Source organism: Xyrauchen texanus, chromosome 13 (assembly GCF_025860055.1).
Source record: "Xyrauchen texanus isolate HMW12.3.18 chromosome 13, RBS_HiC_50CHRs, whole genome shotgun sequence".
NCBI lineage: Eukaryota > Metazoa > Chordata > Actinopteri > Cypriniformes > Catostomidae > Xyrauchen > Xyrauchen texanus.
Window position 1 is genome coordinate 34,637,548 of NC_068288.1, and position 576,716 is coordinate 35,214,263.

Below are 576,716 nucleotides of genomic sequence, written 5' to 3' on the forward strand. Positions count from 1 at the left end.
GCTACGTCCCCAAGGTGGTCGGTACTCCTTTCAGAGCACAGATCATTTCCTTGTCGGCGCTACCAGCATCTGATAGCGAACGCGACGCCAATCTCCTTTGCCCAGTCAGAGCACTGAGATTGTATACTGCGCGCTCCGCATCTTTCAGAAGCTCCGAGCAGCTTTTCGTTTCGTTCGAGGGCGCACCAAAGGTCTCGCCGCCTCGAAACAGACACTGTCCAGATGGATAGTGGACGCTATTGCTGCCGCGTACGCGTCAAAAGACCTACCATGCCCGCTAGGCATTAAGGCTCACTCCACTAGAAGCATGGCCTCCTCGTGGGCATGGTCCAGCGGGATTTCCATTCACGACATATGTGTGGCAGCGGGCTGGGCTTCCCCCTCCACCTTTGTCAGATTTTACAATCTGGAAGTACCCGCTCTGCAGGCTAAACTGCTAGCGGTTTAATACGCTACAGCTCCCCTGGTGAGCTGCATTAATGGGACACAGTCCACACAGTCCCGCACCGCCGCTCTGTCTATGTGCTTATATACTACACACACACTGGCCCGCACTCTTGCCGGCCAAATATTAATTCCCCACTCACAAGGGCTCCCCCGGGTCCCCCTTAATTCCCTGGGGCTCATGCAGTGGATGCTTGGCGCGCACGGCATTGACAAAGGGTTCCCGTAGCGTAAGCTAGCTTACACAATACGAGAGAACCTCTCGTAAGAGAACGAATCGGTTACTAACATAACCTCGGTTCTCTCTAGATGAGGAACGAGTATTGCGTAATCCGGCCGTACTCAGCGCCACTGAGCGATTTTTCACTTCATTCAATGAAAACCAGGGTTCCAGCCTACGAACTACGCTTATATGCACTCTAGTCACGCCCTTTTGGCGGGCTTTGATGCAGTGAGCGCTGGACGCCTCTCATTGGATCGCGAGTTCGCCCAAGCTCGTCTATAGGCTGCAGCAGTTGCCGCAGAGCAACCAATGAGCTCGCTAGCTAGCCCGCTCAAGGTCTGCAGCTGCTGCACTGCGTTGACAATGGATACAAAATTAAGGATAATTTTTTGGCTTCAATATCTCAGAAAAGATGAATCTTTCCCGTAGCGTAAGCTAGCTTACGCAATACTCGTTCCCTCATCTAGAGAGAACCGAGGTTACGTTAGTAACCGATTCGTTACCATCAATAACACCCCTGTAGTAAAACATAAGTTAACTGCTGCCAGTGTAATTCTCTAAGATATACAATGGCAACTGTTAGACAGTTTAAAATTCTTGAATCCAGTCACCTAGACAGCAACTAACTAATCGGTCAGCAAGCCAGCCATTTCGGCAAATCAGCAATTTTTTCAGGCTGTAAGACTTGAGTTTACCTTATCTTCAACCTTATCTTCAATATTTGTTAGCCACTGCAAAGAGCTGGCTGGCTAAATAAACACTCAAACATCACCTGAATACATTAAACCTGCTTTTGATGTTTCAATAAACATCTTATTACTAAACTGTAAATGAACTATCCATATGATAAAGGAAAGAATAGATCAGCATGGACTCTAACCAAGGCACTGTTTTTTTGTAGAAGAGTTTTTGTAGAAGTGCTACAATAAAAGTATTTTTTTTTTTGTAGTATAGGAAATTACCCAATGCACTTTAAACCAAGATGGATGGTACTGTTCAGCCTCAGGAAACTAAATTAGGATGCCTAGACACTAAACTTTATGCTGCGTCAGAAAACACTGCAAATGCATTGATTTCAATAGATAATTCTGAATGGACGCATATACCTTAGACTGAGCTTCCTGCATGGTAGCCGCAGCTTGAGATCCCTTGTGGAATAGCAGACCCTCTGTCCAGGCTGATAGTTGGGGTGAGGACACCTCCGCCGGTCAGTCTGAAAGAGTTGCGCTCGGACCACATGCTGTAGCCGCACATATGCGCTATCCCACACCCTCACTCCACCTAATCCAATCGTCCACTTCTGGCACTGTAGATGGTTCTCCTGATCAAGGGAACATTGGGGGTTGGGAGCCCAGCACATATTGGAAGGGGGTTAGCCCCTTATGAGTGAGGGAATTCTGGGCATATTCGGCCCAGAGCAAGAAGTCACACTTCTCCTGTTCACGGATATAGTAGACCGAAGATATCTGCCAATCTCCTGGTTTAAACGTTCTACCTGTCCATTGGCTTGGGGGTGATAGCCTGAGGTGAGACTCACATTGATGTCCAGTTGCTTACAGAACGCCTGCCAAACTCGAGACGTGAACTGTGAACCTAGATCAGACACAATGTCTTCTGGTAATCCATAGACTCTGAATACTTGGTGGAATAGATCATTAGCAGTTTCCATAGCCGTGGGTAAACCCTTGAGAGGGACAAGTCTACATGATTTTGAAAATCAGTCGATAATTACCAGTATGGTGGTGTATCTGTTGGAGTTTGGCATGTTGGTGATGAAATCAATGGACAGGTGGGACTATGGTCTTTAGGGTATTGGCAGTGGTTGGAGTAATCCAGTGGGCAGTTCCCTGGTGGTCTTAGATTGTGCACACACTAAACAAGACTGTCCACCAGAAGGAATTGCCTACCATAGTGATTGTTCTTTGGATGCCAGGGTGTCCTGTGCTCAATGAAGTGTGGACCTACGATATCGACGTTGGCGTTCCTCCATAGAAACACGGGCGTAAACAACTTGCATAGGTTCGGGTGATTCAGAGGATGCCTGTATCTGTACTGAGGCTGTAGACTAAGAAGCAGAGTAAAACTGGGGCCGTGGAGCATTATGAAGCAGGTTATCCATCTTGTTAGCCATGGTAATGAATTCTGACAGAGTAGAACCCTCACCGTTGCATGTCAATTCCGCCTTCAGTTCTTGGTGAATCCCCTCACGGAAAACAGTTTTTTGAGCTACATTGTTTCATCCACTTTGAGCCACTAGCGCCCTGAACAGAATTGCATATTCTTCTGCAGATCCATGGCCCTGGTATAAATTAAGCAAATGAAGCCTGGAGCTGTGAGACTTCAGCTGGATCCATGGTAAGCAAAGTATTCTGTAATGAACTTGCCATGGATACGGTGTTAGGATCCATGTGCAGGAAGTTTATTAAAAGAGATACAAGCAAACAATCCAAAACAGCAGGCAGAGAGAAGTAGTCATAAAGCAGGAAGATAAATCCAATAAACCAAATAGACAGTCCAACATGGCTGCCATGCTCTGTCTCTGAGTTTTCCAGCTCTCTACAATCTAATACAATCTAATACAAATCATTGTAATCACATATTGGGCCATTACTTTAAGGTCAATATTTGGTCAATATATGCACTTAGTCTTCACATTTTGAATATTGGACTTGTGCAGCGAGTGAATTGGACTGTTTTCATCGTTTCAACTGTTTGAGAGGCTTCTGGGCCTCTCAAACAACAACATGGAAATGTAACAACAGGACAACTTCAAGAGCTTTGTTCAAATCATGATGGATGGAAATGCGAAAAGGCTGGATGGTGTGATTAGAGATGTACAAGAACTAAAAACTAGTCTGCAGTTCACACAAGGCATCATGGATGAGATGAAAGCTAAGAAGAATGACATTGACATAAAAATTTGATCTTTTGAGAGCAGCATTTCAAAATCAAAGCAGGAATTGGAGGATCTGTTTGAGAAGCTGGATCATATTGAAAATCAGTCAAGGAGATCTAATCTACTAATTGATGGGATCGCAGAAGAAAAGGGCGAAACAATCAGTGGATTAGAAATGAAGATTCAACAAATGCTGTCGAATAATTTGGGTCTGGATAGTTCTACAATTGAGATGGAAAAGGTCCACCGGATTGGCCAATTCCATGAGGAAAGAAAGCCAAGAAAAATTGTTGTGAAGCTTCTTAGATTTAAAGATCGACAGCGCATCCTTTCCTCCACCAAGAAATTAAAGGGTACAAACATTTATATCAATGAAGACTTTTCTGATTTGGTGCAGCAGAGGAGACGTGAACTGCTGCCAAAACTGAAAGATGCCAGAGAGAAAGGTGAAAGAGCCAGCTTAAGGTATGATAAGCTTATAATTTGGCCAGCAAATGGACAAAGGCAAGCATCTGAATAACTGTTCATGACCTTTATTTGGATTTTTACCCTGATGTTTTTGTTTTGATGTTTTAATTTTATTAATATGACAAATTTACTTTCAAACTTGCCTAAGAAAGGTTTAGTTTTTAGCTCATTTGAACATTTGTAGTCTCAGAAATGAGGTTCATGAAATTATAAACATCTGTTCTAATGGGATTCATGTATTGGCCTTATCAGAAACACACTTAGATCGCAGTTTTGATAATTCACAGCTAGCTGTTGAGGGGTATAGACTTTTTAGAAAAGATAGAAATCAAAATGGTGGGGGTGTTGCATTCTATATTAGAAAGAATATTGCAGTCACTCCAAGGGAGGATTTGATGGGCAGCGATATTGAAATGATATGGCTACAGTTAAATATTCAGTTTAACAAACCCATTTTAGTGGGCTGCTGTTACCGACCTCCCAGTTCAAATGTAGATTACTTGGAAAAGATGTGTGATAACATTGAGAGGGCATCTGCTCAAACCAAAGATATCTTTCTTTTGGGGGATTTCAACATTGATTGGTTTTCAAAGAAGCGTTATTTACGTAGAAAGATGATTACTATAACTAATGCTTCTAACCTTAAGCAGATTGTTACACAACCCACAAGAATTTCTTTGAATGGTAAATTTAAATCGACATGTATTGACCACATCTTTACAAATGTGTATGAGTTGTGTTCACATGTCATCTCAGTTGGAGTAGGATGCAGTGATCATAATTTAATCATCACAACAAAGAAAAATAAATTGCCTAAATTTGGTGCAAGGATTGTCTATCGAAGATCTTATAAAATGTTCGATCCTAATGCGTTTGTGGAAGATGTTGAAAGGTCCACTTGGTCGGTGGTTTGTGAAGAGGAGGATGTTAATACTTCTTTACGTATTTTTATGGATAGGTTTCTGGAAATAGTTGACAAACATGCACCAATTAGAAAAAGGTCGATAAAAGGCAATAATGTTCCTTGGTTAGATGCCGAGCTAAAATTTATAATGAGGGAAAGGGATAATGCCAAAGCCGAAACTCTAAAATCTAAAAGTGATAGGGATGAAAGGTATTATTGTAAGTTGAGAAATAAAGTGACAAAGTTAAATAGACTAAAAAAGAAAATATATTTTAGCCAAAAGATTAGTAACTCATCAAATAATAGCAAGCAATTGTGGAAAGTTGTAAATGAAATAATGTGTAAAAAACCAAAGTGTTCTAATATGTATTTGGAAACAGAAGAAGAAATAATCACTAAACCTTTGGATATAGCAAATCATTTGAGTGACTTTTTTTTATAAAGAAAACTGCAAATTTAAGATCTAGTATGTTATCATACCCTAAGGATTCACCTTGTAGTAATGTGAAGAACATTATGAGGAATAAATCTTGTTCATTGACATTTGGTACAGTTAGAGAGGAAATGGTTGAAAGGATGTTGCTCTCTCTCCCGGAGGAAAAAACTGCAGGTATAGATCATTTGGATGGCAAAAGTTTTAAAACTGTTGCTAATATCTTATGCAAGCCTATCAGTCACATTTTTAATAGATCTGTGATAAGTGGGGTGTTTCCGGAAACCTGGAAGCAGTCTAAAATTATACCGTTAGTGAAAGATGATAGATTAGGTCTCACTGAATCAAATTGTAGACCAATTAACATTCTACCTATATTGAGCAAAATATTTGAAAAGTTACTTTTTAATCAAATGATGCAGTACTTTGTATCAAATGATTTGCTCTCTAATTCACAGCATGCTTATAAGCCAGGACACTCCACTAACACTGCATTGGTACAAATGGTAGACCAGTGGCTAACTTTTATGGATGATAAAAAGCTTGTGGGTGCTGTGCTGCTGGATTTTACAGCAGCTTTTGATGTTATTGACCATGACATTTTACTGTCTAAGCTTAAGTGCTGTCTGTGTATCAGTCTGTGTCCTTGATACGCAGCTATCTCTATGGTAGAAGTCAGAGGGTATTTTTCAATTTGAGCTTTTCTGATTGTAAGCAATTGTCATGTGGTGTTCCTCAGGGCAGTTGTTTGGGTCCATTGTTGTTTTCAGTGTTTGTTAATGATATGTCACTTGCTGTTTCAAGAGCAGATGTTGTACTTTATGCAGACGATGCTACAATGTTTTACGCAGCATCTACAATAAATGACATAAGTTGCACCTTGCAGAATGAACTTAATGCCATTATAAATTGGGTTAAACTTAATAAATTAGTTCTCAACATATCTAAAACTAAATGTATAGTCTTTGGTACTAAACGTACCTATGCTTGGCAAGCCTTGCAACTTAAATCTAATTGTTGATACATCTGTGGTAGAGCAGGTGAGTCAGACTAAACTATTGGGTGTTAAGCTGGATAGTCAGCTCTCCTGGGCTGATCAGATTGATCATATTGTGTCAAAAATGGCTAAAGGCATTGCTTTTTCCAGGAGATGTTCAGTATATTGTCCACCAGTAGTTATGAAAATAGTTGTCCAGTCTTTAGTTCTGTCACATCTGGGGTACTGCCCAGTAATCTGGTCCAGTGCTGCACAGGGACATCTGAAAAAATTACAAATCGTTCAGAATAGAGCCGCAAGAGTATCCCTTGGTTGCTCTTTTCGCTCTAGTGTGGATAAAATGCACACCTGTTTGGGCTGGCTAAAGGTGGAAGACAAACTTAATATAAGTCTTCTCTGTTATATGCACAATGCTCTATTTAAAAACAATCCAAAATCTTTTGTAGATAAGTTGGTTTTTAGTGGGTATTGTCACGGACATGTTACGCGTCAGGTGAGCTCAGGTGTGTTAGTGGTTCCATCTGCAAGGTCCAATTGTATGGCAAGAACAGTATTAGTTAGATCGTCATCTGCTGAGAATAAATTGGATTTAAAAACAAGGCATATATCCAACATATGTAATTTTAAAAAGACTCTAAAACAGATTACAATTAATAGTATTTCATCAGTTAATTTGTGACTGTTTATAGGTACTGATATTGTCAAATGCTGTATGAGTGTGAATGTGTATATGTGGATAAATGTATACATGCGGTAATGTTATATGAATGTTATATTTATGTATGTTATATTTGTGTATTTTAACTGTACATATGTTTCAGTACTTTTATGGGCCCCAGGAAGACTAGCAACCACATTGTGGAAGCTAATGGGGACCCAAATAAATAAATAAATAAAAAATAAACCAGGCAAACAAAACAAAGGGTCATCCAAAAACCAATAAATCCAGAAAAACAAGCAATGGTCATAACATGAATCAAGAAACAATGGCAATGGAAATATGCTCAGTAAGGTAGGGTAAACTGGCAATACTTCGCAATGAACAATGGAACTGCGTGGCTATATATGCATGTGGTAAACAGGAAAGGAGCAGTGAAGAAATGGGTGAAGATCAGTATTTGGGAGAGGGCTACCTATGTTGGTTGGTAGGATGGGTAACAACCTCAGATGTTACAATACCCATTTAAATTAAAATTGACACTGTGCTTCTCACAATCTCAAAATGGAGAATATACATTCCTATCCGTCAAGCGCTCTCTTAGAACTTTTGCTAGTGTGTAGGCACACTTATTCTATTTTACACTCACAAGTAGAATGTATTGAAGAATATTGTGTTTAGTAATGTGTGCAGTACAGTTGTGATGTTTTCCTACACCTACTGTAATCTTTTTAATCTCTTTTAGTAAGGAATTGATATCAGCAATCCAACTAAGGAGATCGAGCAATTAAGAAATTAACTTGTTCAGGCATAAGAGAATTGAGCCTCTCAACTAAAGGTGCCCTTTGCAGGACAGTAGTGTCTTGCCAGTATTCTATGATATATAGTTCACTTGAAATGTATGATCAACTTTCCCACAAATTTGGTTAAAAATTAAGCCTGTAACATTAAAGGCTTATATTTGAACAAATAAAAAAATTGACAAAACTAAACTCTCTGTATACAGTCTGGTGGCCTTCAAGTGGACTTGCTGAGGTATCTAGTTATTGCCTGGTTGAACTTTAGAAGAGCTGTACTAAGAATTTAACCTCTGTAGACTATATGGATATGGCTGGTGAGAAACCCATGGAACATTCTCAGACAGACAGTGTTGTCAACATTCTCAATGAGTTTATCTGACTGATGTTTCACTAAAGGTTCAGCATCCAACCAGAAGGCTGGAAATTGACATTTGTAGAGTTTGTAATGTTTCCTAGTTACCTACTAGCTTTTAGTCCGCTAATCCCAGTGATCTAAGGAGGCGTGTGACCTTTGGGGTCAGGGAGGGGTGGGTGGGTGATCGTTTAATGGTCATATAGGCAACACAAAGATGACAATCTCAGTCAATCCTTTTTACTTTAAACTGTTTTTCAGAGCCAGACTTTTAATTTTTGGCATAGAGTCTGGCATTGCTTCTTATTATGGCCATGAACCACCCATTTGAGAACATCACAATGACTATGTAGCTCATAAGTAATAGTACAGTCAAAGGTTGTACAGACGACACCAAATCAATTAATCATCTGTTGAAGAATAAATTTGAAATGAGTGTAGATTTTGATGAGTGTTGATGGTAAAAAATTACAATCCAAAGTGAGGATCACTATGCCCTACTCAGAGCCCTAGAAGTGGGTACTGTAAAGGGAGCATGGCGTAACTGTATGAATGTACCCTTAGCTAACAGTTTTGTGAAAGAATCATTCTTGAAATGATTAATTTTCTCACTTTCATTTTGAACGACTCTTCGAGTGCCATTCCCTTCCCACAATGCTCTTCAAGGGCACAAAAATACTGTTTGGAATTTGCCATTTGTGGTCAGAATTTGTATCCATCTAAAAGTAATAATTACCCTAACTTTCAGGTGTAAAGTTGACATGTATTTTCTAAATGTAAGCCAGAATTTCTTGAACAGGAAAAAAATATATATAATCAATTTAAGGGATTTTTCCCCCCAAAGGGAATATTTTGCACTTGTTGATCACTAACAGAATCCCTTTAATGTTAACCATTTTTTAAATCATTAAGTTGTGATCACACTTGAAGAGGATCATGGCATACTATAGAGAGGTTATTATGAGATGAGTGTGTTATACTTGTGCAAACATGAGTTTTTAAGGTTGCCACTTGGAACCCTTCTAATCCCTTACACTAATCTCAGCAGAAAGAGATGGATATAATATAAAAAAATAAGGTTTCACCTATAGGTTAGGTTAATATCGTTTTTAAGATTGAAGACAAATCTTGGAACTCCCTACAAGTTACAAGAAAGCCCCACTCAAACCCCCATGCCTTCTACTGGGAACAGTATATAAGGATGCAGATGAAGGTTGTGACTTACCTTGTCGTACTGGAACTTGGACTCTTCTGGTGTTAGCTTAAACTTCTGATTGAAGATGAATGGCACAGAGGGTGAAAGGTTTTACATCCCCATGTCCAACAGGACAGGGCTTGTCAGGAACCCTTTTGAGTACACACAGTACTATTTAGCACAACCATGGAAATTCAAGGCTATGGGCATCTACATGTTTCTACTGATTGTTTTTGGTTTACCAATCAATGGGCTGACATTGGTGGTCACAGCTCAACACAAGAAACTTCGACAGCCTCTCAATTTTATTTTGGTCAACTTTGCTTTTACTGGCACAATTATGGTAATCTTTGGATTCACTGTTTCTTTCTACTGCTCGTTGGTTGGCTATATGGCATTGGGACCTCTTGGTTGCATGATGGAGAGATTATTTGCAACACCTGGAGGTAAGGGAATTTTTTTTTTTATAAATTTCAGTCCACAATCCAGAATTGTGCAAAGCAATACAATCTTAAATTGACTCTCTTCTGCTGCGATAATTGGTCAGGTTTCTCTTTGGTCTCTGGTGGTGCTCGCTATTAAGAGGTACATTGTGGTCTGCAAGCCAATGGAGAGCTTCAAATTCTCTTCAAACCATGCAATAGCAGGCACTGTTTTCACATAGGTCATGGCCTGTAGCTGTGCCATGCCCCCACTGGTGGGCTGGTCCAGATAAACCTGTTTGGGCAATGGGAATTTGTTTATAGCCAATGTAATTGCAGATATTTGGATTGCCCTTGAACCTTGAGAAATATGATAAAATTATATTGTTAATATTGGGAGCTCTTTACTTCATGGTAGATGAATCCAATACCACTCTACATTTCAGTGTTTCTATTTTGCCTGCAAATTGAACATATCATTGTTCAGTTAGAAGATGATCTTCAAATAAATACATAAATAGAAATATCACACATTTGGTAGTATTATCAGTACTTTTATAAATATACAGTAACACAGTAATTTAAAGTGTGACCCTGAAGGCTATTCATAATACCAGCATAAAATTATGATATCCTTTCTTGTTTGTGTTTGTAGGTGCAAATCTATTACTCAAATGTTTAATGTTTCTTTCCAGTTCTGTAGCAGTATGCTGACCACCCTCTTGGAGATGAGCAGTCCTCAACTGTGTCCACAAGTAAAACAGAAGCGTCCTCAGTTTCTCCAGCATAAATGTGCCAAAACTTGTTGCAACACTGTGCATAGTCACTCTTCAAGTTTTATTCATGCAATGTCTTGCTATTTGTCTAATCTCGCTTCAATAAATTTCAAACTTCATAACATTTTCTCATCAACATTGCGATCGTCGAACATTTTGTTTGGCATATGTACACCACCCCCCACCCCACCCCACACACACACATTTTACATTCTTGTTCAATAAGAAGTGTTTTGACTTCAAATCAACTTCAAAGATATACAGATTATTGCATTCTATTTGTCTGGGAACATTTGAAAATAACTGGACACTGTAAACTAACAGGACGCTGTCCACTGTTCATCAGTACCTTTTCTTGAGGTTAACAACTTTCTTCTGATGGATGTTAAGAAGTTTTATTTTTGTATTCACGTAAGATTAGCTATTTTGCTGCCTGTCACATATACTTCTGTAAATTATTTGAATACTTGAATTAACCAGATATCTATAAATAAATGCATATGCACAAAACAAACATTAAACTCTCCTTTTTTCTTTCTCTTAACTTTTAAAATGGCTTTGACATGATGTTGGCTAGGTTAAACAGTATGTTGCTTGATAAATACAAGTTATTCAGCAAAAAAGTCTTCTTCATAATCCTCTTATAATTTATGTACCAACAAGATAATTACATGTTGCCACACAAACTATCAACTGAATCCATTTACATTTCAGTAAGTGAAGCTTAAGCATGTTTGTGGCAAAGACCATTCTGCAACCAATGTTCTTGTTACCATTTCCGAAAAATAGTTGTGTTGGTTCATGAACATAGTTACATGCGGTAAAATCTCAAGCTGTATTTTTTCCCCAACTAAATTGTAATTTATATAATGCTAAGAGCATATAATGGATCACCTTTGTACTTTAAACAGTGTAGTCCAATGTATGTAGACTTGTAGCTATGGTTATGTTGAGATAGACAGAACATGCATGAGATGGTCAAATCAATGTGAGCACAATCTGACTTTCAGCTTATCTCTCAGCTAGGTGCTTAGGATGCTGCTTATCAGTTGCGCAAAGCTAAAAACTTACTAATCCTTGTAGGAAGAGATGGATATCATACCTAAAGGGAGGGACCATGGTCCAGTTTGTGCTATTAAGAACCTTGATCTTGGCTAAATCATCTTACTGGTGACACCCAATTCCAGTTAAAGTCTCCTTAGAATAGTATATAAGCACGCCAATGTTGGTGGTTGCACACTTGGGGTTGGCTATCTCTTAAGTTAGAAGTGGTTCATATCATCCAGGCAGATTTATTTTAGATATACTCAAAACAAGGGCACAATGAATGGGACTGAGGGCAACAACTTCTACATTCCTATGTCAAACAGGACAGGGCTTGTGAGAAATCCTTTCGAATATACCCAGTACTATTTAGCAGAACCATGGAAATTCAAGGCTTTGGCTTTTTACATGTTTGTGCTGATTATTTTTGGATTGCCTATCAATGCTCTGACTTTGATGGTAACAGCTCAACATAAGAAACTTCGACAGCCACTCAACTACATTTTAGTCAACTTGGCTTTTGCTGGCACAATTATGGTCATCTTTGGATTTACGGTTTCTTTCTACTGCTCACTTGTGGGCTACATGGCTCTAGGTCCCCTTGCGTGTGTAATGGAGGGTTTTTTTGCAACAGTTGGAGGTAAGGAATACTTACAACTGCCAATGTTTGGATTCTGTTCTAAATCAGTGCTTGCCAATGGATGCTTTAACTTCTAATTTCTGTCAATAGGTCAAGTGTCTCTTTGGTCACTGGTGGTGCTGGCAGTTGAGAGGTACATTGTGGTGTGTAAGCCAATGGGGAGCTTCAAATTCTCTTCGAACCATGCAATAGCAGGCATTGCCTTCACATGGATCATGGCTTGCAGCTGTGCAGTACCCCCACTTTTGGGATGGTCCAGGTAATTGCACTCAGTGATCAGGAGATTTGAAGAGATTTGAAGTTTACATTGATATACTTACTGATTCCAAGTATCAATGCTCAGCTTGTATTTCTGTACTTAGGTATATTCCAGAGGGGATGCAGACATCATGTGGACCGGATTACTACACTCTGAATCCAGAATATAATAATGAATCTTATGTCATTTACATGTTCAGCTGCCATTTCTGCATACCTGTAACCACAATTTTCTTTACCTATGGCAGTCTGGTCTGCACAGTAAAGGCTGTATGTACACTTTCAAATTGTGATAATCACAAACACACAATACCTTTATTAAGGTAATTACTTTATGGTCAAAAGAACCAGAAATTATGAGCCTCCAAACTGATTATTTTTCCAAATTCTTCAGGCAGCTGCCCAACAGCAGGATTCAGCCTCCACCCAGAAGGCAGAAAAGGAAGTGACACGTATGGTCATCCTGATGGTTTTGGGCTTCCTGCTGGCTTGGGTTCCCTATGCTAGCTTTGCTGCCTGGATATTTTTCAATAGGGGGGCTGCCTTCTCTGCACAAGCTCTGGCAGTGCCAGCCTTTTTCTCCAAGACCTCAGCCCTATTTAACCCTTTCATCTATGTGATGCTCAACAAACAGGTGAGTAATATACCCATTTAACATATAGTTATTGTAAATATTTTTGAATGATCACAGATGACCTGAAGAAAGGGTATAAGAAGTTTTAAATAAAAACCTAGAGACTTTAACTTTGTTGGATTGTTTTCTCAGATTTCGGATGCACTGAAATATACTGATGCTTAATGTTTTAGAAATTTAGAACTAAAGGATTTAGAATATTTAGAACTTAATTTAGAACAAAATGTCCATGTACACAATGACAATTGTTTTATTTGAAAACTCATTAATTTTGCTATGCTTCTCATCCACACTAGAATGGCAGTTTCCTTCACTGAAAACTACACATTTCGAAAATGCTCTCCATTACCAAATACTTTGGAATAATGTTAGAAAACGTAAGAAAGAGTTTTCAAATGAAAATGGATTAGTGTGGATGTGGGCTGTGAAAGACTGTGGCCACATCCACACTAATACGTTTATGGTTGTAAACTCAGTTTTCTATTTCCAAACCTCATCTTCTTTCAAATTATGCATTATTAGAGAGCATTTTTTTAAAGTTTCCATTCCAGTGTGGATGAGGTGAAAACGTAGCATAATCGATGCTTTTTCAAGCGTAAAGGTATTAGTGTGGATGTGGCTTAGATAATGCAAATTTGTTTTAATTATAATTATTTACTTTGCACCTGAAGTATATGGAATGCACTCAGTATCTCATACTATTTCTTTCCCCTTTCACCCCTGTGAACTCCAAAGACATCAGTTTGATAAAATTGCAATTTTAACTGTAGCTGTATTCTTTCCAATTCCTCAGTTCCGTAGCTGCATGCTGAACACCCTGTTCTGTGGCAAGAGCCCTCTTGGTGATGAGGAGTCCTCATCTGTGTCAACAAGCAAAACGGAGGTGTCTTCTGTGTCTCCTGCATAGGTCAATCCTCCAAACTGCCTAATCCTTGCTATTTCAAAGAAATGGGACTCTAAGTTCACAGACTTACAACTTTGCACTTACCGTTACTAATTGGCTCTGTTACATCTGTAACTTGTTATGTAAAATGTTTTCAAGACCACCAACTTTCCATATTTACTGCAATTAATCAATATATCATAAGGACTTAAATTAATGAAAAAAAAAGTTTATTATTATACTTATTTTAAGCAAGGATTTATAGACTGCTCCTCTGATTTGCTAGTTTTTAGGTTTTGGAAATTTCTGCAGCACCTACATTATATGTTTAACTCACTTGGAAAGTGCTCTGCACAATATCCCATACACCAATGGACCAATAATTGCATTTCTTTAATGTTTTATGGTTTGACCAAGGTCTTTATTTTTATTTCAACATATTGTCTGCAATTCTTTTCTGACTTAATGAGGTCAGTGTCTGTAAATATTTTATAAAAAGTTTACTTAGTCTATTTAAATAAAAGCATGCATTAAGAATTTCTGTTTTATTGTCTTGATGTTTGTCTAAGATTTTCGGCAGAACTTAATCTTATGTGTTCATCCAGCACACAATAAAAATGTATTTTACCCCATATAATAAAGTAATATTTATCTGTCCTATATACCGCTGGATGAGGAACTGTCCTGCAAAAATATATATACTCCACTTGAGGAATTTTAGTATACGTATGTATATACTTAGTAATTCCCAAAACAGGTTGATTAGTTTTAAACGTTATAAATCTTATATTCATAAGCTCTTGGAAAATATCCATTTGTAACAGATAAGAACAAATGTGACCTGCTCCGTCATTTTGAAACACTTTAAATCAGAAACACATATTGCATTTTATGCACTAAATTAAAAAGATTGAAATTAAATTTAAAATGTATTATATCTCATTTTGGAGTAGAAACTCAAAATGTGTTTCTGGGTCACAATGCCTCAAAATACTGGAGCATGTCAAAAATTATTTCATGTAGCAATAGTCCATTAAAATTTCTTCTTCCACTAACTAGCAGTAGAGTCACATTTGTTGTGCACTTGCACAACTTTCATTCACACTAATATTTTGTGTATTACTTTGTCATTGACATGATTTGTCTAATGTTATTGATATTTAGTTCCTGGAGAGAATTTGAACTATACTAACAATTGTTGTAATGTTCTTGCACTTTGCACTCAAGTTCTTTTTGCCATTTCAGGTCTGGCTGAATAGTAGTTTATTGTAATCTTCCGGGCAATCCTCCTAGTATATCACTCATACAATATGTTCACCCACCTGTTAATTACTTTGATAAAGAAAGCACCTGCAATCTATGCAAGTTAAAATCAAATGAGTTGTAACTCAGTTCTTGTGGTCAGTTTTCCTTCCTTTATTAACTCGACCCATTCAATACATTGTAAAATAAAAGCAGTTCACTTCACATAACTTTGGGAGCCAACTGAAGTCACCCTTGAGATGAAATTTTCCTTATACTGTGCATTCTATAAGAACATAAGAATACATGAGTATAAATGTTTTTTAGTCCTGCTTACTCATGACATTTCCAGACTTCAAGTGTGCATACAGTAAGGAGCATGTCAATATGGACCCACTCCACTGGATTATCTCTCTGACTCCGACTTACAAGAAAGATTACACGCTTGAAGATTTTAAACCTAATCCCCCATGTAGGGGATGGATATCATATTAAAGCTGGTAATGAGCCAAGTTGATGTGTTCCAGTTGGTTATGAAGTCTGATGTCCGCCAAATCGTCTTAATGATGACAGCCTTTTTACATGGGAACTCTTCTAGTGGAATAAAAGCAGACACCTATCTTTCGGTGGAGTACACTCTTGCTGGTGGACTCTTGGCAAACTTGAAAGGGCTCTTGACCTCTACTCTCGGCTCAGCAGGTTGCTCTTCGACAGCAGGATGAACGGCACTGAAGGAAACAACTTTTACATTCCCATGTCCAATAGGACAGGGTTAGTGAGGAGTCCTTATGACTATACTCAGTATTACCTGGCAGAGCCATGGAAATTTAAGGTGCTTGCTCTTTATATGTTTTTTCTCATTTGCTTTGGGCTACCAATCAATGGTCTCACACTGGTGGTCACAGCTCAGCACAAAAAGTTGAGGCAACCTCTTAATTTCATCCTGGTAAACCTGGCTTTCGCTGGAACAATAATGGCCATCTGTGGATTCACTGTTTCGTTCTACTGCTCCCTTGTTGGTTACATGGCACTGGGGCCAACAGGTTGTGCCATTGAAGGCTTCTTTGCTACACTTGGAGGTAAGAAGAGTTCTGCATAAATAGGATGTCAACTTTGCTGGTTGGGGTTCTGTGTTGTGATTCCTTTTCATTTCTGTCTACAGGTCAGGTTTCTCTTTGGTCTCTGGTGGTGTTGGCAGTTGAGAGGTATATTGTGGTCTGCAAGCCAATGGGGAGCTTCAAATTCTCTTCAAACCATGCGATAGCTGGTATTGCCTTCACATGGATCATGGCCAGCAGCTGTGCAGTGCCCCCACTTTTGGGTTGGTCAAGGTAATTCGGCCCTGCTCATAGAAGACTTTTAATCACTGGATTAGTCACTGAAAATTCCTTTGTGATTAAAAAGTTATTAACAAACAAAACTGATCAGTGGTTAATGTACACTCCAATATCACAACAAAAGTGTTAAATGTTTTTTTTTGGGATGGGGGCTTTGACAATCTTATTCCATTGTTTTAATACAGATATATCCCAGAGGGAATGCAAACATCCTGCGGACCCGATTACTATACACTAAACGCAGAATTCAACAACGAATCATATGTCATCTATATGTTCAGCTGTCACTTTTGCATTCCAGTTACAACCATCTTTTTCACATATGGAAGCCTGGTTTGCACAGTCAAGGCGGTGGGTGAATTATCATATAGTTTTGCAAACAAACATATAATCATATATTAAAAAAAAACAAATCCCCCCTTTTAGGCAGCAGCACAACAGCAGGATTCAGCCTCCACCCAGAAGGCTGAGAAGGAAGTGACACGTATGGTCATTCTGATGGTTTTGGGCTTCCTGCTGGCCTGGGTTCCCTATGCTAGCTTTGCTGCCTGGATCTTTTTTAACAGAGGAGCTGCCTTCTCTGCACAAGCTATGACTATTCCAGCCTTTTTTTCCAAGACCTCAGCCTTGTTTAATCCTTTCATCTATGTGCTGCTTAACAAACAGGTGAGCAATGGTGCAATATCAAGTTACAAAATTATTTACCAAGTCTTCTCACACACTAGTATATCTCTCCATTACTGCAAAAAGTCATTTTTTTCATCAGTATTTAGCAGATGATTTTATCCAAAGTGACTTACAAATAAGGAAAAAGGCTAAATCTGTTCTTAAAGGAGTCCTAAGGAGGCAATAACATGAAAAGTGCTGCAATACAAAGTTTCAAATTGCTCAGAGAAGTAGATGTATGGAGGAAAGTGAGAGACTGTGGTGAAAAAATATAGAGAGATTTCCTTTTCTTTTTTAGGAATAAAAAGGACAGTTAGTTCATTAGTATGATTTGATAAAGTGCTCACGAAAGAAATGCATCTTTAGAAGTTTCTTGAATGTTACAAGATGGGATGGGAATGTATGTATCTGCCTTGTTTTAATAATGCTTAGATATTTTTACTAGAAACAAGACAAAAATCCTTATTTTTTTTGCAGTGATAAATGAACAAATTTCAATACCATAAAAAAGTAAAGCCTCTTCCCATGTTGTGAAGACAATGACTGCATTCCAAAGACACTAGTTCAATGAAATTGCTATTATAACTATTCCTCTTTCCAATTCCCCAGTTCCGTAGCTGCATGCTAAACACAATTTTCTGCGGCAAGAGCCCTCTTGGTGATGAGGAGTCCTCATCTGTGTCAACAAGTAAAACAGAGGTGTCCTCAGTGTCTCCTGCATAAACATATTTGCCAACTATGTTTTCTCAATCAATCATGTTCTTGAGTCCAATGTCTTGAAGAAACATATATTTCCACTGATCAGTCTTTATAAAGGTTATGTCTCCATTAATATCTTTCAGCTGGGCCATTTTCCTCTTTTTCCTCTCTGCCTTGGAACATTTGAGTTTAAAAAACATTTTATTGTTTATTGAAAAGTCTTCAACTTTAAGAAGTGTCCCTGATAGGTAACCCCCCCCCCTAGGGCAATACAAACCTTGGGCAGACTAGTTGGGACAATTCTTATTACATGATGTTCACAGTGTCTCTCAAGTCATGCTCCAGAACACAAGGTATAGTTCACCACTAAATCGAAACATAAGCCTCTTTTCTAAACAACATCAGGCCCAGGTCACTCTCAAAATTGCCAGAACCCATCCAAGATTTCAGAGAGAAACGTGATATAACTACATTTACAAGGCAAATTCATTATGCATAATTCTATTAATATAATCTATTTATTTTTGTTGAATTTTTGGCTACTTTGCCAGCTTTTCTGTATATATTTTCTAAATGCTACAAATAATGAAAAAAGTACAATAATAAATACATGCATTCAAAAGATATGTGATTTGTGTGAGTCTAATTTATGAGCCCTACAAACACAAAATGTTGCTAAATTATGTTACACATTCAACAGTACATACATACAACATACAGTACATACATATACATTCTCCACTGTTTTAAAACCACATCATCTTATTTTTTAAGCGATTACCTATGCCCACCCTTTTATTAATATTTTATTAACGTAGTCACTGAATATCTCTGAATAAGTGTGTTTAGCATTAATATAAAGGCCTTGAAAAATCTAGCCAGCACAAACAAATGCACATAAAATATGGGATGACTGTTTATGAGTCTTAAACTGACAGGAAATCCCCTTTCAGTGTATTCATGTCATTAAATAGAAGATAAGTATATGCCACTAAAAGTAAGTCTGTCAGTCTCTTTAGGGTTTGGTGCACTTCTAATTTTTTAATGGTTCTTTAATTGATTTGAATAATTCATTCAATTCTTTAAATTATTATTCTTTGACAATATTTTAAGTGATCAATATGTTCATGTTTATTGTTTATACAATATATTACATTATATTGATGGTATTAGTAAAACAAATTAATAATAAAATTAATTATAAAGCATCAGCAATATATACAGTTGGGTTCAAAAGTCTAAGAATACATTGAAATCTAAGATTAAATATTTTATTTTAAATAACCAGAAAATAATGAAAAATACAAAAGAAAAAAAATCTATGAAATAATAATAAAGAAACAACACCAACAAAGAAACGCTCTGGTCTAAAATGATTAAGAAATATTTAAGATTCTGCAATATAAGGTTTAATAAAAATACAAACCTGCACAATATTAAAAATTCCAAGCTTTCTAGGTAACCAAGGGAATTATCAAATTTGTAACATTGACCTTGTTAACTCTAGTATGAAAGGTCAGATTTCCCAAATCAGGCCAAATCAAATATGGATCAAGTTTTACATAAATTTATGGAGTCTATGCCAGTTTGAGGGCATACCAACAAAGGAAAGGGCAACATAAAAAAAAAACAAAAAAAACAAAAACAAATTGTGAATGATCACATTCTAACGTCAAATGGTATTGTGTCTTTTAAGATCCTAAAAGTAAAAATGGTTTCAAACTCCAAAGCTTTACAGGGTGATTAGTACAAAACTGATTATGTCTGCTCTTATCATTCAAATCCCACATTGTGACACCCTCCCCATCTTGGCATCATCCCTAATAAGGCGTCTTAGAGGGATACGTATATAACCACTCCTGCTGCATCTTTGCAAATAAAGAGCTGGCGAGAGCCACGAACTGGACTGCAGCAGAAGATTACATCCTCGCATCGCTGAACTCTGAAAAACTCTATCCCTAGTTTGGATCACTATAGTGATGAACGGCACAGAGGGACACAACTTCTACATTCCCATGTCCAACAGGACAGGGTTAGTGAGGAGTCCTTTCGAATATACTCAGTATTATTTAGCTGAGCCATGGCAGTTCAAAATGCTTGCTCTCTACATGTTCTTCCTCATTTGTTTTGGTCTACCCATCAATGGCCTTACATTGGTGGTGACAGCTCAACACAAAAAGCTAAGGCAACCTCTCAACTTCATTTTGGTCAACCTAGCTGTAGCTGGCACCATCATGGTTTGTTTTGGATTCACTGTCACTTTCTACACTGCAATTCAAGGCTACTTCGCTCTGGGTCCAATTGGCTGCACTATTGAGGGATTCATGGCCACACTTGGAGGTGAATGATACTAATATATTCTTTTTTATTTGTATAATAATGGATTTCTTTGTAGAACTCTTTAAGCCAATGTGTAGATGGCTTAAAGGACAACTCAACTCTTGTTTTTTTTTGTGTGTTTTGCTATACAGGTCAAATTTCCCTTTGGTCACTTGTGGTGCTGGCCATTGAGAGATACATTGTGGTCTGCAAGCCAATGGGTAGTTTCAAATTCTCCACCAACCACGCTTTGGCAGGAATTGCATTTACATGGATAATGGCATTGGCATGTGCAGTTCCCCCTCTGTTCGGCTGGTCCAGGTCGATTTAATAAGATGTTATCCAATTAATGTGCTCTTAAGTGTAGTATAGAAGTGATAATAACAAACATCTCTTATCTCTTATACTCATTGGGGTATATTTTTACAGATACATTTAGAACTTTCGGATTTTTGGAAACTTTTGGACTTTTTTTTATTTTTTATGACTGTACACAATTTTCTGAATGCACCTAGTTTTTTTTTTTTACATGTCTGAAGTATAAAAGAGGGCAAATTTTATGACTACTCAAACAACAATTGCTTATATTTAACAGGTATATTCCTGAGGGAATGCAGTGCTCTTGTGGACCTGACTACTACACCCTGAATCCTGAGTACAACAATGAATCATATGTTGTGTACATGTTCTGCTGTCACTTTATACTCCCAGTCTCCACAATCTTCTTCACCTATGGGAGTCTTGTTTGCACAGTCAAGGCTGTATGAAATGCCATCTCAAACACTTTATTTCCATTAAATTCTCAACCCTTAAAATGTTAAAATTAAGTCTTCCCTGGTCTTATTACTCTTTAATTTAGGCTGCAGCTCAACAGCAGGATTCGGCATCCACCCAGAAGGCTGAGAAAGAAGTGACAAGAATGGTCATCCTGATGGTTTTGGGTTTCTTGGTGGCATGGACCCCCTATGCTAGTGTGGCAGCCTGGATTTTCTTCAATAAGGGAGCTGCTTTCAGTGCACAGTTCATGGCTGTTCCTGCCTTTTTCTCAAAGAGCTCCTCAATATTCAACCCCATCATCTATGTCTTGCTCAACAAACAAGTAAATCCAAAATTAGACTTTTTCCATTCCTGAACTTATTTCCCCTGAAAAGACCAGCAGTGCTGGTCACCAGCATATCTAGTGGTTTGGATTTTGGTGTGCTGGTTTTGCTATCAGGCTTCTTAAATAGCTAAACCAGCAAGACATCCCTGGCCAACCACATTAAACCAAAACAATAATGCTGGTTGAACCAGAACTGACAGGTCTGAACTATCATGGAAATTAATGCTGTTATAAGATGGCCTTTTCTGAAGGGTTTCTAAATGAAGCATTGTCCTTTACAGTTCCGGAACTGCATGATGACCACTCTTTTCTGTGGAAAGAACCCTCTTGGAGATGAGGAGTCCTCAACTGTGTCCACCAGCAAGACAGAGGTGTCCTCAGTATCTCCAGCATAGACTTTTGAACGCCTCAAGGATTATTATGGTATTTTAGTCAATGAACACAGTATAAATCTGGGCATCAGAAAAAGAGAGAAAAAATTATTTGAATCAGTGCATCTCATTTGGTTTTGTTCAATAAAACTATGAACCTTGGGATCTCAGAAGACAACTACATTTATTAAATGCGTGCAAAGCTTATAGGGTTTAATGGGTTATCTGTGAACAGAGAATGTGTTTTATCTTTTTGTAAGGGGAGGCTGGAATTTATATAATTGACCTAAAGCTTGTACTGTATATATTTTGTAAATAATGACAAAGATGGATAGAAATAAATAATGGCATTAAAATGGTCTTGGATCCTATTTTGTTCATTATTTATGTGTATTGATTGAATCTTTTATTTGTTCACACATATACAGTTTATGACTGAACACATTGACTGCACTGCATACTGTACATTAGCATTGCTTGTCTACAATGTATTTTTAAATCAAAAGATAGAGTATCCATGTAGTTCTAGATTACATTTTAATTTTCATTACATTTCAAAACAACCTCTCACAATGACTATTCAATGCACCAAATAGGACAACATTTTTGTACTATTGTGGACACTGCACTCACACATTCCCATACTATATAGACATGTGCAGCCCAGGGCACTCTCTAATGTCACTCTCTAATATCATAAATTCTTCTTAGACAACATTTTGGCAAGTGGTCCATTAGAAACAGTGGTTGTCAAATTACTTTTTTGGATTTCACAAAAGGCAAAGGAGTAAATTCACTAATCAATTGCTGCACTGCATAGGGCGTGAAAGCAGTAGGTAAGCCAAATTTAAATTAAAAGGATGTTTATGTAAATCTTCTATTGATATTGGCAGCAGTAATTCCTATACCTTTTGTGCATACATTTGGTATGGACCACTTGGCAAAATATTTTCCAAAATATGTTGTTGAAGGGATAGATCACCCAAAAAAGAAAATTCTCTCAATTCTCACTCTTATGCCATTCAAGATGTGTAAGAATTTATTTTTTCTGCTGAACACAAATACATTTTTTAGAAGAATATCTAAGCTCTGTTGTTCCATACGATACAAGTGAATGGTGGCCAAATCTCTGAAGGTCCAAATATCACATAATGGCATCAATAAAGTAATCCATACGACTCCAGTGTTTTAATTAATGTCTTCAGAAGTGATTCAATTGGTTTTGGGTGAGAACAGACCAAAATGTAATTCCTTTTTCGCTATAAACCTTGACAGCATTCTCCTTCATGATCGTGATTTTAAGATCTTGCACTCTGCATGTGAGTCAAGCACTAGGAAGTTTAACTGAGCTTGAAATCATGATGGTACCTAGAGACTTCAATGGCAAGATGCACAGCGAAAAAGGAATAATATCTTGGGTTAATCTCAACCTAAATACAACTGCAAGGCCCCTGCAGATATTAATTAACTAATGGAGTCACATGGATTACATTTATGCTTCCTTTATGTGATATTTGGTCATTCAGAGATCTGGCCACCATTCACTTGCATTGTGAGGACCCACAGAGCTGAAATATTCTTCTAAAAATCTTTATTTGCATTCTGCTGAATACAGATTCTGGTATGGCATAAGGGTGAGTAAATGATGAGACAATGTAAATTTTTGGGTAAATCATTCCTTTAACCCCTGTATGCTTTAACTTGCTCATCACCCCCATACGCCATGACATTCGGATCCCTACACATGGCTTGAAACCCTCCTTCAAACTGTACAGAATATTTCAACAGATTTTATCATCTTTCAGGCAAAAATCTTTTTAATCACTTTGTAAAGTAATTGTACATTTCTCAACAAGCCATGTCTGAAAGGTCATGCATTGAAATCTGGATTAAATAATTGTATAGCTCCAGTAATGTTTCATGGTTTGGTTTGTTTGTTTTCAAAAGCTTTCGTTCAAAGTGTTCAGATGAAGTCACACCTGAAACTTTGGTCATTTCAAGGATGGAGTAAGTTAAATATAAGATATGACAGATAAAGTATTATACAAATCTTTGTTTTTTGCAATAAACATATTTTTTTTATTTTCTGTTGGTGTCTGTTCTCCATCTTAAACAGAATATAACTAATAAATACCTGCTTACTAGCCACTAATTTTGATTCTGTGAAAAGATGGGCTGTGCTGTAAGGTTCATGAGAGCATAACATCACTTGTTGCTTAAAGTAGTGTGATAAATCCCTAGCTTAGTCATGAAGAAGGAAGCGGGGGCCAGGTGAACAGTCCACATGAGTTTCTTTATTAACCACACTTTTCAGTTTAACAAAGAGATTTGCTTTTCAGCAGAGCAACAATAAACATATTCATAACACAACTGTGTGTATCTTTCCTGATAATTCTCTACAGGTGTCAATCCTTACTGCTCTTCCTCTCTTGGCCTCGCTCTCCACAGACATCACTCAGTCATGGCCACATCACCACATACCCCCATCACCTGACTCAGGCCGGGGACCATCCGGCCTGTCACTTACCCCCTCAATTTCTGGAGAGGAAATCCTCAACAGCCATCTGCACCCCCCCCGGCCGGTGGACCACCTCGAACTTAAAAGGCCGGAGTGCTAGATACCAATGGGTGATCAGCTTGTTGGTATCCTTCATGCAATAGAGCCACTGGAGTGGGGTATGGTCCGAACAGAGGATGAAAGCATGCCCCAACAGATAGTACCAGAGGATGAGGACCACCCACTTGATGGCCAATAACTTCTTCTCAACTGTGCTGTACTTAGTCTCCCTCAGCGAGAGCTTACGAGTAATGTACAGCACGGTGTTCCCCCTCCGCCATCTGGAACAGTACTGCTCCCACCGCCCTGTCCGATGTGTCCGTCTGTAAGATAAAGGGGAGAGTGAAGTCAGGATATAAATGTAGACATCGCATTGACTTTTCTATAATCCACACTGAACCAGACCAAGCCGTCGCTCTTAGGAACCAGAACAACCGGGCTTGCCCAGTCACTGTGGGATTCTTCTATTACCCCCATATCCAGCATTGCCTCCCTCTCTGAAACCACTGTCGCCAAAGTCACAGGGACCATCTCTCTCCACTGTTTTGGGAGGTTGAGGTTCATGCTTCTCTACCAGCAGCCACTGGCAACAGGTGTCATGGAGCTGTTGGGCGAATGTGAATTGGCGACCGAAATCGCTAAATATCAGCAAGCGTTGTTGTTCAGGACTACGTCTGACTCGATGTAAGGTGGCTCGTTTTCAAGCACCTGAAGATTGACCACTTGAGCTTGAAGGAGGGCCTGAATGTGCTGCTCCTGTTCCTGACGTAACTCAAGCAGAGGCTCATGTTGAGTGTGGTGGATGCTAGCAAGGGTCTTGATTATTTCGGCGAAGGGCGAGATCTCCATGGTAGCGTATCTTCCTCCAAATATCTCGGTTTCGGCACTACTGTGATAAATCCCTAGGTATCTTTATTTAATTAATCAGTTGTGATTGTATAAATTATGAATTTACTCAATTACAAATATCTTACTGTACAACAAGACAATTATTATTTTTCTGACAGATGCATATCTTTCACAGTACATCTTGTTATGTGTAATAGTTTTGTGTGTAATTTACTGTTAAATTAATATTTACCTAATTAGTAAATCAAATTATGCAACTAAAAAAATTATGTACAATCATTTTTAAAGTAACAATTTAAATACTGTGACAGTACAATTTTTACAATTTTTAAACCTAGATTCCAATCCTACAGTACTTTGTCCCTGCAAATTAAGCCATACCACAATTGTCAATATAACTGATAAAATATGTCCTTTAATTTTCCCTTTTTTACTGTAAAATGAACAGATGAATGCATGTCTTTAAATATGACTCATTAGCCTGTTAATACAGAAGTACAGTCTTGCAAGTTTAGCTTACACTTTCACAGATTCACCAAAGATCACCCAACCTTAAACGAGCATCTCATATGCATGCCTATATAGTATGAATAAACATACTGTATAAACAGTATGCTTAACATAAAGTTGACTGTACCTGATAATTTCATGACACATGAAATTAGCTTCTGTCACCTTCTATAGCAAACATTATTCTGCCATTACAATAGGATAAAAGGCTGGTCTTGTTATCCTAGATACAGCATCAAAGCAATATCAACAGTTTACAAAGTCTGTCAATGTACATGTTTTACAAAAGAATAATATACAGCAAAAGGGTGATTAAGAAGTCAAGCAGTTGCACAGACATGGTTTTATCAAAGGATGGCTAGATTTTTGCAAGTTGCACATGCTCAAAATCTGTTTACAATGTTAATGATCAGACTTTAATCTGCTTCTTCTTTTCTTTCCTTCCTGATCACATTTGGCTACTTGCCGTTAATCTCTCAGAAAGGTATAAAACCACAAGAGTCCCCACAGGAATCACAAGTGACCAGTGATTTCTTTGGCTTCTCAATAGAGCTCAGATTTGCTTTCCTACTTTGCTGTCTCACCACCCAATTAATAAACTTATTCAGAGTAAAGATGAATGGCACAGAGGGGAAAAACTTCTACATCCCTATGTCCAATCGGACAGGGCTTGTGAGGAGTCCTTTTGAGTACCAGCAGTACTACTTGGCTGAACCATGGCAATTCAAACTACTGGCAGTTTACATGTTTTTTCTCATCTGTACTGGCTTCCCTATCAATGGTTTGACACTGGTAGTTACTGCTCAGCACAAAAAACTCAGACAGCCATTAAACTTCATTCTGGTTAATCTGGCTGTGGCTGGAATGATCATGGTCTGCTTTGGATTTACTATCACAATTACCTCAGCTGTTAATGGCTACTTTGTTTTTGGACCCATGGGATGTGCTATTGAGGGCTTCATGGCAACGCTTGGAGGTAAGTTTAAAATTTAAAACAGAAAAAGTCACATATTGGCTAGAGACTGTAGTTAAATCCCCAACACATAAATGCAATCATAGTTGAGTGAACAAAAAACATAGTTAGCATTTTTTAAAAGACATAATTTACTTAGCACATCTAAATAAAGTTTCTCTCCTTTGATTTCTCCAGGTCAAGTTGCTCTTTGGTCACTGGTGGTGCTTGCCATCGAGAGATATATTGTTGTCTGCAAGCCCATGGGTAGCTTCAAATTCACGAATTCACATGCATTGGGAGGAATTGCTTTTACTTGGATAATGGCAGCTAGCTGTGCTGTTCCCCCACTTGTTGGGTGGTCCAGGTTAGTAAAAACACGTATTTACATTTTGAAATTATTATATACATTTTATTCAAAGTGACCCACAGTGATTTCAAATTATAAAGTTTATCAGTGTGCATTCCCTGAGATTCAAACCCATGATATTGGCATTGTTTGTGCCATGCTCTACCATTTGAGCTATATGGAACAAAATTAACATAACATAATCTGTTCATTTAACTCTGCTAATGGGATGGTCAAGATCCATTTGCCTTGTCTTTGTTGTTTAACCCTGCTTGAAAAAAATATCACAAAGTAGAGAAAATATTTTAACCTCTAGGATCTTTTTTCACAGGTATATTCCTGAGGGAATGCAATGCTCATGTGGACCAGATTATTACACATTGAACCCTGAATATAACAATGAATCATATGTTATATACATGTTCATGTGTCATTTTATTGTTCCCGTCACAGTAATATTCTTCACATATGGAAGACTTGTGTGCACTGTAAAAGCGGTAAGATTGGTTTCATATTTAAAACAGCACTATGATGATGTTACATTTTGACTCCAAATATCTTTTCACACTCTTTATGATGCCAAATACCCTCGGCATTCAGGCTGCAGCTCAACAGCAGGACTCAGCATCCACCCAGAAGGCTGAGAAGGAAGTGACAAGAATGGTCATTCTGATGGTTTTGGGTTTCTTGGTGGCATGGACCCCATATGCTAGTGTGGCAGCCTGGATTTTCTTCAATAAGGGAGCTGCTTTCAGTGCCCAGTTCATGGCTGTTCCTGCCTTTTTTTCAAAGAGCTCCTCGATATTCAACCCTATCATCTATGTGCTGCTCAACAAACAAGTATGCATAGGACAAACATGTGCTTTAGGGTTATTTATATCTAACATCTGACTTGCTGAGTGTAATTTGTGAGCGACTTATTTATTTCTCAAAACCCTTATATGTTCACAGCCCAAAATTAACCCTTCCGAAGTGCCAAATGTGGATACATATTGGCTTTGACAAATAAATAAAACAGAATTACTCGCCAATTGGCATCATTATATGGTTAAAACTGAACTGTAAACATGTTAACCACCTAACTACCTGTAGGTCAGTGGAAAGTCACTGTTGCAATGAATAAGCTAGGAAAACAGCTAAATACTATCATTGTCATTGTGATACAAATATACATTTAAAACAATTTAGCAAAATGCAGTTTCATTGCAGTTAAGAAATATTTATGGCCTTGGTATTGGCAGGTGTGGCAAAAAATATAACCCTTAAAAGGGCAAGAATATAAAGACAGCTCAGAAAATTAATTGCCATTTCCCAACAATAACATTGAAACGATTTGTTTTCCATGAGGTCAGCTGCGGTCTTGAAAAAATGCTGCCATGTTACTTTTACTGTAGATATAGATTGTGAGTTGATGCCAGAGTTTTTAATACAAAGTAATACTACCTCGCTATTTGCAGGGATGCCCTTTTCAATAATTTTGACAAAAATTTGGCTTACTCTCTCATTGTTCCTCTTCTTGGCCTCTAAAATGTGTGTATCCTCCAGGATACAAAACCTTCTTAGGGTTTATTTTGGATCCTGCATGTATTAATCAGTGCCTTATTGTAGTACTCTTATTTCACTGTCTTTTCCTAAGTTCCGGAGTTGCATGCTGACCACTCTTTTCTGCGGAAAGAATCCTCTTGGTGACGAGGAGTCCTCAGTGTCAACAAGCAAAACCGAGGTGTCCTCAGTGTCTCCAGCTTAAAAACGTAACATTATCCACACACCTGTCTCTCCCACCGACTCTTGACATGGAAATAATTTTCGCTCATTTCTATTATGAAAGTTGTTGACTATGCACATTCATATTTTTCTATTCACAAAAGTCTGTTTTTATCTCTCCATAACTTGTCCTCATTGCACCTTGCAGTAGATGTCCTGTAAGGCAATTCACTGAGCGCTACTACAACTAACTCTAACAGGATTACGAGATTAAGTTCTGACAGCAGTTGGAACTGCATTGACTTTTCAGAGACCACGACACAACAAGATAAATATCTTCTTAAGCCAATTAGCAAGGTGTTTGCTAACTGTGGTGCTGAATGTTCACCTGGCTTCTCTGGCTAAAGAATTAAAGTGTTTAAACTAACTGGATTCTCTCTCATGGTGAGAAGCGAGCTTACTTTTCTGATAAATGGTGATGGATGTTCAGACATTTATGTGCAGCTCTGCTCATGTTAGGGGTTGTTTACTGTATATACTTTGTACATAATAAAATAAATGTGGAGAGACATAGATAAATAAACAATTGCATGAAAAGCTGTGTGCATAGGTTTTGTTTATTACATGACACTCATTTCATTATATCACATCTCATTCCAGAAGTTGATATTTATTTAAACAGACCAAAGGACCAATTTTTATTTAAATTAGTCAATATAAATTCTATAAAAACCAATATAGGGCCCTATATAAAGGAGATTGTTACATAAATATACAAGGCCTACAAATCCCAAAAGCTCAAATAGTTTTTCCCAGCCAGCTCAAATTTATATTGCTGCATTAAATTGCCCTCGCGCCAGCGGCACTTTCCTGGAGTTCGGTCCGGCAGACACTCACGTAATCCTAAGACCGCGACCGGGCTACGTGCCCATTGTTCCAACGACACCCTTCAGGGATCAGGTCATGAACCTGCAAGAGCTGTCCTGAGAGGAGGCAGACCTAGCCGATGGCACGAGGGCAGATTTGATCACCGCCGTGCTTTTTGTTGAATGCATTTTGAACGCTCCCACCTCATCTTATAGAATGTCCAACAAATTGTCAACCGCATTAATTGAAATGTGACAAGCATCATAGGCTGATATACTGATTTCACTATACTTTTGGTCACTCTTGATAGAACGTTGGCCGGCCATCAGCACCGGCATGGCAAATGTTTTAACACTTGGTGCAAATCAAGCCTTGTATATTTTTCATGCTTCCGTGGTCTTTTAAGTCATTCAACTGTACTTTGATTTCAGAGTTGCAATATTTACAAAGGGCCTTCGAGTCCACGTAATCCACGTTTGAGAGTTGGGTCGCTCTCCCACTCTTTACAACTTCTTATATTTAGCCCACTTTGGCATAACGATCACTTGAATATGCAGCTAAGTTCTAAAGTTGGTCCCTTATTGCTCTAAAAAAACATCACATATGTCATCACAAACATTGTCATCATGGCCCACCAACTGACAGGCCTCCCTCACCCATCCGTGATTGGTTAAACTGAACCAAAAAGGGTTGTTACTGAAAAATTGCACTGATATCTACACAGCACATTATTTTTCTTTAATGTTTTCTTTAATATCAGTATTTTAGAATGTATTAAAATAACATGACCAAACAATATAGCGAAGAAAATAAAGTTAGTTATTTAAAAAAACAGCGCAAATTTTATTCATCCACTCAATGCCTTTATCTTCGTCCAAAGTGATCAAAAGTAGCCCAATCTGGCAACACTATTTGTGGCTGCTGTCTGATAGATCGATCTATCTATCTATCTATCTATCTATCTATCTATCTATCTATCTATCTATCTATCTATCTATCTATCTATCTATCTATCTATCTATCTATCTATCTATCTATCTATCTATCTGTCTGTCTGTCTGTCTGTCTGTCTGTCTGTCTGTCTGTCTGTCTGTCTGTCTGTCTGTCTGTCTGTCTGTCTGGCATGTAACTGTCTAGAAACCACCTAGCAATGCCAAAGCATGCACTCTTCTGAGCCAGAGCCTAGTAATGCCAGGATATGAAACATTTAACATCTTTCAACTGCAAATCTCATACACAGCCCAGGTATTCAAACATAAAGCTTACATAAGGCTTAAATAACCTTAACATTTTTCTTTTTTTTTACAAGTTGTTTAACAGTACACTTTACATTTCTTGTTGAAACTTTAAGAAGAATTTTAGCAAAGTAGCTTCATAAAAGCGGAACAGAATTAAACTAACAAACAAAGAATATCAGAAAAGAGGAGTCCTGCAGACCAGTAAAGATCCACTTTAATTTTATCTTCAAGAAATTTCTGTTCTGTGTAGAACTCTGTAGAGTAATATTTCACCCCCAAAAATGTTCATTATCTAGGAGTAGGTAAATGGACATGTAGCGGACTTCGTCTCACACCACAAAGGAATCACTGACACCACTGTCTTTGGTGGACCATGTCTGCAGTTTATTAAAGACAGGACAGGAATTACACATACACTATGTTCTGCAATCTCTCTCTCTCGCTCAAGTCCATAGCTGTTATCAACTAACATCAACAAATAAACTGTTTAAACATGTCTCTTCTTAATAATTTTCATAACATATCAAAGACACACATTCCATAAAGACAATATTCAAGAAGACACTCTCAATATTTTGAAATGAAATGTTCAATATAAAATAATATACAATAAAATTAGCTGAAAATACAAAAGATTACATTCTGATTCAAATTTTCTGATTCACACGTAAGTGGAACGATGTCACTTCTATTTTTTTGTTTTAAACGCAAAAATATTATTTTAAAACAACTGCATATGCATGTTCTTCCCATTCTCTTATCAAGATAATTCATACAGAACATCAGAAATACACAAGAAAAACATTTTCACTTAAATCAACTTAAGGTTTGTTGGAATGGTCACAAAACTCAGTACACTACAGATGTTATATCATTGTGGAAGTAGACACAGGACGAGGATCTAAATGCAGCAAGGTTTATTAAAATAAACAGGCAACACAAAATAACATGAACAAAAGGAAACATCCACGATGGGAAAAGGTAAACAAAACACAAAGGCAAATAAAGGGTTAACATAACACGGAAGGCATACACGGGGATAACTATGGCGAAAACAACGACGGAAACATGGGAAACCGGCATCTACATACAACAAAGACCGACAGGGGAAAGGAGGAACAAACAAGGTTAAATACACAAACACAATGAAGACTAAATGAGACTCAGGGCGGACAACAGGGAAAACGTGACATGGAACGGGATCGGTGAAGGGTGAAACGGAAGACACGGAGCAGACAACACGGAAACATGACATAAACGTGATAGGTGAAACGGAGAACATAGGGCAGACAACACAGGAACGTGACAACAGACACACAAACACAAAGGCTCTTGCACACTGCATAAACCATCAAAAAGCCTTTACAGGATTTGTATGAAAAGGACTTGTATGAAGTCACATGACACCATGCGAGTGGAAACAGCCTAGTGGCATTCTCTGGTACACTTTTCTGCAATTATCCTTTCAATCAATATTACTCGGTAAGAACTGATTTAGTTTTGATTGTTAAACTGCGCTGTGAGTTTAGGATGTTGAAGAATTCTAAATCATTGGACTGTGGGGACATTAAAAAGCATTTACAGTCACAATAGGATATGGAAATTCGAAGCAGACGTAATAATGTTGGTTTCATTGGAATCCCAGAGGGAAAGTAAGGTCAAGATATGGTCATGTTCCTGGATGGGCTTATTCTGAATTTGTTCAGCACAACGGGCTGTCATACAGAGGATGTGTAAAAATCTTACAGACATTTAAAAACTTCTGAATCCATCTGGGTGGGACTATACCTTTTTTCATCAGTTCATAAGATTACTCTAGATTCGTTTTTATATATATATATCTAAGCAACTTCCATGTTCTGCAGATTTCTCAGTAGGGAACACTTTACTTTCAGATCATACTTTGGTGTGTTTAGAGATGTTGATGCACACAGAGAAAATAAAATCATATAGATTACGCTTTAATACATCCATTCTACTGGACCCAGCATTTCAATAAACATTGCCCTAAAGGGTCTAAACAATTTTGCCTCACTATGATCAAGGACCGGATCCATTAAAAGATTGAAATCAGAGCCTGGGTAGCACAGAGAGTATTGACGCTGACTACCACCCCTGGAGTCATGAGTTGGTATCCAGGGCATGCTGAGTGACTCCAGCCAGGTCTCCTAAGCAACCAAATTGGCCCGGTATTTTATAACTAAGGGGTAACTATTCTAATATTACGTAGTATGACCTATAATGCTAAACAACATGTAAAATTACAAATAATTTATACTATAATGCTAAACGTGTAGGTTACGGATGTAACCTCTGTTCCCTGATGGAGGGAACTAGACGTTGTGTCGGAGAAGCAACACTAGGGGTCTCTCTTGAGTACCGAATATACCTCTGATCTATGAAAAAAGGCCAATGAGAAGTTGGCAGCTAGTATTTGCATACCCTGAGAAAACACGGTATGAAACTGACTCAACCCTGAGATTGTAAATTTGTTGGGTGTTGCCCAACCAGCTGCTCTACAAATGTCTGCCAGGGTGGTACCCCTGGCCAGTGCCCACGAGGACGCAACACTCCTTGAGCCACGGCCTGGGTGTGATAGGCCAATGAAATGGCGTCTACTACCCAGTGGGAAAGCCTCTGTTGGAGACAGGGACAGTGCTTGCAGGTTCACTACCTGGTCTCTGAAGGGCGTAGTAGGAACCTTGGGCACGTAGCCCGGTCGCGGTCTTAGGATCACATGAGTGTCTGAACTCCAGGCAAGTGTCGCTGACAGAGAACGCTTGCAGGTCCCCAACCCTCTAGATGGAAGCGAGCGCGATCAGCAGGGCAGTCTTAAGAGAGAGAGCCCTGAGTCCAACTGATTCTAGCGGCTCGAAGGGAGGTCTCTGGAGGCCCGCGAGGACTTCTGAGAGATCCCAGGAGGGGAACAGGCTTGGCCGGGAGGTATTTAACCTCCGGGCGCCTCTTAGGAACCTGATGATTAAGTTGTGCTTACCAAGGGACTTGCCGTCTACTGCATTGTGGTGAGCCGTGATAGCAGCGACATACACCTTTAGGGTGGAAGGGGACAGCCTCCTCTCCAGCCTCTCTTGCAGGAATAAGAGCACTGACCTAGCTGCGCACCTCTGTGGGTCTTCCGCCCAGGAAGAACACCAATCTGCGAACAAGCGCCACTTCAGGGCGTAGAGCTGCCTGGTAGAAGGGGCTCTGGCTTGGTTGATTGTGTCTACGACGATAGGTGGTAGACCAGCTAGATCTTCCGCGTCCCGTTCAGGGACCAGACGTGGAGTTTCCAGAGGTCTGGATGCGGATGCCAGAGCGTGCCCTGCCCCTGAGAAAGAAGGTCCTTCCTCAGGGGAATTTGCCAGGGAGGGGCTGTCGCGAGGAGTATGAGGTCCGAGAACCAGGCCCGGGTGGTCCAATAGGGAGCCACTAGTGTGACTTGTTCCTCGTCCTCCCTGACCTTGCACAGCACCTGTGCAAGAAGGCTCACTGGGGGGAATGCGTACTTGCGTAGCCCCGAGGCCAGCTGTGTGCCAGTGTGTCTGCCCCGAGGGGAGCCTCTGTTTGGGCTTACCAGAGCGGGCAGTGGGAGGTTTCTTGGGAGGCAAACAGGTCTACCTGGGCCTTGTCGAACCATTCCCAAATCAGCTGGACTGACAGGGGGTGAAGCCTCCACTCTCTGCTGGGCAAGTGTTTTCGTGACAGCACGTCCGCTATCACATTGAGTTTGCCGGGGATGTGAGTGACCTGAGTCGCTGCCGGCTCCAAAGGAGGAGACAACGGGCGAGTCGTGACATGTGGCAGGAGCGTACGCCGCCTTGGCGATTTATGTACGCTACCTCAGTGGTGCTGTCTTACCTGATTAGGACATGTTTGTCTCAAATTAACGGGAGAAAATTCCACAGGGCAAAGAAAACAGTCATCAACTCTAGGCAATTGATATGCCAGCGCAGCGAGGCCCCTCTCCAAAGGCCCACAGCTGCGTGCCCCCAAGGTGATGAGTTTTTTTGACGTACCCTGCCGGTCTTCACAGCGGGGCAGAGCAGGTAGTAATCCGTCGGGAAGCAAGGACGCATCCCGAGGCTCTGGTGCTGAGAAAAGACTCGAAGCACTTACCTTGCTCCGCACACCCGGCAGGGGGCGGGTTAGTGACTGAGGAGGAGGTCATGTAATGGCGTCCTCTGGACTCGTCAGAACCGGCCGGCCGGGGGACAGTTGTGGGGCTGAAGGCGGATCTGGGACCGCGTCCAGCATGCCGGGACTGTTGAGATCTGGTGGCAGAGTGCCGTGAGAATGGCATTTGCAGGCCAGATGACCCAGAGACAAAGGAAATAGGTCTTATATTGAGAATTTGGGTACCTCGGTTAAGGGGAGCGACAAATGAAATAAATTCAAAAGAAGATTCTCCTCTCGGCCCTCCACCGGGGGATGGAGTGGTCTTACCATCTCTGGAGCTAACTTCTTGGGCTCTGGGTCGTCCGTTTCAGGAGCGCCTGGGAGCCTTCCGGGTCCTCGAGGGGGTCCGTGAGACGGGGGGGGCATCTGCTTCCTGTGGAGCGCTCGACGCATGGGCTGAGAGCAGACAGAGCATGTCCCATGGAGGCAGGCTTGCGGCGGGGCAGGATATGAGAGATCGCCTCCTTCTGTTTCGTCACTGTGGAGAACTGCTGGGTAAAGTCCTCGATGGTGTCGCCAAAGAGGCCGAACTGGGAGACTGGGGCGTCGAGAAAGCATCTCGACCAGGTTTGGCCATAGGTGTCATTCCTGGACCACAAGCTTGGTCATCGCCTGCCTGAGTGACTGCGCTGTGACATTCGTGGCTCTAAGGGCGAGGTCGGTCGCTGAGCGCAGTTCCTGCAGCATGTGGGGATCAGGGCTACCCACGTGCAATTCTTTAAGCGCCTTGGCCTGGTGGACTTGCAGGAGGGCCATGGCTTGCAGGGCAGAAGCATCATGTCCGGCGGCGCTGTAGGCCTTCGCTGTCAGCGAGGATGTTGTCCTACAGGCCTTGGAAGGGAGTACAGGGCGAGCCCGCCAGGTGGTACGGTTTCTGGGGTATAAGTGGAGCGCAACAGCCCTGTCCATCGGGGGAATCGGCGTGTACCCGTGGGCCGCTCCGCCGTCGAGGGTAGCGAGAGCGGATGAGCGCGTGTCCGTAAGCCCATCATGCACGTCTGGGAAGAAACAGGAAGGAACAGGGGGGGGGGACATGGCTGTGAGTGGCGCACATGACCGTGGAACCAATCAAGTAGGGGGAGGGGAAGGGATTTTGCGGTCCAGCCTCAGGCTTGCGGTGCCTGGGATAGCATAGCGTACCTCTGTGCATCAGGCTTAGACTGAAGGTGGTGGCGCAGACGAGTCATCAACATCAGATGCCGCTGTAACGTTCTCCAATGCAGCGGTGATTATCGTCATCCAATTCTGGGAGCTCAAGGGAAGCCGCGAAACGGGCCGCACTAATCCCGAGCTCAGATGGGAGCAAGCAAGCGTGCCTGGGAGGCGGGTGGTTTGCGGGGATTTACCCGGCGAACACAGCCCGTCATTTTCCCCAAATCGCCTCCATCGCCCGCTGCGCCTGCCTCAATCCTGTAGGAAAGAGGCGAGGCACGGGGGGCGGCTGAAGTGACTTTCTCTCATGACAAAAGACAGCCACGACCGCAATGCTGCCACAGCTATGTTCTCGCACTGAGAACATAACCCATTGGAGAGAAATCGCTCATCCCGAGCTTGGACGGAAGCCAGCTAGCGTGCCGGGGAGGCGGGTGGTTCGCGGGGATTTACCCGGCGAACACAGCCCGTCATTTTCCCCAAATTGCCTTCATCGCCCGCAGCGCCTGCCCCAATCCCGTGGGAAAGTACTTCCTGTAACAGTTTAGTACCCCCCCAAAAAACTGTAAAATTTAAAAGAGGATAAAGGCCAACGCAGAGCGACAGTGAGAGAGAGAGGAGAGAGAGATGAAAAAAAACAAAAAAAAACTCTTACTCGCCAGTTTTACGATACGCCGCAGCTTGTTCCTCGGCCACTCCTCCACCCTCTATCAGACGACAGCCGCGCCTCTCCGGGCGGATCCGAGGTGGTCCTCCAGCCACTGGCGGACGGAACACCCCGCTGCGTTCTCGGGGAACAGAAGGGGTCTCCCCCACACCTGGCAGCAGTCCTCTCGCTCCAGCCGGTTGCCAGTGAGCCCCTCCCCGCTCGCGGTCAGCGGTCTTAAACTCCGCTACGTTTCAGCGGCCGGTAGGCGACTCCTGAGGTCCGGCTAGGAGCCCCTTCTCCCCTTGCGGTCGTTGGCCGCGGCTGCTCCGTTGGGGTGGACGGTAGTGGCGAGAACTCTACTACAGCGTATCCCTCCTCCTTCCCGGGTTTCGGCACCAGTGTAAAGGTATTCACCGACCCGACCCGGCCCCGCCCTCCACCCTGCCACATTTATATATATATATATATATATATATATATATATATATATATATATATATATATATATATATATATATATATATAATACCTATGTATTATTACAAAAAGTTACACAGTGTATGTTCTTGCTAAATTGCTCGCAAATGTAAGATTGTTGTTTAGCATTATACAGTAGGTCATACATACCACATAATATTAAAATAGTTACCCCTTAGTTATAAAATACTTATAGTATAAATAAGTTGTACTTTTCCATGTTGTTTAGCATTATAGTTCATGCATACTACGTAATATTAGAATAGTTACCCCTTAGTTATAAAATACTTATAAATGATAAATTATTTGTAATTTTCCAGGTTGTTTACCCCTTAATTCCTCAAACTTTGCATATTGTTCCCTTATACCTACACGGAAGTCATTTATAGGTACACTATTATTACAAAAAGGTATGCTGTAAATTCTGTGTACATACGCTGTAAACTGCGGGCTGTAATCTAAAGCGTTGCCGAGTTTTTACTCTCACCATTCCATCAGTGAAGTCTTCTGGAGGCAATATATTTACTTCTGCTCCAGATTTATTAATAAACGTATTAATAAGGCCTTTAAAGAATTCCATCCGATAAGGATATTAGCAACTTCCATTTCACTGATCCATTTAAATGTAAAAGTTGATGTTAAAATATTGTCTAAAATTATGGCTAATCATATAAGAGGTGTAATTATGTCTCTTATGCATATGGATAAAGTGGGGTTTATTCATGTATTCAAATATTATGTGGTCAGTAGCTAATGATCAGACCCTGATTGCTGTCATCTCACTTGATGCCAAGAAGGCTTTGATAGGGTAGAATGGGACTATCATTTTAATATTTTGAAAATGTATGGGTTTGGGAACCCTTTTATTTGGTGCATTAAGTTACTGTCAGTGGCAGTGCAAACTAATGGATTCATTTCAGATTATTTTTCCCTTGGTAGGAGAATCAGGCAAGGCTGTCCTCTCTCTCCTTTATTGTTCTGTTTTGCCCTGAAACCATTAGCAGCCGCAATATGGAAAGATTTTTCCTGGTATTGTACCAGGAGGTGTGGTACATAAAATTTTACTCTACACAGATGATATATTATTATTTGTCTTCGATCCTAGAAGATATATGCCTAGCCTCCATAGAATAGATACTCAAATTTCATTCTGCCCCAGACTATGCAAATTGGGTAATGGGACTGTTATTAAAGTAGGTAACAAATATTCAAAAAGCTTGGTTCAAACTAGTGTAACAATCGGCAGAAAAATTATTCTTAGAGGATGGAAGTCAATTGGTGCTCCTTCAGGTGGTGGCATTTGAAAGGATGTCATCATCCATTACATGAAAGGATGTAATTTAAACAGCTTGGCAGATTAGATGCATAGGTAATAGTCGGGACAAATACATGAACTTTCTGGAGAACTCTTGGTGAGAGCCATGTGGAGAGAATTAAAAAAAAAAAATTATCTTTGTGTTTATATGTGTATACTCAGGCTTGGACCACAGGAGTGTTTGTTGGGGGTTGGGGACTGGGATGGGGATAAGGAATTAATGGGGGTTAAAGGGGGATAATGGTTGACCCTGTCAATATTTGAATAGGCCTGTCTGAGATGTTATAATTTTTGTTCATATGAAACAGGATTATACAATTATAAATAGATTATTTAATGTTGACCTGTATTTGAGGCGTGGCGAAAAGCTTGGCCTCTTAATCCTGACAGTCGTAATTTGAAAAAATATGGGTTTACTTCCTGGTTTGAATTTTCATTACAGTAAATAACTTTTTAAAAGTCGAATTCTGTAATATTTTGATATTTCTGTAGTTAATGTTTGGGGTTAGTTTAATGCATACATTTATTTGGTCCCTGAATAACTGAAACACTGACAATATACACTACCATTTGGGCATGGTAAATACTGGGATATTTACTTTTGTAAATCAATTCATAGGACAATTATATATTTAAATATGGTTTTAGGTAGTAGATTGTAGCTGCTGCATTCAGATGGATGCACCAAGTTTTTCTCAGCTTTAAAGGTTAATATATGGATGTAGCTTCATTTTTTAAAGTCTCTGAACAGGACATTGTCAATGAGCCAAAACTGACAGATGGATGAACAGAATGAAGAATCTGGACTGAAACAGAGGAACAGTGAGGGCCAGTCCAGCATCCTCTTCACACACACTTGTACCTCAATATCAAACACCACGACTTCTTTTCATTTGCTTGGTTGAGTCTATGAATAGCTTATACTCAGTCCCCTAGAGTAAAACATAAGTTCCACTAATAAATCATGTGTCACCATGAGATGCTTATTCTGCTGTTATGTAATTAAGTGCCTACTGGATGAGCCTCATTCAAAAGCTGTTGTAAAATGACTATAAATGCTCAATTGTGAGCACACATTCTAATATTAATGTACCTTGTTGCAATACTGTACATTGCTCGTCCACTGCAAACACCCTCCATTTAGGTTGCTGAACTACTGTTAATTAATAAAGTTGAATCCTAAAGACCTCGTTCAATGAATGTATGAACTGTGAGGACATTTGAAGCTTGTTTTAATATGGCTTGTTGTGAAATGTATAAATGAAAATTATGGAGCATGGCCATGAAGGTTTGATATTTTCATGCAAGGATGCGGTAAGTCTAAGCTCAAGTGGGTTGGCAACAGAGCCGATTCTGAGCATATGGGGACCCTAAGCAAAATCCTCCTTGGAGACCTCCCGCAATCAATCCTCAGACCATTACATTTTCCTTTTTCTCTTGGGCCACAAGAAGGACCCCTATGCTTAATTGAGCTATAACAGATGCCTGAGTCTTACTCTAAGCTTTTAGTATATAAAAACATTTAATAAAAAAAGATCTTTCTTTGCGGGGCACCCCTTGGTGGCACCAAAATGGAATAAACACAAGGATTACTGAACTGACAGGGAAGGAAGATAGCAAACATAAACACATGATGACAGGAACAACAAATTAAATGCTCTATTTACATAACTGTGCTAGGTGCAGCGCAAAGCACAACTACAGTATGCTACATCTTACCCGCACTGTACTCTTTAAGTCTAAGGCATGTAGTTGAATAGCTGTAGAGTTTCTCATTCATACCCTTTAATTTGGCACATGTAAAATGCCAGTGGCTAAAATCTCATGATCACCTAAAAGCTGCAATTTGGAGCCCGGGCAGCGGCAAGCATTTAGCTTCACTTCAGTGTTATGTACTTTGTCGATATAAAGCTGTTAACCATGAGGGTGAGATAGGGCTCTGACAGGCCAAGAGATCCTAACTGCTCTCTTACACCCCTTCATTAAAACGTTTAATTGGGAAAACATGTAGCTTCAGCAGTGGATGTTGTCACTTTTGAAGAAGACACCCCTAACAAAGAAAAAGCACAAGAGTAACACTGATAGTGTAAAAGATAATTTACAAAATCCCTTATGGGAATGTTTTGGTGTTAGAATGTTTTAATTTTTTCCTCTGGCTTTTGTAATTTCCAACATGATTGTTCATTCAGAGTTCATTTGTTTTCCAGGAAAGAATGGAATTGGTATTGGTAACTTGCATCGAAACATGTGGAAGAATAAGTATAATTTTATTGCTTGATTATAAGATGCAGTGATGATCAACACAAATACAATCAATTTACATTGTAAGGTTTGAGCAGTTTTTAATCTCACAATAAACTGGAACTATATAATAACATTAATGCATTGGGGTTTGTCGGAGAGACTCATCCTTATGCATGCCTTGCACGGAACACTATGTGTGTTTAGACAAAAAGATTCATTAAAACGATCACTGACTGGACATCAGCCTCGGCTTTCAGGATTTCATGCCAACTCAAGCCATATTGATTTTCCCAACCGTCTACTGGTAATTAATCATTACATAATTAATCATTATATAAAAACATGTTCTGTTTGTCTTTTATATAACTTGAAAATACAAATAGAACAAGAAACAAGAAAAAAAAAACATAATTACATGGTATTACTATGTTATTAACACACATGTATAACACTTAAGCATGATATTGCCATGTTTTCAACACTATATAGTTATTCCAATGATATTCTTTGAAGGACCTTGGGGTACCATGTAAAAACCATGGTATATGAATATGGTTATCAAACAGTACCATGGCATTCAGTATAGCATAGTATTTCAGTATTATTACAGTATTTTTTAAGGGAAATATTTAAAAAGATAGTGTTAACTTTTAGGATGTAGACAAACTGCACTTAATACACATTCAAATACTGCATAAGTATTACTGAATCTAAACAACATCTATATTTGAGACAATGCTATTTTGTTTTAGTTTGTTAGATAGTTAGTTGCATATCATACATAGATAATAAGGATGCAAAAGATGTTATGTACTGCATGTTGGTGGAACTTTCTCTTGGGACTTTCAAACATATAAATAACCCTTATACAGACTGATATAAAATTTTACAATTTCCAATCACATGTGAGAAATATAAAATTCACAACCACAAATTATCTGACATCAGTGTAGGTAGATTTTTTTTATTCCTTTCTCTGCTCCAACATTAATATTAACAAAATACGATCTCATTAACAAATATGAAAGGGCCTCTGGATGTGGGACTCCCGTCCTGTTGGTACAACATGGACTCTCTTAAATTGGTTTGGGGTAGGTTGAAGCCTCTGTTCGATAAGTCAAAACTCCCCTGGTTGTAGAGCCTCTGGCCAAAACCAGTTCCAGACTGATCTAAACTGGTTTGACTGTATTGCCTGAAGCTGCTGCGTGCCTTGGAGGGAGTTCTGGAGGGATATCATTGGGTTGACTTGTGCAAACCTGTCTCTTTGTAGGCAAAACAAATATTACCAGTCCAAAGAAAGAAGTAAAAAAAAAAAGGCCTGGAAGCAGACGAAATAAAATAGAACTATGGAATGTTATTTAAGCTTTTAATAAAAAACCCTAACCCCCTTGATATTACATATATATTTTTGCATTTAGCTATCTAGGAACAGTTCAAGTTTTTTTTTTGTCTTATTGATTTTGATGAAACCCTAACTGATATTTGTACAATAACAGTATGTTCGCTTGTCAAGCCAACATAATTATAAAACAATAGTTATCAACATCATGTCTAGTAAAGTTATATACAATAATAGTGGTTGACAAATTGGGACATGACCCATTTTACATAAATTAGCTTCCTAGTAAACAATAAACTCACCATAGACATGTTTGTCCAGATGAGCTCTTGCAGGACCTGTCATAGGTTCTCCTGGGCTCTACATGCAGACATTAACAGCAGAATCTGATACACATCAGTGGCTGTTTTCACCTCAGACAGAGACTTAGCCCAGGCAATTGAGCTTATCAGCCAAAGACTAGAAAAAGCTATTGTCACCAAATAGTCCTATAGGGAATGTCAAAAAAGAATCCAGAGAACAGAAAGAGGGTGTTGTTGATTAGATTAAGTGATATAAAAGTTTTAAGCAGTCTTCTTAGTATGTATTTCTACACACTGACCATTCTGACATTTCTAAATGCACTCACAACTACTGGACCTCTGTTTTTCTCTCTGTATTTGTTCTGGTAGAAAATGTAAACTATTGTGGCCAAGAGGGAATAGAGAAAAGCCAAGACTGACACAGTGATGAAAAATTTTGCAGATGAAGTGTAACCCCCTTCGAAAAAGAGGGTCTCTTTCCTTGGACTTTCACATAGAGGAGCACTGAAATGTACCTGCTGGAGTCTGAGATGAGAAAACACAGGATTTACTCCCTAATCTAACAGGCTTAGATTATTCTGTTGCACATGCACTTTGCAAATAATTCATTCAAATTCAATGTTTCCATGACCAAACAAAAGCAGTTAAATCAAGTTAATGTTTTGACATTCGTGTCACAAATAGTCATTTATTATGATGAGTTTGTCATGGCCCATTTAAATTAATGTTCTGGGTTCAATACAAGTTAAGCTCAATCGATAGCCTTGCCCATTCATTGCCCTGTTACATTGGTGCTGAAACCCAGGAGGGAGGAGGGATGCACTGTCATGAAGTCCTCACCACTTCCATGCGCCCAAAGTAGCAGTCAGCGAGGGGAGGAGGGGCTCGCTGCCAGCCGCCTGGAGCGGTAGAGCTACGTTATGCTTGAACTTCCCTGGCCTGATGCAAAGGAGGGAGGAGTGTTACGAAGAGGAGCGAGAGTGCGCATGGCCACTCCCCATTCGGGCTAATCAGCCGAGGAGAGACATAAGGCCATGCCAGATGCTACAGTTCGGGGGAGAGAGAGAGCCACATGCAGCTGCCGTGTGTGTGTTTATGTTTGTGTCTTTTGTTTAAGCTTTCATTAAAATATGACTTTGACTGTTCAGCCAGTTCCCGCCGCCTCCTTGACAATCCTATACCCTGTTAGATAGATAGATAAGATAGATAGATCATTTTTTTTTATTGTCCTCAAAGAGGAAATTTGTTTCCACTGTCGGTGCGTAGAAAAACATAAACACAACAACACCATACATATTAACCGTCAAAACAGTCACAAACATAGAGGGACAAAAAACAAACAAAAAAACACACGAGATCATACAACAAATGCCAGATGGCATCATAATGGTTGATTACCTATGCGTTTAAAGCTCGTATAGCCATAGGAACAAAACTCCTACCATAACCTTTCTGCACATGAGTAGTCTATACCTGCGGCCAGAAGGAAGGAAGATGAAACACTGAAAAATTGGATGGTCCGGATCATTTAAAATTTGATGTGCCTTCCGAAGCGTATATAAAGTAACACAGTCTGATAAATTCGGGGTAGGAATACCAATAATTTTTCTTGCTAGATTAGTTATCTTTAAGAGTTTGTTCTTATTGGTAACTGTTAGCATATGGAGAAAACAAATAGCACCATACATACGAACTGACTCAATAATACTTTGATACAGAAGAAGCAGAAGACTAGGCTGAACTGACAGATGTTTAAGTTTACGAATAACTGTCAGTCTCTACTGACAGCACTTGTAAATACCTAGAGTGCTGATTGAAGCTGAGCTGTTTATTTAATGTAATGCCAAGATACCTAAAATGTTCCACTCTTTCAACCATCTCTCCATTAATGATAATACTGGAAGGAAGGATCAGTGTTTTATTCTTTGAAATATTAAGGTAAAGAAATGTATCATCACACCAGGTACTAAACAATGCTATGGAGCTTTGATAGTCCAAAAAAGAATCATTGTCCTTATTAAGCAGTGCAAGAATGGCAGTATCATCAGCATATTTAAAGTAATGTGTGGTAGTGACTGGAGTCTGACAATCATTTGTATAGAGAATATAAAGAAATGGGCTAAATACACACCCCTGAGGGGCGCCAGTGTTGACAACAATAGTAGACGATAATGCATTGTCCACCTTTACCACTTGTGGTCGATTAAAACATAAATGATATATCCAATGTACTAGTGGTGATGGAACTTGCAGACACTGTAGTTTCTTGATTAACTGAATTAAAGGCAGAACTAAAGTCAATAAAAAGAAGTCTGGCATAATTTCCAGGGGTATCCAGGTGTTGAAGTAGACAGTTCAAGAGACAAGCCACTGCGTCCTCTGTACCTCTCTTCCGCTTATATGCAAATTTGAGACTATCCAAAAATGGTTAGACATAAGGAATGCATGTTTTGAACCATTTTCTCAAAGCATTCCATTATGATAGACGTTAATGAGACTGGCCTGTAGTGATTCACCTCTGTTGAATATGTTTTTTGGAACAGGAATAACAACTGATGTTTTCCATATGACTGGTATTGAAGTACAAAGAGATCCCGACCTGGAATTCCATCTGGCCCGGGAGCCTTATTTGGTTTACACCTAATAAGCTGGAAATAGACATCCTGCTTAGTTAGAAGGGACTCATAATCCAACTCATGAGAAGGCAAAGAGTCCAAAAGGCTATCATTCTCTGCTGAAAAATCAGAGGTATTAAAACGGGCATAAAAATGATTAAGATTAACAGCAAAGGTGGTGGGATCTAATACAGAAATAGCCTGTTTAACACTAAAGCTTGTTCAGTAAGAGACCTGACTTGCTGAAAAGCCTGTTTTGTGTTCATATTTGCAAAATCCTGCTCCAATTAGTTTTTATACTTCTTTTTAGCCTTAAAGATTTCATTTTTGATGTCCTGATTTATTATTTTGAGACCAGAAAAGTCCTTCTGCATAAAGGCAAGTTTTGAATTTGGGTATTTTCTGATAATCTTTACCGGTATCAAGGAATCCATACAGATTTTTATGTAATCGGTAATAAGTCTGCTCATCTAGCTCTCCCTCGAAGACTTCCCAGTCTGTACAGGCAAAGCAGCCTTGAAGGCATGCAATAGCATCCTCCAACCATTGAGGGACGCTGTGTATTACTGGCGTTGTTTCAGCCATTGTTTGTAAACAGGAAGTAAATGGATAACATTATGATCCGCTAATCCTAGTGGTGGGAGAGCTCTAGCTTTATAGGCTTCCGAGATATTACTGTAACACAAATCTATAGTTTTATTAAATCTTGTTGTTACATCTATTGGTTGAAGGCTGGCAATGAGTAATTAAGCTGACAGCTGTTAACGTCACCAAGTAGTAGTACTGGAGCATCCGGATACTTACTGACCATAGCCTGTGTATTATACGCTATCTGTTCAGCCGCTGCCTTGACATTGGTGCTTGGTGGAACATACACACAGCTAAACACAACTGTCAAGAACTCCCTCGGGAGATAAAAAGCACGGGCGGACAGGGTGAGCAGCTCCAGATCTAGATTACAAATCCTCCCGTGTACTTTGATGTTAGTACACCAACGCAAGTTGATGTACATACACACCCCACCTCCCCGCTCTTTCCCAGAGTTACTGGTTCTGTCTGCCCAAAAGATCTCAAAACCATCCAGGCCAACCTCAGTATCTGGGACAGACTCATCCAGCAAGGACTCAGTCAAAGCAAAAACACAAACATTTCGCATGCAACAAGTCCATTTTGTTTTTCAATGAACGAACATTTGAAAGGATGATTGAAGGTAGTGGAGGTTTAAAAGGATGCCTTCTTAGTCTGCAATGCACTCCTCCTCGTCTTCCTCTTTTCCTCTTTAAACCAGATGTTAGTATTATATCAGGTGGAATGACGATAGATTTATTCAGTTGCAATGGATAGAGTTACGGAGGAGTAGAAGTTCATCTCGGGAATAGGTAAGTCCATGCCCCTCTCCGATATAATTTAATTGAATACTACAAACAGCACATTCACTAACAATCCATGTAATTATAAGAATAATCCAAATCCAACTTGTCCAATTTCCCATGATATTTCAGCCATAGACATATAAATAAACAAACAAACAAACGCACTGACTGTGCCTTCGCAGCAAGAGCATGCGCCAAAGTCCTTAGAACTACTTACAGTGCCCTTCACAAATGTACCCTTTTAAGCATAGGTGCCATTAAGAGCACATAGATTTAAACAAAGGTGTCTTTACTACAGCACAGCATTGATGGCAGATTTCCCTTCACAATCTCTCCATGTCCTTTCGTCCCTGCTAAGATCTGTGCATGTCACTGACAGGAACCGACTGAAAACACGGACTGGCAAACTCATGAATACACAAAACAATCTGGCAGAGACATGAGGAAAGAGGACACAATATATAAAAGGAACACACATAGGAAACAGGTGAAACTAATTAACATAGCAAGGAATAAACGAGGGAGAGTGATGAGGGAACGAGGAGGCAGAGTCTGGGACGCACATGGTAAGACAAACACAAAGCCATGTGCAACATACAAGACCAAACAGATCTGAGTGTGCATGGCGATAAAGAATCTATGTGCACTCACAACACACACGACATGTACAAACATAACCAATGGGCAGAGGAGACTGGCATGATTCCGCCACAACAAGAATGATCTTAAATAAATAAATAAAAAAGACTAAAGTAGCAGGATCATGACAGGTTACAGTGAGACACTTACAATGGAAGTGGGGACAATGAAAGTGAATGTGGACAATTTTTGGAGGGTTTAAACACAGAAATGTGAAGTTTATAATTTTATAAAAGCGCGTGCATTAATTGTTCTGTTAAAACTTTTGTATTATTTGAGCTATAAAGTTATATAAATCATAAGTTGTTTAAATCATAAGTCATTTTAGGGTTTGTTGACATTACATCGTCATGGTAACAAAGTTGTAAAACTGGCTATAACTTTACACAGAAAAGGTTAGTAAGCGATTTTATCACACTAAAATCCTATTTTTATTCATATTTTTTTATGTCTTGTGGCTATACTTTTAAAACTGTGAGTATTTTAATATTCAAAAATTTGCCCCCGTTCACTTCCATTGTAAGTGCTTCACTGTAACCCAGATTTTAGAGTCAAATGAATTTTTGTGGTAATCAACATTATGCCATATATGCTGTCAATGGAGCCTAAACCCGGAATATACTTTTAAGACAAAGAAACTATTATTTTAATCTTTTTCTTGATTGCAAAGTTGCTTCAAGGTTACCAATAGTAATGTTTTTGCAACCAAAACAACCATTTCTAAGTTTTAACCCTCAAGCTAATTTTTGTCCATATGTGTGTTGATTTTTATCATTTTACTATTATCCAATTACTAAAATGGCAAACATAAATACAACCATCATTTAAGGCTTCGAAACATGTTCAATGGATCATGGTGGACATGAAGAACAACTTGCCATGGTTATCAGATTTTGTACATTTTTTGCTCTCATAAGTCAAGATGGTTACAATGGGGAGCTAATGTTCTACAAAGTCAAATAATCTCTAAAAAGTTGTACACAGAGTTTAAAGATGCCTTTGCCAATCTGTTTTCTTAAGTTGTTATATTCTACCTGTTCTGACACTTAAAATGACATAAATAACTGATTTTAACTTGAAACCAGTTATTTGAGATGTTATTGTAAATTCCCAGATAAGGTGCATTATGTAGATTAAATGATAAATATATATATATATATATATATATATATATATATATATATATATATTTTTTTTACAGTGTAACATATTACTATGTGTGTTTTCTGTGATTGAAAACACATACCTGAATGGGTAAGTGAAACTGTTGCTGATATTGTTTTGGGTTTTGTCTGCACATTGTACTTTAACCAGTATCTGTCCTGAATATCCCATATGTTGCAAATGCTAAAACAGCAAAAAGCTGTGGGGAAGAGAAGGAAAATATGAATGGAAATCCTTGTTGAAAAGCTAGTATGCAGAGAGGACAAAAATCAGTCTTTTTCATCATCATAAAATGTACCTCATCAGACAAAGTCTGACTCAAATTAATCTCACAGAACATTAAAAATTTGGATTTAATTTCCTTCCTTTTTTCTGACTTAAGGTAGTTTTCAACAACTTCGACATATGGATGCTGTTCAATTAATTATGCGGCATGTCTTGAAGATGTTTTTAAAGTGCTAAGCCCTGTGTACCGGACACTAAGTTTGTTTGACACAAGTTTAATAGTTTTCACTAGTTCAATATCGTGTTTGGTAATGAATGGAAGGGCAAAAGTTTCTATGGACAAGTGCCAGAGCTTTATTTTCTGAGGACACAGGTGTTTGATAAGATATGTAAGTCGCATGCTATTCAATCTTTCCATAAATCCCTTCCTCTCTCTTCCTGATAATATGATACAGCAAGTGAGAGGAAGTAGGCACTTTAAATTAAGATTTAATGCCTTTGCTGTATGTTAATTAAGCAATTCGTTTTGTTTGGGTATGTTAGTGACAGAGAGAGAATAGATATGAATTTAATTACAAATATGCTTTGGCAATATGTACTAAAGTATATTATGCCAATAAATCAATTTGAATGTGAGGAGAGAGAGACTAGCACAACATATTTGGAATATAATTGTATAATGTTTTTTCTCCTGATTTGAGCTGTAGGCTACATTCAGGCATGTAACATATAAAAGATTAACTATGAGCTATTCCAGGGATGGTTCACCCCAAAATGAAAAACATGTCATCAGTTACTTAGCCTCATTTTGTTCCAATACCGAATTACTTCCTTTCTACTTTGGAATAAAAAAAGGAGATGTTATGGAGAATGTTCAGTTTCTTACACCATTCACTTTCATTGCATTTATTCCCATACAGTGAAAGTGAATGGTGACTTAGGGTAACATTCTGCTTAACATCTGCTTTTGTATTCGACAATAAGTCATTCGGGTTTGGATGATAGAATTTCCATTTTCAGGTGAAATTTCCTTTTAAGCCAACCCCAGAACTGTATAAATATATATAAAAAATCCCATCCCATTTGGGGTCTAAAATATAATGTCTAATAATATTATGTCTAGTAAAATATAATGTCTGGTGTTATATAATAATATATAAAAATAATGTATTTAGGATGTTCATACATGGAACAGATGAAGCATAGATGACATTTATTTTTTTCTTTGATGAGTCCATGATGAGACCCAGTGAATTATGCAAAGGTTACCCAGGGGTTGCCAGCACACACACGCACGCACGCACGCACGCACGCACGCACGCACGCACGCACACACACACACACACACACACACACACGTTGTGTTTTTCATGTTTTATGGGGACTTTCCATAGACATAATGGTTTTTATACTGTACAACCTATATATTCTATCCCTAACCCTACCCCTAAACCTAACCCTCACAGAAAACTTTCTGCATTTTTACATTTTCAAAAAACATAATTTAGAATGATTTATAAGCTGTTTTTCTCATGGGGACTGACAAAATGTCCCCACAAGGTCAAACATTTCGGGTTTTACTACCCTGATGGGAACATTTGGTCCCTTACACACACACACACACACACACACACACACACACACACACACACACACACACACACACGTAGTGTTTCCATGTTTTATGGGGACTTTCCATAGACATAATGGTTTTTATACTGTACAAACTTTATATTCTATCCCCTAAACCTAACCCTCACAGAAAACATTCTGCATTTTTACATTTTCAAAAAACATAATTTTGTATGATTTATAAGCTGTTTTCCTCATGGGGACCGACAAAATGTCCCCACAAGGTCAAACATTTCGGGTTTTACTATCCTTATGGGGACATTTGGTCCTCACAAAGTGATAAATACACGCTCACACACACACACACACACACACACACACACACACACACACACACACACACACACACACACACACACACACACACACACACTAATTAACTCACATTTGAACATACAAACACATTTACACACAAACGCAAATATACAGTCTGCATATAGCTCAGATACATCATTAATGTGTCTGTCTAGTGCAGATGTTTTGCACATTGAAACAAGACCAGATTAATTATTCAGGCAAGAAGGACTACAAACAGGGAAAGCGCTGATTTCTGATTCAAATATGCTTGCATGCATGTAAACACACTATATTAACAATGCGAAAACCACAAAAATATTCATGCATTATCATAAGAACTTGCTACTTTCATCAGGCCCTTTACCCTGTTAATGTCATTAAAATAATTGTCAAACCCAGTGCATTTACATACTGGCACACTTTGAAATCATATTAAACTTCTATTCTGATGATACAAAATGCACCCTCAAAGTTAGCCAAGCTTTGCTGTAAGAGAGTAGTGATGCAACCGACTGGCTAAATCAAACAGGTTAAATGCAAGAAATGAACTAATAATTGACAAATAAGGGGGCGGGTATGACGTAAGACACAGAGGCATGTTGCAATACCAAAAAAACAAAACGAAGTCACGTGCTCTCACAAGACAACGAAACACCCGAATGGCATGAATTCACATCGCCAATAAGGCAATAAGATGAGAGAATGCATAGCAACGCCATGCATTCTCACTCTAAACGAAGCCTGAATGTACATTGCGATGCCAACGCCACGTGATGCATACATCAGGCGACAAAACAAGACAGGACACCTAAGCGTGACCAAAGCGACTGAACCTCAGCGCAACATGATGACAGCTCATGACCCGGGCGCGCAAACCGTGCATAACGCGCGTCCGCGAGAGACAGACATAGATTATTGACGCGAGTGCATGCCACCAAGATGAAGACAGACAGAAGAGTCAGGATCCAGACACCATGCTCCAGACATGAAACAAGACCGACCTAAAACACAAGACGGACATGGATACATGATAATGCCATGGCCCTGTCAGATAAAAACCTACTGACAGAGTGACAGGACTGTGACAGTCAATTACTTTAAAGGACATACAAAAAGAAAAAAGAAAAGAAAAGAAATGGAGTATTAAATTGTATACAACACGTTGTTGTCATTGACAAACAGAGTTGGGTGTAATCTGAAGTATTTAGTTGCTGTAATTACTTCTGAAGTTAAAAAAGTAGTGTAATGCTTTACATTTTTAATTCTTGTATCAGATTACACTTACTGACTTTCAATTATGTTAATTACATAAGTACATCAGTTAGTACATTAATTGTTGCACATTGCTTAAACAATATCAATTATGTACAATACATTCAAAACATGAGTAATGTTAATAAGTACAGTTGTTTGCTTTTCAGTGACAGATGAAGGGCATGCACCCCTAATCAGTCATTGCATGGGTGAAACTTGAGGTGCTGAGCATATGACTTGAGTGGAAATGTAGATATAATGTTGAATTTTTTTAGCAAAAACAAAAACTTTTCTATGAAGTGTTTTAAAAATGTACTTTTCAATGAAGCAATCACGAAGGTAATATGAATAAAATTTTGGTGAAGTAACATAATTTGTTGTGGATTCTTTTTTTCTTAATTTACCCAACAATGTTGCCGAAACCTGGAATGATTATCTCATACAATCTTTCCACAAGTAGAAAGAAAGAAAGAAAGAAAGAAATGTTAAATTTGTTGATATTTTGCACACCCTGAACATAGAGGTTTTTGTTTCTCTTCATGATGTTATATAATGCTGCCATCTGCTGGTCTAAACTGTCTCATTCCCGCTACAGCCTACTTCCAAGCATCTAGATGCCCATGCTATTTTTACTAGTGGTGTCACTGTAATTCTTCACTAGGAGGGTTGTTGTGTTTGAAATGGATTTAAAGAAACATGTTTAACCCTACTTAGCAGTAGTTGTTTGATGGGGGGAAATGTCCAATGTTCAATCCTTTATTTTTATCTTTGTCGTTTCTGATATTTTATTTACAGTACAGTATATAATAGAAAAAGCCAAGAAACAAAGTGGATGCATAAGGGGAACAGAATGAGTACACCAACTGGATTAACACCTGTCACCCACAAGACTTCCAGTATGACAGAGGGCATGCTTAACTTATAGGCAGTGGCTCAGACTCATGCTTTAAATTTGGAGTCATCTTGATTATTGGAATTAACATATATGGAATCTGAAACCTATTGACTGTAGAGATTAGCTGATAGCCACCCTAATGTGTACATATTTATTTTCAAGCTTTAAATAAACAGTTTTGAAGAATCATGAGTAGTTTTGAAAAATAAGCCATTATTTAGCTTATAGACTTTAGAACTTTAGAACCTTTAGAACATCCATGTGTGGAGCGGAGGGGGGCGGGGCCGGGCTAGAATGTCGCACGCCCGGTCCCCAATCGGTCTGATGGGGCGCGCGAGGGATAAAGGCGGCCGGTGACGACGGTTCAAGAGAGAGAGAATTACGGGCGTGTCCGTCATGTGTATGTGTTTATGTTTGTGCTTTTGTTTTGAGTTTAATTAAATTATTATTTATATTGACAAGCCGATTCTCGCCTCCTCCTTGCCCATCTTAACCCCCTTACATTGGTGCCGAAACCCAGGAAGGAGGAGGGATGCCCGTTGCCATCTGCCGGGTGACGGAGTAGCCCGACTGCCCAGATGCGGGGAACGGCCGCCGTCCGCGGGGCGAGTGGGGACTGGATTCCCCGACCTCCTGGAGCGATGGAGCCGCTGCCAGGGGCGGAGAAGTGCCCTGCCGTCCCCCAGAAACACGGAACGGTGGAAAGAAGACCGCCGTCCGTGAGGGGAGGAGGGAAGTGACTCCCCGATCGCCTGGATCGGTAGGGCTGCTGCCAGGGGCGGAGGAATGTCCCTAGGTGCTGCCAGAAAAGCGGAGGGGCATTCTGTCCTCTGGGGGTTGGAGGTTTGACTCCGGTTTGCCCGGAGAGGAGCGGCTGTCGTCCACCGGAGAGTGTGGCGGAGTGTTCAAGGACCACGCGACGGTACATCAGAGATCCGGTGAGTGAGCTTCTTCTCTCTCTCCTCTCTCTCTCTCTGTCGCACCGTGTTGGCCTTTTCCCTCGCCTATTTTTTTTGTTGTTGTTGTTTTTCCCCACCTGTCTCCTCCCAGGTTGAGGAAGGCGGGGATGACCTGATGGGGCTCAAAGCACTCCCCTCCACAGGGAAAGAGGGGTGGGTGTATGTCATGCCGGTGGCACCCCGGCCTGAGGTAACGCCGGGAGGAGTGTGGAGTGGAGGGGGGCGGGGCCGGGCTAGAATGTCGCACGCCTGGACCCCAATCGGCCTGATGGGACGCGTGAGGGATAAAGGCTGGCCGGTGACGACGGTTCGAGAGAGAGAGATTTACGGGCATGTCCGTCGTGTGTGTGTTTATGTTTGTGCTTTTGTTTTGAGTTTAATTAAATTATTATTTATATTGACAAGCCTGTTCTCGCCTCCTCCCTGCCCATCTTAACCCCCTTACAACATGTTTGTGTCTTTTGCCCATTTGTATCTCTCAGAATAAGGAAGGAGTTGTATTGCATATTTGTATCTCTCAGAATAAAGGAGTTGGGATTTCCTGGTCTCTAACTTTGACAGAAGAGAATTTTATTCATTATGCCTGACGTGTGGAAGGCTGCTGCTTTTCACTGCATATTTAATTACTCTTTTTCTGGCTTTCTTCTCTCCTGTGTCCCCATGAAGCCCCAATACAAGAGTGATAAGAAAGAAAAAGAGTGATCACAGGTTGTTAAGCACTGGATAAACAAAATTAATGTTTCAGGGATATTAAACTGTCATCTGAACCAGTGGTTCTCAACTGGGTTTGCTTCAGGACCCAGATTTTACTTTGGACATCAAGTGACAACTCCACACAATGAACATTTAGTTTGTACAAAACTGATAAAAAAAGTCTTTAAAATCAAACACTGAAATCTTATAATTTTACCATGAATTGCAAAAGCCCAAATTTTGTACAAAATTAAAGATGAAGTACATAATTCCTGCTAATCTGTTTTCACACCAAAAAAAATTTCTACAACCATTACAGCTGTGGGGTGGCTGTGGCTCAGGTGGTAGAGCGGGTCGGCCACTAATCGCAAGGTTGGTGGTTTGATTCTCGAACCACACGACTCCACATGCTGAAGTGTCCTTGGGCAAGTCAGGCTAGCACCTTGCTTGGCAGCTCTGGCGCCATTGGTGTATGTATGAATGTGTGTGTGGATGGGTGAATGAGTCACAGTGTAAAGCGATTTGAATACCGTTAAGGTTAAAAAGGCGCTATATAAGTGTAGACCATTTACCATTAGAGGCTGTTCACACAAACACTTTTCTGCCTTCAGGCCAGCACGCCCAGGCTGAGGCTGACGCCCAGATGACCGACATGCTTTCCCGGGCCGCCGCCAGGGTGGGCTTGGACTGGAACCCTCCGTCCTCTCCAAAGCCATTGCGGTTCGATGACTGGTTCCTGGGGTCTGGGCGCCACTCAAAGCCACGCCCCCCTCGGTCCCGTTTTTCCTCGACGGCAGAGTGGCCCACGGGTACACGGTGATTCCCCCGGTAGATAGGGCTGTTGCTCTCCACCTGTGTCCTGGAAACCCTACCACCTGGCAGGGTCGCCCTGTGCTCCCTTCCAAGGCCTGTAGGACAACATCCTCGCTGACCACGAAGGCCTACAGCACCGCCGGAAATGCCGCTTCTGCCCTGCACGCCATGGCCCTCCTGCAAGTCCACCAGGCCAAGGCGCTCAAAGAGCTGCACGTGGGTAGCTCTGATCCTGACGTGCTGCAGGAACTGCGCTCAGCGACCGACCTCGCCCTTAGAGCCACGAAGGTCACAGCACAGTCACTCGGGCAGGCGATGGCCAAGCTCGTGGTCCAGGAACATCATCTGTGGCTGAACTTGGTCGAGCTGTGTGAGACCGACAAGACTCGCTTTCTCGACGCCCCAGTCTCCCAGTTCGGCTTCTTCGGCGACACTGTCGAGGACTTCGCCCAGCAGTTCTCCGTGGTGAGAAACAGACGGAGGCCATCTCTCACATCCTGCCCCGCCGCAAGTATGCCATCATGGGCCATTCCCCGTCTGCTCGCCGATGGTGTCCCCCTGCGAAGAAACACCAGGCTGCTCTGCCTCAACCTGAGCCCAGCTCTCAGCCCACATGTCGAGCACCCCACAGGAAGCAGACACCCCCTGTCTCACGGACCCCCCTCGAGGAACCGGAAGGCTCCCAGGCTCTCCAGAGACGTTCGACCCAGAGACCGAAATGTTACCTCCAGAGATGGTAAGACCACTCCGTCCCCCGGTGGAGGGCCGGGAGGAGAATCTATTGTTGAATTAATTTAATTTGCCATCCCCCCTAGACGGGGATGCGTTACCCAAATTCTCAATAATAGAGCTATTTCCTTTTGTCCCTGGGTCACCTGGCCCACAAATGTCGTTCTCATGGCACTCTGCCACCAGATCTCAACAATCCCCCGCCTTCAGCTCCTCGACTGTTCCGATGAGTTCAGAGGACCGGCCGGCCTGTTCCGACGAGTTCAGAGGACGCCTACACCGGACCTACACCGTACCTCCTCCTCAGTCGCTAACCCATCCCCTGCCGGGTGTGCGGAGCAAAGAAAGTGCTTTGAGTCTTTTCTCAGCACTAGAGCCTCTGGACTCACCCTTGCCTCCCGACGCCATACTACATGCTCCGCCCCGCTGCGAAGCCCCACTGGGTACATAAAAAATACTCGTCCCATTGGTGCCCATATCACAGAGATTGGATGCGTAGCTTTCTCTTCCCAACCTGTCACGCTGGCTGGCCCGGACCATCCGACTTGGTTACGCAATTCAGTTTGCCAGGCCCCCGCCCCCCGAGACTGCTTCAGAACTGGCTTCAGACTAGAGTCCTGAGATGAGCATGGTGCTGCGGCATGCACCGGGTAACGATCACCCCCGCCTGCCACCAGACATTCAAACCCTGGACAGACTTCTGCTTTCTACGGGCAGGAGTACCCTTGCAGCATGTGTCTCGGCCATTGGAGAGGGGCCCCGCTGCGCTAGCATATCAATTGCCTAGAGTTGCTGACCGTTTTCTTTGCCCTAGATGTCCTAGTCAGGTCAGACAGCACCACCGTGGTAGCATACATAAATCGCCAAGGCGGCGTACACTCCCGCCACGTGTCATGACTCGCCCGTCGTCTCCTCCTTTGGAGCCAGCAGCGACTCAGGTCCTCAATGTGGTAGCATGCGCACCCAGACCTATGGAACCTCCACGTCTGGCCCCTGGACGGGACATGGAAGATCTAGCTTGTCTACCACATACCATCGTAGACACGATCAACCAAGCCAGGGCCCCTTCTACCAGGCAACTTTACGCCCTAAAGTGGCGCCAGTTCGCAAATTGGTGTTCTTCCCAGGCTGAAGACCCACAGAGGTGCGCAGTTATGTCAGTGCTCTTATTCCTACAGGAGAAGTTGGAAGGGAGGCTGTCTCCTTCCATCTTGAAGGTGTATGTTGCCACTATCGCAGCTCACCATGACCCTGTAATCTCTGGGTAAGCACAACTTAGTCAACCCCTTCGAGCCGCTAGAATCAGCCGGACTCAGGGCCCTCTCCCTAAAGACGGCCCTGCTAATCGCGCTCGCCTCCATCAAGAGGGCCGGGGACCAGCAATCGTTCTTTGTCAGCGACACTTGCCTGGAGTTCGGTCCGGCAGACACATATGTGATCCTAAGACCGCGACCAGGCTATGTGCCCAAGGTTCCTTCCACGCCCTTTAGAGACCAGGTAGTGAACCTGCAAGCGCTCCCCCGGGAGGAGGCAGACCCAGCCCCTTCATTGCTGTGTTCGGTACGTGCTTTGTCACCTATTGGGACTGCACGTGGAGCTTTAGATGCTCTGAGCAGCTCTTTACCTGCTTTGGTGGACAGCGGAAAGGGAACGCTGTCTCCAAGCAGAGGCTTTCACACTGGGTCGTGGACGCCATTTCATTGGCCTATCACACCCAGGCCGTGCCCCCCCCACTTGCGGGTCCGAGCACACTCAACAAGAAGTGTACGTAAGTGTATGTTCCCTGATGGAGGGAACAAGACGTTGTGTCCTCCCGGCCACGTCGCTGAGCCAAGCCACTGTAGTGGCCGGACCTTTTCAGGCTCCTCAGAAAAATCCTGAATGAATTCATAGTATTTCCTCGCCTTTAAACCCATATGTCCGGGGGTGGGGTATACTGTCTGCCAACTTCTCATTGAACTTTTTCATAGTTCAGAGGTATATTCGGCTCTCAAGAGAGACCCCTAGTGTTGCTTCTCCGACACACCATCTCGTTCCCTCCATCAGGGAACGGAGATTACATATATAACCTAGACGTTTCATGTCGTATTCTGCCTCTGTGTTTTTTATAAAGTCTTTATATTTTGTCTCTAATATTTGTTCATGGTGAAGGGAAATTTCTCAGCCATTCTCTTCCCCGCTCTACATCTCGTTGTAGGTCGCCATGTCCCAAACTCATGCTATTGGAAAAGCGAGAAAGTGAAGTATTGGGTTGTTCAAAATATAAACATCAATCTTTTGATGTTTTCCTCTTATCGTCTTCCATACTCCTTTCGCATTGTCTTTGCATGTTGGCATCTATCTAATTTGGCTAGCTTCTACCAAGTAAAACATGAATTTGAATGTATCGGATGTGTTTTCTTTCTTCTAATAATTGACAAGCATGTTTATTTTGCTATATATGCATTATTATATAGTTGCATTTTATTATTTGCATTTAGCGTTGTTTTAACTGCTGTCTATGACCCTGTAAGACCCATTTCTGGGTTGAAACCCAGTAAATGAAAGCCACTGATCTAAGCATTATTCTGGGGTGATCTTTGATCATTGTTATTCTTTTGGTTTTGATGCTACAGTAACATAAATGGAAAAAGGGATGTACAAAGTTGAGACTGCCCTTTGAATCAATAAATGTCGCCATAGTGCAGATGCAAGCTGCCCTTTGGTGTCAGTGCTGTTCTGCCAGGTGTTGTTCCAGATCAAGGAGCAGTACGTTACAGAGATCTATATTTAGAAATAATGGTCCTCTTAAACCTAGCTCTGTTCTACCAGAGGAAGGTACACAGAAAGAGGCAGATGCCTGGCAGGATGAATGTAAAGCTGATCTTGTCATAAGGGTGCAGTCTTTGATTAAATTATAAATATCTGAAAGATGTATAAGGTATGAGTTAAGGGTATTGTCAGTTGTTCCACTTACAGTAGGCCTAATTTTGGTCAATAAGACATGAGAACTTGTATTTATGTGATGTGTATACATCTTAATTTCCTTCAACAGCACAAGTGTATGTGTGGCCATGAAAACTGATTAATAGGTGCCTTCATCATCCCTGATCTGTACAATTCAAGTGGTGTGCACAGTGTTCTTTCCTGTAACTATATATTTTCTTTTGAAACATTCAAGAAGTTTGGGTAAGACATATTGAAAGGTATTTTTATTTGTTATCTTTCTAGAAAGCATTTTATTGGACAAAACGTTGTTTACACCCCTGACCTTAGTGAAAGATGATGATAATAACTTGGTCTTTGTAGAAAAGCCACAAAGTCAAAATTTGCTATATGGTGTTTTAAGGTAAATGTGTTTATGTAGCATTTCAGTTGTCAAAACTGGGTGAAATTTGTTTTTTCTTGCAAATGTCTAAGAGAACTGAAATTAAATCACGTTGACAGAATATTTTCTGATACATGTGCATATATTCACCATTTAAAATCTCTCAGCTGAGAGATGCCAATATCGTTGGAATTTCACTTTGAATACAATTCTTCTATTTATTACTTTTTGATAATACTTTTTTGATAATTACTTTTTGCATGTGGGGGGTTTGATGAATATGCAAATATTCAAGAGTTGTTCAATTGATTGATTACCAGAACTGTACATTCTCCCCATAATCCCATCCCTACTGTTGTTTCATTTCAAATAGGTCTATTTACACAGAGCTAGGAAACATTTTTATAAGATGTTGAACATGTCTAGCATGTTTGAATCTTGTCCACAAATGTGTGTGCATTTGGAAAGCTTGTGTTGGTGTGTATACAAAGAAAAGGAAACAAGGAAATAGCCTGTACATCAGGTTGTGAGCAAACTGAAAGACCTCAGTGGAACTGAAAGACGAAGAGTTGTAAAGAAATATACATTCAGGTTTTTAAATGTCACAGTATCCTTGTGATTTTTTACTTCATTTTATGATCAGAATGATGTTTCAGTTGCTCTTTGATTTACAGTGGCTCCAAAAAGTCACAACCAACGTCATGTCACACTTAAAAATGTGCATACAGTATGAAAGTCATTGCAGTAGATAACAAAATGGTAAATCAAGTAAAATGACGCAAGACCTTACTCTTCTGACACAAAATAGACATGTTTCACTTACATTTGACAACCAGAAAATGTCAAAATACTTTTTTTTTTAATCTCTATTTTAAACATTATACCAGTCCAGTTTTAATTGATAAACAGTATACATATTTTACCATTTAAAACATAACAAACATCTTTTAGTGAAAAGTTTTGCACGAAGAGTTTTCTTGTGAATGCGACTTTTTTGTTATCTAATGCAATGATTTTCAGACATTTTTAAGTGTGGTTTAAGTACTTTTGCTGCCACTGAATGTGAGTATTTCACTGAGAATGCTATCATGGCGAGAACAGTAAAGGATGGTCCCTTGAAAGTATATTGCTGGTTCAATACAAGTTAAGTTCAATCAATAGCATTTGTGTCACAGTGTTGATTACCACAAAAATATTTGTTTTATTTCATCATTCATGCCCATTTTAAGTTCCTCACTGTAATCCAGATTTTGGCTTCTTTTATTTTTAAGAAAAAGGTAAAATAATATAAAAATACATTTTTGTGTTAACCAACATTATGCCACAAATGCTGTCGATTGAGTCTAATTTGTAGTGAACCCAGAATATTAATTAAAAACTATATCATAAATCTGAACCATGGACAATATTGAGAGAAACTTCAAACTAAAAGGAAACATCAGATTTTCTCAAGCTTGGTATTAGAGTTCAGGATAATTTTCATTAGAGATGTTAAATGAAAGACTAGGGTAGAAAGAGAGAGAGAGAATGAAGAGATTTTGGAGAGCAAGAGGACCGTTAAAGACTTTTGAAAAGATGGCAATTACAGAACTGTCATGACAAGGTATTAAAGGAAAAGTATAGGACAAGAAAAATGGCAGGGTCAAGGCCAGCTTAAATAATTTAATTAATAGCCCATTTTCCCCTTTCTTTTTCTACACAAAAAGAAAGGCAGAGAATAAAATGAACTGTTTCCACATCCATTTTTCAATAATCAATGACACATTTTCATGTTTTAAAATCTAATTTGAAAACATACTACTCTAATGCATGTCACACAATACACCCTCTGAGATTTTATATTATTCATATCCTATTACATGTTGCAGACAGGATGTGGTCCTAAAAATGTTTAATACATTCGATATATCCTTATAATGGTGCAGAATTTGTTAACATAAAAATACAGTCTAAATCCTGGCCAAACAAAAGCTTTTTACAAAAACAATATTAGCTTTACCATACAAGTTCCTACAACCTTTCATGAGTCTGTGAAACATAGATTGAAGATGAAGAAAAGCAGGGCAGAGAGAAACTCAATCAATTATTGATGGTTAAGATGCAGAGAGAGTGCTGCTGCAGATGGAGCAAGAAGGGAGGGGTGATTCTGAATAACCATTTGTGCCAACATCTACTGGAGAAAGCCTGAGCAGGAAGTGCTCACATTGCCACACATGTTGTAGAACACCAGGGTTGGTTCCTGTGATCCGGAACATCTAAAAGTATACGTCTAAACATCTAAATACATGTCATGCAAGTAAACTTTTTCAGAAATCCACTCCTACCCTGTATGATCAGATGATAGAGTGGAGATGTAGAGTATTTGGACAATTTAACCACATCCGAGCTCTTGACTGATCAAAGCTTTATGGCTAAAGTCCTAATACAAGCATTTGGTTTGAGATTAATTTAGGAAAACAGTAGGGCTAGTGAATGAATGCAAAGCAGAAGAGAAATACAAAAGATTTTTCTGCTCACATTAGCTAAAAACAAATTTGAAATCTGCTTGAATATTTGTACTGAATCATCCTTACAACGAAAGTAAGTGTGTTATGTGTAGGTATAATTGCTTTTGTTGCAGAAAGACATACTTCCATATCAGTTGGGTTCATTGGCACACTCTGGGAGTGTGACAATTCTGAAATAAACCAAACATTATGTTATATTTAGCAAAAGTGTGAACATGCAGACATGTGTTTTGGAGAGCACCTCTCTTACTGAACCTCTCTTTCTGGTATGATAGCCTGAACCATTGTGAATTTGTATTTATTATCTTAACAGTTAATTCTCATGCAAATCCCAGAGAGCAAAGATTCTGTTGTGCCTTTTCTACTAAGAGAATATTTTATCTCTTTCTTTTATATTCTCTTAGTCTCCACATATTTTCGCCTATTAGTAAAGCATTGCATTAGTCCAGTTTTGAGATGCAAAGAGCCTGTACCAGAAATATGATAAAATGTTAGGTCGGCTTTTTGTTTCCTACCATTCCAGTACCATTGGATCGGCCACATTATGCCGACTCAATCTCCGTTGGGCTGGGTGGGTGCGTGTGCATGACCTCGATTACTTTTTTGCTATAATTTGCCTTCTTTTTAGCGCTGTGTTATATTTGAATGTTTAGCCAAAACAAATGAATGATACTTTAATAAAGGCTTAATAATTAGTCATTGATTACAATATTTTGTATTCATAATTATTTTCTAAAATATGCTAAAGACGAAAATATAAATAGAAAATATATAAGGATATTTTGCACTTTACCAGGATATTGACCAAAAAATAACAAATAAAACCTGGGTGAAGGCTACATTAATTGGTAAAAACATTACAAATAAAAAACGTAATTGTGGATGAGAAATACTGTAAATACTTTATGCATTGTGTTGAACAGAAGAATGGACAACTGTAATAAGTTTCAAAATCTTTTCTGAACCGTTTTTTTATTTATGGAGTACAGGCAAGTTCACATTATGAAAAAAAATTAAATAAATAAAATAAAAATTTTTGATAAAGCAATTATTGGGCAAATACAAATAAAGGATAATTCAATTTCTGACTTCATGCAAACTAACACAAACAGATGGTAAGTAGACTGTTGATGTGTAATAGATTTGCATTTACTGAACCAATAATTAAAATGTAAATTTGATCTTTCATCTATATAAGCAGATATGTCAAGCAGGCTTACAGAATTAAAAACTTAAATGCACATAACACTTTAAGCAGGGCCATTTCTAGGCATAGGCGAACTAGGCGCCACCTGCTGAGAGGGCTCCAAAGAGGAGGATCTCGCCTAGGGTGCCAGAATGGTCTGAAATGACTCTGACGTCCAGTATCGCTACCTTTCCAAATGTATTCTCCAAATATTCCACAACATGCACAATATTTTGTGATTTGGGAAGAAAAGAACAATAGTCACTTTAATTTGCTTGTTTAGATGTGCGCAATTATGAACAATGAGTTAAAAGTTTTCAGCATAATATTAATGCATTCTTACAGTCCTACTTACCTTGTTATTAAGTGTAAAAAAAAATCATTTCATTTGGGTGTGCAAGCTTTCATTTTGGGTGACATATGCACACCCATGAACACTTCTGAGGGGCACCTCAGCAAAAGGACAGGGTATTAAGCCCTTAGAGCCACCCCCTCTGAACTTGCCTGATATTTCTGCATGTACAGCTAAAAACAACTTTCTTCAAAATTGCTTTTGGCACCTCTCCGTGGAGATTACACCAAGAAAATGTAGCTCACACGTGTTATATGCAGTACATTCAGAGAGTATTCAGATCCCTTCATTGTTTTCACATTTTGTCATGTTGCAGACTTATGCTAAAATGCTTTAAATAATTTATTTATTTTTTCACATTAATCTACTGATACTACCCCATACTGATAAAGCAAAAACCATAGTTTTGATAACTTTGCAAATGTACTAAATTATAACTGAAATATCACATTGACATAAGTATTCAGACCCTTAACTTACTTTTTGGGTATCAAGCTTTGCACACTGGATTTGGGGATTTTCTGCCATTCTTCTCTGTCAGGTTGGATGGGGACTGTCTGTGGACAGCCATTTTCATGGTTCTCCAGAGATGTTCAATTGGGTTCAATTCAGACTCTGGCTGGGCCACTCAAGGACATTCACAGAATTGTCCCTAAGCCACTCTTGCATTGTCTTGGCTGTGTGCTTAGGGTCATTGGAATGTGAACTTTCGATCCAGTCTGAGGTCCTGAGCACTCTGGACCAAGTTTTAATTAAGGATATCTCTGTATTTTGCTGCATTAAGCTTTCCTTCAACTCTGACCAGTCTCCCTTTCCCTGCTGCTGAAAAACACACCCACAGCATGATGCTACCACCACCATGCTTCACCGTTAGGATGGTATTGCACAGGTGATGAGTGGTGCCTGGTTTCCTCCAGACATGACACTTGGAGGCCAAACAGTTCAATTTTCATTTCATCAGACCAGAGAATCTTGTTTCTCACAGTCTGAGAGTCCTTTAGGTGCTCTTTTGCAAATTCCAAGTGGGGTTTCATGTGTCTTGCACTGAGGAGAGTCTTCTGTCTGGCCACTCTGCAATAAAGCCCAGATCGGTGGAGTGTTGCAGTGATGGTTGTCCTTCTGCAATTTTCTCCCATCTTCACACATGATCTCTGGAGCTCAATCAGAGTGACCAATAGGTTCTTGGTCACCTCTCTTACCAAGGCCCTTCTCTCCTGATTGCAAAGTCTGGCCTGGCGGATAGCTCTAGGAAGAGTCCTAGTTGTTCCAAACTTCTTTCATTTAAGAAATACGAAGGCCACTGTGCTTTTGGGAAAGTTAAATGCAGCCTAAATGTTTTTGTAGCCTTCTCCAGGTCTGTGCTTCAACACAACCCTTCTCTGAGCTCTACAGGCAGTTTATTTGACCTCATGGCTCGGTTTTTGCTCTGTCAAGTCAAGTCAAGTGGTTTTTATTGTCGTTTCAACCATATACAGTTAGTACAGTACACAGCAAAACGAGACAACGTTCCTCCAGGACCATGGTGCTACATAAAAACAACAAAGGACCAACATAGGACCACATGAGACTACACAACGAAATAAAATACCTATATAAACTACCTATATATATACCTATATAAAGTGCACGTGCAAACATGTGCAAAAAGTACAGGACAGTACAACAAATTACTGACAATGAACAGGACAATAGACAGTGCAGCGCCGACCAGTACTCAGTAGTGCAAAAAGATGACAGTTTCTAAAATGTAAACATAACATACTATGAGATAATGTTCTATGCACATAGCAGTTATTGAGGTAGCAGACAGTTATAAAGTGACAGTAATTAAAGTGCAACTCAGGACACGTGTGTGTCAAACCAGTCTCTGAGTATTGAGGAGTCTGATGGCTTGGGGAAGAAGCTGTTACACAGTCTGGCCGTGAGGGCCCGAATGCTTCAGTACCTCTTGCCAGGCGGAGGAGGGTAAGAGTTTGTGTGAGGGTGTGTGGGGTCGTCCACAATGCTGGTTGCTTTATGGATACAGTGTTTTTGTAAATGTCTTTGATGGAGGGAAGAGAGACCCCAATGATCTTCTCAGCTGTCCTCACTATCCTCTGCAGGGCTTTGCGGTCCGAAACGGTGCAAATCCCAAACCAGGCAGTGATGCAGCTGCTCAGGATGCTCTCAATAGTCCCTCTATAGAATGTAGTGAGGATGGGGGTTGGGAGATGTGCTTTCCTCAGCCTTCGAAGAAAGTAGAGACGCTGCTGGGCTTTCTTGGTGATAGAGCTGGTGTTGAGGGACCAGGTGAGGTTCTCCGCCAAGTGAACACCAAGGAATTTGGTGCTTTTGACGATCTCCACAGAGGAGCCGTCGATGTTCAGCGGAGTGTGTTCACCTTGTGCTCTCCTAAAGTCAACAACCATCTCTTTTGTTTTGTCAACATTCAGGGACAGGTTGTTGGCTCTACACCAGTTCGTCAGCCGCTGCACCTCCTCTCTGATATGCATTTTCAGCTGTGAGCCCTTATATAGACAAGTGTGTGCCTTTCCAAATCATGTCCAATCAATTGAATTTGCCACAAGTGGACTCCAATCAAAGTGTAAAAACATCTCAAAGATGATCCAGAGAAATTAGATGCACCTGAGCTAAATTTCAAGTGTCATAGCAAAGGTTTTTTTTGCTTTGTCATTATGGGCTATGGAGTGTAGACTGTGTCATGGCCCCTCCTCTGCCTTGCAGGGGCGGTTCCTCCTGCAGGCACAGGAGGGTCGTTAGTGATTGGAGCCACCTGGGCTCAGGGTATTTAAACTGCCTCACTAACATCTCTCTCTCTCTCTCTCTCTGCTCCAGGTATGATCCTGTTTTGTTTGTTCCTTTGTAGTTTTGCTTAGTTTCCACTCAGTCATGTTCACACACACAGATTCACGCATCCCTGCACTTTACATACACCTTACATTATGACATTTTCACACCTCATTCCTTTTCCTGTGTTAAAGTTAATAGTCTTTGGTTTACAATAAAGAAAACCTTTTTGTTTGGCCTATACCTGTTGTTCGTGTCCCCTCATTTTTGCCACAGGCTATGAGCCAGCCTGTGACATTATTTTAGAACAAGGCTACAACATAACAAAATGTGAAAGAAAAATGAAGGGGTCTGAATACTTTCTGAATGCACTGTATCTAGAAGAGGAGGTTAGTCAATGCAGTTTCATGAAAATGAATACTAATTTCTATGAGACTGCGAATACATTCAGCTTTTAGACCAACTAATCACACATGTTTCCCTCGTCTTCTAAACCCTGATATTTTCTTTCTTCCATTGTGCACAAAAAAGGGATTCAACTTTACTCTTAGAAGTAGAAATGGGGTTTTGAATAGGGGTTCAAATTTGAAAAAATCTTACAAACGTGTGTTCAAAACCTGAATGTTTCTCTTACTTCCCTGGTAAACAACAGGGATTTTTAGATTACTATGATGGATATGTTTAGAGTCTGGTACGTTGTTAGACTTTATGGTTAGGTTTAGGTTTGCATCGAAATAAATTTAGTGTACAACAGAAAAAAGGATACATCAGGGTTTACAACAAACCATGATTGGTTGGTCTAAAAGTCCCCAATTTCTATGATATTTCGCCATCTCGTACAATTCTTACAACTTTTAATGAGATCAGGTTGAGATTGGCATTGATAAGCTGATGTGATTCAAACCAGCAAAGAGCAGTGTCAGTGATGCCCAGTTCTGAGAGGGTTGATTGAGAAACTGATGATTCATGGTGTCAAAGGCAGCAGACAGGTCAAGCAAGATGAGGATAGATAATCTTTTTCTGGGTGATTATCACAAAACCTGTCAAGAAAATGTTTTGATCTTATTTTACTCCAAAATCACAAGAAATATATAAGAAATTAGATTTTGCAAATAGAAAATGAAGCCCTAGGCCCATGAAATTTATGCACATTTATATTCTATTCATTACCACAACATGGAAGGGCAAAAAAAAAAAAAAAAGTTTCTCTGGATTTACTATTTATAAGTATGTGTTTGAGTAAAAGTAAACATTTTTATTTATTCTATGAAGTACTGACAGCATTTCTACCAAATTCCAAATAAAAAATATTGTCATTTAGAGCATTTATTTGCAGAAAAAGACAACTGGTCCAAAAAACAAAAAGGGTGCAGTGTTTTCAGACCTCGAATAATGCAAAGAAAACAAGTTCATAATCATTTTAAACAACACAATACTAATGTTTTAACTTAGGAGGAGTTCAGAAATCAATATTTGGTGGAATAAGTGTGATTTTCAATCACAGCTTTCATGCAAATTGGCTGGATAACCTTGTACGTTGCTTGATTCATGCATCCTTCACAAAGATGATTCTGCCTAATTTCAGCCTTGCTGAAGCACCCCCAAACATTATCGATCCTCCACCGAATTTCACAGTGGGTGCGAGACACTGTGGCTTGAAGCCTCTCTAGGTCTCTGTCTAACATCATTAGATGACCAGCTGGAGGATCAGTGATGTTCTGGGGTGCTTCAGCAAGACTGGAATCGGGCAGATTTGTCTTTGTGAAGGACGCATGAATCAAGCCACATACAATATTATTCTGGAAGAAAACTTGCTTCCTTCTGGTCTGACAATGTTCCCCAACTCTATGGATTGTTTCTTCCAGCAGGACAATGCTCCATGCCACACAGCCAGGTAAATCAAGGAGTGGATGGAAGACCACCGGATCAAGACTCTGTGTTGGCTAGCCCAATCTCCAGACCTGAACCCCATTGGAAACCTTTGGAATGTGATCAAGAGGAAGACGGATGGCCACAACCCATCAAACAAAGCCGAGCTGCTTGAATATTTGTGCCAGGAGGGGCATAAAGTCACCTAACAGCAATGTGAAAGACTGGCGGAGAGCATGCCAAGGCACATGAAAGCTGTAATTGAAAATCAGGGTTTTTCCAAGAAATATTGATTTCTGAAATCTTCCTAAGTTAAAACATTAGTATTGTGTTGTTTACAAATGAATATGAACTTGTTTTCTTTGCATTATTTGAGGTCTGAAAACACTGCTTCTTTTCTGTTATTTTGACCAGTTGTCATTTAATTTATAGTATTATATGTATTTATGCATCATATTAGTACCCCCTTTTGTACTTCCTTACATTTTTACAAATAAAACATTGTAAAACAGTATTTTTTCTCCAATACAGTAAATTAAATGACTGTGTGATGTAATGAGAAAAGCATCACCCTATGCTTTTCTCTCACCAGGAACCAGGAACCTAACAGCCTCTATATGATTATGCAATATTCACCTGGAAAGCTGATAAATATTCACACAGTTTCATTTCAACTTCCTTTTAAATATTATCTACATGGGGTTTTACATATTGTGAACAATCTTGACAAATGGTAAGGCTGAATAAGATGTGAATGCAAATCAACATGACTGAAGCACATTTCTACTATCCTTCAGGACAATGTACAATCCATAAGCCTTTTGATAAATGGCTATAACTGAGCATTTTCTGGGACTTATATTCGCCAATGGGATGCGTGTGGTGGGGATATTTATCTCAGTGACAAAAACAGAAAGAATGTTAGCCAATGCTGTCAAAAATTAATGATTGAAATTCACATTTGTTTTTGAGGGCAACAGATTCTAAATCTTTTAGTGTGAATGATGTGATCCAAAAATAATATATTGTACATGTATGGATGAGTGACATGGTTGAGAAATGGATAAGATGAAAAATAAGAAGAGGTAAATGATTAGGGATATCAAAAAAGAAATGCAGAAAAGAATAATAAAAGCAGGTCTCACATAAGCAAACAAGGGGTAAAGGGTGGGGCTAGTCATTAATCACATTGTCTGTTTGTTTATCTGATTTTTCTTTCTTTGTGTCTAGCATGCTATTTATTGATTTAATTCATTGAGGCTACAATCAGTAATGTGATGGTTTGGATAAGCAAGCACAAAGCACCTTCAGCATTCCATAGCTTTCTGCTAGTCCAGAAATGCTCCCAAAATTACATTCAGACAGGATGCTGTACATACTGTATTTTACTACAGACAAAACCTGCTACTACCATTGTGCCCTAAAACACTTAACACCAGGTTGCTCCAGGGGCTGTCCCTGTAGTAGATTCTGCTGAATGGCAAATAACAGCTTGTGAGGAATATTTGTCTCTTTGTAGAGTAAAAAGCCAAACCTTAATGTAAATTAAATCAACAGAACAATCTATTGAAAAACACAAGCGGATGTCACATGCTCACATCAGAGTTGTCTCAAACGATGGCTTTATTTGATGCAATATATTAAAAACATGCACAAAATAATTCACATCAAAGGTACTTTGTACTTTTGATGTCATTTTGTTTTTCAGTGCACATAGAAGCAATAGTATAAAAACAGCAAAATGGGAGCTTTTTCCATTTCCAAAATGTGATTTTAGTGTAAATTCCAGTCTACATTTTCAAACATTCTGTCAGACAAAGAATGTCTTTAAGTGTTAATAAATTGCACTGTGCCATCTCAAGCTAAATAAAAATGTTGTACATACAGTAGCCAATGTTGCGATGTAGCTTTGCCTTTAAAAAAAAAAGGTTGGCAGGTTGAGTTTTACAGTTCATTAAGCATTACTAGATTTATGCCAAATGTCTTGACACTGCAATGTGTTTATTAGAAATTGAATAAAATGCTGATATTTCTACAAATATCCATTTTTAAACATGTTATTTGTTTTTTTATTTATTTTTTATGCAAAATCTTGGTGGCAGGGATGATGATTGAAGATAGCCCTTTTCTGACAAACTCAACTAATTATAAGATAAAGTGGGGGAAAAATTAGACACTATACTTGAAAGGCTGATGATGTAATTATGAGTTTCCTGTTGTGGCGCATTGGGCTAGCAATGACAAGATCATGGGTTTGATTCCCAGGAGCACACAAACCGATAGAATGAATGCTAAATGTACATGTTAAATGCACTTTGGATAGAATCGCCTGCCAAATGTAAAATGTAAAAGAGTTTTTTAATTTATAGAATCAGTAACAGGGTTGACACATAAAGTTTGGTTACGTATGTAACCTCCGTTCCCCGAGGGAGGGAACGACACGTTGTGTCGGAGAAGTGACACTAGGGGTCTCTCTTGAGCGCCGATATCCACCTCTGATCTATGAAAAAAGGCCAGTGAGAGTTGGCAGCCAGTATTTGCATGTCCCGCCCCCGGACATACGGGTATTTAAGCGGCGCAAATACGGGAGTTCATTCAGGATTTTTCTGAGGAGCCGGAAATGGTCCGGCCACAACAATGGCACGGTTCAGCGACATGGCGGAGGAAAGACACAACGTGTCGTTCCCTCCCTCAGGGAACGGAGGTTACATACGTAACCAAACGTTCCCCTTCTGTCGCTCTCTCCACGTTGTGTCGGAGAAGCGACACTAGGGGACCCATTCCAATCTTGCCATGTGCTAAACCGTGTACGTGGACTGCCGATACAGAGGCGGGCAGGGATTCATCCAGTGCCGCGCATCATCTGTACCTGGCTGCACGTACCCTTCCCCAATGCCCCATACGAACATCGGGATCCTTCTAGTTATCCTGAGAGGGAACAAGGCGATGTTTGCCAACATGGGAACGGGCCAACCTGGCTGGGCCTCTTTTCTCTCTATGTTTCTCGCATAGAGCAATCACGGCCGGGGCCCTTACACGCATATAGGGAAGGGGGTCTTACCCAGACCCTGCGGAGACCACACCTGCCCTTTTTCTTGGGGAGGAAAAGTGGTAGACACGTCACACGGCCGTCTTAGGACTCGTGTGGAAAGTATGGTGTGGTGGTAGATCCAGCCTCGAAAGGGGGGAGTTGCTACAGCACGGCGACCGGGGCAGCTGTAACTGCCTAAGGGAGACATGGGGGTCCGCTCGTAAGGGAGGCCTTACCTGTGGAGCACCTATACCAGTACAGGGTAGCCATCAGGGTACCCGCAAGTGGCTTGGGTCGGCGAGTTCCTCCGCTGAACCACAGACCCGAGGGCTGGGGAGGAATCGACCAGGGTCCCGACTCGGAGTGGGGTGCCCTGGGAAAAAGGCGCACTACTTAACCTTGACGGAAAAGGGCGCAGGGCGCAAGCGATCCACCCGGCCGGTCAGTCTACGTGTTACTGAGTTCTACGGGCTCGGACCTGAGAAAACACAAGACGCAACCGACTCAACGCGGAGGTTGTAAAACCTCGCGAAGGTGTTGGGTGTTGCCCAAACCGCGGCTCTACAGATGTCTGCTAGGGAGGTGCCCTTGGCCAGTGCCCACGAGGACGCAACACCCCTTGTTGAGTGAGCTCGGACCCGCAAGGGTAGGGGCACGGCCTGGGTGTGATAAGCCAGTGTGATGGCGTCAACAACCCAGTGGGCGAGCCTCTGTTTGGAGACGGCACTCCATTTGTGCCATCCCCCAAAGCAGACAAAGAGCTGCTCAGAGCGTCTGGTGCTCTGTGTGCAGTCCAGGTAAATGCGCAGGGCGCGCACTGGACATAGCAACGAAAGGGCTGGGTCTGCCTCCTCGCGGGGCAGCGCTTGCAGGTTCACTAACTGATCTCGGAATGGTGTGGTAGGAACCTTGGATCACAGACGTATCCGCCGGACCAAACTCCAGGCAAGTGTCACTGACAGAGAACGCTTGCAGGTCCCCGACCCTCTTGATAGAGGTGAGCATGATCAGCAGGGCCATCTTAAGAGAGAGGGCCCTGAGTCCAGTTGATTCAAGCAGCTCGAAGGGGGGTCTCTGGAGTCCTGCCAAGACTACCGAGAGATCCCAGGAGGGAACTAGGCCTGGCCGGGAGGGATTCAACCTCCGGGCGCCTCTCAGGAACCTGAGGATCAGGTCGTGCTTACCCAAAGACTTGCCGTCTACAGGATCGTGGTGGGCGGCAATGGCGGCAACATACACCTTGAGGGTGGACGGGGACAGCCTCCTGTCCAGCCTCTCCTGTAGGAACAGGAGCACTGACTTGATCGCGCATCTCTGCGGGTCTTCGGTTCAGGAAGAACACTAATCTGCGAACAAGCACCACTTTAGGGCGTAAAGGTGCCTGGTAGAGGGGGCTCTGGCTTGGTTGATTGTATTCACAACAGTCGCCGGTAAGCCGGCTAGCTCTTCCGCATCCCGTCCAGGTACCAGACGTGGAGGTTCCAGAGGTCTGGGCGCGGGTGCCAGAGCATGCCCCGTCCCTGAGAGAGGAGGTCCTTTCTCATGGGAATTTGCCAGGGAGGAGCTGTCGCGGGAAGTCTGAGTTCCGAGAACCAAGTCCGAGTGGGCCAATAGGGGGCCACTAACGTGACTTGCTCCTCATCCTCCCTGACCTTGCACAGCACCGGTGCAAGAAGGCTCACTGGGGGAAATGCGTACTTGCACAGCCCCGAGGGCCAGCTGTGTGCCAGCGCGTCTGTCCCGAGGGGAGCCTCTGTTAGGGCGTACCAGAGCGGGCAGTGGGAGGTTTCCTGGGAGTCAAACAGGTCTACCTGGGCCTTACCAAACTGTTCCCAAATCAGCTGGACCGACTGGGGGTGAAGCCTCCACTCCCCGCCGGGCAGGCGTTGTCGTGATAGCGCATCCGCTACGACGTTGAGCTTGCCGGGGATGTGAGTGGCACGCAGCGACTTGAGGCATAGATGGTACGCAACTGCCCTATCGACCTGGGGAATCGCCCCGTATCCGTGGCGCTCTCCGCCGTCGAGGGTGGTGAGAGTGGAGCGGGTGGCACCTAGACGAGCGGAGCTCTCCACGTGGACGTCAGCTCGTCATGCACCTCCGGGAAAAACGGGACCGGGTGGATGCGTGGCCAAGAACGGCGCGCTGCCCCCAGGAACCAGTCATCCAACCGTGAAGGCTGTGGGGAGGATGGATGGTTCCAATCCAACCCCACGCTCACGGCGGCCCGGGAAAGCATGTCAGACATCTGAGCGTCGGCCTCAGCCTGGGCTTGCTGGCCCGAAGGCGGCAGTCCAGGGGAGTCCTCGGCATCAGACATCACACTCTCCGATGCAGCGGCGAGCTCATCTGCTTCGGGCTCGGGAGGATAGACAGCCGGGCCGTGAGGCGAGCCGCTATCACCGCGAGCGTAGACGGGGACCAGCGAGCGTGTCGGGGAATGGGAGGTTCGCGAGGGGCTACCCGGCGAAACTGCACCCACTGCCGCCCCCAGATCGCCCCCAGCGCCAACCGCATCGTCCTCAATTCCGTGGGAAGAAGGAGCAATGCGGGGTGCAGCTGGGGTGGCTTGTTCTCTGTTGAAAGCAAGCCGCGACGGCAACGTGGTCATGGTCATGTTCTCGCAGTGAGAACATGAGCCATCCACAAACGCCGCCTCAGTGTGATCGCGGCCCAAACACACGAGACAGCGCCTGTGGCCGTCTGAAGCGGAGAGCACTCTACCGCATCCAGGAACAACACAGGGGCGGAAGGGCATCTTGAAAAAGACTCGTCCTGAAAAGGACGTTCAACGCTGCTGTGTTTTGCTCTTTTAGAGAAATTCACTCTTTTAAGGGAAATAACTCTTTTAATACACAGTATGTGTGTGTGTCTGCGCTGTCGAAGCGCTCAGGGGCAACAATGCACGCCGTGCAAAGTAGGAGAAAGCCGCTGTTGTGCGCCGTCAAATCCAACAGCATGCAGATCGTCAGAGGAAACAGGAACGTAATAGTGGTGTGTAACTCGCAGCAAACTGCAGACAGACCATCGGCTCCGAATAAATTTTCTGAATGAACTCCCGTATTTGCGCCGCTTAAATATCCGTATGTCCGGGGGTGGGACATGCAAATACTGGATGCCAACTCTCATTGGCCTTTTTTCATAGATCAGAGGTGGATATCGGCGCTCAAGAGAGACCCCTAGTGTCGCTTCTCCGACACAACGTGGAGAGAGCGACAGAAGGGGAACTTTGGAGACACAACTTTTATTAATAATTATTTATTACCACGTATTTTTTTTTCTCAATCAAAATGTAAATATTTGCTAATACCCAGAGAGAAGTTGGAAACACAGACCTGTGAACAGGCCAAAAGGCATCATTATAAAGAAAAAACTATAAAAATATTACAAAAATAAAATAAAATAAAAACAAAACAAAAACCTTATAATAATTAAAAAGTAGTTACAGGATTTTTGCTGGTGTGTTAAAAATGTTTTACTAAAAATGGCATGTAGTCAAAATTGGCATCAGCAATTAATGGTTAAACCTTTGTTTACGCATTTGCTAATGAGGGACACCAAAGGCACAGATTTCGAAACCAGTAGTAATTTGAACCAGTGATTGGTTTCATTAATTGATCATAATGCTTTAAAGAATAATAATATTAAAAAAAAATCTTGTTACTGCAGTAAAGCTGTGATGACTTATTAGACACCACTGACATTAAATAATGAAACTAAACATTGACAGAAATATTTTGAAACATTCTCACGCTGTTTGAAGGAGATTCCATATGACTTTATTATGATTTTACAGTAGTACCTAACACTATCTGTAAGGTATTCTCTCAGAGACTATACCAATGCATTTCTAAAAGATAAATGCGTTAAAGTAATAAATAAGTCGTTTAAACATTCGATAATGACTTTTAATAAGCTAACGTTACAGGCGTAGCATAGTTTAAAATGGGGGTTTGGGACATATAGCCTATTGTTAAAAACGAGAAGTTGAAAAGCTCCTTCGGGTGTCGAGTCACTGCTTTGTGAGTGATTAAATTCAAGCATGTTCTCAGTCTCAGGGTCAACTCACTTCACCATTTGTGCGCCCGAAATGATCCGTTCGCGCATCCAGCACCGCGGACAGCGCCTGCGTCTCACGCGCGAAGCTCGCAGGATGTGGCCATCATTCGCTCTGTTCATTGCGCGCGCCCCTCCCAACCGCTTTCCTCTCAAGTCCCTCGCAATGACTGGAGAACGGAGGCACAACACGGAACACGTATACAGCACCAGCAGCATCTTCGCTCTGGCCGTGTAAAGAGATTGCACTGTCCGTTTCCGCATCCTGCTTCCAGCACCCGAAGTGTTTGTGGATATAAAAAATTCACCACAAGCCGCCCAGCCCTCTGAATGTTGAGCATCTCGGCAACAAATTGATACATTTCACGCCGTAAATATCCCATCGCGCTTTTAATTAGCTTGCAAGGTTCGGCGAGCGCTGCCCAAGAGTAAAAATGTTGGATCCGTCGTCCAGCGAAGAGGAATCTGACGGGATAGTTGAGGAGGAAAGCCGAGAGGTGATGGCTCCACAGTCCGGAACCACTCGCATCTCCCCCAGCAGGACCAGCGAGTGCCCAGATAGACTCCAACCCACCAGCCGAGGCTCCAGCGTGCGTCCATCCAGCCCGAGCCCGTCGGCCGCCAGCGAGCATGAGAAGGAGGACGTGGAGAATCTGCATAGGGAAGAAGAGGAACGCAAGAAGAAGCTGCAACTGTATGTCTTTGTGATGCGATGCGTCGCCTATCCTTTCAACGCCAAACAGCCGACCGACATGGCAAGGCGACAGCTGAAGGTAAGAGCATGAACGAGGGGTGTCCGTGGAAATGTTGGTCTCACCTTGGGAAATGTCTAATAGCCATTATGCATCACAACCTATTATTTCATGTCAAACATTGCATTGAATACCGCTGCATGTGTCAGGTGAGATCAATCCTAAAGTGTACGAACATCGCGGATACATTTGTAAGATCACCATATTGTTCACGAGACACCTACATGGGATGTGTGCAAGCGGACTGTGCAATCACTGCCGTCATTTCTGGTGGGTTTTAAGCTCGGAGCGTTCTGTCTCGAGCCCCCGGTACCCAAACGAATTCGTGCACATTCGTACAAATTCGGCCGCACGAAACGAGCTCTAATTATAGATATTCTTCAAGAGGGTGATGGACCAAAATAAAGCGGTGTCATTGCCGTAGTATAGTCATGTAACTCGTTCACATCGGAAGTCAGTGGTTGTGTGCAGCCTTGTGGCGATAGTATATTCAGTTCCATTTGCGCCATCCTTCGCTACACTCATTCATCTTCCAAGGTGACTTTTGGTGTAAGCGATGCAAGTGTATGAGCCTCCGTTAACAAGGTCAAAACACAACAAATGTATTTACCATGTCACCTGATTATGTAAAGAGTGCATACCATTTTTTAGTTAGTCATTTTTCTTTTCTTATCAATTACTAAACATGATTATGAATTAATACTATTTTCTCTCGTTATGAATTGCATAGTTATTTTATATAGGCTATTTTATGTATTTATTTTACTCAGAAGCCTGTTGAAAAGCAAGTTTAAACGAAATGCAACTAATCTAACATGTATTCAGAAATTATTTTGAGAGAAGATGCAGATTATTGACTAAGCAAGCAACTGTTATAGATTTCAGTTCCTAACCATAAAAATGTTTCCTTGTTCAGAGAGGTACTTTCAGAGGTCCTATCCAATTTCCCCCAGGTATTGATCCAAGCTGATCTCTGACTATTTACAACATGCTTGGAAATCACAGTTAACAGCTAGCGTTACTGCTATACTAAGTGGCCATTGGAAAAACACCAGTTCTTTTGTTCATTCTTATTTCTGCATATCACATTTGCTTCAGTACACTTTTGAAAAAATGGGAAAACAGCTCAAAGATTTAGATACTTGATAGTGTTATTTACACAGTACGTACTGAGCATATAGTATTTGTATTGTGTAATAATGCTTATCCAAGTTTTTACACACAAAAAAGGTTATCTGACATTGTCATTGTATAGTTATGAACGGCCAAAGATTTGGATGTGCAATATGGCTTAGTCAGATGACTAATAGAAAATTGACATAAATGAAAAACTGCATGCATTAATCATACAGCATTGTTATTCAATGCTATAGCCTCATGAGGGATCATAAAGGCTATTATAGATGAAGAAGCTTTGATCAATACAACAATGTATTGAAGCACCTGCTGTTTGTCATTACTTTTATGCAAGTCAAAGCTATGATCTTCACAATGGTTGCCAGTTCAGTTGAGTGAGTCACGGCTGGTGGTATTTGGGTCATTACAATGAATCTCAGAGTTTAGTCACCGTTGAGGTCCCTTTAGTTCAATAGAGTCATTCAGTCAATCATCCATGTGAATCATCACTAGATGAATGGTATTACTGCATTTCTTGCCTGTTTTTGGGATGATGCCAGAAGCATAGGAAATTGGAATATTGCATTTTATAAATTTGAGTTTTAAGAAATTATGTATAGGAGAAGTGCTTTTATCAGGCTTGGGAATGTGGAAAAGGACTTAAATGCCGGCACAGAGGGAAAAAGTATTTGCCAAATTCACTTTAAAGGGCACTAATATCATTGATTGATGTGGTGGATGGAAAAGATTGTGTCATCCCAAACCAGTTGATATTGAAAAGCATCTCCATATAGGTATATGCACCACATTGTGCTTTATTGGGCTGGTGTGGTGGCAATTGTTCCATTTGATTTAGTGTATATTACATCAAAACAACTCACTTCATTAAGACAACACAAACACAAAAATTATAATTCAATTTAATCCTGCAGTTTTTGCAGAATTCTAGACTAGTAGCATTATGACTACTTTTTTAGCTGATGTGATTTTAGAGGAGCTCATGGGAATGAAGGTAAGTGGCTACAACTTATGATTTTCTCATTAAGTATTCCAAATGTTTCTATCAAGAAGTATCCAAGGAAAAAACATTTTCATTTGTACATTATTTTTAAGCATAAATATAAGCTTGCTATTTTCTGTCTATGTTGTTTGACTGTACGTGTAGGTATCAGTTTTCGTCCAGTATTAGAGGTATGCCCACATTGTCAATTGTTATGTTGCTTAAAAATGTATGTTAAAGGCAATAGTTGCTTTCACACATATAGCCTTTGCCAGAAAATTACTTGCAATTTTCAGTTTAGAGGTCATTTGTGAACACGTCCTGTTAGAAAATACTAGTAAATCTTGCAGTGTCTATTTCCCTGAACGAGAAGTTGTAACATTACCTGAAAAGTTAAGTTTTATGTTATGTGTGAACAGAGGTCAGAGTGTGCTGATGTAAGATGAAGAGGATTCAGTTACTCTGAAGTCAACAAAATGTCATCAAATTGGATATATAGTTAAATTATTTCATTTAGATATACATTCTATATACAGCGGAAATAAATATTTCATTTAAGATATACAATATTTGATATTTGTTATTTTAGAGTGTACTGTAGAGGAAATCTCTAAGTGTACGATGCTCCACAACTCAAATATGAAGTCAAACGGTGAGCAGCCAATGGAAATCAAATGCATGTGGCCACAACACTGGACCACAAAGTAATGGAGAAGGCAAACAAGTGCTTGAAGTCGAGAAAACATTTAACGGCTACACTTTCAGCTCATGTCGCAGTCTCGGCTCTCCACCCAAGACCGCACCTAAATGCACTCGGCCCATTTCTTTTGAGAATCATAACGGCGTACTAGCAACATCAGTGGCAGCACTCCCGTACTTCTGTGTTTGTTTATGTCTATCATGAATTGGGGTGTGTTTTCCCACATGAGTCTGTGATCGGATTGACTTGACAGCTGTAGTGATCCTCATTTGTTTTGTGTGTGATGCCTAGTTTTTGTCAGTAACCATTTATATAATCAGTAAGTATATTATACCTAATATTTTTAGATTTTGTTTGCATTTTAGAAGTTGTGAAGTGTAATCCAGCCTAAAACCGCAAAGAAACATGTTGACTGATTAAATAACTAATTACATCTCAGAGTTTAACAGCATTTGGTGCTTATATGTGAATGGTCACAAAACAGAAAAAGACAGAAACCATTGCATGTGTGGATAGCAGATGTGTGCTACATTTACCAGTAAAGGCAATACAACGATTTAACTACAATTTACAAGGTAGCATGTCATATCCAAAATGTCTAACACCAGGCTATAGCACAATTTATTAATATAGATCTATATCTTTTACATTATGTTTGTTTATTTATGACCACACAAATCCAAGATCTTTCTTTATCATTCAGTTATAACTAAGCCACACCCATCTGTTGGGAATATTATTATTAAATATCAAGGACTTGATGTCCATTTTACATGAGCTGTATCTTGGGCAACAAGTTTAGCTGTTGTTTTGTTGGATAGTGTACCAGAACTTATTATTAGCTCCATCCTCCAGCCAAGCTTGTCACAAAAAAATAAAAAATCTCAACTCAATTCTTGTTTACTCACAAAATGCTTTAAAGCTTGCTATTGTGCAGAGAGTATTCGCTGTAAAAAGCAATCACTTCGAGAATTAGATTTAAACTCTTTCCTCTTCCTCAGAGATATCCTTTGAGCTTTTTTCTTTTTTTTTCCAAGTTTGGTGTGTCTGAAGGGCTCGTGTACTCATGGCTTATGTCTGTAGTGAAATGCTCATGAAGCTGTTTATCAAGTATTTTATACTCGCCTATGATGAGCATTCAATAATGAGACATGGGTCTTCTGTTTAATGACAACCTCATTGTCTCTGTTGGATGTGGAACACATTTCCATTTTCTTTCCTCTTTTGGGACAGGAGGTCACTTTTACTGCTTTTTTCGTTGACTAATTGGTATGTTGATAGCAGTGTCTCCTGTACTCATCCTGTATCCCCTCTCATGAGAATCTGGTCTGGGCCAGCAGCCCTTGCTTGAACCATAAAAGATAAAATACACCATGAAGATCTCTTAGCAGTTTTGCTCTTAGGTCTTGGGGGAGGATAGAATTTAAATGATCTGTATCCTTCCTGTGTTTGATTTCAGCACTGATTTTAGATGCTTCCCCTCTCAGCAGAAAAGGTGGTCTCATCACAAGGGCACATCATCAGGATGTGGAGCTCCTTGCAGATTCCAATGACCTTTAAGATTTTCTAATGGACTATCAGAGCTTCATCAAATCAGGACTTATTTCACAATGCAGTTCCTACTTGTGTGGAACCAGGTGACAGTCTTTTACATCATGCCAGAAGGGCTCTGTGTGAGAGGTGACTCCTTCCAGAATAATATTGGCAGTGACAGCTATCGGGCTCATTGTCTTCTGCTTAGCTGGTTAAGCAAATCTTAGTGTCATTTCAGCTGTGCTGATGTGCAGATGAGGTTGCTTTTCCTACCTCTTCTCCTTGTTCTTGTTCTTTATTTTGATCTTCTCTTTTCTCTCTCTCGTTTATTACCTAATTACCTGCTATTTCGGGCAAAACAATTTCCTGTTCACACAATATGATCTTAAGTATATTAAGGTAGGAATCATTATCTACTCCATTAGATCAAATTCACCTTCATTCTTGGAGGTCAGCTCTAAAGAGATTTGAATTTGCAAATCAAGGCCACACTGTGATATTTTCCAACTCAGCAAAAAATGAATTTGAGATGTTTGAAAGCTTATAGTTACAATTACATAAGCACTGGCCTTGTTCCACACCATACTGATGTCATTGTGTCATTGTGAATTCGACAACAGTAGGTTGAAAGTTCTTTAGCAGAAATCAGTCTGTGATTACTGAAATTTGACCACTGTCCCCATCGGCTGAAGCTGGAAGTGTTGTTGAGCATATGGACATGTGTGTGCTCTAGCTGTTGAGTGAAATGTCCATAGAGTGCCACCAAAAGCTAGCTATATTTTTAGTTGATGTAATGGAATGCAATCAACAGGAATGCATATTGTAATATGTCCTAACCCAAACGCCAACCCTAAACCTAACCATCTATGTAGTAAAAATTTAATTTTAGTGTGAAAATTCAACCTCTGAATTACGCTAAATGGTTTATGTGAACGTGATTACTTCCTGGTTTCCTTGGGACCGGACCGGAACTCGAGTCTCAGAGATTGCTCACGTAAAGTGCTATCAGTTGCACTAGATGGAAAGTGATAATGTCTGGACTGATGTAAAAATTTCTGAAAGAGGATGGCACTTGACAGTAATTCGATTTCAGGGTACCTGAACATTTGGAAGCAACATGTCGATTTCCAGTGTGATCATGTTGTACACACAAGACATTAACTTTTGACCAAACAAATATGGCTTTGAATTGTTTTTAGCAGAATTTCACATTTGCCAACAAATAGCTTTTCTTATTATTTTAGGTTTTATCAGCCCAGAATTGTGTCGGGATAAAGCTTTTTTACTCAGATTAAAGGGAATATTTGGGGTTCAATCCAAATTCAGCTCAATCGACATTGTTTGTAACATAATGTTGCTTATCACAAAAATGTATTTCGACTTGTCCCTCCTTTTCTATAAAAAAGGCAAAAATAGGTGTTACAGTGAGTCTTATACAAAGGAAGCAATTGGGGCCAATCCTTTATCATGAAAATACTCATTGTTTCATTAGTGTATAGCTACAAACCGTAAATAGTGTGCGTGTTAACATGATTTTAGTGTGATAAAATCATGTACTAAAGTTTTCTGTGTGGTTATATCCTATTTTACATCTTCGTTACAATAACAATATAATGTTAAAACCCCAGAACCCTTGAAGCCTAAATTACTGAAAAAACATACGTTTAAACAACTTTACTGCTCAAATAATACAAACATTTTAACAGAATTATTAATTTAAGTGCTTTTATAAAATTATATATCCAATATTATCCAATATTTTTGCTTTTTTAAAGAAAAGGAAGGATGAGTCAAAATATTTTTTTTGGTAATCAACATTACAACACAAAAGCTGTCCATTGAGCTTAATTTGTATTGAACCCAGAATATTCCTTTAAGATATACAAATCAGAATTGAGTCTGCACATCTGCATTGTGGTCCATTGGCACAGTAGGATTGTGTGCATTTGCATGTGAAATCGCATGGCGACAGGCAGCTTGGCTGTTGTTTGGGTTACAGCATCACACCTTGTAAAGGCTGTTGACCTTGTGAAAACAGCACAAAGGGACCGCATTGTTATACTGTCACTTACAGTATAACAATGCTGTAAGTGACAAAAGGCCATAAAAGGCCCTATGCCTTTTATCACTCTGCGAGCCTTCATCATATGTTTACTTCAAATGCAAAACCAATGGCCCTATGTAGATGGCACAATTTATGTGATGTGGATCTGCTGTATTCTGTCGCAGTGCATGCAAACATATTGAGTATCTGCATGCAGTATGTGTTGAATGTGAAGAAGTGGAAGTGCACAAACAGGCACATTCACACATGCATAGTTTTAATCACTGAGATGGAAATATACCAAACTGCTTGTCTTAAATGAGGCTGCCTAGTTTTAATGAGAAGCATCACCCAGAGAGACTTTTAATTTATGTAATGTCTGGTTTTCACACATTTCAAATGAGGGTCTGCTGCTAGTGTGCCTAGCAAGGAGAAATAATGCCTGTCCCACATAAAAGGTTTTACAAACCAGTTTAATGTCGGCATTGCCTCAGGGCTTGCAGAAGCAGATACTGATAGATTTTTCCTTTTAGTACAAGAGGCAAGCACAAAAAGGATGAATGAATGAAGAATGTTGAACTCAATCAAACCCAGTTGCAGAGTATTTAGCACAAACTCAATGACACTGACCACACAGGTCTGATCATTGGTCTCAGAGCCCCACTGCGTAAGACTGCTGGCCAAATTATTTTATTCTCATTCAGTCAGGAAGGCAAATCAGAGCAGCTTTATGTGATGGATGAATTAACCATGCCCGTATTGAGTTGCCAGGCTCAGAAATTCAGTTTCATTCTCCACTGATTTCCAATTGAGGTCTTTTACGGAGCGACACCACCAGCATGTTTTGTGTGCGTGGCTGTGTGTATATGAAAAACCTCAGCTGCTATCACACCTACACCTACACACGGGCATGTTCAAAGGCAGGTCAGTACAGTATGTGAGTCAAGAGGCAAGCTTCTGGTCAGTGTGAAATATGAAATATAACTCAGATCTCCAAAGAAGTCTGACAAAGGTCAAATGGCAATTTAAAGGTGATGTGTAATGGTTTTGTGTAAATACTTTCACTTTTCCCAGTTTAATGTACTAATAAAACAAAGCCATTCATAGGTTGATTTCCCCAAAAACTGTATTGTGACCAGTCTGATAAAACAACATTGGTTCAACCAATGACGTGAGTTTGGGGCAGAACTATCGTTTTTTTGACCAATGGCAGATGGGGGTAGGATTTTGTAAACCGTAGGAAAGCAGTCATTATTTTTGCAATTCCATTTCATGTTAATGGTGGAGAAATACACATTTCACATTTAATAAGACAAAATATGAATAAAGCATCTCATGTTTGATCTGGTTCATTTTTGAAGTTCAGGAGAATTTTTGTACAAACACATATAAAAATTTTAGAAAATCTTATCTCGAACCCCTTTTCCATTTATCAAATGAAGCAAAAGAGAGGTAGCAAGCGTATAAACCATCTCAATATAACATTTGTAGAGAAGTGAAAACTCAAAAATATATGGAAAGAAATTACCGGAATATTTCAAGAAAATAACCACTTCCCCATGGCCATGTGGGCTTTGAAATGAAAACAAGTTGTAAAACTTTGCATTAATAAACCTATTATATTAGAAATTCAAATTCAAATGATGCCTAGTTTTTCAAAGTAAAATACAGAACCAGAGGTGTTTCCAGCATTGAAGGAGATCCGGGGCTTAGCCCAAACCATTTTATTTTCACACTAGCAACCACTTCCCTGTAGTCCAAAGCTGGTGAGAGGGTATTCTTTGAGTTTTGCTCTGGCTGGGCCTGTTTCTACAGTTCCTAAATCTTCCACTCTAGTACTATCCTCAACATCCTCTCTCCTCCCTGAATCATCTGTGATGCAAAAGAACAGATACAGCACATAACTTACTGCAAATCAGCTTCAAACAACTAATTCATCAAGTGCTACATATGTCAAATTGTAGACCAATACCATTGAAGAAAATATATTGGGAAGATCAGTGGAATTGCCCTAATATCTATCATGATTCTTGAATTTTCATGTACATTAACATAAAGTCATTACAAAAGAGTTATATTATAGTGAGTAAAGTGAAGTAAAATTTTTTTTTTGATATAATTTATATTTTTTGACATAAATAGTCAAAATTATGTATAAGACCCTAAGTTAAAGCAATACATGAATGACTTTAGTCTAAGTTCATTGACACACCATGGCATCTAACGGTATATATATAATTCTCCATGTTCATCTGTCAAAATCCTTTCATTAGGAGCATTGGGATAAACAATGTTTCACTTTTAACTTTCTCTAAAGTAAAGTGACTGATTAATTGTTACCAGTTTCCATGCCTGATTCTGGCACATCTTTGCTACCCTCAAAGTGTATATATACTACAAACTAATATCACAAAACAAGTCACACATACATTTTATGCTAATGCTTATTGGTTATCCTTAGAGAAAACAACACCTGATAAAAAAGAAAATTATGCCTTGAACGGGACTCAAACTACAGTCTCCAGCATGAGAGGTGATCGCGTTAACCACAAGGCTAGAGAATGCAACATAATCTTTGAACATGATTTGCTTCATTTTTGCTGTCTTTCCTGCTAACTGCTGTTAACTCGCCACTAAGTAACGTAAGTTGATGTCAGCTCCTCCTCTATCTGCTGCATATTCAACAGAGAGGAAGAAACGGAGTCGCCCATAGGCTACCGACTGCAAAGAAACTTATTCTATAGGCTAGATTATGCCTATGTCTATTTTTACAGGCCGTATGCAGTATGTGCAAAGCCAAAACACAATGAAATAAGGCAACTTATGATTTCGGGGGTTTACATAGGCTATTGTGCGGTTTCGTATTTGTCAGTCAACTTTTCAAAATACATTCGGGGCTACACTCAAAACATTCGGGGCTGAAGCCCCGGCAAAATCGGCTGCCGCCGCCTCTGTACAGAACCCTAACAAGTGTTGCACATGTGAAACAGGAACACAGTCATTAAAATCAGCGATACAGTGTGGATTTGTGATTTCATTTACCAGGTTAGTAAGGATAGGACAAACTAATGGGCCCACATTGTATTTGCTTGTTTTTCAGTGTATTAGTGACAAAATATTATAAAAATAACAGAAAATGTAAGAAAAAAAGTTTCAACCCTCTACTGTACGCATTATGATAGATACATAGAAAAAAATATTTGAATCATATAGCTTAACTTGAAATTATGTAAAAAAAAAAATATATATATATATATATATATATATATATATATATATATATATATATATATTTTAAAGTACTTGAAGATATGTTACCATACGGTAATAACATACAATAGTGTAAGTGTACTTACAGTTAATATTTTTCATCAGAAATGTAATTTGTGTTGACTCAATTGGTGCATTATAAGCTTTATCTTGTACTTACATAATACACCATAAACATACATTTCAACAACTTTATTTCATTCTTTTTTTGCTGAACAATCCTTTATTTTCTTTGAATTTCATAAAAAAAAAAAAGGAATATTATTTAAATTCAAACTTATACTGTTAAAAACAAACATACGTTTCATCATGTATCATAAAACATTGAATATCTGGGAACCATAAATCAAAAAACATTACAGTTCATGAAAATTCAACATTATGCATTAGTAAGACTATGAACAGTTTCAATTTAATGTATCATTATACAAATGCCAGACGGTCCTTAACATACGACTAACCAACATTATATTACTAGAGTTAATGCTGTTATTGTTTGAACAGCTTAACAGATTCCCGCTAGCTAGCTAAACTATTGCAGTAATGTCATTCCATTTCTGCACAGTGTTGCCGCATGGCAACACAGACATTTTATCAATTTACCAAAAACAAATTTCATTAAAAAAAAATGTAAGTGATGAATATGTCATCATAGCTTACCTGACGTGATGTTTAAAATTTTTTTGCTGAGGTAAAATCGGTTGGTTTTTCTTTCTTACTGACGTTTTAGACAGCTTTCAGCAACTTCGATTTAAAGACAGGTTGTCAGAAATCGCGCCACAGAAAAGTACTGCATGTCATGTGACTTAACCAAAGCACATCATTGGCTAAACTAAAGTCTTCTCTTCCCCCAAAAAATCTAAAAAATGTTATCAAAGAGACAGTGGAAAGGAAATTAACACAAAGACAATGTTGCCATATGGCTACACTCTGCAGTAGAGGGTTAAAGCTTTTAAATGTATGAATATATCAAAGTTTGTGCTGTCACTGTCAGTGTACAGTATAGAAGTCACAATTTTTGGAACCACTGCTATTGGAAAGGCAGTCCAATTTTTCAGTTAAAAAAGCCAATTGCCTTGTTCTTAAATACATTGGCTGTTATTTTTATTCAATATTCAATAACTACTGTATAGTGAAGACAACAGAGTGAGGACATAACAATGACATAGACAGTAATAGAAAAAGAGTGGAGGTCAGGAAGGAGATTAGGAGAGGCTAAGAGATGGCAGCGGTTATGGCAGCTGGAAGGACCTCAAGTTAGTTAAGAAAGGTTCCCGTGGAGATAAGAGGATGTTTGATTGAAAAGCCAGAGCTGAATCTCTTCAGAGGAGATTTGGAGATTCTAAAATTAACTTATTAATACAACAGGGTGAGAGAGATGGAATTTATTGGTTCATTAAGCACAGAGATTAAAGGAAAGGTGAGCAGAGGAAGACAAGTGAAGGGAAAAGAGTAAAAAAGACTGGCAGATTCATTTTGTCAGAAGTAATAAACATCCAGCTGGAAAGTCCTTAAACCTGCTTTATATAGCAGGACATTCACAGCTGAGTGTGAATTATTCAATAGTGGAATAAATAGTGTTTTTTTTAGTGTGGCTTTAATAAACTTATGCCCCAACTTGAGAATAGATTTAGCCGACCTCTCTTGATATTTTACAGTTAGAATTGTGAATCATATTTTAGGAGAATTTGTAAATATCATATAACGTATATAAATAGCAAATGCTTTGCCAGGTTCATATCATTGCATGGCCTATGAAAAAATCCAGCACAGCATTAGCTTAGTGAAAAAAATGTAAAGTCACCATTTGCTTTTATTGCATGAAAAAGAGATGCAATGAAAGTGTGTGAAGACTGAGGTTAACCTTCTAACATATGTTCCACAAGGAAATAAAACGTTATACAGGTTTGGAAACACAAGAGGGTGAGTGATTGATGACAATATATTTTTGTAGGAAAAGTCTTGTTTTTTGTTCATATTTGTCGGGTGTTGTAGTACATGGTTCATGGTTATTTTAGGAAGTGTTGCTCTGAGAGAACTCTTGAGTAAGACAGAGATAATGGGAATCTGCTCAGGCAATGTGAGCACTCTCAGTAAATATTAAAAGCAGAATATGAGATCCAAGGACACAATACCAAAGTGGATTTACATAACAGAGATGAGACAGGGGAGTCAACAGTGTGTGCGCACATGTGTGTTTGCTTTTGTTTTTCATGGGTGGCATCACATGCTACAATGTAGTATTGCCAATTTTTTTTACTTTAATTACTTTTTTTTGCAAGCAATATTAAATCATATATTAATATAAATGTAACAACATTCGTGATGAGGTTCAAGGAGGAAGCGCTCAAAAAGGTCATTTATTTTAGAACACAAAATTGGAGTTTCAGCACTTTACTCAACAAAACTTGCTTTTCAGCAGAGAGTCAGCACACACTCTGTGCAGGCCCGGATTAAGAATTCAAAGGCCCCTGGGCACAATGTCTTGTAGGGCCCCCCATCCCATCCACACAATCAAGCTTTTGAATTTTTGGATACTATTAGCTGGTAACACCTATAGCGAGCAAATAGCTGGCATATGCAAGCACATAGTGCCTCACCTTTACCTATCCAGTTATATGAATCAAATTCTTCCATAATTAACACACAAACACATACACACACCCATTAATGTAGCTTTCCTGTCTGTCTCTCTCTTCCTCTCCTGTCCTCTACTCCTCGGCTCTACAGGGGCTGCCGCTCTTTGTCTCTCTCCTCCTCCTGTGATGAAAAGGATGCAAAGTATAGGTCATCTTAACTCAACTTTTTTACTCTTCTTTATACTAAAATTCTGCACTTATGCATTTAGCACTTTATTATTCATGGCCCCTAATGGCACTTTGTTTGATGATTGAATGATAGTGAAATGGTAGTAGACACATTACAAGATGCTGTAAGTATTAAGGTATAATATTGGTTGCTTACAATACAAATTACAATTGCTGGTGTATGACCTGTCCAACTATTGACAAATGTACATGTAAGTCGCTTTGGATAAAAGCATCTGCCAAATGCCCTAAATGTAAGTCAAATGTAAAATAAAGCAGCTTGTTTTTGTTTTTTTTGATAATACTATATTTCATGTAAGTTGCTCGCTCTCTCTCTCTCCCCCCCCAGGGGCTGTCTGTCTATCTTAATAATACTAATTTAATAGATCAGATGCACGCACAATTATCCGTGAACTTGATAAATGTTGCACATATGTTCTTCTAGGATAGCCTGTGCCTACTATCCACAAAAAAATTGCTTTCAACTTATGTGCAAAATTCAGAATTCACGCGGATGCAGTCCGTCGATCCGTTCCAGTGCAGCGAACGTTTCCGCACCGAGTCTATTTTTGCTGTGCTGCACCGCACTGAATTAAAGTGGCAGCGCATTGTTCACATTAAAATAGACATAGATTGACAAGAAACTGTAATCATTTCATCATATACGCATAATTTCAGTTAATGTGTTCTACAGTTACTAAATTACAGGGTCAAGAAAAACAAAAAAGAATGATTATAATCCCAAAAGTTGCAAAATGCCATCCTATATGATTTTTTTACCCTAAAAAAAGAGAGTGAACGCAAATGCGTCTCATTCTTCTCCTTCTTAGCAACAGATATAGCGCGATAGCTTTTCTTCAACTCGAACTACATGTAAAACAAAGAATCACAATGATTAAAATGAATTTTCATACTGTTTCAATGCCTTAAACAATCTCAAATTTAACGTTTGTGTTTAAAATCAAAATTCCTTACACATTTTTGATTTTGTGGCACACAGAAACTGCGGATCAGTAGCGCACTGCAAACGCAGCATATGTGAAAGCACTATAGCACGTGCTGCTCCTGTACCGTATACGCACCGCATACGCAACACATACGCACCGCAAACGGAGTATGTGTGAAACGGGCGTTACGCTACAGTAGTTATTTTGTGTCGAGCGTCTTTTTGCTAAAAAGTCAGCACGTAGTGCAAATATACGCTCCGTTTTCGGAAATGAAAAAAATAAATAAAAAATAAATAAATAAATCTTCCCCTCGCTTGGGCCCCAAGTGCGCATGGGCCCCTGGGCCCGGGCCCGGGCCCGTGCCCATAATGCCCATTGGGTAATCCGGGCCTGACTCTGTGTCTGTAGCTCTCTCTTAACTGGCATCTGTCTTGCTCTTAAAACCCATCTCCACTCTTACTGCAATGACAAACAACTGTTAGAGACAATCATTGCCAGGTGATGATCCTTACCATTATCATCTCCTGATCTTCCTCTCCCTCCACAAGCTGTCGCTCAACCACACCCCCACCACCACAATAGATAACTGAATGGTTCAAGATTTGTTTTTCTTTTTGAGGGGATCATAAAAGTGAAATGTATTTTTCTCTATTGGCTGCTTTTTGTTTTAAGGTGTTTTTAGGTTTAATTATTCTAATCATCACTTAACTTACTTGTTTCGGACATTTACTTCATCTAACTTACTAAGCTATTTACTAAACTGTTCAAACTCTCTCTGCTGGGTGATTAGGTACCAGCTGTCTTCAATTGTTACTTCAGTCTGTTTGCAAAAACACCACTTGCTCATTTGGACCTGACATCTTACTGCACTCATTATGTTTGATGTTTGTAATTGTCACTTTTTGGGGTGGGCAATATATGCAAGCAAATATTGTACTGTGATATTTTTAACACTTTTGGTTAACCATATATTGTGATACACAAATGTTTTCATAGAAAGAGATTAAACTTCTGAATCAAGATCATTTTTGATTTAAAACAGTGTCCAGAGTAATGGTAGAAGTTTCATATCCACTATGACCAATGAAAAAACTTAAATACAGTTTTTAATAATTAGTTAGCAAGCTCTTTGTTTCAATATTTACAAAACAAATGTAAATATTGCTGAATAAAATACTATCAATGTCTGCTTTCATTTAAGTATCTTTAGGTGTCTTCACTCTGCCCATGCTCTATGCTGAGAAAAGTGCACATTTAAATGAAAAATAACACACAACCAACAATGATTACAAATGCACATTCCCTTACGTCACCGCGATAGTATGGATACACAAACATTTCTTGTGGTTGACACATTTCTGTCTGTATATCGATGTCATTTGTATATCACCCACCTTAAGTCACTTTAAATTGTTTCTTGACATTATCTTTTAGCCTCCCAAATCCCTTGACAAATCTTTTGAAGACTCTTTTGAGCTGCACGTGCACACTTCATGGTAGCTTTGGAAATGGCAAAAACCAACAGTAGCTAGCTAGCATTATCCACTCATGCATAGAAAAAAGCTTCATTGTTAATCAACAGCCAACATTTGTCAAGCTAGCAAGCAAATTAAACATACAAGCAATTTACATAGCGTTAAATATGACAATCCACATTTTCGTTGGTTATCACTTTAAATGCGAGTATGTTGGCCATGATTACTACACTCAGCCATGCCATGCACATGTATGGTTAAATGTTAATCTTTCAGAATGATACAATGTTAAAAATTAAATGGTATAAGTCTAAATCTATATGTATTACAGATAGCTATTTTATCCTCTCACATTCATTGCTCATGCTTCTCATTTTCTCCAGGCGGGGAATATGGCCGCTCTGAAGCAGCACATTCAGTTAAGCAGCAGATCAACCAATTGATTTTGACCAATCACAATGATTCCAATCACAATACGAAAGGTAAAGTCAGGACTGGATCACATATGTGGATTCTATTTGAACTACTGCAGCTAAAAATGCAGGTTAATGAAGCCAATATAACACAGAAAAGTAGTATTGCCAATCAAAACTTAAACTAAAAGTAGTATTGCACGCGTTTATTATATATACAGTATGAGACATTTTTATTGTATGTTCAGTACGTGGCTTTTATTTGAAATGTAGATCATGCATGTGTATTTACACTTATTTCAGCCAATGTGGATAACTTACTTTCCCTAATAAAGCTCCCAATGAGACTCCTGATATTCATAAATATAAGATGTCCAGCCCATGATCAATTAGAGGCATAACTTATGTCTAATTTATGTTGCTATTCAGCACTAATTGGCCTCTCATATTTGTGCATTTTGAAGATAGACGGCTCAATTAGGAGCGAGAGAAATGATAACAACCCTCGCTTGTGTCCATCATGGATAAGCAAGTCCTAAACCAAACTTTGATTTGGTATACAAAGAAATGTGTTGAATTTTGATGCTGCTTATTGGGCTTGTCCCAACAGATTATAAACCTGTAACAGAAATGAAACGGGCATCCATATAAGCTAAACAGAAATTCAAAGAATTACAGGATGACTGGGGATCAATCATTTGTGTTGTCCATTGACGCAATGGTGGTGGCCATTTATTAAGCATTTAAAGAAATTACTGGGTGTTGATTAATTACAAATTGTTGGACATTTAAAATGATATGTAAGGAATAATGTCCATAAGCTGGTCATTATCGCAAAATAAAGCTTTTCAGTGTGATACACGACCTGAGCATCCTGCTGGGGCTTATTTTGCAATGACCGGCTGACTGTACATTATCCCACTTAATACATGGCTACTTTTTTCCTCATTTATATATTTATTTATTTACGTAGTTAACATGTTAACACACACTTCAATGTAACAGTAAGGACAATAAGTCAAACAGGAAAAAAAAACAGCTGCAAAGACAAGTACTGTGCATATCACAGGTTATCGACATTCATCATTCATTTGAATTTCATAAACAAATATGGAATATTCAAATTTGTTCACAGATTATTACTTTCTTAATATTAAGTGTTGGATATGAGACTAACGTCTAGGTTACGGATGTAACCTCCATTACCTGATGGAGGGAACGAGACGTTGTGTCGAAGAAGCGACACTAGGAGTCTCTCTTGAGAGCCTTTTGCATCTCTGATCTATGAGAAAAGGCCAATGAGAAATTAGCAGACAGAATTTGTATGTCCCGCCCCCGGACATATGGGTATAAAGGGAGGGAAATGCATCTGTTTCATTCAGGATTTTTCTGAGGAGCCGACAAGGAGGTTCGGCCGCAACAGTGGCTCACTTGGACGTTGTGTCGAAGAAGCGACACTAGGGGTCCAATTTAAATCACGCCATGCGCTGAGCCATGTGCGTGTACTGCTGATACAGGAGCGTGCAGGTATTTTACTTGCCAAGGCTGCACGTACCCTTCCCCAGCACCCATAAAATCATCAAAGCCTTCTGGTTCTTTACCCCAAACAGGGGGGAACAAGGCAACGTACCAAGCATGGGAGCAGGCCGCGCCAGCCGCGCCTTTTCTCTCTCTATGTATCTCTCATAGAGTTAAAGCGGCTGGTGCCATCTTAACGCTATCATACACATTGGGGAAGGCAATCTTTCCCAGTTTTCTTATTCTTTCAGTGGGGAATGACCCTGCGGAGACCACACCTGCCCAGACTGGGGGAGGTAAACAGTGGTGAAATACATCACATGTGGAGATTGGCACAGTGGTAGCTCCTACCTCATTGGGAGGGAGGAGTTGCTACAAACACGGCGACTGGGGGTCTGTGAGGACTGCCCAAGGCAGACGTGGGTCCGCTTGCAAGGGGACCATACCGTGGAAAACACACACAGGGGGAAAAGTCCACGTGGGAGCCCGCCCTGTGGAGCCCCTATTAGGAGGAGAACAGGCTCGGCCGGAAGGGGTTTAACCTCCAATAATTAAGTTGTGCTTACCCAAAGACTTGCCGTCTACTGTGTCGTGGTGGGCCGCGATAGCAGCTACATACACCTTCAAGTTGGATGGGGACAGCCTCCCCTCCAACCTCTTCTGCAGGAATGAATGCAATGACATAACTGCGCATATCTGTGGGTCTTCAGCCCAGGAAGAACACCAATTTGCGAACAAGTGCCACTTCAGGGCGTAAAGTTGCCTGGTAGAGGGAGCTCTGGCTTGGTTGATCGTGTCTACGACAGCAGGTGGTAGATCAGCTAGATCTTCTGCATCAGGTCCAGGGGCCAGACATGTAGGCTCCAGAGGTCTGGGTGTGGATGCCAGAGCATGTCCCATCCCTGAGAAAGAAGGTCCTTCCTCAGGGGGATTTGCCAGGGAGGGACTGTCTCGAGGAATACGAGATCCGAGAACCAAGTCCGAGTGGGCCAATAGGCAGCCACTAGAATGACTTGTTCCCCATCCTCCCTGACCTTGCACAGCACCTGTGCAAGCAGGCTCACTGGGGGAAATGCGTGCTTGCACAGCCCCGTGGGCCAACTGTATGCCAGCGCGTCTGCCCCGAGGGGAGCCTCTGTTCGGGCGTAGAGCGACAGTGGGAGGTCTCTCGGGAGGCGAACAGGTCCTAGCGAACCAATCTAGATGCTGGATGCAAGTTAGAATGTGTCTTGTCGTGAGCATTTTGAACGGGAGTTTGTGCAAAGCCCGGTTGAAAACTTGCAAGTCCAAGATTGGTCAGAAACTGCCACCTTTCTTGGGTAAGGTGAAGTAAGGGCTATAGAAACCCTTCTTCATCTCGGTTGGAGGGACAGGCTCTATCGCGTCAACAGCAATCGCACTCAGAGATGGGAGGAACACTGTGTGACTTGCAGTTCGCTGCATACACAACCAGTTGGCTCAGACGGAAATTTCTGAATGAAACAGACGCATTTTCCTCCCTTTATACCCGTATGTCCGGGGGCGGAATATACAAAATCTGTCTCTCATTGGCCTTTTCTCATAGATAAGAGATGCAGAAGGATCTCAAAAGAGACCCCTAGTGTCGCTTCTTCGACACAACGTCGAAGTGAGTGCCAGACGGGGAACTAATATTTGATGCCTGTATTATATTGATTTTAAATCCTATTTATTGATTGGTTGGATAAAACGTCATATTTTAAGATTACACCATCTCTCAAAAATTATTACGAGTTGTAATGAGACCGTGTTGGGCTGTCCAAAGATTTTGGACTCAAGTCACTCAGCGGAGAGCTTATACGTTGGCCAAATGTTCACTTTTATCATCTGATGCAGATTATATGCAGCATATATATACATATATATATATATATATATATATATATATATATATATATATATATATATATATATTTATTTACTTATTTATTTATACACCAAGGGATGGATTACCGACTGGGCTAATGTAATTGGTTACCAGGGGGCCCTTGACTGCCCGGGGGGCCCCTGGGCTTTAAGGTTGCGTGATCTAGTTTGGTGATCCCCCTTGCTCAAAAAAACCTGTTTGGTGATTCCCCTATATTAGTTAATTGGATAGTTCACTTAAAAATTCAAATTCACCTTGTCAGATGTGTATAACTTTCTTTTTTCTGCTAAAGAAAATCATGATTGTTTAAAAAAAAATCTCAGTTCTGTGGGTGAGAGATAGAGATCAATATTTAAGTAGTTGGATTTTTTACTCTACATCTTCACTTTCACTTTCAGATGTGAAAGTGAAACTAAAAAGCGGCCACATGTGACTACAGATAAGAAAGTGAAAGTGCAAATTTGTGAAAATTTCTCACCCACACCTATCATATCACTTATAAAGACATAGATTTAACCACTGGAGTAATATGGATTACTTTTTGGCTGCCTTTATGTGCTTTTTGGAGCTTCAAATTTCTGGTCACTATTCACTTGCATTGTTTGGACCAACAGAGCTGAGATTTTCTTCTAAAATGCTTCATTTGTATTCTGCAGAAGAAAGTCATAGACATCTGGGATGGCATGAGGGTGAGTAAATATTGCGTTTTTTGTTTTTGGGTCAACTATCCCATTTAGAAATTATTTTAAACATAAGGGGTGTAAAGGCAGGCGTACACGGCGCAAGTTTTGGCTTTATCACTCTGACGGGCAGAGTTTTTAAATTTCCTTCATGTTCAATTTTTATTCATCATACTTCCATTCATTTCAGTCCTAGGGCTAAATTTAGGGTGATATGGCATCGGTTATAATTGTATATGCACCAATTTATTTGTATTCCCTCACACTAATGCAATTGTTTCATACTCAACAGATTTCTACAAAATATTGAGATTTTGGTCTATTTGTTTCCATGTCTTCTTTTACTCTGGTGGAAAGAAAACTTCCAAAATACAATTTAGATGGTGTTTATTTTAAGCCTACTACCCTCCGTCTGTTTGCATCTGTAGATTTCTTCTATATTAACCAAAACAAGCTAATCTGCATATTTAAACAGCATTTCAGGGGAAAAGACTCCTGGTGTGAGTCATTAACTGGGGAAGTTCTGTGGTGATATGGTTTTGTTATTTTGTATATCCTATTCACCTGCTGTGCCTTGTGAAATGTATGCAAATTAGCATGTTTTAATAAGTTAACGCCTTATTTTGCATATCAATGAGGCAATTGTGATGTTATTAGACACAAATTTTACTGTATTCACCTGTAGTGTCTCCATTAATTACTGTACATTAGCCTGTATGGCCATGATACTGTATATTGCCATAGCTAAACTTTAGCTAACTTATTACATTAGCTAGTAGCTCATGAGTCATGCATGTTAGCAAGACACAAGTTAACTATATTTGTCTTTTGGATATTGGCTGATTAGCTGATAGGTCAAGGCACTGGTAGCTTAGTCTTTTGTTCATCACCACTCACCTCAACACAAGCCAAGAAAAACACAACTGAGATAGGAGATGGGAGGGGCTGCTGTCTGCCTGTCTGTGTGTCTGATGTGCCAATATGTGCTGCACTGCTGCGCGGAGGGAGAGAGAGAGGCAGAGGGATGTAGGGCATCGGAACTCGACATAGTCTCACCTTCCGACCTGATATTTAGATTTTTTTATCAATAAATATATTTGTTCGACAGGGAAGCTGTGTGCAAACAGGAATATATATATAAATACAAAGCACCCCAAAAAAAAGGGCACTTTCTCTCAAGGAAGATAAAGGGCAGGTCCTCAAGCCCCCTTTAATGTTTATGTGTGCACGTGCCTGTGTGATAGATTTTTTTAACTCCCCAAGCACGTGTATGGTGAAACCAGGTTGAAAATTCTACCTGTCAATCAACCACTGCATTAAAACAAGATTCCCCATCTGTCGCTCTCTTCAACGTTGTGTCGGAAAAGCGAAAGTAGGGGTCTCTCTTGAGCACCGAATATACCTCTGATCTATGAAAAAAGGCCAATGAGAAGTTGGCAGCTAGTATTTGCATACCCCGCCCCCGGACATACGGGTATAAAGGCGAGGAAATACTAGAGTTCATTCAGAAAATGTCTTCGGAGCCGATGGTTGTGCATGCTGTTCGCGTGAAATCACACCTGTTCCAGTATTCCTCTGACACTCTGCATGCTGTTGGATTGATGGCGTATTACAGCGGCGATCCCCGGCAAACTCAATGTGATAGCGGACGCACTGTCATGACAACGCTTGCCCAGCGGAGTGTGGAGGCTTCACCCCAAGTCGGTCCAGCTGATTTGGGAACGATTCGGATTCCCACTGGGTAGTGGACGCCATTTCTTTGGCCTATCACACCAAGGCCGTACCCCCCCCCCCCCCTGCGGGTCCGAGCTCACTCAACAAGGAGTGTTACGTCCTCATGGGCACTGGCCAGGGGTACCTCACTGGCAGACATATGTAGAGCAGCGGGTTGGGCGACACCCAACACCTTTACGAGATATTACAATCTCAGGGTTGAGTCAGTTTCATCCCGTGTTTTCTCAGGTCCGAGCCAGTAGAACTCGGTAACATGCTGATGGGCTGGCCAGGTGAATCGCTTGCATATAGCGCCCTTTCCCTTGGTTGAGGTAAAATTGTGCGTCTTTTCTCCCAGGAGATTCTACTCCTCGAATCCCTGGACGATTCCTCCCTAGCCCTCATGGGTCCGCAGTTCAGCAGAGGAACTCGCCGACCCAATCCACTGCGGGTACTCAATCTACCCTGGACTGGAATAGGTGCTCCACAGGGTGAGGACTCCTACTCGGACTCCCCCTGTGTGTATTTCCGCGATACGGTCCCCTTATGGAAGTGGACCCGCGTTTTCCTTAGGCAGTCCCTGGCTGCCCTCCGGTCGCCGTGCTGTAGCAACTCCCCCTCCCTGAGGCTGGATCTACCACCGTGCCACTCCCACGTATCGCCTAAAAACACATGTGATGTATTAACCACTTTTACCTCCCCTCCGGGTAGGTGTGGTCTCCGCAGGGTCTTGTCCCCCTGAAAGAATAGGAAATTGGGTAAGACCCCCTTCCCTCGATGCATGTAAGGGCCCCGGCTGTCTATTGCTCTATGCGAGAAACATAGAAAGAAAAGGGGCCCAGCCAGGCTTGGCCCGTTCCCAGGTTGGCAAGCGTCACCTTGTTCCCCTGTCTAGGGTAACCAGAAGGACTCCGACTTTTTTGGGGCATTGGGGAAGGGTACGTGCAGTCTGACACAGCTGGTCGTCTTGGCACATAAGTCACCTGCCCGCTCCTGTGTCAGCAGAACACGTACACGGCTCAGCGCATGGCGTGGTTTAAATTGGACCCCTAGTGTTGCTTCTCCGACACATCGTCGAAGAGAGCGACAGACGGGGAACGTCTAGGTTATGGATGTAACCTCTGTTTCCTGATGGAGGGAACGAGACGTTGTGTCTTGCCGGCCACGTCGCTGAGCCGAGCCACTGTAGTGGCCGGACCATTTCTGGCTCCTCAGAAAAATCCTGAATGAACTCAGGCCATGCCTGTATTCTTTTTTATCTCTTAATCACAAGCTACAAGGAAGGAATGTCCTCCTCTGGCTTCATGTCTTCTAATGATAAATAGTGCAAAAATTAATGCGATTGGTCCGGGATTGGCCAGGTCGTGAAGTCGTGTATGATTGCACCAGTACGATTATCAGATAAACTGACTTGAAACGTGTGAAGTGGCTCACAACCTCTCGAGTGTCAGAAGATCAGTTCTGTTGTCACTGTGATTGTCAACTAACAAACTCCATGAGTGTTCAACATCACATGAACCAGAGATGTTCTCATAAACGAGCGATATATCCAAAATTAGCACCTAAAGTCCTTCAGTGCAAGTCATAAAGATTTGTTCACCCCCTTAGCATTTTGCACCGAAGTAGATCACTAAAAAGCATTTGCATGAAGGCATCTCAACAGCGTCACTGCAGGAAAAACTGTTATTTTCCTGTAAATACTGTTGTCATGACAAGTACATATATCTGATGAGCTATTCAAGAGATTGGACAGATTCATGCCATATTGAGTAAGTGAGATTGCGAGCACGCATGTTTGATTGACAAACCGTGCGTGAGCTCACCTGTACTGTGTATGAACGTGTGCGCAGACCAACTGCCACTCTCATAGCATCAGCCATGCTCAGATATTAATTGTTGTTTTTATTTCTTTATTTATTTGTTCTATCCTCTTGCAGTTGAATTCCCTCTTTAATGTGAACACTAGCATAAATCCTCAAGAAAATGGACACCTCACAATTCATACAGATTTGATTGGCTGCCGATGAATATATTTCTGATGATGATATCATAACCCAGGCCGCAAAAGATCGCTTGAGGGCCGTGTTGAGTAGTGCTGGTTTAAAGCATGTGAAAGAATTTTCTCATCTCATCGCCACCACACACACCCACTCTTCCCCTTGTGAACCACAACACACAATCTCCTTCTCACTCCCTCCCTCCCTCCCAGCTTTCAATATCCTATAATCCATTAAGTAGCACTACCACTCCTTCCCTTCACTCTTCCTCTCTCTCTTCCTCTATTTCAAGGCAGGACGACATGACCTTCTGTTTTGTTCAAGGTCTCTATTTCAATGGTGAACATGAAATGGGAGAACATTCTTGCCTCCCTCATATTGTCACATGAAAGCATCTCTGTGATACATTTGGATGTGAGAATGTCATAGTTTGTTTGCTCAGACTTAAGGTTGTGCAATATATTAAATATTCACTTTATATTCAAAATTAAGCAACATCTTGAGTATATGATTTGAATGCACTTTTTGTTTGGCCTTTAGGTTTATAAAGACTGTGTAAGTAGCCCAGTTTCATGATGTTTTATTGTCTCAAAACATGCAAGTATGAAAGCGTTAAGACTAGGGATTTGCCACGATGGTTGACTAAGCGAATAGTCTTCCAACAACTGACTAGTCGATTAGTGGTGACGGCTACATTTTGTGGAGGTGGTTCTAACGAAAAATGCAATTCTCAAATTAACTGAGTGACGCAACTTCTTGAAGAGCTCTTTTGCGTGATTATAGCTTGCTGTGCTTAAAATATAGTCAGCAAACTAAAACCTTCTGCTAGAGGTTTCCTTTGTTAATGCTTTAAGTTGAGTCAATTTATGCACCACTGCTGTTTCAGCCATCAAAGCACTACATCAACAATATTATTTCAAGATGATCACTGTCAGACATTAAAGGAATAGTTCACCCAAAAATTTTAATTCTCTCATCATTTACCCTCATGCCATTTCAGAATGTATTTCTTCTGCAGAACACAAATTAAGATTTTTAGAATAATTTCTCAGCTCTTTTGGTCCATACAATGCAAGTGAATGGGTGCCAAAATTGCGAAGCTCAAATAATCACATAAATCAGCATAAACGTAATCCATAAGACTCAATATGATTGGTGTTGTTGAGAAATGTGTTATTTTTTCCCACCCATATTCCGGCAACTCTTGCGATTGATATATTTAGATGTCAAATGATTGGACGATAGTTGTCTATACGTCATCAGCTTAACGATGACTTCTCATTAGATAACTTCTGACACATTGTCGTTCCGACAGTAGACAGTGTTTTTTTTTTGTGACAGTGTTTTTGTTTTTATTAAAATTAAATAGCTGAATAATAATACTGGAAAGAAAATAGTTAGTTATATGTGACATATCACTTTGTGCTGAACAAAAATTAGTGATATGAATCTGTTTTTTTTTATTATTTATTACTTTTTTGACAAACCGCATTTTGTCTGGCTCCCACATCTATGGTTTCACTGTATGCAAAATATAAGAATAAAACATATCAAGGTAACCACCACTTCCCATTAGACAATATGTATTTTTCGTAATTAACAATTTCAGAATTTTTGAGAATGTGGTGGATAAGAAATACATTATTGCATAGAGATGGAATGTGAAGAAATTCAGTTTTAGATAGAAAAATACTGAAAAAAATACATAAATCATGTCAAGTGCCTATAGTTACAGAATCACCCATTTATCTGAAAAAAATTAATTAAGTATTTTTAAAAGTGAAATCGAACAGTTGTTAATTTCCATATGCAAGGAAGCTTAAATTTGAAACCAGACAGCATGTTTTTTGTCAAAGTCCTGACTGCAATATTGCTAAGTACAATGAATTGATGGTAAGCACATAGCCACCTCTGAAACTGAAAATATAACAGGGTCATTTTATTACATTGAAAGCAGAACTTTTATAGATTATTATAATTTTAAGACAGCAATGTTGGAAAATAAAACATTCACAGTTGACAATGTACTTCTTACTTTTCAGTAGGATAAGAAATATACAAACTTCAATTATTTCTTACCATATTCCTAGAAACAAAAATGTTTTAGTCCTTTTTTTCTATTGTAAATCTACACGTTTACTTTCAATTTAGTGGGGAAAAAAAGGACTTAAATATTGACCTGTTTCTCACCCACATCTATCATATTACTCCTGAAGATATGGATTAAACCACTGGAGTCTTGTGAATTACATTTATGCTGCCTTTATGTGCTTTTTGGACCTTCTGAGTTTTAGTCATCATTCACTTGCATTGTTTGGACCTACAGAGCTCAGATATTCTTCTTTATTTGTGTGCTACAGAAGAAGTCATACACACCTGGGATGGCATGATGATGAGATATTGATGAGAGAGATTTCATTTTTAGGTGGACTATCCCTATGTTCTATTTGTTAATTTGAAATAATATTATTTTTAATAAAAATGTACATGACTTTGAATGTCTTGATATTAAGTTTGCTACACAAACACACATCTTGATAATTTGCTACACATCTTGATAATTTAATTTAAGTTTAAACACTTTACCTATAGATACACGTCCTAAACAATTAAAAACTAATTGCAGAATGAAATAATGATAAGAAGTTAAATAAAAGAAGTGATAAATTATGTTACAGATTATATATTGAGTTCTATGGATTACTGTATACTGTATAGTATATAGGTCTATCAATTGTATAGGACAGAAGAGAGTAAACACACACACACACACACACACACACACACACTCACGTTCATACACTGGAATCTGTGATGTTACATCGCCCCATTATAATTTTAATCGACAAAGCTTATTTAAATACATGTGATAGTTTTGTCTTAGTAACATAGTAACATAGTAACATAGTAATGTTAACCATTTAAAATTCACACTGAACTTCGAACTTAGTGGCTGTTTATTTTTCTGCAACTTATAAGATATGATATCCCTTTGTTTACTATAGTTACTAAGGCTATGAACGACTTCTCAACTGCCCAATCGCAGACAAGTAGCTCTTAGTAGCCAATCTGAATGCAGGAGGCGGGACCTACCAGAATGCGGCTGGGGAAAAAAATAATGTGAGATACAGATACATTTTACATTCTTCTTCTTGCGTTTTTGGTCGTTCACATTCTTCATGTATTCTGCCCCCTACTGGGCAGTGAGAAGAACATCTAGCAAAAAATGACTTAAATATTGATCTGTTTCTCACTCACACCTATCATATTACTTCTGATGATATGGATTTAAACACTGGAGTCGTATAGATTACTTTTATGATGCCTTTATGTGCTTAAAAAAACTTATTTGTGTTTTGCCTAAGAAAGAAAGTCATACACATCTGGGGTGATAAATGATGAGAGAATTTTCATTTTTGGGGGAACTATCCCTTTGAATCCTCTGCTGCGAGTAATGTTCCCATATTTGTAAGGTGCTTTGGAGCGATTAAAATATTTTGATGATTCTGTGTGACACTGCTTAAATAAATAGTTGCCGTAAAAAAGGTTTAAACTGCTTGTTGCCTTGAACTAGATGTGTACCCGCCATACTATCTTGCAATTCTGCACTTTTCAATGTGCAGCAAGGATCACCCTAAGACTCCCACGTGCACTGGTTTACATTGCAGCGTGTCATTCTGCATTCAGGATGCATATGAGCGGTTTTGTGCCGCTCTGTATTGGAGCATTTCTTATCTTAAATTGTTAATTTTGTTATTGTTATTATAGTTATTTAATCTATATTTATTTGAAAATCCATTAGTTATGGATATTTTTATTTTGAAAAAATATTTAAGTAAATATTTCTGTTTATTATTATAAACAGTTTGTATTGGTTTATTGTTGCATATAAATAATAATTATTCAATAGAATTATTGTGCTGATTAGGTGAAAAGCGATTTGGAAAACATGCCTTGATTATTTTCAAGTAGATTTTTCAATGTGTTTTTCTTGCATTAAGCACTATTATATACTGTACTTGCTTACAATGGCCGGTCGAAATTATGAATAACAGTCTCTCTTTTTGGCCACTTCAGAACACATGCTTATTGAGATGTATACTGAATATTGAAAAAGGATAACAATATTTTTAAGATATAATTATTGTAACTATATTGCCCAGCCCTACTCTGAGTGCATCTTTTGTGTCAGAATGGGGAATAATTCTTTACAGGGAGCCATTTTACAGAGTCTGCATGTAACATGGCGCAAGTTCATATTTTTAGCTGGATTAGTGGAGTTTCAGGCAAGTGCTTTCACTCTCACACACACACACGTTAGCCCTCTCTCAAAGTCAGACACACAGTGCACACATGCCCATTATCTCCAACACTGAGCACGGTTCAGCTTGCTGTCCCTCACACACTCAAAGATCTCTCTCACACACTGTCTCAAACTACAAAGATACCGCTCAGCTTTCATGCGAGTACCCAGACACTCTTCCTGTCTTTCCATCTCATGGTACTTTTTGCATTTTCCATTTTTTCCTCCATTTGCACCCCTGAACATCTCTTTTTATTGTCTTGTGCCCTTCTGTCAGGGAAATGGCAATAATGGCTAATGACTATAGCCTGTTTTTTGGAAGTGTGATTAAAAAGCTCTTTAGTCTACAGTTTCACAATCCATTGAAGGATATACTCACATGTAACGCCAACAGATATTTCACCACTGGCACCCAAATCATACGTCACATCACGGTCTTAATGTGCTGTCAATGTGCGGAAAGAGTGTCAGTGAGACAATGTGCATGCACAAAGGGACACATTCACACATTCCAGCCTGTATCCAGGGATTAGACTGAACATATTTAAGAAGGAATTTCAGTATGCAGTGAAGATTTATATAAGCGAATGCAGGGTAATCCGTTTGCATTTGCTCTAACTCTACTGCTCAGAGAAAAGACTTCTGTTTCTTGAGGCTTTATGTTTCTACTGAAATTGGGAATCTGCTTGGCGTTATTACAAAGAAATATTATATTATGCTACTTGCAAGACAACACTGTATTCATATTCTTGCAACATCATGGTTGTTGTTTTTTATGATTTCATTGTGATATTTGCATACTTAATTGCGATTTGGTCTTCTTTCTTACATCTATTTGCATATTGAATTGTGATTGGTCTGGTCTTCCTTGCATATATTGAACCATTTTTAACCACCTTTACACTGCACAGTGATGTGTCGATTCTTGTGATTTGCTATTGGATTACCCAAATTATTTAATTAATACACCAGCACTTTGAGGACAATATTGGAGATGTACTTGTGTGTAGTGATGTTTCCTTGCGTTCTTTGTGTTGCTTGGTTCTTGGCTCTTGTTCGAAAGTTTGTTCTGTCGATGTTTTGGACCTCTGTAAGATTGGATAGTTATTGTCTGTATTAATGATGAGGTTGGCATTGAAGTGAAGTCTTCTCATGGGTGTGTGAACTGTAGAGAGCGATGAGCTTCCTTGGGACGTCGAGTCCCGAGCTTCCTTGGACCTCACATGGCTAGTGATTCCTTTTTCACATAAACGTATTGATTCACTTCAGAAGACATTACTTGATCAGCTGGAGTTGTGTGGATTACTTTGATGCTGACTAAGTGTGCTTTGTTGACCATCAAAAATTGGTGTCCATTCACTTGCATTGGATGAAGCTAAAAACCTGGGATATTTTCCTAAAAATCTTAAATCCCATTCTGATGGAGAAAGAAGGTTATATACATCTTGGTTGGCCTGACGGTGAGTAAATTATCAGCAAATTTTCATTTTTGGGTGTAATATTCCTTTAAGTGCATCATTATGGGAGCTGTAAGGCCCCTCATATATATATATATATATATATATATATATATATATATATATATATATATATATATTACAATAAAATGTAACTGTTACATTTTGAATGTAACTGTATTCTAATTACCAATGATTTAAATTGTAACTGTAGTTGAATACAGTTACTTATATTTTGTATTTTAAATACATAATCCTGTTACATGTATTTCATTATACCCCAACCTGCTTTTAGCCAACAGACTTGCTTTAAACTGTTAAAAACAGACACCTCTTTAAAGACTCTTTAAAACCTATTTACCTCAAAATGCCTTGATAGAATTCAATAAAAGATTTGTCAACTAAATGACAAAATATATTTTGTCAAATGAGATGAGTCACTGACTTTCTTCTGTGGGAGGAACTCAAAAGGAGATGTCAGGAATAATGATAGGGACTGACAGCCTTGCTTTCATTTCAGCCTCATTAGCAGCATCTACATTTTACAATGTATTCTCATATTCCACAGAAGAAACTAAATAGTACAGGTTTTAAAACAACATGAGGGTGAGTAAATGAAAGAATTTTCATTTTTAAGTAAGTCAAACACCAAAGACAATGTTATGGTTTATTTACATTTTGTATTTCACTTTCATTTCAAGAAATGGCATTGTAACATAAAATAAATCTGGCATAACAGAAAAATATAGAATCTCATATTACACATTTTAAAAGGTGTCCTGTATTGGTGCTGGAACCACTGAGTTTTGGAGCAGGTGATTCAAGTGCTAAAAGTTGATGTGCAGAACACAGGGGTAAAATCTGAAAAAGTTTGCAATAATTAATGAGTCAGTTATCACTGTCAGAACATGAAGCTGTATTTTAGAAAGGGACCTTGAAATAGTACCTCGTAAAACATTCACAAGAAAGTGCTATAATGCTAAATTCTAATAAAGATTACCTTACAACTTTTAATTACCGACAACTATTAAATGCATTAACATAAAGTGAAACCAATTTAATGCCATAGCAGATCTTGTTCATTGTGTAATATAGGGTATTCATTTATGGTTTGTGCTCAAGATGCTATCTGTACTACTGATCTTTTGTAGTGTCTAGTAGTGTGTATGTTTGGATCTGCCATGCAACACTAAGGGTAAAGGTTTTGACGACATTTCAGTCAAGAAACTTTGTTAAAATTAAAATAGCAGACTCATACAGTCAGCCAGGTTAGCTATAATGCTAATGATCATGACACTCTACAAATCGGCAATTTTTAGCTGTCAAAATTTAACAAGACACTATACATGTTTATAACCAAGAGAAAATGAAATGAACTTTAAATCACAGTATTCCTCTGATGGCGTCTGTTTCTTTAAAAGTTTGAGGCCTTGTGGTTGATCTGTATGTGCTTGATTCCATGTTCATGATGAGGACGCTGTGACTCTGGTCCCACCCTTATAGTAAAACAAATCATGATTGGTTGAAGCAGTGGCAGACTCAGGCTATCTGTGAGGCAGGGGTGAAAAAAATAAAAAGAGCAGCACCAACGCGCAGAAATTTGTGATGTATTTATGGTGAAACAGTTCCAAAAATGTTTATTATGTGACTCAGATTTTAAGTACAAATACTACACCTCTGTAATAAAAACGCACAGGGAACTATTAACTACATAACCATTTATTTCACATACACACACACGCACGACGCACGCACGCACGCACACACACATACACACAAACATGCAAAGTGTCAACTGGGATGTCCCTCTCAATGGATAGCAGCAGAAGATCTGAGAGCCTGCCTTCCCCACATCTGTTCTTGAGCTGGGTCTTGATCAGCTTCAGTTTAGAGAATGAACGTTCTACTGAATGTTGAATGTTGTCACTGGCAGTGTGGCATATATTTTGAGGAGCTTAGTCAGAGTAGGGAAAACTGTGTCCACATCATTTAATTTAAGGCACCTTAGCATAGCTTGCACATTGCTGGTTGGAAGAGCATGGAAGAGTAGAACACCTTGAGTTTATTGACAAGATTTTATTCCTCCACATCATAAAACTGGCAAACATTTCTAACAGATAGAGCAGCTCTGTCATCTGTCATGCCTTTCCAGTGACTTGAGATGGTAAGGCAGTGTAGACCCGATAGGATTGCCCCAGTTGGGGTGTCATCCTTCCCCTTGAATCTTTGGTTTAGCTCCTTGGAGAGGATGTCAATAAAAGTAAAGAACACCTTCCACCCATAGTGCTCCTCCAATCTCTGGGCTTGATCGCCCTCTTTAGAAGATTGGGAGCTGTCCTCTTCCACAATGGTGTATGATACTGACAAATCAAGGACCTTTCTCTGGAATGTAGAAGAAGCAATGGCAGTCTCAGTGAAGACAGGTGTGGCGATCTCCATGCATATAATAAATTCAAAATCTATGCTATGCAAGAGCATCCAGGCATCACCTGCTGCAGAGTCTGGTGGATCACTCTCAGCCATGTCTTGAAGCAGCTGCATCAGGGTAGAAAGTACCTTCATCAGCATTCTCAGGGCATCTTCTCTGCAAGCCCACCGTGTGTTGGACAGCCATTTCAGCTCATGGACTCTGGCTAGGGTATATAGATTGTTGCATTTTCACAAATGCTGCATGGCGCTTTGTAAACGAGGCTATGAAAGTGTATAATATCTCAACTAAATTGATAAATCTGACAAAATGTTGACTTGATTTGTCACTCTCTACCAAGACCATGTTCAGACATTGTGCATGGCAATGCACATATAAAGCTTTCTCATTATGGCTCAGAATTCGTGACTGCATACCCCTGTAGCTTCCACTCATATTTGCAGCTCCATCACAGACTTAGCCCCTGGTGTTTTCCATTTTCAACCCATTTCCTAAATGAAGAGCCATTACAACATTCTTTAATTCTTTACCCGTAGTTCCTGTCATGTCACACATTTGTTAGAATCCCTCCTTGATTTCCATCTCATGGACAAAGCAAATAAAAGTCAAGAGAATGGAAATCCATAGAAATGGCTAAGCTAGCTACCTAGAAAGGCATCCTCTAGCATATTGTATAATATGGTATACAGCTTAAAAACAAACCAAACCAGAAAATGCAGTCTACACAAATTAGTAATGCATCTTCAGTAATCTACAATCTTTCCATTGTTTTAAATGTAAAACATATTGCTATGCAACCTACCTCACACACTGTAGTGGGATGTGAAGGTTACAGCTAAGAATGCACTAAACCAATTGACACCTGAACATTAAAAAGGGGGTGTGGCTGAGTGTGTTTGTGTTTGTGTGTGTGACGAGAGAGAGAGAGAGAGAGAGAGAGAGAGAGAGAGAGAGAGAGAGATCAAGTTTGAGAGATGATTCTACCTCATTTACATTCTCTCTTGGAACCAACAAACCCATCCAGACAGTTTAAAAAAATAACTAACTCTTTCTATAGATACGTTTAACTTCTCTATGCTAACTTTTTATCTTCTACATGCTAACGATTCTAAAATATATATTTAAACAGAGGGCATTTATTTTTTTGGTCAGATTTATCAATTTAGTTGAGATGCTTTCATAGCCTCATAAATGCATATATAGACATTTATAAACACTATAGAGGCATCCCATGATGCCACATTATATCATATGTAGGAGCATGTAGTGGCCAACAAAATTTCTAGCATGTAGGACAGCCCACAATGTCTGAATCACATTATCTCCATTGGAAGGACACCCACTAGGACACTTAATCACATTTCCTCACACATAGGGGCACCCATTTGTGCACTGCATCACATTTTTTCCACTGAAAGGGCATTTTCATCACATTTTCTACACTGGAAGGTAACTCAGAGGGCACATAGGGGCACCTTGGAGGGCACTTTACCACATTTCCTCACACATAGGGGCAGAGCTTACATTTACATTTACATTTATGCATTTGGCAGACGCTTTTATCCAAAGCGACTTACAGTGCACTTATTACAGGGACAATCCCCCCGAAGCAACCTGGAGTTAAGTGCCTTGCTCAAGGACACAATGGTGGTGGCTGTGGGGCTCAAACCAGCATCCTTCTGATTATCAGATTACCAGTTAGGTGCTTAGACCACTACACCACCACCACTCTTGGAGTGTTACTTTTGAAATGTATTGCACTACAGATTGAGTAATGCTGATTACAGTTAGCATGCTGTAAATTTGTATTTGTAATGTATTCCGTAAGATTACTCAATGTCAGTAACATATTCTAAATACTTTGGATTACTTCTTCAGCACCAGGTCTTACTAGAAAAAAAGAAATTATGATCCAACATTAATTTTCTTGAAAATATGATCGTGCCTGGTAACATGTGCATGTAAAAGGGCTAGAAATAGCATATTAGCTTAGCGTAAAGCTGACAATTTACACAAGGTTTATTTCTATTTATTGTGCTCCAAACGTACTTCTCTGTCTGCTCATATGAATGTAACACATCATTAGAAAGTGTTTCACCGCTGTTCAAATGCACTTTGGATTGCATCATATATTTGTCTAAATGTTTTCCATCTGAAAGGACTAAATATTAAATGAAACAAATGACAATAAAATGCAAAGTAATCTCTTCAGTAATAAAAATAAATTTTGAATGTAACTGTATTCTAATTACCAATGATTTAAATTGTAACTGTAGTGGAATACACTTACTTATATTTTGTATTATAAATATGTAGTCCCGTTACATGTACATGTTACTCCCCAACCTGCATAGGGGTACCCTAGAGGGCACTGCATCACAATTCTTCCATTGGAAAGGTGCTCATTAGGGCACTGCATCATGTTTTCTTGCAGGTTGGGGCACCCAAGAGGGCAATTCATTATGTTTTCTCCACTGGAAGGGCACTTTATTACGTTTTCTTGTACACTGTGCCACTGTATAGGGCACTTTATCATGTTTTATCTACCATAGGGGCATCAAGAGGGCAACTTTGTGCCATTTTTTTCTAACATAGGGGCACCAGGGTGGCTAACATGCAGTTATAGCATTGAATAGTATAATAAACTTTTTTGTTCGACAGCCCTTTAATACAAAGAATAAAGCGTAACCATATAAAGCCTACCATACATTATTGTTAATTTTACTTCAAAGAGTGCATCAAAACATATAGCTATTTTGGAAAATTATATAACAGGGTCATCTACTTCCAGAACAGCATGAAAACTTTCACCAGGAGACAGTAGATATCTCATGAACATAGTGATGATGATGTAGAGGCTTTAGATAGTCATGTATCAAATATGATGTGTGTGGTGTTATATGGTTAAAGAGTTGCTAAAAAAATGTAATTAGAAACAGGAAGGCAAAAGGGTCTACAAGAGGGCTGGAGGCCCTCATTGTCACAGGGCCCTGTTGAGGGGGGCTTGTTAGCTCTAGGGCCCACATATTTAAGCATATATAAACATTTGTTTTCAAAGTTGATGGGCCACGAGACCTTGCAGTCCAGGCCGCAAGGTCTTATTTGTGAATTTATTTCCTTTTTGTGAAACTCCTTACATTTAGTTGTGGATCTCACTCAATTTATTTGTGAACCAACTTTCTATCTTTGAATCTCTTTCCATTTGAATGTTAATATGAAACAATTCCATCTCCATAAAAAATAGTAATTTTCCAATCAGTGGCCTTTTTCAAATCGGTATGGGCATTTTCGTCCTTTTTACGTGATATCTACTATATTGAGATTCTCTACATTTATTGGATAGTTCAGAAATGGCCATCCTGGTTTGTAAACGCCCACTGATTCTACATTGTGATTCCATACTTTCATTGGATGGTTGAAAAATGGCAATCCAGATTGGAAAATGCCCACAGATTGAGAACATTTTAGAAAATTGAAACCCAAAGCACTGATAAACAGCACTAAACTCAGAAATCTTAAAATCAAATTTGCTTTAATTAGAATTTATTTTCTTTAATTAAAATAATTAAGATGCACCAGGAATTGATGCAAATGTGCTATTCCTCCTCTGTGGAATAACATTTAAAATCACTCATCCATATTTCCTCTATATCTCCCTCTCTTGCTCTCACTCTCTCATGCATCATCCCAGGCCCTCAGCAAAAGCTGCTGTACTCATGCAATTATTATAATTACTAACGACTCTGCAGTCTACTGCTGAGTGTACACGCGCACACACACAGACACACACAAAAAGTGCACCTCATTTTCTTCCACCGACTCTTCATTCACACTAAAGAAAATGTACTGTACACTTTTCTTTTTCCACACAAATGAAATGTAAATGCCTCTATAAATAAGACATGGACTGCTGGAATAAAATTGTCAAAGCAAGAGAGTGGAATGTTATCTTAGGTGAGGTTCAAGTAAAAGGTTCTGTGGTTATATTTCATGAGAAAGAGTCTCAAGTCTTATTAACAAGCTATAAAAGACAATATATGCCAGCAATATACAAGCTCAGGCAAACCATATATTATTTCTGTTTTGTTAACTGATTGTGCAGCATTGTGATCCATTGAAGTGTCTAGTAGTGGTTGGTAGAATTCCCATTAAAGGTTATAAAGCTGTAACAAGAAATGTGCAGCTAGTATTCAGGTTTCCACACTCATAGAAAATCTGGAAATGTCAGAACATTTTTAAATTGTGATCTCCGGGCCTGGAAAAATTATGGAAATTATTTCACTAAAAATAAATAAATAAATAAATAAAACAATTCTATAGTGAATATACATTATCCAGTAATAACAAATTGATTGGAAAAGCCATGGAAATTCATTGATCAAAAGATCTTATATCATTTTAAATCCAACTGCAATATATCAGTTGATTTTGACTATATTCTTTATCTAATTCAAAAATGTAAAGGAATATTCCGGGTTACATGCAAGAGCATTTGTTGTATAATGTTGAAAATTGTATTTGAACTTGCCCCTCCTTTTCTTAAAAATAAAGCAAAATAAAAACAAAAAAGAAACAGTGAGGTGAGTTTTAAATAGTTTTTTAAACAGTGAGTTTGAGTGAGGTATACTTACAATGGAAGTGAATGGGGCTAATCTGTAAATGTTAAAAGACACATTCTAAGTATAGCCGCAAGACATAACAAATATGTGTGTTAACATTTCAGTGTGATAAAATCACTTTCCAGCATTTTCTGGTAAAGTTCTTTTAAATTTTACAACTTTGTTGCCATGACAACGTAATGCTGTAAATCCTAGAACACTAAAAAGACTGTAAAAACAGATTTAAACAAATTTAGAGTTCAAATAATATGTTCATTTTAACAAGAATTAATGTTAGTGCTATTATAAAATTATAGGCTTCACATTTCTGCCTTTATACCCTCCAAAAACTGTCCCCTTTCACTTCCATTATGAGTGCCTCACTGCACCCATGATTTTTGCTTTTCTTAAAGAAATGGAGGGATGGGTTGAAATATCTTTTTAGGAAACCAGCATTATACCACAAATGCTTTTGATTGAGCTTAACTTGTATTGAACTCAGAATGTTCCTTTAAACACGCAAGAAACCATTGAGAATAGGTTACCATTCAACTGAACTGCACCTTGAAATTTGGGTGTGTTGCCCCCCTTCTTGTACAGACATATATACTTTGAAATATGTGTTCAGCATTTCCAGTGGGTGTACAAATGAATCAGGCAGTTACAGGGCAATCATGATAAGAGGGGCCCTAAAGGAATCAACAGGAATTCTGCTTGGGTGGATAGGGGTGGAGGTACTATTAAACTGCTGATGGATATTGGTCACTTCTGTGTCTAGGGGCTCGATGGAGAGAAATATAGGACTGCTTCACACAGCCTAATGTAATTATAAGAAGAACAGTGATGTTCTGTATTGTGTTACAGGCCTTTACAAGCATTTACAAGCCTTTATGGTGTGTTAAACAGTATTGTTCAGATTAGCTTAAAGGGAGAGTTCACCCAAAAATGAAATTCTGTCATCATTTACTCTCAGACCTATGACTTTTATTTAATTATTTTTCTCCATAGAGTGAAAGTGAATGGTGACTAAGGCTGTCATAATGCCTAACATCTTCTGTGTTCCACTTAAAAAAAAAAGTCATAAGGGTTTGGATTGACATAAGGGTGAATAAATAATGTCAGAATTTACATTTTTGGGTGAACTATCCCACTTCAACTTCCTGTTCCAATAGAAAATATGTTTACACATGAAAATAAAATTGCATATGGATGTCCATTATGTTATGTTATGGATGTTATGGCACTTTTCCACTGCATGTTACGGTTCGACTCGCCTCAACTCTACACACTTTACTTTTCTGAGCTTGTATTTCCATTGCAGTTTAGTGCCATCCCAACGTGGATGGGATTATAGTCTGATCGTCATAGTTGCACCGCCTCTACTGCCATGACATCATCTTAAACACGACACAAACTGGCCAAAACAATACCACAACCACTAGCTGTTACTACTGTAACTACTAGCTCATCGTGCTGCATAAAGCAGTGGTTGCATGGCGATTTTACACAAGTGTAACAGTTAAATTGGCCTGGTTGTTTTATAAGCAAGCTTCCAGTAAATAAAGTAAAGCTTTCAAGCAGAGTATAGAGTTAACATAACATAACAAAACATACCACTTCCACTTTACCTTGATGGTTCTGTAGTCACTTTTATTTATTTTTTTACTGTTGGTAGGTCTGGTGGTAGCTGTGTGGAGCCAACAGCTGAGACTCTTCCTGGGAGACTTTATTGTTTCACTCATTGCTAACAAGTGGACTGTATGCACCTCGTTTATTGGCCACAGCATGGTTTTGTGCACAGCCATTTCTTTTTTCACAATTCAAAGTCGCATGAACAAATGATACTGTTATCGCTGTTGCTAACTTTAAAACTAGAGGGTTGATGTCGCGTGTCAGAAATCCAGTGATGCTGGTAGTGACGATTCTTCCTGACGAATCAGTGATCTGCAGGATTTTTACGTCATATTTAGTATCGGCCTGGCTCGTTGGAACCTCGACCCGAGGTGGTACTAAAAAAGTATCAGGTACCAGGTACTATCCACAGTGGAAAACCCCATAAAAGCGAGCAGAGTTGAGTTGAGTCGAGTTGTACCGTGCAGTGGAAAAGCCCAATTAGACACACATTCATTTCATGTAGTGAGCGCACACACATATGCATGCAGATACACTCTCAAACTGTCAAGTTTTAATATACACTGGTGGCCAAAGGTTTGGAATAATGTACAGATTTTGCTGTTTCAGAAGGAAATTGGTACTATAATTCACCAAAGTGGCATTCAGCAGATATTACTGATGCAAAAAAACAGTGCCATCATAATTTGAAAAAGTAGATTTGATCAAATCTAGAGAGGCCCCATTTCCAGCAGCCATCACTCCAACACCTTATCCTTGAGTGATCATGCTAAATTGATAATTTGGTACTAGAAAATCACTTGCCATTATGTCAAACACAGTTGAAAGCTGTTTGGTTCGTTAAATTAAGCTTAACATTGTCTTTGTGGTTGTTTTTGAGTTGCCACAGAATGCAATAGACTGGCATGTCTTAAGGTCAATATTAGCTCAAAAATGTCAAAAAATAAAACAGCTTTCTCTAGAAACTCATCAGTCAATCATTGTTTTGAGGAATGAAGGCTATACAATGCTTGAAATTGCCAAAAGACTGAATATTTCATACATGGGGTTACACTACAGTCTTCAAAGACAAAGGACAACTGGCTCTAACAAGGACAGAAAGAGATGAGGAAGGCCAGATGTACAATTAAACAAGAGGATAAGTACATCAGTGTCTCAAGTTTGAGAAACTGATGCCTCACATGTCCTCAGCTGACAGCTTCATTGAATTCTACCTGCTCAACACCAGTTTCATGTACAACAGTAAAGAGAAGACTCAGGGGTGCAGGCATTATGGGAAAAATTGCAAAGAAAAAGCCACTTTTTAAACAAAAAGAAAAGGTTAGAGTGTGCAAAGAAACACAGACATTGGACCTCAGATAATTGGAAAAGAGTGTTATGGATCTAAACCCCGTTGAACTTCTGTGGGATCAGCTAGACTGTAAGGTGCACGAGAAGTGCCCAGTATGACAGCCACATCTATGGCAAGTGGCAAGCCACATCTATGGCAAACGTACATTTCATCAAGTCTTTTTGCTCTCCTGATCTGGAATATCTCATGCTTCTGTGTCGACCATTCTGGCTGCCGAGGGAATTCACAGCGGTTATCATCACAGCTGTGTACATCCCCCGCAGTTCCGACACAGACCGGGCACTCAGGGAACTGTATGGGTGTATAAGTGAGCAGGAAACCGCGACCCTGAGGCTGGCGCTCATTGTTGCCGGGACTTTAACAAAGCCAACTTCAAAGCAATCGCCCCAAAATACCACCAACACATAAAGTTCAACACACGAGGGGACCGGTTTTGGATCATTGTTACTCTCCCTTCCGGAAGGCTACAAATCCCTCCCCGCCCCCCATTTGGCAAATCGGACCATTCTTCCGTTCTGCTTCTGCCCGCTTACAGGCAGAAACTGAAACAGGAAGCACCCACCCTCAGAACGATCCAGTGCTGGTCGGACCAATCAGACTCTGCGCTACAAGACTGTTTTGATCACGCGGACTGGGAGATGTTCCGGTCCGCCTCTGATGACGACATCGAGGTTTACGCTGACAGCGTAACGTGTTTCATCAGGAAGTGCGTAGAGGACGTTGTTCCGACCAAAACTATACGGATATACCCCAACCAGAAACCATGGGTTAACGGCGATGTTCGCGCGGCACTCACTGCGCGGACCTCCGCTTTTAATTCTCCTAACACGGAGGAGCGTAAACAAGCCAGTTATGCCCTCCGTAACACTATCAGTGCAGCTAAACGCCAGTACAGGCACAAGCTTGAAGGCCAGTTCAACACCACTGACTCTAGAAGTATGTGGCAGGGAATTAACACAATCACGGACTACAAGCGGAATAAAGTCTCCGCCATGAACACCGCTGCATCTCTCCCGGACGAACTTAATACATTTTATGCTCGTTTCGAGGACAATAACACCGCCCTCGCGGAGAGAGCACTCGCTGCTGACGCTACAGAGGTTGATTCACTCTCCGTCTCTGTTGTGGATGTAACCCGATCATTCCGACGGGTGAACATCCGTAAAGCCGCGGGTCCAGACGGCATTCCGGGCCGCGTCATCAGAGCGTGCGCGAATCAACTGGCTGGTGTTTTTACGGACATTTTCAATCTGTCCCTCTCCCTGTCTGTAGTCCCCACATGCTTCAAAACATCAACCATTGTGCCTGTACCGAAGCAAGCTATAATCACATGCTTAAATGACTGGCGTCCTGTTGCTCTGACCCCCATCATCAGCAAATGCTTCGAGAGGTTAATCAGAGATCACATCTGCTCTGTTCTGCCCCCTCTTGGACCCATTGCAGTTTGCCTACCGCAACAACCGCTCCACTGATGATGCCATTGCATCTACAATACACACTGCTCTCTCCCACCTGGAAAAAGGAACACATATGTGAGAATGCTGTTTGTAGACTACAGCTCAGCATTCAACACCATAGTGCCCTCCAAGCTTGATGAGAAACTCCGGGCTCTGGGCTTAAACAGCTCGCTGTGCAGCTGGATCCTGGATTTCCTGTCAGGCAGACGTCAGGTGGTTAGAATGGGCAGCAACACCTCCTCATCACTGACCCTCAACACTGGAGTCTCGCAGGGCTGTGTTCTCAGCCCACTCCTGTATTCCCTGTACACACATGACTGTGTGGCAACACATAGCTCCAATGCCATCATTAAGTTTGCTGACGATACGACGGTGGTAGGTCTGATCACTGACAATGATGAAAGAGCCTACAGAGAGGAGGTGCACACTCTGACACGCTGGTGTCAGGAGCACAACCTCTCCTCAACGTCAGTAAAACCAAGGAGCTTGTTGTGGACTTCAGGAAGAAAGACGGAGAACACAGCCCCATCACCATCAATGGAGCACCGTGGAGAGAGTCAGCAGCTTCAAGTTCCTCGGTGTCCACATTACTGAGGAACTCACATGGTCCGGCCCACACTGAGGCCGCGTAGAAGAAGGCTCACCAGCCTCTTCTTCCTGAGACGGCTGAGGAAGTTTGGAATGAACCACCACATCCTCACACGGTTCTACACCAGCACTGTAGAGAGCATCCTGACTGGCTGCATCACCGCCTGGTACGGCAATAGCACCGCAGACAACTGCAAAGCCCTGCAAAGGGTGGTGCGAACTGCCAGGAACATCATCGGAGGTGAGCTTCCTCCCTCCAGGACATATACACCAGGCGTGTGTGAAAAAGCTCGGAGGATCATCAGAGACTCCAGTCACCCAAGTCATGGGCTGTTCTCACTGCTACCATCAGGCAGGCGTATCGCAGCATCAGGACCCGCACCAGCCGACTACATGATAGCTTTTTCCCCAAGCAATCAGACTGTTGAACTCTTGATCTATCAGGATCAATAATTAGCACTGCACTTTATTAATCTATAATCTCACACTGGACTGTCAACATATTCTCCTCAATACAACTGCTATATATATATATATACACATATATATTTCATATACTCCCACTTATTGTATTGTATTGTATATTCTGTTCTATATTCTGCATTGTATATAATTATTGTGTTGTGTAAGTATGTGTACATCTGATTTGTAAATTGTTTTGTGTAAGTATGTGTACATTTGATATGTAAATTGTTTTGTGTAAGTATGTTGTTTATTGTAATTGGTATATGTCTCGTCACTGTCATGACTGCTATGTTGCTCGGAACTGCACACAAGAATTTCACCTACTGTTGCACTTGTGTACATGGTAGTGTGACAATAAAGTGATTTGATTTGATTTGATTTGGAAGTGCTACAGGAAGTGTCTGGACAAACTGACTGCTAGAATGCCAAGGATTTGCAAGGCTGTCATTGCTGCATGTGGAGGATTTTTTGATGAGAACTCTTTGAAGTAGTTTAAGAAGTTTACAAATTGTAATAGTAATTTTTCACGTTATTAATGTCCTGACTATACATTGTGATCAGTTGAATGCCACTTTGGTGAATAAAAGTAACAATTTCTTCCATAAGAGCAAAATCTGTATATTATTCCAAGCTTTTGGCCACCAGTGTCCTCCTCTGTGCCTATACCCAGTCTTCATAAAAGAATCATCCAGAAATAACAAAGAGAAAAACATACTCTGAAATATTGAGGGCTACAAGGTGTTCTTCATTTTAACAATATTTTCTGAACCGATAGCTCTGAAGGCAGATAACTGTTGTTTGTTTGTGTGTGTGTGTGTGTGTGTGTTTTGGTTATTTTTTAGTTAACAAACTGTAAATTACAAGGGTATTATGCTATAAACGTGGTTTATGAGGACATTTCTAGTGTCCCCATAAAATCACTTAAAAACAATACTAAACTATGTTTTTTGAAAATGTACATTTTAGGGTTAGGGGATATAATCTATAATTCTTACAGTATGAAAATCGTTATGGAGAGTCCTCATAAGGATAGCCGCACCAATATGTGTTTTTATGTGCGTGTGTGTGTGTGTGTGTGTGTGTGTGTACTAGAGAGGACAGTAGCAGAGATATAAACACACAGATGGTGCTGTGATGGCTCACAGGCACATGCTACTTTGTACTTTTCCACCTTCCACCTACTCACTCGCACACAGTAAACCTGGCTTCCTTTAGATTTTGTCTCACTGCTGCTTTTAACAGAAACAGAGCTTCCTGTTAATCTTAATGTTTTTTGGTATGCCTGGCCAACCATCAAATGCATGACAGAGCAAAAGAACACACTTAGAGGTTTAAAATGTTACCATGAGATAATGAAAATCGTGAAGCAAGAGAAAAGCTGATACACTGATGTGTATCAAATTACACATCAAATTACAAAATAAATTACTGTGAAAAAAGAAATTATAATATCGCATTGCATTATGTTAAAAATGTGTTTTTGTTTGTTTCATTACACAAACATTATAGACATTACAGTTTTATCATCTGTTAATGCCTGATCTTGTGTAAAGCTTCTTTGAAACGATGTGTGTTGTGAAAGGCGCTATACAAATAAAACTGACTTGACTTGACTATTATTTTAAATAAACAATGAGAAAGGGATTTTTGCAAAGCTAGACAGTTGTCTGTATAAAGTTGTCTATTAATTGTAATAAATTGTAGAAATACAACTGTAAAATATAATGTGAAGTAATGCAATAGCCAGGAATTTACAGTAAATTCACACAAATTTTATTACAGTGTACTATGCTATGCTATACTATACTATACTATTAATATTGCCATAAACAGCCCAAGGGGAACAAAAGTCATTTGATGATTGTGTATGTATGAGCAACTGAACAACTGTATTTAACAACCTAACACATAGTACAAATGCTGAGCCAAATATTATATTAGTGTTAGCCATATTATCAAGTGACAGACATAAAATATCATAAAGACAGACATACAGTCTCAGATGTCAAGATTAAAAGATATAGGAAGTGATATGGGATTTGCTATCCTTAATTTGCATGTTTATATTGTTTATTGCATTTAATTTTTTCCAAATAGGATTTTTTCCCCCTGCTGTTTGTGACCCTATCAGAACAAGTCTGTGACCTATTTTTGTGTTGTAACTGACCAGTTAAGAACTACAATAAGTAATATGCTGCACGTAAGGCATTTTGTACCATCAGCCAGGGTTTATTTTGTGATAATAACCGGCTGACTGTACATTCTGCATATTACACAAGAATAACACTGCTTACCAAATAAATAAAAAATTGTCATTAACATTTAATGAATTTGTTTTATTATCCGAGAAGAAAGACTGCAGAGTGATCGAGAGACATCCAACTAGCACAGCAAGGAGACCATTTGCCTGGGACAATGGTCAATTACAGTTCTGCATTCATTATACAAAACATTCTTTCTGCAAAAGCCATGGTTGAACAATCAGAATCAAGTATTCCAGAGAATTTTGTAATATACTATACTATGCTTTAAAATGCAGTGGCACTGTAGCTGTCAGTGTTTTGTTCTTGTGCTTTGTGTGGAGGAGGAGACTGTTTGGTCTGCTCATCTCTTTCTCCTTCACAACTCTTCTCATGTTCTCTTGCTTACTCGTTCGTCACTCTGTCATCCTGTGCCCTCATGACATTCAGGGAGAGCAATGAGGGGGAAGTATTGGGAGAGAGAGAGAGAGAGAGAGAGAGAGAGAGAGAGAGAGAGAGAGAAGAGAGAGAGAGAGAGAGAGAGAAATTATGTATGAAAATGAACATGTCTAGAAAATATGAAAGATTTATGTATACAGTTTCTGTAAAGGAGAGTTAAAATGAGAGTGAGAAAGATATCTGAATGTGAGGATGGAGAGAATGTGTGTGTTGTTAAGTTTAAGAAGGTGGGTGTGAATTTAGCTTGAAGTGGAAAGAGTATTTTTAAGTGTAGACTTGAGAGGTGTTTTACAGAAGAGAGGGAGAGTGAGACAGAGAACCAGACTGAGTACTTATGCAAGTGAGAAAACAAGGGCATATTAAATGTCCTCTGTTAAAAATAGAAACCCTCCTTGTCATTTGTTTCTGAAAACTCTCACCATTGTTCTGTAACAGCTCATGTATTTACAATAGTTTGTGAGTTCCATATCTGACTGTGAAAAACTGTGATAAGAGATAAATAAAAAAACACCTTAGATCAAGACACAGATTAAAGGGCTAACATTTATTGTGTTGTTTTATCTATAATAACTGCAAATTGTTTGATGCAAATTAATAAATGGTATTGTGAATATTATTGTCGTTTATCCAGTGCAGTACATCTACATTTTTATATTGTTTTAATTTTTGTTCTTTTTGTAGATCACAAAGCAGCAGCTGCAGACCACTAAGGATCGCTTTGAGTCTTTTCTCAAAGGAGACACACAGATTGTGGCGGATGAGGCCTTCATCAATGCAGTTCAGAGCTACTATGAGGTAAAGTGCCATTGTGACTGTAGAATGGCTGGCAGAAATTGAACTTTGTCCTGCTTATACAGACATTCTAATTAAAAGAAGTAATCATCCATGACATTATTGGTTGCACTTACTTTTTTAACACTTGCTTTTGACCTCAACCCTGGCAGAGAGTGCTTCTAGTTTGATGTTTCACAAAATATATAATAACGTAATGGTGTCTGGATTTCACAATGAAGTACAGTATATGTTAAACTAAAAAAGGAGTCAGATGCTTAACATCTTAACATCTTATTTGCTTTCTTAATTTACATTTCTGATCTTGCATTATTTATCAGTACATGTTAAAAAAGTTTGTCTTCTGTGAATCTTTCATCCGCTTCTGCTGGTTCTGCCAAATGAGATTGTAAGGGGGTTAAGATGTGCAAGGAGGAGGCGGGAACCGGCTTAATAATATAAAAATATTTTATTAAATAAAAAGACACACACACACATACAGGGCAGCTGCCCGTAATTCTCTCTCTCTCTGTCCCACTGCAGTCTCCAGTCAGCCTTTATCCCTCTCTAAGGCTTGATTAACCTAATTACGGTCCGGGTGTGTGCATCACAACACGGCCCCGCCCTCCGCCCTGTCACAGAGATATTTAGGCATTGTTATAGCAAACTCATTTTCAGGTTTAGCTCCATTCCTAACCTAATCTCATGAAAATTCAGAGACTGCAGCAACACTTTTTTGTAAAAAGATATTACGTTCTTTCTGTCCTGGTTCCACTGGAATGGAAAAACTCAGCTCAAAGCCGCTCTCAATGCCAGAGAGCTTCTGCTGTTAGCCCTGGTACAGAGATTGTGGGCCGTGTTCACAATGGCTTACTACCATGCTACTTTTACTCCTTCTAAGCCACATCAGAAATAGTAAAAGTAGTATGTAGTATGCCATTTCGAACACATACTGTGATTGGTTTCAGTTCACGGTCAGTGCAATCATCATAAATGTGCACGATTACAGTCAGAAAGTTGCAAACTTTATTTCCAAATGGCCAACGTATAAAAACTTTGTTAATGTATTGTCTCACTTTTGCCCACGGTGAGTTGCTTGCGCCCAGCATTTTTCACTTCTCATTTGCATGAAGATGAGAATTCTCAACTTTTTTGATGCTCTCGGCTTCTCCCTATGCTTGATCCACACTGTTGTCAATCCCACAATGCACCTTGCACCGTGGCACTTGACATCCATAGGAATGAATTGAAAATATTTGCGCTACTTCACTTAAAACACGGCAGTGAAAATGTACGGTCACTGGAAAAAAGCGCTCAACCCCACTCAAAACACTAGACAGCTTACGCATTGGGATGTGTTTGTAATATGCAAAGCCAGTGCGTTTTTTTCTCTCATTGTTTTCAGTATATGAGCAAAAATATCATCTTATACATTACATGCACAGTTACAGTTGGAAAGACACCAGCTAGTTTTCTAATGCACACAATGTACAAACAGTGTTGCTTTATTACACTTTTGCTAACCCAGCCAAAGTATTGCCACAATTAATGTGTGTGCAATCATCATCTATTTGAAGTCAGAAATATACATGATGATATGATTAAATCACTAAATCCAGCAGAAACTCGAGCATTAAAGGCATATTTTAAGCACTTATGACAGACGTCACTGTTTTCAGCTCACATTGACTGGCTGCCATTCAAAATGTTTAATTCCTCATTTGCCTAAAGCTGAGGAAATTGAACTTTTTCGATGACATCGACCACCCTCAGCGCTTTCTCACAATCTTCCTCGAGAGCTTGGTGCTTGACTTCCATAGGAATTCATTGTAAATGCTTGCTCACGTTCGCTCAAAACGCGGTAGTGGTAACGTACGGTTACATGTATCGCAGCAATACCAAGGTGAAATGCCCACTGTGTGATGCTAAAAACTAGTTAAACAAATTAGGAGTTAATACTCTACAGAGTTTTAAATAAGCAAAACATCTAGGTCATTGGTTCCCAACCTGGGGTCCGCGCCCCCCTGCGGATATGCTTTGAGGTGAATAAAGATGCATAAAATGTTCCACTAATAATTTTATATAAAAATATTTTTTCAAAGTTCTTAAAAAAATCATATGCTTACAATGCCAAGATAAGGCAGTCAAAAATGATCTCTTATATAAAATAATTATTAAAATTTTGCGCGCACACCGTCACTTGCCCAATGTGCTTGTTGTCATAGTAACGGCAAAATCAAAAGGAAAATGGCAGAGAAACGTAAATGCGGTGATTCTTCATCAGAGGCGAAGAAAAAGTTAAGACACTATGACAAAACATACATAAATTTTGGTTATATTGAAGGCCAAGACAAGTCTCGGCCAGAATGTGTCTTTTGTGGTGAAAAACTGGCAAACGACAGCATGAAACCAAGCAAGATGAAAAGACACCAGGAAACGAAGCACCCAGAGACAATCGGCAAAGATAAGGAATTCTTAGAGAGAAAAAAAGAGATGGCTCTGTCAAAAAGATCGACAGACATCAGAAAAGTATTCGAAAGAGCAGGTAGTGATTTACAGAAGGCCACTAAAGTTTCCTTTGAGTGTTCGCTGTTGATTGCCAAGGCAAAAAAGCCGCATAATATTGGAGAGGAGTTAATCAAACCCGCCTGCATTAAAATAGTGGAGGGACTATGTGGCCCGCAAGCAGCTGAAAAGGTTAAATCTGTCCCACTTTCTAACAACACTGTTAAAGACAGAATTGATAAAATGGCAGAAAACTGCAAAAAACAGTTGCACGAAAAGCTTAGAGAAGTCCAATTTGCTATACAGCTGGATGAAACGACCACAGTAGCGGGAGAGTCTGTGCTTATAGTATATGTACAGTATGTGGACGGAGATGAGTTGAAATGGGACATACTTATGTCTACCAATTTACCCACAACAACTACAGGTCAGGATATTTTTACGGCTGTTGATTCATACCTCACATCGTGCAATCTGCCCTACACAAATATCGTCGCTTGCTGCACGGATGGAGCTGCTGCGATGATGGGTAGAAATAAGGGACAGCCGTTTGATGGAAAAGGCTCCAGACTGTGTAATTTTCCACTGTATGATACATCGCCAGGCACTCGCCAGTAAAAAACTGTCCAGAGACCTTGGTGACACACTGGCAACAGTTGTAAAAGTCGTAAACTTCATTAAAGCTCGCCCTACCAACCAGAGATTATTTGCACAACTGTGTGAGGATGAAGCGCACCAAACTCTACTGCTACACACGGAGGTGCGCTGGCTTTCACGTGGCAAAGTGCTTGTGCGCTTTCTAGAACTGCAGGATAAAATCCTGGAATTTCTGCGAAATCAAAACACACTGTTGGAGCAGCTGACTGATGTGTTCTGGATCAAAACCGCATACCTTGCTGACATATTCACTCTTTATAATGAGACCAACAAGAGACTGCAGGGCTCTGAGTCAAACATCTTGGAGTGCAAAGAAGCAGTCGATGCTTTTATGCGAAAGCTGGAGTACAGGGCTGGAAAAATGTCACAGGGGCATTTACAACACTTTCCACTGCTGCTTCAACATTCTGGGGGTACCGAGAGTGCATCTTTGCGCGCTGAGTTTTGCCGTCACATGACTTCGCTACAGGAGGAATTAAAGTCCCGCTTTGCGGATGTTGACACATTATCCAAGGAGTCGTGGGTTATGGATCCATTCACATCCAGGCTTGAAGATGTGGAATATCTTGGCTGTGAAGATGAGCTCGCTGAACTACAAACTGATTCACTGTCAAAAAAGTACTTCCAGGAGAATGGATTCAAAAGGCTTTGGATAGCCAGGGGACCTGTTGTCGCACCTAAACTCGCAAACTATGCCATTACAAAGATCATTCTTCCTTTCAGTACCACCTACCTCTCTGAGACAGCCTTCAGTGCCCTCGTGGCTATATAAAAACAAAGTCACGCAACAGACTGGAAGTTCACAGCGATTTTAGACTGGCTGTCACTGGCATTACACCTGACATTCCATCACTAGTCAAAGGCATGCAAGCCCAAGGTGGACATTAGCGTTATGTGTTTACGCTGACGTTATGATTAGCCTTGTAAAAAATAAGGATCTGTGCATGCATGCATGTAAGTAGGCTACATACAGCATTCTACCGTGCATATTTAACATTATGTCATAACATTCATTATTCTATGTTTATACACAAAATCCTGAAAAAAAGATAAACAACTGCATTTTACTAGTTGTGTAAAAATGAAAATATTAGGCTAAAAGATTTCCTGAGTATTCATGTAATAAAAGTCATTAAAAATTTAAAACTAAATTTAGTTACTATATACAGTGTGTGTGTGTATGTGTGTGTGTGTGTTTATGTGCATAGCATTAATATATATATATATATATATATATATATATAGAGCCTATATATATATATATATATATATATATATATATATATATATACAGGTGAAACTCGAAAAATTAGAATATCATGCAAAAGTTCATTAATTTCAGTAATTCAACTTAAAAGGTGAAACTAATATATTATATAGACTCATTACAAGCAAAGTAAGATATTTCAAGCCTTTACTTGACATAATTTTGATGATTATGGCTTACAGCTTATGAAAACCCCAAATTCAGAATCTCAGAAAATTTGAATATTGTGAAAAGGTTCAGTATTGTAGGCTCAAAGTGTCACACTCTAATCAGCTAAACACCTGCAAAGGGTTCCTGAGCCTTTAAATGGTCTCTCAGTCTGGTTCAGTTGAATTCACAATCATGGGGAAGACTGCTGACCTGACAGTTGTGCAGAAAACCATCATTGACACCCTCCACAAGGAGGGAAAGCCTCAAAAGGTAATTGCAAAAGAAGTTGGATGTTCTCAAAGTGCTGTATCAAAGCACATTAATAGAAAGTTAAGTGGAAGGGAAAAGTGTGGAAGAAAAAGGTGCACAAGCAGCAGGGATGACCGTAGCCTGGAGAGGATTGTCAGGAAAAGGCCATTCAAATGTGTGGGGAGCTTCACAAGGAGTGGACTGAGGCTGGAGTTACTGCATCAAGAGCCACCACACACAGACGGGTCCTGGACATGGGCTTCAAATGTAAAACGTCTTACCTGGGCTAAAGAAAAAAGAACTGGTCTGTTGCTCAGTGGTCCAAAGTCCTCTTTTCTGATGAGAGCAAATTTTGCATCTCATTTGGAAACCAAGGTCCCAGAGTCTGGAGGAAGAATGGAGAGGCACACAATCCAAGATGCTTGAAGTCCAGTGTGAAGTTTCCATAGTCTGTGTTGGTTTGGGGAGCCATGTCATCGGCTGGTGTTGGTCCACTGTGCTTTATTAAGTCCAGAGTCAACGCAGCCGTCTACCGGGACATTTCAGAGCACTTCATGCTTCCATCAGCAGACAAGCTTTATGGAGATGCTGACATCATTTTCCAGCAGGACTTGGCACCTGCCCACACTGCCAAAAGTACCAAAACCTGGTTCAATGACCATGGTATTACTGTGCTTGATTGGCCAGCAAACTCGCCTGACCTGAACCCCATAGAGAATCTATGGGGCATTGCCAAGAGAAAGATGAGAGACATGAGACCAAACAATGCAGAAGAGCTGAAGGCCGCTATTGAAGCATCTTGGTCTTCCATAACACCTCAGCAGTGCCACAGGCTGATAGCATCCATGCCACGCCGCATTGAGGCAGTAATTAATGCAAAAGGGGCCCAAACCAAGTACTGAGTACATTTGCATGATTATACTTTTCAGAGGGCCGACATTTCTGTATTTAAAATCCTTTTTTTTTATGATTTCATGAAATATTCTAATTTTCTGAGATTCTGAATTTGGGGTTTTCATAAGCTGTAAGCCATAATCATCAAAATTATATCAAATAAAGGCTTGAAATATCTTACTTTGCTTGTAATAAGTCTATATAATATATTAGTTTCACCTTTTAAGTTGAATTACTGAAATTAATGAACTTTTGCACGATATTCTAATTTTTCGAGTTTCACCTGTATATATATATATATATATGGGGGGAGGGGTCATGGATTGTTAAATATGTACATAGGGGGGGCCCCCAAGGAAAAAGGTTGGGAACCACTGGTCTAGGTTACGTATGTCCGATGGAGGGAACGAGACGTTGTCTCAGAGAAGCGACACTAGGGGTCTCTCTTGAGTGCCGATATATACCTCTGATCTATGAAAAAAGGCCAATGAGAAGTTGGCAGCCAGTATTTGCATATCCCGCCCCCGGACATAGCGGGGCAAATACGGGAGTTCATTCAGGATTTTTCTGAGGAGCCGGACATGGTCCGGCCACAACAGTGGCTCGGCTCAGCGACGTGGCGGGTTAGACACACCGTCTCGTTCCCAGCCGCAGGCTGTTTTCTTTGCCCTGAGGAAGTTTCTCCCGTTAATTCGAGACAAACATGTCCTAGTCAGGACAGACAGCACCACAGTGGTAGCCTACATAAATCGCCAAGGCGGAGTACGCTCCCTCCACATGTCACAGCTCGCCCGTCGTCTCCTCCTTTGGAGTCAGCAGTGACTCAAGTCACTGCGCGCCACTCACATCCCCGGCAACCTCAATGTGATAGCGGACGCGCTGTCAAGACAAAGCTTGCCCGGCGGAGAGTGGAGGCTCCACCCCCAGTCAGTCCAGCTGATCTGGGACCGGTTCGGCAAGGCCCAGGTAGACCTGTTTGTCTCCCAAGAAACCTCCCACTGCCCACTCTGGTATGCCCGGACAGAGGCTCCCCTCGGGACAGATGCTTTGGCACACAGCTGGCCCGCGGGGCTGCGCAAGTACGCATTTCCCCCAGTGAGCCTTCTTGCACAGGTGCTATGCAAGGTCAGGGAGGACGAAGAGCAAGTCATTCTGGTGGCCCCCTACTGGCCCACCCAGACTTGGTTCTCGGACCTTACGCTCCTCACGACAGCCCCTCCCTGGCGAATTCCCCTTAGGAAGGACCTTCTTTCTCAGGGACGGGGCATGCTCTGGCACCCGCACCCAGACCTCTGGAACCTCCACGTCTGGCCCCTGGATGGGATGCGAACGATCTAGCCGGCCTACCACCGACCGTCATAGATACTATCAACCATCTTTATGCCCTAAAGTGGCGTCTGTTCGCAAACTGGTGTTCTTCCCGGGCTGAAAACCCACAGAAGTGCGCGGTTAGGTCAGTGCTGGTGTTTCTACAGGAGAGGCTGGAGAGGAGGCTGTCCCCCTCCACCCTCAAGGTGTATGTCGCCGCCATCGCGGCTCAACACGACACGATAGACAGCAAGTCTCTTGGTAAGCACGACTTAATTGTCAGGTTCCTAAAAGGTGCCCGGAGGCTAACTTAAACCCTCATCCTCCACAATATTTATCATCATCAGGCTGTCTTTTCACTTTGAAAATGGAAAGTACATGATTTGTTTCAGGACAGAAAGTGCTGCATTCACCTCCACATGAAAGCGCATATGTTTTCTTTGCCATGATACGTACTGTACAATGAGCCACGTAAAAATCACTTTGCAAAAATGTAGATATAGTATTGTACAGTATACCCACATAGTACATTTTCTATGAGACCAGGTTGTCCATTCTGGTATGGAAGGATCAGTTTCATAATTCAATAAATTTCAAATGGATAAAATGGGCATTTCTTTTTGAATGCCCGTTTACTCTATATGTCATGCTATAGAAGTTAAATGGGTTGTGATTGCCATTTCATGTTGATTTTAAGAATTTTTTAAATGGTATTAGATTAAGGACATTAAAAAGATTTAACAGTCAGAGATTGTAGATTTCACCCAAGCGTCCCCCATAGTATAATCAGCAGAATTAATGCAAATGAGATCTGTGTCTCTGCCCATGTGTGGTCATGGCAAAATATTAACCTCTCCGTCTAGCGATTAGCTCAGGCTAATGATAGCAGAAAACAATGATATCACAAATCAAGCCCTTGATTATTGTACTGGGTATTTGAAATGTAGGATACCCTATTGTAGTTACCGCACTGCAGATTAGACAAAACATTTAAGTGATGACACACCTTTATTATTATTAGTGAATTACCATACAAATGAGAGTGCCTAAACAGCCCTTCAGGGACAGCTCTCCTTAGCTAAAACACATCTCAAATACAAGTGTTTACACATGCTCTGTAAAGTGATTGCTATGCTAATAGATCAGAGTGTTGTGGTAAGGTCACTACATTACCGATACTTGCTGTTGCTATGGTTTGGTTTCTGTGGATGCTAATTAGTTTGCGCAATACACAGCAGGATGTGGTTATTAGAACAAAATTTAAAACAGTATTCGTTTCAGTGCGTTTAATTGTAATCATTGTAAATAATGTTTACTTGTAGCCATTAGCATGATGAACATACCCTTTCCTGAGATATTCATTAGCCTTGTATGTGAGCGTATGCTGATAAATATTATAAATGCACTAGAATAGCTGTGCGCAAATAGTAAATTCCAAGTAGTACACTTGTAATGTCTGCTACAATGCTCACAAGCCACAGGTTTTAACAGGCAATTAGTTATGAAGTGGGTAAATTGAGCTCCAAGTTTGTTAATCATTGTTATATGCTGCTGTTGGGGCCATCAGTCTATTTTAAGAAATTGTGTTTAATAGCAGAATTCCTGGTGAAGAACTACACTACACATGATCCTGTAGGAAAACAATTCACTAATCAGAGAACTGCAGCAAACAATGTGCAGCAAACAAGCTCTGCGACTGCCTCTCACATGATGTAGTATGAATGACTGAATTGAGTCGGTCTCCCCACACTCTCAAACTACTTGTATATTTGCAAATATCATCCAAACATTTTGGAATAAAATTCAAATATATTCTTTCTATGCTTTATTCTTAACTAAGTTCTGTAGAAACATTTAAATTAAAGGTGCTGTAAGTGATTTTTTATGGAAAAATGTGCAAAACAAAATTCCTACTCCTAGGAATTAATCTAAAGTTATTAATGAGTGTCCTGAGATACCTCACTGGTCTCTGTGACAGCTGTAGACTTTGTAAACAGCAAACAAAAAATGTGTCCGCCAGACTGAGGACATTGGCGCTTTTCACCAGTCAATCATTTTGCTCATTCTCATAGTATTATATTTGAAGTGGATCATTGAGTCTATGATTCTTAATGTTTGTCAGTTGAGGGCATTGTTGTGCCACTCCCTCATGAAATACATTAAGTACACAGTCTTGTACCTTTGTCTTTTTTTTCATATTTTCAAATACTTTTTTGCTTCAAATCAAAGTTTGTCTTGATGTGATTCACCTCAAAGCTGATCTGTTTGGTTCATGCCTTGGAACTGTTTTATGAAAAATTTTATGAAATGCGTATTTAAGAAATAAATGAGAAAAATAATTCCTATACCTGTTGCACTCTATGGCAGGCGATATTAGAGTGTGGAATAACATAAAAAAATAGGACATGCCCATTAGTGCAGGATGAGTCATCAATATTTTTAGTTCATTTTCCAGGAAGAGAAAGACTATCAGTCTTAAAAGCCTATGTCTGGTAAACATTTATTTTGTCTTTTAGTTTACACAAAAATATAGATAGTCTCAAATTTAACAGACACCACGAAATACCCACTCCAATTTAGATTTTATGAAGTTTTAAAATATTTATTAATTTATCACGGTTATTTTCTCAGGTTACAATGATGTTCCAACATGCCACTTCAACAAATGAAGGGCCTATTTGCAGAACATCCAAATTCCAGATCAGTTTCTCATAGCAGGCCACAGGCAGAGAGGCTCATGGTAAACTGCTGTCTGGATTGAAACAAGACAGCAATTTAGAACTCTATTTGTCTTCCTGGACAGAGAAGGTTAGGAGGGCTTTTAAAAGGAACAAAGAAAAGCAGCTGCCAAGCATTTCAATTGTTAGAAACAACATAAATCACATTTTACCACTGCTACAAAACTAGATTTGAAACACTGCAAGTAGTAACAGAGGAGAGACAGTTGGATCTCAGTCAGTTGATCTGATTTATTCTCAATAGCCATTTCAGTTGGACTACTTTTAGGAAAGATGTTCTAAATAATTCAGAATGAGAGCAACTCATTCTCACAGCAAAATAGTAAGGATTCGTTCAAATTTTCTAAATTTGGCTAATTTGTATGATATCTTACGACTGCACTCACCTTCACTACAGCCAATGACGTAGCTGGAAATTGTTTTCATCTAATACTTGATAATTACTTGCTTCTGTCACACATAACAGCTTCCTGTCTTGTTTACACACTTTACTGTTCAGTCAGGTTTAGATAAGGTGTTTGGGTAAGGGCATAATGTTAATAAGCATGTCCGTGACACCTCGTGCGCAAAACACGTGCTTTCTTCCGCATTACACATCCGAACATTTTTACTTGATGAAATTTTACAAATGCATAAGAACGAAATTGTAGAAAATCACACGAAATAGCCAACTCATAAAATATGTACGAATTTTCATGAAATCGCGTTGGAGAGAGAGAGAGAAAGAGAGTGCACGTAGGACTGCAACATTTTTGCCCACACTGATCCCATCATTTCAAAGCAGTGAATGTTTACAGTTACCAATGGTTTCCAATACTTTAATGGCCTTGGCTATATTACCAAAGTAAATAATTGTAGATGATGTTGTATCTATTATAGCATAGAATACTAAAGCACAATTCTGAAGGAATAATATCCTCCAGCAGATTGGAGTGACTGAAAGCAAGGTGAATGTTTTGAAGTTACCTAAATTATTTTTTTTTGAAGGTTAGGGCTGTTTCATTGGTTTTATTGCAGTCCTTAAATCATTTTTGACCTCCCTCTATCTGTGTTACCTCTAGGTTTTCCTAAAGAGTGACCGTGTTGCCAAGATGGTCCAAACAGGAGGTTTATCTGCTCCGGACTGTCGCGAGGTGTTCAAGCGTCATATCGAGAAACGTGTTCGGAGCCTGCCAGAGATCGATGGCCTCAGCAAGGAGACGGTGCTGAGCTCTTGGATGGCAAAGTTCGACACCATCTACCGTGGAGACGAGGACCCACGCAAGGCACAGCAGCGCATGACTGCCAGCGCCGCATCCGAGCTCATCCTCAGCAAAGACCAGCTCTATGAGATGTTCCAGAATATCCTTGGGATCAAGAAATTTGAGCACCATCTGCTGTACCAGGCCTGCCAGGTAGGTGGGAAAAATCAAACCACAATATAGGCACTATATGACTTGCTAGTAAAGACACATGGTCAACAAGAACATATCTTGTGTGAATGGCCCCTTGCTGCATCTTAAAAGGTGTTAATAAATAATAATAAAAAATTAATTGATCAATTGTCACACATTATACATACATTTCTGCATATACATGGTGAAATTATTTATTTTTCACATATCCCAGCTAAGCTGGGGTCAGCCATGATATGGCGCCCCTGGAGCAGATTGGTGGTGTTGGGGCTTGAACCACTTACCTTCTGGTCAGTAACCCAGACCCTTAACCGCTGAGCCACCACTGCCCAAAAGGCCTAACCAAAACTTGTACTGGGCTTAAAAAGTTTCATATGGTCTTCATATTTTAGCTCATTCTCCTCAGCTATATTGAGAGATCTCATCTATAGTAAGCCCCCCACTCGCAGCCCCGCCATTAAATCTCTCTCTTTGAAAGGTTCTTTGAAGATGGCTAACCCACTTTTCCTTTTCTGCTAGCTGAGACTTCAGGGTGGGGAATTAGCAAAGAAAGCCAACAAAACCACTGCCAAAATGACAGAAAATCTGTGTTAGTCCATTTTGTTCTTAATGGACCTTTTATTTCTCAAATGGGATGCTACTTTACAATGGAGCATTTAATTAGAGACTAAGTTTATTTGCTTCTCCAAATTAACTGTCCTCCGTTCGTAAATATGGCCAAATAGGCTTTGTTGAAAGCACTTATGGGATCTATAACATGTTGAAAAATGCTTTCAGGCTCACGTGATGGTTGAAAATCATTATTTGTTCAGTATCAACTGGTAAGCATGTGGGAAGAGGGAAGTTCACCAAAATATCTACTCAGTCCTGGCAGTGTTCATGTCAATGAACTTCACAAAATTGCTGCATCTGCTGACTAAAAAGCCCACAACCAGCATTTTTCACCATTTCTGTGTGACAAGTATAACCACAAGCTGAAGCATTGTTCTCATGACTAACAAATAATGTTTTGCTTCCACGCTAACATTTGCCATTGCCATTATTTATAGCAGAAAATGCAGCTGATACTTAAAAGGGATATTTCACCCAAAAATTATATCATTTATTAATTCTTTCATGGAACATAAAAATGTATGGTAACTGAGGCTGACAATTCCTAATACTAGGGCTAACTTTTGTTAGTGAAATCATCCTACAGGTTTGAAACAACATGATTTTATTTTATTTTTGGGTGAACTGTTCCTTTAAAGCTAAAGTTTTACCCTCTTTTAGACCATAAAATCACCTGGAATTCAAAACATAACTAGTACCATTTTTGAGTAAATTTAATATTAATTAAGTTTGAAATGCATTAGTGCTAAGTGGATACAGATAGACACTGGGTTTTTATGAACCAATAATTCTGTATTTATGTGCATAGACAACAGTTTGAAAATGTTCAGTGGCTAAAAGCACAAATAGTTATTGAGAATCAAAGTTTTATGAGGTTGTATCCACTATAGCTTGACTATAGTTTTCATTTAGGCTCGTAATGCAGAGATTATTTAGAGCATTCGCAATAGCGTATGATTTCTAGCATAGATAGAGGAATCATGACAATCAAAAGAGCTATTCTGAAGCCAAATTCAATAGATCAGGCATATCTAGGATGTCATGTCATCCTTGTAGCAAGATTAATGCTTTTTATGGCCACAAAGCTCTTGTAATTGCTTTGAGTAATTCATAAATTACATGGTCAATCATTGCTGATTTTATACCAGCTTTAAAAACTGCCACTACAAATAGTCTCAGCTGATTTTAACAAGGGTGTTATATACTGGTTTAATTTCCGAGATTAGAAAGACATTGACCATAAGTTTGTTTATACAGTAAATTTGTATACACACGTCTCCATAATTCTCTATAAGAATGTCCCCAATAGATTCATACTATACTTGCTCGATTATACTTAATACAGCAGGACTGTGTAGCATGTTGACTTATGGGTTGCCATTATGTCCTACCAATTTGATGCTGCTGTACATATATATAGTTTAATAAGTGTGCTACAGAACGATTATTTCACCACCTACTTGATTTCATCTGTAGGTTTTTCAGCCTAGCCGTTTATTCACTTAATCACACAAATAAATTCAGCAATTTAGTTTCAATTTAGGTTTTCAATCACAAATTTTATGTATCATGCAGACAACATGCATCGGTCGGATCTCTCCAGATAAAACCAAGCATATTTTGCTTTTGTAAAGCAACAAAAGGCATCTCCCTTGCTCTTTCCCTTTATCCCCAGGACTGTGTAGTTTAGGTCGCAAGGCCAAGTGTGGGAGGCATTTTCTCTTTGGCTGCCAAAAGATTCTTCATACACCACCTGCAGTGTATTTAATGAAAGCACAATCACACTTAATTGGCAAAAATTGTCTGCTCCTCTTTGCGTTCAGTAGGAGCAACTGCGCTGTCGACTGCCCTGCACGTCACATAGAAAAACAAACAATCCATTACCTTCATGAGCTCTGTGACTGTCCACACTGTAGCACAACTAAAAGAGAACACTATAATAAACCAATTTCTGCATTAAATGAAAAAACCTCTTACAAGAAAACAGTCAAATTGTGATGAATGAGAATGAATGTACACTGTAAATGTTTTTTGATGTTTTGACAGTGTTATTAGTGTATTTCCAACTACAACTTACTCTAGATACTGTTTAAAGTATGTTGCTGTCAATTTTGTTGTTTTAACAGTATTGTTATTGTATTGTTGTATTTTCCACTGTGCCTTACTGTAGAAACAGTTTACAGTATGTTACTTTCAAACAGAGCTGTATTTTTTAGGAATAAATGAGCGGGAAAATAATTACAGTAATTTACTGTTAAATTGCATGAGAGCTGGCCCAATCTCAAACATGTACATTCACAATTTAGAGGATAAATTTGTGGTATTATTCTGTGATCTATTATCAAAAGATGAAACCTGGAGATGTCTTATCTGCATTGGATTTACTCATACAATCACATAAAAAGTAGAACAGCATGGGAAATGCAACTTATGGATGTTGAGCCTCAACTCCTCATCACTTTAGCCTTGAGCAGAAGCAAAGTCATCTCTTTTCAAATGAGCCAGGTGAGCACCAAAAATTGCTTTTTTTTAATGCTTCTTGACCTGTAGGAAAGAAAAAATATTATTTAATTTGGTACAGAATGCCATGTGTTTCTCTTAGACTGTTGATAGATTAAATGAAAAGCAAATTGCAATTTTTGCTTATATCTTATTTCTCAAAATGTTCTCCCTTAGAAAAAGCCTGCAATTAAAAAATTTGATTTCAATATGAAGACCACTTTATCTGACCTATACTATCCGCATTCATTTTATAGCTCTCTACTCTTACAACATGTCAACAATTGTCTCAACCATTTCCATTTTTATTTCTCTTGAGTCCCCTGATACTTAATGAAACATAACTGAGAACTCCATGTCAGTTAAAGAGGAACCTCTGCCGTGATTTGCAAGATTAAAACCTACATATATATCAAAGTCAGGTTAAATCTTATTGAGATAATAGAAAACTGTGAATTTGCTGCTACTGTTCTTATTACTCAGTACTTACTTACTCATATACTGGCCCATTCATTCTCATTTCCCTGCAGTCACAAATAGATGATCTCAGTGACAAACAAATAACGAGTAAAATAATACTTTTTCCTTTTTCATTATTTTCTGTTCTTTGATGTTTAGCAGACATATATGATTATTATGTTCATGTGAAATACCGGCAGTGACATTGTTTCTCTCTCTCTCTCTCTCTCTCTCTCTCTCTCTCTCTCTCTCTCTCTCTCTCTCTCTCTCTCTCTCTCTCTCTCGCTCTATGAAAGCTCAGCATATCCTTTCATTTCTTTGCATTTAAAGCTTCTCTTCATCTCCTCAAGAGCAATTGGAAAAACTGATACAACCCATAGTCAGGCATCCCAGGTGATCCATCATCAAAGCAGTTCCAATATGTGTGCAATACCGGATAGAGGAAACAGTAACAGTGCAGACTTTGAATAGAGAGTAAGCAGGGTTGGTTCATTGCGGCCACTGACAGGAGCTGATTATGTGCTCCACTAATCAACAGCTCAGAATGAACTAGCAGAGTTACGGCACACACACACACACACACACACACACACACACACACACACACACACACACACACACACACACACACACACACACACACACACACCCACACACACACAAACACACAGCAAATGATCATTCACACTTCTATGCTATCATGCACCAAAACAATGCATTTGTTCTATATAATAATGTGCTTAATTTGTTGTTGTTTTCTCTTATAGTCGGTCAAAGGAACGTGGCTGCTTCTGCACTTTTATAAAGAGTACTTCTGCTGTTCTGTCTCTCCATTATTTGACTGTACCTGACAGCATGCTGGACTCTTAATTATTAAAGTGGAAACCATCAGTGAATTAAGAGATTGCTTTCTTTCTTTCTTTCTTTCTCTCTCGCTTTCATTTCACACACACACACACACACACACACACACGCACGCACGCACGCACACACACACACACACACACACACACAGACAAATAATTTTGTATTGGGGACTCGCTGTAGACTTTCATGCATTTCATGGATTTCATATAGATCTAACAATAATTTATATCCTCTAACCCTATCCCTAAACCTAACCCTCACAGAAACCTTTTTGTATTTTTAAATAAAAAAAAACATTGTTTAGTATGTTTAATAAGCCATTTCTCTCGTGGGGACCGCAGGCTGGGCCCCACAAAATAGGTGATCTCAGGTTTTACACTCCGTGTGGGGACATTTGGTCCCCACATTGTAGTATAAATATGTACACAAAAACACACGCACGCATGCACGCACGCACACACACACACACACACACACACACACACACACATATATGTTGGTGCGGCTATCCTTATGAGGACTCTCCATAGACATAATGATTTTTATACTACTACTAATAATAATAATTCCTTACATTTATATAGCACTTTTCTAGGCACTCAAAGCGCTTTACATAGCATAGGGATGATGATGCGACAGCAGCCATAGTGCGCCAGAATGCCCACCACACACCAGCTATTGGTGGGGAGGAGAGAGCAGAGTGATGTAGCCAATTCAATTCAGTTCAATCTATAGTTCGTACTATATGAACTATAGATTTTAATCCATTATCCTAACCCTACCCCTAAACCTAACACTCACAAAAAAGCTTTCTGTATTTTTACATTTACATTGTTGAGTATGTTTTTTAAGCAATTTGTTTTTTGCGGACACTAGAAATATCCTCATAAACAACATTTATAGCATAATATCCTTGTAATTACCTGTTTGTAACCTAAAAAAAAATGTCCTCGTAAACCACCCAAACCCACACACACACACGTTGGGTTTTCATGTTTTATGAGGACTCTTCATAGTTACATACAAAAAGCCCCTTATATAAGAATAATTCAATATATAATTAGACATAGGTATCTTTAAATATTTAAAAATTATATATATATATATATATATATATATATATATATATATATATATATATATATATATATATATACTGTATATATATAAATATATAAATAAAAAATATTCAGATTATTAAAATGCATGACATTCTTAACCATTGATAAGACAATACAAAAAGTGGCTTTAGAATACAATGTATTGTTTACTACCATATTATTGATCATAAGACAATCATTGGCATACAGTTCACAGCAATCCATTTCACAAGTGAATTTGTCAATCAGTTGGAGATTTATTATGAGGACTTGTTTAAGGACCCGTCAATTTACACCTGCGTCAGACGTTTAGAATTTTTTTATTTTTTATTAATGCTTACAAAACTTTTACATCTAGAGCCAAGAGGTATATTAAAACAAACAAAAACAAAAAGGAAAATAAATAAATAAACAGTTTAATAAAAATGTCAAATTGTTTACATATTTCAATACACTTTACAGCTTTCTTGTTACTCAAATGAGTTAAAACTTGTTAAAACTAATGGTTTATAACCATCATACTTACATTTATGAATACTAAACTTTGCCAACAAAAGCAGAACATTAATAAAATAATATTCCTTATGAAGAGACATTACGAATAAAGAATTTTCAAAACAAAGTTGAAAGCTGGGAATAATATGATCTCTAAAAATCTTGTAGAAATCAGACCAAAAACAACAATGGTGTGATGATGAACAGCTGCTAGTCTTCCCGCTAGAACTATGCTGCGCTTACATTTCTGCCTACTGAAGTGTTTTATTCACTGTATAAACTGCGCATTGCTCATGCAGCTGAAATGTAACTTACTTCCCTCTGGAGTAAACAGGTCGTACTACAAGCTTGCATTTCTCAGGACTCTTCCTTATTATGGTCCGGGGGACATTGCGATTAAATGCGTAATTATTTTTAACGCGTTATTTTTTGTAAAATTAATCGCACTGAATTAACGCATTAAATCGACAGCCCTAGTAATTATATTTTATATACACTAACTGTGTTATGTATATTATGTACAGTATTTTTTCTATCGAGGTGGGGAATTTCCTTTGAATTCTGTTGTATTCATAAGGGCAGTCAGCCGATTTTAAATGTTTAATTGAATTAATGACATGATATGTTGATTAATTAGATTAATCGGGTTTATCGTATATAGCAATATTTTCTGTAAAAAGGCCTCCAATAAAGATAATTCAATATATAATACAGTAATCCAAAAAAATTATAAGCATTTATATATTAAAAGACATTGCATGGGGCCAGTAGAGTTAAGCATTGATTGCACAAAACAAAACAAAGACAAAAAAATGTGGCTTTAGAAGTTAATACAATGTTTGTTTTATTTCCATATCATTTACCAAATGCCTATCCCTGGTCTACAGTCTGCAAGTTTACAATCTGCTATTGAGGTCATTAATATCTCTGAAGTCAACTTACAGTAGGCTATTAAAGGCTATTTTCATAGAACGTAACGTTCTTTTGTTCCATCTGTTTGTGAAGTTCTGTCACGTTTCATTGGTTTTCAGCATTTCTAGCCACATGTAGTGTGTTTTTATGATTCAGTGTCCAGATAAATGTAGTTTGAATCTTTAAAACTACATGTCTTTGAACAGCTGTCGGTTTGTTGTCTGTACAGCTGTGCATTGCCTGTACAGCTAGAATTGCGCTGACTACCCCTGCTAACTGCAATTTGCAAATCAATGGAGGTGGTACCTCAAGCTTGAATTGCTCTGTGGGTGAAACATTCCATGTCACAGAATTTACGTACAGTCATGGAACATAATTAATTGAGTCACTTTTTAACTTTATTTTTTATATAATTGATCGCACTGAATTGACAAGTGAAATGCCTTAAACAGCCTTACTTTTTATATGATCAAATGCTATTGTCAATCCCTTAAACCCTTAAAAAAGCCTTTTTGCATTGTTTATGTTTAGTGAGCCGTTTTCCTCATGGGGTCCATTGGCTGGTCCTAACAACGTTGCTGAATTTAAGATTTATTCTCCTTGTGGGGATATTTGGTACACAAACACACACTCTGTCACTTTCTGTCTACTGGATGTGTCAGTATCAATCATAAAGTAGCCATGATGTTCAGGGTTTCAAGCATATCAGAGGACAACTGAAGTTTCAGATTGTAGGGTTTAGTCACATGCTATCTGACCTATTGCTTAACACAATGTCACAGATGTCAATCTCCCACGCACAGCAGAGGAAGCTTGAAGGGAAGAGAAAGAATGAAGACAGGTTAGGAGGTGGCAGATAGAGATACTGTGAACAAGTGTGGTGACAGCAGAAAACGGTGAGAAAGAGAGAGAGGAAGAAAAAAGCAAGGCTGAGAACACAGCTCCGTCGCTCCTGCCATCAGCAAATCTATATGTGTGAATGCATTATTGATGTGGTGATTCTATGAGTTCCACTCGCTCCGTATCAGTGAGGAGGAATCTGGGGTAAGAGCTGTCAGGAGCTCCCTCTGCTGTGATGCAGTCTAACTTCCACTTCATCAGATCACTGTACTGACCCCCCCACAAAAAACTTGTTGCCTATTTAAACAGGGTGTCAGTACATCTACTGATTAACAGATGCAATTATATTTTGTTTATTTAGAAAAATCAGTCAAGTGAGATTTGAACTTGCATCTTCTGGCACTTAAGGCAGGAAATATCTCACCTCATGTTAAGTGTGGGGGCTGAGCCTTCCTAAGACTGAAATCCTAAAAATACCCCTGGTTCGAACACTGTGTCCGTTGTGTTAAAAGTGTGATTGCAGTAAATAGAACCAAAAGGGCTTTGTGGTCTTTGAGATAAAAGTGTCCAAACTGATCTATCAAGAGTCCAATTGTCATATTTTGGTGTCATTAGTTGAAGATTATGCCAGGAATTGTCCTGTTTACAGCTTGCCACAGAGACAGAAAACAACAAAGAGAGCTTCCAATTTAATTACAGACCCTTCAGAAAGTATTTACCTTCTTGTATTTTTTTTTATTTTTTTTTTTTTTTACATTTTATTTTCAAAACCCCCCAAATGTTCATGCGTTGTAATCCCTTCACTAACAAATGTTCAAAAATTATTAATAAAAAATATATATTTTAATCATTCTTGAACAAAATTTCTCCAGATTGTCTTTTCTCTTATTGTTAACTGTAGTAACTTTTCAGATATTTATTATTGTATAACTCTGAAGAAATCGACATAGTTTATTTTTAACATTACGGATAGTTACTTCAATTACTACAGCCATTCAAATAAATATCCCATTATGGATAATTACGGCTCTAAAATATGATTGAATGAGCCATGTTCGAAGACATTGTAAAATAGGTGATAAACTGTAAGCACACCTTTTACTGCACATTAGTTTATTTTTATGTTAATACACCAAGATGCAGTTACAGTTATGCTTATGAACTATATTGCTTGGCAGTATTGACTAATTACTGATTTTTTATTGTAATTATTGCTGTTAATACACTTAAACATTTAATAAATATTGCCAAATAAGCTTCTTGAGGCTGTGCACCACATCCATTTTTGCAAAAATCGCTGTAATGCATGGCGTTTTTTTGCCCTTGTTGCTGAATTTGTAACACAGCAACAAGAGAAATAGTAATTAGAGGTGAATCATTTCTGAAGGCACTCTCGTAGCTAATGCTAATGTGTGAAAATAAAATAGAACGACTTCCACAGTGTTAGAGCAGGTCTGTCTTTTAAATGAATAGAGGTAAATACTCTAATGATGACCTGTGTACAGCGAGAACAGACATTCTTCTTCCATGTTTGGTTTGCTCACTATTATTGAGACAGGCTTTTGAATAAAGCACCATTTACCTTGCATGCTAAACTAAACAGAAGCCTGTTTAGTCAACAAGGAAATTGAGCTTTTACACATGTAATTTATTTAGGTCTGCCAGGAGATTCCTTGCCATTTTTTGGTTGCATTGTAGATGCGCTATCTTCTTAAAATGATTTATATTTACCTATTTGTTAGCTGCATAAAATACTTATTAACTTAAAATCACAATATACAGTCAGTCCTTCATTGTCAGAAAATGAACCTTGACAGGGTATCAGTATTTCATGTTTTCCATATCATCCCGAAGATGATTATTTTGTGATGACTGGCTGACTGGATATTACCCTGCTTACACAACTTCTTATCAAATAGGTCAGTAAATGGACATGAAATGCTTATTTGAGTTAAAAAATATATTATTATGTGAGAAGAAGTGCCTGTGGAGTTATATGACAAACTTGAAATCAGCACAGTGTAGGAGATTGGTTGCCAGTGTCAACTGTCCAATATATAGTTTAGGAGTCATTATACAGAAGTATTTGCCTGCAGAATGCTTCAATTAACCAATCAGAATCTATTTTTCAAGAGAGCTGTAATGACTACAGGAGATAGGTTGTATAAACTCCAGATCTATGAACGTATAAGTCATCTGTTTCTGATTTATTAAGACAAACCCTACCACAACTGCTTTGTCTTGCCAACCTGGAGGACAATATCATAAACTCCATGAAAAAGTTCAATGGGTCATTATAGTGCTGCCTATGTGCTTTTGCATCAGAGAAACTCAGGAGGGGCAATGTGAGAGACTGACATTTGTAGACCATGGGGTTATGCTCAATTATTTAAACAAAAGCTTTTAGTTGAACACAGCGCAACTGAGAGTTCTGATGTGTAGAACTCATATAAAGACTTCATCCTTCTCAGTGGCATCAGTATGCTGTCATTTATTCTATTCTTGGAGCCATGGCACACACACACAAATGTGCACACAGAGGGTTCCTGCATTTGATGAGCCATGCTTAATTAGAACGCTACCCCAGGAGAACAGGGCAGAAGATAGACATGGCTATGGGGACCAAGACTCAACTCTGCCCTGTGTGATAGGGTTTCCCACTCCACACTGACTGTCGCCATGGCAAGGGTTGCTGTGGTGCTGTTGCCCCTGGATGCTGTGTGGACAAGTGCAGAGGGGTGACGTAGACAGAAAGTGATGGCTTCGGATGGGGATGCTTCAGATGTCTTAACACATACAAACAGACACTGACACGCTAGCACACCCACACGCTCATGCATCATGCATGACAGGGATGGAGAGATTATCTCTGTTCCAGCACATCACATTTTCCTCTCCATTGGGATTGCCATAATCCCTGTGGGATGCTTATACTGTATAGTTTGTGCTTAACAGTAGAATTTATAGCCATATGAATATGTATAAGAGGCTATATATTTGAGCAGTGCAAACTGGGCACTATAGTACAGATGGAGAGTATTAAATGTTTTTATTCTATGTGGGTTGCAGTATTCTGTGGAATTAGGACTCAAAAATGTAAATATGCACTTTATTAACACACAGTTTACAGGTTATCAAAAGCCCAGAATCTGAAGGAAAAAATAAGAAAAGAGCTGAGAAATTCTTGTACAAATCAGATTGAGACATATGAAAGATAGTCCTACACCTCTGAGATGTCATAAGGGTGTGTAAATGATGAGATAATTTTATTTTTTGGGTGAACTATTCTTTTAGGCCAAATTCTCATACCATAATGCATAATGTTTTTTCCCTTTATTCTCATTCCCTTTATTCTCCCTTGATACATTAGATTCTCATTACTGTAATAGAGAATTTAATTTACTATGCTATCATTAAAAAAGGTAATACAATGATTTCAGCATAAAGTAAAAGCAGCACAACAAATGGTATAATGATACTGACCTACTTTAATATTAAATTAAAATATTGAGATTTTTATTGAGGTGGGAAGGGGGGTTTAATTGTCTTTCAATTAATGTCACAAGCCAAAATAATCTAAAATAAACCAAGGAATAATCTAGTCAAATTCAGTGGCAGGCCATGCATTTAAAGTCTAGGCCTTCATTGTGATTCATGCCATTAAGAAAACACAGTTTCACAATGAATAAGACACCCTATGCCTTTAGGCATCATACATTATGTTGCAGCTAACTGGTAATACCAATTGACATTTTAAAAGCACGTCCATGCACGAAAGTCAGAACTTGAACCGACACTTAATGCTCAAGCAAGCCTAATTTTAACTGCGGCATGAATGTTTTGTGAAATGAACGTCTCCCGAACAGACATTCAAAATCATAATTTTTCATATGAATCTACCAAGAAGGTCTATAATACCTAGAAAAATCGATCTAATAATATTTGTGATTTAAATGTTGCTTGCAATACACTTTGTTCCGTCAGGGTACACGGTTATGGTGCATTCAAGTTGGATGAGGGATATTCCCACTTGATATCTCTGACCATAAATGTATTCCATTCCCTGTTATTCAGAACTGCAATGCTCCCATTAGCTTAGCAGGGGTTTGACTCCCATTAGTGATGTCTCCTACTCAACTGATAAACAATGCTGCAGCACTAGCATTTGTGCATCAGGTGTACGATTATCAAAAGAGATTATAATTTGCCATGTTTTATACACCTGTTTCTGCAATAAATTAAGCAATCAAACTGTCATGCAGAACATCTCAGGTTTGTAAGTCCATAAGAATCTCTTTCTCAGTGGCATTACCATCACTGACAGCCGACTCATCAGCTAGATCTTGCGCTTTTTGCTCTTGAATTACATACATCACTTAAAGCGTGATTGCCTTACTCAAGGCCAGCTAGAAGGCCTTGACTGGGACATATCCTAAATATCACACCCACCAATAAAAAATAAATCAATCTGATTGGCTTATGAATCTCACAATCTGACTTTAGTAGCTCATTCATTTTCACTGATGAGGGATTCTGTGGAAATTCTGAAGGCCTGAGGGGGTGGAGCTCAGACTCACACACTGCTTCGGCTAACGAGCTCGGCTTCAGGCATGTGATTTGTGAAAGAGTTGTCACACTTTGCTTGTAAGCATCAAGGAATAAATTCTGACTGGATAATCTTTACATTTTTCTCTAATTGTTTGTAGATTAATTAAGAGTGGAAAAAGATACATAGGCATTAAGGTGATAAGGGAGCTTAAATGGGGATCTGTATGGATAAGTTGCCTTCTGGAGAAGTATAGACTGATGACAATGTATGCAGCAAAGGGGGATGATGGTAAGCAAAGTAACTGTGTGTGTTTATGTCATTGCAGTTGGATAATCTGGACGAGCAAGCAGCTCAGATCAGGAGAGAACTGGATGGACGTCTGCAGATGGCTGATCAGATTGCCCGGGTGAGTCCCATAATTTTATCACTTGCACATGGACTGAGATGCAGCGGCAGTGCTTTAAACAACACTGGGATTGGTTCCATTGCCACTCAGCCAATTCAGTTTGTGGACCCAAATTCACTTCATTATTTAAACGGGCTGACTGCGATTTCACCAAGTAGGACGTGTTCCTTGATCAATAAGGAACCTTTTGTTGGCCCTGGAACAAAATTCATGTCAAACAACTAAACACTAAACAGAGGGTAATTGTTGGTTGATATGCTGTGTAAACCTCAACCCCAGTCAAATGTGTCTGGCCAAGCTTGTTAAACTGTCTTATTTGGGCATTTGTCAGCTGGTCATGCTGCGAGACCAGCTAAACTAGCCGAACACCAGCTTTAAGGGCATCCAGCTTGACCAGTAGAAGACCAGCTTGAGCTAAATTTAAACCATGTCATAAATTGCTATTTGAAATGTATTTGTTTTTCTTTTTCTTTTCTTTCTTTCTTTTTTTTTTTTTTTTTAAACTTTAGGCTGGCAAATTCCCCAAGTTTGTGTCCAAGGAGATGGAAGCTATGTATATTGAGGAGCTAAAGAGCTCAGTAAACCAGCTGATGGCTAACCTGGAGAGCATGCCTGTCTCAAAGGGAGGAGAGTTCAAACTCCAGAAGCTTAAGAGGGGACACAACACCTCCATCATCGATATGGGACAGGAAGATGAAAACCAGCTTTCCAAGTCTGATGTTGTGCTGTCTTTCACACTCGAGGTAAAAGCTGTTCTAGCCTTCAGGCATTGTTTTCCTTTTGTGCTAAAGGCTAAAATACTTTCATCTTTTTTGGGTGAAAACTTTTCAATTTTGGTGTTACTCAATTGAAATTTTGTATTAATTAATTTTGATGTTACTGTGCCATGTTTAATATTAACCAAACCCTGAAAACATACAACCAAGCTTGTGCAATTCAGACCATAAAGGTGTAAGATTTATAATGTTTTATAGGTACTAAATTGTAAGCACATGTAATATAAAAGTAAGCAATTTAATTTTGCTAACTTTTTTATGACCACATTTATTACCAAGATTTAAAGACAAAGATTATTTCTGAATGGCTTGTTTTCTGATTGGCTTAAAAAGCGCAGGCCAGCTCCCTCTCTAGGGCTGTCACAGAGGCAGGTTTTCTCAGAACAAATATTTAAGTGATATCTGTCAGGTTGTAGGGACATTTTATGTGTTGTATATAAAAAAAAAAAATAATATAATCGCTTAGCACTTTTAATAAGGTGCAAAGTTTTGAGCCTAAATTAAAGGTTGAATAATAATGCATAATACAATAATACAACTTAACATTTTCATTGAAACACAAACAATAATGTTTGAATGCAGCATACTACAGGACTTCATTTCAGGCTAAATAATTCTTCAGTCTAACACTGTGAATAGTTGTCATTTGTTGACCTTTTCCATGAACAGCATTGTCACTATATATTTGAGTCAGAGACCTTTTTTAGAAAGACATTATATTATATTTCTCATCATCTCTATGCATTGTTTTCAGATTTACAGCTTAAGATAGCAAAAGGCCAAATTCAAATGTCGACTTAAAGGTGAACACAGTATTTTTTCCAAATTAAAAAAGTTGTACTCCTAAAGAAATTAATTGTAATTTAGTCATATCAGTAAACTTCCAAAAAACTTTTTTATTCTACATGGAAAGGGTCCTCTCATGGGGTTGCCATTTTAGAATCACATGACAAGCTGAATACAACTCGCTTAATCTCAGTAACCATCTTGTATTGGTCACTTTCACTCTTGGATTAAATGAATCATGGCCTACAGCCTACAATGGCTTCTGTAACTGAACACTATTGATTTTGTATGATGCTGCATCCACATCACTTGGTCACTGTACATAAGTCCAAGATGACAAAAGTTACTTAGTGCACCTTTAATGTTATTATTATTTCATAGCTCTTCAAGGTGAAGTTTCACATTCCCCTTCTGTCACTCACTCGATGTTGTAATTGTAATCAAACTCGACAGAATTTGCATGCCCCGCCCCCGGACATACGGGTATAAAGGGGAGCGGGCGAGCGACTGTCAGCCAGATTTTTTCTTCGAAGCCAAGCTGAGTTCACCACTGCGATAAACACTGCTGTTGTATCTACGGCGCATTCCAGCAGCTTTCTCCTCTCTGCACGCTGTGCAGTCCACACCCCTGGGTGCTTCAACAGTGCTTTCATTGCCTGAAAGAGTGTTTCTCCTCCTAAAAGAGTGTATTTCCTCTAAAAGAGCAACACATAGCAGGCGTTGAACGTCCTTTTCAGGACGTGTCTTTTTCAAGATGCCATTCTGCCTCTGTTTAGTTCCTGGATTTTTTCATGGAGACGTGGCTCAGCGACAGAGTTCCGGATGCCGCCATTCAGCTAGACGGGCTCGCCTCGTTTCGTGCCGACAGAAGTACAGCTCTCTGCGGTAAGACTCGCGGTGGTGGCTTGTGTGTTTACATCAACACGGAATGGTGCAAGAACTCTATGCTAGTCTCTAGTTACTGTTCATCGCTGTTGGAGCTTGTGACTGTTAGATGCAGACCTTTTTATCTACCACGGGAATTCACCACTGTTTGCATAACCGGAGTTTACATTCCCCAGCGCTAACGCTAAGGAAGCTCTGTGAACTGTATGGGGCTATGAGCGAACTGCAGAACGCTCACCCCGACGGACTGTTTATTGTCGCCGGAGATTTCAACCATGCAAATCTCAAGACAGTGCTCCCTAAATTCCATCAGTATGTGGACTTTGCAACGAGAGGGGCGAACGCGCTTGATCTTGTTTACACAAACATCCCAGGCGCGTACCGGGCGGAGCCCCGCCCCCACCTCGGCTACTCAGACCACATCTCTGTTATGTTAATTCCAGCATACAGACCGCTCGTCAGACGCACAAAACCGCTTCAGAAGCAGGTGAAAACATGGCCAGCAGGAGCCATCTCTGCTCTTCAGGACTGTTTTGAGTGTACTGACTGGCACATGTTCAGGGAGGCTGCAGCATATGGCGATTCTATCAACTTGGAGGAATACACAGCATCAGTGACCAGCTACATCAGCAAGTGCATTGATGATGTCACTTTTTCCAAGACCATCACCACACGCTCCAACCAGAAGCCGTGGATGACTGCGGAGGTGCGCACGCTGCTGAGGTCCCGAGACTCCGCCTTCAGAGCAGGCGATAAGGCAGCCCTAAGAACAGCTAGGGCCAAACTGTCACGGGCAATCAGAGAGGCAAAGCGCGCACATGCCCAGAGAATCCACAGTCACTTCCAGGACAGCTGTGACACGCGGCGCATGTGGCAGGGCATCCAGGCCATCACCAACTACAGGACAACATCAGTTGCCTGTGACAAAGATGCCTCCCTTCCAGATGCACTGAACGACTTCTACGCTCGGTTTGAAGTGCAGAACGACGTGATGGCGAGGAAGTCCAGTCCTCCTCCCAACGACCAGGTGCTCTGTCTTACCACGGCAGATGTGAGGAAAACTCTACGTAGAGTCAACCCACGGAAGGCTGCTGGACCAGACAACATTCCTGGCAGAGTGCTCAGAGGATGTGCAGACCAGCTAGCAGATGTTCTTACCGACATCTTCAACATCTCTCTGAGCAGCGCCGTCGTTCCAACGTGCTTCAATGCCACCACCATCATCCCCATGCCAAAGAAGTCTTCAGTGTCCTGCCTCAACGACTACCGTCCCGTCGCACTTACACCCATCATCATGAAGTGCTTCGAGAGGCTCGTCATGAGGCAGATTAAGACCCAGCTGCCCCCTCACTAGACCCACTGCAGTTTGCGTATCGTTCAAACCGTTCAACGGACGATGCCATCACCACAACCCTCCATCTGGCCCTCACCCACCTAGACAATAAGGACTCATACGTTCGAATGCTGTTCATAGATTTCAGCTCAGCATTCAACACAATCATTCCCCAGCACCTGATTGGAAAGCTGAACCTGCTGGGCCTGGACACCTCCCTCTGCAACTGGATCCTGGACTTCCTGACTGGGAGACCTCAGTCAGTCCGGATCGGGAACAGCATCTCCACCACCACCACACTGAGCACTGGGGCCCCCAGGGCTGTGTGCTCAGTCCACTGCTGTTCACTCTGCTGACTCACGACTGTGCAGCAATGCACAGCTCGAATCACATCATCAAGTTCGCCGATGACACGACCGTGGTGGGTCTCATCAGCAAGAACAACGAGTCAGCATACAGAGAGGAGGTGCAGCGGCTGACAAACTGGTGTAGAGCCAACAACCTGTCCCTGAATGTCGACAAAACAAAAGAGATGGTTGCTGACTTTAGGAGAGCACAAGGTGAACACACTCCGCTGAACATCGACGGCTGCTCTGTGGAGATCGTCAAAAGCACCAAATTCCTTGGTGTTCACTTGGCGGAGAACCTCACCTGGTCCCTCAACACCAGCTCTATCACCAAGAAAGCCCAGCAGCGTCTCTACTTTCTTCGAAGGCTGAGGAAAGCACATCTCCCAACCCCCATCCTCACTACATTCTATAGGGGGACTATTGAGAGCATCCTGAGCAGCTGCATCACTGCCTGGTTTGGGACTTGCACCGTTTCGGACCGCAAAGCCCTGCAGAGGATAGTGAGGACAGCTGAGATGATCATTGGGGTCTCTCTTCCCTCCATCAAAGACATTTACAAAAAACACTGTATCCACAAAGCAACCAGCATTGTGGACGACCCCACACCCCTCACACAAACTCTTTACCCTCCTCCCGTCTGGCAAAGGTACGAAGCATTCGGGCCCTCACGGCCAGACTGTGTAACAGCTTCTTCCCCCAAGCCATCAGACTCCTCAATACTCAGAGACTGGTTTGACACACACGTGTCCTGAGTTGCACTTTAATTACTGTCACTTTATAACTGTCTGTTACCTCAATAACTGCTATGTGCATAGAACATTATCTCATAGTATGTTATGTTTACATTTTAGAAACTGTCATCTTTTTGCACTACTGAGTACTGGTCGGCGCTGCACTGTCTATTGTCTTGTTCATTGTCAGTAATTTGTTGTACTGTCCTGTACTTTTTGCACATGTTTGCACGTGCACTTTATATAGGTATATATAGGTAGTTTATATAGGTATTTTATTTCGTTGTGTAGTCTCACGTGGTCCTATGTTGGTCCTTTGTTGTTTTTATGTAGCACCATGGTCCTGGAGGAACGTTGTCTCGTTTTGCTGTGTACTGTACTAACTGTATATGGTTGAAACGACAATAAAAACCACTTGACTTGACTTGACTTGGATGCGGTCGATTTCTCTCCACTTCTGACGGTCATAAAAGCCATCTCGTGTGCCTGGGCTGCGATCACATGCAGGCAGCATTTTATGAATGGTTCATGTTCTCAGTGCGAGAACATAACCATGACAACATTGCGGTCGAGGCAACATCGTCGACATCGTTCCTTCTTCCCACGGGACTGAGGACTGGCGTTGAAGGTGATTCGTGGATGACGACAGGCTCGGTTTCGGCAGGTAAATCCACACGAACCACCCGCCCCCCAGAACGCTTGCTTGCTTGCTTCTGTCCGAGCTCGGGATGAGTGCAGCTCGCCTCGTGGCCAGCCGGCATTCTCCTTCGAGCCCCCGGAATTGGATGAAGTTTTCGCCGCTGCATCGGAGAGCGTCACAGGCGTATGATGCTGATGACTCGTCTGGGCAGTGCACGAATGTCCGCTATGCTTTTCCGGGCCGCCGTGAGCGCAAGGCTGGACTGGAAAACTCCGTCCCCCCTCACGGCTACTCGATTGGTTCTTCAGGCCAGGGCGCCGCTCATAGCCACGCATGCCATGGCTCTCCTGCAAGTTCACCAAGCCAAGGCACTTAAAGATTTGCACCTGGGTAGTCCCGATCCCGATGTGCAGCAGGAACTGTGCCTTGCATCCAACCTCGCTCTTAGAGCTATGAAGGTCAGAGCACAAGCACTCGGGCAGGCGTTGGCCACCCTCGTGATCCAGGAACACCATTTGTGGCTGAATTTGGTCGAGATGTGCGACATTGACAAGGCCTGGTTTCTCAACGCCCCCGTCTCCCAGTTCAGCCTCTTCGGTGACACTGTCGATGACTTCGCCCAGCAGTTTTCGGCGGTGAAGAGGCAGACGGAAGCTATATCTCACATCAAGCTGTGCCACCACCTCAGCAAAGCCTGTGCCTCGTCTGCCCACCGAGGGCATCTCCCTGCGACTAAACCACAGGCAGCTCTGCTTCAAACGGGCCCAGCTCTCAGCCTGGTGTCGAGTGCCCCACAGGCAGTGTACGCCCCCTGTCTCCAGGAAGTGTACACTCCTAAGCGCCCCTGAGATGGAAGACCCGGGCAGTCAGATGTATCCGTCCAAGACCACTCCGTCCCCCATTGGAGGGCCGGGAGGAAAACCCTTGTTTTCCTTATTCTTCATTGCTGCACCCCCTTCAGGCTGCTGTACCCACATTATTAATAAAAGAGCAATTTTGGAGTTAGACTCAGTCTCAATGTCAGTGCTCAGGTGCCTCGCTATAACGGAGGCCCTTCTCGGCACAGACGCGCTGGCACACAGCTGGGCCCGGGGGCTGCGCAAGTACGCATTTACCCCAATGAGCCTTCTTGCACTGGTGCTGTGCAAGGTCAGGGAGTACGAGGAACAGGTCACCTTAGTGGCTCCTTACTGGCCCACTCGGAACTGGTTCTTGTATCTCAAGCTCCTCGCGACAGCACCTCCCTGGCAAAGTCCTTTCTCAGGGATGGGTCACCCTCTGGCACTGCGCCCAGGCCTCTGGAACCTCCATGTCTGGCCCCTGGACAGGATGCGGAAGACTTAAGAGGTCTACCACCTGCAGTCAAACTCAAAGCCCTCTCCTTGAAATTGACCCTCCTGATCGCGCTCGCCTCCATCAAGAGGCTTGGAGACCTGCAAGCGTTCTCTGTCAGCGACACTTGCCTGGAGTTCGGTCCGGCAGATGCTCACCTCATCCAAAGGCTGCGGTCTTCGGGCTACGTGCCCAAGTTTCCTACGACCCCCTTCAGGGTTTAGGTTGTGAACCTGCAAGCGAAGTGTCCCCGGGAGGAGGCAGACCCAGCCTCTTCATTGCTGTGTCTGGTACGTGCTTTGCGTAACCATGTGGACCGCACGAAGGGCTCTGGATGCTCTGAGTAGCTCTTTGTCTGCTTTGGCGGACAGCGGAAATGGACGCCGACTCCAAACAGAGGTTAGCTCATTCGGTTGTTGATGCTATCCCCTAGCCTAATACACCCAGGCCATGCCCCCCCCACCCTTGCAGATTCGAGCACACTCCACGAGAAGTGTGGCATCCTTGAGGGCACTGGTCCATGGCACCTCCCTAGCTGACATCTGCAGAGCAGCGGACTGGGCAACACCCAACACCTTTGCTAGGTTCTACAACCACAGGGTTGAGTTGGTCTCATCACTTGTTTTGTCAGGTCTGAGCCAGTAGAACTCGGTAATACGGAACAGCCGACCAGGTGTTCCGCTTGCACCTTGTGCCCTTCACCAAGTTGATCCAGTGCGCCTTCTTTCCCAGGTTAGCCACTAAGCTCTCGCTTCCTGTATGCTCTTCCTCCCTAGCCCTCTGGCCAGCGAATTCAGGAGAGGAATTTGCCACCAGACCCACCACGATTCAAGTGCTCCGTGTTGGGCTTGGGCTCCACAGGCATAGTTCCCACTTCAAGCAACTATCTGTGATGTATTTTCCACGGTACGGTCCCGCTGCTTGTAGGATCCTCGTCTTCCTCGGGCAGTCCTCGCTGCCCCTGGTCGCCGTGTCTGTAGCAACTCCTCCCTTGTCAGGCAGGATCTACTACCGCACCATGTCCAACCCCCGTGTGTATTAGCCACAAGTTACCTCCCCCCAGTCTGGGCAGGTTGTGGTCTCCGCAGGACCTTTTCCTGAAAGGAATATGACACCTTTCATTGGAGGCGTTGGGGAGGGTTATGTGCTGCCGACCCAGCTGCTACTATCAAGCAGCAGCCTGCTTATACCTGGCTCGGCAGTCATGTAACATGGATAGTTCATGGCGTTTTGAAGTGGGACCCCTTGTGTCACTACAATCGACACAACACAGAGTGAGTGACAGAATGGGAACATCATGGCTACTGTTGTAACCTCCGTTCCCTTATGGAAGGAACGAGACGGTGTGTTCCCCTTGCTACCTCACTATCCCTACCACTGTAATACGCCTCAACATTATTCTCGGCTCCTCAGTGAAAACCTGTCTGACAGTCACTCGCCCACTCCCCTTTATACCTGTAAGTCCGGGGGCGGGGCATACAAATTCTGTCTGCCAACTTGACATTGGCCTTTTCTCAAGTTCAGAGGTACGCAAGGCTCTAGGAAGAGACCCCTTGTGTCACTACAATCGACACAACGTCTCGTTCCTTCCATCAGGGAACGGAGGTTACAACAGTAACCATGATGGTTTTTTCTATGTTCAAATACATTCTTTGGGGGCCTGGGTAGCTCAGCGAATGTTGATGCTGACTGCCAGCCCTGGGTATACTGAATGACTCCATCCAGGTCTCCTACGCAACGAAATTGGCCCAGTTGCTAGAGACTGTAGAGTCACATGGGGTAACCTCATCGTGGTCGTGATCAGTGGTTCTCACTCTCAATGGCCACGTGGTAAAATGCGCACAGATTGTGGAGAGTAGCATGAGCCTCCACTTGGTGGGAGTCTCTGCGGTGTCATGCACAACGAGCCACGTGATAAGATGCGCGGATTGACTGTCTCAGAAGCGGATGCAACTGAGACTTGTCTTCCTCCACGTGGATTGAGGTGAGTAACCGCTCCACCACGAGGACCTAAGTTGTGGGAATTGGGCATTCCAAATTGGGAGAAAAGGGTATAGAATATGTATATATATATATATATATATATATATATATATATATATATATATATATATACTGTATATTTTCTCCTATTCCAGCATATTGTACAGAGATGACAATTAGTAAGCCATTTGTTGGTTGATTTCCCCCAAGAGTGTAAAAACGATGATGCTGTGATGCTTTCAAGACATTGCTTGATTGAGCTGTCCGATTATGTTAACTTCTGTCTTCACCAATGGTGTGTGTTTGCCCATACAACAGTAAATACTTTTACAATGTTTGGTGCCTCTAGTGTTGCAGAAATTACACACTTGACCTTGTAAATTTGTGTTATATAAATTCCTTTCAATGCATAATATGGCATACTGTTTTACTGCTTACTGTAATCAATCACAGACATTGATGTGTTTATGTGTGCACATGTTGCACAGCCTAAACATTAACCTCACTTTTCAGATCATATCTTTTTGCTGTTTAAAAGGGTTCACCTTTCATCATTTGGAATTAATAGACACCCCTCAGTTTAGATGATGGATTTGAGTGAGAAGAGAGAGTGCTAAATTTAGCAATATTAACAACTTCAGTGTTAGTTTAACACATGCGTCTGTGAGATTTTGATCTTCACTGAATTTTTAGTCTTTGCTAATGCATGAATTATAGATAGGCTGCTAGTCACTTCAGTGTTAGTTTAACACATGCGTCTGTGAGATTTTAATCTTCACTGAATTTTCAGCCCTTGCTATTGCATGAATTATAGATAGGCTGCTAGTCTGCAGACATAAAGGGCTGCAACATATTAAAAAGGGTTCTACTGCATTTCTGTTAAATTATCCTAGAGAATATTGAGTGTCTCAGAGAAGTCTCTCCTCTCCAGTCTGAGTTTTTGTAATAATTATCCCATCTTGAGTTAGCTTTTTTTTCAGGGCAGTTGATTTTAATGTGGTAAGAATTTTGTCACAGAGGCTGACAAAGCAGTGTTTTATGGACAGGAGTCTTGTTTTGAGTTGTGAGCTATGAGCTGGAAGATTTGATAGGTGCAATGGGTGTGTGGATTGAGTTTCAGCTGGGGCGTAAATAATGCTTATTTAATGAATGCCTGAAACAAAGAAAGTAGAATAGTTATAAAAGCTAATAATGTGGTCAGAAAGTTGAGTGGTGGGCTCATCTAAAAGAGTGTACAGTATAACTACTTATATACTGCAAGTTTTAAAACTCTTACCTGCAGAGAGAATACTGAACTGTATTTTTCTCAATGATTGTTTCTTCTGTATAGGTGGTGATTATGGAAGTTCAGGGGTTGAAGTCATTGGCTCCTAACCGCATTGTGTACTGCACTATGGAGGTAGAGGGTGGAGAGAAGCTACAGACAGACCAGGCTGAGGCATCCAAACCAACGTAAGACATTTATAATCTCACCATGGACAAATATCCAAAGGCTTAACACATACACAAGGCATATATTAATAATAATGTACAAGGTACATTCTAACACGTGCGAGATGTGCGTCATTATGTAGATGCAAAAGCACCCTTTAGCATCTGTATTGTGACGTGACCGATAAGCCCACTGCTTTCAATGAGAACCTTTTGTCGTCAATATGTTGATGTGAAGAGTTGTATTATTTTGAAATGAAACACAAAATTATTACACACACACAAACACACACATAAAATTATTGTCAGGTTTTTTAACATAACTCAAGCACAGAAAGCAGAAAACCCAAGAAGTCTTTATAAATAAAAGTAAAATGCAAAAACACAAAACTTGGCTCAAAAAAAATGAAAACCCAGAAAACCACCAAAAAGGGCTGAAAATAAAAGACCCATGATAGGGCAAAAACTAAAAATAATCAAGCAGATAAACTTTAATTTTTAAAGAATAATAAAAATCATAGACGACCGACCGACCAGAGGAAACTCATAACATGGAACAGAAGGTGCACAATGAGAGGAACCTGGAGCAAAGTCTTTCTAGCAAGTCAGTCCACTGTCTGCCATCTTTGGAATGCTCTCAGGAGGCTATTTCCAGTCATGCCAGTGCAGCTCCTATCTACTTGAATAGGGAAAGAATGAAATCTCAAGAACGTTTGGTCAAGATTAAAATCAAAGTACATATTTCAAATCAGCAATAAAATTTCATAATACCAGAATCATAAATTGTGCTTCTTTACCTCAAATGACACCAAAGCTAGCAATTTTCACAGCTTGTACAGCTAATGCGCATTTGCGTTAGCAAGCTGATTGACAGACGATGTCTTGATCTAAAAGGTGATTGGCTCTTTTACCTGTAAGGCGGGACTTCCTTTTTACATCCGTTGACCAATGGGCACTAGAGCTTCTTGTTTTGGCATTCCAATTTCTCCCACTCATTTAAAAAGAAGTGACCTGTCTCTGCCAAATAGTCTCTGGCAGGAGATCACAGTTCAATCCCCATTCAAACGAGGAGGTAATCACGTTAGTATAAACAAGCGTGATTAGGAGATTGTATTTTATCCCAAACATTGCATTTTGTCTCCACTAATGGTAAGGTTAAAATAAGCATTTCTCTTCACAGTTTTACACCCTGTATAGCTGCAAACAATTATCTTTACATCTTACTTCTGGCAACCTCTTCTACTGTAGATCTAAATGGATGTCACACTTGTTTATATGCTCTAAAACATTTATCGCTTTTGCCTCTGGGGACAGTGTCTTAAAATGTTGAATGAACAAAATGAACAATTGATCAGGCAAATGAGTGGGTGGGGCCATGAACAGACAAGGAACAGAAACATCCAGGGTGGCACATGCAAAACACAACAGAAAGTCAAAAATAACGTATATATCAAGAGTGTCAAGATCCTGCCACTAAAGAGAAAACAATACTAGACAGTGAATACTGTGATTCTGACACATATACATTAGAAGAAAAAAAAGAGGTCTGTTCTGGTTTTCGTTTTTGGATGATCAACTAAAACAGAACCCTGTGTGATGCTTTCAGTTTAACAATAAAGACAAGAAGTTTCCTTAATTAAAGTTCAGGTGAGGTTCGTATTTTAGTCAACCAACCACAAAAACAAAAGGAAAGCACAAATGTTCTGAGAACTCCTACAGAAAACTAGTTTTATAATCATACAGATTTCAATGTTGTTTGCGTCATATTGATGGCAAAGGTCTCTTGTTGTTGAAAGCAATGGGCTTACCAGCAGGGCGCTTGCACAAGCAATAGTGTTTGACACTTGGGACTGATTGAAATATGAAATTGATGCTGGTTGAAATATCAGTTGATTACTTGGTTTATGTATATTGGTTTATCACTGCTAAGCTATAGTTTATTGCTATATTGTACCCACTTTACAATATTGTAACATAATCAGAATTGTGTTATAACGTTATATTAAATGCATTAGCCTAAAAGGTATTAGTCATAGTGTTTCGACTAGCCTATGCAAAACACTGTTAGCCCTTTACAAAAGCAGCATGGAATGGATAACAGCCCTAACATTTAATGGTTTTCTAATGGCAGTGCAGCTTCAGGTGCTGTGTCCTCCAACTCGAACTCGATTATTTGGCCAGAGGCTGTTACTTGAGGGATGAGCACATGATGCGCTGCTATTTTTGGCCCAATGTTCCATCATTGGATCAGATGCCAATTTACAACAAGCTAAAGAGAGAGAGAGAGAGAAAGAATTAGAGAATACGAGCCTCCATGTCCCCTCAGAAAAGTAATCAGCTGTGGAGAAACTGATTAGGAGTGCATATCCCAGTGAAAGGGGGAGCGGGAAGAGAGAGAGAGAGAAAGAGAGAGAGAGAGAGATCCTCTAGCACTCCTGAAGAATATGATGTGACGTGAGAATTAGCATTTTTAGATTCTATCATCACACGTGCGAACACACACACACTGCGGCGCGCCTTTGACGGCAATAAAATCTGTTTCATAAATAAGGTCACCCTTCCGGCCCCACAAGAATGAAGCATCATTCTGAAGGACAATCTCTCTTTTCTTCTTCCTATTTTATATCTTTCTCCTTTTTTCCACACCTTATAGGGATGTGTAATATAGCTTTTCTCTTGGCAGTGTTTCATATCTCTGTATTTATGCAAATTTATAGAAATTGCTTCAGGTTTTTGTTCAAAATACAATTTAAAATAATCAAGGCTTTTTTCACACTGCTTTAAATAATCAAAAGGAATAATGATAATTACTCATATTAATTTATGCACCGATATAATAATAAATAGTTATAAACCACAATATTTACATTTTAATATATGAAAAGTTTCACGGAGAGTCTTTAACAGAATCTCTGTTAAAGAGTCTTAACGAATCTGTCTTAACGAATGTGAAACGAGTAGTGTGAAAAGACTAAAGACATGGGGCCCTATATTTAGAGTGCTATGTGATGTATCATTCACGCAAAGTCAGTGGGTATGGCAATTAAGCTGTGGTATTTTTGTGCAAGCATGTGCTAAGTCTGGAAGGATTGTGGGTTTGTGCAAGTAAATTTGCCAAAATTGTGCGCAATACACAAAGGGGCTGGGTGAAATGCAATTTAATTCTGAGGTTCTTCTCCGGTTATTGCACCATCAGCATCCTATTATAATCAATTCACTGTAGAGCACCAGCTATATAAACTAAGACAGCACATTCATAAGAATTTGGTAGTGTAAATGGGCTGTATGCAATGAATTGGAAGAATAGAAAAATTGAATTACATTCTTTTGTGCATTAAATGATTCCTTGTTAAATGTCTGGCATGTTTGTAGTGACAAAATTCTTTTAAACACATGGAAAATGTGGTTCTCATCAGGACTTGAATGTAGGCTCCATTAAATTATAGAGAATGTAAGTATTATTAATCAAATAGATTTACTGACACACAAATCGTGGCTAGTATTAACTATGATTTTATCTGCCTTCCAGGTTAGGCAGTGGATTTATTTTTTATTCACTTTTACAAGTTTGCTTTAAAAAAAAAAATATTCATTTATTGAAACATGAAAAACTTAAACCCAAAATATTTTGTATTTCAAAAAATTGTATATAAATAACCACCTACAAACCAAATCCAAACATTTGACCCTCTCCAAACTTCTTCCACCAGCCCCTTTTGCATTGACAAGAATTCCGATAAAACAGCTACTACAGTGATTGTCAGGGAATTACTTTGATGTTCCACTATATTTTCAGAGCACAATCATTTGTACATGAACTTTATTACGACCTGCTGGTGGAATCTCCACGCAGATGTAGGAACTGACTTGGCACTGAGAAGGGAGGTGCTTCCGAAATGAAATTTCCCAGAAAATAGTAAATTACTGTCCCACCCACGCCCGCTTGCACTTTGTGCTGGCATGAAAATTGCCCTTAGAATAAGTGCTCTCTTGAAAATTAGATAAGGCTTGGTACACAGTCATTGCGCATAGCACTGTGCTTAACGCGGTCTCGAAAATAGAGCCTAAGGTCTTTAAGAAACTTAACTGTCAAATAAAAAGCACTTTCAAATCATTATGATATTGTTTAATTTGAAATGGTATGCAGATACATTGCACATATCTTGTGTTTATTCAATGCATTTCCCAGCCCAATTTCCTCCTGTATTCTTCTCTATCCATGATTTTGGTCCACCCTTTTTCACTTTTTGTTACTCAAATTTCATTTTACTCTCTCTCTCTCTCTCTCTCTCTCTTCCTCATTCAATTGTAACTCACTTAACTCTTAGCTATGAGTCATAGAACTTTGTCTATATTCATATATTCATGCTGTCACTGGCAGTTGGAATCAGGGAGAATTGGCTCATTTTTGCAAAGCATAAAAGCGCTAATGGACACACAGAAATGTGTCACAACAAATAGACATGCTGAAGGAAAAAGATTAAGAGGAGGACACAGTGAAAGAAGAGAAAAGGAAATTTGACATTCAGACGAGTGTTGTGCAGTCAGCTGTTCAATAATAAACATACTTTACAGTCTCACACCCAAAGAAGGGGACTTTGTCAGTTCGAACCAGTCTGGCCATTCTCTGTTGACCTCTCTCATCTACAAGGTATTTTCGTCCACAGAACTGCTGCTTACTGGAGATTTTTTGTTTTTGGAACCATTATGGAGACTTTTGTGTGTGAAAATTTTAGAAATACTCAAACCAGCCCATCTGGCACCATCAATCATCCATGCGATGATATAATCAGCCAATCGTGTGGCTGCAGTGCTTAAAATCATTCAGATATGGGTCAGGAGATTCAGTTAATGTTCGCATCAACCATAAGAATGGGGGAAAATGTGATCTCAGTGATGTGGACCATGGCATGATTGTTGTTGCCAGATGGGCTGGTTTGAGTATTTTTTTACTGCTGTTCTCCTGGGATTTTTACACACAACAGTCTCTGGAATTTACTCCGAATGGCACAAAAAACATCCAGTGAGTGGCAGTTCTGTGGACGGAAATGCCTTGTTGATGAGAGAGGTCAACAGAGAATGGCCGGACTGGTTCGAACTGACAAAGTCTACAGTAACTCAGATAACAACTCTGTACAATTGTGGTGAGAAGGATATCATCATGCTATTCTGAGATGAGGTTTGGTGCTGTTTTGGCTGCATGAGGGTGACCTACACAATATTAAGCAGGTGGTTTTAATGTTGTGGCTGATCGGTTATATATATATATATATATATATATATATATATATATATATATATATATATATATATATATATACAGTGGGTACGGAAAGTATTCAGACCCCCTTACATTTTTCACTCTTTGTTATATTGCAACCATTTGCTAAAATCATTTAAGTTCATTTTTTTTTCCTCATTATTGTACACACAGCACCCCATATTGACAGAAAAACACAGAATTGTTGACATTTTTGCACATTTATTAAAAAAGAAAAACAGTATTCAGACCCTTTGTTCAGTATTTAGTAGAAGCACCCTTTTGATCTAATACAGCCATGAGTCTTTTTGGGAAAGATGCAACAAGTTTTTCACATCTGGATTTGGGTATCCTCTGCCATTGCTCCTTGCAGATCCTCTCCAGTTCTGTCAGGTTGGATGGTAAACGTTGGTGGACAGCCATTTTCAGGTCTCTCCAGAGATGCTCAATTGGGTTTAAGTCAGGGCTCTGGCTGGGCCATTCAAGAACAGTCACGGAGTTGTTGTGAAGCCACTCCTTCGTTATTTTAGCGGTGTGCTTAGGGTCATTGTCTTGTTGGAAGGTGAACCTTCGGCCCAGTCTGAGGTCCAGAGCACCCTGGAGAAGTTTTTCGTTCAGGATATCCCTGTACTCGGCCGCATTCATCTTTCCCTTGATTGCAACCAGTCGTTCTGTCCCTGCAGCTGAAAAACACCCCCACAGCATGATGCTGCCACCACCATGCTTCACTGTTGAGACTGTATTGGACAGGTAATGAGCAGTGCCTGGTTTTCTCCACACATACCGCTTAGAATTAAGGCCAAAAAGTTCTATCTTGGTCTCATCAGACCAGAGAATCTTATTTATCACCATCTTGGAGTCCTTCAGGTGTTTTTTAGCAAACTCCATGCAGGCTTTCATGTGTCTTGCACTGAGGAGAGGCTTCCGTCGGGCCACTCTGCCATAAAGCCCTGACTGGTGGATGGCTGCAGTGATGGTTGACTTACTACAACTTTCTCCCATCTCCCGACTGCATCTCTGGAGCTCAGCCACAGTGATCTTTGGGTTCTTCTTTACCTCTCTCACCAAAGCTCTTCTCCCCCGATAGCTCAGTTTGGCCGGACGGCCAGCTCTAGGAAGGGTTCTGGTCGACCCAAACGTCTTCCATTTAAGGATTATGGAGGCCACTGTGCTCTTATGAACCTTAAGGGCAGCAGAAATTTTTTTTTGTAACCTTGGCCATATCTCTTCAGGCAGTTCCTTTGACCTCATGATTCTCATTTGCTCTGACATGCACTGTGAGCTGTAAGGTCTTATATAGACAGGTGTGTGGCTTTCCTAATCAAGTCCAATCAGTATAATCAAACACAGCTGGACTCGATTGAAGGTGTGGAACCATCTCAAGGATGATCAGAAGAAATGGACAGCACCTGAGTTAAATATATGAGTCACAGCAAAGGGTCTGAATACTTAGGACCATGTGATATTTCAGTTTTTCTTTTTTATTAAATGTGCAAAAATGTCAACAATTCTGTGTTTTTCTGTCAATATGGGGTGCTGTGTGTACAATAATGAGAAAAAAAAATGAACTTAAATGATTTTAGCAAATGGCTGCAATATAACAAAGAGTGGAAAATTTAAGGGGGTCTGAATACATTCCGTACCCACTGTGTATATATATATACATATATATATATAAGTAGAAATGTCTAGAAGTGTATAAGAATTTCAGACACACTTTAGTTTACAATGTATATGTTACTGTGAATTTACATAGTACATAGGTATTTACGGATTATACTAATCAACTAAATGTATTTGCTATGTAATTATTTTGTCGAGCTGCTTGTACTAACTAATGGTCTCAAACAATGCTCTGCCGTCATTATGACATGTTTATCTCCCTCTGGTGGTTACCAAACAGATTGATGATTGTGCTCACCCATCTTTCAAGTCTGAATTTGTTACTTCCCTCTGTGATAAATCACACTTCCCACCACACACACATAGCAGTTTTTGCTCTTGCTCTTGCTCTCTTTCTTTCTGCCGTTTTCGTTCTCCTTTTCCTTTATATCTTGTTTTCTCCCCCTCTTTCCCATCTTTCCTTTCTTGCCTCTAAAATGTGCAGCTTGTCCCCACAGCAGCAGACCATATCACGTGGTCCTTCTTTACTAGGCCAACTCTACCCCTCATTGTGTGTGTTTGTGTTTAGGAGAGAGAGAGAAAGTGTATCAGTGTTTGGTTCGGTGAATGTTTCTATTCTGTTGCATCACAATGTTCTGAGATGTTTACAGGTATTATTTATAATGTCAATTCTGATCATTGTTGTAGTTTATTCCACACTTAAAGCTTCACCACGGTCTCACACACATGCAAAATTGAAGCCAGCTGAGCCTGCAGCATAACAGCAAAGCAGCACAACACTTCTAGATGCAATATTTCCCCCTTTATTACGGCTTTATCCTACATGCATATGGATTAGTGTGGCCGCACTGTAAGAAGGAGCTTTACAGAGGAGGAGAGCATAGAAATGAGGCTATAATAATGAATGATACTAAAAGAGTAATAATGGTGGATTGCCAATGTGTGTATTTAAATGTAGATATAATGTAGAACTCTTGAAGTCTTCTTTTGGTTATTCACTTATTTATTTAACAAATGTCAGACTTTTCTGTTGTGTGGAAGAATCTCGTACCAGTTTTTGCAGGTATCTTCGACTGAATTTGTTATGTATACAATTTCAGATGATACACTTTGCCCACTGGTCTTCTCACATGCACTTGACATTCAATATTGGATTTTTCTAACCTTATCAAATTATTTGTTAGTGAAAGATCTCATCAGTGTAGCAGAGCAGGATTCTTAAGATTGTTTTTCTCACTGATCAAATGTAATAGAACACAAACAAGGTTTGCGAGCTATCCAGCAGGATTATGCACTGATAGTAATAAAGAGTAAGTGATTGTACCATGTTTTTTTTTTGTGTTACCTTGGTCACAAAATGTATCAAAAGCACAAAAGCCAAGAAGCAAGGATATGAACAGAGTTTTGTGTATCTGTGTGTTCTTAGTTGGGGTACCCAAGGAGACTTTACCTCCACACACCCTCTGCCAGCGGTCAAAGTGAAGCTCTTCACTGAGAGTACAGGAGTGCTGGCGCTGGAGGACAAGGAGCTGGGCAGGGTAACACTCATTACTTTCTTTTCTGTGCATTGTCTTTGGGTATCTAGCTCTTTCTGTTTGTTTTTATTACCCTTGAGCATTGCAAATCATAGTGAATCGGCATGTTCCAATAGCATGCTACTAGCTCATCTTTATTCACTAAAGTGTAGCTTTTTCAGTTACATGCTACTTTTTCCATCAAGTTACAGTGTAGTGTCGCAAAAACACAATGCAGCTACAGTATGGAGCTGATGAATACAAAATTATCACCTTAATGGTCTTCTCTCTCTCAGATGTAGTGCTGGGAAATCCAAATAATTTACAGTGAATTAATCTTTCACTGAATTTTTAGGCCAGTTCAGTTAAACAAACTGGCTATAATAAATGATTCACTTACAGTATATTTAGTTTTGAGAGCTCCAATTAATTTTAGTGAATCAGTTTGTTTGGATGGTTCATGTGTATGATCTAGTTCACACAAATTATTATCTGATTCACTGGAAGAGTCTTAAATAGCTACAGTGTAATTAGCAACTTTTTGTTATTAAATTGTAGTGCAGCTAACTACTTTAAAAAAAAAAAAGAATAGCTTGACTGCAGTTCAAAGGTGCACTCAGTAACTTTTTGCTCATGTCATCTTGGACATACAGTGACACCTAGTGGTGTGGAGGCAGCATCATTCAAAATCAATAGTTTTCAGTTACAGATGCCATTGCAGAAATTTACTATTCACAATCAGCCATGATTATTTAATCCAAGAGTGAAAGTGTCCAATATCAAAAAGCACTTTAACTTACTGAGATTAAGTGAGTAGTATTCAGCCGGTCATATGATTCTAAAATGGCAGCCCCCATGAGGGCGCCCCTCCGTCATGTAGAATAAAACAGCTTTTATAAGGTTATTAATATGACTAGAGTCTTCATCTCATGTGAGTGTTTATTCATACAAATGTTTCAAAATTACAATTAATTTCTTAAGGAGTAAAACTTTTTCAATGGGGAAAATATTACTGAGTGCAACTTTAAATACTATTAGTTATGAGTAGCATGTAGCTTAGGAAGCTGCAGTTTCAAAGTAGCTTCCCCAACACTGGAAAGCTGTATGACATTGTTTCTTTTGTGCAAAACAAAAGTGGATGATGAAGTCACTTCACCATTATTTTTCATTGCATCTTTTTCCATATAATAAAAGTGAAATAGTGACTGAGATTGTCAGTACCTACCATTCTTCCTCACATCACCTTTTTTGTTCCATGGAAGAAAGATATCGGGTTTGGATAACAGGATACTGGTTTGGAACATCATTAGAGTGTGTAAATAATGGCAAACTTTCGGGTGAACTCTCCTTTACTAACAGATAAGTTTGGTGCAAAAACTCTTTGCAAACAATCTTTGCTAAACTGTTTAGAATGTACGTAATGAAAACTCTCTTTGTTTGGGTTCATGTTTTGATTTAAATTTCCTTGCTAAAATTTCCTGAGCTAAACATCCTGTTGCTTGGGTGGTGCTCCCAAGGTCATAGGTTTGATTCCAAGAGAATGCACTTATTGATCAAACGTATACCTTAAATGCCTTGGATAAGAGCACCAGCCAAATGAATAAATGTAAATGTTATGTAAATGTAAAATGTCCTATTTGGCATTATTAGTTGTTTTTGTGGACTGATCGAGGTCATGTGATCTTTAGATTATCCTACTGATAGATGCCTATGACAACAAAAGAGAAAAACAGGTATATTTACCAACTTTAGTCTTGAAATCCATGTAAAGAGAAATACTATATACTGTTGGGTTCAAGTCCACCTTAGTCAAGTCTGAACGAAGTCCAAACAAATTTGTCCGTGAATCTGAATTCAAATTGTAACCGTAAACTCAACATCAATATTTTAAGCTTATTTTAACTTTCACAACTAAGAAAAAACTATTTTCAATATTAGGACGGAGGGTTCCAGTCCAGCCCCATGATGGCGGCGGCCCGGGCAAGCATGTCGTACATCTGGGCGTCAGCCTCAGCCTGGGCGTGCTGGCCCGAAGATCCGCATCAAATGCCGGACCGCTCTCCGATGCAGCGGCGAGCTCATCCAGCTCGGGGGGCTCCAGAGGATAGGCAGGCTGGCTGTGAGGCGAGCCGCTGTTGCCTCGAGCCCGGACGGAAGTCAACGATTGTGCCGGGGGGGGCGGGTAGTTCGTGGGGGTGTACGAGGCGAAACCGAGCCCGCTGGCATACCCAGATCGCCTCCATCGCCAGCCGCGTCGTCCTCAATGGCGTGGGGATAAGGAGCTACACGGGCTGTGGCTGGAGTGGCGTTCCTTTGGTTGAAGGAAAGCCGCAACCGCGACGTTGCCATGGTCATGTCCTCGCAGTGAGAACATGAACCATCCACAAACGCTGCCTCGGTGTAATCGCAGCCCAGAGGAACAGGTGTGTGTGCCTCGCAGCTCGCTGCATACACGACCATCGGCTCCGAAGAAAACAGATGAATTACCCTGCCTTTATACCCGTATGTCTGGGGGCGGGACATGAAAATTATGTCTGCCAACTTCTCATTGGCCTTTTTTCATAGATCAGAGGTATATTCGGCACTCAAGAGAGACCCCTAGTGTCGCTTCTTCACAGAAAGCTGCTGATGAACCAGTCATTGAGGTAATTGAGTATGCAGATGCCCACTTCCCTTAGCGGGGCAAGGGCTGCCTCTGCGACCTTCGTGAAGACGCGAGGGGACAGGGACATGCAGAAGGGGAGGACCTTGAACTGGTACGCCTGGTACGAATGTGAACCATAGGAAGGGTCGGTGTCAAGGAAAGATAGAGACGTGTCCTTCAGGTCTACCGTTGCAAACCAATCTTGATGCCGGAATGCAAGTTAGAATTTGTTTTTGCGTGAGCATTTTGAACTGGAATTTGAGTAAGAGTGTCGCGATCTCCGCACGTAGGGTGTTGACATCTTCGCTGTGCACCGAGGTAAAGCGGACACCGGGAAAAGTGTGTGGGGACCTGGCAAACTGAAATGCGTAATCGAGTTGGATGGTCCTGGCCAGCCAGCACGATGGGTTGGGAAGTGAAAGCCACACGTCCAAGCTCCGTGCGAGGGGTACTAAGGGGACGATCGCTTTTGGCATATCTGGCGAGGCTTAGCAGCGAGCCGGAGCATGTAGTGTCGGGTCGGAGGGCAAAAGCACGTCCCGAGGCTTTGGTGCTGAGAGAAGACTCAAAGCACTTACCTTTCTCCATGCACCTGGCAGGGAACGGGTTAGTGACTGAGGAGGAGGTCCCGTGTAGGCGTCCTCTAGACTCGTCAGAACATGATGTCTGGGGGGCAGCAGTTGTGGGTCCGGAGGCGAGGGGTCCATGTCCGGTGTGCTGGGCCTTTCGGGTCCTCGAAAAAATTCAGAAGACGGGAGGCGTGCACTTCCTGCGGGGCGCTTGATGCTGGGGCTGAGAGCTGGGCCCAGGTTGAGATGGCGCTACCTGGCATTTGGGAGCTGCAGTGGGAAATGGCCTCCATCTGTCTCTTCACAACCGGAGGACGAGGTCGGTCGCCGACCGCAATTCCTGCAACAAGTCGGGGTCAGGACTACCCAAGTGCAGATCTTTTAGTGCCTTGGCCTGGTGCACCTGCAGGAGGGTCATGGCATGCAGGGCGTAGGCGGCCTGTCCGGTGGTGCTGTAGGCTTTGGCGGTCAGTGACAACGTCGTCCTACAGGCCTTGGAGGGGAGCACCGGGCGATCCCGCCAAGTGGCATTGTTTTCTGGGCACAGGTGGATCGCAACCGCTTTGTCCACCTGGGAGAAAAAAAAATTGGCCCCCATTCACTTCCATTGTAAGTGACTCACTTTTTTTTTAAAGAAAAGGAGGGACGAGTCAAAACTTATTTTTGTGGAAATCTAAATATTCTACAAATGCTGTTGATTGAGCTTAACTTGTATTAAACCTGGAATATTCCTTTAAGTGCTTGTACTACGTAAAATGTGCAGTGTAGCATTCTGAATGTGACGCTTATCTGATTCACCTCAGGAAAATGAACATTCAGAAAACACCCTGATAATGTTTTCAAGTGTTGCGTGAATACATGGATCGACTTCTTTCAGCTCGTTGTTGAAAATGCATTTTTGCATTATTTCGCACATTTGCGCTGACTGACAGGATGACACAGGGATCCCCCCACTCGAAAACCCTTTGGGGCATGAACAAGGAAAAACCTACTCTACTGCATAGTACAGAATATACACATACAGTATTGTTACACAGGCAAGATTACATTAGAGAAGCTTGTTGTCTTTTCTGGATTAAAGACTATAACATTGGGTGGTTATTGCTACACTGTGAGATATGAAAAGTATCCTTCGTTTAGTTCTCAGAAGTCCTCTGATTTTGAGATGTTAACATGTTTTTTGACCTTGACTGATACCGGATGCTTGGCTCACACTTTATAAATGTGTCTCTATCAAGGGTTAGGTAGGCAGGCATCTCTAAGCCTTTAACGCCGCTAAGAAATAGATAACGCCAACTCATCAGAGAGGGAAAGAGACAGAATAAAAAAGCGCAGGAGAAAAAGAGAGAGAAACTGGCTGCTCTCTGATAAGGTGCCAAGAGAAGAGCAGTACAGTCCAACACTCAGTACACAGAGGCTTGAGCCAAAATTAATTGAGTGTTGAGATTTCTCATAATGCACTGACTGGCAAAGTAATATGCCATTATCAGCTCACACCCAGATTCTGGGATATTTTCCAACACCTACATAACCTGATTATCCCTTTACTGAATGCTGCATGTATGAATTTTTTTCTAGGCCAGATGCTAGCTATAGGATTACATGTTAAATTGTGATAGTTTGGTCTCTCAGTCTGATCAGATCGGTTGTGATTAGATGGACTAATGATCACGGTTCCGTTGTGTTGAATGATTAGGTTGTCCTTCACCCAACTCCCAACAGTCCAAAGCAGGCAGAGCTACATAAGATGGCCATCACCAAGGCCTGCCCTGATCAAGATCTGAAGATCAAACTTGCCATCCGGATGGACAAGCCTCAGAACATGAAGGCTTGTGGGTAAGTGATTCCATTTTCAAAGAGTTTTTGAATTAAATGATGTATACACTGTGTACTTACACTATACAATAGCCCATCTAGAATATTAATTCTCAAAGCATACTATCATCTCAAATGGAACACTAATGTATGTTTGTTTTTACTACACAGAAGCATTTGCCATTTTAAATCTGAAGGAAGTGTTCATTTCAAATGCATTCAATGTGTTGCCCCTAGCTTTAGCATGTTAGCCAACCTCAGTCCAATACGTGTCATCCAGGTCCTCATAGTACTTGCATTTCTCAGTGTGTACAAACTATTTGCTCTAATTACATTACAAAATGGCCTAGAAACGTACAGAAGTATGGGAATTTTGATGCAGCTGAAGTTCATACTAGTTGTGGACCGCAATTTCAATACCCCAATGTAATTTAGGTGAAAATGTTTCAGGAAATGTATTTGTGTGCTAAAAAAATTACAAACTCCCTATCAAGACATAATGTTTTCTCTCTGGAATTTTACCTCCAAAATGTTGCGTTATTTTCAATTGTCTGGAGTTTGCATTTTACTACACCCAAAAGAAGTGTTAGCTAATCAAGACTCAGCTTAGCCAGTTCATCCTTATTTTTAAACAGTATCATCCACACATAGCATCTGTAGTTCCATGACTTAGTTGTTTTGTCATTAAGATGCACAGATGTTAATGAATAAATTATTGAGGAAACCTGTGGTTGTTCTTTTAGTTATTTATGGGCTGTTGGCAAAAACGTTTGGAAACGCTGGAAGAAGCGCTTCTTTGTTCTGGTCCAGGTAATGTATGTCCCCATGGATCAGTCTTTCAAGTTTGTATTGAAAGTAAGGGTGTGCAATGTAATGAATACAATAAATTATGGTTTCACATGGTACAAGAAATTCATGTGTTGCATGTTTTTAAGCATTGAATACTCTGTTTCTCTTTTTCTATAGGTAAGTCAGTACACCTTTGCCATGTGCAGCTATCGAGAGAAGAAGTCAGAACCTCAGGAGCTGCTGCAATTGGATGGCTATACTGTGGACTACACTGACCCACAGCCAGGTAATTTTCACACATGCACAGATTATGAAACTATTCAGATTGTCAATATCCTAAATCAACTGTAAATCCCTGGCATCCTTTAATATACACAGTTGTATTATTAAAGGATGGGTTATATTGGGCAATGGAGAAAATGCCTGATGCATGTGCAATTAACACAATTAAACAAAACAGCCTTAAGATGTCATTGATGTCTGTGTATGCAGGTCTAGATGGAGGTCGAGCTTTCTTCAATGCAGTGAAGGAAGGCGACACTGTGATCTTTGCCAGTGATGATGAGCAGGACCGCATCCTATGGGTGCAGGCCATGTATCGGGCCACTGGCCAATCACACAAACCCGTCCCGCCCACCCAGGTCCAGAAACTGAATTCTAAGGGTGGAGCTTCAGCACAGATGGATGCTCCCATCTCTCAGTTCTGTAAGTAAGCATGTTTGTGAAGTGATTCATTGTAATGTCAGTGAAGACATTCCTTCAAAAAAATAACAAACTGATAGGATTCAACCTGTAAACACTTTTTTCAAAAAAGTGACTGTAGCTTACTTGGCTAGTAAATAATTAACCACCAAGCAGGGGAAGACTTGATATTTTATAACCCAACAACTTTGTTATTTAGAGTATAGTCCCAGTGGTGCCCCAACCATTTACACACAGTTACCTTGTTCCCTTGACAACATGTGATACTGTAAATGCAGCAACAAGTCACACAGTCAATCACAAAAATGACATTGATGAATTTAGTTTGAAATTATAACTATTAGAAAAGAAAGTGTCTCCATCACACAAATAAAACACTGCTTGCAGTTTCGTGATTCATGAAGTCATAGTGATGTCACCTTCACAAGCATACTCCACAAGTAGTGGAAAAGGTGAGTGTGTAGAGTGGAGCAGTGTGGGTATTTGGATGTCCCTGTCTTTGTTTCTTCCTTTTACATTTTATTCCTGAGTAGACTTAACATTAACGTGCAAGAATCTTTTGGATAAAAAGTAAATTGTTTCTAACATTCTACTTTGTAAACCTTTCAATAAGGCTCCCCTTTTTCCATATTTAGTCTGATATGACTATGACCTCAGATGAATGACTCCCATGTACAGTTTGAGCATCTTCTAATATGAATTGAAGCCAGACTTTCAGGAATAGAACAAGTAAGGCTGTTAAATGCTTAAAGCACACATTCCAATGTTTCTGACAATATTGGGCCACAAAAACATTCTCACCAACATTTGAATTTGAAAACAAAGATTTGAAATATTATTTCCACAAATAAAACCAGGTCTTCACGTTCATTTCTAGTAACTCTAAGCATCTAAATAATAAATAGATCCTGATATTCAGACCATTGTTTTTTTGGTGTGCATCTTTCAATATCAGCATCTGTCCGTAGCAATGTGTTAGATCACATGTCTCTTTAGGAGCAGTAAGATAATGTACTACTGAGAATTCGTACACTTATTGTGTTAAATAAAAAAGTGAATTGTAATATACCCACCATTTATAGCACCAGTTTTAACCACATATAAAAATATCAAAAGATAGAGGTTCTGTGTTGTTTTTTCATTGATTTATTTGTCCTCTGTGAATGTTTCTTGTAGTATGATGATTCCCTCACAGTTTAGATGCCATTCAATTTTGTCATGATAACACAGCCCCTCTCCTCTCTGAAACATTATTACACTGTGTAAATGTTTCACCCTCCACCTTAAAAAACCCAGGTGGTCTTGAATGGCACAGAGTAGTGGAATTTACAACATACTTCACACTCACAAGCAAGCAAGCACCCCAAAACTTTGCTGCAGATGGTTTTTGCAGATTCTTGAATACTATGAAGGTTCTGATTATAGTTTTATATTTAAAAAGCATGCATTAAAAATACATTAAGAACTTCAGTTAAATACAGAGTACATACACCACAATAAATTAAAAAGGAATGTGAACTGATTACCGAAAGCTAATATTAAAACAGCAATGGAATACCTGAAGATTATAATTTTTTTTGCTTTTGAAAACTGACAGTCTGTTGATGAATGGTTTTTGAACTTTATAATATTCACTTCTAAATGGTGACTGGATTTTTTTTTTTTTTTTTTTTTTTAGCAATTTCCATGTGCATTATTACACTGAATGCAGTACCTTCATAGAATCATTTAGTAGCTGATACTGGCATTAAATACACATTTGACCAGCTTTCAAATCTAAATGTCTGAAGGTAAGTGTATTTGCCAGTACAGTATTAGTAACTGTTCCAGTGATCTGCCCCCAGTAGATGGTGTTAGTGTTTAGAAAACCAGTGCACCTGTGTAAAGCTGAGAATCTTGTCAAAGTCAGCTGCAGCAGAGCACACCAGTGATAAACCAACATATTGTCTTGCTTCCTTCCTTCCGTCCTTACTTCCTTCCTTACTTCCTTCCTTACTTTCTCCTTCCTTCCTTTCTTCCTTCTTCTCTCCCTCCCTCCCTTGCTTCTTCCTGCTCTCCTTCCTTCTATCCTCCCTCTCCCCCTCCCTTCTTCCCTTACTTCCTCCGTATTTCTTTCTTTCTTTCTTTCTTTCTTTCTTTCTTTCTTTCTTTCTTTCACTACGTTATCTGACTACCCCTTTGTCCAACACGAGTTCAGACTGCACTATCATGTTGGTACAGGTTGTTGTATTTTGCGTTGTGTTTTTCTCCGTTCATGCTTTGCTTGTACCCTTCTTTAGTCCTGCAGCTATAGTGGAGTCAGGGTTTTCGTGTCTGCTTTTTCCTTCAGCCTTGTTGCTAGTCTTTATTTTATTCTGGTTTGTCCCTTCTTACCCTGCTGTCTTCTAGCTGGACTCAAGGGTAAGTGCTAACCTGTTAGCTAGCACCAGTCAGATAATCCTAAAACCATTATCTGACCAATGCAAAGTGTTCTCTTTATCTTTTTTTCTCTCATTCTTTTTCTCCTCCTTTCAAATCTCACTTTTCATGCCTTAGACCTAAGCAGATTATTTTACTTTTCAGTTAAACGTTTTTTTTTTGAGGATGGTTAAAACTACAATCTTTCATTATTCTTGCAAGTTTAGGTTGCATGTATTTTAGTTTGTTTGTATTTATCATTTAGACAAGTTAATATGGTTTTTTATGTATTTGCATAATTGCCTTCTCTACATGAACATCATTGGCATCAGAAGACCCCACAGAGTAAAGCAGACAGGCTTTTATCTTGTCTTGTTGTTTATAATCAAAATGGACGGCTAAAACATCAACTATGGTTAGTTGCCTAGGATTTGGAGGCATTTAAAAAATGGCATATTAATCAAAACATGAATGGCTACAAGAGGTGAAGCATTATTGAGCATTTTGACTTTACTCTCTAGTGGTCAGTTGCCTTTAAACTAATATCTTTACATTTGAACTTGCTTCAGAAGAGTTGGCAAATATGTAAGTGGAGTATTCTGAATGCCAATGTGAAGGAGCCAATGTTGCTGTTCCTCCTCACCAAGAAATACTCCTTATAATCTTCTGTTTACAGAAAACGGGCCTCTTTAAAGTAGTCCCTATACCAATAACTTTTTTGAGTGTATATATATATATATATATATATATATATATTAGTCCATTTTGCACCTCTGTGTTTTTATTGCCCTTTACTGCTTGAGTAGGTGAGCATTTTGATGTCATGTTGTCCATTCAGATACTGATGAAAAGAGAAGTTTTATTATTATTATTATACATTTTTCCAGAGAAATAATTCATTATTTTATAGCCTCTGTTGACTTCATGCTAAAGCCATGTATCTGCACCAGAACAGTTATGCTAGCCTGTTAGCATGCCACTGAGGTGGCTTTCTTTTCAATGTGCTCGGCAACTCTTATGAACACACTGAAAGTTCTCCAGTATTTTCAACTTGCAAATGCTAAGAGAAAAATATAAAATGCCAATGGATAGGCAGGCTGAAAATACTCCAGATTTTTTTCTTTCTCTTTTTTACGCTTCCTTTTTCCTGCATGATATTGGAATTCACAGTTTAAGTGTCTCACTGCCTTTCTGCATGTAATGGACATTTAAATTAAAAATAATATATAAGCAATAAAAATAACAGCACTTTCTCTTAAACAGTGCAGTATTAGAATAGAGTAGGAATAGTATTAGCATCCCAATGCTACAGCCTTATATGAAGGTAGCACAAAGATTTGTGCATAAGCCAATTCAAAATGTTGTGGTGCTTCTCCGTAAAAGTACAGTATTTTCATTAGTACATAATTATGACATTTAAAAATGCTAATTAATAAAGCACAGCCATTAATCTTGTACCCTTTAATTAAGACACATTTTCAGGCTACTAGAATCACTGCTAATAAAAACAGATTTAGCCTTAGCTGGTTTACTGATCTCAACTGTTCAATTTGTTGGTTTTAGAGGGGTTTGAGGCAGTTTTCGGCTGATCAGGCAGGGAGATAAGCTAGACCAACAGAAGACCAGCTTGGCCAGGCTGGGAGACCATCTTAAACCAGCAAACCAAACCAGCATAGGCTGGTTGTTTTCAGCAGGTTTTCAACTTTTTGATTTAATTCCTTCAATTCCATGGTTTATATAGCTCATATAGTCTGTTCTATCAATTACACTTGCTTTTCCTCATTTAGATGTTTTCTTTAGAACTTAGCTATAGGGCTTCTCTGCCTTCCACTAAAATATTTATCCTTTTTCTAACTGAGTTTGTCCTTTGTCTATTCCCTATCTCATTTTCTCACTTAGTTGTTCATAGTTAAGTCTACTCTCCCTTGTCTTTTGCTGTGCATCTGTTCTTTCTTTTTTGACCTCTCTTTTAGTTTGGTCTAAATTTCTATAATTTTAATGATGCATTATTTCGCAAAAGGATAAAATAACTTAAGTTCTAATTATTAAGAAGATCTGAACAATATTAAATTGTTTGTTCCCTTCCGAGGGAACTCGCACTGCGTCGTTGAAAACGACTCTTTGGGGAACGCTCCTTAGCGTGCGCCTCTGAATTATGAATGAAACTATTCCAATCTTGATTGGTGTTGCATCATGACGTAACATGTGACGGCATAACCGGATGCATAAAAGTGACGCCGGTACACATACACATTAGCTTTCGCTCTTCAGCAAGCGCTCTATGTTGAAATTGTTTGTCTTATTTGGTGTTGTTTGTCTGATTTAAAAATATTATGGCCACCGAACAGTTCAAGAAGTGCGTGCACTCCTGCCCTCGTTTCATTACGTGTAGGGACACGCACGCTTTATGTGTGAACTGTTTGGGAGCATAGCACGCTGCAGGCAGCTCTCGAGGGATCTGCCTGTGAAAGTTGTGAAGCACTACCCATGAGAGTGCTGCGCTCCGGTTGGCGTGCTTCGATGAACACGGTCAGGCTCGCGTTCCCCACGGTTTTGGTCCCGCGTCTGTTGAGGTAGCGCGGCGATTGAAATCGCGGGGTTCGCAGCGGATTTTGCAGATGAGAATGAGACTGCTGCAGCACGTTCTCATTCTTCGTTTGAGGATCCCGAGCCTACTGTGAGTGGTGCAGAAGCCCGCGTCGCGGCTTCTTCTGCCCATGATCAGGTCCCCTTGCTTGAGCTCACTGCTTCCGAGGGAGTGGATATGCTCAGCATCGATCGCGGACGACCGTGAGCCAAGCACGCCAGTTTTTGGCCAAGCTTATGAGGAGCTGATTGAGGTTGTGGCGTGCACGTGGCCAGACTGAATATCAGCTGGCCACAAAATGAGCAGGGAACGCAAGTTGAAAGCAATTAGACGTGCGTTTCCTGCGGCACAGATCACAAACTCAGCGCCGGGGTTTGCCGTTTATCCCCGATCTCCACAAAGATATCTAAAACGAGATCGTGGGGTAAACCGCATTCGATCCCGTATCTCCAGCCCCAGTGTTTGATTACAGATGATGTTTTGGGGGCACGGTATATGGGCTAAAACCCGGCGCTGCCTAGTAAGCCCTGCAGAGATACATCTGCTTTAATAAGTAGGGCTTACATGGCCGCACACAATCGGTGTTGGTTTCCGCTGTCTCTGACGCTCGGGCCACATCAATTTCCAGCGAGCGCTAGCGAGCGTTAGCGTGTCAAAAAAAAACAAAAAACAACAAGCATCAATTGTGGTCACAAGAACCGTATCGACTAAATCCTGCCGGTCTTTCGCTTCAGGAAGTCGAGAACAGTGCTTGAAAAACACCCGAGACCAGCCGAGAGGCTGGTTCCCTTAGTGGAAGCTTCGGGAAAGAGGTCCTACCGAGGTGGTAGAACCTCGGAGGGCTGTCCCCTCGGCTGCAGAGCAACCGAGGTTGCTCTCGCAGCGGAGTCCTCAGGAAATCGGTGATCGGTTCCGCCGTCTCTGACGCTTCGGGCCACATCAATTTAAAAAATAAAAACACACATCAATTGTGGTCACAAGGACTGTATCGACTAAATCCTGCCGGTATCTCGCTTCAGGAAGTCGAGAACAGTGCTCGAAAACACCGAGACCAGCCTCGAGAGGCTGGTTCCCGTAGTAGATTTTGTAGAGGCATGGAATCATCTTCCCAACATATCTGCATGGGTCCTGCATATAATAAAATCAGGGTACAAACTGCAGTTCGGGCACCGCCCCCCCCCCCAAATTCTCTGTGGTGGTGCAGACTACAGTGGTTCCGGAGCAGGCTCAGGTGATGGAACAAGAAGTGCAATCTCTGCTGCTGAAGGAGGCCATAGAATGTGTTCCTCATTCAGACAGGGAGTCCGGTCTTTACAGCCGGTACTTTATAGTTCCAAAAAAAAAAAAAAAAAGGATGGGGGGTTGAGGCCGATTTTAGATCTCAGAGTTTTGAACCGGCCTTTGAGGAGGTTCAGGTTCAAAATGCTTACCATTCCTGTCATCGTGAGTCAGATCAGATCCGAGGACTGGTTTGTCACGATAGATCTAAAAGACGCCTATTTTCATGTACCCATCCTTCCATGTCACAGGAGGTTCCTGAGGTTCAGCTTTGGGCGAAGCTTACCAATATCGGGTTCTTCCGTTCGGCCTAGCACTCTCTCCCGCACATTCACCAAATGTATGGATGCAGCTCCTGCTCCTCTGAGACTTCAGGGCATCCGCATACTGAATTTTATCGATGACTGGCTCATTCTGGCCCAGTCTCGAGAAATGGCGGTTCGGCATCGAGATGTAGATCCTTGGCCATATTCGAAGTTTGGGGTTGAGACTCAACACAAAGAGTGTGTTACAACCATCCCAGTGCACAACGTTTCTGGGTGTTGTGTGGGACTCTGTTAAGATGCAGGCACGCATGTCTCCTGCACGTATCGAGTCCGTTCTGGCGATGGTGTCCGGGTTAAAACTAGGCCAGGCCATCACTGTAAAGCAGTTTCAAAGACTGCTGGGCCTCATGGCAGCGGCATCCAACTTGATACCTTTGGGCCTTCTACACATGAGGCCCCTCCAGTGGTGGCTGAAAGCCAAGGTGTTTTCCCCAAGGGGAATCCATTTCAGTATAATCAGAGTAGCAGCGCAGATGCCTTCGTTCTCTGCTAATATGGAAGAAACCTTGGTTCCTGTCCCTAGGGCCAGTGTTGGGAGCGTCATGTCGCGGAAAACCGTTTCGACAGACGCCTCCCTCACTGGCTGAGGCGCTGTCATGGACGGCAGCTTTGCTAGGGGTCTGTGGCAGGACCATCATCATTCTTGGCACATAAACTGTCTAGAGATGTTGGCTGTGTTCAGGGCTCTGAGGAGCTTCCTTCCAGACATCAAAGGTTACCATGTCCTAGTACGTTCGGACAATACATCAGTGGTAGCTTATCTGAACCGACAAGGAGGACTCAGATCGCGCCCTCTGTGCAGACTGGCGCATCAGATAATTCTTTGGTCCCAAGGGAAAATACTGTCTATCAGAGCATGTATATTCCGGGGTTCAGAATCAGGGAGCAGACATCCTGTCGAGGCAGGGGCTGAGGCCCGGGGAATGGAGACTTCATCCAGAGGTGAAGTTGATATGGGACAAATTTGGACCATCAGAAGTGGATCTATTCGCGTCTCGAGAGGCGTCCCACTGTCCACTTTGGTTCTCCCTCTCACATCCAGCCCCACTGGGGTTGGACGCCATGGTACAGGCTTGGCCGAGGCTTCGCCTGTATGCATTTCCCCGATCGCTCTGCTCCGGGAGTCCTGGAAAGGGTCCGCCAAGAGGGCATCAGTCTACTTCTGGTTGCCCCCATGTGGCCGGCCCGAGTATGGTTCTCAGACATAATTTCACTCCTGATAGCTCCGCCATGGCAGATTCCTCTGAGGAGGGATCTGTTGTCTCAGGCGGGGGCACAGTCTTCCACCCTCGTCCAGAGCTGTGGAAACTGTGGGTCTGGCCCCTGAGGGGTTCAGTACCTAAATGCTGGTCTATCAGCGGGGGTGGTTGAAACCATACTTAGCTCTAGGGCTCCGTCTACTAGGAGATTATATGGCCTCAAGTGGAATGTGTTCTCCACTTGGTGTAGAGAACATGAATTAGATCCAGTTAACTGCCCGGTGGCTTCAGTTCTGGAGTTTCTTCAAGATCGTTTCTCTCGTGGTCTCTCCCTTCCACATTTAAGGTGTACGTGGCTGCCATTTCGGCGTTCCATGCACCACTGAGTGATGGGCCTCTGGGGAGGCACCAGCTGGTCATTCGTTTTCTCCGTGGTACATGGAGGATGAGACTGACAACCAGGTCCAGGGTTCCTGCCTGGGACCTGGCGGTGGTTCTCGAAGGGTTATCCCTGGCCCCCTTCGAACCCCTTCAGTCGGCTTAGCCCAAGGACCTGACGTTCAAGATGGCTTTTCTCTTAGCTATTACCTCTCTAAAGAGGGTGGGTGATCTTCAAGCCCTGGCAGTGACGCCAGCTTGCTTGGAGTTTGCCCCTGGCGGAGTTAAAGCCATTTTACACCCGAGAACTGGCTATGTGCCTAAGGTGCCGTCTAACACGGCATGGTCTACTGGTCCTGCAGGCTTTTTATCCTCCACCTCATGTGTCGGCAGAAGAAGAGAGGCTCCATTTGCTCTGCCCTGTCAGAGCTTTGAGTGTTTACCTCGAGAGGTCCTCTTCTTGGAGGAGGTCGGACCAACTGTTAGTGTGTTTTGGGTCACCTAAGAAGGGGCTCCCTGCCTCGAAACAAACCATTAGTAATTGGATTGTTCAGGCTATTATCTCGGCCTACAAGGTGCGCAATTTGCCTTCACCTTTGGCCGTGAGGGCTCAATCAACTAGAGGCATGGCGTCCTCTAGGGCTCTCTTATCGGGAGTACCCCTCCAGGAGATCTGTGAGGCAGCCGGTTGGGCTACCCCGCACACTTTCATCAGGTTTTACAGTCTGCACCTCCCCAGTACGCCTGGCGCACGTGTGCTCTCGTCCTAGCTGAGTGCCTGAGTTCAGTTTCACCCTAGGGCAGGCCTTTTTTTCGGTGCGTGGCCTAGTGGGCATTCGTTCCCCAAAGAGTCATTTTCAACGACGCAGTGCGAGTTCCCTCGGAAGGGAACGTCTCGGGTTATGACTATAACCCTTGTTCCCTGAGAAGGGAACGAGACATTGCGTCGTCCTGCCACGCCCCTCAAGGCCTGAGAACGGCTTGCTTCATCGCTAGGCTAATGTGTATGTGTACCGGCATCACTTTTATGCATCCGGTTATGCCGTCACATGTTACGTCATGACGCAACACCAATCAAGATTGGAATAGTTTCATTCATAATTCAGAGGCGCACGCTAAGGAGCGTTCCCCAAAGAGTCGTTTTCAACGACGCAGTGTCTCGTTCCCTTCTCAGGGAACAAGGGTTATAGTCATAACCCGAGACGTTTTCTACATAAGCACTGTAATAAACACTTGTATCCATGTCTTCTCAAAAAAGGTGTGAGATCATTATAATGATCTAGACACACTGCCCAGCCAAGATGTGACACAATGCACATTTTTTCAACATATTTTCTCTCATTAAAGCATGGTCATCACTGCACAAATTTAGATTATATCATTCTGTTGTTAATAAGATTTAATCTGGGGGACAGTTTTTGAGAAATAACTAAGGATTTTAACTTTCCTTTATACCATTTTCTCTAACAAATACATTTGCATACAAAGAACAAGCAAATATGCACAGCCTATCAAATATTCACTCAATGGATAAAAATATCCTATTTTAATTAATGGGTTTGGCTATTTCAGCTACATCCATCACTAACATGTGCAGAAAATCAAGCATACAGCCATGCAATCTCCATCGACATTACATGTGCAGTAGAAGAGTGCATGCCAAAGAGGTCAGTGACTTTTAGTGTGACGTTGTCACAGGATGCCACCAACAAAATGGTATCTAAATGTATCTGAATGGGAGCAAATTTCACACAGCTGTGTTCCATCATCTAGTGGAAAGCCTTCCCAGAAGAATAGAAGCTGTTATAACTGCAAAAGGAAGACCAGCTTCCTATTTAAATCCATGGTTTTGAATACTAAATGTTCAACAAGCACAAATGAGTGTGGTGTTTGGGTGTCCACATACTTTTGGCCATGTAGAGTATTTGCATTGTAATTATTGCACAGACTATTTAGATAATTTTGGCTTCATTTATAACATCAAGCACATTAAGTTTAAATTTAAAGAGAACTCTTGGACACAAATGTAGTCATTGCTGTTGCAATGTTACATTTCTTTAGAAAGAAAGGTTTCTTAAATAAAATGTAGAAAAAAAATGGCTACCTAACATATCCATTTCATTTTTCGGCTTCTGTCTTTTTACATGCAAGCAATTCATCCTTTCTTTCTAAATGAGTGACATAATTAATTGATAATGCCAGAATCTATTGTATTCATGTAAAAATATATTAAAATACATCATTCAGAATACCGCCGCCACCTCAAAACCATTTTAAAAAAATTTAAAAAGCTTTAATTGAGAGAGCAGGAAGAGACCATGCCCAGTTCATGCATGCACATTCAGATTGAATGTGAGCTGAGGGGTATCACTCATTTGCACATTGCTAGGTTGGTCTGATTGAAATCTGCTTGACTTTTGCTGCAAGTTGACAATGTTAAAGCTCAATATCCTTGATTTTCCATAGAATACTCATGCTAGGTGTTTAGCTTTGTGGTGGGAGGAGAACACAATCATTGTCCTTGCTGTGTGCTAACTTCCTCTTCCTTGAACCACCTCTTCTCCCTTCCTCTCCCATGGCTGGATAGATGCTGATAGGGCACAGAAGCACGGCATGGATGAGTTTATCTCTGCTAACCCATGTAGCTTTGACCATGCCTCGTTGTTCGAGATGGTGCAGAGGCTCACATTGGACCACAGGCTAAATGACAACTTTGCATGCCTGGTAAGTGAGATACACTATGGCTATGTTCAGGATGGCATACTACCATACTACCAGGGCTACCAACTTTCTACCTGCCAAATAGGGGACATACTGTACATGCAAATATGGATTAGACAATTGTATGTGAAACTGATTAAACTATTTAGCTATTTGGATGTGAGATGCTATACCTGACAAAATTTGCCCATTTCTAAATACAGGATGCTTCCATATTATACAAGATATTTAGCAATGCATTCTGTTTCAGATACTATATAAAAAAATTGTAGACTGTATACAGGGTTCCTGTAGCTGGTCAAGCATGGCACTGGCAATGTGAGGAACCAATGTTTGGGAGTACATGGCTAATTTTGTATTTACCATGGTGTCGCTACAAATATCATAGTTAAACTATGGTTACTGTAGTAAAACTATGGGTAATTTTCCTTATTTAAAAGTTTTACTTCTAAAGAAATTAATAGAAATTTTGAAAAGTACATATGATCATGATCACTCATGTGAGATGAAGATTTCAGCCATATCATTAACCTTATAAAAGCTTTTTTATACTACATGGGGCAGGGATGCGTCGTGTGGGCAGCCATGTTAGAATCACAGGACTAGCTGAAAACTACTCAATCACAGTAACTGCTATTGGACTTTTTCAATCATGGATTATATTAATCCTGGTTTATTGTGGATAGTAAATATTTACAATGGCATTGGTAATTGAAAACGTCTCGGTTACTATCGTAACCTCCGTTCCCTGATGGAGGGAACACGGGTCCGCAGACAGGGGGGACCGTACCATGGAAAATACATCACAGGAGATATTGGAGAAATCAGAACCTGGGGAGCACCTGTTCCAGTACAGGCAAGTCGGTGCCTGCAGTGGGTCTGGCTGCGAACTTCCTCCACTGAATACGGAATCAGAGGGCTAGGGAGGAAGGACACCCAGGGTCCGTGACTTATGGACTTAACTGGGGGAGTAGAGTGCACATCTTCACCTCAAGGGAGGGGAAAGCCGCTATGCGCAAGCGCTACACCCGGCCAGCTGTTCAGTATTTCCGAATTTTATGTGTTCAGACCTGTCAAAACACGGAACAATACCTGCTCAACCCGGAGATTGTAAGACCTCGCAAAGGTATTGGGTGTTGCCCAGCCAGAGAGCTAGAGAGGTGCCATGGCCAGGCTCTATATCGTCCTTGCGCAGAAGGGTTGCGATCTCCAAGTGTAGGGCTTTGGCGTTTTCGCCGTAAAAGCAGGGCGGGCGCCTGGGAACTGAATCACGTAGCCGAGTTGGATGGTCCTGGCCGGCCACTATGATGGGTTGGAAAGCCTAAGCCACACGTCCAAGCTCCGGGCGAGGGGCACTAAGGGGACGATCACGTGTTACGTACCTGTAGGTGGGGCCTCGCGGCGTGGGTGGGGAGCAGGCGACGTCACGTTGGGGGGCGTTGCTTCGTCCCGAGAAGAGGCTCAAAGCGGAGCCTGCGGCGGGTAGGCGACTGAGGAGGAGGTTCTGTAGCGACGACCTCTAGACTCGTCACCACCTGCTAGCCTAAGGCGCGAGTGTTGGGCAGTTGGGCACGTGAAGGGTCCACGTTCATGGGGGCTGGACTGCAAGGCTCTGAGTGGAGGAACCAATCATCTAGCCACGAGGGCTGAGGGGAGGATGGAGGGTTCCAGTCCAGCCGCCGTCAGCCTCAGACTGGGCAGGCATGCCTGAAGGCACCAGCCCCATCGAGTCCTCAGCATCAGAGTCTATCAAGATGCTCTCCGATGAAGTGACGAAACTCTCATCCATCTCGAGGGGTCCGAAAGAGACATCAGACTGGCCGTAAGGCGAGCCGGTCTCATCTCGGACCCGGACGGAGTCAGAGGAGCGTGCTGGGGAACGGTTGGTCTGCGTGTCACAGTGAGAACCTGAACCATCCACAAATGCAGCCTCAGTGTGTTCTCTGCCCAGACACGTGAGGCAGCGCCCGTGGCTGTCTGAAGCGGAGAGGTAACGACCGCATCCAGGAATAACACAAGGACGGAAGAGATGTTCAATGTCCAAGTGTTGCCTTTTTAGAGAAATATACTCTTTTAGGTGGCTGTCGAAGCGCCCAGGGGTGTAGTCTGCACCCGAAACGCTACACAAGCATTTCTGACGCTTGTTGAAATTGACAGGTCCTTAAACGAGTCCTCATAATAATTCTCAAACTGATTGACAAATTCACTTTCGAAATGGATTGCTATAAACTGTATGCCAATAATTGGCTTATGTTCAATAATATGGTAGTTAACAATACATTGTATTCTAAAGCCGTTTTTTGTATTGTCTTATCAATGATTAACTATTCTGCCACAAGAATGTAATGCTTTTTAATTATCTGAATATATATATATATATATATATATATATATATATATATATATATATATATATATATATATATATATATATATATATATATACTTTTTAAATATTTAAAGATAACTATGTATAATTATTTCATCATTATATATTGAATTATTGTTATATGAGGGGCTTTCTCAGTAAATATTTGTATATGCGATTAAATGTGATTAATCTCGATTAATTAATCGGGACATCATGTAATTAATTCGATTAAAAATTGTAATCACTTGACCGCCTTCAAAATATACTGCACAGTAAGCTAGTGCACCATTCCAGGTGTAACCAGTCCTGCTCAACCCATTCCGAGAGGGATTCGAACCGGGGTCACTGGCATGGGAGGCAGGCGCACTACCAATAAGGTTAAAGGCTACAGCCTCTAGCATTAGTCACTAGTGCACTTAATGTGGCTAGGTTAAGACACAATGTACAACATGTTCCAGCTGACTACCATTGCACAGGCATGACCAATTTGACCAAATAACCTAATTTGGTGTGAATCATGAGAAGTTCATCTCTAATTACATCAGCTGTTTTGATGTTCTCTTCTCATGTGTTATGTGTTTTGCTATGCAGTTGTTGAGGTTAGGCTTTTTAATACTGGTTTAAATGTAAATGAACTCATTACAACAATTTCCCTTTGTTTGGATTGTAGGGATGGTTTAGCCCAGGACAAGTGTTTGTTCTTGATGAGTACTGCGCACGGAATGGGGTGAGAGGATGTCACAGACACCTCTGTTACCTCGGTGACTTGCTGGAGAGGGCAGACACAGGGCACATGATTGACCCCACGCTGCTGCACTACAGCTTTGCATTTTGTGCCTCCCATGTTCATGGCAACAGGTACACGTCACATATCACATGGCTCTATTGACAGCCAACACACTGATACACAACGTTACTGGGGTGTTAGATGGTAAAATATTGGAAGAGTTGCAGATCATGGAACCAGGGTCAAAGAGGTTGGTCTTGAAATGCTCTTCACAAGTCATAAACACAGTTTGCACTCCTTTTTGCTTTAGTATTTATTACATTTTTTCCCTGTGTTTTATAATTTTGGTTTTGGATTTTGCTGTGTCTTTTGTTCTCAGTCATCTTCATTTCTTTTCGCTTTCCAAACCTCAGCAGTATTCTTTCAGCCACTTCACTCTCCATCCTTATTTTATTCTTCAAATCTCATTAAGTTGCTCACTTCATTACACGTTCCTGATAGTCAGAGGGGGTCTGAGTTACAAGGGGCTGGTTCAAAGCCAGGAGGGAGAAAGGAGTCTAAAAAAAGAGGAAATGTATAACACAGCAGTACCCTGAAAATACAAGGTAAGAGGGCTTATCAAGGACATACTCTTACCATATTCATCACTAAACAGTATAAATTAATGTATCACATACAGGGGGAAATATGTTAAATGCTGTAGTTCAGGCTGACTTGAGCCTTGGCTTAAGCCTTGAAAGCAGTTTCTGTATGCATTTAAATAAAATGTTTGGTTTAAAGACCCCACTAAATATCTTGTCAGATGCAGTATATGTGCTAAAGGTTAATTTTGACAGATTTTACATTTGCATCAAAATGGCATCAAAGCTGGTAAACATGGACAAAAGCCCCAAAATTCAATTTTGATTTCACAGGTTCTTTAAGGTCACAACCTACAAGCTATTCCTACTGACTTGTTGAAGATATATTTATTATTGTGTTGCAGCTGGGTGTGATTTAAATCTATTTTTATGCAATATGATGCCCAAGTGGTGTACTGTGACATCGATAGCTGTACATTTTTTAAAAATGGGTTGGAAAAAATGTCTCCCAAGAGTATCACAGAAGGGTCCCATCTGCTGGGTACAAATACATTTATAGCCAGTGCATTAGATTAAAGAAAACCAGTCATTGCTGCTGGTTAATTATACTCTCTGTGCAGCTTGTCAGGGCTGTATTTTTTTGTTACAAGCTGTACTGAAATGCTGATGCAGTTTGATTTGCTTGCAGTGAATAAATATATAGGGCATGAAAAGGTAATAATGTTGTTTCATAATAAGTTGTTTATTGATGCTTTTTTTATCACTTTCTTCAAGTTAATCCTAACCAATATGTAAATAATATACATTTTTGCTTCTAAAATAGGCCTGATGGTCTCGGCACCGTAAGAGTGGAGGAAAAGGAACGCTTTGAGGAAATCAAAGAACGATTACGTGTTCTTTTGGAAAATCAGATTACAAACTTTAGGTGAGGATGTGGATGTAAGACTTTGATTAAAAATGTCACTACTTCTAGCACTCCAAGACAACACTGTACATGAGAGGTTTTCATCTAGTTTTACTTCAACACCCACATTTTACATTGGGTATCAGGTGGCGACCAAACACAGAACACAATTGGTGCTGTGAGAAACACTGGTGTACAACTTTGTGCTGTTTTCTCAACATTACATTCAAAAATATAATTGTATAGGATTTCCTCCAGCCACAATGCTGTTTTTTTGTTGTTGTAGGTATTGCTTTCCATTTGGTCGCCCCGAGGGAGCATTGAAAGCCACTCTGTCTTTGCTGGAGAGGGTAATGACAACATTGCTTATATTGATTTAGAGTCATTTGTTTTGTACTACTTGCCTCTATTTTCTTGTTCTCCCATGCATCAGAGTTTCAAGTCATAAAGTTTGATCATACAATCATTTAAGCCAAGACCACAAAGTTACAAAATATGTAACAAATAGGTAACAAATATGGCTTTGTGTTGTTGCTCAGGTGCTTATGAAGGACATTGTCACCCCAGTGCCGCAGGAGGAAGTCAAGACTGTCATTTGTAAATGCTTGGAACAAGCAGCTCAAATCAACTACCAGCGTATTGCAGACTACGCCAGAGTGGAAGGTGACTACCATTGCCCTCTTCCTTCACTGCCTGATGCTTTTAAAGCCTAACCACACTATGATTTGAACCAGGAGGGAACTCTATCTTTTATACTAGCTGTTTTCTTTATAATTTGTTCATTTAAATTGCTTTGAAGGGGTCATTACATGCCTTTTTTTTAATCATTTTAATAGGTTCCTTGAGGGTTTTTTTGCACAAAAACAGTCATATATTTGTAAAACATCATCATTTTCCACCCTCATACTGACCCTCTGTGAAAAATGCTTAGTTTTGGTGCTGATTCTCCCGCTGTTATGACTGGCTCACTGCTCACCACTACTGAGCAGGGCTACGGAGGTAATAAGGTGAAGTAGGCATTGATGAGTTGCTGTGGAGGAAGTGAGATGCAAATGCCTACCAGAGTGTGACATCACAATGTAGAGAAAGTTTAGAACAAGTCGTTTTGTCAGCTTGTTTTCAACAAATGCTCTTCTTGCCATTAGGAGGAAACTTACAGTGTTTTTATAGTACAAGGACTGATTTTATGTTCTAAATATCAAGGAAATTGTTATTCATCATGTCATGACCCCTTTATTGCATAAACTGTGGTCCATATTGAAATAATTGGCCCTATTTTAAGAGCATTAGCATTAAGTGCAGCGCTATGCCATAAGTCATATAAGCGCAAAGTTAGGCATGGCCATTAAATTTTGGTGTTTTCTTGCAAGCATGCACTAAGTCTACCAGCGAGTTTGGCGAAGTCGCACGCGCAAATGGGTGAGATTAAGTGCAATTTAATTTAGAGTTTTTTTTCCGGTTGTTATTATTATACTGTTCATACCCGCAAGCATCAGTGATATAAATCAAGACAGCACATTCATAAGAGGTTGGTAGTGTAAGTGGACTGTATGCAATGAATTAGAAGAATTGAAAATTACATTCTTTTGTGCATTAAAATACATCCTTGATGATTGTCAGTGATATTGCTATGACAGTGACACGCTCCTTTTATACACATGGAAAATGTGATTCTCCTCAGAATTTGGATGTAGGCTCCATTAAATTACAGAGAATGTAACTATTATTAATCATTTTTATCTACTGCCAAACAAATCATGACTAGTATTACCAGTGATTGTATTTGATATATTCAATTAACTTATTGAAACACTTAAAAATAAACCATAAATATTTATAAATTTAATTTACACTTCAAACTAAATGAAAATATAATCAAAATAACGAAGTGGTCAAAAAAAAAAAAAAAAAACAATTCCAAACATTTGACTCTTTCCAACTTCTTCCACTGAACTGTTTTGCTGTGACTTAAAAATCATTCTATGACAACAAGTGGAGAAATACCATTAGGCCTACATATTATTAGTTAATGTTACACCCTGGTACCCCTTAAATACCATCTGGGGTTGTGACAGACCATAAATGCAATTGTCAATTTAAACATAATAATAATAATTGAAAAGTAAACTATGACCTATAGACAAATTTCATAAATTTCTTTTTTTCATATAAGACTCATATGAAACTCTGATTGTCAGGGATATAATTTGATGTTTCACTATATTGCACGAAATTGCAATTGAATTAGTGCTCTCGTGAAAATTGGATAAGACGTTGAGCATGGTCGTTGCACTTAGCGCTGCGCATTGCATGGTCACGAAAATAGAGCCCAGTGTGTTCCTTATAGTAAATAATATTATTTTATGGTTTGTTTTGTGACAGGAAAATAATTTTAGGTTTGGGTAATTAAGCTTTTATTTACAAGAACACATTTTAATGGTTTGCAGTTGAGTTTGGTATGTCCATGGGTTTAGTTGGCTTTTTGCCTACTATTTTATTTGAATTTATTTTTCTCAAAAATGTTTTTTACCAGTAAACATGTTGTTTAGCCTAAAACCCTGTCTACACCAGACGCAGGCATCATGTCAAATATAATAGAACCCCATTATAATCAATGATGCTGTTTACACTGGAAGCTACTGTTATGGCACGTGTCTATCAATAAACGGGTGTCCCATTCCACTTTGCGCTGCATGTGCTGGCACTACTACACAAATTAAACGATTTAGAACATTCGTGTCAACGCGTCCAGTGTAGACAGCCTCAAGCTGTCGTTGTTGTACAGAATTTTACAGCATCTGTCTTGTTTAAAAATGTTATGCTTGTTGGATCAAGGTCAAGTAATGGTTTTGTTCTTCCTTTGTTTCCAAGAAAAGTTAAAGTGTCTCATTTTCTATTCTCATTTTGTGGACTTGTGTGTAAAAATGCATTCAAATCCACACAAAGAAGAGCTTCTGACCACTTCCACTATCTATTGTGAAAGATAATGTAGAAAAATACAGCATAAAGGACTTTTGTTCAGAGATTCACCATTAATCTTCACATTCTTGCGTTCTATTGTTCTGGCTCTACTCAGGATGAAATGGGACGTCAGGCTACAGAAATAGTTATGCAATATGGTTATGAAGGAACAAGACTAGGAAAATTAGAGGTTGAGTAATTGGGACGAATGTTAATGTAGGGATTTTTGGGTTGAAATAATGAGGTATGTTGGAAGAGCAGGGGTCTTAAACTCAATTTACTCGGGTGCCTCTAGCCAGGTCCTATTCTTCATGGGGTGCCAGTTGAATATTTACAGTACAAAAATGCAAATGTTTTTACAATCATTATTTTTACTATATTCAGTCATTGGCGCAGTTCTCGATACATGGACAAACCTTTGAGTTTTGGAGCGACTCGCCCTCATATAATTAGTGGATTCATGATGCAGAGTTGGGTAGTAACATGCTACGTTTACTCCGTTACATTTACTTGAGTAACTTTTTGGGAAAAAATTTACTTTTATGAGTATGTTTCATGGTGTGTACTTTTCACTCTTACTCGAGTAAATTTCTGATAATTTTTTACTTTACTTTGTTAAAGTGGGCAGCATTCCTGTCATTACATTACTGGTTTTAATTTAATAAGTGTTAATAAATGCGTAATTTATTCAGATTTGTTAATATGACTTAAGACAGCGGAACTTCACAGCTACACGCTCATGAAATCGTGTTACACGTTCAACACTACAGCAGCAAGCATGCAAAACAAACATTTCCTCACTCCACACAATGCCTTAATTTTACACCAAGACAAAAATATATTTCAAGATTAAAATCACAGCTCCAACTTAAGAAAACACGGTGAGGTACGTTTTAGAGATTGTGACTACGTGGGGTTGTCTGTGTCATGGTGATACTCATTCATTTTAAGATTAAGATTGAACTTTATTGTCATTGTGCAGAGTACAGGTACAGAGGCAATGAAATGCAGTTGTTTTCGCATATCCCAACTAAGCTGGGGTCAGAGCGCAGGGTCAGCCTGAAACAGTACCCCTGGAGCAGATAGGGTCAAGGGCCTTGCTCAAGGGCCCAACAGTGGTATCTTGGCGGTGCTGGGGCTTGAACCCCCAACCTTTCGGTCAGTAACACTGATAATGCTGGACCGTCACTGAACTTAATTCACGCAGTACTTAAAAAGCTGTGAAATAATGACAGAAGACATGAATAAAGCATGATCTTGCTTCAGTGTATAAATAAACATTAAATATAACTTGGGACTGTGTGACATTGTTCACGTTTTTGACCATAATAATTACTAGAACACAGTTTCCAAACTTCTCTTCTAACTGACAGATTCGTCCAAATCTGAGAAGCATCCTTAAAGTGATAGTTCAGCCTTTAATTCATATTATATAATTTCAATGCCCTCATGTTCTTCCAACCCCGTGAAACTTTCTGTATTCTGTGTAACTCAAAAGATGTTAGACAGAATGTTAAGGACTGACAGTCTCAGTCACCATTCCCTTTCAAAATATGGAGGGGGGAAAAAACATGCAGTGAAAGTAAATGATGATTAAGGTTATCATTCTGTTTAACATTTCCTTATAGGAATAATGTTTCCAAAATTGAAAATTCTTGCATCATTTACTAGCCTCATGCCATCCCAGATGTGTGTTCTTTTTTTTCTGCTGAACACCAAGATTTTTAGAAGAATATCTCAGCTCTGTTATTTTATTCTAGAATGCAAGTGAATGGGTATGAAAACTTTGAAGTTCAGAAAGCACATAAAGGTTCAATCTATGTCTTCAGAAGAGCTCTGATAAGTATGTGTGAGAAACAGATCAATATTGAAATACTTTTTTACTAATAAATCTCTACTTTCATATTCATATTCTTTTGTGTTTTTGGTTATTCAATTCTTTGTGCATATCACCACCTACTGAGCAGGGCGAAGAATTAATAATAAAAAATTGCATTTTATATTATAAAGTTATATATATGTATGTGTTTCTCACCCACACCTATCATATTACTTCTGAAAATCATATGGGTTTGGAACAACATGGTGGTGAATGATGATAATTTACATTAAAAATAAATATATTATTATTATTATTATTATTATTATTATTATTAATCATTCTGTAATGCGTGTTATATGTGTATCATATACTGGAATATAGGAGAGTAAACATACATTATGTTATATGTGAGAGTAACTAGTTACTCACTACTTGAGTATTCTTTTTATTGGATACTTTCTCTCACTCGAGTAATTTAATAACATTATTACTTTTACTTCTACTTAATTATTTTTTTTAAGTAATAGTACTTTTACTTGAGTAAAGTTTTTGGCTACTCTACCCACCTCTGGATGCCTGAGATTGTATTCTTTGAGATCTGCATTTGCGTTCACATTTTAAGCCTGTAATAAGCTAAGTGGAAGAAAATACATGTTTTTTTTATGATCCTTCTTATTCTCTCTGTCTCTCTCTTAATGACTGCCCTCTACTCCGTCAAGTCATTGCTTCTGTCACTTATTATTTCTAACTGGGTTACAAAGTAAAGATAGAAGTGTCACAAATGGCCGACAACTTTCAGAATCTTTTTATAAGTTTGTCTTAAAAGGATAATTGTGTAAAAGTGTGCATAATGACTGTGTGCAAACAACCTTCTCAAACACTCCACACATTAGTCAGACAAACAGATAGTCCCTCCCAAAACTCATGCCATTGGTTGACCCAATCTTGCTATGTTAGGCTGGTCAGAATGCTCAAACAGAGTTACTTCGTTTCCGTGGTGTTTCCACATTTCCACAAGGTTTTACACTTATTTTTGTTTTACATAAAATATTACACACATCACCTTTAAAGGGCCTTGACTTCTTGTTGTCTCATGAATTAAAGTGAAACCATTTCCTAAAAGGCTAGTTCACCCAAAAAGGAAAATTCTGTCATCACGTACTCATGATCATGTCTATGGAAATGTATTTGTGCGACAAAAATAATTTAGCTCATTTTTGTTATTTAGCAAAGTCCAACAATTTTTATACCATTGTCTAACAAAAGTGAATGGTGCCCAGTAGCTGTCTAACTGTATTTAAAGACCTCTAACGCCATACAAGAAAGAAAGTCGAACGACAAGTTTACGACATAAGTAAATAATGACAGAATTTGGTCATGGGTGAGGTGAGCTATCCTTTTAAAAATAATTTTCTCCACTTTTTTGCTTGTTAATGCCTCTGATTTGCCTCTGATTAAAAATCTAAAGGTGGTTGTGGTATAAGGGTTAAACCATCTAATCACGTTGCATTATCCAGCTTAACCCTCATGATGTGCGTGCGTGCATATGTGCGTGCTTTAAAAATGACCTGCCTAATAAAAATTGCTTTTAAATCTCTCATTAAGCTATATTATCACCAAAAATCTTTTTTGTCAACTCTTTTACTTTCAATTAGGACAGGTTTTGTATTTCTGTTTGGACGTAGGCCTCATTGACCTGAGCTTATGCACATAATTTTTTTAGTGAAAAAAGCATTATTTGTGATCATTTTGCTAATATTTAATAAAATATGAAAACATTCTGTACTATTTATCATATTAGCATGCTTTAATGTTTAACCTGGAAGTTAATGGCACAGTCTCTCTTCCAGTGTTCCCAGTCAAAAATGACCAGCCGTTGAAAATGAATGGGGGAGATCAAAAATAAGAGAAAATTGAGCATGTTCATCCATTAGATGAGCACGTATGTGCATGTGTGCTTGCAAACACAAAGGCCTTAAACCTTTGCATGGGCACACACACACACACAGACATGCGCACACACAAACACATGAGCACACGTACATGCACAAAGTCTTTTTTATGTTTGAATTTTACATGTTTTCTTTTTCAAAGAGATGATCTTTATCCTACCCTGACTTTATCCAACAACCCATTTATCCATCCAACATTATCACAGACACACACCCACACAGGTTTGTTTCATTATATTAGTGAGGACATCTCATAGACTTCCATTGATTTCATAGCAGGCTGATGATATTTTCTATCCCCTAACCGTACCCCTAAACCTATCCCTCACAGAAACTTGTGCACATCAGTTGATTTAAAGCTACACCAGATTTGGCTGATTTATGAGCCTTTTTTACTAGTGAGCAGTTAAACCACCTACATAAAATGTCCTCACTGTTGGGTTTTCAAAAAATGTCTCTGTATTAGTGAGGACATTTTCAAAATGTGTCACTCTGACAAACTGTTATATTGAAACCTGTACAAACACACACACACACACATGTTGTGTTTCCATGTTTTATGGGGACTTTCCATAGACATAATGGTTTTTATACTGTACAAACTATAGATTCTATCCCCTAAACCTAACCCTACCCCTAAACCTAACCCTCACAGAAAACATTCTACATTTTTACATTTTCAAAAAACATAATTTAGTATGATTTATAAGCTGTTTTCCTCATGGGGACCGACAAAATGTCCCCACAAGGTCAAAAATTTCGGGTTTTACTATCCTTATGGGGACATTTGGTCCCCATAAAGTGATAAATACACGCTACACACACACACACACACACACACACACACACACACACACACACACACACGTGCCAATGTCACACACCTCACCTATTTCACAAGCAAAAGGGGAGGTTAAACTGAGGTATCATGTTATCTAGTTATCTAGAATATCGAGTTTATATCAAATGTAAACATTAGCTAGCTAGCTAATGCTTACTGCCGTGATGTCCAGAGTGGTCTCTCTACTAACAGTGGGACTACAGTATGTCCCAGCACATTGTCTATGAATGTTCATCGAATCGTGGAAAGACATTTCTTTGGGCACTGCTGTGTCCATTGTGTATGTTATAACGGATTCGTGCTGTGCCTGAATTTTTTTTCTAAAAAAATTTCGCTTTATAAAAAAGTTAGATGAAACACCGCCTTTGACAATCTATCCGCCTCAATCCCCAGTTGGCCTTGTTTGGCCCAAGGGTAATCGGTTGGCCAAAGTTCATTGGACCTTGGCTCCGAGAATGCCCTGAGGGGGCACAATGAATCCCCGGAAGTGACAGTGGGAATGCAAATGGCCCTGGCACTCACTAGCATGCCCTCATTTGGCCAGATAGTGGAAACGCTGCTAATGTTTACTAATATGCAGCTATGCTATATAAAGTCTCATAGCGCATTGCTCATTAAATCACTTTGTGGCAGCACAATGGCCAAGCAGTTCTCTGTGCATGAGGCTCTTGATCATATCCTTGATCATGGCACTAGACCACTTGCCCTAGTTCATTTCAAAATAAAAGTCTTGTTTTTTGTGATCTTCCCCATTCATTTTCAATGGCCAGTCATTTTTGGCTGGGAACACCACAAGTGTGACTTTCTGCCATTTTTTTATTTTTTTATTTTTTTCATTTTTTTTCATTTTTTTTACAAAATAAAAGTGCTTCAAAACAAACTTCCCCGTTAAACATTCAAACAAACTAGTGTGTAATGTTTATAGCACAGATGTTTTCTTATGTATTTCATTTTGTCAAAATAACCCATAAAGAATACTTTTTCACTCAAAAACCGAGGTGCATAAGCTTAGGTCAATGAGGCCTATGATCAATAAATTCCAAACAGAAATACTAAATCTGTCCTAATTGAAAGAAAACAAGTTGCCAAATTATTAATGTATATGATACATTACATGATAATATAGCATAATGATTTTTATATAATGTCATAATGACATTTTTAATAGCCTGGACATTTTTGATCAGGAACATCACAATTGTGTGCAATTATATACTAAATAAATGTTTTTCAAAACAAACTTCCTGTTTAACATTAAAGCACACTAGTGTGATATATAGTACATTAGGTTTTCATATTTCCATAATTATCCACAAATAATGCTTCTTTTTCACTCAAAAATAAGGTGCATAAGCTCAGGTCAATGAGGCCTACGATCAGTAAGTTCCAGACAGAAATTGTCTTAATTGAAGAAAACGAGCTGACAAAATGATCTAATCCAATTTTTGGTGCTAAAATAGCATGATGAGAAATTTCTGAGCAATTTTTTATAGGCCTGGAAGACCAAATTAGGTAAACATATTCACGGAAATTCCATGACTGTAGCAACATATTTGCAAATAGATATTATGTACTTCCTTGCACATATCATGGCAGTTCCAAGGTGAAATGTGAACTGTGTGACGTTAAAGTTTCTCTGAAGAAATTTGTGGTGCTTCCGTGAAATTATCAAACCCGTGTGGACTTGCATGATCTTCAGGACTTGTTGTACAAGTCCTTCATTTCGCAGTTGCATGCTGTATCAGCTACCATGCAATTGGATCCCACCTGAACAAGCTTGTAAATGTAGTTTGTAATGCAAACTTTAGATGTATTACCTTACAAGTGTTTAGATGTCATAATATAGTACAGTAATGTGTGAAGAACGTAAAAAAGTATAAATAAGCAATAATGTTGGTATAGTGATGTGATTCTTCTTAATGAGAAGTTCCAGTGAGACAAAACATCCCTTCAACATATATAACCCTAAACCATCAACCCCCACCCACCCCCCACCCTTCCTCTCTGACCCCAATCTCTTGCATGCCGGAATCCTCTTTTTCTTCAGGAAAAAGAGGGAAATGTATGATCACCCTGTCTACTCCTTGGCTACACAAGTTATGGATTTAACCATCCGTGAGTAACAACTCCTAACCCCCTCATTCGTTTACCTTTTTCATCAACTATTCAACCTCCCATCTCACATCTTTCTCAGAACTGTCAATTCTTATTTTCCGTTTGGCCATCTTCACACAGATGATAGACATTGAGTAGAGAGGAATACATAATATTACAATTTCGTTGGCAGAGATGTTCCATCTGTTTCTAATATAACATAATTAATGCATCCGTTCAGCTTCCTCTTGTCCACCTTTGGTTGAAGCTCATGTTTGTGACTTGAATGCATTTTTTATTTGCTCGTCTGAGTGTAGTGTGGTGTGGTAGGTGGTATCACTGGGGGGTTCCAGAACACAACGACAGGTGACAGAGCTACCAGGAGAGCAGGAGTTAGTACAAGTGTATGACCTATGACTTATATGTTCCAACATCACAAGTTTGTCCCGTTTGTAATTACAACAACTGTGAACAATGGCTGATGTCTCTTTGTTAAGTATGCCATTCTGTTGCTACTTTGCTATGTTGTATGTTTCTGTTGTTCCAGGTAAATATCCAAGTGTGTGTATTTGTTACCATTGTTTTTATTATTATTATTATTATTATTATTATTATTATATTTCCAATATTCAAGAATTCTCTGGAGAGTGACGAAGAGTGAAATTACCAGGGATGCTGCGGTGACTTAAAAATGCCACCTTAAGGAATAATTCATTTGTTTCCCACTCCCTCTTTTTCTCACTCTGTATTTCTCTCTATTTTTTCTTTATCATCGTTTGTATTTCTCTGACTCTCTCTTTTCTTTCTTTCTCTCTCAAGTTGAGAAAACTCTTAAGGATCAGAAGGATCCAGGTGAAGCTATGTTTGACGTCATCCCCTGTCCCCTTCAACACATCCTGGCATACGCACACTGTATAATATACATGGCACAATTATGGCTACAAGGGGGAGAACTTCTTTTGTCTGAAACTCCATGACACAAGGGCCTCTTATGTGCATTATGTTTTGTGAAGATAGTATTCTTCTATAATTATATGAATACAATTTTAGTAATAACTTATCTTCTGTTATTTTTTATTTTTTTTAATGGAAACTGAATTTCTTCATTGGTATTAAGAATCTGCATAATGGTATGACATCATGCAGCTTTATAAGAAGTAAAACTATCTTTCACAAATATTTCAGTGACAATACTTTCAATGTATCAAAATGTGTTCAAATATTTCTCACTAAAGCACTGGGAATGCGATCAGACCAAACTGGGGTTGTGTTAAATTATAAATTTAAGAATTGAGTTTTAAATTGATTAATGCGTTTGATTTTGAATTAAATAGGCCACACCATATAGGATGTTTTGTTTATTTGAATTTGAATTTGAATTAGAATGACAATAAATATATATTTAGATTAACCACACATTCCCCTTCTGTCACTCACCCGACGTTGTGACCCTGGACATACGGGTATAAAGGGAGCGGGCAAGCGAATGCCAGACAGATTTTTTTCTCCTGAGCCGAACGGTTGTGTGATCAGCGAGCTGTGTGTCATGGCTGCTTCACCCACCTCTGCAAGAGAGCGTTCTGTTGGATCTGACGGTGCATTCCAGCGGCTTTCTCCTCTCTGCACGCTGTGCAGACTCTGCCCCTGGGCGCTTCGACAGCTCTTCTCTCATAAAAGAGTTGACTTTTCTGAAAGAGTTTATTTTCCTCTAAAAGAGTTTGTTTTCTGGTAAAGAGCAACATACACAAGCGAGCGTTGAACGTCCTTTTCAGGATGCGTTTTGTAAAGATGCCCTTCCGCCGCTGTGTAGTTCCTGGATGTGGCCAGTATTTCTACAGATCCGACGGTCATAGACGCTGCCTTGTGTGCCTGGGTAGCGATCACACCGAGGCAGCGTTTGTGGATGGTTCATGTTCTTACATGCGAGGACATGACCATGGCACCGTTGCAGTCCCGGCTTTCGTTTCTTAAAACGAACGCCACTCCAGCCGGCCCCCGCATTGCTCCTTCACACGGGATTGAGGATGACCCACGAACGCAGCCCCACGAACCACCCGCCCCCCCGGCATGCTCATTTTCTTCCGTCCAAGCTCGGGACGACGGCAGCACGCTTCACACCTAGTTTGCCTCATCCCTGGAGCCAGGTCTGGATAATGACATCGCCGCTACATCGGAGAGCATTCAAGCATCTGACGCTGAAGACCTGACCGGACTCCCGTCCTCGGGCCAGCCCGCCCAGTTAGAGTCTGACGCGCAGATGGCCGACATGTGAGCGTGGGGTTGGACTGGAACCCTCCGTCCTCCCCCCCACCCTCGCGGCTTGATGATTGGTACCTTGGCTACGGGCGCCGCTCTCAGCCACAACCCCCCCTCACCCACCGGTACCTTTCTTCCCGGAAGTGCATGACGAGCTGATGAGTTCATGGAGGGCACCTTTTACTTCCTGGAACCGACCTCCACGCTTGTCCGCTCTCGCTACTGGACAGCGGGGCGGTCCACATGTACACGGAGGTCCCTCTGGTGGACAGGCCGGTTGCGATCCACCTGTTTCCCAAGAACGCCGCCACCTGGCAGGAAAGCCCACTTTCTAAACGCCCGCGTCTCCCAGTTCGGTCTCTTCGGCGACACCGTCGATGACTTCGCTTAGCAGTTTTCCGTGGTGAGGAAAGAGAAGAGCAGACGGAGGCCATCTCACACATCATGCCGCGCCGTCGCAGCGCAGGCCACCCCCTGTCTGCTCACCGTGGGCGTCCCCTTCGAAGAAACCACCAGCAGCTCCGCCTCAACCTGGGCCCAGCTCTCAGCCCCAGCGTCGAGCGCACCCCGCAGACGGCCTACGTCCTCCATCTCCAGAACCTCTTCTAGGGCCTGTAAAGCCCCTAAATGCTCCTGAGACAGCGCACCCAGGAAGCCAGACATTTGCTCTGGAGATGGCAGCAAGACCACTCGAATCCTCGGTTATCCCTTTTTCTTTCGCCGCACCCCCTTAGGGCTGCAGTACCCAAATTTTCAATAAAAGAGCGATTTCCTCACTTCCTGGGTCATCAGACTGGCGCGTGCCGTTCTCACGGCACCCCGGCACCAAAACCTTGCAGTCCCTATCACAAAACCTTGCACAATCTATCACAACCAGCTCCCCGGACACGACCATCTGGCCTCCGGACCCACAACTGCCCAGCCCCGGCAGGCCAGCCTCACGACAGAGTGTGCGCAGTCAGTGCTTACGTGCCTGGCTCGCTTCAAGCCAGGCACAGCGGTTCCTCTCAAACAGTTCAAGAGGCTCCTGGGGCATATAGCATCCTCAGCCGCGGTCACGCCGCTTGGGTTGATGCATATGATACCGCTCCAGCACTGGCTTCAGACTCAAGTCCTGAGATGGGCATGGCGCCGTAGCACATAACGTGTGTTTATCACCCCCTTCCTGCCATCAGACTTTCAACCCTTGGACAGACCTCTGTTTTCTTCAGACAGGAGTCCCCCTACAGCAAGTGTCCAGACGTGGCTACAGGCATGCAGCCACTGGCTCCTGGATGGGGCCCCGCCTGCGTTGGCACATCAACTGCTTCGAGTCGTTGGCTGTACTCCTTGACCTGCGGAGGTTTTTCCCACTGATTCAGGGCAAGCACGTCTTGATCCACTTAGACAGCACCGCCACGGTAGCGTACATAAATTGCCAATGCCGTCTCATATCACAACTCGCCCACCATCTCCTCCTTTGGAGTCAGCTGCGACTCAGGTGGACGCGCTGTCGTGACAGATCTTGCTCAGCGGAGAGTGGAGGCTCAACCCCCAGGTGGTCCAACTGATTTGGGGCCACTTCGGCAGGGCACAGATAGACCTCTGCCCGCTCTCATACTCCCTAATGGAGGCCCCTCTCGGCACAGATGCACTGGCACACAGCTGGCCCCGGGGGCTGTGCAAGCACGCATTTCCCCCAGTGAGCCTTCTTGCACTGGTGCTGTGCAAGGTTAGGGAGGACGAAGAACAGGTCACCTTGGTGGCTCCTTATTGGCCCACCCGGACCTGGTTCTCGGATCTCACGCTCCTTGCAACAGCACCTCCCTGGCAAATCCCCCTGAGGAAGGACCTTCTTTCTCAGGGACAGGGCACCCACGTCCAGAACTCTGGAATCTCCACGTCTGTCCCCTGGACAGGACGCAGAAGACTTAAGCGGTCTACCACCTGCAGTTGTGGACACGATCAACCAAGTGGCGTCTGTTCGCAAATTGGTGTTCTTCCAGATCTGAAGACCCGCAGAGATGCGCAGTTCAGTCAGTGCTTCCATTCCTGTAGGAAAGGCTGGAGGGGAGGCTGTCCCCTTCCACCTTGAAGGTGTATATCGCTGCTATCGCAGCCCACCACGACGCAGTAGACGTCAAGTCCCTAGGTAAGCACGACTTGATTATCAGGTTCCTTAGCCCGTAGGTTAAACCCTTCCTGGCCAAGCCTGTTCCCCTCCTGGAATCTCTCAGTGGTCCTCTCAGGCCTTCAGAGACCCCCCTTCGAGCCGCTTGAGTCAGTCGAGCTCAAAGCCCTCTCCTTGAAGACGGCCCTCCTGACCGCGCTCACTTCCATCAAAAGGGTTGGGGACCTGCAAGCGTTGTCTGTCAGCGACACTTGCCTGGAGTTCGGTCCAGCAGATGCTCATGTCATCCTAAGACCACGACAGCGCTACCTGCCCAAGGTTCCTACGACCCCCTTCAGGGACCAGATCGTGAACCTGCAAGCACTGCCTCTTCGTTGCTGTGTCCAGTACGTGCTTTGCTTATCTACATGGACCGCACGTAGGGCTTTAGATGCTCTGAGCAGCTCTTTGTCTGCTTTGCCAGACGGCGGAAAGGGAACGTCGTCTCTAAACAGAGGTTAGCTCACTGGGTTGTTGACGCTATTTCCCTAGCCTGTCAAAACTAGGCCGTGCCCCCCCCCCCCCCCAACAACCGACTGGGTGTTCCACTTGCACCTTGCACCTTCACCAAGCTGATCCAGTGTTCCTTCTTTCCCAGGTGAGCCAATAAACTCTCGCTCCCTGGATGCTCTTCCTCCCTAGCCCTCACGAGTCGAGTGCTCTGTGTTCCCCCTGAAAGAATAGGAACGGGAAAGGACGCCTTCCCCGACGCATCTATAGCATTAAGATATAACTCTATGACGAGTCCGGCTGACTCCCATACAAGTCATGTCGCCTGTTTCTGTACGGGTATGGGGAACCTAAGAGCGGAATGTGACACCTTTTATTGGGGGAGCCTGGCTCGGCAGCCACGTAACACGGGTTAGTGCATAGCATTTTTAAGTGGGACCCCTTGTGTCACTACAATCGACACAACCTCGAGTGAGTGACAGAAGGGGAACGTCATAGTTACTGTTGATGGAAGGAACGAGAAGTTGTGTTCCCCTTGCCACGTCACTATCCCTACCACTGTAATGCGCCGTAACCGTATTCTCGGCTCCTCAGTGAAAACCTGTCTGGCAATCGCTCGCCCACTCCCTTTATACCATATGTCCGGGGCGGGGCATGCAAATTCTGTCTGCCAACTTGACATTGGCCTTTTCTCAAGTTCAAGTTCAGAGGTCCGCGAGGCCATCAGAAAAGACCCCTTGTGTCACTTCAGTCGACACAACGTCGAGTGAGTGACAGAAGGGGAACGGAGGTTACAACAGTAACATGACATTACTATAGGTGGCATTTTGAACATTCATTATTAGTATTAATAAAATGAAACATATTATTAAAAATCGCTACATTTTAATTCAATTTTCTATCACAATTCAAATAAAATGTTAATTCAGGAGTTGAATTCAGTTCTGAATTACAATATACAATCATTAAAAATATATATATATATATATATATATATACCTGACAATGAAATTGAGATTATAAGATTTTCTAAATCACTCAGAGATATTTTCCTTCTTTCATTCCCAGTCCTTATTTTATTTTTTTATTTTTTTGACATGTCCAAAACATTTTGGATACATTGAAAATAGATAAAGTATTAAACATGGATGATGATAATCACAGATTGCTTAATCACAGGTTATCATCACATCCATTGTCATTACTTTATCATGTTGTGTTGATGACATCATGGCTTTAGGAAGAGCTAGAATGAGCTTTGATCTGATTTTAATGTCCACAGACTGGTGAGTGGTAAACTATAGTGCAGCACCCCACACCTAACATTAATAACCAGAGAATTCAAGAGACCAATACCAATGGCATAAAAGTGAACATATCACAATCTAGACACCAAGAGTCAGGCAAAATGATAAATAAGTAATGCACTCCATGACTGCAATAACAGTCAATAAATTAAAGATTACCTGTTTTTTTTTTCTTCAGTGGAGAGCTCAGCTATGCTGAGTTGGTCTGTATTTTTTAGTCTTTTTGCTTTTATGTCATTTCCATTCATCTTGTTCAGACCAAACTTGATTATATATTAAAATCAGAAAAACACTATTGTTTGTCCTGCTGTCCTCATTTCATCAAATTGTTGTATATGTCTAATGGTCTGGCCTGCTCTTTCTCTCATGTGTTGTCCTTAAATTCTAGACAACAGTGTTAGCACTAAGAAATTCCAGTTTTCTCTTTGAGAAAATTTAAAGGTAGTATTATTAAGATTCATTAAAATTACAGCTATATAAGAATAAGAATTGTATACAGTTGCCCCAAAAATGATTTAGACACTTTAGCCACACTTCAGAATGTATAGTATGAATGTTATTGTATTAAGGAACAAAATGTCTAACCAAATGGCATTTACTTTAAAGAAAATAGAATAAACACACTTCTCAAGATAAACATTTCACAAAAAGATGTTTGTTAGGTATTAAGTGAAAAAATATATTTAAAAATATATATATACTGTTCAAAAATAAGACAATTAGTGGAACTAAGAAATGTTAGTTCTAGTGTAATTTGTTTGCAAATGCCACTTGGTTTGATATTTTGTATCTAATGCAATAAAATACATACATTTTAAGTGTGGCTCAAGTGTCCATAAGCACTTTGGGGCCAAAGATTTTTATAATAACTCTATAATAATGAAGTTATTAAGCAAAATTGTTCCTTTAAAGCAAATCACTTCACAAATCACTTTTACACTTAGAAGGTCCAGTTAGGATCCATTCAGTTAGGATCCATCTATTCTTCAAGTGTTATGATTGTCATCAACAATATTGTCATTTCTGCATGCACAGTTAGCTATGTATGACCTTAGCTTTTTCAGACTGCCTTGTAGTGTTCATGACATCAAAGATTCATGGGAAAATATGTTATAAACCTGTTTATTATTAACAGTTGCTCTTTTTCCCACCACTGTGCTCCAGAGAATGTAGCTAATCTAGCTACACCTGCTAAAAAACTGGAACACGTCATCCGCCTGGCGGAATTAGTCATAGAGGTTCTCCAACAGAACCAGGACCATCACGCAGAGGTGTGTCTGGTCTACCTCTCTCTTTTTCTCTCACATTCACACTCTTTTTTTCCTTATCTAGTTTATTAATGTATTCTATGAATATAGCATTGATTTAAATAACTTTAAAGTTCTTCTCTCAAATAAGAACATCTGTACATTTGCCACTATACAATTTGTATGGTTGAAGTGAATTAGTAAAGCAGCAAGATTTCACTCTAACATGAGATCCAGTTTCTCCACCACTTTCCTTGGATGTGTACACTAAAGGCAGCCCCAGAATACAAATTGTTTCTGCATTCTGGATGTTTGACAAATTCTTTTTATTTATTTTTTTTTTATAAAAAAAGATGGAACACTATAGGTGTGTTATAAGAAGTGAGCCAAGTAGGGTTTCCAGTCAATAAATATTGGTTGCATTCTTGGAGTAGTCAACTAGTTACACTAGTTGACTACTCCAAGAAAAAGTATATAATTGGCATTATTCCAAGCTGCAATTTTAAAGTATCAGGTAATCCATGGTCTTCCTGAGATTTATAGATTTACTGTATCTTTCTGAATATGCTTAACAGGCTGCGGTCACAAGTACAGGAGACCAGTCGGTACAGTATCATGTTTCTTTTTTTCCCTAAGTTGTCATCACATAGTGTACCTTTTCCCTCAAGCATGTCAATTAACACACATAAGGGCTTTTCTGTTATGTCTGGGTGGATGGGGTAGTTGGAAGAAGATGCTTAAACAGTGTGATGGAATTAGAGTAATAAAGTGTTCAGTTTTGGTCTTCTGAATTTCTGGGAAACTATTTAATTAAAGCTGATGAGCAAAATATTTTTAGCTTTAACATTTAAATGCAAATTAAATAGATTGCATACCCAAAAAAGAAAATTCTACCATTGTTTACTCAAGCTGTTTCAAACTGGTATGACATTCTTCATTTTGTAGAACAAGAAGTTTTAAAGAATGTTGATGCTTTCAACTCATTCTCATTGTATGGCAGTGCAACTTCGATATTCTGATATAAAGAACTCCTTTTGTGTTCCACAAAATTAAAGAAATTCATACAGGTTCTGAAAGACATGATGGGTAGTAAATGATGACAGAATTTTCATTTTGGGTGAACAATTAATTTAATTAATTGTTTATGGTAAAACTACATTTATAGACTCACACAAGCCTTACTCTAGCCAGTTTGTACCAAACCATCCTTTACATATAGATCCAATAAAAATATATTTCTCATCCAAAATTTGTACATAATAAACATTTTGTGCACACATTAATATTTGCACATACATCATACATTTTCATGTTTTTCTCACCATTCAAACCATTTGATGGTGTTGTGCAGGGAAAAGAGGTATGTGGTCAAACTGAATGCAATGAAAAAGCCCCTTACTGGCTTGTGCATGAGCTGTAAAAGAGTTCCCTTTGCCCTGTAATTTCCTATTCCTCATGATATGATGGAATTGTTTGCCGTGTCTGGCATGGGTTAACTCATGGGCATATTAATTCCTCAGCATTGTGCCTGTCAACTGCCTTCAAAGTACTTGTAAGTCTTTCGTCCCCACTGGCAAGTTTGTCTTTGAATGATTCATTTGCTTCCAGGGAGATATTTAGATATTTGCCCACTGTGACGAGGAGGAGGGCGGGAATCGGGCTAATCAGACGGGAGGAGGATAAAGACTAGCCGGAGGCGCCAGTTCAAGAGAGAGGGAGAAGCATGCGGCCGCATTGCATGTGTGTCTTTATGTTTATGTTTGTTTATGTTGAGTTTCTGATTAGATTTTACGTTGACTGTTTAGCCAGTTCCCGCCTCCTCCTTGCCCACCTTACCTCGTTACATTTATGCCGAAACCGGGAGGGAGGAGGGATGCGCTGTCACGGAGTCCTCGCCGCTGCCGTCCGCCAAAGGAGCAGTTTTTTACTAGGGTCGGGGGTTTGGTCACTGCCGGCCGCCGAGAGCTGGAGGAGCCACTGCCATCTGCCGAAGAAAGGAAGGAGCGGTTCCTTCCACCAGGGGCCGGAGGACTCACTGCCGTCTGCCAGGGGAGGAGTGAGCTGGTATCCGCCAGAGGGCAGAGGAGTGGTTGAGGACCGGGCGATAGCACATCCGGGAGCTGGCAGCAAGTTTTCTCTCTCTCTCCTCTCTCCCTCTGTGTCTCCAATTGCCCTTTCCCTCTTCCCACGCCTCTCCTCGTCTGTCCCTCAAGTTCACAGAAGGCGAGGTGGACCACCGGCTGACAGAACGGCCGGAAGTGCAGTGTCTCTGTGTTTGGTCAGACCGGTGGCGCCCCGGCCTGAATCGGGCAGAGGAGGAGTGTGACGAAGAGGGGGGCGTTGCCAGGCCGTGAGAGCGAGATAAAGGGGAGCTGGTGGCGGCAGTTCGAGAGAGAGATGCACACGGCCACACTGCATGTGTGTGTGTTTGTTTATGTTTGTTTTATGGTAGTTTAAGTTTAACATTACATTTTATGTTTACTGTTCAGCCAGTTCCCGCCTCCTCCTTGCCCATCCTTTATCAGTTACAGTGGTGCTGAAAGCCGGGAGGCAGGAGGGATGCGCTGTCGTGGAGTCCTCTCCGCTGCCATCTGCCAGAGGAGTAGCCGCGGCTGTCTGCCTGGGGACGGAGGGGTCGCTGCCGGCTGCCGTCTGCCAAAAAAGGGGAGGAGCAGTTCCGTCCACCAGGGGCCAGAGGACTCGCTGCCATCTGCCAGGGGAGGAGCGTGCTGGCATCCTCCAGAGGGCAGAGGAGCGGTTGAGGACCGGGCGACAGCGTGTCCGGGAGCCAGCGTGCAAGTTCTTCTCTCTCTCTCCAGCACTCCTGACTCTACAGCTTATCTCTCTCCCACTGATTGGGCCATTCAGCATCAGGCACACACACTCACAGCCCGGCCACCCCCTCCTCCTCATCACACCCACCCCACCACTTGTTGTGTCACCCTAACTTTTCCCAATAAGCTATTTTTCCCTAAAGTTTATTTATTATATATTCCACAGTTGGTGTTCGAACTCCCTCTGAAGGACCAAACCAATTTCATAACCCTCTTCCTAGGACCTCTCTTGCTGATAGAAGTTAAAGAATTAGTTCACCATAAAATTACAATTCTATCATCATTTACTTACTCATGTCCCTCCAAACCAATATGGCTTACTTCCGTGGAACACAAACAATTTTTTATGTGTACTGATTGCTCATTTCCATGCTATTACAATGAATGAGGACTGAAGATTTAAGGGGACTTGAAGCTTCAAAAAGGATCCAAAAGAATCATAAAGTAGTCCATATTACTTGTGCACTTCTAAAGTCATATTATGTTTTTACATAGCAACAAGACTGATATGTAAGTCATTATTCACAGAAAATCTTGACATCCATTTCAGCTCTTCTTGGTGTATTCATGAGAGGTTATTAGAGTATATTGTGCTTTAGTTGTATGGACCACTTTTACAATACTTTTTGGTGCTATTGTTTCCCTTTTGAATCTTGAAAGCTTCAAATTACATGAGGATGAGTAAATAATGAGAGGATTTTCATTTTCATACCCCTTTAAAAGTATAGTTCATATTAAACATTTTACTCATTAGTCAATGGGGGCATAACATGTACTGTTGTCCTGTTAGCAAATGCTTACACCTACCCACTTCAATATATATATATATATATATATATATATATATATATATATATATATATATATATATATATATATGCATGTGTGCAAGAAGGGTCTTGGAGAAGGAATCATGGGTTGCTTGGATTTAGCACATCTCTCGCTCTCTCCCCACTTTCTACACTCATTTGTCTAGTTAAACTCAGCCTTACACTGCAAAAAAAAATCATCTTATTATCCTGCAAAAATATCCTTAAATCAAGAAAAATTACTCGAAGCAGTTTAACATAATATATTCTTGGATAAAATCTTTTGCCCAAAGGGTAAGAAATATAAACTTGTTTTTCCTTCGAATCAAGTTTTTTTAATTACATTTTTTTTTTTACCCCATTGGCAAATCGTTTTTTCTTGTTATATGTATAAACATTAGTGAATTTTGCTGGATTTTCTGAAAACAAGACAAAATATCTTGTGCTATTTTGCTTCTAAAGAAAATGTGTCTTGTTTTAAGAATGTTTAGATATTTGGATTTTGTAGTGCGTTGCTCAGCAACCCAGTAAATTCTATATTTGTTGAACACAAATTTATGACCAATGTAGTACTTTTAATAGATAATTATGAAGAGTGCAGGTAAGTGAAATGTTAAGGCTTGCAGTCCCTTTGCTGAGAGGATTTGGGGGAAATGTTCTGGGGCTCATTGGAGCTGTTTGTTTTATGGGTAAAAAAATTGACATAGCATGCAGCTTGGGGAAGGATTAAGCTTCTTAAAAGGCTGATCAGTTCCCTGAATGGGTATATCACTGATCAGTTTTTTTATTAATTAGAAGAAAAGTGTTTCATGCCAAGACTACAAGCAAGCCTGATTGATCTTAGAAACTCCAGATCAATATCCCAATACAGGCCCAACATTTCTTATCACTTTAAGAGATTAAAGCACGGTGTCTGATTAATATTTAGTCATACTGAATACATCAAGTTCTCTTTGCAAAAAGCTTGCTTGCAGTCTTTGGTGAATCAGGGAGTGCAATGTTGCATGATCGCAAGACACATCCCCATCCCAAGGTTAGGGATGCAGTGATGTGAACTGTTGAACTACATCTTCCATTTGGAGGGCAAAAGCATGCAGGGATTTTTACCTCACTTGCATGAGAACTGCACCTCCTCTGGCATCTTGACTCCTCTGGCAATTGACCTGATAGTTGGAATGTTGTTATAAAGTAGAGTGACCACTGGTAATTTATGTACAAACATTTGCAACACATGATTTAAGGTTTATTCTTATAAGATAATTTTGGAATCGAATGACTGGCCCTCTCTTTGAAGAATGTTGTGTTTCCCTTATTTGGATTAATGTGTTTTTGGAGGGTTTCTTGAGATGTTTTTGAGATATGCTTATCTTATTATATCTTATTAGTGAAATACTTTTCACCATATTTAGACTTTGTTTTAGAATATACTGTATATTGTTGAATTTTCTGTGTTGCAAATTTATAAATAATTTAAGGTAAAGCCCATGATATTAAATGTGTCACCTTTACCCTTGTAAACTGGTTTGTTGAATGCCTTCTATATTTAATTAACATAATTAACACACACACACTCTGTTGATGTACTATCTATCTATCTATCTATGTATATGTATATATATATACGGGTGGCCAAAAGTTTGTAATAATGTGCAGATTTTTATATAATGTGATTCTTTCAGAAGGAAACTGGTACTTTAATTCACCTAAGTGGCTTTCATCTTATCACAAAGTATAGTCAGGACATTACTGATGTAAAAACAACACCATCACTATTTGAACAAAGTTATTTTTTATCAAATCAAGAGAGACCCCATTTCCAGTAGCCATCACTCCAACACCTTATCCTTGAGTAATCATGCTAAATTGCTTATTTGGTACAAGAAATCAGTTGCCATTATGTCAAACACAGTTGAAAGCTGTTTGGCTCATTAAATGAAGCTTAACATTGTCGTTGTGTTTGTTTTTGAGTTGCCACAGTATGAAAAAGTCTGGCATGTCTTAAGATCAATATTAGGTCAAAAATGGCAACAAAAAAAAAGAAACAGCTTTCTCTAGAAACTCATCAGTCAATCATTGTTTTGAGGAATGAAGGCTATACAATGCTTGAAATTGCCACAAAATAAAAACTATAAAAACAATATGAAGATTTCATATAAAGGTGTACACTACAGTCTTCAAAGATAAAGGACACCTGGCTCTAATAAGGACAGATGTACAACTAAACAAGATGATAAGTCCATCAGTGTCTCAAGTTTGAGAAATAGACGCCTCACATGTCCTCAGCTGACAGCTTCATTGAATTCTACCCACTCAACACCAGTTTCATGTACACCAGTAAAGAGAAGACTCTGGTACAGGCCTTATGGGAAGAATTGCAAAGAAAAAGCCACTTTTGAAATAGAAAAACAAAAAGAAAAGGTTAGAGTGGGCAAAGAAACAGACATTGGACAACAGATAATTGGAAAAGAGTGTTATGGACCTGAACCCCACTGAGTATTTGTGGGATCAGCTACACTGTAAGGTGCATGAGAAGTGCCCGACAAGTCAGCCACATCTATGGCAAGTGCTACAGGAAGCGTGGGGTGAAATGTCACCTGAGTATCTGGAGAAACTGACTGCTAGAATGCCAAGGATCTGCAAAGCTGTCATTGCTGCACGTAGAGGATTTTTTGATGAGAACTCTTTGAAGTATTTTAAGAAGTTCTATTTGTTCTAAGTTCTAAGTTTAATTTTTCATGTTATCAATGTCCTGACTATACATTGTGATCAGCTGAATGCCACTTTGGTCAATAAAGGTACCAATTTATTTCCGACAAATTCTGAGCAAAGAGAGCAAAGTCTGCACATTATTCCAAACTTTTGGCCCCCAGTTTATATATAGCAACATTTGAAGTTTTAAGATAAAGAGACATTTTGGTATTAATACACTTACCAAGTACAACACATGAAATCTGTTTATGGCAGACATTTAACCAGTTTATACACTTTTTCTTGGCTGAGATAATATTATACAGTCTTGATTTCTAACTTTGTGTCTTTTTCCATTCTTCTTTCACTGGACATTCAAGGCCTTTGCATGGTGGTCAGACCTGATGACGGAACATGCTGAGAACTTCCTGTCCTTGTACGGTGTGGAAATGGATGCTGCCCTTGAGATCCAGTCTCCTGAGAGCTGGGACAGTTTCCCGCTCTTTCAGCTTCTTAATGATTTCCTCCGTAATGACTGTAAGCACATCAGGGTTCTCCATGTTTTTCCACACTTGAGTTTTGAAAATTAATATCATTGCCAGCAATTTTAAAGTGATAGGTCACCCAAAAATGAAAATTCGCTCATGATTTACTCACACTCCTGGCATCCCAGATGTGTATGACTTTCTTTCTTCTGGTGAACTCAAATGAAGTATTTTAGAAGAATATTTCAGCTCTGTAGGTCAATCAAATTGAATGGGTGCCAATATTTTGAAGCTCCAAAATCCACATAAAGGGAGCATACAAGTAATTCATATGACCCTAGTGGTTAAACCATGTGCTCAGACAAGATGTGATGGGTGAGAAACAGATCAATATTTAAGTAATTTTATATCATAAATTCTTCTCCTTACCCAGTAGGAGGTGAAATGCACAAAGAATGTGAATCACCAAAAATTTAAGAAGGAGAAAGTTAAATAATGATGAGAGAATTTTCAATTATGGGTCAACTAACCCATTAAGTCCCGTTCACACAGCAAATGGCATTGTTGCTTGGTGTCGCTAGTCTCTGTACTATGAAGTCACTAATGGGAGTTCCTACCGCTGTCGCTCTAATGTTAATGGTGGACTGCACTTCTAGCCAATATAGCTTTTTAAATGGTGATTGCAGATGATAATGCTGGTAAAAACAAGATATCATTATTGTTTGACAAGGAATCAGTTCTCTTGCCTTTAAAACTGAACATTCTTCATTGGAGAGCATTTATACAACTTGCGGCAGTGCTCGTTGCATCATATCAGTAATAAGACAAACAATTTATTAAAATATGTGTCAAACTCACTCAGAATGCTGCCAATTTCTGACAAGATTTCCATGCATCATTGTTTTACTTTATCCATGCATGTGGTTACAGACGCAACAGGCGCATTCTGGGCCATGTATGTACCATCGCGTCCAGACCCATGGGGGGGCTGGGTGACTCTGAGAAGTAGAGTTGACATTGCGCTGTCTGTTGAGAGGAGAAGAGGTCCACTTCTGCCCTGTAAAATCTCACCCAGATTTGTTCCACTACCTCGGGGTGGAGTTTCCACTCCCCCGTTGGTATTTTCTGTCTGGACAGTAAATCTGCTCCCACATTCAGGCATCCAGGGATATAAACTGCTCTGACTGACAGGAGCTTGCCCTGGGTCCAAAGGAGAATCTGACGTACCAGAGTGTTCATCTGGCATGAACGTAGACCTCCTTGATGATTTATGTATGCTGTGTTGTCCACCCGCAGCAGGACATGGCGGCCTCTCAAATGCTGGAGGAAGTATTTCAGGGCCAGAAATACAGCCATCAACACGAGGCAGTTGATGTGCCAATCGAGCTGATGACCCTCCCATTCCCCTTGAGCTGGATGCCAATTAAGACCACTCCCCAGCCCCTCAGGGAGGCGTCTGTCATTAGCAACTTGCGACGGCAAGACGCACCTAGAGTGGGACCCAAAGTAAGGATCCGGAGTCTGAACCACATAGAAAGGGTACGAAGCGCACAACACGTAACCCTTATTAGCCTTAGGGGACTGGCCCTTGGATGAAATCCAAGAAAATTGAATTCTGTAGCCTTTTTTTACTGTTCTTAGGACCCACATAGAAATACCTGGCAGAAGTTTCCATGCTGCCAGGTTCTCTGAGATGGGTATTCATTTTGACACTTCCTGTTAAGGGGATGTCAAGAGTTCTTTGTCCTGGACTAAGGCAGGAAGCAGCAGTACACCCAACATTTCGTTGGAAGCCTCTAACTTCTGAAACACCAGAGGTGGCGGGAATGGAGTGGTTTCTTGGGGGTATCAGGAGGGTAGAAGTGGATGATACATGTGCCCCGTCCCGAGGGAGGCTTCCCCCACAAGGCTGGGTGCAAGACCGTCAGGGTTTTTTCCTCTTAGAAATGACTACCCTGAGGTCTCTGTCCTCCAACTTGGAGCGTTTGGGGGTCTCTTGTTCGCGTGGCCAGTATAATTGAAGCCTGGCCACCGCACAAGTAATCACCTCGAGTAATTCCTCCGATTATTTATTATCATGCCCTGAGAATGCTCTGAGGTGGGTAACACGAAGTCCGCAGACTCAAGAGATTCACGGTCCCCCTGAAGAACCGAAGAGGCGACGCAGCGTGCTTCAGGATCACGGGAAGGACCAGCTGGATCTGGGGAGAGAGCGAGCAATAGGGACGGACCCAGAGGTGTGGACTCGAGTCACGTGACTTGGACTTGACTCGGACTCGAGTCACTAATTTGATGACTCGCGACTCGACTCGACAGAATCAAAAAAGACTTGCGACTCGACTTAGACTTTGACAGCAATGACTTTCAACTTGACTTGGACTTCAACCGTCTGACTTGGAAATACTTATACTTTTTAAAACCAAAGATAAGAGTTGTATAATTAAAAATGTGCAGTAAATCAACAATTAATTTCCCAAATAAACGATTAATTTGAGTTACAAATCTGCATGTCAACGCTCCTTATTCAACCAATCACCAATCAGCTTCCACGAAAGCTGGACCAAGTTTGAAGACCGCGGCACGCATTTAAGGACAAGGACACAGCAAAAATAATTCCAAAGGTGATATAATTGGGATATATTGAATACAGCGTTAAAGGCAACAGAAGGATTGCAACATGTAGAACCTGTGGTTCCAAAATTACAGACACCTCATCGACAACGTCCAATTTTGTGAGGCATCTGAAAATCCACAGACAGAGGTAAGTTGTTAACTAATTTACGTCAGCTATGGTTCAGTAACATACGTGTCTATGGCAGCACATGGCAGATTTACAGGCTAACAAAGTCTGCATATCGAACCGCATACTATTGTTTTACTACGGTCAGTAGCATTTAACGTTTTATAGCAATTGGTGTAATGGACTAAATCTACCCAGTGTTTTATCATGCTGTTGTATGACCTCGATAAAGGAACTGCATGACCACACACATGTTGGTGCTTTTTGAGCATAACTGTTCAGAACGTGCATGTAAACACATTTATTCATTTGCGGACGCGCTGGTCCTCTGTCAGGTGTTTAGCTATATTTATTTAATTATATTGGTTATGGTTCTAAAAATCACAAAACCGATAATTTACTCTGTTCGCAGCCGTTTACAGTATATAACTCATATATGCAACTTAAATGTCTGCAATTAGCCACTGCCTGGTAATATTTCAGATTTCATTCACCAGTTCAGCACGTTCAGCGTCATTTCATATGAAGGCCCAAACCTGCATAAATAATAAATTAATAAATGTAATAATAAAAAATAAAGGAATAAATGTCTAGATAAAACAAATATAATTCGTTTTTAATTAAATTTATTCCTGAATTTATTATTGTTAAAAATTAATATAGAAAATAATAAAAGGAATAAAGTCATACCTTTTAATTATTTATTCATTTATTTTGCATATTTTTTTATTTGTGTTAATTTATTTTTTATATTTCTTTATAGGATTTGTTGAAGAAACAGCTCCGCATTTATTTTGTGATTGTAGTATAACCAGTAAATCTTGGATTGACTTAAGCTCTTATGTTTTTACAATAAGCCAATGGTAAGCAGGACCCGCCCACATCATTATCATACAAGAGACAGAAATGTAAGGATAAATACAAAAATAAATAAATGTGGGAATATTTAAATATAGAAATAAATACATGTGGGAATAAATAAATATAAAAATAAATGAATGCATAAATAAATAATAAAAAAACTAAAACAAATGAAAGAATACAATTTTTTTTTAAAGAATAAAAATAAAAAAGAGAAAATAACAAATAAAGGAAAAAAAGTCATACAAAAATAAATTCAGGAATAACTTTCATTAAAAACTAATTATATTTGTTTTATCAAGACATTTATTCCTTTATTTATTTTCTTATTATTACATTTATTTATGTATTTATTTATTATTTTTTCATGTTTTTTCCTAAATACTTTCACTGCGTGTTTAGAGTAAAAGTTTGGTTTGCCTTAAAGTGTCCAAAGATAAGATCCATGTATCATCTTTATTACCCTCTTTGGTCTTTACAGGTAGATATCGATAAAAAAAAAAAGATAAAATTAGATTATAAATTAGAAACTTCTAGATAAAATGAGTATAAATTTAATATAGTAATTAATACTCTGATACTAATTTGCGCAAAGCGCACTAATGACTTGTTTAAGACTTGAAGCTAAAAGTTGAGGACTTGTAAATTGACTTGGACTTTACTTGGACTTGCCTGCCTTGACTTGGGACTTGACTTGGGACTTGCCTGGCTTGACTTGGGACTTGACTTGAGACTTTAATGCAATGACTTGAGACTTACTTGTGACTTGGAAAACAATTACTTGGTCCCACCTCTGGACGGACCCGTCTCTCACTCCTCAGCCAGATCCATACGAGAGCCCCACGATGGAAGTGTGGGCACTGACTCTCGGAAGTAAGCAAGACAAGTGCGAAGCATTTTGACTGAGAACAGATCTCAATGCTCACACCCGCCCCACCCCAACGCAAGAGCAGCATGCTCTTCCCCCAAACACACAAAACAAAACTGGTGTGTGTCCCTCTCAGCCAGAGTGTGGCTCAGCACTGGCTGCGTGCGCTCGCTTGTGAGGAGCGCTGTCATTGAGACTGAGTTGAACTCCATTCCGAGAAAAGAGATGCTCTGAAACGGGAAGAGCTTGCTCTCATCCTAGTTGACCTGAAGCCCTAGGCGGCTGAGGTGCTTGAGCTAGAATCAGCTTGTCATCGATGTCATTGAGTACACGGATGCCCACTTCCCTTAGTGGGGCATGGGCTGCCTCTGCGACCTTCGTGAAGGTGCAAGGGGACAGTGAGGAGCCGAAGGGGAGGACCTGGTACAAGTACGTCGGCCATCGGACATGAGCCGTAGGACAGGTCTGTGTCAAGGCAAAATTGAGACGTGAAAGTACACGTCCTTCAGGTCTACTTCTGCAAACCAATCTCGATGCTAGACGCACGTTAGAATACGTTTCTGCCTGAGCATCTTAACAGGAGTATGTGTGAGGCCTAGTTCAGAACTCGCAGGTCCAAGATTGGCCGCAACCCACTGAACCAATGTCAGGAAGCAAAGATGCGTCCCAAAACAGTTGTGCTGAGGGGAAACTCAAAGCACTTATCTTGCTCCGCACACCCGGCTGGGTGCGGGAAAGTGACTGAGGAGGAGGTCCTATGGAGGCGTCCTCTAGATTCGTCACGACCAGCCTGCCGGGAGTCTACAGTCGAAGGCGTGGAGGCGAAGGGACTGCGTCCACGGTGCCATGACTGTAGTTGTTTGGTGCCAGGCTGAACGGAGTGGTCTAAAGGCCTCACTCTCTGTGTCGATCATCTCAGGAACGCTTGGGAGCCTTTCGGGTCCACGAATGGGTTCGTGAGACGGGGGCTTCAGCTTCCTGCGGGGAGCTCTACACTGGGGCTGAGAGCTGGGTCTGGGTTGGGGCGGAGCTGCCTGAGCTTTCGCAGTCACAGGGGGACAACCTTGGCAAACAAACGGAGTACATGCTCTTGAGCGACGAGGAGGCATGATGTGTTGAATGACCCGAAGTTGGCAGCCCAGTTGAGTCCTCAGCGTCAGACGTCACAACCCTCTCCGATGCAGCGGAGATATTCTCATCCAGCTCGGGGGGTCTGAAGGAGACATCAGACTGGCCGTGGGACGAGCCGGTCTCGCATCGGACACGGACGGGGGCAAACGAGCGGGCTGGGGTGGTTTGTGGCGATTTACCCGGCGAAACTGAGCCCACTGCATTCCCCAGGCGCGGCAGCCTCAATCCCGTAGGAAGAAGGCGTGGCGGGACAGCTGAAGTGGCTTTCCCTCTGTGGAAGGAAAGCTGTGACCACAACCTTGCCTTGGTCATGTTCTCGCAATGAGAACATGAACCATTCATATACACTGCCTCAGTGTGATCGCAGCCCAGACACGTGAGGCAGTGCCCATGACCGTCAGAAGCGGAGAGATACATGCCGCATTCAGGAACTACACAAAGGCGGAAAGGCTTCTTTAAAAGACACGTCTTTAAAAAGACATTCAACGCCAACATGTACTCTTTCAGATAAAATACTCTTTTAGAGGTTATTTGCTCTTTTAGAAGTGCTGTTGAAGTGCCCAGTGGTGTAGACTGCACTGAGACTGTAAGATCCAACAGCAAAACTCTGCAGAGGTGAGTGGAACAGTAGTGGAAATGTCAGCTTCTGAACACACAACAGCTCCACTCTGAAGAAAAAATCTGAACGAACAGCCGTATTTCGCCCTCCTTTGTACTGTTCGGCATTTTTTCATTGGCCTTTTCTCAAGTTCAGAGGCAACCGAGGCTCTCAAGAGAAACCCCTAGTGTCACTACATCGACACAATGTCGAGTGAGTGACAGAAGCAGAACAGTGAAATCCCTCACAACATGTTATCTTCACTGTATTGCCTGCACTCAACTCAAGTATGTCACAGGAGATGAATTACGTAAACTCCACTGCCTTCTCTCCCATTAGTAGTCACTCCCAAATGTTGCTCATCATTTGAATAAAGTAAGACTTTTCTCAACTTTTTCATGTCACTTGCCATGCCGAAGTCGACAACTGTCACTGTCACTCGTGTCACCAGAAGTTTCTGTGATCTCATTGAAAGTGAATGAGATTGTGTTGCTCTGTGTCGCTTGTGGTGTGAACGGGGGCTTTATAGAGTAAATAACCAAAAGTAGCAGCACGACAGTTGCTCAGCTGTTTTGGAATCTTTTTCAGTAACGTGCTACTTAAGCAGTAGCGATTTAGCAAGACAAAATGCTACAACTGTGTTATTATGCTACATTGCATTGCACACACAGCTTTTTTTATCAAATGTGCTCTCATTCCAAATCCCAAATTTTTTCAAGCCAGAAAAACACAGCACTGATTAAACTATAAATTCTATCATTGTATTGGTATTAAAAAATATATATTATCTCCTTAAATACCCATTCACATTGTCAGTGATTTTGTTGCTGGATGCGACAAGAGACAATTTATATTCAATGAGAGCAGGCAACTTCCAGCAGACAGCATGAATGGGGATTAAGGAGCCAGAAAGACCTCATGCTGCTGAAATTGCTCTATACTGAATTTCGAACCACTGCCCTCAGTGGCCGAAGCTGGAAGTGTTGTTGTACATATGGGCAAATGCTCCAGTTTGCAGATGAAATGTCCAAAGAGTTGTGCCAAAAGCAATTGTAAAGTGAGGTGAGATGGTGCTTGTGAGTTATTCAGCAGAATAGGGTTGAACATTCAGTAGCAACATGTCGATTTCCTGTGTGATTGTGTAATTACTGTTAAAGAACAGTTTGACTATAGTTTAACTACGAGTGGCTTGTAGCTCGGCAAGCTGCAGATTCTAAGTAGCTTCCCAAACACTGATTGACACACTGCAGTGATAATGTTTTTTTAAATGTAAAGCTCATAATGTAAAAATTTTCATTTTATGTTTGTATCTATTTTTGCAGATCACCTGTGTAATGGAAAGTTTCACATACATCTACAGGACCTGTACGCCCCTCTTGTGGTGCGATATGTTGATCTCATGGAGTCCTCCATCGCTCAGTCCATTAACAGGGGATTTGAACGGGAGTCATGGGAACCTGTAAAGTAAGACACCACTTCCTCAACAAAGTGGCGGGTGACAGTGAGACAGAGCCTTTCAGGATAAAAGCAACAAATAAAATACAAAAATTAAAAAAATTATTCAAATATATGTGACAGGCATATCCTCATTCCAAGGATATGATGATTGTCTCCACAAACGTTGAAATTATACAATAAGGTTATTTTATCCATTTAGAATTATTACAAGTCCGAAACGAGTTTGTTTATGCCAGTGGAACCATATAAACCTTTTTTTTTTTTTTTTATAATTATTATTATTAATAACGTCTAGGTTACGTATGTAACCTCCGTTCCCTGATGGAGGGAACGAGACGTTGTGTCAGAGAAGCAACACTAGGGGTCTCTCTTGAGCGCCGATATTCACCTCTGGACTATGAAAAAAGGCCAATGAGAGTTGGCAACCAGTATTTGCATGTCCCGCCCCCGGACATACGGGTATTTAAGCGGCGCAAATACGGGAGTTCATTCAGGATTTTTCGGAGGAGCCGGAAATGGTCCGGCCACAACAGTGGCTCGGCTCAGCGACGTGGCAGGGGAGACACGACGTCTCGTTCCCTCCATCAGGGAACGGAGGTTACATACGTAACCTAGACGTTCCCCTTCTGTCGCTCTCTCCACGTTGTGTCAGAGAAGCGACACTAGGGGTCCACTTATAAAAGTGGCATGCGCTGAGCCGTGTACGTGAACTGCTGATACAGGAGCGAGCAGGTATTCTTACGTGTAGGACGACCAACTGTATCAGGCTGCACGTACCCTTCCCCAATGCCCCATTTAAGCCATCAGGATTCCTTATCGTTACCCTGGAGGGGAACAAGGTGCTGGCCGCCAACCTGGGAACGGGCCAAGCCTGGCCGGGCCTCTTTCTCTCTATGTTTCTCGCATAGAGCAACTAAGGCCGGGGCCCTTACACGCATTGAGGGAAGGGGGTCTTAGCCCTTATCCAGGGTGGAGAAGACCCTGCGGAGGCCACGCCTATCCGAGAGGGGAGGCAAGTTTAAGTGGCAAAACCATCAGAGGCCTGCTTAGGGCCTATGTGGAAAAGTCGGTGCGGTGGTGGATCCAGCCTCATAGAGGGGGGAACATACAGCACGGCAGCCGAGGCAGCCATGACTGCCTAAGGGAAACACGGGACTCAGCTCGCCAGAGGGGACAGAACCGTGGTGTTACACACAGGGGGAGTCCGAAGGAGGCCTTACCTGTGGAGCACCTATACCGGTACAGGGTAGCTTGCGGTACCCGCAGTGGTTTGGGTTGGCGAGTTCCTCCGCTGAACTGCGACCCACGAGGGCTAGGGAGGAATCGACCAGTGTCCCAAACCTGAGATCTCCTGGGAATGAAGGCGCACTGTTTCCCCTGGTTAGGGGGAAGGGCGCTAGGTGCAAGCGATTCACCCGGTCAGATCGTGGGCGTGCCACCGAGTTCTACGGGCTCGGTACCTGAGAAAACACGGGACGATACTGACTCAACTCGGAGATTGTAGAATCTCGCAAAAGTGTTTTGCCCACTGCTCTACAAATGTCTGCTAGGGCAGTGCCCCTAGCCAGTGCCCATGAGGACGCAACACTCCTGGTGGAGTGAGCTCGGACCCGCAAGGGGGGGGCACGGCCTGAGTGTGATAAGCCAGGGAAATGGCGTCGACAACCCAGTGGGCAAGTCTCTGCTTGGAGACAGCTTTCCCTTTCTGCTGTCCCCCAAAGCAGACAAAGAGCTGCTCAGAGCGTCTGGTGCTCTGTGTGCGGTCCAGATAAATGCGTAAAGCATGTACTGGACACAGCAGTGAAAGAGCTGGGTCTGCATCCTCCCGGGGCAGCGCTTGCAGGTTCACTACCTGATCCCTGAAGGCCGTGGTAGGAACCTTGGGCACATAGCCCGGTCGCGGTCTTAGGATCACGAAAGTATCTGCCGGACCGAACTCCAGGCAAGCATTGCTAACAGAGAATGCACGCAGGTCCCCGACCCTCTTGATGGACGCGAGCACGATCAGCAGGGTAGTCTTGAGAGAGAGGGCCCTGAGTCCAGCTGAGTCAAGCGGCTCGAAGGGGGGTCTCTGGAGTCCCGTAAGGACGACCGAGAGATCCCAGGAGGGGAGCAGGTAAGGCCGGGAGGGAGTTATCCTCCAGGCACCTTTTAGGAACCTGACGATTAAGTCGTGCTTACCAAGAGACTTGCCGTCTATCGTGTCGTGGTGGGCCGCGATAGCGGCGACATACACCTTGAGGGTGGAGGGGGACAGCCTCCTCTCCTGAAGAAACACGAGCACTGACCTAACTGCGCACTTCTGCGGGTCTTCGGCTCGGGAAGAACACCAGTCCATGAACAGATGCCACTTTAGAGCGTAGAGATGCCTGGTAGAGGGGGCTCTGGCTTGATTGATTGTATCTATGACAGTCGGTGGTAGGCCAGCTAGATCTTCCGCATCCCGTCCAAGGGCCAGACGTGGAGGTTCCAGAGGTCTGGGTGCGGGTGCCAGAGCATGCCCCGTCCCTGAGAAAGAAGGTCCTTCCTCAGGGGAATTCGCCAGGGAGGGGCTGTCATGAGGAGCGTGAGGTCCGAAAACAAAGTCCGGGTAGGCCAGTAAGGGGCTACCAGAATGACTTGCTCCTCATCCTCCCTGACCTTGCATAGCACCTGTGCAAGAAGGCTCACTGGGGGGAATGCGTACTTGCGCAGCCCCGCAGGCCAGCTGTGTGCCAACGCGTCTGCCCCGAGGGGAGCCTCTGTCCGGGCATACCAGAGCGGGCAGTGGGAGGTTTCTTGGGAGGCAAACAGGTCTACCTGAGCCTTGCCGAACCGGTCCCAAATCAGCTGGACTGACTGGGGGTGGAGCCTCCACTCTCCGCCAGGCAAGCTTTGTCTTGACAGCGCGTCCGCTATCACATTGAGGTTGCCGGGGATGTGAGTGGCGCGCAGTGACTCCAGTTGCTGCTGACTCCAAAGGAGGAGACGACGGGCGAGCTGTGACGTGGAGGGAGCGTACTCCGCCTTGGCGGTTTATGTAGGCTATGACCGTGGTGCTGTCTGTCCTGACTAGGACGTGTTTGTTCCGAATTAACAGAAGAAACTTCTGCAGGGCCAGAAAAACAGCCAGCAGCTCTAGGCAGTTGATGTGCCAGCGCAGCGGGCCTTGGTTCCACCGGCCTGCGGCTGCACGCCCGTTGCATACGGTGCCCCAACCCAATTTGGAGGCGTCGGTTGTGACCAGAACGCGTCGGGACACCTGCTGCAAGGGTACTCCTGCCCTTAGGAAGCAGAGGTCTGTCCAGGGTTTGAAGGTTTGGCGGCAGGCAGAGGTAACTTTTATGTTGTGCGTGCCGTGGCGCCATGCTCGTCTCAGGACTCGAGCCCGAAGCCAGTGCTGAAGTGGTCTCATATGCATCAACCCCAGCGGCGCGGCCGCCGTGGAGAATGCCATATGCCCCAGGAGCTGTTGGAAACGTTTTAGCGGGACCACGGCACCTGGCTTGAAGGAAGCGAAGGAGGCATTTCAGCACTGACTGAGCACGTTCGTTGGAGAGACGTGCTGTCATTGGGACTGAGTCTAACTCCAGACTGAGAAAAGAGATGCTCTGGACTGGGGAGAGCTTGCTCTTTTCCCAGTTGACCTGAAACCCCAAACGGCTGAGGTGGCTGAGCACCTGGTCTCTGTGTGCGCATAGTAACTCTCGGGAGTGGGCCAGTATGAGCCAGTCTTCGAGGTAATTGAGTATGCGTATGCCGGCCTCTCGGAGCGGGGCAAGAGCTGCCTCTGCGACTTTCGTGAAGACGCGAGGGGACAGAGACAGGCCAAAGGGGAGGACTTTGTACTGATACGCCTGGCCGTCGAACGCGAACCTTAGGAAGGGGCGGTGTCGAGGGCGAATTGAGACGTGGAAGTACGCTTCCTTCAGGTCTACCGCTGCGAACCAATCTAGATGCCGGACGCCAGATAGAATTTGTTTCTGGGTGAGCATTTTGAACGGGAGTTTGGACAAGGTCCGATTGAGAACTCGCAGGTCCAAGATTGATCGTAAGCCGCCGCCTTTCTTGGGTACAACGAAGTAAGGGCTGTAGAAACCCTTCTTCGTTTCGGTTGGAGGGACAGGCTCTATCGCGTCCTTTAATAAGAGGGAGGCGATTTCTTCGCGCAGGGAGAGGGCATGTTGGCCGTGTACTGCGGAAAAATGTATGCCCACGAAGGGGGGCGGAGACCTGGCAAACTGAATTGCGTAACCGAGTTGAATGGTCCGGTGCAGCCGGCGTGACGGGTTGGGCAGTGAAAGCCACGCCTCTAAACTCCTTGCTAGGGGCACCAAGGGGACGGGTTTTTTGGACGTACCCGGCGGGGCTTCGCAGCGGTGCGGAACAGGTAACGCGGCGTCGGGAGGCAACGTGGCGTCCCGAGGCTCTGGTGCTGAGAATAAACTCAAAGCACTTACCTTGCTCCGCGCACCCGGCGGGGGGCGGGTTCATGACTGAGGAGGAGGTCTGGTGTTGGCATCCTCTGGACTCGTCTGAACCGGCCGGCCAGGGAACAGTCGTGGCGCTGAAGGCGGGGACACCGCGTCCATGGAGCCGGGACTGTTGAGGCCTGAAAGCAGAGTGCCGTGAGAACGGCATTTGTGGGCCATGTGCCACAGAGACAAAGGAAATAGCTCTTTTATTGAGAATTTGGGTACCGCAGCCCGTGTTAAGGGGTGCGGCAAATGAAAAAACAAAGGATTCTCCTCCCGGCCCTCCACCGGGGGACGGAGCGGTCTTACCACCTCCGGAGCTAACGTCTTGGGCTCTGGGTGCGTTGTCTCAGGAGCGCCTGGGAGCCTTCCGGGTCCTCAAGGGGGTCCGTGAGACAGGGGGCGTGCGCTTCCCGCGGTTTGCTCAACGCTGGGGCTGAGAGCTGGGCCCGGGTTGAGGCGGAGCAGTGCCTTGCCTTCTGGCCGCGGGAGGACGCCCTCAGCGAGCAGACGGAGCATGGGCCGTGGCGGCAGGCTTGCGGCGAGGCATGATGTGAGAGATGGCCTCCGTCTGCTTCTTCACCATGGAGAACTGCTGGGCAAAGTCCTCGACGGTGTTGCCGAAGAGGCCGAACTGGGAGACAGGGGCGTTGAGGAAGCGAGTCTTGTCAGCTTCACGCATCTCGACCATGTTCAGCCACAGTTGACGTTCCTGGACCACTAGCGTGGCCATCGCCTGCCCGAGCACTTGCGCTGTGACCTTCGTCGCTCTCAGGGCGAGGTCGGTCGCTGAGCGCAGTTCCTGCAGTGTGTCGGGATCAGGGCCACCCCCGTGCATGTCGCGTAGTGCCTTGGCTTGGTGGACCTGCAGGAGAGCCATGGCATGCAGGGCGGAAGCGGCGCGTCCGGTGGCGCTGTAGGCCTTCGCTGTCAGCGAGGAGGTTGCTCTACAGGTCCGGGAAGGGAGTACGGGCGACCTCGCCAGGTGGTAGGGGTACCGGGGCATAGATGGATCGCAACCGCCCTATCCACCTGGGGAATCGCCTCGTACCCATGGCGCGCTCCGCCATCGAGGGTGGCGAGGGCGGACGAGCCTGTGGCGATGTGACGAGTGGAGAGGGGTGCTCTCCACGAAGACGTCAGCTCGTCATGCACTTCCGGGAAAAACAGGACCGGGGGGGCGAGGCTGTGAGCGGCACCCAGACCCCAGGAACCAGTCGTCGAGCCGTGATGGTTGTGGGGAGGATGGAGGGTTCCAATCCAAGCCCACGCTGTCGGCTGCCCGGGAAAGCATGTCCGTCATCTGTGCGTCGGTCTCAGCCTGGGCGTGCAGGCCCGAAAGCGGCAGCCCAGGGGAGTCCTCAGCATCAGATAACCCGCCCTCCGATGCCGCGGCGAGCTCATCGGCTTCCATCGCAAGAGGGTCGGCCGACTGGCTGTGAGGTGAGTCACCGCTACCTCGAGCACGGACGGGAATCAACGAGCGTGTCGGGGCGCGGGTGGTCCGAGGGGGCGTACCCGGCGGAGTTGCACCCGCTGCCATCCCCAAATCGCCTCCCTCGCCAGCCGCATCGTCCTCAATCCCGTGGGAAGAAGGAGCGACACGGGGGCGGCTGGAATGGCTTGCTCACGGTTGTAAGCAAGCCGCGACCGCAACGTTGTCATGGTCATGTTCTCACAGTGAGAACATGAACCATCCACAAACGCAGCCTCGGTGTGATCGCTACCCAGACACACGAGACAGCACCTGTGGCCGTCGGAAGCGGAGAGCACTCTACCGCATCCAGGAACAACACAGGTGCGGAAGGGCATATTTATAAAGACGCGTACTTAAAAGGACGTTCAACGCCGCTGTGTTTTGCTCTTTTAGAGGAAATTACTCTTTTAAATAAAATCACTCTTTTAGGGAAAAAACTTGTGAGAGTTTTTAAATCTGCACTGTCGATGCGCCCAGGGGCAGGAATGCACAGCCATGCAAACAGGAGAAAGCCGCTGTTGTGCGCCGTAGAATCCAACAGCATGCAGCAGAGGGATAACAGGAACTTGGTGTGTACACGCAGCAGTTGCAGACACGACCATCGGCTCCGAAGAAATTTTCTGAATGAACTCCCGTATTTGCGCCGCTTAAATACCCGTATGTCTGGGGGCGGGACATGCAAATACTGGTTGCCAACTCTCATTGGCCTTTTTTCATAGTCCAGAGGTGAATATCGGCACTCAAGAGAGACCCCTAGTGTCGCTTCTCTGACACAACGTGGAGAGAGCGACAGAAGGGGAACTGAATGCTATTTTTAAGTAGAGTGACCATTTTAACCATTCCTGATATGAGAAATCTGCCAAACATCAGAGGAGTTCACAATCTATCAGAATAGACTTAAACAAAATGCGTTTTATGTTCTAATCAAGTGTTCTGTCATACTTGATTTTGAATATTGATTTTAATGATTTCATATTAGCTTCCATTGAGCAGATAACATTATTTAGTTGAAGTGTTAACTTTAGAAAAGATAGAGCATATACAAATGTTCCATATGTAACAGAATATTATTCTGTCAACTCAACTGATGCCTCATTAGAAATACAGTTTGTCTCCCAGTGGTTTCATTCATTTGTTTGTCATCTGTTGTGCATGTGTAAAACCTCATGACTTCGAATTTCGAGTTGCTGTTTGTTCCTGTTGTTGAAAAATTCAGCTTTTACTTCCTTTTATGTATATGTGGTGTTGTCAATATTATTGACCATAAGTCCCTTTCTACTCAGGTCTTCTGTTTAAATGTGCTTCTGATTCCCTCCCTACATTTAATGGCCAGTTTTTATTTGTAAACTGTTTATGTCTTAAGATGGTCTTCTCCATTTCTCTGTTTCTCTTTTTTGTATTGTATGTCTTACATTGCTTATTTGCAGCATTCCACACTGCCACTGTTATGGATTTTTTTTTTTTTTTTCTTTTTTTTTTCTGTTTCTGCAGGAGTTTAACAAGTAATCTGCCCAATGTGAATCTACCAAATGTGAACCTTCAAATTCCCAAAGTACCAAATCTTCCCGTGCCAGTAGCAGGAATATCTGTTAACCTTCCACAAATGCCTAGCTTTTCCACTCCATCCTGGATGCCTGCTATTTATGACTCTGAGTGTGTATTCAATGCATTTACCTGAGATCTGATGAATTCAACAGTCTTCTTGGCATGAAAATGTTTTTTGGCAGTTAAGAATCATTGCATTGGAAAATATTGACACAAATCATCAACAGTTAACAGGCATACAAAGGAAGTGCTATATCAGGCTTTCTGTCTTATGGAAAGCATTAGGATAACTACAGGGCAATAAGATTTGTCTCTAAAATCATTCTCATGTCAAGTAGCCTGCAAAGGATTTCAGACTCTTGTGATTGTTTATTTGAAATGAGAACTGAAAAGCTCTTCATTTTCCTCAATGTGCATGTCATTGAGGTTTGACTGAGGTGGTGAGATCTGAATTGCAACCCAACCCTACAGTTAAGACAATGTTCAATACAATCTAATTATAATCCAATTTGATGATTTTGTTTTTCATTTACTTTAGTCCTTAAAGATCTCTCAAATCTAAAGTTAGACCATTCATTTTCTGTTGTTTAAGAATCTGTAAAGTTTTGTCCCAATTATTTGTCGCTCATTATGCACTCAATGTAAAAGATTTCCTCATGTTTTTCCTTCTTTATTTCACTTATGTCCAGATCAATGCCATTTTAGTCGATACTGAGATTCAGTTTTGGCATTTGCCTTCTAAAGTTCTTGCATGAATTTTGCTGAGACATTGGGGTTTATTGATTCTTTCATCCCAAGGACTGGTATACTCATTAGGCAACGGTAGGCCTGACAATGGTTAGAATAACATTTCTGGAGGACACATCCAAACTCTCAGACCGAAGCATAGTCTACAAGGGGCATCATTGAGGGTTTGTTTTATGTGAAATCATATTGCCTTTTTAGACCTCCTTAACATTAAATGTTAATAAGAGCACTAGCCTAATCTTAAAGATCCCATAAAATCAACAACTGGAGTTTTGTGGCTTTTAGTCCATGGGCTATATTTTTATGACCATGCTACACACAGTGCTATGTGCTGTGGCTGTGCACTGCGTATTATCTAATTTTCATGATAGAGCTAATTCTAACCTCATTTGTGGGCATGGGTGGGAGTGCTTGCACTATCTGTGTATGTGTGCAAACTGTAGGTGAATTGCATGTTAATGTAATGATGTTTCCCAAGAAATAGGTCATTGCGCCAATACGCTTCAGAACCACGTCTGTTTTCGGCACAACTCAGTTCCTGCATTTGCAGTTTTAAAGAGTCCACCAGTGGGTGGTAATAAAGTTCATGTCCAAAGTCTAAAATTCAATGCTTCATCAAATGATATCCCTGACAATCACTGTTAGTACTTTAAATAATTTAAAGTAGAGTGTCAGTAGAGTAAAATTATTCATTATACTTGCATTCTCTATAATTTAACAGAGCCTAAATCCAATTTGTCCAAAAAGGAGCATGTCACTGTCATAGAAAAATGCCTGACTATGGTGGGCATTCAATAAGGATGCAGTTAATGTGCAAAAGAATTCAAGTCCATATTTCTATTCTTCTAATTCATATACAGTACAGTCCATTTACACATCCAATTTCTTATGAATGTTATCAATGCTTGACAGGAAACAGAATATATATAACTGGACGCAGACAGTGCAGTAACCGAAGAAGAATTAAATTGCACTTGACACAGTCCATTAGCGATTTGCATGCAAGTTCGTCAACACACTTGCGCCAAGACTTAGTGCATGCTTGCACCAAAACCCCAAAACTTCATGGCCATGCCCACTCACTTTGCATGTATGATGTATCATATCGCATTACGCTGCACTTTAGCACTCTTAAAATAGGGCCTTTTAGCTTTAAAGCTTTCAATGTGCTAGTGTATTCCTAAAAAACTTTTAGCAGATATGCACATTTAAAATTTAATTGTGTCCAATAAAATGTTCTCTAGAATAAAAATAATAAGTTACATCATTCCTTCCATGCCTTCTCTCACCATGACATTCCCAGACCCTTCCTCCTTAGAGCAATGTGACAAAGTATGCATGAATCTGGTTTGTCCTATAAGGTTAACCTCTTAACTGGAAGACTGGGTCTGCCAATTAAGTGGTTAAATAACCATGCAAATGTGCAAGGTTATTGATGTGTTTTGTAAACGCGCCTGTCTTATTATTTTACCATACACTAATTGTGCAATTTCATTCCCTCAATTAAACAAATCAGTTCTGAGGGTCAAACTTTGGGTCCACCGATTGGTGTATGGTTAAAATAAATCAATCTGGAAAAAAGCTACTTAAATAATTCTTCCACTCATTCCACTCTTAAGTGGCTGGTTGATCTTGAACCTTGACCTCTAATATCCCATGTGCCTGGCAGCAATGGCTCAGGAACTTCAGAAGATCTATTCTGGAAGCTGGACGCCCTCCAGACCTTCATCAGAGATCTACATTGGCCAGAGGAAGAGTTTGCCAAGCACTTGGACAACCGGATGAAACTCATGTCAAGTGATATGATCGAGACAAGTGTTAAACGGTACGTGTGTGGTTGTGTTTGTTTTACCTTGCAAAAAAAAATGTTGAACTGAACTAAACACTAATGTTTTATGGCACACATTTAAGATTTGAAACATCTTCTTAGATTTAAAAAAGTGAAATTCCATGTAAGAAATGATTCATCAACTTCACAACCTGTGCTGATCAACAGCACCAAGGGGGCATTTGAATCCAAGCTAGCCAAAAGCAGCCGTTCCACAGATTTCCGCATCCCACTGTCATTATGTACCATGTTCAATGTGATGGTGGATGCCAAGGACCAGTCTGCTAAACTCTGTGCGATGGAGATGGGCCAGGAGGTAATTATAAAATTACATTGTATGATTGTTGTGATATTTAAAAGTCCCAATACAGATTTGTCTTCACAGAAACTAAGTACATAAAGCGTCTCATGCTTAAAGGGTTAGATCACCCAAAAATGAAAATTCATGCTGTCCCAGATGTGTATGACTTTCTTTCATCTGCTGAACACAAACATCGATTTTTAGAAGAATATCTCAGCTCTGTAGGTCCATACAATGCAAGTGAATGGGTGCCAAAATTTTGAAGCTCCAAAATCCACATAAGGGCATCAGGGCCATGCACAGACATTTTGGGGGGCAGGTGATCAAGCGGGGGGAAAAGGGTACCCTTCTCATAATTATTTATAAAAAATAAGGTCACACACAGTAGCACATCTTTTACTTACTTATATAATTTTTATTTCAATACCCATACGCTCACTATTCACTATTGTCAGTGTTTCCCACAGGGCATGTTCCCCGTAAGAAAATGTTCTACATTTTAAAGATAAATGCATCAAAATGGTGCAATTTGATAGCAAAATGATGAGGCTAGATCTCACTTTGTAAACAATTTTGCTCCGGTAAACAATTTTGTGCTCTGTTCTCTATATTCAGTTGCAACAATTAGGCTAAGTGTGTTCTGTGTACAGAGGAGAAGGGAGCAGGATCATTCTCCTGTTTTTAAAATTAAAATAAGATGAACAGTTAAACTTTCAAATCTGAGCTTGTAAAGGCCCTGGACAATTGTATTGAATTTACAATCAGTTGGCTTGCCTACAATTACCAGTCAATTTTGTGTCACAGGAGTTAGAATCATTAATTTATTTGGCTATATCTAAAAGCATTTACTAATCAGTATGAGCATGTAAACAGTGAACAAATCATATTCTTGTGACGGGTGACAAGTCGGCTAATGTTTCTGACATTCAAATATGATTGACTATTAACAACGTAATGCATATTTATTTCTTCAGTTGACTGACAAAGGAAATAGCCTACCAGAGTACACTTGCTTTTCATTGACGACAGCGTCACAACGCTATTTTACGCCATGCCAGACTAGCTTGCTTGTTGTTAGGCTTAATGGAGGGCTATTACCTAAGTTAGTCTGGCTGTATTGAGCTGTTTTAATAGTGGTTTAATTCCATAACAGTGACAAACAATGCCAACACTAAACACTATTGTTACCTGGCTGTCACCAATGAAGGCAGGTCAGAGAGATGTGGATGCTAATCTACAAGGCACGCGATTTGCATGTGTTAACTGTTGTGGCTGTGACAAGGGAAGTCATAGATGGAGGGTCAGGGGCTTAGAACTCAAATGCAGTTGTCGGACATAACAACACGATTTTAATTGAGAATTGATGTCATTGGCCAAATTAGAAACTAAAATATAAAATTAGAAAAATAAATATAAAAATGATGTCTTGCAAAAAGGGAACTTATCTAGTCAGAGGCCAAAAGGGCAGGTGCTTGAACACCACCTGGAGTCTATCTGTGCACGTGTTTGAAGGGCAACATAAAAGTACTCTGGTGAATAACTCCTTATCTTCTGAAATGATATGTGTGGTTGAGAAACAGATTAATATTTAAATCATTTTATCTTCACTTTCTTCTTCATCTGTTTTTTGGTGATTCACATTCTTTGTGCATTTCGCCCCCCTACAGGGCAAGGAGGAGAATTTATGACAAAAATTATTAAATGTTGATATGTTTCTCACCCACACCTATCATACCACTTCTGAAGATATACATTGTCACGGTTATGGATGAAGGCAGACACAGGACGAGGATCTATCTGCAGCGGCGGTTTATTATACACAAAGGGGTAATACAAAAACATGAACAAAGGAAAACATCCACGATGGGAAAAAGGTAAACAAAAACATGGAAGGCACACAAGGAGTTAACCGGAACACGGAACACGGAACACGGAACACGGAACACGGAACACGGAACACGGAACACGGAACACGGAACACGGAACACGGAACAACGATGACGGAAACATGGTCATCAAGCATCTACATACAACATCTAAAGACCAACAGGGGAATGGAGAAATAAACAGGGTTATATACACAAACACAATGAAGACTAAACGAGACACAGGTGAGAACAATGAAGAGTGCAGGCAGTGAGAGAGGCCAGGAATTGTGGGAATTGTAGTTTATCACACGGACAGTGAGACTCAGGGCGGACAACAGGGAAAACGTGACCTGGAACGGGATCGGTGACGGGTGAAACGGAAAACACGGACCAGACAACACGGAAACATGACATAAACGTGATGGGTGAAACAGAGAACATAGGGCAGACAACACAGGAACATGACATACATTAAACCACTGGAGTCATATGGATTGCTTTTATGATACCTTAATGTGGATTTTGGAGCTTTAAAATTTTGGCACCCATTCACTTGCATTGTATGGACCTACAGAGCTGAGATATTCTTCTAAAAATCTTAATTTATGTTCTGCAGAAAAAACGAAAATCATACACATTTGGGATGCCAGGAGGGTGAATAAATCATGAGAGAATTTTCATTTTGGGGTGAACTATCCCTTTAATGTCAGCAGTGATGTTCTTGTTATCATAAATTATTTTCTGAGATTTATTATCATTGTACAATTTTAATCCCTGACATAGTATACAGATTTTTGACACCTCCACACTAATCCATTTTCATTTGTATTTCGTTTTAATTTTCCTAACATCATTATTTTCCACAGTATGCTTTGTTGTAGACCATTTTTGAAATGCTTTAAGTGGAATAAAAAATGCGTATGGCATATTTCCTTTAACAGTTAATGTGTTTTTTTGTTTTATCTCATTTTTGTCTAATGTTTTTGTGTTTTGTCTAACTTGTGTATTGTCCAGTTGTACAGTAAATATATAAAGGCAATGGGAAAGTCAGTACTTTGAGTCAGTACTTTGGTCTCAACATTTCTTAGAAACATGCAAACATACAAATTCAGGGCTGACCAACCTCATGCTGTAAAAAGTGTTTATTTGCAGCAAGTTTAATATATATATATATATAAGGTTTGCTAGTTTTATGTACCTTGGTAATAAATCTGGAAATCTGGCTCATCCGGAAACTTGCCAGTCCAGTCATGCCTTCTATTTTTCTGGTTTAAACAGCAGTGAACATAATCAAGCTAATGGTTTATGCACAGTACATTCTTGTGCATGAATTGTTCGAATTGTGCATTAAATGTTTAAATCTATTTCCACTTTTTAGAAACAGTACCATTCTCAAATTGACGAGCTAATTGAAGAGAGTGTAAAAGACATGATTTCCTTTTTGGTGGCAAAGGTATGTTTTCAGAAAATTTTTGTTTTTTATGTTTACTTTATTTAAATTGTTTGGTTATTGAGTTGTTATATCAGTTGTGTTTTTATCTCACCTTAATAGTTTATGGTGATTCTGGAGAGCGTGCTAGCCAAGATCTCTAGGTATGATGAAGGAACTCTGTTCTCATCCTTTCTCTCCTTTACGGTAAGCTCTTTTAAATATATATATATATATATATTTTTTTCAATTATTATTGTGTAATTTAGGTGCAATGTTTTGTTAGTACAGGCTCTTATTTGTCATCCTAAACCACACTGAAATGTCCTATTCATATGCATATTTGTCACTCATAATTAATTCATTATGTAACTGAAAATGTCCATCACCTGTGCATGTTATTTCAAAGAAAAAAATTATTTGTCTCCCTAATCTTTCATAAAAATATAATAAATATTCTGCTCTGCCTCTCTTTACCAGCCATCACCAATCCTACATATATTTCAATCCCTCCCGTCCTACCTCCTGTCATATAGAGACCACTCAATTCTCAGTCTACATTTCTTGTTTGTTGAAAATCCTGTTTGATAATACTTTACATTAAGGAAATAAAATAGGTTTTGAATGTCATTTCATTTTGACTTTAAACATACTAATGTACTAGTTATTTATCTAGGTCTAAAACTTGTTAAGGGTACTGTGTACCTTTAAAGGGATAGTTAATCCAAAAATGAAAATTCTCTTAACATTTACTCACCCTCATGCTATCCCGGATGTGTATAACTTTCTCTCTTCTGCTGAACACAAACAAAGATTTTTAGAAGAATATTTCATCTCTGTAGATCTCACAATGCAAGTGAATGAGTGCCAACATGTTGAAGCTCAAAATGGCATATAAAGGCAGCATAAAAGTAATCCATAAGACTCCAGTGGTTAAATCTATATCTTCAGTTGTGATATAATAGGTATGGGTGAGAAAAAGATCAATGTTTAAGTCTTTTTTTTACTATAAATTGCCCTCCCTGTCCAGTAGGTGGCGATATGCACGAATAATGTGAACGTGTCAGATGAGATTGATAGTAAAAAAAGGCCTTCAATATTGTAAATAATATTTTAATATTGAGAAAAATATCTGTTTCTTACCACACCTCTCATATTGCTTCTGACAATATGGATTTAACCACTGGAATGTATGGATTACTTTTATGCTAACTATATGTGCTTTTTGAGCTTCAAAATTTTTGTACCCATTCACTTGCACTGTGAGGACCTACAGAGCTGAAATAGAAAAAAATCTTTGTTTGTGTTCAGCAGAAGAAAGAAATTCATACACATCTGCATGAGAGTCAGTAAATGATGAGAGAATTTTTTAAAACATTTTTATTGAACTGTTCCTTTAAGGGAGGGCAGGTTGCACTTTTTATTTTCCCAAAGCAGGACGCACTTGAGTCAAACTTCTTATTGTTTTCAGGTGAAAGCAGCTTCAAAGTATGTGGATGTTCCTGTAAGTAGGCACTTAGAAATGTAATATACTTTCCCCTTTTTTTTCCTTAAAGGGATAGTTTACCAAAACATAAAAATTCTGTTATCATGTACCCACCCTCATGTTGTTACAAACCCAAATTATGTTCTTTCTTCTGTGGAACACAAAAGGGGATGTTTGGCAGAATGTTATGCTCAGTCACTGTTCACTATAATTGCATGGAAAAAGATGCAATGAAAGTGAAAGCTATTTGAGGCTAACAAACTAACAATTCCTTTTGTTATTCACAAGGAGACGTAAAAGAGGTGACAGAATTGTAATCTTTGGGTAAACTATCCTTATTTTTTTGAGCCATGTATGCAAAATTAACTTGCACTTTCTCTGATCCCCCTTCCACAGAAACCAGGGATGGACGTCGCTGATGGCTATGTGACCTTTGTCCGTCACTCTCAGGACATTCTGAGAGATAAGGTCAATGAGGAGGTGTATATAGAGAGGTTATTTGAAGTAAGTAAGATGCTGTAGCCTCCCTACCTAACAAAGGAGGGCCCATCCAAAATGTGGCAAAACAATGGGGCATATGAGGGATAAGTCACCTAATGTCTCAGTGCTGTGACTTCCTGTTCTGACTCTCTGTGCTCTGGTGTTTCGTTGGCCACAATGCATTGGACCTTTGTGCCCTGGTGTTGTGTTTGCAAATGTGCATTGGACTTTTTTGCTCACAGCGGTTTCTTGTTAAAGAGGCAAAGTGTCACCACCAGGGCTGAACTGGGAAGAGAATTTGGCCCGTTATTTTTACATGGCAATCGGCCCAACGGTCCTTTTCTGTATATCGCGGCGCCGTTCTGTGGTCCGTTCTGCATAATGCGGCGGCTTATTTTTGCTTGAATGGTGGCACATTCAGTATGTTTCGCAAAGTGCATCGCCCCACCGGGAAAATGCCCGGTATGCCAGATTACCAGTCCAGCCCTGGTTACCACTACCACCAAGTGGATTATTTATAAGACAGTGCTCTTAAAAGAACAAGTGAGGGAATTTTATTTTAAACATGAAATGAGATATTCAAATTTTTTTTTTTACAATATTAAATCTGTTGTTTCCATGGCAAAAATCTATTTCTTAATCAGTATTTTTGTCTTGTTTCCTCTTAAAACAAGATCAATTTGATATGTGAAATTATATACGATACTACAACTTCTTTTCAGAGACTTTATCTTAAATTAAGTTCATTTTTCTTAGACCTTTGGCAAATCGTTTTTTGTTCTTAATGTTTAAAGCACACATTTAATCACATTTTGTAAGGTTTATGACTAAAAAATAAACAAAAAAACTATTTAAAAAGAGGTAAGACAGACTGAATTCAAGACATATCCTCTAAAATAAAGCCTTGTCGTCTTAAACAATTTGATTCTCATCCAAATTCATCTTGTTTCATGGAATATGTAATCATTTTACTGGACAAAAACAAAAATACTTTCTAACTAAGAAAATAATTTTTGCAATGTAAACACATGAGCCAGAATAGCAATAGCATGACCGATTTTAAAAAACTGATAAAGAGCATAAAAGAGCACTGTTCGATTTAGAAAAATAATCCTTTGTGATTTTGTGAACATGTGTCTACGTTACACAATAGCATACATATGTGTTTATTTATTTTAAAAAATGCAATAGATGCGTGGACCAGTGGTTGTGTTTTGGATACATATGTATGTGTGTGTGCAGGGTTTGTCAGAGTTTTTATTTGAATATTATTATTATTATACATTTTGTATTTTTATCAGTGTTTATTATGTGTGTGTGAATATTTGAATGTGTGTCATACCACACATTAGTGAGCCATATGTATTGGTCTGTTATTGCGATAAGAGTGTATGTATGTGTGTGTGTCTGAGTCTTAGGAATTTGTATTACAATACGTAACCCTTTTGCAGCTTCACTTGCTTGTGGTTTGTGCATTTGTGACACACATCTTATGCATGCCTGTTGGATCTTTGTTTGTTTTTTATCATTTAATGCTGTCCTTATTATTGTGCATCATGTTCTTATTTATTTGAAATAATGCATCTAACTTCCGACCTCAAAAGACCCACAATGAATCTGACACAATTTCCTGTTTTTTTATGCCATAATTGCAGTCTGGCTGTGTCGCTGTTAAAACGCTGTCTTCACAAGAATTCTGTCCAAACCAATCACTATCAGTGAGAGGCACAGCTCTTGAAGATGCTCGGTGGCATGAAATCAAAAGCAATTATTAAAACAGGAAAATCTATAAAGACAGCTCCCAAAATGTAAAAGTTTTAATGGCAAATTAAAGACTAGCAATAAGCAGCATGGACATTTCTAATTGTAATGCTTTACTGGGTTTCCTCTGGAGAATGTCACTTAGCTTTAACTGAATTCTTGCATGAATAGTTCATCATACAGACTGAGACTATGGAAGCTTGTAAGATTCAATGTGGTCTTGTGAGGTCAGTTGTCAAAGGGCATATTCAGCTGAGGGCTGTATGTCAAAATAATGTACCACAACTTATTGCTGTTACTTACTAATTTGACTTTTAAACTTGATTTATATCATAGTTATTATTAGTGGTGCTTGCTAAGGCAAGCGACACTTATAAAGCGATAGGACTGGAAGGTAAAGCCAGCCTGATCTCATGGAAATTATGTTAACAAAACAGAACTCTTAAATCTTAATTAAGTCAACAAAACAGAACTCCCTAACGTAAATCTCAAACCTAAGCCTAACAGATAATGTCACAAAAGAAAATGTGAGATGAAAGAACACAATTGCTTATACAACCATGTCATTTTGTAGTGCTTTTATGATACCTTCAGCTCACGTGCTGACTTGCTGGCCCTCCAGGACTTGTACCCCAGTCTTTTGCATTGCAAGCGCAACGCTCGATCAGTTGAAGTACCGCACAGTTTGATCACACTCAAACAAGCTTGTAAATGTGGTTATGTAATTGTTATGTAATGCAAACGTTAAAATGCATCGCCTTGCAAGTCATGTACTCTGGTAAGTGTTTGATGTCATAAGATATCACTGTGTGAGAAACAGGGCAAAAAGTAAGTGTTTATGGACTGATAATCTGCCGTTTTATTTGTGATATGTGTGAAAGAGAAGTCCATGTTGTTGTAGCACGTAGGTTTAATTTCAGCAGGAAACTGATGCGATACATACAAGGAGCCATGCAAAAAGCACTTTGCAAAAATTGAGGTATACTAACTATGAGACCAGGTTGATGAAATGGGTGAAAGAATGCCAGAGACTTACAACAAAGTATGGAACCAAGACAAATATAGGGACCAGAGTATTAAAGAGACTTGGGAATGGGCTCTTGTAACTTGGGCTACTAAATAATCACCTAGCAACCAGCCAGAATTCCCTAGCAACTATATAGCAATGTGCAAAGAAACACACAGAACACCTTAGTAATCACACAGTAACGCCCTAGCAACCACTCACAAAAACCTAAGTTTGTGGTTTGAAGTTTGGCATGGTCAAGCACCACTCACATGTAAAAATCAAATTATAACAACTATTATTAAGCTTTAAAGCTGAAGTATGTAATAGTTTTCTGTTTTAAAATAACTCTATCCCAGCTGAATATGCAGAGACAACTACAAGTCATTTAGAGGAACATTTTCTCAAATACTGTATATGCTTTTTCTCTGTGGCACTGTACAATTCCTGTGTTTGAATAGAGTGACCCACTTAGACCCACCCCAATAACTTTACTCAACCAGTGGCGTGAGTTACGGATGGGACAATCTTATGGTTTGAACAAGAGCAGGCGAGATGCATATTTGGAAAGCTGTTTTAAAAACATTGTTTATTTTTGCAATTTCGTTCAGTGGTGCTAGTGGCGCAGAAATTACATACTTCAGCTTTAAATATTGTTGGAAAACTCTGAAAGATATGTAGCCCTCAAAGCTGAATATCTCTCTCAGCAACATATAGGTTACTGTCTGAACTGTAACCTGCAGTTTCAAGGTGTTTTTGTTTGATGCAACTTGCCATGTGTTACAGGTTTTTGGTTGCATGCAACAACACTTGTGTGATGTGGATTTATGTCTATTTTCATTACATACTCCCCTACCTTTAAACACTTTGAACTCACTTTATCCTAACCCAAAGACAACATCCTAACTCATTCTGCATTCTTTTAAAAAGTGGAACTTATCTCTAAATGTCCTGCTGTTTGATCACATACTGTCGAGGGCATGAGTTTTAATCAAATAATCTACCTGTGTACATCTTCTAGCATGACCCACCTCTGAAAATCCCACCTCATGCACACACACACGCAGCTCTCTTCCTAGTTCACTTACATGCACTCTGCATGCACTGCACGCTCCAACCAGTCAACTCTTTGAAGTGGACAAGTGAACAAAGTAATTACAGATCAAACATCAAATATCCTGAATACAACTAAAGCAAATATTATTCTTTTTAAAATAATTATTTCAGATAATTACAGATCAAATTAACAGGTCATCAGACAAAATCCAGGAATACTTTAAACATTGATTGGCTGTCCGATGTCACTTCAATCAGACTATATAAACAATGTCCTGTGACTGTAGCCTCTTGAACTGAAAATAGCTTCAAAACTCCCAAATCTATCTATACACTTCATAGGATGCAGCACTCCCCTTTTTAGATGATAGTTTGTGCATCATCCATTGAACCACACATGTGCTGTTCTCTTTGAAGTAAAAGTAATATTTCATCCAAACATTTGGAGAATTCTGAACATGCATGATCCTCAGATTTAGAGAACAGTTTCATACTGCATAATGTAGAAATGGTTTAAGATAACAGTATAACACACATTTGCCTGCAAATACTCATACTCTGGTTTTTGTATTATTAGTTTGATTCCTTGAATTCTGATCATGTTTCCACTAATTATAATGTATGGCTCCTGGGGACTATAGAGTATGCTTTAGGGCAGTGATTCCCAACCCAGGGTATGTAAGGTTCCAGGGGGTACATGAAAATCAGATTTAGCTACGTTGAACCTATAAAACATAATGTATTGCTAAAAATAAAAAAATAGGGTTTAGGGATGGGTACAAATTTGGATGTTCTCAAAACCCAAAATATCTCAAATCTTTTATCACTCAATGCAAAGTTTAGCACCAAGATCCTTTCACTGCGTGCTGAGAGTAAAAGTTTGGATTGATTCATTCCATATAAAGTGTGTCCAAAAATCTATGCAAATTTGTTATTCAATATCACTTGTAATACCCTTTCTGTTCTTTATACTGTCAGTTGTTGATCAAAAACTAAACAAAAAATAACCTCTAATCAAACAAAGCACGAATTAGATCAAGATTAAACTCAACTATCTTTAACATGCACTAAACCAAACACTTCTGTCAGATGCTCACTTCTCTGCTGAACTGCCGACATTATTAAAGAGACAGTACCGTTTTAGCACTTGTTCTGCATATCGCTGTAAATACTTGTACAATTTATGCATGTAAACAATATGCATGTAACAAAATATACATGCAAAATTATATATTCACTTTCCAGACAAAATATTTATTGATGAATACATACAATTTGTACATTTTGAACAAGGTAAATGTGACCAAAATGATGAAAACTAAGGTACCAAGTTAGAAGGTCCCCTGTATTATTAACAGCGTTAGCATTTTATATTTAACCCTTATGTTGTGTTCTGGTCATTTTGACACAGGTAACATTTTAATATTTTTTTCTTCTTAATTTAATTGGAATACAACTTTGTTCGCATCTAAAAACACACAAAAAATATTTGTTTTACCATTTTCTTTGCGTTTTATTGGTTTTATTTCACTTTGTTACACTAGTGTTCCCAGTCAAAAATGACCGGCCATTGGAAATGAATGGATTAGACTACAAAATACAGAAATATTACGTGTTCAGGAGCATTCCAAAACTTTTGATGAGCACATGTGGATGTGGTTACAGACATACATTTATTTGGATATTTTTACACACACACACACATACAAATACACACACACTTTGTTTGTTGAGTGCCCTCTTGTGCATCATCTTTCCATGTACACTCTTTGAGAAATTGTTCAAGATCTACCTTTCACAGTGTGTTGCCTTTGGGCTCGTTTGAATTGGGAAAAACGTGACAAAAGACACTTCTGTTAATTATATTTATGCGTGTCTGTGGGAATTTCATGCACTCACACTCAATGCACTTTGGCGACTGAGTAAAAAAGAAAATGCCAATTGCATTCTACTAATTGAGACCTTTCCAACAATATATAACACATGGCTGTCTTATAATATTTATGGTTTTAACAACTATGAATATAATTGTTGTGATTACAAATTTGCAAATGATGAGAAAGAAACTGTTCTAATTTGTCAGCAACTTAAGAATTGGTAGGATTGGTATAAGTTATATGCATACACTGGTGGCCAAAAATTTGGAATAATGTACAGATTTTGCTCTTATGGAAATAAATTGGTACTTCTTTTCACCAAAGTGGCATTCAGCTGATCACAATATATAGTCAGGACATTAATAATGTGAAAAATTACTATTAAATTTGAAAAAAAAAAAATAAATCAGAACTTCTCCTCCATGTGCAGCAATGACAGATTTGCAGATCCTTGGCATTCTAGCTGTCAGTTTGTCCAAATACTCAAGTGACATTTCACTCCACACTTCCTGTAGCACTTGCCATAAATGTGGGTGTCTTGTCGGGCATTTCTCGCGCATCTTACACTCTAGCTGATCTCACAAAAGCTCAATGGAGTTAAGATTCATAACACTCTTTTCCAATTATCTGTTGTCCAATGTCTGTTTATTAGCCCACTCTAACAAACACCAAAAAAATGTCAAGCTTCATTTAATGAACTGAACAGTTTCAACTGTGTGTGATATAATGGCAAGTGATTTTCTAGTATCAAATTAGCAATTTAGCATGATTACTCAAGAATAAGGTGTTCTTGGAGTGATGGCTGCTGGAAATGGGGCCTAGATTTGATCAATAATGACTTTTTTCAAATAGTGAATGTGCTGTTTTTTATTACATCAGTAATGTCCTGACTATACTTTGTGATCAGTTGAATGCCAATTTGGTGAAATAAAGTGCCAATTTCCTTCCGAGACAGCAAACTCTGTACATTATTCCAAACTTTTGGCCGCCAATATATATATATATATTCAAAAAAGGATTATATACAGGTGAAACTCGAAAAATTTGAATATCGTGCAAAAGTTCATTAATTTCAGTAATTCAGCTTAAAAGGTGAAACTAATATATTATATAGACTCATTACAATCAAAGTAAGATATTTCAAGCCTTTATTTGATATAATTTTGATGATTATGGCTTACAGCTTATAAAAACCCCAAATTCAGAATCTCAGAAAATTAGAATATTACATGAAATCAATAAAAAAAGGATTTTAAATACAGAAATGTCGGCCCTCTGAAAAGTATAATCATGCATATGTACTCAGTACTTGGTTTGGGCCCCTTTTGCATTAATTACTGCCTCAATGCGGCGTGGCATGGATGCTATCAGCCTGTGGCACTGCTGAGGTGTTATGGAAGACCAAGATGCTTCAATAGCGGCCTTCAGCTCTTCTGCATTGTTTGGTCTCATGTCTCTCATCTTTCTCTTGGCAATGCCCCATAGATTCTCTATGGGGTTCAGGTCAGGCGAGTTTGCTGGCCAATCAAGCACAGTAATACCATGGTCATTGAACCAGGTTTTGGTACTTTTGGCAGTGTGGGCAGGTGCCAAGTCCTGCTGGAAAATGAAGTCAGCATCTCCATAAAGCTTGTCTGCTGAAGGAAGCATGAAGTGCTCTAAAATGTTCCGGTAGACGGCTGCATTGACTCTGGACTTAATAAAGCACAGTGGACCAACACCAGCCGATGACATGGCTCCCCAAACCAACACAGACTGTGGAAACTTCACACTGGACTTCAAGCATCTTGGATTGTGTGCCTCTCCATTCTTCCTCCAGACTCTGGGACCTTGGTTTCCAAATGAGATGCAAAATTTGCTCTCATCAGAAAAGAGGACTTTGGACCACTGAGCAACAGACCAGTTCTTTTTTTCTTTAGCCCAGGTAAGACGTTTGACATTTGAAGCCCATGTCCAGGACCCGTCTGTGTGTGGTGGCTCTTGATGCAGTAACTCCAGCCTCAGTCCACTCCTTGTGAAGCTCCCCACACATTTGAATGGCCTTTTCCTGACAATCCTCTCCAGGCTACGGTCATCCCTGCTGCTTGTGCACCTTTTTCTTCCACACTTTTCCCTTCCACTTAAATTTCTATTAATGTGCTTTGATACAGCACTTTGAGAACATCTAACTTCTTTTGCAATTACCTTTTGAGGCTTTCCCTCCTTGTGGAGGGTGTCAATGATGGTTTTCTGCACAACTGTCAGGTCAGCAGTCTTCCCTATGATTGTGAATTCAACTGAACCAGACTGAGAGACCATTTAAAGGCTCAGGAACCCTTTGCAGGTGTTTAGCTGATTAGAGTGTGACACTTTGAGCCTACAATACTGAACCTTTTCACAATATTCTAATTTTCTGAGATTCTGAATTTGGGGTTTTCATAAGCTGTAAGCCATAATCATCAAAATTATATCAAATAAAGGCTTGAAATATCTTACTTTGCTTGTAATGAGTCTATATAATATATCAGTTTCACCTTTTAAGTTGAATTACTGAAATTAATGAACTTTTGCATGATATTCTAATTTTTCGAGTTTCACCTGTATATACAGTATATGTCATAATTACAAAAAAATTAAATAAAAGTTGACAAAAAGATCTAATGCAAAATCTTGTGATAATATATGCAATATGAGAGATTTATAAACAATCTTAGTGGGCCGGTCATTTTTGACCGGGAACACAAAATGTGTGACACAAGGGTTAAGCAAAATAGACATTATAACTGAAATATACCCAAATTAATTGTAATAGAATCGAGAGCTTGTGAATCAGATCAGGAAATATTTATCAATTCACAGGCCTAATAAGGTTGTCAATAGATCAAGCCAATTCTGATTGATCAATAATAATCAATAGAAATGATAACGTTAATACACATGTTTTTATAAAAATGTTTATGATGCCTTACTGGTGATGCTATGGGGGTAAATAAGGCAAAAAAAGGTTGGGAAACTCTGCTTTAGGGTTTAAAGTATTTTTAAATTTCAATCTCAAATTGATGTTTGTTCCAACCTTGTATTACTTTCTTCTGTGGGGCACAAAAGGAGATGATAGGCAGCTTGTTAGTCTCAGTCACCATTCACTTTGTTTGCTTTTTTTAATGATATTGATGGTGACTGAGAAAGTCATTCTGCCTAACATCTCCTTACAAGTCATTTGGTTTTGGAACAACAATAAATTATGACAGAATTTTCATTTCATGCTTTTGAGAGTGATTTTATACATTTTAAATGGTAACATAATTAACTGTTCACTAGTACCTTTACATTCAGCATGGTTAACTGTAACTGTGAGAAAAAAGAAATGAATTTAATCTGCTTCAATCTTTTGAATTCTGTAAAAATCTAAAGAATTTTTGATCTGAATAAGATTCAAGCTTATTTCAGATAACCAACATTTTTATTCTAGTCATTTGAAACTTGGGTTTTGGGCTTAGCTGTATAAATGTAGGGCAGATACATGTTTTTGTTGTTAATTATGCAACTTCTTAATGCATGAGTTATTTTTTTCAGATAGTCGCATTGCTGGCTCTTGAAATGAATTTCAAATGTCTGTCTAACATTGGTTATAAGTGAGGGTGGGATTGTGTAAATGTTGGTATCAATTGTGTGTACAGTAGGCCTATGTGTGTATGAATTGAGTGCGTGTTTGTGTCCCCACGTTTGTGTGATTTTAGTTTATTCATGTCTGTCTGTCCACAGTGTGGCTGTTATGTCTACATGTATGTTGTATGTCTACACTTGCTGGTCTTTTGCATGCGCTTGTTTGTCTGTCTGTGTTTTTTGCTGGAGAATGCTGTGTTTTTGTGCTTTGCAGCAATGGTATACAGCCACTATGAATCTGCTGGCGACCTGGCTGACTGAGCGCATGGAACAACAGCTTCATGTCTATCAACTCAAAATCCTCATCAGGATCGTAAAGGTATTTCTTTCAAACTTAGCAACATTTTTGGGGCTTATATGGAAGACAAGTGTCTGTCCTAAGATGGTGGTGTAGTATGATTTCAACCATGGTGAAAGACCACTGAAGGCCTATAGAAGGTCTTGTTCAAAGCTTTGATCTGGACTTCAGGTCTTGACCCAGTCTTGGTCAAGGGTATTCTTTTTTTTATTCTTTTTTTCAATAACATAAGGTCTACTAATACTGTTTTCTAACATTCAGGGTTAGAGTGAAGTTAAACAAGTCAGAGAGAATTTATGGAAGACTGTGTCAGACATTAAATGTGTTTAAGGGTGTATAATACCTGCTGATATCTCTCAATCTTGTAGAAGAAATATCGAGATTTCAGGCTGCAAGGCGTTCTTGACTCTACACTAAACAGCAAGTCGTACGATACTGTACGGAACCGGCTCATCCTAGAAGAAGCCACGGCCTCTGTCAGGGAGGGAGGCATGCAGGGCATCTCGATGAAGGACAGCGATGAGGAAGACGATGACGACGATTAGAGCATCGAGCCATCCGGTGTCACCCACCACCCTGAACCTCACCTGTCTATCCAACCTTTCCTTACCCTACCCCAAAACTTTAAACTTAGCCTGATAAAGTAAGATGCATGTAACGACTCTGATTACCCAGCTAGCCACTCTAGGATCTTCCCCCATCAGCTCGATTTACCCACAAACAAAGCTAATAATACAATAAAAATGTACTGAGCAAAACGAAAGTTGCAAAGAGTGTGATTGGCAATTTTAGCGGAGTCATAATATAATGAACTACAAACTAGCACCAATTTTTTAACTCATTTATTTGAGGAATTTGTTTCTATGTGTTCCTAAGCAATATGGAGTACCATTTGTTTGATAATGTCGAGTGAGATTATTAGGTGTGTCCCTGTCTAAAGCGAATAACTTATATGGCGCTTCTTTGACGTACTCTTACATACATTAATGGTACATTGTTGTGAAGATGAGTGTATGGACCCTCTTCTTTGGACCCTGTTCTTTGTCTTGTCTGTTTTTAAAGTGGATGCCAACTGCTTAAAAACTAAAAAGGAACTTCTTTATTTAAGTTTAAAACTGTTAGCTGTAAATGTCTTCTGTGTCACATTTTCATTGTACATTTTGTTTTCTTTCTTTGTGTAAGGCTCTGTGACCATCTGTTGTAAACAACCAACTAGGCATTGTCTCACAGGCATCGTAAAATGAAAATGAATTGGTATTCTAGAAATGCAATATCCTCATACCTCCATTTTGATATCTTGTTGGAGACTTCTTTTAAGTAGATGTCAGACATGATGAGAAAAAGCTCTATTTTTGGTTCGGTTTCACTTTTACAGAGGATCTCCCTCTCTCTATTTTTTAAGTTTGTAAGTCCAATTAAAGTCATTCCCTTTATGTTAGTATATCTGGTAAGATTAATATTTGCCATTTTTGGGGGGGTCTCACTATTGTTTTGTATATATGATGCTGTACATTGCATTCTGAGCCATCGCTGCATGCCTGTGCGATCCACCTTCTCCAAAAGCTTTTTGTTTTTCTGTGTCATTTAGCTGGTGGATTTATTCTTGCTTTTGCCTTATCAAAGCCAACAGCTGTAATATGCAAGAGCTGTGGCCTCTCAATAAAGATAACATGATGTACTAATATATATTGGTGAATTTTGTTCCTTTGGCCTTTGAATCAATATGTCTTTTTGGGGAAGTTTTTTTTAATCATCTTCTTCTTTTTTCTCTCACTTGATCTTAGTTTTCCTGATTAAGATTTAGCTCAATATTCAATCAGTTCAACATATTAACAATTAAATGTATTCTACACTAAAATACATTTTTTTTTTAAGTTTAGTCAAAAATTACACATCAATTTGATGGATTTTGTTATTCACTTGAAATCTTAAAAAAATAGGATAAAATATTTGCACGTAGCTTCTAAGTTAAAGTTTTTTTTTTCTGTTTAGTTATGTGGTATTTTACTTAAATACACATATATACGTTTTTTAAAGCAAGTTGTTTTCTCAAAATAAATCTATTTCTTTTTTATTTTATTAACGGCATTTAAATTGACTTTTATTTTGAAGTAATCCGTTTACGCACTTCTCAACCTAGCTGGCTTCATGCTCACCCGGACGTAGTTACTTCATATATCATAATAGAACACATAATGCGTTCCTTACTCTTATAAATGATCTAAATTAAAATGTCTGTCCTGTCGGGATCCATAATCGTGTCGGACTGGCACCGCTTCCCAGACAGCAAAGATTTTTTCGGTAGAATATTGCATAAGAAGAGGCGTAGAAAGTTTGGTACGGTTGATCACCATGGATACAGCAACTAGGCATCACTGTTATATAAACGCATACCTTGAATCAGCTATTCTTGTTTAGTCCACAGAATTAAAAACCCGTAATAAGTATAGGGTATTCCTTTAAGCAATTGTTATAGGCTTAGATTTAAAATGCATTTAAATTTATTTGGTTTCATGTACTGTATGTAAAGGTCTCTTGGAAGCGCCGATGATGCCCCCTAATATGAATGTGGACACCGTTCGCTATAAGGTCTTTATCTCGGGTAAAACTGGTGTCGGGAAGAGCTCTCTTGCTGCCCGTCTTGCTGGTCTCGATCTTCCAAAGGTGCACTACGAGACAACAGGTGCAGTAACACTAAGCACATTTAAAGGTGCACAAAAAATTATTTTTTGTATATTTAGGTATACAAGTATACCTAATGAAATTAAATGTACTTATTTTATTATTATAATTACTGTCATGTCAGAGGCCTAGGCAAAACTGTTTTATTCTACATAAGGCCACTCATGGTACTCACTTTTTCTCTGTCTTAGTCAACAAATACGTCTGCATTTGTGTGATATTGCATCAACACCGATAGGTGTCAGTAAAAAGTCGGACGCCACAGTTGCATCAGCAACCAGCAATAAAAAATAAATAACTTTGTGCACCTTCAAGTATAGGCCTATCTGTATGACGAGGCCCAGACCAAATCTGCATTCTAATGTATGCCTTTTTTTGCTCTGAGTTTGGGGGAAATTCCATGCAGATTCTGTGTGGGCCTGGTTCTGACTTAAAAAACACAAAATAAATGAGAGGTCTAGATTGTTAAACATTATTTATTTTAATGTCTAAATATTTAACATCAATCATTTAATCTAGGAAGGAATATGAAGGTAAAATATTGCCTAAATGATTTGCAAGTGCAGTGTAAGGTTTGTAAAAGTGTATATCAAATTGCAAGCATAAGAAAAAAATATAGAATTTGCAATTTCATATTAACACAAAGTAAATGTGGTCTTTATTCTTATGACTTACTGTTTTTTCTCGCGCATACACTTTTGGCACTGTTTTTTTCTGCGTAGAATCAGTCTGTATGTGTATGAAATGTTGATCACACTTTTGGCATGAATTTCTCACTGAAAAGTGTTTCGCAAGAGCGAGGGGGAAGGCGAGTGTAGAGGTCGACCGATATTGTTTTTTTCAGGCCGATGCCGATCTTTTGAAATCTGGGTCGGCCGATGGCCGATTAATGCTGCCGATTTATTTTGGCCGATATTTGACCGATATGTGCTTGTTTTTAACCTCTTATTTGAACCTTTTATTTGAAAGATAAAATGTAACACAAATAATTACTTAAGATAGACAACATTTCTCAACAAATACATTTATTGAACACTTGACCAATCTGCACTTGTACACTTAAATTAAAAACTTATAATGTAAAAACATATTGTATAAATAATGTATAACAAATATATTAAATAAACAAAGCAGGTGTTACAAACTGCTCCGAGACACGAAGGTTGAGATCCAATGCAACTTTAATTAAGGGGCAATCCAGACACATAATCCAATATTCAGAGCATCCAAGAGAAGCACAGGCATAACTAGGGATGGGTATCATTAAGGTTTTAATGGTATTACAATCTTACCGATACTGTTTATCGATCCGGTACTTTAACGGTATTCTTAACGGTTCTTTTGTTATATATATATATATATATATATATATATATATATATATATATATATTACACAAAGATAAACGCTATATAGGCACAGTGATTTAATTTCAGGAAGGTCTACTAACATTACTGTTCAGGTTTGGTCTTAAAAGAAATCTAATAAAGTAATCAATTGTAAAATAACACTGCATAGTTTATCATAGATAGATTAATGCTTATTAATGCAGAAGTTATTCATTCAATAGCTTCAAGTGATTTTCTATTTGCCTTTTGTTGTTTGATTCGCAGTAATTGCTCAATCGTCACATGTTTAATAGACAGCTTCCCCTTTAAATATTAAACTGAAATATGAATACATACACATACTTTTATTGTGAGAGTAAAGATGAGCATATGCCATTTATTGATATAAATATGGTTCTCAATCTTAGTCAAAGGGAAGACAGAACCGTGTATATCGTATTATTTCTGCAAAATATTTATGCCACAAACACAAGTCATTTACACATTTGCAGTAGTTCATTTTACACATACAGACTGATTCTACGTGGTGAATCCATTTGGCTGTTCTTTAAACACTTTCTTTGCTTGCATACCACTGATTGCAGGTTTGCAATGTTTTTGGTCATGATAAGGTGCAAAAACAGTGCCAAATTGGAAGTGCGAAAAAAGGAAGTCAGAAAAATACAGACCACTCTTACTTAATACTTAATATGAAATTACAGATTCACAACACATGAATTACACTTAATAATAATAATAATGTATCTATTGTCACACATTATACATACATTTTTGCATATACAGTGAAATATTTTTTTCACATATCCCAGCTAAGGTGGGTTCAGAGTGCAGGGTCATATGCAAAGCATTTAAGTATTGCTACTTTTTTTTCTTACGCTTGCAACTTGATTTACACCTTTACAAAATGTTGTGTTGATTTACTCTTTCACAAATCTCACTCTGCTCATGCAAATCATTTAGGCACAATTTTACCTTCATAGAGTAATATTTGTAGTCAGAGCCTCTGATCATTTGACTGTGATTCCTGTAGGCATAGACACAACAGTGGTTTTCTGGCCTGTAAGGCTGAAGGAAAGTGGCCGTGTGCTTTTTTTCCGCTTTGAGTTTTGGGACTGTGGGGAAAGTGCTATGCGAAGATTTGACCACATGTTACCGGTGAGCCACTCCAACATATATATCACACGTTAAGTTAATGGCTTCTTTACTTCAAGATACATATTCTGTATCATTATAGGCCTATAAACATGCATATACTATAAGTTGTTTTGCATAAAAACATCTGCCAAATACATAAATGTTAATATTCCATTTTATAATGCCATATATGATCAAATGTTGACCCCTCTCTTCACAGTCATGTAAGGAACAGGTGGATGCTATACTTTTCCTGTTCTCCTTCACTGACCGTGGCTCCTTTGAGGATCTTTCAAATCAAATATCACGGATCACAGAACCTTCAGATCGAGTGGTTAAGTTAGTGGTTGGCACCAAGTATCCTTCAAATTTAATATTTGGGAGCATTCGGTTGATGTGTTATGTGACGCGTGTTAGTAAAACACATAATTTGAGTATCTATTTACAAACAGATTTATATATATATATATATATATATATATGTTGGTAATTTAGTAATAGTACATTGCTCTTTCTGGGAATAGATGCACTGTGTTCTTATTATCACTTTATTGTCATAGACTTTAACAGTTTAGATTTGACTTGTTTATGCACACAGACGTGACGGAGAGTGACGTAACACAGTTTCAAGAGGTGTGGGGTCTTTCTGTGTTTCGTGTGGGAGGTGATGTGAGCGCAGGGCTCGGTGAGGTAGCACCCCTCCTAAATGCCCTCGCAGAAAACCTGTGGTATCAGGACTGTATTGCTGCTTCATCTGTCTCCATCTCCCCAAAGGCTGACCTCAGAGAAACAGACTCAGAAATCATTGTATAGTCTTTTCTCAGACATGTTTTCATTGTTCAACATCACAAAAAATGCTTGTTATAAGGCAACAGTCATTTTATCTGAGCTCTTTCATGTGTCTCCTCTTAATGTTTTCCTACATATGAGGCTACTGTAGCTATCACACAAATGCTTTTTTCTCCAGGACATAGACATTTCGAAGCCTTAATGGACCCTTTTCACATATCCGGTTTTGCAGAGAGGAAGTAGAATCATAGTAGGTTAAACTTGATTGGCGGTGAATGGGAGACCACAGCAAATAACATTTTTGCTCACCTGTTTGCTGCAATAGCAAAAGAAAATATAAATGATTGTGCTTTCACAATTTTGCAAAACAAGATGAAAATAAAGAGTACTGGATAACTGCAGTAAGCTGTGTTAGAAGCCTCATCGCAGCTGAGGTAACTCAATTTTTAAAGCATATTCCAGGGTATTATACAAAGTAAAATGTTATAAATTGACACTAAATATTTTTTAAATTGAAGATGTTAAAAATTTGCAATGCTTCATAACACGTCTGTGAATTCCATGTATTATATGTGCTAATATGTCATCATCATAATTATTGGTTTTGAAATTACTAATTTTACTAGTCGTGTCATTTGTGTCAGACAAGCACAAATATCTGTTAGGATAATCATTAAAATGTTGAGTGAAAATGCCATGGAAAGGCTTGCAGTTTTGTAACCTTTGCAACAAACTTAAAAACATGTGGAATGCATAGATTCATAAACTGATTCATAATTAAGATTTTTTTTTAATAGGATTATGCAGGAACAGTCATAATGTAATTCCATAATTAAATTAATTGAATTATCTTAATTATATGTTGAAAGCATAAACATTGTTATCATTTTGTTTATGTGATGTTGCACATATTTGCTCTTAATAGAATTGAATGTGAAAAAATATTAAAGTTCCCCTAAACCTTTTGGAAAACAAATGTCCTTGTGTGTGCATTAGGTCTTAACTTCTTTGCTTGATTCCATGATTGCCAGCCCTTTTGTAGTGCATTTGTGAGCTTTAATACTCAAAACTCCACCTGTCCCTAGAGAAGATGTGATTGACATTGGATCCACTTCACCAGGGAACTGGCACTTTTGACAAATATTATTCACAATTGTGCCATCCGATGCCAACTGATTCATTAGTGAGGGGGGAAAGAAGAGGAAAAGGAAGGAATTAAACCAAAAAGTAGTACACAAGACTAATGCCAAATTTAACAAAATTACTGTGTGTGATATTATGTACATTGTGTAATTACATGCTTAAAGCTTTTGACCTGATTGAATACTTGAATAAATATGAAATAAATTAAATGTAATATTATTATATACTTAAAGGAATATTCAGGGTCCAATACAAGTTAAGCTCAATTGACAGAATTTGTGGCATAATGTTGATTACCACAAAGATAATTTTGACTTGTCCCTCCTTTTTTTTTAATTAAATTTTGTTTTTAAAGGGGGTTACAGTGAGACACCTACAATGGAAGTAAATTGGGGCCAATTTTTGGAGGGATTAAAAGGCAAAAATGTGAAGCTTATAATTTTCAAAAAGCACTTGAATCAATTATTCTATTAAAACTTGATTATTATTTAATCTGTAATGTTGTTTAAATCGTTTTTACATTAGTTTTAGTGTTTACTGCAATTCATTGTTATGGCAACAAAGTTGTAATATTGGAATTTATCACACTAAAATCATGTTGCCAGGCACATTTTTTTTAGATATTGTGGCTGAACATTTGAAATAGAGTGTTTTAACATATGCAGATTGGCCTCATTCACTTCCTTTACAGGTCCCCCACTATAAAACATCAACCCACATTGTTATATATATATATATATATATATATATATATATATATATATATATTTTTTTTAGAAAAGGAGGGACAATCGAAAATATTTTTTGATAATCAACATTATGCCACAAATGCTGTCGACTGATCTTAACTGGTAATCAAACTAGAATGTTGCTTTTAAACACAGTTTGAGAAGACTCTTATTTTGGCACTAAGACAAAATTGTTTTGCTTACCTTTTCAGCACAGACTTGTATGAGGTTATTGGTGGAAGTAACAATCACTTCTTCTGGTGCAAACTCACTAAGATCTACTGTGAATATGTAAATATCCCCCACGGTGCAGATTTTCCCCTAGGACCAAAAATGTTCAGGGTTATTTATACAAAGTAAATTGCCATAACTATCATGAAATCATGTACTTTTTACAGAATAACATTAATTAGCAAAATGTGTTTACACATCAACGGGACTTCTAACAAAACTCACCTTTGAATCACTGCTTGCCATTGTAAATGTGTATTGTTAGAAAGGAAAATAGCGTAGACCACGTCTTTGGTCCACTAAGAAGCTTAATTCATTATGCTTATTTGTCTCTGTTGTATTAGCTGCAACAATGAGTTTGCAGCTTTTTATACCACTGACTGTTCTTTGGTTTTGTCTTGGTGGCTATATTAGGCTGAGGCGAGGTTGATGTCTATGTGCAGAATGTAATAAAGGAGAGAGAAAATCAAATGTATCTTGTCACATAGCCTTTTCAGCCCTGCAATTATTTGGGAAGGTCTGCCCTGTCTAGAGCTCTAGATTTTAAAAACAATCAACAATTAAGAGACAAAGTCATATGTTGTATTGATTATAAAAGTGAGACACAACCTAGAAATTTCGGACACAAATAGAGCTAGAGAGCTGTTGTGACATTGTAGATAGGCTACTCATTACAGTTGTCACATAAGCACTAAATTAACCAAGTCTCACTCTACGGACACTGCTATCTCAAAATCTTTTTAACAGACGGCAAGGTGACAGGGACTTTTATTCTAAAACTCCTGTTTGTGGTGGCCATTTTGTAAACGGTCTCACTGCCTCCACCTTGTCTTCCGTAACCCCGTTCATTGACGAATTTTGTCGGCGGGCTTTTTTAACGTGACATAAATGCACATCTGAGAACTCTTTTCATTCATAAAACATTAAGATACATTCGCAAGGCACATTACTGATTAAGCAGACGCCGATCTACTAAGTGTTTTAACTATACGGTTCTTAGCGCCTGGCCAGGCAGAAAGGCCACAATGAAACTCACAGACAATGTGCTGCGTAGTTTCAGGGTTGCGAAGGTTTTCCGCGAGAATTCGGACAAAATCAACTGCTTTGACTTCAGTTCAAATGGCGAAACGGTGATATCGAGTAGCGACGATGACTCAATTGTCTTATACGACTGCCAGGAGGGAAAGTAAGTCACATATACACAACTAGATGTGGTATTCCTATAGCTAGCCGTCTTGTTCGGCGATGGTTTGTCCTAAACGGAGGCGTACAGCTATGATTTCCGTTTCTGGAACGTGTCTGTGGGAGATCTGCATCGACAAGTCCAATAATATGATTGAAGATTTGTCAGTTTTAATGATTACAGTGAGACGTGCTGGTGTGTTGTGTTTTGAATGCGTGTGTACGGTCTGCAGAAGAAGAAGCGCACCCACGCCTCCGTCTAATGTACTTGGCGACTTGTGATTGTAGTATGGTCAGATACTCTAATATTATGTTGTATATGTTTATCTTTTAGAGGAGTGTCTTGGTAATTTAGGCACAACCTACAGCAGCTGTACAACTGTCATCTAGTTCCACATGATGCTAGGATGCTCAAGTATGAATGCTTGTGCTGGATACATGGGAACTAGCAGTTTCAATGTGTAATGTTTAAAAAAACACCTTGTTTTTATATGTTATGTGAGTCCAGAGTAGCGCCACATTTAAAGAAATATTCAGGGTTCAATACAAGTTAATCTCAATTGGCTGCATTTGTGGCATGATATTCATTAACACACACACAAATTTCCTTTCTAAAGAAAAAAGTAATCGAGGTTCCAGCGAGGCTCTCACAATGGAAGTGAATGGGGCATTCTTGAGAAAATGATTTGAGGGTTTAAAAGCAGACATGTTTAGCTTATCATTTTATAAAAGTACACAATAATTCTTCATTTAAAACTCATATATTATTTGAGATGTAACGTTGTTTAAAACATTATTCACAATCTGTCTGGCCAATACATATAGTTTAGTATAGTATAGTTTAACAACAAAACTATATATATAAAAATATATATATATATATATATATATATATATATACACACTGATACTGATATTTTGCCACTCATCTTATGTGAACACAGAGATACTGATATTTTGCCTGTCATCAGGGGCTGGATTCATAAAACGTTCTTAAGAAATTTCCTTAATTTGTAACTGAAGAATTCTTCAGAAAATATTTGAGAACTTCAGAATTTTTAAAGAATTGCACTTCTTACAAACATCTTACAATTCATCATAAGTACTTAAATCACTGTTTTACCTATGACTTGTGCTTTTAAAATGCACTAAGATGTACAAAAGATTGTTTCTGTTGAACATGGCTCTGTTGAGCACATGATAGGCCAAAATGTTAAACCCAGACACAATAAAAGATAAATAGAAGATAAACATATTTAAAAAGACTTCTAAAACATTGCACTTCTGTTTTTTCAGTTCAAAACAACAGAACTCACATTTAACACATATGATAGAACACTAAAAATGCACACAATACTTATGTTGGGCAATTCCATGGAAATGTCAAGCACATCATGGAAAAGTAAAAAGATTTACAGGTGCACTCAACAATTCCTGAGAAACACTTTTGATATTCAAACTCAACTGCCAAAACAAACACACCCCTCCCTTCAGTGATTCTTTGAAACTCTGCCCCCAAATTCATGCACGCAAGACGGTTTTACTAACACCAGCTCCAGAAACTCACAACTCTCCTGCTACTAAATCTAACATCACAACAACAACATATATGGGTTCAGTGAAACATACAAAAATGTATGTTACCCACTTATTGAGAAGAAAAAGAGCAACTTCTGCATCTGTCTTCAAGCCTTTTACCTCTCGGAGGTCTCTCCAATGCCGAGAAGCCTCGCCGATGTAGACGTGGCTCCTAGCCCTCGACTTATCATAATAATAATTTTTTAGTTTATATTCAGTCTGACCTTTTTCTCTTGGTCTGTTTCTCAGCCATTTGTTGTCCTTGGATTTTAGAAAATTTGCATCGGCTACATTTGCCATCGCTCGTGCAAGAGCCACCCTCTGTTGCTGATTGGTTGGAATATTGTTGCGTGTATCGGCCTGTTCCACTTCGTTTTTGTCGTTATTAGATTTTTTTTAGCCCACCCACAGAACGGAGAGTTAGCAGACTGTGAGGAGATATTTGCAAAATTTGAAAAAAAAGTGTATTGGATTAGAATTACTTAGTGCACCTTTAACTAAAGAAATACAATCTCCTTTTAAATTCTGTAATTAATTGGGATAATGGACAATGCCGTTGTCATGATAATGTCATTATTGTGTACACCCATGAAATAGTGTCCCCTGGGGGTAAAGGCTAATGACACAATGGTTTTTCCATCATTATTGCTGGTAGTAATATAAGATTGTAAGGTGTGTAAATATTTGAAATATTTTGTGGTTCAGTGCCAAATGGAAGCTAACTGAAAAACACAGAACAAGACGTTTAATTTCACAATCTATAGCTTTGGTAATATACTATTATGTGTAACAAATTATTTAGAAGTCATTTAAAATCATATTTAAAAATGTATATTGACATGAATCTTAAAATAATTTCGTTTGAATTTTACTCAGGCAGTGAATATAGTACTTATTAAAAGTCGCTAAGACGTCAGATGCGGACTCTATTTTACAAGCGGACACAATTCATCACAACACCTCAAGACTGCCAGATGGTGCCAATGCTCAAACAGCGCTGAATAAAGACTGTTTTGAAACATAGCTTTAAGGTTTTGTAATCACACAAGGCCATGTTGCGATTTCAATCTTAATTCAATCAATCATGCAGCATTAATTTATATTCTACCATGTCTGTTGATTTAAAAGTTTTTGATGGTTTCTCTCATCATGCAGACTACATGATCACATCCATTTATGCCGGTTTTTCCACATTAACATGAGAACGAGAAAGGATCTTTTTTTATATATATATATATATATATATAGCTACATATTCTTAGGAGTGCGAATCCTTTTACATATTGTGGCTATTTTCTGTATTGTGTGTTTAAATACACAGCGTTTTTACAAAATGTGTTACTAATTCGTTATAAATAAACATATCTGCATTTTCATGCTTATGACCGATATGCCAATGGTTTTAATTTGGTCAATAATTGACTGATTAATATCAGCAACCGATACATTGTTGCATCCCTAGTTATTTCAGTAATTTTAGGGTTTATGGCATTATATTGTCATGGCAACAAAGTTGTAAAACGATTTAACTTTACACAGATAAGGTCAGTAGGCAATTTTGTTACTAATACCATGTAAACACATTGTTTACATGTGACTATATTTTTGAAACGGCGAGTATTGTAACATTTACGGATTGGTCCCATTCACTTCCATTGTAAGTGCCTCATTGTTACTCAGAATTTTGCTTTTTAAAGAAAAGGAAGGACAGGTCAAAATAAAAAAATTGTTTAGTATTATGCCACATTTGGTCGATTGAGCTTAATTTATTTTGAACAAAAAAATATTGCTTTAAGTATGCGCAATCTCAAATAAGGTCTGTAGGATATACCTAACTTGATCCATCTACCCCTTACAAAAAATTACTGTGGTGGTACCATGGTACCGTAGTGGTATCAAACAGTAATTGTGCCATAACACCGTCGTACTGAAAGACATGATACTTCAAAGAGTACCATGCCAACAAAACTGGGGACCACAGTACCTTTTTCTTTAGTGTCTGAATTGACAACATTTATATGTACTTTTTTTCTATGACAGACCCAAACGGACCCTCTACAGTAAGAAGTATGGCGTGGACCTCATCAGATACACACATGCTGCAAACACTGTCGTCTACAGCTCCAACAAAATTGATGGTAGGACTCCATGAGTAGTCCCAGTTTTATGCTATATTGAGTGTGATTTATCAGTACACATGCACAGTGCATGGTATTATTTTAATGCCATTATATTTCTCTCTGCAGTTATGTCAACAAGTACCAGTGATCCATATTGTTTATGATATGAGAATGGGAAACCCCTCTGATATTTTATTATTATTGCTTTTGAGAATTAAAGAGTTTTCTATGACTTCTGTTCCTGCTCTCTGTCTGTGCCCGCTCTGGTTTGAGGTAGTTGTTTGTACAGTTTTAAGGGTTTGTGATTCTGCCCTGTTATGGCGCTAACTGTACAGACTACTGCCTTGCCCATGGTTGAGCCTGTTCATCTGTTCATCTCCAAGATTCTGGCATTAGCTCTAATCCACTGACAGAATCTTGTCATCTTGTTTTAATAGCTTTACTTTGACGTTTTGTTTGTTTATATAAAAACATATTCTGGCTTTCTTCTCACTACCAATGTGTTACTGCAGATACCATACGATACCTGTCGCTGCATGACAATAAATACATTCGCTACTTTCCCGGGCACAATAAGAGGTGAGGATCTGCTACATAATTGAACTGTTACATTGACAAAGTAATAATCCAATTGGTTTCTTTTTGGCTTCTGAGCTTGAGAGGACGTTTATTCATTGGCTTTTTTGTTATGGTCTTCGTTATGTGTGTATTTTATACTATTACAGGGTGGTTGCTCTGTCTATGTCTCCGGTTGATGATACATTTATATCTGGCTCTCTGGATAAAACAATTCGTCTGTGGGACCTGCGCTCACCTAACTGTCAGGTAAGCCATATGGAGATATGGTTTTGTAACTCTTTTTAGTTTATACCCTGATATCGTTATCACCAGGTATGGATTGGCCATTGGGAGCACTGGGATTTTTCCTGGCGGAGCGTTCGAGTAGTGGGCTGATGTGACTAAATGGTCGCATTTTGTGACCGTTTTTCCCACCCATTGCCCGCTCCTATTTATTAAGCACTTTTGTGCATGGGAAATACCAAATACTTTATAAGTTTGATGAAACAACGCAACACAATTAAACCGTGCAGTGCATTCACTGGCTGCAGAGTGGGACCGCTCCAAAAGCGCAAAGCTGACGAACATGCTCTGCGCTCATGCTGTACAATCCAATGGTAAACACAACACGAGATATGGAAACCTGCTCTTTGCAAAGCTTGGTTTTTATTGCATTAAGATTATTTCAACGGCCGCCCAAGCAAATTCAAAAACATTCGTCTTGTGTTTGGCGCTTTATTCGACGCACTCATCTGTGTTTCGTGCAAGTGTCACGTGTGCTTTCTCTGGAGCGCACAAGTGCGAACGAGTCCAGCGGGATTCTCGATATATACTGGAAAGCCCAGAGCGAGATCACTCGTGCTACTCAACAATTTTTGCTAATCAAGTCAGATTTGTTTTTTATTTATGCATTATTTTCTTTGTTGCATTGCTTTGAAAATTTATAATAATATTAATATTGATCAACAACATATCGAGCTAAATTGTGGCATGATGTGAAAATTAGCATTATGATAAGAATGATTTAAACCAAGTTGAGTGTTTTTTTTTTTTGTTTACATGGACTATTGTCAATTTTCGAATAAAGAGAAAATTATTAAGTATTTGGAAGTAATTTCATTGACAGGACTATCTAAAAAATAGGCATTACAATATGGTTATTTAATATATTAATACATTTTTATTGATTTTCCAACAGAAATGTATACTATATCGTGGTATATAAAGTTATCGTGACATAAAATTAATCATATATTGATTGATCATTATCACTTAAGAAGTCTTACTGTCAAAATGTTTGAACATAGCCCTACATACATAATTAGCAATCGTGGGGGAATGCGTGGGCCGGTTGGGCTGAATATTTCCAGGGCTGATTTATTTTTTTCTGTTCCGGTCCGGCCCTGATTGTCACCAATGATGGGTGTAATCTAATAACACATTACATTAAATAATTAATTGCTGTGATCTAATTATTAAAATGTAATGTAACATTACATTTTAAGTTATATTAATCAGATTACAGGTACTTTCAAATGTTCCTTTTAATTACATTACTTTGATTATACATATTTCTAAACTAATGTTCTTTATGTAGAATACAACGTGAATTATGTTCGTCTGTTTGTGTTTCTGTGGCAGCTAAATTACAATATTCTCAATTAACTGAATGGAAAAACAAACTTCAGTGAAAAGTATTTTAGTAAGTAACTTAAGAGTAATTAGTATTTGGTCACTTTTATATTTAACCAGTTTTACAGACTTTGCAGTGGATTACTTTTTAAGTAATTTACCCAACAGTCGTTGTCACAATACCTACTGTACATTTTAGCAGTCGACACCAATAAGAGTGATGACTACTAGAATTCCAAATTCGATACCTTAATAAACTTAACTGAAGTCTTATCTCTGTGTTCACAGGGCCTTATGCACCTGCAAGGGAAGCCAGTGTGCTCATTTGATCCTGAAGGGCTGATTTTTGCCGTAGGGATAAACTCTGAGATGGTTAAACTTTATGATCTACGCTCCTTTGACAAGGTAACATTGGACAATTAAAGGTAGTCAAGGAGCAGTCGGAGCTGTGCCTGAAATGGTGCTTCTTTAATAGTAAAAAGTATTCAAGTTATCTCCCATTTCTTGCCCCAGGGTCCATTTGCCACATTTAAACTGCAGTATGAGCGGACATGTGAGTGGACAGGTCTCAAGTTCAGCAACGATGGAAAGCTCATTCTGGTCTCCACCAATGGAGGAACACTAAGGGTGCTGGATGCTTTCAAAGGAGCTGTGCTTCACTCTTTTGGCGTGAGAACAGTTTGATTTTTAAGGCTTTTTTACATTTGTTTAGTTTTTTTTTTGTAGATGTCTCATAGAATGTCCTTCTCCATCTCTACAGGGCTATAACAACAGTAAAGGTGTGATTTTGGAGGCCTCTTTCACGCCAGACTCTCAGTTCATTATGATCGGTAAGTTGTCTTATCAGATTCAAAATGGATTGAACAGGCTCTGACACCGAACCTGAATTGAAACGTGTGATACATGTCTCCTCACATTTTGAATTTCCAGGATCAGAGGATGGAAAGATCCATGTGTGGAATGCTGAGAGTGGGATGAAAGTAGCACTCCTTGATGGGAAGCATACTGGTCCTGTCACCTGTCTACAGTTTAACCCTAAATTCATGACTTTTGCCAGTGCCTGTTCTAATATGGTAAGACTATTCACTAACATAAAACGTAAAATTTTTAACTTAGCTGGTTTATTTGTTGTAGCTTGGCCCACTCACAAAGAATCTGTGCACCTTTTTCAAATTAGCCGAGTTGAGAGGGCAATGTTTGAGCTTTATGTATTTTCAAATTCTGCAGCATTTTGTGACCGCATATTCCCTTCAGACCTGGTTTCAGCTGTTTAACTACAGCAGTTGTCACAAAATATCAGTCAAATTGACGTTTCCACACTCTCACCAAAATCTGTCCTCCTTAGGCATTCTGGTTACCCACGATTGATGACTGATGGGCAGTTGTCTGGAGTTCCGAAACATTTGACTGCCACTGTGATGTCTTTTTCCACCAGGTGGCATCACAAACCCATGTTATGACACGCCGTGGCTGCTCACTGTAGGACTTTTTGAACTGTAAATAGGTTGGCCTTTATGCCAAGTTGTATTTCTTTGTTAATTTTATATCTGTATCATTAAAACTTGTTCTTTTGTAAATCATTGTAAAGTAATCTTTTTACATCTGTTTTATTTTAATTTTTTTCTCCATGAGGTAGTTAAAAAGTGCTCTATAAAAGAAGCGTGTACAAGAGGAATAATGTAAAACTTGTCTGCAGAACTGATCTTCGTTAATCATATTATTCCAGAACTCAGTACCTGTAGATTAATTACCTTGTGTAGTCTGAGGAAAAGTCAATGAAACATTTTTATTTTATTTTGAATGTGTTTATACAACTTGGGGAAAACTGTCCAGACATAGTGTTTTGAAGCTTTTGGGACACTTAACATTTATCATAGCTGAAATGTAACATAAACTACCTGTGTGATTATTGCTTTTATGCCTTTCTTTTACCCAGTTTTGCCTGTTTTCTGTATTATAGTCATATTTTGTAATATCAGCATTCTACCAAAACACTTATAAAACAGAAATTCACACAATTCTCAAGTTTAATTTTGTTCAGGTAATTTTTTCACTACATAAGTGGTTCTCAACTGGTTTTGCTTTACGCCCCAGATTTTACATCGAACATTGATCGTTGTGACCCAGCTTCGAACCAAAATTATCCATCTTACAAAAGTAAAAAAAATAAGTAATATTAAACATTGAAAGTTATTAATGTTACTATGAACTGCATTGGCCCAATAAAATGCTAAATTATTTTATTGTAGTTATTAAAGTTTTAGTGCTTGGTTTCTAAATATCTTGAATTTCAGTGGTTTCATGCTTAGCACAACAGCCCACTTTTTCAGCCATTATGTCTCTGTCTTTCCCATTAATTTTTCCAAAGGAATATCTTAAAATCCTTCACAGAAGTGTTCTAAGCCATTAACCAAACAAATCAGCTCAGTGTGAATCACAACATTACAAACTTCGATTTGAAGCAAAAAAGTGTTTCAAAATGATAACTGACAAAACTCAAGAGGTACACAGCTGTATACTTGCAATCTTACATCGGAGAATGAGTTGCAATCATATAAGGCATGTGAATCAAATGGAAAAACAATAGAAAAATACTAAACTATTGATTTAAAGTTGTTGATTATATTAATAGAAACTATTCATACTTTAATAGAAAATATTACGATATTTTGTGAGTAGACCAACTATAGCGTTCTTCGCGGTATGTCATGGGAGTAGTCCGTAACTGCAGCGCTCTTTTGGTGCACTTTGTCGGCTGCATTTCATTTGTTGGTCGAGCCTTTCTCTTCAGCATTGTGGATAGTGTAGTTCTTCACCAATAATTAAACTATTAAAGGTGATTTCTAAAGATATATTTAAAATGCAAATTGATGGCCTAAACAGAAGCGTATACCAGTTTTACAACCTATGTGGTCAGCCTTAAAATGTTTATGAGTTATTACTAATAAATGTATTCGGTTATGGGAAATAATGTGATTTTTACTGCCACAACCCAATTGTTGTACTCTATAGAGGCGGGCCCCATTATTAGCGTCCGTCACCCTATTCTACCCCTTCGGCCTTCACGGGAGGAGCGCATGTAAAAACGCATTCAGCGGAAGATGCTAATTTAGACTACGTTTTCGGAAAACGTGAGTACTAAAAGTTTGAAGGGATCCTCTGTCTTAGAAACGTCCAAACGTCTGTATTGAAGTGCACAAAGCGTCCGTGTTTACGTGGTTAAAAGTTAGCAACCCTAAGAGGCGAAATGGATGCGCAGTAATAATAGTGATGTCTTCCTACAAGGAACAATACAGAAATAGGCCTTATTCACGCTAGCGCCATTTTTTTTTAGGAACGACAAGGAGGCAGTGAGTGATAGACTTACCTTCTCTTCAATGGCACGAACATTATAACACTCTTAGATCAGGGGTTCTCAAACTTTTTAAAGTTTGAAAACTATACTGTTAAAAACTATATTTGAAGGCCCTTGCCTGAAACTAGATGTGTCTGATTGAAATAATTAATCATGGATCATTTTTGATTCTTGAAGTTTCAGAAAGAGTCTTTTTATAATTTGTATGCATAAATCTTAAATTATTTTTAAGTATTAAAATTTTATTTTAATTAAGTAGGATTGTTTAAATTATTTTAATATTTCTTATTTTAAATGAATTTTAAGTCATCTTGAGGCCCCCTAGTGGGTCCTAGCCCTCTGGTTGAGATCCACTGTCCTAAATCACATCGTATTTCCCACAACTCGTGGTTTCTGGAGTTCTTTGTATATGGAACATTCTTGTACCGGTATTTTAGCAGTGTTTTGTCCACTGAATGATCCAAAAACACTTCAAACAGCAGTGCAGCACATTGAAGAGATGGTACGTCTATTCCTCACAGCCTCGTTGTTGTTCAAAAAATCAAAGATGGCACTAGTGTGAATAATATTACTAAACATTACTTGCTGTGGAGAAAGGCTGAATCTGTGTATCTGCATGAACAAAAACAAAGATGCTGACAAATGTCATCACTATGTGGCTTATTCAATGAAGCAGTTCATTTCTTGTCCAACAGAGGGTGATAAGTGCTCCAATAAAAAGGTTAAGTGCCCCAGTACAATCTAGTCTTGTGTAACAGGTACACATTTGGGGGGATGAATTGTATTTGTAATTATAAATACAATATTTTTAAATCTAAATACAGTAATTTAACAACTGGCCCCATGCCTGTGCTAGAGGAAGGGTCAGACTGTTACCCGAGGCCAGACAGTGTGCCTGCTAAATTTGGGGCAAGAGGGATCGGGTTCCTTCTGCAAGCACACACGATCCCATCCTAGTTACATTAGCTTTCTCTTGGATAGCGCACACACACACACACACTGTCAGACAGCAAGCTCTTAGTTCATACTGCTGGTTTTATATTGCCCTGCTATTGCAACACACAGAAATGGTGCTGACCATTGCTTGAATATAGTTTGTAGAAAGAATATCTTCCAGGTGACCCAGCCTGTGTCTCCAGTTTTATTCAAATCAGAGGGTATCTTGGCGGGTAGGAACTGAAGACACTACACTGACCCGCCATGTTTCTGGTCCTGGTGGTTGCAGAGGAGTTAAGAGAGTTCCTGGCCAGGGCAAGGAGTGGAACTGGCCGTCTCATCCAGGTGTTGATCAGAGAGGGTGAGTGAGGTGGGGATCTGAAGGCTCCAGTGAGTTCAAAAAAGTTAAGATGGAGAATTTTATGCAGGCACCAAGACTAATTGAGTACAGACCTCTATGGATAATACTAGTTCACACTTGATGACCACTGAATCACTTTAACCTCAAGAGAACGTCTTTCAACTAATTCAAGTTTGACTTTAGGTTCAAAATGGTCTTAATGAAAGAGTCTGAAGTGGTTGATGGAGACATGAACATATTTATGTTCAATGGAGTAAAGATTTCCTATTAATATATCTTCTCTGTCTACATAACAATATGTTAACCTTTGCTTCAACTAACCATTACAATGATGTATTAAGATGGTGTTATTGTACAGTGATGACGTCAGATGGTAAAACAATGGTCCTTTTGATTTATAATCACCATATTCATGTTATATGGTATTTACTGTACATGGTACATCAAAGACATGTCCGAAAAGAAATGGAAGTACCATAGTACTTTTTTTGTTAATGGAAGATATTCTACAAATTAATGGCTTTTGAATAATTTCCCTTTCTGAAGTTACCAATCAATTCTAAATAAATTTTTTAAAGAATTATCTTGTATCCTAAAATGTAGAAAAACTCCAGATTTCAGCTCAAATATTTGCACCTTTTAAAACCAACCAGAGAAACCAACATGATCAGTATGAGATCAGTCTGAAAGAAACATACCAAGAAAAAACAAATATGTATTTACCACAATTGAAACCTTTATAAGGTGATAAAATTGTTGCATTTTTTGTAGGAGGAGCTTTTTTGATGTATTTTTTGTTCCATCCAGGAGTCAGATGATATGATGCAAGAAAAACAAAACCTATTTCACAATGTGTTTTGATTGTGAAACATGTGAGTTCACAAGGTAGGTCAGATGATGCGTCATTTGACGTGGAATCTGTAGGGGCTGAAAAGGGATTTATCGTTCAGAGGTCAGAAACAAATGATCAACTGTTCTCTGTTGCATTAAAAGTGCACATGTGTGGGTGATTGTGTTTGCGTATGGGCCTGAGTGTCCGGTACTGTTGAAATGTTAGCTCAATATCAGATGACAAGATCCAATTGCTGAGAAGGAAAGGGCAAAACACTATCGAATTTGAGTGAAAGTCACTCTGCCATGACCTAACCTCACTTCTGGATGTGTACATGTACTCTCATGCTGCTACGATTGAGCTAGAGGGGAACTGACTTCATGAAAATCACTCTGGTTAAAAGTCATTGCAAAAATGGCTCAGAAAAGTTAAATTAGTTCTATCTGAATCTATAGTTCTGTATATCTGAAGATGTCTGAATCTGGGTTGAGTGGGTTGTATTTGGTTCATAGGGTGCCTTTTAGTCTAACAGAGATGATGTTTCAGGCAGATTTAGAAAGAGTAAACAGGTCAACACAGTGTTTGGGTTCATGAGTCACATGTTTATTGCAGTCGTTGTTGGTTTTTGACATTGTTTACATGGTCAGCTAGTTATTGTTAAAAGTGATACTGTAGGAGGTTTTGTAGGTAAAAGGAGGTCAAAGTTGACAAAAGTAGGAGGACAATCACTCAGCCAGATTGTGTGTGTGTGTGTGTGTGTGTGTGTGTGTGTGTGTGTGTGTGTGTACGTTAAGGTGCTCGCTAACAGCACTTGCCCCTACAGTCTGTTAAGGCTAAATGGGGGATCTTTGTCTTTGTTTGTGTACACACACACACACACACACACACACACATATGTCATGCATTTGTATGACAGAGCTCAGTTAGTGCACAGAGAGTTAGATATATGTATTTGTATTTTCAAACTGGCACATATAGTGTGCAAACATATTTTTGTATGTGTGTAAGTTAAAGGCTGATGGAAAGTATGTGTCTGTGCTAATAGCTGGAATGTGGGCAACCTCAGAATAGCAGCTGCTGCAAAAGACCATCAGGAAATCCCCCACCAAGGTCGTTCTGACTGGCAACGTGTATGTGGGTGGATTGTGTTTGTGATAGAAAAAAGTTATTGGCGTGCTAACTAATAGTGTGTGCTCATTAAAGTTTTTTTCAGTTCGGTGCAAATTATTTAAATCAGTTTGCAAAACCTTTAGATGTTTTAATCCACAGGTCTTGACTGTGACTGTTCTCAACTAACCAGTCATTGTAGGACTGTCATATCAAGATGGCTTGCAAAAGAAGTGCAACCACAATAATACAATACTGAAATACTATGCTGTTTTCCTCCACATAGATTTAAAGACATAAATCATGGAATTTTTCTTTGGCAGATAACTTTGTATTTGTTGTCTCTACAGTGTTTTTGGATTAAGCTCTCAAAACCTGTCAAGAACACAGCTGGGTCAAATTTCATCCAAAAATCAACAGAAATAATCTGTAGGGGCTTTATATATGAAAATAATTTCACATGAAAAAATATTTTTTAATCATATATATACAATATATATACAATAAAAACCACTTGACTTGAGATATATATATATATATATATATATATATATATATATATATATATATATATACACTCACCTAAAGGATTATTAGGAACACCTGTTCAATTTCTCATTAATGCAATTATCTAATCAACCAATCACATGGCAGTTGCTTCAATGCATTTAGGGGTGTGGCCCTGGTCAAGACAATCTCCTGAACTCCAAACTGAATGTCAGAATGGGAAAGAAAGGTGATTTAAGCAATTTTGAGCGTGGCATGGTTGTTGGTGCCAGACGGGCCGGTCTGAGTATTTCACAATCTGCTCAGTTACTGGGATTTTCACACACACACAACCATTTCTAGGGTTTACAAAGAATGGTGTGAAAAGGGAAAAACATCCAGTATGCGGCAGTCCTGTGGGCGAAAATGCCTTGTTGATGCTAGAGGTCAGAGGAGAATGGGCCGACTGATTCAAGCTGATAAAAGAGCAAATTTGCCTGAAATAACCATTCGTTACAACCGAGGTATGCAACAAAGCTTTGTGAAGCCACAACACGCACAACCTTGAGGCGGATGGGCTACAACAGCAGAAGACCCCACCGGGTACCACTCAAATAGGAAAAAGAGGCTACAATTTGCAAGAGCTCACCAAAATTGGACAGTTGAAGACTGGAAAAATGTTGCCTGGTCTGATGAGTCTCGATTTCTGTTGAGACATTCAGATGGTAGAGTCAGAATTTGGCGTAAACAGAATGAGAACATGGATCCATCATGCCTTGTTACCACTGTGCAGGCTGGTGGTGGTGGTGTAATGGTGTGGGGGATGTTTTCTTGGCACACTTTAGGCCCCTTAGTGCCAATTGGGCATCGTTTAAATGCCACGGCCTACCTCAGCATTGTTTCTGACCATGTCCATCCCTTTTTGGCCACCATGTACCCATCCTCTGATGGTTACTTCCAGCAGGATAATGCACCATGTCACAAAGCTCGAATCATTTCAAATTGGTTTCTTGAACATGACAATGAGTTCACTGTACTGAAATGGCCCCCACAGTCACCAGATCTCAACCCAATAGAGCATCTTTGGGATGTGGTGGAACGGGAGCTTCGTGCCCTGGATGTGCATCCCACAAATCTCCATCAACTGCAAGATGCTATCCTATCAATATGGGCCAACATTTCTAAAGAATGCTTTCAGCACCTTGTTGAATCAATGCCACGTAGAATTAAGGCAGTTCTGAAGGCGAAAGGGGGTCAAACACAGTATTAGTATGGTGTTCCTAATAATCCTTTAGGTGAGTGTATATATATAATGAAAAAACAAAATAATTAATATTTTTTTTATATTTATTGCCTTTATTGTATCATGATGTATTACTGTAACAGTAATAAGAATCACCATTGAGAACAACGGGAATAACAGGTAACCATGGTAATGAGATTTTGGGGAGAAAATGGGCTTAATTGTCATATAAGATTAACATAGAATAAATAAATCTAAACATATGAAAAATATGCTTCATTTTGATGCTAAATATAATTTATTTCTCCCGTCTTTTTATTTTGCAGTGAAATGTGACCTGAACATGTTATTGTGAGATTCCTCTCCTGAATATTTATAAAAAATAAATTCTACTAAAATTTGAGCATAATCGATATGATTTTAAAAATAAAAATAAGAAAACTCAGCACTCTTTGGATTAGCACTTGTAGGCCTAATGTGTGTTTGAAGAAAAGCTGAGGACAGAGGGGGAAGGAAGCAAACAGATGTAAGTAGATTATTGATGTGATAAGAGATTCATAGCGAGGAACAGCAGTTAAGCTGGGTGTTGACACCTAAAAGCAGAGGGTGGGGCAGTGGAGGACGTGCTCCAGAGCAGGGCACTGTTCACAGGGAAGGATAAGGAGAACAGGATGAAAGATGACCCAATAGAAAAGATGGAGCCTTCCAGGATGTCATCATGGTGGATAGATATTGGGAGTGTTTGCCCAAGGTACATGTGTCTCAGTGTGATGTGATCAGTGTGAAGATTGTAAGCTGAGACAATAGAGTAAGGATATAAAGAACCAATCTGATCAGGTGTCACTGAATGTGCTTGCATCAATAATATACACTATCATAGTTTGTGTCAGCACACACACACACACACACATTTAAAGTCCCCATGAAATCAAAATTTGGACTCAGCAGGAATGAGTTTTTTTGTATTTAAACCATGTTCTCCTGTGCATTGTCAGAGTTTGTGTGTGAGCACATGGCAAACGTAAACATTAGCCTAAGCCAAAAATCAGACTTTTTTTGGTGTTTTTGGCTTTTAGTTCATGTATGTTATAGCTTAGAGGCATACATGCCATTGTAAATGTTTATAGAAATATATGTGTCTCTAGGTGAACTGAGCAACACAAACTATATTGGGTATCAGATACAAGATATTTTTATAGAAGTAGATAACGGATAATATTTCACTTATTTTTTTTATCAGCAGTGTTACTTAAGGCTAGCCTTGTAAAAATATTTCATGCAACATAACATGTTATGCAATGGATATTTGGTATTGTTGTGTGTGATGTTGATTGCACTAAGCTTGTGATGAGAGCTCTTTGAATGTGTGTTTCAGAGCAGCTGGTGCTGGGGGCATACAGAGAGCCACGTCAGAGCTGGGACAAAGACTATGACCATTATCTGCTCCCTCTGCTGGATCCTCATGAGCCCTGTTACATTTTCTACCGTCTAGACTCCAAAAATGCTCAAGGATATGAGTGGCTCTTCATCTCCTGGTCACCTGACCAGTCTCCTGTAGGTTGAACATACAGATATGATGTATTGCTATTTGGGTCAACTTGAAATTCCACCAAACAGATATTAACATTATATTTATTAATTAACATAATATTGATATTAAGTCTTTTTCTTTTCTTAATTATTGGTGTAGCTCTTCCGCCATTGCACCATGCGCTATAGACATGACAAGGTTAAAAAATTAACAAACTGAAAATGTTATTACAGAAAAAACTCTTCCTGACATCACAAAACAACATGTTGTTATTAGTAACAAAATGAACAATAACTATTTAAATGTAAAACCATTCAAATGGCCAAACAATGCGACCATATTCATGCACCAGTGCATGCTTGGAAGAGGGTAAATGGGACAGAACCACATAAACATTTGGTTTGATTTGTGGTCACATAAAAGGCCAATTTGAACTAAAACAGTTGCATTCATCCAACTCGCATCTGTGCTTGTTGGTTTGATTTAAAATGGAGTAAAAATGTTGTTTTTTTTTACTTAAAAAAAAAAAAAGGTTGTGAAATAAAAGCTGCAGTGAGATGCTGTCACAGTATGCAAGCAGGGTCCAAACACAGGAATTAGTCAAATAAAAGATTTTATGAAAAGAAAAACAAGAAACTCACGAGGGAGAAAACCGGTAAGAACAGAAAAAAAACGAAGCACGATAACAAACGGATAACTGATAAATAAGATAATAAACCAGACAGAGGAGAAACATACGAACGCAGGTCAACAGACATGCGAATGAAATAATCCGACAAACAAGAGGAAAGGGAGCAGGTGAAGATAATAAATAGGCTAGACTAAACTAGGGGTAAGGCCAAGGGGAATGAGTGTGCAGATTTGGAAGAGCACATGGCAAACGTAAACATTAGCCGCCCTAAGCCATGTGCTCACACAAACAAAGTGATCGAAGATGCTCTCGGGGGTGCGATTCTGACAACGCACAGGGGAACATGGTTTAAATACAAAAAAAACTCATTCCTGCTTGGTCCAGTCTTGGTCGGGTCGTTCTGTCACGGTACACAAGCAGGAAGACGGGCCCAAATGCAGGAATAAGTAAAATACATTTTATTAATAAGAAACAGGAAACATAAAAATCTCACGAGGGAGAAAACTGGTAAGAACACAAAAAGACCTGAACACGACAACAAACCAGACAGAGGAGACATATAAACATTGGTCAGCAATCATAAGAATGAAACAATCCAACATATACAGACAAGGCAAAAGAGGAAACAGGTGAAGACAATCAACATAACAAGGACTAAACTAGGGGTGAGGCCAGAGGGAACGAGGGGCGGAGTTAAGAGAGCACATGGCAAACGTATTAGCCAGACGTGCTCATTCATAAAACAATTTCACACGGCCCAAAAACTGACAAAGACAGAAGGTCAGACAGAGATGGATCATATTCTACATCCTCTTTGCTACTTCATTTCAAATTTAATCCAAATTCAGGATTTGAATTGGCATTCTTCATTCACCAATTCTGAATGGTGCACAACCCTGTCGCAGAGTGACACGAGAAGAGGTAACTTGCAAAACAGACGACTGTTGAAATATCACTTTATACCCGTATGTGCGGCCGTTATTATGAAATATCAGACCGCTGAATGGTGTGATTGACCAGTCAGTATCGAGTATTCAATATAACTGTGTAATAAACCCTCAGAACATAGCAATAAGTATGAAATACTTAGAAAAGCCCTGGCAACCACCCATATTCTAACATTGTGATGGCAAATTTTGTAAAGGCAAGCACCACTCAAATTTTCTTCCGAAAATATAAAGATCTATTTAACAGTGATTGGGTATATCATACCACATCATTGGTTAGTGTTTATTGTTATTGTTAATTCATTTAGTAAAATGAGCATTTGTCTTTTGGTACAGGTTCGACAAAAAATGTTGTATGCTGCCACTCGTGCCACAGTTAAGAAAGAGTTTGGTGGTGGACACGTCAAAGATGAGATGTTCGGCACAGTTGAGGTACTGGCATACACATGACTATCAAATAATGTTTTTGTTTTGTCTTTTTTTCTCTCTCTCTCTCTATACACCGTAGATTTATAATGGAAGCATTACTTTTATTTTCTTCTTAAAATGTGAAATTTTTCCACTAACCAATGCTTCACCATGTGACTTATTGACTACACAGAAAATGTTTACATGATTTTTGCTTCTGTGAAGGGCCAATAAAGCCATCATGAGGGACAGGTGATGATAAATCCACCTGTTAACTGTCTTCACCTGTCGGTCAATTACCCTGAAGCTTTATTATTTACTGTAGAAAAAGTTTTCAGTAGACCACCATGTCCCTTTATTTAGAAATGGGACTCTTGGGATGGTTCTAGCAATGTTCTTGGAAATGATTATCAGTTATGGTCAACACAGAGAGAGCTAAAAATAAACCGTATGCATACACACACCATATTGAACAAGCAACTTAAAAAGTTACACTTAAAAAATGCATACAGGTTTTTTTCTATAAGTACAGCATTTTTTAAAAAACAATTACTTTCTGATGATTTGGTTGTGTTGTGGCTTTGTTTTATTGTGTTGTGGCTTAATTTAGTTATATTTTTATCTTTTATTTGCTTTGCTTTGGTTGTGTTGTGTACCTCTTGGCTACTGTACCCAATAAATGACAGATTCTTATAGAAGTGTAGGTTTTTACTGTACTTTACATTTGCATATGGAGATGAATGGTGTAATCAATAAGATGAATGGTGTAATGTAAATAAGATCTAAAAAAACATAAATCCCAAAAGAAGTGCATATCATATTTATTGTTTTTACTTCTGGGAAGAAAGTTTTTTTTTATAATTACTTTAAAAAAAAAAGAGAGGGAAGAAGTTACACCTGTACAGTACCTGTATGGCCCTTCTTTATCAGGGTTACATTTTCTGTTTTTAATGTGTATCTTATCCATGATTCATGCAAACTAAAATTGCAAAAAAAATAAACTAAAATCAGATTTATTTTATCCATTAAAAATTAGATTAAAGCTTAATTAAGACAATTGTAAAAACAAATATCAGAGAAATTACAACAAAACTGCCAATGGTTTGTTTGTGACCAATAAATTGATCAATACATTAATATTCATTTAGTTAGATTTGTGAGTGAAACTCTTCTTTTTCCCAATCATCAGGAGGACGTTTGTCTTCAAGGTTATATATGTCATTTGACATTGTGTTCTGCACCAGCACCATTTACAGCTGCTGAACAAGAGCTACAGCGAATCAAAATCACAGAGGTGAGCGCAGACTGCAGCCATTAACCTAAATTAATACATCATATTAATGGTGTGTATCAACAAATTAATTGGGCTCTTTGTTAAATTTGAATTTTAATATATTCTTTGTGCATTTTTGTGATTACAGGGTAGAGTTAAACAGGTGAGTGCCTACACTTAAATACTTTTAAAAAAAAATCATTTGCGGGGGCCAGGGTAGCTCAGCGAATATTGACACTGATAACCACACCTGGAGTCACGAGTTCGATTCCAGGGTGTGCTGAGTGACTCCAGCCAGGTCTCCTAAGCAACCAAATTGGCCCAGTTGCTATGGAGGGTAGAGTCACATGGGGTAACCTCCTCATGGTTGCGATTAGTGGTTCTCGCTCACAATGGGGCACGTGGTGAGTTGTGCGTGGATCGCGGAGTGTAGTGAGTCTCCGCGGTGTCATGCACAGCAAGCCACATAATAAGATGCATAGATTGACGATCTCAGAAGCAGAGGCAACTGAGACTTGTCCTCCGCCACCCTGATTGAGGTGAGTAACCGCGCCACCATGAGGACCTACTAAGCAGTGGGAATTGGGCATTCCAAATTGGGAGAAAAGGGGATAAAAAAAACATTTGCATTTCATATACAACAGAACTGCCATGTACAGCACTAAAACTACCAATACAGTGTCCTAAGTGGACATTGTTTAGAAACGGCATTAAACTGCTTTGCTGTTTATAATAATGTAATAAAGCATGGTAAACAACTTAGACTTGTGCAGCTAGTGCAGATATATTGACAAAGGCCGTAAGATCTTAGTATAGTTAACTTTTTTTTAAATTATTATTCTGTAAGGTTCGGAACTGTTTGTTATAACAAATTGGTTGTCTTTGTATTTGGGTGTCTATAGGTGAAAACTGAGATCACTGTGGACCCTAAACATCAGACTCTACAGGGTCTTGCCTTCCCTTTACAGGCTGAAGCTAAACGTGCTCTACAGCAGCTCGCAGAGAGACACATCAACTACATCCAACTAGTATGACACAGACATGCACATTTAGGGTGAATTCAGGTACAATATGGGACTTGGCATTTAGATAAATAGCAAAAGTGGCTCAATTTATCTGGATTCACCCTTTATTTTTGTTCTTAGCAGACACAAAAGGCAGTTTTATTTTTTTTCATTCCACTTTTTGTATTCTGTATATAGAAGTTGGACACAGAGAAGGAAACGATCGAACTTATTCACACCAGCCCAACAGACGTCAGTGATCTACCCTGCCGGATCCCCCTGGACACACCGAGATACCACTTCTTCCTCTACAAGCATTCACATGAGGGAGACTACCTTGAGTCTGTGGGTTAGTCTGACTTGTATTCTTCACCCTCCATTCCTTACCCGTTGTTATTTGTACAACACTTGTTATCTATTCACATGCCTTCCTCTATTAATTTCCATAGTGTTTATATACTCCATGCCAGGATACAGCTGTAGTATCAAAGAAAGGATGCTGTATTCTAGCTGTAAGAGTCGACTTCTGGAGGACGTAGAGAGAGACTTCCACCTGAAAGTGGCTAAAAAGGTAAACCCGCACTACATCTTTCTTTTTACTAGTTTTCAAAATTCACAGTATTTACTATGGGCTGAAATATGTGCCACCAGAAACTGAATTTGAACCATTTATATTTGAATTTGAATGGCTAAACTTGAATAATTGCATTGAAAAACTGAATTTGAATCACATCATTTGAAATTGTATTGTTTAATTAAAATTGAATTTATTCAAAATCTGAATTGTACCATTTGAAATTGAATTTATTCGTTTGGAACTGAAGTCCAATAAAATTTGATCCTCACTGAAAATTAAACTCTCTATATATCTTCACATTCACTTCTCACAAATCAGATTCAGTTCTCAAATTCAATTTCAAGTTACTGAGACAGACATCCGGGTAGTTGGAGGATGAAGGAAGAGCAATCGAGCGCAGATCGATAGATAGCGTTAATTGGCGCACAGGACTCCTCTTGGGCCAATCAGCACCAATGTTTTGGAGCACAGTACGTTACCCGCCATGAAACTATGGAATTACGATTGTGTCAATAATAATGAATGTAACTTTATAAAACTGAACGTAACTTTTTCAGAAACTATGAAAAATATTCCATTACAAAAGAAGAAAAACACAATTAAAATGAAAAAAAAAATGAACTCAGTCGCAGGAATTTAACAGGCTCTTCAAATATGCTTCATTTTTTGTTAATGTTTTTCAAAGATTCGTTTTCGCAAATCGTGGATTCTGAATACATTGCCACAGATTTCGCTTACGCTTCGCAGTTTTTCGTTTGCTGTTTTGAGACAAACCTCTCGTGGGGGTGGGCTTAACAGTGATCTACTCTGATTGGATAGTGAGCTTTTGATGGACAGGTGCTCTCTGACCCGGATGTACAGACGTCACTCAGTGGCGCGCATATTAGAAAGATCTCGCGGTGATTTGTAGTTATGCAATACGTCGTGCTTTGTTGTATTACTTACTAACAATATGTAAATAATATTTGACCTATAATTATATAATTTAATATTATATGAGACCTTCGATCGTCTAATAATCGTCTTCGATCAGTCTGTAAAGATGAGCTCTCAGGAGAGACACGGAGCGGCATCATCTTCCGCCTCTTGTCCTTCAAGGCAGCTTGAAGTAAGTTCGTGTTACTGAAGTAACCAATAACATCGATAAAACTTTTATTCATGTAACGTTACAGTGTGCAACAGTTCTGGCTTTATTTTGCAAATTTATTGTTGTATTGTAAATGCATGCTAAATAAAATGTTGCTGTTTTGTCATTGTCATGACTGCAAAACTGAAACCTGGCCATATCTTGGTCCACTGTTTAACTCTGCCCCGACTGCTGAACGGACTGCTGCTGACCCTGCCTTGTGCTGGTATTCCCGAGCGACTGGTTAAGAATTTCAAGGTTGTTATGTACAGATGCAGATGCAGCATCTGCACCAAGATTTCTGCCTTGCTGTAGAATGAAGACCAGTTTGATATCTGCACTGTCTACATTGACACGTCCTTGAATATAATAACTGTGCAAAAGAGCAAACAATCAAACTACATAACATCATGACATGACATCAGTGCATTGCAAACTTGTGAATGACTATAAAAAATTATTAAAAAATATATAAAATTATGATATTTTATATGTGTTTATCAAAACATTGTGAATAAATATAATAAAATATATGCAATATTCCACCACTGTGTTGAAATTTAGAGTGTTTTCTGTAAAATTAGAAAATTGTATCGATGTTATTGGTTACTTCAGTAACACGAACTTACTTCAAGCTGCCTTGAAGGACAAGAGGAGGAGGAGTGGAGCATTTGTTTAATAAGCAAGGTCTTTTATTCAGATATTCAGAATTTCTTTCTGAATACCAAATACCAGTAACCCCAAAAGAATTTGCTACAGTAATGGGTGCTATTCCCTCTGGTTTATGTATGCATTTTAAAAACCGTAATTACTTCACACCAGTATCTACTGCATCCTTTCCTAAACCTTGTGATACTTCTGTTGGTCAAATCTGTTTTTCAGAGTCGAAAGCTAAAAACTATAAGATCTTTATTTCTTAAGGATTTGATTTCTGTTCCACCTGTTATTTCCTTTTGGAATAATTTGTTTGGTAACCTTAATTGGAAAAAAATCTGGTCTTTACAGCAGAAATTTATTCTCACAAATAAAGTGAAAGAAATTTCCTTTAAGTTGATACACAGGTTCTATCCTGTTAAGAAATTTATACAAAGATTTAAATCTGACATTGAGCTAACATGCTCTTTTTGTGTGAATTCTGATGAAACAGTGGTTCATTTATTTTGGTCGTGTCATTACACTCAGAAGCTCTGGAATGAAATTGATGTTTTTATCAAGTGTAAGATTTTGCCAGGCTTCTCAATACATATGAGAAACATTATATTTGGGTATTTTGATTCAGACCCCACAAACGAAAATGTCTGTTTTGTTATTAATTTAATTATTTTCTTAAGCAAATTCTATATTCACAAATGCAAATTTTTAAACTGTAAACCTATCTTCTCTGTCTTCTTAAAAGAAATAGAAAATTATCTAAATTTGATTTCAGTATCTACTAATAAGAAAGCCATAAGGACTGTTAGAATCTGCATTGCATTTGATCTCTTCATGTGAACATTTTTGTGTGATGTAATGCCCTACCTCTTCTTTTATTGTTATATACATTATTATTATTATCTTTTTTTTAATTATTATTATTTTTTCTATTTATTTTTGTCTTCTTTATTGTTTTGGTTGATATTATGTGATGTACGTATGCTTTCTCTTTTGTATGTTCCTGTTCTTTGCATTAAAAAAACATATATATATATATTTTTTTAAATAAATAAGAGGAAGATGATGCCGCTCCATGTCTCTCCTGAAAGCTCATCTTTACAGACTGATCGAAGACGATTATTAGACTATCGAAGGTCTCATATAATATTAAATTATATAATTATAGGTCAAATATTATTTACATATTGTTAGTAAGTAATACAACAAAGCACGACGTATTGCATAACTACAAATCACCGCGAGAGCTTTCCAATATGCGCGCCACTGAGTGACGTCTGTACATCCGGGTCAGAGAGCACCTGTCCATCAAAAGCTCACCATCCAATCAGAGTAGATCACTGTTAAGCCCACCCCCACGAGAGGTTTGTCTCAAAACAGCAAACGAAAAACTGCGAAGCGTAAGCGAAATCTGTGGCAATGTATTCAGAATCCACGATTTGCGAAAACGAATCTTTGAAAAACATTAACAAAAAATGAAGCATATTTGAAGAGCCTGTTAAATTCGTGTGACTGAGTTCATTTTTTTTTCATTTGAATTGTGTTTTTCTTCTTTTGTAATGGAATATTTTTGATAGTTTCTGAAAAAGTTACGTTCAGTTTTATAAAGTTACATTCATTATTATTGACACAATCGTAATTCCATAGTTTCATGGCGGGTAACGTACTGTGCTCCAAAACATTGGTGCTGATTGGCCCAAGAGGAGTCCTGTGCGCCAATGAACGCTATCTATCGATCTGCGCTCGATTGCTCTTCCTTCATCCTCCAACTACCCGGATGTCTGTCTCAGTAACTTGAAATTGAATTTGAGAACTGAATCTGAATTGTGAGAAGTGAATGTGAAGATATATAGAGAGTTTAATTTTCAGTGAGGATCAAATTTTATTGGACTTCAGTTCCAAACGAATAAATTCAATTTCAAATGATACAATTCAGATTCAGTTTTTGAATAAATTCAATTTTAATTAAACAATACAATTTCAAATGATGTGATTCAAATTCAGTTTTTCAATGCAATTATTCAAGTTTAGCCATTCAAATTCAAATATAATGGTTCAAATTCAGTTTCTGGTGGCACATATTTCAGCCCATAATTTACTTCCTTAATACACATGAATATTGTGCAAGACCCATCAGTGCATGTTATTGCAGAGAAAACATAATCCTTCATCGAAATGCAATAATTTGATCCATCTCTAAACAAATCAGCTATTTATTCATGTTAACCAATAGCCAAATAGCTATTTAGGCATTCTTTTAGGCTCCTGTTGTAGGTAATGGAGCTTTTCTAAAATATAATTGTAACGTAGTCAATGGAAAGGAGGCGGCGAGAACCGGCTTGACGATATAACTAATAGTTTAATATAAAACTTAAACAGAAGACAAAAACACGACGGACATGTCCGTAAACTATCTCTCTCTCCCGCACAATCCTCCGCAGTCGACCTTTATCCCTCTCGGAGGCTTGATTAGCCTGATAAGGTCCGGGTGTGTATGATCACGACCCGGCCCTGCCTTCCGCCAATAATATTTAACAATTTAATATTTAACACAGTAATTTAATGCAGGTAAACATTAATGTTATAAAGGCTATGCCAATAATAGCAAACAACTATATATTTGATCAAGAGATATTACCATTGGGATACATTAAAATGCTCTTGAAAGGTAAACTTGGTGTGTGTGTGTGTGTGTGTGTGTGTGTGTGTGTGTGTGTGTGTGTGTGTGTGTGTGTGTGTATACTGTTTGTTGATATAAATGAACTATGTTCTACTAATATTGGGGAGATCATGGCTAGATTTCTTTAACAATACGTTTTGGAGTCAAAAGTCCAATTGTTACAAATGTGTGTTGTCTCTAGCAGAGGTTTTATATGTTGGTTCAAGCAACCACATCAAAAATCATATTTCTATTAAAGGGTAACTAAACCCTAAACCAACTTTTTTTAGTTAATGATCTGTAAGCATGGGGCTTTATTAGTACTGGTCATTGATTCAAGTAATTGTTTTGACATTTGTGTATAAAGTGTTTTAATTATACAATATATGGTGTAAAAACGTCTGAGTGCTGCCCTCTTCAGGTTGAACGGTGGCTACTGCAGTTGAATTTTCCTATTGGCTGTTGCGGTACTTCGTGACGTAAGCGGTGACAGCTGACGTAAGCAGGTTCCAGCTCACCACGCCAGATTCATGTACATGTCATCTTGCGACCGTGTGAGGAATAATAATAACATAGAGTCTGACAGCAGCTGTCAATTAATCCGTCACTACGAGTCTCAGGTGCCCAACCCCCCTCCTCAGCCCCGCACTCGGTTCGTTCCCTCTATCCCCGCCGGGGTCTGCCCACTTTTCCTGCATTTTCAAATATTTCTAGTGGGTGGAGTCAGACTCTGAGCAGGTGTTTAGTTACCCTTAATGCTTTTGGGTAAACAAGCAAACATAATCAAATCACACCGGCAAACATTCAGGCAAGTGTCAACTACATAATAAAGGAATATTTTTACTGAATGGTTTAAATGTGTTCTTAAGACAAAGGTTTTTTTCAGGTTGGTAAGTCTGGTTAGGGCACGTTGTCACATTTTTATCAGGGCAGATTGTCTCATGTGTTTGAAATGTCATACATTTATAAAAAAATGTACTTACAATATTTGATGGCCAAAATGCTTTGATATTTTTGTACATTTCCTTTTCCATTTTTATTGTTTAATGAATCATTTTGTGCTTCAGAAATGTTCAACTTTTTTAATTTAGCCTATAATAGGCTGTTTAATGCTGGCTTCTATTTAAAGAGAGATGTAGATTTGGTTTTGGGGGTTGTAAAGGTAGGGACATATTCCACAGTCATCCCAAAATGTTCACATGAAACCTACGCCCAACTTCCATTGTGACAACTTCCACCATATAGTGTGACAATGTGCCTCACTATTGGGACATGTGTCACAAAACATTTGTGTGTTTTTCCCAAGGCTTGTGCGGTGAATGTGTTCAATAGTTTTTTTTTTTTTTTTTTTGTAGCCTTCAGGGTATGTAACTATGCAGAAATTGACAATCAAAAATAAAAACTCTTAGAAATATTCACTGTTGTAAAAAAAGTGTGGCAACTAGCCCTGGTCTCCCCCATTCAATGTAATACATTCAGTGTCAACACACTCAGCACAGTGAAAGCCAAAAAACTAAATTCTCTAATTGTTTGTGTATTTCTATGTTTTTTCACTTAGTTGGAAATTGAAAGTGGAGAAGAGCTGACAGAGGAGTATCTGTATGATGAGGTTCACCCTAAGCAGCACGCCCACAAGCAAGCCTTCGCCAAACCTCGTGGCCCTGCTGGCAAAAGGGGAAGCAAACGTCTCATCAAGGGAGGTGGAGATAATGGTGGGAACAGCTAGAAAGAAGAGAGACAGAGAGGAAGATAGAAATGAACTTCAGTTGTACCTTAAATGTTCCACATTTCCCTTTTTCCCCCCACGGTGGTATTGCTTATTCTACAGGGAGAGGAATGGAGACATTGGAATATTGTGTGTAGATTTGTTGATTTTATTTCAATTTTTACTTTCCTCAGGTTGTATTTATTCTGTCATTAGTTGTTTGTTTGGTGTGCTAAGTTCTAACATGCATATCTTTGAGATAAGAGGGAAAACTCAGGAATTCATTTGGTCTCTGTACATTTTCTGAGCATATTTTTCTACATAATCGCATACATGCGCACACATTCACAACCAGATATTCTGGTTCTCTGCACTCAAAATCATTTTGATCAGATTTACTGCTATATTACATCTGTTTATTGTGAAAGATGGTTGATAGTTCATTATATTTTAAAACATGTTTGTAAAGGAAAAGAAAAGAATAGGCATGTTTAGACTGAGAGGCCTTTTAAATACTAAAGAAGCAGAAAAAGGCACACACGTTTATACACACAAACCAGAGCCAAATCTGAAACGTAAACAGAATGTGATATTACTTGACTATGTGAGAGCTAATCAATTGGTTAAGGAACAGATGCTCAGATATGCTGAACAGTGCAGGTGTCAGACTTGTTTTAAGATGAACGTTCTCTATTATTTTTTGGTATATCTCTTTAATTTATGTATTTTATTGTTACAAGAGAAAATAACTAAATATTAACATATCATAAACATACCCTGTAAAAATCTTTCATGTTGTCTTATGTCCCACCCCCTCCTATTTTAGTGTCATACACATCATTTTGTTTGTAAGGATCTGTTAGTAATCAGACAATATCCAAATAAAGCTTGCAAGGAGTGCTGCTTGGGTGTAAAATAATTCCTACTGGCACTCTTTGGATAAGGGATATTCTGTTCAGATGCTCCAGTAGTCCAAGGCACTCAGAGTAGGATATACATTTAAAAATAATGTATTAGTCTGGTCACACTTTATATTAGGTGGCCTTAACTATGATGTATAACATTAAATACAAGACTATGTATTTACTGTGTAACTATATGTTGTTCTGCAAAATGCCCACATTTGCTGCTACTGATGTTGAGGTATGGGTAAGTTTAGGAGTAAGGGTAGGGTTAGGATGAGTGGTTTGAGTTAGCAGTGTAACAACAAATGTAATTAAATGTAAGTAATTTAAATGCAATTACAAAGCAACTACATGTATGTACATAAGTACATTGTTAAGGTCGCCTAATATGAAGTGTGTCCATTAGTCTCTAAATGAAAACGTGTTTACTTAGTAAATTAATGTCTTCTTTGTTACATTTGACATGGATCATTTATATTCAATTTTATTTTATTTCCAACTGAATACTAAAATAAAAGACATATGGAGAGCATTTCAGTGTTGATTATAAGGTTGAGCAGTCATACACCAGACAATAAAGAGTAACTAATTGACACTTACAGTATGTCTTTTGGCCTTTTTTTTTATTCAAAATCAAGAGTTTTGTTTAAAATGTATAAGGAAACGTGACTAGGTCATGTTTTTCATCATTTTTAATCACCTTTTGCATTTACACGTTTATTTTAAAAGGTCCTGTATTGTGACAAACGCATCTTTAAATGTAGAAACAGTCTTAGATTAAGTATAGGATTTCACGCTCAAGAACATAATATTCTACCAAAAATATTCTTAAAGGGCATCCGGAAAGTATTCACAGCCCTTCACTTTTTCCACATTTTGTTATGTTACAGCCTTTTTCCAAAATGTATTAAATTAATTATTTTCCTCAAAATTCTACAAACAATACCCCATAATGACAAAGTGAAAGAAGTTTTTTTGAAATCTTTGCAAATTTATATATATATAAAAAAAAACCACATGTACATAAGTATTCACAGCCTTTGCTCAATACATTTTCAAGCACCGTTGGCACCAATTACAGTCTCAAGTCTTTTGGTGTATGATGCTACAAGCTTGGCACACCTATTTTTGGGCAATTTCTCCCATTCTTCTTTGCAGGACCTCTCAAGCGCCATCAGGTTGGATGGGGAGAGTCGGTGCACAGCCATTTTCAGATCTCTCCAGAGATGTTCAATCAGGTTCAAGTCTGGGATCTGGCTGGGCCACTCAAGGACATTCACAGAGTTGTCCTGTAGCCACTCCTTTGTTATCTTGGCTGTGTGCTTAGGGTCGTTGTCTTGTTGGAAGATGAACCATCACCCCAGTCTGAGGTCCAGAGCGCTCTGGAGCAGGTTTTCATCAAGGATGTATTTGTACATTGCTGCATTCATCTTTCCCTTGATCCTGACTAGTCTCACAGTTTTTGCCGCTGAAAAACATCCCCACAGCATGATGCTTCCACCACCATGCTTCACTTTAGGGATGGTATTGGCCAGGTGATGAGCAGTGCCTGGTTTCCTCCAGACATGACGCTTGCCATTCAGGCCAAAGAGATCAATCTTTGTTTCATCTGACCAGAGAATTTTGTTTCTCGTGGTCTAAGAGTCCTTCAGGTGCCTTTAGGAAAACTCCAGGCGGCTGTCATGTGCCTTTTACTGTGGAGTGGCTTCCGTCTGGCCACTCTACCTTACAGGCCTGATTGGTGGAGTGCTGCAGAGATGGTCGTTCTTCTGGAAGTTTCTCCTGTCTCCACAGAGAAATGCTGGAGCTCTGTCAGAGTGACCATCGGGTTCTTGTTCACCTCCCTGACTATGGCCCTTGTCCCCTGATCACTCAGTTTGGCTGGGTGGCCAGCTCTAGGAAGAGTCCTGGTGATTCCAAACTTCTTCCATTTATGGATGGAGGCCACTGTGCTCATTGGGACCTTAAATGCTGCAGAAATGTTTCTGTACCCTTCCCCAGATCTGTGCCTCAATACAATCCTGTCTCTGAGGTCTACAGTCAATTCCTTGGACTTCATGTCTTGGTTTGTGCTCTGACATGCACTGTTAACTGTGGGACCTTATATAGACAGGTGTGTGCCTTTCCAAATCATGTCCAATCAACTGAATTTACCGCAGGTGGTATTTGAGTGTCATGGCAAAGGCTGTTTTTTATTTTTACTAAATTTGCAAAGATTTCAAACAAACTTCTTTCACGTTGTCATTATGGGGTATTGTTTGCCGTATATTAAAGTCTACAGCCCCTCTCATGCTTTGCTTATAAACATAATATTACATAAATAAAAACAGCTTCTCGGTGACCAAATGTTTGGTGGTTATTATTTATTTGGTGGATCAATATCTATTCCCAGTATAAGGAAATATCCCAATAGAAGATTAAGGGAGGCAAAATCGTATTTGTGATTTAAACTGCAACACATCTGGTATCCTCTAGATGGCAGTAAAAACAAGCGTTTTGAATAAAAAACGCATTCAAGCATGGCTAACAATCAAACGCTCTCTCATGATACTTCTCACTCAGCAGGGTTCGCCTATTTGTTTAATCGTTTTGACAGCAAAACTATCGCCTCTGCATGTGATAACGAGGGTCACTGGATTATGGTTGTTCTTGAATTTAACGAGTGTAATTACATTTTGATAAATGTTTATGGTAATACAAACAAGGCCACTAATAGGTTGTTTATACAAAATATGGGTACCATGATTGACGAGTGGAAGAACACATATCTTACAGACAAAATTATTATTGGAGGAGATTTTAATGCTGTTCAAGATGAATGGCAGGATAGACATCCCACACCCTTTAACACATTCTCCTATAACCCCCTAATTTCTAATATATCTCAGTTTCTTGATTTGGTTGATATTTGGCGGGTGAAAACCCCACATAAAAAACAATTCACATGGGGGTCGTCTTCAGGGCATATTCAGCGTTCTAGATTAGATTTTTGGTTGATAACCTCTAATCTCCTTCCTTTCTCGTATGATTTTGATATTTCTCCATCTTTTTTAACTGATCATAGTGTCATATTACTCTCTGTTAGGAGAAACGGTAACTCACCTTCAGTTAGATCTCATTGGAAATTTAATAGTAATCTGTTAAAGTGTAATCTTTTTGTAATTCTGTTCTGTTATTGCTTAACAATGTTAAAAGTATGTCAGAGTTAACTCCAATTGGTAAATGGGAATGGGTTAAATTTAGCATTAAAAGACTGGCAATAAAAGAAGGGGAAACGTACTGCACATACTAGAAAATCAAGGCAGTTAATAATCTTATCATGATTAAACTACTTTGATAATAAAGCCATTCTTAACGAGAGTGAGCAGAGAGAACTTCACCTTCTTCAATCTGAGCTGGATGATTTTAATACTTAAAAGGCTAAAGGGGCCTTCATACGATCCAGAGCCAGATGGATTGAAGAGGGGGAAAAAATTCTTCATATTTTTTCAAAAACAATTTCATAGTTTAAAAACTATCAATAAACTCAGTATTAATAACCGTATAAGCGAAGAGCAAATGCTGATTGATGATTATATATACTCCTTTTATGGTCATTATACACAAGGATTATTAGGAACACCATACTAATACTGTGTTTGACCCCCTTTCACCTTCAGAAATGCCTTAATTCTACGTGGCATTGATTCAACAAGGTGCTGAAAGCATTCTTTAGAAATGTTGGCCCATATTGATAGGATAGCATCTTGCAGTTGATGGAGATTTGTGGGATGCACATCCAGGGCACGAAGCTCCCGTTCCACCACATCCCAAAGATGCTCTACTGGGTTGAGATCTGGTGACTGTGGGGGCCATTTTAGTACAGTGAACTCATTGTCATGTTCAAGAAACCAATTTGAAATGATTCGAGCTTTGTGACATGGTGCATTATCCTGCTGGAAGTAGCCATCAGAGGATGGGTACATGGTGGCCATAAAGGGATGGACATGGTCAGAAACAATGCTCAGGTAGGCCGTGGCATTTAAACGATGCCCAATTGGCACTAAGGGGCCTAAAGTGTGCCAAGAAAACATCCCCCACACCATTACACCACCACCACCAGCCTGCACAGTGGTAACAAGGCATGATGGATCCATGTTCTCATTCTGTTTACACCAAATTCTGACTCTACCATCTGAATGTCTCAACAGAAATCGAGACTAATCAGACCAGGCAACATCTTTCCAGACTTCAACTGTCCAATTTTGGTGAGCTCTTGCAAATTGTAGCCTCTTTTTCCTATTTGTAGTGGAGATGAGTGGTACCCGGTGGGGTCTCCTGCTGTTGTAGCCCATCCGCCTCAAGGTTGTGCGTGTTGTGGCTTCATAAATGCTTTGCTGCATACCTCGGTTGTAACGAGTGGGGTTATTTCAGGCAAAGTTGCTCTTCTATCAGCTTGAATCAGTCGGCCCATTCTCCTCTGACCTCTAGCATCAACAAGGCATTTTCGCCCACAGGACTGCCGCATACCAGCCCGTCTGGCACCAACAACCATACCACGCTCAAAATTGCTTAAATCACCTTTCTTTCCCATTCTGACATTCAGTTTGGAGTTCAGGAGATTGTCTTGACCAGGACCACACCCCTAAATGCATTGAAGCAACTGCCATGTGATTGGTTGATTAGATAATTGTATTAATGAGAAATTGAACAGGTGTTCCTAATAATCCTTTAGGTGAGTGTAAATCAAGACATGCAGAGAGAGATTGTGATTTTTTCTTCTCCTTCTTAAAGGACAAAGTACCTATTATATATAGTGAAGGGTGAGGGTCAAAATCCCTTGGCTCTTCAGATATATCAATACATATATATATATATATATATATATATATATATATATCCTTTTATATCAATATCTATCTGTATTCTGTTGCTTAACTTCTTTAATAAAGTGATGAATTAACTATATGCATGATCACATAATCAATTCTATTTTCTTATGCATAATTGAAATATACTTTGAATCATATGTGTGTTGAATGTTAATTAGTCTCTTTTAGGAACATTCCAGAGTCTCTCTGTCCTGCACGTCGGCTGAAGGTCTTTTGGGGGATAAGCTTATTTGTGACACTCTCCAGCCTCTCAGGGAGGGGGTCAGGGGAATGCGTTAAACATGTGTTCCAGATGTATTCTGTGTTTGATTGTTACCTTTCCATGACTAATTATATGGTTTAAAGTCCTATGTAATAACACCTGAATAGTAGAAGTGTGATTTTCTCTTATTATTTCTTTAGGGAAGAAATGTATGTTATTTCAACCCTCTCCTCTGCCCGAGGAGTGAATATTTTATCTCTCTGTTTTGGTTCAAATGGCCTGATAATGTGTGCTCTGGCTCTCTTGTGCCCAGAGAAGAACTGTCGTTCGTCAGTGTTTTGTGTGTGCGTTTGACCTTCTACCCAGTTTTTGAACTCAGGGATGCACACCAGGCCGACTCGAAGACGCCCCGCGTCCATCTGCGAGGTCACTTCAGATGTAAATCTCGGGCTCGGACGACAAGTGCGCTGATTAATGTTGATAGGCCGCATAGCTGTCTATATGTTGTGACTGTATGTTCTTTTAACCAATCAGGAGTAAAATAATGGAATGTACGTCCTTGCAAATGGTATAATTGATGTAAGATTTTGTGTAAGGTACAAGTTGGCTTTCGATCTCCTCGTGAGACTTTGCTGCTGGCTCTACCGATTTCACTGCAGACTATACTTCAGTAAATTTTGGATTCTTTAAATTGCACTCCTCGACTCCTGGTCTTCTTTCTCCATATCTGGTCCGGGTCATATCTGGTCCGGTTCACAACTGTTATACCCCTAACAGTTTGGTGGAGGATTCGGCGGGCAATCACTCCGTGGTGACATCTCTGGCAAATCAGCAAACAAGGTAGGAAGCTTTTATTAATTGTTAGGGCTGTCTGACTGGAAGAGATTTTGAAGGGGAGCGGGAGAGCTTCACTCCGACGAGGTGAGTGAAGAGTAATTTAATTATACTATTGAAAGTATAAGAAGTCGCTGAGAGAGCTGTTAAGGGTTAAAACAGCAAACGTGCTCTGTGGGGGGCCCAGGTGGGCATTGGTGTAGCACCACCCCGGCAGAGTGCGTCCCTGGACAGGAGGTCCAGTGGCACCGTAAACCTGCTCAATCTCTTCCACCTCAGATAGGGGTACCCCGAGCTTAGTGAATCAGGCAGTTAGGGATTCAGATATTAGGTATAAAATAAAATAAAATACAATAGGGATTGTTTTGCCAGGGATGCATCAGGAGCGGTCCCAAGTAAATAAATAAATTATGACCCGAATTGGTATGGATCAGTATATGTGACCAGGATGTTTGTGAAGAATACTTTGTGGTGTATTGTGTAGAAATCCAGTATTGTTGCTGCTATAGTTAATTTATCCGCGTAAAATATTTGCTGCTAAAATCTTTTCGGTAGTGATTTTCAACTGTGACCAAGAAAAATGACTGATAAAGGGAATTTTCTGAGTAGTTCTGACCAAAACGAGGAGGGCACACACTGTAAACAGCTCTGCTCTGACGAGCTCAAATCAAAGAAATGTGCACAGCTCATTAAGAAAATGGTCAGTCAGGGGTTTGATTCTGATTGGAATGTCATGCAACAGATTGACTGGCTGCAGAACAAAAAAGACGCTGATAGGGCCAAATATCTATCCGTGTTTGCCTATTCATGGATTTGTAAACTGGGTGGTATACCTTTAAGCCATGAAAAGGCAATTCCAAATATGATGGACGGATGGTCTAGTTTGATTGCCCAGCGTGATAGAGTGGCAAAAATTATTGGGCAGGAAGTCGGCTGTGATCTGTGTAGTTTGAGTAAGGGTTTGTAAGAAGGCAGAAAATGCTGTGAAAAATGAGACTGTGAAATTTGATAAGATTTACTGGGCAGAAAATGTGTGTGCTCTCAGCTTGCCTGACAGAAAAACAAATGCAGTTCTATTTTGATAGCAGGGAACACTGAGGCACCTTATCACTGATTAAGGCCAAAGAGCAGCTGTGAGCAGATTTGGGCCCCTTTGTGAGAGAATGCAATTAAAGCAACAGATTGGGCTAAATATGTGCAGAAGTGAAACACAGCAAAAGTATAGGAGCATTTATGTCAAAATGTGATTTTGAGATCGAGGTACAGAGAACTGTAACTTCTGTTGTGGAGAGTGCGGTGGAGAAACATGGAAGGGGGCTCTGACAGAAGTACCTCCTAGGTTATGGGTTAAACACAAATATGATGTGGGTTTAATCATAGGATGTGAACCGGTTGTAATCACCCCAAAATCTGATTACAGACCGTGTCAAGTGCAATGCCCCCTAAAAAAGGAGGCATTGCAGGGTATTATGCCAGTTTTTGACTCCTTGTTGAAGGAGGGCATAATTATAACATGTCATGATTCTCCAGTTCGCACTCCAATCTTCCCTGTGAAGAAAATAAGAGATAAGAATTCACCAACTGAGTGGCGATTTGTGCAAGATCTTCAGGCCGTAAATTCAGCTGTTATTGCTAGGGCGGCACGTGTACCAAACCCTTACACAATTTTGTCACAAATTCCGCAAAATGCAATGTATTTTACTGTGGTAGATTTGGCTAATGCATTTTTAGCGTGCCTGTGGACCAGGACAGCCAGTTCTGGTTTGCGTTTTATTTTGACAGTGAGGGTTATACGTTCACACGGTTGTGCCAGGGGTACACTGAATCCCCAACGATCTATAATGAAGCGCTTCGAAGAAGCCTTGAACCCCTAACACTGACAGCTGGAACGGCTTTGTTGCAATATGTGGATGATTTGTTGATCTGTGCATGTGATGAAGCTATGTGTGTGACTGACTCTGTGTCTCTTTTGAAGCACTTAGAACAGGAGGGACACAAAGTCAGTCTTTCGAAATTGCAGTTTGTGAAACAGGAAATAAAGTTTTTGGGAAATGTTATCAGACCAAACAGTAAATCCATCTGTGACAAACGGGTACAGGCCATAAAAGATGTGCCAAAACCAATTACAAAAAAAATTTATTGTAATTTTTAGGAATGTGTGCTTATTGTCGTACATTTATTCCTAATTATGACATTCTTGAACAGCCTTTGCGAGCCCTGATGACAGGGAAAGGGCTGAGGTCATGTGACAAGCTTGTTTGGGCAAGCGAAGCCGAAGAGGCATTTGCTAACATGGAAGAGCAAATGGCTCTGACTCCCACTTTGGGCCTGCCAGATGTAAACAAACCGTTTGTTCAGATGACTGATGAGAAAAAGGAAGGTCCTAAAGATAATGTTTCTGTCAACAGTGATGCTCCGAAGCTTAACTCTCTGACTACAGCTGAGCTCAAAAAGCTGAGGCAGCTGATAGGGGACGAATAGGGGTCAGCGGCCTCCGGTTCATGTAATTATGCAGACACCTGCCCATTCATACATGCGTAGTTAGGAGGCCGGCAATGCCTTATTTTGATTGACACGGGCGCGACTGTATCAATTACAGATCTTGATCTTGAGATCACTTCTGAAACTTTGTATATAGAAGGTCTAAATGGCACAAATGTATATCATAAATCTGTTCCTATCCCTCTATCAATTTCTAACTCTGAAAAAGTCTATTGGACTGAATTTTGGGTAGGGAAAAATACTGTAGGGACTCTAATCGGTGTTGACATTCTGAAAGAACTCGAAGCTGATGTTTTGCTTTCTCAAGATAAGCTAGTGCTTGGCTGCAATGAAACAATTCGCTTATCTCAGAGTGGCCCCCACCATGAGCAGAGATGTGCAGTGGCTGAACCTGCTAGTCTAACTGAAACTCGCCCTGAGTGGAAGTTTATAATTTCCAAATTTCCTGATGTATGGGCAAAAGATAAATATGATTGTGGTTTAGCACAGATTCAGCCACTGAGCATCCCAGGTCCTTTGCATGAAGCCAGAAGACAATATCCTTTGAAAAATGACGCTCGAGAGGGAGCTGACACTGTTGTAGATGAATTATGCAAACGGGGGATTGTGATTCCCTGTTCCTCTCCCACTAACTCTCCCATGTGGCCTGTCAAAAAGCAAACATTTGACTGCTGTACAGACTGTTTTGAATGCCCTCCAAAACGGGGGATTCAAAGTGAACTTGAAGAAAGCACAGCTAGCACTGCCTGAAGTGACTTATTTGGGGCAAATTGTGGGTGTGCACGGCAGACGCATCACTCCTGAACGAGTTAAAGCTATCATTGAACTTCCAAAACCAAACACGGTTACTGGTCTAAGGCAAGTAATGGGTCTTTTGAATTACTGCCGCCAGTATGTTTCTGAATACACTGAACTTTCTAAACCACTCACAGAGGCGCTGAAAGGAGGAAAACCTGGATCGGAGCTAATCGACTGGACTGAGGAGATGGAGGAGGCATTTGAGAGTATCAAAGAAACTCTTGCTTCCTCCCCAGCATTACGTCATGCCGATGCCAGCAGGCCGTTCCATCTATGGACATGGGTGGGAACTCGATCCTATTCAGCGGCCCTGGGTCAAAGGGTTCCAGGAAGAAACTCCTATGGGATGGTAGGATATTATTCTGCTCCTATTCCTGTTTCAATGGCAGGACAGCATCCGTGCCTGTTGATATGCGACTGTGCAGAGTGGGCTGTAAAGATTACCGAGGACATTGTGACTCATCAGAAGGTGATACTGCACACTAGACACCAGATTTTGAAATTGTTAACAAACACTCGTTTAGGCTCTATCTCTAATCAAAGACGAGCTAAATGGGAGGCCACTCTCTTGAGTAAAAATGTGGATATAAATATTGACATTGAAACTGCTATCAACCCTGCCTCCTTACTTCCATAAGAAGGAACTGCACACAACTGTGCCCGACTGATCGAGACGGACAGCCAGAGCCCTCTTCAATCTGAACCACTTTCTGATGCCATGAAGTTGTTCGTGGATGGTTCCAGCTTTCATAAACAGGGAAAATGCTTCACTGGCTGGGCTGTTGTAAATGAACATGGTGAAACTGTTGACTGTGGTTCTCTTTCAGGAGGAGGGGCTCAAGTGGCCGAGCTGGTCGCATTGACACGAGCATTGCAGTATGGCCAGGGGAAACGAGTCAATGTTTACACTGACAGCCGTTATGCATATGGTGCTGTTCATGACTTCGGCCCTGTGTGGAGACGCAGAGGATTTCTAACCACTGCCAGTCTGCCGATCTCTCATCAACAGCAGGTAAAAGAACTTATGAATGCCTGTGATCTTCCTGCAACAGGAGCAGTTATCAAAGTCACTGGACATGCAACGGACAATTCTCCTGAGGCCACAGGAAACCGAGCTGCTGACACAGCTGCCAGAGAGGCTGCAACACGGACTGAGTCTTGCGTGAGTGTTATGGCTCTTGCTCCTCAGGAGAGTGAGACCCCCAGAGACCTTTTTAAACTCTATGATGAGGATGACCCTGAAGAGATAGAACAATGGACAAAATTAGGAGCTCAGAAAAATGCAGAAGGACTGTGGAAATTTAATGAGCGTTTTGTTTGTCCTGTTTCTGCTAGAACTGAACTAATGTCTTTGTATCATGGTTTGGCACATGCGGGTCCTGAAAAACTACATTCAATGATTTCCAAAACCTGGTAGTGGCCCCGACTGAGGGCTTCTTGCAATGATTTTTGTAAGAGATGTCTAGTATGCCTTAAGGTTAATTCTTCTTCTAAGCTGAAAATTCCCTTAGGACATGCCCCTCGACCTCAAGGGCCGTGGACCCACCTCCAAATTGATTTCATAGGTCCACTGCCCCCTAGTGGAGGTTTTACATACATTCTAATGATTGTTGATCTGTTTTCAAGATGGGTTGAGGCATTTCCACTGAGAAACTGCACCGCAGATGCAACCACCAAGATTATGTTGAATGAAGTTTTCCCAAGATGGGGTTTGCCCTTACAAATTGATTCAGATCAGGGTACACATTTTACTGGGAAGGTGATGAAAAATGTCATGAAATTGATGGGGGTGAGGCAACACTTTCACATTCCATTTAGGCCCCAATCTAGCAGATCTATTGAACGCACTAATCGTACGCTTAAAACTTCATTGAGAAAGAGATTGTTGGAGTGGGGGAAAGGGTGGCATGCGGCTGTCCCTGCGATTTTGTTAGGCATGAGAGCCAGCCCTAACAAGACTACACAGCTCAGCCCTTTTGAGGTAATGACAGGTCGCTACATGCGGCTGCCCTGGGATGCCCCCTTGCAACACGAGGGACCATCCAGGCCTTTGAAAGACACTTTACAAAATTATCTGAAAGCTTTGGATGACAGTCTGCGAGACACACGGGTTAGTGTTAGCACACGACAAGCAGATCGAGATAATGTTGAGCAAAAAGACATGCCTGCTTTGCCTGAAATAGGTGACAATGTAATGTTACAGCGGGAGATCGTTTCCCCCTTAGGTCCGAAATTTGATGGGCCTTATCAGGTGGTATTGACCACTAACACCTCTGTTCTACTGGACAGGGGGGTTTTGGGTACCGTATGGAGACATTGGTCACAGGTGAAACCACTTGAAAAGTGTAACAACTTATTACCTCGGGATCATTAAATGTCTGTCGTGTATGTTAAAATTCTAGAATTCTAGAACAAATGTTTTATCATTACAGATGGCTGAATCCGACAACATACTGAAGCTGCTAATTCTTCAAGAAGAAGTGCGTAGTGAGAGACGACTGAAAGTGAAACGAGCTTTCATCCGATTGGTACTTCTGCTCTCGTTGGTATTTTTAATTCTGATCGCTTTATCATTTTTGATGTGGATTCAAATTTCAATTTGGACAGGGAGATTCCATGCGTTTTCAACTCATTGGGATTGCGAGGAGATCGATAACCATCCATCATGGGTACAATACCCATGTCTAAATTCAACTGAGGGTCTAAATTTAATTCCGACCATGTACCAAAAGGTAAATGATAGTTGTTATCGTCTGGACGGAAATGAGACAGTGACCTATTGGCTTGGTCACTCCCCAAATTATCCCGATACTACCCTCATTATGCAAAAAGGTCGGTGGATGAGGAGTGGAGGCGTTGACCTGTTTGAAGGAGATTTCAGTTCAATGAGCTGGATCCCTGACCACATAGCTCATGAAAACATGAGTGCATGCTCTATACGAATGGATATGGTTAATTGATATTTGTTAAAATCTAGAAAAGGTGAGAGTAGAGCAGAACGAAGGAGGCGTCAGGTAGCAGATGTGAATGACTCCCACATGATTTTAGGTGGAAAAGCAGTGAAACTTCCGTTATACCCAAGTGCTCCTGATCCTCGCCACATCATGTCATACTATCTTCCCAAAGCTAAGAATGAACTTGGTTACAACAAAGTCGTTAAAGATGTAGCCCAAAGCTATATATACAGCAATATTGTGATTAGAGAAGAACCGGGGTCTGATGAGTATCAAACAGCAATAAATGATAAGGATTTGATGAGATGGGGAGTGTTAGTCCCAACTAAATGCCACATGATCCGATGGGACACTAATAGGGCTTACGGTGCAGTCTGTGATAGGTTAGGATGGATAGATAAAACTGACAAGGACAAGTTCGATCTGAATGGCAGTAAAAATGGTTTGCCTGCTATTAATGCTTTGTCCCTCTCTTGGCCCAGGTACACTAGATTCGATGACCCTTGGAAGGAGACTGCACATGTTGAGCGTTGTTTAGGTAAAGAAATTCAACAGTGGTCCGATGTAGCTATTGGAGATGAGTGGTTTGACAGGGCAAAACAATTTAGACAATTTCTGAGTCCAATTCCTTCAGTACAGGAAATCAGAGATCTAGAGTCTAAGACTCCATCAGAGGACTGTGCTAAACACAGGTTGACACACCCCATGGGTCCTGCATGGCGTCCAGTTGATAAGAGTAAGAAGGCTAACGAAGCAGAGCTGTCTCTTTGTGTTGCAGAGTTGAAGCAGAAGACTGAATATTTTCCTCGGTTGAAGGCGCAAACAGCTGGGCAGAAATTTATCACTGCATTTCTGGAACAGATAAAAACTAATGATCCATTTGCAGGTTATGAGTATTTGAATTCTCTATGGCTTAAATCTAAGGGCACTCCATGGTATACTGATTCGGAACCTCCGTCTGCTATAGCAGTAGCATTGGTTTTGGCTTTTTCGGTAGGAGCAATATTTACTGACATGACGGAAACAGTGGAGGAATATGTGGAGGAAGCTTGGGAGGAGTTTGTGGCTGCGTCAGAGGATTTGGTCATGGGAGCTGTTAAATATGTGTTATATGCTTTTGGAGCTCTTTTGGGAGTGGGTGTCCTCTGTCTGTGTGTGTGGATGTGTGTTCGTTTCTGTTTTTCTTATGTATGCAGGTCTGTTTGCAGTAACTTGAACCCTTTCGAGGAGGAGAACCGACTGAGAAAACTGACGACACGCTTGAAAGAGAAACTTCAGAAGGATAACATCCATGCCCTGTTGTGAGTGGAAGGTGGGAGAGCCTTCGCGTGGGGACTGGGAATTTTTAGTATCCAGCATGTCCGCAATGAGGCGAAGAGACAAGTGTGACCCGTCAGAGAAGCATGCGTTACCACTCCACCTTCCGTAGTGACCTCACTTGGTAGACCAGACGTGGCGGTATTGGACCCCACATTGGTCTAAAACGGGGGACTGAAGGGTGAGGGTCAAAATCCCTTGGCTCTTCAGATATATCAATACATATATATATATATATATATATATATATATATATATATATATATATATATATATATATATATATATATATATATCCTTTTATATCAATATCTATCTGTATTCTGTTGCTTAACTTCTTTAATAAAGTGATGAATTAACTATATGCATGATCACATAATCAGTTTCTATTTTCTTATGCATAATTGAAATATACTTTGAATCATATGTGTGTTGAATGTTAATTAGTCTCTTTTAGGAACATTCCAGAGTCTCTCTGTCCTGCACGTCGGCTGAAGGTCTTTTGGGGGATAAGCTTATTTGTGACGCTCTCCAGCCTCTCAGGGGAGGGGGTCAGGGGGAATGCGTTAAACATGTGTTCCAGATGTATTCTGTGTTTGATTGTTACCTTTCCATGACTAATTATATGGTTTAAAGTCCTATGTAATAACACCTGAATAGTAGAAGTGTGATTTTCTCTTATTATTTCTTTAGGGAAGAAATATATGTTATTTCAACCCTCTCCTCTGCCCGAGGAGTGAATATTTTATCTCTCTGTTTTTGTTCAAATGGCCTGATAATGTGTGCTCTGGCTCTCTTGTGCCCAGAGAAGAACTGTCGTTCGTCAGTGTTTTGTGTGTGCGTTTGACCTTCTACCCAGTTTTTGAACCCAGGGATGCACACCAGGCCGACTCGAAGACGCCCCGCGACCATCTGCGAGGTCACTTCAGATGTAAATCTCGGGCTCGGACGACAAGTGCGCTGATTAATGTTGATAGGCCGCATAGCTGTCTATATGTTGTGACTGTATGTTCTTTTAGCCAATCAGGAGTAAAATAATGGAATGTACGTCCTTGCAAATGGTATAATTGATGTAAGATTTTGTGTAAGGTACGAGTTGGCTTTCGATCTCCTTGTGAGACTTTGCCGCTGGCTCTACCGATTTCACTGCAGACTATACTTCAGTAAATTTTGGATTCTTTAAATTGCACTCCTCGACTCCTGGTCTTCTTTCTCCATATCTGGTCCGGGTCACGACTGTTATACCCCTAACAATAGTGATTTTAAAAGCAAAATGGAGGATGATATTGATTTACAGAAAATATTTAATTTTGAGGTTAATCCTTGTGTTTTCTGTTCTTTCTGCCCTGAAACACTTAATCACCTTTTTTTTTTCAATGTGAATTTACTTCACAATTTTGGCTTGACATATATAACTGGTTATCAGTAAATATTCTGACAATTCCTCCTATTGTTCTACAAGATATCCTTTTTTATAAAAACAGTTTGAATCCCCAAATTTCTGACATGGTTAATATGGTATTGTTGCTGGGTAAATATCATATTCATACATGTAAATGAAAAAAAAGCAAGCCCTCCTTTAATTTATTTCTCTGTGATTTTGTGAAATCATTCCAGAGCTTCAAAAATTAAAAAAATTAAAATGAATAGATTGAATCTTTATGTTTTGCTATGTCAAAGTATTTGTATGTTTATATATATATATATATATATATATATATATATATATATATATATATATATAGCCATTTCGGTCTTGAATCCTTGTCCCTTTAAGTTTGTTCTGTGTCTTGCGTTGTTGAATGCGTTTTGTGATGTATAATTGCAATAATAATAATAATAAAAATAAATAAATAAAAACAAAACAATCAAATGCTAAACAGCTCAAACATATCATAATGCATTAAATATAAGGGTATAATAAAAAGTTGTCATTATGTTAACATCAAGTGTTTTAATCCTCCAGATTAAAGCAATGTATTTTTGTTTGCTATGTTCACCTTTTAAATTCTACATTTTGTCTAATATAATATATGTTTCTTATGCACCATATACTATCATTATGTAATATACATATACATACCCCAATTTTCAACAGTAAACAATGGTTAAACTGATTTACAGAGGGGACTTAGGCGGGGCTTCAGCAAAAAGGAGCGATCTGATTGGCTTAGTTTCGTGCAGGCGCTCAGCTTTCCTGGAAAGTTCTTGGAACGAAAGATGTTCACGAGAAACGCCGTTTTCATCCAACAAACAATAAAAATCCCAAATGAGTTAAGGAGCATTCGGGTGCTCATTCATTACTCACGAGATTGCTGTATGCTTGAATGATAGACAGGGGATTTATTCTGTTACACAGAACTGTACTGGCAATGGCGTCACAGGCGCTAAACATGGGGGGATTCTCAGAAAACAAATTCTGAGAAGTCAGATGAGATGAACAAGCCAAACCCCGCATTTTTCCGCTTCTTGTTGAGTTGTGGGCCATGAGCTATACAGAAACGCAGCTCATTTTCGAGAACCGTGTCCACCTCCGCGTTATCGTCTCGTGTAGTTTGTTAAAAACATTCTTCACGCCGCGCGCACTTACATGACAGACAGCGGCAGACTCATCATGACATTAATTAACAACCTTCGTATGGTAGAGAAACATAACTGAGCTGTTTTTTTGTCATCATTACAGGAACGCGAGATTATATTTTAAAGCTTGAGTAAAACCTCAGGAACAAAGAAACTTTCAAGATTCCGTCAGCCATCAAACCGTTCATCTTCACAATGATTCTGTGCGTTCAAGGGTAAGTTTTATTGGCTAGTTCCTAATAAGAATATATCATAAGAAAATAACTGCACTTAAAATGTTTTCATCTAATAGGCTAGTTATTGAACGGAATACAACACAATCTTCTTGATGTTTCTCAGCATCCTGTAAAAGGCGTATATTGGCTCACATGATATAGCCTAATCGTTAATAATCAACGGTAATACAACATAAACACCCGTTCTGATTTTTATATATATATATATATATATATATATATATATATATATATATATATATAAAACAGTCTTACATGCATTCTGTATATTAATGGTCAGAAACATAACAGCCCGTCGTTCTGATTTTTATTATATATATAATTTTTATTTTTAAGATATTGGGAAGTTCAGCAATAATTCACTGGAAAGGAAAATATATAACAATTATTATAATTAAATATGTAGTTACACTGCGTTAGTGTATGCCTATATTTGGTTAGTATTGGTGCTTGGGGCAAAAATGCCCATGGTAATAATTTCTTTTTCTAAAAGGGCATTGTCTCGTTCTATTTCTGTTACACACACACTTTATTGATAATGCTTCGGTTAAACGCAATGTTGTTTTATTATTCGAAATTATATAAAATAGCTCGAAAATAAAAATTGCATTTTAAAGAATGAAACTATGAAAATACCTGAAACAGCAACTTTCAGAAAAACTGTAGAGCTCATTTGAAAAAAACTTATTAGCGCCAAGACATACTGGTGGACTTTGGTGTGAGTTGTCACTTTTGAGTATTTTTAGCTTTAAATTTTGGTTGATTGTCCTCTATTTTAAATGTTGTTGTTATTTTTTCCAGCCCAAAAGCTCATTTGCCTGATACCTCCGATCTGATGGTCAGATTTCCAAACTTCGCTTCTCCTCATTGTATCCATGCTACAGTTACTTTATGGAAACCTAGTAATGATTTTAGAGCCATCACCAACAATTTCTCCTATTTGGATACTGCAGGTAGAGTAAAAAAAAAATCATTCCTTAAAGTAATTCAAATAATCACAAAAATGAATTTGTTGCAACGTATAACATATTAAGGTTATCATGGCATTTTAAGAGCATTTGCATCCCTCTATCTATCCCATGTAAAATCGCCACTTATAACTTTCTGTTAAGTACTGTGTATATGCCAAAAACAAAATTGTGCAACCATTTCAGTAACCCCTTCCTCTTTTTTCCCAGGTTGGTACTGGGGTGCCATCACTGCCAGCGAGGCCCACTCTGCCCTTCAGGGGGCATCGGAGGGTACTTTCCTGGTACGGGACAGCAGCCACCCTCTCTATATGTTGACACTGTCTGTTAAAACATGCCGTGGGCCCACAAATGTTCGCATTGAGTACAGTCTCGGACGTTACCGTCTAGACTCTAGTTCCCCATCCAGATCTAGCCTGCAGTCCTTTTCTGACGTACCCAGCCTTGTACAGCACTATGTGGGCTCCAGGACCGAGCAGGGAAAAAAGAACGAGGAGTCTGATCCTGTATCTTCATTAACACAAAAGGAATGTGCCATGTTGCTTAAACTCAAAAAACCGATCCATCGTCCTCAGGCGTTTCCTTCGTTGCAACATCTTACACGCTTGGTCATCAACAGACACACTTCATGTACTGAGGGCCTGCCTCTACCAAAACCATTACTTCAGTACCTACAGGATTACCCATTCCATCTCTGATATTGCCAAGGAAATGCACACCATGGCCAATCACTCGAGATGGATATTATCATTCTATTTATGGAGGCAAATGGGGTCTAGAAGCTTAAGTAAGAATGTTTGGCCAAAAAGAGGTTTGGATCAAAAGCAATGTTATCCATTTGAAGAGTTGATCCTTTTAATGGTCAGTAAGTCTATCTAGGTATCTATACAGGTACTTTGTTTATACCCAAGGGGGATTGAGCCAAGACATATCCAAATATTGACTCATGGAGAGGCAAGCCATGAATCAACTTTGATGTCATGCTGCTAATGCTGTGAGAGCTTAGACCACAGGCTTGGGGTTTATGATGAATTTAATGTTCATGAAACTTTGCTGAGGGTCAAATAACCCCTTGAGTAACTGTTCTAAATGAGAACACAGCTTGTCGGAAACGGTGAGCACACGAGAAGCACATAGCTTGGTCTTTAGCACTCTAGAGGCAAGCTTCACTGCACTGCCTTTACTGGAACTGTTTTTCCTTGAAAGAGAAATGCAATTAAACATTTTTGACTATTTTAATCATTAAGATTTACATATTTTTTTCTATTCCCACAATGTGGAGTTTATATGTATTTATGGATAAAAATCCTTTCATTTTATAATAAAATTGACAATCACATTACATGACATTCTGTTGTTTTATGCTAAATTGGTGTCATTTGCCATGTTTGAGAATAATAATGCAATTAATATATCATTTTTTTTATTACAATTTCGTAAAGCCATGGAAAAAGGGGCCTGTTAAGATGAATACAGGCAATTATTCACTCTTCACCTAGAGAGAGGGAGATTTTAATGTGACCCAGAATTATGAAATGTTTTCATAGAAGGGAATAGATACAGAATAGCACTACAGAGAATCAAACAATCAGACTATCTCTACTTCTAAGCACTGGCCTTCCAGTAAGTGTCTCGAACAAGGTCATTCAGGGTTCTAATCACAGAATAATAGGATTATTGGATGAACAAATGTGCATGAATTTGCTTTGCACTTCAGTTAATCATCCGAGCTCAAAATGTGCTCCTTGTACAAAATTAGATGGCTTTCTGATGAATGGATCCATAATTGTTGAGCACATGAGTACAACCATGTAGAATATTATTAGACTACGCACCTCATACATATTTCTGGGAATTTGATTTATATTGTGTAGCAAGTAATTAAAAAATTATAATATAGCCTATACAAAAATCTAACAATATTTATGGAACCCCCCCCCTCACCTCCAATTTATTATGCTTTTTTTTTTTTAAGGAAAGAAAATAACCAATAATGTATCATTTATATTAGTATATTGGAATACTCTCTCATCTAACAAATAGGCAGGACTTAAATTATTTGAATACCAAACCATTTATCTGAGATTGATAAGTATAACAGGATATTAATAATGATATTTATGATAAATGTACTGTATAGGAATACAGTATAACAGCATTGTTTCCTCGTCCCATTTTCCCGATAGTGAATCATTCTTTCAGCAAACCGTGATTCATATTTCCAAGAAACTGAGGCAGAGTTTTTTTTTTTAAACTCGATCCCAGTGCCGCACAAGCTTATGTAAATTTTCTGGTGACCTAAATATGTAATAAAAAACAATACAGAAATAATGAATCTGAGAACAGTATCAGTAAGGGTACTGAGTGAGAATTATTTAATTGAACAAATCACTTCAAAAGGTTCTATTAGGTTTCTTTATCAAAAAGTTTCTAAATTAAGCTGTAAGCATTGACACATTGGAGCATTAAATATAAATGTATTAGTGTAAACAACACAGGTGTTCAACACTAATGACATCGCAGAGGTCTACAAGAATGTTAAATAAATGAAAACATGGCTTTATTAACACATTACCAAAACAAAAATGAGCTTGTGTACGTGTCAAATTCTATTTCACCTATTCTGTGAACAGAATAGACAGATACAGAGTGCTTTTATAGGTTATGGTAATGGAGCAAGTCATGTTGTCTCTATGTCTGTCTTTGTGGTCTAGCTGAGTGAGAGAGCAGCGGCAATGGGCCAGCTGTTTCGCAGAATGAGCGCATTACTTCCAGGGAGAGACTAGTGCAGGGCTGGGAGGGGGAGTTCTTAGAAAAGGCCTGAATAATTATCTAAAGCACCCTGACATTGGCACACTGGGCGCACTCACAATTGATGCAGTCTCATTACAACAAACCAAAGCAATGCACACCTGCTTGCTTACCAATAAAAATCAAGCCAATGGTGAAGCTATAACAACAGTATGTTGTACAAATAGAGCCACAAGGTTGGATTAGCCAGGTTTTTAACTCTTAGAAAAACAGTGCTTGCTGGGAGCAAGCAGGACAGTGAAGGGACTGGCAGTGTGCCATAAGCAATTTGGCAAAAAGGCCACTTTAACAGGCAATTCCTAAAGGTAGAGTCTCTACTAATTAATCTCATGTCTCCTCTCCTTTTTTTTTTAGCTGTGTGTATACCCTGTGACCGTCTCCCGGCCTCCAGCCTTTCCAAATGTGTTTTTCTCCATACTTTGCTTCAGTCATTCTATCCCTTCTTCTGTAAAATACAGAATCGGGGCCTGGAAAACAAAACAAGAGTGTCTTATCAGTGCATTGTAAATAAAAAAAGCTGCTGATTTGACACCCAGAGATAATTGGGTGACAGAGTTACTTGAAATGGAAAATTACATTGCAGTCTAGTTTTGCACTTAGAAGGGTTTGTGGGATTGAGATTATAGTTCCTATTTTAAAGATAATTATAAAATAATCTCACATTGCCTTAGAGATACTGATCTGTTCAAAAGATGCAATAGAGTAAATACAAATTAAAAAAAGTTTGAAAATTCTGTCATTTAATCACCCTTATGACTTGCTTTCTTCCGTGGAGGAGTTTAGCAGTATGTCCAAGCTGCTCTCCTTCAAACAATGAAAGTGGATGGGGACCAGGGGGTGCCAAGTTCCAATATGGTCAAAAAAAAAAAAAGTCTACAAAAGCCATTGGCAGGCCCAGATGGAATCTGCATGCTCAGACCTCAGCAGAAAACTTTTCAGATTTCCACAAAATTATGACATCTGTCATTCATAAAAGTATTACGCTTTCCCCACCGCTTGCATGTATGTTTATAAAACATTTTGGATTTTCATAATTTCAATATTTGCCCATTTCTTGATGCTTTCTGCTACCAACAAGAGTGTATTACTCTCAGCTCCATTTAATACATTTTACTATGTTTACTGTAAAAACCCTTCTAAGGTTTTCCCTCCAAATCAGCACAGAAAATCTAGAGATTTCATTTGGGCCTGGCCACTGAATAGCTCTGTGTGAGGAACAAACTGAAATTTGAGTGGTTATTTACTGAAAATCTAGAAAATCTTTCTTGACAGCTGTGGTCACCATTCACTTTCACTACATGGAAAAGAGCAGCATGGAGATTCTGCTAAATAACTCATTTTGTGTTCCAAGGAAGAATGTACGTTGTATGCATTTGGAACACCGTAATGGTGAGTAAATTATGACAGAATTGAAACTATTCTTTTTATATAATTATCAATAGCTATAACAAAAATAATAATTGATTTGAGGCACCACCATGAACATAATTAACTAAGTAAAAATTTGTTTGTATTATACTTTACTTACTCGTTCAATTATACTGTAAGATGGAAATTACTCAGCCTACTCAATAGGAATTAATTTTGATTTCATAAATGTTTGTTTTAAGGCAGTCTTATAGCAGACCTTCACTGAAATTGAGCAGAATATCAAAACAAAAAACTGCACATAGTGTTAACAGAAGAACCTGACCTGTTGGTGAGGTCACAGCGGGTTTCCAGATAAAGCAACCCTGGCATCCTCTCCTCTATCAGCTTCTGAATGACAGGAGGATGGCATGGGGCAACCTCAAGGTAAACGCGCCTGGGCAGACACAGACATTTAAAGGAGGAGAGCAAAATGTGACAGGTGACTGACAGGATCTTTTACCACATAAAAACAACCTCGAAAGCCATTACAACCTCAAAAGCCATTCGATACGAAGAATGTGACTATGTCGTTTTACAGGCAAAAAACAATATCACCTTGCACAATGACAAAACAAAGTTTTGCCATTATCATCACCAAAGGCTAATTGGGCTGTTCATTATTGTGCATGCTTATGCATACATGTGTCTTGGCAGGAACGTGGGCGGGGGGAGTACTGGGAGAATGATCTGGTCCCAGGAATACTGTTATCTGCTGAACTACACAGAACTGTGTAGCACGCGATTCCCTGAAGCATTTAAGATATGCCGGGAAAGCTTCTTAGCAAGATTAAACCATTCTATTTATATTGCTGGCTAAAAGGACACAACACATGAGAATTTTCAACAAGAAACAGATATAATGCCAAACCACATATTATGGCTGTTGACAAACACATGCTTTTCGCTTACCCTCGCTCTGTTAAGAGCTTAGAGGCTAAAGCCAGAATTGGGCGAATAACAGACAGGCCGTCTGAACCCCCGTCCAATGCGCCGTGGTCCTCAAACCTTCCAGTGAAGAGGTGGGACCATTAAGAGATACATACATAATAGGTTACATAATAGGTTACATAACAGGCTAAATTCACAGGTGTCCACATCTCTGGTTGGACTTACAGGAGTATTTCTGTTTGCAATGACTTCATCTCTTGACTCAGCAGGTAGGGCGGGTTGCTGACTAGAAAGTGAACAGGGCCACATTCACTCATAATTGAATCTGCATCTAGGATTAGAAAAAACATTTGGTTCCCTCGTCATCCAATTTTATACAAATTTTATATAAAGAATAAATACCTTAATAATGAGCTAATTAAAAATATATCAAGGGAGGAAAACAATTAAATAAAATGGTAAAAGCATTTTGATAATTCATTTCCCCAATGGGAAATTAAAAGTCTGAAATATATTCAGTTGTTTGGTTTGAATAAAATATTATCATATATTTTTATACTATATACATATTATAGCACATAATACACAGTATATACTTATGTAATACAGTGTACGCAGTAGGCTAGTGTTATTTCAAACACTTTCTGTTAATGATCCATGACTTTCCTGAAATAATCCTCCAATTGAGTCTACTAGCTCCAAAAACAACACTTAACAAGATGTTTGGCCAACATTTCTGTAGAACTACCTTCATTTATGAAGTCAGTGAAGTGCAGCAGTTAACGAAAAAAAAAACAAGTTAATCTCAGAGCCTTATAAAAGCAATGTGGGTAGGTCAGTCTGTCTCCGTGTAACAAACCTGACATTTAGCAGTGAGGAGGATTGAACTGAATGCCTTGTTCCTTTCTAGATGAAAGACAAGCTGTAACCAGAAAAACCCAGCAAATCTCTGGAATTAGTGAAACAATTCTATTTCACTGCCATCAAGGCCCTTCTTGGATTTATCTGATCCAATCCCGGAAAATCTCGATTATCCACTATTATACTCATCTTATCTAATACACTAACAAAAATAAGTTTTACTTAATGTGCAGTCAGCATGAACTTTACAGCAAATATTGTAAGATGGTTAAAACTTTCAATGGCATCTGTAAGCATGATCAAATAAGCTAAAATACTTCTTAAATAGCAAGGGGTGGGGGGATGTGTATTGTAAACGAGTTGGATTCCATTCAGCAGAAATCCGTTGAGGTTTTTGTGGAATTTTGTGGCTGCAGATTATACGTGCAGGTCTAGCTGTGACTCATGCAAAGGTCACTTTGGACAGTCACAACAAAAGAGCCAAAACAAAGAGAGAGGAAATGAAAGGACCTGGGAAATGCAACAATCAAAGATGCCAGCTACTCCCTCATGCTTCATTCCCTTAAAGCTTTTTCATTCATCACCGACACAGCAGCAAGTAAATTAGCTATAAATGAAAATTAAATCGGAATTAATAAGTACTTTATGTACCAGTTTGTCACCTTATCCTGAACTAACTCTAAAAAAAGAATTGCTGAGAAAACTTAAAAAATCAAGGCAACATGATGCAAGATTTTTGAGATCTCTCCATTGTCTATAATTGTCCTTAGTTAGGGTGTGCCCGAAGCCAAATTGCTGTATTCGGAAAGACATGAATAATGACTTCAAAACGAATAACGAATTCATCTGAATAATACAAAATATAATTTTTTGACTGATTATCCAAGGAGCACAAGAATAAATCACCATTTTAAATAAGCATATCAAAATTCCATGAATTTATGAGTCTGTGAAGCCAATATTTCTAGCGTAAACCTTAAAAATGAAAATGTGCACAGTGTGATTTCAAATCAGATGGCCGCGGTCTCGACTCCGTTTGCGGTCTCTATTTATTGCTGGAGCTTGGCGAGAGTAGCATTAATTAAGACACTACATCATATGCATTTTCCACTTCTTGAAATGTCTATTCCCCTCCCTTCTCCCTATTTGGAACGCCCAATTCCCAATGTGCTCTAAGTCCTCGTGATGGCGTAGCGACTCGTCTCAATCTGGTGGCATAGGACGAATCCCAGCTGCCTCCGCATCTGAGACCGTCAACCGGTGAATCTTATCATGTGGCTTGTTGAGCGTGTTACAGCGGATATATAGCGCGTGTGGAGGCTTCACGCCACGCCATCCACGCAAAACTTACCACGCGTCCCACTATAGCAATCACGAGGAGGTTACCCCGTGTGACTCTACCCTCCCTAGCAACCGGGCCAATTTGGTTGCTAAGGGAGACCCGGCTGGAGTCACTCAGCACGCCCTGGGATTCAAACTATCGAACTCCAGTGGTGGTAGCCAGCGTCTTTAACACTGAGCTACCCAGGCCCCAATGAAATGTCTATTTTAATGTATCACATGATCCCATTTATTCATTTTTCAAACCAACCTGAGTGCGATGTTAAATTTCATTTAGTTTTGACATTTGGTTCTATCCAAATACAGATACAGATCAATTTGCAGCAGGAACTAATACAGATGGTGTGCATTGTTTGTTTAGTCAATGTGAATTTGTTTGTTTGTTCACTAAATGCAAAACATTTTGTTGAGAGAACTACTCATTTTTGTTCAGCCAACTATCAATCTCGCAATACGAGAACTTTAATTTTGTCACCATTTCAATTAAACAGTGTCGATCATGCTGACTTAAAGCAGTCTTTGAAAAGCACATAATTATCTCCCAAAAATGTGAGTGCATAGTGTAGAAATTTCTAAAAGTGTATTCATAATGATATAATGGTTCTATGCTGATGGTTTACCAGTTTGCATTGAAATGTCCTTATGACATGCTTGTATAAAAGCCATTGAAAAAATTTCATCATCTGAAAATAGATATTTAAAATGGACAGGTTCAACAGAAAATCACATGCTTCTTATGCTCTGACCAAATTTTACCACCTTTACTTTCTCTCACCCACACAAACAAATCTAAGAATAATTAACTGCCATGATTAGTCATTGCTTGAGTGAGGACTTTCCACGCTATTTTCATCAGTCTTACCGTTAATCACATCTAAATGTCGGACATCTAGTCTGTCCTGTAGACCCAATCTGGAACATAAAAAAGAGACTACTGACATATGTGGAATTCAATATCTATAATCAAATAATAAATATCGAATCATCCAAATGTAGACACAATGTTGGTGACTCTCATCTAGTAGGTAAAACTGGTTGAAGACCTGTTCTGGTAGTCGTGGGTAGCAGAGAAAATATGATGCTAAATGCTAATTATAAAATGCAACTAACATATTATCAAGCAGCATTAGTGATATAAATATGCAAATCATCAACTTTTAAAAGGGAGGATAAAACCTATATCATCAATTGAAGATGTCGAAGACAATTTTGGTGCAAATTTATCAGTCACTTCGTAAATGCCAACATGGGCATGCTGCATGACATGCCCTTACCCTCAAAAACTATGGACACAACTACGCAAGGTGAAAGAAAATATGGCCCTGAGTGCATTAAATGCGGGTTATGGCATTGGTCCAATGTAAAATCTGGGTCCTGAAGCAAAACCAGTTGAGAACCATTGGCCTATGCTGAACAGAGGCGCTGGCAATCACCTGCTTGCATTTTCCGTTGTTAGACATACTGCTGTCTGGCTCTGGTCCAAAGCAAATACCCTGAGCTTAAAGACACATGGGAACAGATGTTACACATGACATGCTACATTACTAAGAACAGCAAGATAAATAATTAGGACAAATGCACCTAGGGCGCTAACCTGTGGAATGCTGTGTAGTAGACTTAGAGAGATGGCCCCAGATCCACAGCCCACCTCTAGACATCGTAAATCAGTCCTGTACATTTCCCCCCATCTCAACTGGAGGTCCTCTAGAACCAGACCAACCAGCTCCTGCAAATCACATGCACATGACACGCATACCGCATATACAGTATTCACTATAATCAGTGTGTCCATTTGGAAATATATGTTTTCAAACAAACAATCTGTGTTTATCCAAAAAGTGACATCTATTTAAAGTCCATTATCAGTTGCAAAAGTGACAAGTGCTAAGTGGGTCACTGTGTGAGTGAGTGGATTCGTGAAGTTTGTCACCTCTGTCTCAGGACGGGGTATGAACACCGGAGGCCTCATTTTCAGAGTAAGGTCTCTGAAGTCCCACTCCTCAATAACATACTGTACTGGCATCCTAAAAAACACACACGTTCTTGAAGGTCAGGACAACAGGCAATCTATCTTCTCAGAGGCTTTAACTTAGACTCTTCATACAAAGTTACTATTTGCAGAGTCTGACACAGTGAATCAGGTATGGAGGAAAGGCACACAATATCCAAAGACTTGCCAATGCAGATTAATTTTTAATGTTTCCAGAACTTACAAATGTATTTGGATATCTGGGTAGATGTTAAATAACATGGACATGAAATTATTTCCTCAGCATTCATATTTAAGGTTAAAATTTATATTAGTGTTTAAGGGAAAGTGTATTAATTTTAGGTAACGACCGTTCACCATTTATTTTTCACCAATGTTCAATTTGATAGTCCTATGGTGTGACGAATAAATTCTATATTCTATAAATATTCTATACATTTACATATATCTCAATTAATGTGAAGTCATAAAAATGTACATATAATACATTTACAAGATTTAGAAAGATGGTGTTTAAAGTTACTCATCTCGCACGCAACTGTATAGAAACCTCACTACATATGTCTGTGAAATTAATGACATAGCATTTTGCAATAGCAATGCAAATATCATTATAATATAATGAGAAAAGAATGCAAAATCAGATGATTTATAGTTCTCTTCATGTTTTCTTGCTTTCTGATTTGTTCTCCATCAGACATGCATAAAGAATGATCAGTGGGTGGAATAAGTAATAAATCCTGAGAAATGGTTTAGGCTGGATCTTAAAAAGTAAATGAATAACAAACATTTACATTTAACTCATAAAATTAGCTTCTTTGTGTCTTCAGGTTATATTATGGCAGTGTTACTTTCTTGCAAATATTTTAACATTTACAGTCATTTAATGTTCTTTGAGGACATTTATGTGTGTATAGGGTCTTTATCATTAACCCTCCTATTGTCTTTGACAGGTAAATAATATGTAATAAATACAGCATAGTTTCTGGTACTGGAACCAAACATTGTGACTGTGAAGACCATCAAAAAACAAACAAAAGAAAAAAGAAAATTAATTTCTGTATATGGTAAATGGTCTGCATTTATACAGTGCTTTTTTAACCTTAGCGGTTTTCAAAGAGCTTTACACTGTAACTTATTCACCCATTCACACACACACACACACACACACACACACACACACACACACACACACACACACACACACACACACACACACACACACACACCAGGTGTGACCTTCAACCTTCTGATTTTATGGATATAATACAGCTTTAAATATTTTTTTGTACATCTAAGAATCAAATTTGACATATATAAAAAAAAACGCCCCATGCTGTTCACTAGCTCCCAGACCTGCTTCACTGTGTACTGCATCTTTCCCCCAAACTGCATACTTTCCTCTCAAATGGGGTTTGTTCACTAGAGGTGTGTAAATATATTGATTTTCCTATGCATCGCAATCTTCATTTGAACCATCTCAATATCGATTCTTAAATCCCAAGAAGTCATGTGCTCTTTGCGCAACCCTCTACTACAACGAAGGAAATCACTCGCATTTGCAACCAAATTTTGCGCTATGAGAGTAAAATGTATATGTTTGGCAACTGGCTGGTAAAAGTTCAGATTTCACTAACTGGTGATTGTGTAGTATAGTAGTGGAGTATTCAGCAAAATCTTTTCGCAACATGTTGAGAGTAAAAATTGTTCCATGTAATGATGTCCAAAGACAAGATAGAATCAATTCAATTTGTAATTGAAAAATGCCTCTTTTAAACACCCTTTTTGCTCTTCACAGTCAGTTGTTGATCAAAACAACTAACAATCTAATCATGCATAGCACAGATGAGGTAAAGCCATTCGAGTCTCTCTTGTTAACGTGCTCATTTACAGACGCTCTTTACAGAAATGCTGGTATTCTTAAAGAGACAGTATTGATTTTTAGCACATGTTCAACAAATCAATGTACAGTTGAAGTCAGACATTTACATACACTTAGGTTAAAGTCATAAAAACTAATTTTTTAACCACTCCACAGATTTCATATTAACAAACTATAGTTTTGGCAAGTCGTTTAAGACACCTACTTTGTGCATGACACAAGTAATTTTTCAGACAATTCTTTACAGACAGATTGTTTCACATTTAATTGACTATATCACAATTCCAGTGTGTCAGAAGTTTACATACACAAAGTTAACTGTGCCTTTAAGTAGCTTGGAAAATTCCAGAAAATTATATCAAGCCTTTAGACCAGTGGTACTCATTGCGCGGCCCGGGGGCCACATTGCGAGCTGCAAATTTTATTTTTCTATTTCCCATTAATTATACATAACATTGACACAATTTCAATTCAATGTGTTTAATGCAGGCCTGAATCACGTCATTGAAAATATATATTGTTCCCTGGACAGCAAATAGATGGCAGTATAGCGAAGCTGTTGAACAGAACAGCCAGAATAGAATGGAACTGCTCAGCTACAGCAACCAACACATATCAGTTTGCTAGTAGGAGCTGAAGTTGGAGTTTGAATAAAGATTCAAGGATATCATGGAGTACAAGGAGGTTTTCAACTTCATTGAGAACCCCTTTCATGTGCGAGTGTCATCTCTCACCCCAGTCATCACAGCTCTCTGTTCTGACCATGCTGGAATAGAGAGTGAGATAGTAGAGCTGCAGGCAAATAACACATTGCAAGGTGAACTAAGATCAGGTGTTACCCATTTCTGAAGCCTTGTGTCAGACACAGAGTATCCACTTCTGAAGCAGTGCGTGCATAAGCTGACATCATTTTTTGTCATTTTCAACAATGAACATTTTCAACAATGAACATTGTGAAACAAAAACAGAGAAAAAGACCAATGCATACCTGGCTTGCCTCACAAGGATAGCAACAACAGACAATACATTTAGATTGAATTTTAGAAAAGGGGCAGAAGGGATGTTTTCACTCATCCAACAACTGCGGTAACCCTTAATATGAGTCTTATACATGTGATGTAGCATATTTGATGTGTGTGTGTGTGTGTGTGTGTGTGTGTGTTTGTTGTACATCAAATCAATATTGCTCTGAATTTGCAATTGATTATAGATAATATTGGAAGAAAAGTACAAAATGCATCGTGTTATTAAATTGAAGATTCGGGGTCAAAAGCCTACTCGTTGTTCTGGCAGCCATACGTATCATCACTTACAGTGAGGAAAATAAGTATTTGAACACCCTGCTATTTTGCAAGTTCTCCCACTTAGAAATCATGGAGGGGTCTGAAATTGTCATCGTAGGTGCATGTCCACTGTGAGAGACATAATCTAAAAACAAAATCCAGAAATCACAATGTATGATTTTTTAACTATTTATTTGTATGATACAGCTGCAAATAAGTATTTGAACACCTGAGAAAATCAATGTTAATATTTGGTACAGTAGCCTTTGTTTGCAATTACAGAGGTCAAACGTTTCCTCTAGTTTTTCACCAGGTTTGCACACACTGCAGGAGGGATTTTGGCCCACTCCTCCACACAGATCTTCTCTAGATCAGTCAGGTTTCTGGGCTGTCGCTGAGAAACACGGAGTTTGAGCTCCCTCCAAAGATTCTCTATTGGGTTTAGGTCTGGAGACTGGCTAGGCCACGCCAGAACCTTGATATGCTTCTTACAGAGCCACTCCTTGGTTATCCTGGCTGTGTGATTCGGGTCATTGTCATGTTGGAAGACCCAGCCTCGACCCATCTTCAATGCTCTAACTGAGGGAAGGAGGTTGTTCCCCAAAATCTCGCAATACATGGCCCCGGTCATCCTCTCCTTAATACAGTGCAGTCAGCCCTGTCCCATGTGCAGAAAAACACCCCCAAAGCATGATGCTACCACCCCATGCTTCACAGTAGGGATGGTGTTCTTGGGATGGTACTCATCATTCTTCTTCCTCCAAACACGGTTAGTGGAATTATGACCAAAAAGTTCTATTTTGGTCTCATCTGACCACATGACTTTCTCCCATGACTCCTCTGGATCATCCAAATGGTCATTGGCAAACTTAAGACGGGCCTTGACATGTGTTGGTTTAAGCAGGGAACCTTCCGTGCCATGCATGATTTCAAACCATGACGTCTTAGTGTATTACCAACAGTAACCTTGGAAACGGTGGTCCCAGCTCTTTTCAGGTCATTGACCAGCTCCTTCCGTGTAGTTCTGGGCTGATTTCTCACCTTTCTTAGGATCATTGAGACCACACGAGGTGAGATCTTGCATGGAGCCTCAGTCCGAGGGAGATTGACAGTCATGTTTAGCTTCTTCCATTTTCTAATGATTGCTCCAACAGTGGACCTTTTTTCACCAAGCTGCTTGGCAATTTCCCCGTAGCCCTTTCCAGCCTTGTGGAGGTGTACAATTTTGTCTCTAGTGTCTTTGGACAGCTCTTTGGTCTTGGTCATGTTAGTAGTTGGATTCTTACTGATTGTATGGGGTGGACAGGTGTCTTTATGCACCTAATGACCTCAAATAGGTGCATCTAATTTAGGATAATAAATGGAGTGGAGGTGGACATTTTAAAGGCAGACTAACAGGTCTTTGAGGGTCAGAATTCTAGCTGATAGACAGGTGTTCAAATACTTATTTGCAGCTGTATCATACAAATAAATAGTTAAAAAATCATACATTGTGATTTCTGGATTTTTTTTTTTAGATTATGTCTCTCACAGTGGACATGCACCTACGATGACAATTTTAGACCCCTCCATGTTTTCTAAGTGGGAGAACTTGCAAAATAGCAGGGTGTTCAAATACTTATTTTCCTCACTGTATTTTAGGTGGACAAACACAAAATCCTATGAAAGATAGATGGGAATATGGTGTTTGCCTTCGACTACACTACTGGTGTGGCCCTCTAAATGATTGTCTCAACCCAAAGTGTCCCACTCAGAAAACATAGCGAGTAAAACTGCTTTAGACAATTAGCTTCAGATAAGAGGTATACTGAATTGGAGGTGTACCTGTGGATGTATTTTAAGGCCTACCATCAAACTCTTTGCTTGACATCATGGGAAAATCAAAAGAAATCAGCCAAGACTTCAGAAAAACAATTATGGACTTCCACAAGTCTGGTTCATCCTTGGGAGCAATTTCCAAATGCATGAAGGTACCACGTTCATCTGTACAAACAATAATACTTAAGTATAAACACCATGGGACCACGCAGCTATCATACCGCTCAGGAAAGAGACACATTTAGTCTCCTAGAGATGACTGTATTTTGGTGCGAAAAGTGCGAATCAATCCCAGAACAACAGCAAAGGACCTTGTGAAGATGCAGGAGGACACAGGTAGACAAGTGTGGCAGCGGGGGCGTGGTCAAGCGCCCGTCCGGGAGAGAAAAGCGGTAAGGGCGCTCACACCTGAGCTAAAATGATGACTAACACCTGTCTCTAATTTCAGTAACATGAGGAGAGCGGCATAAAAGGGCAGCAGTGACGGAGCATGGCAGTGACAACCCGTCCAAGAAAAAAAACCCAGAACCAGAGAGTGTGAGAGAAAAATAAAACCTTACCCCTTAAGCAGAGACTTGTTTCCGTCCCTTCCTTTGGGCGCGTGTCACAACAAGTATCTATATCCACAGTAAAACAAGTCCTATATCAACATAACCTGAAAGGCTGCTCAGCAAGGATGAAGCCACTGCTCCAAAACCACCATAAAAATCCATACTGCAGTTTGCAAGTGCACATGGGGACAAAGATCTTACTTTTTGGAGAAATGTACTCTGGGCTAATTAATTTTTTTTTTTTTACTGTTTTTGGTCATAATGACCATCGTTATGTTTGGAGGAAAAAGGGTGAGGCTTGCAAGCCAAAGAACACCATTCCAACTGTAATACATGGGGGTGGCAGCATCATGTTGTGGGGGTGCTTTGCTGCAGGAGGGACTGGTGCACTTCACAAAATAGATGGAATCATGAGGAAGGAAAATTGTGTGGATATATTGAAGCAACATCTCAAGACATCAGCCAGGAAGTTAAAGCTCAGTCGCAAATGGGTCTTCCAAATGGACAATGACCCTAAGCATACCTCTAAAGTTGTTGCAAAATGGCTTAAGGACAACAAACTCAAGGTATTGGAGTGACCATCACAAAGCCCTGATGTCAATCCGAAAAAGCTTTTGTGGGCAGAACTGAAAAAGCGTGTGTGAGCAAGGAGGCCTATAAACCTGACTCAGTTACAACAGTTCTGTCTGGAGGAATGGGCCAAATTTCCAGCAACTTATCGTGAGAAGCTTGTGGAAGGCTACCCCAAAATGTTAGACCCAAGTTTAACAATTAAAAGGTAATGCTACCAAATACTAACAACATGTATGTAAACTTCTGACCCACTGGGAAGGTGATGAAAGAAATAAAAGCTGAAATAAGTCATTCACTCTACTATTATTCTGATATTTCACATTCTTAAGATAAAGCAGTGATCCTAACTGACCTAAGACAGGGAATGTTTTCAGAGTTTAAATGTATTTGGCTAAGGTGTATGTAAAGTTCTGATTTCAACTGTAAATACCAGTACAAATCAACAGTAAACCTGTAACAAAAAAGAATATATGCAATACAATATCATATTTATTGACTGAATACATGGATTTGTAAATTTATAAAAAGCTAAAATGTGACCAAAATCACGAAAAACTAATACAATAAAATTTGTAAAATTAACATTTTCGTAATGTGCTGCAAAAAGTTAGAATGTCCCCTGCACAATTAACAGCAATAGGCTGGGAGAGAATTTATTTCAAATGTAAGCAAAAGGGACATTAAAACGGACATATACCCAAAAGAATCAGCATCGAATCCAGAGCTTGTAAATCTGGAATCGAATCGAGAAATCTGTATCAATACCCAGCCTTATGTCCACACACAGTTTTTTTGTTTTGTTTACAGTATTGAAAATGTTAGTAAATAAGTTCACTAACATGATTTTATATGATAGGGTACAATGGGGCAAAAGCCCCTCCAATGGTAAAAGACCTTTTGGATGTTATTTTCTTCTAAAACATTAGATGGCAGAAATAACTATTATGGCAACTTTTTAAACTTCTATAACACTGCAACAAATTGTTTGACATTAGTGGGGAGGAACAGATTTTTTGCAACGGACATGGAAAGTGGGCCCATTTTGACTGCTGGAAAAGGCAATAAAGATTCATTTGTGAAATAGATATGCACTAAAATTGTAACTCTAAAATGAACACTGTTAATTTTCTACAAGCAGAATAAATTAGAAATTGTTTTAATATAGTTAAGATATTATAAAATGCCAAAAGTGATTGAATTAAATGCTAATCGAGACATCCTCTGCCAATGTTTGCCAAGTTTTAAAACATACACAATTCTATATATATATATATATATATATATGTTTTACTCCATTACATTTCAGTATTTATAACTTTTTAACCATTTCTTTATACACTTTGGGACTATCATACAACAAAAGGTGAAGTGGGGTCTTTATTTTTAATACGGGCCAAAAATGACCACACAAAAGAAGGCTGCAGTAACTTAAGACAATGGGAGGGTTAAAAACTCAAAAGGAGTCCAGACAGGACGGATGTGCTCTATCCACTATGTGGTATGTTGTAGAAGTAAGTGCAAATGTACAGTGTAATACCTTGTAAGACGTTTGGAGCATAGATTCCACACTCTTTCTCTCTCTCTAACTGTCAGCTTGTCTCTCAGCTTGCCCCTCTCTACACATTCCAACTTTCAGAGAAAAAAGACAGAAAAGAATACAAAGTGAGCAAAAGTAAGTGAAGATGTATTTTATTGAGAAAAGGGGAATGAATGGGAACTACTAACTGTTTTTCTGCCCAGAACATGAGCTACAATGTATTGACTGGAGAGGAGAGGCTCAGAGATGCCGTGCTGTTTGAAATGTTGCGCCCACATTCTGACTGCCTGTTCTGCTGTTATACTACCAGAAGCAGCAGCGCCCTCTGCCGCACCTGAAGCCAACCTGACAAAACTCTGACCATCCAGAAAGACTACGTTACCACGCTGCTATACAGCAAAACACTGTAATGTTTTGATCAACTGACCATTATAGAGTTATGGCAATCAAATGCATAGGAGGTAAGTAGTGGCCACTTACTCTCCGTTTTGAATCTCCACCGTATCGTTGCATTAATCGCCTAAGAAACCAAACGCTCTTGAACATCATAGTGAGGTACTGAATGCTAATCGAGCTAAATAAGTGTTGGGTTGTTTTTAACTGTGGAGTAACGCTTTTTAAGAGACTCTATAATAAAAAAGAACAACTTATGTACCGAAGAACGTGCATCAGCCCCCATAGCTGTAAATCCAAAGAACATCACAAAACCATATGCACGTTGAAGACTGTGGCAGATTTCAAAATAAAAGCCCTGAAAGAGCGCAACAAAATGCGGACAATAATTTTTTTAAAAGGACAAATGCATCACTCATTGGTAAAGTCTTTCAAAACGAAAATGCAAAATCTGTATATTCTGGTTCTCACTGGTATGAGTGGGGATACACAATGTATTTTATATTTTGTGTTATGGGTGTATATATAATATTTACGCCTGATAACTGTTATCTGACATGACCACAAGAGTGCGCAAGAACATTTATTATAATGTACATGCTTAATTTAAATTTCAAGTGAAAGGTCTGAGTAGTTAAAAGGATAGTTCACCCAAAAATGAAAATTCACTCATAATTTACTCACCCTCATGGCCTCCTAGATGTGTCTGACTTTCTTTCTTCTACAGAACACAAATTACAGTTTTTAAAAGAATATCTCGGCTCTTTAGGTCCTCACAAATCAATGCATGAGAATGTTAACCAGAACTTTGAACCTGCAAAAAGCACATAAAGGCAGCATAAAAGTAATCCATATGACACCAGTGGTAAAATCCATGTCTTCAGGAGGGATATAAAAGGTGTGGTTAAAAAAACATCCATATTTTATTTAACTATAAATCTCCACCTTTGACCAGCCCCGACCAGTAGATGGCGATATGCATGAAGAATGCAAATCACCATAAAAACAAAAGAAGTAGAATGTAGAAGTGAAAGTAAAAGTGGATATTTATAGTAAAAATGACTTCAATATTGATCTCCTCCTCACCCATACATATTATGATCACTTTTGAAGTCACATAATAAAGTCATACACATCTGGCATTTAAAAAGGATACCCATTACCTTCAATCATACTTTAATCAAAATATGGATTTATTGTGGAGGCACAACAGAAGTGGTATTGAACATCTGTTGAAAGCCACCTGAGTGATAATAGTTTTGTAACAACAATATTGAAAGTTAATGTAATAACAAAAATCAACAGGGACATTGTCATATTGTAATCTATACACAATAACAGAGCATCTATTTATACAGTGTATAATTCTAGTTATAGTTTTTAACCTATCCAACTTTTTTTTCTTCTTTTTTTGATGACAGAGTACCTGTCACAGATAGAAGTTAAAGACATTGTGGTTTTTGCTCTCTGCAATCCAAGTTGGAGAAGAGAAAAGGCTGCAGAGATCACATGAGGGGAGAACAGAGTGGGGGATGGAGGACTGGTGCTCTCAGCCAGATGGGACTGATTGTTAATGTGTGCTGCAGCGGTTGCAGTGTGTAGCCTCAGTCTGTCTGTGAACACCAGCACACATGATTCCAACTATAAGTCCAGTGTTTACCCTGAAAAACAGTCTGACAATCAGAATGTACAACCCTCTATCTGAACAACAGAATGATGAAATAACAAATGAGAAAACGAGGGATGTGGAAGTGAAAGGAAGAAGCAAGTAAGCAGAGGAGAAATGAGGAAACAAGGCTAAGGAATGGAAAAGCTATAAGAAAGATAAAAGCATTAATTCAATATAAACAGAAAAGAAATGGAAACACTTATCAGGCCTCAGTTTTTCAGTCACATTTTTCTTCTTGAGGCAAATCTGTGATTTGCCTGCCAGGAAAAGTGAGCCTGCATTGGTGTGGTGGCCTGTGAAACTGCACAGTTAAAGGTATAGTTCACCCAAAAATGAAAATTACATCATCATTTTCTCACCATCTTGTTGTTCCAAACCTGTTTGAGATTCTTCCTTCTGTGGAACACAAAAGGACATGTTAGGCAGAATGTTAGCCTTAGTCACCAGTCTCTTTCAATGCATTTTTTTCTTTTTCTTCCAAACAATGAAAGAGAGTTGTGACTGAGGCACAATATTTTACCCCATAATTTATATTTTCTAATCATTTACTCACCCTCATGCCATCCAAGATGTGTTTGACTTTCTTTCTGCTGATGAACACAAATTAAGATTTTTAGAGAAATATCATTTGGTCCATTCAATGCAAGTGAATGTTGGCCAGAACATTGAAGCTTAAAAAGCATATAAAGGCAATGTAAAAGTAATCAATACGACTCCAGTGATTAAAGCCATGTCTTAAAAAATTATATGATAGGTATTTAAGTACTTTTCTTTACTATAAATGTCCACTTCACTTCCACATTCTTCTTTTGTTTTTGGCAATTTGCATTCTTTGTGCATATCGCCACCTACTGGCCAGGGAGGAGAATTTACAGGAAAATAATATATTATTGTGAATAACTGCTGAGAGAATTTTCTATTACTGTTGCTATTCCTTTAATATCTTCATTTGTTTTGCATGGAAGAAATATGGGCATCTTAGAAATACTTTTAGTTTGATTGTGTCTCACTGTGAGGAAGTTATGTATATCTGTATGGTATGTATACAGCACAGAGACAGCACTCGTAAAGATAATAAACGATATTCGCTTAAATACTGATACAGGCAAATTATCAGTACTGGTACTACTCGACCTCAGTGCTGCATTTGACACTGTTGATCACAACATACTTCTTGACAGGCTGGAAAACTGGGTGGGGCTTTCTGGGATGGTCCTAAAATGGTTCAAGTCATACTTAGAAGGGAGAGGTTATTATGTGAGTATAGGAGACCATAAGTCTGAGTGGACATCCATGACATGCAGAGTCCCTCAAGGCTCAATTCTTGCACCACTCCTGTTCAACCTGTATATGCTCCCAATGAGCCAAATAATGAGAAAGAACCAAATTGCTTACCACAGCTATGCAGACGACACACAGATCTACTTAGCCCTATCACCTAACGATTACAGCCCCATTGACTCCCTGTGCCAATGCATTGATGAAGTTGGATGTGCCAAAACTTTCTTCAGTTAAACTAAGACAAAACTGAAGTCATTGTGTTTGAAAAAAAAGATGAAGTTCTCAAGGTGAATGCATACCTTGACGCTAGGGGTCAAACAACTAAAAATCAAGTCAGGAATCTTGGTGTGTCTCTAGAGTCAGACCTTAGTTTCAGTAGTCATGTCAAAGCAATAACTAAATAAGCATACTATCATCTGAAAAATATTGCAAGAATAAGATGCTTTGTTTCCAGTCAAGACCTAGAGAAACTTGTGCATGCTTTCATCACCAGCAGGGTGGATTATTGTAATGGACTCCTCACTGGCCTTCCCAAAAGACCATAAGACAGTTGCAGCTCATACAGAACGCTGCTGCCAGGATTCTGAGCAGAACCAGAAAATATGAACATATCACACCAGTCTTCAGGTCTTTACACTGGCTCCCAGTTACATTTAGGATTGATTTTAAAATATTATTACTGATATATAAATCACTCAATGGGCTAGGACCTCAATATATTGCAGATATGCTCACTGAATATAAACCCAACAGATCACTCAGATCATTAGGATCACATCAGCTAGAAATACCAAGGGTTCACTCTAAGCAAGGAGAGTCTGCTTTTAGCTATTATGCCAGCCGCAGCTGGAACCAGCTTCCAGAAGAGATCAGATGTGCTCCTACAGTAGTCACATTCAAATCCAGACTCAAAACACATCTGTTTAGCTGTGCATTTACTGAATGAGCACTGTGCCACTGTGTGTCCGACTGTTTGTACTGGATTTTATTTTATTTTATATTCTAAACTGTTTCAATTATTCTTATTTTTTTATTCTTATTTTAATCTCTTCTATGTAAAGCACTTTGAATTACCATTGTGTATGAAATGTGCTATATAAATAAACTTGCCTTGCCTTGTCTTGCCTTACAGGTATGTATACAGTAGATTCTTAAACATACCTGTTGTCTGTTTGTCTGTCAGCATGTCAGCCTGTTGACATGTGAGTTGCAGCAGACATCATATTTGGTTCTGTAGATCAACAACCACCCCCAACAGATCTCTCTTCCTATCTATCGGTCTATCTACCTCACTATTTTTCTTTCTCACTTCCTATCTATCTGTCACTGGATCAGTGTATTCTAGAAATGATGCAAAATGAACCAGATAAAGGCTTGAGCATGTGAGTTTTAATATAATATTCAAAGAGCAAATTCTGCTGAAAATCTAAAGCATTGTTCTAAACCATTTTCCAGTAAACTGAATAGAATGAGCACTCTAAAGCAATGTTTTACTTCAAGTTTCTATAGAAAGGCAGAAAAGATCAGACCTGTGACAAGGTAGTTAGCATATGTTCTCTGACAAATTGAGGTGTGATTCTAATGTAGGCTTTAGGCAAAGAGAGATTGAATCTGGCATATCTCCTTATCATTTCTGGTTCTGTACTCTCTTCTGTGACAAAAGACCAAAAATGAATTCATATTATTCACAATATAATTAGTATAATATCAAGTCAGCTTGAACGTCAGAGAATTGTGCTGGTAATATGTTATTTTATAATATTTATTTTGCCTTACAGATATTCAAAATGAAAATGGCAGTGTCATTTTTGTCATTCTTAAAATTATTTAAGAATGACAAATACTGTATATGCTGGAAATATTTAGGATTTCTAACATGCACTTAGCTACACAGCTAATACACTGGCAGTAGCTGTGATTATAGCAACACTTATGTGGATTTGGTTCTGTCCTATTTTCACTTGATTCGCATGCCATCTTAAAATTCAAATTTCTCAAAGATAAATATATTCAGGTAATCAGGTATTGGCCACGTAACTGAAGGAGAACATTAATGGGTTAGTTTACCCAAAAGTGAAAATTATGTAATCACTTACTCAACCTCATGTAGTTTCAAACTCATATGATTTTCTTTTCTTTTTTTCAGAGGAACACAAAATATTATGTTAAGCACAATGTTACTCTCAGTCACCATTCAAATTCATTGTATGGAAAAAAGGATGCAATGAAAGTGAATGGCTAATGACTAAGGCTAACATGCTGCTTAACATCTATTGTGTTTAATGGGAGAAAGAAAGTTGTATTGGTTTAGAGCCACTTAAGGGTGAGTAAATTATGACAGAATTTTCATTTTTGGGGAACTATCCCTTTTATTCTTTACATCAAAACAAATCATCAGCTTATATGATCTTAGCTCCCTTAATATATATATATATATATATATATATATATATATATATATATATATATATATATATATATACGTGTGTGTAGCATTTCATTCTGTGTTCATTCGTTCAATCCCCTGCAGCGGTCCAGACAGAGTCCTCTCTGGCATATATATTCTCAATGGTGACTCATTTTGGTGTTTTGAGCCTCCCAAAGGAAGCTCTCTTTCTCCCTCTGCAATTCTTCAGACTGAAATACTGAGAAGAAGCTCACAATGCCGCTTTGTCCCTCAAAAACACTGAAGTCATAGTTCCCCAAGCTACTGCCCCCTGAGATGCCTAGAAGTGATGAAGGGAAAAGAGGGGCACAGGGCTTGGTAAATTACTTGGTCATTTTTTTGCCATGAACCAAAGGGTACAAAGCATTCTTGTGCCTCTGAAGGGACTCTCACAGCCCCATCATCAGTAGAAATTATGTTCTAAGAAATGATTCCCAGTGTCCTTCATGTTGATAGTGAGAGTTATTATTTCTCTAATACTTTGGTTACTTGGATGCTAAAACATCAATATATAGAATATGTGAATGATGCATGACGATAAATTCAATGATCAACACAATTGTAAAAATTCTGTTTTCAGACTGGAAATTGAGTACCCCACCCCCATTGCAAATTCCTGAGTCAAGCTAATGAATGTGTTCTTCTCAAAGTTAAGGGGCTGTCAAACACTGCTTGGGACTGATTTTGTTTGGCTTCATAAAAATATCAAATGTATATTTCTATAGAATATATCAGTTACAATGTCAACTGTATGGTATTACACACCAGACTGATTACAGTGTAAATTCGGCACCAGGAGGTCAAAAGTTCTGTAGGTAAAATCGGCCTGTGCTTACTGAAATGTGAAACCACTGCCCCCAGTGGCCAAGTCTGGAATTGTTCTTGAGATGAAATGTCCAGAGGGTGGTGCCAAAATTGAGTTGGACTTTGTGTTATAAATCACCTAATACAATCAATAGGAATACAAATTCCCTAATATTTCCTACACCCAAACCTCAACTCTTAACTGTCAGTGGAGTAAATAATGTAATTTTAGAGCAAAAACATAACCTCTGAATCACACTCATCATTGTTATGTAAACGCAATTACTTCCTTGTTTCCACAGGAATAGAACCCATGTCTCTGTATTTGCACAGGCAACATGCTATCATAAGAGCCAAGGGGAAAAGTAATCGTGTTATTGTAATTATAATTAATGGAAAAATGTCTGATAAGGACGTCACTTGTCAGTAATTCGGCAGTATAGGGTCAATTTCTGAGTACATGAACAGCATGCAGACTTCATGTGTGATCATGTTGTATGCACAACAGGCAGTAACAAATAGGCCTAAATTGCTACCCTTTTAAATTTGACACAGAATGATCTGTTGACCGGGTCCCCATATCATAAGGCTCACAGAATGAGCCTTATGATATGCCTTAAGATACCTTAATGACTGAAGCTGGATTACCATAAACAGCCCAGAGAATGTAAACAGCAGTTCAGACATTGTAAATAGGGTTTTCAATCCATATGTCACCACCCTTATATAAAGTTACTGTGCAGTAACACTAACAGTTGAAATTTTGAAATTATGTTTATCCTAGTGTGACCTTTGTCCTTCTGTGCAGACACAGAAAAAGATGGTTTTTGCTTCACTATACGCAACGCATAATTTAAATGAATTTAAACCGACTGATCTCAGTTCAAAAGGCTCTGGGCTGTCAGTGAAGGGTTAAACTTTCGAGTTTTTTGTTTAAGGGGCAGGTCAAGGCTGTTCGCGAGCAGCCAATGAAGACCAGAGGTGGGTTTTTTGTTACCATATGGTGTAGGTTCTATACTAACGACACGTTTCAGGTGTTCCGAATCGGTTCTTTCTTTGGGTCATTAACTCTATTTGTCGTGCACTTTGATTTTTGAAACTTTGCAGACGTGTTTACATTCACAAACAGCTATATAACACACTACATGAAAGGTAATATTTGAAAAACCATAGGAGGTGCTCTTTAAATTAAATATTATTTTGACTGTTCAGCCCGTTCCCGCCACCTCCTTTCCCATGTCAACCTTGTTACAGAATAAGTTCTCTAATAATTTTCTCACCTTTATGCCAAAAAGAAAGTCATACACATCTGGGATGGCATGAGGGTGAGTAAATGATGAGAGAATTTTCATTTTTGGGTGAACTATACCTTTAACATAAGTGTTTTAATTAAAACCCATGAATTAAGGACGAATGCAATTTTCGCCTCTCTTTGCAAATTAACTTTAATCAAAGGAAAAAGTTAATTCAACAATTAAGAGCCTGATGAAAGATCAATATTAGTAAAGCCTACTGTCAAAATGTTTGAAGATAGCCCTTCACAAATTAGGTGTTTATTAAACATTTTACAGATAGTATTGTTAATAATATCAGTAAATGTACATCTGCATACCAACTCAAAATCAATGCTTTACTGTTAAATGTGCATTATATTTGACACAAACTATGTAATTTTAATATTGTAAACTGTATTTGTGTTTCAACAATTAAACCCCTGCCTAAAGGAATATGAGAGATTCTAGTGAGAATTGCAAGCACATTAAATCGAACAAGTACAGCAATTTGGATGCTGCAACACCACCTTACCTCACATACATACAGTGTCTTGTAGCGTCACTCAGATCACGGTCCATTTCATTAAGAGACTTTCTCCTGCATAGCAAGATCACTGATCAAATGGCTTGATGACAGAGCTAAGATATGGACCTCTGAGACATCAGGTTTAAACACCACACTGACAGGAACTGTCAAGCCACTCTGTGTTAGTTTTTACTGATGTCTTTGACAGAGCCATGCTTTCGGATTGGTTTTCCCAAATTCACATGTTGAATACTATGAAATTATAGATGCAAAACATTATTGCATCTATACTGTATGTTACACATAATACTTTCAAACACATTTTTATCACAAGCTGGTATGTTATGCTAATCAGACTAATTACTAAACACCCACAGATTTATAAAAAAAAAAATTGTTAATTGAACATCTGTGCTATTTCTCACTCCTGTTAGAAACAACCACATACAACCATCAGACATTCCTCGTTCATTTTGGTCTTCACAATGTTCTCAATAACTTAGTAATTAGTGAATGTCTATTGCCCATTATCCAGGTAAGAACCATCTTTTTAATTGTATTCCTGACAAAATGAACAAACGTAAAATAATGAGATATAGTGACAGATACAGTATAGGGGTGATACAAACCTCCCAGACAATGGAAAATAGAACAGAACAGAACATTGGATGTTCAGTGCACTGGCTGGCATTTAATAAGTGTAGTCTTGCTGTTTTGTGCAAGAAGGGATAGTTCACCCAAAAATAGCTACATTTTAAAGGGATAGTTCACCCCAAAATTTTAATTCTCTCATCATTTACTCACCCTTATGCCATCCCTGATATGTGACTTCTTTTCTTCTGCTGAACACAAACAAAGATTTTTAGAAGACTATTTCAGCTCTATAGATCCATTCAATGCAAATGTATGATGACCAGAACTTTGAAGGCTAAAAAACATATAACTGTAACAAAATCCATTCGACTCCAGTGGTTAAATCCATGTCTTCAGAAACAATATGATAGGTGTGGGTGAGAAACAGATCAATATATCTACAATATAAGTCCTTTTTCATTTTCATTTATAAATTCTCTTCCCTGCCCAGTAGGTGGGATTTGCAGAAAGTGTGCAAATTACCGAAAACAAAGGAAGAAGAAAGTGGAGATTTATAGTAAATAAGATCTGTTTCTCCCCCACACTTATACATATTGCTTCTGAAAACATGGATTTAACCACTGGAGTTGTATGGATTTCTTTCATGTTGCCTTTATACACTACCAGTCAAAGATTTAGGGTCACTTACTCATTCTTTACTATTATCCTTAAATGTGAAAAATAATAATAATAAAGTCATCAAAACTATGAAAGAACAGAAATGGATCTATAGGAACTAAATCAAAACTATGTTATTTTTTAGCATCTTCAAATTAGTCACCCTTTGCCTAGGGGACCCCGAGGCTTTCCCAGGCCAGTGTGGAGATGTAATCTCTCCACCTAGTCCTGGGTCTTCCCCGAGACCTCCTTCCAGCCGGACATGCCTGAAACACCTCCCTAATAAGGCGCCCCGGGGGCATCCTTACCAGATGCCCAAACCACCTCAACTGGCTCCTTTCGACGCAAAGGAGCAGCGGCTCTACTCAAGCTCCTCACGGGTGACTGAGCTCCTCACCCTATCTCTAGGGGAGAAGCCCGCCACCCTTCTGAAGAAACCCATTTTGGCAGCTTGTACTCACGACCTAGTTCTTTCGGTCATAACCCAGCCTTCATGACCATAGGTGAGGGTAGGAACAAAAATTGACCGGTAGATCAAGAGCTTTGCCTTCCGGCTCAACTCTCTTTTCGTGACAAAGGTGCGATAGAGCGAGTGCAATACCGCCCCTTGCCCCGATTCTCCAACCAACCTCACGCTCCATTGTCCCATCATTCGTGAATAAGACCCTGAGGTACTTGAGCTCCTTCAATTGGGGCAATACCTCCTTCCCTACCCAGAGTATGCACTCCATCTTTTTCCTGCTGAGAACCATGGCCTCAGATTTAGAGGTGCTAATCCTCATCCCAGCTGCTTCTCACTCGACTGCCAAGCAATCCAGAGAAAGCTGAATGTCATGGACCAATGATGACATGAAGAACACATCATCTGCAAAAAGCAGCGATGAGATCTCCAGCCCACAGATCCGCACCCGTTCCACACCCCGACTATGCCTCGATATCCTGTCCATGAATATCACAAACAGGATTGGTGACAAAGCGCAGCCCTGGTGGAGACCAACCCCCACATGGAACGAACTCGACTTCGTGCCGAGGACCCGGACACAGCTCTCGCTTTGGACGTACAAGTTGGATCGCCCTAAGAAGGGACCACCCTGTACTCCCGCAGCACCTCCCACAGTATTTCCCTGGGGACCCGGTCATACGCCTTCTCCAGATCTACAAAACACATGTAGACTGGATGGGCATACTCCCAGGCCCCCTCCAGGATCCTTGCGAGAGTAAAGATCTTGTCCATCGTTCCATGGCCAGGACGGAACCCGTATTGTTCTTCTTCAATCCGAGGTTTGACAGTCGGCCGAACCCTCCTCTCCAGCACCTCGGAGTAAGCTTTACCAGGGAGGCTGAGAAGTGTGATACCGCTGTAGTTGGCCCCCTCTCTCTGGTCCCCCTTTTTGAAGAGGGGATCCACCACCCTGTTCTGCCACTCCTTGGGCACTGTCCCGGACTTCCACGCAATGTTGAAGAGGCATGTCATCCATAACACCCCCTCCACATCCAGAGCTTTCAGCATTTCTGGTCAGATCTCATCAATCCCTAGGGCTTTGCCACTGTGGAGTTGTTTGACTACCTCAGTGACCTCCCCCAGGGATATTGAATCTGATCCCCCATCAGCCTCTGGCTCTGCTTCTAGCTCTGCTTCAAATAGTGTTGGGATTTAGGAGTTTTTCAAAATGTTCCTTCCACCGCCCAATAACCACCTCGGTTGAGGTCAACAGCATCCCATCTTTGCTGTGTACAGCTTGGATGGTTCCCCGTTTCCCCCTCCTAAGGTGGCAGACAGTTTTCCAGAAGCACTTTGGTGCGGACCGAAAGTCCTTCTCCATGGCTTCTCCAAACTTTTCCCACACCCACTGCTTTGCCTCCCTCACGGCAGAGGTCGCAACCCTTCGGGCCTGTCGCTACCTTGGAACTGCCTCCAGAGACCTCCGGGACAACATATCCCGGAAAGCCTCTTTCTTCTGTCGAACGTCTTCCCTGACCACCATTGTCCACCACGTTGTTCGAGGGTTACCACCCCTTGAGGCACCTAAGACCTCGAGGCCGCAGCTATCCACCGCGGCTTCAGCAATGGAAGCTTTGAACATTTCCCACTCCGGTTCAATGTCCCCAACCTCTGCAGGGATGCCTGAAAAGCTCCGCCGGAGGTGTGAGTTAAAGATCTCACAGACAGGGACCTCCTCCAAATGTTCCCAGTTCACCTGCACTACTCGCTTGGGCTTCCCAGGTCTGTCCAGAGTCTTTCCCCACCCCCTGACCCAACTCACCACCAGGTGGTGATCGGTTGACAGCTCCGCCCCTCTCTTCACCCGAGTGTCCCAAAATATGGCTTCAGACATATCATGGCATATGACACGATTACAAAATCGATCATCGACCACTTATGAGCATCCTTATGTTCGAACATGGTGATTGTTAGAGATAATCCATGACTGCCACAGAAGTCTAACAACAAACAGCCACTGTTCCTCCCAATCACGCCTCTACAGGTGTCCCTGTCATTTCTCATGTGTGCGTTGAAGTCACCCAGCATCACTATGGAGTCCCCTACTGGGGCGCTATTCAGGACTCCATTCAGGGTCTCCAAGAAGGCTGAATACTCCGAACTGCTGTTCGGTGCATATGCACAGACAACAGTCAGAGTTTTCCCCTCCACAACCCGTAGGCGTAGGGAGGCGACCCTTTCATCCACTGGTGTAAACACCAACGCAGCGGTGCTCAGCCGGGGACTCGTTAATATCCCCACAACCGCCCATCGCCTCACACCCTGGGCAACTCCAGAGAAGTATAGAGTCCATCTCCTATCCAGGAGTATGGACCCAGAGCCAAGACTGTGCATCGAAGTAAACCCCACCAGACTTTTTTTTTTTTTAAATATAATTTTTGTTTTGTAATTATATAAATTAAAATGTTGGCACAATTATATTTTTGTCTACAAAACTAATTTCAAACATTTAAGCATATGCATTCAGATCAAAAGGTTTTTAAGGTCATGAGAAACATTTCAATCAAGTGACCCCAAACGTTTGAACGGCAGTGTATGCCTTATAGTCCTTCAAAGTTCACACCTCTATTCACTTGCATTGATTGGACCTACAGAGCTGAGATAATGTTCTAAAAATCATAGTTTGTGTTCTGCAGAAGAGAGGAAGTCATACACACCTGGGATGATATGACGGTCAGTAAATGATGAGAGAATTTTCATTTTAGGGTGAACTATCCCTTTAGGTCTTTTACAGGAATGTTTGGCTGTAGTGAAATAAATTATATAATTTAATATTAATTATAATGTTATTAAACCAAAGCATATCATGATCTTCTTTAAATGTAATTTAAAAAGCAGAGAACATAGCATTATTTATTTGCATGATCAAACTACTCACTTTCAGGCTGATTTGAACAGGGTTAACACCCTTATTGACCATTTATTTTTTCCCCATTACTTTTTCACAACCTTTCTTTTCAGGCAAATGTAATTACTGGATACAAATGTTTAAATGTATCTTAAAAATGTGTAAATTAGACCAATTTGTTCAATGTTTTGTCAAATTCATTGAAAATTAAACTGACACATCATGCATCACTATGGTTCTCCTGCAAGTTTTACTCTGCACAATAGCAATATCAAGGAAAAAATATATAATATTCACTATAGTAGTTTCCATGACTTTTGATTTTGCTTTAATTTTCAAGACTTTTACAGCCCTGAAAAAAACAAATCCTGATATTGCAGTGGCAAATTGCAGGTTTACCCTGACTGTGGTCTATTTAAATATCTAATTCATTGCAGTGTTGTAAACTTACTCTAATCCTGCATTATAAAGTCATTATTTGTTTTTTGTTTTGGTATTTATTATCAACTGTGGAAGTGTTTCATTTATTGACCTGTGCACAAGTGGTTGTGCTAAGTGTTGGTCATCACAGCCAATTCACGTATAAGGCTATGGACTTAAGGACCAAAATCAAACACCCTCATACTTATGATGGAAACTGAAACATTCAGCTTAATAGACTATCTTATGCGAATGACACTGTTTTCGAAACGGTGTGTGTGTGTGTGTGTGTGTGTGTGTGTGTGTGTGTGTGTGTGTGTGTGTGTGTGTGTGTGTGTGTGTGTGAGCGTGTATTTATCACTTTGTGGGGACCAAATGTCCCCATAAGGATAGTAAAACCCGAAATTTTTGACCTTGTGGGGACATTTTGTCGGTCCCCATGAGGAAAACAGCTTATAAATCATACTAAATTATGTTTTTTGAAAATGTAAAAATGCAGAAAGTTTTCTGTGAGGGTTAGGTTTAGGGGTAGGGTTAGGTTTAGGGGATAGAATATAAAGTTTGTACAGTATAAAAACCATTATGTCTATGGAAAGTCCCCATAAAACATGGAAACCAAACATCTGTGTGTGTGTGTGTGCTCTGGGAGGGGTGCATATAGAACGGATTGGATTGGTTGAAGGAGTGAATTCTATAATAGGAGGAGTCACATACGACGCTCGGGCGCAATTCTGATTCTGTTCTTCGGTCTGCCGTTGAGATTTTAATGCACAGAGTCACAATCAAGCACCGATTATGCCACTGCAACTCTTCCTTTAAGAACATGCGGACCTAGGGCTAATATAAGATGCAAAGCCTCCTCGTACATACAGAACCATCTTCTTGTAGGCAGGAATTTTGTTTTCTTCAGTCACTTTAAATGGCACATCTTGACCAAGGAGGAGCAGCAGCAGCCTCTGCCCGAGTGTAGCAGCTCTTTAAAACGCAAAGGGATTTGATCTGAGAAAGAGCAGGTGATGCCCTTTTGCAGGGGTGAGGTTATTTCAAACGGGGAAAGTGTTAGGATTATGCTGATGTAAACTGAGGGACACTACTGACAGAAAGAGGTGAAGAGAAGGGGGAAACAAACGGCAAACTGTGACACTCAGGAGCTCTCGCGCAAGGCGCAAACATATCACTGGATTCTACATTGATACCTCAAGAAAAATGTCATCTCAGACGAAGATAAAGAAGGACAAGGAGATAATTGCGGAGTATGAAACGCAAGTGAAAGGTATGTGAGCGCTTTACTCTGAGGAGTTTAAAAAATATATAATTTCGGTTGGCCTATAGGTAGAAACTTGCGTTTACATTGATCTGATGCACAACCTCCCAAAAATAGCCAAGCGCGATTGAGCGCATAAAGCCGTTTGTAACCTGCAACAATGCCCATGCAACACTGCACTGGTCTGATTTTTGTGTAATCGATACACTGAACCTAACTCTGTCAATTTTTACCACACTGTTTGACTTCAATTGTTTGTTCGGTCAAAGTTACGGTGCATTTTTTGGGAGGGATGCCGTTGCTGCTTTGTAGCAATCTGGCCCTTAGGGGCCGTTCTCACCGAATGCATTTTTGAGTCGGAACGCGTTGTTTTTCTGTTGTATGTAATGTACACACGGGCGAGACGGATGGTCGTTGCGCCGCGTTTTTAGACGCCGTGTTAAATGGCATAGAACTTAAAAACGTTAAAAACGCGTCTCGGGACACTGGTCTCTTTTTATTTATTTTTAGTTTGAGCACAATGACGCGTTCTCCGTGAACGCCCCCTTGCTCATTAAAAATGTATCAATACAATAACAACAAAGATAGTAATTTTGATTTAGTTGACATGGGGTTTCGTGCAATCTCATAACCACAGGAACGTTTTTTTATTGACAAATATATTTTACTGCACTAACTCATGGTCCACTGCGCACGAATTCCCGCTATTAATAGTTTTAAAAAGAAATTTGTGTAGGCTATTATTAGAATATTGTGTATTAGAGGAAAAGGAGTAGGTGGTGAGGCTTTTGTTGCTGGGTAGAATGGTGTATTGTAATGTTCACCCTCTCTGTACGGATGGGTGGAACTTCAAGCGACCAGCGATCTTCCCCTTTGTTTACAATTTTCCCGACCACTTTAACTGACCAAACATCAGTCAGAAAACAGGGGAAATGCAGATAGAGCATCTCTAACATCAGCAAATGAAGGACAGCACATCGCTGTGTCTGCAGCGTCTGTCTAAGGGACACATTTTAATAAAGTATGAATGCTTGGATCTTGTTGACGTTAAAAGGTAAGCAATAAGACAAAATGCACAGATGTTATATATTGGTTTCCCCCTCAGTGAACATGACTGCTTCAATGTATGTTTTCCCAAATGTGTCCATTCACAAAGCATGTTTATAGCTTCAATGTCTATGTGTAGTGTACTCTGTTTTGTCTTAGCCTGTCAATGTTTAGAAACCAATTAGGGACAGTATGGTCTAAAAGGGCATTGCAGAAGCAGTTCATTGATTGGCCAGCCCACAAATGATGAAGTGAAGGTTCACCATAATAGGCGTGTCACTAAAAGGATATAATAAATGGTAAATTCCAGAGAAAGGCAGACTAATAACTGGTATTCTTTAGTCATTAACTATTAATGGTTAATATTATTGACCCTTTTCTGGTACCATCCATTAAGAAATTATTTGAGTTTACAGAAGAGCTGGATTTGGGAGATGATCTGCTAAGATGATCCATTTACAGTGACATTTGCAATTCAGTTGAAGTCAGATTTTTTTTCTGTTAAATTTGACTTCGTTAAAGGGATGGTCCACCCTTACGTGAAATTTATGTCATAATTTACTCGCCCCCATGTAGTTTCAAACCCATATTCAATCTTTGAAGCACAAAAAGTCAGACATTCACTAACATTTTACTTAACAACTTTGTGTCCCACTGATGAAATAACGTCCTACATGTTTGGAACAACATTATGTTATTTTTAATGTTAAATGTTATTTTTGGGTGAGCTATCCCTTTAAATTGTAACTTTTTAAAGGTGCACTCAGTAAGTTTTTTGCTAAGTAAAAAGGTTTTGCACAAAGACACGAATACCATTTTTTTTATTTTTTTTTTTTAAATATGTCATATGTACACACACATTAGAGGAAGACTCATATCAATATATCAGTAACACAATAAAAGTTGGTTAATTTTAGATGGAGCGTGTCGCTGCCTCATGGGCTCAGCCATGTTGACAGCACATGACAACCTGTGTCATGCATCTGACTGAGTTACTACCACTAGTAATGACAATACTATTTTAACTTTATATATTGCTTTCAGCCAATGTTTAAACATAAAAACACATATAAACAAAATAAGCAAACCAAACAATAAAACAACAAACACAATATACTTACTACAGAAAACAACGCAGTATAGTCCAGAGTGATGGCATTGATAAGCAGGAGTGTGCTCCACCAGACAGAATGAGTGCAAGTGGAAAGATAAAATGTTCAAACAAGAGGTCCTACTGTGGAAATGAAACAAACTACTATGACCTGCAGCTCTCACATGTGCAGATCAGGATAAATAGCGCAACATCAAACGGCAAGCACAAGAAGGTTTTCAGACGACAGAACTCTTGAGTCAGGGCTGACCAGTCACAGTCCAGCATGCAACAGTGCGTGAAAATCTGTTAGGATTGAATCCAAGAATGTCCATAATAGGGATGTGTGTACAATGAGACGGAGAAAAATACAAGCTAAAAGTAACCAAACAGAAGAGAAACAAACATCTTCTGTGTGCAGTACTTGGTAAACAAACATCCAGTATCCAGAACAATGGGTGTCAGTATAAAGTCCAAAACCACAAATACTGGGACCGATGGGATGAGTAAGAGTGTGCTAAAAATGTACTGAGTGCACATTTTAACCTGCAAGGATTAAATGTAATGTAATGTGATGCACATTGAGACTTCGGCAGGATTTTCTAAGACTGTTTCTCATCTCAAGGATTCCTTTATACTAAAGCGATGAGCAAATGTCTCTTATGTGATGCTCGCTTGAGTAGCTTTTGTTAAAATAGAGTCTTTGGCCTCATTATTTGAGGAGGCCACATGTCTCTCAAGCATAGAGTCCCATACTTTGATTTGCATAACTGTTGTGATCTATAATACTGGCACTTTCTTCTTGAACAAATGCCAATAACATTAAAATGTGGACCAGCCCTCCCTCAGCTTCAATGAAATGGCTCTCTCCAAATATTTAAGGTTATGCCAAAAATGTATGCAATACAACCAGACTTGCTTGCATTAGGATTAAAGGGATAGTTTGCCGAAAACTGAAAATTCTGTCATCATTTATGGAGCCTCATATTGTTCCAAACCATTTTGACTTACTTTATTCTGTGGAATACAGAAGGAAATATCATAATCGTAGCACTGTCTGGAACCTCTTTGTGACCGAGAGTTGCTGTGAACCCCAGAGAACAGCAGTCAAATAAAACATGTTAAGTGAAGATCCAGAGACGTGAACTCGTGAAAGGCTGCATATATAATCATCATAGAACATGTCACCTACATAATGTACGAAAAGGAGGATGGGAAAGAACCTAAAAATGCTCAACTTTTAAAAATGCTGTGAATAAGTGATGAGAATGAATTATAGAAGCATGAACATAAAGAAAAAGATAATGAGAGAGAGAGAGAGAGAGAGAGAGAGAGAGAGCAAGAGAGGCAGAATAGGGTTAAGAAACAAGAGTATCTTGGTGTTACAAAAAAAAAAGTTTATTGACAAGATTCATAATTTTGAACATTCTTCACTTTAACAGACCTCTCTTAAAATTCTAAGACTGAAGGCGAAAGTATACTTGGCGTCTCTGCGTTGCTGATCACTCCACGCACCGTATGCATGACGTACATTTAATCATAATCCAGTCTGTGCAGCTTGACCGTGCCCGGCCAGATTTTCTTGACTCATGTCATTGTCTGCACATCGACTCTACTAAAAGAGTATCACAAAGTAGTTGTAGTGGGCATGTGTCAAACTGGTTTGTATTCGCTCACAGTCAGAGTATACTCACAAAGGCCGTCGACCAGACGTGAGTTGATCCGGAACATGCAAAAACGAAGTATACATGGCCCTTCAGAAATGAGAACAAATGACTGAGGTAGTTATGGTAAATAATAGGGCTGGGTGTTGATACTGATGTCCCGATTCTCGATACCGATTTGAAATCAATATCGATTCAGATGGGTATATTTCAGTTTTATATTTATATTTTAATAGTTTCATTTAATTGTTAGTTTTTCATCATATTAGTGACATTTTGGCTTTATAAAAATGAACAAATCCAAGTATTCAATCAATAAATAAGATATTATATTTCATATATTATTTTGTTAGTTTGTTTGTTACATTTTATTGTGTTATTGCACAATAATTTGGTTTTAATAATTGGTTTTAACACGTTCAACAAATTAATGTAAATACTTGTAAATAGTACATTGATTTGTTGAACACGTGTTAAAACCGGTACTGCCTCTTTAACAAAACTGGTATTTCTGTAAAGAGTGTATGTAGATGAGCACGTTAACTAGCACATGTTAACGAGAGAGTGGCTTTACATCATCTCAGCTATGCGTGATTAAAATTAAATATTTATTTTTTGTTGATTTTGATCAACAACTGACTGTAGAGGACAGAAAGGGTATTAAAGGAATAGTTCACCCAAAAAGAAAAATTATCTCGTTCACTTACCCTGATGCCATCCCAAATGTGTATCTTCAGCAGAACACATATAAAGATTTTTAGAAGAAGATAAAGCTTTGTCAGGTCCTTATAATGCAAGGGAACGGGTACCAGCACATTTAGGCATTATAAAAGTAATCCACTCGACTCATCGATCAGTCTTCTGAAGCAAATCGATACATTTGTGTAAAAATAAATCGACAATTAAAACGTTATTAACTTTTAGAAAGAGCTTCCTGCTAGCAGTTGACGCATCATGTAGCTGTCGTGTGATGTAAGCATGTCGGCGAGTTCACGCGAGACCTTTGCCGCTTATTTACAACAGAATAACGAACGTCACGCAAGAGTTCGGCCATATCAAACAGCATCAGAGCCCTGGAAGGAAGCACTGATTTAAAGTTAATTTTTAATTTAATACGTTTTAATTATTGACTTCTGACAGAAATCCATCGATTCACATCAGAAGACATTAATTGATCGACCAGAGTCGGGTGGATTAATTTTATGCTGCCTAAATGTGACTTTTGGACCTTCAAAGTGCTGGCACCCGTTTACTTCCATTATAAGGACCTGACAGCTCTATCTTCTTCTAAAAGTCTTTATTTGTGTTCTGCTGAAGAACTGGGATGATCTGGGATGGCATCAAGTGAATAATGGGAAATTTTTCATTCTTTTAAAAGAGACATTATTCAAAGATAAATGTGTCGCTTGGATCTCATATTTGAACACACATTACATTCAGTGAAAGGACCTCAATGCTGAGTACTCCACCCCTGTACTACTCAATTACTGGTGAGTGAAATATGAACATTTACTGGCCAGTTGCCAAATATATTCATTATATTGCATGGTGTGACATTTGGTTGCAAATGCGAGCGATTTCCTCTCAAGAAACGAATATTTGGGTGAACTATTCCTTTAAAGAGCCTTGTCACCTTAGAGTAAAGCAGCTAAAGTAGTTCCTTAAAGTAAAATGATTTTCTTCTGTCTATGGCACTTTTTGAAATGCTTAGGTGAACCCAGGTCTAAGGTATTACGGATTCGTATTGTGATCTCATTCTGTCTGGATGAGTGCGATAATTAGATTATCGAATACAGTACATGTAAATGTCACATTTAGCCTATTTGCATTTGACCCTCTTCTGTACTCATCTTGACCGCTTGAAAGGCTGCTGTGAATTTTGAAGCATTAATGATGTATTTTGTATGTGGCAGTGGTGTACTGTTGCTGTTTAATTAAGGAAAGGTTCCATGTGGAAGATATGCATGAGCAGGGAGTGGGTAGGTTTATGCTAATTCACGCTCAGCAACTTGTAAGACTTGTTTATCATCCTAACAGGGGAATTCACCAGCATGCATATTATGCTAGTTGTGCACAGGGATTGGTTTACGATGGTTGAGTCTCTTTAGGGCTGTTTATTAGAAAACTGATAATGAAATGCAGATTTAAATGGCTTCTGTCATGGTGCAAGTTATTGCTACTTGGCTTGAGTAGTTGTTGTGGTTACTGGGATGGTGATTACTGGTCTGTTATTCACATGGGAATTGTACTGTTGTGTGCAGTGATAAGGGCCACAATTGGACTGAATATACTTCAATATGACATCATGAAAGAACATTGAAGAGTGAGGTTTGTATATGTGGACCCTGGGTGATTTCAGTTTCCTGTAAAGGAATAGTTCACCCTAAAAATAGGAATTTTCAGTATTTAACCCTTATGAGGTTCCAGACTTAATATTAATGTCTTTCTTCTGCGGAACACTAAAGGAGTTATTTTACAGAATGTCAAAGATGCTATTTCCTATACAACATAAGTGAATGGTGATTTACACTGTCAAGCTCCAAAAGGGACATAAAAGCACTATAAAGGCACTATATTTCAAGTTTTATGAAGCCATTCCATAGTTTGGTATAAAGAACAGGCCATATTGAAGTCATTATTGCTGAAAATCTTTCACTCCCTGTAGGTCTGAAATCTAAATTTCACTTCAGATTGTTGCTCAAAGAGAGTGTTTTTTAAACTTTTTAATTACAAGGACCCCATAGGTTATGATCTCCTTCCTGAAATATAAAAGCAACTGTACAGTATGTTTTCATGTATACAGACTCTTTCATACTGTGTGAGAAAAATCGTGAACCTGATTTTATTAACAGGTTGTTTGCTAAATGAAATAATGGCTTTTAAATTACTACTGTACTGAAGCCAAAACAAATTAAGATATTTTTATTAATAATGAGAATTTTATCTGAAATTATTTTATTTGTATTGAATTGACAGTGAAACTTTGCCTGCTCAAATGTTTTTAGATTTATGTTACATGTAAATACCCCAATTTGAAAACCACTACTGAAAACCACTCCTCTAAGACAAGTCAATCGCCATTGGTTCTCACATGTTTAGTGACCAATCACAAGGGTTACATTTATGCAAGCTAATTTTTTGGAGCTTAACAGCCCATGGTTACTGTTTACTTTCATTGTATGGAAAAGAGTCGATTTGGAACAATAGGGTTATGATCCTATCAGTTTTGGCATTTAATGACACTCAGTTGTAAACCAACAAATCTGCTATGTTTGGAAAAATAATCAATAATCTTTGAAGAGCTGGGTAGCACCAACAATGGCACGAACCGATACGCATCACGATACAGAGGCCACAATAGGATACATATCGCAATACATGTTAATTTTGAACTGAATTTCTCCCGAGCTTAATTTATTTTAAAAATTGTTTATAGTAAACTCAACTGTATAACAGTTTCAGCCAAACCTGTCATTTTGCAACATTCAAAACGCATTAAGGACACATAAGAAAATCAAAATGAATAATTGTGTTACTAAAAAGCCAATTACTTTTATTGGCCCTATTTTTTCTTTTTGTTTTAATGTGTTTAGTGCTACCATTACTATAGTTTTTAATATTATGGCTCAAAACCAAACCCTGTTTTTAAAGTGTGCAACGGGTACAGCAAAGCCCTAGGATTAAATGACTTGAGTCTTAACACAAGTCAAAAACAACTCTTATCCACACACTGTTCTTGTATTCAAATGAAGAGTTGTCTAAGAATAACATAAAACTGTAATTAGTTCATTTAATAGAACTCATATAGGCCATATTATATACAGGCTAATTTACAGGTCTAGAAAGATATATTAACAGGAAGTTAATTGTGAAATGGGATTTAATTTCATGTACAGGCAACAATAAATCTGTACTTTTAAAGCAAGTGTACCAGTTTTTTTACTTTTTTGTTTATTTCTGTGTCTGGGATTTTTATTGTTTATATTCATTTCATGCACTGAAAGAGTATGGGGTGTGCACTAGTGTGGTGTCTATAAAACAGGTTTAACTTGATGTCTTTTGAAGCCTGATACATTTAGTTGTGTGGTCACCTCTGTGAATTACCGGTTACCCGCTTTACTGAGAAAACAAAATGAAAGATTCATGATACTCATCTGTCAACATTCCCAGGTCTTATCTTATCAAGTGTTAGATTCTTTCTAAAGTAGAAACAGCATATGATTGAATAAACCACATTCTGCTGTGACTGAAACCCAGCTTTTTTATATTGTAGAATAATAATACAAGTGGGAAAAATCTGTGTCTGAGTGTGATTTTTGTTTTTCACTTTAATTTCTTACTTTTATCATATGAGACCTGTGAGTTGGTTTACCTGCTTTAAATCTAGGTTATGGACCCCGTTTGACCATACATCACACAGCAGAAATTTAAATGACAGGTTAATGTGGTACAGGCCGAGTGGCCAGTGGTGATTCATGGTCTAACCACACACAAACACACACTCAAAAGAACGCATCATTCAGTAGCTGCATGGTGCAGGACTGTTTCATAGAATGCCCTTCCAATTCACTCTAAGTGCGGGCAGACAGTGGCTATTGCCATAGCAACTACTGTTCAATCAAAGTCCTTTTGCATGAATGTCCGTTCGACAAAACCATCTCCTGCCAAGTACTCCCTCTTCTAGTCTTGGATGTACAGAATTTGTTCTTAAAATATGTCAGTGATTATGGCGAATCTCTGTCCCAAATCCAGATATAGCTTTACATAAAGTCGAGTTATGGACTAGAAAATTGTGCTTTTATATTCTACAATCGGAACAACCATCTATATCGAGCAATTTTGCAGTTTGGCAACTAAAAGAAAGGTAATTTGGATATGTTTTAGGAGCTACTAGTTCTCTTTAGTGAATTTTTTCACTAAGAACCCATGAAATTGCTTGACAAGTGCAGATCTCTGTCTGTTTGTTTATCTATTTCTTATTTAAAAAAAAAAAGTTGTGCTGGGACATATTGGTTTTTGTTTCGCTTTTGTTGCCATTGCTGTTGTCAGACATTGGTGGACTGTCAGTCCATGAAATTCCAAGCAGGAGATCAGGGTCTTGTAAACTGTCAGGTGATTGCTGCTCGCTGGATCTGCATGAGCACGTGGGAGCTACTTCAAAGTAAAAGCGCTTCACGAGTGCTATAAGTAAATTTCATATTCACTGTGCACTGTATTTACAATTAGTTTGATTCAGTATTTTGTGAGAAAATGCAATTTGCTAATGAGCACATGCCATCCATGGCTGCTGGACTACTGTGTGCACTGTTATTTCCTTCTTAATATATTAACTATTTATTTATGTGAAAATAAATTACTTAAATTGGATGACTAAACAGGAATCAGAAGAAACTACTATCTACCATTTAAATAAAAAAAACAATCTTTTTTTTAAATATTATTTTTTACAAAGTTAAATGTTTTGTGTGAAATATAGTGCTAAAGATGAGTTTTTCAATTTTAGTAATTTTATGTGCATGTTATTTACTATATTGAATTGTGATATATCGACCACTACAACAGACATGGACTAAAACCATAAAAATCCAAATTTAATTTCGTGGGATCTTTAAGTTTGGATACCTGCTGTTTTATTTTGGACTTTTATATTTATTTTAGGTATTAATAACTTTTTTTTTTTAAGTCGTTTTTTTTTAGACATTTAAAAGGGATAGTTCACCCAAAAATTCTCTCATCATTTACTCAACCATATGCCATCCCAGAGTGTAAGACTTTCTTCTGCAGAACACACATGATGATTTTTAGAAGAATAATTCAGCTCTGTAAGTTCATACAATGCAAATGAATGGGTGCCAAAATTTTTACACTCCAAAAAGCACATAAAGGTATTATGAAAGTTATCCAAATTACCCGTGTTTTAATCTATATTTATAAAAGTGATATGATATTATTGAGAAACAGATCAAGTTTAGTCTTTTTTTGCTTAATTCTCCCTGCCCAGTAGGGGGCGGTATGCATGCAGAATGTGAATCACCAAAAACACTAGAAGAAGAATGTGAAAGTTGTCTGTTTCTCACCCACACCTATCATGTCGCTTCTGAAGATATTGATTTATGAATTACTTTTATGCTGACTTGTGATTTTTGGAGCTTCAAAGTTCTGGCAACCATTCACTTGTGAATTGAACAAAAAGAGTTCAGTAATTCTTCTAAAAAAATCTTAATTTGAGTTCGGCAGATGAAAAAGTCAGGGTGAGTAAATGATGATAGAATTTTCATTTACATTTTTGGGTGAACAATTACTTTAAGGGATTCAATTTTGACTTCTTCAGGCCAAACACTAATACGTTTTTGTTTACAATAATGCCTCTCATCCATACTAGAATGGTTTTCCTCACTGAAAATGGAGACTTTCGAAAACAGAGTACTTTGGAAAACTATGACACTAGGAAACTGAAAATGATCAATCGAACGAACGATGTGGACATGGCATCATAGAACAATGCCCTGAAAGTGGCTGTGGCCTTGAGTCGTGAGTTGATTGCTTAGTTTCCTATTAGTAAATGGTTTTAGGGCCCAGCAGAGGAGTACCAGGGCCTAAGGCCCCACAAGGGCCAGGAGGATGTGCTCCTGACTTCTGTCCAAGCTGTTCAGCTGCCACAAAGCTTTATTTGCATTTAAATAGAGAGGCTCCAAATAGAAAAGGAGCTGGATATGTAGAATTTTAGTCTTTGCCCTCATCCAGAAGAGAGAGGGATGGGGAGGGAGAGAGAGAGAGAGAACCATTTCCTGCTTGTCCTCTCTGTTTTTGAGTCTTGTCATAATCAGTGTGTGATGGGTCAGGTCTTGGAAGCAAGGGCTTTCCATTGCTTTTTCAGCCAGGGCAGTTCACCCCAAAGTCCTCCTGTTACATCCCAGGAAAGGATGGTATTTTACAGGGGGTTAATTTTGCTGTTGAAATTTCCCAGTCATTTTGAATTTGGATGGCTGATTGGAACTGATTGGATCTTTTTTTCATAATAGGATTAATAAAGACCAAGCCTAATCAGAAGAAACTCATAAACAAGTATTTTGGGGGCTGTTCACACTGTGCTGTTTTTTTAAAATAAATTTATTCTATGTAACAATGGGCTAGATGGACAGTTTTGACTGTTGTGATGTGCCTTGTGTTTTTTTCTCCTCTCATGCCATAAACAAAATGTTTTTAAGCCATCGTGACATGTTAAATGAAGTCACAGGACACTTGCATTCTGTTCCATTCCGTTGTGCTGAATCAAGCTGATTTTTTATGCCAGAACATCACTGATGTTCCCTTTCTGGTCATATGGGATCAGTCACATGGTATGGTCTGAGCTTGTGTATTTATGTGCTTGAAAATGGTTTGTCTTGAGCTCTCCCTCTGTCATTTTTCATGAGTTTCCTCCTCTGTGATCTGATTTAAGGGGAGAGCAGGTGGTTTGTGTTTTTGGCAGGGGTCCTTGGCGCTAGGCAGTGTTTTAAAACCTCAGCCATGGCTGGGGCTCAGGATCTCCTTTTTATCACTCTGCTCACAGGGAGTATACAATTTTGAATGACAAATATATGTATACCTATATATTTACATAAGCTGTTTAAATAGGTTATAAATATCTGCCATAGTCTTTTGGACTTTTGATAATGTCTGGCGCATTTTCCAGCTTAGTTTGGCCAAGAACTGCCAACTGGCAAAAACCTTAGACTGGAAGACAGTCTGACCAACATGTAAAGCGGCCAGTCACATTTTTGTTTTTATGTGCCATTTAGGGGCAGGCTTACAAAGGATTACAAAGCTCCATATACGTAAAGATGGTTGGGCTAGCCAGTTACAGTTTTGATAATTTATAGCATAGCTTTATTGTGAAGACTTGATAAATAATCATTGTTGCCAGTATTTTGATGTTGTTAATAAACCTTTTACTTGTTCACAAGTATAATTATTAAAACTGAATAAAACAATTTTTCGTTAAACAGAAACTGACAGGTACATTTCTGTCATGCCAAGGGCTGTGTTTTCACACCTGTATGCTTCCAATGCTTTGTTGTTTTTCCTGTGTCAAAACACATTCACAGTTTTACCAGCATGCTCCTTGCAATGCGGAAGTTGCATAGACTACTTTGTTCTGACATACCAAATTTTGATTGTTTAAAGGTGCACTAAGATTTTTTGTTTGTTTGTTTTTGTTTCACTGTTCAGTACGAGATTGGTCATGGACTGTTTACTGACAATTATCAGCATGGATGCAGTATCAAGCCATCGTTAAAGTGCCCTATTTGCAGTTGTATTTGTCATCTATGATTAGTTTATTCCACAACTCAAAGTGATAATAGAGGGGGGTTTACAGAAAAAAAAAAAGCGAGATCTTGGGAGCAAATCTTGTCTAGCAAAGTTGCCTGAATCTGCAAACTCTTATCACAGTGAAATAATCCAAGTGGCTTTACAAGTTTAATCACCACAATAAGCTCATGCCTTTTTTTTTTCTCGATCAGTTTACAAGCATATGCCTATTAAGATGCCCAGTGTGAGTGTTGCTGATATGTATCTTAATTATAATGTGACTGATCTCTAGCTTTCATTTAAAGGAGAAATTGAGGGCCGGGTAAACTTTTCAACATTTTGACATCATATTTTGCACACTTTTCAGTGCAACGCAACAAGGTTTGTTTTTTCAGCACAGCAAATGAACACACACAGACACTGCTGCATGCAACTCTCTCTCTCTCTCTCTCTCTCTCTCTCTCTCTCTCTCTCTCTCTCTCTCTCTCTCTCTTCTCCAGCGGTCTGGACTGCCCTTTTATCCCTCTCCTGCTCTGTGCAACACAAAACAGCTCTTGGAGCTAATTTTCCACAGGTGTCCATCCTTGCCCTCCACATCTGTTGCTTGGCCATGCTCCTCATCTCCACATAACCTCATCACCTGACAGAGGGGAAATCCGCAACAGCTATCTATGCCCCCGACCTGTGGACCACCTCGAATTTAAAAGGCTGAAGAACTACATGGATAACGACGAGCGATCCGAGCATTGGCATCCTTTATGCGATGGAGCCTCTGGAGCAGGGGTGTGGTCCAAACAGAGGGTGAAAGCATGCCCCAGATAGTACTGGAGGGTGAGGACCACCCACTTGATGGCCAACTACACCTTCTCAATTGTGATGTTCTTGGTTTCTCTTAGCGACAGCTTATGACTAATGTAAAGCACAGGGCGCTCCTCCCCCTCCACCATCTGGGACAGTACCGCTCCCACCCCCGTCTGATGCGTACGTCTGCAAGATAAAAGGGAAAGTGAAGTCAGTAGAGTGCAATAACGGCATGCTGCAAAGTGCAGCCTTTACACACATGAATGCCTACTGACACTGCTCCATCCACTGGACCTGATCTGGTACCCCTTTTTAGTCAGATCAGTCAGTGGACTGACGGTCGAATATTGGCCACAAATCTGTGATAATAGCCAGCCAGCCCCAGGAATTGTCTTACCTCTTTTTTGGTCTTCAGTCTCAAGCAGGCTGAAATTGCTGTGGTCTTATCAAGAGGCGGGCACAATTGCAGCCCCAAAACTATGCTTTTGTCCTCGAAATCGAATTACCTTAACTACAGGGTAATTTTGATAATCCCTTTGCACACACCTTACCTGAATGGAGGTTTGATTACAACCTGAATCCACCAAGGCTTGGGATGTACCCCCCATAATAGTCTCAGGTATCCGGTACACACCTGCTTGATCGGGGGCGTCCTGAGGCACGTTGGGGATCTGGACCAATGTCTCCACCTCCATCGTGGGGCATCGGCCCTGGAAGTGCCCAGGTTCCCCACAGCTCCAGCAGACCAGCCCATACATGCCCACACCCATGGCAGTGGATTCACCAGCCTGTGTGGGAGAGCGGAGAGGGTTAGGGAAAACTGCCAAGTTGAAAGGTCCACGGGACAGAGGTCATAATTTCCCATTTCCGGGGAATCAGAATAGGACAAGGGGGAGGGAGGTGAGAGAGGGAGGGAGAGAGAAAGAGAAGAATAGGGCTCGCTGGCCCCCAGGGAATCAGAATAGGACAAGGGGGAGGGAGGTGAGAGAGGGAGAGAGAGAGAAAGAGAAGAATAGGGCTCGCCGGCCCCCAAATACGCTGCCATATGGTCCTCAGCCAGCTTGACTGACTCATTCAGTGATGCCGGTTGGTGGCACTGGACCCACTCTGCTGCCTTTTTTGGTAGCCGTCTGACGGAAATGGGCAGCTAAGCTCGCGGAGTGTCAGCGAGCGGAAGAGTTTGCGATGTTGCTCTGGGCTTTGGCTGGCCTGTTGCATGATGGCTTTCTTCAGGTCTTCATACACCAGGAGGTTGGACTCAGGAAGTTGTTGGGCCATGAGTTGGACTTCACTGGATAACAGCAGCAGGAGGCGGGCCACCCACTGAGTGCTGGGCCTGTTCCATGCTGCAGCCATCCGCTCGAAGAGCTTAAGGAATGTCTATGGGTTGTCCTGTGGTTCCATCTTTGCCAGCATGACGTGGGGCATGGCCATAGTTGGGTCAAGGTTTGTGGCTGAAGACCTCTCCTGGTGTACCAATCTCCGTAGCACCTGCCTGTCCTTTTCTTAACCCTGGAAGAGAACCTGGAACTGCTACTCCTGTTCCATATGCAGCTTGGTGGATGCTTGAATAGTTCGGCCAGCGGCGAGGGCCATGATGATGGTTTCTTCCTCCTAATCCCAGGTTTCAGCACCACTGTGACAGATCTCTAGCTTTCTTGTAAAGGAGGAAGCGAGGGCCGGGTAAACTGTCCAACGTAAGTCTTTTATTTGAGACACTTTTCAGTGCAATACAACAAGGTATGCGTTTTAGCACAGCAAATAAACGCACACCTAAACACTGTTGTGTGAGTCTCTCTCTTCTCCCCTCTGGCAGTCAGGAATACCCATTTATCCCTCTCCATATCTCACTGCATCCCAATAGCTTTTAGAGATAATTTTCCACAGGTGTCAATCCTTACAGCTCTTCCTCTCCCGGTCTCGCCCTCCACAGACGCCACTCAGCAATGCCCCCTTCTCCACATATAGCTTTTCAATGTCTCCTCAGTTACATTATTAAATGGACACTGTTAGTATGTATCGAAAAACACAGCAGCATAGTTTAGTTTAAGTTTAATGTTCATAAATGTATGTATTTAAACCCATTTTTCAAGGCAATTTGTGAATCGGCCTCTTAGTTCCTCTTTGAAGACTAATGATCATTTAAAGCCAGACCGATGAAGCTTGGGAGCTAAATTTCTGAGGTTGTCAGAATTCTTAAGAACCATATTTATCGTATCCTGAATCATTCCATTTTGGTAAATTGCCCCACTATGCTATACTGCCTGTATAGCACAGTGTAGAACCATATGTCATGCTACATATCCTTTCTGTTTTACTCCAAATGTTAGGAAATGGTATAACCTATTCATTTACCCAGGTACCAAGAGACAAGGAGTGTCCTGTTTTGTTTTTTTTTTCATGGTTTTTTGTTTGTTGTATTTTGTGTGTGTGTTTTGTTAGCTTGTTTTTTTAACCGGCAACTGACATAATTGCAGATGAACACTGTAGTTGTTAAATTCTGTTGACCCAGGGAAAAAGTGAAGATGAAAATCACTGCCACATAAGAGGCAGCCAGGAACAAAAGAGGTCTTATGATTGTCTTGTCATGTTGCCTTGTGTAAATGTGCACGTGTCAACATCCCGGCGGCCTCCATCTCTCTCTTGTCGCTTTAGACCATTTCGCAGGAGAATAGCCCCGTTGCCGTAGAGACAGTCATTTTTCTCTGTGAGTGGGGCTGCCATAGAGACAGCTGTGATTGAAGGCACTGCTCTAAAAGGGACATCTCTTGAGTTCCCTAAAGAAGGCAGATCATGTAACATAGACACAGGATGCTGATGGTAATACTCCAGCCAGAGAGGAGAAATCAATGCGTTAAATGAATGGAAAGCTGGATGATGATTTTTATGTGTGTGTGTGTGTGTGTGTGTGCTCATGTATTTTGTGTGTGTGTGTTTTGAATTGTCTTCTTTGGACTAAAGTACAGAATTACATTATCTGCTTCCTGGACAGCGGTATTGTAGCCGTTTTGTCTCATGTACCCAATTTCAGTTAATTGATGTTCCAGGCACTTTGCATCAGCCTTATAGTGTAGATATTAAACAGACCATTTCCATGTTGAGATATGAAGGCATTTGAATGCATTCATGGCAGCCGAGGATATTTTTACCAGTCCATTATAAAATATAAACTTAAATCTGTGACCTTTTAAAGGGACTCTAAACTTCTGCTTGCCTGATGATGGACTACAGTACCACTCGAAAGATTGCTAAAGCTTAAATGTCTCGCATACTTATTTTGTCTGGAGTAATGGCCTTTTTCACAGGATAAATCTGTAACTTTCCATCCCAACTTGTATTGGATTAATCAGTTCAACTAATGGGCTCATTTGGTCAGGTTTTGCTGTCATTATTGAATGGGTGTTAATAGAACCAATGGGGGGGCTTTATCAGATTCAGTTTGAAGTTAATTTCCTGTGGCGTGCGTTATGTAATCGTCAGTGTGAACTCTGCAAAAGTGCTGTAGTGGACTTGCTTTACAGATGGTTGGAGAAATGGGGTGTTGCGAGCGACAGAGAGGCAGAGCATGAACAAGGAAGTGAGAGAGACCAAATACTTTCTGCCAAAGATTTAAATATTGTTCAGCATTGACCCCTGCTTAACTTGTGACTGCTGCTCATACATTTTGCAGTTGGGCTTCTATTGGTAACTGTGCGCAATGATTGGGAAAAATGCTGATTCAGCTGCTGTTACATGCTGCATGTTTAATGGTATTGGTGAAGAATTGCTGAATAATATTTATACAGTATATAAATATATAATATTTATACATAGTTATACAGTTATAAAACAAAGTATTTCCAAGGTGTATGTATGTAGTTAAAGTAACTATTTAAAGGAACTATGCCATCAGTTTTGAGTCAGAGGTCAAAAGATCACTGTTGTTAAATGCTAAGATTAGTGATTTTTAATTTTTTTAAAGGTATTATCCTCATAGAAGACATTTAAGGCCCAAATTATGTTATAATGGGCAACACAGGCTGAAAGATCCAGGTATGGTTTTCTGTGTTGATTTCACTTACAAAGAAGTATAAATATCATAGGTTTTTTAACATTATACCATTCTAATATTGTGTTTATAGGAAATGTAATGGTAATATCATGGCATTTTTGAAGCACCTTGGAGTACCATGTAAATACTATAATATATGATTATGATAGACATACAGTACCGTCCTGAATATCAAAGTTCTATGGTTTGTTTTGGATCTAGTACCATAATACCATGCTTTTTAATGCCATGGTGTTCTTTGAAGGACTTTGGAGCTAACGTTTACTGTTGTCTTTAAACCTGAGGTTTTTTATTGATAACGTCTCATTTCCTCATTAAATCATTCACTCCTCACTAACTGAGATAACTTAAAATGTAGTTAATTTTTCACCATATTTTTACTTTTTAAGTTTCAGGGTCTCATGCCAAAGATCCAATGACTCTGTAGAACTTAGAATTGACCTCAGACATGGATATTATTTCATCTGAATCCCAGAGTGTTCATTTGGCAGTTGTGTATCCTAATGGAAAATATGTATTTAAGTAAAACTTTGGAGAGTGAGAAGCTTTTACACAACACAATTCACATAGCAAGATTTTGAATTATTTTAAGATTTGGTCATGTTGATAACCTGTGTCGAAAGGTACAGCAGGCCTAGGCTTTTTGGAGTGGCCCAGAGGGTTATGCTGATGACTCATCATGCCTTCATTAAATCCATCTTCCTGTATGGCATATCTGCTTGGTTTGGTAATTTGACAGTTACCCTCAGATCCCAGCTGAACCGTCTAGTGCACACCGCAATAAAGACGGGTGGTGTGAGTGACCACCCTTAACTTCAGTCCATATTTAACAAAACTGGCAAGGAAAATGACTTTGGACCCATCTCATGTGCTCTGTCAAGAATTTGAACTACTCCCATCTGATCTAAGTTTTGCAATCCAAGGTTTAGATACTATCGCTATAAGAACACTTTTGTCCCTTTGGCTACGAAACTGCTGAACTCTAAAATGAATGGCATGATTGTATGAATGTCATCAATGTGTTTGTCTTGTTACACAGTGACACATGTATGCTGAAAAAAATGTCCCTCATTGTGAAAAAGTATAAAGTAGGATGTAAAACCATTGCCATTTTAATTGGCTGTTTTGATGCAGCAATTTTTATATTTTGTCAAACTAAGAAGGTATTGGGGAACAAGTTAGTCCATTTGAGCCTTCTCCCAGTTCATCCATCAAATATTTTCACCTCTTCCGGAGCAACCAGTGGAATGGCTGGTTTCTAAGAACCACCTATCTTGTGGTATCATGAGATTACTTGATATAGTGATTCTTTAGCTGGTATAGTATCATAAGATATGATTATGCTATCGTGACAACCCTACTTGGAAGACCTTAAAATAATGCTTCCACATGCCTTTTAAAAAGACAGTGATGAACAGTCAATCAGTTGGATAATTAACACCCAAACCCATACTTTTTAACTTAAATATTTACTCTGACTACTTCTCAGAGTCCAAAGCTACTGTGCACCCTTTTCCAGCACTTTTACCATTGACACCGTTATGTCTGAGTCGCTGTGTATCTGAAGAGGATTTTTAATGTGTATAATGAGCATTAGACTGAGAGGTCAATGTATAAGTAGTACCCATGATAAAAAGATACATCCTTTAATCCATGCTAATAATATAATCATATCCAGTAGAGGATGTGGTGATTGAGTGGTAGAAAGTGGTAGAGAAAGATGTAGAGACATAAAGACAGTGTTATCTGGGTATATGAATTAATTGTACATGCAAAGACTGATAAACTGTGAGCTTTCAGTGTTATATGAAGTCTGTGTCACTGGTATTGTTTAGTGCTTTTCACTTGCTGGAACCATTTGGTATTGATTTAATTAGCTTGAATAGAGCCTGAATCTCCAAATCACCATTATTAAGAAGTGAATTGAATGAATTCTTGTGCAAATGTTGCTTGGAGTTTTAGCTTATTACTTGTTAAGACTGTGTGGTTTTTTGTCAGATGGTGTTGTATTTGAGAAGAACAAGTTTCTCATTGTATCATTAACACAACACTGACATCAGATTTTCTTGGCTGATTTGCGAATTTTACAGTGAACTAATTAGTGGTGCTAGCTTGATTTGGCAAACCTCTCTATTGCTATTGCTCATACTTTAGGGTTAGGTTTTTAAACAAACCCCTAAACAAACGTTTTAACTGGTCCTGCAACATTGGGGTTAAGAATGACATACTATGGAGGAAAGGTTGACTCTTTACCAACCCTTTTTGAAAACATCTGGTCTTTTTTTTTTATTTGGATTACAACAAACATTTCTGGAAGCTCTCTAATCCTCTATTTCTAGCCCCCCCGCATATAGGCTTAATTGAAGGTAAACCTTCAGAATGAAGATTTGATGTAATATATTTTAATGAAACAAAAACATTAAAAAGTTGTATTGGTTTGCTCTGTATGCTTGATTTAGTACATTAGCATACCAATCTAAAATAATCATTAAAGGAATCTTTAAGGAACCAGAACCATTAATTGGAATCAAATCATTACCAGAATTGTTAAAATTCTGTATTATTCCCATTCCTAGGAGTCTGAGAGAATTTTTGAAAGAAAAGGATATTAACATGGCCAGGGATTGGTTGACCTTTTCTTTCAATTTGTATTAAGGTACCTTAAAATAGGGCCCACAAGGGGTTTAACCACAAATAGTGAATGCAGACAAGAGTTCTTGGCTTCAAAAGAGCCATCTTTGGTGGTTAACCAGAGCTTGTAATGCTGCACTGTGGCTAGCCATTCATGCAAAATATTACAGGAAAACAGATCGCACTCCTTTTTCAACATTGCTGCAGTCTTTGCCGTAAAACAAAATGGTTCATTCTTTCTTGTAGCTCAGACGTGTTGTTATATGAGATCTACAACAGCAGTGGTTCTAAACTGGTTTTGCCTCAGCTGCTAGATTTTACATTGGACATCAGGTGGCAACCCAAGTTTCGAGTCCCCCTTAGTCGAGTCTGAGTCAAGAAAACACCTTAAATTAAGAAAACCCTTAGTGACAATTCACGTACAATGATAGCTAGGGGGTTTTCTTAACTCAAGATGTTCCATGCAACTGGGTCATGATCTTTAACAAATCAAGTTTGAGTCAAGTCCAAAGAGGGCCAAGTTGGACTCAACATCGAGTTGTATGTGTTAATCTGTTCATAAATCTGAATTTAAATTACAACTGTAAACTCAACACTAAGCCATTAAATCAATATTTTATGCATATTTTAACCTTTAAAACTAAGAAAAACAATGTATCAATATCAGGGTTGCTATCCATTTATGGATATAGTTGGACTTGAGACCATAAAATCCAAGTCCAAATTGTGTACAACACAATACCAAAATTGTAGAAAAGTAACAAAAATGCCCATAAAACCTTTATGAAAATGTGTAATATTAAAATACAGTAGTTGGCTAACCATTATGTAAACTTAATAACATGACAAAGGCTGAATGGCCTATTTTTTATTTTTTTTTAAATGCTTAATAGCAGAATTGTGATTTACCAACAACACTGGAACAAATGATGTTTTAGCTATAGTCATACTTGAGATACAAATGTGCAAAGTACCATAGATTTTAAGGACACATTGCCAATTAGAAAGCTATCTGACCTACATTTACATTGATAGATTTAGCTGATTGGGCTGATCAATAAAACCTCTATTTATTGCGATACAACAATCTGCAATATCGATAAGCTTTTGAGTAATTTTTGATATTTTGCCTAGATGATCAGGTGCTTGTCACTAAAAACGCAAGCAGTTCGGCTTTCTCAGACCTAATGAAGTTGCTAACATTAGCTGCCTTGCTAGATTAGGCAATGCTGGTCAGTGTGGTCCGGGTCTGGACCCCAGATTGATTCCATCTGGACCGCAAGGCTTTATGATGACTGTTGCGCCCTCTCACCATCTCTAGTGAGCAGCCTGACAAAACAACAGTGCTGTGTACACCAGCTTTAATCTTTCTGCCCTGTATTCTTGAATATTTTTCTCTAGCACCAAACACGCTTCATTTATACAATGTCGCGCTCCGTGCGCGACTTCTGACACTTTTCCACACATGTGAGTAGACATAAGGTGCTGCTTAAATTAAAGTTGTTCCAAAGCTCCCTTAGACCGTAATGTTTTTTCCTTCTGAATTTAGCTTTATTAATCAGCATGTTACCAGCCTTTAATAACAAACAAATAGATTTCTGTTCTAATTTTGTGAAAATTAATCGGATGTCAAATGATAATTTTTTCTTTCAACCTGGAAATTTAAAAAATTAGGGCAATGTATGAATGTAAATCATCATAAATATAGATATCAGACGATATAAAAATGTTATGATATTCTTGGCTATATCGCCCAGCCCTATTAGACGCCCAGACGCTTTTATCCAAAGCAAATTATAAAATGAGGAAGGATACAACATAAGCCATTCATCATTCTACACAGTATATGTTAATAGCATTTTATTATTTTCTTTTAGAATTCTTTTCCCTGCTCCACACAAGCTTGTCAGAACAGACCAATGAACCATTTTTTAAAAAATAAAAAATTTCAACACCAGTTTAGCACCACAGAAAGCAGTTGATACAACCAGAGAGGTTTAGTGTTTAGGCATTGCTACATATTAGCAACAGATCTGAATTTTCAACCCAAGCTGCTTTATCCAATGACAGGCCGCTAAGTAAATCAATATGGCAGTGGATTTCTTTTATTTCAAGTTACCGTGTAACCAAATTTTGTGTTTTGTTTATTTCAAATTAACAATCCCAAACATTATCAGAGTATTTCTCAGCATCAGGCTTAATTGACTGTGTCAAGCTTGATTTCTGTTTTCTAATTGTTCTGTTAACCTTAGTACAGGAAATGCAAATAATGGTACAGTCTCTCAAAGGAAGTCTTTGAAGCAATAGAGGCCCTTTTGAAATGACACTTGAAAGAAGCTTTTCTTTAACACAGTAGAAATGGCTTGCACAAGGGACATGGCTGTCTGTACAACTAACATGTACCTTGCTGTCATGCTAGTAGAATTCACATGTTCCACTTTTTTTTTGTTTTTGTTAAAAGTCCATTGTTTGCTCTCAAATATTTGTTTCTCTGAATGACAGTAGTGGCTACAAACAAAGGCGGCAACTGACTTCTTTTTAATGACTTTTCTTTGAGGAACTCTTGGATCAAGCTTTTTTTTAATTCTGCAGAACACAAACAAAGAATGTTTTAAGAATTTCTCTGCTCTGTAGGTCCATCCAATGCAAGTAAATGATGGCCTGAAGGTCGAAAAACCATAAAGTCAGCATAAAAGTAATCCTTATTACTCCAGTGGTTAATTTCATGTTTTCAGAAGCAATATGATAGGTGTGGGTGAGAAACAGATCAATATTTAAGTCTTTTTTTTAATTTATTTTTTTATGCTTTTTGGACCTTCCAAGTTCTGACCAACATTCAGTTGTATGTTTTATTAATATAGTTCAGGTTCCTAAAGAAACTTAACCTTACTATGATTTTACTACAAACACCATGATTCAAATATTGTTACTGTAGTAAAACCATGGTTTTTAAATAATGGTAAATCTGTTTGTTACCAAATACATTATTCTTACTTTTGGATTTCGTTTTCTGAACATGGCAAACACTGAACCGTACAGAATCCTTGACCCTAAAACTGTGATACCACTAACCGAACCATGAGAAATTTGAACCGTTACACTCCTAATGTTTAGCAACATTTTGACATCTTGCAGTTGTAGACTGTTATAGAAAATAATATTCAAAGTAATGTCATTGGTAGGTGATGTATTATCATTCACTAATTGATCCTTCGCTAAGATTTGCTCTGCTTGGTTACAGTCGTTTGCTCTGACAAGCTCCGCAAAACTTCCCATAGTTATGAATGGGAGATTGCCGTGAATGGTGTGGTTTTTGGCTAAATATTCTCACAAACGGAATGGGTATATTACTACGTGTGCTGGAATGAAGAGTGACATTTTAAAGAATATTAAATTACACACTAATTTGTTTGAAAACTGTGGAGACTGTGAATCAGAATTGAGGCAAACGATCATCACAGTCACGAAAAAAAGAGAAAAGTGTCATTAGATGACAACTCCTTATTTACAATCAACTTTCAGAGTAATGGCGGCGGGGCAACAGTTGCTAAGATGGAATTGATCAGAAATGTTTTTAAGACGGGGCTTAGATGAAAGGACTGCAAGCATCAACATCAACATGTTTTAACAATATATTTCATGTCTACTGCCTCCTGGTGAATTATCTATTCTCTCTTCAAGAAGTAGAAGACCTTGTCACATCATTTCCAAAATGGCCGCCTGATGCACATGTCTTTTTGTTGGAAAATAGTTGGTGATTTTATAACAGCAAGTGACAGCAAAAATAGCATTTATATTCTTACATGTATTTAAAAATGAATATTTACTGGAATGAGGGAACTTATGCTTGCTTAATATTTTGTACATTTATATAGAATATTATGTTAATGTGTGTATCTCTGAAATAGTGAAAAAGTTAATATGTATGAATATATATGAATAATTTTACATATAGAGAATTGTGCTGAATGTCCATCTTATGTGTTTACTGTATGTCTACTCTGTCGTTTAGAGATCAGGAATCAACTGGTCGAGCAGTTTAAGTGTCTGGAGCAGCAGTCAGATGCTCGGATCCAGCTGCTGCAGGACTTACAGGAATTTTTCAGGCGCAAGGCCGAGATTCAACTGGAGTATTCTCGCAGTCTGGAGAAACTGGCCGAGAGGTTCTCTTCAAAGATTCGTGGCCCAAGGTGAGGCTTGTTGATATGTCTGTTTGCAAGTAGGGCTCAATATTAATGATGGCCCTGTGGCCAGTTTGAGATTTTGGGGGACGGAGCAGCCTGTACTGTGTTTTGACTACATCCTATGTTCGTCAGCCATGTACATGTTTTTCTGCCATGCAAACTTAAACATTTCGATTTTTGTGATGTATTGAACGATGCTGTTGAATTCTGCTTATTTACATACAGTATATCACCAAGGTAACAGTATCTAATGTTGGCTAACGTCTTGGAGGCATATGTTAGAATGGTTTGAAAATTATAATTAGTAATGTTTTAGAAATGTTGCTAAAAATATCTCTAATATCTAATATCTCATTTATCCTAAATGTGAAAATGTTGGCAGGCCAAGTAAAAACCCAGCCCTGGCATGTGCGTTTGAGTGTGCATATCCTTAATTGTTCATGCCAGATTATTTCTTCTCTTCATTTCTCAGTCTGTTTCACCCTTTGTCTTGGTACTTGTGCTATCAGAGCAGAAATAACTGCTGGTGAATTTCAAATCTCTCCCTGCTGCTGGATGTATTCGTCCTTCACACAGGGTTTGCTCCTCTCTTTACACTACAAAACTTTTAAGAAGTTGTTAAAGACCCATAGGCATAAGGATGTTAACTTTAGATGTTCATTTAAATTAAATGCTGCTTGTGATTAATTATTACCTCAATAGAAAACTTGCTTTGCTTTGTGCTATTCCAAGACATCCAGTTCATTCTCCAAAACCAATTTCTTGACCAATTCATCTTCAAACCAATTACATCTTACTGTGTTTCCTTCAATCAAAGTCCCTGAGGCAACTCAGTCCATTTGGAAGCCATCTTAGCAGTGCCATCCGGTGGCTATTTTCTATCTAGGTAATAGGCCTTCAAGTACAGATCTACTTGAATGGGGAAAGACCAACATCTCAATTTCCACTGCTTGTCAAGCTTATGTTTCAATAACACAAAAAATATGATATGAATCTCTAAACAACAGAGTAGACATACAGCTAAAATCTAGCTAAATATTTTTTTCTTTTAGATTCAACTTGCTAATGTGCTTTTCTTAAGCAATAAGACAAAGCAGTTACTTTACCAGAGGATAGACTCTATTAGCTGAACGTCAACACGTTTGCATTAAATAGCATATTGAGCATTGCAATTTCTCTCAGTAATGTTCTACAAATGATCTGTCTCCTATTCATGATATCTCTGCTTTCATGCATGAGATGAGACTCTCTGTTGCAGTGGCATCAAGCCAACAATGGATTGGAAGTCTGCAGTAAAACATCTGCTTACAAGACTTTATTTGTTCACAGTAGGCTGTGCAAATGGACTGGCGGTCCAGGAGTAGGTATACAGTATAGGGGTATATGCGCAACATGGATTTCACTGTTGCACAACCACATTTTGTGGTTTAAAAATCACTTTGATCACGTAGCGACTGGCTTTTCCAGAGTGGAAATTTGCCATCAAAATGTCAGCGCTCCTTGGTCAAAACAACACAGAAACACTTCAAAATTAAAGGTACATTTTATAGGAATAAAGTATGACAGAAATATATCACTACTGTAAAGTTATGTAATAGTCAATGTAATACTACTACTACTACTACTACTACTAATAATAATAATACAAAATCAGTAGTAAATGCATTATACTTAAGCAGTATCTAACATCTGTGATGATCTGTGATGCAGCTCTTTATTTGACAAAATATAACTCCAATGTTGTATTTTGGATTGTGCTGTGAGGTTCTGTACAACCCCTGGCAAAAATTATGGAATCGCCACACTTTGAGGATATTCACCCAGCTTTTTTACTTCATCACAAATAAAGAAATCACAGATATGACACAATTATGTTTGTTTAATATCTGAACAATCTGGCTTTGTGAAACATCTCTCAAACAAATAAAATTACTTGATCTTGAAAAAAAATATGCCATTCATTAAAATAGAGGAAAATATTATGGAATCACCTTGTAATTTGCATTTCTAAAACAAATACCCGCACAAGTCTAAAAATGCTAATTAGTCTGCAGTTAAAAGAGAGTGCTTACAGACCTTAACGAGCTGTTGGACTTGGTTAATTGAAAGGAAACATGGCCCCAACAAGGGAGTTGTCAATTGAAACAATGGAAAGGATTATAAAACTCATTCAAGAAGGAAATCCAACACTGAGTGTGGCAAAAGAAGTTTGTTGGCTCTATCTGAAATTTGGGCAAGGATAAACGAAATGGGAAGGTTATAAAAGGAGAACCTACTGGTAGACCAAGGAAGATGTCAAAGCGTCAAGATAGAAAACCCAAAGCAATATGCCTTGAAAATAGAAAATGTGCAACAAAATAAATGAAAAACAAATTGGTGGAAACTAAGTCAATGTTTGTGACAGAACAGTAAGAAATCGGCGGAATAAAATGGGATTAACATATAGAAAAGCCATACGAAAGCCAGCACTAACACCTAAACAGAAGAAAACAAGGCTACAGTGGGCTAAAGGGAAGCAATATTAATAGGTGATATTCAGTGATGAATCACGAATCTGCGCTGGCCAAGGCGATGATGCTGGAACTTTTGTCTGGTGCCGTTCAAATGAAACATATAAAGATGACTGCCTTAAGAAAAGAATCAAATTTCCCCAGTCATTTATGATATGTGGTTGCATGTCAAGTAAAGGACCAGGGGAGATAGCAATCATTACCTCAAAAATGAATGCACAGGTGTATATTAAAATTTGACACTTCTCATTTCATCGATAGAAAATAGGTTTAGTGATGAAGTAATTTTTCAGGATGATAATGCATCTTGCCACAGAGCAAAGAATGTTAAAGCTTTTCTTCAGGAAAGGCAGATCAACTCATTGATATGACCAGTCATTGCTTTGTCTGAGCTAGGCGACTAGTTAGTGCAAGGTACCCATGTATAAGGCATTATGTCCATTTGTATTCACAAATAGGCTAAATATATACAATAGTTGTGTCTCATTTCAAAGGCTCCATGCTAGCTAGGACACGTCCTTTGAAGGCTGCAGTATACTGAGCATCCTCCTTTAAACATGCATCGTTTAAACAAGGTGGCCTTCGTTGGACAAATGGAAACGGAACTTATCATGGTTGCTATGACAGCACGCCACTCTTTAACAATCACAAGAACTTTGAGTGAGAAGGGAACACTCAAGTGTGAGTGTCAATTTTAGGAGAGTTATAATGAAGAGTGAAAAGAAAATAGATTTTTCAGGTGTACTTTTAGTTTATAATACTTTATTTTAATTATATATTACTATAATTATGCATATTATATACTCTGCACCTGTTTACTGAGGTACTTCAACTTTACTTGCGTTTGAATGTCATATTTTCAGGTAAATTGGCATATTTTTTTTTTCCAGACAAATTATGTTAATTTCCATTAAAGCAAAGAATTTTGGTTTGTGAGTGCCCACGAAGGATACACCTCTTGCATCCTCCGAATTCCTTTGAAAGAAGGTTGCATTTGGAGTGTCCTACTCGCTTCTCTGAAATGAGACGGTCTCGAATGAGACCTCCGCCTCGGCTGACAAATGTGACCTCATGAGGATGCAGCCTTCGAAACGAGACATAGCTAGAATATAATTTTAACTTATCAAAATAATGTAGTTATTTTAGTATGTAAAATATATTACACCAATCAGCCACAGCATTAAAACCACCTGCCTAATTTTGTGTCGGTCCCCCATGTGCTGCAAAAACCGCACCAATCTGCATATCAGAATAGCATTCTTAGATGCTATTCTTTTCTCCACAATTGTACAGAGCGGTTATGAGTTACCATAGACTTTGTCACTCGTCAGTGAAGAGTACTATTTGCCAGTCCTGTCTGGTCCAGTGTAGGTGGGTTTGTGCCCATAGATGACGATGTTGGCGGTGATGTCTGTAAGGACCTGCCTACAAGCCTCTCTCAGCCTGTTATGGACATTTTGAGCACTGATAGATGGATTGTACGTTCCTGGTGTAATTCTGGCAGTTGTTGTTGCCATCCTGTACCTGTCCCGAGGTGTGAGATTCGGACAGCACCATCATTATTTTAAAAAAGTCCTTTTTGATCAACTAGACCGGCCCCATTTCCAGCAGCCATCACTCCAACACCTTATTCTTGAGTAATCATGCTAAATTGGGCATTTGGTACTAGAAAATCACTTGCCATTATATCAATCACAATTGAAAGCTATTTGGTTCTTTTAAATAAAGCTTAACATTGTATTTGTGTTTGTTTTTGCGTTTCCACAGTGTGCAATAGACTGGCATGTCTTATGGTCAATATTAGCTCAAAAATGGCAAAAAACTCTTTCTCTAGAAACTCGTCAGTCAATCATTGTTTTGAGGAATGAAGGCTATACAATGCTTGAAATTGCCAAAAAAAAACTGAAGATTTCATACTGCAGGGTTACACTACAGTCTTCAAAGATAATGGACAACTTTTTCTATCAAGGACAGAAAGAGATGTGGAAGGCCAGATGTACAACTACACTAGAGGATAAGTACATCAGAGTCTCTAGTTTGAGAAATAGATGCCTCACATGTCCTCAGCTGACAGCTTCATTGAATTCTACCCGTTCATCACCAGTTTCATGTAAAACAGTAAAGAGAAGACTCTGGGAAGAATTGCAAAGAAAAAGCCACTTTTGAAACTGAAAAAGAAAAGGTTAGATTGGGCAAAGAAACATAGATATTGGACAACAAATAAATGAAATAGAGTGTTATGGGATCAGTTAGACTGTAAGGTGTGTGTGAAGTGCCCGACAAACAGCCACATCAATGACAAAGGTGACATTTCACCCCATGCTTCCTGTAGCACGGGGTGAAATGTCACCTGAGTATCTGAACAAACTGACAGCTAGAATGCCAAGGATCTGCAAAGCTGTCATTGCTGCACGTGGAGGATTTTTTTGATGAGAACTCTTTAAAGTAGTTTAATTTAAGTTTTTTTCAAATTGTAATAGTAATTTTTCATGTTATTAATGTCCTTACTATTCATTGTGATCAGTTGAATGCCACTTTGGTGAATAAAAGTACCAATTTCTTTCCATAAAAGCAAAATCTGCACATTATTCAAAATGTTTGGCCGCCTGTGTGTATATAAAGATTGAATACCCATTTGCTCTGTTCTCTATTTTAGTTGGAAATGTCCCTTCATTCAAAATAAATAAATATATACATAAATAAAATTCACTACTAAAGCTTATGCACTTCTACACAGACCATGACATGTTTAGAGGAGATAAGAGTGTGTCTACAATAGTGGAATTAATGGCTGTATGTGTGTGTTTTTTCAAGCCATTAAATACTTCTCCCTATCTCCACAAAGCAGACTTATCATCCACGCTGAGTCTTACCAGTCACAACTTAAAGTCTGCGTGTGTATAAGAGTGTGTGCTTGCACATTTTGTGCTTTATTTCCACCTTGTTTCATACACTTATCTTGCCTCATTCCCAGGTCTGCATGTGTTGCTATTGCAGTCTTATTTGCTGCTGAGATTTGTAAGATACACAGTGCCTGAATACTAATCTAACCTGTTCTGCAGTTCTGTGCTGTCTCTATGCATTAAGACGGCTGTAGATTACCTGTGAAGTGTATATATGAATGAGGTATGGAGCTTCTGTATATTTACTTTGCAAGGTAGCCAAACTGATCATTTTTTGTTTATCTAAAATGACAGATAAGGCCATTACACACTCAGATTCATAAAGATGGGGAAATGCACCTTCGAGACATGATATTAGCGTGCCCTTTGTAAGGTGAAATGAAAGTGAATATGACTGACCTGTGTTTTGAAGCTCATGACCACACCCTCACATCCATATACCCCCACCGCCCGACTCAGGCTGGGTGAACCCTCTGGACTGCCACCCCCCCCAGACAGCCATCTGTGTCCCCGGTCTATGGAAATGGCTGGAGTGCAAGAGACCAACAGGTGATTGGACTATTGGAGTGGGCCGTGGTCCAAACAGAGGGTGAATGCTCATCCCAACAAATGGTAGTGGAGGGTGAGGACTGCCCACTTGATGGCCAGAAACTCCTATTTGTGGTACTGTACTCTATGGTGCTCTCATATAGAGCTTCCGACTAATGTACAGCACTGGGCACTCCTCCCCTCCACTACTTGGGACAGTTCAGCATCCAGCCCCCTGTCCGATGCATCCATCTGCAAAACATAAGGGAGAGAGAAATTAGGGGAATGCAGAAGCGACCCACCACAAAATGCAGCTTTTACCTGTGTGATGGCCCGTCGGCATGGCTTAGTCCACCTGGACCGGGTCTGGAGCTCCCTTTTTAGTGAGATCAGTCAGCAGGCTGGTGACGTCTGAATAATTAGTTACAAACCTATGATAATAGCCGGCCAGCCCCAAGATCTCTCACCTCCTTTTTGGTCTTAGCTCTTGGGTATGTCACAATCGCTGCGCTTTTTATCAATTTGTGGCCTCGCCTTCCCATGACCCAAGTAGCACCACAGATACCGTACCTCCACCTATCCAAATTTTGCACTTCTTTGGGATTGCTGTGAGTCTTGCTTATCACAGTGACCTCAGAATGGCCAATCATTACTGTAAATAATGATATCATCCAAATAAACAGCGGCATATGAAGCGTGCGGTCTGAGGACTATGTCCACAGACCCTGAAATGTAGCCGGGGCCCCAAACAAACCGAATGGAAGGGTTACAAATTGATGTAATCCAAACAGTGTGGAGAAGGCAGTTTTCTCTTGGAATATCGGCGTTAAGAGGATCTCTTTGTTAAGTCCGGTGTCGAGTAAAAGCGAGCCATACCTAACCGATCAAGCAGTTTGTCAATACGAGGCATTGGATACAAGTCAAATTTCGAAACCACGTTGACTTTTCTGTAATCCATACAGAATCGGACCAAGCATCCCTCTTAGGTACCAGAACCTCCAGGCTGGCCCAATCACTGTGGGATTCTTCTATTACCCCCATATCGAGCGTGGCCTTTAATTCTTCCCTTACTACCTGTTTCTTGTGTTCGGGTAAGCACTGGGAACGACTACATACCACTACAACAGCGATTGTTTCATTGTGATGTTCTATGAAGTTAGTGCAGCCGGGGAGAGGCGAGAACACGTTAGAGAAATTTTTTTGCAATCTGGCATCCTTCATATGTTGTGATTTGTGAGAGGTGGTCTCCACAAGGGACCAGAGTGAACCGATTGGCTTTTAGACTCAACCTCCGGACCAAGCTCCTCCCTCTCCGGAACAACCATCACCAAGGATACAGGGACTGGCTCTCTCCATGGCCTCTCCATATGCACTACCTCATTCGACTTCCCCAACTCGCAGTGTGACCTCAAAGGGCCCTTGCCACTTCAAGCAATTTAGAGCTTGTTGTGGGCAGCAATACAAGTACTTCATCTCCCTGTGCAAACTCTCGTAGACGAGCTCCCCTGTTATACAGTGAAGACTGACGTTCTTGAGCCTGTAGTTAATTTTCCTGTGATAGACGCCCCCAGTGTATGGAGTTTTGCTCCCCAATCTTGGCGAGCAACACACGGGGGTTCACTGCTGCCGGAATCACGGCGTGCTTCCCCTCCTGAGGCACCAAGCTTTGCAATGCCCTTCGGTGGTCCTCGCAAGAGAGCTTCAAAGTGCTGTTGCTGCTCCGCCCGAAGATGAAGGCCTGGTGTTGAGCCTGGTGGAGGCTGGTGAGGGATTGGAAAAATTCCTCCAGTGGCGAAGATGACTCCATTGCAGCGTACTCTACCTCCTTGTCCCGGGTTTCGGCAACAGTGTAGCAAAGGTTTGTGTTTGAATCAGATAAAAGAGGAGGCAGGAGCCGGTTTACACATTCCACATGAGTCACGCTTATTACAAAGAAAAACTCGCGTTTTAGCATGAACAAAACCAAAATACTGCTTTTCAGCATAAACGCAAAGGATCTTGCTTTTCAGCGTAATTACTCTCTATGTAATAGACACGCAGTCTTGGGTGTGTTCCACTCTCCCTCTTTTGGTGGACTGGGCCACCTTTTATCTCCCTCGACTCTCACTGTGAACATAGAAATGGTAATTAATCACAATTCATCTCAGGTGGATGTCCTTACGGCTTTCTCTCTCCCCAGACTGACCATGCCCTCACATCCACAGTAACTTTTTTCAAAGTTTCCTAGCTTAACCTGCAGAGATGTCTCTTCTCACAAAAGTATAAACACTGCCACTTTGTGGCAATTAAAACATTTATCTTTTGTTTGAGAATCCTGACCAGCGCAACAAAGCTACATTGGCACAACCACTGGCATGAAATTGGGGTTGGGATGTCTGTTTGATCACCAAGGGAAGACAGTGAGAGTGTTTAGGAAACCTATTTGAAAACAGTCATTATTTTTGCTGTTTCGTTTGGTGATGCAGATATTACTATACACAATTGACACTTTAACCTGTGAATTATTTAATCTAATTTATTTAATTGCTTAATGTGGTCATCAGTAATTGAAGCATACTAATGTAACTTTAGGACATTAAAAAGAGAAAATGTTTTGAGGCAAGATATATAGTTCTGGTGTAGGTTTTGCAATGAACGGACTGAATTTGCTGTAGCCTTTTGTACAGAAGCCTGAAATGAATCTGCCCTGCAGTACAATCCTGCTGAAATCCTCTCCTCGCATGGCAGCACCGGCTTTCCACCTCTGGCCTTCATTCACTCACTGCCAAACTTCTTGGCGAACGTGCCAAAGCCCTTGTGAATTGTGCGGGTTTAGAAAGTATATCTCAGACTTAAACGTTAAACTCTGTCAAAATGAAATATTCATTGCTGGTATAACACACACACACACACACACACACACACACACAACTCATAGCCTGATATGTGGCTAATAACATAAGATTAATAAGGTCACCATGAAAGTGCTTTGATCTAATTTTTGTCCTTCCATTTTCTATTCCAACTAAATTCTCTCTTCTCACTCTTCTCTTGCCCTCTCAGAGGACTGCAGCTGGGATCAGTCATACATTGGTGACCTCATTCTGCATGTTTGTGTATTGGGAGGTGTTGTTGGTTTGGGGGGGCTGCCGAAAGATGTGCAAATCACCATTGCAATGCATTGAAACTCATTTAATAGGCGGAAATGCATTTAAAGTGCCAGGTGTGCCGCTATTTCTCATTCCAATATATGGTTCTTTGATTTGGCTTTTTGATTCCTTCCTCTGCTTTTCTGCCAGGAGATAAGCTTGAGCAAGCCACTGCAGACTGGATTAAAAGCTCTTTGATAAAGCTGTATCGAGCTTGGCACATAAAAAAACAACACTTGAATGAGTATTGTGGCAGGCCTAGAGTAAGTGTAATATGTATGATTGTGTTTTATGGCTTGTGTTGCCATAATGAAGCAAAGTGATTTTGAATCCCACTCATACTTGCTGTGGGTGTTTTTAATGGCTTATTATGATTTCTTAGCATTGGATTACAGATCTTTAGATCACTTATGTCTTCTCAAGGAGGAAAAAGACAATGAAACACACTCAAATCCTATTTATCTATGCATATACTTGCTACATATGCACACTTGCCGTCTTCAGCACTTAATAATTTGTTGAAATATGAATATGTGCTTGTACCTACAGTCTGCCAAGCCAGCAACCTGCTCTGATTACATGCATATCTTTATAAAAATTATACAGTGGTGGTATAATGGCACAGTGATTTTGTGAGAAGGTTATACCATGGTTCTTTGATATGGTAAATGGTCTGCATTTATATAGCGCCTTTTTTATCCTTGGTGTTTGCCAAATCGCTTTACACTGTGTTCCCATTTTTTCCTCTCTCGCTCTCTCTCTCTCTCTCTCTCTCTCACTCACACACACACACACACACACACACACACACACACACACACACACACACACACACACACACACACACACACACACACAAAACATCACACTCATGCAAGCCTGCCTTTGGGAGCAACTTGGGGTTCAGTGTCTTGCTCAAGGACACTTCGGCATGTGGAGACATGCCAGGAATCGAACCGCCAACCCTGCGATTTATGGCCGACCTGCTCTACCACCTGAGCCATAGCCGTGGCATTCATGATATGTATGCACTGTGGTGCTGTATGATTACCATACTAATTTTCATAGTATTTACATGGTACCTCAAAGAATACCAGTATATGCCAAAAACATGGTATTAACATGGGACTTGCCCAAAATAATTAAAACATTGTATTACCATTGAACTTGTCCAAAACACATAGTACTAACATGGGATATGCCCATAAAAACATGGTATTACCATGTGGCATTTCCATTTAAAAACATGAAATTACCATGGGACATGCACAAAATACATGGTATTATGATGAAACATGTCCATTTAAAAACATTGTATTACCATGATACATTTGAGTTGGGAGGGTTGGGTGCTGGAACTTTATGGACCATGCGCAACACTGACGGATTAAGTCATTGTGCTCCAGAATGCGATCGGGGTCCGACTTGGGGTGGCAAAGCTAATTTTGCCCCATGCCACCCTTCTGGCCCCGCCCATGATGGTGTGCATAAAATCACACAGATACTGGTCAGGAGCTTCAGTTAATGTTCAAATCAACCATCAGAATGGGGAAAAATTTTATCGCCGTGATTTTGACCGTGGCATTATTGTTAGTGCCAGATGTGCTGCGAGTAATTCTGAAACTGCCGATCTCCTGGGATTATTACGCACAACAGTATCTAGGGCAGTGGTTCCCAACCCTGTTCCTGGAGGCCCCCCAACACTACACATTTTGGATATCTCCCTAATCAAACACACCTTATTCAATTCATTAGCTCGTTAGTAGAGACCACGACCTAAATTGGGTGTGTCAGATAAGGGATATACAAAATGTGCAGTGTTGGGGGGCTTCCAGGAACAGGGTTGGGATCCACTGCTCTAGATACTGTTTATTCAGAATGGTGCCAAATACAAAAGAATCAAGCAGCAGTTCTGTGGACGGAAATGCCTTGTTGATGAGAGAGGTCAACGGAGAATGGCCAGACTGGTTTGAGCTGACAGAGAAGCTAAATTAAATCAGATAACCACTTTATACAATTGTAGGGAGCAGAATAGCATCTCCGAATGCACAACACATCATACCTTGAGGCGGATAGGCTACATCAGTAGAAGACCACATTGCTCCGTGAGTGTATATCAAAGTACTATGATATTACCACCTGACACCATCAATATACTATAGGATGTTTTTGGTAACCTTATTACCCCACTGTTGAACGAATAGTGTTTGTTTGCATACGTTTCTTTTTTACAGTTTATCCCTATTTGAGGGCAGATTACAGGCTCAATAATGGTTACCATATGGAGCAGGGAGATATACATTCCACATTAGTGGCGATTAGCATTTCACTAACTCTCGCAAGAGGCCACACTTTGATGATCTCCCACTAGTTCGCACAATCTCTGAAGTAATTGCCTTTGATCCTCATGTCATTTATCCGAAACCTTGTTTATCTGCAACACTCTCAGCACGGATATTTATTTTCCACTCTCGGCTCTTTAGCTTATTGATTTGAGAGATGGGGCTTAGCGAAGAAGGTAGAGGTTAGTCCTGAACACAAGCTTAAGGTGTTTGAAAGCTGATTACCTTAAAGCTAGGATGATTTCTGACTCTGGGTCATTATTTTTTTAGCAGAGATCAGGCATTAAGCGATCAGGTACTGTGTGTAGTAGAGTGTGAAGGATGGATAAGGAATGAGTCTGTGTGTGTTTTGTCCTGATGTAGTCATTAATGGTGCTTGACAAGGTGATCATCGCGGTTACTATTGGTCATACATATTGTTAGGGATTTGAACAAACGTCACCTGTCCTTCACAGTGCTATGTGGATATGAATGATATCTAAAGTTATGTAGCATGTTGCTGGAGATTTTACTTTTTATAAGCAACCAGATTTACGATTTTTGCAACATTATAGCAACCATCCAGAACACCCAGCAATCACTTAGCAACACACCTAGGCCTCGCCCACACTAATGCATGTTTTTTTGCAAAAGCATTGATTTTGCTATGTTTATGCCGTTTGGTGAGGATGTGGACTTAAAATTTGTATCTCGTTTGTTAGATGAAAGTGGAAACTAGCAGGAACTTGGAACACATCGATGTTAACTGGCAGTCAACATGCTAACAGTGATTAAATATTAATACATTTGTCACATTCAAAACAAATGATCAAGTTACGTAAAAGTTATTTGGTCGGCATAGGGGAAAAACTTTTGGTAAGATGAGATGTTACATGGTTGTTATATGGAGAAGCAACCAAACATTGTAGAGAGGAAAGAAGTGATTGCAATACAAATCATTTGAGTAAGCCAACTAACAGTGTTTAACATTTATTTTTCCATTTTCATTCTCTGGCTCTCCAGGAAAGAACAGCACCTTCTCTCTTCAGTAAACTGTTGGTATCTGGTTTTGAATCAGACACGAAGAGAAAGCAGAGATCATGCCACACTTAATGACATCTACTTGAACAATGTCATCGTTCGCCTGGCTCAGATCAGCGAGGATGTCATTCGGCTCTTCAAAAAGGTCTGTGTCTGAACTTTTACACCTTATTTTTCTTCTCACTTCTAACAACACTTTTGTTTCTAATAAACTCATATTCCCCATGTATCTCAAATGTCATTTGCACTTGCACATATTCAAGTTTGGCATGTTACGATCTGTTACGAAATACACAACAACCAATGTTTTTTGCGTCATTGACATCAAAACTTGCACTATGCATTCTGACATGCCATAGGTGAATAAGATTGATGCTAATGATATATGTGAGCATATTTATATGTCAATTAAGAGCATTGTGTCATATTAACTACTTTTAAGGGGCTTTTTTTTGTCCTTGCAGAGTTTACAGCAACCTTTCACTTTCATTGTATGAAAAAGTGTAGTGGAAACATTCTGATACACATTGTTTTGTATTCCATGAAAGAAAGTTAGGCCACATTCACATGAATAATTTTGGTTGAAAAAAACAAACAAAAAAAAAAAAACATTGATTTAGCTGCATTCACACCACTCATCCACACTGGAACGGTGTTTTTCTATTTTTAGAAAAGTTTCTCTAGTTAGGTAACAGAAAACTGAGTTTTCAACCAAAGACATATTAGTGTGAATGTACATTTTCTTTGGGTGAACTATCCCTGTAGCACTTTACAATAAGGTTACATTTGTTAACATTAGTTAAGAACATTAATTAACATGAACAAAAAATTATCAATACTTTTACAGCATTTATTAATCTTGGTTAATGTTAATTTCAACATATTCTAATACATTTTTCAAATCAATGTTGTATTTGTTAACATGAATGGACTTTGAACTTACATTGACTTACAATGAACAATTGTATTTTTATTAAAAAACATTAACAAAGATTACTAAATGCTATAAAAATATATAATTTATTGTTTGTTCATGATACCTAATGCATTAACTAATGTTAACAAATGTAACCTTATTGTAAAGTTTTACCACTATCCCTTAATGTTTTGTTTTTCTTACAGTAGACATACTGGAAAACATAAAACTTCTCCAAATGTGGGATATCGTAACACCCACCGCTCCAAAATCATTAAAGATTTCTCAACACTTCCAAATTCATACATTTGCATGAATTTTCTTGGCAGAAAGGTTTTCTTAGCACAGCAACCTGTACCTCATACATTTTTGCTTTGCTGCTGTGTTGGAATTTTAGACAATTATTTTTAACGTGTCAGCAGAAAGAGTATATGGTTGATATGCAACAAAATGAATGGGCATGCCTAAACACATGCTGTCGCACAGTGTGATTACCTCAATTTATGTACATCCTCTTAAGAGTTAGTCATACTGTGGTGAGGAGTGCCGCCACTGGCAGTGTTCTCCATAGTGTGCCTTATGAGGTCTCTGCTATATGAGTTGGCACATTGTCAACACATAGCCCAGATTCCTGTGGCCTAAACCAAACACTACTAGTGTGTTTACACCTGGCTGCTTTTCCTGTAGGTGAGGCCTCGTGCTTTCAGTCAGCATTCATAGGAGAGTGATTAAGTGGGGTGACAGCCAACCAATAAAACACTGCCAGTACACCCTGGGTAACTGTTAATTGCTTGCAGTGAGTGTAATCAAGGTCACCTAGGATACCCTTCTCAGTCTGCTGTTATGAATGTGAATGTACGCTTGAGTGCTGCCATGATGTGAAAGGCTCAGCTCTGTCGTGCACATTTATAAAGATTGGCAGTTAAGCGGATGCACTAATGAAACCTTTGAAAACAACAAATGGATGATCTCTCATATTGTGCAGCTTGTTATATAGAGGTTTTCTAAGTGATTAGACTTATGATTTTCACCTGGAAGACGATAAAATGGGTGAAAAGAATCACAAAGTCTTATACTAAAGGAGGAACCTATTGTAAGCCATATTGAGATACCAGTTGGAATTTCTTTGGTTTAGGCCAGTTAGCAACCACCTAGAATACCCTAGCAACCACCCAGAACACCATTGCAACCACATAGCAATGCATTAAAAATATAATCATATAACACTTTGAACATCTTAACAACTTTATACAGTAGCAGCACACTGGCAACCACCCAAAACACCATAGCATTGTGGTAGCAAGTTTTGCATGGTCAAGCACCACTCACATTTTCTTCAGAAGAAGTCTAGTTTAAATTTTGCAATGTATTGATGTAATTAAATATATTTATTTACTCATGAATATGTGGCTTTAGTCTTCCAGATCTTCGATGTAAATGGAATTCTTACACAATCTGATTGATTGTAAACCATGGAAAATGTATATGCATTTTACTGTATGCTGAATGAGTCATATTTTGCATCTTTCCCATGAATACAGAAAAATAGACATTTCTATATCGCAGTTTGCGCACAGTGTTTGGTAGTAATGGACTACAGTACAAGTAATATTATTACAAAAAGCCTGTACTGAGTAATTAGAGGAATTAACAAGTAATTCTATTTCATTACATTTTTAAATGTGTGTAATCAGATTAGTTTTTTGTGGATTCCATGGCTCAAGAATGGACAAATAGTTGTTTGATTTCATGTTTAATGAAAGGAATGCAAATTGTACCTTGTACTTAATGTAATACACTTAAAATTTGAATTTCATCAAATCATGCTACAAGTAAGCCAACATTAATTTAATTACATTATCTTAAAACTTGTAATCTAAAATATTAGGATACTGATTACAGTTTTAGTCATGTAATATGTAATCAGTACAAGGCTACATTTCAGATGTTTTCTACACAACAATGTGCAAGAACAAGCTTTGTGTAAACTGCAAAATGAAAGTTATTGCAAAAAGTTGCTAAATGGAGAGTGATATTTGCATGGCAAACTTAAGGTGTCAAACCAACTGGTTGCTAGTCTCTCTGGGGTTAACCATTGTCTTCTGTTTGAAGACCACCTCGATTGATAACAAATAGCCTTCCTTACATTTTGTTAGTGCGTATTTAACCCATCCTTGGTCCTGGCAATACATTTCCATTGTAAACCTCACTGGGTCAAATTGACCCGGCATTATGAATTACAACTCAACATCCGAATTTAACAATTTTCTCCACAACAATTGATCATAAATCATTAACTTATTACAAATTTTATAGTGCATATTTCAGTAATTTTTGGTGAAGTAAAATATTTGTATGCAAACCAAAAACAGTGAATCATAATCTTTCTCTCATAGGAAACTTTTATTAGCATTTATTTATTTATTTTCAAGAAAACGTTTCACCTATATAATTTCATTTGTCTACAAACACGCATTTCCCTTCCGTGTTTAAAATATCCTGTAGAATTATTTATGGACTGTGGAATTAAATTTACATACATCCAGTGTAGTGTGTGCGGCTGTGCGCGTGTGCGGACGTGTGTGTGCATCTGTGTACATGTGCATCTATGTGAGTGTGTATGTGTGTGTGTGTATATGTGCGTGTGTTCATGTAAGAGTGTGTGTGTGTGGGGAGAGTGTGTGTGTGTGGGGAGAGTGTGTGTGTGTGGGGAGAGTGTGTGTGTGTGGGGAGAGGGTGTGTGCGGGGAGAGGGTGTGTGCATGCAATAGGAGTGTACTTATAAACAATATTTGCAACTGTTCTACCGTTTTACAGCTTTCTTGCAAGTATTTATATTAACTGGGTCAAATTGACCCAGAGGTACTACAAAGGGATTATTTTAAACATTTAAAAAGCATAACATTTATAGTTTTCTCATCATCAGGTTCAGATCACTTCTGTAGAAGATTTCATGAAGTTCATGAAGAAAATCGACTGGATCACTTCAAAAGACATTTATTAAACTTATGGAGTGGAATGGATTGCTTAATGTTGCCTTCATCTGCTTTTTAGAGCTTCAGAGGTCTGGCAAACATTCACTTGCAATGCAATAGCAGTTAAACACTACCAGCAGTTTAGTCTGTGTTAAAGTATTCCAGCGCATAGCGAGATGAGAAATGTACACCTGAGCTCAGAGAAATATTTGGCTGCCTGCTCTGTCAGAGATGTCTCTGGTGGCTAGGATGAGGGTGAATGAACAGCTAAGTCAGCTGGGAAACATGTAGCTTGACAGCATTTTAAACAGTCTAATGCCAGTGTTACCAGCTGCAAGAAACTGCAGTGTGTCTGTGTCTTTGGTTCTTTCATAATGTTGCATCAAATAGAGCTCTTGCCATATATTCTGTGCTGTGAATGTGAGGTGCACAGCAATAATTCTGAATCTCTTTTCCCATGTGTATTTAAAGGAATAGTTCACCCAAAAAAGAAAATTCTCATGTCTTTCCGAACCCTCTTGACTTTCTTATGCAGAACACAAAAGGAAAAATGTATGAATATTCCGGTCTGTCTTTTCAGCACAATGGAAGTTGAAAGAGACTTACTTTAAAGCTTAAAAATGACTTATGGCCTAGAAGAAATGTATAATAAAGCTAGAAGTAATTTGCTAGAAGCATAGACTAGGCTTAAATTCATGCATTCCATCTTTCCCGCCTAAATAAGGAAAAGCCCACATGAAAGGTATGCCACATTGAGTGTCATACCTAAAGACACAATCAGTACATATGCATGTAATATGGTAAGGTGCTTAGCCTATTATTACGGATGACTAGATGTCTAAATCGGTTGCCGTATGTGTGTGTATATATATATGTATATATTTGTGTGTGTGTGTGTGTGTGTGTGTGTGTGTGTACACATTTATATTTGTAAAGAGGGATTATTTTTGATCCCTAAGCACAGTACTGGCTGTTCTCATGCTGCAGACTTTATTGATCTCTGTGAATCATAGTCCATTATGGTTTACAAACATAAAAGGGCATTGCAGGGCCTCTGGAGTAATTCATTTAAGTGCATGCCTAGACTAGGAATCACTAGGCATCACTTTAAATGGAGGCTCACTAGCTGTGTGTACTTTACAATGTGACACATATAAGCTCAAACACGGTTCTCTATGAATTCAAAGTACCACAAGATGTTATTCGCAACAGCATGGTTCATTCCTACATAGTTTTTTGAACCGTTGACTACAAAAGAAAAGAAAGTCGATCCTTGTACCTGTTGAGTCTACAGGGATGGTGTCTCTTTCTCCTGATGTTTTTTTGTGTGTGTCCGTTTGAGGATGTGTTTATCTGGGACAGTCTCTCTGTTTTGTACTTAATGAAACAACTTTTACTTGCAGTGAACAGTCTCTTAGTTTCCCCAGAGTATCTGCCCTCCTACTTCTGCCAGATTGTCTCACCTACTTTGAGTTAATATTCTATCACTTTCAGCTCTCACTGCTCCAGGTGTGTGTTTGTACACATATGCAGAAGTAGCTAGGGTGTGTGGGAGGAGGTACAAAATGTGTTCTGTTCTCAGAGAGTTGTCTACTTGTTGGTTGAATTATTGAATCGTTATCTGAGTTTTATTTTAGTACAGAAAACACAAGATATTTTTTTCAGTGTCACAATCACAGGTTCATTTATGCTAAATGGTCCCTATCTAAAGGCATTATTTACTTCAAAACTGTAGATTTGTGGCTATTTGGAAAGCTTTATATTTAAGGATTGATCAGCTGAAAACAGCCTTGTTTGGATGCACCGATTTCACCTTTTCTCTTCCGATACCTGAAATGTCAGTATCGGCCGATACCAATCCCAATCCGATACCAGTGTTTATTTCGTAATCAGTTTAGAATATCTATACTTCAATGTGCGATACTTGTGTAAAAAAAACACAAACCTCTAACTACACATTATTTCAATATAAATGTATAGCCTATTAAGAAACAGCTTTATTGTTAACTAGTCTACTGGATAATGTGGCAGCAAAATGAACTGTAATTCCAGTGAAAGTCTTCAGTGGAAAGAATCCAGTTCCCTCTCGAGAGGTCTCTCCTATTGCGTAAGTAGCTTACGCTATGGGAAAACTCAGTTTCTCGAGAAATATTGAAGTCTTTATGTAAAACGCATTGCAGCTGCACAGCAGACAGCAATGAGCGAGGCAGCTCGGTCATTGGCTGTGCTGCGGCAACTTGCTCGAACCAATGACGGGGCGACTCTGAACGCGCAACCAATGAGCGCGCTTCGCGCTGGCGTGCTCAGAGCCCGCCAAGATGGGCGTGGCTAAGGCTATATATTAGGCGCCCCATCATGAGAGTTCTTTAGATTTAATCTCCTTCAGCAAAGACCTTCTCTTCGCTGGATCCTCCGGATTATTGGAGTCTTTTCGCCTGCCGTCGACAAGCCTACAGCCGGACTGCTACGAGGACGCCGGCGCCTTCAGCCGCCTTCAAAGCCTTCTGCTACGCCATCCGGCGCACATCACCTTGATATCCTTTTACTAAGCTACTTTGCAAGTGTTCGCCTCTGCAACGCTTTTTTGTCATTTAGTAAAAGAGCAAATTCGAGGCGTTGTTTCAAATGCCTTCGACCTGCGCATCGTGCAGAGGCCCTCTTCCTGACGGGGACCGTCACATTTTCTGCGCTCGCTGCCTGGGACCTGACCACGTAGAAGATGCTCTCACTCGAGGTGGATGCCCTGAATGTGACTCCCTGGGCCTCACCGAGCTGCACGCTTGCTTTGCCGCCTTCGCCGCGAACGAGCCTGCTACCACCGTGCTGCCATCCCCTCTGTTCGAGGGTCATTTTCTGCGTGTGTCACTAAGGGGTCACGTGTCCACACTAAAGTGCGCATTCCCACATATTAATACTGTCCAAACAGTGCCGAATACTTCCCCAGCTCAAGCTGGACGCCCCATAAATGTGGATCGTGTGCCTATTGTCATGTATGCACAACTACACACAAGCACTGTTCCCACAGTTATAAACACTTCCCCAGTAAAAGCGGGAAATACTATAAAGGTAGCGTGCGTGCCTGCTGTCATGCATGCACCCCTACACACAAACACTGTATGCATGCCCAAAAAACCCTTTATGAGGCTTTATGAAAATGGCGCGCGTGCCTACTACGGTATATGCACCCCCACCCATAAGCGCTGCCCATACAGTTTCAAACAGTTCTCTGGCTCATGCCGCGAGCATCACAGATGTGACGCGCGTGCCAAGAAACTCCCCGGTAAGAACGGGAAGCTTTATGAAAGTGGCGCGCGTGTCTATTACAATGTATGCACCCCCACCCGTAAACACTATCTATAAAGTTTCAAACATTTCTCCAGCTCATGCTGCGAGCGTTACGGAGATAGCACGCGTGCCTGTAATCTCACACGCACCCCTGCACTCGGCACTCAACAAAGCTGCTCAGTGCGCTCCCGCGCCTCTGAGAGCTGTAAGCTCAGTGTTAGCACAAGGCAATTCGCCGGCAGGGCCCATACGTCACTGCGACACGCCCCCAGCCAGCATTCTGTGCGAGCAAAAGCCTGGGGAAAAAAATAAATAAATAAAAAATCCCTGACATGCCGAAATGGGTTTTGAACATAATAAAACACGGTTACTCGCTTCAATTCGCTCGCAGACCACCCCGCTTTTCAGCGGTGGTCGAGACGAAAGTGAGGAAAGATGTTTCACATGTTCTACGCACCGAGGTGCTCAAACTGATAGAGAAGGGTGCTATAGAAACTGTTCCTCCCTCTATGAGCGAGGCGGTTTTTATAGCCGCTACTTTCGTCCCGAAAAGGACGGTGGCCTCCGCCCCATCCTAGATCTCAGACATCTGAACAAAGCTTTAATGATTCGCTCCTTCAGAATGTTAACGAGCAAACATATCCTCGCGCAAGTTCGCCCGGGATTGGTTTCTATCAGTGGATTTGAAAGACGCTTACTTTCACATTCGATAGCGCCTCATCACAGGCCATTTCTGAGATTCAGCTTCGAGGGACAGTCATACCAGTACACAGTACTACCATTCGACCTATCATTGGCCCCCGTACATTCACGAAATGTATGGACGCAGCACTTTCCCCTGAGACAGCGGGAGTGCGAATACTGAATTACCTCGACGATTGGCTAATCCTAGCACAATCAGAGAGTCAGTTAACGACGCACAGATCTTGGATTATCAGCCATCTAGAATGCCTGGGTCTGAGAATCAATTTTGCAAAGAGCGTGCTATCCCCAGCCAGAATATCTCTTTTCTGGGAATAGTGCTAGACTCAGTGCAGATGATGGCACGCCTCTCATCAGAGCGCGCTCGCTATTCGGCGCCTTGCAACATCATTCAGAGCGGGCGCGCGCGCCCCCGTCAAACGATTTCAAAGGATGCTCGGTCTCATGGCCTCGGCATCAGCTGTACTCCAGCTAGGATTGTTGCACATGCATCCTCTCCAAAGCTGGCTCAAGAGCAGTGTCCCCACTCACGCGTGGCGCTCGGGCCACTTTTTAATCAGAGCGAATCACGGCTGTATAAAAGCCCTGACGCCCTGGAAGGCCGTCGACTGGTATCAAACCGGCGTGAGTCTGGGCGTGAACACACAGAGAAAAATGATCACGACAGATGCCTCCAAAATAGGATGGGGGGCCCTTTACGAGGGCAGGCCTGTCTCCGGTTTTTGGTCAAACCAGGAAAAGCACCTACATATAAACTGTCTGGAAATGAAAGCGGTCGCCTTGGCTCTCAGAACCCTGCTTCCGTACCTGAAAAACGAACACGTCCTGGTCCGAACGGACAACATGACGGTAGTATCGTATATAAATTGCCAGGGTGGACTCAGGTCGAGCTCCCTGCACTCTATGGCCAGGGAGCTCATCTTATGGTCACAGCACAACCTGCGCTCGCTGAGAGCAGCGCATGTGCCAGGCGTCCTGAACCAGGGAGCGGACATGCTGTCCAGAGACAAAGTTCTCCCAGGAGAATGGTCTCTCCACCCCCTGACGGTTCAGTGGTTATGGCAAACCTTTGGCGATGCAGAGGTCGACCTCTTCGCCTCCAGGGAAAATGCGCACTGCCCTCTTTTCTTCTCAAAGAGCACGGACGCTTCGCCCAAGTCTGGCCGAGCCGCCCCTTGTAAGCTTTTCCCCGATCGCGATGCTACCTCAGGTCATCAGTCGGATCAGGGAGGTGAAATGTGCAGTGCTCCTGGTAGCCCCACTCTGGAAGAACCAGGCGTGGTTTCCAGAACTAATGCAGATGATGCAATCTGCCCCATGGCCGATTCGTTGAGGCTGGACCTCCTCAGGCAGGCCAGCGGGATGATTCTTCATCCCGCCCGATCTGTGTGCCCTTCATGCATGGCCCCTCAACGGGTTCCAGAGAACCTCCCCAGCGGAGTGTTGAGAACCATCACTGAGGCGTGGCGCCCTCTACGTGGCGCTTATATGCCCAAAAGTGGAAAGTGTTCAGTGACTGGTGTGATACCAAGAGCTTGAACCCTAAATCGTGCGAGATACCAAGTGTACTCACCTTTTTGCAAGAGCTGCTGGAGGCGGGCCGCACACCCTCCACGCTCAAAGTCTATGTGGCTGCCATAGCAGCGTCACACAATCCTGATAAAGAACGCTCATTAGGGAAAAATGACCTAATCATTCGTTTCCTAAGAGGCGCTAGGAGGATGAACCCACCTCGCCCCCCCTCGGTACCGATCTGGGACCTGGCCACGGTCCTGGACACACTCAAGAGTGCCCCGTTCGAACCTCTCCGAACCGTGCACCTTAAACAGCTCTCGCTCAAAACTGCGCTCTTGCTGGCACTCGCCTCAGTCAAGAGAGTGGGCGACCTGCAGCGCTGTCATCAAGCTGCTTGCTTGGAATTTGGACCTAACGACTGCAGAGTTGTCCTTAGGCCAAAGCACGGGTATATTCCTAAAGTGCTCTCCACACCCTTCAGAGTACAGGTGATATCTCTGGCAGCGCTATTGTCTCCAGCAGGCAAAGCGACGCTAATTTACTCTGCCCGGTCAGTGCGCTCAGAGTATACTTGGAGCGTTCTGCCTCGTTCAGACAGGCGGAACAATTATTTGTATGCTTTGGCGGCCGCACTAAAGGTCTCGCAGTTTTAAAGCAAAGAATATCGGCTGGATAGTAGATGCTATAAGCTGGCTTATGAAGCCAAGGGCCTTCAATGCCCCTTAGGCGTCAGAGCTCACTCTACGAGGAGCATGGCCTCCTCGTGGGCGTGGTCGAGTGGGATACCCATTGAGGATATTTGTGCGGCGGCAGGCTGGGCCTCGCCTCGACATTTATCAGGTTTTATAACCTACAGGTCCCCTCATTGCATTCCAACATTCTATCAGCCTGACTGTAGTATGGACTGGAGTACGTATATGCTGAGCATTATCTCCTCCCTTATAAGGTCCGTCTCTGACTGACTTAGAGGGTTTTTTATGCATATCAGTAAATAGAAAAATCAGTACATAAGATATGTGCTTATGTTTTTACAATGAGCTCCCACCATGGGCCACCTTGGGGCAAAGGCTCTGTATTATCCCATTATATAGCTCGCCGTTGGCTGGCTCGTTGAATAATCACTTTGCTTTAAGGCTCAGGCATCTGCCTCTGGCTTTATAGAGCGAAGGCAGCACGCACAGCGTTTTGCATGGTGTTCCCATAGCGTAAGCTACTTACGCAATAGGAGAGACCTCTCGAGAGGAACGACTCGGTTACTAACGTAACCTCGGTTCCCTGAGAGGAGGGAGCGAGTATTAGCGTAAGCTGGCGTGCTTGTAGCTTGGTCAGTCGCTTCAGTCGATTGAACCTAAAGAACTCATGACGGGCGCCTAATATATAGCCTTAGCCATGCCCATCTTGGCGGGCTCTGAGCGCTGGCTGGCCGCTCATTGGTTGCTGCGTTCAGAGTCGCCCGTCATTGGTTCGAGCAAGTTGCCGCAGCACAGCCAATGACCGAGCTGCCTCGCTCATTGCTGTCTGCTGTGCAGCTGCAATGCGTTTTACATAAAGACTTCAGTATTTCTCGAGAAACTGAGTTTTCCCATAGCGTAAGCTGCTTACGCAATACTCGTTCCCTTCTCTCAGGGAACCGAGGTTACGTTAGTAACCGAGTCGTTTTCTTTGCACAGTTTTTCAACTTGTAAATTGACTTTTAAAGGATTCAGATCTTCTTTTTTTCGCTTTATTTGTAAAATATTAGTCTTTCTTTCAAATAGTTATGTTTTGGGACCTAGTCAACTTAATAATACCAATAATAATGATGATAATAGTAAATTATTATTATTTAGATTATTATTGACTTTTAGAATTTTATAATACAATAGTTATATATTTCAGTTGTGCACTGTAAAAAGCTCTTCGTACTGGGCAATGAGTCATGAGACCGCGAAGCAGGTTCAAGGTCAGTCTTTAATTTCGCCAACACACAAACACAATCGACGGACACCGTCAGAATAAAAAATAAGGGGTAACAAAGGGAAGCACTTTCGGCTTGTAGGTCACTCTCTTTCTCTCTCTCTCTGGACACTCTTCGTGCCTTTTATGCCTCCCTCCACATCACTATAACAAGAGACAGGTGTTTGGGTTAATTATGAACCAGGTGACAAGCCTTACCGCTCTCTCTCTCTCTCTCTCTCTCTCTCTCTCTCTCTCTCTCTCTCTCTCTCTCTCTCTCTCTCGCGCAGACCGACACATGACCATGTCCCCACGTCACATGCACCTTTAACTTTAAAATCCACAGGCTTTTATTTTGACAGTCGGAACACTCAAGGAAGTCCTGTAAGTGTCTGTATGTGGGCTAGTTCACAGTAGTTTATTTCGCCTCTTATTCAAAATCTGGTAAAATGCTTCTCCTGTGCCATTCTCAATGCATGTTGTAAGCGAACCAAACCACTGAGCTTCTACAAATGAGATTTTGTTTGTGTGTAGCGCTCATATGTTGCGCACTGCTCTAAGGGCCATGAGCACATCAACAGCATGTGCGTGATATGTATGTGTCAACAGAGCTGTGCCATTCACTAACATGCTGCACATATGCTATATACTATACTGTATTTACTTATTAAACGCAGCCTTTTGCTATCTCAAGAATTTAATTGGCTTTGAATAAAATGCACACAATCTGTCTAAAAACAGCAGTGTCGGAGCCGATACCCATTCAGGTGTCGGATCAATGCATCCCCAGTTTGTTTGTTGTTTCATACTGTACATGAATGGGCTCCTTGCCTAATGATGATAAATCATAGGGGTTGTTCACATCGAATGTGTACTATATTTGCATCAGTTTGCTCTGCTTGTGAACATAAGCTAGTGTCTTTTACCATTGTGCCATGTCTTGCTGTTTTCAGCATCCCATGTATGAGCACCAGATTTTTGCATGTTACCATGACACCATGTTAAGTTAAAAGGACTTGCATCTAAAGACTGCATTCTGTTCAATTTTTTATGCTGTGACTTTTTTTAGCACAAAAATGCATTTGGTCTGAACAGCCCAAAGTGGAAATGTATGACCAAAACTCGAGGTTGTTGTCTGGCAAGTACAAAATGAGTTTTCAAGGTGTTTTTTTTTTGTCAAATATATATTTTTTTTTCACTGCAGAATTTAGAGTTTGTCTGATATTTGTCAACCATTTTGTTTTTTCGTTGTATTGCAGAGTAAAGAAATTGGCATTCAGATGCACGAGGAGCTGGTGAAAGTGACAAACGAGCTGTACACTGTGAGTATAATATCTCTCTCTTTCTCTGTATTTTTCTTGCTCTCCCACTCGCCGTCTGTATGAAGCTCTCACCCGCTGTGTACTGCCATGCACCATGGAAACGCTGAGACTCTGGCCAACAATAAAAACAGTTTGGCTGTGCGATTGGTTTTGGGGAGAAAGCAACTGTTTCTTTACATACTTTTCTTTTAAAGGATGGTAAACCAAATCAAGGGATTGTTTTGAGGGTATAATGAAAAAGGAACATTTGTAATCTACATTGTAATGGTACATTGGCCATTAATAGCAAATTGGTTCAATTAGTTTAGCTTTTCTCACATTTTGTTTCAGTTGTTAACATTTCTCTTTAGCCGAGATGTATGGCCTTTGTTCGTATTTCTCTTTTTCTCCCTGGAAAATAAATCCAAGCTACCTTTGCAGAGGAACAGGCTGAGATTAACGTTGACACTCATAACAGGGCATCAGAGAAATATTCTTCACACATCTCCATCTTAACTTATTCCAGATGTCCCCTAAGCATCTTTATGCAGTTGGCATAGTAAAATGCTTCTTCCGTATGAGGTATATCTGGATAGAACTAGCTAAAGTGCAGCTAGTGGTCTGTTATTACTCTTATATAAAAGTACCATGATATTATCTAAATATTTTCTTAGAAAAATCAGCGTTATGTTGTCTAAATTCATTATACCCCACTCCATCAAAGAGGTAGTCAATATAGCTCGAAATTATTCATAACATTATGTATGTTTGAATGCATGTATTTACTTATTTACCTAAATCCATTTTTCCCAAAATAATATAATTATGCATTTCAATGCCTGACCTGTGTAGCTGGCCATGGGTCATGGCACCCATTAAAGCAGTGCTATAATCTCCATCCAATTGATATTTAACAGTAACTGCTATACATTCTGCAATGATAATTAGTGTAATAAAAGGTGTTATTGTAATCCACCTACCATAAATGATCTGAAACTATAAAACAGAGTCCTGAAGCCATTATTAAAAAATGTTCAAGCACAGACATGAAACTCCTAAATTAGAACACTCAAGCTGTTGAAATGCACACATTCAGTTTGAGTTGTGGCGCTCTGACACTTGTGTGTTTTTTTCAAGGTCACTGACAGGGAGTGTAATGTATCACTGGAGAAGACATAGGATAGGATCATTATCCATTCCTTGCCAGCCTTCCTCTTTTCTTCCTTCCCTCAAATAGAGCCTGTCAGAAAACTGTATCCCTGCAGAATGATCGAAATAATGTTCTGCATCATTGTGGTCAAGAGATTTTTGTGTCATTTCTGTGTTAAGTAGACAGAGAAATGTGGACAATGGCTATGGCTAATATAGGCTATGTGCAGTTTATCATTTATTGTGATGATAAATAAATTGGCTTTTTTTGAAAATCATCTAGTTATTGTTTTACACTGGTTATGATGGCAAATCTTGCAACTCTGTATCCAAGCAGTTCATTTAAATGAATGATGGACCAATTAATCCTTTTGATATAAGGCTATTTTCAGATTATCGCTATCAAGCAATAACTGTATCTGATTGGCTGATTATCATAATCTAGTGTGAATAGCAAAATCTACCGACAACTGTCAATCGATACTGCACATTTTCTCTTTTCAAATATGCTTGATTGAATTGAGTAAATATTTAGTAAAATAAGTGTTCATTTAACTTCATTTTTAAGCAATTTTGTGTACAACTTATTTGCAATCAATAAACTGCACTATACAGTTTATATTGCCATTATTTAGGCCATCACCACCCTGATCTACTGGATAAACATCAGTATCTTCATCTGTCATTAAACATCCCATATCATTCGACCACTTAAATGACTTGATACACTGATGATTAAATTAGTATTGTAGATACTGTCCACCAAAAGTAACCAAAAAAGACTTAGAAATAGCATAGCTGTGGCGAAGCTTGCTGCTAAACTGTTGTTCATGATATACAGCTTGACTATAAAAATGAAAGCAAGCCTGTGCTGGAAGTCCTGAGTATCAATCCATCTGCCACCTTCCTGTGGTTTGAGTTATATGTCCTGAATGTGGAATAAGAAATATTCTTGCAGCAAAGCTTCTGCAATCCCAATGTGCAATGTGAAATTTCTGCTATGCAATAGTTTTGTTTTGCATTGTGATTTGTGTATTTGCATGATAAATGGACCTTGATTTTCTTTTTTGAGTGTTAAAAGTATAATCTTGTCAAAGTTAAAACCAAATTAAGAATACATACTGTAGTTAATGCATTAATTTATTTCAGTTCAAACTGATGATTTAGAAATGACAAGAAATCAACGGATGGCTGTTTATTTTGTAATTGACAATAATGACATTGAATCTGAAAACAGCTTTTTCAGGGAACAGTTGTAACTTCAGATTACCTAGTGTAACTTCAGTTCTGTTAAAGGAATAGTTCACCTGAAACTCACCCTTTTTTGTCTACCGTGATTTTTGTCTACCGTGGAACACTAAAGGAGACGTGAAAAAACAAACAAAAAAAAAACAAACGATGTGGCTATGCTAATAGAATTACATAAGAATTACATAAAGGGTTCCAACTGCTACAGGCAGTTGAGGGGGTTTAAATTGATGGTTGACAGCTTTGGGGGGAGCCAAGTGCTAACCTAGATTTTCTACTACGCTGAAGTAGATTTCTGTCAAATAATTTAACTGCTTTTTTACTTTCCAGCTCTGTATTTTATTTTTATGATTTCAGCCTGCCCTTAGGTTCTATAATACCTGTTACTTTGAATGTTGTGGTCTTATTGAGTTTTTAAAATGGAGTTTAGTCTTTTTTTTGTGTGTGTACAATATGTACAATTGTGTACAATATGCTCCTGTGGTAAAATGCTAATATTTTTATACATTACTCACCCTCGTGTTATCTAAAATAAAATGTTCTTCTTTCTTCTTTTTTTCCTTCTTCTATGGAATGTATAAAGAGATTTGAGAGATTTTAAAGCTTTTTCTTTTCATCCCCCAATTTGTCATGCCCAGTTCCCAATGTGCTTTAAGTCCTCATGGTGGCGTAATGACTCGTCAATCCGGGTGGCAGAGGACGAATCTCAGTTGCCTCCGTATCTGAGACTGTCAATCCGCGCATCTTATCATGTGGCTTGTTGAGTGCGTTACCACAGAGACCTAGAGCATATAAAGGCTTTGCGCAATTCTCCGCGCCATCCACGCACAACGCACCACGCGCCCCACTGAGAGCGAGAACCACGTTATGGCGACCACGAGTAACCCATTGTGACTCTACCCACCCTAGCAACCGGGTCAATTGGTTGCTTAGGAAGCCTGTCTGGAGTCACACAGCACACCCTGGATTCGAACTTGTGACTCCAGGTGTGGTAGTTGGCGTCTTTACTTGCTGAGCTACCCAGGCCCCCCAAGATAGAAAGTTAACCTCACTCAAGATTCACTTTAATTGTATGGAAATGGAATATGGAATATGGCAATGAAAATGAATGGTGACTGAGACTAACCTTCTGCTTTAGCCTATAACCCTGTGAAAAAACATGGCATGTCATTGATTAAATAATGGCACCAATATGCCGAGGTCTAAGTTTTATTTTTATTTCAGAGCATTGAAATACTTGACATTTAATGTAGCATGTGGCATAGAGGGCTTTTGTTTTAATTACATCTTCATGCACACATACTGCAGCTTATATCACCTTATTTTGCCCACCATTAACCTTGTAATGGCAGCATAATGTACACAACGGCATATAAGTCAATTGAAAATAGTCTCAGAATCGTTCGCTTTAGGACAGTTTTTGCATATGCATGTTTTTACTAGATTCAGTTAAAAGGTCTGTTGATCTGTCCTGGGGCCAGACACAGCCAGCACCTCTTTGAGAAACATCCTTTGCATCCTCTTTTTAATGAGTTTGAGGAAACTGATTTTTCCATCAGGGAATACTAGGGACATTCGCTCCAGATACTTTGTACCATTTAATGTCTGGAGAATTTTACAACATATTATTTAAAAAAACATGGCTTATGGTGTAGGTCTATTGAATGTCGAATATTTAACCTGGTTTCAGCAAGAAATTCGATTTAATGATCACTATCTTATGTACGTCTACATTTTAGATATGGTAATCTAAATTGATATGAAACTTGATATTACATTTATAATGTAAGACAGACCTAAAATGAGAAATGCTTATATCCATGACTGAAGTAGCCCAGACTTGTTGGTGCAATACATCTCCATCTGTTTAAAAAGGTATTCATCTTACATGCATCATATTGCTGAAAGGTGAAGTGTGTCATAGGATAGGATAGGATAAGGTAGGTTAGGGTTAGGAAAGGATAGGATAGGATAGGAGTATTTGGAAAACCTGTTTGGGAATCAATCATTATTTTGCAATTTGGGGCCTTTTTGCAATCACCTTTAAAACACAGAGTAGCCAGCATACATAAACTAAAAGCACACATGGTGCAATGATGCGGATGCACTCAATGACCTCCTGAAACAATGTGATAATCTGTGTGAGAGTCAAATAGCTGAGTGTATGTTCATTAGTGTCCGCGTCAGCTCAGATGACCAGTCAGTGGATTCCCTGCAGACTGGATGATTTAATAAACGTTTTATTTGAAACATTATCGAACAGGCGTCTGCTGGCTATAAGGAGTCGAATAAAGCAGGGCAATGGTGCAGAGAACCCCCCTCCTATTTCGCTTGCTCCTTTCTCTGCCCCTCTCTTTTCTATTGTTTGAGCATTTTTTGTAGTTCTTGGAATAGTTTTTCAATGTAAGAATGATGTGCTCGACGTATGCCTTTGACTATTGCGACGTGTCTCTGACTTTTCAGCATCGTTTGCCGTGAGCACATTGTTTTAAAATGGCTTATTAGATTAAAATCACTTTTTAAAATGTGTCTCGAGACACCTGCAATTTTTTATTTTTGTTGTCTGTGTTTTTTAATGCCATATGTGCTCTATATGAACAGACCCTTAAACCTTTTCATATTATATCAGGTAATGCATTCAAATAAATTGCAAGGACAAAATATGCAGAAAAAATATTAAAAGGAGACAAGAAAACAAAACTAAAAGGTATATGAAACGTACAATCAAAGAGTATAAACTAACAAAAATGACACTTAATTGAATGGGAAATAATAATAATAATATAATTGTATAAGTTATTCATTATACTAATAATAATTGGAAAAAAAAAATCTAAATTATAAATTCGGTAATGCTTTAAAATAACAATAATAGAAATAAAGATTTCTGCATTTACATTTCATAATAAAATTCCATTCAATTGAATTGAGTAATATTTAATGAATTAAAAAAGGTTAATATTTTAAGTTCATAAATTGTTTTTTATTTAATTTTGATTTTTACAAAATTGAAATGCATAAATCTTAAAAAAGGGCTCAAATATATATTTTAAAATATAAACACAATTGTTGTTAGTTCATATTGCTTCAACAAATTTTAATGTACACCAGTTTTAATTTGAATTGCTATATGTTGAAATTAACATTACTCAAGTGTTGTAAAAGTATTGTTCATTGTGAGTTTATGTTGACTAATATAGTTAACTGATGTCAACAAATACAACCTTTTTGAAAAGTGCTACCAAAAATAATAATCTTTTTGTCATAGTCAGCAAAATATGAAGTTTAGTGCTTTTTTTCTTAAACACTCACTTCCTTCAGAATCTCATTGTCCTTAGATCAACCCCTCATTCAGCCCTACACTGTCTGCCTCTATAATCCTGAGTTTGAATGGGAGGCTTGGGCTACTTTGGCTGCCAATTTCATACTCCTCTGCATATTCATGAGATGGCCTGTTTCTGCAGAGCTGATGGAAATACAACTGATCCTCTTTGATTGAGAACTGTACAGCTCCCTTGGAATGAAGCTTGTCTGGAGATCATTCCAAGACAGTGTCAGGCTTGAGATGTTTCCTCTTTATCACCAAAGAAAAGACCAATTTTTTTCTGGGGTAAATGTGAGAATAATATTTTTGAAATATTCTCGGACATTTAAAACCATCTGTTGTCGCAATGTAGATTTCCATTCACATATTTACAGAAATGTAAAACATTCTTGGGACCATGCAAGAATGGCCAGTGCAATATAGGCATATCATAAATAATATCAATGAGACCTGGAAGTGGGCTTATTTTTTTAGCTTGGGACAGCAAGCATCCACCTAACAAACAGCCTGGCAACCACTCAAAAAACCCTGGCAGTGTGATGGGGTTTGTGTCCCTGTAGAAATGGGTCCGGAGAATAGCTAAATGCTGGCCAAAGGGGCCTTTTATACTGAATATGTTTTTGCAGTCTGTGCTGTCTCTTAATAATTCTTTGATGAAAGCGTACATTAGACAGACTTCTTTGCCAGTGGCTCACACAGGAGTGCTGTGTTATTTAGACGCTGTATAAAGTTAAAAAATAACTTCAACTTTCAAAACTGCATCTTGAGAGCCCTGGGTTGACTACCACCCCTGGAGTCGCAAGTTTGAATCCAGTGTGTGCTGAGTGACTCCAGCCAGGTCTCCTAAGCAACCAAATTGGCCCAGTTGCTAGTTAGGATAGACTCACATGGGGTAACCTCCTAGTGGTTGCGATTAGTTTTCTCGCTCTCAATGGGGCATTTGGTAAGTTGTGCATGGATCGCAGAGAGTAGCATGAGTCTCCACATGCTGTGAGTCTCTGAGATGTCATGCACAAGGAGACACGTGATATGATGCAAGGATTGATGGTCTGAGACTGATGGTCTGAGACTTGTCCTCCACCACCCTGATTGAGGTGAGTAACCACGCCACCACGAGGACCTACGAAGTAGTGGGAATTGGGCATTCCAAATTGGGAGAAAAGTAATAATAAAAAAAAAAAAAAAACTTGCATCTTGAGACACGTGCGTTTTATACGTGGAACTAATTATAGTAAATACGCCGTCTGTGTGAACAGCCCCTAACCTTGTTTTATATAAAATAGAGTAACCCTCTGAATTGCCAAGGAATCACTTGGTAATCTGAAGTATGCCTTGTGTAATTCTTGTTTTACCTTTTCTCTTCCTGCAGGTGATGAAAACGTATCATATGTACCACACGGAGAGCATCAGTGCAGAGAGCAAGCTGAAGGAGGCAGAGAAACAAGAGGAGAAGCAGTTCAGCAAGTCTGGAGACCTCAACGTCAACCTCCTACGCCACGAAGACCGACCCCAGCGCCGCAGCTCAGTCAGAAAAATTGAGAAGATGAAGGAAAAGGTAAATTGCCCTTATTAGCTAGCGGCCAAGCCTTAGTACACTGTTTTTACTAAACCAAAGGGCTGTTGCAGCCGAGAATCACTTTCATTCTATGGCCCTATATGCTCTCAAGTAGGATTGTGACACTTAAAGTGAAGGATTACATTATTTCACGTGGAGTTTATCATCAGTATTCAGTGGAGGATCAGCCAAGCAACTGTCTACTTTTGGTGGCTCATTGAATTTTTAAGGCCACAATGTTTGGAAGTGAAAGCCCATAGCATTATCATATCTGATATTGCAAGTAGACTTTCGGTACACACATATTTCATCAAGTTCAGTGCCCTTGTTCATGGTTAATTGCTCAAGGGTAAAATAGTGATGGTTCTTTGTTGGGGTCAAACCAGCATTCTTTCTGCTATGCCACACCAGGTCATTCATAAAATTGGTTGGGGAGTGCTGAATGCCATTGCCATGAAGAGCCAATCTGTGTGTACAGAATGGAATTTTAATGGGACAGTTCCCCCAAAATGAAAATTCTGTCATCTTTACTCTCACTCATGTTGTTCGAAACCGATATGACTTTCTTTCCTCCATATAAAACAAAAGATGTCAGGCAGAATGTTAGCCTCAGTCACCATTCAATTTCATATAATTTTTTTTCGATACAGTGGAAGTGAATGGTGACCAGGGCTAATATTCTATTTGTTCCAAGTTTGGATCAAGAAGAGGGTGAGTAAATGATGACAGAATTTTCTTTTTTGGTTAAACTATCCCTTTAAGCATACAACTGTAGTTAGTTGCAGTCCTAAAGTGATGCAGGCAGTAAGGTTTAAATTTACCTGATGGATGCAGGTGTATAAAAATGAGCGTGGGCTTAGCTTTATCAAAGAATGGACAATGAGCTTAGTGGGACTGTAGAGAGTCCAGAAACTGATTGGCTGACTACAGACCAGATTCAACATTTCAGGTCAGTGACTTCCACTATAAATCATCTAATTAATTGAGAGTGCCACAAAAATTCCTAAAAAGCTAATTCATTGTGACTGCAGTACCTTACTTAAAATGTATGAATGAATATACTGTACATGAGTAACACATTTTTCCACAGGAGGTATTTTTCATGTGAATAAATTCAGCTCACTCTCTCCTTCTTTGTCTCTCACTTTTGCTCTTTCTCCCTTTGCTGCTCTCTTTCCCTCCCTCTCTCCCTCCCTTCCTCCTCTTTCAGGCTGCAATGCGTAGAGATGTTGGCATGAAAGCCACTCAGCCTCACACTATTTATAACCACCGTAGCCATGTATGCTCGATATCTTACTGCAGCATGAACTGATTCTGCAGGCTAGCAGAGCACTCCATGATCTTGGTACACCTGCAAGCACCTTAAATGCCCTTTAAGGGCTATCATTTACTGACCTCCAATGTGATCATGTGAAAATACATTGAGAAGTATGGCCCCTTAAAGGCCCCTTTTTGATAATATGGTCTGTCTTGCCTTCTAAGTGGTAATTCATACCATAAAAAGAGAGTTCACCAAGAAATGAAAATTCTGTCAGAATTTACTCACCTGGTCATATGCTGTTCCAAAAAGATAGGACTTTCTTTCATCATTGTGGTAAATATCTAAAGTCATAGGGGTTTGGAACAATATGAGGGTGAGTAATTTTTGTGTGAACTATCCCTTTAAGAGTTTAATCAATAGAATCACTGGTCAGTTCCATTATAACATGCTTATGTAACAATGAATATTTTAATCACTGGTAATCTCAATTCATTTGATCAGTAATCAAGCTTTTTATGCGCTAATCACTGGTGGTTTTTCTCCATTTATGTAATTTGTTTTGTCAATACAGTTATGTAGCAGTCAGCTGCATATTATTAATGATACTCGAGCAGCTGTCGGCTTTGAGTGCTCATGCTTTTTGATGAAAAATTCAACAGGACCCAGCTGGAGCTCATGCACAAATGAGACTCTGTCTCTGTCCAAACTAGCATGTATGTGCATGCAAAAAGTTTTTTAAATTGATGACTTGGACCAAATAATAAAGAAAAGCAGCCAATAAGTGCCCAACATAGATGTGACCTTCTTGTACCTCAAGAAGTTAGTTGAGAAAATGTCAAGAGTACATGTCTGCAAATTCTAGGCAAAGGTTGACTACTTTGAAGATGCTAAAATATAACACATTTGTATATTTATTTGGGATTTTGAATAGTCACAACATAATTCCCATAGTTCAATTTATGTTATTACATAATTTCGATGACTGTGTACTATTATTCTAAAAAAAAACAATACATTATAATAAAGAATGAGTAAGTGTTTCAAAACTAGAGAGCGAGAGAGAGAATTTGGATTTTGAAAATACTTTATTACAATAGTTAAAACATCATCTTAAAAGGTATGCAAGCCTTAAATTATCATCAACAATTATACACAAAATCCCTTTAAAACACCCAATCATCTAAAAATTCATAAGATCATTCGTAGTCAATTAAAATCCTAGAATTTACAAAGATTTACAAAAACTTTTAAATTCTCATTTACATCTCCTTCAATCTTATTTTTCCTTGTAATATAAATTGGCATTTTGGCTTGACCCATTAAAAAAATTAAACGATTGACACTGGAAACGATGCTTTCGATTTAATTTAAACCCACAAATAAACACTTCCATTGAGAATATTTCTTCACAACGACTAAAAATACTCTCTAAAATAATGAATAACTAATAATAATTTTCAACCTATTACACTCCATAAAAGCCTGAAACACAGTTTCGCTTTAAGGACAGAAAGGACACCCATTGCTGACATTAAAATGTATAACTGACAAAAAAGCATTAACTGTAGGATTCTCCACTGCAAGTCCCCAACTTATTTAGGTAAAGGAGATTTGTATAAAGCTCCCCACTCTGGTCTCTTATCTTCCCCCAGTCGAAGAACAGTGCACCAAGGAGTATCACTCCTATTAACTAAATACTTTTTATTTAAGGATTTGACACAACCTTCATACAACAATTTTCCAGAGGATGGAATTGAACAAATTATTATTATGTTGCCAGAATGTAATAATACAATTTGACGATCTTCAAAATTAGGTAATAAAGACAAGTTAGGAAAATGGTCATCACAGTTTGGAGTAATTAATCCTAACATATAATCCTCTAACAATTTACATTCTTCCAATGCAATTACAGATTTCCATTTCTCAAGTAAGTTAGAGACTATGCGAGTTGATTTTATTCCCAAATGTCCAACTGCTGAGTCAACATCTTTAAGTCTTGGACCAGCCAGCTGTAGTTAGTGTCCAAGAGTTATCACTCCAGATTTCATAAGAGTCTCTTCCAATTAAAGAAATATTCCATCTATAAGATATATCCAAGTGTGATTCATGAATTAGGGGTTCTTTTACAACCAATGTAAAGAACTTGTAGCACTGAGTCTTTGTACAATAAACAGAGTCAATACTTTAAATACATTACGATAAAAGACCGGCAATTTAGATAAGGTAATCTTCTGTGGATTCATCCAAAACAAAGATTTGTCCAGTCCTATACCTTTATAACTCTGTAAAGTGGCACATGCTACATGTTTCCAACTTGAGTCCATTGGGCCAGTTAAACGTATTTGCACAAATTGGACCCTAAAAGCAGCTGTTCTGCTCTGTACATGTACAAGTCCATGCCCTCCTCCTTCTTTTGGTATTTACAGAACAGCTTTTGGTACCCAATGCAACTTATTCCAAAAAAAGTCCAAATAGATTGTATTTTGTTTTACAATAAATCTAGTGGAGGATAAACACAGGCTAATTTATGCCATAAAGCAGATGCTACTAGGTTGTTAATGACTAGTATTCAGCTTTTATAAGATAATTTTGGAAGTAAAAACTTCCATTTATCTAAGCAACCTTTTATTTTTTCAACAATTCCATCACAAATATTTTGCATAAACATTGAGTCTCCTAAATACACACCCAAGTACTTTAAAATCTTCTCTGGACCACATTAATCCTTCTGGTAGTTTTGGCATTCCATTTCACCAACTACTGACCAAAACAGCCTCACTTTTAGACCAGTTTACTTTTGTAGCAGAGACTTTTTAAAATCTTTTAATATTTACAGCATTAAATCAATGTCTCTTTGTCCATTAATTAGCACAACAACATCATCAGCATAAGCTGATCATTTAAATATATATTTGCACTTGGGAATACATACACCAGTTAAATAATTTCTTAACTTGCCAAAGTGTACAACATTCCTGACAGAGCACAACTTGTCTGATACCTCTATACACTTTAAAAGGAGCACATCAATTCCCATTAATTTTCAATAAACTTTCAACATCACAGTACAAAACTTTAATCATAGAAACAAAATCAGGCTTAAAAACAAAAGCTGTTAAAAAATTCCACAAATAATTATTTTCAATTCTGTCAAAAGCCTTTTCTTGATCTGTTGACACTATACCAAAATCAAGGTTAAGATTATTGGTGATGACCAAAAAATCTCTAATAAAACTAATATTATTGAAAATTAGTCTTTTTGGAACACAGTAAGTCTGATCAGGATTTATGACCTTTTCTAAAACTTCACTTAATCTATTAGCTAGAACTTTAGAAAGCAATTTATAGTCACTACATAACAAACTCACTGGTCTCCAATTTTTTATCTAATTTACATCACCCTTTTTCTGCAACAGAGCAAGAATTGCCCTATGACAGCTCAATGGTAGCCATCCCTTAACCAAACTATCATTGAGCACCTCTACTAGATCTATATTTATCTCTGGCCAAAAAGTTTTATAAAAATCAACTGGTAGACCATCAATTCCTGGAACTTTGCCACATTCCATACTTTGGAGAGCTCTATTCAATTCTTTCCAAGTTACAGGCAGAGGTGTTTCTAGAGACTCTGGGGGCCCTAGGCAGAAGGGACCTGGTGACCCCCCCCCCCACCCCCCCCCCCAACAAACAACCACCCCTACTACCCCCCATAAGGCACATTAATAATTAATCCATGGACATAGATTATGATACAAACAAATCTTTTATTTTCCTTAAAATGCTTTCTTTTCAATGGAAATAATATATATAAAATAGAAATAAATGCAAACTTTGCATACATCCAAATACACAAACAATACAAAAATATTTGCTTACAAAACCGTAGTGCACATTTTTTTTTATCAGACTTTGGAGTTGCTGTAGTTAAGTCTGGAGGTGGTGGTAAGGAGTGGTGTGACCCCTTGTAATGGAACTGACATGCTGCCACTGGAGGTAATGGCCATGTCTTCTTCGAGGTCCTCCTCATGACCTGAAGTTGATATTGCTGGAGAAAAAGAAAAATACTCGTAATGTATAAATGAGTATACAAATAAAAAGTATACAAATAAGAAGTAATTGTTTAAAGACAAATATCTGTGTGGCCATATTTTATTAAATAATCTAATAATATATGTATAGTGGGAACAAGTCACTGTCAACTTAGAATAACTTTTAGAACATTTTACCTTCATCTGTTGAGGCGGACAAAGAAATTTAAGCAAAGCACCTTGAGAAAAAAAGAAAAGAGCACAATTGTATTTGGTCATGCAAGCACAGTCCACAAACACCAAATGGTTAAGATCTGTATGAAATAATTCACAAATAGCTAATGGCAACAACAACACTTTAGCTTATGTTAACATTTTGTTTACTGTAACATTTTTACAAGCAAATTCAATGAGATATATAAAATAACTAGGTTAGCTTGTCAAAACTGTCACAGTAACAGATATAATATCTTCCAAATATGCATTAGTAACGTATATAATATCTTCCAAATATGCATTAGTAACATATTTGGAAGATATTATATCTGTTACTGTGACCGTTTCGACAGAACAAGCTAACCTAGTCTACTGACAAAATAACTGTTGATAGCATCGTTGTTGTTAGCAATTGACAACCAAATCATTATGCTGCTAATGGGAGAAATTAAACGCTTGGCATAACTAATTTATTCTATGCAAGGTTCTGTGTACACAGTACAGCCATTGGCAAGAAGAACATAGCTTATGTTATGCTTATGTAAAAATGTTATACACTTGTAAAAACAAATGTACAGAGATATACTAGCTATGGTTTATGCATCACACATTTCTAGACAGAGTAAGCTAGTCTACTGATTAACTAGCTGTTGTTACAATTGAACCGACAAATGACAACCACATTTTCTGATGCGTGGTGGGAGAAATTATACCCCTTGACATTACTCCTTCATTCAGTGTAACAGATTCTCACTTACCAGTGCTTTCGTTTCCTTTTAAAATGCCCGGACAGGTAAATACGCTTCATGGTCCGTCATTTAACTGCCGCTCTGAAACTATGAAACTTTTGACAGCAAGCTCGTAGCATGGGGCCCCTTTAGGGGGGTTCCAGACGTGTCATTGGAGTGTCTTGTACCATCAAAGAATTAAAGGGGTTCCATGTTGTCGTTGCTGTAGTCCAATGTAATCAGCCATCCTTCAGGGGTTCCCCTTCCAGCTCGGGGCCCCAGGCAATTGCCTGGTTTGCCTACCCCGTTGTAACGTCTCCGGTTACAGGCTTACTGAGTTCAAAATTAGCTTCATCAGAAACCTGGGTCAAGTTATTAAAAAAAAACATTATCAACAGTTTTTCCATGCATAAGCGCACTTTTATACAAATCTTCATAAAAACTGACTGCCCTCTTTCGAATTTCAACAGAATCAGACATCAATACTCCAGTATTTGAGCATAAGGCATGAAAAAAGCCTTTTTTGCCTGTTTGTTTTCTCCAAATTAAAGAAAAATGTATAAGCATCCATTAACTCTATATTCTGGAAGCGTGACCTAACTAGAGATTAGCTAAAGAGCTTTTCTTTTCTTTAAAAGTTGACTCACCAGTACCATCAACAATTTCTTGTAAATCCAATAACTCTCTCTAATGTTTTAATTGTACTAATTATGCCTCCTGTGACGTTAAAAGTATGTTGTTGACACAATTGCTTTATTTCTGCCTATGCAAGTTCCCACCATTGCTGTAGGGACTGAAAAAAGACTCAATTAAAATCACCGCCTATAATTAGCACAACTTCTGAATTCATTTTGTTAAAATGTTATTCAGAGTATCCAACACACTCATTCTTAAATTGCTTTGGTGGGAGCATATACACAAATAAATACAAACATTTTCAATCTGAGCTCTAATTTTTAAGTTCACCTTTTAAAATTTCTTCAATTTGATAAGTACATGGTATGAGACTCTTAGAAAATAAAAATGCAACTCCTCCACTGATTGAGGTCAAATTACTTGAAACAGATAACCGATAAACCTCCCAAAAATCAGCAGCATTTCCTTAATCGCTGTGGGTCTCTTATTTCAAATAATTGAATTTGTTTTTTTTCCTTCTCTTGCCCCATTTATATTTATAGAAGCAATCTTTATTTCTCCCATAAATGAGGAAAGCAAAACTCTTATAGAACTCAATAAAATAAAAATAAAAGAAATTAAGCATTTTTTACTGTTGACATTTGTCTCTGGCTGTGTATTAAGCTTAGCAAAAAACAAAACAAAATGCCTCCTGATTTGTGAAGCAACTTTCACTTCTAAAAATGTTTGCTTTTTCAACAGAACATCTGGGAAATATTCTTAAATGCACACTTTCCTCGCATTTTTAAGAATGATTTAATGTCGTCTACACAGTAGTTTTGAAAAACCACTGTGCGGTAAACTACACGTAATGCTGCATTCAGAAACATCACTTTTACTCTCTGTATCTGACTGGCTAAAGTCATATTTAGCTCATCGATTTGCTTGTTTAACAATAGGACATTGCTGTATTCTTTGTTTCGGTGGTGTTTTAAATGTACAATCATCATATTCAGTCAAATTCTGATTCTCACCATCATTAACAGGAGAGTACACAACAGCCATTACCATACTGGCATCATTTTGCACTTCACTTTCCGACTGATCACTCTCTAAAACACCAACCACAATCTGTTCCTCGACAGATATTCATTGTCCACAACATTTTCCACATTTGTCACAACAGTAGATGTCTGCACTGAACTGGGTCCTGGCATTTTAACATAAAAAAAATAAATTGATCAATTGTCACACATTATAAATACATTTCTGCATATACATGGTGAAATGTAGAGTGGGTTGGCCACTAATCGCAGAGTTGGTGGTTCGAATCCCGGCCCACACGACTCCACATGCCAAAGTCTCCTTGGGCAAGACACTGAACCCCAAGTTGCTCCCAATGGCAGGCTAGCACCTTGCATGGTGGTGTATGCATGTTTGTGTGAATGGGTGAATTAGTCATAGTGTAAAGCGCTTTGAATACTGTTAAGGTTAAAATGCCGCTATATAAGTGCAGACCATTTACCATTTCTGCACTGGCAGTTGAATCTATTTTAACTCTATGATGCCACGTCAATGAGTTAAAGCTCCCACCACCCGGGCATGCCATGCTCCCAAAAAACTAAACTAAATATACTAAACAATCAAAGAAAACAAAGAATAAATTGAAAGATAGAAAAAGATAAATCACTCGTACCTGACACAACAGCCACACACTCAAAGCTCCGCCCACTTACTCCGCTCATGCAGAGAGAGAGAGAGAGAGAGAGAGCAGTATATATAAGATATAAAGAATTCACTTTTGAGATATGAAAGTCAAGTCAACATTTATTTATAGAGCTCATTTAAAAACAACAGAAGTTGACCCAAAGTGCTTTACAGATCAAACACACAAAATGACAGAGTGATATAAAAACAGATTGATTTAGTTAAATATAAAATATTTTTTTAAAAAATACAACATCATGTATTTATCCATTTCAAACTATTCCATGATCTATTCAAAAGCTACAGAATAAAAATATGTTTTTAAAGAAGATTTAAAAATAGCTAATGATGAAGCTTACCTCATATAAGAAATTGTTTGCCAGTCAATGTTTAATATCTTTGAAGAAATTTAGGGTGTTCTCAGATGAACAATTCTTGTCTACACTCACTGGAAAATAAAATTGGGAATCATCTGCATAAAAGTGATAAAATATGCTGTACTTCTGCAAAATAGAAAGTGTTTAATATATGTTGTGGAACATGTTATTTATTATTTACATATTAAATAAATAATAATAAATAATCACGTAAGCCCTTATTTTATTAATAAATCCAAAACTGCTATATGTGAAAACCAAAAGGAAAATCCCAATGGGGAACCCATGACAAATTATCCTTCCAGGTTCACCTACAAATGGAGGTCACTTCTGAACAGCTCTATAGTTTTTGGTTAAACAAGAGAGCACCATAAAACACACTGGGATATATTAAAGTGGTAAAAAATTGTTGTTGTTGAAAACCTTCTTTTCCTCAGTGGAACATAAAAGACAGAATGTTAGCCTCAGTCACCATTCACTTTCATTGCATCTTTTTTCCAAATAATTAAAGTCAATGGTGGCTTAGGCTGTGAGTCCCTAACACTCATATATGGATGTGCTGTCCTAATTTGGAAGCGCTCTTTAATAACTTTAAGCTTTTCTACTTGCCGTGGGAGTTTTCTTCGTTTATTCTAGTGCATGTGTACATCTCTCCAAATGTGTGTGGGAACATAGCGCTGCAACAGCTGGCTGATCAAATCACAGACACTGAACAACAATACCTGGACTCAGTTATTATTCTTTGGTTTTTAACAAAGCAAATCTCACACGTGAACTGCCCAAATACAAACAGCACATTACATGCCCCACCAGAGACAGGAATATATTGGAAAAATCAACAAAGCCAGTAGTAAGGACTGTTAAGAGATGGACCAATGAAGCAGACTGGAAACTACAAGCCTGCTTCGATTGCACTGATTGGAGTGTATTTGAAGCTGCAGCTACAGACATGGACGAGCTCACAGATACGGTTACATCATACATCTGTTTCTGTGAGGACATGTGCATGCCTACTAGGACATTTTTATCATTCAACAATGATAAACCATAGTTCATTGGAAAACTCAGACAGCTTCGTCATGCCAAAGAGGATGCTTACAGGGGTGGGGATAAAGTCTTGACAATCAGGCCAGGAACACATTGAATAAGGAAATCAGAGTGGCTACAGAAGTTATTCTGAGAAGCTGGAAAACAAGTTTTCAGCTAACAACCCTGCATCAGTGTGAAGTGGCCTAAAAAAAACTTACTATTTACAGGACTCCTACCCCCAACCCTGTGGTGGAACAACGACTGGCTGATGATCTGAATGTGTTCTACTGCAGATTCGAAAGGCCCAATCTCACACCCCACACCCACTCTGACCTTCACTACACACAAACACCAACACCTCCTGCAGCCCCCCTCCTTCCCCCTCCTGCTACTTAACCTGCACTCAAGATCTGTGAAGATGATGTGTGCCGTGACTTTCGGAAGCAAAAGACGAGGAAGGCTTCAGGCCCAGATGGCGTCTCATCAGCGTGCCTTTAGATCCTGTGCTAACCAACTGGCCCCCATCTTCACACAGATTTTCAATAGATCACTGGAGCAGTGTGAAGTCCCATGCTTCTTCAAATGCTCAATTATTATCCCTGTCCCTAAGAAACCAAAAATCACAGAACTTAATGACTACAGACCTGTCGCCCTGATGTCTGGGGTCATGAAGTCATTTGAGAGACTGGTGTTGGCCCACTTGAAGGACAACACTGGACCCTTTCTAGATCCCCTTCAATTTGCTTATCGTGCAAACAGGTCTGTGGGTGATTCAATCAACATGGGATTGCATCATATCCTGCAACATCTGGACAGACCAGGGACATGCACAAGGATCCTTTTTGTGGACTTCAGTTCAGCTTTCAACACCACCATCAAAGCTATTCTCCAGACTAAGTTAAACCATCTCCATGTTCCCATGTCTATCTGTCAGTGGATTACCAGCTTTCTGATGGACAGGCAGCAGCTTTTGAGACAGGGGAAATTCATCTCCAGCACCCATACAATCAGCACTGGTGCCCCCAGGGATGTGTGCTCTCCCCACTACTCTTCTCCCTCTACATCAATGGCTGCACCAAGGACACCTCTGTCAAGCTCCTGAAGTTTGCAGATGACACCACTGTCATCAGCCTCATCCGAGATGACGATGAGTCTGCATACAGAAAGGAGGTTGAACTGCTGGTTCACAGGTGCAATCATAATAACCAGGAGCTGAACACGCTCAAAATGGTGGAGATGATTGTGGACTTTATGAGGAACAGCCCAACACTGACCCCTCTCACCATTCTAAACAGCACTGTAGCAGCAGTGGAGTCATTCAGGTTCCTGGGCACTACCATCTCACAGGAACTGAAGTGGGAGACACACATTGACTCCATTGTGAAAAAGGCCCAGCAGAGGCTGTACTTCCGTCGCCAGCTGAGGAATTTCAACCTGCGACAGCAGAGTATGTCCTCTAAATGGTTGGCACTTATATCACACTTACAGTCTGCACTTCAATAACTCTCTGGTTTGGTGCAGCTACGAAATCAGACATCGGAAGACTACAGAGGACAGTTCGGACTGCTGAGATGATAATTGGATGACCCCCTCCGCAAGAACTATACACTTCCAGAGTGTGGGGGAAAAGGTTATAAAAATCACTCTGGATCCCACTCACCCAGCACACTACCTTTTTGAACTGTTGCCTTCTGGCCGACGCTTCAGAGCTCTGAGCACCAGAACCATCAGGCACAGGAACTGTTATTTCCCTTCAGGCTACCATCTCATAAACAGTTAAAGCCACCCCACTGAGAAATAATTATGTGCAATACACAGCTTAGTCTATTTATATTATCCAACATATCCTCTTCTGCATTACAGACATTGCACTGTACATAACATACTGTATTTTTGTACATTTTATATAATGAATTTGTATTAGATTTGCACACAAAAGTATTGGCAGTGACATACATTTTGTGTTTTGCAAAGTTTGCTGCTTCAGTAATTGTAGATTTATTTTTTCACATGTTTCTATGTTATACTGGAAAACAATGATAAGTGTTTCATAAGTTTTAAAGGCTTTTATTGGCAAAAATACTCAATATATGCAAAGAGTCAATATTTACAGTGTTGGCCCTTGTTCTTCATTACCTCTGCAATTTGCCCTGGCATGCTGGATATCAGATTTTGGGCCAAATCCTGACTGATGGTGATCCATTCTTGACATATTAGTGCTTGGATTTGTGTGGATCACAATTTGTGGGCTTCTGTTTGTCCACTTGCCTTTTGAAGATTGACCACAGATCAATGGGATTAAGATCCGGGGAGTTGCCTGGCCACGGATCCAAAATTTCAATGTAATAATCGCCGATCCACTTCATTATTACTCTTGCCTTCTGACATGGTGCTCCATCATGCTGGAAAATTCACAAAAAATCACCAAATTGCTCCTGGGTTGTTGGGAGAAGTTGCTCTTGCAGGATATTTTGATACCATTCTTTATTCATGGCAGTGTTTTTCGGCAGAATTGTGAGAGAGCCCACTCCCTTGGATGAAAAGAAACCCTACACATGGATGATCTCCGGATGCTTCACTGATGGCACGACACAAGACACATGGTAGCGTTCACCTTTTCTTCTCCGGACTATCGATTTTCCAGATGTCCCAAACAGTCTGAAAGGGGCTTCATCAGAGAAAATTATTTTGCACCATTCATCTGCTGTCCAATCCTTGTAATTCCTGCAGAATTTCAGTCTGTCCTTGATGTTGTTCTTGGAGAGAAGTGGCTTCTTTGCTGCCCTTCTTGACACCAGGCCATTGCCAAAAGTCTTTGCCTCACTGTGCGTGCAGATGCACTCACACCAACCTGCCAATATTGAGCAAGCTCTGCGCTGGTGGTGACACTATTCCAGCTGACGACTCTGGAGGATTCAATCCTGGCACCTGCTGGACACTCTGGGACGTCCTGAAGCCTTCTTCACTGCAGTTGAACCTCTCTCCTTGAAGTTCTTGATGATCCAGTAAATGGTTCTTTCAGGTGCAATATTCTTTGCAGCAATTTCCTTGCACGTGAGGCCATTTTGATGCAAAGCGATGATGGCTGCACGTCTTTATTTAGAGGTAAACATTGCTAACAAGAACATAATGACTGGAAGCACTTCTTCCCTCCTTTTACAGCAATCAGTCTGCTCTTATAATACAATCAGAATTATCGAGTAATTTCACCTGACTAGTACTCGTTCACACTTTCCCAGGTGCTGCTGTTATGATTAGTGAAATGATGTTAGCTGGTTATTTTGTGCCAGGGCCAAAAAACTGTGAAATTTTTGCGATAGTTAATTTTTTTGGCCAATGAAGCTTTTTGTAATTATTTAAAATGAATCTGATCACTCTGCACCATACTCTGGAAAACAATGTGAATCAACACCACAACAACTGAATCAGAAAACTTTGCGAAACACAAAATTGATGTCACTGCCAATACTTTTGACCATGGCAAAAGTGTATGTACGTAAATGAATAATAATTTTTTTATTATTATCTATATCTTGCTGCTGTTTTTGTATTGATTTTTGTATTGTGCACTGGAAGCTCCTGTCACCAGGACAAATTCCTTGTATGTGTAAGCATACTTGGCAATAAAGCGGATTCTGAATCATTTGAGTTTAAAACAACTTTAGGATGAGTAAATTATGATTTTTGGGTGAAATATCCCTTTAATTAAATCAGGGTTGGGTTCAGTAAACCCATTCTCACCCCGACTCGTCACATACGGACGCTTCGGGCAGTTTCATCACATATTGACGCGCCGGGTATACCTTTGGCGTCATTTTTCGACGCGCAGGGCAGTCCCATAGACTTCTATGTATCTCCGCGAACCGGAGCGTCACGTCTCGGGTAAGCTCACTCCGCGAACGGGTGGAGAGTCGAGACCGCGATAAATAACAATCAAAAGGAATAGGCTGCAATGGCCCTCCAAATGGTTTTTTATGTTTCGAAACCGGACGCGTCGTAAAATGACGCCAAAGGTACACCCGGCGCGTCAATAAGCGACGCCAAGGGGTCCTGCCCGAGCGTCCGTATGTGACGAGTTGGGGTGTGAGAATGTGTTGCGTAAATGGCAGGGTTTTATTGTGACAATATGCCCCTACACATGTGTTAAATTAACTATGTCTTTCCTGAGCAATAATAGACGAAATATTCGGCAACCTTTTTTTAATAAGTTTGAAGTCAATGTATGTGTCTAAAAAGAGATTGACTCATATATTTACTGTTGCAAAAATGTGACAACATTCCCTGGTCCCTCTGATTTGTGAAAACAATAATTCATTATATTAACTGGCTTATTTTCTGTTTTGTCTCCCTGTCCCAGAGGCAAGCCAAGTACTCCGAAAACAAACTGAAATGCACGAAAGCCCGCAACGACTATTTATTGAACCTGGCAGCTACCAACGCCGTTGTTGCTAAATATTACATCCACGATGTTTCAGACATGATTGATGTGAGTATGCACAATGAGACATGTGTTTGTGTGTATCAGCTGGGATTTAAATGTTTTGCTTTAACTCTGTTGAACTGATGAGGGCTCGGATCCATCTGTCTCTGTGTGCATTGTGGGTGAAATGTCTTTCCGCTAAAATGGTTTACCTAATTTATTTTCTCTAAATGTTTGTTTTGCATTTGCTGGAATGTAACCTTTAGCAAATTGGGAAAATGTACTGATTTTATTCTTGTTCTCCATCTGGTATTTACCTTTTTTTTTTATTTATTAATCACCATTAGCTTTTAATCTGGTTTGCAGCTTCATCCAGCACCACAAAGAAAGATTAAAACTATTATTGTCAACCGGAATGATTTACCTCGAATCTATAACACGCAAAATTATTTACTTTCCCTAATTGCACGTAAACCATATGTGAAGAGGAAGAGGTCGTGGCCATGCTGTGAGGATGCACGCCCAGCGTGGAGTTGCTCAATCAGCAGGTGAGAGATAAAGGAGGAGCCGGGCATGCCAGAGAGAGAGAGAGACGCAAGAGGCCGCTGATTTGGCAACTCTGCCGTGGGCGTGCATCATCATGTCCCAGCCACGTCGTCCTCCTCATCACACCATATTTCCTGCATTTAATTCATAATTATTGTTACAAATCTAACAACAGATATTACTTTCACTGTCAGCTGCACAAATCTGCTGAGACTGGATTAGTGATGTGAAGTATACTGAATAATATCCCCTGTTGGCTCATCTTTGCTGTTTCTGTCAGGTTAGCAGTAGTATGCAGACTGTAGATAAACCAAACCTTTGTGATTTTTTTCGCTGGGAGATGCAAACTGTGTTTCTTATCACTGTCCGTCAGTTGCCCTGATGTCCTGAGGCAGTTAAAGAAAACACACGTATGCACTCATACACACACATTTGTCTTTCTGTCATTGTTGGGACTTTCCTTTAACTTCTATTGTAATTGTACTGTGCTAATGAGATTTTCTATTTCCTAATCCTACATTTCCACTAAGACAATATTACATTATGATATATTAATAAGCTGCTTCCTTGTGGAGGTTGTTGGCTGGTCCCTACAATGGCTTAGTTTACATGGACACAAGAAAGCATCTTATTGCAAAAAAGTGGTTATTGCGAGAAAACCGCTTTCCTGTTTACATGCACTGCATAAGTGGCATACTCTTTACTCCTGTATAATGCAGCTGGGTTGGTAAGCGGCTTTCTCCACAGCTACGTAATTTTCCAGCGGTGCTTGTGTAAATAACAAACATGTGATACGAGGAAGACTTTTCTATTTTATTCTTCGTTGCTTCATTTTATTTCGAGAATTTCAGAGTTGTTTCTGTGTTTGTTTTCTTCATTTTGTATCACGACCTACAGTAGAATTGCACCACAATAGTAGGGGTTTCCTCTTGCATAAAACTCAGCGACTCCCCCAATGTACCAGCACATAAACATGAATGTGAGGGGCTGTTTTTTTTACATTAGGGTTTATAAATGAGTATAATTTGTAATGTATGTGTATAGTCTCACTGGACTCCAAGTAATGTTGAATTCTTTGCACAGTGTTGGCTTTTTGTTGGCTCCATCCTATGATGTTTGTAATCCTGTTCTGTTCCATTCACGCGCACTCTTCAAACACCCATCAGATTGCTGCTCATGCGTTTACATGGCCACATTAAGCCGGTTTTTCCTTGAAGCATACGTTAAACCGCTTTCTCTTAATCCATTAAACAGCGCAAGTATTTCAGTGTTCTTGTTTACAAGATGTTTCAAAATGTGCTTTATTCTAAAACCCTGGAATAAACCGTTTTTTTTAAGTGCATTTAAATGTTGTCAGTGTCAGCGATTTCATGTTTTACCATAATCGTGTGTAAAATCTGACATGCATGTACTTTCCTTGTAAAAACAAAGTGTAGAGGAACCATAAGCTATTATACATAACCTTAGCAAATATATACTACTATGAAAACCTATGCATAGTGACATATGCAGTGTTTTACAGGTCTGATAACCTTTTAGTTCCTATGCTGTTTTACAAGAATATATTGTACTAGATAGTAGACCTCCAGTGTCAATCTCAAACTTATTGTTGAATTTTAAGTTAGAAATACATTTTAGACACAAAGACATTTGTGAAAGCGAAACAGGTTGAACTTAGAGAACCTCTAGAGGGCTAACAGTCAGGTTGCTGTCAAATGATTGCTTTCAAAACCACTAATTTGGAAAAACCACTGAACCAAAACTCACATAACTCCCTTATACAACATTGTGTACACGTAGATTAATTTGGTACTTGTGGAAGCCAGATTGCCTTGTACTTTTCCAGGTTACCTTGCACCAGAAAATTTCTGGTTTTGCAAGTAGATCCAAAAATCTCTACCTCAACTTCTGCTGCTGCAAACACACACATAGAGCTGTGAGTAAAGTATGCTAACTAAGTCACATATCAAGCACACAAAGAATTTAACAAAATTCCCAGCAATTAGGCAACCCCTTATTGTTTCCTTTAACGCCTGTAAGTATATTTAAACACATAGAAGCATCAAAAAGATGCTGGCCTGTCAACCCTTGCTAAACAATACACTGAAGTTTTTTTCATTCTTTTTTCATCAGCCCCAAAGAATATGTCTGAAGATTACATTTTTGCATGTGTAACGATTATCTCCAGCAGAGTTGTAATGCTAAACAGAATGTGCTACAGTCTAAGACTGTCGAGTGTTTGGACAAGCCCTTTTGTGCATAATACATGGGTTTACAGTTCAATAGATTTATAACTGTCTAATTTTAATGAATCACTGAGGTCTTAATTTTCCCTCAAGCAAATTTAAACTCGCTTAATGTTGCTAAAAGAGGTTAGTTTCACATTTGTTGCATGGTTAAACTAATTAGCTAAGATATCCCACTGTGCTTGTTCTTCCAATTATAGATATTGAAGATCTCAATCATCCACAGGTTAAAATTCACTCTCATTTAGATAATGTCATTTTAATGTCGCTTCAATCCACATAGACACAGGAGATACTACCTGTCATATAATTTGCCCTGCCTGATTGCAATGCGATGGAAACGTTGTTGCAAATAAAGATTCATCTTTTATATATATATATATATATATATATATATAATATATATATATATATATATATATATATCTGTCAAGGAAGAGTGATTGGATTGGCGTTCATCTTAATGTCATGCAGGCTCTCTTTGAGAAATAATTTATCTCTCTTGTCCTCATGTCTTTGTTCTTCTTCCCACAGTGCTGTGACCTTGGTTACCATGCTAGCTTAGCCCGCACGTTGAGGACATTTCTATCTGCTGAGTATAACCTTGAGACCTCTCGGCATGAGGGTTTGGACATCATTGAGAATGCAGTGGACAACCTGGACCCCCGTAGTGACAAGCACAAGATCATGGATATGTACAATCAGGTCTTCTGCCCGCCCATGCGCTTTGAATTTCTGCCACACATGGGAGATGAGGTAACTTACCAAATAACTTCCTAAGAGTAAAACAGATCTCAAAGGGATAGTTCACCCCAAAATTTAAGTTCATTATTCATTTACTCACCCACGCATTGTTCCAAATCTGATAACTTTCTTTCTAACGTTAAAGTATATGAAAGTTGGAACATTATGAGAATGAGTGAATGAAGACAAAATTTACCTTTTTGGGTGAACTATCCCTTTAAGTATGCTGCAAATGATATGCTGTGTAATTTGTTTCTGTGTTTTTCAGGTGTGTCAGGTGAGTGCTCAGCAACCAGTGCAGACAGAACTTCTAATGCGTTACCATCAGCTGCAGTCCCGTCTTGCCACGCTCAAGATTGAAAATGAGGAGGTGAGCACCACCTAAGAATCAGCTTAGTGTCTGGTCACATTACAGTAATATTGAACTAGTCTCCATCTCAGATGGTGCAACTTATGCTTACTTAGGATTCAGGGGGCAATTCACCTAGAAATGATTGAAGCTACAATGAGTGCTTTAATGTAAGAACTTTTTGCTATATTTGTAGGTCTTGAGGTTCAAGACATTGAGTCTTGATGTAAGTTTTGTTTGCGGCACATTTTGACACACATGTGTATTTACGGGTGCTTGCTAATGCAAGTTGCACTGTCATGTCAATGAGTCATCTGACCTAAAGGTTTCACCTGGAGGACAATAAAATGGGCAAAAAAAATCCTACAGGCTTATATTGAAGGAGGGACCTGACCTGATTATATTGAGTCATATCACAATGTCATAGTGTGTGGACTTTTCTTGAAGAAAACCATTCGGCAACATTCAGAAAAGCGCTTCAAGTTGGAGTCTGATTACCTGACAGATTATTAATTCCGATTGTCAACTGTGTGTTGGAACATCTGACATGGATGCTGTTCGCTCCTTCAAGAACTTGATTTGGCGACAGTTTAGAAAAGCACGTCAAGTCAGAGTCCACTGGTATGATGGAAATTCCTTCCTACTGTCATCCGAGAGCATGTAGGATTGCAGTATTTCTGTGGGTTGGGTGTGCGGTGGTTTGGGGGTGGAATGATTTCACGACTAGTCAAATTCGACTCTATTAACAGGGTCGACTATTAAAAATCAGTAGTCGTGCAACCCCTAATGTGGACCACTTGTCTGGCCATGCAATAGTTTACTAACAGATTTGTTTATAATCTCCTATCTGTACACTACACAGATTCGCTTGGTCCAACCAAATGTTTAAGTAACTGTACGACTTCATTTACACCTTGGGAGGCTTCACCTGCTCACTGTAAAGATCTATCAGCTTCTCATGTGCGTCATAACTCTGCAGAGAGTCCAACTGCCTCTCACACATGAGCCTTTAGTTCTCAAACAGCCCTCACATGTACTCGCATACAGTTTTCTCCATTTTTAAAATACTCCAGAGAATATTTCAGCCTAGCAATCAAACTCGTCGCAATTGCAGGATTAATGGTCCATCTGCCAAGGGAACTGGTAGTGTATTTTTAGGTTTCTCATCTCATAATGGTGTGTTACTTTTGGGATGAAGCAGTTATCTCCATGTTTGGTCTTTGGAGAGGGTAATTCGGTGTCTGAGGAGAGTGGGATACAATCCAGACACATTACCAACCCAACTGCATGTGTCTGCATGTGCTAATGGACTTCATAATAGCTTCCCTCTGTGTTTATTGATGGCTTTATCTCACACTTATCACTTTGTATCTTATAACCAGCTAGTAATGGATGATTTTGTGTCATTTAGGAAATGTGCCACATTAATATGTGAGCTGCACAGCCAGGGCCTGGGGCCAATTAACACACAAGCCCCTGTAGCATTCAGACAATACTAATTTTCAGACATTGGTGTGAGGGTTCTTTGGACCCAGGATCGAAAGGAATCCGATCCTGAAGAGATTAGTTGGATTGCTTGTGGGTATAGAGGGTTAGGATGTTACTGAGCTGTGTACAGCACTTCCTTTCTAAATAAAACTATCTTAAACCAGCCTAAGGTGGCCAGTTAATCTCCCAGCCGAGTCAGTCTGGTTAAGCTTGTCTTTTTGCTGATTTTATTACTTTCTAAACAGCTGGTCAGACTGGCTAAACTGCTAAATATCACATTGGCCAGGCTGGGTGAACAGCAAGAACAGCTGTAAACCGGTTTGGCAAACTTAACCAACTTTGACCTGCTAGGACCAGAAAACGACTGCATATTGGTTTAAGATTTTTCCCCAGTATTTTCTCGTATATGCTCAAAAATCACTTGTGGTTTGCCTTCTGTGATTTATCTTTGAAATGGATAGGGGAGGAAGTTCACATCTCCACACATGTCTTGTTTCTTTTCTCTGAGCTATTTCTCAACTATGACGTTTTAAAAGCTTTACCTGCATAAACATTCCAGGAATCAAGTGTGAGTGACTTCATATGAGTGGCCTGTGGGCTTAAATATATAAAAAAAGACACCTACATGGTATTGCAGATATTAAGCTGATATACTTACTGTTGTTCCCTCCTTTAGTCATTTGTGCACACTAATACATACATTTGGAAGTTTCATACATTTTATGATTCTCAAAATATTCTTAAGCTCATATTGTGGGCTAAAATCCATGTACCTGTTATTGAAAATATGTTATTACAAACATTAAGCACTTTTTTCAATTACAGTATACAAAGAATATTTTATTCAAAAGTATTAGATCAATTTTTTGAACCCAAAATATATTCCAAAGTTACAGAATGTATAACACAAACATTTATGAATTTGTTTTCCCTAGAAAGAAAATATAGAACCAAGTGCCAACTGCAAACAAATAATGCTAGACCTTTCCTTAGACCCTACATCACTTTTCTGAGCCATTTTTCCCTTGAAGTCAGTTTCCTTCACATTAACTATGGCAATTCTCCAGTTAATCCATCTTTACACTGCAAAGGTGGCACAAAAGCTGCATCTAAAGTGGCGTTTAGATGCATTTACGCAGACTGTTTAATGCTGCTCACAGCCAGCATAAATACATTTATACAGCAATAACAACTGCATAAATAATATTATGAGATTAATGTTTTAAATATAAAATTATGAAAACAGAAACATTAAACAAATGAAAATACGAAGTTAGCCTTTTAAATATGAAACAAAATTATGAAATATGTGCTCTATCATAACAGCAACATAGTTTAAGGTTCTGATGCTGCATTTCATTTACATCGAATTTAAGCAGCCTCAGAACTGCATTTGTCTAGGTGCTGAGGTGGGTCAGAACAGGCTTAATTTAGCCTGGCTTTTGCATGTTTACACAGAATTTTGAGCAAGAATTTAGGCTTAACTCTGCTGTGTAAAGGCTCCTTCAGTTTCACAACCAGAAAGCGTCCAAATACTTTTGTCTTAATTCTGAGCAGTATATCTATTGTTTATAATTTAACACTTAAAAAACAAACTTGTTTAAATTAAATGTTCTAAAAAAAAATATTTAAAACAAATGCCTCTTGGTTTGTTATTTAGTTTTTTGATGTAATGTCATTTTCATGTGTGAAGCTAAAGTGACCTAATACTTTTTTAGACCAATGTATTTAAATTATTGTATATACTGATGCTATGGGATGAGGTCGTTCAGAGCTGGCACAGCTTATTTCGGCATTGCAAAGTTGCTTCCCTCTTATTTACACTGGCGGCCAATATTTTTGAATAATGTACAGATTTTGCTGTTTCGGAAGGAAATTGGTACTTTAATTCACCAAAGTGGCATTCAACTGATCACAAAGTGTAGTCAGGACATTTGAAAAAAGTCATTTTTGATCAAATCTAGACCGTCCCCATCCAACAACTTATCCTTGAATAATCATGCTAAATTGATAATTTGGTACTAGAAAATCACTTGCCATTATATCAAACACCGTTGAAAGCTGTTTCGTTCATAAAATGAAGCTTAACATTGTCTTTTTGTTTGTTTTTGAGTTGCCACAATATGCAATAGACTGGCGTGTCTTAAAAATGGAACAGCTTTCTCTAGAAACTCAGTCAATCATTGTTTTGAGGAATGAAAGATATACAATGCTTGAAGTTGCCAAAAAACTGAAGATTTCATACAAAGGTTTACACTACAGTCTTCAAAGATAAAGGACAACTGGCTCTAACAAGGACAGAAAGAGATGTGGAAGGGCAGATGTACAAATAAACAAGATGATGAGTCTCTAGTTTGAGAAATAGATGCCTCACATGTCCTCAGCTGACAGCTTCATTAATTATTACCTGCTCAACTCCATTTTCATGAAAACAATAAAGAGAAAACTCAGGGGTGAAGGCCTTATGGGAAGAATTGCAAGAAAAGGCACTTTTGAAACAGAAAAACAAAAAGAAAAAGTTGGAGTTTGCAAAGAAACACCGACATTGGACAACAGATAATTGGAAAAGAGTGTTATGGATCCTAAACTTATCAAGCTTTTGTGGGATCAACTAGACTGTAAGGTGCATGAGAAGTGCACGACAAGACACCCACCACTATGGGAAGTGCTACAGGAAGTGTGCGGGGAAATGTGGACATTTAAACAGCTAGAATGCCAAGGATCTGCAAAGCTGCCATTGCTACACGTGGAGGATTATTTGATGAGAACTCTTTGTAGTTTAATAGTAATTTTTCATGTTATTAATGTCCTGACTATACATTGTGATCAGTTGAATTTCACTTTGTTGAAAAAAAGTACCAATTTCTTTCAATAAGAGCAAACTCTGAAATTATTATAAATTATTCCAAACTTTTGGCCACCAGTTTATGTCACAATCAAACTTCTATTATATTTTCTAGTCTATCTTACAGCTTACTGAGTCCCTGCTGTTCTTTAATTAGGTACGCAAGACACTGGATGCCACCATGCAGACCTTACAAGATATGCTGACAGTGGAGGACTTTGATGTGTCAGACGCTTTCCAGCACAGCCGATCCACTGAGTCCATTAAATCTGTGGCTTCCGAGAGCTACATGAGCAAGTTAAACATTGCAAAGAGGAGAGCCAATCAGCAGGAGACGGAAGTCTTCTACTTTACTGTGAGTTGCTTTCTTTCCTCAGGCCATGAGGACTGAGACAGCATGCAGTTAGTTATTCAGTTTTCAGCCATTGCCAAATTCTGACATTGCCATTTCTTTAACTTCTAGTCTCCCATTGTCATAGAAAACTTTGAAAATTGTGTTCGCTAGGCCTGAAAAAGTTATAGAAATTTACAAAATCCTGAAAGTTATGGAAGTTTTTATAGTGAATATAATTAATAATGTATATATATATATATATATATATATATATATATATATATATATATATATATATATATATTATATAAAATAAAGAGAAAATAAAACAAAATGGTACATTTGTGTTAAGAGCAGTCTAGTGATAATGTCTGACTAATGTCAGAGTGCAAATGTTGCTTCTTTTTTTTTCCAAAGCAAATGGCAGGTAAAATAGTGGGGAATGTTTTGTCCCAGATCAAGATTTATTCAATGCCATGCAACATAATTAGTTCTTTGGATATCATATGGAAAACCCTGTCACATAACCTTCACGTAAATCTTATTTTTTAAGATACCTTTGAAGTCCTGCTCCTCAGGATCACTGAACTATCAGTAGATCTTTTAATACCTGGTTCTCATCATTCGTCTTTCCTGTGCACACTGATATGAAAGACTTCTCAGCCTGTCCTATCTATCTGTCCAAACTCAGTCATCACGCACAAAATGGAAAAACATTGGTGACAAGGCCAATGCCTCGCCAATGAGACGGAAATTAAATCCTCCTATTGGAACAGATTGAATTTGCGGCGTGCAAAGTACAGCGAAATCTGTTCTTTGTTGCCCACAGCAGACATCACTTCCCTGTTTTAGTCACATCCTATTAAAATCATTAGCTCACTGACACCTTCATCTGTGTCCACAGAAATTCAAGGAGTACCTGAATGGCAGTAACCTCATCATTAAGCTGCAGGCCAAGCATGACCTGCTGAAGCAGACTCTGGGGGAAGGTGAGCTGTCTGTTAATTAATTAAGTTTCCTTCTGCGCTCTGGAAACACGATGCGTCAACATTGCCAGCATCTGCCGTGAAGCTATCTAGTTGCAACTTTGGTCATTGTTGGATGCAAATTTTGAAACTGTTGCTTTAAAGTCATAATCAGAGAAGCTATCTAATGAATGGTGCTAAAGATGACTAACTGGACAATACAACCAGTTCCAGGTTGTATTGAGATTTCAAGGTATTTAGGAGTGACAATTGGAACACTGCTACTGTACAGTAAATTCCAGTACTATATGGATACCTCAATATCAAAAGGGAAATTAATGTCTTGTAAACAAATGTTGGAAGCTTTTAATATGTTGATTTGTCATAGAGCTATAAAGGAGTATTCCAGGTTATTTTGAACCTAATGTCTGTTCACCCCATCTATGGCATGCTGTGGATTATCACAGTCAAAAATGTTGATTAATTCCTCAGTTTATAAAAATGAATGGAGAAATGTTTGTAGTAAATATAGTAACACGTTACAACAAGGTTCTTTCTATTCATTAAAGGGGCCATGACATGAGGAATCAAATTTTCCTTGATCTTTGAACATATATGAAGTCATTGTATTATAAAAACATACTGAAAGTTTCAGAACTCAAAACGTCCTCCTAACTGCAAGAAGAGCATTTGTTAAAACCAAGCTGCCAAAACGGCTCGTTCTCTACCTCCTCCAAATTGAGATGTTACACTGTGGTTGACATTTGCATCTGATCGCCTCCACGACAACAACACATCAACGCCTACTTTACCTTATTACTTCCGTAGCCCCGCCCAGTAGCGGTGAACATTGATATGACAGGGCAGTCAAGAGCAGAGAGCCAATCATAACATTTGGCTTTTCCTGTATATGACTGTTTTGTTGTGCAAATATTATAAATTAACCTCAAGAAATATTACAATAATAAAAAAAGGCATGTCATGACCCCTTTAACATCAGTTAATGCATTAGGTATCATGAATTACAGTAACAATGAACAATACCTTTTACAGCACTTCTTAATATTGGGTAATGTTTATTTATCAAAATACTATTGTTCATGTTAATTCATGATGCATGACTAATGTTAACGTATGCAACGTTTAATAGTTGTTTTTTAATTTGTTTTTGTATAAATTAATACTAAACAATATTAATAAAGGGTTTATAAAATATTATTCTATGTTAGTTTAAGTCCTTTTTATTAGGTCTATTTTTAAGTGCTACCATATACCACATTTGCTACCACAAATACAGCAACTATTTCACATTTTATACTGAACAATAAGCGAAATGCTTTAAAAAAAAACAAAAATATGAGCGTCATATTTCTGCTTTAAAATCATCTGGTACTCTTGCACCATAAATTTCCATTGTAAGTGCAAAACTGTACACACATTGTTCCATTGTTTACACAAACAGAGAGAGAAGTCAAAATTATTGTCTAATATAATTGTAATGCAAGACACAGCTGTGGCCAATAGACATTAACCTATAATATTCATTTCAGTGTGGGCCATGTTTCTTCAAATCATTATAGAGAAGGTGCTTTCATGGCCACATCTCCCATAAGGCCTCTTGTCACTTTGGTTACAGGCAGTTAAGACCCAATCAATCAGCTAGTTGCACCGGGGGGGCTGGTTCAGCAGCTGCCTGTGTGGTAGCTCATAATCAAATGATGACACGCTGCGTGATGCCCCAGCTGTGTCCAGACATCTACATATATGATTGCTGACCAGTCCTCCACCAGTCACCAGTCTGTGTACTTAATTAGACTTCACCTCATTGGCCGAGTAACATCTGCCATACACTTTTAGCCATTTAGACTCTGAAAGGGATAGTTCACCCTAAAAGGCAGAATGTTTGCTTTATTCAGCATTCACTTTCACTGTATGAAAAAAGATGCAATGCAAGTGAATGGTGATTGAGGCTATCAATCTGAAAATTCTCCTTTTCTGGTCCATGGAAGAAAGTCATACAGATTTGGAACAACATGAGGGTGAGCAAATGATCACATAATGTTTAGTTGGACTATCTCTTTAACCAAGATATGTATGTTTCTGTGAATGCTGCATGTACATACGTTGGTCACATATGGTTGCAAAAAGTACCGCCCATGTTTTTTTAATTGTTCACCTAATTTATCCTAGATCCATTAGACCAATTAGCCTGGCACATCTAATTATCTCCATTTGTTGTTTCAAAGGTTTCCATAGTGCCAGCCACCTGGCTTGAATGCATACACTTAAACAGACATTTAAACAAATAATGTGGTGCAATAAATTGCAGGCATGTGAATAATCAGGGCTGAAAACCCTGTTTATCCAGCCTAAACTAATTAGATGGTCTAATTCACAGCCTGTTAAGACTGGTCTATTTGCTTGAGGCATCTTTTAGCTGGTCAGTATGGGAGACTAGCTGGCCAACCAGCTAAACTTGCTGTGCACAAGTTTGGTCAGGTGGGGATACCAGCTATATCAGCTTAAAGGAAAAATTCTCCCAAAAATGAAAATTGTCTCATCATTTACTCACCCTCATTCTATCCCAGAAGTGTATGACTATCTTTCTTCTGCTAAGTGCAAATGAAAAGTTTTAGAAGAATAGCTCAGCTCTGTAGGTCCATACAATGCAAGTGAATTGTAAAAGGCAGCACAAAGGTAATTCATAGGACTCTACTGGTTTAATCCATGTATTCTGGAGCGATCTTTGTTTTTTGGTGAAAATAGACCAAAATATAACTCTTTTTTTATTTTTTTTTTTCACTGTACATCTTGTCATCAGCAGTCTCGTTGGCAACCATAATTTCAAGCTCTATTACACTTCCTAGCACCATCTAGTGCTCTGCACATGCTTAGGAAGTATTATTGAGCGTGAAATCATGATTGGGCCGAAAGACAGCAATGGCAAGATGTGCACTGGGAAAATGTCCGGTATGCCAGATTACCAGTCCAGCCCTGGTTCACAGGTAAAATTCATTGGATCGCTTCAGAAGACATGGATTAAAACACTTGAGTCATATGGATTACCTTTATCCTGCTTTTATGTCCTTTTTGGAGCTTCAAAGTTTTGGTCACTATTAACTTGCATTTTGTGGAACTACAGAGCAGAGATATTCTTCTAAAAATCTTTGTTTGTTTTCTGCAGAATTAATGAAGTCATACAGATCTGGGATGCCATGAGGGTAGTATTCCTTTAAACTTGCTAAAACCAGCTAACAAGCTTAGTCTACCAGTTTTGGTATAAACTGTCTTTTAGTAGGGAACCAGATGCTCTGAAACTGCTGATTTGTATCCAGAAATGTGAGTGTAATGCTTGGAAAGTATTCAGAATCTTTTTTTTAACCCCTCAGCTGGCAAGACAAAAGCCTTTGAGTTTTTGGAATGATTTTCGAGGGCATTGCAATGACACACTGGAAGCACTCTATTTGATATGCAGATTTGGTGAAATTAAATGGTTTGAGGGCCCACATCACAGCTCTGAATTAGCCATGTAGAAACATTAGTAGTTCCACCTCATTACATGGTGATTCAGAATTGGAAGAAGAACTCAGTCTGCATTATGTGCTGATATGGGCAGGTGCTCTTGAGATGTGTAATTTCGGGGTCTTTGCACAGGATGTCTAAGCGTAGTAATCACTTTTGTGACTTACTTGGAGGGAATGGACTGTTGTTTCTCTATGTGAATGCTCCACAGACTTTTGGCACTTTCAATGCTATGCCTCAAAATATAGGCCATTTATAACCACATCTTTGTCACTGACCCCCTTTTTCAGAGGAAATACAATCACAATGTCTTTTTTATTATTGCTTCTCTTTGTCAACATTTGATATTTGCAGGAAAACTTTGAAATTTTGTTATGGCAAACTATTACTGTTGCTCTGTCACAAAGTCAGGGGTTTCAATAATCCCTACCCTACCCAAGTAACTCATTCCAAGGCATTTGTGTTAACATGATTGTTACATCAAAACATTGTTGGCTCATGTGGCTTGTTGAGGAGAGAGATGTTTTATTGCTAATATAAGTTGCTAGACTTTGATTGGTAAAAGAAAACCCCATAGAATTGTATTGAAGTATGGACCCAAGCCATATATAAGCACAAATATTGTAGAGACTTTGGGGTGCACACTTTTGACTTAGGCCAGTAAGCAACCACCCAGAACACCTTAGCAACCGCATAACAATGCTCTGGCAACCAAACTTCCACAAGACCTTAGCATCATGGTGGCAAGTTTTGTGCAGGCAAGCACCACCCACATTTTCTAAAGAAACTAAAAAATCTGATGAAATTTGTTTAAAAATATTTAATTGACATTTACAGAACCTCTGTACTGTCTTGCATTACCTAGTCTCATGATCTGCATTTTTTGTGGGTGTTTTGGATTGTGGATGTGTATATTTTTCATTGTTTGTATTGTGGCAATACCAAGGGACTCTTTTGAATGCACTGGACATTGGGACAAAGAACTTAGTGAGCCGTCAATGACATCGCTCAGTGTCACCAATGTGAAACGAATCTCCTCATGCACACCCACTCTTACACACCCTCATACAAGCATACATACTCACTCACTCACTCATTTAGGCCCCTTTAGTTCCCTTCTCTGTGAGCTGTCTGACACACCACAGGGCATTTTCTGAGGTTTCTACAGTGACCAGTTTTTTTTTTTTTTGTCTCAATCACAGTGTGGCTGCTCACCCATTCATCTCCCTTCAATAGTGCTGGCCACTCTCACTATAACCCTCAGTACATTCTGACTGAGCTTTAGAACAGAGTGCATGAGATCATACTAATAATGGAATATCTGACTCCTCCTTTTTTTCCCTCCCTTTTAGGAGAAAGAGCTGAATGTGGAACTACAAGGTAAGAGAGTTCTGAAGATGATGAAATTACCCCTTTTCACAAAAAACAGAAAGATATTATTCTTGGCCTGATTTTACCATGATATCCAACATTTTTGATCAGGGTTATGGATGGAGTCAAAAGCCAAAAGGTTCCTTTTATTTACCTAAACATTTCTCTTCAAAAACCCCATGAAATTAATTGAAGTTTTTGTGGATTTTATTCTTTTAGCTTTGAGGCCAGATATACTAGTGTAGCAAAGCAGCTATATACATTTTAGCAGATTAACACATTTAAGATTTAGTCTTTCTCTTTCTCTCTGGAAAAAAGACCAAAAACATTGACTCATCTTGCACTCAGGGACGTATACAAAATTTTGTCCAATATAATGCTAAAATGAGCACATCCCCCACCCTTATTATAAATACTACCTGCCTCCGACATATCATAAACAAGAAGCAAATCATGTTATTCTAAGCTGTGGTGGTGGTGGTGTAGTGGTCTAAGCACATAACTGGTAATCTGGTAATCAGAAGGACACTGGTTCAAGGCACTTAACTTTAGATTGCTCCAGGGGGATTGTCCCTGTAATAAGTGCACTGTAAGTCGCTTTGGATAAAAGCGTCTGTCAAATGCATAAATGTAAATGTAAATGTAATATGTAAATGTGATGTAAAGTGAAGCCATTGTCTATTTTAAGACAAAAGGCCCGAATCCTTAGTTATGTCCTGCCCAATCTTACTGTTTCACTAGGAAACATATCAAGACATTTCATGAATGCTTTAAAGATTTTGCATTTCTGTCCCAATAATACCTGTTATGCTCTCTATTATACCTATTATTCCTCTAAATGGGTAGTATGTGAAAGATTGCAATTGTAAAAGCAGATACAATTTTTGTTCCAGATATATCTCAATTTTTTTTTTCATTTTTAGGCTTAAATATAATTTATCAGTCCATTTACTGCGAGTGCAGGTGAAAACAAAAGCCAATAACAAGCCTAAGTAAAAGCAAGTGAGGACAAATAAAACTTTTTGGCAGCCCACTGAGATATAAAACAGCGGTCAAAGGGAGATTTGTCCTCAAGCTGTTGTTGGCAAGGGCTCAACTCATGCTGGGAGTCCAGAGTGTCCTTAGACAGTCAGAGAATGCTGAGAACAGAGCCTGCCTGATTAACAGATGCAGACCATCATCTGTACATTTGAACCTGTAACAATCTTTCAGTTAGATGACACCGACCAATGTTCTGATGGATGCCCGTTATCTTAAATATATAAGATGAGAAGGATACTCTACGGAAGCATGCAAACACAGATGCGAAATATTGGCCAATATGCTATAGGCTTAAACAATAGTGTGAAGTGGTACTTTATTTGGTCAAGATCTGTGACACACACACATAGATTATTATTCTTTGCTTGGGATTGTTGTACTTGTACATGCACAAATTTGCCATTTATTTCCATTGAAAACAACCAACTCTTCCATCTCAGTTAATGATTAATCTCACAGCAAATGTAAACACCAATTTGAGCAATGCCCTCTGGTTTTGAACCAAATTGCAGAGTCATGTTATATTAGATGTATATTGCATTTACTGGTCTGTCAAAACATCAATTATGTTTCCATAGCTGAATGTTTGAATAAGGGGCCTGTTCGGGCATCCTTTTGGGAATAGAACACTTCCTGCAGTTGTTATTGGTTAATTTGAGGTCAAAAGCATTTGGATGTAATTACGATCTTTTAAAACAAAACAATTAATGCCTGTTGCGTTTTTAAACCCCACATATTAGGCTGTTTCCTCTGCTGGGACATAGGTTATATGTTGCAAGATTGCATAGATCTAACAGGTTTGGGATGTATAGATTTAAGGTTTATGTTATAATATGTAATTTTATGGGGTGTTGAGTGTGTAATTGTGTTCCTCCAACCATCTTCATTCCTCAGACCCCCAACCCTTCCCCCGAAACCACAGAAATTGCGGAAACCACGGCCTCGCTCCATCTATAACCATAAGCTGTTTAATGGCAATATGGAAAGTTTCATTAAGGTACCCACTGACCGTGGCACTAATTGTGCCCTCTTGTGGGCTGGAGGGATGTTTGACACTGTCTATTTTCTTTTCTGGTGACTGATCCATTTGCTCGCATCCTCTATATGCTACCGTTAATTTCATCCCGTCTTTCGCCAGATGGCAATGATGCAGATAATAAGGTTGGCAAAAAATGGTAAAGAGAAACTAAACAGGCACCATTAGCTTTAAGAAACTGCCTTGAGTTGAAATTAGATGCTTAATTTATGCAATTAAGTGGTCGACTTTCCCTTAAACTGTCAGACCATCTAACATAAATAGACATAAATGAAGTGCAACAGTACAGATATGGAATTCAAAATTCTTTTCATTGTCTCCATAGAGGAATTTAGTTCTAACATTAATGTTTAAACTTTTCAAGACTACTTTTCAATACTATCCGTGGAAATGGAATTTGCCGACATTTGATTAGCAGTGTCCACCCGCTCCCATGAAGCACTGTGAATAACATAGTCGAGTTGGTCTACCTACAAACTCTCAAACTATTTAAATATTTGTACAGTATATCTGAGTATTCTTTACAATTAACTTAAAATATATACCTTTTTATATACTTTTCTACAATAATCCATGATTATAAATCATGACTGTCAAATAGATCATTGACTACATGCTTCATGGGATAAGTAGTTTATTCCATTAAAAAAAAAAAAAACATTTAGAACACAGTTTTGTAGCTTTGAATGTTTTACTTTCATATATGTTTTGACTTCAAAGCAATTTTTTTACTGTGGTGATTGCTCTCAGACCTGGTTGGTTTTGTTCATGGCTTACAACTCTGAATTGAAGACATTTTAAAAATCCCTAAATAGAAAAGGAATGGGAAAAATACCTCTTGAACCATAGCAGGTGAAAAAGTGTACCTGACACTATTGTGCTCTATAGCAGAGATAATGAACTGAATGGTATCATATCCTCCTCGTGCCTCCCTTTACTGCATCTCAAGCCATTGAAGCATCCTCCCTAATGCTATTCTACCCAGTCACCACAGTGACACTGTCGTCTCCATGACGATTCTGTCATCCCTTCCTCTCTAACTGTGATTCTCTCACCTCTTTTACTCCTTTGCTCTGCTCTACACTGCTTGCTGTCCTAGGGGTAGAAGGAATGCTCGTACCCGCAATCAGGTACTTTACATTAGGGAAAAGCATGAACTGCCTCTTTCTGTTAGATAACACCTAAACAAAAATGCAGCCTGGTCTCATGCAATTTACGTGAGCATTGCAACGTTTTTGCAAAACTGAAATGACATGCTTCATCACACGTTTGGCTGCAGTTTTCAAGTGAAATCTCCAGCTGAGGGTGCCAAAACTAAGCAAAATGAGGTTGTAATCAAGGTTTTTAATGTGAGTTTTAGATTGAGGTTTTAATAAATGAAATGTACCTCTCTAACCTAAAACTTTACCCTAAACATAACCAATAGTGTCCGGAAGGATAAATGACCGTTTAGCAAAACCGACATTCTTAACCAACACCTAACCCTGACCGATAGTGTTTTAAAATGCAAATTTGAAATTAAAAAAAGAAAAAACCCATTAAATGAAAAAAGCACGTCATTTTTTGTCGCTTCTATGCCACTTTCACTTTTGTGCGTCTTTTGTTGGACTCAAACCATGGCCGCTGAGCCCAAAGCTCTATCAGGTGAGCCACCAAGCAAGCTAAAGACAAAGGAGTAAGTGCATATATGTATGTTGGTCTGTAATACAAGTGTTAAAATGTTTTGTTTTTCAAATCATGCATTAAAGTAAAAGAGTTTTGATATCATAACATAGCTCGGGGTGAGTAATAGAGAAAAATAAGTTTTTATAAAATCAAAATCGGCAATTGTACTCGTGATTTGTGTGACTAATTAAATCACACAATTGTTGTAGTGCCTGTAGTGTTCATTTCACCAGGAAACTGCAGCGAAACGTAGAAAGCGGCACGTACAAGTCAGTTTGCAAAAATGTATGTAGAGTAATGTACATTCTGTGAGACCAGGTTGAAAGAATGGCATGATATTGCCTCTTTTTCTAAGAGCTACACAAATTCTAACCCTTTTTTCAGTACTTTTCAGCATAAATATTGTGATATGCTTTTTCTGACCACATGCTTATTAATGCTTTGCTTTATTCTCTACTAAAACTACAAAAAGGTTTATTGAACTTAAGTAACTTAAGTGTGGATACTTTCTTTGTTTCGAATGTAATAAATTGATCTATTTACAAATATTTTTTTTTTAAATGATGCACGACTGCAGTGCAACTTTATTAGTGATCAAATTCAAATTGTACATACTGTTCACATTTAATATACTTATTTTGCTTTAGATACAACTTTAAATTTCAGTCACTGATCTAAAACTGTTGCCATCTTTTATTGCTTGTTGTCTTTCAGGATTCAGGTCAACCCATACCACTGGTGGTGGAGAGCTGTATCCGATACATAAATCTATATGGTAAGCGGTTCACAGAAAATTCACTAATCGATTTCAGCTAAACATGCTGACTCAGTAGCTACTGGAAACCATTAGCGAGCTCTATGAAAACAACACAAGCTCTTATCATTCAGAGAACACACTGAACCAGAGAGAGACACAGATGCTAATTTGAATAAGGACACTTTCCAAATGGTTCCTTATAAAGTCCATCTGTCAGGGTAAAGCTGAAGTCAGTGAATTTAGTGAAATGACATCAGTTTGGCTGCTAAATATGCTGTGGATTAATGATTTACTGTTCATGGCCTGCTAGTTTTAAGACTATAGATTTTTATGGATGTCAAGGCAGAAAAAAATAACTCTATAACTGCTCAATTCTCTGTCCTGGCACAATCATTGCTTACAGGGCTCAGCAAAATCTTCCCATTCAGTATAGCTTTTAAATGATTGATTTGAGATCGCAGACGTTCGCTTGCCTTCCCCTAGGATCTAATGAAATTTGAGAAAATGATTGGAACCCCTTTAACAAAACCCATATGTCCCAAACTAACAGGCCCCTTTTGCTCCGAGAGAGAGAGAAAGAGAAAGAGAAATAAGTATTATTTTCTCCTCCTCTTTTCAACTAAATTTCAGATTGCTTAAAAGAAGTGCTGCTGAGAGTATGTCATATCATGCCTTGACAAGTTTGGGCCTTATGTTTCTTTTTATTTTCCTGTGTCAGGGCTGCAGCAACAAGGCATATTCAGAGTTCCTGGATCTCAGGTGGAAGTCAACGATATTAAGAATTCGTTCGAGAGAGGTTAGTCCCATACATACAGTATGAACTGTGCTTTGATTTACCAAACCTTTTATTAATAATGCATTAATTCTACATCTAGTTGATTCAAGCAATCGTGTGCCTAGTTTTTATATTCACAAATGGTGTGTCTCAGTCTGAACCACATTTTACTAGTAGGTACACTTCCCAATTCTTGGGCTGTCACATTGTTGAGTTTGTTCCAGTGCACTAAATCATTCCCTCCCAAGATGTTCCCAGAACGCACCATTAAAATCAGTGAGCGTCAGCTTCTCAATATATTCTCAAGTCTCTCAGGTTGTCAGAATCAAAATACGAGCAAATATTTCATAATGGCACTGTGCTTTTTTGTACAAGTACAATGAAGATGCATGTGAAACAAAACAAATTATACCAGATCAGTCGTTACCGTGGTATATAGCAATGTTGAGAAATACCAGCTAGAGTTCAATGTGCGATCCTGTAATCCTGTCACAGATAATTGTCAACAATGTCCCAGTAGATCAAGACCCTTGCTAGTGTCTCAATTTGCATTTACTATGAACTTATTAACATCATTGGGAACTAGGTAGTGAATTGAGTCACATCACTAATCTGTATACCTTTCTTAATCCATTGATGTGTTCATTAATTGACTTGTTAGATAAATTGTTAAAGCCTAAATTATTTTTACTTCTATACTGATCTCTCTCAAATTTCCTATTTTCACTAATCTTTTCTGAGCTGCGTTATGCTTTGCAGCAGGAACTTACAACATGTCACAATTTTTTTTTCAGGTGAGGACCCATTGGTTGATGATCAGAATGATCATGACATCAACTCAGTAGCAGGTGTTCTAAAGCTGTATTTCAGAGGGCTAGAGAACCCTCTGTTCCCCAAGGAGCGCTTCCTGGATCTGATCTCCACCATCAGTGAGCGTTGCATTCAGGATAATTCAAAGTCTGGGTTCAAAGCTGATATTACTTCATAGATTACTGTTATTTGTTGTACATGTTTTCTTGCACATGTTTTTGCCTTGGTTCTTGATTTATATACTTTCCTACATGCTGAAGTAATTTGTCAGTTTCTTGTCACCTTTGGAAAGAAAGCATCTGTCAAGAAAATAAAAGTACATTTGAGCAAATTGAGTTGTGATGAGGTCATAAGACCTTTCTGAAAAATACATCTAAAACCAGCCTAAGATGGTTAGCTGGTTGCCCAGCCTAGCCAAGCTGGTTAGGCTGGTCTGATGGTTTAAGAGGGACTTTGGGCACTTGACAGCTGGTCATGCTGGGAGACAATCATGATGAACATCTTAGACTAGCTGAATACCTCCTTGGACAGGTTGGGAGACTAGCTTGGTAAGCCTGGAAGACTAGCTGAACACAACCTTGGACAGGCTAGAAGATCACTTAAACCATCTTAAACCAGCTGAGATTAGCAACCTGCCATAGGATGAACAATCTTGACAGTGGAGCTACAGTTTGTAATGCTGATCATTATGTTGCTCTATTGTTTAAATATTGTATGATTGTTATTTTTGGTGGTTGTTTATTTCAGAGCTCGAATCATCTGCAGAAAGAGCTCACCACATCCAGCAGATAATCGTCACACTTCCTCGCACCGTCAACATCGTCATGAGATACCTGTTTGCATTCCTAAATCAGTAAGAATTATATATTTCAACATCTGTTTCATAATAAAGTGGCATAATTGGAACCAGCCGACCCATTTGCGTGTGCTCACACACACATACAGTTCACTTAAAGTGGGAGGCTAATCTGTAATTTTAGCACACTGCCTCCACAGTCTTTAAAGTGTAAATTTCCTAGTAAATCACCATTTATGTGAACAGCAGAAGTCACAAGCAAAGACATTCATTATATTTACAAAGAGCCATTCAACAGCCCCTACTATTCATGTCTAATTTATGACCGTGTCTGTCAAGGAGTACTTTAGAGGATATTTACACCAGTGAAAAACCGTCATTCTGTACCATACTATACCTGTCCTCTTCTCCCAGCCTTTTATTAATGCTTCCTGTGCTCACCCTTCCCCAGACCAAACAAAGAATTTGATTTCACATCATGAGTTTTCCCTCTGACTGCCCTCCCCCCTCCCCACCATTTTCCTCTCTGTGCCTGCAGCTCTTGCAGCTGTGACTCATTGGAATTTTACTTCAACAGCCAAGCTCTCCTCTATTGAAAGATAATACAGTGTACTTGAAGATGAATTCTCTGGAACAAAGTTATGGATGCACATATTTAAATGAACAGGAGCAATAAGAGGGATCTTGATAGAAGTGTGATTTTGAAAGTGAAAGTCAACATGAAATGTTTAGCAAATCATTTTACTTCAATGTAATCTGTACAGTACAGTTTTTAATTTACAGTAAACTGTCATAGAAATGGCATAGGAGAAAGTATGTCAGCTTTGGAAATATTGCACACTTTTAGGAAGACTTCAATTTAGAATTTGATAAAGACAGTTTTTCCTCATTGTTTTTCACAACCACTCTATAGTTTGTCCCAGTACAGTGATGAGAATATGATGGACTCATATAATCTGGCTATCTGTTTTGGACCCACACTGATGCCCATCCCTGAGAGTCAGGACCCTGTGACCTGCCAGGCTCATGTTAATGAGGTCATCAAGACTATCATCATCCACCAGGAAGTCATCTTTCCCAGCCCACGTGAGCTGGATGGCCCTGTCTATGAGAAATGCATGACTGGAGGAGAGGAGTATTGGTGAGCTCTGGGCTTTAGCTAGATTTTGATGTGACTGAGGAATGTCATAATTCCTCCAATGAAGCTTGCTGTGGCTTACTTAAATCCGTTATACTAAATTATCAACTGAATTTAGCACTCGGGTCACCTGAAGTAAAAATTACTTGGAAAGCCTTTTGTAAAATGTAGCTAAACAGAGTATCAATGCTTACAGTAGTCTAATAGTTCCAGCTCAAAATATGATCAGATCAGCCATGTCCGATGCTGTTATAAAAAGCCACTGTATGCAAAACTGTAACCGCATTTCAGTTTAATTCTTTCCACAATTTTCCTGACCAACAGCTGGGCGGCGCCATGATTATTCTGATTGCCGCCAGGTTCTTGTCTTCATTGAAACCAATGTAAAAACTACAGTAATGAGCAATTCAGATGGAGAACAACAACCATTTTAAGTGTTACTTGGAGTAGAAATGAGTTCAAGCTCAACTTTGTACAGTTATTGGCTGTCATAACAACTCTTGTTTTAATGTTATCAATGTAACCAACCTCAGTCCATTGCTTCATGTTTTCTACCTACTCCTTATGCTTTAATGAGTGAGGCACTGTCAAAAGTAATGTATCGGCACTATGGAGCCACATGTTTATTTGGCTAATGGTATAAAGGTTGGGGATTAAAATGTCACATTACAAGTGGCACTTATATTAGACATTCAAGCACAAAATCAGCCGCTCTTAACTTTACAAACACTTCTGTTCTGTAAAACATTTTCATCCATTTAATACATAATAGGCACAAGTTGACAGTTAATTTGCTACAGTAGTACATTCAAACTCACTGTATGCTAAAGTAGATTTAATGAGAAAAAACAAGCACTGTAGGCCCATCCATCTCACTGAAATAATATTTTTTTTGGTAATTAAAATGTGTCTAAATGTTTTCTAATACAAAAAGTTGCATGTTAATGTGAGAAGTTGTATTTGGTTGTTAATGTTCAAAATATGAATCCAGTGTCAGGGTGTTAGGGTGATGGGGCACAATCTGAAAAGTTAGGAAACCTTTTGGGCTAGGCTAATGAACGATTTTACTTGCTGTATGAATTTGTAATTATAGCAATAAGACACTTGATGACTTATTACTGTGTTCCTTATCAAAAGTTACTTTGATGCTGCGCTGATTTAGCGCTTTGGGAACGTCTTTTAGGAGTGACCGGCTGTGGATATGTGTGCAACACGTCAATGAAATTGACAGGAATTCATAGCCTCTGCTGGTGACATCATCACAATGCGCAGGTACCAGGGGCTATAAATAGATGCGCCACAGGTGCATCGTCAGGTCTTTTGTCTTCAGACCATTCTGTGTGTGTTGTGCTTCACAAGCGTGTCAAATTTTCTACTTTCCTCTGATAGGAGTTAGATTTGTTAGGCAGTGTGCAGAAATCTTTTTCTTATTTTTCTTCTTTCTTCTATTACTTAAGTGTGAAAGACAAAGAGAAAATGAGTGATAAACAAAACAAACAGTATGTGTTTCCCTGTTTATGCCATATGGCTAAATCAGACACACACTAGTTTTGTTTTGTTTGTTTGGGGGAAGAGCATGCTGCTCTTGCGTTAGAGCGAGGCAGTTGTGAGCACAGTGAAGATGCTGCACACTCGTCTGGCTTATTTCCAAGAGCCAGACCTCACCATTTCATCATGGGGCTCACATATGGATATGGCTGAGGAGCGAGAGACTGGTTTGTCCCTATCACTCACTCTCTCTCCAGATCCAACCGGTCCCTTGCATGATCTTGAAGCACGCCTCAGTGCCTCTTCAGTTCATGAGAGGGATGATGAGTCTCTTGGGACCGCGGATTCTGAGTTGCCTATCTCTGAGCATTCCTCCTGTAACAATAAAGTGGTTGAGGAAGTGCTCGAAATAGTTACTTGTGCGGTGGCCAGACTGCAGTTATACTGACTGCATGAACAAGAGACCTGCAAATGATCTAAACTAGAGGACAGATTCCTGTCTGGTGGCAGGGGTAGGGAACACAAAATCAGTCCCTTCCCTTCTTTGAAGACCTCCATGACGAGCTTTCTCACTGCTGGCGGAAACCTTATATTTCCCGTTTTTTCGTGCCTTTTGACGTCGACATATTCGACTATCGTGGGTGCTGAGGAACTGGGATATTCCATGATGCCGCAGTAGAAGCGACCAAACAGATGGCTTGCGCCATTGTCCGGTCTATGGCTGCTTTGGTCAGCACAGAGAGACACTTATGGCTGAACCTTTCGGGCATCAGAGACAAGGACAAAATGTTCCTTCTTGATGCCCCGATTTCACCTTCTGGCTTGTTCGGTGACTGTATGAACATGGTCATCACCAGGTTCCAGGAGGCAAAAAGTCATGAGGAAGCCTTTGGGCAATTCCTTCCTCACCGCACTCGGGGCCACCCAGCCCCACCCCGCCTGGTACTTCTAGAAGGGAGGCTCAAAAACAGAGCGTGGCGAATCGCTCTCCACCTCGTAGAGACTGGGGACCGGCTCGTCGCCCTCAGCAGCCCACAAAGCAAGACCTCAGGACCGTTATCTCCAGGAAGAGAAAACCCTGACGGTCTTGCACCCAGTCTTGTGGGGGTAGGCCCACTTTGGGATGGGTCATGTGATAATTCACCTACACCTTCCTGATACCCCCACGAAACCTCTCCATTCCCACCACCTCTGGTGTTTTGGGGGTTAGCGGTTTCCAGGTAAATGTTGGGTGTTCTGTTGCTTCCTGCCATAGTCCAGGACATGGAACACTCAATATCCCCTCAACAGGAAGTGTCAAAATTTATAGCCATCTCATAGAACCTGGCAGTTTCTATGTGGGAAAAGGCTACAGAATTAAATTTGTTCACCGTCCTCCGCGTTTCAACGGCGTGGTTTCCACTACCATGAATCCAGAACAATCATGTCTACTATGGAAAGAACTGTAAAATCTCTTGGTCAAAGGGCCCATAGAACATGTTCCCCTTCCAGAGAGAGAGTCAGGTTACTACAGCAGATAATTCCTGGTTCCCAAGAAGGATGGGGGGTTGCGTCTGATTTTAGACCTTTAAGGCTTTAATTGCTTAGTTAAGGTGTTCAAGTTCAAGATGCTAACCGTCAAGGAGGTCGTGTCTCAAATCCACATCACGATTGGTTAGTCACGATCGATCTCATGGATGTATACTTTCATATAGAAAGTCTGCCACAACACAGGAAGTTCCTGAGGTTCGCTTTCAGGGACGAAGGTTTACAATATCTGGTTCTTCCATTCGGCACGAAGTGCACGGATGCAGCACTTGCTCCTTTGTGACTCCGGGGCATCTGCATTCTGAATTATATAGATGACTGACTGATACTAGCACAGTCACAAGAACTGGCATTACAGCACAGGGATATCGTCTTAGCTCATCTGGTTTCTCTGGGATTGTGACTCAACGTCAGGAAAGGTGTTCTCTCTCCCACTCAGGAAACGACCTATCTGGGGGTCATATGGAATTCGATAATGATGCGGACACAATTGTCTCCCACTCGAATCGAGACCATTCAGAAAACCCTGAACAAATCAGGCTAGGCCAAGTTTGCACTGTTCGTCAGTATCGAATACTAGGTCTCATGGCATGTCCATCCTCTGTGATTCCTTTGGGCTTTTTTCACATTAGACCGTTTCAGTTGTGGCTCAAAGCCAGGGGATTTCATCCAAGGGTCAGTCCACAAAGGTAGATAAGGTTTACGTGCCGCGTGCTTTGTACCCTTTCTATGTGGTTCAGACCCCGGTTCCTCACCTTGGGTCCCACTTTAGGTGCGTCTTACCGTCGCAAGCTGCTAACGACAGACGCCTCACTGACGGGCTGGGGAGTGGTCTTAAGTAGTTGTCCAGCTCAAGGGGAATGGGAGGGTCATCAGCTCGATTGGCACATCAAATGCCTCGAGTTGATGGCTGTATTTCTGGCCCTGAAATGTTTCCTCCAGTATCTGAGAGGCTGCCATGTCCTGGTGTGGGTGGACAACACCGCAGTAGTCTCTCATAAACCATCAAGGAGGTCTACGTTCATGCCAGCTGAACAGACTGGCACGGCAGATTCTCCTTTGGGCCCAGGGCCAGCTCCTGTTAATCAGAGCAGCTTATATCACTGGATGCCTGAATGGGGAGCAGATTTAGAGTCCAGACAGAAAATACCGATTTGGAGTGGAAACTCCACCCCGAGGTAGTGAAGCAAATCTGGTTGAGATTTTACAGAGCAGAAATGTCCCCTTCCACTTCTCTTTGAGTCACCCAGACCCCGATGGGTCATGGACGCGATGGCACACACGTGGCCCAGAATGCGCCTGTTTGCGTTTCCTCTGATTTTCTCTGCTCCCGGGAGTCCTGGCCAGAGTTCGCCAGCAAGGGCCCTGCTTCTTACTGTTGGCTGAAAAGGGTGTGGTCCTCTGAGAATATGTCTCTCCTAGACTGCTTGCCTTGGGCGATTCCGGACAGGAGGGACCTTCTACCTCAGGCACAGGGGACGATACTTCATCCTAGGCCCGAGCTGTGGAACCTTCATGTTTGACCCCTGAAGGGTACCAACTGAGGGACACTCGGCTTTCTCCTGAAGTCATCGAGACCATTCTGAGCGATAGGGCTCCCTCTACTAGAAGTTATGCCAATAGATGGGTGTCTTTGAAAGATGGTGCAATCTGGCAGATCCAGTTAATTGCCAGATTGCTTCAGTTCTGGACATTCTGCAGGAAAAATTATCAGCAGGCACATCTCAGGGTTTATGTGGCCGCCCTATTGGCTTGCCACGCCTTGATTGATGGGATGCCATTGGAGAAACATCCTCTGCTTTCTCGCTTTGTTCGTAGAGCTACACAATTAAGACCTCCTGCTAGGACCAGGATCCCTTCATGGGACTTAGCAATAGTCCTTGAGGGTCTGGTTGATACCCCCTTTGAACCTCTAGAGTTAGTGTCTGATAAACTTCTGACTCTCAAGATGGTTTTTCGTATGCCGATTAATTTATCTAAAAAGAATTGCTGATTTTCAGGCTTTGTCTGTCTTACCATCCTGCTTAGATTTTGCCCCAGGAATGACTAAAGCAATATTGCACCCTCATCCTGACTACCTGCCTAAGGTTCCTTTCTCAGCCGTACATCCAGTCACTCTTGAAGCCTTCTGTTCCCCGCTGTTTACAACACCAGATCAGGAAAGACTTCACGGACTGTGTCCATTCTGTGCCCTTCAGGCTTGCGATCACTTTCACTTTTACATCTGAAAGTTATCGTGAGATTTAGAGTTAAAAAGGACTTGTTCTGTTTCTCACCCACACCTATTATATCAGTTCTGAAGACATGGATTTAAACACTGGAGTCATATGGATTACTTTTTATGTTTCATTTGTGTGATTTTTGGAGTTACAAAGGTCTGATCACCAGTCACTTGCATTGTATGGACCTTCATACTCTTATATATTATTGCTTTAAGATATTGATACTGATATTGATATGAACAAGATTGGGTAGTGCTTGCTTGAAATTTTAGAACCATAATTGCCATTTAAATGTTAACACTGGCAGCATAACATGTGCAGTTATTGAGTTTATATTCTACTTTAAAACCTCTTTTTCCCTTTGTATCTGTTTATGTTTGTGTATATTCACACAGTGACAGCCCTCACAGTGAACCAGGCACCATTGATGAAGCAGACAATGGCACTGAGCCACACACTAGTGATGACGGTACAGACAAACAAGCTTTTTTATTTGTGCAGTCATCTATTGCTTTGTACATGCTATAATCACTGTCTCTCATGGCTGGATTTGTATTGTCTTGAAAAAAAGAGCAAAAACCTGCATTATATGAGGTTTTTTATTTTGGTATATCTTTAGAAATATGGTGTAGATGTTTATGCTTGTCTTTGGGAATAAAGGGAATCCAAATTACTGTGTTGCCTCTTAAAAGACAGAAAATAATGGTGTTTTGCTTAGTGTATTTTAAAGATGATTTGATGATTAGCATTCAGCTTTCAGCTGACCTTTCTAGCTTGTGTTGTGTGTTTGCATATGCATGACAAACACCTTATTGAAATCAGATGGCAAGACTGGCATTGAAACATCTGGGTCAAATTCAATTAGATCTAAACAGTTTGCATGCAAAATAATATTCATATATTGTGCACAGACATTATCAAGTCAAGGAATGCCAAGCTCTTTATTGTCTGTTGCAACAAGATTATATTTTGTACTCCACAAGGTCGCATTCCCTTTTAGTAATATGAGTAATAAAAAATTAGTACTGTATATAAAAAGTTGTAAATATTTGTATAAATATATACTATACACAACAATACAAAATACACAAAAGTACCACAAACAAAAAGGCAGTAGAAAAGACGAGATGAGATACAAGATTGTTGCTTTCTCTTTGTACATTGAGAGAAATACATACCATGTTTTATTGTTTGGTTGATGTTATGATTGACATCTAGCTCAGCCAATTGGAGTGGTTTTCTATGAGCAGTGCTCATTCTTATTAGCTAGTGCACTATGAGGAGATAAGGGGGAAGATCTCAAGTCAAATAAAAAAAAGGCACTTGGAAATAATTTTTTCTGTCTCATTCCCTCCCTCACCCCTGCCTAACCCAGTTCATTTTTTAAATATAAATGATAGCGTTGTCTACCAATGTTTCTACTGCTATATTAAATTAAATTCAGACGTGAATATTTTTCTCGACCTAGTTTCAGCAGTCTTTGTACTACATCACTCTCTTCCCAACCTTGGTTATCTCGGCTTAATTGCCACCTTTGCTTTTTATCACTCTGTTTTCCTTGTCTCCCCCTCTCTTGCACTTTCTTTGTTCAGGGTGAGTAAACGGTCTCACGGGGCTTCAAGCTCCTGCTCCCTTCATTTACTGATTGATGGAGCTGTAGTCACTCCCTAACCCAAAACACCAGCCAATAATGCTGATACCATCTCTAGCATACAGCCGGCTGCTCATTCAAGGTTTTTTTTTCTTCATTAAGATATTTCTCCCCTTACCTAATGGATTGAGAGTTGGCCTTTTTAACACTGAAAAATAGAACATTATTTATTTGTTTACTTGTCAAAGCTGAAGTGTGTAATTTTTTTTTGTTACATTTTTTTCTGATATACCAGCTTTAAATGCAGAGTCAACTATAAGTAAGCCATTTGTAGGTTGCTTTCGCCTAAATGTGTTACACAATGGCTCTGTAGTGCTATCGAAACATTCTGCTGTTTTTGTAGAATAATGTTAATTATCACCCAAAAATATATTTTAAACTCCTCCATCATCTATGTATCAAAAATTGTGGTACAGGAAGGCAATGGAAGTGAATGGGTCCAGTCCATAGAAGTTACAAAACACACTGTTTCAAAAGTGCAGCCACAAGATGTAAACATAATACATGTTAACATGATTTTTAGAAGAAATGTGCTTTTCTGAGCAGTCGGACTTGCAACAAACATAAATGCCAAAATAATTTCTATAGACTTACATTGATGGAGGGACCTGTGTCAGATAACCAGAATATCACAGAGATGTGTGGAAACCTTTATCTTTTTGTAAGACAAATAACGAATCGGTTACCTAACGTAACCTCGGTTCTCTCTAGATGAGGGAATTATCCTTAATTTTGTATCATTTGTCAACGCAGTGCAGCAACTGCAGACCTTGAGCGGGCTAGCTAGCGAGCTCATTGATTGCTCTGCGGCAACTGCTGCAGCCTATAGACGAACTTGGGCGAACTCTCGTCCAATGAGAGGCGTCCGCGCGCTTACTGCATCAAAGCCCGCCAAAATGGGCGTGGCTAGAGTGCATATAAGCGTAGTTCGTAGGCTGGAACCCTGGTTTTCATTGAATGAAGCGAAAGTCGCTGCGTGGCGCGAGCACGGCCGGCTACGCAATACTCGTTCCCTCATCTAGAGAGAACCGAGGTTACGTTAGGTAACCGATTCGTTCTCTTACGAGAGGTTCTCTCGTATTGCGTAAGCTAGCTTACGCTACGGGAACCCATTGTCAACGCCGTGTGCGCCAAGCATCCACTGCATGAGCCCCGGGGTGGGGGACCCGGGGGAGCCCTTGTGAGTGGGGAAATAATATTTGGCCGGCAAGAGTGCGGGCCAGTGTGTGTGTAATACATAAGCACATAGTGGGAAGGGAACGACAGAGCGGCGGTGCCGGTCTGTGTGGAATGAGTCCCATCAGTGCAGCTCACCAGGGGAGCTGTAGCGTATTAAACCACTAGTAGTTTTGCCTGCAGGGCGGGCACTTCCAGATTGTAAAATCTGACAAATGTGGAGGGGGAAGCCCAGCCCACTGCCACACATATGTCGTGAATGGAAATCCCGCTGGACCATGCCCACGATGAGGCCATGCCTCTAGTGGAGTGAGCCCTAATGCCCAACGGGCATGGCAGGTCTTTTGACGTGTATGCGGCAGCAATAGCGTCCACTATCCATCTAGACAGTGTCTGTTTCGAGGCGGCGAGACCTTTGGTGCGCCCTCCGAACGAAACCAAAAGCTGCTCAGAGCGTCTGAAAGAGGCAGAGCGCGCAGTATACAATCTCAGTGCTCTGACTGGGCAAAGGAGATTGGCGTCGCGTTCGCTATCGGATGCTGGCAGCGCCGATAGGGAAATGACCTGTGCTCTGAAAGGAGTACCGATCACCTTGGGAACATAGCCGTGTCTAGGCTTTAAAATGACCTTGGAGTCACTTGGTCCGAACTCAAGACACGCAGCGCTGACAGACAGCGCGTGAAGGTCTCCCACACGTTTGACTGATGACAGGGCAGTCAGAAAAATGGTTTTGAGTGAAAGGTATTTCAAATCCACTGATTGAAGCTGTTCGAAAGGGGGTCTTTCATAGTTTCGAGAACTATAGAAAGATCCCAGATAGGAACCGATCCTTCTAGCTCCCTTGAGGAAGCGGATGACCAGCTCGTTTTTTCCCAGTGACTGGCCGTGCAGGGGTTCGGCGAATGCCGTGACGGCCGCCACATACACTTTGAGCGTGGATGGGGATCTGCCCTTATCCAGCAGCTGTTGTAAAAACACGAGCAGCGACGACACCCCACATATCCGTGGGTCCAGGTCGCTGTCGGTGCACAATTTTGAAAACACAGACCATTTTGACGCAGAGTCTTCTCGTGGAAGGGGCTCTAGCGTGTATGATGGTGTTTATTACCCCTTCTGGCAGAGCGACGGGTAGTCGTTGATCACCCACGCGTGCAGCGCCCATCGCTCTGGGTGGGGATGCCAGATCGTGCCGCGAGCTTGAGAGAGGAGATCTGCTCTCACTGGGATGGGCCACGGCGCTGTCAGTGACAGCTGCGTAAGCTCCAGGAACCATGTCTGATTCTCCCAACGTGGGGCTATGAGGAGCACCGAGTGACGCGTTTCCCTGATCCTCTGCATTACCTGTGGCAATAGCGAGACGGGAGGGAAGGCGTAAAGCGGGCGGTTGGGCCAGTCCTGGGCCAGCTGCGTCCTCGCTCGAGAAAAATATTGGGCAGTGAGAGTTCTCTTCTGACGCAAAGAGGTCTATCTCTGCTCTGCCGAATATGCGCCATAACTTCTGGACTGTTTGAGCGTGCAGGGACCATTCCCTGGAGGAATATTGTCTCTGGACAGTCTCTCTGGGCCGTCGTTCAGGTGGCCTGGCACGCGCGTCGCCCTCAGCGAGCGCAGGTGGCACTGGGACCAACTCAATATGCGTTTAGTCAGATGGAAGAGGTTCCTGGATCTGACACCGCCCTGACGGTTTAGGTAGGATACCACAGATCTGTTGTCCGAACGGACCAGGACGTGGTGACCCTGAATGACCGGAGAAAGCGCACAAGCGTGTACTCGACCGCTATCATTTCCAGACAATTTATGTGAAGGAGCTTTTCCTGAACTGACCATAGGCCAAAAACCGGAGAGCCCTCGCAGACCGCGCCCCAACCCGTGTTGGACGCGTCTGTCGAGATGACTTTTCGGCGAGATACAGCTCCCATCGTCACTCCCTGCTGATACCATTCGGCCACTGTCCAGGGCTGCAGAGCTGAAATACAGGTCTGAGTCACCTTGATCGGCTGGCGGCCTGTGGCCCAAGCCCGGCGAGATGCGCGGGTGTTTAGCCAATGCTGAAGCGGGCGCATGCGCAGTAAACCCAGCTGAAGTACTGCTGCCCAGCTGAAGTACTGCTGCGGCTGAGGCCATGTAACCTAGCACTCTCTGAAATTTTTTCAGAGGCGTGAGGCTGTTCATCTGAAAGGACGCGGCTAGTCGCTGAACACGGCGCGCGCGCTGTGTAGATAAGCTGAGCCGTCATTGCCACGGAGTCTAGTTCTATTCCAAGGAAGGAAATTGCCTGACTGGGCTGTAGTGAGCTCTTGGTCCAATTGACTGCAAGACCCAAACTGTTCAGATGGCTGAGGAGAACTGTTCTGTGAGACAGCAGCTCCGTATATGACTGTGCCATAATCAGCCAGTCGTCCAAATAGTTCAGAATTCGCAAGCCCTGACTCCGCAGGGGTGCGAGCGCCGCATCCATGCACTAGAGGCATGGCCTCATCGTGGGCATGGTCCAGCGGGATTTCCATTCACGACATATGTGTGGCAGCGGGCTGGGCTTCCCCCTCCACATTTGTCAGATTTTACAATCTGGAAGTGCCCGCCCTGCAGGCAAAACTACTAGCGGTTTAATACGCTACAGCTCCCCTGGTGAGCTGCACTGATGGGACTCATTCCACACAGACCGGCACCGGCGCTCTGTCGTTCCCTTCCCACTATGTGCTTATGTATTACACACACACTGGCCCGCACTCTTGCCGGCCAAATATTATTTCCCCACTCACAAGGGCTCCCCCGGGTCCCTCATGCAGTGGATGCTTGGCGCGCACGGCGTTGACAATGGGTTCCCGTAGCGTAAGCTAGCCTACGCAATACGAGAGAACCTCTCGTAAGAGAACGAATCGGTTACCTAACGTAACCTCGGTTCTCTCTAGATGAGGGAACGAGTATTGCGTAGCCGGCCGTGCTTCAGCGCCACGGCGACTTTCGCTTCATTCAATGAAAACCAGGGTTCCAGCCTACGAACTACGCTTATATGCACTCTAGCCACGGCCATTTTGGCGGGCTTTGATGCAGTAAGCGCGCGGACGCCTCTCATTGGACGCGAGTTCGCCCAAGTTCGTCTATAGGCTGCAGCAGTTGCCGCAGAGCAACCAATGAGCTCGCTAGTGTTATGCTTGAGTAACGGAGCAGACGAGGAGATGCGGATCCAAACGCAGTTGAACTTTATTAATTGAACAACACAGGAAAAACACAAAGTAACAACCCACGATGGGGAAATGAAACATAAACTGAGTGAGCTGACCAAGGTAAACACGAACAGGGAACTCGGGAGGGAAAGATACACCGGGTTGACATCAAACAACGATAGACGAAGACTGAACAAAGACACAGGGTATAAATACATAAACAAGGGAAAAAGGGACCAATGAACAAACAGAACTCAAACAAGATAACAAGGTGATTAACAGAAGTAAAAGGCAAACTAATGAGGACAGGTGAAAACAATGAACAGAGGAAACACGAACGCTAACAAAGAGACTATGGAGTTACATAAGGGACTAAAGTGAAAACTAAGAAATGCAAAAGTGACAACAATGGTAAACAAAAGGGCAACAGTGAAACAAGACAGGGTATTCATAACAGAGCCCCTCTCAAAGGATCGGTTTCCAGACGATCCTAGAAGACAAAGACAAAAGACAAAAAACCCACAGAGAACAAAATGATGGCACCGGGGCAGACAGGCAGACCAGGGGGGCACAAGAACAAGGAGGCAGTCCAAGGGGCACAGAGGGCAGGCAGGAAGTCCGGGGGCCACGAGGGAAATGAGACAGTCCACGGGGGCACAAAGGGAGATGAGACAGTCCACGGGGGGCACAAAGGGAGATGAGACAGTCCACGGGGGCACAAGGGACAATTAGGCAGTCCATGGGGGCACAAAGGGACAGGTTTCGATGGTCTGGGAGCTGGCCACCGGGCAAGGGTAGGTGCAGGAGGCCTGGGAGCTGGCCACAGGGCAAGGATAGGTTTGGGGGACCTGGGAGGAGGCCACTGGACAGGGACTGGGTCAGGAGGCCTGGGGGGAGGCCTCAGGACGGGAACAGGGTCAGGAGGCCTGGGTGGAGGCCACCGGACAGGTACTGGGTCAGGGGGCCTGGGAAGAGGCCACGGGACTGGGACTGGGTCAGGAGGTCTGGGAAGAGTGTGAGGTGGAGCCAAGGAGGACTTCGGAGGCGGAGCCGTAGATGACTTGGGAGGCGGTGCCAAAGGAGGCTTAGGCAGGGCCGTGACAGACTCAGGCGGTAAGGCCTTGGGCAGGTCAGGAGGCGGAACAGTGTAGAGGCGATGGTGTAGAAGGCTCAGAAGTCGGAGCCACTGGAGGTGGAGCCGAAGGTGGCGAGGGCGAAGAAGGCTCTGAAGACGGAGCCAATGGAGGCTTCGGAGGCGGAGCCGGGAGAGGCTCGGGAGGCTCCGGAGGTGGAATTGAAGGAGGTTCAGGAGGTGGAGCTGAAAGAGGCTCAGGAGGCGGAGCCGAGGTAGGCGGCACCGTGGGAGGCTTTAGGAGCGGAGACCAGGAAGACTCTGGAGGCTCTGGGGGCAGAGACGTAGGAGGCTCTGAGGGTGAAGCCGTCGAAGGCTTGAGTGGCTCGAGAGGCGGGGCCGGAGGAAGCTCGGGAGGTGGAGCCATAGGAGGCTCGGGGGCTCTGAGGGCGGAGCCGTCGAAGGCTTGAGTGGCTCGATCGGCGGAGCCGTAGGAGGCTCGGGAGGCTCGGCGGGCGGTGCCGTCGAAGGCTTGAGTGGATCGAGAGGCGGAGACATAGGAGGCTCTGGAGGCGGAGCCGCAGGAGGCCCCGGGGGCGGAGCTGCAGGAGGCTCGAGAGGCTCTGGGGGCAGAGCTGTCGAAGGCTTGAGTGGATCGGGAGACGGAGCCGTAGGAGGCCCTGGGGGCGGAGCCGTAGGAGACTCAAGAGGCTCTGGGGACGGAGCCCTGGAAGGCTCGAGAGGCAGAGCCCTGGGTGGCTCGAGAGGCCTGGAAGGCGAAGCCCTGGAAGGCTTGAGAGACGGAGCCGTGGGAGGCTCGAGAGGCTTGAGGGGCGGAGCCCTGGCAGGCTCGAGAGGCGGAGCCCTGGCAGACTCGAGAGGCTTGAGAGGCGGAGCTCTGGGAAGCTCAGAGGGCGGAGCTCTGGAAAGCTTGGGAGGCTTGAGAGACGGAGCCCTGGAAGACTTGAGAGACGGAGCCCTGGAAGGCTCGAGGGGCTTGAGGGGCGGAGCCTTGGTAGGATCGGAGGGCGGAGCTCTGGAAGGCTCGAGAGACTTGAGAGGCGGAGCCCTGGAAGGCTCGAGGGGCTTGAGGGGCGGAGCCCTGGAAGGCTCGAGGGGCTTGGGAGGCGGAGCCCTAGAAGGCTCGAGAGGCTTGAGAGGTGGAGCTCTGGGAAGCTCGGATGGCGGAGCTCTGGAAAGCTCGGGAAACTCGGATGGCGGAGCTCTGGAAAGCTCGGGAAACTTGGAAGGCGGAGCCCTAGAAGGCTCGAGAGGCTTGAGAGGTGGAGCTCTGGGACGCTCGGAGGGCGGAGCTCTGGAAAGCTCGGGAAACTTGGATGGCAGAGCTCTGGAAAGCTCGGGAAACTCGGATGGCGGAGCTCTGGAAAGCTCGGGAAACTCGGATGGCGGAGCTCTGGAAAGCTCGGGAAACTCGGATGGCGGAGCTCTGGAAAGCTCGGGAGGAGGAGCCCTGGAAGACTCGAGAGACTTGAGAGACTTGGGAGGCGGAGCCCTGGTAGGCTCGAGAGAGGGAGCCCTGGAAGGCTCGGGAGGTGCTGACTCTAGGATGGGCACGACCACTGGCGCTGGCTCTTGGATGGTCACGGTTACTGGCACTGGCTCTTGGACAATCGAGGCATCTGGTACTGGCTCTTGGACGGTCACGGCTACTGGCACTGGCTCTTGGACGGTCACGGCTACTGGCACTGGCTCTTGGACGGTCACGGCTACTGGCACTGGCTCTTGGACGGTCGAGGCCGCAGGCGCTGGCTCAGGGACGGTCGAGGCTACAGGCGCTGGCTCAGGGACGGTCGAGGCTACAGTCGCTGGCTCAGGGACGGTCGAGGCTACAGGCGCTGGCTCAGGGACGGTCGAGGCTACAGGCGCTGTCTCAGGGACATCTGAGGCTACAGGCGCTGGCTCACTGACGTTTGAGGCTACAAGCACTGGCTCACTGACGTTTGAGGCTATTGGCACCGGCTCACTGACGTCTGAGGCTACGGGCTCTGGCTGGGTTACCGTGGTAAGCGCCGGCTTGGGTTCGCTGGGCGCTGAGGGCAGAGCCAAGGGGGGTTCAGAGCATGGGGCTGTGGCAGGCGGAGGCTGGAGTGCAGAGACCTCTCCCTTTCTCCTCTTCCTCCGGGCTGATGCGACTGGCGAAGCTGGGATGTTGTTCCTGGTCAGCGTGGCTTCAGGTTCGCTGACCGTGGCTGGCGAGGGCTCAGGCTCGCTGACCGTGGTTGACGAGGGCTCAGGCTTGCTGATGGTAGAGGCCGTAGGCGCTGGCTCGCTCACTGTGACATGCGTGGCCGCTGGCTCGCTCACTGTGACATGCGTGGCCGCTGGCTCGCTCACTGTGACATGCGTGGCCGCTGGCTCGCTCACCGGGGCAGGCGTGGGCTCTGGCTCGCAGACCGGGGCAGGCGTGGGCTCTGGCTCGCAGACCGGGGCAGGCGTGGGCCGGGAGGCGGAAGCCTGTCTTCTCCTCCTCCTCGGGCAGACGAAGAGGCCGCGCTGGCTCGTTGACAGGCGTGAAAGGACGAACCACGGGCGAATGGAGGGTCAATACTGTGGGAGGCGCTACGGGTTCTCCTCGATGACGTCCACTGTTAGAGGAGAACCGCAGGCCTGTAGGGTCTCCTCTACTAACGCTGAGAGCGTCCAGTCGCGCGTTGGCGGTGGCAACCGCTCCTTCAGCCCGTCACTCAGATTGCCTCGGAAGAAGACCACAAGGGAGGAATTAGGGAAGTCTGAAACGTTTGCCAGGACAAGAAAGTCGTGGATGTGGTCTTCTATCGGTCGGTCCCCTTGCTTAAGGCAGAGCAGTTCGTAGTTCGCTCTTTGGACTGCTGGATCCATGGGTGGTCTATCGTTCTGTTATGCTTGAGTAACGGAGCAGACGAGGAGATGCGGATCCAAACGCAGTTGAACTTTATTAATTGAACAACACAGGAAAAACACAAAGTAACAACCCACAATGGGGAAATGAAACATAAACTGAGTGAGCTGACCAAGGTAAACACGAACAGGGAACTCGGGAGGGAAAGATACACCGGGTTGACATCAAACAACGATAGACGAAGACTGAACAAAGACACAGGGTATAAATACATAAACAAGGGAAAAAGGGACCAATGAACAAACAGAACTCAAACAAGATAACAAGGTGATTAACAGAAGTAAAAGGCAAACTAATGAGGACAGGTGAAAACAATGAACAGAGGAAACACGAACGCTAACAAAGAGACTATGGAGTTACATAAGGGACTAAAGTGAAAACTAAGAAATGCAAAAGTGACAACAATGGTAAACAAAAGGGCAACAGTGAAACAAGACAGGGTATTCATAACAGCTAGCTAGCCCGCTCAAGGTCTGCAGTTGCTGCACTGCGTTGACAAATGATACAAAATTAAGGATAATTTTTTGGCTTCAATATCTCAGAAAAGATGAATCTTTCCCGTAGCGTAAGCTAGCTTACGCAATACGAGAGAACCTCTCATAAGAGAACCTCTTTTTTTCCAAGATGTTAACTGGACACTTGCAGAATTAAACATGCATAATGAGGTAACTTGACACTTAATTAGGTCCTGTGGCAACGATGTAGCATAGTAGTGTTGTAAATAGTTTTTGTTGCATACATTTTTCTTTTTAAACTATACTTTAAAAAAACAATATAAGGCAGAATTTAGCGTATATTGCGCAGGAAGCTTTACCTGGAATATACTATTACGAAAGTAGCCAAAAAATGAATAAATACTTGGTGCTCATTTAAATGATTCCATTGTCAGTTATCATGTTTTTAAAGACATCTCCCTTTAAACCATGTTAACAGTAGCCTGCAGGCTAAATCATACCCTTTGTATGGTGATGTATATGTTTTGTGATCCACACTGACGTTCTGTTGTGATCTAGCCAGTGCTCTGATCTGGAATCAGCTCTCCCTGAGGAACTCATCAGCCAAGCTTGGCTTATGCTTCACTTCGGGCATGTTTGAAGTCACATGCTTTGACTTTCAAATGGGCTATCATCACAACTTCCCCTATAGCCTTCAGCACATGCTGAGAAACCAAAATCTAAATTATGAGACTCCATTAAGACTTTAACCTAACCAATCCGTTTCACTCACAGATTGAAGTAGATTTTTAATTCATTTGGATTTTTAATAAAAAATTTTAACTTTGATAATTAAGGTGCATGATTATGGTAGGTAAAAAAGGGTGTCTAAATTGGGTCAGTCTAGTAAAAACAAAACATATTTTGTGAGGTCTGGATTTGAACCCAGGTCCCCTGCAAACTAAACCACAATTTTACCACTGGGATCTTACACATTGAAATTGTATAACTATGTTTTTAATATTAACTGCATAATTACTTTGTTACCAAACCTTACACCGTAACCTTGTCCATTACCAATTGCGCCAGGACTGCCACTGGTGCCCCCTCAAAAATAAATTAATAAAATTGGTTCATAATGCCCCCCGGACAGAATACAAAATTTCAAAGACTGGCTTTACTTCCCTTCTTTCTCTTTCCTTCCACTTCTGTATTATGTCTTTATTTAATTTCACCCCTGAATGGAGATCCTAATGAAACTGATTGGTTTTTCTATAGTTGACTTGGAGATTTTCTCCCAGGCGCTGATTTGCTCTGTATATCTCCTTAACCCTGAATGACCGCACTGTCAGTTTTCCCCTGGCAGCTTCTGGCAGGTGATGCATGAACTGATCTGTGGTCAAATTATGACAGTGGTCACATTAAATGGAAGCTGAGTGGTAGATTTGATGGTATTTAGAGACATTTCACTCTGCATTTTAACAGCCCATCCATGTGAAATGAAAATGTTGTTTTTCGGTCCTGATTTGATAAAAGATGAGATAATAATCTCTGTTGTCTAAGGCCTTAATACTGTATGATGAATGTGAGTCTATGGGATATGGAATATAGGGTCTTTGTGTTTCACAAATATATGGTCATGCATGCTTTTGCTGTGATCAGTAAGGCAGCCAAATTGCTTATTATTTTGGTCAGTGTTGTAAGTGTTTTTGTTGTTTGCTGATTTGTCATATTGCACTCTCACTCTAAATAACTCCAAAAGTAAACTGTAACTTGCTGAAAGGGTTTTTCTTCCAGACAAAAACAAAGTGTCTGTAGTTGTCTGTGTGCATGCAGACATGTTTAACAGGAATATTCAGTGTTCAATACAAGTTAAGTTCAATCGACAGCATTTGTGGCATAATGTTGATAACCACAATAATTTATTTTGACCCGTCCCTCATTTTGTTTAAAAAAAAAAATACAAAATCTGGGTTACAGTGAGGCACTTACAATGAAAGTTCACTTACCATTTCTGCGTAAAGTTATATCCAATTTTACAACTTTGTTTTTTTTTTTTTATTTTCTTTTTAAGAAAAGTCGAAATACATTTTTGTGGTAATCACATCATGCCACAAATGGTGTCAATGGACCTTAACTTTTATTGAATTTGGAATATTCATTTAATGGTTCTTTAACAAAATATTGTACTAATCTTTTTTATATATATTTATATATATTGCATTCAATTGATCACAAAGTTTAGTCAGGACATTACTGATGTAAAAAAAAACACACCATTTGAAAAAGTTATTTTGATCCAATCTAAAGGGGCCCCATTTCCAGCAGCCATCACTCCAATGCCTTATCCTTGAGTAATCATGCTAAATTGCTAATTTAGTATTAGCAAATCACTTGCCATTATATCAAACACAGTTGAAAGCTATTTGGTTCATTAAATTAAGCTTAACATTGTCTTTGTGTTTGTTTTTGAGTTGCCACAGTATGCAATAGACTGGCTTGTCTTAAGGTCAATATTAGGTAAAAAATGCAAAAATCTTTGTCTAGAAACTCATCAGTCAATCATTGTTTTGAGGAATGAAGGCTATACAATGGGAGGGCAGTGGTGGCTCAGTGGTTGAGGCTCAGTGGTTGAGGCTCAGGGATACTGACCAGAAGATCGGTCGGCACCACCAAGATGCCACTGTTGGGCCCTTGAGCAAGGCACTTAACTCCAGGTTGCTCCGGGGGAATTGTCCCTGTAATAACTGCACTGTAAGTCGCTTTGGATAAAAGCGTCTGCCAAATGCATAAATGTAAAATACAATGCTTGAAATCGTAAAAAAAAACTGAAGATTATGTTCAGAAGGTGTACACTACAGTTTTCAAATACAAAGGACAGCTGGCTCTAACAAGGACATAAAGAGATGTGGAAGGGCAGATGTACAAATAAACAAGAAGATAAGTACACCAGAGTCTCTAGTTTGAGAAATAGATGCCTCACATGTCCTCAGCTGACAGCTTCATTGAATTCTACCCACCCAAAACCAGTTTTATGTACAACAGTACTGCCCTACAAAGGTTAAGTGCAGTAACTACGCAAACAAAGAAACAGAGAAAAAGGCCTTTAAAGTTTTTATACCAGCCAGTCAAACATGTTATGGGTAGATTAGTGGTAATGCATTTATCCTGAAACGGGACCTAATTTAACCCAGATATTTTTTCACAAGACAGAACACATGTCATAAAGCCCATTAGAAGTCTTAACTCATTTTTGACCAAATTTGTAGTTACTGCACTTAGCCTTTGTAGGGCAGAGTAAAGAGAAGACTCTGGTGCAGGCCTTATGGGAAGAATTGCAAAGAAAAAGCCACTTTTGAAATAGAAAAACAAAAAGAAAAGGTTAGAGTGGGCAAAGAAACACCGACATTGGACAACAGATAATTGGAAAAGAGTGTAATGGATCTTAACCCCATTGAGATTTTGGGGGATCAACTAGACTGTAAGGTGAGTGAGAAGTGCCCGACAAGACAGTCACATCTATGGCAAGTGCTACAGGAAGTGTGCAGTGAAATGTCACCTGAGTATCTGGACAAACTGACTGCTAGAATGCCAAGGATCTGCAAATCTGTCATTGCTGCATGTGGAGGATTTTTTGATGAGAACTCTTTGAAATAGATTAAGATGTTCTGAATATGTATTTAATATAATAGTAATTTTTCTCTCACAGAGGTGGAGCAGATCGAAGCCATCGCAAAGTTTGACTACGTGGGTCGGACTCCTAGAGAGCTGTCCTTTAAAAAAGGTGCATCCCTTTTGCTATATCACCGTGCATCTGAAGACTGGTGGGAGGGCAGACACAATGGTGTGGACGGGCTCATACCTCACCAGTACATAGTTGTACAAGACCTGTGAGTATATAAAACAAAATAAAATCAATGTTGTTGAAACAATTCCCATGCATTTTAAGGGGCCTGTTCTAATGTATTACTAATTCAGTGTAGAGTCCACCCAGAACACACAAGCAAGCACATAACATTGCCCTGACAACCACCTACAACACAAGTTTTTCATGGGCAAAAATCCCTCACATTTTCTTCACAAAATGTAAAAGTCTAGTTCCTACTAATATGTACAGGAGGCTTGGCACTAGTTACAGTACAAATGTACGTTGCATTGAGAGAAAGTGTTGTCCTCTGGGTAATTTATGACTTATCAACCTGACAATTTGTCTGGTCAATGTGGAAAATGAGATAGTAATGGGAAAGATCTTTGTAATGTCTATTTCTCTTTAGGGATGATGCATTCTCTGATAGTCTGAGTCAGAAGGCAGACAGTGAGGCCAGCAGTGGACCTTTACTGGATGATAAAGCCTCATCCAAAAACGATCTACTCTCTCCATGTGAACCCTCGCCTGATTACAACTTCAGTGGAGTCATGGGCCGGTTAGTAGCCAATCTTCTAATTATGTTAAACTGTTCTTGTATTTATTCCACACATTTCCATCCTCAGGAAGAATGAACAATTAGAGTAAAAGTGTTTAATCTTGTCCCACTTCAGCTTACAGCTTACTCACTTATCTTTTAAAGTTTGAGACATGAGTAATTTGCAAAATATTAATGATTTAAGACACTACAGCTCTGTTTCTGAATATAGTATAGAGCTGAATCGCTGCCTACTGCCTCCATGTAGGCAATCACCTTCGGTCATAGAACCTCATAAGAGACACATTTGGAACACTCTAGGTAGACCGCAACCTACTGTGCCACACAAACAGCACTCCACATAGCAGACTCGTTTATTTTAACAGAATTTGATGTTAGCATGTTGCTAAGCTAACACACCACACTCAGATAACCATAAAATAAAATACATGGCACACAAATTAGGTAAAATAGATGTTAATAGATAACATATAACGACTAATAACTATTTTTATTAATATGTTTCAGTATTGAATGGGATATGCTGTATGTATTTATTTATAATCAACCGTTTTGTTCGCCTTGGCAGCCATCTTGGATTGCTTGTCGCAATGCATTCTGGCTTTTGCTTCTCTGCGAAGGATACTTGCATTGCAGTTAGAGTTTCGTTAAAAGAATATATCTTAAAAGGCAGGAAACCTTTGAGCAAAACAATGGATTCAAGACTTTTCCTGTGTAATTGTGCCTTTCCATAGGGTTAGGTTGCGGTCTGATGGGTCTTCTGTCCCTCGGCACCGCAGTGGCATAGATTCTAACAGTCCTCCCCATGACACACCACCACGGGCTGCCGCTTGCCCCAGCAGTCCCCATAAGATGGCAGTCAGTAGAGGCCACATTGAAAGCCCAGAGAAGAGACGTTTGGGAACATTTGGCAGTGCCGGCAGCATTAACTACCCAGAGAGAAAGGTCTATCCCGAGGGTCACCCACTCAGGCCTGTCCCAGGAGCAACGAGACACAGCAGCCTTGGGGATCACAAGACCTTAGAAGCTGAAGCCTTAGCAGAGGTGGGTGTTTGCTCATTTTATATGCTAATTAAAATTTAAATATGTATAATGAGGACTAACAGCAAAATCTTTGTTACATGTCATTTTGTTTTCTTTACATAAAAGAGGAACTGATTGGAATACATTTTGAAAGCATTTATAATTATCTAGCATATTTAAGCATATAAAAGCAAGTTCAAAATGTAGGATTAATTACAATTATCAACAAAAAATTTGTTGATTTGTAAATGTATGATTTATTGTATATACATTTCTATTGCATTCATTCAGTCATTTAAATATTTTCAGTAAATCCTCTTCTGCACCGTTATTAATCAAAGCTCTTATTCAAAGAGTCTTTTAAGTTGTAGTGAGGAAAGCATCTTGGCTTTTCTCTTGATCCATGTTATTAGCCTAGAATTATGTGTGCCTGTAAAAGCTGGCAGGATTTTGCCCAGCAGTAACAAAGAGCTGGCACCCACAAGCAGATATCAGCATGACTGGCACTGATCCATCTCTTTCATTTGCAGAGTAAAATAATAAAGTCTGAGACACTTGGAACATCTAATGATCTTTTGTAATGGCCCCTCTGTGTCTTTGCCCACCTAATGAAATGAAAATAGTTTCTATGGATACAGATATCAAAATGAAGGCATGACTGATATTGTTGGAGAGAATTGTGTGTTTTTTATTATTATTATTTGATCATGTAAAATGCACATTGAATGATCTGATTAACATTATTGCTTGACATACAATTTAGGGGACATGTGCAAATGTGTTTCAGGGTGGGTGTGGGGTTATTAATGACATCTGCTCAGTAATAAGTCCTCGCGAGGTGCTTTTTTCTGTGTGTGTCTCTTCATGAGCCTTTTATCTTCTGGACATAAAATTTTTATGGCCTGCTCAGTTGTAAGAGGGAACGGAGATGGTTGGTCTTGAAAAAGGGAAGGCAGGCAGACAGTTTATAGTCTATAAGGATGGTTGGGACACTGTGTGTATATCAAACATAATCTGCCATGGTGATACACTAGATTTAGCCCCTGGAAGGGTCGAGATTTCTAAGGCCATAGCACAGTAAATACTTTTATTGATAAGCTGGTAAACATACTGTAAATAATGATGAAAGCCAAAACTATTAAGTGTAATGGATGAATATTTGCAGAGTTATCACTTGTTTCCTAGAGGGGTGTCAAAATGACAATTTTCACCTTTGAGTTCAGCACCCCTTATTGCTCTATTATTGTTATTGCTTTTAGATTGTGGTTTAGTACAAACTTTCTTTTTTGTATCTTCAAAGTTTCTGGTCGAATTGTCATAAAATGACCTAATTAGCTATTTAGTCGTTTTTTGCTACTGTTGTATGTAATGCATTTCTAGCCTTTCTAAAATCTTGCCAATAGTTGGTAAAAAAATCGTTTAATGCTGGTTAATGTAATAAACGTTACAGCAATAATTGCTAATAACAAATAAAATAAGACTACAAAACGAAGCATTACAATTGGGATATGTCTAGAAAATATTGAGGATTAACTTGACCTTCAACCTCCACGTTCCAGATATAAAAATCTACTCAAAAATGGGGAGTATTCCTTTCCAATCGACCTCAAACTTGCATTAAGGTCTAGCACTATTTTGGTATGGAAAGCCCCCTCTTCCCAGTCCAATCAGTTCCCAATGGATAGTTGTTTTTTATTTCATTGAATATCCATTTTCTCTCAGAAAATTATAATGGAAATAAAATGATTTGTGAATTTTCTTTCATGTTGACTTAAACCCAATTAATGAAATACAGCTTATCTATAGAATTATTCTCAACAATAATGCCTTCCAACCAGTTGTTTTTAATAAGAAGTATAGAAATCTGTGTTACAGGATATTGAGAAGACAATGAACACTGCACTTCATGAGCTCCGTGAACTGGAACGCCAAAACACTGCCAAACAGGCTCCTGATGTTGTTCTGGATACTCTTGAACCGCTCAAGAACCCAGTGAGCTCCGAACCAGTAAGCCCCTTGCACACCATCATTATTCGAGATCCAGACGCGGCCCTGAGACGCAGCAGCAGCTCCACCTCTGAGATGATGACAACCTTTAAACCGGCGCTGTCCGCAAGACTAGCCGGGACCCAGCTCAGACCTCCATCTATGAGGCCTGTCCGACCCCCACCAACCCAACACCGCTCCAGCAGCTCCAGCTCCTCTGGGGTGGGAAGCCCTGCTGTGACCCCCACAGAGAAGATCTTTCCAAACAACCCAAGCAATTCTGCAGCCTCCTCTGCCAACTCAGGCGAGAAACCAGGAACCATGTAGCACCACCAGGCCTGTGGTGCAGTGGTAGCTACCTGCACTGGTGAGGGCACAATGCTAATGCCCATGCTAGGAGGTTTAGTTTGCTCCCAATTTTATGCCTTTTTTTGTCTCTTTTATTTTTCCGTTTGAGCTTTGGAAAATTCTGGAAATACACACAGGTCGGAGCTGTGGCCTGGCGTTGTGCACATGTGACGCATTGAGCCTTGGTGCAGTTAACGCAGGTTCAAATCTGGCTCAGGTCATGTCGTGTTCCCCGTCACCTTCTCTTTACTATCTGTCAATAATAGTGGCAAAAAATCTGAAATAAATAAAATAAAAACGGTTATCAGGGTGCAATTGAATGGAAGTCATGGTGAAGTGAAGAATGTAATTCACACATGTAAGAAAGGTTGAAAAGAGAATTAAGACAAAAAATGCCTCAACGCATCTCCTGTTATGATTTTATTTTCATTTCACGACAGAATTAATAAGTCGTCATCTTTGTCCATTTTTTAAGACATTAACTTTTATTCTTTAGCGTGAGCGAGATAAAATAAGTGGTTTGCATTTATTTCTCCTTGCACTGGTTGGCCAGAAGAGTTATGTAATTTAGGCAGGAATAATTTACCTCTCATTCGAGGACTGAGATTGTCCCTCCCTCCAGAACTGGACTGTATATATGGATATACTGTAATAGAACCAAATTGTCACTTGAAGACTGTCTAACATGGCCAGCTTACCTGTGAGCTGTTGTAAATAGAGATATACTGTACTTGAACTTGTAATGCCTTCTGTTTGTAGAATAAGCGATATACATCTAAGTAACAACATAGCCAAGCTGTAAACATATATGAGATGCAGAAAAACCAATATACCAACTAATTGTAAGAAACCTGTGGTAAATTTTTTTTGTTTGTTTGTTTTTCTTGTGTAATATACATTTTGTCAATTAAGTGTCAATCTTGTACAGCCGAGGACAGAACAGGCAGGGAGACTAGAATGGCTTTTATCAAAACAAACATTTACGTCAATGAGTGGATTCTGTATTCTGAGCCATTAACATTAGTTTGGGGAGTGTTTTGCTTATTTCTTGTCTTTGTGAATTTGTCTTTTTTTCTTTTTGTACCACATCAGTTAAAACATTCCTTTATGCTCAAATTATACATAGAGTTTGAATGGGTTTTTATAATTCAATAACATTCTTATAAAGGCCATGAGCTCAGTGTGATTGGAAACATCTATTAATTAGGCACAATTTGTTTCCCTCTCTCAACTGGAAATATCAATACTTACTAAAATTACCAGATGTTTCTCAAGTGACCAATCTGTTACAATTTGTATTGAAAAAAAATGTCCCCAAAGGGGTGAATCATACAAAACATGTCAAGGAGATGTCCAGGTCATATTTTACTCTAAAATATAAAGAAAGAAAATAAATTGAAAAAAACGAGTTGGCAATAATGTAATGTGAACAAATAGTTATCTATTATTTAAATTGTTAAGGTAGTGTAGTGTTTGTTGTACTGCCTATTTACTTTAATGAGAATTAAATACAAATCTCCACTGAGAATAATTAGTAAAAAAACTCGTGAAATGTCCGGAAGCATTATGCTCATGAGAATTTGGTGTGGAAATGTGATTAATTGTCACGAAAACAGTATCACAATGGGGTGGGAATCTAAATTATCGTAAAAATTAGGCTCATTTTATTTTTGTTAAATATTTCTTTATTTTTTGGGGAATAATGTGACCCAGACATGTTTTCGAGAGATTTGCTCAAAAAGGGTCTTGACTAGGCCAAGCATATGATGTAAAAGTGAATCTTGCCCAGTGTAATAAATGATACAATAATAAAATCCATACTGCATTCTTTGTGATTAGGCACAGATCCCTCCCCCAATCTGAGTATACGGTCGCCTTGTCAAACAAGAGAAACTCCACTGCCCCCAATCTGTCATATCGTCTCCAGTTCATCTTCAGCTGTACCACTCCTCCCTGAGCAGATCTTGAGGGTGGTATACCCAGTCGTGTACAAAATTTGCCCGACTGACCTACATATCCCCTTAAATACACTAAGCCTTAAGCTTTAATCCCATCTTCGCCAATTTTACACTTTTGCAGTTTGCCTTAGGACTTGCCACGTCATGTATTCCAATCAGAATGACAGCATGTGAAAGCCTTTGTTGCTAAAAAAAACTAAGAAATCAGGACTGTTTCTACTACTCACAATTTCAATTTGCAATGTTTTGGTGTTATTTCTAGATTTCATTTAAAGTAATACTTGAGCATCATTTGTCTTAGACCTATCTGCATTAATCTTATGTGTCTTGTTTGTGTCATGCTAATTTACTTTCGCATTAGAAACAAATCACTTCCGAGATTCCATGTCCTGTTACTGCCATCTTGAATTACTTTAAAACAAATGGTTTTCACAATGACCGGTAATTAGCTCCTGTCTGAATGCCTCACCTTAGTGGTTGCATGGGCCTGTTGTCTGCATGTGAGGGAGACCAACTTGCATGTGCTTCTCTTTACCAATCAACACTGTCCAATAGAGCAGATAAAGACTGTTAGAGGTGTCTTTCCCTAGGTTTAACACACTATGTCCCTAAACGTGTTAGCCTTTGGCTGTGATTGAGCAAAGGAAAACCAAAACTGTAGCTGCAAGGATTAGGTTAATCTCAGGAAGTGATTCTCATTTAAATACATCAGCTTTTTTTGTTCTTAATAACATTTACCATTGTCAACTAAATAGGCCTCATCAATAACATATGACATATTTAAAGACTATTATTCACTATTAATAAGGCACATATTTATTTTTGGAAGTTCATTTAAATTCAGACATGATATTTCTGCCTAATTACAATTGATAAGTTAATTAATTTGATGCTAAAGACAATGTGCAATGCAATGTATAAAAGTGAGGCTTTCTGAGTCATCCGTTGATGTGCTGTGCTGTAGAGGGTTCCCACAGTCATGGAAAACCTGGCAATGTCAGTTAATTTCAAATCTGTGATTTCCAGGCAATAGTCATGGATGTTAACTAAATAATTGAAACATTTCTGGCATTTTCTATAGTGAATATATTTTTAAACCTCTTAATAATATCTTTAAATTTTAAAAGATCTCATTTCCAGTAATTACAAATGATTGGAAAGTCAGGCAAATGCTTTGGAAAAAATAGATAGCTTAAAAGGTGTGGGAACCCTGGCAAGTACAAATAAGCATGGTATGGTTTGATCAGATTTTCACCTTTGTTTACACACACACACACACACACACACACACACACACACACACACACACACACACACACACACACACACACACACACACACAAGGGCTAAGAATAATAGTGCCCTCTGGTGGACAGAAATGGTCTGTGCGTACACACATGGCTTGTCTCTGTGTCATTTTAAACATTGTAAATCAGGGACTAAAACCTAAATGCTTTACTTTTGTTCATTCTGAGCAAAATCTGTATTATTTTCGTACTGTTTCAGGAGTTCCACAGCCTCCTTTCCAAAAGGTTACTGGTTAGAATGAAATAAAAGAATGGTTATTAATGGTCTTTTAAAAATGACAGTATTCTTTGCTAAGGTGTGTGTTGAAATACCACTTGCAGTGTTACCAGATCTTGCAAGAGAAAAAGCAACATGGTCTGTAAAAACAAGCCCAAATTATGCCACTTGACTCACCAAAATAAGCAATACATTTGTTTCTTGTGTGGTGGCTTTATCGGCATAGAAATCAAAACAAGCAGTTAATTAACAGATAAGAATAATTTTAATTACACACCAGCTTTTGAGCCAAAACCCGTCTGTATTAATGCATCATATCTAACAATAATTCACTGAAGACTTGGACACAACTGAGAAATGTACCTTTTACGTCTAATAATGTTTTCCTTGTGTCTATATTAGCCATGCATGTATACAGTGGCGGATTTAGGCATGGGCAGTCGCCCAGGGCTGTATCTTGGGGGGGTGGGGGGTGGCACCACCACAACTCACTCAACAACAACTCCCAAATTTAATTCAGTTTCATTCCTTGAACCATTTTTAGTCCCTGTTTTAATTTCCCGCTTGCACTAGCAGACATGCACCAAAGGATCGCTTAAATCAGTGTACTATAAGTAATTCACAACCTTGGATCTGCACACACTTACTCATGCTGTAATCAGTTGTGACATGCCGTTTGAGTGTAATAGCATTATCACTCATGAATCTGAATACTTTATTATCAACAGCATAACACCTATTAATTTTCTCTGCTGCTGGGAAATGTATTAAAGAGAAACTTGTAGTTCATCTAAAAATGCAAGGTTTTTCGTTTACTCACCCTTCTGTGTCTTTTCAAACATGTGTGAATTTCTTTCACCTGTGGAACACCAAAAGGACAAAAAAAAAGCACCATAAAAGTAGTCCTGAAGTATGTGCTATATCCTATTCCAAGTCTACTGAAGCCATATGAAATCTTTGTGATAAACAGAACTGTCCATAAATCATTATTCACCGAATATCTTGTTTTACATCTGTCGTCACCATTCACTTGCATTGTACGGAAAAGAGCAGCTTGGACTTTCTGCTCTAAATAACTAATTTTGTGTTCCATGGAAGAAAGTAAGTCATTTGGGCTTCAAAAGACAAAAGGGTGTGTAAATATGACAGAATTTTTATTTTTGCTTGGACTGCTCTTTTAAATTCTATCTGTTGTACAGCTCACTGTCATACAGAATACATACTGTATAGTGCTTATGTAAAGAGCTGATGTCATCAGCTGTGTTTTATAATAAATTATATAGAGTTTACAGAATCTGCCATCCATAACATACTGTACTCAGACAGTCCTGGTCTCATCTGTTTCTAATAATTTGTCTCTCTTCTGTTGATCTCTCCTCTGCCAGTGACCCAAGGCTGTACTGGAAATGCTTAGACTTTTGCTCCAAAGTTAAACCGTATACCCGAGCGAATGCATTGCAGTATATAAGACCTTGTTGGTCTGATAATAGGATGTTGTATGGTACTTGCACGATTACTGAGGCACTTGGTGCATTCCTGTACTTAAATGGACTATGTGATGTTTCTGGAAGTGTGTTTGGGGAATAAATGCTACATTGAGAGTGTATTGAATGTATGCCACAGTGGGTGTTTATTGTATGTGTGCTAAGGTAACAGAAAATATAGGCTTTCTTCTTTTCCGGACACCATGTTCAACAGAATATAAAAAAAGTGCTGTCTGTGTGTAGCAGTGGGTTGTGAAAACTGTTGTTTTGGGTTTTGTTCCTCCTCTGAACACTTCCGTATAGTGATGCTGTTAAATGAGTGTTTGAATGGTTGGATATCCCCCTGTGATGTAATCGTACACCATCCCACTGTTTGGATGTGAACCATAAGTCCAAATAAAGATCTTTTTTTAAAAATGTGATTATTGTCATATTTGTTTTAAAATGTATTTTATAGTCTATTAAAGTAACTTGTTTAGTCCCATTTTTAAAACTTACATTATTACATTTACGCATTTGGCAGATGCTTTTATCCAAAGCGAATTCCAGTGCACTTATTACAGGGACAATCCTCCCAGAGCAACCTGGAGTTAAGTGCTTTGCTCAAGAACACAATGGTGGTGGCTGTGGGGATCGAACCAACAACCTTCAGATTACCAGTTATGTGCTTTAGCCCACTACGCCACCAACACTCACTATTATAATTACCTTGGCTTGTGCTGTGGAAAAAAAAAATCTAAATAAAACATATTTTTTTAAGCCATTTTTCATTATGGCATCATCTTCATGATTATTCATTCTCATTACTGTTTTGCAAACCTATTGTGAAACCTATGCCTGATAAATGAAAAATAAGTTATGCTGATTTAAATAAAAAATTCAAATTTATTTATTTAGTTCAGAAAAGGAGAGCATTAATTGCATCACTATTTTTAGCCACTAGATGACAGGAGAGGATAGCTCCTGACTTCTGTTAAATAAGAAATAAAGTCTCAGAAAAAGTATTTTATATGGGATATATTTTTTACACCAAATGTGGTACAAAAGCTAATCTAGGAGACATCATTTACTTGCTCAGTAAAGCCTTACTTCTTTCAAAGTGTCTTTCAAAATGCATTTTGATTTTCTCTGAGAGCAATGGCAAGATACTGCCCAATCAATTATTAATTTGTTATAATGCTTAAGAAAATAGCCAGTCAATCAAGGTGTGCAGTGTAGATAAGAAAATCCTATTTGTTACACATGAGGGACTCTTAATAAACAAGACGTAAGCTTTAAAAATATTATCACTCTCTCTCCTTTTAGAGTTTCTTGATTGATTATTTTAGCCGTGTACTCAATGTTCCCAGCATGTTGTCTGCATTGACATTTTGAAAACATTCACATACAAATTTAGAGCTTGTCACATTTTCTTGCTGGCTGTTCAAATAAAATGTACATTTTCCATTATTAAACTGTTAAATACTCATCAGGTCAAATAGGATATGCCATTTTTAGAATAAGACTGTATTTCTTATTTAGAATCAGTGTTGCTAAGTTACTCAAATTAAGTAATTTGCTAAAAAATACTAATTACTACTCTAAAATTGTAATCACATTGCTGGCTTCATTCAATTCTTCATCAAAGTAATCACATTTCTAATTTCACCCCAAGAAACGTTCTAAAAAAATTTTTTCCACACATTGATTTCATATTAATATCTATATTTCCTCCTTTGTCATTGACTTGTTATAGGGTGCACACCCTTCAGCTGTCACAAAACGCAAACGGTTGTTAATTCATGTTTTAAATGTATTCTTATATATAATATTAGTTTAGAAATATGTGTAACCAAAGTAAAGTAATTAAAAGTCATTAAATTAATTTAAGTAACTGTAATCAGATTACAACAAATTAAATGTAATGCACTACACTTCTTTTTTAACTAAAGCTTAATTAGATTATAATAATGAATTCCTTTATAATTGGATTGCACTCAACACTGTTTAGAATGTTTGGATGATTATCATCAGATATCTATCGATTCTTATAATATGCAGTCTCTTAATTAGTCTTTGTAATTAAATCATTAATAATCCAAAACTATTGTGAACATATTTACAATAGTGGGACCTCCTTCCATACTGAAATGGTATAGTCCAATTTCCTGCTGGGGTGGTATAATCAAGGGCATAGCCATGAAATTACATTTGGGTGGGCCTCAATAAAAATGGATGGGCAAAGTTTTCCCTCAATTTGTTTTACCAAATTTTCTTAACAACAGAGAAGCGGCACATTCAAACTGTTCTTTCACACTTTGAAAAATCAGAATTTAAGCATTTTTTTAAACTATAAATCTATACATTTTTCTATACATTTCCAAATTTATATTTGAAGCCAAAGAATAATCTCTAATATTCTGGGTGGGCCTAGGTCTAATTTGGGTGGACCCAGGCCAACCCCGGACCACCCTTGGCTATGCCACCGGGTATAATATAAATAAAATGCTCTACAATAATTTATTTGTTTAATCAAATAAAATGCATATTTATGCTTCTATATCTTAAATAGATTGTCTAATAAAAATTTGTAAATGCATCTCTCAAATGTCTGTTTCATAACCACAACATTTTGCTTTATGTGACTGTTTGTTTCGGTTGGAATATAGCCCAAAGTGATTGAGAGGGAATGTTAAATTAATGACTGCCGATTGACAAATTCTTGTTGTTAGAATCACTGACTCCATTACAGCAATACATTCAACATTTATTCATGGGTTCGAGATTATTCACACCTAGTGTCAAACTCAAAAATGTTTCAAAGCACAATGAACAAAGTCCCTTTTAAGGCAAGTCAGTTCACTCAGCAGCCATCTTTGAACACACCTGGGCAGCTATTTTCTATGGATGCAAACGGGATAAAAGCACAGCTCCTATCTACTTGAATGGGGAAAGTTGACTGACAGGCAATGTCTGTATCTAAAAGGTTACTGGCTCTTTTTACCTGTAAAGCAGGACTTCCTGCTCAACATCCGGCATATTGGCCATTCCATATTCTTCAATTTATTTGAAAACAAGTTCTTGGGCTAAATAGACTTTGGTAAGACAGTATAAAGCCTTATATGTTAAAATCACATAACTTGGCCAGTTTATATATGCGCTCTAATCATTGATTCAAAACAAAAGGTTCATAAAGGTTTTGGAACATTCCAAAGCAGTATACCGAGCTCACGTATCACTAGTAGGCTATATTCTATACTGCCTTGTGTTAGTGTTTATATTGTTTGAAATTATATGTCAAATGTATTATTATATTGAAGTCATGGTGTAGCCTAACTTAAACAAAATTTTGCAGGACAAATTTTAAATTGACCACTCTGTTTCTGAGATTTTGAAGTGTGACTCTTATACTCTATAATATCAGATGGATTGGGCAGGTAGGATAGGCTCAACATTTGTACCATCAGTGTTTTTGCTCACAAGTAATATTCCTTTGCTATTGTTCAAAAGTCGCTAAGCTATCTAATTGATTTATGAATGAACTGGCCATTAATAAGTACTTTATATAATGTACTGATCAGGGACTATAAACGGTTCAAGGAACGAAAATGAAAACCAAAAACGATGGTTTTACAGAACATAACCCGAAAATGGGAACAAAGTGATTTTTTAATTGTTCCAGAGTGAAAACTTTATTTTTAAATGCTGGTAACTGGTTATAACTGGTTAATTTAGTTCTGATAATTTTATCACAGTAAATGTTTGGAACCACACCACTACGCAACTACAACATGCTCCCTGAAAAAATGTAACGTGCTTTGATCCTGAAGGAAAATGCTGCATCACACATTTCTTTGCCTGTGAATGAAGGCCTTTTTAACAACTATGTATAATACATTACATCACATGCATGTACTGCTAATCCAGATAAAAGCAAAACACTATTTAATGTAAAAAATTACATTTCTCAGTTGCTTCCAAGTCTGCACAGAATTATTGTTAGATAAGATGCATTCATACATATTTGATAATATCAAATTTTGATTAAGAAGCAGATCTGTAATTAAAATGATACTTTACCTTTTAATTAACTGTATGTTTATGATTTCTATGCTTATAAATCCACCACACACAAAACATTTTATTGATTATTTTTGCTTATTTGAAAGAGGCAATTGGCTAATTTTGGGCTTGTTTTTCCAGACCAGGTTGCTTGAATCTGTTGCAAGATCTGGCAACACTGCATCTGGTGATTCACCCATCCTTTAGGACCGAGAACAGTCATTTTAAAAAGAACATTATTAACCGTTCTTTTATTTTGTTCTAACCGGTAACCATTTGGAAAGTAGGATGTGGAACATCTGAACCGGAACGAAAACATACTGTGACTTACTGTATGAGTCCCTGATACTGACAGGGACACTGTCCCACACACTATCTGCATTGTGCATGGTATCATCTCTGGAGGATAGATTTGCCTCTGGTACAGTTATTAGTAAGAGAAGAGTGGATGGATAAATTACATGTTAATATGTTAGTCTCAGTCACTATTCAATTTCATTGCATCTTTTTTTCCCATACATTGAAAGTGAATGGTGACTTGAAGCTGTCATACAGCCTAACATCTCCTTACTGTATGTGTTCCCTGCTATTAAATCATACCAGATTGCAACATGAGGGTGTGTAAATGATGACATAATTGTGGTTAGAATAATTGTTCATCTTTCTACAACAAATATTTTTAATTGAAAACAGAGGAGAAACAGGATGAAGACATATGATAAGAGGAAGAGGACATGCCCTGAAAGAGGATGTTGTTTAAGTTTCTAAATTGGCTTTTTTTCCTCTGTAATGTTAAGCAAGCAAATGAGCACATTCGACTGAATTAATTGTAATTGTTAGTGTTTATTTCAGAACAGGCAATGTTATGATAATTTTTCCCCTCACTCTCTTACCCCCAAATCTCTACTCATTTTTACTTTATCGGTGCAAATGAACTTCTGGCAGTTGCCGCACTAATGGAAAGCCCTTGAGGAAAATTGCCATTAGAATTGCTTAATTTACTGTCATTATAAAGTACTCAATATAATGGAATAAAAAGTCAGTAAAATCCAGAGTCTGTAAAATTATAGCAATACATGGAATGAGTACATGATGACTGTTTTACAGTATATAAAAACTACATCCTGTTTGTCTGAAAGCGTATGATTTGTTCACTGAATTTCTCCAAGAATGCAAAATCATTAAGCAGATTTAAACAGGATTATAAACAGTATGATAATCCATAACATATTTCATATGATAAAGGTCCAAAGATTGCATAATCTGAAGGAAAATTTAAATAAAAAGAATTGTAGAGATATAACATGTTTAAATGCTTTTATGGAGGCATTGATCTACATTTGTCTGCAATAAACCTCTAATAGATCTGCTTAATACACTAGTCAGAACATTTGAACATTTAGGAACATTTCATTGTTTTTATTAAATGATAGATCACCCAAAATTCTGTAATTATATACACACCCTCATGTGGTTCCAAAACCCTGTGACTATTTTCTTCTTCTTCTGCAGAACACAAAAATAGATATTGTAAAGAATGTCGCAATTGCTGATTCTCATACAATATCAGTTGATGGTGTCTTTCTTTAAAGGTTAAATAAGCACCCGAAGTGTCTTAATTATTAAAATTAATATATGTAATAATGTAATTATTAATGAAAATTCTCTCATAATTTACTCACCCTTATGCCATCCCAGATGTGTATGACTTTCTTTCTTCTGCCAAACAGAAACAAATATATTTTTAGAATAATTTTCCAGCTCTGTAGGTCCATACAATGCAATTGAATGGTGGCCAGAAATCTGACAGTCCAAATATCACATAAAGGCAGCATAAAAGTAATCCATACAACTCCAGTGGTTAAATCCATATCTTCTGAAGCAATCCAATCAGTTTTGAGTGAGAACAGACCAAAATGTAATTCCAATTTCACTATATATCTTGACAGCAGTCTCCTCGGTGATCATGATTTCAAGCTCGATTACACTTCCTATATCACCATCTAGCACTCCGTGCATACGTCAAACACTAGGAAGTGTAATCCAACTTGAAAACAAGATAACCTAGTGCCTACAAACTGCAATGGCAAGATGCACAGTAAAACTGTATAGTTATATTTCAGTTTGTTCTCACCCAAAACTGATTGTATTAATTGATTAAACCACTGGAGTCATATGGATTACTTTTATGGTGGCTTTATGTTACATTTGGACCTTCATATTTCTGGCCACCATTCACTTGCATTGTATGGACCTGCAGAGCTGAAATATTCTTCTCAAAGTCTTAAATTATATTCAGCAGAAAAAAAGTCATAAACATCTGGGATGACATGAGCGTGAATAAATGATGAGAGCATTTTCATTTTTGGGTGATCTATTCATTTAAAACAGTCCATGTGACTCATGCATCACATTTCGAGTGTTCTGAAAGCATATGATCACTTTGTAATGAACAGACTGAAATGTAAGTCTTTTTTCACTATCTAATCAAATCACTTATCAACTGCTTAAAACAGAGCAAAAATCAAATATGGTGATGTTTGATCAATAATTTTATTTAAGTTATAATTATTAGATTCAGAAATGATTATATAAATTATGTTTATACTAGTCAGTAAATACATCTCTCCTTCTTTGTCTATACGTGTGTGCATGTCTGTCCAGGTATTCTAATAGGACCCGTCCACATCTTTTGACTGCAAGTTCAAAGAAGGCAAAGAAGACCATAAGAGGAAAAACTGGAGTGCACAAGGTATTTAGACATAGTTTTAAAATTTGTTCTGCATCAATGCAATGTTTAGACATAAAGTTGAGACTGACTGAGTGGACCATCTGGTGGTGTTAGTTTACAACTATACTCACCTTATAATACATTTTAAGTAAAGGCAAAATAAACCCCTCTGAGAAGTGTATTGGCAGGGCATCAAAAACAGCATGCAAAAAAAATTCGAAATGTGTTATTGCTGGCGAAAGTGTAGCTAAGATAACACACATGATGGATGGATGGTAATTTGTCATTGTCATCGTACAGCAGAAGTTGTATCTATCTTTATTTCTCAGTCCAAGCCTTCACTATAACATAGCTCAGTGAGAGCTGCATATCATTATGGCTTTTATTTTCTAACAAACAGCTACAATATAATCACATAACAAGTCACAACAGGAACACAGTATCTTTGGTTTAGTTTCTTTCACTGTCTGCTCTTTATAAGTCATTTATTATTGCCCCTCAAATCAGGAATACTTTATTTTTCTCACACATTGCCACGTTTTCAGGTGAATCAAAGTGCATGAAAAATGGACTTTAAAATGTTCCATGGTTCTATTAGGAGGGTTGCGATGAAGCTTTCACTAAAGATGTCTATTCCATTCAGTAAGTTATTTGCGATAGACTCGGCTGTGTTCCTGCAGGGACCGTGATCAGAAATATATTCTCTAAACAACCTCCAATCAGATGTAAAATTGAAAGCAAGCACTATTGATGTCATCATGTTTAGAGTCACTTAAGGATCTTTTTACCTGTGATTCTCCCAAACCTTATTAAGCTTAGAAAGGTAACTTGTTCCACACCATTTGTGCAACAGACAATCTAAATAGATTTAGGGATATATCCTAGAGACTTGGGGCTGGTATTGACATGAGCCAGGAAGCAACCACCCAGAACACCTTCACAACCACTTAGCACTGTATTGAAAAGGAAAAAGAAAGATATGAATGTGGTTACTCTGCTAGGGCACATATGAACTTTAGAGTTAATAAGTTTGCTGATGCCACTTGGTTTGATATTTTATAATGCAATGAAATTCATGCAATTTTAAGTGTGTTTTAAAGGGATAGTTTACTTAAAAATACAAATTCTGTCATCATTTACATATCTTCTTATCCATTAATCAGCTCTATCATACTCTCTCCTCTACACCAACAGCTGGTGTGTGGTGAGCTGCCAATCATTCCTTTCCATGTGCCTTTATGTTTACAGTCGCTCATCTCACCTGCTTTGTGGTGTAACTTTAACATTGTGCATTAGTTTTTGAGGATGCAATGGATAATACTAGCATATGATCAGCATTTATATTATTTCCTGCACTCTACACATTATGACTATTACCAAAAACAAGTAATATGAAAAGCTTTATATTATACTATATACAGTATGTGTTAACAATTATGTTTCCATATTTGGTTTTTCTATAGTATGCTACTAATAATGTGTTCTAAATGCAGTTACATTGTGCAAAAGCAGGTGTGATCAGTCTGAATCAGTGCATGCCCATAACAAATTAAAACAGCTTCTCATTACAGAGCCCATGAGAGAGACCAATCACACACCAAAATAAAGGTAACCGATTCCAGGGGTGGCTTTTATAAATGTTGGTCAAAAAGTATTTGCTAAAAATATCGGTAGGGGTAGAGGAGAGTAATTGTACTTAATTGCTCTTAATTACACATTTACATTTTTAATAACTATAATTGTACTCTTTCTCTAAAATATTTTCATACTCTTTCATTAACATTTATCCCAGGTTATGTTTGTCCATCTTTCTGAGCCAATATGTTCAAATGTAAAATATAATTGGTACAGCTATGGCCATTGGTCCTTGTGAAGAGAATTTTGATCTGATGTTATGTGTTTTAATAATAATCATCTATGAGAATGAATAAACTTGACTATAATAAGAACTCTGTGGACAATTGGGATTCAAAAACAATATTCTACTACTAAAAATTAAAATTCACCCTCATGCCATCCCAGATGTGTACAACTTTCTGTCTTCTGCAAAACACAAACAAACGTTTTTAGAAGAATATCTCAGCCTTTTAGGGCCATACTGTAAAGAAAACTGCTTTTATTAAAGAGCAGGCAAAAGTACAAAAGGGCAAATCCAGAGAACAGTAGTTGGGGGGAGCGATAGGTCAAAGCCGGGGAATCAGAATATGGCAAAGGGGCAAATCTACAGAGGAGTGGTCAAGGGAAGCGTAAGGTCGAAGCCGGGGAATCAGAATAAGTAAAGAGATAAGACAAGCGAGTTGAATAGACAGGGGAGCTAGGGGAACACTAGAGCTGGCAAAGCGAAGGGGTAAACTAAACAATAACCAACAAGTGTGAAACGAAAGGGCAGCGTGTATATAGGGGAAAACGAACAGTGCAGGTGAAACTAATAATCTAGTGATTGGGACGAGTGCGGGTGAAACTAATACTCTGGTGATTGGGAGCGAGCGTGAGAGCCAGAGGGGGGTGATTGGGAGCGAGCGTGTGAGCTCGATGAAGCGGGGTGAACTAGAGGAGCTGGGTTCGCTACACATACAAAGCTATCAGAAGACCGTCTGGAGGTTGGAAGCTCATTCCACCAGAGAGGAACAGAAAAAGTGAATGATCGTGAATTGGAGTTTGTGTGTCTTTGTGATGGGATTGCCCAGTGCCACCCTGAGAGCGATTTGGGACATTGACCTGGAGGAGTGAATTGAAGTAAGAGGGTACTGTTCCACTAGTTGTGCTGAAGGTCAGATTCAAAGCCTTGAATTTGATATCGGCAGCTATTGATAGGTAGTGAAGTAAAATCAAATGTGGGGTAACGTGAGCCTTCTTTTGCTGATTGAAGACCAGATGCATATTTAGACAGGAAAGGTCTGATTTTCCTCATATTGTAAAGCACAGACCTGCAAGACCGGGTGGTTGATGAGATATTGGCAGTGAATTTAAGCTGGTCATCTACCACCACTACCAGATTCCAGACTGTCTAGGTTAGCATTAGCGTAGTTGAACCAAGATGAATACAGAGGCTGTGGTCAACAGATCTGGGGACCATGAGGAGTTCTGTCTTAGCAAGGTTAAGCTTAAGGTAATGTTCCTTCATGCAGGCCAAGATCCCTGAGAGATCTCTCAAAACAGCATATGAGAAATGTTGTTAAAGTCAACATGGAATAAAGACAGCATTTAATATATATTATTCTTCTTATACATTGTCTATCTTTGACTTGAATATCCTGTTACATTCAAAAATATATCACATTACTGAAGTAAAATAGGTTGAAAATGGCAAATAACATTGACTTCAAGTAATTAAATGTGGAAACATTTGAACTTGTATGTTTTGAAGAAATTGAGTAAAATGTATATATAGCACCCATACTTTAACTTGAGTTAATTACATTTTATCTGTACTTTATACACCACTGAACAGTGTAAATATTAATGCAAACCTGAAAGGCAAATGCAAATTACTGGACCATAAAAGAGACACAGTGCCTGTACTTTGCACCTTTCCAGAGCTATGTACTTGAGAAAATGTGTACCATGAGCAATTTTTCACAGCAAAAGTTCCCACTGTCTTCACATCTGGTTCCAAAAAGTATTTTTGCTCTTCTTCATGGAGTCCATGCAGCTCCGTAGGGGTCCTTGAGTTTACTTGTCAAAAAACAGTCTGTCTTTGCTGGTGAGGTCTGGAGTCAGCAAGCCTTTAATTCTATAAATTTCTCTCACAGGGAGAACTCAATCTACCATGGACCAGCTCCAAGAGAAAAGAGTTTCACAGTATTTCTGAGTGTGCATCAGGGGCTGTATGGATGTGCTCTAGGACCAGAGAGAGCACTTTGGACCACACCCATAATCCAACAGTAATCTGCTCTGAAATGTTAGGCTCTGGCTAAAGGAGATGAGGGATGGGAGAGAGCAATGCATAGAAATAAACAGGAATCAGGGTTTCAAAAAGATTGTTGACTATTGAGATTTAAAAGATAGCATTTTCTCTTTATAGCTAATGGGGAGTGGGAATAGTGCATTTAAGACACTTCATAGGTATCCTAAGAAAACCTATGAAGGAAAATCAGTATGGCGTGAATGCAAATAATGTATTCCTCTGTCAAAACAGCATATGAGAAATGTTGTTAAAGTCAACATGGAATAAAAACAGCATTTAATAGATATTATTCTTCTTGTACATTGTCTATCTTTGACTTGAATCATTGTACATGTGGTACCTTTAGTAAGATGTATGTTTCAAAACATGAGTAGTACATTAAGTGTACCACTTAATCTCATGAGTGAAAGCAAGCAAAAGTATAGCCTTTGATCATCAATAGTCCATCCATCCATCCATCGTCAACCGCTTATCCTGTGTACAGGGTCGCGGGGGGCTGGAGCCTATCCCAGCTAACATTGGGCGAAAGGCGGGGGACACCCTGGACTGGTCGCCAGTCCATCGCAGATCATCAATAGTTGGTAATACAATTCAATGAATCAACTAATGGTTTGTTGTATTAAGATGAACTCTTTGTAGGATTACTACCAAACAAGATAACTGACAAATGCTGTATAATGTGCTTATTGACTTGACATTTAAGAATTTTAAAAGCTGTGAAGTGAGTGAGCTTCAAAATTATTCATATTCCACTATAGCCAAGCACGACTGCAGAGCTGGTGATTTCCAGCAAGTGTTGCACTTTATTCTTCCAATAAACTGAAATTTGCCCCAGTTTGATGGTGTTAACTATGGTTAGTTACACTGCATGATTAAAAAAGAAACCTTCTCTCACTGTCAACTGCTTTTATTTTCAGCAAACTTAACATTTTTAAATATTTGCATGAACATAAAAAGATTCAACAACTAAGACATAAACTGAACAAGCTTCAAAGACATGTGACTAACAGAAATTTAATAATGTGTCCCTGAACAGGGGGTCAAAATCAATAGTAACAGTCAGTACTTGTTGTGAGATGTTACCCCACTCTTCCACCAAGGCACTTGCAAGTTCCCGGACATTTCTGAGGGGAATGGCCCTAGCCCTCACCCCCTTGATCCAACAGGTCCCAGACATACTCAATGGAATTGAGATCCAGGCTCTTCTCTGGCTATGATGGCAGAACACTGACATTCGTGTTTTGCAGGAAATCACACACAGAATGAACAGTATCACTGGTGGCATTGTCATGCTGAAGGGTCATGTCAGGATAAGCCTGCAGGAAGGGTACCACATGAGGGAGGATGATGTCTTCCCTGTAACGCACAGCGTTGAGATTACCTGCAATGACAACAAGCTGAGTCCGATGGTGCTGTGACACACCGCCCCAGACCATGATGGACCCTCCAAATCGATCCCGCTCCAGAGTACAGGCCTCGGTGTAATTCTCATTCCTTCAACGATAAAAGTGAGTTCGACCATCACCCCTAGTTAGAAAAAACCACGACTCGTCAGTGAAGAGCACTTTTTGTTAGTCCTGTCTGGTCCAACGATGGTGGGTTTGTGCCCATAGGTGACGTTGTTGCCGGTGATGTCTGGTGAGGACCTGCCTTACAACAGGACTACAAACTCTCAATCCAGCCTCACTCAGCCGATTGTGGACAGTCTGTGCACTGATGGAGGGATTGTGTATTCCTGGTGTAACTCGAGCAGTTGTTGTTGCCATCCTGTACCTGTCCCGCAGGTGTGATATTCGGATGTACTGATCCTGTGCAGGTGTTGTTACACATGGTCTCCAGATGATCAGCTGTCCTTCCTGTCTCCCTGTAGCACTGTCTTAGGCATCTCAAAGTACAGACATTGCAATTTATTGCCCTGGATGAGCAGGGACACTGGGCAACTTTCTTTTATTGTTTTTCAGAGTCAGTAGAAAGGTCTCTTTAGTGTCCTAAGTTTTTATAACTGTGACCTTAATTGCCTACCGTCTGTAAGCTGTTAGTGTCATAACAAGCTTGGTTTTATCCATTGGGAATTGAATGAATTGCACAAACGTGCATGGGCATGCATTCCAGAGATCAATGAGAGCTTGCAAAAACAATGCCTAAATCATGTTTGAATGCTGGTTAACATTAATAGCTTGTTCGGCCTAAAACAATATATCAGAGGTGGAGCCAAGTTATATTTAAAGGAAAAATTATAAAGGTTAAACTTATTTTGGTATTTATGTGGACTGATGCGTTTCGCAGAATGACTAAGAATGAGTCTAAATTTCACTTTGACATGCATTACTTGTCACTCTTTATGTTACGTATACCTTGTCTTGTTTCACCGTTGCCCTTTGTTTACCATTTTTGTCACTTTTGTAATTCCTTAGTTTTCACTTTTGACCCTTTTGTAGCTCCACAGTCTCCCTGTTAGCGTTCGTGTTCTCCGTTCATTGTTTTCACCTGCCCTCGTTAATTTACCATTGGTTTCTGTCTATCACCTTGTTATCTTGTTTTGAGTTCTGTTTGTTCATTGGCCCCTTTGTCCCATGTTCATGTATTTATACCCTGGTTCTTTGTTCAGTTTTTGTCTATCGTTGAATGTTGTTTAGCCTGGTATGCTGTCCGTGCCCATGTTCTCTGTTTGTTTCCCCATTGAGGGTTTTCCTTTGTGTTTATTTGGTTGACTTCTTTAATAAACTTAAGTTGCATCTGGATCCGCATCTCCTCGTCTGCCTTCGCTGCTCATTCGTTACAGAACGATAGACCAAAATGGATCCAGCGGCTTTCTTCGTGGGACTGACGCGAATGGAGCTAAACATCCGTGAGTTCTCCCACTATTTCTCCTGCGTGGCCAGCCACACCGGTTGGGATGACAACCTCCTGAAGACCGTTTACAGGATCGGTGTACCTAAACACCGGTGTTATGATTTGCCGGAGATTGGAGACTACACCTGGAAGGAATATGTGAGTCTCGTCGTGGAGGAATTCGCTGCCGGGGAACCTCCTCTCTCGATCCCGGCTCTCGCCTCTGGGCTCTCTACGCCTGCCACGGTCAGCGAGCCTACGCCTGCCACGGTCAGCGAGCCAGCGCCTGTCCCGGTCTGCGAGCCAGAGCCCACGCATGTCATGGTGAGCGAGCCAGAGCCCATGCATGTCACTGTGAGCGAGCCTGAGTCCTCGTCAGCCAAGGTGACCGAGCCTGAGCCCTCGACCGTCCCCGAGCCAGCGCCTGTAGCCTCAGACGTCAGTGAGCCAGTGCTGATAGCCTCAAACATCAATGAGCCGGTGCCTGTAGCCTCAGATGTCCGTGAGCCAGCACCTGTAGCCTCGACCGTCCCTGAGCCAGCGCCTGTAGCCCCGACCGTCCCTGGGCCAGCGCCTGGAGCCATGACCGTCCAAGTGCCAACGCCTCCCGAGCTGTCCAGAGCTCCGCCTCCCGAGCTTTCCAGAGCTCCGCCTCCCAAGCTTTCCAGAGCTCCACCTTCCGAGCCTTCCAGAGCTCCGCCTTCCGAGCCTCCCGAGCTTTCCAGAGCTCCGCCTCCCGAGCTTTCCAGAGCTCCGCCACCCGAGCTTTCCAGAGCTCCGCCACCCGAGCTTTCCAGAGCTCCGCCTTCTGAGCTTTCCAGAGCTCCGCCTCCCGAGCTTTCCAGAGCTCCGCCTTCCGAGCCTCCCGAGCTTTCCAGAGCTCCGCCTTCCGAGCTCTCCAGAGCTCTGCCTACCGAGTCTTCCAGGGCTCCTCTCGAGCTTCCCAGAGCTCCGCCTCCCGAGTCTTCCAGGACTCCGCCTCTCAAGTCTCTCGAGCCTCCCAGAGCTCCTCCCGAGCTTCCCAGGGCTCCGCCTCTCAAGCCTTCTAAGGCTCCGCCCCTCAAGCCTCTTGAGCCTCCCAAGGCTCCACCCCTCAAGTCTCTCGAGTCTTCCAGGGCTCCGCCTCTCTAGCCTCCAAGGGCTCCACCCCTCAAGTCTCTCGAGTCTTTCAGGGCTCCGCCTCTCAAGCCTCCCAGGGCTCCGCCCCTCAAGCCTCTCGAGCCTCCCAGGGCTCCGCCCCTCAAGCCTCTCGAGCCTCCCAGGGCTCCGCCCCTCAAGCCTCTCGAGCCTCCCAGGGCTCTGCCTCTCAAGCCCCTCGAGCCTTACAGGGCTCCGCCTCTCGAGCCTCTCGAGCCTTCCAGGACTCCGCCTCCAGAGCCTCTCGAGTCTTCCATGGCCCTTCTCCCCGAGCCTCCTACGGCTCCACCTCCAGAGCCTCCTACGGCTCGGCCTCCCGAGCCTCCTACGGCTCCACCTCTCGAGCCTCCTACGGCTCCGCCTCCAGAGCCTCCTATGGCTTCACCTCCAGAGCCTCCCGAGCCTCCTACGGCTCCGCCTCCAGAGCCTCCCGAGCCTCCCGAGCCTCCTAGGGCTTCGCCTCCCGAGCTTCCTACGGCTCCGCCTCCCGAGCCTCCTACGGCTCTGCTCCCAGAGCCTCCCAAGCCTTCTAGGGCTCCGCCTCCCGAGCTTCCTATGGCTCCGCCTCCCGAGCCTCCTTCGGCCCTGCCTCCCGAGCCTCCTACGGCTCAGCCTCCCGAGCCTCCTACGGCTCTGCACCCAGAAACTCCAGAGCCTTCTAGGGCTCCGCCTCTAGAGCGTCCTACGGCTCTGCCTCCTGAGCCTCCCTCAGCTCCGCCTACTGAGCCTCCTAGGCCATCACCTCCCTCGGCTCCACCTCCTGAGCCTCCCGAGCCTCTCCCGGCTCTGCCTCCTGACCCTCCTACGGCTCCGCCTCCAGAGCCTCCTTCAGTTCCACCTCCTGAGCCTCCCCCGGCTCCGTCTCCTGAGCCTCCCTCAGCTCCGCCTCCAGAGCCTCCTTCAGCTCCACCTCCTGAGCCTCTCCCGGCTCCACCTCCTGACCCTCCTACGGCTCCGCCTCCAGAGCCTCCTTCAGTTCCATCTCCTGAGCCTCCCCCGGCTCTGCCTCCTGAGCCTCCCTCAGCTCCGCCTCCAGATCCTCCTTCAGCTCCACCTCCTGAGCCTCCCAAGCCTCTCCCGGCTCCTCCTCCTGACCCTCCTACGGCTCCGCCTCCAGAGCCTCCTCCCAGGCCCCCTGAACCGGTGCTTGCCCCATGGCCAATCCTCCTCCCAGGCCCCCTGAACCGGTGCTTGCCCCATGGCCATCTACTAGGCCACCAAAACCGGCCTCTGTCCTGTGGCCACCTCCCCGGTTGATACCTCCCTGGCCCCCTAAACTTGTCCCTTTGTGCCCCCAGGGACTGCCTAATTGGCCCCGTGGACTGTCTCATTTCCCTTTGTGCCCCCCTGGACTGTCTCATTTCCCCTCGTTGCCCCCCTTGGACTTCCTGCCTGCCCCTTGTGCCCCCCCCCGGTCTGCCTGTCTGCCCCTGGTACCATCATTTTGTTTCCTGTGGGTTTCTTGTCTTTGGTTTTTTTTCTTTAGGATCGTCTGGGATCCGATCCTTTGAGGGGGGGCTCTGTTACGTATACCTTGTCTTGTTTCACCGTTGCCCTTTGTTTACCATTTTTGTCACTTTTGTAATTCCTTAGTTTTCACTTTTGTCCCTTTTGTAGCTCCACAGTCTCCCTGTTAGCGTTCGTGTTCTCCGTTCATTGTTTTCACCTGCCCTCGTTAATTTACCATTGGTTTCTGTCTATCACCTTGTTATCTTGTTTTGAGTTCTGTTTGTTCATTGGCCCCTTTGTCCCATGTTCATGTATTTATACCCTGGTTCTTTGTTCAGTCCTTGTCTATCGTTGAATGTTGTTTAGCCTGGTATGCTCTCCTTGCCCATGTTCTCTGTTCTATGTTTGTTTCCCCATTGAGGGTTTTCCTTTGTGTTTATTCGGTTGACTTCTTTAATAAACTTAAGCTGCATCTGGATCCGCATCTCCTCGTCTGCCTTCGCTGCTCATTCGTTACACTTTGGATGGAAGGAGAGATGAATATGGGAGTTTGAGTGAACCCAACTGCAGTGCGTTTAATGCAAAACATTAAACAAAACAATATACAAACTACAAAGAAAAAGCTAAGCACTAGCAACAGAGAAGGGAGTGGTGTCCAGAGGCCTGGGCTGTGGAACAGGGCTCGATGACACATTTGTGGGCTGTGGTGGAGACACAGGAGGAGGCCGAGGATCAGAGGGTGGAGACTTGGAGGTCTCTGCCGCTGGATCTGGGACGGACAAGGCTCCAAGCCCTGGCTCGTGGACCGCAACAGGCGTAACGGGGAACTCTGCCGTGGAATCCATTGTAGGTGTGCTGGCCTCCTCCATCACTCCTACAGTGAAGTCTAATCTAATCTGTGGCAGCACAAAATCAATTAATTGGGCCAGAGTCCAGATGATTTGGTCATGAGGCATAAGGGATTTGACAGGCTCATTTAGTCTGCAGCGAAAAAGGTCCTTAAGAGCCACGTCATTAAAGTCCACCTCATTAGCCAACTCACAGAAGCCCACAATGTACTCCTCAATGGAATGATTCCCCTGGTCCAAATAAAAAGGCACACTGCTGGGTTCATGTTGACCAAACAAGTCTTCTGTCCCACTTTGGATGGAAGGAAAGATGAAGACGGGAGTTGGAGTGAACCCAACTGCACTGCGTTTAATGACAAAACAATATACAAACTACAAAGAAAACACTGAGCACCATTAAAGGCGAAACAAAGACATAACACTGGAATGCAAAAGTCCTTGATGAGGTGATTGGAACAGTTGTCTCTGATTAGAGTTGAATTTGTTGGAGTGGATCATAGCTAATGGAGCGACCGATGCAGGCATGACAACTTGTCAGTACACTGATCAAATGATTGTTAATGATGGTTTTATATGTGTGATGTATCATGAGCGTGCATGGAATTACAATTCTACCCTCATCAGAAATCTACCATTTGCCTCTAAATACTAAAGAGTCTTTAGTGGATTAATGACTCAATTGTTCTACAATTAGTTAAAGTTAAATAAATTGTGTGGAAAGGTTAAGTAAGCAGTAGTGAGTCAATATCTTAGAGGTTAAGTGCTTTTATAGTAGTCAGAAATGACTTTGCTCTCTAAATAAAAAATAATGGAGAAAAGATAAGCTACAGAACTGTACTAAGCAATTAAGGTTACTATAATAAGGTTACCATGTTAGCAGCATGTTGGGACGAAATGTATAGTTACCAGATGCGTTGTTACAAAAGGTGACAAATGAGTGGTTTCAAGAGTAAACAAGAATCAATATTGTGGGAAGATCAGATTTCCATGAATATGAGTGTCTTAAGTGTTCACATTTCTTGAGATTACTCTGTTATGCTGGCTTAGGGCCCTAGTTTCCCAGACCTGACAGGATGACTGAGAGCTGCGTTTATAAATCTTCTCACATCCGATCATTACAGCAGAATTCTGAACAGCTGAACAGTTTCAGAGGAGATATAGAACCACTGATGCTGAAGGTTAGATATACGTATATATGACAAGGATGATGCTATTTGGTTGTTTAGAGTGCCAAAATGTAACAAAATAAGATTGTTCTTAACCCGAAGTATGGTATTTATCTAATGAGATCAATTATGTCCCAACCATTTAACATACAGACTTATTTAAAACAGTTTTGTAGCTTTCAATTTGCTTTCTATACTTGGTTTTTGTAAATATTATCCTTTTTTTAAATACAAATTGTAACTGAAAGCAATGATGTCAATGTAACTTAAATGTGATGACTTGTGATTTGTGTTTTTTCCATTTATGTCTATTTATTTATTTATTTTTGCACACCAAATCATGATTGGTCTTTGTATATATTTCACACTGCACAATTACTGTAACAATTAATTGTAATAAATTACAATTCATGTAAATGCCATAATAATGTCAAAAGTTGTAGTATTTCATGTACATAAAACCAGCAAAAAAAACCTTAGCTCACTTAAAAATGTAAAACTATGTAATAGTGTAATATGAGGTGAGCCTTTGTTATTTGCAGTTTGAATCACAAATTGTGTTTGTGACTATACCATACCCATTATGATACTTTCTATAATTTTCTTTTCAGTGCCTCCTACTTTATCTGAATCTTTGCCAGATGTTGTAGGTAGCAGCAAGTGGGTTGAAATCACTGAAATCTGTTTTATTCTAGCAGGTTACCCCCCTTGCATAGAGCTGTAACAGAATATTTGGCTAACTTTTTGATGGAAATCCAAGCCAGCAGCCACACAGCGAGGACAAGATTGCTGTGTGTCGGTGTGTTGGACATCATCTTGTTTCAAACTCGATTGCAGCTCAAAATGGAACAGCTCTGAATAGTTTAATATCAGCCTCTGAGCCCAAGGCAATGAATGTCTGTTTGACAAAGAATCTGGTTACACTCAACTTTGTGTGTTTCTGTATGTGAGAGAGAGCCTTTCTGTATGCAAACATCTATGCAATTGCCTTTTCAATTCAAGTATTGCTTTCTTGAGGCAATAATGTTTTTCAAAAACGGAGAAATTTCATATTGCATTTTGTGAGCACATACAGTGGGATTCAAAAGTTTAAGAAAAGGTGACAATCCACACACAAAAGGATCCTCAGTGTGTTTCTATTTAAAATAACTTCCCCATCTTTTTGGGACAGTATATTCAGATGTCATCACATTTTCAAATGAAACAAATTAAAAATATATATACAATGAAAATATGACTTGGAAACCAAAAACAGATGGCACATATGGATTGCTATCTTTTAACTTTTCAACTTAAAGCAAAAGCATGACAACATTTTCAGTGTATTTATCCCCCATTGTATTACGTGATGATGTATCAATCAGTGGATTCATAGTTTTATGTGCCCCACACCATCATCTTGTTTATGAGTTGAGAAACACACATCCACACAAGAATTGGATAAAAGAACTGGTGAGCAGTGTAATATATATGTATATACACTCATTGAGCACTTTATTAGGAACAATGTAGTCCTAATAAAGTGCCCAACATGGTTGTCTACTTTTATTGTCCTTCCTCTTCAAATTTCGACACTTTGTGCATTCTGAGATGCTATTCTGCTAACTACAATTGTACAGAGTGGTTATCTGAGTTACCGTAGACTTTCTGTCAGCTCGAACCAGTTATAGGCTGCATTTCCCAAAAGCATCATAAGCCTAAGTAGATTGTAGAAATCATTGGATTTCTTATTAATTTTATATAACATTTCTTTTTATATCACGTGCTGTTTCTTTCCAGGTTTGAATTACATTTTGAATCCCAGATTTGTGTTTGGCTATATGTTTTTTACCAATTCATTTGCACCTATTAGTCTGCAGATATTACTAATTTGAAACGTCATGGTTACTGTTATATGGAAGGAACAAGACGTTGTTTTCTCTTTGCCACATCACTATCCCTACCACTGTAATGCGCCATAACCTTATTCTCGACTCCTCAGTGCAAAAACCTGTCTGACAGACGCTCGCCCGCTCCCATTTATACCCGTATGTCTGGGGGTGGGACATGCAAATTCTGTCTGCCAATTTGACATTGGCCTTTTCTCAACCTCAGAGGTACGCAAGGCTCTCAGAAGAGACCCCTTGTGTCACTACAATCGACACAACACCAGAAGGGGGACAGGTGTTTCTCTTGCTTCCAAAATTCTTCTAAAGAAAAAACTATTTTATCTCAAACAGAAATAAATATAATTGAGCAAACAATTATTTTAACTTTTATTGTATTCCTGTTATAGAAGAAGCTCTTGCAGTGTGCTTGGATTGAAGTGATTGATCACTGAAGATGTATTGACTCATAGTCAGGTATTCAATCAGTCAAATTAATGACATTAATTGAGCCAGAAAGCACTGATTACCCGTGACATTTACAAGTCCTCAGAGAGCATGGCCATGTGACCTCCATAGCTATTCTTCAACAGTCATGATAGGAGATGACATTTTTGCTATATAAATAATCAGAGTGTTTCAAGGGCATTGAAAACTGCCTTCTGTGTGGCTACAACTCTTAAAAGTGTAAACTGCACTTACATAATGTTTAAGCTCCTCTCTTGATGCACACAACAATACAGGTGAAACTCGAAAAATTTGAATATCGTGCAAAAGTTCATTAATTTCAGTAATTCAACTTAAAAGGTGAAACTAATATATTATATAGACTCATTACAAGCAAAGTAAGATATTTCAAGCCTTTATTTGATATAATTTTGATGATTATGGCTTACAGCTTATGAAAACCCCAAATTCAGAATCTCAGAAAATTAGAATATTGTGAAAAGGTTCAGTATTGTAGGCTCAAAGTGTCACACTCTAATCAGCTAAACACCTGCAAAGGGTTCCTGAGCCTTTAAATGGTCTCTCAGTCTGGTTCAGTTGAATTCACAATCATGGGGAAGACTGCTGACCTGACAGTTGTGCAGAAAACCATCATTGACACCCTCCACAAGGAGGGAAAGCCTCAAAATGTAATTGCAAAAGATGTTGGATGTTCTCAAAGTGCTGTATCAAAGCACATTAATAGAAAGTTAAGTGGAAGGGAAAAGTGTGGAAGAAAAAGGTGCACAAGCAGCAGGGATGACCGTAGCCTGGAGAGGATTGTCAGGAAAAGGCCATTCAAATGTGTGGGGAGCTTCACAAGGAGTGGACTGAGGCTGGAGTTACTGCATCAAGAGCCACCACACACAGGCGGGTCCTGGACATGGGCTTCAAATGTCAAACGTCTTACCTGGGCTAAAGAAAAAAGAACTGGTCTGTTGCTCAGTGGTCCAAAGTCCTCTTTTCTGATGAGAGCAAATTTTGCATCTCACTTGGAAACCAAGGTCCCAGAGTCTGGAGGAAGAATGGAGAGGCACACAATCCAAGATGCTTGAAGTCCAGTGTGAAGTTTCCACAGTCTGTGTTGGTTTGGGGAGCCATGTCATCGGCTGGTGTTGGTCCACTGTGCTTTATTAAGTCCAGAGTCAACGCAGCCATCTACCGGGACATTATAGAGCACTTCATGCTTCCTTCAGCAGACAAGCTTTATGGAGATGCTGACTTCATTTTCCAGCAGGACTTGGCACCTGCCCACACTGCCAAAAGTACCAAAACCTGGTTCAGTGACCATGGTATTACTGTGCTTGATTGGCCAGCAAACTCGCCTGACCTGAACCCCATAGAGAATCTATGGGGCATTGCTAAGAGAAAGATGAGAGACATGAGACCAAACAATGCAGAAGAGCTGAAGGCCGCTATTGAAGCATCTTGGTCTTCCATAACACCTCAGCAGTGCCACAGGCTGATAGCATCCATGCCACGCCACATTGAGGCAGTAATTAATGCAAAGGGGCCCAAACCAAGTACTGAGTACATATGCATGATTATACTTTTCAGAGGGCCGACATTTCTGTATTTAAAATCCTTTTTTTTTATTGATTTCATGTAATATTCTAATTTTCTGAGATTCTGAATTTGGGGTTTTCATAAGCTGTAAGCCATAATCATCAAAATTATATCAAATAAAGTCTTGAAATATCTTACTTTGCTTGTAATGAGTCTATATAATATATTAGTTTCACCTTTTAAGTTGAATTACTGAAATTAATGAACTTTTGCACGATATTCTAATTTTTCGAGTTTCACCTGTATATGAAGCATTGTTTGGAAAATACCTGCAGCTAAACTGTAGATTCTTTGAACTGAAAAATACATGTTCAGTTTCTTGAATTGTTATTTTGAGGGCTAAAAATGATGGATCCTTCACCATTCAGTGACCAGTGTCCAGTCCATTAGGCGTCGCACAACAAAATTGACAATAAATAATAGATTTAAGAAAACGTGGTTCAAAGAGTCTGCCTGCATAGATTTGCATTCGTATTTAATTAGCATGACCCATAGAGAAATCACCCAAAGTTATGAACAGTTATTATGAATATCACCTCAGTTACAAATGAATTAAAACAGCTCTAGTATAAGCACTTGCTATGTGAGTGTGCAACAACAACAAAAAACATTTCTTCAAAAATACTGAAAGAATCGTTAGGAAGAATCAGGACCTGCATCATTAAGAGGAACCAGAACTGTTAAATTCCTTACGATTCCCACTCCTTGTCAGCAGGCTCAGAGACTCAGGTTCTCGTTCCTTTGAAATCTGGAGGTGATTGCTTGCATTTTTACTTTACTGACAACTAGATTTAGGGTTTGTGTTTGGGCTTAGGGGTAGAGTTCATAACAAATGCAGTCTTCACTGTATTTCATAATTTACAACTTAACCCTTCCTTGGTCTTGCAGGTCATTTTGACCCATTTTTAAAATGTTTCTAAATGGGTTTTATAGTTCAGGCCAAGGAAGGGTTAAAGAACTAGCTTTACAACTCTCTTTTAGCGCCCATTTGTAGACATTTTACCAGGAAACTGGGGCTCACACAAGCCCAAAAATAAAAACACTTCCTGCTTTACCCACTGGGGGCAGTACTAAGAATTTCAGTAGGCACAGACCTTAAAACCTACTGTCACACTGAGATCAGTCTGGTTAAGACATACACCTCTGTCACCATTTGCTTGCACTGCACCCAAAAGAGATGGGCACCATTGCATTAACAATTAGTTGTTCAATTTGTTTTTATGCAGTCGCTCCTGAGCTTAAATCTAGAGCAGTGATAGAAAGGCTGAGGCAACAAGAATTTGAAAGCGACTTAAGATGAATGACTAAGGAAATGGTTCATTAGATAAAATAATACTATTTGTCATGTCTTTGTGCGTGTCTGTACTGTACACTCTGACATGTAAGATTTTTCATTACTAAGGCATGATCTTAATCAACATCCTGGTTTGATTAGACCAGTGAATGTGATAAAAATTGGCTAGGTTCAAGCTTTAGGGTTTATGAAGGGGAAATTAAAGGAAAATGAGAGGCTAGAGTATCCCATCTCACAGTACTAACTTCCATTTAAGCCAGTACTTAGTCCTTTAGCACTTTGGCACTACAACATTTTGAGTCGTCTTGGTTATGCTTTGCACACTTAGAATGTAGATTTTTACCTTTTCTTTACTTTTTTCATAGCCACCGGTGTGCCAGATTGTGCAACTACCACTCAAAATGTGAACTTGCACACCTAAATGAAATGGAAGGTTTTTTGATGTTTTTCTGTTGGCATCCTGTCAGACATGGTATTATCCTTTATTTTTATTGGCTTAATAATTAACATAACAACAGTATTATAATTATTATTATTTTATCATGAACCAAACCTCCCTGTACTCCATAAATACAACGAATGTCCAAAAAAGGTTTTGAATTTCTTACAGATGCTTATTCTTCTTTTCAACACACTTTATTACTGATTTATTTATTTAAAATATTTATACCAATTAATGTAATTAAAACCTGGTGTATTTTTGATAATTTTTTCTGTATTGTGCAAAATGTTCCATAATTGAATGATGAATCATTCCAAAACGTCTGCAATTTTCATGTCAAACTACATATTTTAAATTGGATTTTAGTTTCCGACCCCTAACTTCCTTTTTCAAGCGATTCATTTTTAAGTGTTTGCTTTGTGCTTTGGGTCATTGTCCTTCAGAAAATGAATAATGGCTCTAAACTCATATCTCTGGCCGACTCGAAAGTTCTCCTCAAGGATTTGCCTGCATTTGTCTTTGTCCGTCTTCCATTGAAATTGATGGTTCCTTCTGCTGAAAAGCATTTGCAAATCATAATGCTGCATAAGTAACAAAGCTTGATGGTAGGGATGATGTTACTGGGGTGTTGGGCTGCATTCATTGTCAGATATACATTATAGTGCTTTACTTTCATGACAGGGTGCTCAACTTTAGACAACAAAATGTTACTTTCTAAGGTTTCTGGGTTCTCACATGCTTCTAGCACACTCCATGCGTGACTGCAGGTTGGCTTTCCTCAAAATTGGCTCTCTTTCTGCCACTTTCCCAAAAAGGCCAAACTGATGATGTGCTGAAAAGATTGTTGATGTCTGGAGAATTTCTGCCATTTCATCCAAGAAGCTTTGCAACTGTCAGTGTTGTAGCTGGCCTTTGGGTCACCCCTCTTACAACTGCCCTTCTCGTTTGGCTGTTCAGTTTGGTAGAACAGCTTGATTGAATGCTGGGACGTGTCATGTATTTTTCCATTTATTCAATGGACTTCATGACACTCCTCAGAAAATTCAAAGCTTTGCAAGTCTTTTCAGATTTTTTTTATCTTTTTTTTCCTCCTTGATCTTAATGACAGCATCTGATCAGATCTGATTGATTTTGTTGTTTCTCTGTCAATTAATAGTGAGACCTCACAATGGCATTATGGTGTGATCATTTTAATGTGTGCCCTGTTGAAATATTTAATGTGATATCTACAGAAGTTCTTTGTAATTTAGTCATTTTAGATGATAATTTTTAATACATGCATCTTTATTACTTATATAGGCTATAGAATTAGATCTTAGAATTTAATTATTAATATAGCCATTGGAAAGAATTAAACTTAAATATGCTTGAATTTTATTTTGAAACACAACTTAATGAGAAATAATTTAAGGGACTATAAGGGACTAAATAAACTGAACCCCAGAGATTGGAATAACAAGGAAATTGCCCATTAATTGCCTCAATCGGATCCATGTTGCTTAGCACTTCTTCTCTGTGGAAGTAATTATGCCAAATTTATGATTATGGAATTATGGAGTTATGATGGAATAGTCACACCATGCTGGTGTAGCAGTGCACAAATTGCACTGGATTTCACTCTTGTTGCACATAATTAGTGTATATTTTTTTTTAGTTCTATCTTTTATTTATTTATATATTTTTGTAAAAATGGGTAAAAAAAAATTTGCTGTTATTTGCTGCTAAATGTATAGAAATACTATTTTAGCTAATAGGGAGCAGCTAAAATTAGAGTCACCCATCAATAAATGGTCATCACATGCTCACTTCTTTTGGTTAGTTTCCAATTATCATCTTAAAAGCATGCAATAGGTGTGGGTGAGCGAGTATTGATGCTGACTACCACCCCTGGAGTCACGAGTTAGAATATGAGCATGCTGAGTGACTCCAGCCAGGTCTCCTAAGCAACCAAATTTGCCTGGTTGCTAGGGAGGATGGCATAACCTCCTGGTGGTCGTGATTAGAGGTTCTCGTTCTCAATTGGGCACGTGGTAAAATGTGCGTGGATCGTGGAGAGTAGCATGAGCCTCCACATGCTGTGAGTCTCCGCGGTGTTATGCACAATGAGCCATGTGATAAGATGCGCAGACTGACGGTCTCAGAAGCAGAGGCAACTGAGACTTGTACTCAGTACTCAGATTGAGGTGAGTAACTGCGCCATCACGAGTACCTACTAAGTAGTGGGAATTCCAAATTGTGAGAAAAGGGGATAAAAAAACCCCCCAATAACAACAATGTAAATTAAACTGGCAAACAGTGAAACCATGCAGGCTCATTAATTATTCAAACCCCGGTGTTAGCTGGGAACACCAGCTTCAAAAAGTGAAATAAATGTACTTTTATTAGTACTTTATACTAATAATATTTATTTATATGCTAGACCATTCATTTCTGGTGAATAGACCATTCACGCCCTGGCACCCAAAATGCAGATAATAATAGTGGCTGGAGTCTCTATCTCCATGTTCCTTACAATATGTGTACTTTATCGCGATTAAACTGCGTGCTTTTACCGCACACATTTTTACACGGATCATTGCATCGATTTCAAACCACTGGTGATCAGGAACCACCACCACAAAAACAATTGCATGAGGGATTCACATCAACCTCAAACTCTTACTGATCAAAAACCACAACAACAAAAATCTGCAGTAAGTCATGGCATCACCTCACGTTATCGCTATTTGCACCATATGTCATATGTTTACTATAGCTTCTTCCGTAAGCAGTGAGGGACTGCAGTCACACTTTGCTATCCATTCCGCTTTGCTCTGGTGGAGCTACCCACAAAGAGAGGCATCGATAGACATCTGAGACATTGGAGATAGACACTTGTCAGTCAGCATCCTTTGTCATCGTATTAATGTAAACAAGTAGCTGGATGGTGCAATTGAGCCTCACGGTAGCGTCAGCACCTGTATTTTCATTTTCCATACTCATATTTCTTGTTGGATTAGATGAGGTTAGCTGTCCAAGTCAAGCTAGGATAATCAGCTGTGTGTGTGTGTGTGTGTGTGTGTGTGTGTGTGTGTGTGTGTGTGTGTGTGTGTGTGTGTGTGTGTGTGTGTGTGTGTGTGTGTGTGTGTGTGTATGTGAGCGTGTATTTATCACTTTGTGGGGACCAAATGTCCCCATAAGGATAGTAAAACCCAAAATTTTTGACCTTGTGGGGACATTTTGTCGGTCCCCATGAGGAAAACAGGTTATAAATCATACTAAATTATGTTTTTTGAAAATGTAAAAATGCAGAATGTTTTCTGTGAGGGTTAGGTTTAGGGGTAGGGTTAGGTTTAGGGGATAGAATATAAAGTTTGTACAGTATAAAAACCATTATGTCTATGGAAAGTCCCCATAAAACATGGAAACACAACATGTGTGTGTGTGTGTGTGTGTGTGTGTGTGTGTGTGTGTGTGTGTGTGTGTGTGTGTGTGTGTGTGTGTGTGATTTTGCTCAGTGTTTGTGATCAGACAATTACTGTATTAAACCCCATATCCCATCCATCCATCCATCCATCCATCCATCTTCAACCGCTTATCCGAAGTCGGGTCGCGGACCCCATATCCCATTTATTTAAAATTATTTTTGTGGATATTTTATATTGCTTGGACAGAAAGGGGTATGTGCATAACATAAGTTTAACTAGAGGTGTCTATTATGCTTTGGGAAACTGTCATTGAGTAAACAACAATATTCATTATAATGGGGCAATTGTGTCTTGCCCTTCTCATTAGAATAAAATCAGTGGCTGGGCCTACAAAATATTTGGACACTTAAGCCTCACTACAAAATGTATGAATGTCTATACGTTACATAACAAAATATCAAACCATGGGGCATTTATATTTAGAAAATACAGTCCAAAAAATAAGTTATTAATATGTAATGTTCAAATAAAAAATTGAGACACTTCCTGTTTGTCAACCTTTGTGGAATATGTCCTTGTTTAATGTGATGAACTACACCTGTGGTTGCCCTGGTAGGGCATACAGTATGTGAACTTGAGGGGAAATTACTTTGCACACACAATCGTTTAAATGTAATTTGGTGAAAAATGGATAGGAAAAGTGAATTTCATTTGAATTTCTCAGGTCTTTTGGTCCATAAAATGCAATTTAATTGTTGGCAAAATTTTAAGCTAAAAAAAATCACATACAACCACATAAAAGTAATCCATAAGATTCCAGTGGTTATATTAATAGCTTTGTCTCGTTTCGAAGGCTGTATGCTAGCTATGATGTGTCCTTTGGCAGCAGTATACCGAGCATCCTCCTTTAAACAAGCCTCATTTAAAAGAGATGTCCTTCATAGGACAAATGGAAACAGAACTTTTCATGGTTGCTATGAGAGCACACCACTCTTTAACAAGCACAGGTGCTTTGAGTGAGAAGGGAACAAAGTCCCTTTGGGAATGTATGAGGTACATTTTTGGAGAGTTGAATGTGTACTTTTAGTCTATAATATTTTATTTGAATGATATATTACTATATTAATTATATATTATTATACATATTATATACTCTGTACCCATCTACTGAGGTATTTCAACTTAGGAATTAACAATACTTGCGTTTCAACATCATATTTTCAGGCAAATTGGTGTAATTCTTTTCAGACAAATTAAACATTTTCATTGAAGCAAAGAACTGTGATTTGTGAGTGTCCACGAAGATACACCTCATGCATCCTCTCAATTCCCGTGAAAGAACATTGCATTCGAAGGCTGCATTCGGAGAACAAGACAGCTTCGATGACGTATGGAGCTGACAAATGCGACCTGCAGAGGACACAGCATTCAAAACGAGACACAACTAATGTCTTTAGAAGCGATATGATTGGTGTGGGTGAGAAACATTTCACTTTCACATTCTTCTTCTTGTGTTTTTGGTGATTCACTTTCTTCATCCACACCGATCTCTATTGGGCAGAGAGAAGAATTTCTTGTAATATGGATTACTTTTATGCTGCCTTAATGTGCTTTTTGGAGAGCCAACATTTTGGCACCCATTCACTTTCATTGTATGCTCCTACAGAGCTGAAATATTCTTCAAAAAATCTTAATTTTTAGAAGATGATGAGTGAGCAAATGATGAGACAATTACACATTTTGAGTGAACTATCCCTTTAAGGTGCATGACTACTAAACCAGCTATTCAATCCATTTTAATACTTAGACGTGGCTATGATTACAATACTGTTCAGAGACAGTCTAGGTTCTGTAGAGCCTCACTCTCTTGATGTGCCAACATATTCACAATAGTGCAGTGCATTTAGAATAAAAGGATTGAAAATCAAGTATAAGGATTAATAGTCTCCCTTCCAATATTCCATAACATTGAGAGGCCATAGCTATAGCCTAATTTATTCTCCACAATTCTGTGGAATAAGGACACATATAAGAATTAATTATCCCAACACCTGTCCCAGTTTGTCAGTATTTAGCTCTGAGATAATTTGAATGAAATTCAACAAATACAAACTCAAATAAACAAACAAACAAACAAACAAACAACAACTCTGCTCATGCCATAGGTGGGTCATAGAACCGTACCTAGGGTAGTGTGGGTGTGGTTTCCCCCCTGTGGAACGGGGCCTGACTCTGCTAAAGATTCAATGTTATCAATTTCGTCTACAGTGTTTTCACTCACATCGTATATTCTTAGTTGGTAATTTGATTTTAAGTATTTCATTTATATATATATATATATATATATATATATATATATATATATATATATATATATATATATATTATTATTATTATTATTATTATTATTATTATTTATGTATAGATTTTTTGGCCTACAGTGCCGATACTTCACAGGGTCGGGATGACTGTTTTGTGACAGTGCCACACCTGAGAGTGTAGTCATCTTAGCTTCTATGACATGAAGCGATAGTCCGAGGTTATTAATCTCAATATCATTAATGACTTGGAGTTATTACAGCCAACAACAACAGACAACACCTCTAGTTGCATTTATACTTTGCATTTATACGGGAGTGGTGGTGGCGTAGTGGGCTAAAGCACATAACTGGTAATCAGAAGGTCATTGGTTCAATCCCCACAGCCACCACCATTGTGTCCTTGAGCAAGGCACTTAACTCCAGGTTGCTCTGGGGGGATTGTCCCTGTAATAAGTGCACTGTAAGTCGCTTTGGATAAAAGCGTCTGCCAAATGCATAAATGTAAATGTAAATGTACTTTATCACGATTAAACTGCGTGCTTTTACCGCACACATTTTTACACGGATCATTGCATCGATTTCAAACCACTGGTGATCAGGAACCACCACCACAAAAACAACTGCATGAGGGATTCACATCAATCTCAAACTCTTACTGATCAAAAACTACAACAACAAAAATCTGCAGTAAGTCATGGCATCACCTCACGTTATCGCTATTTGCACCATATGTCATATGTTTACTATAGCTTCTTCTGTAAGCAGTGAGGGATTTTCATGTGATAAATGTAAGAATTAGGTCAAGCTGACGGAGAAGATAAATAAGTTGGAGACACACATACGAACGCTAGTGGAGGTCATTGAGAAAGAGAAGCCTGTATATACTCTTTCAGATGCGGGTAGAAAAGTGAGCAACACACACACACACACACTTTTGTTTCACCTGTAAAGCGGCCGCAGCAGGGCGTTTGGGTGACATCTCGGCAGCATACTCATGGGTCAAAGCGATACCACTCTCCCGTTCCTGTTTGGATTTCCACTCAGTGATGCACCCAATGAGAATCATGTTGAAAGCACCCTTTTTGTACGTGATTCTATTGTAAGGGACATGGAGATAGAGACTCCAGCCACTATTATTATCTGCATTTTGGGTGCCAGGGAGTATGATAAGGTATCAAATTTACAAGTGCTAGTAAATTTAGATTTTCTAAGATTGTTATTCATGTAAGCACCAACGATGTCTGGCTTTGCCAGTCAGCGATCACTAAAGATAATGTCAGACACTGTAATATGCTCTGGCCCCCTCCCTGCTTGTCTTGGTGATGAGGTTTATATTAGATTAGTGTTACAGTATGGCTGGATGTCTGCATAGCGTCCAGAGAATAGCATAGGATTTAAAGAAAATTGGAAGAGTTTTTGAGGTAGACCTGACCTGCTTAAGTCAAGTCATTTTTATTTGTATGGCGCTTTTCTCAACACACATAATTTCAAAGCAGCTTTACAGAAAATCGTGCATTAACAGAAAATGAAACTGTAATATCTATAAAGTCTTAGAGAGTCATCACTGTGTAGTTTGATTAAATATGATTTTATATTGTGCATGAAAATAAATAATTAAATAATAATTGCAATTGCAAGCCGAAGGTGACTCTGTCAAGGAACACAAAACTCCTTAATATGTTGGTTAATGGAGAAAAATAACCTTGGGAGAAACCAGGCTCACTGTAGGGCCATTCCCCTCTAGCTAAACAGCATGAATATAATGCCAATATTAGTTATTTGTGTGCAGTGCAAGTCATGATTTAGTATTTTTTAAATTAGTAAACTAAGTAAGTGTTAAGGGCCAGCGTTTTAACAAAGATTTTGTATGAACTATAAGATTAATGACTAACGTCTTAGAAGTTCATTCTGGATTAACTGCAGAAGTTCACATAGATACATTGTCCTTTGTTAGTTTGCTGATGAAGGCTTTTGTTGACAATTAAATGATAGTCTATGTATTCCATTTTAAGAGTTTAGTCCATCATTAGACCAAGAGGATGCAGGAAAGGGTCAGTGAGGTGCATCGCAGTTCAACCGGCAGGTCATTTCGGTGAGGTCTATCCTAAGCCCAAGGTTCAGGCAGTGTCATATTAAGTATCCCATGTCTTATAGTTGGAATTGGCATCAGTATATCCCCCGAAGTCCATCGTAATAGTCTGAAGTGATATCTGTCTGACACCGGCTGCATTTAGTCATCACCACTCAGAGACACGTAGCAGTAGAGTCCGACACCAAGCAGGAACTGAGCTGGATCTGGCCGGCTCTGGTAATCCCGAGGTTGAGACAGGGAAACAAATAGAATAATATTACCACAGATGCTATACATTTTATAGATTATGTTATAGATTATGATATATGTTTCTAAAGTAATGTCAACTAAAGCAGCCTAACTGTGAGTTGATGAATAATTTAGGTATATGCCTGGCTAAACAGATGAGTCTTTAGTCTAGACTTAAACCGAGTGAGTGTGTCTGCATCCTGAATAGTGTTAGGGAGACTATTCCATAGTTTAGGAGCCTTCCTCCTTTTGTGGGTTTTGATATTCTAGGAACTATTAACAGGCCAGAATTTTGCAATTGTAATGAATGTGATGGAATATAGCATGGTAGAAGGTCACTTAAGTACTGCGGAGCTAGATCATTCAAAGCTTTGTACGTATTTAGCGAAACTGTTTAATTAATACTAAATTTAACAGGTAGCCAGTGTAACAATGATAAAATGGGGCTAATATGATCATATTTCTTGGTTCTAGTCAGCACTCTGGCAGCTGCATTTTGAATCAATTTAAGTTTATTTTTTGAACTTGATGGACATCCTCCCAGTAATGCATTACATTAATATAGTCTTTAAAGAGGTAATGAACGCATTCATTAGTTTTTTGGTATCAGCCACAGAGAGCATGTGTCGTAACTTAGCAATATATCTGACTACAAATATTGGACATTTTGTTTTCAAAGGACAGATTTGTATCAAATATAATATGTAGAAGACGATGTAACAGTACATCCATCGAGAGTCAAATTATATTTTAGGTGCTTGTTTTTAGAGGTTTTTGGTCCAATAATTAGTATCTCTGTTTTGTCAGAATTGAATAGAATGACTTTTTGACCATCCAGTCTTTGATTTCATTGATACACTCTGCTAATTTGAAAATTTGTGAAATTTCATCAGGTTTCAAAGAAATATAATGTTGGGTATCTTCGAAATAACAATGGAAACTTTATCCACAATTCCTGATAATATCTCCCAGGGGGAGCATATATAAGGAGAAAAGCAGAGGCTCTAAAACTGATCCATGTGGCACTCCATACTTAACTTTTGATTGATTTGACAATTCCTCTTTTACACAGACAAAGTGATAGCAGTATGCTAAATAGGACCTAAACCAAGCTAATGCTAGTCCACATGCCAAAATAATTCTCAAGTCTATTCAAGAAAATGTTGTGATCTATGGTGTCAAAGGCAGCACTAAAACTAGAAGAGAAATGCAGCCACAATCAGATGATAAGAAGTCATTTTTTACTCTGATAATTGCAGTCTCTGTACTGGGATGGGCCTAAATACTGACAGAAACTGTTAATATATTATTTCTCTGAAGAAATGAACATAGTTGGGAGGACACTACATTTCTAGTATTCTTTACATAAACTGAAGATTTTAAATCAGTCTAGCTGTGGCTTCTTAATAAGCAGTTTGATAACTACTATTTTTTTAAGTTTCTTGGGACATGTCCTAAGGATAGTTATAGGCACTATCCTTCCATGCACCGCAAAATACCTCTAATTTTGTACTCTTCCACTTAGGCTCCATTTTCCGAGCTGCTCTCTTGAGAGCATGAGTGTGATCATTATAACATGGTGTGGGATTTTTCTCTTTAATTTTCTTTAATTGAAGGGGATGACGCTATCTAGTGTGCTAGAAAAGACTGTATCCAAATTTTCTGTGACAACATCAAGTTCTTCAGAAATGTTTGTTGTACTGAGTATTTGAGACAAATTATTATACTGGGGAAGATTATTAGTGAAGCTTTCTTTAATAGTTGAAAGAATAGTTATACCTGAATGTGATGAGGAAGAGGGCGGGGCCGGGCTGAGAGGACAAACAGCCAGCCCTGAATGCATCCAGTTCGAGAGGGAGAGGCGTATGTGGCCGCGTTGCCTGTGTTTGTTTATGTTTGTTTTTTGTTGAGTTATATCATTAAACTTTACATTGACTGTTTAGCCTGCTGGCAGGCATGGTTTGAAGGGCAGCACCCCACCTCAAGGAAGGGAGGGGAGTGCTTCTTGCTGGGGTTTCCCCGGCCTGAGTCGGGCGATGGAGGAGTGTGACAAGAAGGAGAATGGGGCCGGGCTGTGAGGACACATGGCCGGCCCTGAATCGGGCTTTTCAGCCAGGTGGGGGATAAAGACTAGCTGGAGGCACCATTTCGAGAGAGGGAGAGAGATGCACATGGCAGCGTTGCATGTGTATCTGTGTTTGTTTATGTTTGTTTTATGTTGAGTTTTATCATTAAGCTTTACGTTGACTGTTTAGCCGGTTCCCGTCTCCTCCTTGCCCACCTTACCTCTTTACAGTGACTTTAACATTCACATAGATAATGAAAATGACACATTGGGATTTTCATTTATCGATATTCTCAACTCTCATGGAGTCAGACAAAATATGACAGGACCAACTCATCGCCATAATCATACGCTAGATTTAATTCTGTCATATGAAGTTGATGTTGATACTATAGAAATTCTTCCGTAGAGCGATGACATCACAGATCATTACCTTGTCAAATATACAGTAGGTTGTATTGTGCTGTATGACATTTAGGATGTCGGTTGATAGTCAGTTTCCAGTGTGTTGTTAAGGGAGAATATAATTTATGACAGTCCAGTGTAAGTTTAATAAAGTGCTGATGTATATTGATTGTGAGAGATCAAGAATTCAAAGTCTGATTGCTTGGGGGAAGAAGCTGTCATGAAGTCGGCTGGTGTGGGTCCTGATGCTGCGAAACTGCCTGCATGAAGGTAGCAGTGAGAGCAGCCCATGGCTCAGGTGGCTGGAGTCTCTTATGATCCTCCAAGCTTTTTTCACACATCATCTGGTATATGTCCTGGATGGAGGGAAACTCACCTCTGATGATGTGTCTGGCAGTTCGCACCACCCTTTGCAGGGCTTTGCATTTGAAGGCATCTTCCTCAGCCATCTCAGGAAGAAGAGGCGCCGGTGAGCCTTCTTCACAATGGCCTCAGTGTGGACAGACCATGTGAGTTACTCTGTGATGTGGACACAGAGGAACTTGAAGCTGCTGATTCTCTCCACAGGTGCTCCATTGATGGTGATGGGGCTGTGTTCTCTGTCTTTTCTCCTGAAGTCCACCACAAGCTCCTTGGTCTCACTGACCAGTGTGTCAGAGTGTGCACCTCCTCTCTGTAGGCTGTTTCATTATTGTCAGTGATCAGACCTAACACCATCATATCATCAGCAAACGTAATGATGGTATTGGAGCTGTGTGTTGCCACACAGTCATGTGTGTACAGGGAATACAGAAGTGGGCTGAAAACACAGCCCTGTGGGTCTTCAGTGTTGAGGGTCAGTGATGAGGAGATGTTGCTGCCCATTCTAACCACCTGGCATCTGCTTGACAGGAAGTCCAGGATCCAGCTGCACAGCAAGCCGTTTAAGCTCAGAGCCCAGAGTTTCACATCAAGCTTGGAGGGCACTATGTTGTTGAATGCTGAGCTGTAGTCTACAAACAGCATTTTCACATGTGTTCATCAGTGGAGCGGTTGTTGCGGTATGCAAACTGCAGTGAGTCCAGCGAGGCAGGCAGCACAGATGTAATCTCTGATTGGTCTCTCAAAGCATTTGCTGATGATGGGGGTCAGAGCAACAGGACACCAGTCATTTAAGTAAGTGATTTTGGATTGCTTTGGGACAGGCACAATGGTGGACGTTTTAAAACATGTGGGGATCACAGACAGATGGAAACAGGAGATGGAAAGTTTGAAAATGTCCGTAAAAACACCAGTCAGTTGGTTCGTGCATGCTCTGATGACGCGGCCCGGAATGCCGCCTGGACCCGCAGCTTTACAGATATTCACCCGATGGAAGGATCGGGTTACATCCGCTACAGAGATGGAGAGTGAACTAACCTCTGTAGCTTCAGTGTTATTTCCCTCGATACGAGCATAAAAAGTATTAAGCTCATCCGGGAGAGAGGCAGCGGTGTTCACAGCTGAATTTGTATTCCCTTTGAAGTCTGTGATGATATTAATTCCTTGCCACATGCTTCTAGAGTGGGTGGTGTTGAACTGTCCTTCAATCTTGTCCCTGTACTGGTGTTTGACTGCTCTAATAGTTTTGCAGGGGGTATGACTGGCTTGTTTATGCTCCTCCGCATTCCCAGAATTATTGATCCCAGTGCGCATTTAGTACCGCATGAACATCGCTATTAATACAAGGTTTTTGGTTCGGGTATATCCGTATAGTTTTGGTCGGTACTACGTCATCTATGCACTTCCTGATGAAACACGTTACGGTATCAGCGTAGACCTTGATGTCATCATCAGAGGCAGACTGGAACATCTCCCAGTCCATGTGATCAAAATAGTCTTGTAGCATAGAATCTGACTGGTCCGACCAGCACTGGATCGTTCGGAGGGTGGGTGCTTCCTGTTTCAATTTCTGCCTGTAAGCGGGCAGAAGCAGAACGGAAGAGTGGGCTGATTTGCCAAATGGTGTGTGGGGAGGGATTTGTATCCATCCCGGAAGGGAGAGTAGCAATGGCCCAAAACCCAGTCCCCTCGTGTGTTGAAGCTGATGTGTTGGTAGTATTTCGGTGCTATTGACTTGAGGTTGACTTTGTTTGTACTTTTGTTAAAGTCCCCTGTCACAATGAATGCGGCTTCAGGGTGCGTGGTTATCAGGGTACTCACTTATACTCCCATACAGTTTCTTGAGTGCCCGGTCTTTGTTGGCTTGTGGGGGGATGTACACAGCTGTGATAATGACTGCTGTGAATTCCCTCGGTAGGTAGAATGGTCGACACAGAAGCATGAGAAATTCCAGATCAGGAGAGCAGAAAGACTTGATAGAATGTACGTTCCTCTGATCATACCAGGATTTGTTGATCATAAAACATACACCACCTCCTCTGCTTTTACCTGAGAGGTCTTTCACTCTGTCCGCTAAGTGCACGGAGAACCCTGTGGGTTCGAAGGCTAAGTCTGGAATCTCTGCAGACATCCAAGTTTCTGTAAGGCAGATAATGCAGCAGTCCCTCGTCTCTCATTGGAAAGAGATCTGCACTCTCAGCTCGCAGAGCTTGTTGCCCAGGGACTGAACATTTGCCAGTAGAATACTGGGTAGTGGGGGTCGATTTGAGCGACATCTAAGTCTGATGAAAACGGTGACTCTCCTTCCCCTTTACCGGCTGCGTTTCCGCGGCCGGGCTGCCCAGGCAAAGGCCTCCTCTGGCGTGTTTGAAAACAGCGGGTCAGCATTTAGGTATTTAAAGTCTGGTTTTCACCATGCTATTGGAGAACCAATGTCCAAAAATGGTTGTTTATCATAGACAATAAGGCAGACAACATCCAAGACAAAAAACATAAGAATTGTAGACAAAAAAATAAATTTAATATTGGGTCGGAGCTCGGAACACAGCAGCCATACTCGGCGCCATCTTGAACTGTTATACCGACTAAACTCCTAAAAGTGTTGTTTCCTGCCATTTAAAAACCTCTTCTTAATATTATTAACTCTTCATTATTCTTAGGGCATGCCACAAGAAACTTTAAACTGGCAGTTATCTAACCACTTATCAAGAAATCACAGCTTGAGCCAGGAGAACTGGCTTATACGGATTTTAAATCTCCCATTTATGCTGAAAATACTAGAAAAGACTAAAGAATACTAGAGTCCTCAAAACTATGTTCATTTTTACACAGAAATTGTATATATGAAGAATTTCAGTCAGTATTTGGGCCCCATCATAGTACAGAGACTTGACTTACCAGATTTACAAATGACTTGCTCTTATCATCTGATCGGCTGTGCTCTTAGATCTTAGTGCTGCCTTCGATCCCATAAATCATGACAGTCTCTTGAATAGGCTTGAGAATTATGATTTATGTATTGCACTGTCTGAAGCAAGGGCTCAGGATGGAGTTCACCAAAATGACCTGCAATAAGCTTCCAGCTGGACTGCGATGCTCCTCACTGAATGATGCTTGTATCATCTTGGTCAAATGAGGGACAAAACTCTCTTAAAATATGAACTACATAGAAAACGAATTAACTGCTAACAAAAGCCTTCATCTGTAAAAATCAAAAGACATTACATATATGTGTATTTCCTCAGTTAATTTGGGATTCGACCTCAAGGTCTTTAACACTAAAACTTAAAGTTCATACAAAATAATTTAGTTTAACCATTGACCCATAACACTTACTTTGTTTACTAATTTTAACCACTAATAGTTCTAATAACTATGGCACTGTATTCATTCATTTTCTGTTATAACGTAATGTGTTGTTAAAAAGTGCTATACAAATAGGCCTACATTTGACTTGACAACCGCTCAAATTGGGCCTGAAATTAATTTGGACTCAGAGTAACACTTAAATGGTAGTTGTTCTCCGTCTGTATTTGGTAGTTTATTACATTTCGTCTCGAGACCACAATACAGAAAATAGGCAATTAGAATTATCATGGCGCCGTCCCGTGGTTCATCAGGAAAACTGTGGATAAACCAAGCCCACATTTACTTTTTAGAGCACCTGTGCCTTCCATTACAAAATAATAATACAACAAATACATAAAAAAAAAAAAACGACTACCTAGCTAATTATTTATTGAAATGTAAGATAAATGAAAGAGCGATTCTAAAAACACATTAGAGTGTTAGGAGATTTAATATAATTTTTTTTAAATGGATTTACACTTGCAGTTGCAGTAGCTATTTATCAGAATCTTTACTGTGGCTTTTGTAAAAGTTGCGTTCACACAGACGTTGTAAAATTACGATGTGATTTCGACAGGAAGTGATGTAATTGTAGGATGTGTTTGGCTGCGCGCGGGAGTTTTTGTTACATGGCTAGATAGCTATTGTTTCATTTCCTTTTCTTTTTTTTTTACATCTAAATTTGGTAAAAAATATAGCAGTTTGACTATGTCTCAACTAAATGAAGTGGATTTACCGCCGAACCTGTCATGTCTGAAAGTACGTACAGATCTTTACTTTTTCAATCCTGTAGTTAAAACTGGATTATTCGCTCAGTAGCAAAATATATATATGTCTCGTGCGATTTTTTAACTTGTGTGGTAATAGCATAGCATGCCACGTCAAGTCATGTTCATATTATATGATCCCTGCATATCTGATGTTGATCAGAACGAACTGCAATGCATTACGTTTGTTGTTTTATATGTCAAGAAGCATGCTGACGGGCTGCACAAAGATATCAAGTCTTTGTAAATGTTCCCAGATTTGTTTTCAACTCGGATCTTTATTTCATGTCTTTAGAACATAGACACCCTGCTTCGGTGTCCTATCTGCTTTGAGTTTATCAACATCACCATGATGACTAAGTGCTCTCACAACTGTAAGTATGTCACTAACAATTTTAAAATTATGATGATTTTAAGGCAGAAATACTCTGATCAAACTATAAAGCCATAGCTTAATTTGTTGTTCCAACAGTTTGTTCGCTCTGCATACGGCAATTTCTTTCCTACAAGTTAGTGTGTCCTGTTTGCAACTTGGTAAGTATCTAAGCAATCAAAACAAAACAATAACTTGTCATTATTGGTATTATTTTTATTTTCTGCTATCTCAGTGCTTTAAGTTTATAGTTTTATTTTAAAATGCTTTTAGGCTTAGTTTAATTTGAATTTTCATTTCAGCCATTGACTGAACAAGACCTGAGGAACAACAGATTAATAGATGACTTAGTTCAGAGCTTCCAAAATGCAAGGTAAAGTTCATGGTTTTGCTTTGGGACCCAGATTTGACATTGGACATCCAATCTAATCAAATGTAACCTGTATTAAATGTAGCCTGGGTGGCATTTTTAGGTTTTTCAATTATAAGGGCATGTACATTTACATTTATGCATTTGGCAGAAGCTTTTGTCCAAAGCGAATTACAGGGACATTCCCCCAGAACAACCTGGATTTAAGTGTCGGTCGGGATCGAACCGTTAACCTTCTGCTTACCAGTTCTGTGCTTTAGCCCACTACACCACACGCACATGGTGGTGTGACGTATCAAGTGCGATTATTTCTGTTGTTGATGTCAACAAATATATAGATCGAAAATCCTCTGGCAAATTTTCTGATTATCGATGCGTGAAAAAGGCATAAATCCTAAGCCTATTGGCACCAAACATGTATGCTAAAGCCACGGTTGGACTAAAACTTCAAACTCCATTCACATCCATTTCAAACACAAGACCAGAAATGCAAGCTCATGAGGAGAAATTTTGCATTTAACTCTGGGTGAAAGCTAAAGTTTGGTGAACTCTGGCCATGCAAATTCAGATGATGAAAGGTTGTGTGACCAATAGAAGATTGAAACTTCACACACCTCTTGGCTCAAAACAAAGAATTGTCCACAGAGTGTCCAGCAAGCGCCAGGACCGTCTCCTGAGGAGTCCGCTACGGAATAGTGTCACCACCAGTGCAGAGCATGCACAATATTGGCAGCAGGTTGGTGTGAGTGCATCTGCACGCACAGTGAGGTGAAGACTTTTGGACAATGGCCTGATGTAAATAAGGGCAGCAAAGAAGCCACTTCTCACCAAGATAAACATTAAGGACAGACTGAAATTCTTCAGGAAGTACAAGGATTGGACAGCAGAAGATTGGTGCAAAGTTATTTTCTCTGATGAAGCCCCCTTCTGACTGTATGAGACATCTGGAAAATCAATAGTCTGGAGAAGAAAAGGTGAACGCTACCATGTGTCTTGTGTCGTGCCAATAGTGAAGCATCCTGAGATCATCCATGAGTGGGGTTGCTTTTCATCCAAGGGAGTGGGCACTCTCACAATTCTGCCCAAAAACACTACCATGAATAAGCAATGGTATCAAAACGTCCTGCAAGAGCAACTTCTCCCAACGATCCAGGAACATATTGGTGATGATCCGTGCATTTTCCAACAAGGCAAGAGTAATAATGAAAGTGGCTCTGAGATCATCACATTGAAATTTTGGATCCGTGGCCAGGCAACTCCCCGGATCTTAATCCTATAAAGAACCTGTGGTCAATCCTCAAAAGGCGAGTGGACAAGCAGAAGCCCACAAATTGTGATCATACGAATCAAAAATAATCTACAAATACTGAAGCAGCAAACTTTGCAAAACACAATTTATGTTAATCTAGCCATCACTGGAATATATATTGTCTATATGTATCTTTCATATAACCTTCACAATATATTTTCAAATATCTCTTTTTGTGGTTTGACAGCATGAATGAAATCAAATCAAGGCTACATACAGAGAAATTGCATAATAAATGTCACCATTTCAAATTTCAAAACCAGTACAAACACCTTTAACTTTTGTGTGTATTGTGACTAAATTCACAACTTTGGATTGCCACCTGCATCACATTGACACGTCCTGTGTGCGATACTTGTGCTTGCGACACAGCGTTTGTCGTCCGGTGTCTGACCAGCTTCTGTATTTAATACAGTAAATGTTATATCACCCCGTAGTGCACTCTCAAATCTTTTACGCCAGACTACAGAAACGGAAGGCCAACTGACAGTGAATTGAAAAGCACAGAAATTAAGCTTCTAATTTAAATGTTGGCTAATGTTAACATATCGATGCCTCCAAAAACATATCGAGAAAATAATGTGCCTATCAATGTATCGATATTTTATGACATTACTAGAGAAAGAGTCTTCTTTTACTTGGCTGTCTATCTTGCTTCTGAACAACCATCTTAATCGACCACTTATGTAACTAAATTGGGCAACTAAAAACATGACTTCTAAATGTTTCAGTTTTGGCAGTAATTGTTTTTTTGTCTGGGGCTCTGTGGCTTAACTTGAATTATGCTTTGTGCACCATTCTTGTAGAAATCTACACTTGCTGTTTCAGTGCTAAATTTGTTCAGAAAGGGTGAACGAATCCTAAAAAGTCAGATAGGCAGTAAATAACCATTCAATGACACTGGGTTACTCTTAAATCCAATAATTGGTAGATTTAAGATAGTCTCACTTTATTGTCAGTGACCTGAAGCATGTCAGGAAATCAGCCAATTTACCGGGATTAAGAGAAAATGTTTGTTTTATTGAATGATTTATACGCTACCATCTCGTGACAATCTTGAATGTTTGTTTCACTTTCCCTAACATCCTAGTCTGCCGTGATATTGGGGATTTCCTTAAACAGTCAAATGAGATTTTATTTTCAATATTCAAGTATATCGGTGACATTCTTTACCTGCTGCTGGACTCAAGTGATCTGCTCAGCCGTCCTCCTCTTCAAAGAGGCTTAAGTTCTCAGACTATGATAACTTAGACATACAGTATTTCAAAGTCCTTCCTAAACCAAAGTAAACCGCATAGAAGGCTATTTTTTTAACAATGCTTTGCCTCCTGCATTGTATTGACTAGACATCTACCACATGCATACCAGATATGGGGTTTAATTAGTTTATTTAATTATTGCATGACTGGCATACACAGGTTTCGTTTGGAATACCTTTTTTATTTATTATTATTTTGTTGTTCCTGGTGCCATCAATATTGTCAGTGTTGTCTGCCTGGAATATGTCTCGTATATTGATGTTGTAGTTTCAGATGGGCTTAGGTCTGTAGAAAGTGCCTTAAGGGATGGAGTTTAATTTCCTGTTTACATCTAGTGATGATGTCAAAGGTGTCATCGTTTAGGACAGAACTTTGAGGACAGTTATTGAGGCCATTAATATAGAGATGGCCTTCAATATTAGATATAACATTGCTGTCAATTTTAATGCCATTTTTTTGGCCAGTATATCTTGGCTGGAATGTTTTATAAATTATCCTATTCAAAGTTTTACTTTAGGGCTGTAAATGTAACAGATTTCTGTAATTGAAAAACATATAGTTTCAAAAGGATAGTTGAAAAAAAAAACAGTAAGATGTGTTGCGAACCCACACATTGAGTAGTGATGTGCTTGAATAATTGAATAAGAATAAATGAGTACTCATTCTGCTCCAACTATTCGACTATTAAAAACACTACTTGGATATCGCAAATTTATTTTCCTTTGCACATTTGCCTTCCGTAGGCAAAGCTGAATTAAACTGTACTTTCCCTCTGAATCGCTCACCAAATCTCGCAGTTACATCTGAAGGCCCAGGTATACTTTGATTTTACATGCTCCGGATCGGCTCACACCAGGTCGACCGCATTGCCTTTGTGAGTATACTAATCTGAACTCAAGGGACTATGAATGCATTTGACACATGCCCACTACAACTTCTTTGTGATACTCTTTTATTAGAGTCAATGACTGGCGTAAGCGTCGACGATGCTCACAGACGATGTCCGGTTGCACAAGTCTAGGAAATCTGGCTGCACGAACTGGATTATGATTACATTTACGTCATGCATACTGTGCACAGAACATTCAGCAACACGGACACGTGCCAAGTATACTTTGGTCTTGAGTCCACTGGGGGGCACTGAGAACATGTGCCGTTGAGTTGTTGATCGAGAGACGATGGCGTGTGCTTTCAGACAAAGCTATGTATTTTGATTCTTATTGTATTCTACTCTATTGCTATCTGGTTCTTGTTGGAGTCATGCATACCAATGGATGAGTTGATACTTCAGTGTGTTGTTTTATGAAAACAAATACTTAAATTTTAACCGCAGAGTACACTTATGCAGAGTAGGTAAGCATTGAAATGGACACGATGTTCTACAGCAGGGACATATCAAACAAAAGGTTGTTTTTGTCCGCTACCTTATAAAAAAATGCTTTCATGTGAACATAAATTTTCATTTAACATAAATCGGTATTATGCTGTTCATGCTCCATATTAGTCCTCCAATGTGTGACCCCTAGCTTACTTTATCAATATCACTATGGCCCTTTGATAAAAAAATTAAATAAACATTGCCCACCCCTGGTATAGACATTATTGTCTCTATTACTGAACATTTGTGCTGAAATTGATCAATCGACAATGGATAACCTTAATTAATCAAAATATTATTGCAAATATTATATAATTGATTGTTCATTAATATTCCTAGTAATGGTGTTCGGGGAATTTGAGGCTGATACTGATTTCTTGTTTTTAACACCAAGATCGGCCGATACCGATCAACATTTGTATTTTTTTTTATGTGCCCTTTACCACTCTTTTGTTATATGCTGCAGTGGCACCTATATGTTTATCCCCACACATTATAATTACATTAATTGTGAAATGCTAACATTTATTTTATTTGAATACAGATATGAATAGTTCTGTTCCAGTAAGCACCATGGTCCCGGCTTACTAAGATCTAAAAAAATGGGTGATTATTTGCTTGTGCAATCTATGAAATTGCATGTGCGCATCGTGGGCGTTTTGCGGGTGATTTACTAAGTAATATTGTGCAAAAATTGTTAGTAGGCTTATGATGTTATCAGTTATGATATAGAGTTTAAAAATAATCAAATTAAATTGTTTTTTCATGAATATTAATTTAATTTAAAATGATTGTGTGTTAATAATGGGTGTTCTATGTATTATCTGTTCTCAAAATCTCCTTTTTGTCACAGTGACAGAAGGATGCACGTGCAAATCAGATTAATACCTGCCTTTCGTATTAATTTGCTCTCATAGTTTCTGATTCTGAAATGAATTTTAGTCAAAAAAATTAATCACTTTGCGGGTGCAATTTGATTAATTTGCATCTAGTCCAATATTTAATATGCGCATTATTAGAGGCACGCTTCTAAATTGCATGTTTATTTCGGGAAAACATGCAAAAATTTCCAAGATGTGCTATTGCACATCTAAAAAAACGCAATCTTTAAAAGACTACGTTAGTAGATCAGCTCTGACCTTTTTTTAAGTGTGCTATCAAGTATGCACATGTTTTTATACACGCAAACATTTAGTAAATCGGTGCCCATGAGAGCTTCACACACAGAAAAGATGCGTTCAAAAATAAAAAAGATACAGTATATCCATTACAAGCTCAAACTACTTCAATAAGAAATAATTGGTGTATGTGACATGTTTACTGCCTTTGGGGTGTTATAATAATACAAATAGCTAGTTATTAAAACAGTGTTTCTTTGCTGTTATTAGTGATATTGTGACAAACATGCATAAATCTGATTTAAATTGGTAGGAGTGACTGAGATATTAAGGACACCTGGAGAGCACACTCATTTGATTGCTGCAGAGCGCACGCATGTTGGAGGGAGTGAAACTAAAAGCGTGCGTGATTGTTAAAACTGTCTCTATTGCTTCACACAACGTCTGATTGACAATTCATCTGATTGAAATTTGGCACCTCAGTATTCATACACCTGTAATTACACATTTTTAAAACAAATTGGCATATTCATCTGAATTACAGCATTTCTGTAAATTTAAATTTGTGAAAGCTGAGAATTGCCAGCAACCTCAGTGTCATGATTTAAGGGTTCAGCAAGTTTTCATTCATTAGAATGGTAGTATGTTTGATTCTCTGTGTACTGCAATAAAGATTGCCCCTGAATCTAGGATGATTTAGATCGGTGACCAATCGATCAGTGCACCTCTAATCCCTAGTAAGTGTACTCGACTACAAAAAATCCATAATGCCCATCCATAATATTGAGTTCTCAAGACACTTTTTGTTATATATATTCAGTGCTTTACTCATCTTCCACAATTTGATTTTTGAATGATCTCCTTTCTTTCAGTCAGTATACTGAGTAATTAATTAAATAAAAAAACAATGTGTCTATCAGTGGACAGCCCTGATATAAGTTGTGGTCTCATTGAGTGCAATTAGACTGTTGTTTCCGGTCTGAATATCGAACTTTCTAAACTTCTGCAGTTACAAGCTCCCTGTGCTCTACACTTCCTTCTCTTGCTGTCTTGGAAGATCAGCTATAGTGGTCCTTATTTAGATGTTGACCACAGTTTCACTTTTAGATCATGAGGTGTGGATTGTTGTGTATCATTTTACGCAGCTGTCACATAAGTTACTGCAGTAAATAAAGCTTTCTTTTTATATTGGATTGTTTTCTTAAATTGATTTAATTCCAAAATGATATACTCTTCAGTCATGGCTTTTCTGTATAAAACTTTCTAAACTGCAGTTTCATCACTTTGCCCTGTTTTCTGCAGTGGTGGTTACTGGTTATGGAACGTATTTGATTCACTACAGCAATATATTTTCACATGTGTTTTAGTTACCTTACTAGCTTCATGACAGTGCTTTATTGATTGAAAGTAGACCAGGTCTTCTGTGGTCTGTGAGAGGGTCCAGGAGGGTTTTTAGGGGCCCGAATGGGTTGCTAGTTATGCCTGTTATTGTTAAACATTACTGAAGAAAGACTGAAAAATTAGACAGTTTGGAATTTATTTGTTAAAGGGGTCATACATTTTTCATTATTATCATGTTATTTTCCCCATGAGGTCCACTATAATGTTAGTTCAGGTTGTTGGCATCAAAACAGTTTTCATTTAGTTTTTCATGACCATTTTCACCCTCCATTTTTTGCTGCTGTGTTTGTATCTTATGTAAACGCACTCTTCAAATGTGAAATGAGCAATGACCTACAGATTGTACAATAATGGGAGGCTCTTTTTCTTTGTTTTACTCCCCTTCTGATAATTTTCTGAAAATTTAATCAAGAGTAGAGTGTGATCGAGTGAAATCTTGTTTGCACTGTTTAATGTTAAAGCTACACTATGTAACTTTTGGCCCTTGGTTGAAGCATAAAACTGCAAGTTACTTGCAGAGAAACACTTTACGTCAGTCGTGATTCGGCACTGCTCTTGTGGTGGATGAATCTCATGGTTTGAGCGAGGACATGGAGATTAACTTCAGAGCGGAGTCATGTCAAGCTATTTTCATGTTGACATTGTTATTCGCTTAAACATTTATAACCGAAAGTAAACCACTTTTAATGTGATTAAAGTGTTTTATCCAATACACGATACACATTAATGTTTGTATTGTACTACACGTGTCAATTTAAGAGGTGAAACTTGTGAAATGGCTGATATGAGTTCAGTAGGTCTAGGCATTGCAAACAATAACACTGTAAAATAAAAGTGCAAAAATACTTTATTGAACATTGATTGATAACTTTATTGATCCCCCTAGGGGGAATTGACAATCACAAGTTACAGCAGCAACACAACCTATATCTTTAAAAATATACAATTTATAATATAATAGATACAAAACAACATGAACAAAGCAAAACAACAGACAATAAACAATATTGCACCAAGCTAAGCACTACATCATACTTTTACACCCAGGAACAAATCAGTCATGTATAATATTGCTTGTACAATCTTATGGCAAAAAAGACTTTCTGTAATGCTCTTTTGAGCAGCGCGGATTAATTAACCTGCCACAGAACGTGCTGCCTAGAGCCTGCACTGTCTCGTGGAGGTGATGAGTTATTGTCTAAAATACAAGATAGTTTCGTAGCCATCCTCTCATCTCCTATTTGGTCTATAAGAGGCAGAGGGCATGCCACAACAGAACTGGCCTTTTTAATTAACTTAAGTTAGTTTTTTCTCTTTCCAAGATACCTCCCCACCCAACATACCAGAGCATACAAAATGACATATGCTACCACAGTTTCATAGAAAGCCTTTAACAGTACCGGACACACACCAAAGGATCTTGGTCGTCTCAAGATAAATGTGACTTTGACCTTTATTTTGTGTTTTGCACAAACACAAAAAATATTTTGTGTTACCGGACCAGTCCAAGTTGTTATTTAGATGAACACCTAGGTATTTATATGATTTTACAGTCTCAGTGTCCATCCCCTGGATGTTTACTGGTATTATTTGATGTGTCTTCTTTTGAGAATCCACTACAATATCCTTTGTCTTGTATTAAGCTGGAGGCAATTCAGCTGGACCAGTCTACAAAGTTCTTAATTAACTCCCTATATTCACCCTCATTATGTTCAGAAATCCATCCAAAAACTTTGGAGTCATCTGAAAATTTCTGAAGATGACAGCTGCCAGATTTATACTGAAAGTTGGATGAATGGAGGGTAAATAAGGGGCTAATACAGTTCCTTGTGGGACTCCTGTTCTACACTTAACCACTTCAGACACATGGTCCTGCATCCTCACATACTGAGGTCTATTTGTGAGGTAGTCAGTTATCCAGTTTACCAAGCTAAAATTCACTCCTGCTTTTCCATCTTAATTTTAAGCAGTGAAGGCTGAATGGTATTGCATGCACTGGAGAAATAAAAAAACATTACTCTCACAGTGCTCGCAGTGATTTTAGATCAAACAATAGCACAGCTCAAATAAAGATGATAACTGATTCTAGGTAAGTTATTAAATTATTCTCCTCTGAAATGTGTATATGCCTGTATTTAAGACAAGGAGAACTGTGATAATGTTAACATGGTCCAACTTGACCAAATGGGACACTGATCAACCTAATAGTGATATCACACAAAACAATTATTTGCAACAATCAGTTATCACAAAAGAGCCAAAACCTCTATGAATTCTATATAACAACTATTTAAATGCCCCCATATGTTCCCTTTGACCAAGGGAACATAATTAAATAATTCAAGCACAAGGGATTGTGGCTATTCCCATCGCTTCAAAGTACTTAAAAGTCTATGGATTTTTTTAAGATAAATTATTTAAATGAACTTAAATAATTGAGTTATGAGCTCCTAATCATGACATTTTAAGTGATGCCTAGTTAAGACAACTTTATATTTTAAGTAATGACAACTTTTAGGGTTTACAGTGGTCAGATTAGTTACTTGGGATTTATGGTACTTGTCTTTGTATATTTAAGCTGGAATAAGATTTTTTTTTTTAACATTAACTTAATGAGTGATAGTATTTTATTTAGTATTTTTAATTCCAATCAAAAGTACTCTCAGCATGGTTTAACATTTCCCCACATTTAAATCCGTTCTGTTTTTTTTTTTTTCCTGATCAGTGCAGAAAACATGCAGCTAGTGTGCAAATTCCTGCATCTGAATGTCTGCCTGTGATTGATATCACAACAATGGATCCTAAACCAGCTTGTTTGAAATCTCATTTGATATTTCATTTTTTCACGTTTTGAGTTTAATCCGTATTGGCATTCGATTTACTCCACTGACCCCATTGCAAATAACCTACAAACACACATTTGTTTATTCATTTAAGGGCTAGAGTTCTTGTTTTATAATATAAATTCATGTTTTTCATAACATCAGTCACTGTCCCATCCCATAAATGGAGCTTTTCTCCTGCACATGTACTCCTTTGAAGATCCGGCATCTTATTTTTAGCTTAACAGGAGGGTGGGAGTAGATGTAAGCCCTTTGTTGATGTATTATCTCTCCTTGTTTCTTAGGAAATGGGGATAAGAAGCAATTTTATTTCCTTTAACAGTGGCCTGTTTGTGATTCTAAGTTAGCTGTAATTTCTTATAACTGAGAACTGACATCACTATTTGAACGTTATATAATGTAGACCAAAAATAGCCGCCTGGACACTGCTACTTTAAAACAGATTGTGAAACTTGTTTCCTTTTTTTCCCCTTCTTAAGTATGATGTTTTGTGTGCCTGTGCATGGACTTGCTTTAGCATTTACTCAAAAAACAAATAAAAGAAGGTTTTAATATGGAAATTAGTGTTTTCACACCTCATTGACTCCACTTTATGACTGTATAATGGCCTCACAGCTGCTTGCTGTGCTTGTTGGCTTTCCACATTTCCAAGATTGTAATACGGACAGGTGCCTGCTTGCTTTCACTCTCCTCTTCGCCATTTATTTAACTTTTTCACCCTCCCCTACATTTTCTTTTTCATTATTTCAACTCTCACTCTCCCCCAGTAAGGAAACTGATCTCAGCTGAACGCTTGCATGTTACCACAAAAATAATAAATTACTCAAAAACATTGCATACCTGCAATTTACAAAACTGCATCAATCACTTTTTATTATGGAGCTAATTTTTGCTGCCAATATTGCTGCTATATTTATTGCTGCTACACTACAATATAGTTAACAGTTTACAACTCTGTATTTAGATCATTTTTATTGTCCTCAGAGGAATTTGTTCCACCGTCAGTGCATAGAAAAATATAAACACAACAACACTATACATATTAACAATCAAAACAATCACAAACATAGAGGGACAAAACAAAATAAAAAAAACACGCGATCATACAACAAATGCCAGAGCATACGATGGCATCATAATGGCTGGTTACCGGTGTTTAAAGCTCTAATAGACATAGGAACAAAACTCCTACCATAACTGGCCTTTTATTTATTGTTCTGTATATTTATTGTCTTGTGTATCTATTGTTCTGTCCTGTGTATTTATTCTCCTGCACTCATCTCACACTGTTGTATATTGCACTTTATGCAGTCTTGCGCACTGGTCTGTGTTGCACCATGGTCCTGGAGAAATGACATTTCATTCCAATGTATACAAACTATTTAGAGGAATGACAATATAAAGCCACTTGACTTGACCTCAGTTACTCAAACAACCTTGTTTTCTTGTCCTTGGCCCAGTTTATACTCTGGTTACAAAATGTTTTACGTAACTGATATTGGTATATCTGTTCCAAAGCCTAGTGAGATGTCTCACTGACAACATTTGCAGCTCACTAGGTTTTGAAACAAAGTTTCAGTATGCCCCTCACTTTTTTTGGGATTCAGTTTTATATATATATATATATATATATATATATTATATTATATTATATTTTTTTTATAACCAACTCAACATTTCTTTCTCATCTCTCCAGGCAACAGCTGTGTCAGGCAAATTTTGAATCGCCCCCCATTTCCCCTGAAAACCCAGCTATGATGGTCAAAGGCAAAGCAGCGAGACAAAAGGTCTTAAAAAAGGAAGCAACCACCCTCAGCCAATTTTTCCAGAAAAGGGCCCCCGTTATGACTCTGCCAGGGGTCCAGACAAATCTTCAGCGTAAATTCTCAGTTAAAGAAGAACCTATGGAGGTGCAATTTCAGCAGCCCCACAACCTTCAGCAGGAATGTGGAGAGGATACGACAGGAATGGTGAAAGAAGAAAAGATGAATGTTGCAGTTTTTCCCTCCACATCACAAAAGGCAGGGATAAAAGGTGATGTGTGCTTCATAGTTGGCTAATCTGTTTGTGCTGTTGCGTAAACATATTGTCTTTTTTTTTTTATTCAATTTTGATTAAACAAGTATGTTTGGTTCCTGCCAAACATGGGGGATTTGAAACATTTTTTTTATTAATAATGGCTGCAAGCACAGCAAATTTACAAATTTAGTCTATTAAATTACAACTCCCTCATTATTTACTCATTCTCATGCCATCCCAGGTGTGTATGACTTACTTTCTATAGCAGAACACATTTGAAGAGAAATATCTTTGCTCGATAGGTCCTTAAAATACAAGTGGATGGTGATGCGACATTTGAAGCTCCAAAAAGAACTGATATTCAGCAAAAATGTCATCAATACCACTCCAGCGGTTCAACTAAAGCGATACGATCACCTTTGATTTGAAAAAGATAAATATTTAAGTACTTTTTAACTATAAACCATTGCTTCCATTCAGCAGCAGTATGAACGTGTGATGTTACCGCGTTGGCATGTGAGGCACGTGAGAACTGACGCACGTGTGACACATGGAAGAGTAGCGCTGTTTACAATGGAGTAGGAGGAATGCCGTGCAGAAGCTTTGTTGGTTTTGGTTTAGATCTGTATTTGTATTTGATTGTAGACTCACAATGGTGTGTTTGTGTGCTTATCCTGGATTCCTCATCCGACAGGAGAACGTGAGATTACGTCCATAAGATGCCAACACGAATACGTCACACGTGAGACCGCATGAACTCGGCGCACACATAAAGTTTACTAAGCAATGGTTTATAGTTAAAATATACTTAAATATTGATCTTTTTCATGACAAAAGCAATCATATTTCTTTAGAAGACATAATTAAACTGCTGGAGTCGTATGGATGACGTTTATGCTGACTGTCTGTGATTTTTGGAGCTTCAAAAGTCTGATTATCTTCCACTTGCATTTTAAGGACCTACTAAGCGAAGATATTTTTTCTATTTTATTCAAATATGTTCTGCAGAAGAAAGTTACATACACCTGGGATAACATGAGGGTAAGTAAATGATGAGAGATTTTTGGGTGAACTTTACTTTTAAATTCTTTTGTATGTTCTATGTTTACACAGTCCAAGTGTTTTTAGAATCTAAACAATGAGGTAAAAAAAATTATATTAATTAATTGTCTTCTATGAATGGTTGTCTCTTTGTCCCCTAATTAATACACTGAATTGTTTTCTTCTCAATAGGTATATTACTCTGTTTTGACAGTTTTTCAGGCCCATTTTATGTTTGAACACACATGAAATTGAAATAACAATTAATTTTCAAGTCGACAGATTTTGCATTAATGACTATTTAACTGCTCTTGCGTTCTAGAGCAATAACGCTATTTTTAGATTACGTTGTATTTTGTTTTGGTGAATTTGTGTGTCTGTTGTTTTCCATTGCAGTTGAGTGTCCTGTCTGTGGAGTGGGTTTGTCTGAGCAGCACATTAATAAACATCTAGACACGTGCTTGAACCAAGATAAGAAGGAGGGATTGAGAAGGTATGGAGAAAATGACTTCCATGCTGTAAATATATCCTGTAATTCAAAAGCACTATATAGAGTTTGATGCAGCACATTGTCTATTACAATACAGTGACTGCAGGATATATTTACAGTGACTGTGATTATTACCTTGAGAGACGAGGAATTTGAGGAATCTAATTTTCTTGATCTTTTGACATAGAGTATTATTGTACTAGAAAAACATACTGTAAATTTCAGAACTAAAAACTTCCTCCTCAATAGAAAAAGAGTATTTAAACCGGGCTCTAGAAATGGCCCGTTTGGAATTTGTGGAACTTGTCACATCACAAGGACCAAATACGTCTGCATATGACATCTTCAGCAAGACATCAATGCCTAGTTTTCTTCATTGCACCCTTGGACCCGCCCACTGGTGCTCAGACAGTTACACTCACACTGGTGAAGAGGAGAGAGATGGGCCTGTTATGAGAGATAACACCAAATGGTACTTGCACAGGACACCTTCATGTGACTATCTGGATTTAAATATTTTTCTTCACTAGATGAACAGCTTTGACCATTGTCATACATCTCGTGCCACTTTTAAAATACGCCATGTTGTTATTACTCTAAAAAGAAGACCTCCATTGTGTTTTATCTTGCTGTTTGTTTGCTCTCTTGCTGTTGTGCTTTGAAGGTGTCTTGGACCATTTTTGCACCCATCTGTGCTATTTTTAATTGTTAGTCTTTTGTACACATGCACTATATGGATGTCTTTGATCTTTTTGATGCATTTCAGGGGACGTGGGCCTCATTTTAAGAAACTTTTAAAAGATGTGTCTCATTCTGCGTGAGACGTTGCTCCTGTGAAGGCCAGTGTCTCTGTTTTGGCCTGTTGAAACGCCCAGCATCACCAAGGATTGTATTACGTTTGCATATTCCTAACATTTCAGTATATTTTTGGCTCATATTAGAGTGGATTGTTTGTGAACCAGTCACAGTATTAGGCAAGATTTGCAAAGGAACCGTTATAGAAAGAGGTGGCAGTTAAAACACTATTGGACCGCAAAAATGTAAGTAAACAATATTTTAAAACATTCAGGGTGTACGTTAAGTTTTAACCCTGAAATGTAGTTTTATAATGTTAGATGGAGATTGTCATTTTCAGACCGAAAGCCAGAGACTGGGTGCAAAAATATACTAACATTATAAGTGGACCTCAGGGAAGATAATGCAATTTTTAAAAGAGCATGTCATGACCCCTTTAAAATGATTCCATTATTAATTAAAATCCTTTTCCATTGAAATCTAAGAGAAGCATGATTAATGATTACAAATGACAATTGACAAAGGACAATTCCATGAAATTAAGTAATATCACATGAGCAAGAGTACTGTTCTAGTGAATATCACAGGGTTCCCATGGTCTTGGAAAATCTGGAAATATCAGGGAATTTTAAAGTTGTTTATTTAGGCCAGGAAAAATTATGTTAACAAAATCATAAAAGTCATGGAAGTTGCTCTACAACATTTTCTGGTTGCGCTCTGCTCTGAAAAATTTCATCACCTAAATATTGCTCTTGGTTGGGACCTTTTACTGTGTAGAACTTGCTTGCAATGTCTGATTTGTGAGCAAATTCTTGTTTTGACTGATTGACTTGATTGGAATTGTTCACAAATTGGTCTGAATGATATATTAGCCAATTGGTCTAAATCAGAATGATTTTAAAAATTGGTTTTCACAAATCACAAACAATTGAAAGTGTCATAGAAATTCACTGGTCAAAAAAAAGATGTGAACCCTGAAATCAGCATGGCTGTGATTTGGCTAAAGGTAGTCTCAGCCATGCTTATATTCAGTGCAACAGTGTGATATTGTTTTTATTTTATTCATTAAACTATTTCACAAACACACACAACCTACTCCAGGAACTGCTGAGAAACAGCCCAAGCTACCTTTACTATTTTGAAAATGAATCTTTGTATTTAGCAATGGGGGCTTGTGTGGTCTTTTAAATGATTAAAAGGCTTGAATTTAGATACAAAAACCTTAAATGTCTTGAGATGTGATGACTGTTATAAGCGGATCAATTAATTCTGGACTATCGTGGCCACGTTACTACCTCTGAATGTGCATTAATTTTCAATTCTAATATGGTTTGTAGTTCCTTACATAACTGACATATCAGCAACAACATGAACAGCTATTTTGTTTATTTTTGCTCTACCAACAAAAATAGCTCTAAAAGATGCAGAAACAAGGTAAAATGTTTGAATTTTATGTAGTCAACCTGTAGGTAGGCGGTAGGCAAAGGGACTAATACAAATGGTGAAATATTCCAATATTTTTGGAATGCTGCTAGTCCGGTCAAATCAGTGGACCAACACTAATTGTTGTATTATATATTTTAATATAAAAGTAGATTGTGCTTTGTTTTTGCTGTAAATTTATAGTTTATGAACTTATTCTGCAGTGAATGATTATGGCCACTTGAAAGAAGTTGAGTTATTGTTGTTGAATAATGGATTGAATGACTATCAAATTACTTTGATATAGATTATAGCTTGTCTTCTCTCTCCTCCCTACTTAAAGGAATAGCTCATCAAAAATGCATGGCCAAACTGCGAAAATATTCACCAAATCTGCATGACTTTTTATTCTGAGAAACACAAATGGCGATTCAATTTTATTTTTTTTTTTTTTAAATAATAATATCCTGGACACTCTTCCATATAATGAAAGTGAATGAGGACAGGGGTTGTCAAGTTCTTAAATGGTGTTCCACTTGACTATTGTAATGCATTGAAAGTCCTTTGAAGCCATTCAGTAGTCTGTGAAGAACAGACCAAAATTGAAGTCACTATCATGGAAAATCTTGATGCACTGACTTTCCTGGGGAATTCATGAGAGAAGTACCATATGCATGAACAAATTGTTCTTTTGAGTTGGATCTTTTAAATTTATCACTTAATCAGTCAACAAAATCAAAATTATTTTTTTAATGAATCGGATTGACCCGGTTCTTGAGTTCAACTCATTGATTTGATCCGTTCGCAGCAGTTAATAGCCAACCGGATTGTAATGACTCTTCGACTCAACTACTTGCTTTATTTTTCTGAGCTTGCTTTTCCACTGCAGTATAGTGCTGCTTCAACGTGGATGGTATTATAGGCTGATCGTCATAGTTGCTCCGCCTCTACTGCCGTGATATCTTAAACGCGACACAAACATTACTGACCATAAACAATAACACGAACGCTAGCTGTTAGCTACTAGCTCATTGTGCTGCATAAAGCAGTTGTTGCAAGGTGATTTTACACAAGTGTAACAGTTAAATTGGCCTGGTTGTTTTAGAAGCAAGCTTTCCAGTAGCTGGTCAACTAAATAAAGTGAAGCTTTCAAGCAGAGTATAGAGTTAACGTACCATCCTCTATCGTGTACACCAAGGCACTCTCCCTCCAATAGATAGCATCCATTTGGTCGAACCACTTCCAATTTTCCTAGATGGTTCTGCAGTCACTTAAGTTTTTTTTAACTTTTCCCTACACTGTTGCTGGGTCCGGTGGTAGCAGTGTGCGGCAACAGCTGAGACACTTCCTTTTTTGTTTCGCTACGTTTTGTTCGTCGCTAACGAGAGGAACGTCTGCACCTCATTTATTGACCACTTAGTGGTTTTGCGCACAACCATTTCTTTTTACAGTTCGAAAGTGACATGAACAATGATACTGCTGTTGCTAACTTTAAAACTAGCAGGTTGATGTCCCATGTCGCAAATCCAGTGACTCTGGTAGTGACGAGTCTCTCTGACCAGTCAGTGATCTTCTGTGTTTTGAAGTCACATTTAGTATCAGATCGGCTTGCTTGGAACCTCAACCGAGGTGGTACTAAAAAGTACCAGGTACTTTTTTACCAGGCAGAGTCGAGTTGTACCTTGCAGTGTAAAAGCCCCATAAGATAATCAGTGAATAACAACTTGCATTTCTGTATGTTCCTATCATACAAGCAGTTTTTTTTTGGAGCTTGACAGATCTAGTCCACATTCAGTTTTTTTTTTTTTTTTTATGGAGAAAGTAATGGACAGGATATTTTTTTAAATAATTAATTCACAGGTTTGGAACATGAGGGTCACACATTGACTGATTTGTTCATTTCTGGGTGAATTATTCCTTTAAAGCCACCCTTGTTTCTGCTAGAACTCACCTAAAGGTGAATTCTGAAGGGTTGGCATTTGTGTCGGAGTTTGATTGACAGACTGGGCAAGTTCCTTTGCTGGACACCTCGAGGATAGACTGATAAATGAGGGTGTGTCAATGCTCCCGTGGCCTGAAGCACATCCTGCTATTCTACAGTTGCCCTGCAAAAGAGACGAATAAGGGGTTTCAACCTTTTCTTGCTTAGCACTCTGTTATGTGGAAGAGCATTGGCTGTTATACTTGAAGTTTAAATCAATAGCATGTCTTCTGTCTTGTTGTCCTGGTTTAATGAAATGTTGTGAAGTTCCATGCTGTCGGATAGCTGTGTTAGGAAGTAAAACAGTACATCTCTTAAAGCTGTGGAATCGCATGAATTCATGCTAACTTAAAAGTTAATTTACATGGTCTGTGACAACCATTCCACATTCCTCAGCAAAATGTGGTTTTAATCCCTGTTGACATGCTTGACCACTACAGCTATTTAATTGTACTGCCTGAAAGCTACTGTATCCAACAACAATGACAAAAGTCCATCAAGCCAAATAAGACAAATCCTGATAGTATTGGAATTTACTTAAAGACTGTTTAAGAGATTTGAAATTTGGTTAATAGTGTTTGTAATTATAATGTCTTGCAGTGCCAATAATTGCAGATGGTTTTTCTTTCAGCTCTTGCCAAGTCCAAGTATAATATTAAAATAATTCTCTATAATTCAACAGTGAATATGGGTCTTCAGAATAAAAAAAAAATAAAAAAACTTGCACTGTTGATTAACTGACAAGTATTCCCCTAGTTTCTTTTAATTACTTGTGTTGGGTAAAATATTTAGTTGACTTAAAGGTCACTTCTTTACATTACAATCAATGATAAGGCACTACTATGTTTAGTAAAATAAATATCAATGACGTTGTTAGTCTCACAACTAAAATAGCAGATCTGACTGTTCCTGCTTTTCATGAATACCAAGGAGCCACTCATGAAACTATCTAGATGAAGTTGTTGGGTGGAAGCAAGCTGGAGTTGTATATAAAAAGACAGAGAATGATTTGAACTGTCCTTGTATCACGAAGTCATGGACTGAATTGTTTTGGAAGAGAATGACCGTTAACCTGAGCCACACATGGCGCAACACTAGGTAGCACCACCCCCACTTTCGAGAGTGTCTGAGGCAGTGTTATGTTTTGGGATTTCCATTTTATTTTTGCTGCCAACAGGAAAGCTTGTTGGCTTCATTGATAAATGGATTATGGCAAATCCATAAGAACCTGTTTCAGTCAGCCAGAGATAAGCATTTAAAGCATCATTTCCCAACAGGACAAGTTGGAGTCCTGTGATGGCAATTCAAAGCACAGACTTGAATCCAATTGAAAATCTGTGGTTTGACCTAAAAATGCCCAGGGTATAAATTTGGTAGAGTGAGAGGGATGTTAATGATTTATCAACAATCAATTTAATGGAATAAGCTGGAGTCAATTAATCAACACCAGCATTAATGTTTTCAGTAATCATCCAAGCTGTGGGCAAAAACACGGTAGGTATCTCAAGCTAGAGTTCGCAAATTGCGCACCGTAATTTGTACTGTATGTCACGTTTGCAATACACGCTAACACCATTGACAACATTTACCTCAATTGTAGTAAAAATAAAAAGTATGTGTGCATGGCAGGCTTAAGTTTTTATTGTTAGCAATTATTTGATCATTAATGACCATCGACTAAAAATTGAGCTCACTAGTTAGATCACATTTATATTGAAGAATAGTGAAAAGAATTCAGTTAAATACAGAATTCTGATAAATTTATGAAAGAGAAATAAAAATCTTTAATTCTGGGGAAATGAAAGCTCTTTAATAAGATGTTTGATTCGTCAATTTTTATGTAACATTTTTTTGTGAATGACCATTATCTTTACTGTATACAAGTAATTTTCCTTTTATCATCTTATTTCTTTATTTTTCTGTAAATGACCATGTGTCCTGTGTATGTGTCTGTGTTTCAGTGGTGGGAGACGTAAGGCTATGCCTAAGCTGTTGTACACTCTCATTAGTGTTCCAAAGCTGAAGAAAATGCTTAAAGAATGTCACCTGTCCACTCAGGGCCGCAGAGATCAGCTCACTCGACGCCATCAGGAGTTCACGCACATCTATAATGCAGAGTGTGATGCACTCAACCCCAAATCTGGTACGAATTTACAGAAATGAGTACGATATTGTTCTATATTATTTTTATGACCAATACCAATTAGACTATGTTAATGTTCAAGTGTCCAATAACCAACATGTAGAACTGATGTTTAATTATACTTTTAATAATTGTTGTGCATTTTGACAATAACAAAATAATCACCATACTACATCAGTATAAACAAATAAACATTATTTGCATTATGAATAGTTTAATAATAGTAACAATACTATTGTTGACAAACAAAATCAATTGCAGTCAATGACAAAGTGAAATGTTTCCAAATCGATATTTGGAACAAGATTTGCCTTTCTTTTTTTTTTTTTTTTTTTTTTTTTCAGTGCTCCCAAATTAACCTTGTGCAACCTGGCGTACACATGGGTGGATGTTGTAATTTTGGCTTCGCTATACACAACACATTACTTAATACAAATGAATTTAAACTGACTGATTTGAGCTTGGAACACTAGGCTGTCAGTAAAGGGTTAAACTTTCGAAGAATCGGCAACAAATCTACATCTGTTAAGTAATCGAATTAAGTTTTTACATTGAAATTGTTTGAGTCAAAAGATTAGTCTCTAGTTAGACCATACAATCTAGTTAGTCCAATATGCTATTTGAAAAATGTTTGCGATTTATTGCAAAATGCCATGCTGCTAAACACAATGTACACTATTGTGTACTGTAGCTATTTTTCTTTTAGAAATCCTATATTCACTGTGGGTTATCACTTGAATATCAATGGATTCATACAAAAGCTGAACATTTTTGCTTTTACAAGCTTTATATGGAGCTAGGTTGAAATGTGCATTTTGAAATTTTCTGAGACCAGAGCAGACAGACAGCACACTGGAGGTGAAGTCATTCACTAAATAGGGAGAAAGGAAGCATCCTATAGCTTTCCTATGCATTCACTCCTAAAATCCGACCAAAATTTCAGTTTCAGGTTGCAAATGATGTTTGGCAGACATGGGACAATGTTATTTAGTACATAAATTCAGAATTTATAATGTATAATTTTATTTTAACATGGTTGGCAGTGATTGGATGATGCAGGCCATTACTTTGAATCAGAATTATTTCTGGTTGGTAAATTGCTTCAGCACTGGCCATCACTTGTTTGTTTGACTGTGCAAAGATAGTACATTTGAAATTTTGTTGCCAAAGTAGGAAAAAACATTGTAACATAAGGTTAAATCAAGTCAAATGACTTTTATTTGTGTAGGTTTTATTATTTGTGCTTTCCCAATACACATTGTTCCAAAGCAGCTTTACAGAAAATCAGCTGTAATGTCTGTAACACTCCTGGAAACATACTAATAAATAATTTGATAAAAAAAAAAAACATTCTGGCTTTCTATTGTTTGGAATTCTTAAAAAATTCACAACTTAAGTTAGGAAAAGGATGTGCTCTAGAATTATTATTTTTTTGCATGTTTATTAGGTGCTACTTGTTACAAATCAAAAGGGAAATGGAAAATGCACACAGCAGACAATCTGGTCTCAGGAGGTTAAGGAACTTTTAAAATATTTAAATATCAATAAAAAATATTAGTTAAACTGATGAGTGGTCTGTCTTTAGCATTAGGAGACATTCTTTACAGAATAGGGCTGGGCGATATGTAAAAAATAGTTTTGCGTTAACTGCCTTAAAAAATATTGCGATATCCAATTACATCGTCAACTCCCATCCCGATGGTTGGTGAATTGCTTTGCTTTATTGATTTTGCTTTAAAAATTTTATTCATTTATTGAAAATGAAAAACATAAACAAAAGACATTTCTAAATTCAAATTACTAATAGCCTACAGATTAAGAACTAAAGACAATTATAAATGCAAAGACAATATTAATAAAAATAATAAAAGCCTAATAAATTCCCTTGTGTTCCCAACATAATGCTGCCAACCTTATCGAATATATGTTTATTTTATTTTGTTACGACAGTTAAAGCTGCCTAAAGGAAATAAAATAAAACAACATTTTAGGTTCAAGGTGAACGTGTCTTGCATTACTTTATGATTTAATCACTTTCGTCTTTATTAAATACAAAGATAGAAACTCAGCAAAAGAGAAACGTCCTCAATTTCAACTGCTTTTATTTTCATCAAACTTAACATGTGTAAATATTTGTATGAACATAAAAAGCTTCAACAACGAAGACACAAACTGAAAAGTTTCACAGATATGTACAGGCACCCTGGGCATCTTTCTTTTGGTGTTTTTCAGAGTCCGTAGAAAGGTCTCTTTAGTGTCCTAAGTTTTTATAACTGTGACCTTAATTGCCTACCGTCTGTAAGCTGTTAGTGTCTTAACGACTGTTCCACAGGTGCATGTTCATTGATTGTTTATGGTTCATTGAAGAAGCATGGCAATTTTGTTTAAACATTTTACAATAAAGATCTATAAAGTTATTAGAATTTTTACAAATGTATCTTTAAAATACAGTGTCCTGAAAAAGGGACGTTTCTTTTTTTGCTGAGTTTATATTACTGAACCTGCAGAGTTGCATTCTCAATGCATTGCAGCAGTTTTCAAATGAAAGAAACGAAGAATAAAAAGATAAAAACTCTTGCATGCGCTTATTCCATATGACAGGCTTGTGCCGCATGCCTCTGAACAAACAATGAATCAGGTGAATTTTTTGGCTTTATTGATTTTGCTTTAAAAATGTTATTCAATTATTGAAACCAAAAACGTAAAAAACCCTTTGTAAATTAAAATTGCATTTTTAATCAAAACGAAAAAAGCAATAAAACAATGTGATGATAAAATCTTATCTAACCACCTCCCCAAATCCAAACATTTATCATCTCCAAAGGCTCCATTTGCATCACGGAATCCGCAATGCATGCCAACCTTGAGGAAATAAAGGGTATTAAACTCACAGCACCTCCTGGAGATAATTTGCAGCATTCTCATAGACAATATTATTCTTGCAACAGTTTTCAGATGAATGAAGTGGAGATAAGAGTGAAAACTGAATTGCTGTTGATACTGAGTCTAGCCGGGTACAATTTCACACCATCCTGAGCGTGTAGCCACTGGAGTGTAATTTACGTCCTTGAAAGCAGTCAGCCTGTGGAGTGCCCTGGCAGAAGGATGACAGGGCTGGTGGAAAAATTGTTAAGCCCTTTACTGTTGGCAATTCTTTTCTCGTGGGGACATCTGTAAAAGTACATTTTCATGTCTCTTCTGTGATGAAACATTTTCATGGCTCTTCTGTGATGTTCGAGCGAGACTATTTGTTGATCACACGATTGGAGTTGCGCTTGTTATATTGAAAATTAATCTATCCACAAACTGTATCCTCTGTATTTACATTTAAATATGTGTGGGATTACGCTTAAGTGAAAATACAATTTTAAAGCATGAGGAAACTGTGCTGCAGACATTAAAAGTGTATATTTTCACATACGGCACAAGCCAAAATTCTTGCGACGAGCAAAAAATAAATTGTAGGGACAAGACTGTCAACGCAAGCCAAATAAATCTGTCAATGGGGGTGCGCATGTTGTCACCCACATCACCTCAATTGCGCACTCTCTCCTAAGCGCATGCAAGGAGATATATAAGCCCACATATCAAGGACTGTAAAGATAGTTAATTGAAATTTCAGGAGCTATGGTAAAAATGTTTTAGCTATCAAAATGATGGACCTCATTTGGATCGATATCTGTCAGTGTTTCAAAAGTGGCCTTTTAAACTTTTTAAACCTTTTAAAGAAGATGGACATTAACCTGGCAACTTTTCTGGGACTAATCGACCTGTAAAATTTATTTAGTAAGCATTTCTATATTATAATATTATATATTACAATTTTATTACATTACTGCCATAATAATGGACCATTTCAAAAGTTTGCATGATTTGGCTCTCGTTTTTTCTTTCCCTTCTTTCGTAATTTTATTATTTTGAATTATTTCAAAAATGTCTGTTACACAATCTCAATTTTCACAACTGTCAATTACCGTGAGTGCAGTTACGGAACATAGTGCAAACGTACGGCTCTTAGCAGTGGCCAAAATGGATTTCCTGAATGACTTTTGGATTATAAACTCAAATGTCACACACCATGTAAAATAATTGCCTTCCAAAAATGGCTTTATTAGTAGTACCCCCCCCCCCCCCCCCTTTTTTCCCTTCTCACTGACCCTTTCAAAGCTTAATTATCTCTTTTCATTGAGCTGTCAAAGGTTTCATAGAAAAGCCTTTTCTCTCTTGCATCTGATGTAACTATTTTGGCTTTTAGTTTTTTTTCTTGTCTACTGTAATGTTGGTCATATAGTCTTCAACAGTAAATGTTGGTTGTACTATATAGTTAATGCTTTTGCTGTTTCTCTTGCTAACAGCTGAAGAGATCGCTAAAGATGTTGAAAACAATGAGAGGATGAGGAATCAGGTAGACGGCAAACGGAAACCTGTACGTACTACTTTTGCCAATTGATTTTGTCTTTTTTTACGTCCTGTTACTTGTGTATTAGGAAATATTATAAAATCAATAATCACAGTTCTGATATTTCTCCCTTTTGAAATTTTGATCATTTTGAATCAACACTAGATTATACATTTTTAAGGGCTGTCAATCCAATTAATTACATTATACACTGATTAATGAGTATTTTATGCTTGAATTGCTCCACTGGTAGAAAAATTCCTTTTCACGGATACAATGCATTAATTAATTGTTCCGTCTTTTTTTAATATATAATTATACAAAATTGATATTACTTGCACAGCCCTGTTTCTGTTTTATTTTTATTTTATGTTTTGTATTTAACAGGTAATTGTCACGACGAAGAATCAAACGGCTGATGAAATTGAGGAGTTGCATTCAAACTACCGTAAGTCATGGCTTATAAAAACTGACTCTGAATAGAAAATGAGATTGTTGCTATTTTCAGAGGACAAGCTCTCCTTGCACTGATGAAAATAATGTTAGAGTGATGTCACAACAGGGTCATAACCATTGTATGCTTGCCCTCTGGGTTATAAAATAAAAACATCTGCTTGATATGCGTACTGCATAACATTCAATACACTCCCATATCTCGAGTTTGACGAAGCTTGTAAGTCTCAGATGGGAGATTTAAAAACTCAGATTTAAGTTTGGGGCAGCAACAGTTTCTATATTCTACTAATGGTTTTCTTACAGTTGTCTTTGAACATTATACTGGGGTATAAAAGAGTCTCTTAACATACCCCCCCCCAAAAAAAAAACAGACTTTAATCAGAATATAGTGTGAAGTCAAAGTGAATGATCTATGATGAAGCTATGATCACAATCAACAGAATTCCCTTCTCTTATATTCTACTTTAATGTTACACCCATGTTACATCAGTGTGATCTGTAAGGGCATCTGCAATTTCCTTTTCTATCCCATGAATCAGATCTTCACCTTGTTCAGGTGAATTTTGGACTCTGACTGCAACTCTTTGATGAAGAGAATTTTAACTGAATACAGATCCAGCTGAGGCATGAATGAAGCTGCCCACTTTCATGCAGTTTGTCTCTCCTGTCAATTTTGGTGCACACAATCTCATTTCAGTTATCCTCAGTTGTTCTAAACTCCATTGCTTTCGAGAAACCTTCACACTAACCATTTCCAAGTTTACTTTAGCCAAGCGCACACTTCACACTAGCACATACTTGTTGTTTTTGTCTGTGACAAAAGCCCCAAATCGCAGTTAAATCACAGTGATTGTGCATCGCAAACAATATTCTAGTGTGCACAGACACGCTGCAGCTAGTCACAGTTGCTACAAAAATTTTTAAACTAGCTTGAAATTTGTCCGGCTAGTAGGGCTGCAACTAACGATTATTTTGATAATCGATTAATCTAGCAATCATTAGAACGATTATTCGACTATTTGGCGATTATTCAGCCTGTGCCTCGACTTAAAAGGTTATATTAAACTTGCTTGCTAACAATAAAGAGGACAAAATCATCTTTTAAAAATACCTCTAAATGACATTCACAGAATTGTCTATTGTTATCAAGTTATCAAGTGTTTTTGTCTTGTTTTCCATTTTTAAAATTGTCTAAAAATCCTTAAAACAAGATAAATTTACTTGAAAAGCAACATTTTAGATATTTAGACCTGATTTAAGAGGATTTATCTTAAATATACAGTAAATGTATTTTAAATATATGTGTATTTTTAAAGTGCAGTAAAGATAAAATATACTGATATTCAAGATCTTTTCTCTAAAAGCAGGTCTAAATATCTTATATGCTGCTTATTTTTAGGTATTTTTAAATATTTTTATTTTTAAATATTATATTCAACATATATTGTTATCTCAGATAACACATTTTTCTTCTGCAGTATAGTTCCTAAAGTAAATGTACATTGTTTTAAATGAGTTTTAGATAATTTTATTGGAAAACAAGCCAAAATAATCAAACTTTTGTTGCCATGTATAATGGGGCGAAGACTACCCTCTCTCACCTTTTTGTTCACTTCAATCCATCTTTAACTCACAAAAAAAAAACACATTTTCTTATTAATAAAGTTGCGTATTGCCAATTTTCTACATGATAAGAAATGCACAGTGACATCTTATGATTCAATAAAGCACGAGCCATCATGTTATAATCCAGCTGCAACAAGCGCACGCGCTTGAGGGACGAGCATCCCACGGCAGAGTGTGCCTCAGCTGGTTGCAGTTTCAATCTCTCCCCCTTAGATCGGGACATTTGCGCAACTCATAGAAGAGGCACTGACAACACAGAGAAATGCCAGCTTTGGAGTTTGTAGTTAATTACATGACCTGCTTCCATATTATTTGAACTTTTATTAAAGCTATAACTCATTAAATATAACTGGTTTAAACATGTAATACCGGGGTGTTTCCTTTAAAGATGCTCGACACGCAAGTGTTGCTTCAGAGGAGCGCCAGCTATGGCTCCGCTTATTCCAAAACGAGCGTGCTTCAGTATTTACCTATTTACTATTTTTGCATTGTTTGCAATTTTGGAGGTATCATTGTCCATTTGAAAACCTGTTTGCGACTGAGCTTTAACTTCATGGCTGATATCTTGAGATGTTGCTTCAATATATCCACATAATTTTACTTCCTAATAATGCCTTCTATTTTGTGAAGTGCACCAGTCCCTTCTGCAGCAAAGCACCCTCACAACATGATGCTGCCTCCCCCATGCTTCATGCTTAGGATGGTGTTCTTTGGCTTGCAAGCCTCACCCTTTTTTCTCTAAACATAATGATGGTCATTATGTCAAACGATTAAAAACAAATTTCATCAGAACAGAGGAAATTTCTCCAAAAAGTGAGCTCTTTGTCCCCCTGTGCACATGCAAATTGTAGTCTGGCTTTTTTATGGTGGTTTTGGAGCATTGGCTTCTTCCTTGCTGAGCAGCCTTTAAAGTTATGTCTATATTGGACTTGTTTTACTGTGGATATAGATACTTGTCTACCTGTTTCCTCCGGCATCTTCACAAGGTCTTTTCCTGTTGTTCTGGGATTGATTTGCACTAAACTACCTTTATCTCTAGGAGAAAGAATGCATCTCCTACCTGAACTGTATGATAGCTGCGTGGTCCCATGGTGTTTGTACAGATGAACGTGGTAGCTTCAGGCACTTGGAAATTGCTCCCAAGGATGATCCATACTGTAAAAAACTGCTGTAAATGTACGGCCAAATACCTTGACCAATTTACTGTGATTCTTAAATACAGTAGTTTGCTGTTAAAATGTTGCATTCTGGGAGATCAAGAGCAGGCACAGTGTGAAGTGACTAGTTTTATGGTAAATAGCAGATCTATGCAAGGCTGGCTAATGAGAAGTCAAATAAATAAAAAAAAAATCAACCTTTGAAGCAATGTACATATTAAATGTACAATTTTGGCAGGAATAAATTGTAATTTTTTATGAAAAAAAAAAAAAAACTTGTACACAGTAAAATAACACCCCTAAGAGAAATACCCATAAGCCGTTGTGCTTGAATTGGTATGTATGCTTTGGCAATGCATTGGGGTTAAATAAATGTACAAAAGTTTTTATTCAGACTTAATAGAAGTCTTAGTGTTGTTGTTTTGTTATCAGTAGTTGTGATTTTTGAAGTCACCATTATGTTGATTTAGTGTTCTCTTGAGCTGGCACCTTGGACTTTATATTATGGTCTTCCAGCCAGTCAATTTATGTTTAAGTAAAACACAAGTTGTTGCACTGTTCTACTTGGAAGACAAAACCTAAGGTCAGACTGAATATCTGAACCTACCATGCAAATAACACTATATGTGGCAATAGTGCATTACACATTAAAAACATAAAATCAAAAACAGTAAATGATATTTCAGCAAAATGATATCAGTAAATTGAATGTTTGATGTTTTTGATGAACTTGCAACATAACTCTAGTTGTTATCAAGACACACACAGAGATATCAACTCTCGGCATACAAAACGCTACAATGGTGACAATTAACAAACATTCTTTTATGTAAAAAAGTAAAAGCTGAACAAATAACTTGGACCAATAAACCATTTTAAAATAAAAAATCGAAGTAATATCTTCATGCCTCGGTGCATGCTGGGAACATAGCTGTTAATTTCAACAACAGTATATAGTATGTAATTTGATATCTATATGCTGCTAAATTACACTTGCATACTGTAGCTGTAAAAATAGTATCTAGCTATTCATTTCAGCAAAAGCAAGACACCACTCATTTTACAGCTGGCAACCCTGCTGCCAGTTCTTTGTTTTTTGACAAGAAAATATTTTACAGTGCAGACTCATGGAGGTGCACAGTTGTTTTTCTGAGGTCTTGGCTGATTTCTTTTGATTTTCCCATTATGTCAAGCAAGGAGTCACCTCAGAGTTTGAAGGTAGGCCTTAAAATACATCCACAGATACACCTCCAATTTATGCCAATTAGCCTATCAGAAGCTAATTGGCTTATTCCCTAAAGGCTTGAATCCATTTCCTGGAAGTTGCTTAAAGGCACAGTTAATTTAGTGAGTGTAAACTTAAATATAAAACGAGCAATAATGATGGGGATAAAATATAATTTAAACATGAAAATAATATGCTTAAATATTCAATATAACAATTACAAATACATTTCAGAATTGTACATTTAGTATAATGCACACTAAATTCACGGCACAACGTGTATACATCGTGATCAGTAAAAACACGGATAATGTTTAATTCATAAAAGCATTACAACCCTACCAGACAACATGCTGGATCCAAGCATTATATCTGGTAGACAACTTCAACAAATGGATAACAGATAAACATCCATTCAGCCTGCTGCAATGCGATCCTGAACTGTGAGACCGTGACTGACTGGACTGAACAGCGTCCTCAGCTGGTACATGAGACAGCCAGTACTACTTTCCTGTGTTTTACGAACATGCCGCAAAGTGGAAATACATTAGCCTGTGATATTATGCCAAAGATGACTGATTGCTCAAAATACAAATAATTTTTATAGGTTTACTGTAGAGAATTGGCGTAAGGTAATGACATTGTTTTAAACACTGATTGTTTAAATACATAATCAATAATGGCAATTTGTTCATGTTTAACCCAAAAATTGTACATAATGCAGCTTTAAATATATGCAGGGCAGCAACCGTTCTTGTAGTGTGCGCTTGGCCTAATCAGCTGACAAGACAAGTTTGTGTTTGTGTTTGTGTGTTTGTGTGTTTGTGTGTGTGTGTGTGTGTGTGTGTGTGTGTGTGTGTGTGTGTGTGTGTGTGAGAGAGAGTGCAAGAGTGAGGAAGGAGCCTTCAAGGGGTTGTGGGGACTGATCAATACAACAAGAGCAACAGGTTCCCAAGATCGATTCTACCTCATTAAATGTACCAATCTGCCTTTGTGACCCTTCACAGAATGTTTAGACCGAAAATAATCAGACAAAGGGCTTCAAGATTTGCCACTGTTTGGTGGACTACTAGAGGATTTTACTTCAAAGGGTTGAAATTATGAAAAATGATATCTCTGTTTTCAGTCTTTTGATGATATTCAATCTGTATTTTTGTATTTATGTATTTGTTAAGAAATAGCTTAAAAGGATGACTTTTTCATTTTTGCTAAGTAGATTTAAAATTTAGGAAAAAAATCTAGTAGTATGTTTTTCACAATATGCATTCTTCCATTTGATGCTGAAGCAACGCAGTGCTAAAATATTCTGACAGTGTTTTCTGCGCTACCATTCAGTGCCACTGCAACACCGATACTAATCTACACAGTGAAACATACAGCACGACTATTGCGGTCTGATTCCTGAACAAATTACTCCTCTTATGAGTCGGTTCTTTTAAATCTAGACAGCAAAACATACAACAGGCTTCCTACAGAACGAATTATGCTTTTCAATCGGTTCTTTTAGTGAATCAAATACTTACTACACCACAAGTAGTAAGTCCTGCAATTCAATAATATTGTCATGTTCATCTCAAAATGAACAAAGAACAGTTACTGTAACAGCTACTGTGTTATGTGTACTTTAAGCTCGTGAGACTTAAATCAGAGAAAGTACTGGGTGGTTGTTGATTTAAATGTGTAGTTAAAGATATACATTATGAGTTTTATTTTGATCAAAATAAACGAATTAATAAAATATCTTAATAAAAATATCATAAGTTTGTATAAACATCTTTTGCGAGAATCTGTTCTTTTTAAAATATGGATCTCATCTCATTTGGCAGCAGACTGATGCGCAGAAGGTCCAAGAAGAATTGCATTTATTATTTCCAAATATTTCTTCCTCAAGAATACTAAAAAGAAAAATCATTAAATTCCTCACAATTCTCATACTTATTACATTTCATAGTAATAAACAGCAAAAACAATTATATCCATTTTGAATTGATTCATTAAAGCTGATTGAAATGATTCATTAAAAAGAATCAAACTTTCCAACTCTAACGCTTCTTATACTACTAAAGTGTGAATCGGAGATGCTTTTAAAACATCTCTCCTATAACACTTAACGCTTGCAATTTGAGAGACAAGGAATGATTACAAAACTTAAAGGCTAAATAAAAATGTATTAAAGTCGTAAAATTCTTTTATTTTTATCACTATCAAAATCAACATGAATATATTATGAATATTCAATGTTTTGCACCACCCAATGTCTGTTTGTACTTTGTAAACTGTAGACTAGCTTCAAGTAAAATGGGGTTCCCAAAATGTTTTCTGGATGTTTGTCCTGATGTATGTCTTCACCGGACCTAATGAATCCTTATTTTGACATCTGAAATGTTCCAGTCTCAGGATTGGTTTTTAGTGCTTAAACCACATCCCTTTTTAAAATGAACAGGTTAGAGCTCATAGACCTAAAGGCGTCTCTGCTGTAATGAAATCCCACTTACTCTAACATCCGCCTCCCAGAAGCCAAGTGAAGACACAAAGCCATTTGAGGTGAATTGCTGTAATTTTCACCAAGTGAGAAAAAGTGGTTGTTGTTTGTCATGTAAAATGAGCTAGCATTAAAAATGAAAGGCACTGTGCAACTTATCTGCTAGACTGATGATGGAGACAGGATGTTGAAATGATGTGCAGCATGGAGGGTCTCTATAAATAGCACCATGCCAAGATAGACTCTTGATTAAATATCGAAAGGGCTTGATGAGTCACCGTTCCCATGGAGTGTCCGATGAATGGGGAAATGACACAGAAGGGGGAGTGAATGAGAAACACACCCAAACATCTAAGAACAGATCTTTCACTACACCAGCTTCATCTTAAAGGTGAAGCATGTCATTTTTTTATGTTAATATATTTTAACCCAGCTTAAAATGCAGACGTAACAAAAGTAAGCCATTCACTTGTTAATTTCCCTAAAAGTTTAAACACCGTGGCATCCGATGTGACGACAAATGATGCGAGTTTTGAATTTGCAATTATTATATTCTTTAATGTCATTTAGTAACCTTAGACTTGGTGTAAATGAACGTAACATTTTTTACTGAAACAATGGATTCCTAATGAACCCTTCACACCTGGAACGTACATTCGTAGCAAATCTCTTGCAAACGGATTTGCAAAGAAATCCTGAACCAGTTTTAGGACGTGTGTTTCATTTGCATCAAATGCCTTAAAAACTGAAAGTTTTTTCTCCTATGGTTCTCTTAACATGTAAAATATATTGCTGCATTACTGCCTTGCATCCTCTTTAAATCTGATCTGATCTTATCTGGATTGTCTTCATAATGTTTTCCATATTGCTGTATTATTTTCCTTTGCATTTAATCTTACATGAGTTATCTTATATCATGAATATAGCATATATTGCTGCAGAGTTTCCTTTTTGTATCACCTTTTTTTCCTCCCAATTTAAATTGCCCGAATTCCCACTCCTCGTGGTGGTGTGGTTACTCACCTCAATCCAGGTGGCGGAGGTCAAGTGTCAGTTGCTTCCGCTTCTGAGACAGTCAGTCCGTGCATTTTATCACGTGGCTCGCTTTGCAGGACACCGCGGAGACCCACAGCATGTGGGGGCTCATGCTACTCTACGAACCACGCACAATTTACCACATCCCCCATTGAGTGCAAGAACCCCTAATCGTGACCATGGGAGGTTACCCCATGTGACTCTACCCTCCATAGCAACAGGGCAATTTGGTTGCTTAGGAGACCTGGCTGGAGTCACTCAGTACGCTCTGGATTCTAACTCGCGACTCCAGGGGTGGTAGCCAGCGTCAATACTCTCGGAGCTACCCAGGCCTCCTACAGTATAATTATTGTATTTCAACACACACACACAGACACAGACAGAGAGAGAGAGAGAAAGAAAATGTGATGTGATGTGATGTGATGTGTTGTGATGACACAACTATACATAAACCCATATCAATAAAATACCTTGCCTGTTGAGTAAGATAAAAGCCATCTCTGGGTCGATTTTTAAATCCTTTCAGATCTCTGAAAAGCCAAGCCGATGTTGATTCAGGTTTTATTACAGACTCTGTCACTTTCCCTTTTTGCTTGTAGACTCTGTTTGGGGTTTCTTTGTTTTTACAATCGGCAATTCCACAGAGGTTTGAATGATCCATGGTAAGTTTTTCTCATTCGTTGTGATGACAAACTTTCAGCTTCACACTACTCCCACACCATACTCGCGCTACAGTAGCCAGAGCTTATTTTCATGTATGCAGTTTCCCACGAAATCCGTCCCGACAGCTCTAAAAGATAAATAATTATAGGTTTAGCAGAATGCATTTGGGTGAAGACATGGTACATGGCTGATTATATCTCCCATTGACCTTGTAAGGGCCATTCATACCAAAAGCGCCCTTGCACTAAAAAAAGCTAAATGCAAACGCAGAGAATAGTACAGAACACTTTCTAAATTGGCATGGCATTTAAAAATTGCGCCGCTCCTGCTCAAGATTCTGAAAAGACCTCAAAAGCAGCACAGCAGTAAAAAAATATTAAAACAGCAATGCAACACTAAAATCTCACACAAAAACATGTGTGAATGCCCCCTTAGAATGTTTGAATATAATCCCATTCAAAATGGCAGCAATGACATCCTTGATATTTTATATAAATGATATTAATTGGTCTTTTTCTTTGCATTTATTTGCATGCTCAGTTGTGATTTGGTGTTTTCATGCTTGCACCTCAATGCTGTCTTTACACTACACAGCAGTGCCTTGGTATATGTATGTGTGTGTGTATATATATATATATACACACATACACACACACACACACACACACTCACACTCACCTAAAGGATTATTAGGAACACCTGTTCAATTTCTCATTAATGCAATTATCTAATCAACCAATCACATGGCAGTTGCTTCAATGCATTTAGGGGTGTGGTCCTGGTCAAGACAATCTCCTGAACTCCAAACTGAATGTCAGAATGGGAAAGAAAGGTGATTTAAGCAATTTTGAGCATGGCATGGTTGTTGGTGCCAGACGGGCGGTCTGAGTATTTCACAATCTGCTCAGTTACTGGGATTTTCATGCACAACCATTTCTAGGGTTTACAAAGAATGGTGTGAAAAGGGAAAAACATCCAGTATGCGGCAGTCCTGTGGGCGAAAATGCCTTGTTGATGCTAGAGGTCAGAGGAGAATGGGCTGACTGATTCAAGCTGATAGAAGAGCAACTTTGCCTGAAATAACCACTCGTTACAGCCGAGGTATCCAGCAAAGCATTTGTGAAGCCACAACACGCACAACCTTGAGGCGGATGGGCTACAACAGCAGAAGACCCCACCGGGTACCACTCATCTCCACTACAAATAGGAAAAAGAGGCTACAATTTGCAAGAGCTCACCAAAATTGGACAGTTGAAGACTGGAAAAATGTTGCCTGGTCTGATGAGTCTCGATTTCTGTTGAGACATTCGGATGGTAGAGTCAGAATTTGGCATAAACAGAATGAGAACATGGATCCATCATGCCTTGTTACCACTGTGCAGGCTGGTGGTGGTGGTGGTGTAATGGTGTGGGGGATGTTTTCTTGGCACACTTTAGGCCCCTTAGTGCCAATTGGGCATCGTTTAAATGCCACGGCCTACCTGAGCATTGTTTCTGACCATGTCCATACCTTTATGGCCACCATGTACCCATCCTCTGATGGCTACTTCCAGCAGGATAATGCACCATGTCACAAAGCTCGAATCATTTCAAATTGGTTTCTTGAACATGACAATGAGTTCACTGTACTAAAATGGCCCCCCACAGTCACCAGATCTCAACCCAATAGAGCATCTTTGGGATGTGGTGGAACGGGAGCTTCGTGCCCTGGATGTGCATCCCACAAATCTCCATCAACTGCAAGATGCTATCCTATCAATATCTAAAGAATGCTTTCAGCACCTTGTTGAATCAATGCCACGTAGAATTAAGGCAGTTCTGAAGGCGAAAGGGGGTCAAACACAGTATTAGTATGGTGTTCCTAATAATCCTTTAGGTGAGTGTGTGTGTATGTGTGTATATATATATATATATATATATAATATAGTGATCCTAACAGACCAAAGACAGGGAATGTTTTCTATGATTAAATGTAAATATGATTTTGAATGCCTTATTTTTATGATTAATCACTAAATTAACACCATTAAATCTGCAGCCCTAGTTATGTTGTATTATATTATGTTATCCAGTAGCCCACATGCCTAAGGGACGTCAGCAAAAAAGGAAAGTCATTTCAGAGAAAGAGGAAGTAACATTTTTTTAATTAAAGTACATTTGACCAATTTTGATGTCATGGGGTCTTGAAAGATCACTTGTGAGAAAAACAGGATTTCCTATGTATGTTGAATCACAATAAGAGCCAGCTGCAACTGTGAAGATATTCAGAACTCTTATACAGCTGGTGGCATTGCTTGGGTTAAAACCATTCTTATTGACATCTACATCCTGTCTGGCACTTTAGATAGATACATACTTGCATTGATCCCATGAATGGATCAACGTAGAAAGACAGGATTCTTGATGTGGCCTAATATAATGATCAAACTTCAAAAGAATATGATTTAATTGAATAAATTCAGAAGCTGCGTCCTTCATAGTAAAAACGCTGCACTTTTGTATTTTCTCCAAACTAGCGGGGGTTTGTGAGTTTCCAGCTGTTGTAGAGCAGTTTGCAATCACTAGGCCATTTCGTAGTGATTTAAAATCACTAATTTGTAACTTTTTATCATTAGACAAGACAGTTAAAATTTTCAGGGAACTGTTGAGGAGAGAGGAGAATGAAACGGGCGAGCACTTTAACATTATGAGCTCAAACGCGTCTGCTGTGGCTCTTATATGCGGACTGTTTAAATTAGACTGTGTTGCACACCGGTTTATTATTGTATTAATATGATGTTTGTAACAACAAAACAAACTGTGAATGGTCGTTTACATGTCTCAGTCCCTTCACATGCAAGCAGGCGATTTTCTGTGCCCTCAAGAAAACAATCGACCAAACGGGAAAATTTATTGATTATCGGCTTCTGCGTTATATCAGTCAACCACTAAGAAGGATATTAGACAAGGCATGTTACACCGTGATGATTCTGATGCTCACAAGCTATATTTAATGCACAACCTTATGTCACAGGTAATTCAGTCATCGGTGTGCTGCTGTTTAGTACATCAAGGCTAAAAAGTCCATAATTACTCTGTCGGAACCAGAGTTTGATTGCACCCCCTATCCCCCACAGGTTCCTTTTCACATTGTGTTAAGATATTTGAAGAATGCAATGCAGAGGGCAATTTCCATGGAGATATGCCGAAATGAGAGCGGCATTTTATACTTTAATAGGCAAAATATACGTCTTCAATAGTAAAGTGCTCTTCTGAAAATTAGGCCAGATTACTATCATGTCTATTTCGAAACATACTGAAGTCTCAGATTTGCTTCCTTGATAAACTCCAGAGTTCAGAAAATGTATTTCACATTGACCAAACAACCTAAACTCTTAAGTCAGCAGACTTGGGTCTACAATAAAAGCTGTAGTGTAAAATAACTTCCTTAAAATCAATCTTAGAATCCCCATAAAGGAATCCAATATTAGAATCCACATACAAGCACATAAGCCTTCACAATAGAACTGTAAATGTACCAGCATCAGAAATGGATTTTTGCATTTCATATTTGACATTGTATGGACAAAGTGGTATTGTCACATAATTATTGTTTGTCTCCTTGTCTCCGGCTGTGACTGGATGGATGACTTTCCATAGTATTAAAGCATCACCTATTGGCCCAACACAAAACATGCCATTTCTCCATCATGTCACCTTCACACAGGTTGAAAAAAATTGCAATTAGTCCATTTTCCTATGGAAAACTGTTGCACTTTCAACAGTTGCAGTGTACTGTATGAGAATATATGTCAACCTGCTTTACTACAAAGCCCATGGCTAATGCGAACCATAAGAGAATGGAAGCCACACATTTTTTTAATTGTCTGAGTAATAACAGTGTGGTAGAGTTAAGATAACACAATGTGAATAATGTTGCTCAGTGTGCGGATTTAAGGGCTATAAAATTTACAGTCCTTAAGACCAACAGGCCATCGTTAGATAAACTTGCTGCATGTGACCAAACGTACTCATGACTTCAACACAACATTCATCTTGTATATGTACTTTCTTAAGTGTTAACTTGTGCTGCTTTACTTTTTTTTCATGTGCCTGCTAGCTAGGCTATAAACAAAGAAAATTAATTTTGATGAGATTTTCTCTGCTTCTGCACAGTATACAATTTTTATTTTTGTATGAGGACATACCCTAATATTTCTCTTTCCAGGCAACTTATTGCATCACTGTTTGAACAAACCCCAAAGCCTAAGTGTTAAATATGCGAAGTATTAAACTTGATAAACTGCTATTACTTTCCTTAAGTTTTCTAAACCCTCAGACCCTTGCTGCATTAAAGCTGTTACCTAAGCCATTGGCCCAAGACATAGGGTTTCTGCAGGTCTTAAAAAGGTCTTAAATTCTTAAATTCAAAATAAGGCCTTAATGTTTTTAATCAGAGCAGCAGAATTCATAAGGTCATTGCATTAACTGTTGTATGAGGGATTGTTTTCTCGTTGCAGGATTATTTTCTCCTTGTGTTTAAGTAGGGTGACAAGGTGTGTCTCGACAATTCTCTAAACATTGTAATTATGTCCTGGTTTAAGCTGGTAGGATCACTGATTTTTTTTTTTTTTTTCTACTTGCATTTGATGTACTCATTTTCCTTCTCGCTATTGTCTTTGGTATAATTTGCAGAGAAGAGATGCAATTTTGAAGCGTTGCACATTTATTTGATAATAAGTTCATTCTTTTGTTTCTGCAAATCTGCTGAAATGTATCTGGTTACCATGGCAATGACATCATACGCTTGTCGCGCACTCTTTGTCAAGTAGAAATGCACCAATAAAACATTTTTTTCAACAACGAGCCATCTATTTCTTCGTGCAGCTTGTGAATATGTAAGCGAGTATTTTTCTGTAATGTTAATTTCCCATGAGGTAAATCAGACAATGTCATATTTAGACAGCTACACTGCACATTTTACGTAGTACAAGCAACTTATATGTTCAGATGTGGGAGTTGTATTTTGAATTTTTGGTTACTATGTTGCTGATTTTTGTGAAGAAATTTCATAATTACACATGCATTATGACATCATATGGATAGGCTAGGCTACATGGAATTTGTAAATTTAAAAAAAGCTCATGTGGTTAAATCGTGAAAAATCTAAAATTAAATACATTTTCACAAACTATATAGCCTATACAGTTAAGTGCAGAAGTTTGCATAACCCTTTTGTTTTTATAAGTTTCCACACCCTTTCAGAATGTATTCAAATAGCCTATAAGAGATTATATTTTTTTATGTAGTACTGCCCTTACTAAAAACAAAACTACATAACACACTTTTTGCACCCCTTGGTTCTTCTTATGTTGCCTTCTTGAGCATCAATAATTGTTTAAACCTTTTGTAATAGTTGTGTATTATTCCCTCAATTGTCAAAATCTGGACCTCATATATATCCACTTTTGCAAAGACTCAAATGTGCAGAAGATGCAGAGAAACCAAATAATTTTACTGTAGTTGTTTTTTTTCTTAAGAAATGTGGACATCTTCACTGCTTAGGACAAAGCAGGGATTCATGAACAATTATTACACAAATGGTCATTGATAATTGAAAAAGCAACACACCATATTAGAAACCAAGGGAATGTAAACCAAACCGGATTATGTCAAATAGCTGCTTCGGGGCAGTACTAAATAAAAACAAAATGCAATTTTTATGACACACACACACACACACACACACACACACACACACACACACACACACACACACACACACACACACATTAATTCCTTACATTTTCTTTAGTTGGTCTTAAAAAGGTCTTAAAGTTTTAAATTTAGCTTCATAAAACCTGCAGAAACCCTGAAAGAGAATATCAAAGAGAAAGGGGGTGGTCTCTTGATGGTAAGGAACAACCTAGCAACCATCCACAACACCTTAACCAACTGCCAGAATACCCCAACTGAAGCAACTGCAAAGCAAATGTAAAAATGTAGTTATTGTTACAGATAGCTTAATAGCTGATGTGATGTATGTAAAAATTGTCTTGCTACTATTCACTTTTAGTCACATTCCAGAAATAGTAACTTTGTGTTATGTGTGCAAAGTATAAAAATGCAGACAGAGACCACCCCCTTTGAACCCATAGGCCAATTAAATTATATATAATCTACAGATTAAAAGAAACTGGATTTGGTATGCCGTATTACAAACAGACTCAGATGAATGTCAGGGTCTGTTGTGGTTTAAAGTTGTCTTGTGATAGTGGGCTATGTTATCTACGTACAGTTAAAGTCAGAAGTTTACCTTAGCCAAATACATTTAAACTCAGTTTTTCACAATTCCTGACATTTAATCAGAAAATATTCCTTGTCTTAGGTCAGTTAGGATCAATATTTAAAAAATGTGAAATATCAGAATAATAGTAGAGAGAATTATTTATTTCAGCTTTTATTTTTTTCTTCACATTCCCAGTGGGTCAGAAGTTTATATACACTTTGATAGAATTTGGTAGCATTGCCTTTAAATTGTTTAACTTGGTTCTAAGATTTTGGGGAGCCTTCCACAAGCTTCTCACAATAAGTTTCTGGAATTTTGACCCATTCCTCCAGACAGAACTGGTGTAACTGAGTCAGGTTTGTAGGCCTCCTTGTTCGCACATGCTTTTTCAGTTCTGACCACAAATTTTCTATTGGATTGAGGTCAGGGCTTTGTGATGGCTTTGTTGTCTTTTAGCCAATTTTCCACAAATTTGGAGGTATGCTTGCAGTCATTGTCCATTTGGAAGACCCATTTGTGACTGAGCTTTAACTTCCTAGCTGATGTCTTGAGATGTTGCTTCAATATATCCACATAATTTTCCTTCTTCATGATGCCATCTATTTTGTGAAGTGCACCAGTCCCCCCTGCAGCAAAGGACCCCCACAACATGATGCTGCCACCCCCATGCTTCACGTTTGGTGTTCTTCGGCTTGCAAGCCTTAACCGTTTTCCTCAAAACATATTGATGGTTATTATGGCCAAACAGTTACATTTATGTTTCATTTGACCAGAGTTCTTCGCTCCCATGTGCATTTACAAACTGTAGTCTGGCTTTTTTATGGCAGTTTTGGAGCACTGCTTTCTTCCTTGCTGAGCAGGTTTTCAGATTATGTCGATATAGGACACTTTTTACTGTGGATATAGATACATGTCTACCTGTTTCTTTCAGCATCTTCACATGGTTCTTTGCTGGTGTTCTGGGATTGATTTGCACTATCTCTAGGAGACAAAATGTTTCTCCTTCCTAAGTGGTTTGATGGCTGCATGGTCCCATGGTGTTTATACTTGCGTACTATTGTTTGTACAGGTGAACGTGGTACTTTCAGGCATTTAGAAATTGCTCCCAAGGATGAACCAGACTTGTGGAGGTCCAACTTTTTTTTTTTTCTGAGATCTTGGCTGATTTCTTTTGATTTTCCTTTGATGTCAAGCAAAGAGAGTTTGAACGTAGGCCTTAAAATACATCCACAGGTAAACCTCCAATTGACTCCAGTTAGCCTATCAGAAGCTAATTTTCTAAAGGTTTGACATACATTTCTGAAATTTTCCAAGCTGCTTGAAGGCACAGTTAACTTGGTATATTTAACCCTTTGACCCACTGGAATTAAAAGTGAAACAATCTGTCTGTAAACAATTGTTGCTTGTGTCATGCACAAAGTAGATGTCCTAAATGACTTACCAAAACTATAGTTTGCCAATATGAAATCTGTGGAGTGGTTAAAAATTTTGTTTTAATGACTTCAACCTAAGTGTATGTTAACTTCTGACTTCAAATGTATCTCTGAATCTTTTTTCCTGGAGGTCTTCAGTGATCATTATTTTAACTGATCTCTGAGGCCCTTAGTAGAGGTGATCTTACAGGCAATCCTTTGGAATGGCCTTTTATCTGCTTCTGTTAGTTTTGGCCTCTACATTTATCTCGATTTCAAGGCATGCTTTGTGCTAAGGTCTTCAGAGTTACTGTAGTTTTCGTGGTCCAGAATTCTTCCTATATAAGGCAAGAAACCTCTGCTAAAATTGAGTTTTATTTAATATTTCAGTACAAAATGCAACAAATTCAGATGCATTTATTTTTGTCCATTGTGGATGGCTGTCGTTTTAGTAGTTGTGCTTGATAAGACATGCATCACTATGCTGATGTTCACTTATAGCTTTTTATAATATCGTTTTTTGATTTAAAACATTTCACATCCCTCAAATATGAATTTTGATGCTACAGTTTTCTTTTCCTAAAAATCATTAAATCATAGTAGTTTTTGTTTGGCATTCTTGAAAATACCCATCTTCACAGAATGGTACAAGTCTTACATTTTAGATGTGTCTAAATTTCACTCTTCCTTTTTAATTTTATTTCCTAGGGAAGCAGCACAGCAGTGAATTTTCCCGTTTAATCGCCCAGGTCAGAGGTCATCTGGAGACTTCCAAGAGAACACAGATCAATCAGGAAGAGCCGTCAACAGTGGAGACAGACTTAAAAGGTATCATTGTCTTCCATTTCTCTCCAGATGCAATTGAGCATATTTACAGTACGGTATATAAATATTTTTTTTCAAGAACCTGCTTTCGTGAAAATTGATTCAAAATTGAGTCAGTCAATTATCTCAGGCAGGTCATATACTGTAGGTTTATAACATATCTCCATTTATATCATACTCTAGCTTGATTTATAATTTGTCTTGGTATGCTGTCATAACCTGCTTTTATTCATTTTAATTTATGATTTGAGAAATGTAATAAAGCCAATTGCAATAAACAAAGGCTTGTAGAATCCATTGCCTACACTGATGAGGTTTCAGCACTGTACTGTTATCACCAGGGGCCTCATTTATAAACTCTGCTTAGATTTCTTCCTAAAAGTGTGCATAAGCACAAAATCAGATTTTGCGTACGCAAAAAATAAAAATCGGATTTATAAAATTCTACGTATGCCAGAACCTGCTCATAGTTCCCTTAATAAATCCCAGCTTGCGTACATGCACGTGATTCATTCCTCACCCCGTCTCCTCCCCAAAATAACCATATATGGAGTGTACAACACCTGTTTTTACTATGCATATCCTCATCTACTTACAGTTACCATATGCATTTCACCATCCAAACATGTGATTACTGCGTTTAACAGTATGAGAATGTAATATAAGTGATAAGACTGTAATTGTCACATGTGCCCAAAGGATAGATGCTGCACCATGAAGAAACATGATTTATTTAGATATTAACTTGTTTTCAAATAATATAACTTGAATATCCCTTGGCAAAATGTTTTTTGCTGACATAAAAACCCAAGTAATTTTGCTTCTACCAATATTTCCCTTTTATAGCTTATATTTGAATGCCTTTTCAATTAGTTACATAAAAGTAATATAACCTTCTATTGGCTTGATAACAATTACTTCAGTTTCAATTGCTTAACTACATACTTTTGTATTCCTAAATATGAATTAAATGAAAATTAGAGTTTATAATCGGTCTGTTCAATTAATTATTTGTCCAGCTGGAGTCGTCAGTTAACACACATCATTAAAAGAGTGTGTATGCAGTCAAGTGTGTCCGAACGGTGCGCACATAATTACGGCAAGTGTATTTTTTATAAATCCCGATATGTGCATGGAAAATTGTAGTGTTTATATATCAGGCCCCTTAACCTCAATATCTCAATAGGTGGACTTCAGAGTAGGGCTGGGCGATAAAATGATCTCTATTTATTGCGGGGGAAAAAATCCACAATATCGATGATAAGCTTTTTAGTAATTTTCGATATTTTGCCTATGTTCCACAACAAGATGTTCAGGTGCGTGTCACTAAAAACGTAAGCAGTTTGGCTTTCTCAAACTGCATAAAGTTGCTGATGTTAGCTGCCTTGCTAATGATTAGGCTACATGCCGGTCACCGGGGTCAATTGATTCCATCCGGACTGCAAGACATCATGTTGACGGTTGCATCCTCTCATCGTCTCTAGTGTCGAGCAGCTCGACAAAACAACAGTGCTGGTTACATCATATCTGATCTTTCTGCACTGTATTCTTGAATATTTTTCTCTAACACTGAACACGCTTAATGTATGCCCTGTCCCGCTCCGCACTTGCTACCTCTTTTCCCCGCATATGAGGCACTGCAAGTTAACGTGGTACCAAATCGCCTTTAGCCCATAATGTTTTATATAAATATAAAAATATTCAAACAAATGCTGGACTGCTGTCATTATGCTTCAAAATGAACAGATGGATCTTTTAACATTCATATCCAACTGCACACGAATGATAAACTCTATAAAATATTGTCATATTTTGGTAGAACATCCCTCAGATACCACTGCTTTGGCTGTCTCTGGGCTCACAATGCTTTGGTAGAGACTATTTTAGGATTAAAAAAAAAATTATTTTGCCAAATTGGATATTTAAAAAAAAAAAAAATGGCTATATGCAAATATAAATGTATATTGAACTATATGAAAAATAATATTGTGATAATATTTTTGAGCGTATCGCCCACCCTGTTTAAGAGTCAATAAATAGTTTGCAGAAATAAATGGCTGGGCTGCCTGAAATGATAATTTGTTTCATAAATTTAGTTCAATTGATTTGTAGAATTATAGTTCTCCAGTAATGATGTATAAATATCCCTAAAATCAATGAGTATCAGATTACAGTATGTATTCCTAAATAAATTACAAGGCAAACCTCCAGTAGCTCCATTTTATTTGCTCTCCAGTGCCAATTTTGAACTGTGGATACGTCAAAATAAAAAGATTTATCAGTTCCCTCAAGACGTTGGAATGCTTAAGATTTGGTCATTACTCAGCAAACCAACTTGAAGTGATTAAACCAATCATGTGCCTTAAAAAGTCCCGATAGCAGATCAAGAGACTTGTTTCATAGATGAAATTCACCAAAAATGGGATACTAGTGACATTTACTTGGCTGACATGAGCATTTTCTTCCTCATCTTTTAAAACAGCTGCTCATAACAGCATTCACAACACTACCAAGCCTTTATTTTCCACAATGCTGAAGGTAAAGAGTGAAGAGAGGGACGTTGTAATTGAGCTTCCATCAAGATCACCAAGCCCTGCAATCAGTGATGTGTCAGTCAGCAGGTACTATCTCAGTTTCTGAAAACAAATTGATTTTCACCCTTGTTTCAGGAATGAATGATACTTATGTCATGGTGTTTCAACCGTTACAGACCCAGACACTCCCTTATCCAGACTTTAAGCCAACACAGGGTGATAAAAATATTAGGAGTACACACTTTGATTGAAATGTTGTTTTATAAAGCATTCTCTAAGTGCCATACTTCCACTTGAAGATTTAGTCTCTAACATGTAGTGATACTGATGCTAATAGTTAGTCTCTGTGGGTGCTGCTTAGTGATGCAGAGTATCTAGGTCTACAGGTGTTTGGTATCATAGCTGGTATTATATTGAGTGTTTAAGAAAGACTGGAACTATCTGTTTTATACAAAATAAAGTATTGGCAACTTTTAACTTTGGCCTGATTTTGATTTAATTTTTTTATCAAATCAGTTTGCCTTTATTTAGGACAGGATCTTAAAAGGGGCAAATAGGGTGGGGGTGGGGGTTGTTTTGTATTCTTTTAATTTTGTTTTTGTTATACACTACAGTATTCTGGCCAGTATATGGACACCATCTTCTAAGTAATGGGTTTGGCTATTCCAGGAGTTGAACTATGACATTCTTGCAAAATGTGTGCTTCAAACCTCATTGGCCATGAAATTGCCCCTGTGCACAAAGTGAGGTCCATAAAGGCATGCTTTTCTAAGTCTAGGCTGGAAGATCTTGACTGGTCTTTACAAAGCCTAGACCTGAGCACTCTGAACACCTATGTGGTGAATTGGAACATTAACTGTGAGCCTTGTCCCAACATCAGGACACTGACCTCACTGATGCTCTTTTCTCTGAATGGGATCAAATTTCGACAGCCATGTTCCAACATCTAGTGGAAAGCTTTTCCAGAAGAGTGGAAGCCTTTAATGCCTTTTTGATTTTTAAATTAAGTGTTCAACAAGCATATATTGGTGTGGTGTTCAGGAATCCACTTACTTTTGGCCATATAGTTTACTTCAAATCAGTTCTGTTGGTGTACACCTAAACATATTCTTTGTTCAAGTATGCATTTAATTTACATTCAAATATTTAATAGATCCCTGGACTTGCTTTGATTTGTATTGGATTATGCAATGTTATTATTACCACCATGAATACTGTAAACCCAAACCTGAGGCAATGTTCTTCCCAGGTGTTCTTTGTTACTCTAGTCCCCTCCGCATTCTGCATGGGTCCACATCTTCACTATTAAATATCAGTGTTATTGGAATCCTGCGACAGAAAAACTTTCAGGTGTGGAAACCTTCCAAATCAATCGCAGTGCTCTGTTCCTGAATCTCTTCACACACTTTGATTGTCTTATTTCCTCTCCCGATGTCGATGAGCCAATTTCCTTCTGTTTTAACGCAATATTGACAGGTCTTTGCTCTTTAATCATCATGTGAGTTGTGTAGGTCAAGGTGCTGGAGGTTAACAGAATAGAACCTGTCAGTCACCGAGCAAATGGGTTCCACTGTGTCACTACCCTCGTCTAATGCTTTCCGTTATCTCTCAGGCATTCTCATGCTTCAAAAAGTAAAGGTGACAATCTATAGCAGTGATTCCCAACCGGCGGTTTATGTACCCTAAGGGGGTACGTAAGCAGGTTCCAGGGGTTAGGCAAAAATAATTGAATTTTGCTATGTTGGACCTAACAAAATGTATGGCTTAACATAAAAATATTAAGGATTTTCCTATAAGGAATTCCTATATTGATCTTTTATGATATCATATAAGTTATAGGCACAGAGAGTTTGGCATGACTTGCTCTGTGTAACAGATGTCCAAACTCCAAAAGATGAGATTCACACCGTCTATTTGTCATTGAGAATGCGTCATTTAATGCCCTTTCTGTTCTTTACAGTTTTTTATAAAAAACAAACCAAAAAAAAACAATTCTAAATTGATTCTATTCTATTGATAAAAGGATGTTAATAGATCAAAACAATACTCAAAGATCAATAATAAGCTGTATTAATGATAATGTTAAATTATATTAAGACATTGGTCAATGAATGGGTAATTAAGCCTACTGATGGTGCTGTGGGGGCGGCAAAAATGGTTGGAAAAACTGATCTAAAGCAAAAAGCGCCTTGATTCTTTTCTCACTTGGGTCTGTTCAGTCATTTTGTTCTGTTGTTGCAAGTCATTGAATTAGCTTTGCTGTTTTTGTCAACAGCTTTTATTGATTTTCCACAACAAAGACATTGAAACAAACAAAAAAATGACTCACGCAAGGGCTGAGCAATATGATGATATATACAGTGTCGATAATATAAACTGTTAATTGATAGAGATATTGCTATATTGTGTATATTGCAATATTCATATGCGTGTCCTGTGCGTATCTATTAGTGGGCAGGGCTTCATTTGAGATCGAGAGAAGTAAAGAAACAAAAGTCATCTCTACAGAATCCACAGAATGGAACGACTCCCGAACAAGTCAAGAACATTTTGAGAGTCCGATGCAACATCAGTGGTGTGGACACAGAGCTGAACAATCGATCACTCATGGTTAAACAAGCAATCTGAACGAATGCATGTATAAATGGGGAAGGGTGTATACAGTCATTTACTAATATATTAATAAATACAAATACATGAATGCACTAAATATTCAGGGTATGAAATCATAAAGTATTATACCGTAAGTACTTACTTTATAGTGCTATAATGAAAACAATGGCAGTTGTCCATTTTTAAATTGGCCTTGATGTATCTAAATAAAAAGTACATCATGATTGATAATAAGTCAGTAACGTTTAATTAATTTGCTTCTAAAAGTTGGACATTAATATCATAAATATATCCACCATTAGATGTCTAGACAGTTTTACAACTACGTAGTTGGACTATTATGTATCTTGGTTACTACTCCCTATTCAAGTTACTTTAGGTTTTTTAATGGCCTCTAAAGATCAATTTTGGACCGTGACATATCCAGGAAAAATGCATTGAGCAGCACATGGATATTTACATACTCTTTACATGCCTTTTGACATGGTGAACAGAGAAGCACTTTGGATTATTTTCACAAAGCTTTGCATTTCAAGAAATTTCATCAACATCATCTGTGTTTGTCGAGATGGTATGATTGGTTTTGTCTGCTTAACTGACGATATTCAGCTCCATTTGAGATCACCATTGATGTCAAGTAGGGTTGTGTCCTTTTCAACTTGTTTTTGCATGTAAAAATGTATTCTCTGTTGATTTCTATAGAGTTTGATGTAACATGTAATACTGTAAGCATAAAAATGACATTGTACCAAAATATTGGGTGCCAAGTCGATTTATAATCAACTTGGACTTATCACTTTTACCCATTGCAATGTGTTCTGGGAATGCATTCTATGACGATTGCGTGCGATTCTGCCTTAGAATTTGGTCAAAGCAAGGTATCAGAGTAGGCAGCATAAAGTTTGGAACAGCCTTGGCTTCAGGAGTGTGGCTATGATGCCTTAAAATACTGCCTCCATATTTGGCTCACTAGCTTTTGGAACAGTGCAAATATTTTTGTTAATTTGTGTAGAATAATATCACAAGTTGAAATAAGAATCTCTGCATTTACATCTTAAGTACATTGATGTTAGGATATCTATAAGGTATTTTGACCTTTTGTGTGATCCTGCTTAGCTCAAGTCTCACTGTAACTTGGTTTAATAGTTTGCAGAAGGTGCCCAGTGGTGGATGTTTATCAGTGTGGCTTTCAGAATTCGGTGAACCATTTCACCAAGGTGAATGATAATGAGAAAAGCATTTTCGTTTGCTGTTTATTAGTTGGCTTACCACACAAATATATCCCTTTTGCACATGCTTAAGCTGAGCAGTATTCTGTATTTGACTCCAGATCCTGCTTGGAGTTTATTCGCATGGATGATGCCTGTATTTTTGAGATTAGGATGAATATTTTAATTAAAATCTGATTACCACAGAAAATAATTTCGACTTGTTCCTCGTTTGGAATAACAAAAGGAAAACATGTACAGTAATGCTCTGATAGTGATAGTATGAGATAAATGTTCAGCACAGAGAAGAAACCTTTAAAATAAGAAACTGTCTAATTATTCCAAAAGTATAACTGTAAAATGAAAACATTACAATTATAAACTGGAGGCTGTGGTCACCAGCTTTTAAATAGTAGTCCCACTTTAGATAAATGATAAAAACAGCTTGACAGATCAAATAATATATATACATATATATATATATATATATATATATATATATATATATATATATATATATATATATATATATATATATATATATATATATATTTTTTTTTTTTTCATGAATATATATATATATATATATTTTTTTTTTTACAATGACCCCTTAGACATTCATTGAAAGTGCAATAGTGTACAAATGGACCTTACCCAAAATGTACCAGGAGACATGGATTAAGCCAATTGTATGGATTACCTTTATGCTGCTTTTATGTCTTTTTTTGGAGCTTGAAAAATGTTGGAGCCCACTCACTTGCATTGTAAATGGGAATATATTTTTAATATTATAATAGGATTTGTGTTATCAGCTATATTACTGGTATTACTCTCTGGGTAAATCTAGCATTTTTGGTACACTATTTTCTTAGACCTTATTTTAATTGAGGCGGATCTTTGCAAGCAGCCTTCATGGAAGCAGAGCAAACAAGTAGTCATCCTTGACACTTTTTTTGAGATGTGGCACTAACTCATAAATCTTTTTTATGCCAACCAACCAAAATACGGCCCCTGTCAGCAAGATAATGCTATAGACCATCTCTGGCAGTCATGCTCTAATGCAAATCAGTACACACACTCCACTGCCGTCACATTTTTGCCCTTGATTTGTTGAAGGCCTGCATATTTAAAGGTGCACTCAGTTACTTTTGTCTTTGTGTCATCTTGGACGTTCACTGGCACCTAGCTGCTTGGATGCAGCATCATTTAAAATCAGTAGTTTTCAATTTCAGATGCCATTGTAGAAATGTAGTATTCACAGTTATCCATGATTTAGACTTTAATCAATGAGTGAAAGTTTCAAATAACAGGACTGTTACTAAGATTAAGTGATTGGTATTCGTCTGGTCATGTGATTCAAACATGCAAGCCTCCATGTAACCGCTTTTATAAGATTACTGATATGACTGGAGTCTTCATTTAAATGTACGTTTTCATGATTTCCTACATATATTGCAACATTTTAGGAGTTAAACTTTAATGAGTAAAAACATTACTGTGTGCACCTTTAAGCTGTTTAAATGTAATGGTAATATGGGATAAGTCTAAAGATTACCTTGTATATACACCCATGTTTATTTGGTTTTGCCCTAGAGAGTTCGGACAGTCAGTCAGTGAAGGATTACCAATGCGCCATTTTATTCAGAACACCAAGAGATATATATGATAATGTATTGATGATGAAAAAAGACTCTGTTTTAAAATACCCATCTATTATTTGAGAGGAACTGAAATTCCAGACAAATAGAATCCTTGCACTGCCTTTCTCCAGCAAGCTGATGACATGATGATGAAAGGGGTGTCATGTCCAAATATACTGCGTGCAGCACAACACAGTTCTTTTATTCTAGGCCCAATTATTACACTCACGTGTTCCTTGGGTTCCAACCGAACGAAAATGTACCTACATCTTTCCCTTTACTAATTTATGATTTTTTTTTTAACCCGCAAGGCACAAGAATTTTCACTGACCTTAGCTGCTAATTATAATTTTTAGTTGCAGTCATCTTATATATGTACTGTAATTCTGGGACCTTGTGCCTTTTCAATGTGATTATTTCTAATTGTTTGGTATCATCTTATTTAACTGGAACTTATTATAACATTTTATTCAGAATAATAATATCAGTTTACAAAAAAACTAAAAAAATTCTGTGCAGACATTCTGCAGCATTTGTTACAACATCCCAAACTTACAGTACATGGTATCTCTCTCACAGTCAAAATACAAGAGTTTATTTTTACATTTACCATTTCATGAAAGCATAAGTTTGTTTATTTTCTCCTTTGACAGTTTAAAGTAGATTTTGTGGTTCTTACATTTCCAAGTGTAAAGGAAATGTTAAATACTATTTTCTTGGGTTGCACAACATATTGGCAGTGGATAACTGAGAAAATGTAAATATTATTATCATGCCGATATTTCTGCAAATAATTTATGGTCTTTTTGCTTGTCGCTGAGAATCTCCTAAGACTGATTGCGGCTTCTCTACTTCAGACAGGGACTCTGGCATTCTGAAGCATCAGCGCGTGTGTCAGTAAGTGCCAGGCTACAAAGTAACATTTGTCTTTAACAATGGTATCAAAGTGAAAATGAGGTACAACAGTGCTGCGCTGGCCACCGTTTGAATTGTATCACATGACAACAAATACGTCATCTGTTTCAGATATCAGTTTGTCCAGTTCACATTACAACATGAAGATGGTGTTTTTAAATGTATCCACTTATGAGAGTTTCAAAAAGCTCAGTTTTCACTGGCAAAAACATAATTTCAGTGTGGAAGGAAGGCCAAAACGTAGAGAAAAAGATGCATTTTCACTTTTAATATAGTACTGTCACAGATAAGCACGTTAATAAGCAACTGTGAATGAGATGCATATGTACACAATACACGCACAAACGGTGTATAACACTGATGCGCTCGCAGTCTGGCAGCAGCATAAATATTACACCATATACAGAGATTAGGGTTTGCATTGTGGGTTTTGTTGTGTAATGTTTATTAAATGCTGATAATTTATCACCTAATTATTCTCTCCCTGTGAGCGATTCGTCAGGATTACCTTAAACACTTATATAAATGGTCACTATACAATTTATGCAAGTGTATTGCCGTGTATAATCCACATTCATTATCTGTAATATAGGCACATTTCTGGTTCATGTTTCATCCAGCAAAACTTAAACGGCAGCAGTTAAGATTTAAAAACTAAGATGATTTTTTTTTCTTTTATATTGAGTATTGGTATCGGCCACAGTGAGCTGTAAGTTATAGGTTATCATCCCAGAAATTCCACATTTGTGCATTCCTATTATTTTCATTGGTCTACTTGATCTGCCTTTTTTGCTGTTTATTCAGTTGCAGTGTATTCAGAAAGTATGCAGGACCCTTTCACATTGTTTCACATTATTATTTTTTTTTACATCAATCTGCACTCCATTCCCCATAATGACTAAGGTTTTTGATGACTGCAAATTTATTAAAAAGAAAAAACTGAAATATCACATTGACGTAAGTATTCAGACCCTTTACACAGTACTTGGTTGAAGCACCATTGGCAGCGATTACAGCCTCAACTCTTTTAGGGTATGATGTGACAAGCTTTGCACACATGGATTTGGGGATTTTCTGTCAATCTTCTCTGGAGATCTTCTCAAACTCTGTCAGGTTGAATGGGGACTGTCGGTGGAAAGCCATTTTCAGGTCTATCCAGAGATGTTTGTTTGGGTTCAAGTCCAGGCTCTGGCTGGGCCACTCAAGGACATTCAAAAAGCTGTCTCTAACCCACTCTTGCATCGTCTTTGCTGTATGCTCACGGTCATTGTCCTGTTGGAAGGTGAAGCTTTGGCCCAGTCTGAGGTCCTGAGTTCCCTGGACCAGGTTTTCATTAAGGATATCACTGTATTTTGCTGCATTCAGCTTTCCTTCCATCCCTGACCAGTCCCTGCTGCTTGTAGTACCACCTGTTTACTCCAGAGGGCAGTAAGTGAAATTTCAGCTGTATGAGCAACGCACAGTTTATACAGTGAAGAAAACACTTCAGTAGGCAGTGTCACTACTCGATCCACAAACATGCAAAATGTTCTTGCGTTCAAAACACTCGGAGCGCAAATGCAATCTAAGGGATCTCTAGATGTGTTTAAAGATTGAGTATTAAACTATATTTAACTTGACACTGTGTCCTAAACATTTTATGTTTATGACGCAACACACCCGAGATGTCTGACGTAGGTGTAAATTGACGGGCCTTTAAACAAGCCCTCATAATAAATCTCCAACTGATTGACAAATTCACTTGTGAAATGGATTGCTGTGAACTGTATGCCAATGATTGACTTATGATCAATAATATGGTAGTAAACAATACATTGTATTCTAAAGCCACTTTTTGTATTGTCTTATCAATGATTAACTCTTCTGCTACAGGAATGTAATACATTTTAATTATCTAAAAATATATATTTATATATATATATATTATTAAGGGTGTGACGAGATCTCGTCGAGGTGAAAAGTTGTCTCGAGAGTTGTTGTGATGTCAGCGTGATGGAGCGTGAGGGTGAACTTAGTATTGAAGATGCCCCTGCCACTTTTAAATCATTTGTGTGGCAACATTTCGGTTTTCCTGCAGAAATAAGAAACTGCGAAAGAGTGACAGACAAGACGAACACAATATGTAAACATTGTAAGAAAATAATGCCGTACACCGCGGCTAACACGAGCACTATGCAAAATCACATACAGAACCACCACAGCTCTCTACTAAAACTAGCTGACCATATCTTAGGCTGTTCTGTGTAGTTAATTTATCTCTTTTTCATGTTTGAAGAAAAATTTTTTTTCTGTTTGCACTTGTAGTTTTGAAAGAGCAGTACTTTGATTATGGATACACTTACTGTTTGCATTTAAAGTGTTATTTCTGTTATTTATATATTTATTTTATTTATACTGTTATATTTTTTTTTATGTTCGATTTGTGGAAAGGAGTTAGATTTCTCATGTGAAATCGTACAGGGGAGAAGCCAGTCGGTAGAGTTTATAGCAAAACATTTTGCATGTCCTTTACTGCATAGAATTCATTAAAATAGAAGTAAAATAACATTCATTACAAGTTGATTTCAAAATGCACCTAAATTGTTTTGCATTTTGTGATTTTTCAGTTGAATAAAAGACTATTTTCCATTCATATATTTCATCATTGAGGATTTCTTAAAAATTGTGTAAAAATCTCGTCTTGTCTCGTTCTCGTGAACCCAATCTCGTGTCGTGTCTCGTCTCGTGGAGTAAGCGTCTCGTCACACCCCTAACATATATACATATACAGGGCTCTACGCTAACTTTTTCCCAAGGAGTATATGCGCTCCTAAATGAAAAAATGTAGGAGCACACAAAAAAATTTAGGAGCACAGTGAAAATTTAATACAGACTTTATTAACAAACAATTTATTGCATACATATTTATACTGCGTGTATGAGTGTGTGTGCGTGTACTAAGGGACACATCTGTGGAACAGCACATACCACCCAAATCACACATTGACCCATGCCTAATAGAATCAAAGGATATCAGTTGTCTAGCTGCTTTTGTATGTTGACCGTCTGGCATACTTAGAGGTCAGCCAGCGATCTCTCATTATGTCAGCAATTTGACCGATCATCTCCACACATTGTCATATGTGATTAATGTAATCTCTATTTTTGTGGTGGATAAGCGGCCCAAATTTGACAAAAGGTTCTTCTTCTTTCACAATGAAGTATGCAATGTTTATCTTTATTTTCAGCTGCTTCCTCTTCTCCTCCTCAGACTGCAGCACTTGCCTTCTCAAGGCTGCTGACACCGAGCTTGATGGTTTCTACTGTCTCATCCAGAGCACTGGATATGCCGCTGTGAGATGTTATGTTTCGCTACACTATCTCTTTTCAGATTAGCGATGGGCATTCCGGCTCTTTTCATAATTGGTGTTAAAACAACAATTAAATTATTAAATGAAATTATACTCTACCTTAACCACAATGTATTTAAAAATGCATTGATTTGTTATGAAAAATAATGCTATTAAACATTTGCATTTAAAGTATAACTTACTATATATAAACAAAGTGCATATAAATCTAACCATTCCAAATGAATACAATCTGAACATCATAATAGACAGGGCCACCACTGGCCAAATTGATGCCCTACGCGTGATCTGAGCGTGAAGCGATCGCCTGTGTTCCGCAACTGCTTTCGGGTCCTTGAATAACGTATAGCAAGCGAGTAAGGGCAGCCAGTGGACTTTCTGGTGCCATCCTAGGGTAAGATGGTGCGCCCCTAGGGAGTTGATGCCCTACGCAAACTGCGTAGTATGCATGTAGGTAGCGGCGGTACTGATAATAGAATAATGGACCATATCAAAGAAAAATAAATAATTTGCAAAACTGCAGCATCCCACAAATTGAAATAAATGTAAAAAAAGTAGGATGCTTTTTCACGTGTGCATTTAAAGTATAACTTTTTAATTTATATAAACAAGTGCATATAAATGTAACGATTCAAAACTAATACAATCTGAACAACATAAGTTGGCTCCGCCCTCCCTCACGCATCTATGGTTCATTGGTTGACACTGCGTGTCTGATTGACAGGAACAACAGGTGAGGCTTTTAGTCTGAGCAGACAGTCAGAACTAATGTGTGCACTTGAGCATTTTAGCCTATATTATTTTATTTGTTTTTTTTTTCTCGTTATTTTTAAATCTTTTGATTATTCATATCTTAATTTTTTTAAATATTTGTATAAATAGATTCTGATATGCGAGCCGGCTCCCAACATTCACCTATAAGAGCCAACTCGTTCGCAAACGACCCATCATTATTTCAGATGCGGGTTTCCTGACACGAATGACGAGTTGCCCATCTGTTTCTGCCCTCTACAATATTTGCAGAACATGATGTTGTTTTCGAACTCTAGCCATTTTGAGCCAATTTGCATTGAATCTATATGTTCTCCCTCCACCGGCTACAGTGGACGTTGAAGTGACAGCTGGGGTCACGGTAGCTTTGCTAACGTTTTTTTCAGCATCCCTAACTTTAGCCGTCTCCGGTAAACCTTGTGAAGAGACTTCATTAGTTGAACCTTGCGAATCCCCCTCGCCAAATCCCCAAATTTCGCTTAAAATAAAATGCGATGTCGCCTTTACGATACTTTTTTCAATTGTTCACATTATAGGGGGGTGCATTTGTAATCTTTAATCGCACACTGTGCTCGTAAATAATTTTTCCGGTTCGCACATATCTATTTAGGGGCAAATGCGAGTGAAATACTCGCACTGTAGAGCCCTGAATATATATATTATATAATTTTTAAATATTTAAAGATAACTATGTATAATTATATATTGATCTAGACATGTATAATCATTATATATTGAGTTATTGTTATATGAGGGGCTTTCTCAGCAAATATTTGTATATGCGATTAATTGGGACAACATGTAATTAATTCGATTAAAATTTGTATTATCGATTCACAGCCCTAATATATGTATATATATTTGTATGTGTGTGTGTGTGTGTGTGTGTGTGTGTATAAATATATATACTCTTTCTAGTAGTTGGAAACACACTACACTTTCTAGTCTCATGTAATTCCCTTGTTGGATAATCTGATAAATTTCTTGTTGAATCTCTGTGTCCCTTTTGATGGATCTTGACCTTATTTAATTATTACAACATTAGGAATGAGTGGCTAATTCAAACAAAGTTCGGATTCGAATTTTTGGGACTCATTGATGAATTCAATTCTTCTGTGAACCAAGGATTCAGGTTTTGTTAAGAAACATGTATTGAAAGATTTAGCAGTGGTAACAATATTGGACACAACAGTAATGCCAGTGAGATTATTTTTTTTTTAATCCCCATTTCTCCCCAATCTTGGCATGCCCAATTTCCACCTCTTACTAGGTCCTCATGGTGGCGCGGTTACTCATCTCAATCCTGGTGGTGGAGGACAAGTCTCAGTTGCCTCTGCTTCTGAGACCGTCAACCCGCACATTTTATCATGTGGCTTGCTGTGCATGACACTGCAGAGACTCAGCATATGGAGGCTCATGCAAATCTCCACGATCCAACACACAAATTACCATGCACCCCATTGAGAGCAAGAACCACTAATAGCGACCACCAGGAGGTTACCCCATGTAACTCTACCCACCGTAGCAACCAGGCCAATTTGTTTGCTCAGGAGACCTGGCTGGAGTCACTCAGCACACCCTGGATTCGAACACGCGACTCCAGGGGTGGTAGTCGATGTCAATACTCGCTGAGCTACCCGGACCCCAACAAGTGTAATTCTAATGTTTCATGTGGCTGTATTTGTTTGATATGTAAAGAATTGTATTGTCAGCATTTTAATCGCAAAATAAACTGTTATGACGACTCCGAACTGAGGAGCGGATCGTGCTTATTGCATGAGACAATGGGAGTTGAAGTGTCTCACTACCTGACTGATATTCCTGAAATATGTGTTCTGAGATTAAGAAATCACAGTTGTATCTGACTGACAGCACGAGGGTTTGTAAATCAACAAAAAAATAAAACCACTTGGGGGAGCATCATAAAACTAGCCAGTCAGAAATGTTCTCTGCTTGTGATGGTTTCAGATTTTTTACAGCAGGGTTTTAGAGAAAGGAAGTACGTTGAAGTGAAGAAAATGGCGAAAGTAAGTGAGACAGCTGAAATCGCCTGCAGCGCCTTTAAATGTCCTGTCACTAGTTAAACAGTGATAACAGAAGGACGGACTCTGGTGTCATTGACTGGTGTCATTGACAGTTGTTCCTGAAGTCATTCCAAGCCTTCGTCTCGACCATCTAACATGAATTAAATTACTTATAATGTAGATTACATGAAGTCTTGTACAATGCACTGTTACCCTGTTGAATATTGCAATTTAAATGATTGGACTGCTATTTTGTATATATCAATGCTCAATTACATCCTCATTTCCTCTCATCTTAGATTGCAGTCTTGATTAGCTCTCACGGACCTGTTAAAACAAGTTGTCAAGACATTTGTTAAGTATGTGCTCTCTTTATCATATCCAAGTAATAAAGGGGCTGGCAAAGGGACTTTTATCCGCAACATACTTGCCTTGGATTATGATCATTGTATATTAAATATAGAACGTGACACACATTCACTGAATCAACGTTAGTGGAAACAAGCATATTTATTGAAAACAATTTAAAAGTGCAGGAGCAATAGAGCAACACTAATAGCCTGTTTTAAATGGAATTCACCAAGTAAAATTGACTTGACATTGAAACAGTCAGGACATTGTTGAAAATAATTGACATAAGCCACATATATGAGAAAAATGCACAGAAAGTTGCACATACTTCACAACATGCATTAGTCTATGATCTAATATGAAAGCTGTTCGGTAAAGATTGTTGACCAATAACAGTTACAATGTAAAAAAAATTGCTAATTTTTCTCTATTTTCTCTAAATAAAATCTCTATTGACTGTATTGATATCTATAATATATATTGGTATGTATTGATATTTATCTATAAACTATATCAGTTTATCTCAATTCAGCACGCGCCGCTTCAGCTACTGTTTTGTACAGTCGGCGCATGCTTTGTTTTTTATGATATGCATTATTTCCGTGTTCTTGATATTAAAGTCAAGGATGACAGCTGACTCCACTTATCATGCCAAAAACCTTGACCATGAGGGAATCTTTTTGATTATCATTTAAAAATTATATTTTCATTTACCATTTATTGCTAATAATTTAGTACTTATTACTACTGCTATTATTATGATTGCCATGTTTTTATATAATAGTGTTTATTTGTATTTTTTCTTTCACACTTCCTCCTGTGCAACCAATTCCCTCTGTGTTACCACTCCCCCCTTCCTTCACTGCCTCTAGCTTTACAATTTCCGCACTTCCTGCATTGTGTACGGCTTGCTTATTGTTTCTCCTGTGCATTTCATCAGTCAAGACCAGTTCTGTAATCATTTCTCAAGCAGAGATGTGCCCAATGCGCCCTGTACGGCAGAGTCAAGACCTTGTTTCTCTCTCTCGGACACATACGGCACACACACACACACACACATAGTGTGGACTTGAGTCATCGTTGAAAGTGTATTCACAATTCTGCTCATGCCTGCAGAATCATAATATTGCTGCACTGCAAGTGTTCTGTAAAGTTCGGTTGTTTAAGCTTTTCTGCTGCTTTCAAACTGTAAACAGTGCTTTATCTGTACTGAAGTGAAGTATTGGGTAAGATGTGGAATATCTAATTTAGAAATAATTGACTAATTGATTATCAAAATAGTTGCAGCCCTACAATTTACTGAGCCCACAGAAGACATCTGGTTATGTCTGTTATGATTATTGCAGGGGTCAGCAACCAAGGGGTAATCACTTGCATGCCAGCAATGGTGAGAGAGGAGTAAACAATTTTATATGAAATTCTGCACCTGAGACTGCAGTGTACGCAACCGACTCGTGCATCACGTGCAAGTTATTCGTGCATCACGAGCCGGCAGCGCTTCACTTTCACTTTGTGAGTAAACGTGCCCGCTTAGCTCCGGTCATGCTGCGCAGATGACAGCCTACAGTCAGTGTTTCATTTGTTTCTTTTTGCTTTCGGAACAACACATGATATGATAAAGAAAACACCACTGTGTGGCAGAACGGAGAGCAGGACTGGGTCGTGATTATACACACCCGGTCCCTTATCAGGCTAATTAAGCCTCCGAGAGGGATAAAGGTCGATGGCAGACGGTGGTGCGACGAGAGAGAGATAGTTTACAGTCATGTCCGTGTTTGTCTTTTGTTTAAGTTATTCATTCAAATATTATTTATGTTGGCAAGCCGGTTCTCGCCGCCTCCTTTCCATCGAACTACGTTACACACTGTTAATCCTTGAGATTTCCAACCCTGCATACAGGTACACCCTATAACCATGGTCACACTCAAAATTACATTAAACGATTGGGGTTTAAAAGAGTCTATTCAAAATGTAAACTAAACCTGGAAATAATGTTGTTGGATTTTGCAGGTGTGATTCACCAAAAAGGGTTAAATAGTTAATTGGCTTGTGATGTGCGAATGGCTTGCACGTGTTTTGTGACACAAATATCGCATAACATCAAGCCTGTGCTTGTTGGAAACGAGGGTAGTGACTCAACATTTGCATTTTGTTTTTGGTCCATTTCTCCTTGAAATAACATTTTGTATGGCCCATGTGGAATAATAAAACATGGATATTGTTCAGTATGAGTCAAAATGATTAGATTTAGCCACATGATGAATGTGAAGGTAGAGCTCTCCCTTGTGAGAGGGAACCAGAGATTAGGTTGTTAATTTTTGCTTGGTCATTTATTAAATATTTTGGGTAGTTTGATAATGTTGTTAACTTCCAATAAAAATGTAGTACTCTGAGCAAAGGCTGGGCGATATGGTCAAAAATATTATCAAAAAATTATTTTTAATATCGTTCGATATCGATATTTATCCCAAAATACATTCACATTTGCACATTGCACTTTTTTTTCTTCTTCTACTTCAAACTTGGCAGAAGATCCACAAAAAATCCTAAACGGTCAAAATAGTCTCTACAAAACTGCATTGCAGTCCTAGAGACAGCTAAAGCAGTGGGGTCTGAGGGATTCTACCAAAATGTAAGGTCATCTGTTTGTTTTGAAGCTTAATGACAGCAGTCCAGTATTTGTTTGAATATTTTTAAGTTCAAATTATTTATTTCTATGTTTCTTTACATTCGGATACCCAAGTATGGGGGCATAGAAGTCCTTGTGATTGAGGAATGATACTGTTTGGGGGTTCAGGGGTATCCCCTGAGAGAAAAATTGAAAATGTCTTAGTGGACAATTTTTATATTTTCATTAAAATGAGAGAAATTAGGCTACCAACTAGTAATTTTTTTGTACTTTCCTTGTCAACCATACCAGAGATGATGACATCTGATTAATTTTCACAGAATTAGAACAGAAATCTATTTGTATATTATTAAAGACTTGTAATATGATGATTAATAAAGAATAAACTTTATGGTCTAAATGCTCTTTGGAACCACGTTAACATAAGCGGCACCTCATGTCTCCTCGCATGCGAAGAAAAGAAGCAACGCGTGCTGAGCTGGACAGGGCATAAATGAGGCGTGTTTAGTGCTAGAGAATAATATTCAAGAATACAGCTCTGAAAGATCAGAGCTTGTGTACACAGCACTGTTGTTTAGTCGCACTGCTCTCCAGAGATGATAAGAGGGTGCAACCGCCATCATAAAGTCTTGCGGTCCGGATGGAATCAATCCGGGGTCTGGACCTGGCCATACCGCGATGGCCGGCGTAGCCTAATCTTTAGCAACTTTGTATGGTCTGAGAAAGCCGAACTGCTTGCGTTTTTAGCGACACCCTCAAGATCGTTTTATCACCCAGCCATACTCTATGCTCCATTTTTACACAGTTTAAATTTAATAAAACTGAGAACTATGGTTCTGGATTCTCATTGGTCAGGTCAACATTCTGGCCATGCTGAAATACATGATATAGTAACAGCTATGATGCAAAACATTTGTTCACCACCATATCACTGCACTGCACCCATTCCTAATCATTATTTTGTTGCATAGTAACATAGTTATGTCATGCCAATTAATGAATGTGCTTAATAAAACATTGTTTTAATGAAAATCTGTGACACTAATATTTTAATTATGTTGTAACTATTCTATAAAAGCCAAAGGCATTTGAGGGTGTGTTATATTTTTAATATTGTCATGACTGAAGGGGTTGTTTAAATTCCTCTGTTCACAATATAGCCTTTCATACCTTATTACTAATCTTCAAGTTCTACAGATTACCCCCCCCCCCCAAACTAAGTGCAGAAATTGTGAAAAGTCTGCAGATTCCGACTTGGCCTTCTGATATATGATGTCTCTGAATGTCTTCTTTTGCTGCAGCTCCATCTCAGATGTTTTCTGTTGAAGACCCGACAGCAGCTTCTGAAGTAAGTATTTCTTCAAATAGAACACAATGAGAAACTACACACTTATCACATTGTACCATTTATTAAGTGTGTAAAGTTTTGTGTGCATGAATCAGTCATTTTGAATTGATAATATGAACAAACAACTGAGAGAAACATCTAAACATTGTGCAGCATCTATGAAAATGTTTTGCTTAAAGTCAAACAAATCAAAATGGGCCCTATTTACCTTTTTAATGGATGTTCCAGTATATTCTGTTTCACTCAGAAATGCATCACTTTATGGAAGTAAAATGGGTTGCAAATGCTGTTGATATTAGTCTAGAATAATTTTTCCCTTAAACATTATAGGAATGTATTTTCCATTTACCATTTGACAGTGAAATCAAACAATTCATTTCAGTTGACCACTGCTGATTTTTCTGTTTCATTTTTGCCACTTTCAACAAAATAAATAAAAAAATTGCAGTTTATTTCTTGACAGCCTGTGTTGCCCCAGACAAAATCCCTGCATCCACAGTCATCTGATGAAGGCACAGTTGTTAGCTTAGATCAGATATCTCTTGTTCCAGCACATCTGGAGCTTGTAAGACCTTTCTCAAATGTATCTCACCAGATCAGTTCTGTCAAAATATAACATACACCCATCCATTTCTCCCAGGTTTTAAGGGTCCATCTCAGGACTCTATATAAAACCCATCAGAGTTTTCTATTACCGGTATATGTTTTTACTGCTGGTAGTTTTAGTTGTGGCTATGTCAAACATGGTATTAAGTTTGAGCTGTTACTAAAAAGTTGTGTTGTTTTTGTATAGTATAGTCAAGTAGAAGTAGGAAGAATCATTAACCAGTCCTGCAATTTTTCCATATAAACTGTAAAATTGAGGTCATCCAGTCAATTTTCTCCATATTGACAGCTGGCAAAACAAATGCTCAGAAAGCTGGAAGCAGTCAATACATTTCCAACTGCTCAGCAACCATGTATCATCTCCACAGTTTAAAATAAGCATCTAATTCTCGTCTTCTCTGTCACTGTGTCATTAACCCTGCATGGGCAAATATTTACATTAGCCATTATGCAAATTTTAAAGTGAAACTGGAAAGTTTTGCGTACATACAAATGTTAAAGTGAAAGCAGAATGTTTTGTCTTCACTGTCGAAAGCCTTGTCTAAACTTTTAAACAGTGTGTCGGAGGTTTGAAAATTAACACAAAAAAAAAAATCTATTCTGTGCAGCCCTTATTTCTTTGTGAAAATAGTCATCTTGCTCTATCAGCCTATTGGCTGAGGTGTGAATTGGGGCTCTGCACATGGTAACAACTTGGATACAGTGAGAGTTAAAGGTGGTTTGCTCATTGATCAGTTAAAATTTTTCTGGTCAGTTTATGGTTACATGGTCTAGGAAAGGATAAAACTGGATCATGATTACGCTCTTGGTCCTTACCTCTTCGGCTCTTCCTCTCTTTTCACCAACTCTTCTCTCTTGGCAAAAACGTGCTGTGAAATCCTGGTGGGACTGGTTAATAGAATTAAAATCTTTTTTATGATTCCCATCCTTACATACAGAAGTTGCTCTGGCACAAAATCTTGAAGTCAGTGTCCTGGCATTGCGCATGTCTGTTTGGATTAATCCATGTAGACATTGCCTAATGGGAAGTCTGTTTGTCCTTAAATACAGGCCTCATATAACTTTTTTTGACACGGGCTTAACAGACCTCAGTGCTGGCACTTAACTGGCATCTGACCACTTTAATTATGGTCAGAGATTCTGTCAGTATTTTGTACTGTATCATAATGGTCCTTACAGCAAATGCTCGGCTTTAGAAAATCACTTGCATTTCGATCATTGGCTTTTTTTAGGGTCATCAGTCGATTAAAACAAAGATAATTCAAAGGCTTTTGAAAATGCCTTGATGTGTAAAGCGTTGAATTGACAATACAAAAAGTGGCTTTAGAAGTCAATATTATTATTATAATATTATTTTCATTCCAGCATTGAACTGTTACTGGTCTACAGTCCACAGCTATCCATTTTGTAATTGAGTTTTATCTGTTTGAGGTAGACTAAAAGTCACACTAGGACTAAGTATACACAGGATGTGTTGTAGCATTCCAAAATGGCATGATATGGATCTTACATTTACATTTATGCATTTGGCAGACACTTTTATCCAAAGCGACTTACAGTGCACTTATTACAGGGACAATCCCCCGGAGCAACCTGGAGGTAAGTGCCTTGCTCAAGGACACAATGGTGGTGGCTGTGGGGATCGAACCAGCAACCTTCTGATTACCAGTTATGTGCTTTAACCCCCTCGCCACCACCACTGTGTAATTAATCACATATATTTGCTCAGTGCCTCAAATAACAGTAACATGAAATAAAATTATTACATATTGTTAATTTAAAATATTTATGAATATATTTAATAAATACAAAAACTTTGATAATTAAAATTCATAACATTGTGGCAGACGAGTAAAGCATTGATAAGATGATACAAAAAGTGGCTTTAGAATGCAAAATATTGTTTATTTCCATATTAATAAACATAAGGCCTAAAGTCCACAGCAATCGAATTTGCATTTGAATTAGTCAATCTGTCTGAGGTAGATTTATTATAAGGGCTTTTCTAAGGACACGTCAATGTACACATGCATCAGACGGACGCATTTGGAGCATCTCACTTTGGTTGCATCGTGCGATAAACAGCGTTTTAAGGTCGTGAGTTAAGCGTAGTTTGAAACAAACAATCCCTGCATTTGGAATTGCACTCTAACCAGCTGCAGGTTAAACCAACTGCCATATGCATTAGTATTTTAACAAGGTTGGTCAGTATATTTTGGCACCAATACAAAGGGGAACCTGACACTTCTGTTAATTTGCAGAGTAGACAGGTAATCAATTTAATGCAAATAATCTCAGACTAGCCAAATATTGGCTGTTTATGGCTATTTATATTACTTATTGGGATGGAATGTATGCAAATTGGGATGTGTACAAATGTGTAACTTGTTTTTTGTTTTTTATTAACACAAATATTAACATAGGTTAATGGAAGCTAGTTAAAATGTAGTTAATGCTCTTTGACTGACCATTAACATTGGTCTGTTGTGGTTTACTTAATACTCAATATAAAAGAAATGTGCATATATGTCTCGCCTGTTTCAGTGTTCTGTCAGAAGTGTTGCATCTCTGAGCTGTTTCTGAAAGTCTGTGCCCAAACACAGAAACATTGAGATATTTTATGCATTTACAGAATTGATAAACCTTTTAACGCCCCCATTGTTATGTTTATGAAACACAAATATCCCTCCACTCAGTCTCTGTTTGGTTAAACCTTCATGAAGACATATGGCTGCCTTTGTGTCCCAGGCGATTTCATTTGTTTCATTTGTCCTTTTGAACTGGCAGCTTAGAGTCATAAGCAAGCGCTCAATGCCACTCACTATTTCTCAAATGCTTTTAGTGATTCATGAACCAGGGGGCTGAAAACTGACTTGTTTGTGTTCTCATTAAGCATATGGATAAAATATTTCAGCTATGGTTCTTAGAAGGCTTATCTGCAAGGATTCAGCTCCTGCTTTATTGTGTTGAATCTGTTTGCAAAGACAAAAAAGATGAAGGGAGAGAATTGTGTAGAAGGTAAACAGTACAGGTGTATTTGAGCACCACCTATTTTTGCACACATTCTCCCCTCAACATTTCACTTTATGTGCATGGCACAAATTCCATAACTTAACATTGTTTTTCTTCAGAGGTCCATCTAACACAAGGACCATGATTCTGTGTTTTTGAGGTTAAACATTTTATGGAGCCTTTCATGTTAAACTTTAAGTGATTCCATATGGACATCTGTGCGATGAAGGTCGGTCTGGGTGTTGGGAGGGGAAATGTTTTCTGTCAGAGTAAGGGATGAAGAGGACCTCTTACACTAAGAAAGAGCGGTGTTATTCTTATTTGTCCGCAGCCTTCTGACCTGTCTCTTAGAATCTGCCTCGCTCTTCCACTCACTGTTTGGCTTAATTACAGTGCAGTGAAAAATGATTTACCCCTTCCTGATTTTTTATTTTATTTATTTATTTGCGAGCGTGCGTATTTTTCATACTAAATTGTTTTACATCTTCAAACGAGATATAACATAAAACAAAGGCAACCGGAGTAAACACAAAATACGTTCCACCACATCCCAAAGATGCTTTATTGGGTTGAGATCTGGTGACTGTGGGGGCCATTTTAGTACAGTGAACTCATTGTCATGTTCAAGAAACCAATTTGAAATGATTCGAGCTTTGTGACATGGTGCATTATCCTGCTGGAAGTGGGATGGTGGCCATAAAGGGATGGACATGGTCAGAAACAATGCTCAGGTAGGCCGTGGCATTTAAACGATGCCCAATTGGCACTAAGGGGCCTAAAGTGTGCCAAGAAAACATCCCCCACACCATTACACCACCTGCACCAGCCTGCACAGTGGTAACAAGGCATGATGGATCGATGTTCTCATTCTGTTTACGCCAAATTCTGACTCTACCATCTGAATGTCTCAACAGAAATCGAGACTCATCAGACCAGGCAACATTTTTCCAGTCTTCAACTGTCCAATTTTGGTGAGCTCTTGCAAATTGTAGCCTCTTTTTCCTATTTGTAGTGGAGATGAGTGGTACCTGGTGGGGTCTTCTGCTGTTGTAGCCCATCCGCCTCAAGGTTGTGCGTGTTGTGTGTGTGTATGTATGTTGTGTGTGTATGTATGTATGTATGTATGTATGTATATATATATATATATATATATATATATATATATATATATATATATATATATATATATATATATATATATTAGGGCTGTCAATCGATTACAATTTTTAATCAAATTAATTACATGATGTCCCAATTAATTAATCACTCATTTAATCGCATATACAAATATTTGCTGAGAAAGCCCCTCATATAACAATACTTCAATATATGATGATGAAATAATTATACATAGTTATCTTTTAAATATTGTTTTTTTATATATATGTGTGTGTGGTATGTATGTATGTGTATGTATATGTGTGTCTATATATATATGTGTGTGTATGTATGTGTGTGTGTATATATATTCAGATAATTAAAATGCATTACATTCTTGTGGCAGAAGAGTTAATCATTGATAAGACAATACAAAAAAACGACTTTAAAATACAATGTATTGTTTACTACCATATTATTGAACATAATCCATTCATTGGCACACAGTTCACAGTAATCCATTTCACAAGTAAATTTGTCAATCAGTTCGAGATTCATTATTAGGGCTTGTTTAAGGACCCGTCAATTTCAACAAGCATCAGACATGCTTGTGTAGTGTCTCAGTTGCGTTGCGTCATAAACATAAAATTTTTAGGTCACTGTGTCAAGTTAAATACAATTTAATACTTAGAACACATCTTGAGATCCCTTAGTTCGAATTTGCGCTCCATCAAATGTTTTGAACGCAAGAATGTAACGAATGTCTGTTTTGTGCTGTCTGGCTACAGTCTTCACTGTATAAACTGCATGTTGCCACACAGCTGAAATTTAAATTACTGCCCTCTGGAGTAAACGGGTTTGCATTTCTCAGGAATCTTCCTTATTATGGTCAGGGGGCATTGCGATTAATTGCGTAACGTGTTATGCAATTGCGTAACGTGTTTTAACGTGTTATTTTTAATCAAATTAAAACTCGTTAACTCGATTAACTCGTTAAATCGATAGCCTTTATATATATATATATATATATATATATATATATATATATATAAGCACAAAAGTTGTCCAACACCTATATCACCAATGGGAAAAACTAACCTCCCCCTTAAATTTAATAGTAGTTATGCCATGTTTAGCAGCAAGGACTGTAACCAAATGCTTCCAATAACTGGAGATCAGTCTTTCACAACACTGTGGTGGAATTTTTGCCACCTTTTCTTTGCAGAACTGCTTTAGTTCAGCAACATTGGAGGGTTTTCGAGCATGAAATACTTTTTCACAGCACTGTAAATCCTGGAACAGAAAAGGGCCTTCCCCAAACTGTTACCACAAAATTGGAAGCACACAATTCTTTAGAGTGCCACATTAAGATTTGTGTTGACTGGAATTATTACAAATGCCAAACATGTTAAATAAAGGGGGTGTCCACTAATTTGTTGATGTATAGTGTATTGCTTGTGGTTAAATTGTACTTTTTTAACGACCCCTAAGGAAATTGTATACTTGTTGAAGGTTCAATCAAGAGAGGTTGAATAAACAGTTTTTGTTTGTTTGTGAATTTGCTACATTAAATTTGTATTTTATTTTTTAGCTAACAGGCTGAGCCAACATAGATGGACCTAGTATGGCACGTCAGTACGATAACAACCGTAACCATTGTGATAATTATTTTGAGGCCAATGTTCTTTGTCCTTCTCAGTTCTCTAGACATGTAGTGCTTTAGATCTGTTGATGTTTCTGTCCTCCAAACAAATCCAGGCTGTTTTATGTCCTAATGCATGGCCTAATAAGTACTTAAAGGCTATAAATTAATATTCTGTAACCAAGTATTACATGTATGTGATAAAAAAATATGCTCTATGCAGTTACTAAAAGGAGATTCAAATAGATTTGTACGTTTTCTGAAAACGCCACCAAGTCTCTGACGTTTTGGCTCCTAGATATGCCTTGAGTGCCTTCAGTGCAAATCTATGGGATTTTGTTTGTCTTTGGTGCAGCTTATTTAACATGCTACTTTTACAATGTTTTTCATACAAGTTGCCTGTTAAGAAAACTAAGAACTTGCAGTATATTGCAGACTTTACTCTTTTGGGACACATGAAACATTTCACCCTCATTCTTGCATTGTAAGGACTGTCTCCCAGATTTCCAGGGACTGCCATTTTTATTATTCACATTCAGATTAAGATGGTCTCATATGTTGCCATTCTTTTGACAATGAAGCTCCTTGACACGCATTGCCTTGTGTTCAATCTATGAAGCCATCTTAAAGCTCCATTTCAGATTAAACAAATCGATTAGTTCTGTTTGTTAAGAACTGATCTAGAAGATATTAGGATCACTCCATGTTAGGATAAGCCGTTGCAAATATCCCATTAGTAATTCAAAAAGCGAGAATCTGCACAAGATCCACTGCATTATCCTCGTCCCCCTCAACTGATTTGTTCATCTTACCCTGAGGGTTCTGGCATCTGTAACTGTTGGAGAGTAAAGAAAACATCTTTGTGGCAGACTCTGCCTTCTCTACCAAGGAGGATGCGGGAACTGAAGTGAACAATCAACAGAACTTAAATTATAAACTCAAATGTAAACCGTACAATGAAACATAGATGCACACACAGACACGGGAAGTGCTTCGCGATGTAATGCAGCAAAAGTGAGCTAATAGGCTACACTACTATTCGATAATAAATTAATAGATAAGTATTGTATCTTGTTGTTTAGCCATCATGTTAGTGCAGCTGCCAGCTAGATGCAAGCCCGGTTCTGCGGGGTTGCGAACGTTAGGTTAGTCTCAGTTGAATATGTAAGCTTAATAATACTGTATATTGGCAATAAACATGTATGATCTTGCAGATCAGCTTGTCCTAATTTGCAGGTGGAGCATTCTGCTTTCATGCCTCTATTATACAATTGATCATTTGATTAGTAAAGATTTCCGCTCTCAAATTGAGAATTTCATTGCAGAATTATCTCACTTAATCGACTACACAAAATCTAAAGTGGCTCATAACTGCTGGTCAGTTTCCCAAAGCCAAATCCACACTTTAACGAGAAATTAAACATAAGAAAATTATTCTAGATTAGTAGTTGCAGATAACATCTTCGACATCCCTTGCTGCATTCATGCGCAGAGAAAAAAAAATCTATTTACGATGTACATTAGGGGAAAAAAATCTTGGCAGTGTAGGGCAGTGTAATTTGTGAATTAATTAATTTGTATTTGTTTTAGGATCATTTAAACATGATTTTCAAATATATATATATATTGGACAAAATCTCACTTTATGCAGGACAAATATTTTTTATTTGTTAAATCCATGGATACACCTTGCTGTACATATAAAGAGTGCATGCACAACACATGAACACAAGTCCAGATTCACTTTATAATGCTTTAAAAATATAAAGGAAAAACAAAGGTGGTACATGGTATATACTAATATAATAATTATTATATAAATAACCACAGTCCTATTAGATTGCATATGATTCGTGCATATAAAACTATTGGGAATATTAATAAAGCAACAGCACTGAAAAAGAGAAACTTTCACTGCTGTTTTCTGAATAAATTAATACACCCTTTAAAACTGAACACAAAATTAGAATAAATTGCTCATTTTAATTTACAAAGTCTGATAGCATTAAATCAGAAACCTATTAATTAGGGCTGTTAGCGTTAATGCATTAATCGCGATTAGTTAAAAACAATCCATAACGCGTTATTTTTTTTTAATCGCGTTTCAAGGAACGCCTTTTTGTCCCTTTGACTAGCCCGTAGTCAGCCCCTTTGGTTTGTGAAGCGGTAAAAGGTGATGGATAGAAAAAGTACGACCGGATTTTTAAACAGCCTGTTTAACTTTTAAAAAAAATCAGACGGTTCCGTTGACAACACTAAGGTACAATGCAGCATTTGTTTCAAGGAGTTCAGCTACCATCGGAGCACGTCAAGTCTAAGTTACCACCTCCAGGCGAAACACCCCGGTGTTTCCCCTGACGCCTCCCCGCCAAGCAAGCCGCAGCCTCGCCAAAGAACTATTCCTGAGTGCGGGCGTCGCAGCAGACCCTTGGATGAAAATAAGTTAACCACAGCGATCGCCAGATGGGTGGCAACTGATTGCAGACCAGTCAACATTGTTGAAGATTTGGGTCTCAGGGATGTAATCAGGTTGGTAAGTTCTGAACCGGCTTACACGTTACCATCGCGGGGAACAATTGTTGCTCGCATAGAGGAGCTTTATGAAGCTGAGAAACAATCTAAAATCAATCTCCTGCGAAATGCAAATGCTGTGACATTAAACGGGGATCATTGGACGTCAGTAAGAAACCAGAATTATCTTGGAGTTATTGCACACCATATAGACGCTGACTGGAAGTTGCATTCGTTTGCTTTAACGGTTAAACACTCAGAAGAACGGCACTTTGCAGAAACATGTGCCGAACAATTTTCTGAAGTTGCAGAGCAGTGGGAAATTGCGGGGAAGGTGACAACAATTGGCACCGACAGTGCCCGTAATATGACAGCAGCAGCAAGACTCCTGCCATACGAGCACATGCCGTGCGTTGCGCACAGTTTACAGAGATCGATCACAATGTCACTCCGTGACAGTGGTCTTGAGAATGTCTTGGCAAAATGCCACAAATTGGTTGGACATTTTAAGCATAGTCCAGCAAATGCAGCTGAATTGCGAGCACAACAAGAGGAGTTGGGACAGCCACAGGAGCCCCTCATCCAAGATGTTTCCACCAGGTGGAACTCCACTCTCAGCATGATCACCCGGCTTCTGAGAAACAAGGACCTTGTCAAGGCTACACTTGAACTCCATCAACAAAGAGGCACACCAGCCATGCTGACTAATGCAGAACTGGAGAAGATCGAAAAGCTTGAAACACAGAGTGGCCTGATAAATGTAATCTCTCAAAGTAAGCACTGCGTTACTTTATTCCTCCTAATATTTGGAAGTTGGTCTACATTGCACTTTTTTTTTTTAATAAAAAAAGGTCAAAAAGGAAATTGTATGTGTTCTTTTGATTCCCAATGAAAACTCTGGTAAGATATACTACATTATGGGCTTAGAACTGCCTTGATATGCAAAATAACAGAATTTTACACGTGCAATTCAAACCGCGATTAATCGCAGTTAACTATGAAGCTTCTGCGATTAATTGCGATTAAAAAATTAATCGTTTGACAGCCCTACTATTAATGTATCAAATTTACAGTATAGTCATTCCGTGGCGACAACTGAAAAACAATTATGAACTTCACTTTTACTTGTTATGTTTTTCATGGTACTTGTCCATGTTTTCATTATTGCCATAAAGGACTTGAAAGTTGAAAAGGTTGTGGTTTTCTGGGTTTGTTGCATCACTTGGGTCCAGTTTAAACTGAAAAGCGCAAATTTGCGCATATGCAAGTTTCCGTATCAACGCAAATATGTTTCATCAATTGTAGAAGCGTGTTTGATGACTTGTTTAAAGTAAATAAAGGTAACTGAAATTTAAGACATTATTTGAATATGTTCAAAGACATATATGCTAACAGAGAAATATTTGACTGACTACAAATGATAAGGAAGGTCTGGTTGACCCGATTAACAGCAGTTGTAAACCAGTCCAAAATAAACAGTGAGATTTTATATACAAAAACATACAATCACTTAATTTCAGATGTGTATGTTACTAATCATTTGATAATTTAATAAATGTTGGCCTATGGTCAATATTTCACCCAGAGTGTCCCACCACTCCTCTTCGCTCACATGCTCTGGCTTTTGCATCTCCTGGTGGTCGGCAGCGGGTTCTTCCGCCTTCAGGCTAGCTGCTCAAGTACCACCGTATCATACCTCCCCCAGCATCAAGGACTTTCTGATAGCGCTTCTTCCTCATATCCTGGGTTTCGGCACTACTGTGGCAGACTCTGCCTTCCCTACCAAGGAGGAAGCAGGAACCGGAGTGAACAATCAATAGAACTTTAATTTCAAACTCAAATTAAACAATACAACGAAACACAGACGCACAGACACGTGCATCCCTCTCTCTCAACTGCATCCCTCTGTCTCCAGCTCATCCTTATCCCCCTCCTGGCTGATTAGGAGGATTCAGCACTGGGCGTGCATCTTCATGGCCTGGTCCCCCTCCTCATCACAATCTCGTTGAGCCCTCGTAGTCCCTTACAAGAGACTTTTCTCATGAAATGTTTGAAGCCATCAGTCATTGTATCGAGCACAGTGTGATCTGCCAGAAGATATCGAGCACAGTGTGATCTGCCAGAAGAGATGTTCCATTCACAGTTGGGATTTAGTAATTATTTGTCATCTCTGGATGACTGGTTCACATTTGTACCCATTCCAATTTATTGTCAGACCTTGTATTTACCTAATTAAATAAAAAAATCTTTAATAATGCTTGATGCATCTTTTATCGTCTAAGATTTTGTTCATCTTTTTCCTATATCTCTGTAACTTAATTAGTTTTAGCGACATGCCAACAGTAACCATAACTGTTGGACTATCTGCACACCTAAACATTACCTGAGAAGTTGTATTTTGAAATGTATACCCAGTAACTTCCTAAAACCGATTGCGACATTTTATCACTTTTTGATTTGTAAATATTAGCCCCTAATAAACATGCAAAAAAAATATATATTTTCTTTTCTAAAAATGTATGTTCTTATATGGGGACAGCAGGACTGAAGTTTAAATTAATACCAAGCTTTAGAAAGTCTTTATTTAATATCAAATTGTTCATTATGTTTCCAGGAGTGTTGGTTATTAATTTTGAATAAAAAAAAAATTTGGCTTGATTTGACTTGTTACAATTTTATTTTTTTCTACTTTGGTAACAAAATCTCAATGTTCTCCCTTTTCAGTCAAACAAACAAGTGAGCCAGTGCTAAAGCATTTTTACCAATAAGATAGCATAAATAATTCTGATTCAAAATAATGGCCAGCATCATCCAATCACTGCCAGCCATGTTAAAATAAACTTAGCATTATCTCTGAATCTATTTACTGATTACCATTGCTTCCAACCATGTTAAGTGGTGGTAACATCACAGCCTGAAACTGAACTATTAACTGGAAGTTTTGGAGTGTATGCACTTAGCTGCATATTAAAGCCAAAGGATGATTCCTTGGTCTGTTGCTCCCTATTTCGTGATTGACTCAATCTCCGGAGTGTTGTCTGTCTGCACTGGTCTCAACAGTTTGAAATGCACCTTATTTTCATTCCTACTCCATATACAGCCTCTGAAAGCAACAATTTCCATCATTTGAATGCACCTATTTATTCCGAATGTGATAAATAGCCCTATAATCCTCATCTGCAGTCATCGTGTTTAACAGTGTGCCGTTTCGTGATAAATCGCTGACATGTTCAAAATGGCATATAGCATGAAACTAGAGACTTTAGTCTTTTGACTTAAACAGGTTTCAGTGTAAATATAATTAGGTTTCCTACCAGATGTAGTTTTGTTTGTGTTTCTCCCAAAGACAAACTCTGTAATCAGCGCCATGTTGTTTTGTCACGTGACTACACTGAAAGTTTAACACTTTAATAACAGCCCAGAGTGTCCTGAACTGAGATCAGTCAGTTTAAATGAAATTAAATTATACATAGAATATATCAAAGAGAAAACATAGTGTTATTAAAGCACTGTCACTACAGCAATACATTTCAAAACCATTACTGTCAATTCATATTTTTAATTGTTGATTTATGTGCTCATGCAAATTAACGTCTGGCTATTTAATAAAAAAAAAAAAAAAAAAATGTAATTAAATTTTTTTGGCCATCTTGCGTCATGAGTACTGTTTTTAAGGGGAATTTAACACCCACCATATCCTTGTGCTAAGAAAAGCTAGATGCAGCACCACAGACAGACCCAAAAGCAAGTGTCTCGGAGCATTTTTAACAGTTGAAATTCCTTTTAACCTGAAAATATTCAGCACTTCTGCGTGAGACACTGAAAAACGGCAAGATGTTTAAAAACGTTAGTTTAGTGCATAGGAATTATAGGAAATATACTTGGGAAACTGAAAAAACAGCACAGGGGGATGCTGACACGTGTTTGGTGTGGATGGCCCCTAAGAATGCATGTTAAAAATGTGTTAAAATAATTCAGAGACACCTGTGTTGTGTTCCATTCACTGTTTTTGGATATTTCCTTTTACTTCAGTGCCACTCATAATTCTGTTGTTGGAACAAAACAAATAAAAGAGAGAAAAACATAGTATTTAATATCGGAGCTTAGTTGATGAAAATGTTATGCTATTTGATCTGATCTGGTGTAAAGGAATAAAAGATTGTGCAGGCATAAAATAAAATTGTCCAGACATAAAGAATCAGACGAAGAACATTTCCGGTAACTGAGACAGTGAACACACCATCTTGAATGTAAATGCAGACAAATCATTAAAAAAAAAAAAAAAAAAAAGAAGAAAAAATCTGTCCATGAACACAAAGAAAACAGTGGCATTGCATTATATAATAGACATTATTCATGCTAGCACCATCTTTGATTTTTAATGGGAATGACAACGAGGCTGTGAGGGATAGACTTCCAGTCTCTTCAGTGCCACAAACTGTATAAAGCTGTTTAAAGCTCCTAGATCACATATGATTTTCTGCAACTCGTGTTGTCTGGAGTTCTTTGTTTACTGAATATACTTGGACAGAAATCTTGTCATTGTTCTGTCCATGGAATTGATCCAAAAACAAATTAAACTGCTGTACAGCCCAATGAAGAGACTGTAAAGTTTATCCCTCACAGCCTCGTTGTCATTCCTATTAAAAATCAAAGATGGTAGTATCGTGAATAAGGTGTATAGTTCTTAGATGTAGCAGTTACACTGTGAAATTGGACTATGCCCATGACTTTGTTTCCGAAAGGACATTTGTCTTCTATGTGGGCAGGGTGAAAAGAAGCTTTCTAACACTTAGACCCAATGGAAACAGCAAGCTGTGATGTATAGGGCAGTATTTACAAAAAAAAAGTGTGTGTGCGAAAATAAAAATAACCAGTTTTTGGTAAATTGGTTTGTGGCTTTTAGACAATGTGTGTTTTCTTTGATGACATCTGTTTACAACCCCATTTCTGAAAAAGTTGGGAATGGAAAATGTAATAAAACAAAAAGTGACTTAAATTCTATTCACCTTGTGCCATATTTAAACTATAACAATATTTGATTATTTATATATATATATATATATATATATATATATATATATATATATATATATATATATATATATATACACACACACACTGTATATATACTGTTTTAAATGTCATATTATAAACAAAGTTGGGACAGATGAGTGTTTACCACTGTGTAACAGCACCATTTCTTCTAACACTTGTTAAGCTTTTGGGCACGGAAGACACAAGTTTAAGTTTAGCAAGCAGAATTTTCCCCCATTCATCCATTATGGAGATCTTCAGCTGTGCAATTGTACAGGGCCTTCATTGCCTTATTTTGCGCTTCATAATGTGCCACACATTTGTCTGGAAAAGATGGTGTCTGGATGGCAGCATATGTTGCTCCAAAATTTATACATGTCTTTCTGCATTAATGATGCCCTCATAGTTGTGCAAGTTATCCATGCCATGGGCATTGACAAACCCTCATACCATGACAGACAAACAGCTTGGATGTGTGACATATTTTGTCCCGCTCCGGTGTCATAGGCTATTTTTTACAATTCCCATCTGTAATTAAAAAAATGTTTCATCAACACTCAACATGTAAATGTTTCTTTTTTTTTTTACTTGTAAAATTGTCCAGAGGGGTTATCTGAGTTACTGTAGCCTTTCTGTCAGCTCGAACCAGTCTTCTGTTCAACAGAAGTCAATCAGTCTTCTCCAACAACTCTCTCATCAACATGGCTTTCCATCTGCAAAACTACCACTCACTGGATGTGTTTTGTTTTTGGCACCGTTGTGAAGAAACTCTAGAGACTGTTGTGAGTGAAAATCCCAGGAGATCAGCAGTCACAGAAATACTCTGCACTAATAATCATGCCACGGTCAAAATCACTGAGATCACATTTTCCCCATTCTGATGGTTGATGTGAACATTAATTAAAGCTCCTCATCTGTATCTACATGATATTATGATCATTATGCTCTGCTCTGCTGCCACATGACAAACATAGATTTCTGACCATTTATAACATGGATCTCTGAGGCCAACTGTTTTTTCACCTCACAACTGATGTGACCCAATTTCAACTCTAGTGAGACTTCTAGTTTAAAGTGTTAGGAGGTAGTCGAGTTGAACCTCTCAAACAGTAGTCAGCCCTGACATGCCAAACAGCACTGAGGAAAAGAGCAACACTGTGCTATGCGCTAATTTTGTATTTATTTTTTTTTTCATTATACATCACCTTTACAAAAAGTTATATTTTGACAATTTTATAGTTTCATATGAAATAATCTAATGGTAGAATCTATTAGACCTCATTTTAAAATCAACGTTTCATGATGTGTTCAGCTAGCATTTAGTTTTTCATAAATACTATAAATTGTTATTATTACTATTATTTAAGACTAGCTACACTGCCCTAACCATGGTAGTAAAGAGCCTTTCCTCCTGTGTAATATGTATGTTCTGTTTGAATTCTGTTTGAAACTAGTAAACAAACAATAATAATGGGCTCATATGCTCTTAAATTTTTAAAAGGGGGGAGAGAAAACTTCCTGTTGCTTTTGTTGTTGACGTCAACAACAAAAATAATGTCTGTTGCTGCATGTCCTTGTACTTGAAAATCATGAACAAAACTATGCAACATAAAAGGAAATGCGACCCAGGATACATTAAATACAGGTTGTGTTTTTACTATGGTGTGTCGCCACTTGATTTCCAATGTAAAATCTGCATCCTGAAGCAAAACCAGTTGAGAACCACTGAGATAAAGGAGCAGTCTGGCTGCACTGGCACACCTACAGTATACACTCACCTAAAGGATTATTAGGAACACCTGTTCAATTTCTCATTAATGCAATTATCTAATCAACCAATCACATGGCAGTTGCTTCAATGCATTTAGGCGTGTGGTCCTGGTCAAGACAATCTCCTGAACTCCAAACTGAATGTCAGAATGGGAAAGAAAGGTGATTTAAGCAATTTTGAGCGTGGCATGGTTGTTGGTGCCAGATGCCGGTCTGAGTATTTCACAATCTGTTCAGTTACTGGGATTTTCACGCACAACCATTTCTAGGGTTTACAAAGAATGGTGTGAAAAGGGAAAAATATCCAGTATGCGGCAGTCCTGTGGGCGAAAATGCCTTGTTGATGCTAGAGGTCAGAGGAGAATGGGCCGACTGATTCAAGCTGATAGAAGAGCAACTATGCCTGAAATAACCACTCGTTACAACCGAGGTATCCAGCAAAGCATTTGTGAAGCCACAACACGCACAACCTTGAGGCGGATGGGCTACAACAGCAGAAGACCCCCACCAGGTACCACTCATCTCCACTACAAATAGGAAAAAGAGGCTACAATTTGCAAGAGCTCACCAAAATTGGACAGTTGAAGACTGGAAAAATGTTGCCTGGTCTGATGAGTCTCGATTTCTGTTGAGACATTCAGATGGTAGAGTCAGAATTTGGCGTAAACAGAATGAGAACATGGATCCATCATGCCTTGTTACCACTGTGCAGGCTGGTGGTGGTGGTGTAATGGTGTGGGGGATGTTTTCTTGACACACTTTAGGCCCCTTAGTGCCAATTGGGCATCGTTTAAATGCCACGGCCTACCTGAGCATTGTTTCTGACCATGTCCATCCCTTTATGGCCACCATCCCACTTAATGCACCATGTCACAAAGCTCGAATCATTTCAAATTGGTTTCTTGAACATGACAATGAGTTCACTGTACTAAAATGGCCCCCCCAGTCACCAGATCTCAACCCAATAGAGCATCTTTGGGATGTGGTGGAGCAGGAGCTCAGTGCCCTGGATGTGCATCCCACAAATCTCCATCAACTGCAAGATGCTATCCTATCAATATGGGCCAACATTTGTAAAGAATGCTTTCAGCACCTTGTTGAATCAATGCCACGTAGAATTAAGGCAGTTCTGAAGGCGAAAGGGGGTCAAACACAGTATTAGTATGGTGTTCCTAATAATCCTTTTGGTGAGTGTATGTTAATTGTTAATAATCACAGGACATTATTTTAAAAGATCACACAGCTGATGTTATTTTACATTTAGTAGTTCATTTAATATGCTATGCTAACATGTAAACTAACATGCTTTTGTTAGATAGCATGTTATAATTGCATGCTATTTCTTTTCATGTTTATAATTTTGTTTATTATTATAATTCTGTTAGCTTATTATATTTTATTTATTTTTTTTATTTTATTTTTTTTTTTAACCATACTAAAAAAATAAAGTTATTATTTACATTTAGTTGTGTAATTAATTACGAGTGATTTGAAACAAGGTTGCATTAATGTATTAAACCACCAAACAATCAGGATCTGCCAGTGTTGTTCTAAATAATTGGATTTCAGTATAAGCACACAAATTTAGTATTGGTGCTTCCCTAATAAATAAATAAAGAATAAAATAATTCCTTTGTCATAAGTATACTTTTCTGAAGTAATGCATTTATACATATATGCAAATATTGTTTCATGGCCAGTAAGATCAATTCACATTCCATTAGCAGCTGTACTAAAAAGTTAAATTTGTGCTAGAATGTACTGAACATGCTAAAATGAACTGCACTTATTTCCAACACTTAAAGAGTTTTCCAGAGTGAATCACTGATAACATGTTATTTAGACAGTTTATTGACCGGCAGAAAGCTTACCCACCGTGTGACTCAGGGTAGGAGAGTCACGTCTGGTTGGTTTCTGAGAGAAATCTTTAAAATGGTAAATGGTCTGCACTTATATAGTGCCTTGTTTTAACCTTAGCGGTTACCAAAGCTCTTTACACTGTGTCCCATTCACTCACACTCACACACCAATGACGGCAGAGCTGCCATTGGGACCATCTTGGGGTTCAGTGTCTTGCCCGAGGATACTTTGGCATGTGGGCCAGGAATCGAACCTCCAACCCTGCAATTGGTGGCTGACCCACTCTACCATCTGAGCCACAGCCACCCGAAAAAGTTGCGGTGTAGGTGTTGTGCTTGTGTCTGCCATATGGGGGTGCACACTAAAGCAAAACAAGAAAGCACAAGTTGAAGACAAACTGGCTAAATTAAAATGGTAGTAGTGAATGATTGACTGAATCTGAACTCTTGACAGGAAATGGCTTCAATCTGTTGCACTTTTGCAGGCTCCATCGCCTGTGAAACATATGCCATTGCTCTAATATTGAATTCAGTAATTTAATCATCATTTATGTGAGTGCTGTTGTTTTTTCCCCCATATGATGCCCATGTTTGTTTTTAAAATGGAGATTTTGAAAAAGCTTCTATTGACTGGCTGCAATCTGTGCATTGTGCCGTGACGAATGCTACTAAAAGTGTTTGAATGAGAACGATAACTCTGCTGTCTGCAATAACTCTTTGTAATGATTATGTGGGGGAACTTTTTGGCTCACATTTCAAGACCTCTGAGGTCTTTTTGAAACATGACTTTTTGTTCGCTTATCTGTCTTTCTGTTCAATGAACGTGTGTCTGCTTTAGTGTCAGAGGGACCCATTTCAACAATGTGAATTTTTCTCTCTATAGACAGAAAGAGTGATTCTCTCCTGCAGAAGTCCAGTGCGGCTGGTTAGAGAAAGAGGTCTCCACTCCCACTGGGAAGAACTTTGAAGACCCAGAGAAGAGACATGTTCTGTAAATTGTGTAACAAGAGTATCAGTTTCAATGTTTTTCTGAGCTGAACGTGTGTTCTAGATGTCTGAACTGAATGAATGTTATTTCCAACATGTAATATGTATAGAAGTTTTTATCATTTCATCATGTTGTTTTCTCCTATTAAAAAAAGGAAATAACTTTGTGTATATGTAAATTAATGTACAACTGTACTTGTATTTCCATAATGAAATACCAGTGCTTGGAAGGTTGCAAATGAAGTGTTAAAAGTTTTAGGGAAGCTTAGGATTTAGGCTTTGGATCTGCATAAATTAGTTTGCATTAGAGCCGTTTTGCAGTTGTCATGACACTGTCAGCTGTGTATGAGAATCAACACATAATGCAACACCAACTTTACAGTGTTGTCAGCAATAGAGTGCAACAGTCATGTTCCGGATGTATAAATCCCATTACTTATTTATTTTATTTTTTTCCATAGGCGAATACATTTTTGACAATAACTTAAAAATTTTAAGACAGTCCTATCGTGAGCTCTGAAGTTGTTAATCGATTATATGCTTCAATCGAAGCCATTTGTCAATGTTATTTCAACTTCATTATTTAGAAATATTTAATAGCGTAATTCCTGGTGAAAAAAAATACACTACCCATGATCTTGAAGAGAAACGCTCCACCAATCAGAGAATCACATCCAACAAAGAGCACCAAGCAAGCACTGCAGTGACCGCCCACTCCCATGATGCACTGTGAATGAAGCTATCAAGTTGAAATATACACAAACTTGTCAAGGATGTGGGGTCTTATTTATTACAGTATCAAGCTCCAACACAGCGATTGGTGACTTTCTGTCCGGGGCAGAGACAGCACTCAACACTCTGGAGAAGCATGCACACACTGGAGGAGTTTTTCCTTTCATACTGTTAAACGGAGAGCAGCTAAATGGAACAGAACACAGGGTCTTCAAAACTATTTTCAGCTTAATATGTATAAAAAAACAAGATGGTTATGGTGTACTATGTCAAGTCAACCGCGGGTTGCAAATACACATTTCAGAAAATTAAGATAATTGTGGTAACATGAAGGAAGAGCAGAGAGAAGTGCTCTCTGAACATTCTTTTAGTTTTTTTTTTGTGCATTTAAAAAAATTCAACTTACGAATCCTTGTGCGTTTCCATCCACTACTTAAAGCTCATTAACTTGATGGAGCTTCTCTTGTCAAGATGGAGCATCTAAATTACCTCCTTTCTTCTGGGAGAGTTTTATTTGCAGGATTGGAGCAATTATACCTAATTTTATTAAATGCTGCCAGGAGACATCACAGAATAAGTGTAATATCTGATACTGTATAATGACTGCCCGCTCTCAAAAACTGTTCTGGCGGATTGTGAGGACCCAATTTATCGGCCAGCTGTAGGTTAAACTTTTCTGAAAATCAAGCGCTATGTTCAAAGAATTATGTGCCAAGGTTGGACCTTTCGGTGGGCCAGACACATCACGCGATCGCATACTCCTAACACATGCACGAATGGTCAAAACGTGATTGTATTGCGAATTAATTTGTTTCCATCACCTAAACTATTGTGAAATTCTAGAAAAATGTAGAAAGTTTATTTACATATCAAGCATTTCCATCCAAGATTTCTTATTTAAAATGTGCATAAAAAGTTGGATGGATACCCAGCTATTTGGCTGGCCAGTGAGTCTTCACATAATGACAAAATTTTATGCAATATATTTTGATTATGCCATTTATTGTAAATTTTGTAACAGATTACATTATAACAGTCTATAACAATGAATATTCTGGATCAACAACTGGGACAACATGTTCTAAAAACATATATTCTATTTACATTTAGTTATTTAGCAGGAGCTTTTATCCAAAGTGACTTACAAATGAGACACATCTTGGTAGTTGAACCAAGATGAATAGTGAGGTTGTGGTCAACAGATGGGTTGACTGGGATCACGAGGAGTTCTGTCTTGGCAAGGTTGAGGTAGGTATCTTTACTTCATCCAGGCCGAAATGACAGAGAAGCGAGCAGAGACCGTAGGGTCATCAGGCTGGAACAACAGGTAGAGCTGCATATCATCTGCATAGCAGTGGTAGGAAAAGTGCCTCAATGACAGGTCCGAATGATCTTGGGTACATTGAGAAGAGGGGCGGTCCAAGCAGTGATGCTTAAGAAACACCAGTGGACAGCTGGTGTTTCTTGGACACCTCTCCAGGTGACCTTGAACAATCTGCCAGTGAGCACAGTTCCTTGGATGCACAGGTCAGAGAGGGTGGACAGGAGGATCTTGTGGTTCACTGTGTCGAAGACTGCAGAGAAGTCAATGAGGATGAGGACGGATGATTTGAAGTTAGCTTTCACCAGTCACAGGGTTTCAGCTATTGACAAGAGGGCAATCTCTTTTGAGTGTCCTTTTTTGAAGCCAGATTGATCTCTGTTGAGTAGGTTGTTCTCTGAGAGAAAAGCAGACAACTGGTTGAATATGACACTCTCAAGAGTTTTAGACAGGAAGGGTAGGAGAGAGACTGTAGTCTGTTGTTGTCGACTACTGTGGGGTTATGTGTTGGTTTTTTAAGCAGTGGTGTTTCTCGAGCCTGCTTGAATGTATTGGAAAAGTTTCCAGTTGTGAGAAATGCATTGATAATCTGTGTGGGTGTGTGTAAGATCGATGGAGATGCAGCTTGCATAAGATGATGCAATGGGGTCAAATGGACAGGTGGTAGGATGGTTAGAAAAAAGCACTTGGAGACCTCAGTCTCGGAGAGAGGAGATAAATTGGAAAACAGGATGGGATGTTGGAAGAGAGTAGCTGTGGGTGATAGATGTAGAGAACTTGCTGGTGATGCTCACTACTTTCCATAAAATGGATGTGTTGGTGGAGGAGGATAGAGAACAGATGAGAAATTTGAAAATAGTTTTACGGGAATCTGAAGGTTACTGATCTTGTTGTGGTAATAATCAATTTTAGCAGCAAAAACTCTAGCAGAAAAAGAGGAAAGAAGTGGCTGATACTTACACAGGTCAGCAGGGTCTTTTGACTTTTGCCACATTCTCTCCACAGCCCTCAGCTCAGTTTGGTGATCACGAAGTGTCTCCGACAGCCAGGGATTGGAGGGTGTGGCATGTGCTGGCCTGGAGGTAAGAGGACAGACGTTATCAAGGCCAGAAGTTAATGTTGAGCAAAGAGCATTTATTGCTTCATTTAAATCAAGTGAAGAGAAATGGTTAGTGGAGGGAAGGGATACAGAGACAGGAAGAGAACCGAGTGGATGAGAGAGTCAGACGAGGTTTGTGGGTGAAAGTAAAGTCAGTTGAGAGAGCTGAGGGAGTTGCAGTGTTGTCTCGGCAGGTCCAAGTCTCAGTCAGAGCCAAAGAATTTAGTTTTAACTGTTTGGCACAGGCCGGAATGATGTCAGCTTGGTTTACAGCTAACTGGCAGTTCCACAGTGCAACAAAGATGGAGAGGTGCTTTGGAGAGGCAGTGCTAAGTGACCTGGGCAAAACTTAGCATAGTGGCTGACTCCTTTTTGGTGTCCTTGCTCGGTGCAGGTAGACTTGCAGGTTTTTACCTGAGATAGGTCCTCACACAAAGAAGGCTGCACAGAAGCAATGAGCCTTGAATGTACCTCAACAAATGCTGAGTCAAGCCCACAAATTATCAACTTTAAGTCAAAAACTGTCAAAAGCAAGAAACTGAAGAAGGATTGCCCTAAAAAGCTCACTAATTGACAAAAAATTACCATTATGATCAGTGAAGTGCATCACAATCTCCTGGCTAACAACAACTACTAGTCTAGTGACAAAAAAAACCCCACAGCAATCAAACAAAATACAGTTGTTGTTCCCATCTGACAACCTGAAACTGAAGCAGGATTGCCCTAAAATTCCATTAATAGACAAAGATTTACCATAATTGTCAGTGAAGTGCAACAACTATTAGTCTAGTGTCAGCAAAAAAAAATCAGCAAACAAACAAACTATAGTTGTTGTTCACCTTTGATGGACCAAATGCTTGTTCTGCCAGATAAACAGTAATGAGCCTATATGTATATCAATGGGAGAATTTCAAACTTGAAGGTTTTTTAAGTATAAAGTTGACTAAAATTAAGACTGAAATTATCTACAAGAACAGTTTGAATGAAGCACTGAGTTGAATTAATTGCTTAAAAGTGGAGAAAATAAAGAAAAATAACAAGATTTCAAGAGAAGTCAAGAGTAAGGATTTCCATCGCAAAGGCTTTTTGATCTGTACATCCAAGGTTAAAAAAGTTGTCTCTTAGCAGTAATTACATACGCTTTAGTGAAACCAACTTATTCGGAAATGGGTTAAAGGGATAGTTCACCCAAAAATTAATATTCTCTCATTTATTCACCCTTGTGATATCCCAGGTGTGTATGACTTAACCAGAACATATTTGAAGACAACTAGAAATATACTTGAAATTTGCTCGGTAGGCCCTTAAAATGCAAATAGATTGTCATTTCAGTTTTGAACCGCACAGACAGTCAGCATAAACATCATCCATATGACACCTGCTGTTAAATGAATGTCTTTTAAAGTGACACGATCGCTTTTGGTGCGAAAAAGATAAATATTTAAGTACTTTTTATTTTTTAAATCTACATAATCCTTCCTGTCAGAGTGGGATGCGCGTGTGACGTAATGACGTGAGAACTGAGGCACGTGCGACACATGGAATAGCAGAACTGTTTACAAATGAGGAGCCGGCACGCTTGATTGGTTGCTTGGTTGGCTTCGGTTTAGATCTGTATTTATCTGTTACTTTACTCGCAATGGTGCTTTTGTGTGCTTATTCTAGATGTCTCAACCGAGTGGAGAACGTGAGATTACATCTGTATCATGGCAACGGAATACGTTACGTGAGAGACCGCTTGTACTCCACCCTCTCATGAAGTTTACCCAAAGCGTTGGATTATAGTTTAAAAACAAGTACTTAAATATTTATATTTTTTGCACCAAAAGTGCAAAAATCTCTTTAGAACACATTAATTTAACCACTGGAGTCTTATCAATGATGTTTATGCTGACTGTCTGTGATATTTGGAGCTTCAAAAGAGAAATCACAATTTACTTGCATTTTAAGGACCTAGTGAGATAAGATATTTATTTGACTTCAAATGTGTTCTGGTGAAGAAAGTCATACACACCTGGGATATCATGAGGGTAAGTAAATTATGAGAGAATTTTCATTGTTGGGTGTACTATCCCTTTAAGGTGGTATGTCAAATATATAAGAGTATTATTTAAAAAAAAAAGCATATTAAAACAATTTAAAGATTTGCAGGTTACAGAAGTGAGAACTGTGACTAAGGCTAAGGATATTGTTCTTCTCATTTTAGCAAAAGACATGGAACTGTATTCAAAACTTTTTAATACAATTAAAGGAAAGTCTTTGCATTGGACATGCATTTATGTCAGTAATTTAGAACAACACAGTTACTGTATAATGAAGCACAGAACTCAAGCCGATTTAGCAGAAAAAGTTCAAGGATTATTTTGACCAATTCTACAAGTTGATTTTTCATTCCAATTATTTTGCATTTTGTTTGAACCTATGGCCCTTGCAGTAAATTCATGTTTTGTTTTGTTATTTTTTTTCAAATTTATGAGAGTGATTCTCTACATGCACTATACAGTGCCATGTCCTTTCTCCTTGTCTAGGGGACAGAAGCTGTGACATGTTTAATTTGCCTGTCATTTGTAATCATGGGTCAAGTGTTCGGCATAAGCAGCTTTCAAATTGATTTTGTGTGTGTTTGAATGCACTGTAGGGACAAGATAATTCAATCTAGTCAAGGTCTAAGGAAAAACAATGCAAGAAAAGGGAATAGGAGTGGAAAGAGGTGTTGTGCTTGCAATCAAAGCAGTAATTGAGAACAGAATGTAAAATCAGCTCAGAGAGTGACACAAGGCTTGACATGGGATGTTTACTGCTCTACGGTAGCTTGAATATTGTAGCTCACGAATACACATGTATTGTGGCCATTTTCTCTGAAAAGGCAAAGGAGGAAGTGTCTCCTAAAAAAATTATAATATACAGTGCATCCGGAAAGTATTCACAGTACTTCACTTTTTTTTTCACAAGGCAGAGATATGGTAAAAGTCCTAGACGAGCTCTGTCCTAGTCTAGGAACAGGCCGTAAGCTGGAAATCGACCCAGCTCACAGGGTCCTGGTTCGGAGATCCACTGAGGGAGGGACCACAATCAATTCTGGCCTAATTTCTGAGATCATTCGATAAAGATCTCGTGTTACGTGAGGAGCAAAGGAAAGCTTTCTTGGAAGAACCACAGCATTTTCTTGTTCCCAGACTTTGTGAATTCAACGAGAGAAATGTGTTCGATTAAAATAATGCAAGAATCTCTTACATCAACGGAAGATCGATTTTGCACTAACGGAAGATCGATTTTGCACTAATGCTTCTGGCCAAATTGAGAATAGATACTAAGGATGTCTGCAAAATATTTACATGCCTACAGCATGTATTGTCTTTCATAAAGACACTGGAGTGAGTAAGCCATTTGGTGATTTTCATATTGCTGTTTAGTGAACTTGTCTCACTGTCCGAGGAAGCTGGTTCCGCCTAGTAGCTGGAGTTTGTTTTGTGTAATATCATTTCTTGGGGACAGCTTATGGATTAATCTGCAAATTTTTGGTGCTTATGCCTCCTTTGACCTGGAGTTTGTTTTGTGGAATATCTCTTGTAGGACATTGTTTTGATTGGGTCTTTTGTTGCACTCATTTATCGGACGAATGGGCCGGCTAACTGAAAATTAATTATTATTATTTTTATTTTATTTATTTATTTATTTATTTATTTATTTTTGTTGTTGTGCTGGTTCCACTAGCGGCTGGAGCTTGTTCTGTGGAGAAATTCACCTTCGGGACTGTTATGTGGATGAATCTACAAGTTTTTGGGGTTTATTTAGCTTATTGGCTGGAGTTTGTTTTATAGACAATTTTTTTGCTGTGTAATTCTGTTTCACAAAATTTGTATAGAAACACCGGATTTGAGAAATCTTATGGCAAATTTGTCATGGGGACTTGTAGGCGTACATGAACTGTTTGCATTTAGAGGGATGGATGCCGGTTGGCTCTGTTTTTCTTTTATCTGTTTGTTTGGTTCGGGGGATGTTTGGAGTTTCATTCTTATGCTAATGTTGGAATGTGGTCTTTATAATATTGTTTTTGACACACAATACATTTTTTCTGGTCAACATGTCAAACGTTAATATGAGTGGATTATGTCATTTTATGTGAATGGGCTGGGGCACCCCATAAAAAGAAGGAAGTTTATTTATTTTCTTCCACAAATGCATCTTTCCCCGCAGGAAGCTGAAAATGTTGGGAAGATATGGGGCTGGAAATGTTTATTTAGTGTGGGCTCAAGAAAGAGCAGGGGAGTCATTACATAGATAAGTAAGCATCTACAATTCAAATATCTCAAACAGATTAAAGATAAATTAGGAAGAGTCATTATTGTTTTATCAGAAAATCTGGGACAAAGGTTGATTTTGGCTAATATTTACACACCTAACACTGATGATCAGGGCTTTTTATAGATCTTGAAGGGATTTTGCAAGCCGCTGGCACCACTCATTATATAATATTTGGAGGAGACATTAATATTTTGATGGATTCATTGATCATAGTGAAACAAAAGCCCCCTAGAGCAACATTGACACTTCACAGGTTGTGTAAAAATCTTGGCCTTACAGATATTTGGAGAATTTTGGACCCATCTGGTAGGAACTATACATTTTTTTTCACCAGTCCAGTAAGATTTATTCTAGAATATATTTTTTTTTATATCCAAGTCCCTCATTTCATCTACTGTGGATTGCTCAATTGGAAACATCTTAGTCTAAGATCACACCCAGGCGAGTTTAGAGGTGTTGCCACATACAGAGAAAAATAAATCATATAGTTGCCACTTTAATGTATCCCTTTTGCAAAATCCTGAATTTCAACAAATATTAAAGGCCGAAATTAATGTTTATATGGAGACCAACTGGTCCTCAGTATCCTCTGTGGGCATGGCTTGGGAGGCACTTCTTAGGGGTCAGATCTTGCAGTATGCATCATTCACCAAAAAATCCAAAGCACAAGAACTCGTGGAGTTGGGAGAGAATATTAAAAGTTCTGAGACAGAGCTGAAGCACTGAATGTCATCTGATGGCCTCAGAGAATTGACACAATTGAAATACAGATATAATACTATTTTGTTGCGGAAGGTGGAGTTTTGGCTATTCAGAGCAAGACAGTCATACTTTGAGTGAGGTGACAAAGCAGGGAAGCTTTTGGCTAGATACATAAAGCAGTGGGAGTCTTTTTCTACCATTCCCTCAGTGAAATCTGCTGGTGGGGAAATATTTACCTTGCCCATTGATATTAACAATGCTTTTAAAGAATTGTATCTTTATCTATATAGTTCCATGTCTTCGTCAACTGATGATGATGATATAAGAAACTTTGTGGAACCATTAGAACTCCCTAAACTGACAACTGAGCCAAAAAATTATCTTGATTCTGAGATAAACTTGGAGGAGCTTGATGAGGTAATTAAGGCCTTATCTACAGGCAAGGCTCCAAGGCCAGATGTCTTTGCCTCTACATTATTTTGATCTTGTGCTACAGAATTGGCCCCAATTTGCAAGAATTTATATGGAAACATTAAAGAATGGAAAACTTCTGCCAACCATGACACAAGCCTGGATCAGTCTGATTCTTAAAAAGGACAAAGATCCAAGTGAGTGTAAGAGTTACCGTCCAATTTCCCTGATCCAGCTTGACATTAAAATATTGTCCAAAATTCTGGCTTATAGATTAAGTAAAGTTAGGACATCTCTTATACATATAGATCAGGTGGGGTTTATTCAGGGCCCCAGCTTTTCTGATAACTTAAGATGTTTCATCAATATCATTTGTTCAGTGGCAAATGAACAGAAAATTTGGTTCAGCAATTCTATAGTTATTTACAGCTGTGCCACCAGCTCTGTATTATTTTTGGGAGTAGCATACCCCCCCTAAAGCAGCAGATACTCTGGGAGAGGTAATTTCTGCTTTTGGAAAAGGTTCAGAGTGTGGGGGACGGAACTTCAACTTCTCAAGCAATTATGGGAGAAAGATTTAAACTTGGTATTGGAGGGAGTGTTGGATAGGAAAACTTCAACTCTGCATCTAGAGATACAAGGGTTCACCTTATGCAATTCAAGATTTTACATAGATTCTATTGGACACCTCTAGATTTTATAGGCTTAGTCTTAAAGACAAACCCACCTGCTGGCGATGCCAATTAGAAAATGGAGACACAACCCATGTGTTTTGAGGGTGTGTTAAGAGTTTTGGTTGAAGGTTCAGTGTCAAATATGACGTTTTATGCACTCAAATTTCATTTTGCCCCAGACTCTGTCCCTCAAATTTTTGACTGCCCCATTGCCCAAAATACAAACACATAAAAAATGTGTTCCTAACCAGTATTATGAATGGCAGGCAGATTATTTTAAGGGGATTGAAGTCAGACGGGGCTCCCTCATTTCCTGAGCAGGGTGCAGTGATAGGGAGTGTGGTGGCTTTTGAGAAAATGTCGAGAAAAGGGCTGGGGGTTCGAGATTTGACTGCTAGGGAGTGGGGCAGGTATTTTGAGATTCGGAGGACTCTCAGTGAGGGGCTGTGGAGAGAGGTTTAGTTTTAATTACATATGATTAATATATACATTTTTTTGGAGCTTTTACTTTTTG

The 576,716-nt window shown here is 39.4% G+C and overlaps 16 protein-coding genes across 27 annotated transcripts; 14 read left to right on the top strand and 2 right to left on the bottom strand.

The window, feature by feature from the left end:
* The first annotated feature begins 9,455 nt into the window (after positions 1 to 9,455).
* Positions 9,456 to 10,034, top strand: LOC127653821 (green-sensitive opsin-1-like). Its single transcript, XM_052140600.1, has 2 exons — positions 9,456 to 9,814; positions 9,911 to 10,034. Exons 1-2 carry the CDS (start codon positions 9,456 to 9,458, stop codon positions 10,032 to 10,034), a joined length of 483 nt encoding a protein of 160 aa, XP_051996560.1.
* Positions 10,035 to 11,891: 1,857 nt separating this feature from the next.
* On the top strand, positions 11,892 to 14,051 carry LOC127653815 (green-sensitive opsin-1). Its single transcript, XM_052140593.1, has 5 exons — positions 11,892 to 12,252; positions 12,343 to 12,511; positions 12,615 to 12,780; positions 12,905 to 13,144; positions 13,938 to 14,051. Exons 1-5 carry the CDS (start codon positions 11,892 to 11,894, stop codon positions 14,049 to 14,051), a joined length of 1,050 nt encoding a protein of 349 aa, XP_051996553.1.
* Positions 14,052 to 15,975: 1,924 nt separating this feature from the next.
* Positions 15,976 to 17,995, top strand: opn1mw2 (opsin 1 (cone pigments), medium-wave-sensitive, 2). The gene is made up of 5 exons (XM_052140602.1): positions 15,976 to 16,348; positions 16,432 to 16,600; positions 16,792 to 16,957; positions 17,033 to 17,272; positions 17,882 to 17,995. Exons 1-5 carry the CDS (start codon positions 15,988 to 15,990, stop codon positions 17,993 to 17,995), a joined length of 1,050 nt encoding a protein of 349 aa, XP_051996562.1. The 5' UTR covers positions 15,976 to 15,987.
* Positions 17,996 to 19,935: 1,940 nt separating this feature from the next.
* On the top strand, positions 19,936 to 21,945 carry opn1mw3 (opsin 1 (cone pigments), medium-wave-sensitive, 3). The gene is made up of 5 exons (XM_052140599.1): positions 19,936 to 20,311; positions 20,443 to 20,611; positions 20,886 to 21,051; positions 21,150 to 21,389; positions 21,674 to 21,945. The coding sequence occupies exons 1-5, from the start codon at positions 19,951 to 19,953 to the stop codon at positions 21,785 to 21,787; spliced, it is 1,050 nt and encodes a 349-aa protein (XP_051996559.1). The 5' UTR covers positions 19,936 to 19,950; the 3' UTR covers positions 21,788 to 21,945.
* Positions 21,946 to 26,211: 4,266 nt separating this feature from the next.
* LOC127653813 (green-sensitive opsin-3-like) lies at positions 26,212 to 29,272 on the top strand. 2 transcript variants are annotated; one of them, XM_052140590.1, is made up of 6 exons: positions 26,212 to 26,655; positions 26,830 to 26,998; positions 27,312 to 27,477; positions 27,581 to 27,820; positions 28,617 to 28,731; positions 28,893 to 29,272. In XM_052140590.1, exons 1-5 carry the CDS (start codon positions 26,295 to 26,297, stop codon positions 28,725 to 28,727), a joined length of 1,047 nt encoding a protein of 348 aa, XP_051996550.1. In that variant the 5' UTR covers positions 26,212 to 26,294; the 3' UTR covers positions 28,728 to 28,731; positions 28,893 to 29,272. The 2 variants fall into 2 exon arrangements, with proteins under 2 accessions (XP_051996550.1, XP_051996549.1); XM_052140589.1 differs by having other exon boundaries at positions 28,617 to 29,272.
* A 12,526-nt stretch (positions 29,273 to 41,798) lies between these two features.
* On the bottom strand, positions 41,799 to 48,577 carry synprb (synaptoporin b). Its single transcript, XM_052140542.1, is given in 6 exon segments — positions 41,799 to 42,123; positions 42,436 to 42,632; positions 42,773 to 42,971; positions 48,320 to 48,406; positions 48,408 to 48,436; positions 48,536 to 48,577. Coding segments are annotated over 6 exon segments (879 nt in total).
* A 26,246-nt stretch (positions 48,578 to 74,823) lies between these two features.
* On the top strand, positions 74,824 to 243,440 carry LOC127653800 (calcium-dependent secretion activator 1-like). 4 transcript variants are annotated; one of them, XM_052140568.1, is made up of 30 exons: positions 74,857 to 75,602; positions 120,339 to 120,452; positions 131,258 to 131,590; positions 144,249 to 144,329; positions 144,839 to 145,072; positions 154,476 to 154,597; positions 162,886 to 162,997; positions 167,883 to 168,022; positions 168,745 to 168,811; positions 168,968 to 169,076; positions 169,283 to 169,495; positions 180,245 to 180,381; positions 183,420 to 183,607; positions 184,881 to 184,982; positions 185,248 to 185,311; positions 185,501 to 185,624; positions 195,451 to 195,483; positions 201,958 to 202,064; positions 202,616 to 202,645; positions 208,752 to 208,908; positions 216,377 to 216,518; positions 223,935 to 224,096; positions 226,405 to 226,560; positions 226,732 to 226,879; positions 230,111 to 230,185; positions 230,285 to 230,368; positions 231,633 to 231,665; positions 232,044 to 232,151; positions 241,684 to 241,788; positions 242,136 to 243,440. In XM_052140568.1, exons 1-30 carry the CDS (start codon positions 75,264 to 75,266, stop codon positions 242,310 to 242,312), a joined length of 3,996 nt encoding a protein of 1,331 aa, XP_051996528.1. In that variant the 5' UTR covers positions 74,857 to 75,263; the 3' UTR covers positions 242,313 to 243,440. The 4 variants fall into 4 exon arrangements, with proteins under 4 accessions (XP_051996531.1, XP_051996530.1, XP_051996529.1 ...); XM_052140570.1 differs by lacking the exon at positions 223,935 to 224,096 and having other exon boundaries at positions 74,825 to 75,602; XM_052140569.1 differs by lacking the exon at positions 202,616 to 202,645 and having other exon boundaries at positions 74,856 to 75,602.
* Positions 243,441 to 243,928: 488 nt separating this feature from the next.
* On the top strand, positions 243,929 to 248,697 carry cplane2 (ciliogenesis and planar polarity effector 2). Of its 2 annotated transcripts, none has more exons than XM_052140596.1 (5): positions 243,929 to 244,104; positions 244,298 to 244,477; positions 246,829 to 246,953; positions 247,153 to 247,289; positions 247,508 to 248,697. In XM_052140596.1, exons 1-5 carry the CDS (start codon positions 243,999 to 244,001, stop codon positions 247,743 to 247,745), a joined length of 786 nt encoding a protein of 261 aa, XP_051996556.1. In that variant the 5' UTR covers positions 243,929 to 243,998; the 3' UTR covers positions 247,746 to 248,697. The 2 variants fall into 2 exon arrangements, with proteins under 2 accessions (XP_051996556.1, XP_051996557.1); XM_052140597.1 differs by having other exon boundaries at positions 244,298 to 244,450.
* A 1,938-nt stretch (positions 248,698 to 250,635) lies between these two features.
* wdr82 (WD repeat domain 82) lies at positions 250,636 to 258,911 on the top strand. Its single transcript, XM_052140595.1, has 9 exons — positions 250,636 to 251,009; positions 254,624 to 254,721; positions 255,216 to 255,282; positions 255,429 to 255,528; positions 257,182 to 257,298; positions 257,407 to 257,562; positions 257,654 to 257,723; positions 257,824 to 257,966; positions 258,239 to 258,911. The coding sequence occupies exons 1-9, from the start codon at positions 250,849 to 250,851 to the stop codon at positions 258,266 to 258,268; spliced, it is 942 nt and encodes a 313-aa protein (XP_051996555.1). The 5' UTR covers positions 250,636 to 250,848; the 3' UTR covers positions 258,269 to 258,911.
* A 2,324-nt stretch (positions 258,912 to 261,235) lies between these two features.
* Positions 261,236 to 279,219, top strand: LOC127653812 (twinfilin-2). Of its 2 annotated transcripts, none has more exons than XM_052140587.1 (9): positions 261,236 to 261,545; positions 266,589 to 266,767; positions 268,659 to 268,754; positions 269,920 to 270,024; positions 270,152 to 270,166; positions 270,906 to 271,031; positions 271,206 to 271,356; positions 271,457 to 271,578; positions 277,579 to 279,219. In XM_052140587.1, exons 1-9 carry the CDS (start codon positions 261,449 to 261,451, stop codon positions 277,744 to 277,746), a joined length of 1,059 nt encoding a protein of 352 aa, XP_051996547.1. In that variant the 5' UTR covers positions 261,236 to 261,448; the 3' UTR covers positions 277,747 to 279,219. The 2 variants fall into 2 exon arrangements, with proteins under 2 accessions (XP_051996547.1, XP_051996548.1); XM_052140588.1 differs by having other exon boundaries at positions 271,478 to 271,578.
* Positions 279,220 to 289,160: 9,941 nt separating this feature from the next.
* On the top strand, positions 289,161 to 290,797 carry LOC127653809 (uncharacterized). Its single transcript, XM_052140584.1, has 2 exons — positions 289,161 to 290,163; positions 290,270 to 290,797. The coding sequence occupies exons 1-2, from the start codon at positions 289,441 to 289,443 to the stop codon at positions 290,795 to 290,797; spliced, it is 1,251 nt and encodes a 416-aa protein (XP_051996544.1). The 5' UTR covers positions 289,161 to 289,440.
* Positions 289,714 to 292,692, top strand: LOC127653810 (uncharacterized). The gene is made up of 2 exons (XM_052140585.1): positions 289,714 to 292,289; positions 292,556 to 292,692. The coding sequence occupies exon 1, from the start codon at positions 290,876 to 290,878 to the stop codon at positions 292,094 to 292,096; it is 1,221 nt and encodes a 406-aa protein (XP_051996545.1). The 5' UTR covers positions 289,714 to 290,875; the 3' UTR covers positions 292,097 to 292,289; positions 292,556 to 292,692.
* A 1,665-nt stretch (positions 292,693 to 294,357) lies between these two features.
* Positions 294,358 to 297,229, top strand: LOC127653819 (cytokine-inducible SH2-containing protein-like). The gene is made up of 3 exons (XM_052140598.1): positions 294,358 to 294,903; positions 295,726 to 295,877; positions 296,103 to 297,229. Exons 1-3 carry the CDS (start codon positions 294,884 to 294,886, stop codon positions 296,588 to 296,590), a joined length of 660 nt encoding a protein of 219 aa, XP_051996558.1. The 5' UTR covers positions 294,358 to 294,883; the 3' UTR covers positions 296,591 to 297,229.
* An 87-nt stretch (positions 297,230 to 297,316) lies between these two features.
* On the bottom strand, positions 297,317 to 313,555 carry hemk1 (HemK methyltransferase family member 1). 2 transcript variants are annotated; one of them, XM_052140591.1, is made up of 11 exons: positions 313,318 to 313,555; positions 313,026 to 313,193; positions 312,838 to 312,929; positions 305,134 to 305,227; positions 304,798 to 304,929; positions 304,637 to 304,701; positions 304,066 to 304,115; positions 301,227 to 301,332; positions 301,023 to 301,118; positions 300,397 to 300,507; positions 297,318 to 299,170 (listed from the first exon to the last, which is right to left on the bottom strand). In XM_052140591.1, exons 1-11 carry the CDS (start codon positions 313,384 to 313,386, stop codon positions 299,137 to 299,139), a joined length of 1,017 nt encoding a protein of 338 aa, XP_051996551.1. In that variant the 5' UTR covers positions 313,387 to 313,555; the 3' UTR covers positions 297,318 to 299,136. The 2 variants fall into 2 exon arrangements, with proteins under 2 accessions (XP_051996552.1, XP_051996551.1); XM_052140592.1 differs by lacking the exon at positions 313,026 to 313,193 and having other exon boundaries at positions 297,317 to 299,170; positions 313,493 to 313,548.
* A 13,461-nt stretch (positions 313,556 to 327,016) lies between these two features.
* Positions 327,017 to 449,221, top strand: srgap3 (SLIT-ROBO Rho GTPase activating protein 3). 4 transcript variants are annotated; one of them, XM_052140572.1, is made up of 22 exons: positions 327,017 to 327,524; positions 351,104 to 351,281; positions 363,689 to 363,851; positions 376,293 to 376,355; positions 383,426 to 383,611; positions 397,933 to 398,061; positions 401,322 to 401,543; positions 401,800 to 401,901; positions 406,371 to 406,568; positions 407,452 to 407,536; positions 412,387 to 412,414; positions 414,341 to 414,443; positions 416,862 to 416,922; positions 417,623 to 417,700; positions 418,474 to 418,608; positions 419,237 to 419,342; positions 420,199 to 420,426; positions 426,056 to 426,129; positions 439,769 to 439,949; positions 440,334 to 440,483; positions 441,218 to 441,527; positions 443,367 to 449,221. In XM_052140572.1, the coding sequence occupies exons 1-22, from the start codon at positions 327,458 to 327,460 to the stop codon at positions 443,817 to 443,819; spliced, it is 3,300 nt and encodes a 1,099-aa protein (XP_051996532.1). In that variant the 5' UTR covers positions 327,017 to 327,457; the 3' UTR covers positions 443,820 to 449,221. The 4 variants fall into 4 exon arrangements, with proteins under 4 accessions (XP_051996532.1, XP_051996534.1, XP_051996536.1 ...); XM_052140574.1 differs by having other exon boundaries at positions 443,382 to 449,221; XM_052140575.1 differs by lacking the exon at positions 327,017 to 327,524 and adding an exon at positions 328,458 to 328,569.
* Positions 449,222 to 487,413: 38,192 nt separating this feature from the next.
* Positions 487,414 to 567,043, top strand: LOC127653807 (E3 ubiquitin-protein ligase RAD18-like). Of its 2 annotated transcripts, XM_052140581.1 has the most exons (13): positions 487,414 to 487,555; positions 487,859 to 487,937; positions 488,036 to 488,097; positions 488,239 to 488,309; positions 499,311 to 499,648; positions 501,071 to 501,167; positions 507,324 to 507,505; positions 511,861 to 511,931; positions 512,292 to 512,352; positions 528,937 to 529,056; positions 531,536 to 531,674; positions 548,390 to 548,436; positions 566,855 to 566,981. In XM_052140581.1, the coding sequence occupies exons 1-12, from the start codon at positions 487,505 to 487,507 to the stop codon at positions 548,412 to 548,414; spliced, it is 1,296 nt and encodes a 431-aa protein (XP_051996541.1). In that variant the 5' UTR covers positions 487,414 to 487,504; the 3' UTR covers positions 548,415 to 548,436; positions 566,855 to 566,981. The 2 variants fall into 2 exon arrangements, with proteins under 2 accessions (XP_051996541.1, XP_051996542.1); XM_052140582.1 differs by lacking the exon at positions 531,536 to 531,674 and having other exon boundaries at positions 566,855 to 567,043.
* The last annotated feature ends 9,673 nt before the right edge of the window (positions 567,044 to 576,716 follow it).

Coding starts and splice junctions, on each gene's coding strand:
- LOC127653821 (XM_052140600.1), top strand. CDS start 9,456: ATGAATGGCACAGAGGGTGAAAGGTTTTACATCCCCATGTCCAACAGG. Junction 9,815..9,910: donor AGATTATTTGCAACACCTGG/AGGTAAGGGAAT, acceptor TGCTGCGATAAT/TGGTCAGGTTTCTCTTTGGT.
- LOC127653815 (XM_052140593.1), top strand. CDS start 11,892: ATGAATGGGACTGAGGGCAACAACTTCTACATTCCTATGTCAAACAGG. Junction 12,512..12,614: donor CCACTTTTGGGATGGTCCAG/GTAATTGCACTC, acceptor TTCTGTACTTAG/GTATATTCCAGAGGGGATGC. Junction 12,781..12,904: donor TGGTCTGCACAGTAAAGGCT/GTATGTACACTT, acceptor CAAATTCTTCAG/GCAGCTGCCCAACAGCAGGA.
- opn1mw2 (XM_052140602.1), top strand. CDS start 15,988: ATGAACGGCACTGAAGGAAACAACTTTTACATTCCCATGTCCAATAGG. Junction 16,601..16,791: donor CCACTTTTGGGTTGGTCAAG/GTAATTCGGCCC, acceptor GTTTTAATACAG/ATATATCCCAGAGGGAATGC. Junction 16,958..17,032: donor TGGTTTGCACAGTCAAGGCG/GTGGGTGAATTA, acceptor CCCCCCTTTTAG/GCAGCAGCACAACAGCAGGA.
- opn1mw3 (XM_052140599.1), top strand. CDS start 19,951: ATGAACGGCACAGAGGGACACAACTTCTACATTCCCATGTCCAACAGG. Junction 20,612..20,885: donor CCTCTGTTCGGCTGGTCCAG/GTCGATTTAATA, acceptor TATATTTAACAG/GTATATTCCTGAGGGAATGC. Junction 21,390..21,673: donor ATGTCTTGCTCAACAAACAA/GTAAATCCAAAA, acceptor TGTCCTTTACAG/TTCCGGAACTGCATGATGAC.
- LOC127653813 (XM_052140589.1), top strand. CDS start 26,295: ATGAATGGCACAGAGGGGAAAAACTTCTACATCCCTATGTCCAATCGG. Junction 26,656..26,829: donor CTTCATGGCAACGCTTGGAG/GTAAGTTTAAAA, acceptor TGATTTCTCCAG/GTCAAGTTGCTCTTTGGTCA. Junction 27,478..27,580: donor TTGTGTGCACTGTAAAAGCG/GTAAGATTGGTT, acceptor CTCGGCATTCAG/GCTGCAGCTCAACAGCAGGA.
- LOC127653800 (XM_052140568.1), top strand. CDS start 75,264: ATGTTGGATCCGTCGTCCAGCGAAGAGGAATCTGACGGGATAGTTGAG. Junction 202,646..208,751: donor CAAGTACAGGAGACCAGTCG/GTACAGTATCAT, acceptor TGGACATTCAAG/GCCTTTGCATGGTGGTCAGA. Junction 208,909..216,376: donor TGATTTCCTCCGTAATGACT/GTAAGCACATCA, acceptor CTATTTTTGCAG/ATCACCTGTGTAATGGAAAG.
- cplane2 (XM_052140596.1), top strand. CDS start 243,999: ATGTCTGTCCTGTCGGGATCCATAATCGTGTCGGACTGGCACCGCTTC. Junction 246,954..247,152: donor GATTTGACCACATGTTACCG/GTGAGCCACTCC, acceptor CTCTCTTCACAG/TCATGTAAGGAACAGGTGGA. Junction 247,290..247,507: donor AAGTTAGTGGTTGGCACCAA/GTATCCTTCAAA, acceptor TTAACAGTTTAG/ATTTGACTTGTTTATGCACA.
- wdr82 (XM_052140595.1), top strand. CDS start 250,849: ATGAAACTCACAGACAATGTGCTGCGTAGTTTCAGGGTTGCGAAGGTT. Junction 254,722..255,215: donor CAGCTCCAACAAAATTGATG/GTAGGACTCCAT, acceptor GTGTTACTGCAG/ATACCATACGATACCTGTCG. Junction 255,529..257,181: donor TGCGCTCACCTAACTGTCAG/GTAAGCCATATG, acceptor CTGTGTTCACAG/GGCCTTATGCACCTGCAAGG.
- LOC127653812 (XM_052140587.1), top strand. CDS start 261,449: ATGTTTCTGGTCCTGGTGGTTGCAGAGGAGTTAAGAGAGTTCCTGGCC. Junction 268,755..269,919: donor AGATGTTCGGCACAGTTGAG/GTACTGGCATAC, acceptor CCCAATCATCAG/GAGGACGTTTGTCTTCAAGG. Junction 271,579..277,578: donor ACCTGAAAGTGGCTAAAAAG/GTAAACCCGCAC, acceptor TTTTTCACTTAG/TTGGAAATTGAAAGTGGAGA.
- LOC127653809 (XM_052140584.1), top strand. CDS start 289,441: ATGATTGTTGATCTGTTTTCAAGATGGGTTGAGGCATTTCCACTGAGA. Junction 290,164..290,269: donor TATGGAGACATTGGTCACAG/GTGAAACCACTT, acceptor TTATCATTACAG/ATGGCTGAATCCGACAACAT.
- LOC127653810 (XM_052140585.1), top strand. CDS start 290,876: ATGATTTTAGGTGGAAAAGCAGTGAAACTTCCGTTATACCCAAGTGCT.
- LOC127653819 (XM_052140598.1), top strand. CDS start 294,884: ATGATTCTGTGCGTTCAAGG. Junction 294,904..295,725: donor ATGATTCTGTGCGTTCAAGG/GTAAGTTTTATT, acceptor TATTTTTTCCAG/CCCAAAAGCTCATTTGCCTG. Junction 295,878..296,102: donor CTCCTATTTGGATACTGCAG/GTAGAGTAAAAA, acceptor CTTTTTTCCCAG/GTTGGTACTGGGGTGCCATC.
- hemk1 (XM_052140591.1), bottom strand. CDS start 313,386: ATGATGTTCAAGAGCGTTTGGTTTCTTAGGCGATTAATGCAACGATAC. Junction 304,702..304,797: donor TACTACACAGCATTCCACAG/GTTAGCGCCCTA, acceptor TGTGTCTTTAAG/CTCAGGGTATTTGCTTTGGA. Junction 299,171..300,396: donor CGCTGTGACCTCACCAACAG/GTCAGGTTCTTC, acceptor TTTGTTTTCCAG/GCCCCGATTCTGTATTTTAC.
- srgap3 (XM_052140572.1), top strand. CDS start 327,458: ATGTCATCTCAGACGAAGATAAAGAAGGACAAGGAGATAATTGCGGAG. Junction 412,415..414,340: donor GCTGAATGTGGAACTACAAG/GTAAGAGAGTTC, acceptor TTCATTCCTCAG/ACCCCCAACCCTTCCCCCGA. Junction 420,427..426,055: donor ACTGGAGGAGAGGAGTATTG/GTGAGCTCTGGG, acceptor ATATTCACACAG/TGACAGCCCTCACAGTGAAC.
- LOC127653807 (XM_052140581.1), top strand. CDS start 487,505: ATGTCTCAACTAAATGAAGTGGATTTACCGCCGAACCTGTCATGTCTG. Junction 529,057..531,535: donor AGTGGAGACAGACTTAAAAG/GTATCATTGTCT, acceptor CTTTTAAAACAG/CTGCTCATAACAGCATTCAC. Junction 531,675..548,389: donor AGTGATGTGTCAGTCAGCAG/GTACTATCTCAG, acceptor CTTTTGCTGCAG/CTCCATCTCAGATGTTTTCT.